The 576,716-nt window shown below is 40.9% G+C and overlaps 11 protein-coding genes and 3 long non-coding RNA genes across 20 annotated transcripts; 7 read left to right on the forward strand and 7 right to left on the reverse strand.

Annotated features, from left to right (window-relative positions):
* Nucleotides 1-69,605: 69,605 nt before the first annotated feature.
* Nucleotides 69,606-70,541, reverse strand: LOC135492653 (uncharacterized). The gene has a single exon (XM_064779219.1). It carries the CDS (start codon nucleotides 70,539-70,541, stop codon nucleotides 69,606-69,608), a length of 936 nt encoding a protein of 311 aa, XP_064635289.1.
* A 2,892-nt stretch (nucleotides 70,542-73,433) lies between these two features.
* Nucleotides 73,434-81,781, forward strand: LOC135492360 (uncharacterized). Of its 2 annotated transcripts, none has more exons than XM_064778778.1 (8): nucleotides 73,434-73,478; nucleotides 78,153-78,365; nucleotides 78,624-78,721; nucleotides 79,061-79,118; nucleotides 79,413-79,471; nucleotides 79,925-80,029; nucleotides 80,425-80,485; nucleotides 80,872-81,781. In XM_064778778.1, exons 2-8 carry the CDS (start codon nucleotides 78,227-78,229, stop codon nucleotides 81,039-81,041), a joined length of 690 nt encoding a protein of 229 aa, XP_064634848.1. In that variant the 5' UTR covers nucleotides 73,434-73,478; nucleotides 78,153-78,226; the 3' UTR covers nucleotides 81,042-81,781. The 2 variants fall into 2 exon arrangements, with proteins under 2 accessions (XP_064634848.1, XP_064634847.1); XM_064778777.1 differs by lacking the exon at nucleotides 73,434-73,478 and adding an exon at nucleotides 74,771-74,933.
* LOC135492654 (uncharacterized) lies at nucleotides 81,770-83,118 on the reverse strand. Its single transcript, XM_064779221.1, has 3 exons — nucleotides 83,070-83,118; nucleotides 82,680-82,805; nucleotides 81,770-82,420 (listed from the first exon to the last, which is right to left on the reverse strand). Exons 2-3 carry the CDS (start codon nucleotides 82,764-82,766, stop codon nucleotides 81,770-81,772), a joined length of 738 nt encoding a protein of 245 aa, XP_064635291.1. The 5' UTR covers nucleotides 82,767-82,805; nucleotides 83,070-83,118.
* Nucleotides 83,119-97,620: 14,502 nt separating this feature from the next.
* Nucleotides 97,621-99,152, reverse strand: LOC135492009 (uncharacterized). Its single transcript, XR_010448009.1, has 4 exons — nucleotides 99,016-99,152; nucleotides 98,554-98,667; nucleotides 97,996-98,222; nucleotides 97,621-97,645 (listed from the first exon to the last, which is right to left on the reverse strand). It is a non-coding gene; the product is annotated as an uncharacterized LOC135492009 (long non-coding RNA).
* A 23,309-nt stretch (nucleotides 99,153-122,461) lies between these two features.
* LOC135492178 (scoloptoxin SSD14-like) lies at nucleotides 122,462-432,113 on the forward strand. Of its 3 annotated transcripts, none has more exons than XM_064778427.1 (13): nucleotides 122,462-122,655; nucleotides 169,968-170,118; nucleotides 194,820-195,026; nucleotides 211,383-211,508; nucleotides 213,786-213,883; nucleotides 239,956-240,148; nucleotides 269,381-269,541; nucleotides 296,318-296,467; nucleotides 308,434-308,564; nucleotides 310,704-310,888; nucleotides 365,897-366,140; nucleotides 393,289-393,402; nucleotides 431,525-432,113. In XM_064778427.1, the coding sequence occupies exons 2-13, from the start codon at nucleotides 170,000-170,002 to the stop codon at nucleotides 431,675-431,677; spliced, it is 1,881 nt and encodes a 626-aa protein (XP_064634497.1). In that variant the 5' UTR covers nucleotides 122,462-122,655; nucleotides 169,968-169,999; the 3' UTR covers nucleotides 431,678-432,113. The 3 variants fall into 3 exon arrangements, with proteins under 3 accessions (XP_064634497.1, XP_064634499.1, XP_064634498.1); XM_064778428.1 differs by having other exon boundaries at nucleotides 122,463-122,495; XM_064778429.1 differs by lacking the exon at nucleotides 211,383-211,508.
* LOC135492868 (uncharacterized) lies at nucleotides 149,187-152,979 on the reverse strand. Of its 4 annotated transcripts, none has more exons than XR_010448147.1 (4): nucleotides 152,903-152,979; nucleotides 150,845-150,908; nucleotides 150,418-150,493; nucleotides 149,187-150,214 (listed from the first exon to the last, which is right to left on the reverse strand). It is a non-coding gene; the product is annotated as an uncharacterized LOC135492868 (long non-coding RNA). The 4 variants fall into 4 exon arrangements; XR_010448145.1 differs by lacking the exon at nucleotides 152,903-152,979 and adding an exon at nucleotides 152,021-152,043; XR_010448146.1 differs by lacking the exon at nucleotides 152,903-152,979 and having other exon boundaries at nucleotides 149,187-149,923; nucleotides 150,144-150,214; nucleotides 150,845-150,971.
* On the reverse strand, nucleotides 332,816-334,974 carry LOC135492181 (uncharacterized). Its single transcript, XM_064778432.1, has 3 exons — nucleotides 333,731-334,974; nucleotides 333,302-333,387; nucleotides 332,816-333,089 (listed from the first exon to the last, which is right to left on the reverse strand). The coding sequence occupies exons 1-3, from the start codon at nucleotides 334,158-334,160 to the stop codon at nucleotides 333,012-333,014; spliced, it is 594 nt and encodes a 197-aa protein (XP_064634502.1). The 5' UTR covers nucleotides 334,161-334,974; the 3' UTR covers nucleotides 332,816-333,011.
* On the forward strand, nucleotides 335,692-337,326 carry LOC135492180 (uncharacterized). Its single transcript, XM_064778431.1, has 3 exons — nucleotides 335,692-336,426; nucleotides 336,770-336,855; nucleotides 337,068-337,326. The coding sequence occupies exons 1-3, from the start codon at nucleotides 335,997-335,999 to the stop codon at nucleotides 337,143-337,145; spliced, it is 594 nt and encodes a 197-aa protein (XP_064634501.1). The 5' UTR covers nucleotides 335,692-335,996; the 3' UTR covers nucleotides 337,146-337,326.
* Nucleotides 432,021-446,893, forward strand: LOC135492179 (uncharacterized). The gene is made up of 3 exons (XM_064778430.1): nucleotides 432,021-432,084; nucleotides 441,850-442,278; nucleotides 443,020-446,893. Exons 1-3 carry the CDS (start codon nucleotides 432,082-432,084, stop codon nucleotides 443,221-443,223), a joined length of 636 nt encoding a protein of 211 aa, XP_064634500.1. The 5' UTR covers nucleotides 432,021-432,081; the 3' UTR covers nucleotides 443,224-446,893.
* A 2,442-nt stretch (nucleotides 446,894-449,335) lies between these two features.
* On the reverse strand, nucleotides 449,336-450,097 carry LOC135492657 (piggyBac transposable element-derived protein 4-like). The gene has a single exon (XM_064779224.1). The coding sequence runs from the start codon at nucleotides 450,095-450,097 to the stop codon at nucleotides 449,336-449,338; it is 762 nt and encodes a 253-aa protein (XP_064635294.1).
* A 44,024-nt stretch (nucleotides 450,098-494,121) lies between these two features.
* On the forward strand, nucleotides 494,122-496,696 carry LOC135492886 (uncharacterized). Its single transcript, XR_010448152.1, has 4 exons — nucleotides 494,122-494,534; nucleotides 495,381-495,487; nucleotides 496,398-496,477; nucleotides 496,629-496,696. It is a non-coding gene; the product is annotated as an uncharacterized LOC135492886 (long non-coding RNA).
* Nucleotides 496,697-514,847: 18,151 nt separating this feature from the next.
* Nucleotides 514,848-519,046, forward strand: LOC135492576 (uncharacterized). Its single transcript, XM_064779120.1, has 6 exons — nucleotides 514,848-514,973; nucleotides 515,278-515,407; nucleotides 515,717-515,796; nucleotides 516,233-516,397; nucleotides 516,882-517,046; nucleotides 517,471-519,046. Exons 3-6 carry the CDS (start codon nucleotides 515,764-515,766, stop codon nucleotides 518,944-518,946), a joined length of 1,839 nt encoding a protein of 612 aa, XP_064635190.1. The 5' UTR covers nucleotides 514,848-514,973; nucleotides 515,278-515,407; nucleotides 515,717-515,763; the 3' UTR covers nucleotides 518,947-519,046.
* Nucleotides 519,047-544,062: 25,016 nt separating this feature from the next.
* Nucleotides 544,063-546,168, forward strand: LOC135492681 (uncharacterized). Its single transcript, XM_064779263.1, has 3 exons — nucleotides 544,063-544,153; nucleotides 545,288-545,450; nucleotides 545,566-546,168. The coding sequence occupies exons 1-3, from the start codon at nucleotides 544,063-544,065 to the stop codon at nucleotides 546,110-546,112; spliced, it is 801 nt and encodes a 266-aa protein (XP_064635333.1). The 3' UTR covers nucleotides 546,113-546,168.
* Nucleotides 544,147-546,683, reverse strand: LOC135492680 (uncharacterized). Its single transcript, XM_064779262.1, has 2 exons — nucleotides 546,176-546,683; nucleotides 544,147-545,230 (listed from the first exon to the last, which is right to left on the reverse strand). Exons 1-2 carry the CDS (start codon nucleotides 546,490-546,492, stop codon nucleotides 544,297-544,299), a joined length of 1,251 nt encoding a protein of 416 aa, XP_064635332.1. The 5' UTR covers nucleotides 546,493-546,683; the 3' UTR covers nucleotides 544,147-544,296.
* Between the last annotated feature and the right edge of the window lie 30,033 nt (nucleotides 546,684-576,716).

Raw genomic sequence — 576,716 nt, forward strand, 5'->3', positions numbered from 1 at the left:
ACCATTATTTTTTGAGTGCAACACAGACTTCGTGTTGGGTGGTCCGTGGTGCAAGACACCTGCATTTTTTAGTGCGCAACCCCCATACCGAAAATACATGCTATGGAAAATGGATAAAACATTTTTAATTTGTTATTGAATTTGAAAGGTTTAATGGTTAAATGCAAACTTATCGTAGATTTAACATTGCCGTTGTGCCTTAAAACTAGAGACACCAGTAATTACAACTTTGAAAATATTTTATTTTGAAACAAGCCCTTCGGCGGATGTTATTCACTTGGGAATGGATTGGTCTAATCAAATCACTGATTTATATCAAAACGATGAAATGAGAATGAAACGAAATAAGATTATTTTGCCGAAAACTATGTTTTGCCAATTCACTCTGTCACCTGCGCGACCTCATCACAATCGTCATGTGGTGACGACTCGGATGAAATTTTCAATATGGAGTCGTCGAACGAATTTAGCAACTTCCTCCGCAGAGCATTATGGGCCGTTACACTGATAATAGTGCACAGTCGTGAAGTCTTTCAAAACACCGAGTTAAGGAGTCTCTCTCACTTTTTACACCATCAAGAAGATAATTAGTTGTCGCAGTTGTTGTTAAACAAAGAATACACCTCCATATTCGTTTTGTCGGGTGTGCAGAGCAGCTGGTCATATTTCAGGCAATTGTGAGCAGTTCTGGTATGCGTGAAGCTGCATTGTGAGACATTATGTGTTTGATAGTATTGATAGTGATGTTTAGGTGGCAAATAATGTTGGTAGTGGTATTCTGCTCTCAATGTTTGGCAGGTCTCTAGTATTGTAAATGGTGGTTATTAATGATACATAATAAAGCCAAAATATTTGTAAATATTGTGTTATTTAGTTTGTTGTCTATTGTAGCTGTTGTTCGTTGGAGATGTGTAGTTGTCTGTGTGGATTGATCAGATAGATTGGACTGGTTGTGATGTAGATTGGAGGGGGAGTAATTTTTTGTCCAAATGTATGAATAAAGTTCATTTGAGGTTGGGGGATGGAATGGTTTTGATAAGTGACAGAATATTGATGTACCACAGGTTGTGACATTGTTTGTGTGGAGTTCGAGGGCAGGTTGTGACATAAATGATAGTGTTTGTGGGGAGATTGTCTTAAGTTTGTTAGATAGAATGGTTTTAAGTGCAGTGGACATGTTGTGACATGCGATTAGTTAAAAAGTGATAATTGTCATTTCTGGGGAAGAAATGAAGTTGTTCGCATGGATAGGAGACATTCTCAGTTGAAGGATGAAAGTCGAAAGACACCCTGGCTATCTCATGGTGTTGTCTTTTCTTTGAAACGGAGGACTCGTGCCCAAGACAGAATTGTCAACACTGTTGTAGGAAAATGTGTCCTTCAGGTAATAGTCACAATCTAGAGGCTGTAGTCTGGGAGTTGTCCTGATCATGGAAATGTTCGTTTCAGGGCAATGCAAAATTGCAAGAGAGGTTGCTTGCTATCAATGAAGTGGTCATTGGCGAGATCGTGCCGATGCAAGCAAGGTTGTGAATTTTGGCACTTAAAACAATGGAGAATCGTTTTGGTTCACGAAGCTGTTCTTGTCAATGTACATTTATTGTGAAGAATTCAAGGAAGAAGAGTTAAGATGGGATATCAATATGAACGATGTGAGCTTTATTAAAATCTACTGATGTTAAAGGAGAGGAACATAATTGCATAAAAAAATCATTTTTAACAAGTAAGAGCAAATTTGATATCATGACTGTTTGAAAATGACAACAATGGCAGGCTTTTGGCTCATACAATGTTCACAAGATTGTGAATTCATGAGATCTTGGGTAAAAATAATATATATATTCATTTCTAACTATGCACATAATAAGTGACTACATGGTATCATTGAGGACTAAGTGACAAAATGGACGTTGTGAGTGACCATAATATGATGAAACCTCAATGACGACAATGGGTGGCAGAGTGGGTTATACAAATGAGTGAGAATTATGTTGACTAGGTTTGAATTATTGTCGATATCACATGATGTGGCAGTTCTCAAATACATTCATAACTGTTCACAATATGAATGTACTGGCAATGAAGAATGATGATTGGGAGGACGATCATAAGATAGCAAAACCTGCAAAAAAAGAAATGGCATGATCAGAGGTTTGTATCAGCCTTTATGGCGTAGAATGTAGTAAACAATACCACCACGGTATCAGCTGTTCAGGAATAATGTAGCCGCTGGCCTATGACACTATCGACCGTTTTGTATGGCCAAAAAAAAGAAATGCACACACTCAGAACACATCTGAATGCCTAAGCCGTCTTTTGACCATGTCATACTCATACATAAACTTTACTGTGTGTCACCATTTGTACCAGTTGAAACACAATACTAACCTTGTTTTGAAATGATGGCAATGAAGAATGATGATGATTTGGAGGATGATCATAAGACAACAAAACCTGCAAAGAAAAAGAACAAATGGCGTAATCAGAGGTTTATTTTCAGCCTTCGGGCTTCATCACGCTATGCTCAGGAATAATGTAGACAAAGGCCTTTATATGACACAATGGACCGTTTCACATAGCCCGAATAAAGAAAGGCACACACTCAGAACACGTCTGAACACCTGTCATACTCATACATAGGCTTAGTGGGCTTGTGGTATTCGACTCGATGACTCGACGACGCGATGGCTCGATGACGCGATCGTTGCTATGGATTTTGCTAAAATACGGAATCCCATGATCCTGGTCTCCGGGCTACCGCTGCAACAGCAGAGGTTTTAGCTCGGCCTTTCCCATACCCAGCTACGGTATGTGGAAGGATGTGCCCCTCCCCCCCCCCCCCCCCCCCCAGCCATGGCCACTGAAGATTGGTCCCCGCGATTGATTTTGATATTTAAAGGACTCGCGGAAGTTTCATAGCATGCAAAATGACTGGAGATTTAATTGACAAACAAGCTTCTAGTGGCCAATGTCAGATGTCATGTGGTAGTCTGTCAACAATCGGAATTTCGCATATGTGCAGTTTTTTAGACTCAGTCACTCAGTCCCTCTTCCGTCCCTTGACATCTGCCCCCCCCCCCCCCCCCATACATCAGCCCCTCTACATGCTTTCCGAAATTGGTGGCTTGCATTGGAACTAGCCTAACTTTTTCCCCCTTGTCCGTCATTAAAGGCATTCAAGTGTGTTGGTCAACCATGACTATCTCCTTTGTCCCTCCACCACAGGCCTAGTTTCCCCTTATGACATCACTATTTCGGACACTCAGCGCCCCATTTCTGGTGTATAGGACATTTAATATTGCCGTGCTGAACGGATATCCAGAGCCAACCTTGTCTCCAGGAACTCGCGTGTCATTTTAACATTGGAATTTCTGCTCGTAAAGAACCTGGGTAGGAGGTTGATCTGAACCAGCTATATTTAGGTGTATTTAGCTGTATTGACGGTAAAGATACCAGTGGCTTGCATAGCAACATGGCGCATGGTTTTATCAAAAATGCGAACTTGTAGGAAACGAAAAATGGTCGGATTAGATACGGTGAAAACAGCTGGAAAGGGGTTGGTAATGATCGGTTCTTTTTTATTTTCCTCCACTTATGATTCTATGTATAAATTACAGTCCAAGCAGTGATATTCTTTAAAAAGATTCCAACTTGATCGCGTCATCGAGTCATCGCGTCGTCGAGTCATCGAGTCGAATACCACAAGCCGGCTTAGTGTATGTGACCCTTTGTACCACTTGGAACACAGTGACATTGGGCGATATGAATAAAGACTAGCAAATGCTTTTACTTCAATTCTGTACAGAAAGGCCTGGTGTAAATGTACATGGAGTTTTAGATAAAAGCATTTGCTGGTCTTTATTCATATTTATTGGGTAGATTTTGATGTATACATTTTCAACTTTGAGGTTACTGGGACACGCTGATGCAGTACCTGTTTATGTATATAGAGAATCAATCTCAATAGACAACTGCACACCAGGTGGATGAAGTCACTGGGAGCCACAACAAACCAGCAACAAACAAAGGCCTGCATGGTTGCATGCCATGTTGTGTTCTTTTGTTCGTTGTGCCTATTTTTACGATTGTTGTGGCTCCCAGTGACTTCCTCCGCCTGGTGTGAAGTTGTCTATCAACTCACAACACACACCACCATCATGTCACCATTGGCCTACGGTAACCGGAAAAACGCCGACTGACCGACCGACCGACCGACCGACCGACCGACCTACCAACCCAAGGAGTTTCGTGTGATATATCCAATCCACGATAGCAGGTCATGTGAAATGAAATTGTAAACAAGCGCACGTGCGCTGTTCAAATGACAACAAATGCATATTGCGCGTTGCAGTTCATGCATTGCATCGGTCGAGACACTCGAGGAGAAAAACTACAGTGCATAGATTAGGCCCAAATCATGTTTTTATATCCACCGACCATGTAGACAAAGCATATCTTTAGAGTATCGTTATCAGTTCCTTACTGCGTGGGCTCGTTTTCCCGGTATAATTAACTGAAGATGCTGCTGTCAGACATGTCGGAATCCATCACGTCTATTGCGCTGGGCACTACACAGATACATGTGCTATAGAAAAGCGAAAGGGATACTGCATATGACGGTAGGTCGGTCGGTCAGTCGGTCGGTCGGCGTTTTTCCGGTTACCTTGGCCTACCGCATTAATAGGCCTAGGCCCTTGACATGCATGCTATGATATGGATGCCTTGTGCAGTGCACATGCCACCACATACATGCATGGGTGTCTGATTTGATAACTTCTTACAGCCAAAGCTCATACATAGTAGGTTGCATAATTAAAAACTATTTATGTCGTGATACTCAAGTGTCACCTCTTTCATATCAATGCTTGGGTTGGCTCAATAATTCCATGGTTACCGGAATATGAATCAAAAACTGTCACAAATACCCCCATTTTACCTTACATTGTGCGTAATTCACTCCCTTTCATTCAGATCCTACTGGATAGCAGGTTGTGGGTTGTGGAGTCTCGGACAGTGTGATATTTTCTTTCTGCCTTCGTCTCTTTACTTAAACCGTTCTCTTTTTCTCTACAGAGGAGTTTTCTAAGCCACCTCTATCACAAACACAATTCAATGACACTAATTACTCATAAAGGATTCCTTTATGCTTTTGAAACTTTTACAGCAATGGGTGAGAAACTCGGCCGTTTCAGGATCTGGTGGCTTTTACGGCTAATGAATTTGGCAGTTAAGCTGGTTCGGCCACTTCGTGTTGTGAAAGCCCACACATTTTCCGCGTTGGCAGAAGTCTTCTGCTGTAGTGGGTATACATGTGGTGAAGGTGATATTTCAGTGGCTGAGGTCATTATAAAGACTAGCATATACCCGTGGCGCGGGGTAGTTGATAAAGTATGGAATTAGTGAAACCTTGGAAACACTGATAAACCTTGTAATATTCAATGTAAACCATGGAATCACTGCGCAAATAGCGCGGGAAACCGGGTGCGTTCCTTCCACGATTTATACCCTCCCAACTGACAGTCTCGTCCTAGCTGACTTTATTGATAGCAATTTGCCAGTTAGTTCAGAAGCTAACATTTTTAATGTGGAGGATGACGTCATCAATTGGCAATGCGCTGTGGTCGTTAAAATATGTTATTTCTCTTCAATGGAAGCAAAAATTAGTTTTTATGATTGTTTTGTATTCCATAGACGATAAAGTATTATGCTCGGTACTAGATGCACGAGATCATAGGACAAACACACACGTGAATAAAAAAACCGCTTAGAACTGGTGACGTCACAAAGATCTCTGCATCCCTCGATGCGTACTGGAAGATGTGAGAAATCGCTCGCGGTGAAGGAAATTTTCATCCGCAAACTTCGGTAATAAACATACATGACTAGGCTTCTTTTATTCATCGTTTGTTATAAAATATCGGTCAATCATAGACAATTAGGCCTAGACATAGTCGTCAACATTATCAATGCATAATGCATGACAGGCCCCCAACTTCCCAAGCAACTCGTCTGATCGAAAAGCAAGACATGGCCATGGCCATGGCAGATGATGCACCTCATGACCTGTACGCTGTCTGTACGCTGTCTGTACGCACGGATCGGATGCGATAACCTGAATTACATTGCATGGATGGTATTAGTCCATATTATGGGTGTGTGATGGGCGTGTCTTCCCATATTTGGGAGATCAGTACTGTACACTGGAGGCGAGGTACAACTGGGTTGTTCTAAAATATAGACTATTGAATTGGATATGCGACAGATTTCTAAATTACCATAAAATTCCGATCTGATCATGTAAGAATAAGCTCCAAATGTTGATTCGTAACCACGTTAGGTTCGAATGGCATTATTTCATGTTTTTATGCATTTTAAGGAGTGTTTCCAAGGTTTATCAGTGTTTCCAAGGTTTCACTAATTCCATACTTTATCACCTACCGTGGCGCGGGCTGTTCGAGGTATAAAAATCGGATTGTGTGGGTGCTGGTATGTTGTGGGTTTGGTGTAAATGGGGTGCTGGTTTGTGAGTAACACTTTTTTCATGAGTGTAATACTTCTTGAAAACGGAACTATGTAACGATGTACAGGCGTCCACAATGCTAAACCAATTCTCGGAAAACCAAGATGGTGCAGACTGGTGATGTACACGATATCAGCCTTAGTGTAGTGGCCAGGCCCCAAAAAGGGCTCTAAAAAGGGGACCTACCCCTCATAGCGGTAGAACAAAGCGGGACCGGTCTTAAATGAAAGGTATGGATGTCTACTAATAGAAAAAATAGGTTGTATAAGTCTTAAAAGTGTACAACTATGTGAATTAACCCCTTGTTTGCCACAACATTTGAATATTTAGAATAATTTAGAAAAAATTAAATAATGCCATAAACACTTGTCGTGTGACTGAATAAAGTGGAATAGAACAATGATTGTGATGTTTATCAATGAGGGACATGGCTTGGACCCATTTTTAGGGGTTTATTGGATTGACCAGTGCTTTTATATCAAATGTTAACCCTTTTTTTGCCAATTTAGGCCAATTTATTTATTTATTTAAAAAATTTTTTTTTAATTCAAGTCAACCCGATAAGGTATAGTAATGTTTTGCTAGGATAGCAAATAGTTGTGCCATAAGCGACATCAAGAGAAAGGGGAAAATAGCCCTGGCTAGTTAAGCTCGGAAGTAATAGGAAAAACGATCCCTCACATGTTGACTTAACAACTTTTTAAGTATTTCTCCTCCCATAGGCATAGATTTAGTTCCAATTTTAACTGAAAGATGTCATTCCAATCTCCCTCATTGTTTTAATCGCTTCCTGTTGTTTCTTTTTTTACACATCCTGGGAAACAAGTTCACGAAAATGTGGCTTGAATGTGTCACAAGACAACTGCTAACTATAATTTGACTTAAGATTTAATCATAGAAGGTAAGGAATATATGATTTTAGGTTTTGTAAGTAAAGGATTTAGACAATAAGGAAATCATTATAGGCTAGGTATGGGTGTGGCCGGTTTTTAAAAAAACTGCATCTAAGGTACATGGCACGCAAAGTGTGCATTAATCTTACAATATCAGAAACCAAATTATGTCATTCAGTTTTTTTGCAATTGCAATCTTACAAGGTTTGGGTAATATCTAAAGATAAGTTGGTATATTTCATGTAGTCATTACCTCAGATAAATTGATGATTATCCTTTTCAGGTATAAAAATGGACTTGAGCTTAACTGATGATGAACCCCTAAAGAAGAGAAGGAAGTTAACCAACACTGTCTGCATTGTTTGTGATACTGCATTAGATGAAGCAGGCACCTGGAAAGAAGTTGTTCGAAATCCAACTTTGGACGGTATTCGATCTTTTCTCAATGCAGCAGAAAAGCGGAACGATGATGTCTATGAACGTGTGGCTCCATTTATGCAGATTATTTCAAATGGCGAGCTCAAAATTGCTTTTCATAAAAGCTGTAGAGCCTCATATACCAGTAAGACAAACATAGAATATGCGCTGAAAGATACTCCAGTAAGCCCGGTTCCAAATACAAACCAGAATACCGGTGAAGGTAGTTCAGACAGACTTAGAAGGACTGATACGTCGCATTTCAATATTCGAAATGACTGTTTCGTATGTGGCAAAGCATACAAACGCCATGAAAAACTGACTCAAATAACAACTGGTACTGGCTCGTCGACGAGACAGCGTGTCTTGAATGCTGCTGAGCAGAGAAACGATCATGAAATGCGTCTTCGGATGTTAGCTCATCCTGATTTGTTTGCATATGATGGAAAGTATCACAGATCTTGTTATGCACATTATATATCAGAGCGAAACATAACAGCTGCAAAGGCAGAAGCTGAACTGACTGACTCACAAAGTATCCATGAAAAGAGTTTTTATCTACTTAGTAAAGAAATGGAGAAAACTGTGTTCTCCAAGAAAAAGTCTGTGGTGTTGCTCACAGAACTGCATGGTCGGTTCATTGACATACTTGGGGATGTCAGTGATGGTGGCGCTGACCAGCAGGACTATTCATCCTGGAAGTGGAAGCTAAAGGAAAGGTTGAAACAACATTTTCAGTTCCAAGATAGTCTTCATTTCTCAAACAGGGAAGTCTGATTTTGTATGCTCAAATAGCGTAACTGTTGGTGACGCTATTAAAAAGGCCAGTGAATTGAAGGTGCAAGTTGACCAGGAAGGGGAGTGTGTACTTGGAGATAATGAAACGGTACAGGATGATAGTATCATTTTGCACAAGGCTGCTGGAATCCTACGTAATGCCATGAAAGGCATTTCATTTCAGTCAGATCAATATGCACCAAGTGGAGAATTTGAAGTTACGAAGTGCAAGGAATTCGTTCCAATAACTTTACTGAATTTCATCAACTGGTGCACATCAAAGCAACATTTTGACAATGCATCCAATGCGTCGGAAATCGGTGCAGACCGCAACATCTTACGAGTACTTGCTATTTGCCATAATATCATTGCCCTCTCATGCTCAATTTGCACTCCTATACAATTCGGTCTTGGAGTTCAAATGCATCACGACTTTGGTAGTAGAACTCTGGTAGATGTTCTTCAGTCAACTGGATACTCTGTTTCATATGATGAAGTGAGACGTTTTGTAACCTCAGTAGCCAAAGATCAACTGTCTAAGTGTGAAACTTACATTCCTCGTGGTATTTCATGCTTTGACGAGGCGAACCCATGCTCGATTGTTGATGCATCTATTGACAACTTTGACCAGAACGAAGACACACTAGACGGCAAATCCTCCACACATTCAATGGCAATCGTGTTATACCAGAGGTATTCAACACCAGCAGACATCGGTGGTATTCCACGAACAGCTGCTAAGTCACTTGATTTGTCTGAGTATGAAGCGGGTACAATTCAAAGATACGCAAAGCCTCACAAAAAACCAGAACCGCCAAGAGCCGCATCTAGCACGGTCTTCGAAATAAGAAAGGACAATGACAATATCATGTCTTCTTACTTGAAAGATTTGATATGGCTGCTGGCACGGAAACAAGAAGGTGATACATCATCTGTTCCAGCATGGGGTGGTTTCAATGCCTTACTGTCTGAGATGGACGTTCCCGTTACCACAATTAGGTACCTACCTTTCATTCATGCTCCACCTTCTGATATTTCCACGATTTACACAACATTGCTCAAACTTGTTGCAATCGCGAAGCAATTGGGTCAGGAACATATACTTGTGACAGCGGACTTGGCAATCTATAGCAAAGCTCAGCAAATTCTTTGGAGCAAACCAGAACCACTAGATGGTCTGGTTACAATGAGACTAGGGGGCATGCATCTTCTCATGTCATATATTGCTTCAATCGGTAAGCTGTTCGGAGATGGGGGTCTGCAGGAGATTCTCACCTCATCAGGTCTGTTCGCATCGGCATCTACAACACAGATGCTTTAGGGAAAGCACTACGCTCGTGGAGTCCGGGGACTGAAGATTGTCCATGAAGCCATGATGCACCTTTTCCTTACATCCGCTGAGGATGCCTTCTTCTGCAGATCTAGAGGATCAAGATGCAACTAAAATTTTGCGTGATCTACTGACAGTTCATAAGTATTGTAGTGTCATGATATACATGAAGATTAGAAAAGGTTTACTCCATCACAAAGTATTATATATGGTGTCTTTTAATTAAGGTTCCTAGTAATCTAATGGAGTGTATTTTGAATTGTCAACATTAAACTTATGTGCGTAATCTTTGAAGTTGTTTGGATTCTTTAACGATGGCACGGGAGATAGACAGTCTATTCACAATTAAAGGGCCGCTAAGCCTCTTTAAGACCACTTGCGATGTCCCTGGTGATATTTCTGGAATCTGTTGATATGTCCCAAGTATTCGGAAGAACATTATTCTCTAAACATATTTTCATTTTTATTTTTTTGTATGAATTTTCTGAAGATATTTTTTTTAGCGGCCTAAATTGGCAAAAAAAGGTTAAAATTTGATATTAAAGCACTGGTCAATCCAATAAAGCCCTAAAAATGGGTCCAAGCCATGTCCCTCATTGATAAACATCACAATTATTGTTCTATTCCACTTTATTCAGTCACACGACAAGTGTTTATGGCATTATCCTTGGACAAGAATGTGCTCAGCAACTACCGCCCGGTTTCCAACCTGGCCTACCTTTCAAAACTCATTGAAAGGATTGTTGCGTCACGGCTAAATGAACACATGTCACGCTATAATATGCTCGATGTGAACCAGTCAGCATATCGAAAAGGACATAGCACTGAGACTGTACTTTTGAAGGTGTGCAATGATATCCTCAAGGCCATGGATGTAGGGAATGAGGGTGCTCTTGTTCTGCTCGACTTGTCATCCGCCTTTGATACTGTCGACCACCACATCCTCATCAGTAGACTGTCGAGCCGCATTGGCCTTTCCGGAAAAGCTTTGGAGTGGTTCTCCTCCTACCTCACTGGACGGGAACAGTGTGTGGTGGTCGATGGGTCAAAGTCGGCTTGGTCCCCTCTTTCCTATGGTGTGCCTCAAGGATCTGTGTTAGGGCCTATACTTTTCACTGTGTATACTCTACCCCTTGGGGATATCATGCGGTCGTGGGAAGTGCCTTTTCAACTTTATGCTGACGATAACCAGCTCATGAACTTTTTTCCTTGTGGCTCAGGAGATGAGAGAGATATTGCGATCTCGAATACAGAGCAGTGCACTGCCAGCATAGAGAAGTGGCTGGTTGTGAACAAACTTTCCTTGAATGCCCCAAAGACAGACATGCTGAACTTTGTTTCGTCGCGCAGGACTGGTTCTGTGGAAGGTATCAATGTGGGACAGCAATGGGTTGCAAAGTCAAACAGTGTTCGGGATCTCGGGGTGTGGCTGGATGAGGTCATGACAATGCAGGAGCAAATCAAGGCGATTTGCAAGAATGTAAATGCTGCCTTGTATAAGATAAGCCGAATTAAAAAATTTCTCGACACAAGTAGCATCGAGAGGCTTATCCATGCCTTTGTCATGTCACGCCTTGACTCCAATAATGGGATTCTCTACGGTCTCCCTGACAAGGCGCTGGCTCCCCTCCAGAGACTCCAGAACCGGGCAGCCAGGATCTTGACCGGGACGAGAAAGTATGACCACATCAGAATATATGTATTGTGGTGGTAGGAATCTAGGTAATTCTAAGCTATTTTAACAAAAGCCCTTACAGGCCTTTTTGTCTCAAATTAGCTTAGAAACCCCTAAGAACCAGACACCACAATACATATATTCTATCATTCTTCAATGAAGCGTTGCAATGAAATGGTTCATTCATTAGATTCCCAGTGAAGCGTTGCAATGAAATGGTCAGTGAAGCGTTGCAGTGAAATGGTGAGGGAATACTAGAGCTCAATGGGTTATTCCATTAAAATAAATGGCCTTTTTACTGTCTTCATTAACCAAAATTCAAGGAAAAAATTCAAGTAAATTAAATGTATTATCCAATAGCAAATCAACATAAAAGTAAATTCACCTATGACTTCTTTAATTTAGAAGTAACTGTTAATACTAATAACTTCTTCCGCCTACAAGAAACTAAGATAACACCTGGGTTTTTGAGCCTGAAAAATAAGAAAGACTGTCTGCTACTGGAAAAGAATCCATTATCGTTTTACCAGAACCAATTTAACATGGCTGTTTGGTTTGCTACAACAGGTTGTGGTATTTCAATAGACGATCACTTGAATCACAGTGACCCATTGTTAAGGTCAATTTACAGGTTTCATGTTTACTATCAAATATTGAAGATCATGAAGAATCTAGAGATACCAATTCCAGGTGAAAGTGATTTTAATGAGACAAACAATAACATTAACCGTAGGAAACTAGGAGGGTTATTGAGTGAATTTGGTTTAAAAGACGAGTACGATTTCTCGGTGTTTGAAAATAACGGTGGTTGGAGGTCATGGAGTGTACCGGATTACAACCCGAACATAACTGATCCCGGATATTACATCAATGATTCTAAAATCAATTTCTTCCTCATGCAAGTTCATGAAAATAGAATGCCACCGATGTTCAGTAAAGACTGGGATGCTGGAATGGCTAATTTCAAATATCCAGATATTTTCATCAAGGATCATATCAGGAGACACAAGAATGTATTTGATGTAATTACACAAAATGAATGTCAAACCTATCAACAATTCATGATATTTAAATCAAATGGTTTCTCTAATCCTGGAATAGAGAGGTTAAATGATACAATAAGAACATATGTTTACTGTATTCTGGGTGCTCAGGCGTTGACCAGAACACCAATAATTGGAGTACCGGGTACAGAATTGGATGCACAGAAGGAATTTAACAAACTATTAAAGGATTCGATTAATCAACATCCTGATATTCCCACTTCAATTCAAAGATATCAAAAAGCAGTGAGTGACACTCATACAAGACTAGATTATGTAATAGCACCAGGATTGTATGTCATAGGATCAAATATGGTACTCGTTATTGGTAAGCTGGATAACTACAATAATAACATTTTAATAGCACCAAAAAATGCTAAACCCGGTAAGAATGACATTAACCACAAAAAGACCTTACCACCACCACTGATGGAAGGAAATAGTTCTAAGAAAATAAGAGTTAAGAGTAGCGTTGGTACATCAATAACCAGTCATAAACCAAAGAGTAATGTTGATACACCAAAAACAACTGAAACCTCAAAGAATATTCCTATTACTACTAAACTTGACACCAAAGTTGAGAAGGAGGATGATACTCATGAAACAATTAAATTCATGCTTTACTCAGTTGTTGGTACATTGATTGTTTTTATGGTTAGATAAATAAGTAATTATGGCTGAAGGAGGTGAAAATTATGAAATGAGTGATTACTATCCACATTACGATCCTGATTACGATCCTGATTACGAATCTGATTACAAACCTGAGGATTATGTTGATATCTTTGATATTAATAAAAAGTTTAAAGATGATCGCGCAAGATATGCTGATATCTTTGGTTTTAATAAAAAGCTTCGAGATGATGACACAAAATACAACACAGGAGGTGAAAATCTTACTGATGAAACTTCATTCACTAAAACTCCAGAAAGGCCAGGCACAACATACAACACAGGAGGTGAAAATCTTACTGATGAAACTTCATTAAGTATACCAGAAAGGCAAAGAGGTATTGTCCCTGAATTGATGGAAAAGGAGTCATTTCTAGATGATAAAGAGGATAAACTTGATACAGCATTGAAAAAAAGTGGTAAATGGAAATATAACACTAACAAACTAAGTAAACTAGCAACACGTATTTATTTGCACAACGAGGAACCTTACTTCTTGCCTACAAAAGGAGAATTAGCAAACTTTACAGAACAACAAAAGAACAATATGAATAAAATTCCTAATCCTAATGGAGGGAATGCCTTTATCATTCCTTTAATTAAATCAGATGGTAAATTCCTTTCTGAAGGCACATTAAAGACTAAGTTTGGTACTAGATTTGCTAACATGATTAGAGGTATGTATGATTGCACCTGACCCACCAGTAAGGGAACCTACATTAGTAACCCCTGAAACACAGGCAGTAATTAATGAGGTATACAGTTCAAACCAACCAATAGATAAATTAATTGATTCTAATGGTGATGAACTTAAATCACTGGGTTTTACTGAATATGCCTTGAGAGAACTTAGAGGGTTAAAACAGGCTGGTGATGATCTAGCTGCAGTAAAGAGGGATAAGGACATGCAAATAGAAAGCCTAGAAGAAGAACTTAATAATTTAACAAGAGACTATGTTAAGTCTGTAGAAGAAGATACTGAAGATAAAGGAGAGTTGAAAAAGCAAATAGATGAACTAAATGACAAATTGTATGAGGAACAGTCAAAGGTATGGAGGTTAGACAATGACAGGGAGTCACAAACTAGAAGAATTAAACGTTTAATTGTTGATGTTCTAAAGAAACCAGATTCAACTATTCCTCTGAAGGACAGAATAAAGTTACTTTTTAAGACATATGGTGTAACTATTAGCGCCATAATAACAGCTGTTGTAATGACATTTACAACTCTAGGTCTTAGTATCAGTAGTGCTTTAAGTGGTGCCACTAAATCTGTAAAACCAACTCCAGGACCAGGACCATCTCCAGGACCAGACCCAACTCCAGGACCTACACCAGAACCTGGACCAAAACCATCAATACCAGATAAAGTAAAAGAAGGTCTCAAGAAGTTTGCTGAATGGCTAAAAGAACTAGCCAAGAAATCAGCTGCGGCTTTACCGGGAATCATCGGTTCTATCTTATCATTTCTCCTGAAAACAATTGGTGCAGTTGTTGGCTTTCTAGCCGAACATCTGATCATAGCAGTTATTGCTATTGTTAGTTCCATAATTTATGGTTTAATTGGGGGTGTTAAAGCCTTAAAATCACGTAAAACAGTAAAATCACGTAAAAGGTCTTAGGTTACCTTCTATCAAAACAATGTTTAAAAAATAATTATTATGTAAATATGAATAAATACATCTCATTAAAAGACTATTATTCTAGTGAGTCGGACTTCGTCCTGAGAGCAGAGCTCGAGTGGAACAATGAGAATCTTAAAGGATACATTCGTCCTAGGGTCATGGATCGAGCTATGCTCTCAGGACTGCGTCCGACTAGAAATTTTAGTGAAGAAAATGTCAGCAAGAATTATGACAGTGGGAAATTTGATAAGCCTACTCGAGCTATGCTCTCAAGACGAAGTCTGACTAGGACAAAGTCCCGAGAGCAAAGCTCGACTGAGACAATCAAAGTAGTCCTGCCAAGAATGAAAGAATATGACGTCAGTACCAACACTAATGCTCAATTCTGCCGTAATTGTAAAAGGTGGACACTTTTTGAGTATCAAAAAAACTTGAATTCAGCAAGGTACGCAGCTAAAACTGTGAAGTATCAATTCTGCACCAATTGCAATTCGACTACTTACGACGATGATTTTAAAACTCTTGAGATCAATATTGACAACAAGACACGTTACTTTGACAGTATTCTAAGGAAACTTGGATGGAGTCGGCTGTCCGAATCGGCAGTTAAGTATTTAAAGGACTTTGTGGAAGGGTATTTACAGTGCTACTTTTCAAGTCACAGAAAATGTCTTAGTAAGCAGAGATATGAAAGTACTCTTCAGTCAGCCCTAAAAATGGGTATTAACACTCTCCCCTCTAAGTTTTGTAACCAAGGGTTACATGGTGAAGCCATGCTTTTTAAATTTCACTGTGGGGAATATGATTGGTTTCTTGCCATTGAATTTATTAACAGGGCAATTGGTAAACCGCAATTAACCGATGAGAATATCACTGACCTTAGACTAGTGTACTATGCTTTCCTTAGATTTCTGCATTACTGTGGTGTCAAGGTCACCATTAACTACAAGGTATTTTTACACCAAGCCTTTAAAACGCTGAAAATTGATTATGTAATATTTACACCTTTTTTAACCAACAAGGAGCGAGTAAATGATTTGGAGATATTATGGTATGATTTCACTCAAAGTATTTTCTTCCAGAATTACAAGGTTGAGAAGGAATATGACCAGGATATTGACAAGCAGTTTGACGTTTTACTGAGTGCCAGTGCAGGTCGAGACATTAACTGCATCAGTAATATTAAGTTTACACCAGCCGGACTTCATCCTGAGAGCACAGCTCGAGCCGGACTTCGTCCTGAGAGCATAGCTCGAGCCGGACTTCGTCCTGAGAGCATAGCTCGAGCCGGACTTCGTCCTGAGAGCATAGCTCGATCTAGTGTTAAGATGCAATAAAGTTGTGAAAACAGCATTTTGCACTTAACAGTCATTTTTCCATAATTTTAAATGAATAATCAGCAAATGAATAGTCAGACATCTGCAGTGATTGAACAACAGATGAAACAGATTGGTGTTATGAGTCCTGAGAGCTTAGCTCGAGTTGGGGCTTCTAACCAACAGAACACTGGTAGTTACCAACAAAACAGAACTAACTTTCAACAGAACTGCTCTACAAATCAACAAGTTTCAAACAAGCAGTTGAATAGTTCAAATTTTGTTAATCCTAGTCAAGGAATAGTTAATCCCAGTCAAGGAATAGTCAATTCTAGTTGCCAACTAGGCTCAACTCGAGCTACGCTCTCAGGACAAGTCCGACTAGCAATCAACAAAATTTGAACTATTTGACTGATAGTGGCCTTAAAGCCAAACAAGACTTAGAGATTCTAGTTGCAACTGGTAAAAGCAAGGATTTCCTTAATAAACAAATAACTTTAATGACTTAGATAATATGACTGAAAAAGAAATCTTAAAACACCATAGAATGTATGAAACAAAGATGGCTGCCAGACTTAATGATTCTTTGGGTAAGACAGTAATTAAAGCTTACACTAAATTATCAAGGTGGTTATTACCAATAGATGATGAAGATAATCTTTATCATGATCTTAGAAATGATTATTTGATAACTAACGAGTTGGATAAATGGCTTGGATGGTTGAGTTTGAGAATGGGACCATTAACTGCACTTGCCTCAACAACACTTATTACTTTAGGTCATTGTCATGAGGAATCATCTATGAATACATCGAGTATGACTGCATCAAATATGAATACACCAAATATGACTGTCTCTGAATGTGACAAATCAATAGATGAAAGTCTAGATATCACAGGTAGTGATGATAAAGAAGACTAAATTAACCTGGTTATGAGAACATAGTTCGAATTAAATTCGGCCAAGATAAATGGAACTTGAAACTGTAACTGATAATACTAAAGTTTCAGTGTCTAAGAAACCTCGATCAGAGAAACAATTAGCATGGTCTAGAGAACTGGGTAGAAGATCTAAGGAATTTAAGAGGATAAAAAAGGATAAGACGACATTTAAAGTACAGGACTCCTCACCAAACAACAGAGTTGTGGAAAAGGAGGAAGAAGAATTAGAGGAAGAAGAACCACAATCTCAAAATACTGATGTATCACTGCGTGAATCTAGTAGTAATACTTATGTCTATGTACTAGGTTTAGGTGCAATTATTTTAGCATCATTTATCATGTTTAAGAAACTTACTAAAAAAGTAAGTAAAGAGCAGCGATCAGGCTTGAATCGAACTTTGTTCTCTGGACGTAGTCCGAATGAAGCAGTCATGAAGGGATCAATCGAGCTATGCTCTCAGGACGAAGTCCGACTTAACCCTCTTGTTAAACCTGTAGTTAAAGAGAAGAAATGTACTATTCCTTTAATGGAATGATCTCATCAGGTGGTCAAGCTTTGCTCTCAGGACTTTGTCCTAGTCCGACTTCGTCTTGAGAGCTCTGCTCGAGTCGAACTTTGCTCTGTGGACTTTGTCCTAGTCCGACTTCGTCTTGAGAGCTCTGCTCGATTCTTAACTCTAAAGAAAGCTCTGTTCCTCTGAAATTAACTAGCTTACCATTCTCATCAGTGATTTCGAATTTTATGTGATTAGTACACTTATTTATCGTTTTCTTACAATTCGGTTCGTATCGCTGCATTTTTATTTGGTCACCATCTTCTACAGGTATGATGCAGAAAATGTTAGATGGTTTATTGTTGTAGAGGGTCTTAGCTTTGTCAACCAAATTAGCTTGCAGGAATAGATATTTCCTGTAAAAGTTGAGTGGTCTTGTGGAGTAGTATTTTCCTTTCTTGGTGAATTTAGTTTGCTTAAAGCCAAACCACTCATTCACCACTGTGAGCTGTTTTTCTATCACCTCTCTTATGGTTTTGCTTATTTGAAAACCTTCTGTGTTTCTCTCAATCTTGATTTTTTCATTTTTATCTAACTTGTCTACTTTCAGAGGGTACTCTTTATCCTCTGTAAGTTCAAGGGTTATGTAATTATTGTTATCACAGTAAATTTTCACATGGCTTATTCCAATTTCTTTTATGTATTTTTGCCATACCTCACAAAACTCACTTAAACTAAAATGTCGAGAGTATGGAAATGTGTATTGAGTAATGGTGTCTTTAGTTGTGGTAGAATCATTTTCCAAATGCCGTTCGCAAATTTTCATGACTTCCTTTTCAAGTGTATCTGTTTCAAGTCCAGGAGCAAATAATGTCCTACACCATAATTGTTTATCTAAGGGCTCATGTGTTGTAATTCTGGTTATTTCGACTAGAAATGAGAAAATCCTTACTCCCTCTGGTAGAAAATCACCTGTCCACCATGAATTGTAAAAGGTTATCGATTTCAAAGTAATGGATTTTATGTCTTATTGGTCTGTTAAGTAGTACTCAAATTTGGCTTCATTACATTCTTGTTCATTGATTATGAAGTCCATTTCTATTTAATTCAAGATATTTATTGAATTTAATAAATTTTAATCTAATAAGTAGAATGACTGATAAGAATCAGAAAATACTTTGCACTACATGTGACAAGTACATATCCTACAATAATATGGCTATTCACAGGAGAACCAAAGGTCACTTAAGTAAATTAAATCCGGATTATGTCCCTATTGCTCAACCCCGAGCCCCATCACTGATCCCTAAAACTATGGATAAGAAACTTGCATTTGAGGAAAATGAGCTAGATGGCATAAAGAAAGTGAGTGGAATAGAAATAGTAAAACAATTTGGCAAGCCTGTAGTCACCATTAGTTTGAAGATTGACAGAGAAGCTAAACAAGTGTATGAATACAGAGATAAATTAGAGGAGGTATTATTTCAACTCAATGATTACCATCACAAAATTAGCATATCAGTATTTGCTCAGTTTGATCGTCAGGGTGAAAGTGTAACACACCCCATACAGTCTCCAATGGAAAGCATAATTTCAAGGAACCAGGCAATTTATGCCATAACCAACCAGTTAAACTACATTAAGACACAGATTGAGGAAAGGTACTTTCAAGGTTCTGGACTTACTTTAAATAAAATAGAGTCTTGTAACATGACCATCTGTTCTTACAAGAGGTGTAAAGGTGGTCATTACACTAAATTACCATTTAAAACAAAAGCAGTAATAAATGTGGAATCAAATGACAATAAATGTTTTCTCTGGTCTTTATTGGCCGCTAAATATCTGAAAGAAAATCCAGAGACGGACTTTGTCCTGAGAGCAGAGCTCGAGAGTACATTCAATATCACTACTGATATCAAAATCAAATCATTTCCTGTATGTATTCAAAAGGATATCCCTAAGATAGAGAGTGATAGTAATCTCAAGATTAATGTTTTCAAGTTAGAGAACGAATGGGCTAAGAGCACCTGTGAGGCAAAACTAGAACCTCTCTACCTGTCCAAGAATTATGATGATGATGATGTCATCGATCTGTTGTATTTCAAGGACCATTTCATGTACATAAGAGACATCAATCTTTTCTTCAGGACACTAGCTCATAGAGTGTATCTTTGCAGGAGATGCATGAATTACTTTTACAGGAAGTCAACACTAGATAAACATAAAAAGAAATGTGGAGAACACGATTACTGTAAGATTACTTTGCCTCCACCTGACAGTAAATGGTCACAAATTAAATTTGAAAAACACTCATTCAAAAATAGAGTTCCGTTTGTGATCTATGCTGATTTCGAAGCGATAAGCGAACCTTGTTCTTCTGCCGAAGGCAACATACCAGTAGTATCAGTAGAGCCACCTATGATGAAAGAACCGAGTTCAAAGAAACTTTTTAAACAAAATGCATCAGCTGTTGGTGTTTATGTTCACTCAGACTACACACACCTTTACAGTAGCCAGTATGTGTCTCACAGGGGTGCTGATGTTGTAGATGTGTTCTGTAATTGGTTAATCAGGATGGAAGAACAATTCTCTAATTTATTGAACTGTAACTTTCCTCTAACAATGACAGATGAAGACTCGAGCTCTGCTCTCAGGACGAAGTCCGACTGGCATAAATATCAATTAGAAACACATTGTTACTATTGTAATCAACCTTTGGGATATGACAAGGTCAAGGATCATGATCACTACTGTGGTAGATATCGAGGTGCTGCTCACAACTCGTGTAATTTGAATGAAAAGAAAGCTATGTTTGTTCCAGTGTTTTTTCACAATCTCAGTAATTACGATTCTCACTTATTTATTAAAGAATTAATGAATAAGCTACCGAAGTACAAGAAACTGAAAATACTTGCCAAAACATCAGAGGAATACATCTCATTTCAGTTCGGTTGTTTCAGGTTTTTGGACTCGTACAGATTCCTGCAGTCCAGTTTAGACAACATAACCAAATCAATGTTGGATGATGATTTTAAAATTACCAGACAGCTGTTCCCAAATACCACTGACTTTAAGCTATTGAGGAAGAAGGGTTCAGTACATTACTCTTTTTACACATCACATGAAAGCTACAATGTTACTTACCTAGAAAAGTCTATGTTTTTTGACGAATTGAAAAATGAAATGGCACCTGATTCTGCCTATGATGAGGCTAAGGTAATATGGGATCATTTCAAGATCAGGAATCACGGTGAGTTCATTGACCTCTACCTCAAAACTGATGTGATCCTTTTAGCTGATTTATTTAAGAAATTCAGGGATGTCAATTTGAACTACTTTCAGATAGATCCCTGTCACTGTTACTCGGCACCAGGCCTAACCTGGCAAGCTGGTTTGAAGTACACAGGAATAAACCTAGAACTACTGACTGATACCAACATTTTACTTACTTTTGAGAAAGCAATACGAGGTGGAATTTCGGGTGTTATGGGAACAAGACATGTCAAGGCAGATGAACACCACAAACTACTCTACATAGACGCAAATAATCTCTACGGCTGGTCCATGATGGAACCTCAACCCTATGGTAGTTTTGAAATGATAGATATTGATCCACTCGAGCTATGCTCTCAGGACAAAGCTCGACTAGGACAAAGTCCAGAGAACAAGGTTCGACTTAACATGAATGTTATCAGTAAAGAGCAGATTATGGCAATTCCAAGTGATAGTGAAGTAGGCTACTTCTTAGAGGTTGATTTGGAGTATCCAGGAAATATTAAATTTAAGTCAAGGAACTTTCCATTCTGTCCCGAATCTCTCTTTATTGAAGATGATGAATTAAGTCCTTACCAGAGAGAGTTACTGGGTGATGATAAAAGATCAAATGTAGAGAAACTAATACTAACACAAAAGGATAAAACTAATTACATAGTGCATTACAGAATGCTACAATTTTACCTAAAGCACGGAATGGTACTTAAGAGGGTTCATTCAGTGATAAGCTTTAAACAATCAAAGTGGTTAGCACCATACATTGATTTTAACACTAAAAGACGTATGGATTCTAAGACTGATTTTGAGAAAGACTATTTTAAACTGATGAACAATGCGTTCTATGGAAAAACTTGTGAGAATGTAAGGAACAGGGTTGAAATTGAATTTGTATCGGACGGGGAGAGAGCCAGGAATGTAATGGCCAATCCCAGGTTTTCATCGATATGCGTATTTGACGAACATAATGCTGCTATTAGCATGAGGAAAACATCAATGAAATTCAACAAACCAATCTACATAGGAGCTTCAGTACTTGAATTGTCTAAATTATTAATGTATGAATTCTATTATGAAGTTCTTCAACCGTACTTTGGTGAGAAAAATATTGAACTGCTGTATCTAGATACAGATTCCTTTGTACTTAACATTAATACTGATGACTTAACTAAAGACTTTAAGGAGTTGAGACACTATTTTGACTTCAGTAATTATCCAAAAGATCATCCACTCTATGATACCAGTAAGAAGAAGGTACCAGGCTACTTTAAGGATGAGCTAGGAGGAGTAGAGATGACTGAATTCATTGCCCTGAGAAGTAAGATGTACGCTTACAGAGCAAAAGATTACGATTCTAAGAAATTGAAGGGTATTGCCAAGAATGTAGTAAGGAGAAATATCTCATTTGATGACTATGTTCATTGTCTTGAAAAGAGTAGGTCATTTTACCACAAGATGAGACACTTAAGATCAGATAAACACCAAATCTATTTGGAAGAAGTTGACAAAAAAAGCCTCAGTCCTTTTGATGACAAGAGGTTCATACTTGAAGATGGAATAAGCACCTTACCATTTGGAATGTATTATGAAGGCTACATAGATTACAGCGATTCAAACTTCGCTTGAGTCGGACTACGTCCAGAGAACAAAGTTCGAGTTGCAAAAATCATTATTCGGACTTTGTCCTAGTCGAGCTTTGACCTGAGAGCATAGCTAGATTAAACTAATGAATAGGGTGGTGCTGATGGTAGTGTTACTTGGTGAAATTCATCCCTAAAACCGAAGTCATGATAATAGTGATAGTGATACACCACATTAGGATTAGGACGTAGTCCGGGTCCTGTTTGATTTACTGAACTTTTAGTTTTTCTAGCATCTCTGTCTGTGCTAGTTTTTTTCCTTCTTCTAAAAAAGTCTTCTTTAAAGACTCTACATCAACAGCTGAACTTGCCTCCCTTTGTTTTTTCCTAATGGCATTTTTCATCGAAATGTATTTCTCCTTCTCCTTGAGAATCAAAGTAAACTCATCTGTAGATATGTGAGAATCGGTTAAGGCTTTACTAACCAAATCATTGATTGTGTTCAGTTTTGAAATTGCCAACATTCTGATATTCTCATGTTTTTCAATTTTCTTAAGAATATTCTTTTTCTCCCAGCCTAAGGCTGATGAAATAATGGCACTACCTATTGTTACGCCACCCAAAGCTAAGCCTATCGGTGCAGTGATGACACCAGCTAGAGCGGAAACACCAACAGATCCGGCTGCTACGCTAGTTAAATTAAGGAAATGGCTAATGCCAGTAATTACGCTAAATGCTTTTTTGTACTTTGAAAATATCTTTCTTCTAAATTCAATCTCGCTTTCTAAGAAACTCTTAACCTCACATATTTGTTGTAGTCTGAAAGCCTGAGGGTTACTTTCTGTATGCTTTTCAGACCTTTCATAGTTCAAATGACTTTCAGAGTTTAAATTACTTAAATCTGGATAAACCTTATTGTCTCCATCCATTTAATTAGTGGGAATAACTAGAATCAGTTGTTCTGTCATTTCTAGTGTTTAGTGTTGATCCTACAGACACTACAGGTTTTTGAAGTACATTAAATTTTAAAGGTTTTTCTGACCCAACAGGTTTTTCTGTCCCAGCAGGTTTTTCTGTCCCAGCAGGTTTTTCTGTCCCAGCAGGCACAGCAGGTTTTAAAGGTTTTTCGGGACCAGACTCCAACTTTGACTCTACTTCTGCCTCTAATTCTCTATGAAATCGTTCTAATCTTTCTTTCCAATTACGTGGTCGTTTTGTGTAACCCCAAGTTCTATTCATTTAATTAAGTAAAATAAAATCAATTCACTGCAAAGAGTAAATTTCTTTCAAGTCTATTATTCAACTTAATCATCTCGTTTATGATTTCTGTCTGACTACATATGTTAATGTTCTGGTTCATTCTCATGTTATTATTTAAATTCGATAATCTATCAAGCAGAATCATATTTTCATCACGAAGATAATCCCCGAAATGCTGTGATATCACTATTTTCCAAATTGGTATTACATCCTGGTCTCGAAAGACAAACCAGTTTTCACTTCTCATTTTTACCATGAAATCCATTGACCTATCCAATTGATCCTTAAATAGTGTGTAGTCTACTTTAGCACTCTTCTGTCTGTTTTGTGTTTTAGACATTGGTCTAATGTTAAACCAAGCAAAGCACAGTTCAGGTTTATCTTTGAATTCCTTGATTGGTAAGACATGATCCAACTCTTCTTCTACTATTCGAACTCTGTTCTCGGGACTTTGTCCTATTGGAGATAGACTCCTCTGGTACTTTAACCACTGTGAGAAGAAACTGTCTGTACATCCTAGATTGAATGATGAATTACCGGTCGGACTTCGTCCTGAGAGCAGAGCTCGAGTACACTCTCCCTTAGAAATGCGGTTTAGACCAACTCTAATTTTGTGTCTGTCTCTATTACCATTTTGGTCAAGGTAATCCTTTTTGTAATATGAATTAAAACATGATCTGCAGTTACCTCTATTTCCGTCTTTACCAAATTCACCATCACTTAGTAATTTATTTTCATAACATTTATTACATCCCTTGATTTTACTTGAACCACATTCTTTACAGTAATCAAGTAGTTTATTACGCCTGTTCTTTTCAAAATTAATTTCAGGTTTCTTTTCACAGCACTTAACACAATAAATTGTAGGTCCTGAAATTACTGGTTGTTGCTGATACATAGGTTGCTGCTGAAACATAGGTTGCTGCTGATACATAGGTTGTTGCTGATACACATTGACAGTAGCATTAAATATTGCTCCATCCATTTCTTTCTTTATTTAGTAGGACATTTTTTTTTTAAATTACGTTTTTCGAACTTGTTCTTGTGACTTAAGTCACTTTAGAGACTTTATTTCATTTCAATGATTTGATATCAGAAACTGGTAACCATTCATTGAACTTGTCACTGTAACCCTTCCACTTCACTAATCCGTATTTCTTGCCTTTACTGGTCTTGTACCTTAGGATTTTCTCGATCTTGTACTCTAGCTGGTCAGGATTAGGAACATAGCTCAATTCCTCTTCATAGAAATATCCTTGAATTTCTTCTTTGTGGTAATCCTCAAGCTTGTAGACGATAGGGTGAGTAAAGATGATCTGTTTGATTTGGAACACCTCCTCAGTGTAGTTGGGCATGTAACCTTTACCGAAAATGGACTTGTACTTTGAAATTCTTACACTGTCACCTACTTTGTACTTTGGATTACCAAATGTCTCTTTGAGGTGAAGACCGTAAAGATTGTACCACACTGTTCCTTCGTTTTCCATCTTTCTGGCGTCTACAGGTTTCATACCTATTGATGAGTGAAATGTGTTATTGTAGCCGCTGACCAGGTCATCCAGAACGTCAATCCACTTGTCAGTCTCCTTAGCGGTGAAATAACGCCACATTTTTTCTTTAAGGGTTCTATTGAATCTCTCTACTACTGCTGCCTTCTTATCAGATTTTGTGGAGAACCAGTCTATGTCATTTTCTGTTAAGAGTTCCTTGAAGTGTTTGTTGTAAAATTCTTTACCGTCATCAAACTGGATTTTCGTTGGTTTTGCTTCTCTGAAAATCAATTTGAATGCATCTCTGATTTCTTCTCCCCTCTTACTCTTAACTGCTAGAGCCCAAGAAAAACGACTAAATAGATCTATGACTGTTAAAATGAATCTGAAACCCTTATTCTTACTCTCGAATTTCTGCATGTCAACCAGATCTGCTTGCCATTGTTGATCGATGTACGATACCATTGTCTTCCTGAAGGTGAATTTCTTAATGGCCGGTTTGTGTAGTTGGTGAGTTGGTAGTGTTTCTAGAAATTCTTTCACTTCTTTTTTTTAATAAGTTTACCATCTTCCTTGACCTGTTTCCACATCTTACTCAAAGAACTGTAAGCCACGGGACTCTCAGGGTTGTAGTACAAATCCCTTAGATACTGCTGTGTGTCATCCTTTACATTCATTTAAATGAGTGAAGTATTTATTTACGAGCCACACAATATGTTAATTTCTGGTGTTACCAATTGTGGTAAGACATATTTTGCCCTTGACCTCTTAGAAAAGGAGTATCGGCACAAGTTCCAGAACATAGTAATTTTCTGTCCAACATATTTCAACAATAAGACATATGAAAGGAAATGGATTTACCAAGACAAGAACGTCTACATAGTTAATCCCGAAGCTGTGGCCAGTAATTTGGACCTTGTGCTTCAGTTTGCTACTCTGACCTTTGCTGGTTCTAACACATTATTCCTCATTGATGACTGTGCTAATTTGAGAGACACAAAAAAGAAGGTGTCCGAGTTATGTAATCTTGCCTTTTCCGGCAGGCACTACAATCTCACTGTTTGGTTACTAGTTCAGAAGTAAAATTCAGTTGTTAAGGACTACAGAGAGAACATAAGAATTTTAGTATTATTTTTTAATAAGGATGAATCAGCCATGAAAGATGCCTTAGAAGAAAACAGTGTTATTCCTAAGGAGAAAAGACAGTACTACATAGAAGAACTTAAGATGAAAAAAGGATCAAAACTGATCATTAGACTACAACATCCATTTGGATTTACTCTTTCACATCAAAAATCTTAGTCCCGCTTCTCATCATCAGGACTGTGTCCGATCATCAGGACTGTGTCCGATCATCAGGACTGTGTCCGATCAGTTGTCTTAGTCTTTCTAACCCTAGTAAAATAATAAATTATTAACCCTAAACCACTAAGTCCTAGGATAATCCATAGGTACTCGTATTTCTTCATTTCATCACTAGGTTGGTAGTAATCACTTAATTGTGGTCGCTGAGGTAGTACAATAGTTCTTTCTGGATGTAAATGATTGTAAACAGTAAGTGCTGAATCAGTATTGTTAAAATCAATAGAAGCGTCTCTTTCTCTCTTTAATTCAAGATTAACGAAGTCAATGGTACTTTTCCTATGCTCCTCCCATTCGGTTGAAGCTTTTTGTAATTGCTCCTGAGCCAAATCATGTCTTTTCACTTCAGTCTCATAGCCATTCTTGTCTAGTTTTTTAAAAAGCTAACCGGATCCAGTGAATGCTAATCCATTGATTATTGCAGATCCAAATAACATGCCAATGCCAGCCATTTAATTCCAATGAATTTTAATTTCAATGATGTGTCCCTGAGAGCATAGCTCGAGTTAATACCAATTGGTACTGTACATTATGACCATTAAGATCGATTATGTCACCTTTTTCATCAGTTAAGCGAATATTCAGCTTATTGAATCTTGGTTTACAGGGAATTGCTATTGGTTTCTCAAATGTGTATGCTATTAAATCCCCAAAATTAGCTTCCTTTATTGGTCTTGTGGTTAGCACATCAGATGCTTCACCATTACTTAATACACTATTAGATTCGATTATGTCACAGTGAAAAACAAAATGGTTAATTGGTCTAAAATTGATGGGTTTCTCGCTTACAACATCATCCTTACTTTTATTGTCTAAAGGATAAGGCCATTCTGATTTCATGCCAAATAATTCATTACTTTTACCAATAAAATAGATCTGATAATGCGCCTCATTTTTTCTCTTTAGGAAGTGTAAGATGGCCTTACCTGTTGGTTCTTCAAGGTCAAATCTGACAGCACCTCTACTCATACTATTTTCTTTCAACTTATCCGCAAATACTTTTGAAAAGCTCTGTAGGTCATAAAGACCATCTGGTAGCGTAATCTCTGCCACATCAAACCCCTTAACTTTGATTCGGTTATTCTCCCTGGCTGCACTTATGTTGTAGAATGTACAAGGTATTACTGCAAAAGTTAAAGTGATGCTACATGCATCTTGAATTTCAGTCTTGAGATTGACTGTTAAATCACTTGAACTCTGATCTGGATAGTCACTTGAATCTATGTTCATTACAGTAACCATTTACTTAAGCAAATTTTCGTTTTCAAATTTACCTTTTATCAAATAAGTAAATTATTCTTACTTCATAATATTTCTGGGTAGGATTCCTTGATCGTAAAGGTACTCTAATGTTCCATTACTAATAGCTACAGTTCCTCCCAGTTTAAGAATTTCCTCTAGGTTGGCCTGACTTGGGGGACCAATATTGATTCTCAAGAACCTTTTCAGTAACATAGAGTAACCAATTGTTGTTGATGCCAACAGTAAACTTTGATACAGTGTATTTATGATATCTTTCTTTCCTGGTGTATCCATTTAATTACTTAGAAAATCACTAGTAAAACTCATTTATCTAGTATTCAGTGTTGGAGCGAACTTTGTTCTTGCAGCACCTCAGTGCTGGAGTGAAGCAATCTGAGAATTCTGGATGTTTACCTGGGCGTCAGAAACCACGAATATGTGCATTTTGTATGGTCCCTTTCCAGATTTCTTTGTAATAGATAATTGAATACCATCTTTTGTGTTCTGGAGCTTCTTTCCTGATCCGTGAAGGCGATTATCCTCAGAAGTTCTCAGGTCCAACCATAAACCATAGTGATTAGAATCACCATAGTATTTTTCCATGGTCATGTTACAGTCATGAGTTTTCTTCAAATCTTCAGACATAAAATGTTTCTTGATCTCCTCCCATTGATCCATCATTCTCATTCCTTCTGGGAACACCTGATTGGCAACACCCTCTATTGTGATCTGCACTTTACTTATGTTAGGGTTTTCAAACTTCTCTGAATCTCTAGCTCCATCTACATAGTCAGACACAAATAGTAATAATAATCCTTTAATAGACATTCTTGGAAAGTTGATGTTCTCATTAATTAGTGTTTCATTAGCAGTAACATTGACTGTCTTAAAATGGTCTACCCAATCATAAAATATTGAGAATCCAGAATTGTACTTGTTACTCAATTGACTAGCAATCATCTTATTAGTAACCGTGTCGTATTCAAAACAAATATTCTCTAGTTTGTAGCCCATGCTAGCTGTGGTTGTGGTGACTATGATTTCCTCCTTTGGTACTAAAGTTATTTCAATAATCACATCTTCTTGAATTGGAAACTTGTAAAATGGAGCATGATGATGGAATAGTTCAAAATCTAATGGTATTTTGTACTTCTTGTCAAACACTTTCTTTAAAGTCTTTTCATTAGCTGTTTCTCCAGTGACATCAGCTTCAGCGACTCCTGATCTTAATTCTCTAAGATTTTTTGACTGAATACCCTGAAAAACTCTATCATTTCTTTCTTCTTCTGTAAACCACAGATCTTTAAATGTAGAATAATGACTGTATTCGTCAAGGTCAAATATCTGCTCTGTTCCCCACTTAACCACCATCTTTGAAATCAGGTTTCTACCAAGATTATTTACAACACTATTTTTAGAATCACCAGAAATGGTTACATCAGCAGACAGATAAAGAGATTTAGGTACAAAGAATGTATTCTCTCGCAATGCCGGTATTCTAACATACAGTGTTTCTTTGGGGTTAGCAGATGAGGGGTTATGAGTAATGATATGATGCTGCCTCTCAGCTTTTAAACCAAGTGGAATCTTATGTGCCCTTTCGGTATTTAATAAATATCCTGTTGCCATTTCTATTTATTTACTAGTAAAATTATGTACATGCAGTGAACAGTGCCAACATCATATATCAGGTAAAATGCACGGAAACGAATGTACAGTGTACAATACTTACAATACTTAAATTTTCCAGGCAAAATTAAGGCCTCTAAAATTCATGGAGCGTGGCTTTATGCCACATATGGTAATTGATAAACTATTCTTTATTGTAATATTGATCGGCTCTCATTAGCAATTCAGTCATGCGCATTTTGGTCCTTAACAACGATCCCTGAGAGAAGGATGGTTGCTATGTACAAACACAAACTACCACAAACTACATCTTTCATTGTAACATCTAACTAAACAAGCTTGACATAGGCCAGACTCGAACCCGGGTATTCTGCGTGGTAAGCATATGTTATCCCACTAGGCTATTGAACTTTCTATTTAGATCAACAATATTTATGCCTATTTAAAAGTAACATCTGTTTAAGGTAATAAGAGCGCCTATTGATTATGCGCATCACAGCTGATATCTCATTCAGTGTGGCACATGCAGGGGAATAGGGTTCATTTCTCTGCCATTTCTCAATGGATATTTGCAATGATGTATCCTTGGAAAGCTATTGACGTGTACTTTCTGTTGGAATACAGTAAGTCATGATTACATTAACCCATTGAACTCTAGTATTCCCTTACCATTTCACTGCAACGCTTCACTGAAGAATGATAGAATATATGTATTGTGGTGTCTGGTTCTTAGGGGTTTCTAAGCTAATTTGAGACAAAAAGGCCTGTAAGGGCTTTTGTTAAAATAGCTTAGAATTACCTACATTCCTACCACCACAATACATATATTCTCACATCTCACCGGTTCTTAGGTCTCTTCACTGGCTCCCGGTGAAGCAGCGTGTCATTTTCAAGGTCCTCCTGATGTGTTTCAAGGTGGTCCGGGGTTATGCACCTGCATACCTGAGCCTCAAACATGTTGAGAGGCAGCGTGTCACGTCTACCGGAGCACATCAGGGGGGCGGACGCGCTGCTTGCTTTTAAACGACTCCTAAAATCCTGGCTGTTCGAGGAAGCATTTCTTGGTGGGGAGGTAGCGCCTTGAGCAGGTTTACCTGGAGTTTGGCGCTCTATAAGACATTGTTGATTGATTGATTGATTGATTATTTGATTTTTCTAAATTTTTCTAAATTTTCAAATGTTGTGGCAAACAAGGGGTTAATTCACATAGTTGTACACCTTTAAGATTTATACAACCTATTTTTTCTATTAGTAGCCATCCATACCTTTCATTTAAGACCGGTCCCGCTTTGTTCTACCGCTATGAGGGGTAGGTCGCTTTTTTTCAGCCCTTGGCCGCAGCACTACCAGCGATTAGCGCCAGAATGGTTTAAGTTACCGGTGTGTGCGTAAATCTTGTCTCCCGTTGGGTACATTGTGTCCTAAGATGAGCTATTTGTGAATAAATGGTGGAAAAGCAGCATTTGAGACAAGACCACTAATGAATATTCATAGGTTGGAGGGTCGAGGCCTATCAATTAGACGAGTGCATGTTTTTAACACTCAAGTACATATTTGGAGAGGTATTGAAAAAATATTTGTTGTGGCAAGTCTACAGATATAAAGAAATTATTTGATGAAAAAAATAATTTCGAATTTTGCTAATTTGGTAATAGGTGGCGTGTTTGTGTTTTTTCTGCCAGTTGGCTGAAAAGAGTGGAAATATCAAAGTCTGTCTAATTTGTCGATTATCAAAAAATGTCCGTGGTCAACTACCAGTTTATTTTTCACCATTTACTTGCCCGACTGTCCGGAATAACATAATCTAAATTTCAGATTCACAACCCCACGCAGTATTGGATGCGTCGCGGTCAAACATTGACAATTTAACTGCTAAAAGGCTTAAAAAATCAATTGTGGTCTTGTCTCCATTTGCCAAGTGGTCACTACAACTCCGCAGCGGACAACCTAAGTACATATACAATATAACGGCAACTACATAGTCCCACCATGTTCACAGATTCTAGTCAAATCCCACCGGAATATCACATCATACTAGAAAATGGCAAGATTGTCGATGCAGTTGTTACAGATTTTCGCGGGAATTTGATCAGACATAGGCCTACCCCAAAACAATCGCCAACACACGACTTGATCCTCAAAATCAACGACATGCTCATAAGCAAGTTGCAGGTCTCCTCCAAAACGTTTTCGAGTGCATGCCAGTTTCCGATGATGAAACGTACATGTTACACGACAACTATCGCGTTGGATTTCTTACATGTAATTTACTGACTCCGACGGCATGCCAACCGTTCGTCTCATCATAAAATTGGGTGCAATTGTTATATTTCTCCGAACCTTGACATCCCAAATGGACTGTGTATGTATATGTAACACGGTTTTAGACTTGCGGTTAAATTTTCAGGAGAAGTTGTTTCAGATAAAAGTATATAATCAATATATTTGTAAACATACCGATCCAAGCTCGTTGTGCACACCGCCGATAAGTTGGCATGATTTGTAAATAGCCAGTATTTTTTGATTAAAGTGTCATCTGTTACAATCACAGCCAGCCTAATATAACGGCCAGCCTTATCAAAATAGTATACAGAGTGAGTCAATAAAAGCTGGACACTATTTTAAAAATTGTCTTGTGGTGCATTAATACATGTATATGCAATTTTTTTTCACTTGGCAGCAACTCTTCCTTCTTCTCTTGGCACCGGTTGCACTTCTTTAGGTTTATGCATGTCTGCACAAGTGACAGTTAAAGGGCTCAGGTGAATCTGACTTGCGCCAACACACTGCCAAAGTACATGTGAAAAATGCACCATAAAACAATGGGGCTTTAAATAGTGTATAGTTTTTTTTGACTCACTTTGTGTAGTGCTTGCAAATAATCGAATTAATGTTGGTATCATAAAGCCACGAATGCCACAATTATGCTGACATTTACCATCCGAGATGACTAGGTCGTTGTGAAAAATATTTTGTGCTACGACAATTGAAAATCTCCAACTTTTTTAGCCATGGATGACTGCATGAAAGGTTAACATCAAATGCCACGCTTACCGTCCGTCCGATTTCAAATTGGGCGGCGGATTAAAAACAAACCTGGCTCCTTAAAAATTGGTTTCTAGAAATATAAGATAATGATGGTTTGAGAAGTGTTTTGGTGTTTTGACGACAGTGTGCTAAAGACAAGGAGGACGGTAACGTGGTACAGGTATAGCCCCAGTACAATTACAGCCCCTATAGTGTTGAAATTAGCTTGCAGTACACATCAATGCACACTGCGGCTATATTGTACCGGGACTATGATGACGCCGCCTTACCTTACTGGTTTAAATACCTCCGAATGATTGCCTTAACCTATGGCTATGTAATGAAAGACTCAGACATAGGTTTCACTAGCCACTGCGGCGGATCCTGCCGGACGTTACGACAAACTGCCCCGTGACTGTTATGTATAGGTAGAGACCTAGATAAGGACCCTGTGGCACTTTCTAGGCATTCAATAACTTTTGTGACCAAATGGGGCGCCAGCTTTGACACCGCCCAGATCACACAAATGGTTGAAAAGCAGTCAAAAAGGTGCGTGCTCATATGTAGGGGTGAAGGGGAATTTTCAGTCATGAGCTGACGCACCATCAGCACATGGAAACTATGACATTGACGTTAAAGGAAAAAGTACTTGAAACAGGAAAGGTCCATTCTCGTAGAAACAGCCCGCGTCAGAAGAACGTACGGGAGAGTGGTGGAACTCGCTCCGACTGGCCTGCGAGACCACCACCCGGACCTTTCCGGAAAATCGGCCTGAAAATTGCGTGGCGATAATTAAGCTGCGAGCTAACGAGGAAAGAAACAATAGAGCTCATTGATATGCAATCTATTTACGTAACTAAACGAAATCGAACCCACGTTGTTAAGGATTGAGAGAGTCGGTAAGTTTGCGAAACATTAACGTTTATTCCGCAAGGACAACGAGGACAACGACAACGCAACAAGTGAACTAAAATATACAAAGAAACATACATAAGCTTTGCATCAGGGAGTATAAAATACCTCCGGTAAAACGGCAATAAATGACAAATTTTGTCGGGAATTGTCATCCCGAATATACTAAAGTACATCAAACGTCAATTCAGCCCACGCTAGGTCCTGGCGACTGGTACAGAAGACATCCGTTTCTGGTACATTTCACCAATCTAGGGATGGTCACTCGGGTTCTGTTTATCTTAAAGGCCTTCCCACACCAAGAAACAGGAAGTGACTCATGCTTTCTTCAGAAGCCAAGGTTTGGCAAGATTAGTCTTATAGCAAATAAAGTTAGTTCTCTGATGGTAACCAAAGAGTTTGCCTCGTCCTATAGCATCATATCCCCAAACTTCCACAAATTTAAAGATAAGAAAATTACCTACCGAATTTGCCCGCACCAGTGCAACGTGGGAACACCCGGAGTGAAGACAAAATGCCAACTAACATGGCGGGGAGGCGTTGCCGAATTTATAGTAGGCCCAGAAAATGATGTAACAACCGTGTCAACCCTAGTCCCTATTGATCAAGAACTTCATACCGTGGCCACGGACTTAATAATCAGGAGATCAATAGAGGCCAAGGTTGACACAGAATCTAGGCCTAGAAATACGGAGGAAAGGAAATTTAAATATTAATTAATGAATTCTGAACACACATGATCATCTATATCATTCCTGAAAGTGGCAGTGCTCTCCTCCAAGCTGTTGCGAAGGAGTTCTCCAGAACCGATTTTTAGGTCATTTGACAAATACCTAAAACAATAGAGCTCGTCGTCCGTCATCGTCGTCGTCGGCGTCAGTTAGCAAGGCACGTTTTGTAACTGCTGGAGCTATCGACTTGAAACTTGGTACATATTTTTCCCTAGCAATGACACATTTGAGACCAAATTTCGGTCCGGTTCGATTCCTGATTTTGTCACCAGGTGGCTAAAACCGAAAACACAAAATGTGCTAAATATCCCAAACTAAGGGGTCGATCATCACCTAATTTTTATCAAGGAAACATTATGACGATACATGACATATCACACCGGTTTTTGATTTGACATACTTTTAATGGTCACAGAGGTCGTATAGCGTAAATAAGCCGATGGTGGCATGTTTCGTAACTACTGGCTTGAAACTCCGTACATATGTAGCCCTCAACTTACAAGGATCGAAAAGAACAACCGAGTTATGGCTATTCAAAGGTATAAAGGTACTGCACCTAAATGGGAAAGGATGGGCGAATGTTACCAGAATCGACTCAAATCAAAGTTTCAGGAATTGATACCGAACTGGAGGCATTGGTTGTCTCACCAAAACCGCGAGAAATTTTTTAGCCCCACCCTCGTGGTTTTGGTGAGATCATCAATACCGACAGTGACGAATAATGTGGTTTTACCCAAGCTGTTATGGTTGCCTCACCATAACCGCTGAATTCAAAACGAGGCTTCATTGGCGCATAGTGCATTTGCACTGTAATGTCCGGTTGATTCTAAACCCAGTTGTTTTAGAATTTCAAATATCGATTGGCATTGTTTTGATCCCTCTGAGCCTGTAATCACCAAATAAACCCATATACTGTATACTAATCATTTTCATGTAAGGATGACATTAAAGTAGGCAAAGAATGCCCAACTTAAGATGTATGTTGTTCAGACAGTATACATTGAGTAAATCGCACGGCTCTGAGAAAAGAGCTTCCTACCTTGATCCTCTACTTTTTCAGCACGTGAAAACTCCATGTCAGTCCGACCTCCCGTTTCTGAGATATGACCGTTTTGGGACTTGACGTCCAATTTTAATTTTTGGGACACAACTTCAGCGTTTCGGTTGCCACTAAAAGCGTCCTCTTTTGGATTTCGCAAGGAATGAATGAAAATCTTCAGTACTAACGCCGTGCTGCCTACATCGAATGTATTTCTTGCTATCTCTTTTACCTGTTATCGTACTTTGCGTTTAGAGTAGTACAATTGCATGTGTGCTGTTCTATTCGATAAGGATTACGATTAGAGGGCTAGGAATAGTATTGGTGGGGGGGGGCCTTGCTTAAAATCAGTGTGGCAACGAAAATGCATTACGGGACTAGCGTATAAATAGCCATGATCTAATTTTATACACTGTAGCTATTTTCACGCGAAACCCGTATGACGAGAGTCCCAAATGACATTTTGAGTTATCATGGTCTCCAGATGGGTTCAAACTACGGGTTTAAACCGAAGAACCAATATATCTACAGTCAGAAGGCATCACTCACCTTTGGTTTATCATTGGCCTGGTTTGATAGGCAAATTCCGTATTCAGCTTGGAAAATACAATTTGCCTTTCAAATCATACTTTAGAATGTTAATCAATTTATCTGCAACGGCTATTTTGCGAAGCGATTTAGTCATCTCGATTAGAAAACATCATGACAAAGTGCCCCTATGAGACGAAAACAGTTTATCAGTTCTTATATTTACCAGAACTCATTCAAGACATTCATCTAATGTTACATTTTCATTGGACACTAAAATGGGGTAAGAATCGGAGATAAAGAGATCAGCATGGGTGTTACTCAGAGGCAGGCAGCTTTCGAACATGTTGTCGATAACTTGGCTTTCAAACGTGTCGATTTAAAAATGAAGGGCCAAACCTTCAGCCAAATCCGGTGTGTTGCCGTGTGTCTTATAACCAAAGGATATCTTACTGGTAATAAATGGCATGACGGAAACATTTATTGCCAATTGAGTAAGCGGAGGGGGAGGCGTATGGAAAAGGGTGAGCTTGATTACCATCAGGGATCAAGAATGCTTCAAAAGACGGTAATAGGCCATCAAAACAACTTCATCTGATATTTTTTGAACATGTTGAATATCAACAAGGGTGTTTGGAGCTTGATTCCAATGGTTTACTGTCTCAGTAATTTCCATTTTCTCTCGAAGGCATCAACTGGTCAGATTTCCGGCGCCATCAACGGAAGTTTTCTCCTGCTCCTTTTTCTTGAATCCCGTTAGAGTCGTTGTCTGTCGAAGCGGCTATATGTATGATGGGGGGGGGGGGGGGGGGGTAATATACGTCTTTTTATCAGTAGTCAATTTTGTGTCCTTCGAAATTAGCAACGTGTTTGTTGTCCGTGCAGGGGCGTAGCTTGAGGGTGAGCAAGGAAGTCACCAAAAAATTAATGTGTTTCTGAACGTGATTTTCTGAGTGTCATTTTGTCTCCTCACCTCTCCAGCCCAAAAAGGTACCTACATGTACGCCCCTGCCATGATGAGCACCTGACTCGTTGGCTCAAGTGTTGACTCCGTGGGTGTGTCCTATGACATCTATTAGATATTCCCGAGTCTGGTCAATAGGACTCTTTGATCATATTCAGGGTATGTACAATTTGAACTGAAGGTATCCGCTAATCATGTCTTGGGGAAGAACCATACCTGATGCTGTGCTTGAATCTGATAGGGATATCGAAAGATCTATATGTTTGGACACAGTTACAATCTGAGGAATGATCGCGAATCATCTGATTTGGTCCTTCGTCATCGTCCTCACCGCAAGACAGTGCCCTTGGTAATTTGACAGCCTCCCATAGCCCAGGACGGTTCGGGGGAGAGGAATAAGTGGACCCCATATGAAATGAGAACGTCTGTTTTTAATGCTATACCGGAAAACAGACCAGATGGTGTCGTTCAGAAAAAAAACCTATAAAAATGCACCTGGTAATACACTCTATTTAAATGCTTAGAATCAAGAAATTAGAAAAAACATCATGGTTTTTAATGGGTGGATTAACTTTCCTTGACTCAGATACAATTCATAGTAAAGATAACACGACGAACAAAACGATATCTTAGCTCTGAGCTTTTTGTCGAAGAGACCAAACGGATTATTCAATATCCCGTGCTATAGCGATGTCTTAGAAGGGTTTTAAAACTTCATATAAAATACAATTTCCTTTTCAGCCTCCAAATAAGTTACACTATTTGATGCATGTAATATTTTTTGTGAAAAGAAATCAGGCAGCAACCAGTGAATAGTAGTGATAGCCATTGAATAATAGCCGAACTATCTTGCGAAAGCCGCCTTTTGTCAAAATCTGGTACCGAGTGCTATTTAAGTTGCTGTGGTATTGCAGTCCAAATTTTTAGACTTGATTCATTCTTGGTAGAATGGAGAAGAAGCAAATGTCAAAAACTTGATTCGTTGTGTTAAGCCCGTTACACACGAGGGACTTCTCACCAACTTAGTTGGAATTTTAATTCATAACAGGAATCCAGACCAGGTAACTAATACTTTGCCCGATGAGTTGGAGTTGCTGGCTGCACTACCGACTTGTTCTATTTCTCAACGACATCTTTTGTTTATATAAGGATTTTTTTGTTTATATAAGGAGTGTGGGGGAGAAATTTCCCCGTGTGATTCAGTCAACAACATAGTTGGGCCATATTTTGACTCTTTATCTTTATAGACTAAATATAGTGCAGGACCTAAATATTGCTGGGATTATGTCTTTCGTGTGAGTGGGTGAACGACTCTCAACTTCCAGTCACCTGTGCACCTGTTCTTAATTTTAAAACCAACTAAGTTGGTGAGAAGTCCCTCGTGTGTAACGGGCTTTACTGGACAGGCAAACAGTTTAGGGATAGGAACCTGATAGTTTCCGTATGGTGATAGGTCACCACTGTAGATTAATTATGCCCCCGCCATAGTGGGGGCATTATGTACTTGGGTGGTTTCCGGCCGCCGCCGCCGCACTGAATTCCGGACTATAACTCAAGAACCCCTTGTTCAGCTAACTTGGAATTTTTAGGGGGTGTAGGCCAAGTGTGTCAAAGGGTCCCTCTTGATTTTGGGCGCGTTCCAAAGTCCAATATGGCCGCCAGCCGCCAGCCGTCATCCTAGATTTTCGCATTCCGCTCGTTAACTGAAGAACCACATGTCTGACAGACTTCAATCTTTTGTGGTGTAATGGCCTATGGTAGGGGAGGTTCCCTATCAATTTTGGTCGCGCTCCGAAATTCAACATGGCCACCAAGAGGCCATCTTGGATTTTGCAGTCCAGACTATAACTCAAAACCGGGTGGCCTGATTGATCTCTAATATCTATGGTGTAATAAGGTGGATTGGGGGAGGTTCCCTATCGATTTTTGTCGCGCTCCGAAATTCAATATGGCCACCAAGAGGCCATCTTTGATTTCTCATCCGGATTATAACTCAAGAACAGGTAGCCCGATTGATCTCTAAATTCTATGGTGTAATAGGGTGGATTGGGGGAGGTTCCCTATCGATTTTGGTTGCGCTCCGAAATTCAATATGGCCACCAAGAGGCCATTGCAGTCCGGACTATAACTCGAGAACAGGTGGCCTGATAAGAGAGATGAGGAAGTCATAGCCAGGCCGAATCAGTCCTGGTTGCTCCACCGTGTTGACAACATGATGAGAGAGATTAGGAAGTCACAGCCAGGCCGAATCAGTCATGGCTGCTCCACCGTGTTGATAACATGATGAGAGAGATTAGGAAGTCATAGCCAGGCCGAATCAGTCCTGGCTGCTCCACCGTGTTGACAACATGATGAGAGAGATGAGGAAGTCACAGCCAGGCCGAATCAGTCCTGGCTGCTCCACCGTGTTGACAACATGATGAGAGCGATTAGTGTTGACAACATGATGAGAGAGATCAGGAAGTCACAGCCAGGCCGAATCAGTCCTGGCTGCTCCACCGTGTTGACAACATGATGAGAGAGATGAGGAAGTCACAGCCAGGCCGAATCAGTCCTGGCTGCTCCACCGTGTTGACAACATGATGAGAGAGATCAGGAAGTCACAGCCAGGCCGAATCAGTCCTGGCTGCTCCACCGTGTTGACAACATGATGAGAGAGATGAGGAAGTCACAGCCAGGCCGAATCAGTCCTGGCTGCTCCACCGTGTTGACAACATGATGAGAGTGATGAGACAGCCAGGCCGCATCAGTCTTCGCCGCACTGCCTAGTTATTGATATGGCGAGAGAGATGAGACAGTCACATCCAGGCCAAATCAGTCTTGGCTGCTCTGCCAAGTTGTCTACATGGTGAGAGAGATGAGACAGTCACAGCCAGGCCTCGCCCTCGCTTTCATAAGTCGTCCCCCCGACTTAATAAGTCGTCCCCTCGACTTACTAAGTCGTCCCCCCGAGATAATAAGTCGTCCCCCCGGCATAATAAGTCGTCCCGCCGATAATTTTTTTTCGATGTCCTTTCCCAGCCACCGTACTAAAGTATTGAACTAGAACTGTGAAATTTGCTTTCAGCAAATTTGTGTCCATCACCAGGGGGTGATGAGTTGCTCCACAGCCATTCACACGTGGGTATGGCGATTTAACGAATCTGCCCAACATTGCAAAAGGAAGTAGTGTAGTGATCTCCCTGTCTATTCGCTATACCGTTTCGCGAATTATCTATTTCCGGACATATTCGCTCGCTCCTTTCTCAAAATAACACACTCATTAATCATTCAAACAGTCAGATGGGCATGATAGTTCATCGATAAGCATTTACGGCTCTTAGTTCTGATTCCTACTTTCAACCGTCACACAGTTCTCCGTTTTCTTCGCTCAACATACTCGACAGCGCGCGGGATCGGCCATGAGGATGACGTTAACATAACGGGGGCGGAGCTTAATACATGCTAATGTATGCATGATTGACAAAATCCCGGCCTCGCCGGCCGGTGATGTTAAAAATCAGAGCCAAAAAGTGCTTCAAAAGCACCGAAATGATCAGAATCTGGGGCCTATAATCAGCAAGTTGAAGGATGTTTATGTGGTGTTCATGAAGTGGTCCGTGGGTTCTTTTGAAACAAAATACCTCTACTGCATACGTCATCTTCAATGCCTTGATGGCCTTGTTGATCTGCTTTGCCTTCAACCACGCTTTGTCATCCATGTTCCTCGGAGGAATAGTCGAAACTGTCACACACGATTTTGGTGCAGCACTTGTAACATGACATACTATTTCATGAAAGCAATATTACAGAGACCATAAAACGCTATTTCAAAACCCTATCAACCTCTTCTTCGAAACAAGCAACTTAATCAAGCAATTTTATACTTGAAGTTGTCTATCCATATGTCTTCCAATGTTTACAATATTTTGCATCAGTTCAATGATTGCTTCTTCATCATTTGATTTAAAAAGGACTTTACGTCATATAAAACTTATGGCCAAACTTTACTAGCTCCATGTTCCTTCCACATCAATGCAGGCCTAGCACTACCATGATGGCTGCTAGCTGGAAAACTTACATAAATGCGATCACAAATTTCCTTCGTCGAGAATCCGGGCCCGCTGGCAGCACAGTCATTCGTCCCGACCAAAATGAATACGTCAGTAAAAGCACCCCACCGAATCTTTTTACATTTTTCTAACAAAGAAACAGTGTTTAACCCTTGAAAAGCAAACGTAATGTGGTCACTGAATGGGCATCCCAGAGCACTATTGTCCACATATTTTAGAATCGAAGCAGAAAAAAATCACCGTTCGTTTTGCACAGGTCGCCATTTTCATGATTTTTTACGATAACTCCAGCCGTTTGGAATTCGTTTGAACACAAACGGCAGGAATTTTTCTTTTTCACGGAAACTATTTGAAAGAAAACGAAAAGCGTTTAGAACGCGTTTGCTGACAAATGGCGCAATGCCGTTTTGACGAAACGAAAACAAAACGGTTTTAAAAACGTTCATCAAACGAATTTCAAACGCTCTTCAAACGAAGTTCGTTTAGGGTGAAACGAAATTGCGTTCGCTTTCAAACGCGATATGAAACGGGAAATACACGGTAGGGCCAGCGTTTGACAATCGTTTTACAAACGTTTCAAGATCGTTTGGGTGCGTTTTATTGTTCACATTTCAAACGAATTTCAAACGATCTTAGATACGTTTTAAACGCGTTTGAAACGAAATCAATTTGGAGACGGCCCCTAAGTTGACATGTTTCCTTGACAACAAAGTTGTCGATGCAACCTTCTTCTAACCAACATCGCAGTGTTGGATTCTGACTCGATCATGCCATGTTTCCCAGAACCTGATGAAACGACTTGAGAGAACATTACGAGACGAACTGATATAATCGTCAAATCCGACTTTTTGTTTCTTCCAAAAATTGTGAAGAAAATGTATTCGAACCGCACCATAGATTCAAGCGATGCAGTCAAGTCATTTTCCTAAAACGACTGTGGTCGCAGTTGGCTCACGGTAACATAAGGCCTCATCGACCACAGTCGCATTCGGCAATGAAAGGGTTAACACTTAGTTTCTTCAGACCATTGGAATAGGAATTAATCAAGTGGAAATACAAAGACAGCACAAAATTCAAATCATCGCAACCCCGTGCTTTACTTGAAAGATTAATCGTACCCTTTCACTGTCATGTTTAATACTCTCGAGTTCTTCTTTATGACTAGTCAGTTTGGGGTTCCACAAAAGGTTCTGGGAAGAGTTAGCAACTCTGTGTTCTATGTAAATGATTGATAAAAAAACAACACTACAACGTTGTAAAGACGACGTTTCGGATATTTTGAATCCTTTTTCAAAGTCTAATGTACAGACAGGAAATATATGTTTATATACAAGTATAACAGAAGACGTGAGGATGATGACGGACGTCATTAAAAAACAGGACTCCCTGTCCACCTGTCTATTTGTTGATATCTAAAATAAACAAAGTCATTGATTGGCCGGAGGGCAGGGGTCAAAGGTGAAGGCACTGTTGAGTTTATGCTTCGGGAGTTTCCGGAGTATCTCCGAGTCCGAAGTCACGTGATGTGATTGACATTCTATGTAAATGATTACCGAAATCCATGTCCATGTCGACTGCCAATACTGTTCGTTTCTTTGTTCATGATTGTTTTCTATATTGTGACCACCCGAATTTCATCATAGATGTATCACATATTTCAGATATCAAATAATAGTTAAAGCTTTTTAAATTGTATTCTGACTTCATTTACTTACCTGTAAGTCATGAGTCATCACCACTTTTTAGCTGGCTGAAGCATGTCGGGGTAACGATAAATCCTTTAAAATTTGGTGCTGCCATCAGTATTGTGGCAATGGCTCATAATCGAGGCAATTCCTTAGCTGGAACAAAGAGTTACAACTAAACCACTCCAGCCAGCTTACTACAGCTAGTTTCAGCCTTCACCATATGAAACCGGCCTTCAATAGATTTCCTAGTAGGCACTATGAAGACATCTCTTTTCACTATCATGCCTATATCCATGGCCAAAAAGGCGAAAAAAGGTTAACAGGAGGCCATTTTCTAAGAGCGCCAAGGACATTTTGTTCATCACTTGAACCTAGGCTTTGTCAGTGGCTTTACGTGCCCGATAAACGTCAACCTTTTCCATATCTACCGACATCATTATCCGCGGGGGCCAGGCGACATGATGATACACTTCGTGCATCATAAAAAACCGAGAATAGCATCTCTCAATACTCAAGAGACCTGTGTTCCTCATAATCAACTCAAATTGTTCATATAAAAAATGGCTCTTAATGATCAGTCGTTTGTTGTGATTATCTGCACGTGTTTCCAATACCTTTTCGTCACGGACTTAGAAACACTTACAATATGATAGAGTGTGCCGTCTAACATTTGGATGAAGTTCTTCAGCGCGCTTCTTGAAATCTGGTATCTCAAATCAATGTCAACATGTTCAATGGCTAAAGTTGTATCGACGCGACTCATGACGCAGCTGATTCTAAATCCAAAGAATGCTGTCACCATTTGCTCTTTATTCCTTCCAAGGGCCGCAGTTAAAATTATAAGGCGGTCTGATTCCCTAAACCAATAGTTGAAAGTTAATAACTGGAGATCTGTTAAGCTGATTATGGAACTAAATTCGGTGCTGGAGCCTGGGAGAGTGAAATGTTTGCTTCTTCTAAACCAGTATAAATACAATCCTGAATAATTTTTCTTTTCTTTTTGACCAATAATAAAGTACACGAAGTCTTCGCCAAGGAAGAATCTGTCGTAAGCAGACACCGGGACGTTTATTTCTATAGCGCCTTTGGATAAAGGTCTAATAACGGAGCTTTCATTCAGATTAAATGAATACATCCTAATGACCGACTGGCTATATCGCTTGCAATCAATTACTAATGTCCCGTGTCGGAGCAAAGTATCAAACGTTGAAACATACACCCCTTTTACGCACGGGTCCGTTTCCGGTATGATTAGTTTCTTAGTGCAGATGCCAGGCCTGACGTCAAAGAGGATCAATCTTAGATACCTATGCTTTTGTAGGCAACTTACGACGATGTATCTATCATAGACCAGTGCACTGCTTGCTATATACAGTTCATTGCACACGAATTTGTTCATACGAAGGATTGTCCTATGGGTGAGAACGAATATACCTTGCTTTGAATTCAGACGAAACATGCACACGTTGTAATCCAGTTTATCACGGATGTCGGTTAAGATACCAATGGCGCCAGTCACGTGATTATAAAGGAACCTATCATTGCTGCCAATTTTTAATATCACAGGTGGTAGAAACTTCGCTCTCATTCTGCGTCTGTACCGTATATTTCGATTACCCTTAATAAGTAAGAAGTAGAACCGTTAAATGTTACACACCTGATATTTGTTTTCTTGATACCTTCATCTTTCAGATGATTTCGGTAATATCGCTGGTCATAAGTGTGCTTTTTTCGTCTTGGGGGGTGGGGCAAAACACCTCTTTTGTCCTAAGTTTGAACATCAGCCAAAAACCACGTTTTTGTAACTCTATGGAGGGGCATTTGCTCACCCTTTCGCGCAAACCCCCTCTAGCTACGGCCCTGTAAGGTTTATCAAGACAGTCTGTCACTGATGGAGTACAAAGCAAGTGCACTCGAAAAGTTATATAGGTGAATGACCTAGTTTGCAATGTCAGAAGTTTAAGCTAATAACTAACCGCCTGATTCCGAGATTATCCAGCTTCAAATGGAGGACTACCTATGTCAACTGAACCCTTGTATGAACCATCCATCAAATTGACATTTACCTCATACTGTTGTTAGTGTTTTCCAAGACATCCAAGGAGTGTATATGTTGAGATTTTTAAACTGGCATGGTGTCTCCGGCTTCAGTGTTTGAACAAAAGAAGTCAGACGAATGAGAGGAATCAAAACACAGATGTCAACATTTTTCGTTCAAACACTAAAGCCAAAAATGCAACATCAGTTTGAAAATCTAAAAATACTACACCTCTTCGGGTGTTTTGGCATATTCCACTGAAATTGCAAAACTGCAGATCCTAATAATGCGCACATTTAGCGTGGTCATCTTTTAATCCAAATCTTAGGAAGCCAGTCCTATCAAACAATGGTTGATGGTGGCTGATTTGAATGGCCTAATTGGTTCCCCAACAAAACCAGTCATCGTCAGGAATCGTCAACACGAGTCGTTGCTCAGCAGGGGCAGATAATACCAGCTCAAAAAGATCTCGGACATTGGTTTGAGGTCCTCAAACGAAACTCGGAAAACCACCATGTGGTATGTGATACCTATTAAGAAATACAGTACAGTGGACAGGTTATGATCGAGGGCCAATATCTCAGGATTTTTCTTGTTCAGTCTGCTCTTGTATATTGAACCACATACTTTGTGTCTGAGTTTACATGCTTTGAACGAATAAAGTGCAATATTTGGCCTTTCTCATTGATTTGAACACGGGTACCAGCATATTTTTCAAGGCGTACGTCTGTGCAGATTTTTCTTATGCATTCCTTGCTTTGGTTGCACTCAATGACAAACCCAGAGCCGAACATCACCCAACTCTGATATTTTTTAAAGAGGACAAATTTAACTCCATAGTTTGGATTTGATATGATGTCAAGCGAATTTGCCCCGCCTGAGTTGCCTTGGATTAAGTGTTTCTGAAGAAAGCTATACCCGAATGATTGTCCTTGCTTGTAATGATGTACGGCCACAGTCAAATAGTTTTCACGCTGATGTATTAAACCAACTGCGAATAAGTTGTGGTCGAACCAGGTTGGATATACTCGGTCAACATGAGGGAAGTGAAGATGCGTTTTATTAGTTAACCGCAGAACAGGCTCTGAGCCTGATTCTACGTAGTAGTCAAAGAAAATAATACTCTTGGAACCATCAATGCAGATCATAAAGGCCTTTTCAGCAAATCTTAAAAGTAAAACCAGGGTATACATGGGGTAGTTTACTTCTTTTTCGAGACACTGCCTCCCCTCCTTGGGCAGAATTAGACTACCGTTTACAATACCCTTTGCAAAATCATACATGTAGACTTCAGGGCCATCAAAAATCAAGAGGAACTTATCAAAGTAGGAAAATGATCCTCTCGCCTGGCGCTGATAATATAAGCCATTGTATTTCACCCGAAACACATGAGTATTTGGCTTATACTCGTAAATAAAAAAGTAAACACATCCTGAATTTTCCAAAGATGTTGCTATAAGATACTCGAGGTCGCGGTGGTAATCTGTGACAGGTTTGGGTGGTATGAGTACTGCTGGGGGACCCCGTGTATACATGTACATGTACCTGTGCTGAACAGAATATCTGAGACGTCATCGAACCATTCACCTTCGAGATCAGTGATTTCCTTTTTTCGACGCCGCTATGAATGCTCGCTGTACATAATGTCCTTGCAGTTATCGGTGTTATACCATAATTTACCTACAGCGGTGACCTATCATCATCCGGAGACTAATAGATTCCGATCCCTAAACGGTTTGATCGGTCTACCATGTAACACAATAGAAACAAAGCTCTCCAATTACAGTAATGGAGGGGTACAACTGCCCAGTAATACAATGAGTTAATCCGCCCCTCTGACATTCCTAATTCTAAGTATTAATTTATTCTTGATTCTTCGCATTTAAATTCCAGGTGTGGTTTATCCCCGAGACATGAAACGCTGATACATTACGTCGCCAGAAATCTGACCAGTTCATGCCTTCGAGAGAAAATGGAAATTACAGAAATGGTAAACTATTTGAATCAAGCTCCAAACACCCTTGTTGACAATTCAACATGATCAAAAGATATCAGATGATTTGTTTTGATGGCCTATTACCTTCCTTTGAAGCATTCTTGATCCCTGATGGTAACCAAGCTCACCCTTTTCCATTCACATCCCCTCCGCATACTCAATTCGCAATAACTTTCTCCGACGTGCCAATAATTAGCAGTGAGACATCCTTTTGTTATCAGACATATGGCAACACACATGATTTGGCTTAATGTTTGGCCCTTCATTTTTAGATCGACATGTTTAAAAGTCAAGTTATCGACAACATGTTCAAAAACCGCCTGTCTCTGAGCAACACCCATGCTGATCTCTTTATCTCTGATTCATTCCTATTTTAGTGTCCAATAAATAAAATGTAGCATTAGACGAATGTCTTCACGTTACTATAAGGAACTATGGTTTGAAAGGCAAATTGCATTTTGCCGGCAGATTACGGAATTTGCCTTTCAAACCTTGCCAATAATACAGCAAGGGTGAGGGATGCCTGCTGATTGTAGTTTGTAGACTGAAGCTGGTTCTTTAGTTTAAACCATCAATGGATGCAGTCACTACGCCATTCGAATGTGAAGACCAAGTGACGAAGTGACCGGAAATCATGATAACTCAAACTGTCATTTTGGGACTCACGTCATACTATACGGGTCTTGCGTGAAAATGGCCACAGTGCATCAAATAAAGACAAGGACTATTTATACGCGAGTCCCGTAATGCAATTGCTTTGCCACACTGTGTTTTAAGTAAGCCCTCATTTAAATTTCGGCACCTACCCAACCTTATAATCCTAACCCTCCCCAAATACTATTCCTAACCCTCTGTTTCAATTTCTTTATATATTAGAAAACGGCGTTATTCGTTATTTAGCACGCCCAACTCTTGGCACTCTTTCCACAATGCCGTTCCTCGCCCCCCCCCCCCCCCCCCCCCCGCGTAGCGCGTCGTCGCCAATGCATGGATCCGCTCAAAGTGATTATTTCACGGAGAGCTTTAATACCTGGATCCAGTTGATATTTAAATGGGAATAGCGTGATGATTCAGTCAGACCTTGAATTGTTTTTAAGCTTATGTGGAAGTTACCTTTTGGAACTACTATCGTAGAGTGGAAGATGACTTGGTAGCCGACAGCTTGGTATGTGATGTCTTTCCTTTCGATTGGTTAAAAAACTCCTTTGTTTCTGCCAACGAGCAAGACTTCCTAACGGAAAAAAAACGTCAAATGATCCGTTACGTTCGTCATTCAAACATTTTGTGAAAGCATGATGTCAACATCTCGTCATTTCGGAAAAATTTAAAGTTTGAGACTATACTTGGAATTTAAATTGTACTTATACGAAGTGGCCTTAAGAAATAAATGACTCAGGTCTCACTCCACACTTTCAAAATCGGCCAAATGTGTCCATCCCCGAACGTAGTTCGTAGATAAATGGTTTGTTCCTTTGAATTATCCGTGCTATGTCTACCGATCGAGTTAGTTTATTATGCAGAACAGCTTTAGTGAGGTAGAGCTACAGATATTTGCCTCCTATCACCAGGTACTGGTTTGACGTCACGTCTGGTGGATTTAATGAAACTTCAGAGTGAGACCTCATCGCGTGATCAAAGAAATGAATGAATAGAAAAAGCACGATTGAAAATAAACGCAACCCACGATGAAAGGTAATAAGTTGTTAGCCAGAAATACATTCGATGGGGGTGGAAAAACGATAGCACTGAAGATAGAAAACATATTTTTATTCATTTCTTGCCAAATCCCAAACAGGACGCTTTTAGTGGCAATCGAAACGCTGACGTGTGTGCCCCAAAAGTGAAAATTAGGGCATTATTTCCCAACCATCATACCACGAAAATGATAAGAATATGGTTATAAAAGCTTTATTCAAAATTGTCCATTTCTAGCCAAATTTATGTTAGATTCGTTCTTACCGCATGCCGAAGTTCCAAGTAAAATATGGGAAGTGGTTACTTATACAGACATAATACATCATCTTCGAAATTCAAGGCGTATATTATTCATTCATTCATGCGCAACCTCCGTGTTGTTCGGGGAAATTCACCAACGCATTATGACGTTGGAGCAGAAAGTTGCATTGTTAACAAAAGAACAATCTGGGCATTACTTATCTTCTCATCTGCTATCACTTCGACATATAGCGGGAAAGATTACCTCATTTATACCTACACTCAACACCATTTCTGCTTCAACGATGCTTCGGTAATTTCCAGTTTGCTATGGGCGTAGCCGTTGAATGAAAATGATTTACCTTTATCTCCCTACAACTGTATTAAAACCCAAATATCTACGTCAATATTTCTCGAGTTCTCTACATAAGAGTGTCACTGAGGGTGTCATACGTCGAATATCTTGGTGGTTTTGGAATAAATAACAACTTTTCAGAGAGCACGTCGACTGGAGAGCTCCGCTCATTCTCAAGAGCATACACAAACTTCACGCATATTCTCCCTGCCACATCAGTATTAGCTTCCAGCACGTATGTAGTGCTATACAACCTGGTCCATGGTGCAGGGTATTAGCAGGGAGATTAATGATTAACCTGTTCTATTTTAGTTCTATTCGAGAAACACTGACCTGAGTGATAAGGCAAATTCTGCAGAGTGGCCTACCGGAACATGCAGTCAGGGTATCAATAAACAGTTATGCCAGGATGGACAAATATGTACAGTGGCCAGCGCTTGCTCTTTGTTTTATTCTTTACTGACTGATGTTGTCAGTTTGAATTGCGTTCTGCATCTCTCCATGCGCCTGGCTTTGGTCCGACAGTGGCATTGGGTACGAGAGTGGGTAGGTGATATGCCTAATATGTGAGGGTCTTATTTGGAACAGGACCTGCTGTCACTGGTCTCAATGCATTGTGCAAAATAGCGTACTCCAATCAATCTATTGGGGGTTGCATGTAGATAGCATCAGCAATAAGTCCCTAAATGCAGTTAATTTCGTGTTTAACCTTTAATAAAACTTCAGTAACGTTAGAAATTTAATGTAGCTCAATCATCGTGCCCATTTAACTAATGTATATTACATTTCAACTTTGCCCGCTCCATGGGTATATGCTAGTTACTACTAATAGTAATTCCTTTTTCTGTACTTCGCGAAGTGACAAATTCGAAAATCCGCAGATACGCAACCGAGCAAAAGGGAAGAAAACAATAGTACGAACGTATCTTCAAAACTATTGAAAGTCTTGATAACTTTTTTTTAAATCGGACAGTGAAATTTTAGACAGTTGCAGAAATAGTAGGTTTTTTAGCTGTCCACAACAGTTTAATTTTTTTACAATGTAATTCCGTGTGCTTGATGCTGAGAACGTTTCGTAACCGCTGGGGTTAGATGACTGTAATTTGGCATAATGGTAGCTTTAGGCAATGTGCCCATACGTATCTGGTGTAAATAGGTCAAGATGATAAACTCCTATTTGGGTCATATCACAACAATCATCTATACTATAATGCGCGTTGTGGCCGCTAAATAGGAGGCGATTTTTGTTTCAAAATTGGGCCTCGAAAATGCGTCGAATTCTTGCAACTTTTGGTTTCGTAGGTGTGGATCATAAGTAAGAGTGTCACTGAGGGTGTCATACGTCGAATATCTTGGTGGTTTTGGAATAAATAACAACTTTTCAGAGAGCACGTCGACTGGAGAGCTCCGCTCATTCTCAAGAGCATACACAAACTTCACGCATATTCTCCCTGCCACATCAGTATTAGCTTCCAGCACGTATGTAGTGCTATACAACCTGGTCCATGGTGCAGGGTATTAGCAGGGAGATTAATGATTAACCTGTTCTATTTTAGTTCTATTCGAGAAACACTGACCTGAGTGATGAGGCAAATTCTGCAGAGTGGCCTACCGGAACATGCAGTCAGGGTATCAATAAACAGTTATGCCAGGATGGACAAAATATGTACAGTGGCCAGCGCTTGCTCTTTGTTTTATTCTTTACTGACTGATGTTGTCGGTTTGAATTGCGTTCTGCATCTCTCCATGCGCCTGGCTTTGGTCCGACAGTGGCATTGGGTACGAGAGTGGGTAGGTGATATGCCTAATATGTGAGGGTCTTATTTGGAACAGGACCTGCTGTCACTGGTCTCAATGCATTGTGCAAAATAGCGTACTCCAATCAATCTATTGGGGGTTGCATGTAGATAGCATCAGCAATAAGTCCCTAAATGCAGTTAATTTCGTGTTTAACCTTTAATAAAACTTCAGTAACGTTAGAAATTTAATGTAGCTCAATCATCGTGCCCATTTACCTAATGTATATTACATTTCAACTTTGCCCGCTCCATGGGTATATGCTAGTTCTTTGAATGTGTGTCATTGATTAATCTGATCAAGCATACATAGTGGTTGAAAGTATTGACAATTAGCTGATTACCACAGTTACAGAGGTCAAACTTTCTATAATCATAACGGTAAGCATATTCCGGTCACTTACCACAGGTAACCACATTGCTCCTGGCCATTTCATTCACCGAAACAAGAAACCTTTAGTATACAGGTATGCCCATGTGTTCAAGATGATAGCAAATTGTTCAGTCTCCGATGTCTTCCACAAGATGTGGTTTTGAGAGAATCCAGTGCGCTGTAGTGTCAAAATGATTCTACTGGATGCTTTCTACCAAATGTGGAATGAGAGAGTATTAAATGGCTATAGTTGAGACATTTCTACCTGCATGGACGCCTTAGCTTTCACAAAATGTGGACTGTGATAGTATTCGGAAATAGTCAAGTGGAAATACATAGACAGCACAAAATTCAAATCATCGCAACCCCGTGCTTTACTTGAAAGATTAATCGTACCCTTTCACTGTCATGTTTAATACTCTCGAGTTATTCTTTATGACTAGTCAGTTTGGGGTTCCACAAAAGGTTCTGGGAAGAGTTAGCAACTCCGTGTTCTATGTAAATGATTACCGAAATCCATGTCCATGTCGACTGCTATTGCTGTTTGTTTATTTCTTTAGGATTGTTTTCTATATTGTGACCACTCCACTTTCATCACAGATGTTTCACAGATTTCAAATATTAAATAATAGTTTTAGTTTTTTTAAATAGTATTCTGACTTAAATTACTGAACTACTGTTACCTAGGTTGGCTGCAGCAGGTAACGATAAATTCCTTTAAAATTTGGTGCTGCCATCAGTATTGTGGCGATGGCTCATAATCGAGGCAATTCCTTACCTGGAACAAAGAGTTACAACTCAACCACTCTAGCCAGCTTACTACTGCTAGTTTCAGCCTTTCAATTGATTTCAAAGTAAGGTATTATGAAGACATCTCTTTTCACTATCATGCCTATATCCATGGCCAAAAAGGCGAAAATAGGTGAACAGGAGGCCATCTAAGAGTGCCAAGGACATTTTGTTCATCAGTTGCACCCAGAAGTATTAAGGTAGCAGGAAGGGTTGGGCGTTTGTGGTTTCTGAGTCTGAGGGGGTTGGTGTCTGTTGACTGTGCTTTAAGAGAGACTAGGCATGGCGCCAGTCTCTCTTAAAGCACAGTCAACAGGCATTTGGTCTCAGTATTTGGGTTTTGATTGCCATGACTGTACCCCTGTAAAAGTCAGAGGAGGAGAAGTTTGGAATGATGAAAGCATTGAAGAAGAAGAAATGTTATTATTGAGGAAAGCAAAATTTATTATGAGACAAGAAGGCAGTGTCCTGACTTGATTATTTTGAAAATGGCGGTCTGAACACATTAAAAGGTGGAACATGGCATTTTAACGACTTTGAAGTGTTCCGCAGTTAAAGGGAGACTATAGGCAGCAGCTAGGTAGGCAAGATAAAGTCATACAAATTTGCCAATAGGGGTCAGTCATATCTCTAGGCATGGCGCCAGTCTCTCTTAAAGCACAGTCAACAGGCATTTGGTCTTAGTATTTGGGTAAGTACAGAATCAAGGCAGCTGAGAGAGCAATGATTGAACGATGCTGTGGACAAGTCCAAGGATACTGCATCAGTCACGACCAACTTCTCATCAGAAAGCGTCACCACCAGCATATTCAATGTTCAGTTCCAACCTGTACCAGTCCAATGCACGCCTGTCATGGTCAGCAGTGGTCAGCTTAGCGCGATATGGAACATTCTTCCGAAACTCAAGCGAGGGAAGTCTGCTCATTAGCCTATCTCGCGCACTGCTCCTTCTTGTCAAACATCGTAGTGAAATCGTGGTACAGTGGGGCGTCCTCGAGGATTGCAGCTGGTCGGACAGACGTGAGGTGGAATGTGGGCGGCTGCACTTCTTCGTTGATGTGCGATGGCAGATAGCACAGTTGTTGCGTTGCATGACAGCTGAAAGTGAATGTGATATCATAGAACTGAGGCGTTTGCAATGAGACTATAGGTGAAGTAGAAGCAAGGAGTGAAATGGGCCATCTTCCAGTGACTAATATACAGAGTAAGGGCACTGGGTGTTGTTAGATTCAGCATTGAATGTATTCCTCGTACAAGCGTGAATAGTGTGGACATACAGTGAGAGGTGAGAGACCCCTATTGACTACTTCTTGTAACTTTATCTTGGATATTATATTAGTATTGAACTTCTAGCCATGGAATATGAAGAAATTGAAGTTGTAGGCATGGAATATGAAAAATTATTCAACGGTGAAAGACATTATTCCATGAGGCTTTGCCGTGATCGCAAAGGACGCGACGCGATTGGTTCACATGCTAATGAGGTATGATAATGATAATTACCTCTATAATGCTACTTGGATAGCGACTGTGTCGTTGATTGCAACAGTGGTCTATGTCAATGTGTGCCTGTAATGTCAATGAAGTATGATGAGGTGATGACGATAGTGCAATTATTAAATATTGGCAAGAGATCATACTACAACATAGGTCTTGTTTTTGACAGATGACTGTGCGACATTCCCATTGGGTCTTGTTAGAGTCAGCGCTGCATGTATTCCTTGTACAAGCTTGAATAGTTGTGACGGACTTTGAGGGGTGAGAGACCCCTATCGGCTACTTCGGCTAACTTTATCTTGCCTACCTAGCTGCTAGCAATAGTGCCCCTTTACCAAGACTGAAACCCACTGTGCGGGGCTAAGAAATTACCTTTATAATCCTAGTTGGATAACCACTGTGTAGATGATTTGAAGAGTGCTCTGTGGATGTGTGCCTGTAATGTCAATGAAAGTATGATGAGGTGATGACGATAGTGGAATGACGAAATATTGGAAAGAGATCTATTCCTAGGAGAACATATGTCCTGCTTTGACTAGGTGGCGCATTAGAATCAGCAGTGAGCACTGTGTGTAACATGGTGGAGGCAGCGGAGATAATAACTGTGTCGAAAGTATTGTTATAGGGCCTTCCCTAGGCCCATGGGGTTAAATTTACAATCCACGATTGAAAAGACGTAGTTTGATCGCATTCAACTATAAATCCATTGAACAGTTGTGTTCCTTTAGTCAACCGATGACCTTTTGTTGGGCCATGATCGGGGATTGTAAACTGTAAATGTATTATGGACTGGGAGACGGGGGAAACACAAGTGAAATAGACCAAAACAAGTGATTTTGGGGCTTTGGTTTAGACGCATGCCCCACATGCGCCATGCTGGATTATACGGTTCATGTGAACTTGTTGACATCTACATGAACTTGTTGACATCTACATGATCATGATCTAGTGCTGTTATTGGTCATGGTACATGGTAGGCCTAATCATCATGGCTATATGTTTCAGGAAAAGCTCGGAGTAAAATGAACTGCCGATGAATAATGATGTTGTCCATGTTTACCATGTTTACTAGTACATAGCCATAGGGTATGCACTGGCCAGTGCACTTTCTGCACGTCGTCATGGTCCTACCTTGCATATTTTGTTTTTTGAATGCGCATGCTTTTTGGGCAAAATCACTTGTACCAACACTAATGAATAATGTCTTCTTATCCCTATGACTCCATACACAGTGAGGGCATTCTCCCATTCCCATCAAATGGTAACTTATTGTACCGTATCAGGGTGGAAGTTGGGGAGCAGATACCTACCGTTGCACGCCTGTCATAATCAGCAGTGATGAGCTTAGCGCGATATGGAACATTCTTCAGAAACTCAAGCGAGGGAAGTCTGCTCATTAGCATATCTCGCGCACTGCTCCTTCTTGTCAAACATCGTAGTGAAATCGTAATGGAAAACGTCTGGCTTTGCGCCAGACGTTGAGACTAATAAGTGAAGAACTAATAGGTAAAGAACTTCTACTTGCGCGAGACTGCTCTGATAAAATTATCATTGCAGAGACTACGGTGACGTACACATATATTTTTTACAATCAAAAATGCCCTCAAAAGACGATATGGAATGATTATTTTATTGATATTTCCTACTATATACCTTCCAATTATCACTTTATACAAATAGATCGGCGTTAGGTCGCATGCTTTTCTTTCCTGGTGACACTATAAAGCAAAATAGTTGCAACCCCGTAAATGCGCTATAAGTCCAATAATAAGTGACGGTGACCCGTTATAAATGTTTCGCTAGCTTCGCTTTTTTGCCGCTACGCGGCGCGTTGGGCCCTTGCGTCTAGACATTGTTAACAGATTTACGTGCCCGACAAACATCAGCCTTTTCCATCTCTGTCGACATCATTATCCGCGGGGGCCAGGCTAATTCTAAATCCAAAGAATGCTGTCACCATTTACTCGTTATTTCTTCCAAGGGTCGCAGTTACAATTATGAGGCGGTCTGATTTTCTAAACCAATAGTTGTATGTCAAAAACTTGAGATTTGTAAAGTTGATAATGGAACTAAATTCGGTTCTGGAGCCTGGGAAAGTAAATGTTTGCTTCTTCTAAACCAGAATAAATACAATCCAAAATAATCGTTCTTGTCTTTTTGACCAATAATAAGGTACACAGAGTCTTCGCCAAGCAAGAATATGTCGTAAGCAGACACCGGGACGTTTATTTCTATTGCGTCATTGGACGAAAGTCTAATAACGGCGATTTCATTCAGATTAAATGAATACATCCTAATGACCGACTGGCTATGTCGCTTGCAATAAATGACTAATGTCCCGTGTCGGAGCAAGATATTTAACTTCGTCACATACACCCCGCTTTAATACGCACGGGTCCATTTCCGGTATGACTAGTTTCCTAGTGGAGATGCCAGGCCTGACGTCAAATAGGATCAATCTGAGATACGTGGGAAGTACCTGGTTACATCATCCATCCAGCCAAATATCTCTTTAACCTACACAGGTTATTGACAAGCGCCATCCAGCAGGAATCTACCCTGTTATGTCAAGCGCCACCTAGCAGGTATCCTGATACCTCTTCCATCCAGCCAAAGATCCCTTTAAATGATACAGCTGGATGACAAGCGCTACCTAGCAGGAAGTACCCTGGTACATCTTCCATCCAGCCAAAGATCCCTATAACTGACAGAGCTGGATGACAAGCGCCACCTAGCGGGTTCTGTTACATCATCCATCCAGCCAGGGAGCCCTTTAAATGATACAGCTGGATGACATGCGCCACCTAGCAGGAAGACCTAGTTCCCATTCCAGGTTTCCAGGTTTCCAGGTTTCCAGGTTTCCAACTTTCCGGAAAGTACAGGCAACCCAATATTCCTGTTTGTCACTGTTACAATACACCTTGGGATTTCACCCCAGACTGACCATAAAATTCCTAGGCCAAGGTATGCATGGTCTGTGTGTTAACAGAACAGGTAAAGATGAAACAGCATGCTTAATGCTAAACTGGACATCACATGATAGGCAGTATATCCACACCTGATGCATTGCAATTTTTTTAGCTTAAGTTGAAATCGGATGGATAGCTCTGACCTGGCTACAGGGAGTCTGTGTCAGTAAGTAGGCCATGCATTAGCATACATTATATAGGCCGTAGGGATGTGTACTATTTTCAAGTTAGGTCGAGATAGAGGCAAGGCTGTAATATTGGCTCTTTTATAGACTAGACCACTCTATCACAGGATAAATGTACTGGGATATTTGAATATTGTATGGCACACGCTTCGTCACAGTGTGCTTGAAACTGAAATGGAGCAGGAATATAGCATGGAATCTGTCATGGATTTGTGGAGCCCGATATAGTGGTGACGCAAAGGCATGAACTAGACACCCTTGGGATTTCCCTAAAATTTCTGACGGGAACTGACGTTCCAAAAGTTGAATGTCCGGGGAACAAATGATTATTTTATATATCTTTATCTCTAACCCCCCTGAAAGCCATACACTTCCAGGGGTACTGTTTCCGTAGCCTCCGCCCATACGCAAGTGTCCGGAACATGAGCAATGTCATAAAGCTAAGTGTAGACGCCCCCTCACATACACACATATAGAAGAAGAAAATGCTGTGACTAAGTTAATTTTTGTTTTTAAAGTAGCCCGCAAAAACCAAAAATTTAAATATCGTTTCTTATCGCTGCTACGAGATATTCCCTTTAACAACACTACATTTTACGCAGCAGCATGGCTTGACCATTAAGGAGAATGGTCCTGAGGGGTTAAAAGTTGTTTCAAAAGTTCAGCCAACATAACCACAAAGCAAACACATAAAAGTTACACCGTTGACCATTACTAAACTCAACATCTTGTCAGCTAAAATAGGTAACACGCGGCTGTTATAAAAGGGTAGTTGTAAAACAAGAAACACAGAAACGAAACAGAAACACAGAAACACAGAAACGAAACGCAGAAACCAGTCTTGTGGCGAATTCTGGTCTGCAGACTCCATCTTGTTGCCATGGTTGTGGCCGCGAACGCGGGTGTAACTAAAACTGGTATTCAGTCGGAATGGAAGGAGGAATGCTCATTTCTCAATACCCCTTTTAGCCTCATCAACGTGTGCGCAGATTGGCAGCATCCGGCCTTGATCGTGCCAATACACTACATGTATGTACTACACGGCGTAAATAGAAAATAGTCCTTCGAATAGCGAGTCCTGTTCTTTTGTACATTCCATGGCCTGTGCACGACACTAGGCGGAACTTCCCCACTGCAACCTCATTAACATAAACAGATATTTAAAGGGACTATTTAAAGGCAGCAGCTGGGCAGGCAAGATTGAGTTACTCCAAGTCCAAGTCTAGTGCCCGCCCCCCCCCCCCCACTTTACTCTATTCTAGTCGCCAAAATTGGTCTCTCACGTCTCACATAACGTCGAAATGATTCACCCATGTACTGGTACCGTACCTTGCATTTAGTGCTGCATCAGACGGGATTTGTAGGATGATCCTGGTACTTCATGTAAATTGAACACTACAAGGCAAGATGTTGCACTGCACCTTCATTTAAAATAACATGCTGTAGGAATCGAATCGAACCTACCAAAGTACTACACCACCACCTCAAAAGACTTCACCCATATCGTGCCGCCCCCTCCCCCACCCCCCCCCCCCCCCCAAGTTGCTCCATGTATCCCCTCAACAACTCTATTGCATTCCGGCTGGCCGCAACCCACCAACCTCAGATTTTACTTTTAAACGACAATAACAACGGATTGGGCAAGGAAAGTATCACCGTGCCGCTTGATTCCAACTTTTAATATGTAAAGAGCAATCTCTCTTGAACTCACACAACTGTCCTTCTGACATATATAGCCAGTACATTGGGGGCCCCAAACCCCCTCCCCCGTTCTCTGAAAGTGACAGGTTTTTGTCAGTACATTGGGGGGAAGCCCCCCCCCCCCCCCCCCCCCCCCCCCCATTGGACTCTAAATATAGAATTCCTTGCAGACGCTGAACAATAAGGCCCCATAAAGAAATAGTCCCAAATAGTAGCAGCTCTTTGTGGTGAAATAATAATTGAATGCATGTCATGACACCCAGGAGCTTTTTCTCATTTCTGAAACAGTTGTCCCAAATAGTAGCAGCTCTTTGTGGTGAAATAATAATTGAATGCATGTCATGACACCCAGGAGCTTTTTCTCATTTCTGAAACAGTTGCATGGTTGGAATGAATTTCCAAATCAGTCCGTCAAATCTCTATCCAAATGTAACTTTAAGACCACTCTATATTTGTGCAGTAGTGTTAAAACTGACTTTTTGAAGTAAAGTACGTAAATCGAGAAGAAGAGGACGTTTACTTCGTCTGCAATGAAATGTCACAACTGTCTCCGCCGACGTTGTTGTCCTGTATGTTCTAGCAGACGATTTTTAGATACACTTCAAGACAGTGGCGCCGGTGTGAATAAATCTACTTGCGTGATTGGTCAATGGCTCATGACGTCATGAAATAATTGCGTCAACAACGGGAATCATGGTAACTGTGGTTGCGGTGCGTCGTGAAAGCAGGATCGGCCAGCGCGGCCCGTATGGAATGCAACAAACTGTACCGGAACCGGAACTGTCATGGGTCTGCACAAATTTTTTCAGATTCGATGGACATGATGGATATATGAATTTTGTTTACACTTTATACATACACGTAACCATTACACTCACTACGTTGTGTGAGTTATGAAAACCCGTTTGATTTTCGTTTCTGCGTTTCGTTTCTGCGTTTCTGTGTTTCTGTTTCGTTTCTGTGTTTCTTGTTTTACAACTACCCGTTATAAAACGCGGATTCCGCGGAAATCCGCGGAAAAATCTAACTTGGCTACAGGGTGGCTACCTGAACCGCAGGTGAGAATTTTTCATATTAGTAGTGTGCATTGTTGTGCGCATGAAGTACTCCTGGTGACAAGGTCGTTGGGAATCCCCGTTATATGGTGCGCTGTATGCGCCGTAAATCACAAGCACCTTAATACCTTAACACCTGAAATAACCTTATACTCTAGACGGGCCGCGAAGTAAGTTTTTGTGATTGCTTAAAATAGACTACAATGTGCAGTCGCATATGGTTGGTTAGGTTCGGTGGTTAGGTTGATTGTCCTAAAAAAATTTCGTAGACCAGAATTCAGTTCATTATCGACTTATATTTGAAGGAGGCATATACCGTAACGTACATCAATCCGGGCAACAGTCACACTTGAAAGCAGCCTCGTAATGTGTTCCGTTAGGGAAGGAACCACGGTGGTGTCGAAGATAACATGCAAAGTTTATCAACACCAAGAAAAAAAGCAAGAGGGAAGAGTCGATCGGAATGGCATGAATGGCGCTCCAGAGGATTAAAATCTGACCAATGAAATGTGCAGATAACTGGTAGTTCTTGCCTCCGATTTATGATTTATGTTGTTATTTGTATAATATAATTATCATTAAATATTATGCGCGTATTTACTGGCGGCTTTGTGATTTTTCCGCGGATTTCCGCGGAATCCGCGTTTTATAACAGCCGAGGTAACACGTGCTGTGGCAAGCAGTCAGCCAGGAATGTAGGTAATAAAGGCACTGGAAAAAAGGCACTGGAAAAAAAGGTACGGAAAAAAAGGCACGAGGTTAAAAAGGCACTGGAAAAAATGGCACCAAAAAAATGTATGGGAAATCTCTGAGAAATCTCTACTACATAGATAAGAAATAAAAATAAAAATTTCTATGTGCATTTCTATGTGTAGTTTTTTCTACATCAACAGAATACTGGGTGGTCCAAAAAACCGGAACAGCCTATTTTCAGTACCCTCCGACCAGAAAAACTAGCTTGGATAGGCAGGGAATCCTTATAAAAAATAATACAAAGATCATCCGATTTGGTCCAGTAGTTTAATCAAGTTAGATTCAGGGTTCCCTCACCAATAACCTATTTCTACAAGATACAATAGTTTCACAAGAGTGGCTATTGACATCTAGCAAAACATTCTTGATGAGTCTCATTGCAGTTTTATTGGTGAGAAAGACCTGGAAGCACATTACACATTGCAGATTACACATATAGAAATGCACGGGGGGGGGCACCCCAAATGAATTTTTAACCTTGAGATTTCCTGGTGCCTTTTTTTCCGGTGCCTTTTTTACCTGGTGCCTTTTTTACCCAGTGCCTTTTTTTCCAGTGCCTTTTTTACCTAGTGCCTTTTTTACCTAGTGCCTTTTTTTCCGTACCTTTTTTTCCAGTGCCTTTATTACCGTCTGCCGTCAACCAGATATGTATGGGCCGTGAAAACCGCAAAAAATCTGTACATGTTTTTGTAAGCGGTCGTCGCTCGCGCAAACTTGTCTTGCATGTTTTTGTGAAAGAGGACGTCGGAGAACGCGGTCGTATATCAAAACAGACGTTGGGTGGCGCTCGCGCAAACTTCCCTCACATGTTTTTGTGAAAGAGGACGTCAGTAGTAGGTGGGCAAGAATAGAAAGACCTTGACCTACTTTCTGAGGTGACGGTTGACCTAGATTTATGGTAAACTAGGTCAATAGACGGTTGACCTAGATTTATGGTAAAGAAGATCAACTGTCGGTTGATCTAGATGTTTGAAAATTTGAAATTTGAATTTTGTTGTTGATTAGCTGAGTTTGAAAACAAAGTAGGCTAACCGTTGGCCTAGATATTTGAAAAATATACATGTCTAGATAACCGTCATCATCTCAGAAGCAGCAAAAATGGTGAAAAAGAGCCATTTTTGTTTGGGATAGGTCAAAGCTTCCTATTCTTGCCCACCGACTGCTGTTTTATTGAAGACTGTTAAAAATGTACAAGAAAAGATAATTTTTTATACATAAGTGTGCATGCACTATATATCCAAGAGTATAAAGTGAATATATGTGTGGTATATCGGTACACAGAATGAATTTGTTTGCAGAATGAAATGTTCTATTGATAAAAGTCCACTGATGAAGAAAATATTATAGTCCACCAAATAATAAAATTATCGTAGTTCACAACACCTAGAGAATACATATTGTGCGTATTGAATGCATGCAGTATACAGAGTTTCAAAGTTATTTGGTATTTTCCTGTTGTTCTTTCATCACAATGTCCTTAATGTACACCATCAGCATGTCTGACCACTCGTTGAGCGCCCTGTTCAGAAGATATCTGGGTGCCCTGGTTATTTCCACACTGAGAGTTGCACCTCTTTGAGCAAGGAGCAGGGTAAACTCGTAAATATCCACTCTACGTATTCCAATGTCGACAAATGATTGAAAGTTTTTCTCTTTTTTCTTGTTGAAATCCTCATTCATGCAGCATTCATGGTCAGTTTGACTGGGCCAACCTTTTTCACAGCCCTCACAAGACACATCTTCGAATGGATTACAAGCACGTCTGACGATATATTCAGCAAGCACATCCACCACCATTTTGCCTAGACTGCTTTTTCTCAAGGTGTCATCACACTTATGGGTTTCAAAGTCACTCTTGAAATCTTCCCAAGTCGGGATATCGAGAAATACACCAATTCTAGTTGGCAAAATCGTCTCCTTCTCTGTACCATCATCAGACCAAATCACCATTCGTTTTCTAATGTCAACGTTCATTCTATTGCAAAAGAAAGTGGTACTCACGTAAATACTGTTGTCATTGTCAATAATCCATGAATGATCCTCCTTTCTTTTGACGGCTTCATCGATTGGGGCGACAAGAGCCTTCAGAGCGTCGAAGCAAACCTTTGTAAGACGTATCCACTTTTCACCATAGCTAATAGTAACACCTCTTTCGTCTGACCTTACTCGAAAAAGCTTTTCCTGGGCAGAATCACTCAAAGAGAGTCGTTTTGGGATAGATGATGGTTCTTGATTTTCCTTTTCCATTACCCTTAAGCTGGTACGAGTCGTCTTTTTCTTCTTTGGTGCATTCGTTCCAACAGGTGACTTGGTTCTCCTCCTCCCTAACTTGGGTGTTTCAGGAAAGGAAACTTCAGAAGTTGGTTTGTTGGTTGGTTCCATAGGGGCAGCACACATCATCCTTGCACGTAGAGAGTTGCAGAGAGGTGCGTTCACGTTGAGCATGTGAAGCGAAGTGTGAAATTTTACCGGTTCAACTTCTGTAGAAAATATTCTTATTGGCTGGCATAAATGGATGGCATTCTATTGGGTGATATTGGAATGCGTCATCTCTGATTGGCTGTAAGATGTATCCCTAACCTGATTGGTCAAGAGCGTTTGTTGATAAATCCCATCATCTGATTGGCTGGTGTTTGAATTTTGAATACTGTTTTGGTATTGGTTGTTCAGAATTCCGGACTGACCTTCAACAAAACTTAACAGCATAGTTATTGATTCCGCAAAAGTGTAGATTGTCCGCCACAGTTTTGAATTGATGTTGATTTTTTTGGCACCATCCTGAATGACAATGAGGGCACTGTCTTTATCCTCCTTCACTGAGACCGTTATGTCGGGGGTCAAATGTATGGTCATGTTTGTCGACTTCTTGGTTGATCTCTTGGTTGAATCATTATTTGTCCTCCGCCTTTTCACATTTTTCGATGTATGGGAGGCATCTCTTGATGCAGTTGCATACAATAGTCCCCTCTGTGCCGCAATCTGTGCCTCTGCCATTGTGTTGGTGTACATATGCATGCTTTTGCGAATCACACTATCCTTTATAGGTATTTTGTCTGTTTGTCATTGGTGATTGGCCGATTTGAATTTGATTTCAGCCAATAGTCATCTTACTATTACATGATAACAAGCGTTTCATGAAAAGTTTGATTTTCTGATCATTTTTATGTAGGTCATGTTTAAAGCTCGCTATAATTGACTTGAAAGGGTGTCCACGGCATTTTTGAACAAGGAAATATATACAATATCCACCACAGAGAAAAGAAAATGGACTCTGTAAGAATTTTGTTGAATATAGCCACTGGTTTGAATTCGAATTCAAAAAACGTTGTATCTGTTTCTTAGGTTTTAAACCAAATGAGTCAAAATAGTAGGCTAATAGGGGATGTTCGAAATAAACAGCCACCCAGTGTTCACCTGGTTTGGAACTTCTATGTGTGTTAAAAATGAATGCTGCAGGAAATCGGTCAACCCTTTTTGGGATCATGTCCAAGGGAAATACCCCCTGAAAATGTTTTTTTAGACATCGATTGCATTTTGCAACAGATTCAAGTTGTATGGTGTTCATTTGAAATCTTTTATGATATTTCTGGCCCTGTCAATCTCTAAAACATTGTCAAATTCACCATAAACAAGGACAGAAATATTTACATCTAGGGCCTCAGAAAATGTCATGTCAAGTCTGAGGTTTCCCTCCTTGACAAGATTTAAATGGGCTCCCTCTTCCTGGTCAGGTGTCAAATCAAATGCCCAAAGGGCAAAGCCCTTTTTATATGCCTCTCTTGTTATATCATTCCCAGAATCATCAAAGAATTTCCCAACTTCAGAGAAGAGGGTAAGGTATGCTCGAACATAATTGGTCTGATTGTTTGCAAAGTTTGTTTTTAGGGGCTGGGCAGGAAATGACTGTCCATTTGCCTCCAATGAGATAGAACTCATATTTTTGTGTTCGAAATAGAACGGATTTTTCTTTCCTGCACCCACAAAGGCCTCATTATCGACTAGAGCGATGATGACTCTACGTGGCAGCTGTCCAAGAAAAACATTATCTCTTTGAACATTTCGACCTCCATCTAAAATTGTGAACGTTTTCAGCTCTGTTCTGCGTATAGGATATTTGGCAGTTTGAGAGTTGAAAGCTTTGGCATGTGCATTGAACACAGCAGGATTAAGCTTTACCTTTCTCACCAACAGCAGCGCCTTTGTGATTTTAAGAAGTTGAGTGCCATCATCAGACATGAGAGAAAATGATTTTTTTGCCCTATTGAATCTGAAATTCATGTCCACACCATTAGGGAGATATCTATTCTGATGACAGAGGTCAAGATGTGGTCTACCTATCATGTCAAATACCTTACTCTCGGCTGCAAATGCCGATCTTCTTTTGAACCCATTATTTACTTGAGCCTGACCTGGATCAACATGGTCGAATTTACCTGCCTCATCAACATACCAGAGGGATGATTGAAGGTGGGACTTCTTAGCCCCTTCGTCAAAAGAAAGAAGGGCCTGGATGTAACTAAGAAAAGGATAAGTACTGTTTGATGATGTAACCAGTTCCCCATTTAATGATAGGTCAACCTGGCTGAATTGACTGTGAAGCAGATAATTGATTGGCCCCACTTTGGTACCTGCATCAAGATCAGAGCCATCAGCTTTGGTGATTTTTTGTTCAGTATAAAGTAGCAATTTGCTTAAATCAATGTAGTTCTCATCACCTGGAACAACAAATTCCAGGGGGTTGTCATCGGAAAGGGCGCCTAATGGTAAATACTCAACTACCTGACTTTTTTCCATGCTTGTTAAAGTGGGTGGTAATGAGAATAACTCCAACTCACTTTTGGTGCACTCACATGAGCCTATGTGTATCATTTTGTACGCTTAATCAAATACGTCAGAGTGCCTCTTTTTCGATGTTCTTCGTCGCTTAACAGGTCGCCGAATGGGTGGCGGATCACTGTGTTTACGCTTTTTATGAGCCGCCTTTTGGCGAGTTCCTGAAAATGTCCCTGTTGCAGCTGAGAGGAAATCTCTCCCCATTGTTTTTCCAGCCTGCAATGCCCTTTGCTTTGCAGCATCCTTTACACTTTTTCCAGCAAGGATATCCCCAGCAAATTCCGCACCTGTTTTCAAAATGGTCTTTCCAGCTGATTTTGCAGCTGATTTCAATACAGGGAGGGCCATTTTAGCTATGCTTGAAAATATACCACCCAAACCATAACCTCGTTGTGAACGAGACCCCATATAAACAGGGAGGCCACGACCTTTTTGTGCATAATGAGCATCATATACACTAGGGTCACAGCAATACAGTTGCCTCATTTTTTCTGTCTGAAGTGAAGTTTCACTAACACCTGACCGTCTTCAAATGGCACAGCATCGCCTGTGTTTGTCCTAATATCCACTTCAATGGTCTCAAATGTTGCTTTACTCACAGGTGCATAATGTATGTCTGAGTAGGATTTTTGAATCATTTCACCATGTTTTCCACTTGTAGTGACTGTTCTAAGCAGTGGTGTGTGGGAATCGCCTACTAGTTGGTGCTGAAGTACATCGCTGTAAATAAAGATGCTGTAAAATGTTCCCTGGAGGTCTGCTGGGAACACAGAGGTTGTATTTCCTGTTAAAACAACATCGTTTTGATGAAAGCCCAGGACATGTGTTAAATCTTTGATCAATCTAATGGCTCTCTTATTACCTACTTCAAAATGCACTTTTTGGGTCAGTGATTTGTATATCAACTTAATATTTGTATCGGCAATCAAATCGTTGATTGTCGTTGTCAGCTGCATAATTGAGTCATAATGGCCCTCTGGAATAGTAATTGTGGACCATTCATGCAATGTAGGGTCATTATCTGATGGCAATAGTACTGCAAAACGGTTGTTTCTGTCTGTGATATTGTACCATGTCTTTGGAAACTGTATTTCAGCCAGACCAACTTCCCAATTATCAGCTGAATCCAATTGGATACTATTGCTTAATTTGGTGGTGAAATGTGATTTGGTATTGTTTGGAAAAAACTTCATGGAACTGTTACTGGGTAGTGTAACATAGAAGTGATCTACATTAAAACTCATGTTAAGTTTGGGATAGTAAATCTGTTATCAGTCGAAGGTAGGTGATTATCAGATGGAAGAGTGGGATTTGGCAGCATGTACCCAAGGCAGCTACACAAAATTGAAATGAATACAGTCTTGTCCTCGCTACCGTAGCTTATATTGACAAGACATGTGATAACCACAATGTAAATGATGACAACTTGGGAAAAATATATTATTTCAGGTTTAGGCACAGAGTGTCCAAATAGATCCCACCTTCTGCTTGTACGAACTTCATCTAGGGTACCGTCAACCTCCGTGTGAGATTCCAGTTCATCTTCAATGTGACTTTCAATGCCGCTATCAATTGAAAGTTCATCTGCCATGTCTGCTCGCAAAATGATGCAGCAGATTGCTGTGACGGGTTTATATGTGTTTTATGTGAGATTGATCTACCCAGGAGTTGAATTTTGAAGGGTAACCTTCCCAGGAAACAAGGAATTGTTTGTTTTTGCCTTTGCCCTTTTCTGCCATTACTTTGGAAATTTTGTATAGTTTATCATCGGCAACGTTCACTTTTTGAAGTTCCTGTGGATAGAATGTACCCAGGATTTCTTCATGATCTTCATCTTCCAGTTTATAGAGTGGGGGCTTACCTTTAACCCTCTTTATCACATTGAAGAGTTCTGAAGACCAAGAAGGTAGATACCCCTTTTTAAATACCATCTTATTCTTACCAATTCTAACTTTATCGCCCACATTGAAACTAAACTTGTTATATCCTAAGGAGTTGTCAATCTTACCATAAAGAGTGCGCCATACATCTGGTGCATTACCTTTGTTAACCGAACTCGGTGTTCGCTTGATACTTCTATGCCAAGTGTTATTGTAGGACTGAAGCAAATCTTTAAGCACTGGTAAGTAGGACAATGTATTATTTTTTGAAAAGAATTTCCACATCTTTGTCTTCAAACTCCTGTTAAATCGTTCAATAATTGCACACTTGACCTCATTATTGGAGGTGAAGAAGTGTATACTTTTGCTTTTCAAGAATGTCTGGAATTTTTTATTAAGAAATTAACCACCCCGGTCAGTCCGTAAGGCCCTAGGTTTTCTCATAGAAGTGTTAATCACTTTTTCAAATGCTTCCACCAAAGCATCACCTGTCTTTCGTTTCAAGGGCACAGCCCATGCAAACTTTGATAGAGTATCTATGATTGTCAGTAGATACTTAAAGTTTTTGTTATACTTTGCAATACCAGATACGTCTACTAGATCTGCCTCCCATTGTGCGTCAATATCTGGCACTATTATGCGTCTACGGCTGAAATTATGTCTGACTGGTTTGTGTAGAGTGTATGTATCTTCACCTCTGAGCCATTCTTTTATAGCCTTAGTGGGATATTTCTTACCTGCTGTTCTTTTTAAAGCGTTAATACCACCAAAACTTCCAGGATGTGAAGGTGTGTAGTACATTTTATGCAGATCGGCATCCATCATTCCCAACTTTCCCATTCAGTATCAAATAATCCTCCAGGCGAGATTGATGATGCAAATGTTTGTTGCACTGAAGGGGTTTTCTTGGGTCGGGGTGGTGTTTGGATGGTTGACAGGTCAAGGTTATTCTTCCAATGAGTATTGTTTAAAGCTGATGAGTGGATGTATTTTTTGCCTTTCAGGTATGACAGCACTGCATCAGCTCCAAGCGGTAACCTAGGGTTTTTCCTCCTGCTTGAAGCATTGTGAACAATATCATTAATATTGCTCCCTTTTATAACATTTCCATCAAGCGTGATCTCACCTTTTTCATCCCATTTGAAACCAGGATCCCGCTGGATGGCTGCTAAGAATTTCTGGGCCTTCTTCTGTCCATATTTTGGTATTTTATCCAAAATGTCATCAGTTGAGATAGGAACTACTGAAGATACATTATTGTTCTCTACCTTATCAGCCGGTGTTGGAGACGGTTCTTCTTTGATTGACTTTATAACTGGTGCAGTGGACCTCTCCTGTAATGCCTCTAGGTAATTTCTGAGACTCTGGGAATATGCTAGCGCTTTATCATGTTCGGATAAATCATCCCTTTCTAAAATATGCTGCATTTTCCTATCAATATTCATGGCATGATGTGATTGTGGTCTGGTGACCTCTTTATGTCTTTGCTCATAAATTAGTTTTTCTGCTAATTCATGAGGTATCAGAGACATTTTCCTGACATGGTTCATTTTGAAAACAGGCTGGTTATGGCGCCAAGAACAGGTCCCAATAATGCACCTAGAAACCCACCTTTTTGAATGATTCTCTTCCTGGTCTTCAGAGAAGTTTTCTTGTGTGCCAAATTACGGAGGGCAGCTCTGTGCTTCTTCAGACATCTGAACTGATGTTTGCTCATTGGAACATTGCCTTTTAAGCAATTCCTGGCTGACTCGCTGACAGCTTTGATTAACCCTTTGTCAGCTGTTTTCAGTATGGCTTTCCTCTTCTTCAAAGGGGCGGTCCTCAGCTGCTCTAACCCGCGTACATAGTTTTTAATATGATACTTAACCATGGCTGACTGAGGGCAGGTGTTCATCCATCAGCATATGAATCAAAATATGAGAATACATGCTTGTGTCTCCTATTTTATCAGGTAAGCAACCTGTTGCTCTCCTGGAAGTATCTGACTCCTCATTCTTAAGAATGATGGCGTATTGGCTTGAAAGTCAAGAAAAAGATAGCCAAATGGCGTTGAAGTGGCATCCATATAAGCCTCTTGGACTGCCTTTGTCTTCCCTGGGGCAAACTGTCGTGCTAAGTGCATTATTTGGGAAGAATCCCTGGCATTTTTGAAACACATCAGGTAGCTTGCATTAAGATTTATCGTCCTCATTTCCCTACCTCTGTGAAAAAGGTTCTGCACGATAAATATTGTGCTAATATTTTGATGACGTGACTTTTTTGTGAACAGTTCAGTGATTCTTCCATCAGCCTCACACATGAGGTCATCAAATATCAAAAGGGTGGGGATTTTTGGGTCAGTTTTGGGATAATCAAGTCCTGAAACAACTTCAACACCTGATGGAAAGCTTAGAAAATCATCAGCATAATCACCACCACAACACCATATGATTCGATTTGGACAAGGTTTAATCAAATTTGGTGCATTGGCAATGATTTCTTTTGTAATGCATGATTTGCCCGAACCTGAGGGCCCTGCGATGATTGCCCGAAAAGGGTGCGCCAAGTAGAGGGCATCCTCTGTCACCTCCATGTTCAATACCATGCAAGGCACAACTCAAATGATAACATAAGGTAAACTTTTATGTATATATATGCGTATATCTAGATGTATTTCAACCTTAGCGTGACAATAAACAAAGAATTTATATGATTTTAATATCATTACATACATTTAGTTCATACTTGCAAATTAGACACATGATTACATTGGAATATTAATGACAAGCAATTTGTCGCAATTATAGAAATTGCTAGTAGTAGTTTAATATAATGATCATAAGATAATAACACATAATTACTAATGATAACAATCAGTATCATAGCACAGTAGACCAAAAAAGCTATACATACAGACTACAGAGTGCAATTCAGGTTATCTGACATGCACTTGTCTTAGTATCTGCTGATAAGCGAAAAATGCCTAACCTTTAGTTTTGGTAGCCAAATGGTATTGTTTGAAAACTCTCTGTGATAATCCTCTTATCATACACAATACCATAAGCCTTTGACTCGGGTGCAGATACAACTTTGAAATCTTTCTTCCGTTTGATTTTTCGAGGATTCCTAACAACAATCCTCTCATCAAACCGGTTCTCCAGGATCAAGCGTTTCATTGAATCAAAGTTAATTGATTGACCATTTCGGTAATTCAAAGTGAATCCCCGTACTTTGCATACCGTTTGCACACCATCACGCTCTGGTGTCTTCAGTTTGTATGCATAGTTCTTCGGGCCTCCAGACACGAATTCAGTGATTGTGTTTCCCGAGAGTTCGTCTTTAAAATGGCCCAAGAAGTCGCTTAAAACAGGCCTGTATGACGATGTGTTTGAACTCTCACGATAAATTATGCTGTCAGTATCAAAGTACAACACATTTTTACCCAGTTTACTCAACTCTGAAAATAATTTCAGCCTCCCATGCGCTGTTACATATGCTGCAATGACCACATTGGTCTTATTGTTAGCCTCAACAAATTGCTCCTTTAAACAGGTCATCATGAGGACACATTCATCATTAACCATTTGTACATCTCTGACCTCAATCGTGTCATCTGTCATTTTTTGAAAATACTCAGATGGTTCTGAGACATATTCAGTCTTCACAAATATAGGGCGCTCACCAATCTTACCCCACCCTGAGCATAAACACAATTTGGCCAATGCCCTCAACCCTGAATTGTACTCAATAGCATCCTCATCCAGTTTAATCCCTTCGTGTTCAAGATAGTTTGAAATATATGTCTGCCTATCTATTTCTGTCTTGCACCAGTCAGGCCAACCACTTGCTTCCTGCTTTATTTTCAAAAATGCATTGATGTAATCAGTGAAAAGACCACCTGTCTTGCTTACTGGATCATAGACCATGGTTTCAGAGAAGTGCCAGATTTCATAAACCTGTGTAATTTTGTAACCTAATTTTACTGCTTCCTTAATTTCAAAAATAACCCATGTCCCAGTTAATGATCGTTCTGAAATAGAATGTGTACATGTATCGAGGCACTGGTCGGCACACTCATAACACAATGGAAATTTCAACTTATTCCCAACTCGTAAAGGCAAAACAGGCAAGTACAGGTCCTTCGGAGGCAAAACAGTGCATTTGATTAACCCCTCACATGACAAAGGATCAACACCCTCGAGTTGATCACCCGTCAACACCTTTGGGTGACCTATTGGAAAATGGTTGTATTTACATACTGCAGGATACAAGGATGTAAAGTCAATGTATTTTATACATTCATCTGGTTTGCATTTGTAATACAAAGTCAATGCATTGGTCCTACCCCCATAGAAAGCATCTCTAGGGTTTAACCTGTCAAAGAAATGGATATTTTTGGTGAATGTCTTAAGTTCTTCATCATTTTTGATCTCATTCAAGAACTGGCATTCTCTAATGTGTATTACCTTCTTACAAAACCCCTCCAAGTGCTTACGCCTGAAGAGTGTATTCTCATGCAACTCCCTCATTGTTAAGCCACAGCGTTGATTGACAGTGTCCCCATTAGGATGACATAGTTGGCAGCCATGAAAAAAACATCCGTCAAACTCATAAACCACATCGTTAGTGGGGTCATACCCATCAACTTTGTAACCGCCAATATATTGTTCACCTTGATTCTTTGCATGTAGAATATTGATGTGTTCTTTTTTCATCAGCCATTCAAGCCACATTATAGAAATATGTGAATGGTTATCCTTGTTCAAATAGCCATATGGTGGAATAACTGCTATGGTATTAGCTGGCATGAAATTGCGTCGAAATACTCTATGGCATGCAGATGCAATGGTCGCACTCTTTTCAAATGGATTGATACCAGTCACCTTTTCAAAGAGGATTATGAAGGAAGTACAGCACCTACGCAGAATATCAACATCAATTTTACAATATGCAATAAACTCCTCTCTAAAATTGAAAATTTTCCCATCTTGCTCTTGATACCATTTGAGGAAAGTCTCCCTTTCACATGGTTGCATAGAATCAGGATCATAATAGGAAATGTCTGGATATTTCCCAACATAGGCAGCATTCTCTTTTGTATTGAACAAATGTGGAAAGGTTCCTTTGGGGGTATTCAGCCCCCAGGTTTTTGATAAATTAGCAAGAGACATAGTCAAAAAGCTCAGTGAATCAATGAATTTCAAACCCTTGGCCTCAAATGATATCAATTTCTGACCTGATTTGATGACATTTTCTGGTTTGACGCCATTCCGGTGCAGATATTGAAAAATGAAGAATGAATCATACCCCCTGCTGTTATGGGCAAGTACTGTTGACCCTTTCTTGCCACCATCAAAAAGCCATTCACAAAACTTGTCAGCACATGTATAACCCTCAAAAATCATCTCCTTTTTAAAAGGACCACAATGTTCACATGCATTCATGATGATTTCGTCCATACCACATTTCACACAACAACTGTGTGCCACGCACAAATTAGGCCTATGCTCATATTCCTCATCTGCATTTTTGACTAGTTCGTCCTGTCGACATTCAAAATCAAAATAGATCGTGCGCATTTTTCCATTTGACTTAGCTTTGGCTACAGTAGGAACATAGCATTTGTGCTCCTTTGGCTTTAACTCACTACATGTGTTACAGTATGACATGTAACATTTGTGGATTTTTCTCGTGTCTCTAGTCTTTTTACAAACATCACACTTTGTGAACAGATCACATACACTATGATTTGCATTATTTTTTTCCAGATGGTTCCTGAAACAATTCAAACTCTTAAATATGCGTTTGCACTGATAACAGTTTTTCCATTTTACAATAGCACAGTTTGGTTGGCATCTACAACACGGACAGCTGTCCTGGCAGGCATGAGAAGCATAGTTATTATCACCCTTCAAACAGTATGGACAGAAGTATGACCTATTCAGAAATGACGCCATCTTGGTGATTACAGCAAAATGGTCTCGATAGTGGTATATAAACAATTTGTTTGGTGCTTCAGGACCTATGAATATGATTTGGTCAAAATGCTTGTTGCTATAGACTATGAGTTGATATTCATCCAATGCATTCTGAAACATTTTCATTTCTTTGATTCCACATTTTTCAAATGGTACTCCTGCCTCTCTATGCAGATTACACGCCAATTCTTCCTGCAATTTAGTACCCCTTTTGATTGATTGGTATTTATTGTGTTTGTCAATTTGGGCCTTTGCCACAACAATTGCTCTCGCCAAACAAATTTCATCTTTATTACATATAGTTATAAAGCACTTTCGTTGAAGGACGCGCTGATCAACATCCACAACCCCTGTGGTTTGGCATTTGCCCCAGCCGACTGGTAGGATAGCGTGGACAAAATTTATGTGAAGTGTTGGACTGAATAGAAATGTGCTGTTACTCTGAGCGACTTTGGAAATTTCGGTCAAAATAGATTCGACAGTTAACTCATTGGGTCTACAGAAAGGTAACCAAATTTGGCGGAGATCACGACCAGAAATGCTAATTCTGACTTTATCATGTGGTTCCACATTTTTTAGTAGGGTTGCCAACATTTCAGCCAAAACATTGCCAAGTTCAAAAAGGATGTCTTCATAACTAGTTAAGCTGTTCATCCCATGTACTCTTATGTCATAGTCTCTTCCAATAGTATTGAATCGTCTGATATTTCTTTCTCTCATTGATAATATGTCAAAATTAACACTTCTTTCTCTGTTGTTGTCTCCATCATCATCATCATCATCATCATTATCAGATAAATCAGACTGATTGATAGGAAGATGAAAGGGGTTGCCGCCTTGTTGGTTCTTTAGCCTAAAAAATCCCATTCTTCTTCGCAACAGGAGGTGAGTTCGTCAATCTCTTTTTTGAGGTCTTCAGTATTTGAGTGTGCTAATTCATCGGACACTTGTTTGGAGTCTTGAGTGTTTGAGTTGTCGGTTTTGTTGTTGTTTTTGAGTTCTTCTTTCCATTTCTTTAAGAAATTACCTAAATCTGTTGATTTATTTGGTTCTTGCTTCACTTTATTTATTTCATTTTTTGATATATTTGGTTCTTGCTTCTGCTCATTTTTTATGTCATTTTTTGATGTAGAACATTTTGGCTGGGGAGCCCTTTTCCATGTTTCACTGTAATCTTTTGAGTTGCTAGGCAGATTTGGGTTGGGCTGCTCCAAGATTTTCTGCAATGGCATTTTACCTTTTTTGTCTTTTGTTGATTCACTAGTACAAGGATTTTTGCATTTTATATCATTTTTATTCTTATCATCATCACTATCATCGGATATGACGATGACTGGTTCCCTTTTCAAAGTCTTTCGTAAAATTGGTACATGAATTTCTGTACCTTTTCTCTTTCGATCGAAATCCAATTTTGGTTTCAGGACTTGTTTGCGACGCCTGTTTTCAGATGATGTGTGAACTTGCTTTTTAGCAGCTTGGTTTTTAACTTGTACTGCTGGTGCTGGTGTCTGATCATTGCAGCTACTCATGCATGCAGCTGCTGGTGTTTGCTCTTGTGCTGATGGATGATTACCACTAGGCCTACTTTTACATGACATTTGTGGGTCATTTGTTTGACCATCGCTAGTCTGAACTACTGACTCTTCCGCCACCGGTTCAAATGGTGGAGCACTAAGTTTTGAGGAGGTACCATCGTCTGTGGTTGAGCTGGTGACAATATCATGAAGGAGGATGTCAGAAAGCAATTTCTCCTCTACCTGAGAAAATAGCAGGTAATTGCACATACCATCCAAACCCTGAAAGAGTCCTCTATCAATATAGCTTCTCATCTGGTTAACCATGGACCGAAATTCTCTGTTTCCACATCCGGGATGCCTTCTAGGTTATCGTTAAGACGGTTGTTTACCAATAGTCGAATGTAGCCCAGAAAGGCCTCAAGTGAAAAAGACGCCATGGTTTCTGAAACAGAGAAGAGGAAACATAACTACTTTGGCCAAACATACTTCAATCAGATGCACTAGAATCAACGCTGTTTTGAACAAGTTATAACGTCATGTACATTTAACAATTCCATAACTGCATATTACTTTCCTGATTACACATAATAACAAAATTACTGTGTGCTACGATTGGTGGTACGCATAGGTTTAAACGTCATTTACAGACGTGTAGGCCTATGCATCGGATGCCTGGATTACATGTATCTGCATCTATTTAAATGTGTGATAAAAGAGTGCAAACTTACACAATGGTGTGAGTGCTTAGTCTAGGAGTAGCAACCTAGGTGGTGATGGAGGATTCTAGGGTTGTTTTCTTTATTCTGGAAGGTGCAAAGATATGGTAAGTACACAAATCTGATAGATGACAAATCATATCGCCTCTGAATTAACTGGTTATTTGTATTCTTGAATAAAAAAGTAAATATTTCATCATGCTTGTTGAACAAACAGTTAAACAATGCAATTTTGACAATGTATTCATGAAAAATATTGAAAAAATATCTTTACCATGTCTACCTCAACTGCTTTTATATTAATGAAGAGAAATACTTACATGTACCAGCACTTTTTACACGAACTGATGCCTAAGACAGAATCTTCATAGTAATTCAGCTGAGTCTAAGAGTAACAGCCCAAGGCGGTGATGGAGAATTTTAGGGGTTTGTATATTCTGGAAGGTGCAAAAATGTGTTAAGTACACAAATCTGATAGATGCCTGATCATATCAGTTCTGAATTAACTGGTTATCTGCATTCATGAATAAAAATGTCAATATTTCATCATGCTTTTTTAACCTAAAATACATGACACAAGTATGCAACAAGCAATACACATACACACCCGCCCACCAACACACAAGCGCCCGCACACAGGTTAATATTGATTTCAATACATATTGTTGTAGACTTCTCATGAAAACATTAATTGTTTAAAATTACATCAGACAATCAATGAATAATAACACAGAAATATACAATTCGACACATTTTTCATTGAATCCCTGAAAGATTCTTTGCACTATCATAAAGGGTTCATTTTTCCACTTGAATTGTAATTTGTATGAATCAAATAGTGAACCGAGTACAATAAAGTAGGTATGAATTAGAACTTACCTTTATGATGTTTCCAATGTCTACCATAAGAAAACGAAATGGAACGGAATGGCCTGTAAGAAGGCCAAAGATGGTGTGACTTCAAAATCATTTTCTGGTGCTATTTATACTCTTTTAGCTTCAAATAATGAAGTCTAGCCTGTAATTCTCATTATCATTATCATTTTGTCCTTTTTGGTGGAAAAACTTTCCTGTCATGTCATTGGGCATGATTGATGATGTTTTTTGAGGTTCAAAATGGTAGAACTTGTGGTAAACAACCATAGAAAACCCTGTCTAGACAATCTTAAATAGATGTATCATTAACTGTCGTGTTTTTCGCGCCAAAAGTTACCCAATTCTTTCCTAAACATGACTAACAATACATAATTCTTATTAGTTTTTTGCAATTCACACACCAATTTTTCCATTTATCACTTTTAATGAGATGGCAAAATACCATATTCATGTGTACCTATCAAGACTACATATAACCTTCATATAGGGCATTACTTTTTCAAAATTTTGAATTTCAAATCTCTGACTGTCATGAAAGCATCTGGGTATTGCATTATTTGAAATTCAAATTCAAATGTATTGATTCGTTTAATCAGAGATAACAAACAGTAGCCGATCATATCGCAGCACAGGGGGATGCTCATTTCTAGATTGGATGCCCAATGAGAAGCATCATTGCCTTTGATGGTCCGCGCAAGACTAAATTATGTATATGTATGGCATTGCTTTTTTTCTAAATTTTGAATTTCAAATCTCTGACTGTCATGAAAACATCTCTGGGTATTGTATCATTTGAAATTCAAATTCAAATGTTTTGATTCGCCTAATTAGGGATAACAAACAGGGCATACATTAAAAATGTATGTATATCGCAGCCAATCATATCACAGCACTTTGTAATTATTATAAAACTGAATTAGGCGCAGGGGGTGCTCATTTCTAGAATGGATGCCCAACGAGAAGCATCATTGCCCTCGACGGTCCGCGCAAGTCTAAATTATGTACTGCACCAGGCATTTTACCCAGAGGGCGTGCATTCGCCAAAACACGTGTATGTGTTGGGAGAGGGGGCATACAACGATTACATTCGAGAAGTGCAACAAGATGGTAAAGGCAAACTAGTGTCTCTGGGAAATTTCCTACATCTGGGCGACCTGTTCATTCTGAACAGAAGTATCGATCCATCAGAAAAGTTCGGACCTTTCACCATGGACGAGATCTTTTTCATGAAACGTTCAAAAGTCAGAACAATAACCCAATGCCTGGAATTTCTTGATGGTTTTGCCGACTTGGACAAGCTGATTAGGAGCAAAGACTGGAAGCTATATGCAGGTCGTACACCCATTTTGAGCAGCGCTCAACCGAATTTCATGAAACAATCACTCGAATTTGCTTTTTCTACTTACAAACCTGAACTAATTCACTGTAAAGGCATCATAATAGTGCCTGGAACAATTTCAAGGGAAGAATGTGACAATAATCATGAAAACAGAATCAAAATTGTACGCAGGGATGGACTTCACATCCCCATGATCAAACTTTTCCCCGAATCCTGGTGGATTCTTCATAGTTGTCGTACCGCTAGCTATGAGGACTATACTGCATGGCATTTGGCTTTCAAGTAGCGCATTTTGACATTTTTAAATGCATGTGCACAAATATGTAGTCGTTTTCTTGTACATTTTTAACAGTCTTCAATAAAACAGCAGTCGGTGGGCAAGAATAGGAAGCTTTGACCTATCCCAAACAAAAATGGCTCTTTTTCACCATTTTTGTTGCTTCTGAGATGATGACGGTTACCTAGACATGTATATTTTTCAAATATCTAGGCCAACGGTTAGCCTACTTTGTTTTCAAACTCAGCTAATCAACAACAAAATTCAAATTTCAAATTTTCAAACATCTAGATCAACCGACAGTTGATCTTCTTTACCATAAATCTAGGTCAACCGTCTATTGACCTAGTTTACCATAAATCTAGGTCAACCGTCACCTCAGAAAGTAGGTCAAGGTCTTCCTATTCTTGCCCACCTACTACTGACGTCGGCGAACGCGGTCGTATATCAAAACAGACGTTGGGTGGCGCTCGCGCAAACTTCCCTCACATGTTTTTGTGAAAGAGGACGTCGGCGAACGCGGTCGTATAAAAAAACAGACGTTGGGTGGCGCTCGAGAATGATACAAATGAAGAATAGGTTTAATTTGAGGTAATTAGTCACCAATGAAATTTGAGGTAATTAGTCACCAATGAAATTCGTTGACTATCATACTCAGAAGGCGTATTGGAACCTCTTGGGACTGACCAATGTTGTCCTTTAATAGGGAGTCGTCCTTATTAGAGAGTTGAAGTTGAATGTAATCCACCAATTTGGTAAATATTTGGGATCTATTCAACAAAGTAAGCGTTTTTATGTTATCGAGTATTAATCTATTTACATTACTTGTTACAGCCTCATTTGTGAAGAAGCCTGAAAAAGCCTTTGCCTATGCAGAGTTCAGTCGACAAAAGTTTGCGGCCTTAGGAATGCCGTGCGACATTGTTGCCAAGTTGCGTAAAAGCAACAATCTAAGCGTGCTTGGAAATGCCGACTTGGAGAAACTTGATCTGCTGCTGAAGAAGGGTGAGGTCATATTGGTCTCCAGTCCCGCAACAAGTTTTAGTGGTATGTTTCGTTTTAACATCTACCAACATTATTCACTTTTAGCAGTTAGGATTTCCCGAACTGCCAAGAAGTCTTATTTGAATTTCGCCTACCTGTCCATTTTTCAGTCTTAATTTTCTCCCAGTTGGAAGGCTGATTTGGTAGTATTGTGTTGTTGAGTCATGTAAATTAGCTTTTGCTGTTCGACCTCTTAAAATATTTTACAAAGTTTCCTGATTGTTTTCATAGAACATAACCATTTTTTAATTGCAATTTTAGATCCATGTCCAAGTTCAGGCAATGGTCAGAAAGAATTTGTTGTCAATGTCGAGGAAGGAGGAAGAGGAAACATTTTGGTTGTCCCAAGTCGTCATGAGGTTAGTTTTATTCTTCCTACTTTCCAACTATGTGTTCTCTAAGTTGTAGTCTCAATTATATTGTGCATGTATCTTTTACATGTATCTACGTCTTCTTGTTTCAAGGGTTTTCTTTTAATTGGCTGCTTGTTGATATCCAAAAACATACTGCAATTCCTTTAGAAGGATGGGGATTGAGGTTGAACAGACAGGCTGATATGATATAGCCATTTAGATTTGGCCGGAATCTGCAAACCTTCTCCCCATCTGTGTTGACCAGTTGTACGAGTAATGCTGGCCTTCCTCTTGTGGGATACATCAGATAACTTGCTGATTTCTTCTGCCAATTTATCATTTCAGAACCAGGACCCCTTTCCAACTACAACGACGTCAGGATCCAGCTCAAATGGCATTCAAGGTATTTTGTTCATATAAATCACATCTTCTTGCTGTCCTGTAATTGGTATAACCAGATGTGCAAGGCTATGTGTACATGTACTAGTATGCTATTTACATATGGCAACCTCTATATTTGAAAGATAACAAAACATCCTTTGCAAGTTAGAATAGTTCACAAGAATGTTATGTTTGCATATCAGCTGTAAATACATAGTCTTCCCAACAATTTTCTAGCACAAGCCTTGATTACGAACTGAACAAATTAAATGCCCTTATTTGTATGATTAGTGATTTTTTTTCATTTGTCTTTTAGAATTCTCAGGAGCAACGCCTACATGTATTGTAGCAGGTGGAGAATCAGATTCTGAAGGAGTAAGCCATTTTGATCGAAAATTCATCATACATACCTTTGCATGTACATGTACAAGTACTTATAAAGCTACATGTAAATGTGATTGTACGCAATTGCTCATTTGTTTTGTTTTGCTAATACTCTAGACCATGGTTGCCCAACTGAACTGCAAAATATTCCCAAGCAGCCAAACCTGGCAAGCAATATGGCACTGTACCAGATGGCATTACTCTACTCCACTCGACAGTTAGCCGATTAAAGTGTTTAACTCTGGTTGAGTTGCGACTGTATATCTTCTGGTCTTGATTTATTTTTTTAAATTTTGTTTGAGCATACATGTAGATGTCAATTAGGAAGATTTCTAACAACATCATTTGATCGTTGTGTTTAATTTCTGAATAATCTTTACATACTTCCCCTACTCTGGAGCTGGTTTGACAATATGATTTATTAATTTCACCTATTCATTTCAGTCCATTAGTGTGGAAATTGTGAAACCTTCTAAGAGGAACAAGAAGGAAACAAATGCCAAGTCTGTTGCAAAAAAGAGAAAGGTCACTGTGGCAAAGAATGCGCAGGTATGGCGTTAATCTGGATCAATTTTTTTCAGAAGGATGTGATCGAAGTCATGCAATCCCCTCCCCTTCCCCTAAAACTGGCAGGACTCGATGCTCAGAAGTTGCCAAAATCCTTCTCAATACAAAGACTGCACTGTGCTAGCCTTCCAGAATAAATGGAAATCTTCTCAAATCATCTTCAATCAAATCTTTTTTGATAATTTTTACATGTATGATGCTGCATGTAATATCTTAAAGAGTTGGACACAATTAAATTTGTGACAAGGTAGCTTGTTTTGTTATTCAGAAATGATTTGCATGCTTCTACATTGTACATGTAACTCGGTTTGAGTTTCAAATAACAATTGTACTGTATACTTTGTCTGAGAGTACATGTACATGTATACATTTTTCAGGTATCCAACTTTGCTGCAAAGGAATCAAAGCAGGTTACGATCGAGGAGAGTGCCTTACCAGGTAAATGTCCCATTTGTCAATCCTCCTTGAAATACGGACGAAGCGATTTATTCTTTATTTACCGTTGGCCATGTTTGACAGAAATCACAATTGAAATCTACATGTACATGTATGTCCAGCATTTGCTAACTACATGTATTTGCTTAGACACGTGTGGTCTTATGTGAGGAACCTCAATGGTGAGTAGCTCAGTCACCGATTAGAGGTCGTTGAGTCCCTGGTTCTCTGTAGCCATGAGATTGTCAGCAGGGCTTTGCCAGACATACTCAACTCCGACCAGGTCTTTAATTTGGTACTTTTCTGTTTTTCTCAGCGCTGACTGAAAAGCTCATTGGAAGTTGATTGGAAGTGATTTATAGCTCTTAGTTATTTCTTCTTTTTTTCAGATGGTCACTTTATAGTTGAGAAGATCTTGAAGGATAGGATGAAGAATGGGGTCAGGGAGGGACTCATCAGTTGGGATGGCTATGATTCGACGCACAACACGTGGGAGCCTATGAAGGAATTACCAAAAGACATTGTTACAGACTATTATCAGAATAAGAAGAAACATTAGATAGTTGTAGTACATGACATACAATGATGTCCAGTCATTTTCAGATTTTGAGTGGCCATGGACATAAGGCCAAATTTCAATGAAAAAAAACAACATTGAAATCTAAATGCTGAAATGGCGCAAAAAGAAATTTCTGAATATGACATGAACATAATCAGAGTTTGAACGACTACCACTGCTCTGTACAAATCATACAACTATCCAATTCACAATTAAAACGACAAAAACTGGGTCAAGACTAGTAACTTTCCACCTGTCATTTTCCATCATGAAGGTTTAAGAACCAAATGCAACAATGTAACTAGAGTCAGACATGGATGAGCAGAATACTCATTATCAAATGATCTCAACATCATACAACAAAAGTTGACAGCGAATCATAATAACCATCCGGTCCCTGGTCTGGTCGTTCAGCAACAACTGGATTTACACAACGCACTGCAAACGTCTCCATTGCAGGAAATGTTCAATGATGAATATTGTGAACACGGCAGAACTTCAGTATTTTCAGACAGAGGCTGCCATATGCAAAGATATCTGAAGCGATAGAAAATGTTTTTTTCCTACGAAGAACTTCAGGCGCAACATCCTCTTTCTGAATACTACGTACTTGTCTGGCCGTGAGAACCTTGGCAGATTCTATCTTGCAAGATCTACTCCAATTGACAAGAAACAATTTCATTCCTGGACTCTCTGAAGCTTCCACCACAACATGTTCTGCCCTTAAGCTATTCCATAAAAAAACTTTTTTGAACACACTGTCGAAGGTGAATCCCAAGTGTAACCGCCACATTGGCCCATTCCTCACCACTCAGTGGTCGATAAGCGTCTGTCGATAGAAAGTCCCCCAGATTATAACACAAATCATCAACCTGATGAAGGGATGTAACCAATCCTGGCTTCCTGTTGGAGAGAGAAATACCTATGGGATATGGGGTGTATTTAGCATTTAAACACGACAAAACCTGGAACTCATGGTGAGCCATCATATATTTCCCTTCATCAGAATACTCTTTACAACAATACCGATTGCGACCATGTTTTGCCATGAATATATTTGTTTGTTTTCCCTTTTTCAAGTGCCCCTGTAACTCCACAGTGATATAAGGCACAAAAACATTGTCAATATCAGGGTCCTTTTCATAAAATGTTTGGCTGAATATCGCTTCGGAAACTTGTCGAGGGGTGTAGGCGGAAACTTGACTTGACAGCCTCAAATGGGTGCATCGCTTGTGATGCTGGTCCCGTATTGCCGAATTATACGTCAGATTCGTATACTGCCGATACAGGTTGTCAAAATCGTCATCTTTAACCTGGAGGTTTTCCTGGAGCTCGTCCTTGGCAGCCTCTAACTTATCAATCGTTTCATTCAATTTAGCCTGAAAATATCAACATTCACAATGATGAAAATGACGAGATAGTTTTCTGACATGCGGCGAAGTGAAGGCAACTATTAACCTTCATAACAGGTTCCAGGTAAAAGGCAATGTCACAAAAATAAGTAATGTAATGCAGCCAACATTTGCCTTCAACTGATTAGGCATATCATGGATAATGAAATAAGAGGGATATTACACTTATAACATGTATAAGAACTGCGGTGATGATGTCCTGAAGTCCTGTGACCTTTTCACTTACAATTTCTTTCTTGTTAGTATTACAGGTCATCCCTTGAACTCTTTCAGCCGATGGACCATGATCAAACAGCCTCTTCTTACAGCCCATCTTAACTGAATGTGCCAAAGGCGATGCTGGGCTATCTTGCTGAAAAACATATCAACAGAAATATCAGCACTAATTTTTTTTTTCTGAAACATGAAACGTTCTAACCTACAGACACTGACACTTGGCGGCCTGACCAGTTCCACTCAAGATTTAGTTCAAAATTAGATCAAGTGGTTGGAAAACCCGAACCAAGGTATGGAGCATTGTGTATGTGTGGATTTCTATTTAACTGGTGCATGATTCAGCATATGCCTTGAACTATTATCACCTTTTCCACAACATCTATAGTACTTGGCTACTTACATGTATCGTGGCAGCTTCCAAATCAATACCAGCAGTTCCACTACCAGTTCCAGGAGGATGGATTATCTCAGGATCCTGATATGTAATAAAAAATTGCACAATGTTCACTGACTACACCAAGTAACAATCTGGATGTGATGGGATGAGGTTAGCACATAACTGTCCACCAAAATGTTTTTCATTATTATTTTAAGGTATATGTAGCCAATATTTCCCAGGGTTTTGGTACCTGCATTAAAATGAACAAAGGCTTTGTGTCTTGTTACTGATGCTGCAAGGAGCATCCTCTGCCTTCCGCTAATGTGCATAGCCAATCTGGGTCCAATAAATCAGGCACTGTCTTTGACTGCATTTAACAAGGTAACATTGAGATAAGAGTGAAAAGCTTTCAACTGACATTTTAGATCTAGCCAGATATGGGAACACAAATTTTGAACTTACATCTTTGCCAGAAGTTCCAGTACATGTAGTTGTACTTGGGCTTGCAGGTGCACTTTCATCCATTCTTTTTTGTTTTTTAGAGTCACGTTGTCGTTTTTTTTTCATAGCCAGAGGTGAAGGTCCAGTAAAAGGAGGCTGAAAATCAGATTTGAAATTTGAGTCCCCAAATTGTAGAGAATACTTTTAACAAACACACTGACACACGGTGAGCTAACGTAGTGTGTACTCCGGGAGGTCAGGTTTGACTTAGTTCTTTCATTTAAATCTTGTGCCAAAAGCCAAACACACACTTCGTTTTTTGGACTGGCGAATTTAAAAGATTTCTAAACGGACGCTGTTTACTTCCACTTCCAGGGCCAAAAAGAATTTAAAAAGGAACTATATTCATACTCACTGCAGTTTTCTTTTTCTGCTTGTTGCTACGGTTCCTCCTCTTTTTTTGTGATGCACCCAAGGGTGTTGGTGGAATCATGTCAGGACTCGAAGGCTGAAATTCATAAACCAGAGGAAAAATGTCAAGACAATGCAAAAACAGAGACTTATCAAACATTAAAGTCTAAGTCACCAAATGTGATGCCAATCAATGATTGCTTTCATTTTTTGTCTGTTGTGCAAACAATAGGCCAGGCAACATGACAATATCAAACCATTTTCAGCTCGGTTACAAACTGATGCCCAGAGTGGTATCTTTGCTATAAATTTCTGATGATCAGCCTCACTGACAATGTATGAAAAGCCTCGGGCTCAGGATGATGAAATCAACAACATTTGGAACTTTTATTTGGCAATGTCTTGCACTTGCTCATGTTCTAATTTGTTCTAAATCAGTTATTCTAACATTCCGCTTTCTCATTACTCACCAAATGAACAGGACTTGACGAAAGAAGTTGAAGGGATGCATTACTTCCATTTCCATCACTGAAAATCGACACTGTACTGTCACATTCATCATCACTAACTTCCATCATAAAACTTTTTTGTCAGTCTGAAATAAACCAGATATTATGACATAGTACAAAAAAAATTAATCGCAAGTTACTTAATTGATTTCAAGATAATCAACCCAAATTTTAGTCGAACATCTGGTTCATCTTGAAAGAGAAAACTTTCCATTTTTTCTCCTCTTAGCCAGCGTAGTTCCTGGGCTTATCCATTCTTTTAGGCCCTTATACCCCTATTTTACGCCTTCTACCCCTTGTAACAAGCACTCAATTAATTAAGGGCCTGTGGTCTACTATATAATTATATATTATTTTGCTGTTAGTGTTATATGATTTCTCTGTAGATTCTAACGTTTTTTGGGGTTTTTTTATTATCATTTGTAGTCACGTCACCTCCGCACGCTGATGGTCAGGGTACATTTCCTAAGACAGATCCCTGCCTGTTTTACTTTCCTCTGCATCTTCTCTCTATCCCGCACCAGTTTATTGTATTTTGCAAACCTATATGAATGTAGTATTCATCTGGCTCAATAAACTGCTGTGACGTCTACCTCGGCCAATAATTACGCAATATATAACTGAATGATACTTTATTACGCACCTCCTATCTCCTGGTTACAACTTTAATAATAACATATAACGTACGACGCTGTCAGTACGGAGAGCAGCTCTTGACTGCCACCAGGCCCACACCCGCTCACATTTATAAGGTCACCCGTGAGCAATCTCGTCCCCAGGCGCCACACTGCTTTGAATTTGAATTGAATTTATAAACGAATCAATCATGGCCACGTGCATTTTTGAGAGACGACTTGCCACGACTTCTTTTCGATTTATCAACATCATGATCGTCATAAACTGGCCCGATAATAGGTCTGCGTTGTTCCTTACCTTTCCTTATACTTCTGTAACACTTTACGATAAGAAAATCTAATGATGAGGGCACAAGTTTATCATCAAATTAAATCATCAAGTACGGTAAACTGTAAACACATCAATCACGTGATCATTGTCACGTGATGGGCGGAGCTGCCTCATGGTGTAACGGTAAAATCAGTCCAGGGAAAAATAATTGTCCGTTGGTCTCCCGGCGTAGGTCTGCACGATCAGCTGGTCATTTGCAATGGTGAGATCATTACGAAGGACCATCAAGTAACAACCTCTTATTTAGACCAATAGAGAATACTATGATATTGTCTTCAATACTACTTGATTATTATATGATATATTATATCATAAGGAAAACATAGTCACAACCTTAGATCATGACGAACGGATTATCATTATTCAACCTCATCCTGATAATAGACGATGAACCATCTCTCATCATGATATCACAACATGATATGATTATAGACTAGACAAGTGGATGATAACTGGATGATAAAACACATAATCTCAACCTTATATCATGACGAAGGACCATCACATAACCTCATCATCATAATAACAGTCACAACATTGCCCAATATATGATATTATCCACAAATTATTTCCTGGTATAATGGGAAAAACATAGTCACAACATTAAATTATATAAGGACCATTCGACCTCATCATGATGATAACATGATATGATGCACTAATACCCAATGTGACATTGTCTTCAATTAACATATGTAGTCACAACAACCTTAAATGATGACTAAGGACCATCATATTAACCTCATCATGACTTACAGTCACTTTTATATAAAGACCAATGTTATGTGATAGTGTCGTCACTTATTACCTGGTATAATGGAGAAAACATAGTCACAACATTAGATTATATAAGGACCATTCGACCTCATCATGATGATAACATGATATGATACACTAATACCCAATGTGACATTGTCTTCAATTAACATAGTTACAACAACCTTAGATAATGACTAAGGACCATCATATTAACCTCATTATGACTTATAGTCACTAATTTTATATAAAGACCAATATCGTCACTTATTACCTGGTATAATGGAGAAAACATAGTCACAATACATTAGATCATAAGGACCATTCGACCTCATCATGATGATATAACATGATATGATACAGTAATACCAAATGTGACATTGTCTTCAATCAACATAGTCACAACAACCTTAGATAATGACGAAGGACCAACATATTCAACCTCGTCATGATAATAGTCACATTCTGATATAAAGACCAATATGGCACGGAAGGAACATAGTCACAACCTGCGATCATGAATCAAAGACAATCATCAACTCATAAGTACAAGGTCACAACCAGATATGATAGCCAAATAACATTGTCTTCACTTATTACTTGATATTGGTGAGTCACAGCCTGAGATCATCCACGCATGGTCGGTTTAAGGTAAAACCTGAGATCAGACGAAGGACCATCATATTATTCAAAATAATCTCGTTATAACAGTACTGTCATCTCTCATGAAGATCAATGTATAACTTTGTCTTTAATTATTACATGTTAGGAAAACAATAGTCACAACCTTAGATAATGACGAAGGACCATCATATTCAACCTCATAGTCACAACCTGATGATTCGATATAATGTTGTATCAATATCCTTTATTTTGTTAATGAAAACATAGCTAGTCACAACCAGCAGATATCATGATCCAGGCCCATAACATTCAACCCCATGAGGATGATAATCACAGCCTAATAATGATACATATCATAATTATCTGCACCTAAACCAATGTTGTTTTTATAATTGTGTTAGGTTGTGACTCTGTATAGCAAGATGAGTCAATATCTTCTTGGTTGATATGATGGCAAATGTGAGGTAGAATTCAGATGGTTGTCCCCACTCCGCCAACATCGTCCTGAGGAAGGGACACCCTCAATTACTCAATTCCGCCTCGGATCAATGTTGATAATCGATGGTCGAAGCCCTATCTTCAAAACCAGTCACCAGTTGAATTTGTCGTCCCAATTGTTTTCAAATCAGAAACTATAAGACAGCCTCACTAGACTGTCAGCATGGTAATTGCGTTCCTGCCTCCCTTATCATTGGAGACTGTCACCATCAAAAAGGTAATTGCATTACTGCCTCCTTTTATCCTGTGGTATACAAGTCAATCACCTTCCCTGAAAATCTTTCAGCACAGAGTGAGCAGCATTATTGTGTCAATGAAAAAACAAAAACAAGACTTGAGTTTTATTGATTTATTCATCTAAACAATGCATCCCAATGGGTACAGACAAGCACTTTAAGTACTGAATAGAAACACTGTCATTATTGCTAGCAAAATGCCCGTCCATCATGGAAATATGTTACATGTATTCATCTTCAACCCTGAAGTGCTCATTTGTTTTTCTTTCATCGAGCCCAAATCACTGTGTCACAAATGTAATGTAGTGTGGGGCATGAACTGCGAAAAGGACCAAATCAGACCCACCCCCAAGGGTGACATAGGTTAGCTAATACTAGTTATAGTAGATGGCTAAGAAACAAAAGAACCCACCTGCAATCAACCCAAAAAACAAACACACGTACCAACATACATGTATATTGTACCTAATCAAAACCTACAAATTTTTCTAATGTTCAACCCATTAAGGGTTTGCTATAGGCACCGCCATTTTGGCTAGCGCTTGAAATCTTGGAGCAATTAGAACTCATTCAAAATGAAGTGAATTCAAATTTCAAGGATGGTATGCAGTTCTTTGTTTTCCAGGGAACTGCACCCCAGCCTTGTAATTGGGATTAACTGCATTTTGAATGAGTTCTAGTTGCTCCAAGATTTCAAGCTCTATCCAAAACGGCGGTGCCTATAGCAATTGAAAAAAATTTGACAAGTCAACTTTTACGCTCTACGTAGTACCCTGTACTGAGAGGCTTGGTAGGTGCTAAAATAACAAAACATGCACTTTTCTACCATTCATGAGTTGAAAATGAAACTTGGCACATTTGAAGCTATGTACAAAATAAATTATCACAGCATTTCATCAAGATTCCTCCAGAAATAAGCATTACAAAGGAGAAAATGCGTAAATTAATGCATTGCGTCAATGTACAGGAATAAATTAAAAAAACTATTTTGTTACCATGGTACCGTGGTTACTGAAATTTGTACTGAAAAATCCTCCTGGGCCCAAAATCAGATTTAAAGCTGACATGCATCCAACTCCACTTGAAACATGATAGACACCCAGTGACAGGTCTCACTTGACTGCACAAACAACAAGTTCATTGACGAGACAGGTCACAGCTGGATGAGAAGAAGAAAATGAAAAATATTATTCCCTGAACGGGTTTGAACTTAAGACCTTCTGTCCTTGATCCCTACAGTCTTACCCACTGGGCCATGAAGCCGTTGTCGAATAAGGACAGGTGGTTTTTGCCATACGTACCATTTTTAGTTTCAAAGTGATCATGTAAATTGCCCATTGACAAAGTAAAACCAAGATTCTTTAACGGCAGATAACGAGACAACCTGCGATGACTGATAAGGTTTTTATGCATGTATGCCAGATTTAAGAAAAAAACAAACTTGGGAGAAAATGGCCCCAGTAGTACACAGTGAACCAAAAAGACAGTGTGACCATTTTATGATGCACAATGATAACACAGACTCAGAATCAATGGGCTCCTGTTTACCTAATCACTTAATATTGATGATTCAATCATCTTCCCTTTCTGGCTCAACTATACTAGTATCAATCTGTTCAATCCATTTTTCCAGTTCACTGTTTTCTTCAATTTCAACTTCAACTTCAGCCTCATAAGCATTGGCATCGTCCACCATTTCATCCAGCTCCACCACAGAAAATACATCTCCTAACCTGAGGGAAGTTGTTTTGAGTGTCTGAGAATATGACTGGAAGTCTGGAATGATAGGGACAATACTACCACAGGACTGCTGTAATAAGGAGAACTCCCGCTCTACAGACACAATCTTTGAAGATATCAAACTCATTTTTCCTTGCATCAACTTGCAATGCGATTTGGAGGCCACTCGTGCTAATGATTCGGTTAAGTGATTGTGCCTCTCACAGAAAACCTTAGCAACATTCAGGATTTCTTTACTGACTAACGAGATTTCTTCTTCCGCCCTCTCCTTCAGGCACAGTGTTTCCTCCGCATGACGATATCCTCGGGCATCAGGCCCTATTAAGAACTCACAACTGACGGCTTTTTCGAAGGTTAGAGTCGAATCAAACTTCTTGGTTAGATCATCCAAATACTTTCTGATCTGCACATTTGTCCTTGCTATGCTTCGTTGCAACTTGATTGCAACTGCCTGGCCATCTTAAAAAAGAGAAAATTAGCAAGGATCAGCATATCAGTATCATTTTACAGAAGTAACATCCCTTTATGGAACTTTGGCAGTATTTCCGAGTCCACTAACAGTCACACATCTGCCATCGTATGGAGTCTTATTTGCCCTGGCACTCAGTTACAAATGACCATGTTTCTCAGTCTCATCTGACGAACAGCTAGGAGAGTAAGAAATTTTGGTTCCTAGAACCTAGAACCTAGAACCCCCAACAATACATCAGAAGAGAAAGTTGATAGGTGAGGACCACTGGCCCTGTGCTATGCAGCACATGAATAATGATATAAGTGTAAAGAAGTTTGCGGTTTGAGTGGAAAAAAGTCACAGTGTTTCTTGATGTCAGAAACTGCTGAGCTGATAAGAACACTACTTCTACTCCAGCACTATGCACATGTAAAACATTGTGCCTATTGCGTGGTAGCCAGCAATGTTAACCACCAGGCTCCTCTAAGGACAACAATGATGATCAATTGTTTTAATGTATTTTTGTTTTTACCCAAGCTGTAAATGAAGTCTTTATAAATAGTAGATTGACACCTGTCTTGTTGAAAGGAGTAGCTAATCCATAGAAGATTGAGGGGGGAATCACAAATACCACTGTATTCATTGGCTGCCGGTGTTGTAAGAGCCTGATTGACCCAAATGAAATGTACGTACCTGCATATACTTCTTCTTTGTTTCAAGGAGAATTTTCCTTTCACTACAATGCTTATGAAGTAGGTGTAGAGTCTTCTCTTTCCCGGACAGAGCTGAAACAAAAAAGGAGACATGCATTTTTTTGACATACATGTACATGTACATGAAAGTCAGTTCACCAGTCGTTGGCTTGCTTGTTTTGACATTTATTTGATATCATTGTCAACACAGCTATCTGGTTAAGAAGGTTTGGACTTGAGCCTTCCAATGACTTGCCCCATTTGGGAAATATGCCCAGGTTCGGAAAATTTAAATTACATCAAAGTTTCTCCTATACACTGTACAATGTTTCATTAGTTTTCATTTTGGCAAAATACACTCACGCATAGCAATATACATACCCTAGTTTGTTGAAAGCCGATTAGCCTCCCTCAAGCTATGGTCTCGTACATCAGTGACAGACACTGAAATATAAAAGAAGTGCATATTCAACTGAAATACTTTAGAACATCATCTTCACTGACTTCAGGTTACCATCAGGCCCGCCCTCTTTGAACCTTCACACAACCAGCCAGTGAGACTACAACCCATAATTCAATAGTGTTGGATGAATTTCAACAGTCAACTCAGAAAAGCTGGTTGATCATAGTTGATGTGCAAGATGAGGAGGTCAACAGAGGGTAAAATGAACATTTATACATTATGATGTTGGGAATAATGAAAGCAAGCTAATGCATGGTGAACGACCTCTGATACTGCTCTACATGTCTATTATATCAGCTTCATAAGTGCAATGCATTGGCCAATTCTTTTTGTAGAATAGCACAACTTAAGAAATAAGAAAGGTCAGATGTACCTTGCATAACTCTGAGTAGGGATGACAATTCCTCACCAGCAGCTGCCAACTGATCCTTAGCCCTGTCAATCTTTGTGCGAAGGAAAGTGCCTGCAAAAATTAGATATCATCTACATGAACCTGAAGTTTCCGGTTTATTAAACCCCCATCTGGGAAGGTGGAAAAGCAGGCCACCTCACAAACTCCCAATATGTGCCAAAAGCAGGACTTCCCAAAATGCAAAATATCCTTCATACCAAAGTTGAATGGTGCAAAACCCATCTGGTCCAATATTGTTGTGTGGATAGAAGTACATGTACACAGTGTTATTCAAGTCTTTTGTGGAAAAGAAACAGACTTGAATGGATTTTTTTGGAAGACAACATGGTCGAAGGTCAGATCACAGCCAGTGTTGGGCATGACACATCTTTTACTCATAACAATAACATACATGTACAATCCTGGTAAAAATTCACCAGAAATATGCTTTTTCTTTCTAAGGTGGGCACTTTTGTGACACACACAAACACCTGAGGGCTTGTGAACCTATCAACACTTATATTTGATGGGATAACATTTCTTACCAATTTTCAGCTGTTTCCTGTTTGCATAGTGTATGAGGGCATCAGTCAGCGTATCAATGCGATGGCTGGGTGTCATCTCTTTGGTAATTTTTGAAAAGCTCCGGAGATAGGACCACAGTCTCTCTAGACTTTCACCATCTGTCAGACCAAAACCAGGGAGCCTTCGTGGGCTGTATGTAACGCACCTTGAAAAGTAAAATATGAAGGATGGAAAAGGACTTGCCATGTTGATCAGTTTATTACTGGATATCTGGGGGTTTCAGTGGAGAGCAGAGAAATTATACACTTTATCATCATTTGTGCTTTTAATATAATGCTCCTAACACCAAGGTCTGCACCAGCGGGTGCTTCAATTGCGCTCGTGCCTTAGGCTTCTGCATTCACATGGTAACCTTCCTCTTCGACGGAGCCTTGCGTCCTGATTGCTCACACAATTTACACCAAATTAGGGCGTTTAAAAAGCTGATGACTTAGATCAAGTGGATACAAATTGATTTCTTCCATATTGAAATGGTTTAAGGAAAAGATACCGAAAAACCCTACATGTAGTGTTCTCAAGAGAAATTTGAAATAATGAAAATGGGAAACTTAATAGAACATCATGCTGTCAGATGAGGTCCAGTCAGAAAGCCAACTTGCTGTTTATGGAGGGAGGAACAGCAGGTGATTTGTGGTTGATGAGAGTAAAACTGAAAAAACATTCTTACCTGGCAATCCCACTTGTGTCCGTAGGCATGGAAAATGGGAATTGCCATTTTCACAGCATCAAGAGAAATATCACTGTGGTGTTTCTGAAAAGATCATTACTCATAATAGATCTTGCTGATGGCATACATGGAGATGAGTGACAAATTCCCAACCCTTCCACAAAAGCATCAAATCCTATCAGTATTTCAACCCACAAAGGGGTAACAAGTTTTTATATCGAGGTACATCAATTTTCAAACCTATGGAGAACTTTTTGACATCCTGAGAATCTAAGATGATTTCAAGTCAATTCATGGTTGTGTAATAACATATTACATGTAACATGGAGGTTTAAAAATGAATCAGAACGGAACAAAGTGGATACGTGTATGGTATCTTTCAAACATGCTGAAATTGATATATGCAGGTACATGGATGCAATGTTTATCAAACTTGTCAACAACACACCTTTATGTAACTTTCAAACATGCACGAAATGTCATACATAAAGGAAATATCTGATGTACCATACTTTTCCATTAGCTGCTGCAGGAGATAAACTGGGTAGGAAAGCCTGAAAAGTTGATAAGAGGATACAAAACGCTTTATAACAGTTTCGTATAAATGCACATGACTCATTGTAAAAATTTAGTAGCACCGTTTACACAAATGATGTTTCAAATGATTCTACCATCCTTTTTCAGAACTACATGTAAGATGTCTGGACGACTAGTTGTCGTATTGCCTCGACTCTTGAGATCTCAAAAATAAGGCTTTGGTAGTAATGCCAGTTAGTGTAATGCAATTTATAGTACTTTGCCTCAATACATGTTACTCCTGGTGTCAGGTTAAACTCAAGAGTAAAAAGTAACACATAAATGACAGATTCATGCACGGATTCAAATTTTAGCACAAATGATGAGTGGTGAAAACCGCGAAGTATAAGATGATAATAGTGGTATTCAGCATATTAGAATTACAGTGGACCCCCCTCATCTGACAAATATGTGAGAGACATAAATTAGGTACCAAATTAATTTCTATATCATTTTTAACCTGTGTAAACAAGACACCTTTATCAAGACAGCATTTAGTCACAGGGGTGCCTTAAAAGAGAGGGTTTGTGGTTCATGTAAACTCACCGTTCGCCATGTTTCAAGCTGAACATCATTTGGGGGAAGTCATGCCTGCACGAAGCCCCAAACACTGCAGTTTCGTCTAGTTTGTAATACCTTCCCTTTGTACGTATATTACTGCCAGCTTTGAATTCATTGCAGTCCTAAAAATAAGAACAAAGAACTGTGAATGCATGCAGGGCAAAATGAAACGGCCAGGGGCCATTGTGCTCACCGTATACATCTTTTAGTAGGCAGGATCATGCTTAGTTTACAGGTGAATATGGTGAACACAATCAGGCATGAAGACTTTTTTTAGATGTGTATTGATGTCAAGTAATAAGACAGGGCAGTATATATAAGTTTATGATCCAACCAATAATTGTCTATGACATCAACAAGATCAATATCGTGTGATTGCTAAGAGTCCCTGCAATAAAAATTTCATCGAAAAAAAGTCATCAATAAGCGAGATATTGCACATCCTACCTTTTCAGTTTTGACCCCCTGGTGGCCAAATCAAGAATCAGATCAGGCCAAAATTCGGTGTCCGAGATTATCTGATGTAGGGGGTTACATGTACCAACTTTCAAGTTCATAGCTTCAGCAGTTAAGAAACGTGCCATAGTTGCACTCTAACGGCCAATTTACGCCATTTGACCTCTGTGACCTAGAAAGGAGGTCAAATCCAAAAATCGTAGGACATGTGGTGTATCCTTGCTAGAAGTCCCTGCCATAAAAAATTTATCGAAAACAATTCACTCAAATAAGCAAGATATTGCACATCTTACTTATTCCATTATGGCCCCCTGGTGGCCGAATAAAGAATCAGATCGGGCCAAAATTCGGCATCAGAGGTTATCTGATGTAGGGGGTTATATGCACCAAGTTTCAAGTTCATAGCTTGGTTAAGAAACGTGCCATAGTTTACACTCTAACGGCCAATTTACGCCATATGACCTCTGTGACCTTGAAAAGTAGGTCAAATTGAAAACCCGTAAGATATGTGATGTATTCTTCCTAAGAGTACCTACCATAAATATTTTATCGAAAACAAGTCGCTTATAAGCGAGATATCACACTTTTTAGATTTCCACTTTTGGCCCCCTGGTGGCAAAGTTGAGAATCAGATCAAACTGAAATTCAGCACCAGAGGCTATGTGATATAGGGGGTTTTATGTACCAAGTTTCAAGTTCATAGCTTTAGTGGTTAAGAAACGTGCCATAGTTTACACTCTAATGGCCAATTTACGCCATATGACCTCTGTGACCTTGAAAACAAGGTCAAATTAAAAACCCGTATAATATAAAATGTATATTTGCTATGAGTACCTACAACAAAAGTTTTATCGAAAACAAGTCACTAATAAGCGAGATATCACACTTTTTAGATATCGACATTTGGCCCCCTGGTGGCCAAACAGAGAAACAGATCGGACCGAAAATCAGTGTCAGAGGTCAGCTGACCTAGGGCATTCTGTGTACAAAGTTTCAAGTTCATAGCCCTAGCAGTTAAGAAACGTGCCACTGTTAGGATACGACGACGACGACGACGACGACGACGACGACGACGACGACGACGACGACGACGACGACAGACACAGCGCTATCATATAGACTCCCCTTACGGTGAGCCAAAAAGAATATGGTATTTTCAAAACATGAGTACCAGACAGGTACAGCATGAGCCACATAACTTGAATGTACATGTACATATTTGTATGATATTTAGTGGAAAAACACCATTTCAGCACATCGTCAACGAAACAGAAAAAAAGGTATCTTTACAGAAAAAGGCCAAAAATGAGGCCAATGGCATTATTGATGGATGACACTGAAAATTAAGCGATTTTTAGGATTCTATGGGCAGTTTCCATGCCTCAAAAATTGAGAGAAAGTGGCACAGTCAGGCAGGAGGATTGACAATCAATACTCACAACATCTTTGTTTGGCTCAGAAATGTCACTGGACCTCACAAATTTATCCACCTCATCTTGGTCAAGGAAGTATAAGCCTTCGTGTTTTGGTTTTGCCACGCTTTCACCAGAAGTTTTCTTCCTAACCAGACCAAAATTGGCATCCATTGAAAGAATTCTTGGATATTCATCCTTCTGCAAACAAAACAAAGTTTTTGAAAAATACTTATAATGTGAACTAATATATTTACAGGAATGTATTTTAAGTTGATTTCTTGATGAAATAACCAATGGATCACAATTAACTTGTTTCTTTGATCCAGTAATAATATCATCCATACAGGTCCGTACAAACATTGGAAGTATATTTTGTCAGGGCAACACTAAAACTGTGCTATGCTATTCTGTTGTTGTACAGGTAGGGACAGTTTCTCGCCTGTAAATTGTGAGAAACAGCGACACAGACAGGTTGGAGGAGGGTGGGTCGACAGATATACAGCACTGTTCAGCTCAGAAACTACACTGGACCTCACATATTTATCCACCTTTACTGGTTCCAATTCTGCAGGACACAACTAGAGACCACCTTTTAATGTCATGTAAATCATATGTCATCACAAGATTGTATTAAGTAGTCAGTTGCACAAAGGTGCATCATTTTTAAAATCAGGTGCCTGAGTGTCTTCAGTGACTCCACATGGTATGACGTCTTTCTTTGGAGTATATTTTTTGGTACCAAATAGTTTGTCCCCAACGCCTGATTTAAATGCCAGTTTAATACTTTATGTGGTTATATTTCTGCTAAATGAAATGGCCAGGGCCATTGTGCTCACCTCATGTGGAGGAAAGATGGATAAAGAGCATGGTATTGTGTCATGTAGTGTTAGGTTTGATGTAGGTCCAAGCAATTACAATTTCCCCAAAATGGAAAATTTACAGTACATTCGACCTCTGTGACCTTGAAAAGTAGATCAAATCAAAGAAGACCTGGGTGACACATTGAATGGTTGTTAGAATTAGATGTACCTATGATATTAAATTGGTGCCAATTGGGCAAGTCATTACTAGGAATAATGGCATTTTGAAGAATTTAGGATTTGGCCCCCTCCCTGGAGGCCAAACGGCAAATCAGATCGCACCAAACTTCAGTACCTGAGATCACCTGACCAAGGGGTACATGTGTACTTAATTTGTGATCAATAGTCATTGCAGTTAAGAAACGTGCCATAATTACGGCCTGACGGCCAATTTACGCCATTTGACCTCTGTGACCTTGACAAGAAGGTTAAATTAAAAACCTGTGTGACATATACTGTATGGTGGTTAGATGTACCCATGATATCAAATTGGTGGCAATCGGGCAAGAAGTTAAGGAATAATTACATTTTTAAGGTTTTTGGATTTTGCCCCCTGGTGGTTAAGTGGTGAATCATATTGGTCCAAACTTCAGTCCCTGAGATCACCTGACTAAGGGGTAAATGTGTACCAAATTTGGTATCAATAGTCATTGCAGTTTAGAAACGTGCCATCGTTACATCCTAACGGCCAATTTACACCATTTGACCTCTGTGACCTTGAAAAGGAGGTCAAATCAAAAACCCGGAGGATATATGATGCACCTTTGCTAGAAGTACCTAACATATTTTTTTCAAAATTTCCCGACTACTATTAAGGGAGATATTGCATATTTTCACTTTTAACGTTTGGCCCCCTGGTGGCCAAACCATGAAACGAATCGGACCGAAACTTGGTCTCCAAGGTGTCATTACATAAGGGTACATGTGTACCAAGTTTCAACTCAATAGCTCTAACAGTTACGAAACGTGCCCTGCTAACGGACGACGGACGACGACGACGACGACGACGACGACGACGGACGACGGACGCCACGGTATGGGATAAGCTCACCTCTGCTAAGAGGTGAGCTAAAAAGGTGGGTCAGTTTTGATTGATCTCACAGGTCAAGGCATTCCTAACAATTTTTGAAGCTGTCAAATGACCCTTTAATCATACAATACCTGTGGGCATGCTGGGCATTCAAACAGCCGCTCACTAAAATAGGGGCTGATGCCTGATAATGTATTCATCTGATGCACGAAGTACCGGTATTCTTCAAAGGGTTCGTTGATTAGCACCTTGTACACATCTTGAAGAATCTGTGAAGAAGGAAAACATGTGAACATAAAAACCTGTTTGAACTACCGATTGTTCACATGTACACACTTCCATAAAAGTCTTTGCCGCTGATGGAATAATGGTCCTCAACAGAATATCCATAATTAGAATTTCATATGTAGGCTGAAGCTTGTGAATAAGGATAAATTATGTCTGTGTACTTCACAAAATTTACTAGCTACTCTCAAAAGAGGTGTAGGAAAATAATGCAAGCCAGTCATGTGAAATGTCGTACTCAAGCTAAATATTTTTAAGGGTTTTGAAAAGGCATTTTGGTTATTCTTTCACTTCCAGTTTAACATATGTCACAAATTTTCAAGGCATCACTTACTGGGTTATCTGTAACAACAAAAGGGTGATAGATTAGCTTCAGTGCTTCGCAAAAATCCATCACAGGTACAGGAACCTGAAGGTACAACACCCGCAGCATTTCCATGATATGGAAGTCGAAGCACATCTTTGGTTTCTTAGGTGATGACGGCCAAAAGTGGTGCCTTATCAGGGTTGTTGCCTCTTCCTCACAGGGACAGAATTGACATTTGGCTTTATGATGTCTGCCTGAAATAATCGTTATTACAAGGTCACGAATACTACAGAACCAAGGCGAACCAAGGCAGACCTATTGACTATATTTTATTTTGGTTACCACTTGCTGCTGGGAAACGGTAAGAAATCATAACTTCAAAGATTTATGACCACTATTTCAATTTGTCAGTAGAAGTAAGACTAATTACATGTATATCATTATATGTAAAAACGCTCATTGGTCTTAGGCAATGTTCAAGACCAGAGTGAACAATTACATCACTTGAAAGATCCTACTACTGTAAAAACTGAAACTTCTGCAGCTAAATGATATTCACTATACATGTATATTAGATGAGAATACCTTTGGCATCAACAACTATTATATTCTCGGAAGTAGGTAGGTGTGACTGCAATGCGGATGTACGAAGGAATCTATGATCACATCATCAGGAGAGAAGGGTACCCATGCGTTAATCTGAAAGAGCACAATAATTCACAACATGAACAACAATGAGAGGCAAGGTGGTGTGAAATAAATGTTACTTTGGCAACACTTCCATCACTGGCATAAATGAACTCAAATTTCCGATTAACCAACCTGATTCATAATAATAATGACACATGATAATGAGATATGTCACCCAGGCTTAACACTTCATAAGGTTTTAAACAATTCATCCTTGGTGTCTGGGGATTCATTACAGTTGTAATGCTGTGACAAAACTTGTCTAGGTGATATTTTGGTGCCCCCAATACACCGAGATTCTGATTTAAATATAGTGATGAACTATGTACATGTATTATCAATAAAGGTATTACCTACCCTCCAAATATACATCATGTGAAAATACTGAAACAAGTGAGCTTTCCTGATGCACTCAAGGCAAAGAAATGTTCTGGGAGAACAGTCGCTGCAGTGGTATATATCAGCTGAAGAAATCCCACAGTTATCACACTGTTCAGAAGGTGCAAGACTCTCATGAAATGCAGTTAATAAACTGGTCCTCAACGCAGTACAACTTTCATTTTGATTGTACTTGGCCTTACGGTATCGCCCAGTGGCGTTGGCAGATGATTTTTGACCTAGAAATAAAAAAGAAGAAAATAACAATCACTGTCATGATTGTCAATCAGACAATAGTAGAGCGCCTATTGTGGCTTTTATTTAGGTTCTGTTAATGCAATCACAGGGAATTACTGCCCAGTCTTAGGCTGACATAAAAAGTAATGGGGGCCAGTTGTTTGAATTGTATAATATTAAAATATAACAAAACGAAGAAGATTCAGCAGGGCCACTGTTTGAATTAATACATTATCGTCTTCTGTCCAAGCAGAAGACCCGCTAGTGCTATGAGAAAGTTCTGACCATGTCTCTCAGTCTCATCAGAAAAAATTGTTTTTATATCATTCATATCATTAGGCTAATACCACAGACATGACAGAGCAACTAAATTAAAACCTAACAGAAAATGATCTGATGATAAATCAACTAGAAAATACAAGGTATTTTAGTTAGTATCAGTGTGAAACACTAAAGACTGAGTCAACAGGAGTGAACCCTGCCACTTGGAATAAAGATTCAAAAGTTCAGCATTTTGCCACTAGTGAAATGTGGTCTTTACTCTTCTTCAAGAAAGGTGATGTTGCATTTACGGTTCAGTGTGAATGATGCGCACAATCTGAATGAGATCTTTAAAACAGAACTTACAGTGGATTGAGTAGTTTATAGATGATGAGCCAAACTCATTTGACACCTGAAGGGGCAGGACATCGTACGGATTGCCATTCAGATGCTGCACTGGAACCGGTACTGAAGAACTAGTGCTAGTAACAGTCACATGTCCTGGGGGGCGGTAAGGAAGACTTCGCGTCTTCAAGTGATTTCCTTTACCCGCTACTTGATACTTGAAAGAAATTCGACCTTTCTTCATTTCAACACCTGAAATAGCAAAGATTTAGAATTCTATGACGTAAATAGACATCATCGTTTGAACCCTATCATTGAAACCTCAACTCTGTTTGTTTCATGCGTAATTAGTGGGCCTATACCAGTCTGCACCATCCCTGTTTTCAGAGAATTATTTTACCAATATAAACATTGTGGATGTCCAGACATACTGTAGTCGGAGCCCACATGGCCAAACCATGAAATAGGCCGAGTTCAGAGTTTGAATGCGACTTTCTCATTGGTGGATCGTTAAATTATTCACAGGGGGGACACAGACGGACTTGTGGGTAATCTAAAACGTACCGCCAGCCTTTCTGCCATCTGCTTATAGTTGTACATGTACTGAAATCCAGTTTGGTAGAAGGCCTCTAGCATGTCTAGCTTACCTAATGCCACTGCCAGCCATGATGTCCAGCCCCAGGGCATGGCCCATGGTCACGGATGGCGGCCGGCCATGGCATGGCTGATGCAGGGGCTACTAGGGTACTAGATTAGAATCAAGAATGGCTAGGGCCTACCCACCCTTGACCCTAGGCCTAAGGGCTAGGCCCAAGCCTCATTATATAGCTCATGCCGTCATTGAAGTATTTAATTATAATTGTTATGGACTTATTGTGACAACAGCATGGTCCATCATGGTGGTGGTAGGCTAGCCAACACCATAGCCGTCATAGGCCTAGCCTACACGTATTGGACATGTTATGTTGCATGTGTTGTGTAGTGTGTATACTGTAGTGTAAAATGCTTGCCCTAGGCCTACTCATAACTGAAAAGTTGAGTTGAGTCGAGAGAGAGTGCTTGCTAGAATCAGGCTATAGCCTTCTGCATGCATAGATCGTATTCATACCTTTAAAATATACCAATCGATCAACTCAAATTCCTCCAAAAACATGATTTTCGAAAATTAATATTGCAATGGCCAAATTGGCGCCAAACGCATGTGCATGAGTTTCGCGGTAGAGCGGAGCAATCAAACCTCAGTTACAGGAACAATCTCAAAGTAGTTCCAGCGCTAGAGTCTTGTGTCATGTTGGGATCGTCAACAGAATTCGAATGGACTAAGCGGAATATCCTCTTATCATGTTATAAGTTTATTCACTATAATGTCCCAGACAAGAAGCCACATCAGGGCAAGAGTCGGATGACCAGCAATAGACGTGACCTATAGAGACGGAGGTCCGCGCACTTCTGATCGCTTGACCCAGTTTATACCTGGAGATCAGCCTCCTTCCACGTGGTCACATGACGGAGGGTCCTAACGCTGAGGCTCCTCATGGAAGGGTCTAAACTATATATAACATCCCCCTTGTTCAAATTACGAACTTGATTAAGATAATAATAGTTTAGACTTAAAGCAAGAACAAGTTGTTTTAAAATCTTTGGAAGTGTTTATACATTCCGACAACTGGGGCATTTAAACTTCCAAAGCGTTTATACAGACAATCGGAAACAGGGATACCTTGCTAGTAGGTTACGTAATAAAATTGAAGAGGCTGAACTAATCTCAGCTAAGTTTAACAAAGTCAGAGAGTGCAGTTCCACAGTGGAACATAATTAAACTGGTCATCCGAATACATGAAGATAGTAGACATAAAAGCACAAGAAAGTGAGCACAGCTAGCCTGAAATGAAATGGTTAGTTATGCAGGGCCTAATATCACTACTATAATCCTAAAAGGATTGGCCTTGTTCCAAAAAAAAATTTGACAACAGTCATTGCCAAAAGATGAGAAATATCTACTAACAAGAGGCCCAAGGGCCTGGCGCTCAGCTGGATGACCTAATAACATAGGACTGAGGGTATAAAGTAGTAAATATCGGCTTTATACTACTGTTTGAAGGTCAAGAGAACACGTTATACCACTAAAATTTCCAGTGCAGAGCTGCCAGCTGGATGAAATATGATTGAACTAATCAGCCATGGTATGTAAATATTACAGGAGGCAACGGAAGATATCCCTAGTTCAGTATAACTTTACAGAAAAAAATGGGAGTAACATTATTGTGTTGCTTAAAACGTCTACTTTTTACTCATGTAAGAATCGTAGTACTAATGATAACTTCAACTTATTTTCCAGTTATGATAACACAACACGCATCTTCATGATCATGATCTTTCTCAAACTAACTGAATGACCTATTAGTAATCGCCTTGGACGCAAAACCTAACCACATATCAATCCGCCCCGACGATCGACACATCCATTCGATTCGATAACCGGGTAACCCTCGATAAAGTTTGATAAATAAACTAGAACTGAGATTTCACAGGAGCACCTGTGAATTCATGACTCCAGGGTTGTTTTGAGGGCGATATTGTAAGAGTTGGTCTTGAGTATGGGGACGTGAAGGTCCGTGCGAGGCACCTGGGGAGAAAAGACTAGTTGAACGATGGGATCATGGAGGTATAAATAATTATTTATACCTCCATGATTGGATCTGACACGGACACTACTATTGATCTCATTATATGAATACCATTTAATTACAAATGAAACGGCCAGGGGCCATTGTGCTCACCGTAAGTATTTTTAGTAGACAGTTACAGAAAGTGCTACAGTATGTAGGCCTCTCATAATTTATTCATGCATCTGTGACCAGTTCAGAGCTGGCCCTGGCCAAGTGGTGAATTCAAGACTTGTGGTTCCAAGCTTGTAGAGTCTAGGTGAAAATGATAGTGAAGAAACGTGCCACTCCATGACAATGGTGAATATATTTTTTTAACTTTGACCTCAGTGACCCTGACAGGTAGGTCAAATAACAAACCAGGGTGATATGTGATGTAGACACATCCACCCGACCATAACAATTTCATCACTCGTTACACTACAGCAATCGGCAAAAAACGATTTCCAAGATGGCCGCCTAATTAAATCTATGGCACCAAATAAATCAACAAGAGGCCCAAGGGCCTGGCGCTCAGCTGAGTTGTTGCTGCGTTGTTCGTATATATTACATTACTCGTCAAACTCTACTAAACTAAGGACTCAAAGCCTAAGGATATTAGCTTCTGGATGTGTAACAGTGAATTACGGTAGACTGGCGCAATCTACTTCAAGCAAGCTCCACCCTTGCAATGTGTGCGCAAACAGATAACCTAACCTATATTGGACCATCAATTCTACACACAGCAACATGATTCATCCTCAGCTGTTACCATGATGATGATGATGATGATCCTTTTCGCAAATTGGTCGTCTTCTGTCTTTCTTCCATACTTCAGTGCCACCGGATGTAGTCTGCCCTTGTGGAGGGATCCTTTCAGCACCGGGACACAAGAAACAAGACACAAGAGACTAACCCAATCACCCGCTTTTGGCTGGGTAGAAATGGGTAAATCTCGCAGACTGGACCTTAAACTCTACTGCCGACGTGTGAGGCCGGTCTGACAGATGAGTAAGTGGGGTCCACCTAATGCAGAAGGCACCAGTTTCCCTAACTAAAAGGGTAACATTAACAAAATGCTCTACCCAACTCTATTATTGCCTAAAGGCCTGTGTACACTAGTAAAATATTAGCAACATTTTTACATTTCCAGTTGCAACAAATGTTGCAAAAATGTTGCGCAGTGTGTACAGAGCAAAACGCGTCTTACAACATGTTGTAAAATTGTTGCAAATTAAATGCAATGCAATTCTTTGTTGCATGTTGTAAAAATGTTGCAAACTCTTCAGCCAATCAGAAATAGGATTTGCGTCATGTGATCTACCGGAGTTCATGTGACTTGAACAAGAAGTAGGTATAGCAACTCTCAAGTGAGTGTCTTGCTTCGTAGGGTGATGAAACCTTTTCTAGAAGTTTTTGTGTGACGGCTTGTCAGTCAGCCGCAACTCCTTTAGGCTGCGTATCCATAGGCTGTTCCGTGCCCTGCACAACATTCCCTTTTTACCGCCTGGCGCGCCACACGGACAATGAACCTTCGTTGGTGTTATTGATCGTTCCCATAGGTTATGCCGTGTCACATTGCGGGCTTATATGCACTGTGGATAGGGAATATAGGCCCATATTGGGATTGAACATGTCCATTCTTTTGCGAGTGAACAACACGGAAGCAATGTCTGAGGCTAAATTAATTCAAGAGGTTCATCAACGGGAACTACTCTGGGACCCCGAAACTGATGATTATCATAACGAGCACGAACCTGTAATTTGTTGCTTAAAAGTCAGGTTTTATATACATGTACATGTCAATTTGATGTTGCAAGTGAAAATACAAGTTACTTGTATTTTTATTTTCAATATTCATAAGAAATTGTCTTCTGAAATAATGACAGCGTGCGGATAAACGCGATTGACCGCTGCGAAATGAGGACTACAAAGGCCTACATGACCAAAAAGGAATATCCAATGGAGACTCAGGACATAGTGCCAGGTCACAAGGCTGTTACGCCATAACGCCACACTACACAAGGGCATACCCTATGGATACGCGGCCTTAACAGGCAGTGGTATGCCCCATCATCCACCCTCATTTTGATCCAGGGCCTGGTCCATATTCTCTTTGGTTATTTCGCCGCCTCTTCCGTCTCTCAACAATGACAGCTAAAATTGCTGCAGAAGCACTCAAAACACATCTTCTCTCCTTGGAATCATCCATTTTCCTTCCAAAATACCTATTTCCCTTTGTTCCCACTAAAAAGTTTGCAACAATTTACCAACATGTTGTAAAAATGTTGCGAATTTGTTGCAATTTTGTTGCTAGTGAACACAGGGCCTTGAAGGGCTTGTTGCAAAATTGTTGTAAAAATGTTGGTAAAATGTTGGTAAAATGTTGGTAAAATGTTGCTAATATTTTACTAGTGTACACCCTGCTTAAGTCAAGTGAAACTCTTAACAAACCTTAGCAGAATACCACCATTGAAATGTTGATAATAATGATAGCAAGTAAAAACTTTAAACAGATAGACTTGATTTTTTAAACCAACTGCCACATGCGGTTTTCTTTATTCAGTAAATTTTGAGGTAAGTATTACAGAATGAAATACTTGAATACTGGAATTGCCTGGCTCTTCTGATAATTGCACTGGTGAACACCGAAGTCGATGGGATGTGCAAAGTCATAGCTCGATCCTCTCTCTTGGTCATCTTTGAGATGTGGTCACCAAATATGTTCAAATGCAGCTGCAGATCATTCCTGTCCTGCAAAACATGATGAGGTGAGGAGATAACATTTTAATTTTGATAGAATAGGTAAGCTAGCCAAGTTTTATATCAAATACAAGGCCAACAACAACTGATAAGGCGCTAGGGCCGAATGATCAAGGAAGTTCATTGATATGATTGGGAATACATTGTGATAAGAGTGATGAATCGGCCCCGTTTGAAGCATTGTGCTATGTACAGTGTGCAAGTGTCAGTGTGTATCATATCGCATTTATTGTTTGTTGACATTTCAAATCGCTGGCGTCGATCCTCAATTACACTGTTTATGTACATTGGCAACCTTACCCGATGATATCAGAACGATGTTTATTATTGTCTTGTTTATTCACATTAGTTCTGCTATGTGACAAGAGTTATTTGTTGAGAAATCCATGATTTAAAGCCGGACTTTGACATCGTTTCTCAGACCAACCAAGCTGCATTTCGCAGATCGTTTTTCGACGATCGTCGACGAACTATTTCAAATTAATCACATCCAATTAAACAATCCAAGCCTTCCCTAATGTCATCAACATGCAATAACACAAGCAGCCAAATATTATCGCCTATGAAATTGTGAATTTAATGAGAACTTACCTCTGAATTGACAGAACGCGATCTATTCCATATCATGGTCTCCTTACGTCTGAACTGCGCAGACTCGAGACGTGACGTTCGCTGCATGTGTGATTGGACGTGGGATAACTCGCGCGAAATTTAAAATGCTCTTCTTGGGGGGTGCTCACTAAATTGCGCCAGTAACACCACCTGGTGAGAAATTCATGAACTACGCCTATTGATAATGAAAGAGAAAGCTTTGCTCTATAAAATTAGATTTGATTCATGATCCCCAACTGAGAAATCAGCTGCTGGAAAAGTTTTTGGAAAATTTCGCTCGGTGCCACCTAGTGGCCAAACCGCTCATCCTGCCGGACCCACATTTGGTCTATTCAGGAGTCCTGAAGGGTCTCAACGCCTCAGAGGGAAAATCTATCGCCTATCCGCCATAGTTTTGAAACGTGCCTGTTTAACGGACAGACAGACAGACAGACAGACAGACAGACGGACACTCATTCTACCATTTACTCATATGAATAGCTCAGCTTTTCAGCTGAGCTAAAAAATGAAGAAAATGTAAGATAGAACTCAGAAAAGAAAAAAGGAAAAGATGAAAAATAAAAATATTTTTGGCTGTCCTTGACCGGGGTTTGAACTCACGACCTTTGGATTGCCACAATACGAGGAAAAACCCACAAAACATGCAATTTCGGCCATATTTGAATTCCGATCTGGCTGAAACTTGGCATACAAATAGTGGCTTCTTAGATGCATCATTGCACAAAATTAAAACTCTTTACATTGAACAACGACAAAACGTACCAAGAACGGTAAAGTTTTCAACTTTGACCTCTGTGAACTTGAAAGGTGGGTCAAATCAAAAACCCGTAAGATATGTGATGTATCCTTGCTAGGAGTACCTACCATGAAACTTTTATCAAAAACAAATCAGTAATAAGCGAGAAATCACACTTTTTGAGTTTTGAGTTGGGGCCCCCTGGTGGCAAAGTCAATAATCAGACCGAACCAAAATTCAGTGTAAAAGGTCAACTGACATACAGTCAGTTGGCCGCGCCCCCGTTCGCAGCGCCAAAAGAGCGTTTCTCTCTGCGTTGCGCTGCTACTGTCACCTATCGGTAAAAATTTGATACTAATTCGCGCCATATTTGTGGCAGAGACTAAAACCTCTGTAGCATGCACGACTGTTCGGGGAGAGCGATTGATCAAAGATGGCGAAATTGTTAGTTATTGAAAGAAAAAATTGGTGTTTATTTCATCAAATTCCAAGCAAAATCAACCGAGTTTGATCAATTTTTCGAAATATGATATTTTCGCAATCTTCGCTGAACATACCTCACTCAAAGATATTTTCCAGCTTTGCGGCGATATTTGGTAAATTGATTTTTTGCGAAGTGGTTGACCAATCCTAAATGAATTCATATCTTTTAAAACATTTGAGCACCCGGTTTCCTAAATATTTCTTTTTTGGCACTTAATTTGGTGATTTTTCGAAGAAATCTCATTAATATTTATGACGTTTTGGATCACGTGATGTTAATCAAGCCGTTTTTCGCGGCAATTGCGTGCACGACGCGATATTGTAAAAATATTTTAATGCACAGCGTGTCTCAAAAAAATTGTGGTTAAAAGTGAGAATGGCATGATGGTAGCCTGTTTGAGTTCTGTTGATGAATATGCTTAGTCTGACTATAATTTCTACAACTTGTGGCCAAATGACCAGATGATTTTGAGCCTTTTGATAAAGCTACTGGTAGAATAGTCGTCAGAAATGTCAGAGCGACAGTGAGTGACTGAGTGAGTGTTATGTTATTGTTATGTTATGAGACTGGAGGTATGTCATGTGTTCCACCATATCGTCATTGATATTGACCAGGAATACTATCGATTTGTGTGGATGTGCTCAAACAGTAAAGCATGAGCCATGATGCTTCACTTCCGAAAAGATCCAGGTGACTGAGATGTCTACTACTACTGTTGGGCAATCCGGCTGATTCTTCAGAAATTTCTCTGTATATCCTCTGTGAAAATAAACTTTCTCATAATGATATATCTTTTGTTTGTTTGGTAATTTTAGTTGCCTATGTTAAGGCACTTTTTTTGCCAGATTTGCCTGTAAAAGGCTGCCATAGTTCAGGAAAAGAAATCATATACACATTACAATGTGGATCTTCACGGTCCAAAACACCAGGGCCTACTAGGTGACATGGCTCAATAATAGGCATTGTCTGGTAATTTTGGACGACCTTTGGATGGATAGTTTATTTTCCCTGACCCTGGCCAGGGTCTGAACGGGCTTCCAAGCCATCAATGATGCTTATAAAGCCGTGAATAGCCTCATCAGTACCCCCACAAGAGTTATTTTGTGCCAGACATCGCGCACAGAACTTGCCATCATCTCATTTTTAGAGTTGCTGTATCAGTAAAAGATAATACCAAAAAGCTGATAAAGTATGTAATTTGAGCAGCATGACCAATGCCAGTGTTAAAGGTGTATACTTAACCTATATCTTCCTGCAAGATTGTGATTGGTTTAACTTGAAGTTTGTCATCAATTTGACTGTTGTAATTGTACATCCAGGCTGTTGTCATTCAGGAAAAATCTGCTTTATCTTTCAGCTAATACTTTCACTTCTCCAGTCAATCGGGTTTGATGAACATGTCAAGCTGTTGAATGGTGTAAACAATCATTAGCAAATAACATCACGAATGAAAATAAGTTTGATTCCTTCCACTTGAAAAGTTCAACAGCACCACTTGCAAGAATTTGAATTTGGCATTGTGTTTTACACCCTTCAACAATTGACTGTCTGTTTGTTATTGGTATTCTTGTTTCAATGTTAGCGTTTCACTGTTAAAGAGTTTCAAGATGCAGAAGAGAGGATTAGTTATCTTTAATGTTAAGTTTCTTCTTTGCATCATTTTGTCATTAAATTTGGGCAATGGTGGTCTCATGAAAGGAGGGATGGGACGGCAGGATGGGCTATTGGACAAGTTTTCATAATCAGTATTCTAGAACACGTTTTGTAGCGATGGTGGCGATCCTAGTGTTCGGGCCTCTTCGGCTCAACTTCGGGTGTGGTCGGAACCTAAATCCGACTGCAACATTTTCTGACAAAAATCAGAGGCAACTTAAACGTATTTTCTAGCCGTGCGGCAGAAATAATCATTTTTACTATCGTGTTATTCAGTCAAAGATACATATAACAATAAATATCAGTCATTACTTCTGAGCACGCGCGATGTTTTTGATGAGTTAGGTGCATTTATTCAACAAAATTACGTGAAAAAATTGCAAATTTTCGGGCGACGACCGCTGTTCAAAGTCACGTAAACAGCAAACCTCAGGACGTTTTACACTTTTTTGTTAATGAAACTACTAATTAATGTTTCATCTAGAATAATATGTTCCGTTTACATGTCATTCAGAAAGATTTTGGCAAGTTTAGGATCGATTTCCGACTTCATATTTTTCACGCCTAAATGTACGCGATAATGAGCTCGTAATGATATGCAGTGACGTCATAGCGCAGAGAGAATTACGCGGAAATGGGGCCGCGGCCAACTGACTGCATAGGGGGTCATTTGTTCAAAGTTTCAAGTTCATAACTGTTGCGGTTGAGAAACGTGCCATAGTTACACTCAAACGGCAAATTTACGCCATTTGACCTCTGCGACCTTAAAAAGTACGTCAAATCCGAAAAATCGTGCAACATCTGAGGTAACCTTGCTAGGGGTCCCTGCCATAAAAATTTCATCAAAAACAATTTGCTAATAAGCAGGCTATTGCACTTCTTACTTTTTCTGTTTTGGCCCCCTGGTGGCAAAGTCAAGAATCAGATCAGGCTGAAATTCAGCACCAGAGGTTATCTGATATAGGGGGTTATATGTACCAAATTTCAAGCTCATAGCTTTGGTGGTTGAGAAACGTGCCATAGTTACACTCAAACGGCCAATTCACGCCATTTGACCTCTGCGACCTTGAAAAGTAGATCAAATTAAAAACCCGTAAGATATATGATGTATCCTTGCTATGAGTACCTACCACAAAAGTTTTATCGAAAACAAATCACTAATAAGCGAGATGTCACACTTTTTAGATATCCACATTTGGCCCCCTGGTGGCCAAGTAGAGAATCAGATCGGACAGAAATTTAGTGTCACGGGTCATCTGACCTAGGGGGTCATGTGTACAAAGTTTTAAGTTCATAGGCCTAGCGGTTAAAAAACGTGCCACTGTTTTTGAACTAGGATACGACGGACAACGACGACGACGACGACGGACGACGGACACTGCAGTATTGCATAGACTCCCCTACGGTGAGCCAAAAAGTGAAAACAGTGCGGGAGTGCGGGAACAAGGTTTTTTAGCAGGAGGAAAGCGAGAACATTTTGCGCCGTCGTATTCCGATTTGGCTGGTTAGTGGTGAAATCTGCTTTTAATTTTGCAAATTAACATATTCGTTTTTCTAGTTCTAACGTTGTCTGAATTAAAGATGCTTTCCCAATGCTTGACTGGTCTGGCAAGAGGCATTGCCAGGAAAACGTGACGTCATTTTGGCCATTCTTCTTACCGCACGCCCTCTCTCTCCGTAAAAGTTCCTGACAAGGTGTGAAGTGGGAGGGCGCACAATGGGAACCACACTGCCGCGATGTTAATAGTTTCTATTTATAGAATTCAGCGGCAGAGATTTTAGGCACGGAAAAAGAGGATTAACTCGGCTAATCTCAATGGATTTTACCCAGGAATGTTTTCAAGGCGAGAGAAAAATCTGATTTAAGTACTGCGCTTATTAGATTTCATGTTCAGGCCGAAGATTGGCCTAAAACGTGGACGAAAAGAGTGCATTATCGAGTGTTTGAGAGGTCACGTGATTGGACGAGAAACCTGAACAAAGTTTTCGTGCTTTTAGCTGTCAACATCAATGGCTATAATATACTCCTACAGAATAGTAGAACTAATAGAACTAATTTCCGAAGTTTCAAATAGTTTGAACACAAATCAAAACATCGCCCATCAGCTGGACTCAGATCTGCATAAATTACGATAAATAATGAGGTCGTCGCTTCAATTTCGCAAAGAAAGTTGACTCCATTCGAAGGTTGTTTTGACGAAATTCTGTTGAACTCATCGTTGTGAGGGCATTTGAACACATTCTCGTTGATCTTTTCTATAAACATGTAAAGTTTCGTACCAAAATACGTTTCCGTAAAGGCTTAAAAAGAAAATTTGTCACTTACAAAATCATCGCTCCGGTAGAAATAAAAAGGTCACCGCCATTTTCTTGATGATAGTACTCCAGGTAACCGGCGGGAAATTTAAAGCGGGGTCATCCGGGGTCAAACAACAGTTTTGCTCACTACCGCCAACGGGTGATATAAATCCACACTAATCTATTTTATATCAAAACTTCTGTATCATGAAGACCTTTTCAACTTTATTTCAAGCTTTTATCTGCTCGAATAGAGCGTCAAAAAATTGTGTTTTTTCATTTACGCCTTTTGCCCCCTGGGGAGCTGAATTTGAGTCGAATCGCCCAAATTTTTTTCTGTAAGCAACATTTTCTGCGGTGTTTATATACAAAACCATATTTAAAGTGCCTCGGCTGTACGGTTACAAAATGCCCAACATGGCTAGATGGATGGCAGGATGGAAGGACAAACACCATTCAATTAGCTATTTGACTAGCTCCGCTAACTTTGTCAGCTGAGCTAAAAACTTCTCAAAAGTTTGTACAAATTTACCAATAATTGCACGAAGTTAAATTTTAAACATAGTTCTGCATGAGAACAACAACAATAATAATCAAAGAATGCACTATCATATTGTAATGTTTATGCATCAGCGTAACCATAGTGACTGTACACATGTATGGTGGCTATGGCTAATGTACACAATGTACTTTAAGGAATGTCAATATTGACATCACATGACTTTCCTGGAACTGAATCCTGGACACAGCATTGAGTGCATTTTTAGACAGAATATTTGGCACGTAGCCCAAATGATGCAATGAAAAATGAAATGGCCAGGGCCATTGTGCTCACCTCATGTGGAGGAAAGATGTATAAAGAGCATGGTATTGTGTCATGTAGTGTTAGGTTTGATGTAGGTCCAAGCAATTACAATTTCCCCAAAATGGCAAATTTACAGTACATTCGACCTCTGTGACCTTGAAAAGTAGGTCATATCAAAGAAGACCCGGGTGACACATTGAATGGTTGTTAGAATTAGATGTACCTATGATATAAAATTGGTGCCAATCGGGCAAGTCATTACTAGGAATAATGGCATTTTGAAGAATTTAGCCCCCACCCTGGAGGCCAAACGGCAAATCAGATCGCACCAAACTTTGGTACCTAAGATCACCTGACCAAGGGGTACATGTGTACTTAATTTGTGATCAATAGTCATTGCAGTTAAGAAACGTGCCATAGTTACGGCCTGACGGCGAATTTACGCCATTTGACCTCTGTGACCTTGACAAGAAGGTCAAATTAAAAACCTGTGTGACATATACTGTATGGTGGTTAGATGTACCCATGATATCAAATTGGTGGCAATCGGGCAAGAAGTTAAGGAATAATCACATTTTAAAGGTTTTTGGATTTTGCCCCCTGGTGGTCAAGTGGTGAATCATATTGGACCAAACTTCGGTCCCTGAGATCACCTGACTAAGGGGTAAATGTGTACCAAATTTGGTATCAATAGTCATTGCAGTTTAGAAACGTGCCATCGTTACATCCTAACGGCCAATTTACACCATTTGACCTCTGTGACCTTGAAAAGGAGGTCAAATCAAAAACCCGGAGGATATATGATGCACCTTTGCTAGAAGTACCTAACATATTTTTTTCAAAATTTCCCGACTACTATTAAGGGAGATATTGCATATTTTCACTTTTAACGTTTGGCCCCCTGGTGGCCAAACCATGAAACGAATCGGACCGAAACTTGGTCTCCAAGGTGTCATTACATAAGGGTACATGTGTACCAAGTTTCAACTCAATAGTTCTAACAGTTACGAAACGTGCCCTGCTAACGGACGACGGACGACGACGACGACGACGACGACGACGACGACGACGACGACGACGACGACGACGACGACGACGACGGACGACGGACGCCACGGTATGGGATAAGCTCACCTCTGCTAAGAGGTGAGCTAAAAATTACTAAAACACTTTAATCCAAAAATGTTACACACATATACTCATAAATCCACAAACACGCTTTATAGTGAGGCGATATGATGCTACATACTCAAATTACCGTTAAAAATTGGCCATCTATTTTTAATGCAGTAATGATGATGTTTTTATTCAGTAGTTGGAGCACACCTCCCTCACCGAAAGGCAGTGCACTGAAAATGACTGCATCACACTGCTTTTGACTGAAACCCCCACTGCATATGACTGTCTTAGGCATATCATTTTTTCTTAATGTTTTAAAACCACTGATTTTGACTGAAAGACCACTGCAAAGCACTGCCACTTGCATATCATTATGAACGACGGGCTGTGTGTACTTTCGATTCTCATTTATGATCGAGCAAAGCTTTGTATACGCACAAGTATCAAGGCATTGACTTGAAAAGTTATGACTCCATTGTTCACTAATAAAACTACTTTTTAGTACTGAACTCTGAATAATGAGCACTGCTCGCACACAATTGTGGAAGAAGAACAACCCTATAACCACAAAAGGCAAATTTATACCTCACTAATGACTTCAAAAAGTCTACATGAAAACTAACAAAAACCTGATGGTTTTCTCACCGATATGAATACCTTGAGATTATACACATGCATGGTTTCACATTGTATCACTTACAAAGAATACAAGTGCTTGATCAAGTTTTGAGGCGATCCAAGACATCTGACTCGATTGTCTGGATCCAGGATGGTTTCAACTACTTGTGGGCAGTTGATATCACACTGCGGATCCCACCAAAACCTGTATGGCTTATCACGCAACGGGACAGACAATAAGAGCTGTATGTTGGCTCCTTTGAACCTAGCCCTTTCAACAGTATACACAGCCTCAGAAGATGGGGCATTTTCTAAGACCTTTAACAATGTTTGTTGTTGCTGATCAGAGAGTTTGCACGGTGCAGCAAAACCATTCTTGTGTTCCAAACATTCCGCATAAGACTCCAAATCCAAAGGATTTGCCTTAGCATAGAATATCATTTCACAATCCGGAGCGGAGGGGAGCTGTTGACCAAGCTCATCAATGAACTTGTACTCAGTAGTACAGTTTGTCGACTTGACTTCAGTGTTTTCACTGGACCTCAAAGCCTGTCGCAATTTCTGCAAATTGCTGATGTTCTCATGATCCGTAGCTTTTAAGAATGCTGGTTTTAACCGGTTGAAGTTAAAAACATCCTTCAAAATTCTACCATCTAAGTCTGACAAGATGTAGTGGGTGCGATCAAGAACCTGATGAATGACAAAAGGACCTACCCAAGACGCAGTGAATTTCTTTGCGTTGGCAGTCAAGGAGGAGCTGGATGGTTTATGCAGATAAACCAGTTGACCTTGTTCATAAACCTGACACTTATGAAGCTTTTGAGCAACCTTCTGATTCTGAGTTTGTTGTTGATGCTCTTGCAGCTGTAACATTAGCTTAGAGACATTCTGAAATTTGTCTTTCAGATGTTCAACATACTCAGATTGCGAGTGTGACAATCCCAAGACTGGTTTGAAATTTAGTCCGGTAATGTCAGTGGGCTCACGCAAGAAGACAAGGTAGAATGGGCAATGACCACCGAGGTAACTAGAGCAGAATGAATTGAACGAATACTGAGCAACACTGTAATAGCGAACCCAATCTTGTCCATATTGGCTGAGATTCACCTTGATCAAATTGGTGACGGACTGAATTTGACGCTCGACATGAAGAGAGCCGTGATTCCCGACTGAAATGATTTTCTGAGAGATGTTAAGAGTTTCACACAACAGAGTAATGAGTTTGCCGGTCAATGATGTCGCTGCATCACAGATAATGACTTCGGGAATACCAAAATCACACAGAACACGCTGAATGAGAACTTCCGCTATTGTCGCTGCCTCTAAATTCTTTAGGGGCACACAGACAATAAAACGAGTTGCTGCACAACTTACTACCATCAAGTGACGGTAACCTGATCTGGACGGAACCATTGTTTTGAAATCAAGTGAGATTGTCTCAAATGGACAATATCTCGCAGGAATCCGCTCATGGTATGGTCTGTCCTTGTCGACTTTTCCTTTGAATTGCTGACAATTGCTACATGATTGAATATATGATACAATCCTCTGGTACATTGACGGAAAGTAATATGACTTGCGCAGTGTCAGAAATGTGCGTACACAACCTTGGTGATTGGCGGTAACGGAGTCATGATATCGGCTAATGAGTGGATCAATAAACTTTTCAGGGACAGCGAGTTGAAAACAGTAATTACCATCACTATTTGCTGGGAAGAATAACCGAAACAAGATATTGTTGCATAACAAATACTGTTCAGACCTAAGCATGATGGACCTAGCGGATTTCTTGTCAGCTGGGAGAATGTTGTGAGCAAGATAGTCGAAGATAGGCTTGAAGAATGGTGACGTCTGTTGGGCAATGCGAAACTGCTGACCGTCAAATGGCAAATTGTAATCCCGAATGACCTTACGCTTGATGACTTTTAGCACTTTGTCCAGTTCAGCTTGATTAGGTATGTGGCTTGCAGTCATGTGATCAATCTGTGGTACTAATGGCTCAGGTGTTAGCAAAAATTCTGGTGGACACTGTTTGATGTGTTCTTCCTGAACTTGATCATTCTTGTTTATCACTCTGTCAACCAATCTTGGCTCTGGTACTGTAATATCAGCTGGCTGGGCCTGTTGTTGGACGGCTGGTGGTGGCATCCTTAGTCTCAGGGTCCTGGCAGGACTGGCTTGGCGTCTAGGTGGCCTGGGCGCAGGAACAGGTCTTGGTTGAGGGACGGGCCTGGGAGGCGGTGGCACAGGATTATCGACCCTTTGTTGTTGGACTTGGGGTGGCCTTACAGCTGGACGTCCGTCTTTGAACAATGGTGCAACGGGTAATGCATTTTGTCGCGCAAATGACCTGGTTACGGGTCTTGTAGGAGCACTTACAGTAGGATAGGCACAATCTAGGCAACCAAAATGACAACTGTCTGAACTACAGAATTCAAGATGCTGAGACCTGGGCACATGCCATTCTTGGGCTGGGAATGCAATGGGCATGATGCGATCAAATTGATCACCATCATCCAGTGGTGCTCTTGACAAGCAATCACTGACAACTAGATCTGTACCTTTTTTATAGGCCAACTCAAATGAATAATGAGACAATCTCTCAAGAAGCTTTTGTAAGCGTAGTGTGCATGGCTCACTCTTACTCTTCACAATTTGAACGAGACTACTGTGATCAACATATGCTAAGAAGGAATGTGACTGCAAAAGATAACGAAAAGCTGTAACATTGATGTACAGTCCAAATAACTCAAGTTCACTGACTGAATATGCTGCTGCAGCTGGAGGAAGACGCTTTGAATAGTAAGCAATGATACGTTCTTTGCCTTGAACCCTTTGTGCCAAATATGAGCCTGTGGCTATACGCGATGTGTCTGAATACAGAACAAACTGACCTTCCAGTGCTGGGGCACACAGAACTGGGGGTGAGGTAAGAAGCTCCTTGACCTTCTGGAAGGCTTCTTCGTGCTCAGCTTGCCAGCTGAAAGTGGCATTGCGTTTGGTTAACTCATGAAGGGGTTTAACCAATTCTTGGAGGCGTGGCAAATAGAGACTGAGAAATCCAACAGCTCCAATAAACCGTTTGACCTGTTTTGGGGTCCGAGGCTGTGGCATGTTACAAATTGCTGAACATTTATCGTTCATAGCCTGCACCTGAACTACACCTTCAGCATTGATGCTGATTATGTGGCCAACAAATGTGACTCGTTGTCGAAACAGTTTACACTTTTGTGTAGACAATTTGAGTCCATGCTTTTTCAATGCCAAGAGTATGCTTTCTAAATGCCTTGCATGCTCTGCATTACTTTCACTGAACACCAAGAAATCATCATGAATGGGAATGACAAATGTGTCCGAATCAGGAATCTCAGCAAGGATTGAGTTGCATTTTTCAGCAAAGATACCACTTGATACAGTGAGACCCATTGGTAACCTACGATATATGTAATTGGGAGAGCCAGGATAAGGACAAATGCCAGTGTAAGATTGAGATTTTTCCGAGAGGGGCAGACTGTGAAAAGCACTTTTGAGATCAATCACTGATAATACTTTACAGTTTGAACGCCCTTAACGAGCTAGAACACTTTGTAGACTGACAAAATTTTGATTGACAGTTCTACAACGACTATTCAAATACCTGAAATCACTGACTATCCTCTTGTCAGTTGTACCCTTTTTGCCAATCAGCATGACCGGGCTGCTGTAGGCAGAACAGCCTTTCTTCAAGATACCAAGATTTACCAGCTTATTGAACTCTTTGTCAATTTGCTTGCGATTTTCCTCTGGGATAGGATATGGGCGGACGAAAAATGGACTGTCATCCTTCAATTGGATGTCCACTTCAAAATTGGGGCACGTGCCAATTTCGCCGTAGAGGCTGAATGCCTCTTTGTTCCGTAGAAGTAGCTCATACAAGTGCTGCTTCTCATCCGCACTAAGAGTGCTACCTTGCAGCGAGATTTGCTGCTCAATTATATCCTGGGGTGACAACTTGGAGATAGGATCATCGATATCCAGGTGAGGGTACCTGAGCAGATTTTTATAATGAAGGTCAGATACGCACTGTTCACCTGTGACCCTATTATTCAAGGAGCCACTAGAGACTAAGTGGGTAGCATGAATATGATCTGACAAATCAGTGAACGCAACAGGACGATTATCACGGAAAGTGACATTTTTCTTTGAATTGTTCGTAACCCGGAGAATGGCTGCACTTTTCCTGAGCTTTACCAACATGTATGATGGACAATATTTACTGAATTGCTCAGTAGGCTGCAGCAAAACCTCAGTATGCTTGAGCAACTTAGGAACTTTGCCTTTGACTACAATACTCCTAGTCTGACCTGGTCTCAAAGTCACCGTCTGTACAGGGGTGAACTGGATATGCCTGGGTCTGACAGTTAAGGTACTGGTTGAAGAGTCAAGTGTACCATTCAATTCCGACAGGGTCCGAGCACCCAAAAGCAAATCTGGTCCGGTAAGGTTGTCTGCGACAACAGCATGAATGCGGAGCTTATGACCTTGGATAAGAAGCTCAATATTTATAGCCTTTGTGGCATGCAAGAATTCACCGTTTCCTATGCGAAAATGTATTGGATCAATGTCCATCTTGGGCAATTTTGAAAGATAAGGAGACTTGTTGACAGATGAACCAGAAACTAAAGTGCGTGTTGCACCCGAGTCAACAACAATTACTAATCCCTGCTTATCTGGGAGGTAGCCTTTTACATAATTTTGTGTAGTGAGTTTTAGATCAATTGGCTCTGGGCCCAAGTATTCAGATTCATGGGATGAAGAATGTACAGGATTATTATTTAAAACATTGTTACAACTAGGGGGCGACACAATATGGCCTGTTGACCGTCCCCTATCTAAAAATGTGGCTGATAACTAGTATAGTTGGTCGTCTGTTGTTGTCCTTGATTGTTGTTAGCAGAAGGGTCCCAGTAGTTTTGCTGTTGATATGGCTGCTGCTCAGACGGGCTATATGTAGGCTGGTGCTGATAATTGTAGCGTGGTGGACGTGGTCGTTGAAACCTGGTATTTGCTGCTCGAGCTGCTGGTGGGACGAAGTCAGAGGGGAGCTCTCCTCGGGCGACTTGAGCCTGGAAGCGGTGGCAATAACGCCAGAAATGACCAGTGCGGCCGCAAAAATGGCAGGGGTGGCTTTCACGGGTTCGTGGACGGCTTGGGGATTGCGACCGTTTTCGCTGCTTGTGGGCGTAGTCGTCGCTTCTAGACGGGCGGCTGGATCGCGGGTATGGCGATGTGGGTCTTGGACTGGGTGGTGCGTCTACGTCCTGGCTTTGGAAAGCTGCATGGGCCTGCGGTGGCGAAGCTTTGTCCATCTTCAGGTCGTCCAACTTGGCTAGGATGGCATGGAGGACGTGGTCTGTGGCATTGGTGGCGTGAACTTGGTCCGCTGCTGTTGAGAAATGTACGCGCTGTGGCGTGATATCAAGGAACCGCTGCGCACATTCGGCGATGGCGTTTGAATCGTCGTCAGCATCCATTGCCATGATAACGGCTTTCTGACAATCAGGAGGCAAGGTTTGTAGCAGTTTGTTTTTGATCTGGTTATCATCATACCCAATGCGGAGTGCAGCCAGCCTAATTTTACTTAGGTGCTGTTGTGCAGTCTGGTTTGCGGTGTAAGTAATCGACTCAAACTGCTGTACATTGGCAAAGTGGGAGTGGGTCGGGGAAAACCTACTCAGAAATTGTGCTTTGAGGTCATGCAAGTCCTCAAATTCTTGGTCCTCGGCCCAAAGGCGAGCATGTTTAGACAGGCGACACTTGAGAAGGCGCACAACATTGTTCATAGCATCGTCATCACCTGGTTCATGCAGGTTATGTGCCTGAAGATAGTCATGGAATGACAGCCACCAAGATGTGGAGAGTTCATGACTTAATACTTCACCATCAAAGTATGGAGGCAATAAATCAGTGGGGCGCAACGCCATTTTGGTTTATGTTGTCAATCTATTATATTATGGGAAAAAGATAATTCTCTATTGGAGGATGGGGTGGTGATACTGTTCCAGGGCCGTATTTAGAGGGGGCAGGGGGGCCTGTGCAATAAATGTTAAAAAAAGTTTTTTCAGACAGTAATAAAAAGACAAACTAATCTTAGCCATAGCTTTACCAGCATGATAGCAGCATATGGATAGCAGATGTTATCAACTCAGGTGCAACCCTTATAATCTGAAGTTAGAGCAGCTGTCATCTCATGCTAACCCTAAAACCTGCTAAAACTAATGACACACTTTTTCTCCATTTTTTCAGGCATTTTATTCTCATCATGTAAAACTATGAAAATTAACATTTTCTGTCCAAATGTGGTATTTTCGTAAAATACTTCATAAAAGTGGTCCTTTTTTAGAGTAAAAATACTATTGATTCACACTGCCAAATGCCAGGAAAATGCCATTTCAGACCTTTTATTTTCAATTTTTTCTGGGGGAGGGCCCCCAGACCCCCCGTTCGGATGCGCCTGCGACGCATACAGATCGCCTTTGGCGATCTATCCCACTGCCCCCCCTGGACAAAAAAGTTAAATACGGCCCTGTGTTCAGTTGGCTGGAAGAAAATGCTGAAATGGCGGTGAAAAGTTAGTTACATCAGGATGTTGCATGTACTGGAATGGGCGGAAAAGTTAGTTACAATACATTTCAGTGGCGAGGGGCGAAGGGGCTGTCTTGGTGAACTGAAACAGGGCAAGAAATTTTATCACAGCATGGTAATCATAAGGCAAATCAACAATCACATGCAAGTCTATTAAGGAACAGTTGATCCACAGTCTCTGCTGGAATGTCACTTGGTGATGTCACAATCACTAACAGTCGGCAAAGTCTTGAATGAAGATTATGATGAAACACACAGTCTTGACTAACGGAGGAGACACAGTCTTGGAATCTGGATGAAGATTACGAGGAATCTTGGATGATGATCATGAGGAAACAGACGAAGTCTTGGAGAATACTTGGTACTGGCATATCATGGTACGTGTAGACATCAGGGTCAGCTGATAAGACAGATAGTGACGGCTGTAAAAACAAATTTTTACAGTGTCTCGGAAACGGGGATCACAGAGATGAATCCACGGCGATGAAACACGTTTGCGTATAGATTTGCATGGTAATTAGTTACGGTAGAGCCAATCAGAGGCGGCGCTCACAATCACGTGGTGCTGTGACGTTTTACAATCCATCGAGCAAGGCGCTCAATATGGCGTCAAGAAATCGGCACGACCAGTTTCTAAAATGATGAGTTCGGGACGGAATTGGTGATATACAACCTGGCGGCCTGTTGAAGTTGAAAATCGGTCCTACAGTAGAGAGTAGTCCGTTATAAGATGTTCCGCTTGAATATATTTGCCATTAGAGCTGTAGAGGGCATTTTGAAGGATGATGGAATATCCTAAAGTCGGAAGATAGCACATGAGCACGTGTGAGAGGATTCACGAAGTCCCGATCAGAGAAAATTTACGATAAAGCCGGTTCTCCACCATGTCATGTTGGGATCGTCAACAGAATTCGAATGGACTAAGAATATCCTCTTATCATGACTGTTATAAGTTTATTCACTATAATGTCCCAGACAAGAAGCCACATCAGGGCAAGAGTCGGATGACCAGCAATAGACGTGACCTATAAACACGGAGGTCCGCGCACTTCTGATCGCTTGACCCAGTTTATACCTGGAGATCAGCCTCCTTCCACGTGGTCACATGACGGAGGGTCCTAACGCTGAGGCTCCTCATGGAAGTGTCTAAACTATATATAACATCCCCCTTGTTCGAGGCTACTTGCCTGCAAAAGCAGCTTCTGAGGCAGAAAATGTCGAGGGTTTGGGTGAGTGATTTAGCGATCTCAAAACATTGCGGGTCACGATGCACTTTATGCAATGTACACTATCTCTATGCGGTAAATAAAGCTGCATATGGTGAACCCGTTTTTTGATCACACAGACATCACTTTCCATGGCCACTGCGCTGTTAAGTTGAGCAAGATTTCAAAATAACTTCACATGGATTGTCCTTTTAATCTTCTCTAGACACTGCGTAAGTTTCAACGCAAAGAATACTGTGGTTTTGAATGAGACACAAAAACGCTACTGATGGCGAGGTATCAGACCGCTGATCGAGCAATGGCGATGATCATTGGCATCATGCTAACTTGTTACCTTTGTGTGTACAGCGATGCCATTATGGGTAAGTAATAGCCGTTCAACTTGTGCTTGAAATAGATTGCTTACAAATGCATGCTGTACTTTCCGCGGGCCATGTAGAATTAGCGGAATGAGCGGATTCTGGGCTTCAATAACCTGTAAAAGCCAGTATTTGTCGCGATGATCGTCGCCATGCCTGAACTCAGAAGACGAAAGGAGGTACGGCAATACAGCGCTGCGCACGGCCACCGACTGAACTAAACTGTCCCCAGACCAGTTTTCATGCCCTCATTGCGAGTCATGGCTTAACGAACGTAAAAAACGATTTTCAAATAATCTTTAAGGCGTATCGAACAAATTAAAACTTAATAAATTCATTAAGGTACATTTTGTATACAATTATATCATATTTTGTACAGAATCCGCTCATTTCGCTCATTCCGCTCATTCTACATGGCCCTTTCCGCGCGCGCGTTGTCTGTAAAGCTTAGCAATGTCAATAAATTGAGGGTCAAGATGTAGTACTATATGATTTAAGAGTCCCGTATCGGGGACTTCTTGTAACTTAATCTGATATTCACATTGATCACATTAGACATTTCAACATTATCATCGTGACATAGTTAGTTTATCAAGTCATGTGTATGCCGTTCTGCCTTTTATCGATTGTTACTTGTAAGGCACGGAAAGCATTGATGGCCAGGGAAAATTTAGGTCAGAATCAAACCACAATCTGCTTTCTGCTTTTCTGCGAACATAGTTTGTGAATGCCAGTTTGACAGAACATATTAAGAAGTACATCTGTGTAGATTTTGTGCATGGATTTTTAAAGCAACTCTTTTTATCAGTTAGCAGGGCAGGAAACTTGAAAAAGGTAAGTGTTATTATTCTTGTGGGCCTTATGCACTACATGCCTAACCAAGTCTTTTTGCTCCAGAATATTCCATTACATCAGTGTTATCTGAAAGGGTGGCGTCGGACAAGAGCCAGGTGGGTCACATTAAGTCAGATTTAGTTTCACGAGATCGACAATAAAGAGCCAGGAGGGTCACATTAGGTCAGATTTAGTTTCACGAGATCGACAATATATGTATCTCCCCTATCATGCCGTGTAATGAAAGGAGTTATATCTGTAGTATTCAAGCAGCTGTCCACTCCTAGTCTGGATTGTGTAAAAGAGTGAACGTTTCGATGTATTGTGTAATGGACAGTCTCTGTTGTGGTCGAGGTTGAGATCAAGCTTTTAAGGTTTTGTGAACCTTTAAGCCAGGGGGTGATTGTTGGCTACGTCACGTTTTTTTCGTCCCCAGGTACGCTACCAGGGACCTACAATGCTTTATATGTACATACGCGATGTATTACAAGACAAGTCATTTATGAAGACATGGGGATTTCTTTCACCTATCAAAAGGTTTTTGTATCATTTATTCATCTGTGAAAATTTCATGGATATATACCAGAAGAAATTGTGCTAAATCCATCTTGAAAGAAATTCCGTATGTACAAATGTGCAGATGAATTTCGCGCCAGGACGAAATGTCGTATTATGTCGAAAGCTGGTGTAACGTAGCAGACTTACACCATCTGCCTTGAACCTAGGATTTGATGCAATTCTTGAGGTGACTGTATCCGATGGCTTCACGGACCACTTGTTTTCGCCAACTTCTCCAAATTTTGATACACCCTGTTTAAAGTAAATACACGATTTTCTATTTTACCGAAAGACATCGTAATGCATATTTTGTTTTCTCAAGTATCTTTATTTTTCCAAGTACATAGCCATAGGCTTATCGATCTGGGGCCAAGAATTATTACATGGAATAATACAACGTCTTGTTCTGTGCAATTTGCAGTGAGACAATAGTCCAGTAAATATATGGGTGTACCCGGAACAAATGCAACATACGGTTTCTTTGCTGGTAGTTGTTGTATGGACCCTACTAAACATTAATTTCCAAAACTAGCAAAAATCGGGCATGGCAAAAGTGGCTACACCCCATAAATGTATTACAAGTGGATGGGAAGATGGCACCAAAGAATCTATAACGTAACCAAGACGCACAATTGACGCAATGACGTACATGAGACGTCATAAAAGCTAAAAAAAACAATAATTATATCTGATGTGTTTGAATCATGATGAAAAATGGTGTACGCATTATGCTGCAGTCAATCAGAACCCTCCCCCCCCCCCCCCCGTCAGGGTTCAACGCCGATTCGATGTCAAATTCGCGTCGAATCCTGAGTTTGATTTTGTCTTCGCTACGTCTAATTCCTGTCGAAAAACAAAAAATCACACGACGAATTCGCGTTGAATGCCAGTGTAACGTGGCGGTGTTCATCTGGAGAAGTCCTGGCGAACAGTGAACATATTTACGGTGTAATCCTGTCGAATTGCATTCGAAAGCATGGCTGCAGATGGTAACTTCCCTGCCTGGATGTCACAGTGCGTGAAACCCGTTTCGTGTCTTTCAAACTTGCCACTTTTCTTCTTTTCCTGAAGGCGCAATTACAGGTTTCACTTCAGGCGGAACAGCTTGGGATCTCAAGCAGGCCCTAACCATGGCAGAGCAAAGCTGGGGGGGGGGGTAAGAGGGTCGAGGGTCAGCTGCCAGGAAAACCTGGTCATTTTTTATCATGAAATATATTTTGGCCGAGAAGGAGCCAAATTTTTAATGTGGCCCTATAATATATTTGCCTCAGGCCACTGACCCTCCCCCCCCCCCCCCCCCCACCTAGTGCCCTTGATACTTGATACTTGATACTGAGTCAGCCCCTGCCCTGGGCGCCAGCATAACAATGCAGTGCAATGAATTATATGCTGCTACATGTATTATTGTGCTGGACTGACTGGCAATGAGTCCAAATATTTCATTGGAATTCCATTGGAAATCAAGGAAATGACAGAAAGTATTTTTTCATGAAGTGTCAGGTTTATTGCGTTTTTTAAATTAGCTTTTATACAAATGAATTTCTGCCAAAAATACTCTTTCCGGTGAATAAGGGTCGAATTGTGACCATGTAGCCCTTGCAGCAGAAGTGAATTTCTGTCGAATTACATGAAATCCTTAGTTGAAAAACTGTTGAATCCTGACCCACCCAAATCTATCTTAGCGGCGAATTGGTGTCGAATGCCTGACCGGAGGGGGGGGGGGGCACAGGATTCTGATTGACTGCTGCCTTAAATGTTGAGGTAAGTTAGTCTTAAAATGAACCTAGTTAAATCCTAATATATTATTTAAGGAATGAGGTGATGTTTGTGTGCTGAAATCTCTCACGCGTCGACATGAACTCGCCTAGAAATATGAAGTGTGGATATTGCGCCAGTCACTAGTCCCCGGTCACCAGTCATTTTTTAAAACTTAAAAATTCGGCACAAAAGTGCCAAAACCTATGATTGAAGGTAAAATCAAATACTTTTTATAACTTAAAGTATGTTTAATAGTGATTTTGCCGTATTTGGCAGCATGACATGTGTGATTCAAGCATGTATTGATATTGCGAGGTAAAAACCGAAAAGAATTTCGGAGTTGCTGAGTTTGCAATGGTATATTTGCATTGTACATTTATATTTAATTGTACAAACGCAATTTAAATAAATTATGATGGTATATCAAACTGTCTATTTCTTCAATTGTGTATTTGGGCTGAATAGAATGGTGACAAATGACTGGCAATATATCCGCACTCAGAAATATGCCTGGTTCCTCCAGTTTCTGGTCATACTTTCAACACATTGATAAATTAGAATTAAATTAAACGCGTTTTATAAAACAATTTTCGAATTTTCTGTCGCTTTAATCAAAGACCCGTGGTGATTCCTAAATGGTCAGGGATGTCCCGTGAGATCCGCCCACGTGCATTTGGGAAGATCTGCCCATTTGCATTGTTTTGTACACTGACATTGGAATTTCTAATCAATTGAGCAATTTTTTGCCCGAAAACTTTATGAATGATTTAAAAATGGAAAATACGATTTCTTTTTCTAGATGCTTATACCTGTGCAGCAACCTCCAAACCGATGTGTTCCCATTCCAATTTGGGCTGTCATGTTCACCAACATGGACCCTACTACAGTTCAGTTGACAGTTGTGTTGTTGGCAGCGGCACAACTGACCGACATTGACTATGCCTGTAGTGTATCATTGTGTAGCATCTAGCGTTGCCCGTAATGTTTTGGCCAGACATGCCACAGATTTTTCTGGCCTAACTTTTGGCGATGTCAAATTCTACTTGAATAACATCAATAGTTTCGGCAACTTATGGGGGTTCGGTTTTCACGACCTGTCACAACAAAAAACTAATGCCGCACAATGGGCAATCCCTGCGATTACAAAATATTTGTCATTACCAATAAGGGGCAGTACTCCTGTCCAATGTAACTTCCAGGAGGGCCGGGGAATTTATAATGTTTACCGTTCCAAAAAACTACCTAGATCAAGGCAAATGGAAAATGTGTCCATTGACCTTTCAAACAGGCAATCTGCAACCCACCTCAACAACACCCCTTCCCGACATTCACACGGGGTAAAATTTGCTAGTACTTTCTTATTTCTAATCATGGCACTTGATGGCAACATTGTGACCCAAAACTGGTTGACGAAATATTTGTTCAGAGTCAATGTTTCTCGAGTTTATCAAGTGTAGTTGATAATGCAGATTGTCCAAGAACAATTTTAAAAGGCTATCAGAAAGCAATAACCATGGCGTAGGTTTAACGTCACGAAGCATAGATTACGACACACCCTGAAAATACTATGAAAAACTACTTTTCCTGATGCTCATGGTCTTTGGGTTTTCTCTCCTGTCAGGCAGCATTCTTATTACCAGCGAACAGTTCAAATTCATGATGGAAGCTGGAAAACCTCCACCCGATGCCTCGTTTTCATATTAGCAAACTGACATTAGAACTATGACAGATATTTACATCTCTTCAATTTCGACATTTGTTGGAACTCAGGGGAACTCAAACTAGCATATTTGCAAATTGGACTTTAGGTTTTTGTGTAACGTGTAGATCTGATGGTTTGTTTCAAGACTGGCGCCTATATCATAATGATTTTTAGTGAGGTTCCATTATGGTACTTTAATGGAAGGAATTTAAGTCTACGGTAATGCCATGTCATTAAATACTTTCACATAGCGTTTTTATCGTGTTATTCCATTAATTTTAGCAGCCTTTCGAATCTAAGGTGTACCATTATGAGAATGCATAAAAATCTGTTCAAACGCGGGTTGGGATTTTGTACTTGTACCGTAATTAGCGGATCTGGACGCAAGGACCCAACGCGCCACGTAGCGGCAAAATAGCGAAGCTGGCGAAACATTTAAACGGGTCACCGAGATCTCATTATGGACTTACAGCGCGATCCAGACTCAGATGGCCGCTTTTTACGTCTTTTAGCCGTACAACTGCTGTTATAATAATATGTGAAAGGTTTCTCAGGCGTCCACGATAGTTTCCACGTGCTGATGCTGACCCTCGCATCGAAAATCTGTTATTTGGGTCGGCGAAAGGAACCCCAACCTTCCATTTAAGGCTGCCCTTTTATCAGTAAAAGAACCGGCGCCTATATCATAAAGATTTTTAATGAGGTTCCATTATGGTACTTTAATGGAAGGATTTAAGTCCACGTAATGCCACGTCATTGAATACTTTCATAAAGCGTTTTTATCGTGTCATTCCATTAACTTTTGTAGCCCTTCGAATCTAAGGTGTACCATTTTGAGAATGCATAAAAATCTGATTTTGTGCTTGTACCGTAATTAGCGGATCTGGATGTAGGAAAATGAATGAACTATTGTTGGTAAAATGCTACAGCTTGATAGAATGATTCCTCGATATAAAATCGAGTGGTTAAGACTACCCTGGCGCTATGGCTGTAAGCAGCGTATTGATTATAAACATGTAACTGTCTACCACGATATTTTGACGTAAAATTATTACCCTCTAGTTTCAACTGAAGCAACCGATAGATGAAAAATTTCAGTGCGACAGAAATTTGAAATTTGATACTGAGTGGTGAACTCTGTATCAAAATGACCTTCTGCTTTGAGTCCTGTCTGAGATTAAGGATAGCAAGGCACAGACAGCTATGGATCCTTTTTAGAATAGACATGCAAGCACCGAGTTATTATCAACCAAATACAAACAAACTTAGAACAAGATGTAATTTGTGGGCATAGACTGCAAAGAATTGAAAATAGCAAAGGAAAAGAAATCATCCTGATGTTGTGGGAAACGCTAAGCTGGTTCTAGTTTAATTATACGAACTTCTTAATTATATTCCTTCTAGAGTGATAATAAGCCCCCCTCTTAGGAGGGGCTCTTAAGATACACGTGTGTGTGGGAGTATATAGTGAATGATTAGAAATAAAGAGAGTAACAATTGTATATCCTACAAACAATTTTTTTTGGTATTTTTCTGAATTAACTCCGTTGAGTTTACCGATTTCTCCGCGATCTTCCGGTGGTGGTTGCTATCCCATTGGTTGAAATTAAGTTAAATTAAATTTAAATCTTCATGGGAATTCGCTACATCATATGCCTAAGAAATTGGCCAATTATATTAATATTTTTATTAGAGAAATATCCGTCCTAAATAATGACAGAAAAGGGTGGTTTATTTCAATTTTGTGTCGACATGGTCGAGGTCACGTGACATAAAAACAAAACAATCGCACACACCCGTCCAAAAAAGGCACTTTAAGAAAAATAAATACGTTTTTCCAGCTTAAAACCACACTGACGACTAAGTTATATTGGTCTACTGCCCAAATCTGAAGTATCAAAATGAATCACAAACTAGAACTAGCTCTATTTAGCTATAGTTGCGTGAAAATTTCGGGTGAGCGACGTACATTCTGTACCCTAGCGGCCAATAAATAAACTACTTTCAGCCGTCTGCTCCAGTCTCGTTAGGGAGTTTTTCCCAAATGTACGCGATGATGACGTGCCCCATTAACAGGACGTGACATCTATTTTAAAATGCGTTTCCAAAGTGAATGCATGAGGACAATCCATTTAAGTGTCGTATATCACTGGAAACGCCCGATTCCCGTGAATAAGGACAATCACAATGTATTACATTACCAAAACAAAAATGTGTCGGAAGGAACTATATGGATGGTCCCATCGCACCCCCCCCTCCAGCAGTATGACACAGAAGGGCTAGTTGACTGTCCACCGGGGGGGTTTGGGGGGAGCTTCCCCCCAACGCACTGGTAAAAACCTATGTCGACGGAGGGGGGTTTGGGGGGTGTCCCCCCATTGTAACAGCTGTAGTTGTTAGAGCTTGCACTTAACATATGCTCGTAGGGGGGTTCGGGGGAGCTCCCCCGACCTAAAGGGGGGGCTCACTAAGTCCTTGACTTTACATATTAGTGAAACGGTAGTTGATAAAGCTTGGAATCAGCGAAACCTTGGAACCAGTGATAAACCTTGGAATAGTCAGTACTACACCGTGGAATCACTGTGCAAGTACCGCGTGAAATCGGGTGCGTTCCTTCCACGATTTATACCCTTCCAACTGCCAATCTCGTCCCAACTGACTTTATTGATAGCAATTTGCCAGTAGTTCCAGAAACCACCTTTTTATGGAGGATGACGTCATCATGGAATGCATTTGAAATGCATTGTCGTCGTTAAAAGATAAACTTATATTCATGACGGGCCGCAGTTGCAAATATCTAATGATTTCTTTTCAATGAAAGCAAAAGAAAGGTTTTGTGATTGTTTTGTATTCCATATACTAAAATAAAACGTTTTTCTTAGAAGAATCATTTTGTATATATCATTTTCTATATATAATGCTCTGATTAAGCTTGGTAGATAGTGTTTTGAATATTGCGCCTATTTTCCCAGCGTCATTTGCCTATCGTCAACTTTTGACATGTTCCCTCGCTAACTTACTTGCGCGCGCGCGCTGAGACAACCCCGCGTCCGTGAGTTGCAATGACGTAACATTCGCTTCAGGTCTCATTAGGGAGTTGTTTTTTTATTCATGCCCCCCCCCCCCCCCTCACAGTAGTTTCTAAAATCATTGATTTCTCGGTCCTCACAGTATGTCAGCAAGATGGCTTCCGTATACAGTTCAGAGAGTGAGAGCAGTGAATTTGAGGATGTTTTGGTCGATACAGAAGGATATTTAAACGTTGAGCCGTACATGTTCGAGCCATTAATATCACTAGATCATAATGAGAGTGATCATTCGGACGAAAGTGATTAGAATTTGTGGTTAATCAATTTGCATGGCAGACCTGCCGATATAGCAAAGAAGACATTGATAGACGGTTGCAGATGCATAACATGTATGATTTTTGAACAGACTAATGTTGCACAATATTGTTTCGCCTCGTCTGTGTTGTATCGCCAGTTATGTCATGACGCTGAACTACTATTGAAAAGTGACGGTATTATGCACAATCATCTTGACGTGACGATATAATGCCGTGCAACGTTAGATGGCCTATATGTCAGATGACAATAATCTGTCATTGACAGTGGCTGTCACTGACACTGACCTGTGTCGCTGTCACCTTGCTATGGCTTGAACACAAGAAGACACTATGCGGTATCACAGGCCCCAATAGGGCCTACACATTATGTATAACAACCGACCTCAGCAGCCTCGGGCATTAAATGCAATTGACATGGTTGGAACAGCTGTTTTTAACAAGTGGCATTTAATATTCAGTTGGATGCAGATATCCGGCTTCATGTGATAATCCGTATCGATAAAGTGATCACTGCAAAGTTTGGCCGAAGGCCCAGGCTTCCAACACTCCAAACGTTTGCACTTCCGAATCCACAGCTTCCTCCTCTCTCGTTCAACTGGCTTTGGAAATTCATGAAAATGGGTCCCATCCGTCATTCGATTGTTCTTTGTGCTATCCTTGACACAATTCGGAGCCACACAATACACCATAGTGAATGAAACACATTACTTCCAGGTGTGCATAATTAATTAAGGCCCTCCTGCTTTTATGATTGCATGACATGTACAGATAAACCTGATCTACATCACAACTTTTGCTGAACCCGCCGCCTGGTTCTAACAAGCCAGTTGCTAGCCTGATTAGGTAATCAAGTTGTCAAACACATAATTGGCTATATCTTCAAAATGGATGGAGCTAATTGCATTTGGTTTTCGGTATTGTATAAAGTGTTAGGTACACTTTTGAAATCGTCTTACAGCAGAAAATGGCAAAAAACCTTGATATATGGCCTTTAAAGGTGTACATCAAAATCGAGGTTTGATTGTCCGATGTCTTGAATGCTTCGCCAGAAGTTTCAATGAGTGCGCGCCTCGTGCGTGCGTACATTTATGCATTGAGAATGCACTCTGTGTACAGGAGCAACGTCTCCCAGCGATTTTACAGTACCAATATCATTCTGTCATGTACAAAGTTTGTGAGAATATTTAGGACTGTTTTCAATGATCTGTGTGACAGTAAGTTGTAGGTTTTAGGTCTCTGTGTAAGACCATGTTGCAGGGAAGACAAATTTGAGGACATTTGTATACTACAAGTATGGTTATGATGTACTGTTTCTGATTGTGACACATGTTTGTACTATTTCAGAAAACCCCATGTTATGGTGTTAAAAAGTATAAGAAATCGACTCCCGACTTGTTGAGTTTTTCCACCCCTGTCTCCACCAGATAGGACAAACATGCACACGGGAATCACTAAAAAATATGTCCGCTTAGAACTGGTGACATCACGAAAAGATATCTACATCCCTCGAAATCGCTCACAGCGAAGGAATTTGTTCACATTTTTCATCTCCAAACCCGGCTAAAACCTTCGGTAATAAACCTTCATCCACGTTTCTTGTCATGTTTAAGATGATGTACGGATAAGTGCCAGCCGCGTGATGTAGTCAATCTTATTTGTATCACCCTGTATGATCACACCGCTCTGTAGCTCACTTAGGCCCCGTGTGGTGGCGTAGTAAGCGGAGCGCTGATTGGTCCATATCATGGGTGTGTGGTGGGCGTGTCGTGACGTGCATGCCCATATTTGGGAGATCAGTAATGTACACTGGAGGCGAGGTATGACTGGGTTGTTCTAAAATATAGATTGTTGAATCGGATATGCGACTGATTTCTAAACTACCGTCAAATTCCGATCTGATCATGTAAAAATAACCTCCAAATATTGGATCGTAACCACCTTAGATTCCAATGGCATTATTTCATGTTTTTATGCATTTTTAGGACTGATTCCAAGGTTTATCACTGGTTCCAAGGTTTCACTGATTTCAAGCTTTATCAACTACAATAATGAAACTGATAAATAGATCAATGATATTTTTTGGCCAATTCAATTACTGGTAATTGTAATTCAAGAAAGTACATTTCAGAATGATTTAGGGTAACGATTTAATCAATTATTTGGAACCAACTGAAATTTATTCAGTTATGTCATCAGGTGTATTTTATATCGTCCCTTTTTATTTTTTTTTATTTATTGAGTTTATTCAGAGGGCGCCGCGTGTATATTTATACACATTATGGCTGCCCTCGCACACTATTACATATATATAATAACAAACGATGGACGGTGCAGATGAACAAGAAATACAAAAGTTGCTGATTCAATTATACCAATAATACAAAGTAAGTAGCGCCGGCGTAAGTAGCTGTGGGTATACAGTCAAGAATAATTACCAAGACCAAGAAACGATCTGCCATTTCCCCAGTACTCAGGTCTCTACATTGGCTTCTATGGCAAGCGGAGTGTCCAGTAATTAAAAAAACCTAGATTTATTCAAAAAAACCTGGTTTTTTACCTAATAAACTAAGTCTATTTGGAAAAAATATAGTTTTTTTTAAAACAACCTTGTTTATTAGCTAATAAACCGAGTTTCTTTAATAAAACCAAGTTTTTTACCTAATAAACCTTGTTTCTATCCACAAACGTCAGGTTTAACAAATAAACTTGGTTTTATTCCCTAAAATATAAGTTTTTCATCCAGTGGTAATAAACTTAGTTTTATAGCAAAGAATCTTGGTTTATTAACAATAACTGGACAAATGGCCAATAAACCTACCTTTTTACGTAAAAAACTTGGTTTTATACAAAACAACTTAGTTTTTTGCAATAAAACCTGGTTTTGTTGTAAAAATGTAGGTCGTTTTGAATAACTGGACAAACGGCGTGCAAAAACCTACTTTCTATCGAGAAACTTGTATTTTCTACCTCGCCCCATGTACACAAATCTGCGATGTTATCGGGACGAGGATGGGCAACCTCGGCACCACGTGGTACTAATGCTGCACTGCACTGCACTCTGTAAGCTAGTTAGTGAGGCCCTAACCTCATCCCAGATAACTCAATGTAGGTAGGATCGAGGTTTAAAAATGTAAGTTTTCTAATAAACCAGTTTTTTTTTTAAAACTAGGTTTATTAGTAATAAACTTAGTTTTTTTAAATAAACTAGGTTGTTTTGGTAATAAACCTTGTTTTATTGAATAAATGAACATTTCTGTACAGAAACTTACATTTTATACGATTATGTGGTAAAAACCAAGTTTTTTAGGTGATAAACCAGGTTTTTTAGCATAAAATGTTAGTTTCTGTTAAAAAACCTACTTTATTAGGAAAGAAAGTAAAAAAAACTTGGTTTTATTAAAGAAACTCGGTTTATTAGCTAATAGACAAGGTTGTTTTAAAAAAACCTATATTTTTTCCAAATAAACTTAGTTTATTAGGTAAAAAACCAGTTTTTTTAAAATAAATCTAGGTTTATTTAATAACTGGACACTCCGCTTGCCATAGGCTTCCTGTGCAACAGCGCATCAACTACAAGGTTCTCCTTCTTTCTTACAAGTGTCTTCACCAACTTGCTCCCCAATACCTTTCAGAACTTCTCACCGTTCATACCGTTTCTCGAACTCTGCGCTCTTCATCGGCCGTTCTTCTGTCTATCCCAAAGGCCAATGTCATGTCAGTCGGTGGTAGAGCATTTTCAATTGGAGCCCCTCAGCTGTGGAACAAACTTCCTTCAACTGTTAGGAACTGCAGCTCTCTGTTATCTTTCAAGGGACAACTTAAACATTTGCTTTTTAAAGAGGCCTATCAAGCGCTTTGAGCGGCCAGTTAATGGTTGGATACTGCGCTAAATAAGACTCGTATTATTATTATTATTATATTATAATACATATATTCGTAAGGTTAGAAGGTGAAACGCTTTGTTTGAATAAAAAAATTGTGTACAAGAGTAAATATAGATGTGCTCAAATTGGGGATATCTTGAATGCCATAGATTAACAAATTTACAGTTTCTCTTTTTGACAACCTCGGGAGACGGATTGTTGAACCCTCTAATGTGATAGCTAGATTTGTTAGTAATAAATTCCTGGATTCCGCATAGCGAGGACAGTCTAGGAAATAGTGAGTGTAGGTTTCGTTGGCCAATTGGCAAGCACAACGTTTACTTTGGAGTATATTTCGTCTCCCGAGGTCGTCATTGAGTGTTGTAAAATTAATACGAAATCTACACAATAGCTGAGAACACCTTCGCAGTCCTACCCCAAAATCACGCCGAGTTTGAGGGAAGTAAAGCTTTTATAGTTGCATTTAAAAGAGTCAATCGATGTACTGGTCCTGAGAGGACGTGGGAGAGAATTCCATAATGCTATACTAGATATTGTAAAGCTCGATTCAACCAGTTTCAATCTACATCGAGGGACTGGGATGTGATCTGCGTTGCGAAGGTTCATTTGAAAGTGTTGGCCTGGACTTGTGCCCAGAAGTAAATTTTGTAGGTAGAGTGGACTAGTTCCATGGATAATTTTGTAACTTAAGCTTGCCTGAAAATAAGCTCGACTGGCTTTTAAGGTGGACCAGCCGAGCTCCTCCAAGAGTTTTGAATAACTTGAACCCTGAATAGCACCAGTTATAATCAGAGCTGCTTTGTATTGAAGTTGCTCAAGCTTGTTAGTATTGGCCACAGATAAGGCGCAATACACCTGACATCCATAATCTAAGATTGACCTCATCATTGTAAAATACAATACAACCAATGTTTGGCGTGGAACGGATCTAGATAAAATTCTTAGAATGTTTAATCTTTGGTAGGATCTGCTTAGGATGTTGTCAATATGAGGACTCCTAGGAGCCGCTGTGGTGTAGTGGCTTGGACTCTCGACCAGCGGTCAAGAGGTCCCGGGTTCGATCCCCACTGTCGGCGTGAGACTGTAGGCTGGTCTCTCTGTCTTACTTGCCTCTCTGCACCCAGGTGTATAAATGGGTACCGGTCAGAAATGCTCAGATTGTAGCGCTGGTGGAGCAGCTCATCTGAGGTCTACTGAAAGGTTTCAGGACAAACTGGGGTTAAAGTGTAAAGTCGGATGACAATCTATATCGTAGTTGATATCAGACTATAAACCCTAAACTTTAAACTTTAACTTTAACAGTTAAGGTTTCGGGTAAAAGTCATACCTAGATGGGTATGTAAATCAACAGCTTGGATAAAATTACCACAAAACATGAAAGGAGGTATTACCGATGCATTTACCTTGAGAGAAAAAAGCATGAAGACTGTTTTAGTTAGATTAAATGTGATAAGCCATTTGATTGACCATCTCTCTATACGGACAAGATCTTCTGATATTCTATCTATTGTGGTTATGATGTCATCGTTACTTTCCATTAGCGATGCATCATCCGCAAAAAGGTTGCTGGTGCAGATCTGATCTTCAGTAATGTCATTGATACATAGCAAAAAAGTATGGGTCCTAGAACCGAACCTTGGGGAACCCCAGCATGAATGAAGGAATAACTTGATTTTGCACCATTTAATATGACACACTGTGTTCGACCATTTAAATAAGACCTGAACCAATCTAAAAGACTACCCTTTATGCCATTGTTTTCCAATTTCACAAGAAGACCTCGGTTCCATACTAGCCTTGCTAATATCCATGAAAATTGCTTATGTTTCCTGCCCCTTATCGTAAGCCTGTAGAATGTCATTTGTGATTTGGATGAGCTGGTTACATGTGGAGTCGTTTGGCATAAAGCCTGGTTGCCTAGAAGAGATGAGGCCATTACTAGTTATGTAGTGCATTAGCTTATTTGCAACCAGTCGCTCAAACACCTTTGAAATACAACAGAGCAGGGAGATGGGTCTATAGTTTTTTGGGTTGTTTTTACATCCCTTCTTGAAAACTGGAATAACGTTTGACACCTTTCAGTGCACCGGGTAAACACCATGCAAAATAGCATAGTTAAATACATCACACCATTCCTTTGAAAAGTTTCGGAATACACGCTTTAAAAACAGATTGCCAATGAGATCTGGGCCAGTTGCTTTGGAGACATTCAACCCCTTTAAGACCGTCTCAATATCAGCTGGGGTGAATGACATAGTATCTAAAGTAGCATCTGTAAGTAAGGTTACTGGTGGCGTTTTTACCATGTCGGCGTCCAAACGGCTCTGTTCAACAAAGAAGCTATTTAACAGCGAGCATTTTCCGTGGTCGTCAAAGATCTTCTTACCATTATCGTCTTTAAGAAAGACAATACCATCATTTGATTTCTTATTAGTCAGGTCTCCTATTACTGACACCCACTTTTGGGATGCTACTGTAGCATCTGACAGATTATCGACTAATGATTGGTAATAACTGCTTTTGGCCTGAGAAATTGCTTTCTCACAATCTATTGTGGCTTGCTTGTGGGTAGCCCAGGCTGCTGCAGTCTTAAGCGTTTTGGCACGACGAAATAATCTGTGTTTAACATTGATAACATGTCTGATTGAGTTTTTAAACCATGATTTGTCCCTTTTCTTAACAGTGATCGTGGTCAGTTGGGTATTTTCCTTGATTATACGTAGAAGATTGTCCACCCACTTATCTACATTTTCCTGTGCAGTTGGACCAGAGAGACAAGTTCTCCAATCAAATGCCGCTAGGGCTAGTTGTAAGGTATCAATATTTGTTCTTTCCAAATTATAAAATTGCTTAACGTATCTTTTTCTTTGACAGGTTAATTGAAGACTAGCACTAATCATATTGTGATCGCACCGCAAAATAGGTGGGCTTGCCCAGACATCACTCACAATACCAGGCGTGTCAGTGATAATTAGATCAATAAGGCTTGCAGAATCAACAGTCACTCTGGTTGGCTCCTTAATAAATTGGACCATACCACTTCTAATAACATAATCGTACAATCGAATCCCTAACGGATTATTTCTTTGAAGGGGATACCACGATGAAGATTTGGCATTAAAGGCGCCAGTTAATATTATACAAATAGGATTATTGATATTAACAGCATCAACAGTTGTCACGAGATAGTCAATGAAATCATCAGCCAGTGCAGCTGGCATATCCGGTGGTGCATAAAATGTGCCTAACATAAAACACCCTTTAGGTGTAAAAATACACATCCAGAGAACCTCAAACAAGTGTGTTTCAAATTCAGTACAATGCTTGAAGGCCATGTCTTGTCTGACATATAAGGCTATACCTCCTCCTTCTCTATCTCTGTCCTTACGGATAACATTGAAATTAGGAATGTCAATAATAGAGTTATCAATAGAATCATCCAACCAGGTTTCAGTGACGGCTACTAACGCACTATTGGACCTGTTTCATGAAGCTTAATGGAATTCCTTTAGGCCTAAAGGCACGTTAACGACGTTCCTCAAAGGACCTAGCCGTTTCATAAAGCTTCCATTAACTATCTAGGTTAATGGTGGCTTTAACGAGTGTTTCAGGTAGTGCCATTAACCTTCCTTTAGTTAACAGAGTTCCTTTTAATCTGAAGGACGTTCGGGGCTCCTTCAAGCTTCCTTTACGAGTTCTTTCTGCCTTCGGTCGTCGAGCAGAGTGGACGTGCCATCATGCTGCGCTTAATACGAGAGCGTGAGAGACGCGCTATTCGGCGAGAGAGGATATTCCGTGATCGATTTGACCCAAATGATTCGATGCGGGAGGATTTATTTATGAAACGATACAGATTTCCAAAAAACATTTGAATCGATTTTTGTAGAGAGCTTTCGGCGGAGCTTCAGCATCCGAAAGAGAGGAACCACGCCCTTACTGTGTCAATGCAAGTATGCACTGCGTTGCGTTTTTTGCCAGTGGCAATAACCAGTCGAGTGTTGGGGACAATCATCACATTAGTGTGTCAAGCGCTTCACGATGCATAAATGCAGTTTCCTCTGCTTTGGCGGCTCGTATCGATCAACACGTGTACTTCCCGAACAATCTACAGCATGTGAAGGCGAAGTTTTTCGAAAAAACGGAGTTTCCCCGCGTGATTGGGTCGATTGATGGGACCCACGTCCGCATCAGCAAACCAAGCATCAACGAAAATATATACGTGAATCGAAAGGGGTTTCACAGCATCAATGCGATGCTTGTGTGTGACTGGGACATGATAATAAATAACTGTGTAGCCCGTTTTCCTGGTGGAACACACGATTCCTACGTCCTTCACAGTTCAGCACTAGGCCGAGAATTCGAGAGAAATCCACCAAATGGTTGGCAATTGGGAGATTCTGGGTATCCTTCCAAGAGATGGATTATGACACCTCTTGGTAATGCTCAAACACGACAGGAAAAACATTATCAACGGAGGCAATGTAAAGCTAGGAGCATCATTGAGCGTTGCAATGGATTGTTGAAGCAACGCTTCAGATGCCTCAGGAAGGAGCTACATTACACTCCTGCAAAAGCATCTATGGTAATTCAGTCTTGCTGTGCTCTTCACAATGTTTCCGTCAGATACAAGTTGCCAGTCTTACATGATCCGGATAGTACAGAGGATGATACCTCTGATAGTGATGCTGGGGATGACGAGTTTCCTCCAAGGTACAATGACATGAACGGAAACCAAATAAGAGAGGAATTGGTTGCAACATTATAGACTGATTCATGGGGATAAGGGACCATCTCAAAGTAAAAGTAAAGCCAAAAATATTCGTTTATTTATCAATGACCCCCCCCCCCCTTTGAAAGTACAAAAGTGGGAGTCCTATGGCTTTAACATAGAAAAGGTGACTTGTGTGGTGAAGCCACAAATTTATCAAAACAACTGAATTTGGCCCTTTGGAGCAGTGACCCCCTCCCCCAAACTAAAAATAATAGATTTTGGCTTCACATTTATTTTGAGATGGTCCTTGAGTGATTAGAAGGAAAACTCTTGATTATGACAATAAAATTTAATGAACTCTGTTAACTCAATATTCAATTCATTTGAATACATGAACCACCTGTCTCCTGATTCACAATGTACTGAGAGCTTGTAGAGGGCATGACGTACTGACTTTGCGGTACCAGATACGAACTATTTGACAACTCTAATGCAAGACGCTGCTGCTCGCATTCGAACCTTTGCTTCTCGATCGAAAGTCTTTCTTTTTCAATTTCAAGTCTTTGTTTTTCGATGCTCAGTCGCTCCTCCTCAATGCGTAAGATTGGGTCATCGGGTTCAACTGTGGTCGCAGGCTTCTTTGAAGTCTGATTAGGAGAGTTTCGCTTTGCCTTTGGACTTCGGTGGTGCTGATACTGTAGCCGCCGTTTCTTCATCCTCAGTTCCCTTGTCTTCTGGCACACAAAACCTCTTGTTTTGGGAGGGTCCAAACTGGATTTTGTCTTCCAGACTGTCTTCAATTCCTAAAAGAAGTTAAAGAAATGTCCATACAGTATTGTTGTGTAATAAAATATTCTATGATAATAGCATTTTAGTGATCATTTTTTATTCATTTAATGTTTACTTATTGTGACGCAACGTCATGGCGTCATCTCACCATGCCTCTGCCGCATCTATGCTGGGCCGCACACGAGGGACCTTTTCACAATTTGGAATCTTCGTTGAGACCAAAAGGCCCCTCATTTGTGGCCAGGATAAACTACTTTTCCTCAGGCATGGTCGCCATTATAGGAGAAACAAGCACACCTTGCCCACCCAAGGCCTCTTCTTGGTCCCAATGAAGCATCCATAACAACACGAAATCTATTTCATATGTTCCTTCTCAACAATGTCAGGGTAGAGAAGGTTTCATCTTCTTTGCCATGGCGGAAGTGCTACAATATCTTCATACAAACGCCTGCTTCTGGCCGGGGGGGGGGGGGCGTTCAATATGTTTTCCGAAACTTACCAGAATAACTCTCAGGTGGAAGTATCAGTGCAACCTTCTTGTCCTTCTCCGAGAAGTTCGCTGTTAGTTCCTCCAACTCAACTTCACGTGTCCCACCCCCTGTTTTGTTTATTGCCTCCTTTGCTTTCGATAGCGCCTTCGTCAACATCTTCTTCACCCGTACAAGTTCGTTGCTCCATTTCTGCTTTATCTCGATATCACGGTTATTGCCTTCGGAGTTTATGCGGGTCAGTAGATCCTGAAAAGATGTAATGTGATTGCTGGATAACCATCCCTGCTGGGATTTAACTACATAGGCCTATGTGAAACACAACCATTCAAAGGGGGGGGGGGGGGTACAACCATGGGATGCTCGCGTACACGAACCTGACTGCGCCGGGGAAAAAAAGGCGTTTCCCTATATAAAAGATGGGGAATTACATTTGGAATGAATACATTGTATGTGCCTCCAGTATGAAAGAAATGAAACCTGAACGCGGTGGTCCATGATACATTGTGCATACGGTGCGCCAAAAATGGGGATATTGATGAAGCCCTTACCTCATATAGCTTTTTCTTCTTCTCCAAAGTTACCGTCGAGCAAAATTGCGAAGTGAGGACGCCGTAGTGCTCGCCGTAAAAGTCAAGCAAGATACCGACCTCATCGTCCGTCCAATTCTTTGCTCGCCCACGCTTGGTTGTCATTTGCCAAAATGCTTGTCAAACACGCTGCACGAAGGGCCTATATCCAACATAATTACATCACATAACGAACCGGCAGAGTGCCTCTGAGCAGATATTACCGCATTTCAATTGAATTCCGACTAAGCGTTCGAGTAAATTTTAATGGGCGCTTGGTGGGTGAACCGTAGATTCACCTGCTAAAGGAAGGGCAGGCTTAAGGTACCTTCAAGCCAGTTTGTGAAACGCTCTGATTTTGTTCCTTTAAATTTTAAATAACTCCTTCCTTTATGGTTCCTTAAAGGAACTCCTTTAAAAAGTTTTATGAAACAGGCCCCTGATCTGTAACTCGTCGAGTTTCCGACCACTTGTCAGACTTCGAATGTTGACATGGGTTAGGATTAAAGGGTCATCAGTGGCAGGCCCTGGGTTCGACTCAATGTCCCAAGCTAATAATAATAAGCGCAGGAGGAAACACATCCGAACGTTATAATTTGTCAGTAGAATACTTAGAAGGAAAACACGAGCACAAGGACTAAACAGTTTGTTTACAGTTTTACAGTTTGAACAACACCTGAATAGATCTATTCTGGCTCTATATTCACAGAGCGAATTACCCATGGTCAAACACTAATTGGATATTATGTAGCGATTGGTAAAAAGGGCCAGGAATATGGAGGGAAGGGTTATCGTTGTAAACCACAGCTGGTGAACAATGATTATGCATGTTGACAAGTTGACTGGAATCAGCATTAACAAAAAACAGTGGTGCAAACTGAACAACGAATACAAGTATCAGTAGACAAAGTACTGAAAGAATACAAGTAGACAAAGCACATCTGGTCACAGTAGTAGACAGGATGAATGGCACCATGGTGGGTGGATAAAAAAAACAAACCCAGTGGACCTTAACATGACTACATTAAATTGAGCTGTAAGCATTACACTCCATTCGTAAATACATGAATGTATGATTTCAATACTCATGTACATAAGAGGGCCCAAAAAAACCACCCAATGAGCTGAGGGAAAGTCTCAAAAGTATGTATATATACTTTGAAATGGATGGAGTCGTGAGCATGGGCATGATGTACAAAATGTACCATATGAGCGTGCATGAAGAAGTTACTAACAACAAAGATGCACTGAGCACGAAGTTTATGGGTAAAGTTAATGAGACATGGATAGCTGAATATTGTAAAGTCGGTGGACTGAGGTAGTAGATTTATCAAATTTACTTATGATTAAGACGGTCAATGTCATCAGAGTTTTTGATCAGAATCTTTTGCCCATTTACATAAGCAAACAGTTGCCCATCGTTGGACCACGCGTTAGAAATAACCTTGGCTTTCCTGAGATCTATAAGTCTTTTTAGTAGCAGTAGTCTTCTGGAGGTCAGATCCTCGTTGATGAACACATTTGGATTCACTGTTTTTAGTTTTTTACGGTTTGAATAAACATTGAAGCGAGCAGAATAATTAGTGAATCTAACTAGCAAGCCTAATTTGTCTTTGCCAGTTGGGTGTGCTCGATCAACATCTTTTAGAGTGAGGTTGACTCCCATCTTGGTATCAAGATCTACCACTTTCTTTGGGAAATCTTCATCAGGGCGGAATGGACCAAGTCCAGCTATGCGTAGGGAAGGCCGTTTAGAGTACTGCTCCAACTCCTCTAACTTTGACTCTAGGGACTCCACCTTGTCTTTAGCCGAGTCAGTGATGGCGAGAGCTTCATCAAGGCGGTCTGACAGGAGCATAACGTTGTTCTCCAACTTCAATATGATCAGATCTTTCGAGTCGATATGCTCCTTCAAGTCACTTAGTTCCCATTTTAGTTCCCGTTTGAGTTCCCGATTTTCGGTTTTTACATCCAGACGAAGGTCCATTTGCTCTTTGAACCATACTTTCAGACTCGATATCTCCACGCTATCTAGAAGTGGTTTTTTAGCATACTCCGGTGAATCCATGTGAGAATTTTGTGTACGGTCCTGTTGTTTGCGAGTAACACCACGTTGAGGAGTTGCCATTAGAATCTATGAGACGACCCCCAGGAGGGAAAAGACATTCGTGTTTGAAGTAACAGGTTGACAAAATGAGGTCCAAAAAGCTAAAACTCACAGCTGCATTTTTCTGGAAAGTTACACTGTCCACTTAGGCTTATGTATCCATTCTAAGTATACATTGGTGAAAGTATGACTGCAGAGCCTGCTTTGAAGACTCCAATTTTACAGGAGCACTTGCTCTTGCCTTCCACTGCTAACCGCCATCTATTTTGTCTCTCTTGTCCCTTTCCCGTCTACAACTGGCCAAGATAAATACTATTAAATATTCAACCCGAGTAATGACAATAGGACTACCTTTGCATTCCCCGACTCACCCCACACCAACATACACTCAGATGGCACTCCAATAATATGTAAACCGTTTCTCAGGAGTCTACGATAGTCTCCAAGTTTCAGATGCTGACCCTCGCATCGAAAATCCAGTATTTGGTTCGGCTGAAGGAACATCAACCTTTCATTAGATTTAAGGCTGCCCTATTAGTAAAAGACAGGATAAAAGCACTACCTGAAACGCTGCTTAATGTTACCATTAACCTAGATATTTTAAAGGTACCTTCTTGATATGCCCTGCTCTTAAAGTGACCGTCATCAGGATGCCATTAGCACTAATGGAACTATATTATGCTTTATGATATAGGCGCCTGGGACCTGTTTCATAAAACTTTTTAACAGACTTCCTTCAAGGTACCATGAAGGAAGGATATAACTTCTATTTAAAGCTGCGTATTAAAAGCGTTTCATAACTCGTTTTTACTCTGCCATTGCATTAAATTTAACAGGTCTGCCATTAATAAATGATTGTATGGTGTACCTCATTGGTGAAAAAAAAATTAATCGAACGCAGAGTGATTTATTGTGTTGAGATTCGTAATACATGATCGGGCCGTGGCAAAATGTGTCAATATCAGTGTCTTTGGTTACTATACACTATATGAATGCCCTTTCGACATACGAAACGTCCTTTCCATGCATTAACTCTGTGCCGGGAACATGGCCAAGAGACAGCGATCTCGCAATTGGACTGATACTGAATTTGATGTTTTAGTGGAGTTCTATTCAGAACTCAATTACACGCTGGCGAATTTGATTGCCGTTCACATCCATGTCTCGAGGAGGAAAGTCATCATCCCCTGCGTCATCATCAGAGTCCTCGTCATCATCGTCACAGTCAGTTGGCCGCGCCCCCGTTCGCAGCGCCAAAAGAGCGTTTCTCTCTGCGTTGCGCTGCTACTGTCACCTATCGGTAAAAATTTGGTACTAACTCGCGCCATATTTGTGGCAGATACTAAAACCTCTGTAGCATGCACGACTGTTCGGGGAGAGCGATTGATCAAAGATGGCGAAATTGTAAGTTTTTGAAAGAAAAAATTGGTGTTTATTTCATCAAATTCCAAGCAAAATCAACCGAGTTTGATCAATTTTTCGAAAGATGATATTTTCGCAATCTTCGCTGAACATACCTCACTCAAAGATATTTTCCAGCTTTGCGGCGATATTTGGTAAATTGATATTTTGTGAAGTGGTTGACCATGTGCGCCTTGGTGGCACAAAGAGTAGGATCTTATGGAAAGATAATGAATAAGTTCATGCAAGGAATGAAGTGAACGCCATGGTTCCAAAAACGTGACTAACTATAATTCATAAAACAAGACAAAAGGTTACAATAATATTACAAACAATTAACATGATTGGTCAATATTAAAGAGGGTGTGATCGTATAGTGATAAAGATTAAGGAAGCTGTCAATCATGACATGAGTGGAGGATTAATACATTATACAAGACAAGTGATGGGCACCAGTTACCACAGACCAATCCAAAATGAATTCACATCTTTTAAAACATTTGAGTACCCGGTTTCCTAAATATTTCTTTTTTGGCACTTAATTTGGTGATTTTTCGAAGAAATCTCATTAATTTTTTATGACGTTTTGGATCACGTGATGTTAATCAAGCCGTTTTTCGCGGCAATTGCGTGCACGACGCGATATTGTAAAAATATTTTAATGCACAGCGTGTCTCAAAAAAATTGTGGTTAAAAGTGAGAATGGCATGATTGTAGCCTGTTTGAGTTCTGTTGATGAATATGCTTAGTCTGACTATAATTTCTACAACTTGTGGCCAAATGACCAGATGATTTTGAGCCTTTTGATAAAGCTACTGGTAGAATAGTCATCATATCAGACATGTCAGAGTGACAGTGACTGACTGACTGAGCGTTATGTTATGTTATGAGACTGGAGGTATGTCATGTGTTCCACCATATCGTCATTGATATTGACCAGGAATACGATCGATTTGTGTGGATGTGCTCAAACAGTAATGCTTCACTTCCGAACAGATCCAGGTGACTGAGATGTTACTACTACTACATTGTTGGGCAATCCGACTGATTCTTAATTCAGAAATTTCTCTGTATATCCTCTGTGAAAATAAACTTTCTCATAATGATATTGTTTGTTTGGTAGTTTAAGTTGCCTATGTTTAGGCACTTTTTTGCGAGATTTGCCTGTAAAAGGCTGCCATAGTTCAGGAAAAGAAATCATATACACATTACAATGTGGATCTTCACGGTCCAAAACACCAGGGCCTACTAAGTGACATGGCTCAATAATAGGCATTGTCTGGTAATTTTGGACGACCTTTGGATGGATAGTTTATTTTCCCTGACCCTGGCCTGGGTCTGAACGGGCTTCCAAGCCATCAATGATGCTTATAAAGCCGGGAATAGCCTCATCAGTACCCCTACAAGAGTTATTTTGTGCCAGACATCGCGCACAGAACCTACCATCATCTCATTTTTAGAGTCACTGTATCAGTAAAAGATAATACCAAAAAGCTGATAAAGTATGTAATTTGAGCAGCATGACCAATGCCAGTGTTAAGGCCATGGGAATGATTAATCCTGTTTACCGTCCGAGAGATTTAAAAAGACGATGAGGCTTTTTTCATTTTTCATTATTCATTATCGATTTACAGTCTGATTTACTGGTCAAAACACGCGATTCAGCAACTTCCAGTAAATGGAAATCAGGTCTGTCATCAACATGAGGCATTAAAAAAGTGTCATTATTATGATGAAGAGCCTACCCTGCCAAGTTTTTATTTTGTTTTTCAATCATTTAAGTAAAGGTAAAGATGAACCACTGGAAAGATTATTTAAATAAAAAAATTATGGCAACAATAAAATAAATATATTTTTTTTTAAAAAATGAAAATATTTCATGTTCGCTCAGAACCCATGCGGGAGGTGGACGGTAAACAGGATTAATAATTCCCATGGCCTAAAGGTGTAAACTTAACCTATTACAGGACATCTTCCTGCAAGATTGTGATTGGTTTAACTTGAAGTTTGTCATCAATTTGTCTGTTGTAAATGTACATCCATGCTGTTGTCATTCAGGAAAAATCTGCTTTATCTTTCAGCTAATACTTTCACTTCTCCAGTCAATCGGGTTTGATGAACATGTCAAGCTGTTGAATGGTGTAAACAATCACTAGCAAATAACGTCACGAATGAAAATAAGTTTGATTCCTTCCACTTGAAAAGTTCAACAGCACCACTTGCAAGAATTTGAATTTGGCATTGTGTTTTACACCCTTCAACAATTGACTGTCTGTTTGTTATTAGTGTTCTTGTTTCAATTGTAGTGTTTCACTGTTAAAGAGTTTCAAGATGCAGAAGAGAGGATTAGTTATCTTTAATGTTAAGTTTCTTCTTTGCATCATTTTGTCATTAAATTAGGGCAATGGTGGTCTCATGAAAGGAGGGATGGGCTATTGGACAAGTTTTCATAATCAGTATTCTAGAACACGTTTTGTAGCGATGGTGGCGATCCTAGTGTTCGGGCCTCTTCGACTCAACTTCGGGTTTGGTCGGAACCTAAATCCGGCTGCAACATTTTCTGATAAAAATCAGAGGCAATTTAAACGTATTTTCCAGCCGTGCGACGGAAATAGTCATTTTTACTATCGTGTTATTCAGTCAAAGATACATATAACAATAAATATCAGTCATTACCTCTGAGCACGCGCGATGTTTTTGATGAGTTACGTGCATTTATTCAACAAAATTACGTGAAAAAATTGCAATTTTTTTTTGGGCGACGACCGCTGTTCAAAGTAACGTCAACAGCAAACCTCAGGACTTTTTACACTTTTTTCTTAACGAAACTACTAATTAATGTTTCATCTAGAATAATATGTTCCGTTTACATGTCATTCAGAAAGGTTTTGGCAAGTTTAGGATCGATTTCCGACTTCATATTTTTCACGCCTAAATGTACGCGATAATGAGCTCGTAATGATGACGTCATAGCGCAGAGAGAATTACGCGGAAATGGGGGCGCGGCCAACTGACTGGTCATTGGCATCTGAATCCTCCACTAAGGGCAATCTATCCCGGACAGCAATGTTGTGGAGTAGGCAGCAGGACTGAATAATAATGCTTGCCATTTGTGGTGTGTACTGAATCTCCTTGCGGAGGCATCTGAACCGTTGCTTTAGGAGACCGTTGCAACGTTCTATGATGCATCTGGCTCTTATTAGCATCCACTGGAATGCCCTTTCCTGTCTGGTTTGGGCATTGGCAAGAGGTGTCAGAAGCCACCTCTTGCAAGGATACCCCGAGTCTCCCAACATCCAACCATTCGGTGGTTTGTTTTTTTTAATGCCTGGATAAGGGTTGAACCGTGGAGAATGAAGGCGTCATTAGACCCTCCTGGAAAACGTGCCACACAGTTATTTATGATCATATCCCAATCACAAACTAGCATGACATTAATGCTGTGGTATCCTTTCCGATTGATATACACGTTTTCGTTGATGTGAGGCATGCGTATACGACAATGGGTCCCATCGATCGATCCAATTACTCTTGGAAAACCTGTGTTATCAAAAAAATTGGTTTTGACCTTCTGGAGGTCCCTCTCGAAGTGAACGTGTTGGTCAATGCATGCTGCAAACGCGGATGACACAGCGCCAATATACCTCGATTTTGTCGCAATGCTCACATGGTGAATATCACCGATACTAGATTGTTCATGTCCGGTTGCGAAATATCGTAATGCTATGCACACTTGCAATGATACTGGGAGGGCGTCATTTCTCTGAGTATGATGCTCCAACTCCTCCGACAGCTGACGACAAAAATCGAAACATAAGTTCTTCGGGAAACGATATCTCTTGATGAATAAATCATCTCTCATGGAATACAGCGGATTGAATCGATCCCTGAATACCCGTTCTCGTCGAAGATTTCGCCTATTCCGTTCCTGAATCAAGCCCAACATGATTCCACGTTTACCCTGGACGAAGTCCTCGCGACTAAAGGAACTCTAGACTACCTTGAGGTTTAAAGGAACCGAATAAAATAAAGACAAGCCTATCGGCGTCTGATTCACAATGTGGTTTGTGAGGAGTGTCATAGTCGTCAACAGTGTAGCTTACGTATTTCGAAGACCAGTGGAATTGGCGGCGTCAAATTATTAGTGAAATTTATAATTTACAAATTACAAATCGTTTATTGAAACCGTGTAAGATGAAAGTACAATGACCATAAGCATGATGAACTAAATAACTGGTGTGACATTGTTGTGGATTTGGTGGTGTGCAGCTGGAGGAGTGGACAATGTCACAACCAGGGTTCCTACATTATATACAGTGGAACCTCCGTTAGTAGACACCTCTCTATTAAAGACAACCTTTCCAATAAGGACACTAGTTTTGGTTCCAAATTGGTTGTTTCCATTCAATTTTGACTTCTCTAATCAGTCTTTGGGTGTTCCGAATGCTTGACACATTTCGAACATGTTTTGGTTGGAAACAACCCTACAGTCTTACACTTATGGCTGAATGAATGACAGTGCATTTTCGTGAAAGCTCGGTGACGAAATGCTGCGACACTATTCGTCACCAACATATTTGATGGGTGGTGCCATCTGCACAAAGGACGATGAATTAAATAACTGATGTGACATTGTCGCTGCATTTGCAGGTGTCCACATCGAGGAGTAGATGATGTCACGACATGTACCAGGGTTTGTACTTTCATATACAGTGGACCTACTTTTTGTGGACACCTTTCTATTGAGGACAACCTCTTTAATAAGGACAGTAGTTTTTGGTTCCAAATTGGTTGTTTCCATTCAACTCGACTTCTCAGTTTAGGACACCTCTCTGTTAAAACAGCACTTTTCAGTCCCTGGGGCATTTCTGGAAATTTCATGCTATAGAGCAATTGGTTCAGCTAAGTGACAAGAACAGTACTATAAGACGGTTTTAAAAAGTTGAAAATTATTTATTTAAATGACATATGAATGGTTCAGCAGTAATTGGCAGTGTGCATTATGTAATGAAATATGATTTACATAATATAACATTTTTGTGACAAATAGTACAGATGATGGATAAATCGATACAGTGGATAGCTGTTAGAATATGCAATACATGCAATAGCATTTGTTTTTATTGAGATTTTGCGAGAACCAAGTGGTATTTTGACAAGATAATAGAAAGCCAATAACACTACAAGAACATGACTTCAATACATTGACATAGTAGTACTTGGTATACTAAAAATATTCAAAGATGGGTATCTTGAGTTAAAGTACAAGATGTATGAATGAAGGAGGCACTCTGGTAAGAAATGGTGTCGCTAATGAAAGATTAGAACAGTCCGTCTCAACCTGCCAAGCTCAGAGCGACATGCGCCTGGTTTTGCTGTGACGGGTCACATATACAAAGTTTACATAAAACAAGATTTGTATGTTTATTTAGGAGGAGTACAAAAGTTGTATATAAAATGCCGACTTCATTATGATTTATAGGACACAAAATTTGACATGACAGCATTTTATAAAATATGAATAATCTATAATGAGAATAGTTTTGTAGCACCAATGATTTGAAAATACTGAATTTATTTATTGCATGAATAGAACACAAAAAACAGGATGATTACATGATTGTCACATGCGTGAAATATATTGTCATGGATGGGCATTGGGAACAAAAAGAATTGCTGTTATCAGCTGCATTGGTAGCGATTGCTTTAGCTGATTTTCAGAAACTGACAGGAATGAGAATGTTGATATAGTGTTGAAAAAATATTTTTATAACATACATTGCATTCAAATAACACTAAGAAGTAGACGAGTACTAATTTCGCACACTTGAAAATATTTGGACATTGACTGCCACTGGTAGTGGTAGTAGAGTAATTACATGCCATCAGCAGCACTAATTCAGACAGTTTTCGCTGTGCTTCAGTAACTGACTGGAATGACTAAGTTTGATTGTGCTGAAATGATACATAATAACGTACATTGCATAAACAAAATGATTACAAGATTTGTACTGTCTTGAAATATATGGACAGGGACAGTCACTGGAAGTTTGACATGCCATCAGTTGCACTGCTCCCGACAGTTTTCACTGTGCTTCAGTAACTGACTGGAATGACTAAGTTTGATTGTTCTGTATTTGCCTCCATTTGGATTTTGTGAACAAAAGTTACTAACCTTGTGTAATTGAAGTGTCGAATTCGCCTTGGTCGAAATGATAATACAGTAAATAAATCTATTGAATGTTGCTGAAAAGAAAACAGTACGTTAGAAGCCATGTACATGATAACACCACCACCACCATTATCAATATCATCACAAGTCAACTGGGGAATATGTGTGATATTTGTTCAAAACTTGCGTATATGGTATTTGCAGGTCTATTGTATTGTAACATATTTTTCACTTTCAAAATTAACTTTTTTACTAGAAATTATGAATCAATACTAACCGTAAGAAGCGTATGAAATTACAGAAGGCCTTCGTCGAAAAATGTAATGTACTTGTACTCATTCGTGTCATTAAACCTGAAAGCAGCACAGCATAACAGTGAAATTACCGTGACATCAATGGATGTCAAACTAACGTAGTGACGTAAATTTGAATTCGAAGTGCACAAATTCACAATTAAGGTTTCGAACACATTGAGAACTGAAAAACTTCATACAAATGCTTTCACACCAATGATATGATTGTGGCGCTCCTGATGAGGTATCGCCCTCTGCTAAGCAGCTTTGGTCGTAACTAGGGTAAATGTTTTTTTCAAGTGATATGAGCGATGCAATACCTTAGTTTCCACCAGCGCCACGTAGCAGTCAATGAAGTTGTGCTGGTACTCCATAAACGTCATGCTTCAAATTTGAAGAAATTAATATTACCTTCATCAAGTACGTAATAATATTACACCAGGCCTTTGTCGAAAATGTAGATCTCGAAGTCTAACTGTAATGAAAGAAAACATCAATGTGACAATATGGTCTACTATGTATGAGGGGGAGAACGGGTATTTCGGGACACTGGGATGGGCCGAAAATAACTGTCGGGATTCGGGATAGACACCCTTATTTTAGCGGGATTCGAGACAAGCCGTGTTTTGCGTCACGATTCGGCTAAAATTGCGTATTGGGAAACGGGATAAGCCTTTTTTCCTAACGGGACGTCGAGACAGTTACCCCCCCTTCCCCGTTCCCACCCTCATGACATGTAGCATTGTTTGTAGGCCTATTGTTACTCACAATCTATTTTTTTGTAATTGATACTGGTAGTATCAATGTGAAATATGCCACACGTTGGGAGCATGCAAGGCCTAGTACAATACACCATCATCACAATCAAATATTTCAATAATACACTGTCAACGAGAATGAATGTTCAACCATCAATCACGTGCATTGTAGTAGTGTACATCCCCCATCCCGAGACAAGACCACTAATGAATATTCATAGGTTGGAGGGTCCAGGCCTATCTATTAGACGAGTGCATGTTTTTTACTCTCAAGTACATATTTGGAGAGGTATTGAAAAAATATTTGTTGTGGCAAGTCTACAGATATAAAGAAATTATTTGATGAAAAAATTAATTTCGAATTTTGCTAATTGGGTAATAGGGGGCGTGTTTTGAGTTTTTTCTGCCAGTTGGCTGAAAAGAGTGGAAATATCAAAGTCTGTCTAATTTGTCGATTAAAAAAAAATTTCCGTGGTCAATCACCATTTTATTTTTCACCATTTACTTGCCCGACTGTCCGGAATAACATAATCTAAATTTCAGATTCACAACACCACGCGTTCTTTGATGCGTCGCGGTCAAACATTGACAATTTAACTGCTAAAAGGCTTAAAAAATCAATTGTGGTCTTGTCTCTCCCATGACGGCTTGCGCCCCGCTGACACGACGAGCACATGGCTGAGCCAATCCATCGCCTATACACTACTTTACAAAAATCGACACCTACTGAAACTTTCACTAATTATTCTCGGAAATGTACTTTATCGTTACATCAATAAATGCACATTCGAATTTCAAAACTACCACTTATTTTTGCCGTGAAACTGACCTGAGTTATCGAAACACCGTCACTGCGAAAAGAGGAAGAAGCAGGTCCGCATTTATCGAAATATTGCTAAATATAATTGTCAAAATGTCGACCAAATTACCAATTAAATCACAATAAACTTATCAAATGTTCACTCATGCCTTTGGGTGAAAAAATACTGATTTTTCAATCATTCTCAATTTTACAAATCACCAATCACAAAAAGAAATAATGATGCAATTACCCAAAATAGATGAGATTTGACCACTGGTATAATTCCGCCATCTTGGATATCGGCATCGTCACCACCACTTCAAATTCTAAAGTCTTATTCAGGCCTAATATGTGTCACCTGCTGTGGTAAAATGGCTTGTTTTATCAATAAATAACAAAATATGATCTTTGTAAATAAAATCGGAGATCTTCTGGTGTGTTTTTATGTGAATTTATTACGAACTATCAATGCAGCGCAGGGCAGCCATCGTGTTCTCATGCGTAGTGGCGATGCGATAGCCATCCGCGGCACTGCTTTTCAAGATGGTGGCAATTGCCCAGTGCTAGAGGCGTTGTAAGGAAAATTGAGAGCAGGCCCCTAATGAATGAACTCTCAACGATATCGATATATTTTCGTAATTCCAGCACAACTGTTCACCAATGAACGTCCACCGACAATCCCACTTAACGAATATTAATATCAATTCATATCATGTATCTTAAAACGCTTTTATTTCATTTTAAAAAGAGTTATCGAGTGAACGATGACCTCCTACCGTACCCTCGAAATAAACAGCCAAAATGACCACAAAAACACCTTTTTAGAAAAAAACAGCGATTTTTACGAAATAAATGTCATCAGAGACGAAACTAGACACTAATTTAGCTAGGTATGCACAGTAATAGTACCTGAAGTGATCGATTTCAAGGAGAAAATACACTGAAAACAACTTTTCAGGAACAGAAATAAGATCACATTGTGAATAACAGGATAAAACCACTACCTGAAACACTCTTAATGGTAACCTTAACCCAAGGAGGATACCGCGGTGACGTCACGGCTTTTCCAAGATGGCGCTGCATATTGTAAACAAACTCGATCCACGGCCAAGGGAAAATCAAGTCATCAAAAAAGTTAGATTTTTCGCATCAAATCATAGTTATTAGTACTTTTCTGCTATGAAATAAGTCTTCAGACAATAAGCTATCATTTGAATAATGAAAAGTGCTGTTTTGATGGGAAAAAATAGGGTTTTTTAAACCAAATAGCCGGCACCGATCTTCCAAAATTAGCGATGGTTTCAAAACAGTCTCCCAGATATGGGGCAATCTCTTCATTATCATAATGGGATTTGGAGGCATGTTTACAGATTTTACAAGTTCGAGACCTGTAATACCTAAAACTCGTATAGATCCCCATAGATCCCCTCTATTTGTCGAGTTAGCGCCCCTGTAAGATCATGCATTTTCGGACACTAGAACGAAATCTTCCTGCGGATATCGCGGTTTCGGTGATGATATAAGGAGAAATTGACTGTTCTTAGAGTTGTATGGGACAGAAATGAGTTCATACTTCATGAATACATGAATATATTATGATATGGGCGGGCTTCTAAGTCAAAACAATAACAAACTCAACTGCATCTCTACCGTGTATCGCGTAGTGCATTGCCTAGTGTATTTCGTAGTGTATTTTAGCGGAGACATTATTTCCCATTATTTGCGCACTTTGGCCACGCCAAACGTCTTTTTTATTCGTGGAAGTTAATCTGCTCTGTAAATTTTATTCTACACAGGAAGAATCCATACTAAGTATTGCAATATTTCATGTCTATTGGTGTTTTTGTGTACAGGAGCGCACCAGACAGTGAGACGTGGAGATGTGTTCAGTGCTGGTGCTGTCAGTAGACTGAATCTGATTGGCCATAGCGATCATTAATATGGGTCGAGATCACGTGATGTGACGTCACCGCGGTATCCTCCTTGACCTTAACCTAGATATTTTAATGAAACGCGTCCTTTATTAGGCTTTATGAAACAGGTCCCTGGTCCCTACTGATCTAGTGGATTTTGCACATTGAAGACAACTGTGCGTTGGTCATACCCAAAACAAAGTTATGTGTTTTTGGTCTTACCAAATTTCGTGATATGGAAGAGGATCAACTGATATATTGGCTCTTGGCTATGTCAGGTTATGATTAGGTCAATGGTCGAGATGATGCAAGAATTGACTGGGCATATCACGGGCACGAATGAAGCAACACAAGGAGATGACAATCGCTTGCAGAACAAAAGATCAGAATGACACTGAACGAAATATTTGAATTCTTGCTGGACCATCCCTCTCTAGTGGCAAAATGATGATTTGCACAATACTGCAACTGAAGTAACTGGATCAAAGAACGCAAATCCGCAGTAAGGTATAGGAAATTATTCAAAAAAAATGAAAGGGCGCGATGCATTTCATTTCTCATCGAAAAGGAAAGACAAGATTGAAACCCGTGAAAAAGATACGGTGAATGTCTATCGTGCCATGGCTTCTCTTTCAGAGGTTCTCGATTATTTCAAATAACAGCGTCTGTAGTCTTGATGAGTTTTTCATGTTTGAGCTCTAGCTTCTCCCATCCTCCTGTTTTTTTCAAGGGAGACTGATTCTTGAAGCCAACAAGCCACAGCTTTCAGAAGCAGAAGAAGCAGGTTCAAGTGGAACATAGCGTGTTATATGGTGGTCTCTACTTGATCAGCTCCCATTGGAAAAGTGCACAACCTTTGATGTCATCATGGATAAGTAAGTGAAAGTGACAACTTCACGTCAACGCAATCACTTTTTTCGATGAATACTTAGGGCAACCTTCAACCGAAGACGTTACCACTCAGCTACGGACAAATGGTGGTATTGGACCCAAAGTACGCTTCTCTTCTGGCATGTACCTCAAATCAAGGAAGGAGTGATTTAAAACTTGATCGAAAAACAAACAGAACCTCATTGACCAACTCAGTGAACGAAGGGGCTTGAATGGAATCGAGACTCTCCATGCTGAGGGCGGTGCAGACATACTTATTGCTAAGACTCCCTCCACCCAGGTTACTCATATCTTCAGTGATGATACTGCTGTTCTGAGAGTACTTAATCATCCTTCAAAATCATCTACCAAGGGTCCTCACTTCACGACGTAAAAAAACATGGTGCAAAATGGCCCAATATGGGATATGTTGCCCTGCATAACACTTGACGAGAAGGTGTGTTGTATCATTTCATTCATACAAGCCATTTGTGGATGCGATACAAACCAACCTCACGTTATTTTGGACTGGCTGAGGTTCTTCACTTTAAAAGGCATAAACTGACAAGTCATTCATCAAACGAGCAAAGATTTCCATTAAGGTTGTTGGAGTCCTGCCAGGCGAAAAACCTCTCATCTGACTGTATGGAGGCTCGAGCAGGCTTCTTTAGTTGAGGAAGAGATGATTCGGGAAAAAGTTGGTGGTCATTAAAAGTACGATATGTTTTGACGTTCAAAACCTACTACCAACATCAGATTCCGCTAAGTATCATTCTGGTTATATTTTCAATAAATGATGGTCCGTGCGGGAAGAAAGATGATATGAACCCTTATAGGATTAGGGTTGGACATCGCGGATAGATAAGCTTGAACCAGTCACAATGGAATCGTCACTAGGCCGAATTGGACAACTACTCAGGCATGCCCAGTACCTATGCAAAGGAACTTGCTGAAGTAATTGCAGCTGCGAGGAACATAGAATACGTATAATAATGTATTGGCCGAGATGGACATTGTGATTATTAGTCTGTTACAATTATTATAAATATAAAAACCTTTATTCACCAAAACTTATGGTTTGTACTGCCATAACTCCTGGATATGGCCTATAAAATTTGAATGGAGTATAACTAAAGATTTCTGATGAACCTTTAGACTTTCCTCCTACACATGATAGGATTAGCTAGAGAAACATTAACTCTGAGGAGACATTTGGTCAACCAGGTTTTTTGTCACAATGTTGCCATCAAGTGCCCTAACAGGATTAGTAGTAGAAAAGTAGAAGTTGACAAGTTTCATTTCATGACTAACTTACCTCTAACATTAACATTTACACTAATTGTCATCATATTTAAACACATCAGATATAATCATTGGATTTTTAGCATCATGACGTCATAAATACGTCATGACGTCAATTGTATTTCATGGGTACGTCATACAAAATTTGTAATAGGCCTAAAGGACTATCGGTATTATTACGGGTAATATTACCCAGATGTCGACTGCCCAGTTACCACCTATTCTATATAAATAGTTTCCATCAACAAATTGGCAGAAAAAGGAATAATTCATTACCTGACTAAATTATCACGCTTTTCCGATGTTGACACCAGTTAGCTCTCCATGCGTAGATCCTTTTCATGTAGAAATATGCACTGGTAAGGCGCTTCCTGGAATCATGAATCATCCCTGTGACCTGGTGTAGATATTGATGTTTTCCGGCGTCACGCATTGCCCCGCTACTGCGACTATAATGGAAATGACGTTATGTCGTAATAGCGGGGTGACGTACACTCACGTTGCGGAAAAGTCTTTCGCACCAGGACGTGTGGGTTCTAAAAGTAACGAATTACGTGTTTTGGTGAAAAATAATTGGAAAAGCATCAAACAATGGGTTCTGTTCGATTCGAATCTGTCGATGGATCCTCATGTGTTAAGCATCGTGCGCGCGGCTTCTTGCCATCTGAGGAATATTGGTCTGGTCAGGAGACATCTGAAGCAACAAAGAGCCTGGCACAATCCCTTGTCCTGTCCAGGCTAGACTATTGTAACAGCAGTCTCGCCGAAATTTCCGAGAAATCACTACATAAGTTGCAGCTTGTGCAAAACCTTGCAGCGCGTCTTGTCACCAGGACCCCGCGGCGATCCCACATTACTCCGGTGCTAGCCAAGTTACGCTGGCTGCCTGTGCGCGAGCGTATAATTTTCAAACTACTCCTCCTGACCTTCAAAGCATACCACCGGCTTGCACCAATTTACCTGAACGATCTCATCCAACATTCCGTGCCACCTCGTTACCTTCGCTCTGAATCTCAGGACCTTCTCACTTGCAGGAAATATAGACTGAAAACATTTGGAGGTCGAGCATTCGCCACTTTAGCACCTCAACTGTGGAACTCTCTCTCCCCCCCCCCCCCCCCCCCCCCCCCCCACCCTGAGAGCTACATCGGATGTCTCAACCTTTCGCAAAGAACTCAAGACCCTTCTTTTCAATAGAGCTCACCAGCGCCGGTGAACATTTGTTTCAAGTGATACAGGCGCTTTACTACGGTGGCTGGGAAAGGACATCACATGATTTATTATTTTTAGCATAAAATTTTTTTTTCAACGTGAAAATTTTTTTTCATGAAAAAACTCGCTCGATGGACTTATTATCTCGATCGATCGAGATATTATCTCGGGCGATCGAGTTAATTATCTTGGGCGATCGAGATATTAGCTCGGGCGATCGAGATATTATCTTGGGCGATCGAGTTATTCATCTCGAGCGATCGAGTTACGAAATCGAGGCCATTCAACACTCAAACCGAGACTGCAATTTTAACCACTCAATTTACGTACATTTCACATTTGACATTTGGAGAAGCAAAATACTACAGAGCAATGGTACGTATTTGTGTAGTGTGCCCAGATACCTTTAGAATCTGAGGAATTTCTAAAGGAAAAAAACGTACAATTACCACAACAACATTTGGAATACCTCACCATTTCATGGCACTGTCCAGCTCAAGCGGATACGATAAATGAAACTCAGCTGAGCGCCAGGCCTATGAACCTCTTGTTGGATCCAGGACCAGTTTTGCCCCTCACGGAGTTTTGATTTTCCATCGACGAACTCCACTAGTTTCGTTTTTGCAAATAGGCAAATTATGGGACAGAGTTCAAATAACGTTTTAAACCCTCTGCAGTAACACAAGTCACGTACTGTTTTTCAGCAACCTCGACCGCAGGTTGGAAAGTGCGCGAATTTCAAACTTTAGTGATCTAAAGTTTACCCAGAACGATCTTGGGTGACATTTAGTCTTACCCAGGTTGGTCCTGGGTAAACTTTACGCTTACCTACCATCAATAATGGCAGGGAAAAGCCATCCTTAGCCGTAATTGTGTAGGGCTTTTTGCTGATAATGCTGGATAGATACTACCACAAAACAATCAGGGAAAAAAGTTGTGTGATAGAAATTATTTTTTGATTATGCACAATAACTGTACGAACAACATGAGAACAGAATAGCTTACGCGTATCTATTTAATAAAACAGCATCGCTAAAACCACGCAAATTTTAGCAACCACACAAAATTATCGCAACGTGGAAACTACAAAAGCCTCTCAAAATTTTCCCAGCCTATAAAAAACTGTGTTATTTTTCCGGATAGTTTAATTGATAAATATTTTTTTAGCAAGTCATCGAACCACATTGCTAAAGCATGGTTTGATGCTTTGTTGCTCACCGGGTTGAATCGTTCTGGCCAAAGTTTAACGTTTTAACGTATATTTTTAGTATGTATGTTGTGTTGGCTATAACGTGCAGCACTGGTAGCCTTCTAATAAAAAAAAAGTAATAGTTGCTTCTGCTGATTTCTTCTCATTTCCGTTATCAAAAAAATCATTTATAATAATTTATTTTTACATTTAAGGATAAGGGTTCTTTATCTGTATTCACCCTGAGATAATTGCTCAATTTTACGATTATTTGGTCGGCTACAAACGGCTTTGATCATGATGAAACAGTGCTGACACGCAGTGCCCGAATAGACGGGTCATACGTCAAACATGCTACGTCACCCCCAGATTCTGGCAGTGACAAGTGATATGACGTACACGAGTATCCAGGGTCTAGTGGTGCAGCCATTTTGGATGCTAATTAAGTAGACACCGGATGTAGAGGTTGAGTGCAAGTGACCATAGGAGCGCGCAATGACCCCTGGGTAAACGAGGTTGTCGATGTACAGTGGATCGGAGCCTCTTTTTCAATGCGCTATGGCTCGAACCAATTACAATATCAGTACAACTATAACTTTAAAATGAGTGCTCCTCCTAGCAGGGTCTCGGGCTATGCACTTAGTCGACAGGCAAGCTAGAGGTTCAGCACTTTGAGTAGCTCCTTGATGGGCCATGCCAAAATATTCGTAAAAATGTACAGTGTACTCAAAATTGTCCCCCCTCAATGTTATTCTCAGATGTATGCGTATGACCCCTAAACACACGGTCAACACAGCCCCATCCCCTAACTGTTCATATTAGTAAAATGAAGCCTAACTATCACTTGGGAAAACCCAAGTCCAGCAACCACTCACCTGCATTTTTGTTGACATTTAAACTGTGCACATATTTACAATTTCATTTCTCGCGAAATCTCAAAGATCAGGTGACCTGCAATCGTGGAAAATAAAATTGTCATGGGTTCAGCAGGTCAGCAGATACAGGCTGTTCCGATCATCCCCTTTCACCCAGCTGTTTAACAGGTAGTCACCCCACAGGGAGTGCAGGTAATTGATTTAGCCCCTGCATAACTAAACAGTAATGGCTTGGCTTCTGTGAGTGGTACTGAGAATTGATATTGTCCGATTAAAAATCCCTCATTACTGCTCCGCTAAAATAAATTTTCGAAAGTAAAAAACAAAACGTTGCATCAGGCCAGAGACCTCTATTAGACAGTGTGTACATTCTGTGTACATTTTAATGAACATAGGTTGGTTAAAAAAAGTACACCAATGGTGCTTTAATTCCCACCAAATCTTATATGTATTATGAAGAGGCTTTTATCAAAATAATAGTAAAAATTCAAAACATTCCAATACCGATTGCTTGAGATAAATTGATTTGTGTACAGCATTGCCATCAAATCGTCTCTCGCGGACTGATATGGACCTGCTAGAATACAAGTTCTAAACTGGCCAGTGACACAATATTTCCTTAAATTAATTATCAAAAGGTATATCCCTGTTATGGCCTGGCTCTGTAGATTAAGAATCCACCAAAGATTGAAGAATAAATCCACTTTCACGCATCACAGTCATGTATTTACCACCGCTTCACAGTTCAGTACGAACTATGTCCCAGCGCCACACTTCCGCCAGTGGATGAATACATGTGTCTCCCCATCAGGGTTACATGTCAGCTCCATCCGTGCCAAATTTCAAGACCAAAAAAATCTCTCAGTGTGACTTCATCGAGCCGCCTTTTCGTATTATGATATAGATCATACCTCAAGTCAAAATCCGTGAATTTCATTGGCTCTGACCTGTCATGTGGCGGGCATCATTTCGACATATGTTAGGGCAATGTCTAGGACAGCGGCCATCTTGTTTCTCGATTCGAGTTGTGCCGGTGAATGACAAATGATTATCAGACATATGCAAACTGTTCTGGGGATTTACAGAGCTTCACTGCAGCTTTATTTGTAGGATAAAACAATGAGATTCCGATGCACGCTTGAAAAAAGGAATCAGATTATCATATTATAGGCCATGCTGGTAGGAAGTTAACAGGATTGCGAGAATGACCACAAAATGTTATGTAACGTCCTTCCAGAAAGTAAATGTCCACCGTTTTTTTTAAATATGACAAAGATAAAATAAGATATTTAAATCCGGTTTTCAGCAGAGAATGGTATATTTAGTTGGTCATATATCTGTTGTATTTGGATACACCTAATTCCATCCCTTCATTATGTAACACACATTTCAAAAAAGGTCAAAAAATCACTTTTTTTATTTCATGTGCCTTTTCAAAAATTCACCCAAGCCCATGAACTGAGCTTTATGACCATCATTTTTTGGCACTTGCAATTCCAAAGAATTTGTTCGAAGGTGACCAGTCCACATTTTTGCTTCGGACTTTTATGTTTAAGGAATTGAACCCGAGGCGGAGGACCTTGGTTGAGTTACCAAGACACTCGAGGGTGGAGCTAAAATACAGTCAAAGGTCACCAGTTATCTGAAAAAAAAACAATCACCTTTAGCGAGCTAAAACTTGTCTTCAAAATGAAGAATTTAGCAGGAATTTTCTAACTAAAGCGAAAAAACCTTTGTTGCATCATAATTCATCCATACATTGTTGAAAAGAACGAAAACAAAATTAAATAAAAAAGTCACTTTTTGGACATTTTTTTAAATTGCCTGTTACATAATGAAGAGATAGGATTAGCCGGGTCCAAATACAACAGATACATTACCAACTAAATATCCCATTCTCTGCTGAAAACCGCACTCAATTTTATTATCTTATTCTATCTCTATGATATTTTTAAAGACCTATATGGACATTTACTTTCTGGAACGACTGTACATTTTGTATGCGTTTTTCTCTACATTTGAACCTTGATTTCAGTGTTTTCTTCATTCATTCCTTCGATATTATTGAATATTCATGACTCAGTCTTATATTTACACCGTTGATCAGAACGTGTGTGGATCAACGGCCCCGACACCTGCCCATCAAAATGACGTCCATTGACGATCTCGTACCTGTTGTCTCAGTGCGGACGTCAATGAAAGCATCGAGTAGAAAAACCGTGGCAACCAAGATCGATGCCAATGAATCAGTGCGGAAATTTAATTGCAATTTTGCGAGTTTCCAGAGGAATTTCGATGAATATACCAGGAATACTTTTAAAAAAATAAGTACTTTCAACTCTTGATCGCATTCAAGAAGAATATTTGGGAAAAAAATTTCCTCCCCATAAAGCAGTTTTCCCTGAAAATTCTAAAATCTACACTATACAAAAAACGGCCCACTAAAAATATTTGGGTATGAAATAAAAATGGTTCGCTTTCGTGGTGGGCGATATATCGAATATCATCCCCAAGTGTACTTTCCGGCTGTGTATGCACATGTAATACTTAAACCATAGGCCTACTCACACAACCAGCGAAGATATCAGGCTGTCAGGCCTCTAGTCCTTTATCATTTATTACGTAATAGGTATGAAATCTATTGTTTTATGGCTGATTTTGGCGAAATCTTGACAAAAAGATTCCGGATATCTCCTCCGTGACCGCTCGGCGGAGAGCACTGAAGCTTTCAGGGATGATAGGTGATATGTTGAAGATATGCATGTCAGTTGATTTTTACAGTTATGTAACTAATTTGCATAACAACGAGCGCCATTGTTTTCCCTGGTGAGCTTGTAACTCGCTTATGATCGGCTTGTGGTATTCGACTCGATGACTCGACGACGGGATGGCTCGATGACGCGATCGTTGCTATGGATTTTGCTAAAATACGGAATCCCATGATCCTGGTCTCCGGGCTACCGCTCCAATAGCAGAGGTTTTAGCTCGGCCTTCCCATACCCAGCTACGGTATGTGGAAGGATGTGCCCCTCCCCCCCCCCCCCCCCCCCCCCCCAGCCATGGCCACTGAAGATTGGTCCCCGCGGTTGATTTTGATATTTAAAGGACTCGCGGAAGTTTCATAGCATGCAAAATGACCGGGGATTTAATTGACACACAAGCTTCTAGTGGCCAATGTCAGATGTCATGTGGTAGTCTGTCAACAATCGGAATTTCGCACATGTGCAGTTTTTTAGACTCAGTCACTCAGTCCCTCTTCCGTCCCTTGACATCTGCCCCCCCCCCCCCCCAAGACATCAGCCCCTATAGGACATTTTAATATTGCCCCTTAGGGCATATCCCCAGATATGGACATGTCCTGGTTGGAGATGCCCTTAGGGGAAAGATGTCATACGAGGATTTATAATTCCCAAACTAAACTGACACTTAAAATAATTCTCGGAGTTCGATTGGCTGCATGATCATTGGCAGCTGGTGTTTGCTGATGTGTGGCCTCACTTGGCGGTCACTTCTTCTTCGCCGATCTGGAGACATCTTTTGGCCGTGGGTTCGAATCCTTCACTGGGACTTCTGTTTTATTTTGCTTTTATGCCGAAGAGGAGTTGTCCTCGGAAGAGACAATGTCCGGGGGGATGTCCGATAATCGTGTGTTTTCTCATTTGGTGATGCTGGTTTGGACATTTCCACTTCTGCCGTGCTGAACGGATATCCAGAGCCAACCTTGTCTCCAGGAACTCGCGTGTCATTTTAACATTGGAATTTCTGCTTGTAAAGAACCTTGGTAGGAGGTTGATCAGAACCAGCTATATTTAGGTGTATTTAGCTGTATTTACGGTAAGATACCAGTGGCTTGCACAGCAACATGGCGCATGGTTTTATCAAAAATGCGAACTTGTGGGAAACGAAAAATGGTCGGATTAGATACGGTGAAAACAGCTGGAAAGGGGTTGGTAATGATCGGTTCTTTTTTATTTTCCTCCACTTATGATTCTATGTATAAATTACAGTCCAAGCAGTGATATTCTTTAAAAAAATTCCAACTTGATCGCGTCACCGAGTCATCGCGTCGTCGAGTCATCGAGTCGAATACCACAAGCCCTTATCCCCTTGCTCAAAGAAGTTTAGATGGGAGGAGGATTATGTTCTCAGTTGGTTTTCGCGTCTGCACTCTATTCCGCTCAATAACATCAATAATCGCTCGTCTGGCGGACTGGCAAATTGTGTGGCATGAAGGCCATTGATTTTGGTCCCCAGCCCAAATCCAAAATGGCCGCCAGGTTTTTCGCATTCCCACCCATAACTCGATTGAATGAAACTTCCCTGGTGTGATTGTTCTCTATCGACAACATATGCAAGATGGCGGCCAGGCCGACAGCTTTGTTTTTCGCATTCCGCCCAATTACTCGAAAACCGAGTGCGTGACAGGCCTGAAACTTATGCTGGGGGATGGCCTTTTGGTAGGGGAGGTTCAAAATCGATTTTGGACCTAACCCAAAAACCAGCATGGCCACCAGGCCGCCACATTTGTTTTTCGCAATCCTCCCAATAACTCGGCAACTTAGTCAGTGAAAGACCTGAACCTTCTATGATGTGATGGCCCAGTGCTTTCCTATCGATTTATGACCCGACGCGAAATCCAATATGGCTGCCAGGCTTCCATCTTTCTTTTCCACCCTATAACTTCCGAACCAGTTTAGTGACAGACTATAACATCTCTGGTTTCCACGGAGCGGGGGCATACATTGCGATTCGCCTCGATCGCATTATGTATAGTGATTAAAGCTATATCGTCTTGCAATTTTTAGGAAAGGTGATTCAGATGATTAACAACAACTTTCATTTGAGGCAAAGCAATTGCTTTGTTCATGTGATAATGGCGTATTTTGTTCTCCGTAACCGCTTGGTGGATAGCAATGAAATTTTCAGGGAAGATATGCTGTTCATTTATGTAACTAATTTGCATAATAATGAGCTCCATTGTATTTTACCTCGTCAGCTTGTTGGTCGCTTATTATCAATGCTATCGTTGTGCCATATTTAGGAAAGGTTGATGAGACGCTTTGAAACATCTTTTATTCCAGGCAATGTATTGATGTTTGCTTCGTTCATGAGATAATGAGCTCTTTGTTTTAGGTAATCTCATTCTCCAAGCGTAGTCAATGGTGACGATCGTTGCCAAGTCTCACTCGACCTACTGACTCTGCCGCAGTTGGTTCCCCAGCCACCTTTCAACGATGGGAACAATCGACTGGCAACAATGGTCATAATGGGACGTTTCTAAGGTTGGATACGCATGCAGGTCATATCATTGCGCGTTCTACTTTTTCAAAATTGAAGACGAGGGATCGTTTCAATTTTTTCGTCCAATTTTACAAGAATACGATCCATTCATAAAACTAAAAACAATACAAAAAGAAGTTTTTCATTGCCTGAGCGACGCCGAGGAAGGTCACATGGCTGAGAAAATACTGTCTTCTCCCACTTAACCGAGCGCGGCTGAATCGTAAAATGACTAAGTCCAAATGAATAGGCCGAATTTACTGGTGGCAGACGAACATTAAAAAGAACAGCCCCAGCTGATAATTGATTCCCTTTTTGTGGGCAATACCAATGCCTTCCACGTAAGTGGATAAAAGACATGAACATTGACATGGGGTAGTCCTGTACTGAATGAATGAATACTATATAATCAACGTCCTCATTTTATGCCTATAGTGTAGGTTGACCAGAATTTTTAATCTGGGGTCTATGATAAAGCCAGCTTCATGGGTCTGCAGAATACCCCAATAAAGAAGTCTTGCTATCAACGAAGAAATTATAGAAGATCACAGATTTACTTCTCAATTTACCAATCAATTGTATTATCCAAACGGGGTTTACACGTCATCATCAATAACATCATCATCCTCTTCTCCTTCCGAAAACTCAATCCTCTCAACAAACTGCTCAACCTCATCATTTACCATCTCTACACCCTCCCCGACTTCGTCATCGTCCTCAGGAACTAGGCCGTTGTCTCTCCAACCGTTCATAATCGTCTGTTGTGTGACCCTTTCCCAGCCGAGGCTGATAATCCTGACCACTTCCCGCCTGGTGATCCGCTCACACTGTCCTTGATCATCGGTGTGGCAGATTATCCACACTTTCCAAATGGTCCTCAGGTGACACTTGAAGCTCCTGTTTACGGTCAAGTCCAAGGGCTGCAGCTGCGAAGTACATCGTCCTAGGATAAAAGTGTCTGTCCTATTCTCTGTCTAAAGTTAACAGGAACGCGACCCCTGCTAAGCCTACAAATGGCACAATCAGGGCCTGCAACCACTCGATTAGCGATTGGTGTCGGGCCCAACCCTGTGGACTACCAGTTACCTGGAAAAGCAAACCACAAGTATGAACATTTACATTACTTTCTGAACAGTCAGACACGCACAATGTTTTGGTTGCAGTCATGACAAACCTACAACAATTTTGGTCAAAGAAGTTGGATTGTTCAACCATTTACATGGACTTGTAATAGACTTACGTAACTTCAATAATCATCACCCTGACTACAGGGATTACTTGCCCTGGCCTCAACCAGGCGTTATTGAATTCTTCCTATAACCATTGATCACTATAATTGGCTGTCATATTGAATGTTTGCAGTCCACCGGTAAAAAACTACAGACTGCCATGTTTCTGGACTTGGTCATTTTCGAGCCATTTTCCTGGCGCTCGGTTATGTGGGAAAAGACAGTATATTCATGCGAGAAATATGCATGAATTCACAAAACATGTTCGAAGTGGGGCCTCTTCGTGCGTGATAGGTCGTGTTGTCACCTGATCACGCCTTCTCGGATCACAGCAACACTGAGCGCCCGTGACTGCGCCGATCAATGTTGAAATTTGTATCTTTATGACACAACTGTTAGACACAAATACACTCCATGGCATAGTGTAATGGACACAACATCCTTAAAATATGTTTTTCCAAACCTAACAAGAAGGTTATTCAAACCATGTTACAAGCAGCGCACTATACAAACTAGATCAGTGTGCGTAATATCAAACTGTGGCAGAGGGACTATACGAATTTTAATGGGTGTGGGTAAAAAGAGTATAGTACCGATCCCGAAGACCGAGAGTGTGAGGTAATCTCAAACTGACAAAAATATTTTCCATGCAACTTCTCCGTAGGCCTAACCGCTTGGCGGTGAGCACTGCAACTTTCAGGGATGAGAGGTGATACTTTGAAGTTGTGCATTTGGGTTTGATTATTTAAGTTACTTAGCTATTTTGCATTATAATGAACTTCATTTGTTTTTAGCTCAGCTGACAAAGTCAGCGGAGCTCGTCAAATAGCTATTCCATTGGTGTCCGTCCTTCCATCCTTCCATCTAGCCATCTGTAGACAAAGTTGGGCATTTTGTAATCATACAACCGAGGCACTTCAAATCTAGTCTTGCTTATAAACACCGCAGAAAATGTTGCTTACGGAAAAAATTTGACTCAAATTCAGATTCGACTCAAATTCAGCTCCCAAGTGGGCAAAATGCGTAAATGAAAAAACTATTTTTTGACGCTTATTTCAGCAGATAAAAGCTTGAAATAAAGTTGAAAAGGTCTTCATGATACAGAAGTTTTGATATAAAATAGATTAGTGTCGATTTATATCACCAGTTGGTGGTAGTGAGCAAAACTGTTGTTTGACCCCGGATGATTCCGCTTTAAATTTCCCGCCGAGGTTACCTGGAGAACTATCATCAAGAAAATGGCGGTGACCTTTTTATTTCTACCGGAGCGATGATTTGTAAGTGACAAATTTTCTTATTTAAGCCTGTACTGAAATGTATTTTGGTACGAAACTTCACACGTTTATAGAAAAGATCAACGAGAATGTGTTCAAATGCCCTCATAACGAGGAGTTCAACGGAATTTGGTCAAAACAACCTTCGAATGGAGTCAACTTTCTTTGCGAAATTGAAGCGACGACCTCATCATTTATCGTAATTTATGCAGATCTGAGTCCAGCTGATGGCTGATGTTCTGATTTGTGTTCAAACTATTGGAAACTTCGGAAATTAGTTCTATTAGTTCTACTATTCTGCAGGAGTATATTATAGCCATTGATGTTGACAGCTAAAAGCACGAAAACTTTGTTGTTGATCGTCAGGGCGGATTGATATGTGGTTGTGCGTCCAAGGCGATTAGGTCATTCAGTTAGTTTGAGAAAGATCATGATCATGAAGATTGTGTTGTGTTATCATAACCGGAAAATATCAATTCTCAGTACCACTCACAGAAGCCAAGCCATTGCTGTTAAGTTATGCAGGGGCTTAATCAATTACCTGCACTCCCTGTTGGGTGAATAACATTACCTTTCGAACAGCTGGCTGTAGGGGGATGATTGGAACAGCCGGTAGTCTATACCTGCTGACCTGCTGAACCCAGGTTAATGTTATTTTCAATCCACGATTGCAGGTCACCTGATTTTCGAGATTTCGCGGGAAATGAAATTGTAAACAAACGCATGTGTGCCGTTCAGATGTAAACAAAAATGTATTTTTGGTACTTTTGGTTGCTGGACTTGGGTTTTCCCGCAGTTAGGAGCTGGGGTCAAATTGGTGGTCAATTGTTTATGGGTGCTGTTTTAGTCAGAGGTAGCCCTTGATTATGAAGGGATTTTCAAATTAAGGTGACCATGGTCTTTTTATGTGCTCACCACAGCTTTCAATACTTGATGTATCTGAAGAGGCGCGCGGAACCTGACATGGCCTTACCAAGGTCAAGGAGCTCCTCACAGTGCTGAACTTCTAGCTTGCCTGTCGACTAAGTGCCTTTTTGGCCGAGACATTGCTACATGTAGGAGGAGCACGCATTTTAAATTTATAGTAGTGATAGTACAGTTGGTTCGAGCCATTTGGGAGCCGACATGTGAAGGCCTATCTGGGTTCTCCTTCTCCGTATAAAAAGGGGCATATTGCTGACTAAGGAACAAGGCATATTGACATTGCCTCATCATCTCTATCGGACCAATTGATATACTTTTATATGCACGCATACATATCACGCCATTTCAGGGTCCGAGTCTGTGGACAATTGGTTTGATTAATTTGTCTCTTCGATATTGCTCCTTTATTGCATTAGATTTTCATCGCAATTCAATCTATTCAAGATGTAGCCAATTTGAACCTGTCTGCGCCAAGGATAGATCGACTCACTAGGGATACGCAGTAGAGCACAAAGTCATGACCCTTTGTATTGTAAATTCCAACCACCTGCAGGACAGGTCAATTTCTCTCAATAAAATTAATTTTGTTGACTCCTGTAACCTTTAAAAAAAAAGACAGTGGTGTTAGTCCCAAACTGGTCATTTCTATTTATTTTGACCTCTGTTAAATCAGGATACCTCTCAATTACAGGCGGCATTTTGTATCCTTGTGCTGTACAACTCAGCCTGGACATACCACAGTTGTCCATGGAGAAGTCTCATCCTCTCTGACACTTCTTTTCTGTAAAGCTACCGATACAACATACTGAACGAGGGATATATTCCGTTGCCTCCTGTAATATTTACATACCATGGCTGATTAGTTCAGTCATATTTTATCACGATGGCAGCTCTGTTTGGAAATTTTAGTGGTATGACGTATTCTCTTGACCTTCAAACAGTAGTATAAAGCCGATATTTACTACTTTACACCCTCAGTCCTATGTTATTAGGTCATCCAGCTGAGCGCAAGGCCCTTGGGCCTCTTGTTGGCTTGTTAGATCGCAATTCACTAATTGTCATTCCTATTGTCATGCATTTTTCAGGGAAGGTGGATAAGATGATTTTCAGCAACTTTCTTATCAAACAATATTTTGATATTTTGCGTTATTCATATTTTGTTTTATTCATGAGATAATGAGCACTTTTGTTTTAGGTTTATTAAATGCACAAAAATCGCTTCTTGACAACTCATCCGTTTCTGGAAACTCCTCCAACTTGGCAGAGAGCACTGCAACTTTCAGAGATGCCAGGTGATATGTTGGAGCTGTGCGTGTTGGGTTTGATTTTTTCAGTTACGTAATTAATATCAGCTTTTGTATTATGATATCATTAGGGTTCCCTTGAGTTAACTCTACTAAAAAAATATTTTCTTCTACTTCTTCTTCTTCTGACCTTTGGACCCCAAATAGTTCAGAGTTTTTCAATGACATTTCTCACGTATCATTTGGGGCATATGAACAAAAATGTCATCGTTTTTTTTATCTCAGTGATGGTGATAACGTAATTTGCATGAAATCTATTGTTAGGCTTCTCCAGCCAACACGCTGGGAAAGACTATTGATTTTTCTCCGCTGAAAAAATATTTCTTCTTCTTCGTCTTCTTATTGATTTTACTCAACTAAAGAATAATTGTTATTCTTCCTCTTCTTTAAGGGCTAACGAGACTGGCCGTGAAGTTCAAAACGCTTTAAAAGTACGCCATATACGAGTTTATCAGTTAAAAAGGAAACAACCATATGAAGGTGTGACATGGAAAGTTAATAAATAAACCATCCGATATCCACGCCCAACTCTGATCGAGTTGATATTGTTATAAACTGTAATGGATCAATAAACCTTCACATCTTCCATTTTTGATCACCAGGTTGTTGAAAATTCTACGTCAACCTTCAAAAAATGTTTTGGAAAAGGCCGGATTACGATTCAGACTCAAGTGCTACCCCTCTTATGGGCGACAGCAAAGTTGAGATGAGCCCTGAGGACAGAAAGGACGGAAAGTACGGGAGAGGAACAGGGTAGGTGGAACTAGGGAGCCAGATACACCGTTCCAGTTATTTGTCATAGGGCTTGAGCCAGATAAAAAAGTACTTTTTCGTGGTAACAACTTATAGGCAGCGTGAAAATATTTTGTCATGACGATTAAGGCGATACATCAAATAATTATAAAGTTCCCACAAAAGTAGTTGCTATATGCAGTTATTTTAGTTCATCTGATTACGCACTGGTGGCAGATCAGCATGATTCATACCTCTCTTGAGCCCTGAAGACAGAAAGCACGGAAACTACGGCAGAGGAACGGGGTAGGATCGTTCAAGAGGAAAAATGGAAACTGAAATATTTGTTTCACCTGAGAGCAATTTATACGTTGTAAAACCTTTTGGTATGACATTCTCTAGATGATATGCCAACGGTTTTTTTTTTTATTAGAAGTTAAGATATCAAAGCTGCATCCTATGTCTGCGTGACATAAAATATGGGCTGCACAATTCACGTGTTTAGGTAATCCAGGTGGCGCTAGCGTCAAGCAGAAGCATGGCCCCATAACTTTTATTGTTTGAGATGGTACATTTTAATGGCAAGCCGTTCGGCCAATAACTAAGAAACCTAGTTTTATGCAAGAAACACGATTTTTCTTCTTTCAAAACTGTTTCATGGAAGAAAACCACATTTTTTTCAAGAAAACCATGTTTTTATGAAAGAAAACCACGTTTTCTTCAATAAAACTAGGTTATATGGAAGAAAACTAGGTTTTCTTTCAAGAAAACTAGGTTTTTAAAAATAACTTAATCTTCTTCGAAAAAGTATAAGTTTCATGTTCTCTCTTTAAAACCAAGTTTCAAACAAGATAAAAACTATGTTTTTTTCCATGTGATTTTTTAAGCCTTTTAGCAGTTAAATTGTCAATGTTTGACCGCGACGCATCAAATACTGCGTGGGGTTGTGAATCTGAAATTTTGATACGATATTCCGGACGGTCGGGCAAGTAAATGATGAAAAATAAACTGGTAGTTGACCACGGAAATTTTTTGATAATCGACAAATTAGACAGACTTTGATATTTCCACTCTTTTCAGCCAACTGGCAGAAAAAACTCAAAACACTATTACCCAATTAGCAAAATTCGAAATTAATTTTTTCATCAAATAATTTCTTTATATCTGTAGACTTGCCACAGCAAATATTTGTACAATATCTTTCCAAATATGTACTTGAGAGTTAAAAACATGCACTCGTCTGATTGATAGGCTTCGACCCTCCAACCTATGAATATTCATTAGTGGTCTTGTCTCAATGAAGGTAGATTTCAGGGGTTAACATTTTGAGAATTTTTTCAAACTAATGTAGAAGACATCCCACAACTCTCCAACAAAAGAAAGTGATATCTGGACATTTTTGGAGAAATGAGAGACATTTCCAAGAGTGGTACACTGTGCCAAAAGCGACGAAAGAGGACAAAATCGACAAAAAGTCATGATTTTGCAGCCAACAGCACCAAATTCAAAGACCAGCACTGGCCAGAATAAGCAAGCTATGGAGCTGAAAATTTAGGATGTGATTTAGGAATATCTTTGCTGCTTAGGGCACAACTTTCAGAATCAAGGCCTAAGTCGTTTCAAAGAAATTACAAAATGAATGGCAACACAACAAGACTTGTAAAAATGAAACCGAACTTAGACCGGGGCTAGGTTGGCTCATATTGGGGTCAAATTAAGTTTTTTTCTCATTATTTTAGCTTGTTTTGACCTTAAATCATCAGCAATACAATATTCTAAATGAATCAGAGTGATTTGAGCACATTCAAATTTTTCACTAAATTGACCCAAAATGTAGTGTAAATCTCCGGAGACAAGACCACAATTGATTTTTTAAGCCTTTTAGCAGTTAAATTGTCAATGTTTGACCGCGACGCATCAAATACTGCGTGGGGTTGTGAATCTGAAATTTTGATACGATATTCCGGACGGTCGGGCAAGTAAATGGTGAAAAATAAACTGGTAGTTGACCACGGAAATTCTTTGATAATCGACAAATTAGACAGATTTTGATATTTCCACTCTTTTCAGCCAACTGGCAGAAAAAACTCAAAACACGCCCCCTATTACCCAATTAGCAAAATTCGAAATTAATTTTTTCATCAAATAATTTCTTTATATCTGTAGACTTGCCACAACAAATATTTTTTCAATATCTCTCCAAATATGTACTTGAGAGTTAAAAACATGCACTCGTCTAATTGATAGGCCTCGACCCTCTAACCTATGAATATTCATTAGTGGTCTTGTCTCATGTTACCTAGTTATATGGGAGAAACCATGTTTTTTTTCCATAAAAACCTGTTTCAATGAAAAAAACATGGTTTTTAGCTCACCTCTGGGGAGCTTATACGATACCGTGGCGTCCGTCGTATCGTCGTCCGTTAGCGGAGCACGTTTCATCATCGCGGGCTAGAGGGCTAAAACTTAGTGTGATGGTAGCTTTGGGCAATATGCCCAGAGTTGTTTTTCATTTTCGCGATATGACCTTCTTTCCGACCTCCAGGCGGCCATTTTGGAAATTTGGATTTTTTACCTTTTTCTGAGCTAATGGTTGTACGTAGAGTGATGAAATTTTTATGTTGGGTGTATCTAATAAGGTTAAATGACATATCACCCGAGTTTTCGATTTGACCTACGTTTCATGGTCACAGAGGTCAAAGTTCACTAAATCACCGATAGGTGGCACTTTTCGTTTATATTTGATCTAGAAGGTTCTAAACTTAAGAGGACATATATCTAAGGACCCTGTATTCTACCCCAAATATTTGTCCTGCTCTTACTTCAAATATGGCCGCCAGGTGGCCATCTTAAAAATTAAACAAAGTCCTATTTCTCCGAAAGTAATGGATCGGATTGCAACCAACCTTCATGTGATTACTGTATGTATGTACTCTTATCAATATCCCTAATTTTCAGTCAAATCACATGAAAAATATGGCCGCCAGGCCGCCATCTTGAAAATTCAATGAAGTTTTATCCTAAACTGTTGAACAGATGTCTACCAATTTCCATGTGACATGTACACTCTTCAATAACTCTGAAATTCAGTCAACTTAAAACCAAAATGCTATACTTAGATGGTACCGGTAATGTTTTTTGTGCCACTGAGCCGAGAAAAATAATATTATTCGATTGAATAAAAACTTGTGAAACTAGCCAGAAACTGTTCTCCCCATATATCCACTGCAAATGACATGCATTACATTACCCGAGGTGAGTACATGGCCGCTGAACCATTTCATCTTCTTATCTGTTAGACGAATGGTACTGGTTTAATCCACCTGCTCAAGTTTTTATCGTACTCTTCTGTCCAGATCTATTGCTGGGGCGTATTTTAAAAGTGGGTGTTTCCCCAGTAGATTCAATTTTTAACGAGGTTGGGGAGAAGAGAGCGAGAGAGCCCGCGGCCCTGCCGGCGGAGTTGTTAACTCTCTTCGATCTCTCCTCCACTACCCTACCTATAATAATGGGAGCACAGAATTGGCCCTGACGAGGCTTTTATTGAAGAGTTTATAAAATCTACTTTCCATATTTCATAAATGTAGACCAGGCCAGATATTTTCTTTAGTTATGTACATGAATATTCCTTCCAGAAAGTACATGTCCACCGGTTTTTTTTTAATATCACAGGGATAAAATAATATATTTGAATGTGGTTTTCAGCAGAGTATGGTATATTTAGTTTGTCATATATATCTTGTATTTGGATGCACCTAATTCCATCCCTTCATTATGAAACAAACATTTTAAAAAAGGTCCAAAAATCACTTTTTTTATTTCATGTGCCTTTTCAAAAAATTCAAATGGGCTCATGAACTGTGCTTTATGACCATAATTTTTTCGCACTTGCAATTCCGTAGAGTGTGTTCGATAGTCATGACAAATGCACATTTCTGCTTCGGATTTTTATGTTATTTTTTTAATCTCTTCCATAACCTCTGATAAAGACCCCCAATCCTTCATGTATGAGCTGAGTTGGCCATAAAGACCCTGACTGACTGCATTGCTGACTATGAGGGGTGTTCTCAAAGGTCACCAGCTGTCTGAAAAAACAATCACCTGAAGCGAGCTAAAACTAATCTTCAAAATGAAAGAATTCAGGCATTTTCTAGTAATGAAAGCAAAAAACTTTGTTGCATCATAGTTCACCCATACGTTGTGAAAAAGAACGAAAATAAAATAAAAGAGAGTTTTTAGAACAATTTTTGTTGCAGTTTTGGCGTAAGGCTACATGATTCGCGAAAATGGAACTACACGTTCGCTATTCCGGCTTATTCCGGCTATTTCTGACTCACATTTTAGAATATCCGGTCAAACCAATTCAAAGCAACTAAGCAGCACGTAGTCTTGGAGGGTGGCGTATCCCATTACGTAGCCATTAGTGCATAGTTAGAGAAGTCTAATTAGAGGCAATTAGTGCATAATTTGTAATTTTTTTTGCATAAACAGACAACTTATATGACATTCATACTCATTTCAACGAGATATTTTAGTAATGTTGAGTTCTACTGAATCGATTTTGTTACCTGACGTCACGAGTGGTATCTCCTTTACTTGGAACAGATTTTCACGGCGTTTGGAGGAAATTGCTAGAGGTTTTGTAAGGAATGAAATCAGCGCCACTATTGTCAAGATTGGCATTGCCTGCCCTACGCTCCATTCATATTTCTCCATAAAATCCCCTTAAAAGAAATAGACTTTTTTTTTCATAAAGATCATATTTTGTTATCTATTGATAAAATAAAACGTTTAATGAGAGAAAGTGGCACTTATTCAGCCTGAATTATACTTGCAGTCTGAACTGGTGACGCAGTATATGACGTAGGATCATCAAACACCTGAATTTCTGGATGCCGATATCCAAGATGGCGGCAATTGATCAATTCCAGTGTCTGAAATTTCAGCACTATGCGGATGATCCGAAAGCTCCGAGAAATCGCCAATGGCGAATTGCCATCAACAGAATAGCGAATTCAGGCCAGAATCTTCCATCACAATGTGCGTTCAAAACACCTAAGAATGACTCAAAATCACCCAGGTTTCCGCTCATGGGATATACTTCCACTGAAAATAATTGCTGAAAACCACTGTAAACTTGTCATTAGCGCTGAACGATCGTTTTCATCTCACTCAATCACCCCTGTAGAAATATTCTCAATTATATCAATGAACTTCCTTAATACTTAGCACCGAATCAGTGTCTCTTGCTCTCTTGTAGTGAGTTGGATTTGTTCAAAGCTGCCCTTCTCGTTATTAAACAACATGCCCTTCGGCGCGACATCCGACGGATGCGTCATGAACACAAGAGCGAAAAGCGTTATTGTCTTAAACCGTAGTTTCTCAACAGACAGTAGCGCGTTTTCTTGCCAGCTTCTGAACAAGCTGCTGAATGCGGAACACGGCATAACCTTGGAATGCTGCGCTGGTCGTTTGGTCCCCGCTTTCACTATGCCACGTTGCAACATCCTCAGTTCAAAGCCTGCTAAGGGGTTCTCAAATCCATAGCCTTGGTACAAGTAACCCAGCGCGGCGGAAGTTATGCGCAAAACGGATTCCGGCCTTTCAGAGGCTGCGCATATCCTGCACGAGAAGTCCGCAAATACTGCGGTCTGGTGGGGGTGGTAAGGTTATGTCTCTGTCCTTCCAAAATCGGTCGAATTTGTCTATTTGTGTGTCATACGGCGCGCGCGTTGAATTGGACTGCTGTCCCAGTTTAACGCATCTAAACGGTCGTGCCACACACTCTCCAAGCATAAAGTCTCCAAAGACTGTTCACCAACGGTTCTGGTTGCGAATGGTTCGTTGCTATTACCGCCTGATGGGGTACGTGAATTGGCGGCGCGATCGCCATCTGACGGAGTCTTCTGAACCAAACCTGTCCCGGCCACGCCGGCGCTATTACCGTCGCCACTGCATTCTGTTGTGCGATGGTCGTCAGCACGCGCGACAACAGTCGAAATGGCGGGTTGGCGAAGTTGTTGTGGAGTTCCCAATCGGTCTGGGCCGATGCATCGATTCCCGCGGTCCATGGATCTGCATACAGGCTGTTTTACGGTAACACGTGGTGGTTCAGAAACGACGCGAAGCGGTCGATTGTGTGACGGTCCCACACCTGATCGAGATAACGGAACAACGCGGGATGCAGTTTCCACTCGTATTGTGGTGCCAGCCTGGACAACCGGTCTGCCTCGATGTTGAGCCGGCCGGCTAAATACTTCGCTGAAATGGTAATCTCGTTTTCGATTGTAAATTGCCATAGGGTTATGGCTATGGTGGTCAAATCCGCGCTTTGACCACCTTGTAGGCTGATGTACGCTGCCGCGGACACATTGTCCGTCAAGACCTGTAGCATTTTGCGATTCAGTAGTTGCACGAAACTTTTCAGCTCCAGGTAAATTGCCATCAATTCCCTGTAATTTGACGATTTCTGGCTTCTTTGTGCATCCCATAAGCCCTAGACGCGGTGTCCCTGACACGTGGCACCCCAGCCTATGGATGACGCATCGGTAGTCATTTGCATATCTATGGTGCGGTTGTGCACTGCGCGGCCATTCTAGGCGTGTCAGTGCCGCGTGCCACCACTCCAAATCTCGGCCCGTCCCGACGTCTAATACTAATCTCTCCTACCATGACACCCGTGTCTTCAGTAGCCGGTAAATATTACGCAACAGTTATGCGCCCTCTAAGAATTGTAACTCAAACTTTACCGTCAGTATTCAGGGTGGCTCTCACAAAGCCTAGAAAATCGTTGGGGGTGTCTGGTTCCAAGAATGATTTCTCAACGTTAATACACCAACCTAGATCATACAACAATTGTACCAAAATGTTTCTGTGCTCACAATTGATGTGCGGCTGTGCACTCAAAATATAGTCATCAACATAGAAAACGAGCTTACACCCCAAATCCCTGAGAAAGGTCACAATTGGCCTTAGAATATTGATGAAAACATATGGACTTACATTAAGCCCGAAAGGTAACACACACCATGTGTAAAAATGACCTTTCCACTCAATGGCTAATATGAATAAAACCAAGCATATGCTTTTACTTGTAATTTTGAAGTATTTACTTGTACTGACATGAATAAAACCAAAGTAAATGCTAGATATTATAAGTATCTACTCATAGCAGAAGCAAATGCTTTTTAGTGTCTAGCATTTGCTTTCAAGAAAAGAAATTGCTCATATCCTTATGAATAAAATGTAGTAAGTACCTTTTACTAGCAAGGAAATACTTCCAATTTTCAAGGTAGCTCAGTTGGTGGCTTGGAATTCGTAGCCATCGGACGTCTATCAGCCATGGCCGAATTCATGGCGGTTCCTAGACAGCGTAAAGTGTATTTACCCAGAAGGACATGTCGGGTTCAAAAATATAGGAGTTTGTATCGTTTTGAGGAGGAGAATGTCCTCTGGTTGGCAGAACATTTCCTACTTGATACAGCGGAAACGCGAGGTGGATGTTTGAGTGTCAAGCAACAAATGGAAGTTTTTCTACGACACGTGGGGGACCCCGGTTTTCAGAGTGGTGTTGCAGAGGATAAAGGAATTCATCAGTCCACTGTTTGCAAAACATTTTCCAAGGTGTTAAAACAGATTTTGGCCAAAGCTAATTTATGGATTAAATTTCCGAGTACACTGGCGGACATTAGAATTTCGCAGCAACTGTGGCAGGAAAATTTCGAGATGCCGGTGCAATTGGCGCCCTTGACTGCACACACGTGAAAATTTGCAAGCCATGGGGAAGACGCGGATATGGAGATGAATATATTAATCGTAAAGGTGTTGCCTCCATTAATGTGCAAGCATCCTGTGATGCCCAGGAAAGATTCACCAGCATTGACACAAACTGGCCAGGATCAGTTCATGACAGTAGAATTTGGAAAAATTCGGATGTAGGTCACTTCATGGCAAATACTCGGGGTGATGGACATCTTCTTGGGGATGAAGGATATGGCATAGCACCATGGCCTATGACGCCCTACGGTAATCCAGTGCAGCCACATGAGAGAACCTTCAACCGGATACATAAAAAGGAAAGGGCCGTAATAGAGAGATGTTTCGGGCAACTGAAAAAGAGATTTCCGATTTTGCTGGGACAGGTCAGGCTACGAATTCCAAAAGTACCAAGTGTAGTTGTAGTATGCTGCGTACTTCACAATGCTGCCAAATACCTAAATGATAGGGATGACGACTTCATCGATGCTCAGGATGACGATGATGACAAAGGTGATGAGGATGATGATGACGCGGATCTCCGAATTCGACACTATACATAATACAATGGTTTTTCACCCAAGGCCAATTTATGTAACAGGAAATAAGCTCGGAAACCGCACTTACCTCATGAGTGTGTCATATGAAATGTGACATCGGTATAGTATATGCTTCCAAGATTTTAGCAAAGCTTGTCAAGTAAAAGATTTGCTTTATTGATACCGAACCAAGCATTACCTTTTGCTTATAGTAAGTACTGCATAACCTCCAAGTATTTACTGGGAAGTAAATACTTTTTTTTATTCATATTAGCCAATACCTTAAAACCTTTGACTGCTTTCTGCAATAGGCACATGGTGGAACCCAGATTTGATATCAATAGTAACCAGGTGATCTCCTGGTTCAACCTGTTTTAACACTGTATTAATGTCCTCATGTACAAAGGAGGGCGTCTCAACGCTTCCGTTCAAATGTCTCAGGTCCACAATAAGTCTAAACTTACCCCCTTTCTTAGGTACTACCTGCAACGGAGCCACACCAAGGGGCTTACTATCACAATGTTTGATAGCCCTCGATGTCAAAAGTTCGCTGATCTCTTTATCAATAAACAGGGCCTCTCGGGCTGAGAAATGTTTCTTTCGAAAATGAAATGGCTCCGGTTCTGTCCAAAATGGAACACGCACACCTTTCGTTATCCACTCAAGCACTGTTTCTGATGCGCCAATAGCTCTCCACGTGGAGATACCTTCACGAATACTGCCAGCTGCAAACCGTCGGCAGACACATCACACAGCACAGTGCTCAAGCTATACTGTGTCTCATTATTGCATCGGTTTATAGGAAACGACCGGTTACGTCCAAAGGAGTTGTAGCCACTGTCCTGCGAATTTCTGTAGTACTGACCAGACCACGAATTACCCGAATAACCGCCTCTGGAGCCACGGCCACTGCCACCACGGCCTCTTTCACCAAAATTCTGACGACCACCCCACGAACCACGTTGGGCGTATCCGCTCCGCTGCGACCTGGTTTGGATAGCCGTTATCTCAGCTGCGTTACGGAGGTTAGCCAGAGATTGGCCCGAAAATGTAGTAACGTTTTTCTAAAGCGTTTTGATGTGTTATCGTCAAAGGTGCTCTTCACCACTAATCCCGCGTACTCGCCTTGTAGGAAATTTATCTGAGCCAATAAAATCAGAAACTACTGCATGTCCTCTTCACAGTTTTACACCATGGTCGCCTATAGCGCCATCTGACGTATGTGTACTAAACCACTGCAGTGCGGTTTCTGTGTATCGAGCGTTCTCACTCAAAATGTTGAGGGCCGTCTGTGCCTCTGCTTTGATGCCTTTTTGAATCGAACACCTTTAGTTCGTTCGGCAACTTAACTTTCACCAAAGAGTCCTTGAGCACCTCAAATTCCCACTGCAGGTCAGCTTCACTGCCGGCGCCGTTCGTGCCAGTCGAAGTGGGACCAACACTGTATGCATGCACTGGAGTATCAATCGGCCGTTGCTGGGCGTGGCCGTCGACAAACTCGTCAAAATATGGGGCCTCCGAACGTCCGGCCTCAAAACCATCGAGTCTTTCAGATAACTCAGAATGTCCATTACTCAAACCTGATACCGTTTCAAGCACTTGGCCAAGCTTCTCGGATAATTTTCAAATTTCCTCGCCCATCGTGCGAAGTGACCTTTGTCCGTGAATGTGCACATGGCAAAGACGTACCACACACGTATGGATATACTGATATTCATATGCGGTCCTAGAGGACACCACCGTAGAGTACATTCCGTGTGACTTCTATCTCAACCTGCACTTTAAAAGAGCTGTAAACTTCAAAGGAGTTGATGCAAATGTCCAAACTGCCTTTACTGCTTGCCTCAAGGTGGTGACCATGCATCGACTGAACTTGTTTTTCACATGAATTGATATAATCCAGACTGCATTTACTGGCTGTCCCTAGGTTGTGACTGGACTGGTTTGACTCGCCGGCCGAAACCTGAGTTCTCGCAGATTATGAAGTAACACTTAACATTTTGGTCTTTCGTGCTCAAAGCTCCATCTAGAGTGTCTTCCGAATAAATTGTCAAATGCTATGACCTCCGCTACATGTGGCCTGATAAAAACGATTCAATGAATGATATGTATCTACATGACATGGCTTTCATGGGAAATGCAATTTTTGTGACCAAAACGCATCAAATCAGCCATTCGGAAGATGACAAACCTCTTACTTCAATTTTCTAGCCACCTCAGGAGCAACCTTGAAAAATCGAAGCATTCCCTATCAAGTAAAAAGTATATGCTATGCTTTATTCATATGAAAGACAAGTATTTCCTCCCTTTCGAAGCAAACTCTAGAGGCTAAAAAGCGTTTGCTTTGACTTGTAGCAAAGACTTAAATTTCCGAGCATTTGCTACGGTTTTATTCATAGGAGTACAAGCAAATGCTTCAAAATCGGTAGAGAAAGCGAACGCTAGTTTTTATTCATAAAATTATGACTCATTTTTGGGTTATATCTTTACCCCCAATTCTAGATCTACAACTTCCCAAAACTGAGATATAACCCAACACTCCACCCCTCCCCTCCCTTCCTCGAATAGGAAGTTGGAAGTTTGACTTTCTCGGGCGGTGAAAGTCGAAAAGTTGAATAAATCGCTCGGCGGTTCCAGTTCCCTTTAACGTTAACATGAACTCTCGGCTTTGCACATAAACGTTTATACTACAAAGTGTTGACACTCAGTTGACAATCACAGGTTACAAAACCACCATTCGTCGACCTCCCATGCAACTGCCTTCCTGCCACTGGTGCCTTGTGACCTACAAAGGTAAATGTAAGAAGAAAGCTCTACAACTAAGTGCTGGATCCACAGATACTTCTAGGAGTCTTGAAAAACAGTTAGCCAGGTAGACCCACATTATAAGGAGAGACGTTCGACTAGTACATTGAGCAGTAATACCGGCCGCATGACTTAGTTTTTCTGAAGCTCGGACTCCTGAAAATACTGCGCTTCTATGCTGCTCCATGTTCTATCTGACGCGGATTTGGACATGGCCTGCGCTGCCATCGTCTGATTGCGTTATTTTTCTCTTGATTAATGGTTTGCTGTTGAGACCGAAGCCCAACCAACGTGATTCATCAAGCTTGATGTTGGGAGCGTCCGGTTGTCGCCAATCTTCGACATTGCATTCAGAGAGATGGCGCAACATCATCGCAGACTGTGAGGGGTCTTGCCTTCATAAATGCCCAATGCAGTCAGATAGCTCTTGAGTCGAGCATAGATCGCCTGGTATCTAGTGGTTGATCAAGAACTGACTTTTGTTTTACAGGACGAAATACAAAACCACTCGATATATCAATGGCCAATTCACCAGCAATTTGAAAATAGCGAACAAGGCCAGCTACAGGACAAATAACCTCGTCGGGGTTACGAAAAATAGAGAAGACGTTAGTCTTGTTGACCCGATGGGTTTTACCCCAAGTATGTTTAATCGTATATCCCAGCTTGTGGTATCAGTGTAGGCGATACACTACGATGAATTATCGATATTATCAGGCCGGTCCGGTGGCACACATCTGCCAATTTCATCATGTTAATGGCGTGTCAAGACCCACAAATCACTCAGATGTCTAGAGCAGGCACTTGTACATATTTCTGTTTACATAATACATAACCATACCTATTCTGTCGTCGCCAATTATCGTAAAATCTACGATAAAACCCGGGCGACTTTTCGGGTGACGCCATGTTCATGATGTTGATGATGGAATTAGGCGGGAAGAGATTCGGCAGGGTTGTGGGAATTGTATAACTTTTAGAAAAATCCAGGTGGTGGAGGGCGCTGAGTCATAGTCCAGTCCAGTCCAGTCCAGTCCAGTGTTTGTTGATCCAGGGTTTTCGAATACCCGCTTTCAGGACGGAATAGCAGAAATTCTCTATATTTACGCTCGTTTTCATCGGATAATCCATGATGGTGTTTAGGTGAATATTCTCTCTGTTAGTTCTCCTCGCTTTTGCAGATTATATTTCTACTTTTAGGGAGGTTTTAGGACGGATTTGCTTGATTGTCCACGTGCTAGTATTGTACTAGGCCTGGTAGTATCGATTTTTTTCACGTCCAGGGTCTGAGAGCCGGCGTAGGCCCCTATAGTGTTTTATCTAGTATGTCCTCCCCGCAAATAGCGGTGTAGGTTTATTTGTTGATGGAGGGGTCGATTTATTTTCTCCATAATTCTAACTTGTATTTTTTTTCTTCAGGTTCTCATCAGTGCACACCATGGAAGTATTATTAGGACCTCCATGTGCACACACAGGGATACTCCGTCAGTATGGTTGGACATGGCCTACGTGTAATGGGGTCATCCCTATGTTCCCTGGTACCTATCTTCCCCCAAGAGGTACCTATCTTCCCCCAAGAGGTACCTATCTTCCCCCAAGAGGTACCTATCTTCCCCCAAGAGGTACCTAGGGGGGGCCTATGTTCCTCGGTACCTATGTCCCCCATATAGTTTTTATGATACAGTGTATGTACCAATTTAAAGCAAAGGCGCGTGCACCTTGGCCTTTAAATCACGAAACAATGAATCTATACTGAGTAAAAATGTCTTTTTGTACAAACAAAAAATACTGAAACTCTGCTTTTTGGGAGATTTCTGGGAATTGCAATTTCCTGGAATTCAGTGACTTCATTCTGTGAGGTCTTTCCAGAAATTTGTGGACACAAACCGTATCACAAAAAACACACTTTTCTTTGCGGACATAGGTACTGGGAACATAGGTACCTGGGGAACATAGGTACCTTGGGAACATAGGTACCGAGAACATAGGTACCTCATCGGGGAACATAGGTACCGGGGAAACATAGGTACCGGGGAACATAGGTATGCTCCCACGTGTAATTATATGTGTACCCACACTCATAACCCAGCACTTCCGGTGTTCTGCTGACAGACTGACGGCAGCGCCACTGTTTCGCCGTAGACTATCATGTTTTCGGCAGACTTATGATGGGTGTTTCGGGCATTTGCATTTCTCTCAGCCACTGCGTTATTGTTAACACAAATTTGTTTAAACTTGGTAGCCTATTTTTAGTATTCGTATAGTCTGTGTGATAGAGGGTTTAAAGAGGGGGACCCCAAACATCTACACTTACAACGGCAATGTTGAAATTAAATTTAGGCCTTTCGCAATTGGACATTTTAAAATTCAATTACAATTTCAAATTTTTAACGTACAGCGACGGCTTTTAGACAATCATGCGATACACACATGCACACTGTACTGTACATAACACAATGCATCAAACAGGGGCCGATTTATCACAATAATAGATTGGGGTCCAGAGAGAGTGATCACTACTGGGGACCTTTTGATCCGTGCTGGGGACTGCTCTGATAACCAAATGCTCATTCAATATCCAAACACAGCGCGTTCATACAGAGAGTGGCCAAGCGGTGCACAGCCTATTAAAAGGGGACTATAGGCAGGAGCATGGGCCAATTTAGCCATCTTCATGTAACTAATATACACAGTAAGGGCCCTTGGTCATGTTAGATTGAGCACTAAATATATTCCTCGTACAAGTAGGAATCGTTTCGATGTACTGTGAGATGTGAGAGACCCCTATTGGTGTTTTCGTGTAACTTTATCTTGCCTGCCTACTGCTGCCTATATTGTCCCTTAACATAACCATAGTCGTCGATTTCACTCTTTCAGGGTGTTTAAATACGAGTTAGGAAAACCTATCTGACAACCTCCTTGCGCATGACCGGAACTATTTATCGACGTCATTCCGTCCCTGCTTGAATTTGCTGCCATTGCAGTTTGATTGTGGTGAAATAGCACATCCACGAAACTTAACGTCACCATTGCGTCCCTCGCCAGATTCATGACCTTGGACATGTCGGACAGCGTCATGATGACGCGATTTCCTTGATTTTTGGACCATTCATGTTGCCTTAGTCTTAAGCTCATCTTGACCATATAAGCCACCAATACATCGTTTAATTTATATATACACAAAGACCTACCGATTGAGCGTCACGGTACGCAAACATGGCCTGATTGGTCTTACTGTGATGCAGTTATATAAATCATTCTTTGAATCACGGTACGCAAACATGGCCTGATTGGTCTTACTGTGATGCAGTTATATAAATCATTCTTTGAAATTACGATTGCTTCCGTGGCATCCGCGATCATTTTAGGGGGGTCTATATATATTTATTCGCCACATTTTGCTCAATGCGACATATCAAGCACCTTTATCATCTTACCCGGATAAAAACTGATGCATCATTATTAGCAGCTATATTTTGGCTGTGAGAGTCACATCTATCACAATGCGGCCGATCATGCGGCGGCAATATTGAAAATGTACGGCATCAACCCTCTGAGGGGGTCTGTTCATTCGCTTCATTGATAAAAGGCGAAGCCCAACGAAAACAAAATGCAGCTTTTATGGTATTCATTCACGTCATTGATAAATTATGGAAACCTAAATTCAGCGGTCTGGTTTTGGATGGGATTTCTTCAAGATAGAAACTTGTCCGTGCTCTCTAAAAAAAACTCCCATAACTTTCATGGGTCCTCCCGAGAAGCCATTTTCATAGCATGCCGTGGACGACGTCATAATTTTGGCAGCGCCACCTCATAAATCTGGCGAGTGACGCAATGGTGATGTAACAAGAGTTTTTGTGGGTTTTTGGCTCACCTCTGGGAGTCTATACAACACTGCTCTGTCCGTCATCATCGTCTGTATCCGGTTTTAAAGTGGCACGTTTCTTAACTGCTAGAGCTATAAACGTGAAACTTTGTACACAGGACCCCAAAGGTCAGGTGACTTCTGACAATGAATTTCTGTCCGATCTGATTCTTGACTTGGGAAACCAGGGGGCCAGAAGTGGAAACCTAAAAATTGTGATATCTCCCTTATGAGCTACTCGTTTTTGATAACATGTTTATGGTAGGTTTTACTAGCAAGGATACATCAAATAACATACGGGTTTTTGATTTGACCTACTTTTTAAAGTCACAGAGGTCAAATGGTGTGAATTGGCCATTTGAGTGTAACATGGCACGTTTCTTAAATGCTATAGCTATGAACTTGAAATTTGGTACACATGACTCCCTACGTCATATAACCACTGACACCAAATTTTGGTCTGATCTAATTCTTGACTTGGCCACCAGGGGGTCAAAACTAAAAAAGGTAAAAAGTGCAATATCTCGCTTATTATTGACTTGTTTTCGATGATATGGTAGGTACTCCAAGCAACGATGCATCACATGTCATACCAACTTTGGTTTGACCTATATACTATACATGTAGAATGTTTCTTTACCAGGATGAATTCTTAACAACCAAATATCTATAGGGGCCTACCGTGAACACAATGGCCCCTGGCCGTTTCATTTATTCCAAAATTTGAAAAATGTTGTCAAATTGCATTTCAACTCAAGTCTTTGTCTGAAAAAATTCCCTCTTGTCTGAAACAAAGCGATTTGAGGTGTTTTATGCGCACTATTTTAGTAGCGTATAGAAAATTGCTGTGTGATCAGGTTGGTGCATGCAGACGACGAGGTGTGTTTTGGCCCCTTGAATAATTTTAATCAGCTCAAAATTGAAATCAATATTCACTTGAGGAATATTAAACAGGGTTACATTACAGTGGACTCGAATATCTTTAGTTAATTGCCACATTTACGGCATTTTGTTCGAGCATTCCTGCCTCGAACATTTGCGTACATTTATACATGCAATACACGTGCAATGGAAGCCAATACTAGCAGAGATATTATGCTTGACTATTGTTGCTACTTTGGAGAATGCCTATCTGTTCATTACGTTTGTAGCTCACATGGGTGAGCTTATCTCATCACCTCTTGTCCGTTGTCCGTGGGTCCGTCCGTCGTCCGTCAACAATAGGGGCACGTTTGCTCTCTATTGAGTCTAGAAAGTTGAAATTTGGTGTGAGGATGTCTTATGACAGTTGACTTGACACAAAAAAAATCGTCACCATTTGACCTACTTTCTGAGCTCCAGGCGGCCATCTTTGAAAACCTTATTTTGTCAATATCTCATGAAAGTTAATAGCTAGAACAATGAATTTTTTACTGTCAGCACTTCTGATGAGATTACATAACATAATGTACGTGTTTTTGATTTGACTTCTCTTGAAGGTCACAGTGGTCAAACTCTAAAATTCCAGCAAATGTAGCACATTTCGTCACTTGATGTTGGTGAGGTTTTTAAATGATACACTGCTTTTAGGCACGTCAAAACACCTTTTGCGCGGATAACACCGGTTTTTCTGTTGTTAAGATCGGAGTTAAGATGATATAATTAAGTAGTGAGCGGTGGCTAAACACTGCGACCCTTCTTATCATTAAAACATGGCAAGATAATCTTCAGGCGCCTCTCAAATTCCACAATGCACTAATACACTGAGCAATGTATACTGCGCAGCCCTGAACAAACTCATACACACAGGATGATGACGTGTTAAGTAGAATATCACTAGTTCTGATGACTTTATTATGTGATTTTGTTGAGAAAATTTTACTGGCCGAGAACAGAGGGCGTCAGTAATGCTGTAGTTCATTATCTGTAACTTCAGATTCTGGACGCCCTAAAAAAGTAAAAAGTGCAATATTTTGCCTAATAGTGACTTGTTTTCAGTGATATTTTTATGGTAGGTACTAAGAGCAAAGATACATCACATAGCCTACGGGTTTTGATTAGACCTAATTTTCAAGGTCACTGAGGTCAAACAGTGTAAATTGGCCGTTTGAGTGTAACTATGGCACATTTCTTAACCACTTAAGTTATGAACTTGAAATTTGGTACACATGACTCCCTATGTCATGTTCCTTCTGACACAGAATTTCGGTCTGATCTGATTCTTGACTTGGCCACCAGGGCCGAGAAGAGGACCTAAAAAGTGTCACTGTGATATCTCTCTTATGAGTGACTCCTTTTCGATAAAATTTTATGGTAGGTTCTCCTAAGAAGGATACATCACATATCATACAGGTTTTTGATTTGACCTACTTTTCAAGGTCACAGAGGTCAAATGGCGTAAATTAGAAGTTTGAGTGTAACTATGGCACATTTCGTAACCACTAAAGCTGTGAACTTGGTACACATGACTCCCTACATCAGTCATATAAGCTCGGACACTGAATTTCGGTCTAATCTGATTCTTGACTTGGTCACCAGGGGGCCAGAAATGGGAACCTAAAAGGTGTCAATGTGATATCTCTCTAATGAGTGACTCCTTTTCGATAAAATGTTTATGGTAGGTTTTCCTAGCAAGGGTACATCACATATCATACGGGTTTTTGATTTGACCCACTTTTCAAGATCACAGAGGTCAAATTGCGTAAATTGGCCGTTTGAGTGTAACTATGGCACGTTTCTTAACCGATAAAGCTATGAACTTGAAACTTGGTACACATGACTCCCTACGTCATGTGACCTCATACACTGAATTTTGATATGATTCTTGACTTGGCCACCATGAAGCCAAAACTAAAAAGGTAAAACGGTAAAAAGTGCAATATCTTGCTTATCAGTGAATTGTTTTTTTCGATGATATTTTTATGGTAGGTACTCCAAGCAACGATACACCACATGTCATTCCCACTTTGGTTTGACTTATATATTATATATGTAGAATGTTTCTGAACCAGGATGAATTCCTAACCACCAAATATCTGTATGGTGAGCACAATGACCTCTGGCCTTTTCATTATTTGGACCGGATTAATTTTAGGTAAGTGACAAATTTTATATTTTCAGCCATTACTGAAATTAATTATGGTATGAAACTTCTCACATTCATAGTAAAGATTCAGCACACTTGTTCGTAAGCTCTGTTAGCGAGGAGTTCAACTCAATTTTGTAAATACAACCTTTGAATCGAGTCAACCTTCATTTCGAAATATTGAAGTCACGATGCAGTGTCTTTGTAGAAATGTACAGTAAACGCAACAATACGAAAATGACAAATTTTGCCTCTTTTCACAGCTTGTTCTAGTCCAAGCTCCTGCTGTCCATCCTTGATGAATGTATTTAATTATTTTACATTTTCACCCACAATTTATTTAGATATCGCACTTTTTTATTGCCCGACAAAACTGGGTTTAATTTATGCACAAGCAGATGTAACAGTCAAGTGCTAAGTCACTGTCAAGTGATACCTAAAGTTGTCAAAATGGCAGCAGTATCTGATGTAAAACGATGTCAAAGTCTGACTCTAAAAGACGGATTACTCAACAAATAACTCTCTTGTCACATAGCAGAACTAATGTCAATAAACAAGACAATAATAAACATCGTTCTGAAGTCATCTGGTAAGGTTGACAATGTAAATAAACAGCGCATTTGACGATCTACTCCGGAGACTTGAAATGTCAACAAACAATGCGATACACACGTGCTCACTGTACATTGCACGTGCACACTCTTTATTCTCAATCATGTTAATGAACTTCCTTGATCATTAGCACTTCCAAAGTAATTCCTACCTTTACCTTGATCAATAATCATTAGCGCCTTATCAGTTGTTGTTGGTCTTGTAAAGACTTGGCTATAGAAATTTAATATTTTCTCATCGTGTTTAACAGGAATAATCTACAGTTGCATTTGAACGTTTTTGATGACAACATAACAGATCACCACGAGAGAAGAACTGAGCTACACTCATACTCATAGAACCAAACGAATACCTTACACCTCCCATCTAACTTCAGTGCTTACCCGCGCGGTCATCAGAAGAACTAGTCAATTCTAGTATTTCATTCTTTTTCACTGTAGTACTTACCTCAAAATTTATTAAATAAAGAAAACCGTGTGTGGCAGTTGAAAAATTCAAGTGTATCTGTTAAGTTTTTACTCGCTATCAATGTGAGCTAAGAAAATCATACCCCTTGGTCTTTGCCTTGCACTTTGAAACTATTGGTTGTCCCTGATGTAAAACAGATGGCAATTACTGCATGGCTGTTCTGGCTTAGGCTGGACGATGTTCACAGGACTAGTTTGTCGCAACCAACCAACACTTCAAAGGAATTTTTGTAATGGTCCAGGCTGTTTCTGGTTGTGACCATACATCTACTGGGCTGGTTTGTCTCAACCTGCTCTTCTAAGGATTTGATGTTAAGGTCCTTAACTGTATGCCCCAACGACAACGCATCAACTAACTGTTTTCACAACCTGCACTAAGAAGGAATTGATACAAAGGTCCAGACTACATTTATTCACTCACACAACGTAGTGAGTGTAATGGTTACGTATGTATACACTGTATGTAAAGTGTAAACAAAATTCATATATCCATCATGTCCATCGAATCTGAAAAATTTGTGCAGACCCATGACAATTCTGGTTCCGGTACAGTTTTGTCGCATTCCATATGGGCCGCACGTTGGCCGATCCTGCATTCATGACGCGCCGCACCCACAGTTATTGTTTCCTTCCTCGTGACGCAATTATTTCATGACGTCATGAGCCATTGACCATTCACACAAGTAGATTTATTCACACCGGCGCCACTGAAGTGCGGGTGTGGGACATCATGTATTTAAAAATCGTCTGCTAGGACATACAGTTGTGTGAGTTCACTAGAGCTTGCTCTTTACATATTAACTCACACAACGTAGTGAGTGTAATGGTTACGTAAATTCAAATTCAAATTCAAAGCAGTTTATTGAGCCAGATGAATACTACATTCATATAGGTTAAGAAAATACAATAAACTGGTGCGTGACAGAGAGAAGAAGCAGAGGAAAGTAAAACAGGCAGGGATCTGTCTTAGGAAATGTACCCTGACCATCAGCGTACGGAGGTGATGTGACTACAAATGATAATAAAAAAAGCGTTAGAGTCTACAGAGAAATCATATAACAGCAAAATAAATGCGTTATAAAATATGTATATTACAAAAGATGAAACTGTGGAATGGAAGCAGGCACGATGTGGAAAAGTAGTGACAACATCTATTAAGTTGAAGTTTTAGTTTTGATGGAAAGCTATGTAGAGGCTTCATAAATAAAGTTGGCTGCTTGGGTTAATGTTTCACCACTAGAATTAAGGATATAGAAGACCTGTTTCTCTTTGTCCAGCCCAAGGATCCTGTCTGGAAGTGAAGACAGCAGAGTGGTTCTTATAAGCTTAAATTTGGGACAGCTATGGAGAAAGTGGGCTTCGTCCCCAATAATGTTTTGATTTAAATCATTTTTACAAAAGTTACAAAATCTTTCATCTCTGGGGGTTTTAGGGCGTGAATAGCGTCCTCTTTCAATTTCAAGGTTGTGGTCGCTAATTCTAAGCTTAGTAAATCTTGCCCTTTTGGCCTTTATCTTAATATCATTTAGATAATCTTCCATTAGGAAGTGGCTCTTAATGTTGGAATAAAGGAGCAATTTGCCTCCATCCTTTTGGGTTTCCACCATTTTCCAATAGACTACAAATGTTTGTCTTAATTTGAACTTGATGGTTTTGACATTACATTTGTCAAGACTGGATCCCAGTTGATGAGATAGTTTTCTAGCAAAGGAATACCAGGAAAAGGTGTTTTTCCGATCTATTTCTTTAGACTCATTCAGTGCGTGGGAAAGCAATGGAAAGTCATTGGCAGATTGCTGTACATGAATATAATATTTAAGAGTAGCCATAGCAATGGAAATGAAAATTTGAAAGCGACCTAGTTCTCCTCTAACTGCAAGGTTAGGGGAACGTCTTGACACCCCAAGGGTGAATTTATTAAATAACATATCAAGTTTTTCTATAGGAGAAAGATCCAATTTTTTACCAAACATGGCATCCCATGGGGATTGGCCCATTTTAAAGAAATTCTCAGGGCCCCAGATTTCAGCTCCATAGTTGGATATGGGTTTTATCAGTTGGTCAAATAGTTTTGAAGCAGTTGATGGATTGAGGTTGCAGTTTCGGATGGATGAGATTAGTTTAAATAAGGCCTTTCTTCCTCTACTTGCCAGATTTTGTTTGGTGATAGTTGAAGAGCCAGAGGAACTGAAGAGGACCCCAAGATATCTATAGAGTGATACATTTTCAATATGAGTACCGTTAATGGAGAAATTGTCCTTACATTTATGACTGTTTCCACTAAATTTAAGTATTTTAGTTTTATTAACATTGATTTGAAGATGCCACTGAATGCAGTATTCCCCAAGCTTATCAAGAGACCTTTGAAGGCCGGCTGGAGAGAGTGAGAAGATGGCAAGATCATCAGCATACATTAAACAATGGATATCCTGCTTATCTAAAAAGGGTGTATCATCGTCCACTGGGAGACAGTCTGGGAGGTCATTTATGTAAAGGTTAAAGAGATTTGGGCTAAGGATTTCTCCTTGTTTAACCCCAGTAGTATGTTTAAATGAGTCAGTGTAATGATTTCCCGTTTTTATACAGGATTGACCATGATTGTACATATTTTCAACCACTCTGAAGAAATTCCCTCGAATGTTATAACGTAATAATTTGAAATAAAGGCCTATATGCCAAATACTATCAAAAGCTTTCTTGAAATCTACAAAGCATACGTAAAGGGCTTTTCTGTTACCGCGGACATATTTTTCAAAGAGGGTACGCAGGATAAACATATGGTCAGCAGTTCGTGCCTTTTTTTAAAGCCAATTTGGAAAGGGTTAGACAAGGAATTATTTTTGATATATAGATCGAGCCTTGTATTGAGGATTGAAGTGAAGGTTTTAGAAAGGCAACTGTTTATAGTTATCCCTCGGTAGTTCGCCGGGTCAGCCTTGTCACCACTTTTAAAGATATTAATTATATGACCACAGCACCAACTCAGTGGGAATTGGCCACAATTTAGGATTTGATTGAAGATTTTTGTATACATGTATATTTGGGTTAGGAAGGGGCTGGAAGCTTTGATCATTTCGTTACTAATTCGGTCAAGGCCAACTGATTTGCCCTTTTTAAGACGAGAGATTGCTTTGATAACCTCCTCCTCTTTAACTGCATAATCAAGTTCAGAGAAGAACGGCTCAGTCTTCATAGATTGAATGTCATTGATCATAGTGGAGGGGGTAGCGGGGGGTTCACAGGCAAGTAGATTTTTGTAATGGCTAACCATAAAATCATCAGGGACTTGAACGGCCCCTTCGAAATTGGATGTTTTCTCAAAATTCCTTAAATCATCAATCTTTTTCCAGTAGAGTTTGGGATTTTTTTCTGAAAAGACTCCAATTTATCGATAATAGCCTGTTTGGATTGGCGTTTCTTAAGTTTCAGGATTTTTTTGTAAACAGCTTTCTGTTTGTAGAAAAGACCACGAATAAAGGGATTCTTTGGGTCCTGGATTGACTGTTTTCCTAATTTTTGAAGAGAGTTTCTCATTTCAGTGCAGTCTCTATCAAACCATTTTTTGTTTTTGTTTGTTTGGGATGTACGAATATTTTGGATTGGCCACCTTGACTTGACTTTCAATGAAATTACAGCGGCAGATGTGAGGATTTCAGTTAAATCAGTAATATAAGTATTAACATCTTGGTTGTTGACTGTCCGAGTCAAGTGATCCAATTTACTTTGAATGGGTTTGGTTTTAAGAGCTTCCATATATAGTTTAGGGGATAGCTCATCGTCCCATGAAAATTTAGATGGAAATACATTTAAGTTAAGAGTTATAATCAGTAGAATGATTAGAGCCGCTACACGAGTGCTTAAATTTGATATTTACTGAGATTGGGCAATGGTCGCTAAGATCTTCCAGGAAGTCATAGACCTGAAAATATTGGATTTGGTGGTAAAGTGAGTAGTGGGCTATGGCGTAGTCACTGTATGTAAAGTGTAAACTGTATGTAGTCACTGTATGTAAAGCCATAAACTGTATACACTGAATATAAAGTGTTAATAAAAATGCATATATCCATCATGTCCATCGAATCTGAAAAAAAAATTGTGCAGACCCATGACAATTCTGGTTCCGGTACAGTTTGTCGCATTCCATATGGGCCGCGCGTTGGCCGATCCTGCATTCATGACGCACCGCACCCACAGTTGCCACGTCGGACGTGAATCCCATTGTTTCCTTCCTCGTGACGCAATTATTGGGGGGGGGGGGGCTTCACTTGATTTCTAGTAACTCTGCCAAACTCGACCCAGTGCCGGAACTTTGAAGTAATAGAGGAATTCCCTGATGTAGGAGTTCCCGTACCGCCTTGCTATCCGATTTAGCATCTACCGTGCCGGAACAACATCAGCGCCTCTAGTGTCAGATTGTAAATTTGCCATTCTTGATTTTGGTGCCAAACGAATCCAAAAAAACGCGTTTAAAACAATTAAGAATAAAAGCTACAAAGTTCGTTATTAACTAACTGGTGAAGAAACATACACAAATATCTAGGCTAGCAGGTGGAAAATTCAATTATTATTTCACCACAAAGAGCTGCTTTTGTCAGCAGATATGAGACAGCTACCGGGGCGGGCGGGGACTATTTCTTTATGGGGCCTATGATTCAGCGTCTCCAAGGAATCTCCAAGTCCACTGGGGGGGGGGGGGGGGGGGGGGGTTAGGGGGCCTTCCCCTAATGTACTGGCTAAAACCTGTCACTTTCAGAGGACGGGGGAGGAGGTTTGAGGGACTCATCCCCCAATTAACTGGCTAAATATGTCAGAAGGACAGGGTTTGGGGGTGGCTCCCCAATGTCAAACAGTGTTCACTAGAGCTTGCTCTTTACATATTACATGATGTAGTTGTCCTAGGTTGTGGCCATCTAATGGACTGGTTTGTCTGAAGCTGAACTTTAACAGATTGATGTAAAGGTCCAGTTACTGGTTGTCTACCGGGTTGTGACTCTCAAAGGAACCATCGCAATTAGTAAGATTTAATCTATGTAACAACCTTCAACTTTTAATCGCACTCATTATATGAAGTTGTGTGAACAATCAGATGGATCGAGCAAAGCTCCTCGGGTTTTTTTCATTTGGCACACGGCCAGCTTGGAAACCATTTTTAGCTCAGTTTTGTGATGGAATATTTATATAAACTGACCCAGGAAACAGAAGTGAGCATCTTTACATTCAGCTGAGCGCCAGGCCCAGGGGCTTCTTGTTTTTATATGGCCTAATATGGAGGAGGGAAAGCTGAACTATTGGCTACAACCCCATACATGCGGGTCGATCTAAACAACGGAGTGTTTGTGATGGCTAAGTGTGTGTACAGCTGATTGAAGAATTTGTTCAAGTTCCAGTTGTGCGGAATTGGCTTAAGTCAACCCGTGCCGTGCCGGACAGAGCTCTAGCTGTCCTAATGCACGTCTTTCGAAACAAGTGATGGCTTTGATGTTGAAGTCATACGTTCCATAGTTGCCTTAGCTGACTATATATTTGAAAGACTCGGGATGTGCCAAAACCAACTTTGGCAAAAAAACTGAATTTATGATACGTTTTAGTTAATTTGTGCATTCCTTTTTTCCTAGCCGAGTGTCTGGTATGGCGCGTCCATGCTGCTACCTCCTGGTCATCCTCTTGACAAGTGTGATATGCTTTGTTGTGATGCTCATTATCTACTTGGTACTCCCACCCAGACCTTGCCAGCCTCATACAGGGTCTTGTGTGGGACAGGAGAAGAAGTATCGATTTGCCACGGTAGCTTCTGATGCTCAAGTATGCTCAAAAGTTGGAACGTAAGTTTAAAGTTAAATATTCTATAACAAGAAGGTAGTCATTGGTATTTTCTTTTTGGCTTTGTCTTTTTGGCTCACCGGTACGATGAGTCTATACGACAGCACAGTGTCCGTCATCGTCCGTTGTATCCTATTTCAAAAACAGTGGCATGTTTCTTAACCGCTAGGGCTATGGACTCAAAACTTTGTATGCATGACCCCCTAGATCAGATGACCTTTGACACTGAATTTCGGTCCGGCCAAAACTGAAAACATAAATAGTGTGATATCTCACTTATCAGTGATTTGTATTTGATGAAATTTTTATGGTAGGTACTCCTAGCAAGGATATATCACATATGATATGTGTTTTTGGTTTGACCTACTTTTCAAGGTCACAGAAGTCAAATGGCGTAAATTTGCTGTTTGAGTGTAATTGTGGCACATTTCTTAACTGGTAGGGCTATGAGCTTGGAAGTTTTTATGCATGACCCCCTAGATCAGATGACCTCTGACAGTCAATTTTGGTCTGATCTGTTTCTTGACTTGGCCACAAGGGGGCCAAAGCTGAAAACACAAAAAGTGTGATATCTCACTTATTAGTGATTTGCTTTTGATGAAATGTTTATGGTAGGTACTCCCAGCCAGGATACATCACATATCATAGAGGTTTTTGATTTGGCCTATTTTTCAAGGTCATAGAGGTCAAATGGCGTAAATTGGCCGTTTAAGCGTAACTGTGGCACGTTTCGTAACTGCTAGGGCTATGGGCTTGAAACTTTGTACACAAACCCCCTAGGTCAGGTTACCTCTGACACTGAATTTTGGTCTGATCTGTTTCTCGACTTTGTCACCAGGGGGCAAAAAGTGAAAACCTAGAAAGTGTGATATCTCGCTCATTAGTGATGCGTATTCGATAAAGTTGTTATTGTTGGTACTCCAAGCAAGGATACATTACATATTATACAGGTATTTGATTTGATCTACTTTTTAAGGTCATAGACGTCAAATGCCACGAATTTACTGTTTGGCGGCCTTACTATGGCATGTTTCTTAACTGCAATGACATATGAAGTGCCCTATGATTAGGATACAGATACTAGTAGTACCTCAGCATCTTCCTCGGTCATATCTCAAGAAACATTCATTGTCAATTAAGTCGTTACCTAAATACCGGTGAGCTCAATGGCTCCTGGCCTTTTCATTATTTCAAAGGAATAGACGAAAGACAACAATGACGGTAACGCAAAATGTACCAGGATATACAAATTCAAAACTTTACACATGGAGATGTCAGCCTGATGTTCTATATTATATTTTGATAAATGATGATGATAATGATAACACATATTCAAAATGGTATCAACAGCATCAGTTGCATGCTCCTCCCTCGTCCCATCACTGGGTGTTCATAGCCACCAGGCGTAATAAATTTAAAAAGTTTGGTACACAAAACATCCCAAGAATGAGTGTCTGCACTTTGTCTCTCCAAAATAAAACCAATTTCTTGAACATTTCTTTTGAACTAATTGTGACAATTGTTTCTGACACCGACATCTATGTTGAAATAGAAGCATTTAATTGTTTCTAACATTAGTTATTTCTGCTCTGCGATTGGTTTCGGGAAAGTTTTTAGGTTTTTATTTCTTCTTCATGATACATGTTAACCAAGACTTGGCATAAGTGTTCGGTTATTTGTGCTTCTACATTCTCTTAATTTATTCTAAAAAAATTTTATGCAGGAGAAAACGGATGCCCACTTTTTATGTCTTACCTCTGAAATAAGTCTGAAATAAGTACATTTGAATAGACCCTAGGTCAAGAACATGTATTAAACCAATCAGCTCGTGGTTATACAAAAATAATTCAGTTTGAAATCAATGCATGGTTTCACCATCAATTTTCACCAAATTACCATACTGGTATCATACCAGTATGGTAATTTCCATTTTAAAAAAATGTTCTTCTGAAAGAATCGTGAATTTTAAGTTCGTTAAAAATAAAGAAAACGATGAAGTTTCAGTCTAATTGGCTTCTTATGTGGTTTTGGTGCTCAAATTAAGCCGTCGTGGGTATCCTGTTGCCTGAAGTTAAATTATTTTTCAAAAAAAAAATTAAATTTGTTGGAAATGGAAAACTGCCCTGTACCAAATTAACCAGCTCATGGTTATATATATATACGAAAATTCTTCAGTTCAAAATCAATGCTTGGTTTCACCATACCAGATGAATAGTTATTTTCATTTAGAAATTGTGAATTAGGTTTGTTAAAAATAAAGAAATGAGGAAGTTTCAGTCAAACAGGCATAGGTTTGTGGTTTTGGGGCTCAAGTAAACCTGTCGTGGTCCAAAAGCCGATTAATAAAAGCAATAAAAAATAACCCCCTAACTTCAGACCTCCAAGCCCTGAAATTATCATGCGTAATGTCCCGTATAGGAAAATTTATGGGCCCCATATGGCTAATGTATGGGCAAGTGAGGGCAGTCATATGGGTACCTATGTGGGTAATTAATGTGGGTTCCAAATGGGCAAATGTGGTCCCCACTTTTCCCCACCCAGACCCAATGTGGAATATGCTCTCGGGTTTTCGGATGGGGGCAAACTGGGCATATGTAGGTTTTACATGGGTTCTATATGGACTTCCTTTTGGGTTCGTTGAATTGCACTTTCATATAATATAATTTTCATATAATATGTGTTAATGGGTGTCTTTAGAGCTCATTTTTTCTCTTCAGTTTTACAGCGTAGGCCTAACCTCCAGCACGAGGTAGTGCGTCAGAATAAAAATCCCCTAACTGCGCAAGTTTTCACCAGCAACCCCCGGGTGGATGAGTTGGACACTCACCTCTCCACATGGTGTAAGGGATAGATATGTGGCGTGAGCCTTGATATCTTCCCCGCGCCATTTGTGCTTATTGTTGCGTCATAATAGCTAGCCACACTAAGTGACCCTTCTGCATGCCAAGTGCGTTACCGAAGGACGCACTCCCCAACAACCAACTTTAGCACATAGTCTCAGCTCCCAATTCCCACTCAGATGTCATAATGTTGACAGCACACAGGCGGTGGAGGTGGAGAGCGATGACGGTCAGTCCAGACTTTCCCAGTCCAATCCACAGTTTTCCAATACCCGTATTTTTGATCATTTACCAACTTAATCGGGCCAACGAACTGACTCAGGCATGTTTACAATTTGTTCCTGGTAAAGATTTCCCGGAAAAAACACATCCTCGTGCAAGTCAAACTTTGTTCCATCACGGTTAGTATCAATCATGTCAATCAATGTCTGGATTGCCCTCGTACAACGCGTTTGATGGACGAAGGTTCCTCGAAATTGACTGTAAAGCAAACAAAGACACTTTACGGGGATCGAAGTTTCTCAGCGTCCTCGGCACGGCTGTGGAATAAGTTGCCGACGGAACTAACTGCGATTGACAATCAGGACACATTTAGGAAGCGCTTGAAGTGTTGGCTGTTCGAGAGGCATTATCAGTGACAATGAGTGGAAATCAACAAATAGCGCTCAAACAGCAATGCGTTCTGAGTAGCGCTATACAAATACTAGACATTATTATATTATTATTATAATCCAAGAAGCCTGACTTGCGTATGACTAATGCCAATATTGGAATAAAAACCATCTTATAAATGGATATTATTTAGCGGCCCAGTAAGGCTCTGTAGTCAATTAAAACAGTGGACTCTGTCTTTGACTGAGGAATGGATACTTTTATTTACTGCTGTTGTTAGTTCTAACAGATAAATAAAAACCTATTTTTAGCTCATTGGTGAGCTTATCTCAACACGTCTTTCCGTCGTCCGTTAACAATAGGGGCATGTTTGCTCACTATTGAGTCTAGAAAGTTGAAACTTGGTGTGAGGATGTCTTATGACAACATGACTTGACACAAAAAAATCATTGCCATTTGACATACATTCTGGGCTCGAGGCAGCCATCTTTGAAAACCTTATTTTGTCAATATCTCATGAACGTTGATAGCTAGAACAATGACATGTTTATTGTCAATACTTCTGCTAAGACTAAATGACAATATAAAATATACAGGTTTTCGATTTGACCTACTTTTGAAGGTCACAGAGGTCAAACTAAAATTTCAGCAAAGTTAACAAATTTCGTCATTAATTGTCCTAGACTCTTCAAATTTGATATGTTGACACCTATTGGGCATCTGTACATATCAACAAAAACTCAGGTCAATGTGGCCTAATTTTCAGGTGTAAGTAGGTCGGTTCATAAAACTCAATGTCAGTTAAAGCGAACTGGAACCGGCAAGCCAGTTCGTATGACCTCGTTTTCATTTCCGGCGTATCGGGTGATCAGAACGAGGCATGAATGAAACATGGCGCCTAGCTGTCAATCATTCAGTGACGTCACTACTATGGAATTTACTACGAAAATTCATGAATGAAAGATCGCATGACTCTCACATGATTCTCAATGATAACAAATTGAACTGCGCATGCTCGAGCACTGGGGGCGGAGCTACAAATCTGAACTCAAATAGGAAGTTGGAAGTTTGACTTTCTCGGGCGGTGAAAGTCGAAAAGTTGAATAAATCGCTCGGCGGTTCCAGTTCGCTTTAATCAAGAAACCTTCACTGTGTGATCCTCAAAGGTGCATCACTGATTGATATGATCAAGATTGACATAGAGTGTATAACATTTTGATCTTGACCTAGTTACCAAGGTCAGAAAGGTCAAACTCTAAAATTCCACTGAAGTTGATACGTTCTGAGATTCTTCAAATTTTATATGGAGACACCTATTGGGCATCTGTACAAGTTGATCCAATTTAAGTCAATTGTGACCTAGTTTATCAAGTTCACAGAGGTCAAACTCAAAAAATGTCATTGACGGTGTCACATTTTGTCATATTTAAAATTCAATTTAACCTCCATATTTCATTTCATCGGCAACTAAAGGATTCCCAGGTAAGCACAATGTCCCCAGATCTGTTGGAGATTGAAATAGGGCCTATACTAGTATATTTGAACCAATTGCTACATTGTAAAGTTAGAGGCCTGTCCTGATTGGTGCTGCCGCCTGTACACAGGAATTGTCACTAGTTTTAGAGAATAAAAGGAACTGTGTTGTTTGTGTCCTCCTAAATTTACCTCAGTCAAATCATGCTGCAGTTTGCAAAATCAGTTATTTAAATAAAATTTTAAAATTTTAATTGAACATAATTTTAATTGAACATAATTGACCGAACTTTGGGTGAAGTACCTGTAAACCTGTGAAGGTTAAAAGAGGACATGAAAGAATTTGAACGGTTTTTAAGAAAAGTTGACAATATTCAAACAGAAATAGAATGTGAATTAGATCAGGAAGAATCAGAGGCTGAGATTGATTCACATGGTACATGGCGGGATGCAGTAAAAATGTCGTATCGTGCGACACAGGAACTTTTAGAAACAAGTGTAAAAAAGGAGCCCTCTAGTCCTAGTCGTGCTGGTATTACTACAAAAGTTAAAACTGCCAGTTCCTGTCAGGAAAAATTGCCTAAATTGGAACTACCACATTTCTCCGGAGTACTGACCGAGTGGCAAACATTCTATGAGAAATTTTTAATGATTGTTCATGACAACAAGGACATAAAGTAGAACCCCTTTAGCGGACACCTCTGCCAGGCGGACACCTCTACATTACGGACACGTCCGGCCAGTCCCGATTTTTTTCTAAGTCATTTCCAATAACAAAAACCTCTGTACGGTGGACACCTCTCTACTCCGAATTGCGGACAGGGCGATGGCAAACTTTTGGTCCATTTCCCTCCCAATTACGGACAGTAGGCAAAAACAACGCGTGCGCTGCGAGAGTCAAGTAGGCCTGACAGGCGAGATATTTGCGCAATTAATCAACGTAATTACCCCATGGCATTGTGTTTTTGTATCCTAATTAAGCCGCGGCATTTGTTTACTCATTTTTTCAACTAATCATATAGGCCTATTGTGTCAACGGACACTCATAAATCCACGCGGTTTTGTCAGTGTTGCGGCGAATATGCGTGAGTAGAGAAATTAGAAAAAATTTATTACCAATCAAAGGTGGCTGATGGACAGAAATTATGGTGTTTTTTCACACATTATGACATGTCGTGGAGATTTTGCAATAAAAGGGGCACCTTTTACTGGAGAGATTATTCACTCTCTGAGTTCCAAAGTAGCTCACGTCATTTAACGCAACATCACAAGCAAAGACCGATCAGCCAACAGGTTCAAAGTTTCTACGCTAGATGTCGACACAGAGAAAACCAAGACCTGCAAGGTGGGAACTTCAACTCCACCTATCGGACGATTTGGCATAACCTCTCTATTGCGGACACCTCTCTATTGCGGACACCTGGGCCCAGTCCCATGGGTGTCCCCAATAGAGAGGTTATACGGTTATCACCAAGGTTTCATATTTAACCTCTCTCCTAGAGGCAGTGGTTGCAGGTTTGAGCACACCAAAAGACAACTGCGTTGCAGCTGTCAACCTTTTAAACAAGCGATTCTGGAATAAAGATGGATTGATCTTTGAAAACATACAGGAGTCACTGAATGTCACTTTACCATCACAAAAGCAGACAGTACGAGATCTGTGGTGTCTTCAAGACACAATTCAAACGCATGTTCGAAACTTGGTGTCCCTCAGTATCAGTTAGGGCACGTATGGACTCTTTCTCACACAATTCATCTTGTCCAGATTTCCCAATAATATCACTTTATCACGATGGAGTGGGCACGAAACGGAGCAGGGAAAGAAAGTGACTTGATGGGTTTCTTGGAGAGAGAGCTGATACACTCAAAGATATGAATTTTTCGGCACAATCGAGTGTGCATCACCTTCAATGAACAAGCAGACAGTCAATAAACAATGTGTAGCCTACCAAGACACCATCTTTGGGTGGGTTTTGTCTGGATCTTACTCAAAAGGACACAGTGAGACACCCAGTCAGTCAACTGCTATGGTCTGTGTTAGTCAAAATTTACTGAATTTGTCAGATATCCCGGATGTGACACTCTCCAATTTTTTGGATCTGGAGTCCATTGGTGTAACAGAAAATGGAGAGTCGAGTCCTGGAACAGATACGGTAATCTTGAATCAATTCACCGAAACAGTTGAGTTCAAAGATAGTAGGTATGTAGTCATCGCTGTTAAATAATTGAAATTTGACAGAAGGCCGGTTGCAAAGTTTGAACTGTAAACACTCTAAGAACCCAGTCTTAAGAGATAGGTATGATAAAGCCTTGGTCAAACTAGAGACTCTTGAAATTATTCAGGAAGTACCCCCGACCTAAATTGTCCCTAGTGATGAGAGTCCAGTATTCTATTTACCCCACTTAAATTCCTAGTCATAAAAGAGTCGAGATTGACAACCAAAATCCGACCTGTTTTTGATGCCTCTGCCAAGGGGGCAAATGGAGTGTCACTGAATGATTGTAATAAGTCGGGGACCCAATTTGTTGTCAGGTCGATTAGACATTCAAATCAGATTCAGAAGATTGCGGATGGCGATGACCAGTGATATTACCAAAGCTTCCCTTCAAATCGCTGTCAACAGGGAAGATCAGGATGTTCATCGCTTCTTGTGGACAAAAGATGGCAAGGACAGGGTGATGAAATTATTGCCTGTCCCATTTGGCAACATGGGCAGTCCATTTCTTCACAATGGCACCATCTGTCTCAGTATTATGATCTTGAAACCTCCACAGTTGTTGAGGAACTGAGGGAAAACCTGTATGTAGATGATTGGATAACTGGGGCTGATTATGAGGATGAAACTTGTGAGATGTTCTGTGATGGGCAAGAGTTTCTGAAAGAAGGTAGTCTGTCATTGGCAAAGTGTAGCTCTAACATTGAAGTAATCAAAGACATGTTCATACAAGACTTTGATTCAAAACATTCTGTGTCAACAAAGATGCTTGGGTTGAAGTGTTTAAGGCAGAAGATTGTTTTGCATTTGATGGAGTTCACATCCCCACACAGATTGTCACAACCAAAAGAGTTGTTTTGAGCGTTATAGCAAGTTTGTTTGACCTACTTGGTTTCTTGTCCCCTTACACCATATACTTGAAAATCTTGTTGCAAGAATTATGGTTGTTGAAACTGGATTTGGATGACAACGTCCTAGCCCGGTGCCGCCACTACCTGATAGGTTTCTGAGGTGGGTGCAAGTTTTGACTGAGGTACAAAAATCGAAAATTCCCTGAGGTTACAGTGTGTCATTGTGGTCAAATTTGACCGGAGTTGAGGTTTATAGGTTTGGTGATGCCTCAGAACAAGGTTACGGAGCTGTAGTATACCTGCGTATTCCCTGTTCAGATGGTAGCTATAAGGTTTCACTAGTCACATCCAGCGCTAGAGATGCACCTGTAAAAGAGGTCTCACTCCCAAGATTAGAATTGCTTGGTGCCCCCCTGTGTGCTCGTTTGGTCAGCTTTGTAGTGAAAGCTTTGAAACTCCCATCTGACACAATGTGCAGGTATTGGGCAGACTCTACTGTAGCTTTAGGTTGAATTAAAGGTGAGTCTTGTCGTTGGAAGACGTTTGTTGCAAACCGAGTCTTGAAATTTAGGAATTCTCAGATGTTGAGCAGTGGTCACATTGCCCTGGGAAACGGGAATGTGGTAAAGGGAACCCAACTGATATAATGACTAGATGTGTTCTTGCAGGAGAATTGGTCTCCTTCAATCAGTGGTTGTCGGGACCTAGTTGGCTAGCTAAACCATTGAAACTGGGTCAAGACAAAGTGGTATTTGGTCAGGTGGAGCGGTTCCTTCAGCCAGAGACTATGGTCATTGTGAAAGTAGCTACAATGTGGTTGCCTGAAGACATTCTTAAGGTGGAGAGATGGAGAACACTTGAGAAAGAAATTAGAATCATAGCTAGGGTTTTCAGAGTATTTCAAAACTTGAATAAAACAAAACAACATATCTCTGGAAAACTGTCTTTGGAAGAGTGTGGAAAGGCAAAACTGGGATTGTTGAAACATGAACAGAGTGTAGCATATATTACTGAGATTGAATACCTAAAACAGGAAAAGTCTGTAGGAAAATCATCACCATTGTTAATGTTAAATCCAGTCATCGGAAAAGATGGTTTAATTCGGATTGGTGGTAAGTTAGAAAACTCTCAACTGACATATGCTTACAAACATCCTGTCATAGTCCCCAAGTACGCAGAATGTCAGTAGCAAACCAAAATTGGGACAAGTTAGTGAAAACACAAGAAATAAGATTTGTAGTCATGGTACATTCACTCTAAAGATGTGTTTTGAGACACTCCCAAATTCACTGTGATTGTAAAATAAAGACTTGTTCATGACTGTGGAATTAGGAATCGCGTTAAGATATGTGATGAAATTTGTTTAATTTAATTCGATTGGTGCAAATAGATACAAAAATACAGGTTTTTTAGGTTGTTCAAATTGGTTTACAGTGTCTTGTGAAATTTAGTTGTCAGTAGGTATGTTGTCTGTATGTATGTTGATGTCGTGTCTATTTGTGTGGAATCTGGGGAAAGTTGTAAAACAGTAGATAAAAAATTAGTACACTACAGTGCTTTAAGAAATATTTAGTCCCATTGTAGTATAAGAAGTGTGTTTAATTAGAAAATTGTACACTATCTTTGGTTGATGAACAGAAGAACTGTGTAGACTTCCTGGAATCTGTTAAAAGTTATGTGATACAGAAGTAAAATAAAACCACGTGTAATGGTATAGTAAGAAGTGTAAGCGAAGTAAAACATTGCTCTCCCAACAATAGTCAAAGTAAAGTTGTATAGATTACAGTAAAGAAAGAATAAGTTTGGTAAAGATATACTACTTACGCGATTTTAACTTGTTAATAATGACTGTGTGATACTGTGATATTATATACTTATATGTTTTGTACTTGTAAATTTTATTCTCCCATATTGGAGGTTAATAAATAAATAATTAAAAAAATAAAATAATACTGTATAAGTCTGGATGACATTGCAAGAGACAATGATACTGTGAAGTCATTTAAGTTAAGTGTTAATTTAGTTAAGTCTGGTAATTCAGAATTTGATATTATCCTTTTAAGAAGTGCCATACATGTATAAGTATTGGATTCTCCAATAGGGGGGAAAATGTTGCAGATTACAATAGGGCCTATACTAATATATTTGAACCAACTGTAAAGTGTGAGGCCTGTCCTGATTGGTGCTGCCATCTGTATGGTGGAATTGTAACTAGTTTTAGAGAATAAAGTTACTCGGCAAAAGGTACCATGTTTACCTCCGCTAAGTCATACTGCAGTCCGCAGTTCTCATAAATGAGAACTTATATGGATTGTCAGTAGGTATTACACGTCATGTAACCTCGGACACCGAATTTCAATTTGATCTGATTCTCAACTTGGCCATCAGGAGGCCAAAACTAAAAAAACTAAAAAGTGCAGTATCTCGCTTATTAGTGATTGTTTTCGATGATATTTTAAAACTCTTGGCTCAAAACTCCAAGACCCTTCTTTTCTTGAGGAAATTGAAGAAATCGACATAATTTGTCTAACAGAAACACATGCAGTTGAGAAAAATTCAATTTTGGATGGATGGGTATCATACTTTCCAGTCCAATAGAATTAAACACCACAAAGCAAAAAAAGGTTCGGGGGGCGTTGCTATCCTTATAAGAAATTCTCTGAAGAAGTACATTACTTTCTCCCCAAGTAAATCAAATGATATAATATGGGTAATTCTTGACAAAAGATGTACTAATTATGATTTCAGTGTGTCAATATGTAATGTATATGTAAGTCCTCAGAATTCTACCTATTCAATCCGTAACGAGTATCAAACATGGGATATTTTGGAAGATGAAACCGAATTTCATAATCAAAGGGGCAGGGTAGTTATTTTTGGGGATATGAACACAAGAACTGGAACTCTGGATGATTTTATTCAAAATGATGATAACATTTATACCCCTGTCCCTCTCAATTATACCATCGATGACACAAGTTTCCAATCAGAGCATCAAAATTACGACAAAACAGTCTCACCAAAAAACTATGTTAACAAATTTCTTGATATCTGCTCATCTTTGGGCCTAAGGATTTTAAATGGTAGAACTCTAGGCGACTCTGGTGGTAAATTTACATGCTATAAATACAACGGTAGCAGTGTAGTTGACTATGCAGTGGTACAATCGGTCCTTTTGCCTCACGTTCAATATTTTAAGGTTCACAATTCTTTCGAGGCCATCTCTGATCATTGTATGATGGGTTTAGAACTTTCTGGCAATATGCCCTCTGCTCCTACATGGGAGGAAAACTCTATTCCAGTTCCAGCTGGTATAAAATGGGACGACTCCTCGGAATCCTTATTCATCAATGAATTAAAGGGTACAACTTTCCAGTAATTTATTAGAAAAATTGACGAATCAAACCTGTATGAAGCTGATATACAAAATGTAAATCAATATATTCAAGACTTGGAAGGTATTCTCCTTAAAGCTGCTGTTAAAGCTGGTAAAGTCGTACATGTAAATAAAAGGTCACCAATGTCGAAGTCCAAAAAATCTCGTCCTAATACAAAGTGGTTTGACAGAGACTTGGTACTTATGGAAAGATCACTTAAGGAGTTAGGAGAAGATTTGATACACTCTCCCTTTGACAATGGTATTCGGGCTAGGTTTTTCAGTTACAAAAAATTTATAAGAAAAATGTTAAAATTAAAGAACAAATGTACCGAAACTCCCTTGTCACTAAACTGCGAAATTTGTCTGAATCAAACCCTAAGGGATATTGGAAAGTGGTGGAGGAACTTAGAAATTCCAATCCAAAATCGTCACTTCATGGTAGTTCCTCAATCGCTATGGAGGAGTGGAAAAAACATTATGAATCTCTTTTGGATTCCCCTCCTGAACCCCCCCCCCCCCCCCAAAAACTACTAGATGATATAAAAGTTTTAGAAGATGAACCCTTTTTCTCGAATCTCGACAGTATAATTAGAGAAGAAGAAGTTCTGAAAGCCGCTAAATCGCTCAAAAGAGGCAAGGCCGTGGGTTTGGATCGCATTTCAAACGAGATGCTGAAGTCTTCAATGCCTTTCCTGGCTAAATGTTATGCGAAAATTTTTAATACTATTTTACAAAAGGGTTGCTACCCTGAACAATGGAGCAAAGGCTATATTGTTAATATTTTAAAGCTGGCGATCGGTCTGACCCTGGTAACTATAGGGGAATTACTATTAATAGTTGTCTCAGTAAACTGTTTAGTACTTTTCTCAACAACAGACTAGAACTTTATGTCGAAAAGGATACCATTTTAACCCCAACTCAACTTGGCTTTAAGAAAGGAGCAAGAACCTCCGATCATATCTTCACCATCCACACTCTTGTTGATAAATATATAAAAACGGGCAAGACCCCACTTTTTGCTTGCTTCGTTGATTTCCGCAAGGCATATGATAGTGTATGGCATCATGGACTTTTCCTCAAATTACTTAAGTACAATATTCGTGGTAATTTCTACAATGTTATCAAGAAGATGTATCAACAGAGCTCTGCATGTGTTCGCTCAAATAGTCGTCAAAGCTCCTTTTTTAACTGTACAAATGGGGTCAAACAAGGTGACACTTTGAGCCCCCTTCTTTTTAACCTTTTCATAAATGACGTTCCTACAAACCTGTCTCAAAATATCGATGCTGAGGAACATATTCCTTGCCTAAATGGCCGTTTTATCGACCATCTTTTTTATGCAGATGATTTAATTATTAAGGGCCTTCACTCAATGTTAAAGCAACTTGAACTTTTTTGTAATACTTGGAATTTAGAGATAAATATAAAGAAGACGAAAGTGATGAAACTATGTGGAAATGGACATGTAGGTAAAGATTCTTTCTTTTTCAAGGGTGTCTTGTTGGAGAACTGCACTTCTTATAAATATTTGGGAGTCGTATTGAGTTCTTCAGGGTCTTTTACAAATGCTAAAATAAATGCTTCTTGTAAAGCGAAGAAGGCTATTTTTAGTATACGTGCTTGCCTACGTAATACTGGGATCAACCCCAAAAGTGGTTTAAATTTGTTTGACAAACTCATATCTCCCATTTGTACATATGGGGCCGAAATTTAGTCGGGCGAAGATCTTCGGAAAGGCAAGTTTCATGGAGTCTGGTCCACTGAACAGAAGTGGTACGATTCTGTCATTGAACATGTAAATATCAGCTTTTGCAAATTTCTTCTCGGTGTAAATAAAAAGGCTGGTAATATTCCCACTATGAGCGAACTTGGGAGATTCCCTATTGGGATTGATATAATATGTAAAATCTATAACTACCACACACACCTGGATAATACTGACAATCCAGTTTTAAGAGATGCTTTTACTGAATCAAAGTTGTTACACTCCAAGGGCTTTTACTCCTGGTTCTCTTTTTATAAGGATTTGTCGAAGAAAATCAATTTTGATTTATGTAATCCAGGTATCTCATCTAAAACAATCAAGGAACATATGAAGGAGCGTTATAAATCGTTCTGGTTTGAAAAGTTCTATCAGAAGTACATTGGTTTAAATGAGGGAAAATTTTGTACATATGTAGCTTTTAGAAATAGATTTTGCTACGAAAATTATCTCAATGATATCCAAAATAGGGAGCACAGGTCCCATTTTACCAAATTAAGACTGAGTAATCATTGTCTTTTAATCGAGAAAGGCTGCTACTCTGGTCCTATTATCCCCAGGGATGAGAGATGGTGCCCTCACTGTTTATCATTGGGAATCAAAGAAACTGAAGATGAAACTCACTTTTCGTGTTCATGCCCTTTGCTCTCTAACCTTCGTGATAAATATTTGAACAAAACTCGAATTGGGTTAACAAATGAACTTTCAAATAGAAATCTATTATTATATCTTTTAACTGCTGAAGACAATGTAGCTCGCCTCACCGGTAAATTCTGTTATCTAGCATTTCAGGTGAGAAAAGCTCTATAATTATTAAAAATACTGCTGCAATCATTGTAATAATACCCACCAACTCTCTTGCACTCTTAAGTAATTTCTGTATTATTTGATTACTTTTATTACTTATTGCTTTCTTTTCTTCTGACTCTCTATCTACACTGCACTTCTGTTTATTGTATTTTCGTCCCATGTAATATGTAAATTTTATACGGATTCAATAAACTTTTGTCATTTGTAATTATTTTAATGGTACGTACTCCAAGCAACAATACATCACATGTCATACCAACTTTGGTTTGACCTATATACTGTACATGTAGACTGTTTCTTAACCAGGATGAATTCCTAACCACCAAATATCTAGACGGTAAGCAGAATGGCACGTGGCCGTTTCATTTACAAGTAATAGTGCTGCATCCATGCAGAAGAGGCATTGCCCGCGCTTTTATAGTGGGGTTTAAAGGCCATATATCTAGGTTTGAAAACATGCTTGATACTCATGAAATATGTTGAGGGTTAAAAAAACAAGATCCCAGACATTAAAAAAATTCTAATAATAAAGTCATTATTTAGTTATTTCAATTTTCAATTTTAAACTATTTGAATTTCCCACCACACACAACTTTAGATTAGTTCCACATCCACATGTGGCCGCTAGGGATTTTTTGATGACGTAGATCAGGCTAGTCAGAACAAAGCAAGATGGCTTCCGCATACAGTTCAGAGAGTGAGAGCAGTGAATTTGAGGATGTTTTGGTCGATACAGAAGGAACAGCTGTTTTTAACAAGTGGCATTTAATATTCAGTTGGATGCAGATATCCGGCTTCATGTGATAATCCGTATCGATAAAGTGATCACTGCAAAGTTTGGCCGAAGGCCCAGGCTTCCAACACTCCAAATGTTTGCACTTCCGAATCCACAGCTTCCTCCTCTCTCGTTCAACTGGCTTTGGAAATTCATGAAAATGGGTCCCATCCGTCATTCGATTGTTCTTTGTGCTATCCTTGACACAATTCGGAGCCACACAATACACCATAGTGAATGAAACACATTACTTCCAGGTGTGCATAATTAATTAAGGCCCTCCTGCTTTTATGATTGCATGACATGTAAAGATAGCCTGATCTACATCACAACTTTTGCTGAACCTGCCGCCTGGCTCTAACAAGCCAGTTGCTAGCCTGATTAGGTAATCAAGTTGTCAAACACATAATTGGCTATATCTTCAAAATGGATGGAGCTAATTGCATTTGGTTTTCTGTATTGTATAAAGTGTTAGGTACACTTTTGAAATCGTCTTACAGCAGAAAATGGCAAACAACCTGGAGTTATGGCCTTTAAAAAGCACCTGAAATGTGGTAAAAAATACAGGCTGTATTGATCTCCATGCAATTGTAAGGCCTGCGTGTACATGCGTTATTGAGCAATTTATCAATGTACATGCTATATGATCATACATTGTCACCTCTATCACAAGGAAAAATCTCTCATCAAAGTTTTCCTTGTTTCGGCTGATGTGTTTGCCAACAGAACTAAATTTGTTAAGGATGTTAAAAGGTGAACTTAACCATAGGTCCCTGAAAAATGCTAATTAGCGGGATTATTCAGGGGCCTATGACTTAACCCTCTGTGAACCATTGTAGTTATGAAAAAATATTTTGTGGTGAACCAGTAGTGCGCCTGCAAAGATTGTAGATGAACTCCGCATGTTCTGTTATGGAGTACCTTCCTTTCTTTTACGTTTGTTGGGGCGGGGGGGGGGGGGGGGTGTTTGTCAGTTGAGTGAGGGGGGGGGGGGCTATTGAGATAATATTGCCCTTACCGATGGTCCTTTAAGCTCCATTTGTTGAAAGGTAGTCACACAATTTTGACAGATTACTTCCACCATAACGACATACACATGGGTCGTTTTGTCTCTAAACCATTTATTCTAAGGTTTTTGTAAACGTTTGCATTGCATTTAAATTCATCACCTCCATCATTTTAAGGGATGGGCCTATTCAACCAGCTGCATCACTGGTAATCTATAGTAAATGTAAAAGAAAGACAATGTAACTCTCTGGTTTGAATGAAACACATTTGTATGCTTACTCTTGGTAGTTTAGCAACATTTTAAAATAAGATTTATCGTGCTTATTGTATCAAAAATGTGTGGAGGAATTTGACGACAATGCTGGAGTCCCAGGTATACTTTCCAGAAACAGAAACTGTCAGGGTTAGAAATCCTAATCTCTCCCTGTTTTGTTAGTTCTTGTTTGCTGCTTGAAGTCCAGAGAGCCACATCGCATTGCCCATAACAGTTCCATAGAACAAAATCAAAAACAAAAATGCCATGTCATGTTTATTTGATCCAAAGACAATGTTATGAAAGAGTTCTATCAGTGTCAAATCATTGATTCAAATGGGTAATAATTCTTTTTACATATATGTTCTGTTTATTTCAGGGACATTCTTGCTAAGCAACAGGGTTCTGCTGCAGACAGTGCAATAGCGACACTGCTTTGTCTGGGCCTAGCAAATCCACACAGTATGGGAATAGGAGGCGGCTTCTTTGCAACTATATATATCAGGTACTTAACCTTCTAACTTTGATAAAAACATCGGTATAGAGCCGGTTTAAATGATATGTTTGATGGACCGATTACACATTGGTAATAAAGTTGACCATATATTTCAATTGATGACCATGTCTGGCAGAGAACAATTTTTATAACAATGATGGTATTGGTAGTTGACAGTATGGAAAGGCACTGTCAGCTGACCAATACGCTTCAGCGAGAACAATGTTGCATACAGTGCTGCAAATTGAACACTGTTCCCATCATGAAAAAAACCCATTCTGCTCTCTTGTGTTATTGACTCACCGTAGGGGAGTATACAATACCAGTGTCCGTCGTCCGTCGTCCGTCGTCGTCTGTATCCTGTTTCGAAAAAAAGGGTCACACTTCTTAACAGATAAGACTATGAACTTGAAACTTTGTACACAGGACCCCAAGGTCAAGCGGTCTCTGAGACTGAATTTTGGTCCGATCTAATTTTCAACTTGGCCAATAGGGGACCAAAAGTGGAAACCTAAAAAGTGTGATATCTCTCTTAAAAGTGACTTATTTTTGATAAAGTTTTATGGTAGGTTCTCCTAGCAAGGTTACATCATATGTCTTACAGGTTTTGTATTTGATCTAATTTTTAGGGTTGCAAAGGTCAAATGGCGTAAATTGGCCGTTTGAGTGTAACTATGGCATGTTTTTCGTAACCGCTAAAGCTATGAACTTGAAATTTGGTACACATGACTCCCTACGTCATATGACATTGGACCCTGAATTTTGGTCCAATCTGATTCTCCACTTGGCCACCAGGAGGCCAAAACTAAAGATTTTAAGAATCGATCTAACGGTCCTTTGGTTGGGGCTTGGCGGCATTTTTTCTGTCCTTTGCATAGGTTGAACATGTTTTATTGTGGCTTTTCCGGTCGCGATGACTCTCAACATAACGGTTATTCATTACGAAAAAATCGACAATATATGCACGAGCATGTCACCAGCCAATCACAGCCTAACAGAGGAATGGCAGGACTGCGACATCGGCGATCTCCATGTGGCAGATACCAACTTTGCGCTATGAAATCTCCTGGTATTGTGGACCATTTTAAAGCAAATAATATGTTATGAAAGAAGCAGTGGCAAGAACAAAAAAAAGACAACAAACCGAAACTTGATTGAAATCATACTTTATATTTATTTGACAACTAAGCAAAAGTAGCCGGCACAAGTGCACCGAATAAACAGCGTTCTCGCCGACAGCCGGCTGCTTTTGAAATCCCTGCGCAGAGGTCAAATGGCGTAAATCGGCCTTTTGAGTGTAACTTTGGCATGTTTCTTAACAACTGTAGCGATGAACTTGAAATTTGGTACACATGCCTCCCTTGGTCATATTACCTCTGGCACCGAATTTCGATTTGATCAGGTTCTGTGCATCCATTAGCCGTCCGTAAACTTTTCATTTCCGCTCATTTTAACGAGAACGCTTTGAGTAATAACAATGTAACTTTTTATGTGGGTAGAAAAAGATAACGTGTACAGCGGGCATTACAGACTAATAACTCTTTCACGATGTCAACTAAACCCAGTCAGCTCTGTCACCAGCTGCCCGGTGTTGTCTGAAAAACACTTCACTTTCCTAATACACCAACTCAATGTGCTCAGGGGGGCATATGCCACGGCTTGCGTTGCTCTTGTTATCTAATTATCTATCTTGTGGTGATGTTATAAAAGGTACCCTTATGGGCTCTATTTTAAAACTGGGTCTCTCACCACTTACAGCTGCTTTCGTGTACACAATTCACAATTTTCGTAAATATGAAGTATCAACAACTTTTAATGATTTTCATAATTATCTTTTATCCCAATATGTTCTCATGTACAACACATTATTGTTTGTAACATATTATCATTACAACTATCCTTAAAATTTCCAAGCCTTCACTGCAAAATACTCATTTTCAAGAATTCTGTTTTACTCGTATTCAGGAGATCCTACATCTTTTAACCAATAAGTTGGAGTCATTCCTGAACAATTTTGATTTACTCATTTTCAGGAGGCCCTACTTTTTTCCACCAATAAGTTAGAGTCCTTCCTGAATGAGTAATTCTGTAACCAATAAATCTCACTTTCTGGGTATTTGAAAAATGGATGAAAAGATAGATATTGGCAATGACCTCACACCGTGCTAAACATTGCAGTCAGGAAATAGTAGATAAGAATAGCATAAGTGCACTGACAGGCTGAAGTAACACCCAGGTCGGGTTGACCTTTTCACTTGTGAGCCATCAAAACATTTTCGATTTCAGAGAAGAAAATACCTCCTTTGCCCTCGATGCAAGAGATGTGGCGCCATTACTTGCCAATAAAACAATGTTCGTTGAGAATCCGGAGGCTTCCAGTAAAGGTAAGATGCAGATTATCAATTTTATTTTGAGAAAAAAATGTATCTAAGTTTTTTCCTTACAACAAACACTTCATCCAGAAATGCTTGTGATTGTTAAAAATAGCAAAACTAAAATATTTGTTTTTACCCCTTAGCCCAAATGGGCTAGAGGGGTATTGTCGTCACGTGCGCCGTCTGTCTGGGCGGGCGTCTGCTACTTGAATTCTGTCGATTTCAAGGACAACGGCTTTGACAATCAATTCAATTTTTGGTATTTACATTGGGGGTGACTAGCGGAAGGTTCCTTTCGAAAACGGGTTTGTTCCGATTATCAATATGGCCACCAGGGCGGCGTATTTGAAATTGGTTTCCATCAATTTCGAGGAGAACCGTTCGTCCGATCAAATTCATTTTTGGTCTGTACGTTGGGGGTGACTAGAGAAAGATTCCTTTTGAAAACCGACTCGTTCTGATTCTCAATATGGTCACCAGGGTGGCGTGCTTGAAATCGGTTTTCGTCAATTTCGAGGAGAACCGTTTGTCCGATTAAATTCATTTTTAGCTCAGCTGACAAAGTCAGCGGAGCTAGTCAAATAGCTATTCGAGTGGTGTCCGTCCTTCCTTCCATCCATCCTGCCATCCTTCCATCTAGCCATCTGTAGACAAAGTTGGGCATTTTGTAATCATACAACCGAGGCACTTCAAATCTAGTCTTGCTTATAAACACCGCAGAAAATGTTGCTTATGGAAAAAAATTTGGGCGATCCGACTCAAATTCAGCTCCCCAGGGGGCAAAATGCGTATGCGTAAATGAAAAAACAATTTTTTGACGCTCCATTCCAGCAGATAAAAGCTTGAAATAAAGTTGAAAAGGTCTTAATGATACAGAAGTTTTGATATAAAATAGATTAGTGTCGATTTATATCATCAGTTGGCGGTAGTGAGCAAAACTGTTGTTTGACCCTGGATGACCCCGCTTTAAATTTCCCGCCACGAACTGACATGAAAACCTCGAACCAGGGAATACCGGACTGCTGGTATTGCCAGTGCATCCACTGTATGAACGGCTCGTCTGTGATAAATTGACCACTACGCGGTCGAGGTTACCTGGAGTACTATCATCAAGAAAATGGCGGTGACCTTTTTATTTCTACCGGAGCGATGATTTTGTAAGCCTTTACGGAAATGTATTTGGTACGAAACTTCACACGTTTATAGAAAGATCAACGAGAATGTGTTCAAATGCCCTCATAACGATGAGTTCAACGGAATTTGGTCAAAACAACCTTCGAATGGAGTCAACTTTCTTTGCGAAATTGAAGCGACAACCTCATTATTTATCGTAATTTATGCAGATCTGAGTCCAGCTGATGGGTGATGTTCTGATTTGTGTTCAAACTATTGGAAACTTCGGAAATTAGTTCTATTAGTTCTACTATTCTGCAGGAGTATATTATAGCCATTGATGTTGACAACTAAAAGCACGAAAACTTTGTTTATTTATCAAACTGTATCGAGTGTTATCGAATCGAATGGATGTGTCGATCCTAGGGGCGGATTGATATGTGGTTGTGCGTCCAAGGCGATTAGGTCATTCAGTTAGTTTGAGAAAGATCATGATCACGAAGATGCGTGTTGTGTTATCATAACCGGAAAATAAGTTGAAGTTATTAGTAGTACTACGATTCTTACATGAGTAAAAAGTACGTTTTAAGCAACACAATAATGTTACTCTCATAAAAAAACTGTCAATTCTCCTTACCACTCACAGAAGCCAAGCCATTGCTGTTAAGTTATGCAGGGGCTTGATCAATTACTTGCACTCCCTGTGGGGTGAATAACATTACCTTTTAAACGGCTGGCTGTAGGGGGATTATTGGAACAGCCGGTATACCTGCTGACCTGCTGAACCGAGGTTAATGTTATTTTCAATCCACGATTGCAGGTCACCTGATTTTCGAGATTTCGCGGGAAATGAAATTGTAAACAAACGCATGTGTGCAGTTCAAATGTAAACAAAAATGTATTTTTGGTACTTTTGGTTGCTGGACTTGGGTTTTCCTGCAGTTAGGAGCTGGATCAAATTGGTGGTCTATTGTGCTGTTTTAGTCAGAGGTAGCCCTTGATTATGAAGGGATTTTCAAATTAAGGTGACCATGGTCTTTTATGTGCTCAGCTCACCACAGCTTTCAATACTTGATGTATCTGATGAGGCGCGCGGAACCTGACATGGCCTTACCAAGGAGCTGCTCACGGTGCTGAACATCTAGCTTGCCTGTCGACTAAGTGCCTTTTTGGCCAAGACACTGCTACATGTAGGAGGAGCACGCATTTTAGTAGTGATAGTACAGTTGGTTCGAGCCATTTTGAAGCCGACATGTGAAGGCCTATCTGGGTTCTCCTTCTTCTCCGTATAAAAAGGGGCATATTGCTGACTAAGGAACAAGGCATATTGACATTGCCTCATCATCTCTATGGGACCAATTGATATACTTTTATATGCACGCATACATCGTGCCATTTCAGGGTCCGAGTCTGTGGACAATTGGTTTGATTAATTTGTCTCTTCGATATTGCTCCTTTATTTCATTAGATTTTCATCGCAATTCGATCTATTCAAGATATAGCCAATTTGAACCTGTCTGCGCCAAGGATAGATTGGTTCCAGATCGACTCACTATGACTAGGAATACGCAGTAGAGCACAATGTCATGAAAAACGACCCTTTGTATTGTAAATTCCAATCACCTGCAGGACAGGTCAATTTCTCTCAATAAAATTAATTTTGTTGACTCCTGTAATCTCTACCTTATTAAAAAAAAAAGAAAGTGGTGCTAGTCCCAAACTGGTCATTTCTATTTATTTTGACCTCTGTTAAATCAGGATACCTCTCAATTACAGACAGCATTTTGTATCCTTGTGCTGTACAACCCAGCCTGGACATACCACAGTTGTCCATGGAGAAGTCTCATCCTCTCTGACACTTTTTTTCTGTAAAGCTACTGATACAACATACTGAACTAGGGATATATTCCGTTGCCTCCTGTAATATTTACATACCATGGCTGATTAGTTCAATCATATTTCATCCAGCTGGCAGCTCTGCATTGGAAATTTTAGTGGTATGACGTGTTCTCTTGACCTTCAAACAGTAGTATAAAGCCGATATTTACTACTTTATACCCTCAGTCCTATGTTATTAGATCATCCAGCTGCCAGGCCCTTGGGCCTCTTGTTGGTATGTACCTTGAGGGTGAGCGAGGTTCTTTTCGAAAACGGGCTCATTCCAATTATCAATATGGTCACTAGGGCGGCGTGCTTGAAATCGGTTTCCGTCAATTTCGAGGAGAACCGTTCGTCCGATCAAATTCATTTTTGGTATGTACGTTGGGGGTGACTAGAGGAATTCGTAAACCGGCTCGTTCTGATTCTCAATATGGTCACCAGGGCAACGTGCTTAAAATCGGTTTCCGTCAATTTCGAGGAGAATGGCTTGGAGGATGGAATCAATTTTTAGTGAGTGTATGCCTAATGCAGTTTTGTAAGGGGAAGGTTCCTTTTGAAAATCAGCGCGATTCGAGTTCAATATGGCTCACATGCTCAAAATAGGTTTCCACAATTTTAATTTCCATATGCAAACTAGCTACTCCACTAAGACAACTTCACCATTATCTCACCTTCAACCTTAATAGTCTGAGGGGTTATGCTCGCTTTGCGATGCTATTTTTATTTTTATTCCCCCTCCCCCTGAAAAAAATATTGAAAAGATCCGATCGTCAAAGAATTATAAAAGCCTGGCCTAAGTGATGGTTACCGAAAATGCGAGGGAACGTTATGATGAGTGATTGTCTATAATATGATATCGTAAATCCTCGATGTCAGAAATATCTTTATGGTGTAAATCTTTGATGATTTGACAAATAAATATTTTGTAAATTATTGCAGAATATCATTCTTATTCAACAATATCACTTTTAAGTTCGGACATGATTTAACACAGCTTGGTTGATAATTACAATTAAACAATGGTTTTACAATTAGTATTAATTAGCATGATATAGATGTAGAATAAGCCACTCCAAAATATGTTTCTGTTTGCAATTGTTTGGCATTGTTTGTATTTCTGTATCTTAGTAATTTATGTTGTTAGTTACAAGTTTTCTTGGTTATTGTAATAATAGTATGTTGCATTCAGAACTTGCCCTCCGACCAGGGCACACTTATACCAGAATTGTATCCCAGTTTTGTGACTTGTGACTGTAGTGATGTTAATGTGTGCAAGTTTGTGAATTATACCAAGAATACAAGTTAATAGTGATATTTATCTTCAAAACTCCTTGACAATTTGATTGACACTGGGCGTAAAAACTTCTACCTAATGCGGAGGCTTTCACAAATACAGTGCGGGTCGGTGATCCATTACGGTAAGTGCGTCTTTCCGACGCGTTTCGGTATGTCAACCCGATACCGGCTTTATAGAGATTATGGCACCCGCTGCACGTGCAGCTTTCGGTCGAAACTAATCCTTTCCTGATTGTTGTGTTGCGACCTTGTTTCTTTTCTTTTCCCAGACTTATTTTTCTTTTCCGAATATGACCTACTTTCTGACCTCCAAGTGGCCATCTTGGAAATTGTTTTTTTGCCTTTTTGGCTCACCGGTTTTGTTTGAAATAATTTTATTACTTTCAATAATATTGTAACATACAGATGAATCCCAGGGCTAGGCTATCAAGCATTATTAGCCCTGGTTATTATTACATAGAGAAAAGTGAATGATGGCAGAGAAGAATTAAACAAACAAGGATATGATAATTGAAAACAGGCTTCATAAGTTAAAGAATGGCGAGTTCAGCAATAAAGGTGCTGACTCTAGTAACGATAAAGATATTGTCTACAATAGACAATCTGTAATGGCCATTCAATAACAACTGCAGCCTGTCTTCTTGGCAAAGGTTGTAGAATATAAAGGTGAATGATGGCAGCGTATTCAGGTCATCAAAAAGATCAACCCTAAGCATGTCGGCAAGAGGGCAATTGAAGAAGAGGTGGCGTGTGGTTTGCGCCTTGTGTCCGCATTTACAGTAAGGGTCGTTAACATTTACAAAGTTATGAGAAAACAGGTGGTTTTTGAATATAAGGTCACATCTGGTCCTATTCAAAACGATTTCAGCTTGACGGGGTAGGTTTAGTTTGGGCGTAGCCATGGACATTTGATTCCTGCCTAGGAATAGTCTTAAGTGATATTTGAAAGAGTTTCGAGAGTAACGAGTTTGGACATATATTGGAAGGGAAGACCAGTGCCTAATTGAGCTGGGTATTGTGGATTTTGTGAGATTCTGCGACATGTTTCTAGGAAGATTGTAGGTTCTGCGATTTCTAAGACGCCCGTCAAAGACGGGGTTTCGATACTGAACAAATTCATTGTGAACGTAAGTGGGTATATTGTTATGTTCAACATCGTACATCAGGATTAACTTTTTCTCCGTTCTCCGCCTTCCAAGGGTCAGCCAGCCCAGACAGTCAAGAACCTTGGTGGTATTAGTGCCCCATATGCAACCACTTACAATCAGGGCAGCCCGATAATGAACCTTATCGAGTCTAGATAGTAAAGTGATGTTTGCCGAGTCGAAAATGACAGAACCATACTCCAAGTGAGGTAATATGAATGAGAAATAAAGCTTCTCGAGGTGTTTGGACTGTAGTGAACCCTGCAAAGTTTTTAATGGGTTCAATAAGTTGTTACATTTACCCACGACATACAAAATGTGATGCTCAAACGACAGTGTTTCATCCAGTATGATACCAAGATGTTTGTGAGACTGGCCACGGGGGATAACACTCCCATTTAGTTCAAGATAGCCAAAGTTGCGGACCTTACGACGAGGTGAGTGGTAAATAACCTCCTTGCTTTTCTCAGCTTTGAAGTCTAGCTTCCATCTTTTCGACCATGCAAGAAGACTGTGAAGGTCTTCCTGAATTAATTTTGTTGACAGATTGATGTCCTCTGCGTAGCTTACTGGCAGAAATAGTGAGCAGTCATCGGCATAGATATACAAGGTACAGTTCCTAACATATTCACTTAAATCATTAATGTAAATGAGAAACATGAGAGGCCCCAGTATTGATCCCTGGGGTACTCCTGAGTTTACATAGCCTGGTTGGGTCAGGTTGGATAATGTGTTATTAACCCTGACTCTGACACCTCTACCATTCAAATAGGACTGAAGGAGATTAAAAATATTTCCAATAATGCCATAACCTTTGAGCTTCTTTAGCAAGAGATAATGTGGTACGGCATCAAATGCCCCTGAGATATCGAGAAAGACGCCCCTTGTTACCCGTATTGCATCATTGTTTGACAAGATATTGTGAACAATGGCGACAAGTTGTTTCTGAGTATCGTGACCTGGCAGGAATATGGATTGACGTTCAAACAACAAGTTATCTGTTACGAGTCCGTGAGCTAGATAGGGCTCGTATTGATTGAGACGACTCAGCGTTGGTGCAAATACGTTTATTACCAACTACTGAATATAGAGGGGGACACAACTCGGTCTCACTATACAGTTATATCGTAACATTCCCTTTTGTTTAGAGGAGTCCAATGGCCAAGCTAGCTATAATGTAAGAGAACACTTACTAATAGAATGAAATGCTAATTACCAATATTGAAAGTCAAAGTTATAAGAAAATTAAACAAATCATCGCAATCTGCGGCTAGTCGAAAGTTATGGTAAGTAACCACATAAACAAAGATAATCATAGACTATGAAATTGTAGATACACGACATTAGTGCGAGGATACATATATCAGAGGATATACGTGTGCGGGTATATTATATTAACTGTAATACTAAATAGGCTATAACTTTAGTCTTATGGCGGAAGTAAAGGTGTCATCGATGAACGCTTAAGTTGTTTCTTGGCGCGCATTATAAGTTTAACTTGTCTGGCGGTCTCACAGTGCGTCCAGAACGAGTTGTGCGGAGCTGCGGATGTTCCATGGGAGCGTCCTCTGATGGAGAGTGATTCTCGCGTGGGGGTTTGTCCACTGAGCTTGGAGGGGCTGATGTGTTGTGATGATCATCGAACACAAGTGGCGGTTCGGTGTCTTGATCAGGTCTGATACTAGTAGTGAACGGTTCGGAGGTTGCGCGAATGAATCTTCTATTCCTGCGAATCTTAGTGCCATCATCCATAAGAAGTTCATACGATCTATCATTGCGCTTGTCTATTTGTCCTTTCTGCCATTCCTTTTGATATGGTCGGATGGATCGTACGCGGACGTTGTTACCAATTTTCAATTCTGGGAGGTCCTTTGCTTTTGCATCATAGATTCGGACTTGCTTTGCGATTTTCTTCTTCTTTTTGCTGTTGACGTCTTCCAGAGTCTTTGGCTTTAACTGAATGTTTGTTAAGGGTAGCTGGGTCCTTGTACGACGACTAAACAGGCGCTGTGCTGGAGAACTTTGCATGCCTTCTGTTGGGGTATTTCGAATCTGTAGAAGCGATAGGTGTAAGTCTGTTCTTGAGTGGAGGGATTTCTTTATCAGACGTTTCGCGATTTTCACTGCGCTTTCTACTTTGCCATTTGATTGTGAATGTCCAGGGGATATGGTGGTGTGTTTGAATCCATATGTTTTGGCAAAAGTGGCGAAGTCTTTGGCATTGTATGGAATATTATCAGAAACTACTTCTGTAGGGATTCCATGGCGTGCAAAGTGGCTTTTCATCTTTTCAATCACTTCACTGGCTGTTTTGGTTTGTAGCTTGTCTAGTTCGAAAAAATCACTGTAGTAGTCTACACAAACAAGGTAGTCCTCCTGATTGATGGAAAACAGATCTGAACCAACTTTTGTCCAAGGCAGGTCAGGTATCAGGTGTGGTTGTAGTGTTTCCTTTTGTTGCTTTCTCATGAAGGTCTGGCAAATATCACATTGTTCGATCAAAGCGGCTATCTCAGCATTGATGCCAGGCCAGTATACACAGTCTCTAGCTCTTCTTCGGCAGGCTTCTATGCCATCATGTGATTGATGCAGGCGTTGTAGGATTTTACGTCGCATAGATCTTGGAACTAGGCATTGCTGTTGTCCTCGAAATATTATGTTGTTCTCCACAGACAACTCATCTCTGATGTTGAAGTAGGGCGTGCACGCAGTTGACAAGTCTCGTTTGTTGATTGGCCACCCTTGCAGGATGACAGACTTGAGTTCCTGGAGATCTTCATCATCCTGTGTGGCATGTTGAATTTCTCTGAGGGTTGTACTTGAGATTGGTGTGTAGTCTGTCATTCGAATTGATTGGAACTGTAGAACAACTTTCTGACGGGTGTCATGGTGGTCTTCACTCTGGAGATAGGCTCTGCTTAGTGTGTCTGCTAAAAACATTTCGTTTCCTTTCTTGTACTTGATTTCGATGTCGTACGCTTGAAGGCTGAGCAGCATTCGTTGTAATCGCTTTGGCGCTGACAAAAGGGGTTTTCTCTGGATGGATTCTAATGGGCGATGGTCTGATTCAACTATCACCTTTCGGCCATACGTGTATTGATGGAACTTCTTTGTCGCATAAACAATGGCCAGTAACTCCTTTTCTATTTGAGCGTAATTGCGCTCGGCCGACGTGAGAGCCCGGCTAGCATAGGGAACAGGTTGTTCCTTTTGCATTATGGCTGCACCCAAGCCAGTGTCGGACGCATCACATTGTATGGTGGTGTCTTCATGGACATCAAAGTATCTGAGCACTGGAGCTGTTGTTGCCAAGTGTTTTATCTTTTCGAAGGCAGCGTCGTGGTTTGCAGTCCATAACCATTTGGCATCTTTCTTGGTTAGTTCTCGGAGCGATTCACAGGCTTCTGATAAGCCTTTGAGAAATCGGGACAGGTAGTTTATCATGCCAATGAGACGCTGTACTCCAGCAACATCTGTGGGTTTTGGCATATTAGCGATGGCTTCGACCTTCTTAGGGTCAGCTTTGAGTCCGTTCGTTGTGAACAAGTGTCCACTAAAATCAACTTCTGAAAGTTTGAACTTGAGCTTGTCCCAGTTAAGTTTTGTGTTGTTCTCTGTGCAGCGTTCGAGTACAGAAATGATGTTTTGATCGTGATCCTTGATAGCATCTTCTATAGTGTCTCCCTCTCCAGTTATGAGCATGTCATCAGTATCAGTTCAACACCTTTTGCGCCATTAATGACCTGGTCGAGGTGGCGCTGAAAGATCTCAGACGCGGGTTTCACTCCGAATGGGAGTCGCAACCACCTAAAGCGCCCAAAGGGGGTCCCAAATGTAGTTAGAAGCGAGGATGGTTCGTCAAGTTCTACGTGCCAGTACCCATTTTTGACGTCCAAGACGGAATATACTTTCACATTTGCGAGCTTGGGCAGTAAGTCGTCCACCACAGGTAATGGATAGTGGCTCCGTTTTAGTGCACAGTTTAGTGGTTTGGGGTCAATGCAGATTCTTAAGGTTCCATTTGGTTTCTTGACGGCAACTAGACTGGAGACCCAATCTGTGGGAGAGTCCACCTTTTTGATGATGTTGAGGCTTTCAAGTTTGTCTAGTTCCTTCTGGAGCGGTTTTTGAGTGCTACTGGTACTTTGCGCACATACTGTTTGACAGGCGGAACGGTTTCATCAATTTCGAGACGCTGCGGTTCCCCTTTAAAGCGACCAATGCCTCCGTCGAATACTTCCGGGAAACGCTTGCGCAGATCCTCCTTTGTGAGGCCATGGCTAGAGTCTATCGCAGCAATGTTGTCATGACGTACCTCTATTAACTTCATGCGCTGTGCTGTGCGAGCACCTATGATTGGTTGAGCTTTTCCACCAACAATCACGAATTCAGTGCGATGCTTCTTTAGAGTTTTCGGATTTGTGAGTTTGAGAACCGACTTGCCTATCGGCACAATTTTATCTGACCTGTAAGTAGTAAGTTGCGTATCGGTGGGGCTAATTTTAGTTCCAAGCGGCAGATCTAGTTCACTAATTACATTGCAGGTGGCACCACAGTCAACTTGAAATTTAGTGATGCACTCGCCCTTCTCACCGAGACACATGTTCGTGAATATTTTGCGCTTGTAACCCTTGTTTGAGTTATTGATAGATAAGATGTCCTCATCCGTGTCAGTTTCAGTTTCGTCGGTAGTTTCATCATCGAGGGCATGGACATGCTTGTTTCGCGACTTTTCTTTTGCGCTTCTAGAGTGGCATTTGCGGCTGAAATGCCCAACGCGATTGCAAAGGTTACATGTTTCGTTAAGTGCAGGACACTTGTTCCTGTCTTTATCATGTTTATAGCCACAATATCTACAGTCAAATTTCAGAGTCATTTGAGTTTTAGAGTCATGTTTGGAGCTTCCACCTTTTCCACGATTATGTTGACCTCTTGAAGAACCTTAAGAGGATTTCCTGCTTGAGAATTTAAGCACAGAGTCACTTGCACTAGATTTCATCGCCTTGACTTGAGCGGTAGTGGTCTCAGCTGCACGGCAAATGTCAATGCATAACTTTAATGTCAGCTTGCTATGTTGTAGGAGCTTCTTGCGGACACCATCATCCGAGATGCCACAGACAATTCTGTCTCGGATCAGTTCATCCTTGAGATTTTGAAATTCACAAGTTTGCGCGAGGGACTTTAGTTGTGTACAATATTCATCTATCGTTTCACCAGACTTTTGGTCACGTTTGTTGAATATGTACCGTTCATAGATCGTGTTTGTTACACCGAGACAATGATTTTCCATTAAATCAATGATTTTAGTTATATCCTGTTTGTCCTCCTCTTCCTCGAATGGTAGGGAATTATAAATCTCTAGGGCCTCTGGGCCGACACAAGTGACGAATGTCGCAGTTCTGTATTCATCACTTTGCACTCTAAGATTTGTGACGATCTCATAAGAGTTCCATACTTGTTTCCAACGTTTCCAATTCTGGGAAAGGTTTCCCTTGACATCTAGCTTGTGGGGAAGTGGAACTGAACTCTGTATGATCAGAGGGGCAGGATTGGCAGGAACTGCATTTTCAGCTTGAGCTTCGTTCATGTTCGCATATAGAGTGTCCATTTAAAGTGTATCGATTAGTCCTGGAGACGAGGTTTCAGAAGTACATTCGAGCGTGCCAGGTTCTACGAAAGTGTCATTACTTTGAGCCTAGGTCAAGGTTGGCTGTAACAATGGCTGCTTCCAAGCGAGCACGTTTTTAGAATTTGAGAGGCGAAGTGTGGGGGTTTGAGGCGGCTATTTCTCTGACGAACTAGCTCTAGAGAATCTCCATCTGGCGATCCTTCACCATCCCACTTTTGACACCATGTTACGAGTCCGTGAGCTAGATAGGGCTCATATTGATTGAGACGACTCAGCGTTGGTGCAAATACGTTTATTACCAACTACTGAATATAGAGGGGGACACAACTCGATCTCACTATACAGTTATATTGTAACATTATCCTCCTGAAGGTACCTCAAGATAGCCTCATACACTGTGCGTTCAAATACCTTTGACAACGAATTCAGTAAGGTTACCGGCCTGTAGTTATCGGTCGAACATTTCGATCCCTTGTTTTTGAATATGGGAACAACAATACCTGACAGCAACAATAAGTTAAATAACCGACTTAACGGTTCGTCCAGGGAACCAGCAACCAGCTTTATCATTTTGTTAGTAATACCATCAATGCCCCCGGCCTTTGAAGAGTCTAACTTTAGCAAAAGCTTCCTGATTTCTTCCTTAGAGACATGTAGATCTGATAACGAACGCTCGGTTCTTCTGCCAAAATCAGGAACCGTAGATGTGACGTAGTTGTGATGAAATTTAGCTGAGAAATGGTTGAGGAAAGCCTCACATTTCATCCCATCCGAGTCAAGGACAACACCGGAACTCACCAAGGTCGCTATTCCACCACTGACCTTTTTGCCCAGTAGCTGTTTCAGGATGGCCCAGTAGTTCTTCGAACCTGTTGAGTGCTCACTGAGCGAATTACAGACTTTATCGTGATGTGTACGCTTTGCTCCGGTAACAAGCTCCCTTACGTTCCTCACTGCTTCCCTGAAGCGGTAAACATTACCGGCACTGTTAACCTTGGTCATTTTCTTGAAAAGTTTTGTACGCCTCTGTATTGCTCTCCTAATCACTATGTTGAACCATGGCATATCGTTACGTCTGCTGACTCTATCAGAATGAGGAATATGGGCCTCGAACATTGAGTACAGAGTACTCATGAAAAGATTACAAATGGCATCGGGATTGCCAGATCTAAAGACCGAATCCCAGTCGAAATTGCGAACCGATGAATTTAACCTTTCATGATCAAGGTGGGAAAACTTCCAAGCTCTCAAGATGGAAGGATCAGATGGAAAGGACCGTTTGAAGTCAAAACAGATTGAGGTTGTACAATGATCAGACAATGAAAACGGTATGGTGAGTCTACACAACACTGTAGTGTCCGTCGTCTTCGTTGTCATCGTCCGTCGTATCCTATTTCAAAAACAGTGGCACGTTTCTTAACCGCTAGGGCTATGGACTCAAAACTTTGTTTGCATGACCCCCTATGTCGGATGACCTTTGACACTGAATTTCAGTTTGGTCGAATTCTTGACTTGGCCACCAGGGGGCCAAAGCTGAAAACATTAATAGTGTGATATCTCACTTCTTGATGATTTGTTTTTGATGAAATTTGTGTGGTAGGTACTCCTAGCCAGGGTATATCAGATATCATACGTGTTTTCGATTTGACCTACTTTTCAAGGTCACAAAGGTCAAATGGGGTAAATTTGCTGTTTGTGTGTAACGGTGGCACGTTTCTTAACCAATAAAGCTATGAACTTGAAATTTGGTACACATGACTCCCTACATCATATATCCTTTGACACCGAAATTCGGTCTGATCTGATTGTTGACTTGGACACCAGGGGGCCAAAATAAAAAAAAGGTAAAAAGTGCAATATCTCGCTTCATAGTGACTTGTTTTCAATTTTGTTTTTAAGGTAGGTACTTAGAGCAAGGATACATCACAAATCCTACGGGGGGGTTTTTTGACCTAATTTTCAAGGTCACAGAGGTCAAATGGTGTGAATTGGCCGTTGTGTGTCACTATGGCACGTTTCTTAACCACTAAAGCTTTGAACTTTAAACTTGGTACACATGACCCCCTAGGTCAGATGACCTGTGACACTGATTTTCGGTTCGGTCTGATTCTTAACTTGGCCAACAGGGGGCCAAAACCAAAAATTTGAATAGTGCCATATCTCAATTATTACTGATTCGTTTTTGGTAAAAATTTTATGGTAGGTTCTCTTAGGTTAAACAAAGTCCTATTACTCCTAAACTAATAATCAGATTGCAACCATACTTCATGTGATTATGTATCTATGTACTCTTATCAATTTCCCGAATTGTCAGTCCAATCCCATGACAAATATGGCCGCCAGACCGCCATCTTAAAAACTTGACAAAGTCCTATTTCTCCTAAACTGTTGAACAGATGTCAACAAATTTCCATGTGACGTGTACACTCTTCAATAACCCTGAAATTCAGTCTACTTTATAACCAAAATGCTATAGTTAGATGGTACCGGTAATTTTCTTTTGTGCCAATGAGCCAATGGAATCAAAACTGGTGAAACTAGCCAGAAACTGTTCTCCCCATATCCACTGCAAATGACATGCATTACATTACCCTAGGTGAACACATGGTCCCTGGACCATTTACTTTATGATAGATGCATTGCTTTAAATTTTATCAAACTATTAGTAGGCCTATGTTTTATTAAATCCATACAAGAGAAGATAACACAATGCAAAAATTTACAATGTCAATTGCATGATTCTGTTACAAAGGCCTCCAACGGCATCTAGGGCAAATGTACGATATATCGTTAATAAATAAGGAAGACCAAAAATCTCCGGGGGAAAAATATTTCTCCGGAATAAGAGAGAGAGTTGGGCTTCAATGGAATAAATGTGTCCACTAAGGGAGGTTCAACTGTATAGTCCAATAAATTATTGCTGAAGTTCAAGAGGGAAAATAAGGCAAGTTGGCCTAAGCATTGGATGATGGCACAGAATTTTGTTCCATTGTTCGGATAACTCCTACGGGGAGTGTATAACGATTTTATCTGATATTGAATACTCAGGTAAGGAAATCAGTGGTGTGATCGTCTTTTAACCAAAGAAAAAATGGTACAACACTTTGCTGCGGTACTTTTGAAGCCTAGGCAGTTCGCTGGCAAAATGTATTTTTCTATAGGCAGGTTTCGCAACCTCTCCGAACGACTAAGTACGAACGACGAAGGTCTGTCGTGTCATCAAGCCATGTACTAATTCATTTATCTGACATTCGTAAATCATCTTCTGTACTAATTTGTACGAGGAATTGGGGAAACTTTCAAAAAAAAAAATTCGTCCATAAAGTACATTTACATACATGTACTTTGTACTTCGTTGTTCGTAGCTCTTTGGAAGGGTTACGAAACCTGCCTAATAGCTCTTTGTCGGATGACAAAATACCAAGCAGGGCAGAGCAAAACTGTCAGGTCGGGTTTAGCACCTCCTTTGGGTTGAGGATATGGGACACTTCTCACTGTAATCATTACATTACATTAACCAGAGGTGTAAAAGCACGCCTCGCTCTCATCAAAACATTCTGTGTCATCCTAAGTCGAGATTCTTATGCTCTGCTTAATATTTATAACTATACCATTGTTAATTGGAGCTGCATGTAGGTCGACTTTGACTGGAACTGAAAATAAAGGACATGGTTGTGTTTGGAACTGTGACTTTGATAAACAGTAACTTTACAAAGAAATATAAAGGTCATTGTTCTTTGGATTTGGGACAATTTCGTTAAACCGTGACATACTGATGATGAGGTCTTGGTGAACATGACTATATAAGCAATATTTGTAGTGAAATGTCTCATCTGACAACAGAAAAGAAGATTTTGTAAGCTCTCTATCTCTTTGCATAAAACTACAAAATGAAGTGTTTCATCATTGGACAAAATCATGCATCAATTTTGTTAAAACCATTGTCAGATTGATGACTATGATTTCCTGAACAAGGATATATATGTTTCGCTTGGAGATAATTTGGAGAAAAAAAGGTTTTTGAAACCCCACTTTTTTTCAAAGAAACTTCAAAAACTAGTTCAAAGTCTCAATCTTCATGATTAAGGACACTTTATATTTGAGCCAATTTTGTTCAAACTTTGACAGACTAATGATTAAGTCTGTGTGAACATGAAATAATGATCAGCTTTTGCAGTGAACTGTCCTATCTTACAATAAAAACGGGATTTGTAAGCACTTTCTTGGCATAATCTAAATGTTTTTCTGATCTGAACCAATAAAAAAATCTGGGTTACATTTAACACAACGGTGGCCCAGGTTGTACACCTCTTCAAATCCAATATCAAAGTGCCGTATCATAAGTACATTACATTACTCAGTATTTGTTTTCGTTCTTGTCGTTAGTTCTTGTGTGTTATTCACTCTAACCAGCTGCAGACAGAGTACAGTAAGGACAATATAGTTTCGGATCAGCTGATGCATGTAAAGTATCCAGACATCATTTCTACCGTACATGTAATTCTTCCAATTACCACAAGTAATAAACGTAAAAAACTTGGTAGATGCTCCAATATTGACATTCAATATGGTAGTTTAAGTTAATAAGCAACAGAAGGTTTTGGCTGAGAGTGTGTGTTTGTACTACAAATACTGTATTTGCGTATACATGCAAGCATGAACATTTTTATAGCAGGCATTTAGGGAAGCTATGACCACACCTTGTTTAGGCCACATAAAAAAATTAGTTGTTAAGCGTCCCCGCCCGACCCTACGAAACACGCCCGACCCGAAATTTATTTTATTTTTTATTTTGAAAAAAAACGATATTTTTTACATTCAAATTTGGCGCAGTGGGCAGTGCGTCATGCGTGCGTGATGCGCAGAGCATCGTAAGTGCTTCGGGGGAGAAACCTCGGGGGGAAATCCTCCAAACCTCGTATCCAGCGGTACTATCCGCTATGATCATCTTGTAAATAGAGCAGAACTGACTCTTGGAGACGAGGTTGCAATTCTAACTGAGAATTCCAACATTTCCCGATACGATCAATGGCAGCTATTGTGTGCTATTTTGTGACATTTCTCGCGGTTCGAAGTGCCATCTACTTTCAAATGCCTATTGTGATAGCATCAATAGCACGTGAGGGCTGTACAAAGGCGGTAAAAGACTGGTTTGCGTGTCATATCGACCTTGATACAGTTCAAATCTCTGACTTCTACGCACAATTTTCCGATGGAAAATATGATGGCGATACCCCATTGCCGGGTGATACGCCTACACGTGGTACTTTTGTGAAAGTATTCGCCGGCCCTAGCAAATCTGACATGACCAAAGTTTCACCGACATGTCAGATTTGTGATGTCACCAAGACTCTTGGTTCGTTTGTCAAATTTGTGTTGGCAGCAGACACCACCAATGACAATGTGATTGTGAATGTCAATGATGACAGGATGGAACCTGAGGGCGAGGCTGGGCCTAGTCGACCAACTGTGTTCAGTGTCCTCATGAATGCTGCCCGTTCCAATGCGTCTTCTACGTGCCTACCACCTAGATTCCCGCTTGCTTTGCTACCACAAAAGAACAAATTGAAGAATGACATTCTCAACTGGTTTGAAAGTAACAAATTGGGGTGTTGACGGTGTCAATTCCCTTGGATTGCCGTTTGTCAATACCCTGGCCGATAGTCTCTGGTATGTGGACAGAAACCATGACACATTGAAGAAACGCGGTTGTGCCATCCCAATTTCCTTCGAACAGTTCAGCAACTACAGGATGCCGGAACAACAGAAGAAGAGGAAAATTGACGAGTCATTCCTCAAAGAGCAAGAAGTAAAATCACAGAGCGAGATTCTTTTCAATTTGGCCATGTCGTCGTACTTGAAGAAGGACTCATGGAAGACGGTTCATGCAGCCATACTCTCGTTTGCTGAATGTCTACACAATGTTATAGGTGTGAAAGTGTGTGTGTGGGGGGGGGGGGGTGTGCTTACTCGGTATACAGTAGTAGCCTACATCATCCAAACGCTGTGTTTCATAGTGATTTGGGCAATCTTTGCAATGACTATCATGCATCTGTGATCTGAGTGAAGAAACAAAGTCATTTTAAGAAGAAAGCTGTCTTTAATTTCATTTTTTTCCTGGTCAAAAAAACTTGGGAAAAAATAAAAAATAAAAAAAAACACCTCCCTCCCTACCCAGACTTTTAAAAAAAAGGACGCTTAACAACTTTTTTTTTATGTGGCCTTATGAATACTGCCTGACATACATAGGGCCTACTCAACTCTTAAATTCAAAGAGGGTACATTGTATAGTCTGAGTAGCTAACAAAAATGTGTGATGAGTAGGATTGTATTTTATTTGCTGTATCGCACAAAATTTCGCACAAATTTTTTTTTAGTTTTGAATATGTTGTACGGTTTCATCTTCATTGCAATAACTCCATCATGTTATAATTGCAGTTATAAATTAAATGTGTAAGTGCAGTAATCTTTTCATTTGAGACATGACATATATTTTACCATATTGAATGTCAATATTGGAGTTGCATTTACCAAGTTTTTTAGGTTTATTACTTGTGGAAATTTGAAGAATTACATGTACTATAGAAATGATGTCTGGATACTTTACATGCACCTGCTGATCCGAAACTATTTTGATGTGGACAGAAAGCAATTTTACTTTCAAATCCATTTTACGGCGCCATGCCCCAGAGTTAAAAAATACCGCAAGCTGATATGTATTCATTGATATCTATACTTTTCAAGGTTTTGAATATGGCTTCTGCTTAATGTCATTTGAAGTTGATACAATGCGACTTAAAGTCATTAAATCATGGGGAGCAAATGATTCCATTATTATGACGTCATTTGCCATAATCCATTAGAATACAATAGGGCAGTGGACATGACGGAGGGCTGGAATATTTTCCAGGGGGACATTTCTACTTCTACACTGGCTATAATTGTCTGATTGCCAAGTTATTGTTATGTCGGATGCACCGAGATCTCAACTTAGATTGTTTTTATGCTGGTACAGAAGAAAGCCTTTGAAGGTGGGAAAACATCTTTCAAGATGCTGTATCAAACATTTTACCGCAGAACGTGAAACAGGATGATCGCATGTAACCAATGATTATTCGGGAAGTATGATGTATAAAAAGGTACGTTGTTGCATACTCCAAACCTGGACAGTCTTGCATGAAAATCATTTCAGAATGTAATTAAGTTGTAGGCTTTAAATACTATGTAGTTCAACTACAATGATGAGGCATATATGCAGCTGGTCAAGATTAGTTTTGAGCGAACGCTGCACGTGCAGCAGGTGTAATAATCCATATTAAGCAGGTATCGGGTCACCATACCAAAATGCCTCGGGAAGACGCACTTACCGCAACGGATCACCGACCTTGTCTGTTGTGCGGTGACACATTGACCCGCACCGTATTTGTAGAACCCTCCGCATTGGGCAGGACTTTTTACGCCCAGTGTGAGCTAGTAACCCCAGTTCCCCCCATATTGATTGGTAGAGAACTCAAATGATCCCGCAACAGTTTCATTATGACGATATCTACGCTTCCTCCAATGCTGTCATCGGTGTTAGACAATCTTGGCTTGATCAGCACACCACACGGATGGAGTCTTCAATCAACAGAAAATTGAATGTCCCTGACGCTGAACTGGAATGCAGAACACTCTGAACCTCCAACAAGATACGGCAAGCGCAAAGGGATACCTGGTATGAAATCACCATCTGCTCTTCAGAGGGATCATTTCTGAATGCAGGCTCATTTGCAAAAAATTAAGAACCAAAAAATTAGTGGCACTTCGGTGTCCAATGCCAATGGCTCTTTTTCTGCAACTTCTTCTTTCAACGTTGTGACATCAAACCTGTTTGATCTCGGAGGACAACCGGTCAACAAATGTGTGCGATTAGAAACAGCTCATTCCACGGAACAAGAAGCAGTTTCAATCATTGTGCAGTGCATCCCAGAGACTTTCAAGTTCAGTGCAATGTGTTCCAGAAAGGATATCTTTTGGTGTTCAGTTTAACGCAGAAACTACTTCAACATCAACTGAATGTAAACCCAGTACATCTTCCGATGCTGTATTGCAGATGGACTCTGCCAAGGAAACATTTGACAAACCATGGCTTCCACATTTAGACTATCACAAAAAGTCAGTAGTAGCTCTCACTCAAACAAAAAGCTGGGAGTGCGCGACAGCAAAAGGTGACAGAACGTGTTGATGCAAGGCGTAAATGCTACAATGGGGAACAATTTCTAATCAAGTGGGAAAATCATCCAGCCTCTGAGAATTCATTGGTCAATATGACTGATCTTGACTGTGAGGCAAAGACATTCAATCATCAGTTTGGATAAAATATTAGAGGCAAGGATAATTCTGTGGATCTATCTCAAACCAAAGTTCAAGTCCTCCACAATGTTGCCAACATTGGAGTACTTTTTAATGATAGTACTTGTGAGACGCAGATCAGAGCTGCTGCCTTGTGCCTTGAACCGCTGAAACCAACATCACTGAAATGTGTTCCACTGTTCTCACAATATACCCTGCTTGCAAAGAACTTTGATCACACCGAAATCTTTGGGGTTCACCTTAACCACCACTGATAGGAATCATATGACAATTTGCATACCACCTGCTTACATTGTCCAGGACTGCATTGATGAATATATCCTGTGCTCTCCAGTCTCCAGAAATGCGCCATATTGACACATCAAGAGTTTTTGCATACTTTCATCACAAATGTTTCAAGAGAACATTTTCCTTACCCATTGACTTGCTGCTCCAGAAACTACCCAACACAGGACAACCTAATGTGATAAACAGAATTCTTGCTTATGACCAAATGTCTTTCTCGCTTGATTTTGATAGTGCCTTTAATTTAGCCATGCTTTAACGTGCTTCATTTTTGTCTTTGTATCATTCTAATATATGACTGGATAGGCATTCTTTTCTCAAAGATGTAAATTTAGCAGGAGCTAAATTCAGTTTTAGAACAACAGGGGTATCTTATGGAGTAATTTTTGTATCATGGACACTGAATACGAACTCAATTTGAGAACCATGATTTGAACGGCTTTGATTTTGAATTGACATTATTGGACTTCTGGCGATATTCTGGGTCCTTTTAAAAAAACCTCTTCCCAACTGCCTAGAAAAACATATTATTAAGCATAAAATTGACTTTCATTTTAAGGAGTATATATGCAAAACATAGCACAACTACAATGGTAGCATACTATATGGTAGTGATTGACTAAAATATTGTGTGAATATTATCTATACTTTTATTTGGTTAAGTGAACACAGTGTAATTCGCAGGAGCGAATTCGATTTTAATACAACAGGAGTCTTCTACGGTCCGAATCTTTGATGATTTGGCAAATAAATATTTTGTAAATTATTTCAGAATATTATTCTGATCATTCTTATTCAACGATATTACTTTTAACTTCTGTCATGATTTAACACAGCTTTGTTAACCCTTTTGTGCCCATGATTGCAGATTTGCGCATCTTTACTAAATTCAAGAAAAGTTTGTGTGTTTGTTTGTTTGTTTGTGCGCTCATATCTCCCATACCGAATGGCTGAGTGACCCCAGATTTTGCATGTAGCATTTAACGGGTCCCGAAAGTGTCCTTACGAAGCCCGATTTTTTTATTTCAAACTAACATCCGATATAACGCCGTTTATTGGTTTTATCTAACGTTATTCAGCTTGCCCGCGCGGGGATTTTACCTTCGCGTCATGCGCGTCACGGGCGACGTCACACCCGACACAGCCTGATCGCGTCACGGCTCCGACGTCAGGATGGGTCTGCTGACGTCATGACGTCAAATTGCGACGTCTCGAACCCTGTCACTTCAGTCAAAAGCTGCGTTCACGCAGAGCTTGGTGATCAATTTTTCTTCGATTTCGGAATCAAATTGTGAAAAGAAGGTTTGTATTAAATGTATATGACAATGAAAAAGACTGATGATAGGCCTACTGCTGGCTGGTGGGCGTGTTTAGTATCGGCTTTTTGTGTACTGTTCCATTGGCCTACTGACATCTCACTTTACATCGGTCACTTCATGGTCAGAGTAAATGATACTGCCCACCTCATTAGGCCTACTACCCACAAGAGAACATAAAATCAATCACCCGGTGAAAGGCCACTGACTAGGCCAGTGCATGATCTGATAATGACATCAGACCCAGTCACACACCATTTGGGCCTAGCTACTTTGTGTTGAATACAAATAGTTTATTTTGTCTTTTTATAGAAGAAAATGCCTAACCCGCCAAAAAGAAAAAAGAGCCTGTCGAGGCACTCGCCAGGGAGTAAACGAATGAAGCAGACTCGAACAGTCGTTTATCAATACATCACTTATAGAACACTGAAACTCTGATGATGGCGGCGACGGGTACAGTGGACTAGTTTGTAAAATGGCTGTGATTGCCCATGATCGCAGATTTGCCAGCAACGGCACCCCTCAGAATTTTCGTTCCAGTAAAACAACCTATTCCACGTTTTAGTATGAACCCTACGTATCATCGTTGTGGTAACGCTGCTTCAAAATGACATTGACCTTCATAGTGCATGCTTCAATAAAAATCTGTGAAAATCCACGTCGTAGTCAGTGTCGTGATATATTTTTAGAATTGAGATATTTTTCTGGTCAGTTATAAAGTGTAAAAGACATTTCTAGCGCAATTTTGAGGGCCAAAATCAATATCATGGCAGGGAAATAATGTAAATAAACAATTAAATTGATTCCCGCATGATTTTATTTCGAATAAGTTACAAATCAACACAACTCAAAAATTGACCTCGCAGAGAAGTTCAATGGTTTTTTCAGTGAAAAGATTGAAAAGATTCGTATTGGTATGAAAGGGGCCCCTTTTATCGAGCAAGACATGAACGATGATTTTTCTGAACTTTCTCTGTTGACACCGGCGAGTGAGGAGGAAATAAAGCGGACAATTCTTGCTAGTGCACCCAAGACATGCAATTTTTATCCACTGCCGACATGGCTCTTGAAGGATTGTATTGACGAACTAGTGCCACCTATCACAAACATTGTAAATAGTTCAATGAGGGACGGTGTGGTACCGAACAGTCTCAAGGAAGCACATATCAGACCATTGCTCAAAAAGGCGGGTTTAGATCAGGACACCCTTAAAAACTACCACCCTGTTTCAAATCTGAGTTTTGTATCCAAGATAATTGAGAAGGTGGTGTCAAAGTGGCTTGACGATCACTTAAATGTCAACAACCTACGAGAACCCTTTCAGAGTGCCTATACCCCTTGCCATTCCACAGAAACTGCTCTCCTCCGCGTTCAGTCAGACATCCTCACTGCCCTTGATAGGGAGGATGTTGCTTTACTAGTCATGTTGGACTTATCGGCTGCGTTTGATACCATTGATCATAACATACTAGCTGAGCGGTTGAGAGTAGTTTACAATGTGACAGGGTCGGCTCTTAAATGGTTCATGCCATATTTGGACAACCGGTGCCAACCAGTTAATATAAATGGTAATTTGTCATCACCGAAAACACTGAAGTTTGGTGTATCGCAAGGATCAGTGTTGGGTCCAAAGCTTTATACTATGTATACTAAACCTCTTGGTGACCTGATAAGGCGGCATGGGCTAGATTACCACTTCTATGCCGATGACACTCAACTCTATATTTTTCTGAAGAAAAAAGATGTTGATAACCATGCTGCTGCTATTAAACAGCTAGAAACATGCCTCGGGGATATCAGAAAATGGATGGATCTTAATCTCTTGAAACAAAACAGTGAAAAAACAGAGGTCATGTTTTTTGCTCCTAAAAACCAATGCCATTATTATGATCTTAGCCTCAGCATAGATGGGGTATCAATTAGTCCAGCCTCGACCATTCGAAACCACGGTGTTATGTTTGATCGTTCCTTGTCTATGGAAGCTCACATTAACAGTGTTACAAGATGTTGCTATAGGCAATTGCGCAACGTGGGTAGAATCCGTCGATGCTTGACAGAAGATGCATGTCGCTTTCTTGTGCATGGTTTGGTTACATCCAGGTTGGACTACTGTAGTTCGCTCTTTTATGGTCTCCCAGGTGCAACCATTGGCAGACTCCAAGGTGTTCAGAATATGGCTGCCAGAATAATCATGCTTACCAAACGCAGAGAACATATTACTCCGGTCTTGGAGCAGCTGCACTGGTTGCCGGTGAGGTTTCGTATCGAATAGATATCGAATAAGATATCGAATACAAAATTATCATTATGGTTTTTCAAGCTTTTAACAACAGTGCACCTTCATACTTGTGTGATATGATAGGGTCCTATACACCAGCTCGGTCACTAGGATCGTCAGCTAAAACAAGACTTATCGTCCAAAGGACCGAAACGAACAATGGAGACCGATCATTTCGAGTCAGTGGACCAAGACTTTTTAATGCGATTCCAGATGCCATGAAGGACTTGAAGAGCGTGTGTCAACTTTTAGACAATCACTTAAAACCCATTTGTTCCGCGAAGCCTTTAGTTGGTAGCTACATAGACTTATATTCCGAATGTGCCATCTATGTTTTAGAGACTCAATTTTTTAATCAATCTGTTTTACCACTATCAAACTGTTTTAAATCCAAATATTTGCTTCTAACTCCATTCTAAAGTGCCTTGGAGCATGCTTAGCTTGTACAAGGCACTATAATATCCGGTATTTATTGTTATATATTTGGGAAAATTTTTCAAAATTGTGCATACATATTTTAATAAAATTGTTTTAAAAATTTGCGGTCCCACAGCAATGTACTGTCAATATATATGCGGGCACAGCACTATGTACAGCAAATAAAGTTTATGGGCCCCAAACTAGGGCTCATGACAAAATTGGTGGGCATGAAAGGGTTAAGAATTTGAATAATGGTTTTACAATTACTATTAATTCGCATGTTATTGATGTAGGATTAGCCACTCCAAAACATGTTTCTGTTTGCATTGTTTTTATATCTGTATCTTGGTAATTTATGTTGTTAGTTACAAGTTTTCTTGGTAAATTTAATAATAGTATTTGGCATTTAGGACTTGCCCTTCAACCTGGGCACACTTATACCAGAATTGGATCCCAATTTTGTTACTTGTGACAGTATTGATGTTAATGTGTTCAAGTTTGTTTTGCCGATCAGTTAGCGTCCCCCTCCTCGAGCAATTCACAGTGTTATGTGCATCCAGACTAATCACTCAAACGTGGTCAGTTGCCATGCACAGGTGTTACTGTAGAACAGAAATTATCTGCAGTATATGATTATCGCGAATGCCTCACGATAGACATATTATTTGCGGGAAAATATGGGCTTGCCATCTGCTGTTGGTTGAAGACCAAAGACCTTTCTCCACATTTGTATTTCATGCCGCGTAATCGCCAATATGCAAAAGGCATTTCATCATCATCATCATCATTATGCCCCAGCTCAACGAAGTTGAAATGGGGCATTATGTTTTCAGCTGGTTTCTGTGTCTGCCGCCGCCGTCGCGTCCGCCGCAACCTATTCCGGACTATAACTCACGAACCGGTGGCCAGATTGATCTGTATTTTCTATAGTAAATTGGGGTGGATGGGGCAAGGGTCCCTATTGATTTTGGTCCCGTTCCGAAATTCAATATGGCCACCAATAGGCCATCTTGGATTTCCCATTCCGGATTATAACTCGAGAACAGGTACCCCGATTGATCTCTTAATTCTGTTTTAATAGGGCGGATAGGGGTAGGTTACCTATCGATTTTGGTCGCGCTCCGAAATTCAATATGGCCAGCAAGAGGCCATCTTTCCTTTACACCCCATTACTTCAAAACCAGTTTAGTGAAAGGCCTGTGGACACTGGTGCCTGCTGGTGCCTTATATCTAGTTAGTGATTCGTTTTCAATAACATTTGTATGGTAGGTTCTCCTAGCAAGGATACATCACATACCATATAAGTTTTTGATTTGACCTGGTTTTCAAGGTCACAGAGGTCAAATGGCGTAAATTGGTCGTTTGAGTGTAACTATGGCACGTTTCTTAACCACTAAAGCTATGGTCTTGAAATTACCTCGGACACCGAATTTCGATCTGATCTGGTACTCAACTTGGCCACCAGAAGGCCAAAACTAAAATCAGTAAAAAGTGCAATATCTCGTTTATTAGTGACTTGTTTTTGGTACTTTTCTTATGGTACTTACTCCAAGGAACGATACATCACATGTCATACCAACTTTGGTTTGACCTATATACTATACATGTACAATGTTTCTTAACCAGGATGAATTCAAAAGCACCAAATATCTTTACAGTGGGCACAATGACACCTGGTGGTTTCAATTGTAAGATGAGACATTTCACTGCCAAATCTGCTCATATATTCATGTAGTCACAGACCTAATAATCAGTTTGTCAAAATTTTAACAAAAATATAAAGTGTCCTAAGAACGAAATTACTCTTACAATCTTTGTAAAAGTTTTGTTCATCAAAGTCACTATTTTCAAAAATCAACCATGCTTCCAGTCATAGTAGTCCTAGCTACACTAAACAATGATATATATATTGATCATAGTACATATACTGGTAATTACTGCCTACCTGGGGTGACAAGGATTGCATTGTTTAGAATTAGGCTTGTTTACCATGTTTACACATCTGGTTATGTAATAATCACACGAAGCAGCAGTGACCCATATCCTCAACCCAATGGAGGTGTTAAACCCTCCTGCCCTCTGTTGGACTAGTAATAGGGAGGGTGGCTGATCTATGGAACAGCCTCCTTGCTATTGGTTGGGGTTGAGGAATTAGGCCCATGCTTGGTCGGGAACAATGGACGATCTTGAGGCAAGATAGAATAAAATCAGAATTGGGATCAAGGGCTCTAGAAATGTAATGACAATATTTACGTCTTGTATATTGTGAGTTGTCAGTTTCCAAGTTCATGCGACTTTCCACATGACCAAAAGAATTTAGTGTCACCTAAAATAATTCATTAACCTAACAAAAATCATCTTTCCAGGTGGATTGGCCATGACAGTTCCCACAGAAATCGCCGGCTACAAGGCTCTCCACGATCGGTTTGGGAAGCTTTCATGGAAGACCCTGTTTGAGCCCGCCATTCGCTTTTGTTTTGATGGGTTTCCGCTTGGTGAGGGGCTTCACCGTGTGCTTGTGATGAAAAAGAAGGAAGTGATGAATACACCAGGTCTGAGGTAACATCGCAGAGTGATAACACACTTGATGGCTTTTAAAAACCCTGTGTCATATTTATCACCTGAAAATAAGGCAGGGGGAGGGTAGTCATTCGATTGTTCCCTGTGTCCTATAAATGTTCCCCAGGTTCTATGTTCTATATACGATATATCAGGTAATTCAGACAAAAAATTGCCTGTCTTTTCAAGTTGTACAGTACAACCTCTCTATTGCTGACACCCATGGGACTGGGCCCAGGTGTCCGCAATAGAAAGGTGTCCGCAATAGAGAGATTATGCCAAATCGTCCGATAGGTGTAGTTGAAGTTCCCACCTTGCAGGTCTTGGTTTTCTCTGTGTCGACATCTAGCGTAGAAACTTTGAACCTGTTGGCTGATCGGTCTGCTAGTGATGTTGCATTGAATGACGTGAGCTACTTTGGAACTCAGAGAGTGAATAATCTCTCTAGTAAAAGGTGCCCCTTTTATTGCAAAATCTCCACGACATGTCATAATGTGTGAAAAACACCATAATTTCTGTCAATCGGCCACCTTTGATTAATAATAACTTTTTTCTAATTTCTCTACTCACGCATATTCACTGCAACATTGACAAAACCGCGTGGGTTTATGAGTGTCCGTTGACACAATAGGCCTATGTGATTAGTTGAAAAGATGAGTAAACAAATGCCGCAGCTTAATTAGGATACAAAAACACAATGCCATTGGGTAATTACGTTGATTAATTATGCAAATATCTCGCCTGTCAGGCCTACTTGACTCTCCAAGCGCATGCGGGAAACCAATGTTTTTGCCTACTGTCCGTAATTGGGAGGGAATTGGACCTACTTGGCCTACTTTGGCCTACTTTTCAAGGTCGCAGGGGTCAAATAGCGTAAATGGACCGTAATTGGTTTTCCAGAGCATATCACTGTAACTTTTGGGGTAGGCTTTTCATCTTTGGGTTGTTTTAAGGTCTTATGGTGCCATTGTGCCTTTTGGAACTTTTGATAATTTGTTAACTACACTTTCCCCAGGAGGTACTCTATGTGGAAAACTACTTTCGGCTATATCTCATGAATTATGCTAGCTAAAATCATGAAAGGCTTACTGTGCACACTGCTCAGGAGACTGCATCACATAATACCTGGGGTTTTGATATGACCTACTTTTCAAGGTCACATGGGGTCAAATAGCGTGAATTGACCGTAATTGGTTTCTGGAGCCTATCTCCCTAACCAGAAATGCTAGGCTTTCATCGGCGGGTGATTAGAAGGGCTTATGGAGCCATTGTGCCTTTTGGCAGTTTTGATGATTTTCGAACTATGCTCAGCCCTACATTCCTGGGGTTAAAATTAGGTTCTGATTTTTTTCTCGTTTTCGCTTTGCCATAACTCGACTACGGAATCGCCGAACTGTCTCCTGACATCAAATATGGTAATTGCGCTGGTCAAATGACATCACATATGTTCATGGTTAACATGGTGGTAAATATCACTGTCACCTGGTTGGCTCACCTCAAGAGCCTATGCAATGACGTGGTGTCCGTCGTCGTCGTCGCCCACCAGCGGCGTATGTTAGTGCGCCAAGTTTCGCAACTGCTTGAAATCTGGACTGAAAACTTGGTACACATGTACCCTTGGACCCTAGGGCGATTCACACTAAATTTTGTTCTAAAATTATTCTTGGTTTGGCCACCAGAGGGCGGAATGCAAAAACATAAAACATGCAATAGGACCCGTGATTTTGGTCGGATTTCATAAAATTTGTTAAGTAGGTACTCCTAGCAAGGATAAATCACATATCATATGGGTTTTTGATTTGACCTACATGTACTTTTCAAGGTCACAGAGGTCAAAGGTGGCATGTTTCATTTTTCTATTTGAGCTGGAAGGTTCTAAGCTTGTGTGGACATGTATCTAGGGACCCTCTCTTCTTTACCCGAAAATATTTTACCCAAATATCGAATATGGCAGCAAGGCGGCTATCTCGAAAATTAAACAAAGTCATATTACTCCGAAACCAAATCAATCAATCAATCAAATATGACATTTCTACGGCGCCCAAATTTGGTGAAAATTTTCACCAACTCTCAGGCGCCTTTGAAATACACTCGAAATATGTGTGCTTTTAGCATTGTTCCAAAAGCTGCCTTTGACTCCGCAAGTCTAATGTGTGTGGGCAGCCCATTCCATAGGAGTGGCGCCGCCTTGTAGAAGGATCTGTCACCAAAACGTATGCACTTTGTGCATGGCTCCTGTAGAAGGAAAGCGGCGTAAACCCTGAGGGAATAGGCTGACCCACGTCGGCGTTGTACCATATCAGTCAGGTAAGCCGGTGCCGGTCCATGGACTGCCTTGTAGGTGAGCAAGAGTATCTTAAACTCAACCCAAAGATCGGATTGCAACCAAATTTCATGTGATTATGTATCTGTGTACTCCTAACAATGTTCCTAGATTTTTTAATTGCTAAAAAACTTCACTTAACCTTATTTTGATCTTTGCAATATCAATATTTACAATATCCTTGTAACGTGAAAAGTCTTCACCAATCAGTACAAATATACAATTGAGAATGCTGAACTAGCTCTGGCGATTAATGATCTTTGCAATATCAATATTTACAATATCCTTGTAACATGAATAGTCTTCACCAATCAGTACAAATATACAATTGAGAATGCTGAAATGGCTCTGGTGATCATACAATAATTATCATACTCATTTCTCAAGATGAGTTTGGCGAGTTGGTTATTGGGTGATATGAATAAAGACTAGCAAATGCTTTTATCTAAAACTCCATGTACATTTACACTGGGCCTTTCTGTACAAAACTGAAGTAAAAGCAATTGCTATACTTTATTCATATCACCCATGATCTTTCACTACACGTTGGATATATTTAAGAATTTTTGCAAATATATTAAACAACAATGGTGTTAGACCAATCTCACTATATACACTGCTATTGGAAGTATTTCTTCTGACACCAAGTATCTGTTTGCATGTTCTGGGATAAACCAGTTTATGGTCTAACCTTACTTCTTGTATAGATGTCAATATAGTGTCCTTACTTGGCTTCCTAAACATATAGGCACCCCAAAGTTCAGAGCCATATAGTAGTTGGGCTTCACAATGGTATCAAACATATGTATCAAAACACTAACTGGAGTCCCATCATAAATGTTGAGCGTTTCAGATAAAGCATACCAGGCTCTTCTAGCCTTCAGTCCTAGAGTTTGGGTAGCTCTTTTGAAACTTCCATTCTTTTGAAATATAACACCTAAATACTTTATGACGTCCTCAATGTCTACATCCATTCCACTTATTCTGGAGGCTATTCCATTTAACAGTCTTTTGTAGAAGCAAATTACACGTACCTTAGTTTTCCTCACATTAACCTTTAGTCTCCGTCTCCTACAATACGATGTGAGCTTATCCAAGGCACACTGTAAACCACCTGCACTTTGTGACAATACTAGAAGGTCATCTGCAAAGAGCAGTGAAGAGATAATTTTTCCATTAAACAAAGGATCTGACACTACGACAGGCATGAGAGTTTTCCGGTAATTTCCGGAAATCCAGTTATGAAGTATCCAAAAAGTTGGGTCCCGAGATTCGCGCAGATCTGCAATAAAAATTAGGGGGGGGGGGGTAGAGGTGTTGACCTGAACTGAAGAGCCAGCCACAAAACTTTCCGCCCGGCATCAAAATTGTCCGCATTATTCCCGCCAAAGCCAGAGCTAAACCCATCGAATCACCACGCGCCTTGGCATCCCCAAAGGCAGGACGCATAATGTATATCGCGCTGTAGCCGTCAGTCTCTGAATCAACCGTGTGACTCGGCCTAGACAGTGCTGTACCGCCAATGGAACGCATGTGCAAGAGACTAAAATATTGATCGATGCCGTGTGCTGTCTAAAAATAGCGCTGACCTCATCTTCACCGTACAAACAGCCAACGAACTAACGAAACTTGGGGAATCCCCTCACAGCGCAAGGCACTGTGGGATAGCCTCGCCTCATGATCGAAATGGCGCCATGAACACTTACAGCTGGTTGGGTGAATAATGGTGAATTTTAAAAAGAAACCACGCATGAAATCTGGGGAGGATTTCTGGGGAGGACCCCCACACAATAAACAGAGCAGAATAACTCTGTAATTTGCCAGAAATTACTCCCAATGCATTTGAAATTTGAACTTCTTCAGCAAGTAAGGCACCCCCTTGAACCATGGAGGTCTTAATAATACCTCCATGCTTGAACCCTCCCCATCAGAAAAATTTTCAGGTTGTGACCTCTCAGCTCACTCTCATGCCTGTACGAACACCAACTCTCGTTTTTCTCTCGGAAAACACTCGAAATCTGCATCGGTTACGAAATCTCTTGTAAATCACTCGTAAAGTGCAGGGACGCTTAATCGGATTACACGCCCAGAGGTGATCCCTCTCGTAAAGTCTCGAGTTCTTGAACTCTGAGACCTTTCGTAAGTTTTTCGATACCTTTCGACAGTATAATCTATTAAACGGTTATTTTCATATTGGTCTGCAGGGGGCGCAATAAATCCGACCATTATGATCAGCGCTCTCAATATTTATGATAGTTGTCAGTTCCACAATGAAACATAGGAGGCGGATAAGTTTTTGCCGTTGCCTATCTTTTGTAAAAGATCATCTATGCGCACCACAAGCAATTCGTTTATTGAGTGTCCTTCCTGGGCGGGCTGTTCTATCATGATCATGTTGATGACAATCGATCCGTTTATTTAATGCGTTGGCCTTTGATGATTCCTAATAAGCATTAAGAAATAAGCATTAACCTGATTAAGTGTGTTATTAAAAATATATATATTTGCTATTTTTGGATTTCACCCGATCCACAATGCAGGGTATGAGTGCGTACATATCACACCGTTGACGGTAGCTATCAGTGTGAATCGAGTTTAGCAAAGTTCGCATGTAGGACGGGCGGTGGCAGACCGATTTTTCGCTTCAGAGTATTGTACAATTTCTTTCCGTGCTTCACGTTCGCAAGGCGGTGATAGACTGGCGCGTCGACATAGCATTTTGTATTAGTAGCGCTGTGCTGCAGAAATCAACAGTAAAAACGTCAGTCTGTCACTACTGCAGCCTCTGAACAGAAAAAATCTTAAAACCACCGAATGCAACAACCTTTTTATGCAGATGTAAAATAAAACCGCAGTATCAACAAATGGTTCATGATATTTGCTGCTCGGTTGGTGCATGAGCAACAAAACGTCAAAATAGCAATCACATTATCGTTTAGCCATTACTGTCAAAGACCCTTATTTGTCGGTGATTATCTCGCAAATACCACATCGGATTATCACACCAAACTACTCATTTCTTTTTTTGGATCATTTAACATAATAAAACTTATACGAACAACATTGAATGACCACAACTTCCTGATGTCAGGTAATCCTTAAATGCGTGTCTATAGAAATGTTCCTTTTGAGCTAAAAAATACATTCGTCCCTCAATCAAAACAGGTTTTCTTTGTTATTTGACTAACAACAAACTTGCCAGGGCTACATACACCTTACTTTTCCACCCCATGCATAGCAAACTATGAACTTTCGAGGATCTAAGTTCCCAAAAGTGGATGCTTAAGCCAGTGAAACATCATTCCTGTGTTTGTCCCCCATATTTAAATGTTTCCACACAACAGAAAACTAGAAGAAAAACCATGAGGGGAAAACAGAAAATGTGCCAGTCTGTGTTTCAGCGTTCCCAAACAACAAGGTTCACGAACAGATGACGCAGGAGCCAATTAATTACTTTTTACAGAGATATTCTCTCCACCACATAGGACATTGAAATATAGTAGGGTCAAAATATGGTGAGAAAGTTTGGAATAAAGCAAGTGGGCGTATCTTTGGAAGGTGGACCAGCATGAATTTTTGGAGCCGTAGAGTACTGACTGTTCTGAATCGTATCTACATTGTATTGTCACAACCAGAGACGCTTTTCGTGGTCTGTCAGGTGATGCCCTCTAGGCGAAATCGTAGAACCAGTTTTTCCTTAGAGGGGAGGTTAATCAATTGCTCATAAAAACATGGCACACATTTTATAGTTTTTCCCGCTGTAATCGGAGAAACCATCCAATAATTCATGTAATTCATGAATTATTCACCATCAACTTTCGTGGGTCGAAAGTGAATAGTCTCCCAGAGGAGATAAAGACAATGCCGGCCATGGTAAACTTTCAGGCTTAAAGTTGAGCACCAGACTATACCACCAGACACGCCACTCGTTCGCTATGCTATGTACAATACATACATGTACATGATGTACATACAGTAGCCTGGAAAGGCAGAAATGGCATGGACTATGGAGCATCTCATTTGAGTGACTGTGTGCATCTTACTATCAATTGATTATCACGAATTGTCGCCTGCTGATATCATATGGAACTGGTAGATTCGTCCAGGCATTACAGAGTGTAGACATTCCATTGTTCGATATCACAGAGCTGCCAACCCCTACGGATTGTCCGTAGTTTACTACGGTATTTCATAGAAATTTCAAATCTACGGAAACTACGGATGCCCCTTGAAAAACTACGGATTTTAAAAAAAGGGTTAATTTTTTTCGTCCCGCCACTTTTTTGCGACGAGCCCTGTTCTTCGCAACACTCTGTGTGAGTCTTTCGCGACACGGTTTATATGCATGTTCTACTGTACGCAGTCTACGTGCATGCTGCAGTACAAAAACTGTGTTTGTCAGTGCGCAAGCATACCTTCCATACAACATGGCGGCTTCCGCGGGCAATGGGAGAAAGCGGCCCGTTTCAAACGAAAACGACAAAGAAGATGGCAATTCGAAGAAGAAAAGTGTACAAGTGTTTCGTCCAATTTATACTGAAAAGTGGCCAGTATTGCTGCCATCAAATTTGGGCCCACAGTATGCACGTTGTAAGGTTTGGGAGTCGGATTTTAAAGTGTCACATGGTGGGCGTGACGACTGTAAGAGGCATGTTGAGGGTACCAGACACGCAGCAAGGCTAAAGGCAAAGGAGGGCACTCGCACGTTGGACAATTTTTTCCCAGGGGGACAACTTCCACCTGCTGTAGTTGCTCGAAACAATCTTGCTAAGAAAACTATCAGTGCAGAAACACAGTTCGTTGGGTTCATTGTTGAACATAATCTTGCAATGTCTGTGGCTGACCATGCCACACAATTATTCCCCAAGATGTTCCCTGATTCGGAGATAGCAAAGAACTTTGCAGCTGGGAGAACAAAATGTTCCCACATTGTTGATGTCCTTGCTGCAGAAACTGTTGAGGACATTGAATGCAGAATCGCCCCCCCCCCCCCCCCCCTGGCTTCGTCGACAGTGCACTGTGCACAGAAAAAGGGTGTTTTAACCAAACCTGAGGACTATTGAAGGACACCCTGAAACTACTGAAAAATCTGGAATTTTGTTAGAATACTACTGAAGGAGAAAATCTTGGGTTGGCAGCTCTGGATATCATTATCAATCATCATTAGCCTACCTATGTTGAAACTTCTACGAATCGAATCAGAGTGTGAGACTTTTATGAGGACAGTTTTGTTAGCCAAATAAGTAGCAGCTTTGACCCGCTCGTTGCTGACGCTATCAGGACGTAGTAGCCACTTTACCCGCTCGTTGCTGATGCTGTCAGGACGTAGAACTTTACTCGCTCGTTGCTGATTACTCGCTCGTTGCTGACGCTGTCAGGACGTGGCCGCTTTCTGCAGTCATCGTGAGGATTCATCGTCGTGGAATTCGTCATCATCGTTTGACTGTTTTTTGAGCATTTCATCATCTATATTGATTTGTTGTAAAAAATTAAATGTTGTTCGTGTTTTACACGTGTTGATTTGTCTATTGTTTATTCTGGTTAAGTTCGGCGTTCCTCTACCTGACGCCACATTTTGGTCTCTCCGACCGGATGTTTTGTAGCCGGTCACTAAATTTGGATTAGTTCTTTCAACAGAATAAACATAGTTCACCACATGTGTGTAAACAGTGAGCTGCATCTTGGTCATTTTAGAAACTCATAAATTTGAGTAAATCATCGCTTGGCGATTTTGCCAGTCAAATAGTGGTTTATGTGTGTGACACCTTTGTCATGTTGGTAACCTATCATTGTTGATACTAAAATATACTAGTAAGTCATTGTGACACATTGGTGATGACATAGAGTCATCAGGTCATACTTGCTACAATCCATTGGATTAATATTTTACTATAGTTAGTATAGTACTCTTGGTCTCAGTCTGGTTTACACAAAATTAACTTGGGTAACAATTATAGTTTGCACTACTTCTACTCAAGAAGAGTTTACAGTGATTTACTACACGTCATCGTATGGATTTTAGGTTACTTTGAGACAAGAAATCTCGACTCTTTCATCGTGTGTGACTTTAACTTTTTGAAATTTACAACTTCCTTTGGTTATTAGTTTAGTATAGTACAAGCACTAGCTGGTCCATTCAACTAGTCCACTCTTGTTGCCATGGTGATTGAGTAAGTTGGTGATTTAGCACTTACTTGTTGGTAAAATTGAACATCAATTTAGAGGTCAAACTTAGTTACAATTCAACAAAGAATTTCACTGGTCATAGCGTGTGCCTTTTGAGTACACTTGGTGTTTATTACTTTGGAATCTTGGTACGGTATATTTGGGTACAGAACATACTGTCTTTAAAAAATTGAGCAGTAAATTAGGCCTAACACATTCAGTGGGGTAATTTAAATTGGGTATTTCAATCGTGACAGGCAGAGCACTCTTTATTTGACAACTCGCTCGGCGGCTGAATCGGAGATGCCTGGCGATATTGAAAAGGACACTACTACTCAAACCAACTCTACCATGGATGCCTTGTTGGATAAAAGGAAACGGGCCAGGCAGCGTTACACCAGGAACGAAACATTGGTCTTGAAGCATTATGATGCTGTCGGGGACTTGTTATGATCGGTGGAGCCTGATTATGATAATGTTGACATAGAAGTACGCAGGGCTGTAAAGGGATTGGCTCAACTGAGTGAACTTTACAGTGATTTGCAAGATGTACAAGATGAAGTAGAATTCCACCCAGAGTACGACAAGAGACTTGCCAAATTGGAGGGAGAAGCAGCCCGACGAGAAGAGGCCGATGAGATCAAGTATAGAGAGTCGTATCTTCGGACTGAAGCAAAAGTCAAAGGACTCAAAGCAAAGTGCTATTCCGTGGAAAAGTGAAGTAATGATAATGAATCAGATGGAGGTGGAATAACCGCAGAGCAGCTGACGGAAACATTAACAGCGGCTATCAAATCTTTGCAAACCACAGCAGTTCCATCTTCACCTCACAGTGGTGGTAGCTCAGGTGTTACTGGGGATCAGTTAGCATCAATTCTAGAAACCCTCACCAAGAAGAAACGCGAATTAGACATTCCGAAATTTAAAGGGGAGGTACACATGTTCGACCAATAGAAGGAATTGGTGGAAGCTGAAGTATCCAAACCTGGATACACGGAAATTGAGAAGGCACACCTCACAATAACTTTGTTGGATGGCGAATGCCAGACGCTTGTTGCAGGATTAAAGGATCCTACTTATAAAGATGTCATCACAGTATTGGAAAATAAGTATGGCGACTCTATGGCGAGGATTCAAAAGGCTATTCTCGAGATGGCAGATATTGACCCTATCACTGGACTTACTGTAAAAGAATTGGAACCCTTTTACAGTAAACTTAGCTCTAATTGGAATTACCTCCTGAAGAAGACCGAGAGACACTGTCCACTCAAAGAAAATAGTTGGATTTTCACTTCAGTTGTCAGGCCCAAGACTCCCAAAACACTGATCTGCCGATGGGATGCCGAGCAAATGAAGAAGGAAGAAGAAGGAAGGATTTGCCGATCCCCACTGCCTCTTCCATTTGAAGATTTCTTGCATAAGCTCCATGAAGCACTCCAGATAGCTCGACGGACTGAAACGCAGTCAGTGAAGGTTAAGAAGGATGATACCAAGTCCAAGACCTTTCACCGGGATAAACAAGAGAGATCCTTTAAGCCTAGTGGTCATGCTTTGAACATTGTAAAAAACAGAATGCCCTCCAAAAGGACTTGTGTTTTTTGCAATTCCGAGGAGCATTTGTCCTATCGTTGCAACACCATCAAAGCTATGGAACACCAGGAAAAGAAAGCAAAGGTTCGAGATGCCAAGGCTTGCCTAAACTGTTTATCCAAAACGCATTTTGTCAAGGATTGTACGTCTGAGGGATGTAGACAGTGTGGTCACAAGCATCACACTTTGCTACACCATAACAAGGATAGTACTGGCAATAGGGATAGTACTGGCAAGAAGGAAGTTACCACTGAAAGGCAAAGTGAACCAGCTCCTCCAACTGTAACAAAACCAGCAGGCCTAGTAAAAGCAGCCAAGGGACCAAGAGACGTACTGATGCAATCTGCCATGGCGAAGATTGAATCGGGAGCTGCAATTTCTACAGCAAGGGTACTGTTTGACTCGGGAAGTGGCGTATCGTTTATTAGCAGTGAGTTGGCCCGAAACTTGGATCTGAGGGGTCCTAAAGTGGACGCTGAATTTCCTTTAGCTGGTGGTAGCACAATTAATCTCAAAACAGAAGCTGTCAAATTCCACTTGTCGAGCGTGATTCCCAATTGGAAAGGGGAAACATTTGAAATCGTAGCCTACATCATGGATAAACCGAGTTCCAACTTGAAAAAAGTAGACGTGGATTTATCAAAACTACCACACCTTCAAGGATTGCAACTAGCTGATACCTACCCCCATACCAATGATGCTGAGATAGATGTGATGCTTGGAATAGAAGATTGCCTCAATATCCTGATTCCCGATCAAATATCTTGACCAAGAGGATCTCCTACTGCCCAAAAGAGCCATCTTGGTTGGATTCTGTCTCGACCATACAGTGTAGACTCGTATGACATCTGCAAACCAAGAAGCAAACCCGCTATCAGTAGGATTTCATTCACACCATGCGACATGGAGGAGTCAAAGTTAGCAACTAGGCATTGGGAACTTGGACACTTGGGAATTTTGCCAAATGAGGTCAAACAGCAAGCCAAGAAATTGGACACTGAAGCATTACAGCAGCATTTCGATAATACCAAGCTAGTAGATGGTCATTATGTCACAGGTTTGATTCGTCACCCTGACTGGAAGGACAAGTCTCTAAAGTCTAATCGATTTGTAGCAGAGAAGCGCCTGGAAGGTTTAGAAAGAAGGTAAAAAAGGGATCCATAGTTGGCAAAGGTTTACCAGCAACAGATCACAGATTTAGTTGATAAAGGGCGTGCCGAGAAAGTTGATAAATTGGATGAACCAACGCAATCATGGTACTTGCCGCACCACCCAGTTGTTCGATTGGATAAAACAACCACAAAAGTACGCGTTGTCTTTGACGGCTCCGCCAAGGGATCAGAAGGAGTATCCTTGAATGACACATTGTTGAGTGGGCCTGCACTGCAGCCCGACCCACTCGCCATACTTTTGCGTTTCAGAAAACACAAAGTGACACTAGTAGCAGATATGGAGAAAATGTTCCTTCAAATCGGCATGCAAACTGGAGATCAAGATTTACAGAGATTATTATGGCGTGATATGGACACTAGTAGAAAACCGGATGTTTACAGATTGAAAACAATAACATTTGGCCTCAAATCATCTCCATTTTCTAGTATCAAAACGGTAGCTGATCATGCACTCACACAGAAGGAGCAATGTAGAGAGGCCAGAAAATTGGAGCAGAAGATGGCACCGTTGCCGGAGGAAAGGTTTAACGTATCGCCGCCATTTTCAAACATTGGTGTTGATTATGCTGGCCCACTATATGTTCGAGAAGTATGTATCAACAGAGGAGTTTCTGCAGGCATTAAGGCGCATGATGAATCGACGTGGAAAGTGTTGTACCATCTGCTCCGATAATGCAAAGACGTTTGAGAGTGCCGCCTCACTGCTTCATCGTTTGTTTCACAACAACGCTAGAATCAAGGATAAACTCAAACTGGAAGGAATAGAATGGAAGTTCATAACTCCCAGGGCTCCATGGCATGGAGGATTTTATGAACAGCTCGTAGGAAGTGTCAAACGAGCTCTCAGGAAGATTCTCGGAAAGGCCAATCTGACGTTTACCGAGCTTCAGACCGTGATTACAGATGCAGAGGCACAAATCAACTCAAGACCCTTGTCAGATATCTCGGCTGATAAGGAAGACCCTCTTCCACTGACCCCTGGACACTTGATCATAGGTAGAAATTTGCAGCTGTTGCCATCTGTATATAAGCCAGAGCTTTCACTTGTAAAGAGATGGGCTTATCAACAGAGACTCTCCAAACAATTTTGGGAAAGGTGGACCAGCGAATATCTTGTGGAACTGCAGCATCGCAAAAAATGGACAAAAACACGAAACAATCTTCAAGAGGGAGACGTCGTTCTTGTAGCAGAAGACAACATTAGGAAATTGGATTGGGCGCTGGGACGTGTGCTGGCCACACACCCAGGAAGAGATGGTTTGGTGAGATCAGTCACAGTGAAGACAAAAAAGGGGCTCATCAGAAGGACAATTCAGAAGTTGCGCTTACTAGAACCAGCAGAACAGACCCTGGATCAGGATCCTGAGTAACTATCCAGAGACGGTTTTGGTTTTTCCGTGGTTCGCAGTTGTCGGATAGAGTGATTTGCTTGTCATGGGCCAAATTTTCAAAATTCTGATTATTAGGCTTATTACTAATATACAATCTCTCAACCACAAAAATTCAAATTTTCATTCCTTCAGATTAAAAATGGGGGGAGTACTAGTACATTACACTTTGTCACATCATTGACATACATGTTTCTTTCAACTAAGCCTTACGGCGCAATTGGTTCACACTTTAGTGAAAATCTCGCCAGCTCAATTTTCAGGAGGGAGAATGTTCTGTATCGTATCTACATTGTATTGTTACAACCAGAGACACTTTTCGTGGTCTGTCAGGTGGGGCCCTCTAGGCGAAATCGTAGAACCAGTTTTTCCCTAGAGGGGAGGTTAATCAATTGCTCATAAAAACATGGCGCACATTTTATAGTTTTTCCCGCTGTCATCGGAGAAACCATCCGATAATTCATGTAATTCATGAATTATTCACCATCAACTTTCGTGGGTCGAAAGTGAATAGTCTCCCAGAGGAGATAAAGACAATGCCGGCCATGGTAAACTTACAGGCTTAAAGTTGAGCACCAGACTATACCACCAGACACGCCACTCGTTCGCTATGCTATGTACAATACATACATGTACATGATGTACATACAGTAGCCTGGAAAGGCAGAAATGGCATGGACTATGGAGCATCTCATTTGAGTGACTGTGTGCATCTTACTATCAATTGATTATCACGAATTGTCGCCTGCTGATATCATATGGAACTGGTAGATTCGTCCAGGCATTGCAGAGTGTAGACATTCCATTGTTCGATATCATTATCAATCATCATTAGCCTACCTATGTTGAAACTTCCACGAATCGAATCGGTGTGAGACTTTTATGAGGACAGTTTTGCTAGCCAAATAAGTAGCAGCTTTGACCCGCTCGTTGCTGACGCTATCAGGACGTAGAAGCCACTTTACCCGCTCGTTGCTGATGCTGTCAGGACGTAGAACTTTACTCGCTCGTTGCTGATTACTCGCCCGTTGCTGACGCTGTAAGGACGTGGCCGCTTTCTTCAGTCATCGTGAGGATTCATCGTCGTGGAATTCGTCATCATCGATTGACTGTTTTTTGAGCATTTCATCATCTATATTGATTTGTTGTAAATTGTTTTTACACATGTGTTGATTTGTCTATTGTTTATTCTTGTTAAGTTCGGCGTTCCTCTACCTGACGCCACACTGACAAAACTGAAGTTAAGAGTTGGAAAGACTTGGAAAAAGTGCAATTGATCTGGTCAGTTTTTGTACTCGGTCATGTCTAACAGAAGTGATGAAAGAAATGTGATGGGCTCCTGTCAAATGGTGAACCAAATGTAAGTTGTCAAAATCAATAACCTTGGCATATCAACTCTCTGATCACGGATTACCTTTTTTTGATACGCACTGTATAACTTTCCATCTTACTTGATGTTTACCTGGCATTGTAATGAGGCAATAATCAAGCGCAATACTCAATCTGTGTTCATGAATTGGGCGTGCATAAGCAGTCGCTCTGCTCTATGATGAGTCTTTAGCGATCTCCTGAATTTGTCCGTCGTCTGAAGAGTTTAGTGGTGTGTTTTTCCACAAGACACTTTTCTTAAACCAAACTCATTCTCACAAAAGTCAACCCGCTGCAAATAACAATGATACCACACTGGGTGACATGAATAGATTCAAAATAACCTACCGAGGAACAATAGTAACTACATGTAATTACGAAAATTCGAGACTGTGTGTGCCACTTTTATCCTGTTCTTTCTTGTCTGTTTTAGATGGGACACTAACATGACTAATGGGAGACTGTCGCAACATAGCTCGGGCTTCAAAGTGAGATATGATTGTTCCTACTAGTAGAGAGAGAGAGAGAGAGATCCCGTCTTTCCATGTCTGTTGAGATGTTACGATAATAAGAGACTGTCGCAGCATGACGATTACCTAAAAGTTGGAATAGATTACTGATTGTTCCTGTTGAGACACGTACTGTCTTTCCAATTCAGTTCAGGTGAAAGAGTAGGTGACTATCAGATAATAACGCAGGCCATACGGTGCAGGACTAATCGCTGACTTTTTCTGGAAATATAGTCACATCACCGTCTAACCGTGTATGTTAAGATATGACACTAATACAAGATGTCGCAGCATATCGCACGCCTAACACGCCTAAATGTAGTGGAATATAGTTGACTGTTTCTGCCTTGTCAGCGACAGACAGTCAGACCCTGTCGTCTTTCCATGCGTGTTGAGATGTGACACTTATAATAGACTGTCGCATTATAGCACATGTCAAAATGCGTGGGAATATCCATGTTGGCTGCGATGTGAGAGTAATAGGAGACTTCTCAGCGTAACGCGGGCCTAATTGGTAGTTATAGTTGTTGATTGTTTATGTGAAGACAAACACTTAATCGCTGTCATTCCCATTCTGTGGAGACCGAGACCAGAGTGTCAAAGCATAACGTGGAGTACGGGACTATCACATCTTGTTTTTCATTGATTTATGGTGTTGGGACACTGAAACAAGATTGCCATTACAATCACAGCTTTAACGTAGGAACTGCGTGGTTAAAACTATTTTTTTTGTCCCAGGGAAACAGTCACATCCATCCGTGGCCTGTTGAGTAAATACTTGCATATGATGTCAGTTGCGATATAAAACCAAAGTCGCTGTTATTGATACTATTCTGATGAGTCTAAACAAAATTTCTAGACCTTTGTCAACTATAATAGATTGACATCAATATTCTGATGTCATGATAGGTAGGCTCTATCAAATTAGTAAGAGCGAATTTGTGGTTGATTAGACTATCATGTTGAGAACTCACAGTGTTCATAATCTATTTAGTTTTTCATGGAGGGGGGGGGGGGGCGACACCCACCCGTGGCCATCTTGAAGGGTGGCTGACCTGAGACAGACTTAATTTATAACGGAGCACTAAATCGTGCATGCATCGATTGTCCCTCGGGAGACTCACACCCCGTCTTAACCTGTATTATTATTCAATCATAATGTTGGACTCGGTGGTGCGTGGTTAATGTGCGCATGAAACACTAAACAGAGTAACTTAACTTTATACATTTCAAATATCCTGCAAAAGGCAGTATCTTAAAGTCTAGCTGAATATAACTATGTACATTATTGTACTTTCTGAGTGGTTTTCCAGTTGTCTGAACTCGGCCTTCGAGCAATAGTTTTTCAACAATTTATTTTACAAAACCGAAACGGTACTTCGCTCAAGCAGAAACGAGTAATTGTGAAGGTCACGTTCAAAAACGTGACATCAAATCCGGCCGTAGCTTAAATTAAATGAAAGTGTATTGAATATTAACACGGTTAGTTTTAGGAACACCATCGTTAGGATAATCGATTTTCAAACTCTGCCATAAAGCGTTCAGACTCAACAAGAACAAATATCCCAAAAACTACTGTTCCTATCGAAAAATGGCAAGAAACGTGGTCAGCCATCAATAATTGCAACGATGTGTGGTTGTTTTTCAACCCACAGCCCTAAATGTGAAGCTAGCTTAACGTTTCAAATATTCAAGATCATGTACGTTATCAAAGTCACCTTTTCGTCGTTTCGATCCAACTCTTCAGCTGGGACCTGCTCATGACATGCACAGAGTCTACTACTTTTGTGTGAGCCATTCATGCATTTTTGTCGATCATGAATTGACTGCCTCTGGCAGAGAGAACTTTTCTATCAGAAAAAAAAACACAAAAAGAATAGGCAGTTCTTGGGAAGCAGCCAACAACTTTGTCATGCTTCCCTAAAATCACCGTTGGTTCACTCATGAAGCTATGCTATAAATCTGGTCTTGTAGTACAGTGAAAAAACTTCCCTCAGGTTGCTTCTTTAAAAACGTCTCTGATAGATGACTGTCTGACTCACATACTTGAGCTTTGTTCGATTAACTAGCCTCGGGCTTTCGCACTGACTGACCACTTTGCATCACCAAGTAAACATTCAAAATAAATTAGATGCAGTAATCCACCTTTGGGTTATGTTGGTGTACGACCAATTGAATGGTCTGATAGTGCTGCGTTTTAGTAGAGAAATGCAGATGATATTTTGGGTATATTGCAGCACATTTTCATAGACTCCCATGTTTCAAGATAATTTCAGGAAAATTTATTCATTGCCATTATTAATGAATAGACCTATATATTAAACATGCGTTCGTCATCTTTTGATGCCGACCAACTGGCAAAGTTAAATTGTAACGATCAACATAATTTCAATATATCTTTGATCTCATATTTGCCTAAGTGGGCAAACGTTTTGAATGAATGAGTGTTTGAAAAAGGTATTTGAAGAAAAGAGCAACTTATCAAAATAGCGCAAGGAAAGGAAATGATATTTTGGAATAATCATATTTTCATGATATTTCTCAACAGACCTTTTTATTTGAACAGTTCAGTGATCGTTTAACATTACTGGGCGCGTAATTGTTGACGCTTCCATGCCAACATTATGTCGCTCATGCATGTACTTATGCTTTATACTTTATATGACTGAAGGTATAAGGCAAGTAGAAAGCCGAAATATAAACCAGAAAATGTCCAAGCCACCACAAAAACCTTTGTGCTCTGAACTTGCCAATGTAAAATACGCAAATGGGATGTGTCCTGAAGACTTTAAGTTGGAATATCTTTTGGACTACAGCGTTTCTGACTATATCTAAACCGAACATGTTTTCTCTTGTCATCGAAGTTTAGTGCAGCAAACCGCAGAATTGCAAATTCGTATAGAGCCCATGGAATGTATTTCTTAGCGTTTTATTGGATTGTACAGCATTCAGTTGGTTTTGAAAAGGGCAATCAGAGTCACACTATGAAAATGATTTACAACAGATTTGTCAAAGTAACTTTGGAGTAATTAGGGACACCATTCTAAAGAAGGGATGTGGGCCGTTTATTGAGAATATTTGAATGGTTCATTTCGTGTTTCTTAGACTGGGCAAACATAGCCGATACAAAAATGTCCCAAACTGAAAATCATGACTTTGAAACGAAAAAAAAGTCCCAACTCTTAAGTCTTAACGGCACTTCCCTTTTGCGTATTTTAAAGTGAAAATTTCAGAACTTGATGGAGTTTTTGTCGGCCTGAACCTTTTCTGATTTTTGTTTGAAATGGATGGATGGTTTCACACAAATTCATGTAGTTATTCTACTTGCTTCATTTGCAATACTCGGTCCTCAGTGATATTAGACAAAAAAGGCAAAGTACCATGCCTATCGAGACTTTAACCCTTAACCCTTTAGCTACTAGAGATCCCAATATTTTATTCCATAGTTTCACTGGGATTTCTAGTACATTTTCAGTTTTCAACAGCCTATTAGTTTTTGGAATAAAGAGATACAAAAAATATAATATCATGTATTACAAGTTATATTTATTTGAAAGCTTACATTCATGGCTACATGTTAGAGACACTAGTAGTCCAAATTAATCCCTTGTGTTCTAGGAAATTAACCCTCTAACCACCAAATACAGTATTACATGGAAAAATGAAATAAAGGGTTTTCAGGGTTTTATTTTATTTTATCAGCTCAGTTTTTTGTTCTTTTCACACAGGAACACCTTTCCCAAGATCATGAGCACATATTTGGCATTTTTAACCCCCTGTTCCGCAACTCGTAAAACGGTAAAAAAGTGGTATAATTCCAGAAGAAATTACATAGCAAAATCTGCTTGGAATAATTTTGGTAAGTGCTCAGCATGATATATTTGACACATAACAAGTTGGAATCACACAGTATACTGGTAATTAACCCCTGCTGACCTACAGAGAATTATTAACCCCTTCTGACTGATCAGCGGAATCAGGAACTGATAAGTCTATGAATAAATTGTGCGGTGAAATGAAGTTCCAGATCTTTCTTTCAAACATACAATGTACTAGACCCAGAGTTTGAGAAAAGGACAAACAATATTGTCCACTTAGAACATGTTATGAAATTCTTGAAAACATCCAGCAGTTTGGCAAAGATTTACCTGGCATGCATCACACCCAAAGAATGTCTCAACGCAGCGGCCACTTGGTGCACGGCGCTTTTGCTTGAGGCACTGTACACAGGCCCTTCTGCGTCCAACAAAGCGTACCTTGGAGTGTCCAAGCATGACATTCTGCTGGATGGTTTCAAGAACATCCCTTTGAACCCCTGCAACAGCCGATACTCTTCTCCTGGAAGTAAAACCATTCACAAGCTGGTGTATCAAATTCAACTTGAACTTTTTCAAAGAATACTTCCTCTTGACCCTGGGCAGTGGCAGGTTACTTTGTACCCACAGAATGTAGGCATTGACAATGGCCACATTCAGTAATGCCCAGAACAGATATTTCAACCACTTCTTACCAGTTCGCCCAACTTTGTAATAGCTGCGGAATTGATCGGCATGATCAACTCCACCCATGTTCTTGTTGTAGTCTATTACAATGTTCAGCTGAACCATGGAAAGTTGAGATGAAATAGACATCTCTACGCCTGTCTCTCCATCGACAGGCAACTACATTACCATTTTTTGCCAATATATCTTTTCTGCATACTGGAGCCTGGGGCCTGTTATTTCAGTCGGGTAGTCAACTCTGTTCGACCATGCTGTGCCAAGGTAGTAGGTGCCCTGCTGTAACAGATCTTCTGCCAGAGTAACAGTAGAAAAGAAATTGTCAGCATGAACCCTGTGGTTCTTGTTAGCTCACCTCTTAGCAGAGGTGAGCTTATCCCATACCGTGGCGTCCGTCGTCCGTCGTCGTCGTCGTCGTCGTCGTCGTCGTCGTCGTCGTCGTCGTCCGTCGTCGTCCGTCGTCCGTTAGCAGGGCACGTTTCGTAACTGTTAGAGCTATTGAGTTGAAACTTAGTACACATGTACCCTTATGTAATGACACCTTGGAGACCAAGTTTCGGTCCGATTCGTTTCATGGTTTGGCCACCAGGGGGCCAAACGTTAAAAGTGAAAATATGCAATATCTCCCTTAATAGTAGTCGGGAAATTTTGAAAAAAATATGGTAGGTACTTCTAGCAAATGTGCATCATATATCCTCCGGGTTTTTGATTTGACCTCCTTTTCAAGGTCACAGAGGTCAAATGGTGTAAATTGGCCGTTAGGATGTAACGATGGCACGTTTCTAAACTGCAATGACTATTGATACCAAATTTGGTACACATTTACCCCTTAGTCAGGTGATCTCAGGGACCAAAGTTTGGTCCAATATGATTCACCACTTGACCACCAGGGGGCAAAATCCAAAAACCTTAAAAATGTGATTATTCCTTAACTTCTTGCCCGATTGCCACCAATTTGATATCATGGGTACATCTAACCACCATACAGTATATGTCACACAGGTTTTTAATTTGACCCTCTTGTCAAGGTCACAGAGGTCAAATGGCATAAATTCGCCGTCAGGCCGTAACTATGGCACGTTTCTTAACTGCAATGACTGATGATCACAAATTAAGTACACATGTACCCCTTGGTCAGGTGATCTCAGGTACCGAAGTTTGGTGCGATCTGATTTGCCGTTTGGCCTCCAGGGAGGGGGCCAAATCCTAAATTCTTCAAAATGCCATTATTCCTAGTAATGACTTGCCCGATTGGCACCAATTTTATATCAGAGGTACATCTAATTCTAACAACCATTCAATGTGTCACCCGGGTCTTCTTTGATTTGACCTACTTTTCAAGGTCACAGAGGTCGAATGTACTGTAAATTGGCCATTTTGGGGAAATTGTAATTGCTTGGACCTACATCAAACCTAACACTACATGACACAATACCATGCTCTTTATCCATCTTTCCTCCACATGAGGTGAGCACAATGGCCCTGGCCATTTCATGTAGAAACTCTCGCAGTAAATCTGTTACAACATTGTAACCTAGACCATGTTGGTCCTGACCCCGCTGTTGATCACCCTGGGCAGCCCCAGTGTACACCTTGAAAGCCAAGGTATACCCTGTTCCAGAATCGCATAAACACCATATCTTGATGCCCCATTTGACAGGTTTCTTGGGCATATATTGCTTCCAAGCAAGCCGGCCATCAAACTTCACCATTGCCTCATCTATAGATATTTTCTCCCCAGCCTTGAACATTCTGGGGAAATTTTCATTGAGGACAACAATAAACCAAAGCACTTTGTCAAGTTTGTCATGTCTATCAATGACATTTGGATTTGAACAATGAAGATATTTGCACAATCGTTCATAAGTGTTTTTTGTCATTATTGAACTGATGAACTTGTCACCAAGAGCAGAATCAGCAGACCAGTAATCACCATACTCAGGGTAATCTTTTATCCCCATAAGAATACTGATGCCAATGAATGCACGGATTTCTTCAGGAGTGGTAGGCTTCCAATGCTTATTAGATGTAGCAAAGGGATTGTTCGGGTGAGGAACAGCTGGAGGATGGGTTTTAGTAGCGTACAAGTTAGTGTTCTCTGCCAAAGTATCCCAAAAGGTCCCGCGAAGGATGCACATGAGGTAGTCCAACTCGTCAGCATCATATCGCAGCCCACAGTCGACACCAGAGGGGGCTGTGAATGGCTGCAGAACTGGTTGGACTATCTGATTTGTCCAATCTCTGGGCGGATTTACATCCCCTCCTCCTTGGACATTGCCACTACGACCACGACCACGACGCTGTCCTTGTTGTCCCCTACCTCTGCCTCTAGCCGGAGGCGGACCTGCTGCTCGCCCTCTATCTCTAGCCTGAGGTGGACCTGCTCCTCGTCCTCTCCATCGCCCTCGTCCAACTCTACCTCGCCCTCTTCCTCGGCCGCGAGCCGCGTCCATCATTGCCAGGGTCGCTTCCAGAGGAGCTAGAATTTGACATCTGGTCATCAGAGTCATTTTCATCAGCATCACTCCCGGAAGGGTGATCACTTTGCTGATCGCCGTCACTATCAGGACCGTAAGTGGGGTCACCTCCATGGACACTATCATCGTCAGGAGCCTGAGTGTCACTACCATGATCATCATCTGGGCCAGATTTATCGCCAGTCTTAGAGTCCAAATAATCAGATAGAAGAGTCACTTCCTGAAAAAGAAACAAAAAAGATTAGTTGTGGGGCCAACAGTCACCGTGATACGTGGTAGGCCTAGTTCAGTAAAGGACCCAAAAAAGCAAGGAGATAGGCCTGGCCTAACAAGGATCTTTATTGTCCTTTTACACTATTGGCCTTGAAGCCTACTGGAACATCTGTGCGAGTAAGAGTCAAGACAAGTACGGTACAAAAATAGACCCTGGCCCTAGCTACAGGGCCTAGAATATCCAGATGTTCCTTATCTCTAGGCCTAATTTCTATTCATCATGCACTCAGGGGGTTAGTCGGCATGCCAAGCCACGAGCAGGACACACTCTTTTAGTACAGCAGCAGGCTTGAGCTATGCTTGCAGAATGTCAACAAACCAGCATTTCATTTCCGGGTTCATGTCAGGTCACATTCACATACTAAGGCCTATACTACAGGCCATGACCCACTTCTAAAACAATGCTAGTTACATAGTCTACGTGAAGGAATGGTACTCACCTGTCAGATATATCCAAACGTTCCAGAAATCAACAATCTGCATGTACATGCTGAATCAAAATACATGCATCTATACACATGAATATACACAAAAAGTTCATTCCCGAAAAAAGGGCCAAAAAGGGCCAAACTCACGTTTACCCCACCAATAACATCGATATCTGATTGATCATCGTAATCAGTGAGACCCTCGGACTCTTCACTACCATCATTGTCCGCTAAAATTTTATCTAGAGCAGCCAAAACACCGAACTTTCGTTTTGCTGGGTTCGCCATTGTTCTCGAAACACACTCCTCGATATCGTCACTTCAATTGCATGAAACTCAATAAAAATGTATAGCAACCTACATTGGAACGAGATTTAAGTTGGATACAACGTTGCAAACATCGTTCCCAGACACAAAGTTTCCCGATATACGCAAGCATGGGGGCAGGGCGGGCTTTTTGAATGCGTGCCGGCGGGTGCCGTTCTAGTGAGATTCGGGCATGCCGGCGAGTGCCGTTCTAGTAGCTAAAGGGTTAAATGGCCGATTTTATATAGAAAATCAAACTTTTGGCATGACTCACTGGTGGGGCAATGTATCAAACTGGCAGCATGCCCTTTGGAAGTGCCCCACATACGAGCGATGATCGCTGGTTGCTGCGATCATAATCACTACTTGGCTTGGCACTTTAAACGCTCCGAAGAGCAAAAGGACTGACCGCGAACATGAATGTCGCCTCGTTTTTTATACTGATGCTTTATGTAAAATGTAAGAGACTTGAAAGCCTTTTATACATGTAGTTTGCCCCTGGAATGAACATACTGGACTTTCAACGATATTGCCTCGATCATATCCGGTCATACAACAGAAGAAATACCAGTCATCTTCATCTACGAGTATCAATATAAACTGTTATCACAAAAGATAGTATTGTTTTTAAAAAGAATTAGTACGTGATGAAACTATTCCATTGATATCACTCTATCATAATCTTAAACTTTAACATGTATAATGTGCTTCTTAATGAGCTAGTGGCAGGAGAGTTTATGAACGGGGCGGGTGGGGGGTAGCTTAAGATTAAGGCCAACTCAACATAATGGCAGACATGGCAGAAGACTCAATATTTGCTGAACAGTTGACAAACAAATGCAGGAGATTTCTAAAAACTCAGCAAAGCATTTTAGACCAGTGACTACTTATGCACGCCCAATTAAACAGAAAGAGAGTATTGTATTTGGTGATGGAGGTAATTCCCTCAGCACATCAAGTCATATGAACAGTTAGTACATTGGTGATGAACTCTCTGAAGCCCAGATACATGCTGGAAATGACTAATAAAAAACAGATTGAGGCCACATCCCTCAAACAAGGTTCCAAATGCTGTGTCCCAAAGTGTTCATCAGCAATGCGCCAACCAATGGGCCTTAACGGACGAGTGACATTTTAAAGGGCATTATTACCAAGCTGTAGGCTGCCTAGTCAATTTCCACACTGATGTAGCAGCCAGTTATGTGAATCCCGAATAAAAGAACCTGCGTGCAGCGATCATTTTTGCGCGGGTCGATGCATTAAAAATGCGGTGCGCGATGGTGAGAACCTTCAGTGTGATGTTGCTGTGAAGGCACCGCTTGTGGCGGTTCATATTCTTTTATCAAATTCGCTATATTATTATACCAGACTTTTATGATAATCAAAGGACTTTTATTTGCAATTTTACAACAAATTCTTTTGCGTCAATCTTCTCTCAAGTTTCAACTACTCGTAAACTAAGCAGCGAAAAAGCCGTCGCAATTTCCCAGCAGGCCAACTTTATAAAAAGGTGGAGATGATCCTCAAATAATTCCAAATCTGTGATCAATTTAAAATTTTGCGATAAAAGCAAGATCACTGTCCACACACACTGATCACCACATTTCTATTAGCTTATGTGTTAGCGACAGCACTACGCTGCAGTAATACATATTGCCTAGCACAAATCGAGATGTCAATGCAAAGTCTTTATATAGTTGGTCCGCTCTGAGGGGTCCAAGGGCTTATCTAAAAACAGGTCTTGGGGCAAACCATTCTTTGTCAACAAAAGACCTTTTGCTTTGTGGTTATAAATGACGATTGTCAGATTAATTTTGTTCCATTCTTGCTTGTCGAGCAATGGATTAGCCTCCGATTGGCCATATAATGTGTTGGTCTAAACAAATCAGTATCAACAAAGTTAATGCTGCTTGTATTTTAAGGAAAGGATTGCACAACAAGACGCTCGTGTGGTAGCACTAACGAGTAATCACTTGTAAGCATGGTATTCAGCAACGGCACGTGGCTCATTGCGCATAACCTCAACGCTGTGACACAAATTTAATAACGGCCCAGCAGCCGGACAAATTATCTATAGGGTGATCAACGTGTTTTTCCACAATTATGCGCACAAAATGTCCATATTATTAGCAGGAATGACAGCATGTGGCATATCGCAAAAGTTACTGCCAGTCATGCCAATGGCAGATGAAGATTGTAAGCTTGTAAGCAACAGTGGTATGAATATTGTTTCCACTCATTGGAATATTATTATTTTGCAGAGCGCCGCGAATATGCCCAAAAAATGAATTGTCTTTTTTAATCATCAATAGAAATCCCTGGTGCAGATAGTGCATGTTACTTCATAGGTAACACTCTCAGGGTATGATGACGGACTATTTTTCTATCAAGACGCACGATCTTCAAAATATCAGTGAGATATAAAATGCGCAAAAAAGGGTCCGACATGTCCGAAGGAGGTGTGATGTCATGAAAATAAATGTGCGTGTTGAGGTGTTTTAAGTCTGAGCAATTCAGTTCGCATTTACAATAATATCTGGTTAACATGCCTGAGCTGTTCAATTCCATCTGACTTTGTACAAGTGGTTGTTAACTGCCATGTTGGGGATTTCACATTTATCAGTGAGAACTGTTAGAACGGATCCGACCGACTTCGAGTTCGAAGACTTTTATTCATTATTACTTTAGTTTAATCTAAAATAATTCATTGCTTATGCATCAAACACACACATATTGCCTGAAAGAATATACATTTACACAGTCCTCTTCTTCTTCTGATTTTTCAATATATGATAACGGCTTTTGTGTAATAAGCAAGAACCTAGTTCATACCATTTAAAAATAAATTAAGCGCCAAGATTTTGATAATTTTGACAGGTTAAAAGCGTTGGTTATGTGGGCGTACATTTATTGTACGTTTTGTCATCGTTGAAGGGTGTTGTGACAACCAATGTTACGAGGGTAACAACCGGACATTTACTCGGGACATACCGTTTTCGAAACCACCTGTAAGAAAAGCGATAGAAAACGAGACTTTTTGAGTCCTTTTGTATTCCATCGCACCTAATTGCGATAACATTCGAGTCTTTTCGATACTTTTAGACTCCTACCTGCAGTTTCAATAGATGTGATAAGAATGCAGGTTTGCAACACCTATAACGTATTGCAGAACTGAAATAATTGCTCGATCTGAATACCTCTCGAACTCTGTCGAAAAAATACTTCTCAGGCAAAAGGATTAAAATGTTCGGTCATTTACGATCGTTTTCGGTAATATGCGACAGGGATTCGACCAGCAATCACAATGGAATTAACTGTTTCGATTTTCTTCGAAACTTTCCGAGTTCTTGCCCAGCATGGCTCCCCAAGGCCGGGTCGAATTCCATGAGATTTCTGAGAGACGGTTTAATGACTGTGAAGCATTTCGAGTGATTTTCGAGTGATTTCGAGACCGATGCAGATTCTGAGAGTTTTCCGACAGCAAAACGAGAGTTGCTGTTCATAGTGTGGGTCAGGTGCATTCAAAATTGATGGTACGTCATTTATAAAAATGCTAAAAAGCGTTGGACTAAGACAGCAACCCTGACAGAGGCCAATACTCTGAGAGAACTTCTCTGATAGTTTGGAATCTAATTTTACACATGATTGGGATCCTGCGTACATGTTCCTAATAATCCTCGTGAAATTTGGACTCGGTCCCATCTTCATCATCTTATAAAATAGGCAGTCATGATTGATCCTGTCATACGTTTTACATCTACCAGATCATAAAATTGTTGTTTAGTGTTGGGAAAAGTATGTTTCTGGGCAACGAAAATGGTAATTTGCTCTTTTTTTCTTCTGAATGGCCTAAATGGCACAAAAGGAGGCATCGGTACAAATGAAAACATGTTTTTTCCCAATTTTATTCTATTTTCTGTTTTTTTTTGCCATATTCCAATGTCGGCAGGCCCTTTGCTCTGCATCATCCTTTCTGAGTATGGTTTCAACCAACTAGTTGCACAGAACTTTGGATACTGTTGATGCAATTGATGCAACTACTGGTCTGATCATAAGATGATTATAGTATGTAGCATTACCACTACCTCCTGCCATACATCTCCCTCGACCAATATAAAGTCTTCATAAAAGCTGCACGACCATACCACTTTCTATTAGATTGCAAAATTGACATCAATGACCAAAACTGTTCTCCTCATATCCACTGCAAATGACATGCATTTACATTACCCGAGGTGAGCACATGGTCCCGGGACCATTAAATTTTAGAGGTGGCGAAGATATCAAATTTGTCACAGACTACAGTCCATGTTGTTCCCGTCAGACAATACGCATGTTGCCATGGTGCATGTTGAGTTCCAATTCGACTTCAGTTATGATCAAATCCCTTTACTAAACCTCTATTCACAGGGGTCAATGTGCTCCCCTTTCCGTATCTCTTATGGGACCCCTGGGAACATCTAAGAATAAAAGCTTCAAGATCAGTCAATGGCAATTCACACGAATATTAATAATCCCACTCGATTTCACATGTCACTTAATCATTAGCATATGATGATTAACGTGAAGTTCAAATTTACTTCAGGTGACCATATGAACATCATGTCCAAGTGTCCTATGTGTTGAATTCTCACTTTTTACCTTTGATCATATATTACTGTTATAATATATTACTAGCTGTGCAAATAAAAAATAAATTTCATTAAAAGTCTTTATAGAATACTAACTAGTATATCAATGACAACTATTTTCCATTTGAATAATTGACTGCAATTAAAATTTGTCAGCAAGATAAAATGACAGCCAAGTGATCTGTTGGTACTATGTTAACAGGTGGCAAAATTTTATACAGAAAATTAGCGACAAAGAATTTTGTTTGTTTGTTAGTGTCAGGTATTAGTTTTTATGCATGCCATAAGAGAGGTTCTCAATTTCAAACAAATACCATGTTGCCCAGAAATATATTTTTGTCATGTAGAAACAATAGTGACATATAACTGCCAAACACCGATGATAGATCATACATAATATCATCTGCTAATTTTGGTGATCATGTGGTATGTGATGATTTCTGTGTAGCCATCTTGAATTGATTTTGAAGTAGTTGAAGAGTTTGCCCCTTTACTGTACATTCTAACTGATGGCAAGCTTGCATGTCCAACTCCAGGGCTGCTTCAATAGCAAAATGCTCCTGTTCAAGCAGCCGGTATGGTACAGTTTGATCAGCACCTGTCAGAAAAGAGCCACTTACTGTACATTTTTGGCTCACCGTTAGGGGAGTCTATACGATAGCCCTGTGTCCGTCGTCGTCGTCGTCGTCGTCCCTATCCTGTGTGGCACGTTTCTTAACCGCTTGTGCTATGAACTTGAAACTTTGTACACAAGACCCCCTAGGTCAGAGGTACTCTGACACTCAATTTCGGTCCGGTCTGGTTCAAGACCAGGGGGCTAAAACTTAAAACATAAAAAGTGTGATATGTCTCTTATTAATGATCCGTTTTCAATAAAAATATTATGGTAGGTACTCCTTGCAAGGATACATCACATATCGTACAGGTTTTTGATTTGACCTACTTTTCAAGGTCACAGAGGTCAAATGGTGTAAATTGGCCGTTAGGATGTAACAATGGCACGTTTCTAAACTGCAATGACTATTGATCCCAAATTTGGTACACATTTACCCCTTAGTCAGGTGATCTCAGGGATCGAAGTTTGGTCCAATATGATTCACCACTTGACCACCAGGGGGCAAAATCCCAAAACCTTAAAAATGTGAATTTTCCTTAACTTCTTGCCCGATTGCCACCAATTTGATATCATGGGTACATCTAACCACCGTACAGTATATGTCACACAGGTTTTTAATTTGACTTTCTTCTCAAGGTCGCAGAGGTTAAATGGCGTAAATTGGCCGTCAGGCCGTAACTATGGCACGTTTCTTAACTGCAATGACTATTGATCACAAATTAAGTACACATGTACCCCTTGGTCAGGTGATCTCAGGTACCAAAGTTTGGTGCGATCTGATTTGCCGTTTGGCCTCCAGGGAGGGGGCCAAATCCTAAATTCTTCAAAATGCCATTATTCCTAGTAATTACTTGCACCAATTGGCACCAATTTTATATCATAGGTACATCTAATTCTAACAACCATTCAATGTGTCACCCGGGTCTTCTTTGATTTGACCTACTTTTCAAGATCACAGAGGTCGAATGTACTGTAAATTGGCCAAACCTAACACTACATGACACAATACCATGCTCTTTATCCATCTTTCCTCCACATGAGGTGAGCACAATGGCCCTGGCCATTTCATTAAAGATTAGGCTTACATTTCCATTCGCCGACATGTGCACAGCAACACCGGTCATATCATTGTATAGGTCACAAACTGGGAAAGCCGGAATGACGTTAATTGTGCCGAAATAAATTGTCAAGGTCATCGTCATCATCATATTTCCCCCTCAAAATCATATTTTGTCAGTATTTGCCCACCAGAATTCGAAAATGTTTATTCATAGTGAACATAACAGTTGTACTGTGGTGTAATTCTAGAACACTGTGGACGTAAAAAAATTTCCACATTGTTGCCTTTTATTGCATACATGACGAAATGACACAGTATACTCAGATAGGCTTGGATACTACTACAGGAACTATATTTTAGTGATTCATCTGCCCCTGAAACCGTGTATAACTCCACAATATCTTACATTAGCTTGCATCCTTTTTAGGAGAGTGTTTGTCAACTCGAAAACTGGTGACCTCTACAACATAGGTGACAAAGTGAAGAACCCGATATTGGGGAAAACCTTAACTGCAATATCAGAAGATAAAGACGCCTTTTACTTCGGTACCCTGGCAGAAGATATAATAACGGATATACAGGATGGAGGTCTGTATCTGATTTTCCTCATCTTGATTTATCGCCGATGTACAGCAATCTGAGGGAAACTGATCGAGCACAATGCCGTTGGCTAAGCATGATTTTCCCATTTGTGGCACAAATTAGGGGGAGTGATATTGGCAGTGGTTATATTGTAGGCTTTACGAGCAATAAATGTAGAAATATTTTATAATTTCTGTAGTGATACTACGCCATACCTTCCTTCAGATAAAAAGAATCAAATGCACTGAAGGTGATGAGTTATTTTTTTCCTGCTCCTAAAGAAAACATTAAACCCTACACATTTAGTAATAATTAGGTGTGAATCATAACCCATAGCCTACACTCGGCCTTATGCCTATTATAATGAGAGACCTAAAGCCTACGGGTGGAATTCACCAAGGCATTTTATCTGTCGTTTAAGGGTTGTCCGCGTACAAATTTGCCTATACGCACGATCATCGCAGGCTTGAAGTTAGACAGCAATTCACAACATGTGATCATCTCGCGTGCGGACAACGGGGTTTTTCTGAACAAAAGAAAACTTAAACGGCCGTGAGGGTATGTTTATCTCCGCGTCTAAGGCATTGGTTGTTGGAATACCTCGGCCATTTGAAGAAAGTTACTGTCAGGAATGGACGGCATTCTCGATTTCTTTGAGCTGGCGCAGGAGGAGGCGGTTGAAGAACAACATGTGGCCCCTCCTCGTGCGGAGAGAGTTTACGAGCAACGGGTAGACCCTCTAACCAAATATGAAGACAGAAAATTCGTAAAGAGATACAGGATTTCAAAGGACAGTTTCCGATGGCTTGTTGGTATGTTGCAGGATGACCTTTTGCACGAAACGGACCAGAATTATGCTCCGACCCCGGCACAGCAACTGTCCATGGCCTTACGTTTTTATGCGATGCCATCATTCCAGATGGACATAGGGGACATGTGCGGAGTATCACAGGCGACTGTCTGTCGGGCTGTTCATCGGGTTACAGCAGAAATTTGCGCCCGGAAAGGGAATTTCATCCATTTCCCGGCCACACCTGAAGAACGAAGGGCAGCCGCTGAAGGGTACTACCAGATCTCTGAATTTCCCGGAGTAGTAGGTGCAACAGATGGGAGTCTCATGTGGCAATCTGTCATCCCAACGACGACCCGGCAGTACGTTTTACGTGCAGAAAGGGATATTACAGTATAAACTGCCAACTTACGGTTGACCATGAGCTGCTCTTTACCAACGTTGTAGTAAGATGGTATGGATCGGCGCATGACTCCAGGATTTTGCAATGTCGTCCTGCACCTGTTTCTTTTTCTTGGTCATAGTAGCATTGGCTCTTTTGCTTTCACCAACCTTTTCCTGCAAATGAACTGCCTCAATCAGGCCCATCCTTTGGTCGGATGTAAAATTTTCCGCCCTCTTCGTCTTCCCCATGCTGACGGCAGTGTGACCACTTGACCGTAGGCTTAGCCGTAATTTCATGGCGCAGACGACGGAACAATAACAAAAACAGGCGTTTATTGAACGATTACACTGGTTGGTCCGCGTTCGTATAAAACATCGATGATCGAGCGTTGTGAATCTCTGTTTAAACGTTCGTTTATCCGTCCGCAGACAACGATGTTTTATCCTCCGTTTATAAGATAATCAGGCTTTACTTGCACGCACGATAAAATGCCTTGGTGAATTCCACCCTACATATTCATGGTTAAATAAGTCAAAATATTCAACAAGTTCTACAGCCTAAAGCCTACATTCGCATTTGAATCATAATCTTAAAATCAGCTAACCCTATGCTTAACACTACATTGATTTTCAATGAAATAAATCCATGTAACCAAGAACCCTACACTGAAGCGGCCATGTAGAATTAGCGGAATGTGCGGATTCTGTACAAAATATGATATAATTTCATACAAAATGGAACTTAATGAATTCATCAAGTTTTAATTTGTTCGATACGCCACAAAGAGTATTTGAAAAGCGCTTTTTGGCACACCTGTGAGCCTTTACCATCACGCAGTGTCCGTCGTCGTCGTTGTTAGACATGGGTGGCAAGTTTTGTAACCGCTCAAGCTTTTGAACTCTAACTTGGTACACATGTACCCCTAGGTGACCACTACTCAGAGACTAAATCGCGGCCTCATATGATTCACGGTTTTGCCACCAGGGTGCCAGTGGACAAAAATGGAAAAATTGTGTTTTCTCCCTTACTACTGGTCCGAAAAATTTTTAAAAAAATATGGTAAGTACTTCTACCAATGGGACATCATATATCCTCTGGTTTTTGATTTGACCTACTTTTGAAGTCACAGAGGTCAAAGTTTGTCGGCAGCAACGCCTTTAGTCGGTGCTGGCACGTTTTGTAACCGCTCAAGCTTTTGAACTCTAACTTGGTACACATGTACCACTAGGTGACCGCTACTTAGAGTCCGAATCGGTACCTCATATGATACACGGTTTTGCCACCAGGTGGCCAGAGGTCAAAAATGGAAAAATTGTGTTTTCTCCCTTATTACCAGTTCGAAAAATTTAAAAAAAATATGGTAGGTACTTCTACCAATGGGACATCACGAATCCTCCGGGTTTTTGATTTTACCTTCTTTTAAAGGTCACAGAGGTCAAAGTTTGTCGGCAGCAACGCCGTTAGTCGGTGGTGGCACGTTACGTAACCACTGGAGCCAGAGATCTCAAACTTGGTACAAATGTACCCCTGGTTGACCCCTACTCAGAGACTGAATCTTGGCGTAATACAATTCACAGTTTGGCCAATAGGAGGCCAACACCCCCTGCCTCCGATCATACCAGCCGACTGAAACATATGACATTCTTAGTGACTTCAACATGAATTCAATAGTGGGATGTGAAAATTTCAATGCCAAACTTGAAAAATTCTTTCTCCAGGAGTATAACATGAAGCAAATAATCACTGAAGAAACAACTGATTACCACACCAAATTAGACCTTGTATTTACAAATGCACATCATGTGGACCATACAGGGGTCATTGACAATTGCTGGTCTGACCATAAAATGATATATACAGCTTTACCAATGTCAGAATCACTGACCCCATAGCCTTCCCTTTGACACAGGTGAGCACATGGTCCCTGGACCATTTCACCTGGACCATTTCAGTCTTTAAGCCTTGACTAGCAAGGAGGGCATGACAACTGCTCTGGGACAGTTTAGTTCAGTCGTAAGCCGTGCGCAGTGCTGTATTACTGTACCTCCTTTCATCTTCAGAGTTCCGGCAGGGCAACGATCATCGTGACAAATACTGGCTCTTCCAGGTGATTGAAGCCCAGAATCAGTTCATTCCGCTTATATCGCTAATTCTACGTGGCCCACTGAAGCCTACACTGAAATGTTTCAAGCTTTAACTAAATGTTGTGAACACTACATAAAAGTCTACATTCAGATTAACATAATTACACTTTGATAAAGTCAAATATCTTACATTCAAAGTCTACTATGTTAATCTTGAAATATACGTTCAAATTTTGCGAAATCTATAAAGCCTAAATCTTAAAACCTACATTCGAATTTGAAACATAACCTTACAATCAGCAACCCTACGCTTAACAGTTCATCGATTTTCAATGAAATAAATCGATGCACCAAAAACCCTACACTGAATTGTTTGAAGCTTTAACTAAATGTTATGAACACTACATAAATGTCTACATTTAGATTAATATAATTATACCTTGTTAAAGTCAAAAATCCTTCATTCAAAGTTTATGTTTTATCTTGATTTTGCTAAATCTATGAAGCCTACCACACTAAAGCCTACATTCGAATTTGATTCATAACCTTCAAGTTAGGTAACCCCACACTTAACACTACATCGATTTTTAATGAAATAGATCCATGCACCAAGAAGCCTACACTGAAGCCTACATCCTGTTCCAATCCTTCATGTTGATGTTCATGTTGTTCATGCTGAACATTACCTACCATTTCTAGACGTTCCCTATCTATCTGTTGATGACATAGAAATTAGGCAACTAGACGACATTCCCAATTGGTGGTCGAGATTTATGCTGCAATATGTGATCGACCTACCTATTCTAACAACACGACTAGCACTTTAATGGGCACCCAAACAGTCTTCAATCGGAAGGAAATAGTCACAATCTGAGATAATGGTCCAAAACATAACCCTCTTGTTGAAGATAGTCACAACCTTTGATAGTCGTAATGACAGCAGGGATATATCTACAACTGCAGAGGGGCTAGGTGCTCTTGTCCAAAAAAGGGGCAATATGACAGGTGCGTGGTAGAGTCGATGGAGTAGAATAGGCAATACTAGTATGACGCGAGCGCGCGGAGTGTCAGACCAGTTAATCAAAATATGAGTAGAGTTCAAGTCATCAACACACAAATACTGTACATAATATCTTCTCTTGTTTGCACCATCTTTCTAATTTTCTTTTCCTTTCCTTCTTCCTTGGATGTAAAAACCCTATACCCTACACTTGAGGCCCATGGATACTGCTGTTACATTTACACATCAGTTTATCTCAATCAATCAATCATTGAGGCAGATCTCTTGGGTTTTGGGGGACTCCCCGACCCTTTAAGTATTTTGCGCTATGACCACGCTACACACATGACAGAAAACGTCATCAGAAGTCATGCATAGAACAATAGGCCTGCTTTAGGTCTACATTAATGTTAATTTGCTATTAAAAAACGGAGGTGAATGTAGCCTACTAGCAAACAAACTTTCAGTCGGCCTTTCTCATTATTAGGCCCTATTGTATTGTTGCAAAGTTAATATCTCCGCCAATCCTGAACAGACACATTTGGCAATGATCTCATTTGGTATGAACCATCCTTTTTGATGAATAACCATTTTTCATTTTTTGCAAAATTTATTAGGATTATTAGACCGAAACAGTTTTGGATGAATACATCTCGGCATTTGCGTCTGAGAGTAATGTGTCTGGAAGAGGCTTCGCCAGAAGAAAAGCCCTGCCTACAGGCCTGACAAGATTACATCAGAAAGTCGGAAATCACCTTGGATATACATAACCTGCATGCATCAACGGAATGACATAGGCCTACCAATAAATAAGAGATGCAAAATCATTTTGGCGGGAAACACGGCCGAGCTTTCAGTCAGTCAACAAATTCAAATACCAGCAGTATATTATATTCTCTCCACCAAATACAGTCATTACATCATTGTAAAGAAGATTTCAAACTAAATACAAACATGAGAACACCTCATAATTTGTTATTGACGACAGGCCGCATCTCTGCATCAGCACACCAAACAGTAAGCACGTGGAGCTTCTTTAGTTATATAAATGGCCACGGAGCGCACTGATCACCCGCTGCATACAATACGATTGTCTCAGTGAGGTGACACAGAGCAGACAATACGCAGTAGGCCGTTTGTGAATGTTTCTCTTTGACGACCTCGTTCGCCGCTTTTGGTGACTGTTATTTGTGTAGCGTTGCCATAGTATATTGGTCCTGGAAGCGAGAATGACTATTTTGGTGCCAAACGACCACGTGGCGTTGAGCAAGTTATTCCGACATCGGCACAAGACACAAAAGTGATTTGGAGGTAAAATCGGGATAGTTTCATCTGATAGGGGGTTGAGGGCAAGGCGGACGCAAGGGGCATGCACAGCGCTAATGATAGGGGCATGGACAGCGCATCTTTGTGGGTTTAAAGGGCAAACAGGCGGCCTTTGGAACAAATAAGGGCAGAACGGCACATCGCTTTAGGGGCACAGTGGGCCGCCGTTCCAAATCGTTCTAGATATATCCCTGTGACAGTTACAAGCTTGTCTTCGTGGTATGATTGGAATTTGAGTCACAAACTGATATAATATTCCGAGGCTAAATAAAGTAAGATTGCATTCATTTTGGGAGTATTAATCCCAGGATATCATGAAGGACAATAATATTCAACATCTTATTGAATATAGTCACAACATTTGATGGTCGTAATGAACAATATAGTTAATAAATAAAAGACAACTCCACAATGTAATCCAAATCGTCTTCCAACGTTTCGGTTTAATGAACAGTTGATTGTTTGACTTGGTTTATATACATCAAAAACAATAGTGGCCATGTGCACGATCGTGCCGCGAGGCATTGTTTACAAAACATTCGCTGTGATTGGCTGGAGAGGTGGTCTTGACCTTTTGATATTTATAATATTGGTTACAAAGGCTGATGATAGATGGTGCGCACGTTGTGTGCGTCGTTTGGAAACATAGCTGATCAAGTGAATGATTCGCGAGTACAACATTGAAAAATATATGATTTCTCCATCAATAAAGTATAGTGATGTACTCCACGTCATGTAGAAATAAAGTCTATGTACAAGTAGAATATATACAAGTTCTTAGTTCCTAATTTCCTGTTATAGATGTAAGTTGGCGCATAGCATTTAGACCCAAAGGTCTAGCAATACGCAGTGTGTAGATCCATTTTGATTCATGTTCCAAGAGTAGGGAATCTGAATGGACTTTTTCTAGACCACAGGCTTTGAAGTTTTTATGCCCCCGCCAATGCGTAAAGCATTGCGGAGCAATATGTTTTACCGATGTCTGTCAGGCGTCAGGCGTCAGGCGTCTGGCGTCAGGCGTTCGGCGTCTGTAAACTTTTTGTTTCCGCTCATTTTAAGGAGAATGCTTTTAGCGATAATCACGAAACTTTTTTTGTGAGTTGACCTTTACTAAAGGAAGGTTCCTTTCGAAAACGGGCTTGTTCTCATTCTCATTACGGCCTCCATTATGGCGTCGTGCTTGAAATCAGTTTCCGTCAATTTCGAGGAGAACCGTTCGTCAGATTAAATTTATTTTTTATGTGTACGTTGAGGGTGACTAGAGGAAGGTTCCTTACGAAAATCGGCTTGTTCTGATTCTCAATATGGTCACCAGGGCAACGTGCTTGAAATCGGTTTCTGTCAATTTCGAGGAGAACGGCTTGGAGGATGGAATCAATTTTTAGTGGGTGTAGCCCTAATGCAGTTTTGCAAGGGGAAGGTTTCTTTCGAAAATCAGCGCGATTCGAAATTCAATATGGCCGCCACGCTCACATCCTCAAAATAGGTTTCCACAATTTTAATTTCCATATGCAAAAGATCTTCATGATACAGAAGTTTTGATATAAAATAGATTAGTGTCGATTTATATCACCAGTTGGCGGTAGTGAGCAAAACTGTTGTTTGACCCCGGATGATTCTGCTTTAAATTTCACGCCGAGGTTACCTGGAGAACTATCATCAAGAAAATGGCGGTGACCTTTTTAGCTCACCTCTTAGCAGAGGTGAGCTTATCCCATACCGTGGCGTCCGTTGTCTGTCGTCGTCGTCGTCGTCGTCCGTCGTCCGTTAGCAGGGCACGTTTCGTAACTGTTAGAGCTATTGAGTTGAAACTTAATACACATGTACCCTTATGTAATGACACCTTGGAGACCAAATTTCGGTCCGATTCGTTTCATGGTTTGGCCACCAGGGGGCCAAACGTTAAAAGTGAAAATATGCAATATCTCCCTTAATAGTAGTCGGGAAATTTTGAAAAAAATATGGTAGGTACTTCTAGCAAAGGTGCATCATATATCCTCCGGGTTTTTGATTTGACCTCCTTTTCAAGGTCACAGAGGTCAAAGTTTGCTGATTCACTGAACAGTAGCATGTTTCCTATCTATTTTAGCTAGAAGGTTTTAAACCAGTGTGGACATGTATCTGGGGATTCTCTATTCCACCCCTAAAATTTCGGCCATTTGGACATCAAATATGGCCGCCAGGCAGCCATCTTGAAAAATAAACACAGTACTATTACTCCGAAACTAATGATCGGATTGCAACCAAATTTGATCTGGATGTATATCTATGTACTCTCTACTAAATCCTTGATTTTTTATCAAATGTGATAGCCAATATGGGTGCCAGGCGGGCATCTTGAAAAATTCTTAGTTTGGCCACCCGGGGGCCAAATTTAATGTCCAAAGTTAAAATGTTTGATTGCTCGTTTAATAGTGGTCTGATTTTCATAACATTTTTATGGTAGGTACTCCTAGCAAGGATACATTTCATAAATGTGGGTTTTTGATTTGACCTACGTCCAAGGTCACAGAGGTCAAAGTTTTCCTATGGCACCGCCATTTTACAATGATGGCACGTTTTGTCACTGCTTTAGCTACAGATCCCTAACTTGGTACGAATGTACCCCTATACTCTTAGACTAAACTGCAGTCTTTTTCTGATTCTCAGTTTGGCCAGCAGGGCCCCAAATGTTAATAGTGGACTCTCCCCTAAGGGTGCCTTGAAATGCTGCTAAGTGGGATGTCATAGTCTAAGCCTAGGCAAATGCAGGATTAATTAACCTCTACAGAGCCCTAGGAATTTCAGATGATGGTTGTTTCTTGTACTAGACACAAGCAAACAACATAATTATCCTATTCCTAAGCATTTCCATAATGGGTCATCTGTAAACCAAAGGACTTTTTTTTAAAAGGTGTGTTAATGCTGATGACTTGTTGCATGGAATTGCTTATTTGTTCTTTTGGTAGGCATGCCTTGCATGTTTTGCTGCTTCAAGCTTTTGTTCTGCTGCTGTTTTAACGATTACTGGTCAGATCACAAAATTGTCTACTCTGCTTTGTCATACCTGTAGTCACCTCAATTAAATTCAACTTACGCATTATTTTATCTCTCATGTAATTTCATTGTAAAACATTACTTCATTTCTTTCTTACATTTAAAACCATGCTAATGCTTCATCCATCTTCCCTTCACAAGAGGTGAGCACAATGGCCCTGGCCATTTCATTATTTCTACCGGAGCGATGATTTGTAAGTGACAAATTTTCTTATTTGAGCCTTTACGGAAATGTATTCTGGTACGAAACTTCACACGTTTATAGAAAAGACCAACGAGAATGTGTTCAAATGCCCTCATAACGATGAGTTCAACGGAATTTGGTCAAAACAACCTTCGAATGGAGTCAACTTTCTTTGGAAATTGAAGCGACGACCTCATTTTTTATTGTAATTTATGCAGATCTTAGTCCAGCTGATGGGTGATGTTCTGATTTGTGTTCAAACTATTGGAAACTTCAGAAATTAGTTCTATTAGTTCTACTATTCTGCAGGAGTATATTATAGCCATTGATGTTGACAGCTAAAAGCACGAAAACTTTGTTGTTGATCGTCGGGGCGGATTGATATGTGGTTGTGCGTCCAAGGCAATTAGGTCATTCAGTTAGTTTGAGAAAGATCATGATCATGAAGATGCGTGTTGTGTTATCATAACCGGAAAATAAGTTGAAGTTATTATTAGTACTACGATTCTTACATGAGTAAAAAGTAGACGTTTTAAGCAACACAATAATGTTACTCCCGTAAAAAAACTGTCAATTCTCCTTACCACAGAAGCCAAGCCATTGCTGTTAAGTTATGCAGGGGCTTAATCAATTACCTGCACTCCCTGTGGGGTGAATAACATTACCTTTTGAAAAGCTGGCTGTAGGGGGATGATTGGAACAGTCGGTATACCTGCTGACCTGCTGAACCCAGGTTAATGTTATTTTCAATCCACGATTGCAGGTCACCTGATTTTCGAGATTTCGCCAGAAATGAAATTGTAAACAAACGCATGTGTGCAGTTCAAATGTAAACAAAAATGTATTTTTGGTACTTTTGGTTGCTGGACTTGGGTTTTCCCGCAGTTAGGAGCTGGGGTCAAATTGGTGGTCAATTGTTTATGGGTGCTGTTTTAGTCAGAGGTAGCCCTTGATTATGAAGGGATTTTCAAATTAAGGTGACCATGGTCTTTTTATGTGCTCACCACAGCTTTCAATACTTGATGTATCTGAAGAGGCGCGCGGAACCTGACATGGCCTTACCAAGGTCAAGGAGCTCCTCATGGTGCTGAACTTCTAGCTTGCCTGTCGACTAAGTGACTTTTTGGCTGAGACATTGCTACATGTAGGAGGAGCATGCATTTTAAATTTATAGTAGTGATAGTACAGTTGGTTCGAGCCATTTGGAAGCCGACATGTGAAGGCCTATCTGGGTTCTCCTTCTTCTCTGTATAAAAAGGGGCATATTGCTGACTAAGGAACAAGGCATATTGACATTGCCTCATCATCTCTATCGGACCAATTGATATACTTTTATATGCACGCATACATCACGCCATTTCAGGGTCCGAGTCTGTGGACAATTGGTTTGATTAATTTGTCTCTTCGATATTGCTCCTTTATTGCATTAGATTTTCATCGCAATTCAATTTATTCAAGATGTAGCCAATTTGAACCTGTCTGCGCCAAGGATAGATCGACTCACTAGGGATATGCAGTAGAGCACAATGTCATGACCCTTTGTATTGTAAATTCCAACCACCTGCAGGACAGGTCAATTTCTCTCAATAAAATTAATTTTGTTGACTCCTGTAATCTTTACCTCATTAAAAAAAAAGACAGTGGTGTTAGTCCCAAACTGGTCATTTCTATTTATTTTGACCTCTGTTAAATCAGGATACCTCTCAATTACAGACAGCATTTTGTATCCTTGTGCTGTACAACCCAGCCTGGACATACCACAGTTGTTGATGGAGAAGTCTCATCCTCTCTGACACTTCTTTTCTGTAAAGCTACCGATACAACATACTGAACTAGGGATATATTCCGTTGCCTCCTGTAATATTTACATACCATGGCTGATTAGTTCAATCATATTTCATCCAGCTGGCAGCTCTGCATTGGAAATTTTAGTGGTATAACGTGTTCTCTTGACCTTCAAACAGTAGTATAAAGCCGATATTTACTACTTTACACCCTCATTCCTATGTTATTAGGTCATCCAGCTGAGCGCCAGGCCCTTGGGCCTCTTGTTATATGGTAAGTTTTGGTTTGCCCGATAAAAAGCCTAAGGCAGGAGTAATGTAATGTTTAAGGTGTACTGATCTTACATTGGTTTACGTTGGTGTTTATCATTTATTAGTAGACTTGTATTTTGAAAAATAACTATGACTTCACAGTTTTTAAAATAAAGGATGTGTATAGACATGAATGTCTTGAGATCTTAGCTTTTTTGGTCTCAAAATAAAGATATTGATTCCTCCAACGGACAGCGTTGGTTTCAATTCAATCGGTCAAGTACGTCTTGAGAAATCTGCTTTTATTGAACGGTCAGTCAGGAGCTTGAATCCCCTCCCCCTCAAGCATCGAAGCAAATTCGGCGTGAACTTCAAGTCAAATGATTCTTGTCCCAAAATGAATCTTGAATGAATAAAGGTGCATGCATTGTAAATCCTGAAAAAATAATTCTGCCCAAATGTGAATGCCCGTCAAATTAGCGATGAACTCTCAATCTGACAATCAGTCAGACAAACGGGACTGTCGGGGAAAAAGCACCTGCCACACCCTTGTTTCATGATTTATAGCTCTTGTGATATGGCATAGGTTTCATATCATTTCAACCTACGCGTTACCATAACATGATGCCTTTTAGTTGGGCGTCATTACACCCAATTAGTACTAATGTTCATGTCATGGTGGCATTACACTAGTATATTTGAACTGAGTTTGAACTTATCTACAGGCTTGAGGTAGCATACCGTAAAACATGCCAACTCTGCCAAAGATGTACTAACTTGGCCAAATCTGAAAATATCTCTCAAAGGACAGCCGATGAAGAGTATCGAGGAGTGTGTCGACTGCGAATTCTTTTTTGTTTACATGGCTAGGGCATAGTTCATAGTACGTGAACTGTGATGTGTGGATTTCTGTGGGAACAGAATGCAATTTCCTTCCAATTGTCCACATCTTCTGATTATTAATTAGTAACTTTAGCCATCTATCTACTTTCTATTCCTGATATGTCATGCTCAACTAGAGTTAAGAACCACCCATATAAGCTTCATGATTGACTTAATTCGCCGCAAAAACTGATTTTGCCAATTCCTCCCTAAACTCAAGCCAAAAACATAACACACATTTTTAAAAAGGTATTTTCTCCTCATTGACACACACTTCATCTATATTATAAGCGAGAAGACCGTTTCTTGCGCACATTCCTTTGAGAGTTTGGTCTCATGTACTGTACCACTGTGGGTGAATATATATTGGTTGAGTATTAGTCTGGGTTTGTAGTGCAAAAAAACTAATATAACTGTTGTGAATGGATGTTTTTGGAGGCATTTCATCTGTGTAGGTGCTCCAATCTAGTTTTAGATGCAATGGGATTTCCTATTAGAATGACATCATCAAGGGAATTCCTGTGAGATTGCAATGGGGTTCTTTCTTGGAATTCTTGTGTCTTAACACCTTGGGTGCCGAAAGACGGTAATTACCGTTTTTGTGTAGTATTCGCTTAGGTGCCGAAAGACGGTAATCACCGTATCCCTACGAAAATTCAAATTTCCCACCCATTTGCTACGTCACCATGAGTCCTGCCGAGCACAGCAAGTGAACATAGACCAATCTGCTACTATATTTAGTTCACCGTGTATTGTATGACACAATGGCTACGGCAAGAGCTCGTGGAAAGAAACTTTCAGCGGCTGAAGTGACCGAAATTATCGCCGATTCTGATTCTGAATGGAGTGAACTTGATGAAAGTTCTGATGAAGATCAAAGTGTAGCAGGTGAGGATGACTTTGTTGCCGATAATGATGTTGGAAGTGATGAAGACGATATTGTAGCACAGGATAGTGACCATGGTCGGACATTCAGCCACCAGATGGCGATAGTGAGGTGTAGTAGATGATGGGGCTGGGCGCCAAAATGCAGCTCCACGTGGTGTATAAGCAAGAAGGGGGCGTAGAGCCCCTATAGGCATTGGGAATCCTGGTAGGAACAGACATAATTATGTGTTGGGTCCTGCTAACAGAGTACCTGTCTTGGAAGACTTCTTGGGTGATGATGGGCCTACCCGGCTGGCTATGGACAATATCACAGATGTCGAGGATGCCATGCAGTGGTTTAGATTGCAGTGTTTTTTTACTGATGACCTCATGAACATACTTGTAAGAGAGACTAATAGATACAGTGACCAGTATTTTGCCACAGCAATCATGCCTCCTAAAGCAAGAGCAAGGCATTGGAGGCATGTGACCGTAGAAGAGATGGAGGTGTTCCTCGGACTGACCATTCTTACTGGTCTCATTGATAAGAAGGGTCACATCTATCACTATTGGAGTAGTGACAAGGTCCTTGCAAACCCTTTTTCAATGAAAGTATGCCAAGGAATAGATACCAGCTAATCAATAATTTTTTTCACTTCAATGACAATGAAGCTAGGCCTGCTAATTGCACTGATAGACTTTATAAGATTAGACCGGTTTATGATTATCTCATTCGAAAGTGGCGCGACTTGTACATCCCAAACGAATTTATTTCTATTAATGAGGGAATGTTGAAGTGGAGGGGTAGGTTAGCCTTTAGGGTATACAAAAGGACAAGCCAATAAAATAACGGGCTACATTCTGGCATGTTCTGGCAATGCATATTGTTGGAATTTGGATCTGTACCACGGCGTTGGCCATACTCTTCGTAAAACTGTCCTTGGTCTTCTAACACCTGTGCTTTTGAACAAGTGGTATTCTCTCTACATGGACAGTTTCTACAATAGTGTTGAGCCCAGTGAGGAACTGTTGGGGCAAGGGGTTCACACTGTTGGTACATTCAGTGGTAATAGGGGTGAACCAGACATAGTTAGGAGGTCAGGTCAGACTGGTGGACCGAGGATGGAAGTTGGGGATATCGTGTCAAGGGACAATGGAAAAGTTATGGTGTTGACTTGGAAAGACAAAAAGGCAGTGAAATGTCTTAGCACTAGACATGATGCTTCAACTGAAGAAGTTACAAGGAGGATGAAACATGGTCATGGTCAGATGGAGAGAGTTCAGAAGCCAGCTTGTATCGTTGAATACAATCAACACATGCCAGGAGTTGACAATGTTGACCAGGTGATTTCGTATTACCCATGTACAAGGAAGTCTATGAAGTGGACCAAGAAGGTCATCTTCTATCTGATGGAGATCTCAATTCATAATGCACATGTTCTCTACCAGATCAAATCACACCAAAAGAAGATGACACTGTATGATTTCCAAAATGCGCTTGTGAGCGGTCTCTGTAGGGTAAATCAGCCTCCGCCCCAGTCATCTGATGAGGATTCTGAGGATGATGTAGCTGTTGGAAGGGCCCCAGTCCATGACCCTAAGTGCAGGCTTATTGGAGGATACAAGAAACATCACATGGAATAGTTACCCCCGACAGCAAAGAGGTATCCCACCAAGAAATGTCATGTTTGTGCCAAAAATGGCATTCGCAAAGAAACACGATTTTTCTGCAAATTGTGTAAAGTCAGCCTGCACCCAGGAAAATGCTTTGAGGACTACCATTCAAAGAGGGACTATACATAAACAATCTAGCTAAGAATAAACAACACAGACAATTTCATGTAAGTAGCTTTATTCCTTCTATTTCTATTTTTCAGTCAAAAAGGGGTAAAAATAGGAGAAACGCTGGCACTGGGCACAAACTTAGTCAAAAACGGGCGGCACCGAAGGTGTAGGTGTTAAGGTAGCCTTACAGTCGTGACTGCCTTTGGTTTTCGGTTTAGAAGATTATCACGATTAGTGTTAGAAGATTATATGGTGGGAAGACACTGAAATAATTGGAGTGAGTTGTGGTGGACCGCAGCAGAATGGATCAATTAATAACTGTTCGAAATGCATCTTCTTGTCCTTCCTTTCTTTCTTTATTCAACCTTGACATGACAAAGTATGACGATCCATGTAACGACTAACGTAGTAACGATAACCAAGGATGAAAACAATGACGATGATGTTCGTCAACTGTAAAGATAAACATAACAAACGTCTTAACACTAGACAAATAATGATTTTGACCGGGCCAGTAATATAGTAATAATACTCAAAGTTAAGAAACAAGCCAGGGAAACTTCCCTTAGATAATCCAAACTGAGGACAAGGAATGACTCCAAGCCGACTTTACAGTAGTAGACAAGGCGTTTATATATATAGATTTATGGCAGGTGGCAGCACCATACGGCCACTGCTGACAGCATGCTCTCTGTGCTCAAATTGACCACTGCGAACAGAAGATTGGTCCTAGAACAAGTAAGACAGTCTCCTTAATCTCTTACTACATTTTAGTGTGTCCTTAGACAAGCAGAAAGGGTGTTATAATCACTTTAAAGGAGCAAAAAGTTCACGTGAACAAAAGATCGGGAAGATCTGTCACAAGTGGAGGTGGCGTGGCTGTTGGCAACCAGAATATATGATCCATTTTGATCAAGACATGTAAAAGATGCTTACTATGCCATCTATACTTACATCACATTATTTTCCATACTGCTACAAACAATATATATAGAGCCTGGCGCTCTAAAACCCACAAAAGGGTTCCGGACACACTGATTTCGGGAAGACAAAATGGCGAAAGCGTTGATGTAAATGGGCCCATTTTTACCTCCTCCGGAGGACGCTCCGAACCATCCTGTCTTCGGGCAGGAAAAGACACAACAGCGGCCCCAACAAGCAAACCAGCACTAGAGGAGCTTGTTCAAACTCACAGTGTCTTTCCTGCACAACATCACAACCTCAGAATGAGGACAGGTTGAAGTCATCCAACTGATTTTTGGCCAACCACCAAGTCACAACCACTTCAGAACGAACCATTCCAAAACCTAGGGAACATGACTAGAATTTACAGTAACCACTAAAGAAAGACTTAAAAAACTTTCAAGGTAAAGATGGCATAGTGTCTCATGCACAGCAGGCTATTGTCCTATACAGACGACGGAGCACACTAAGACTCATTTGGAGTCTGTCTATTGGCGTTTCAGTTTCACAACATAAATTGTCAATCAATGTCAGTGTGGGCTATTCACAATCTACACACTGGCAAAACTTCACTTAAACCCTCAAATTAAACAACTGTTCAACAAGTACAGAATCTATCCACTTCCTGTGAACAATTATCCGAACACAATTTCAGTACAGTACTGGTTGTCCGATTGCAAAAAACCATGTTACTCCATGGTGATACAATTTTTTTTTCCAAAGAAAAACTGAAAGGTTCAAAATTTGAACATGAATAACTAGATAAATTTTGCTCAAAAAACACAATATAAAAATGGCAAGACAACCAATGATAGTACCTCAATATCGAGGCACAAAATAACTATATTCACTTTGCCTCAGAGCACACAATCGAAAGCATCCTGAATCTCAAAGAAATCCTCCAGAATTACAAGAACATTACGAGTCCTGGTATTTTTCACTTTCCATACTAAATTTGTACATTATGGGTCAGTATGACACACAAGACCAAGGGCTGAATTCATTCACTTATGACACAATGCCAATACTCATGACAATCTGACAGAGGCTAATTGGGTTATTTTTCCTCAATTTTTAGAAACCCTGGATATTGCTTTCCCTGACAAATAAATAAATAAACTTCTTCAAAAAGGGAAACCCCAAATGTCAAATTGTCTGAGGTTGTCACCTGTCACAAGCAAAAAATTTTAAGCGATCCGCCCACTAAAAACTGGTCTTAAGAATTTCAAAACACTTATTCACACAAATGAAATAGTATGCGTCACAACTCTTCAATGGCGATGATCCACTGAGTTCAAAGATGAAAGAATTCATTATAAATGTACATCTCGACGGAACTTGAATCCGAAGCATAAATCAAAGCTCGACGTAATCCATCCTAATTGTCTGACTTCTTTGCTGCCTCCAGAAAGCAGAGTTTGGCAATGGGACGATGCAGCTCAGAGGTTTCGGTCTGAACATAGGCGGATCTGACCATTCCATCACCGCTTTCCACGATCCTTGTAACTCTACCGATCAGCCACTGTGTCCTCGTTTCACAGACTCTGCTGCTATCAAAACCATGTCTCCGACCTCCAGGTTCTGACGTACTGATCTCCACTTCTCCAGTCGCTGCATGCTTTGAACATACTCGCTTATCCAGCACTCCCAGAAGAGATTGAGCAAGTACTGAACCTTTTTCCACTCCTGTCTCAAAAGGGAATCCTCTTTAACAAACACACCGGGAGGCAGTCCTTCCACCTTCCTGTGCAACAAGAAGTGATTTGGCGTCTACACTTCCATGTCTTTGGGGTCATTTGACACGTGACACAGGGGGCGCCCGTTGCATCAGTTATGCATTCTGTTTTCTGCACTCGAAACACTCTGACTGTCTTCTTGGCTAGACGTCGTCTACCCAATATCCAAAATCGGTGTCTGGTGATGGCTAAAGTCTGCTCTCTCCCAGCATGGGCGGCTTTCTTATGTGTCTCTCGCATGATAAACCAGCTCACAACATGACCACTTGGTAGAATGAAGGGATGTTTCTCATCTGCTGATAGCGTGGGAGCATTCTCAAGCCTTCCCCCAACTCTGAGGACACCGTCCGTCAATATTGGTCACAAATCCACTATCTTGCTTCCAGTGGGGACGTTTTTCCCCTTCTTCAACAGAGTGATCTCCGGGCCAAAACATACCTCCTGTTCAATCTTGACCAACCACATGACTGCAGTCTCCCATTCCTCCTCTGTGAGACGTTCCGGGACGAGGCCAATCTTTCCCATGCTGGTCAACCAGGCTGTCTTGTCTACCAGTTCCGACCATGACTTGCTATATGCGATCATTTTCTCAACACCACTCGGCTTCTCTCCATATGGCTTGGTAGTCAGGTTTACGGTTACATTCTTCTTCAGGTCTGCACGGTCGTCAGGTAAGGGCTGCACTGCAGTCATGGGCCAGTTTTCTTCAGCCTCCCATAAGAAGTTTGGGCCGTGCCACCATCGATGTTCCATGCTGAGATCTCCAGGACTTAACCCACGTGATACATCATCCGCTGGATTTTATTCCCCAGGACAATGATGCCACTGCTCCACACTGGTGGTTTCTCGAATTTCGGTGACACGGTTAGCCACGTAGACATTGAATCTCTTTGATTCATTGGCGATATACTGTAACACGGTTTGTGAGTCAGTTCAAAACACCACCTTGTTCAGGTCGTAGGTGATTTCATCTTTGAGCATTTGGTGTACCTTAACAGCCAGACAGGCTGCTGGCAGCTCCAGTCAAGGGATCGATGCCATCTTCACAGGGGCGCACCTACTCCTACCATTGGCAAAGGAGCAATGCACCTCACCCGAGATGTAGACAAATCTCAAAAACGAACAAATTCCGTACCCACTGCCCGAGGTATCAGAGAAGTAGTGAAGTGTGATCTCTTGTACCTCCAACTGGCAGGACAGGTGGCAACGTGGGAGTTTTACCACCGATAGCGATTGCAGTTCCTCTTTCCGTGCTTCCCAGGCATCTAGTTCATCAGGTGGCAGGGTGTCATCCCAATCGAGTTTCTGTCCCCATAGACGCTGCAATATGTTCTTTGCTTTTAGGACCACTGGGCATACAAACCCAACAGGATCAAACAGTGAGCTTATGGTTAAAAGCACACCAAGTTTTGTGGCTGTGAACTTGAAGACATCTTCCTGCACATCCCACATGACATCCAGGGCTCTTGAAAGTGACAAATCGTCTAAATCTAGGTCGAGTGTGGGGGCAGCTTGCTCACACTCTGGCACGCTGGCTAGTACCTCTCTGCTACTGCTAAGCCAGCCCATCATGTGAAAACCTCATCCTTCCTTGGCAATCCTGGCCTCCCCTGGATACGCACTGTTCCTGTGCCAACTGTATCTACACTTTCAAAATAGTCATCTATGTAGAACGAGTCTTTTACTGCTTTCACTGCCTCTGCGCTGTAACCACTACTGTCATCAGCTGACCGTCTCGTAGGCGTAGATGCAGCAACATGGACTATCCTTGGCACCAAATATCTTTCTCACCATCTTGTACTCTGATACACAGCCAGTGATGTCCCCATTGTCCCACCATAGGAACCTGAGACACTCTGTATCTTCCTCTGGCACTTGTACTTGTAAGAACATGCCCTCAATGTCACCAACCAGGGCGATTGGTCACTCCCTAAACCTCACCAACACACCAAGCAAACTATTGGTGAGGTCGGGGCCATGCACTAGCTGATCATTTAAGCTGACTCCATGATATTTGGCGGCGGCATCAAACACTACCCGGACTTTGCCAGGCTTCCTAGGGTGAAAGACAGCATGATGTGTGGCAAATACCAGGTTTTGTTCGTGCGGGCGGCTGCTTCATCTTCATTGAGTTTTCTGGCATATCCTTTAGTTAACATCTTGGCCATGAACTGAGAGTATTGTTCATGCAGTTGATAGTCTCGTGACAGCCTTTTCCTCAACGACTCCAATCTGGACTCAACCATGGTTTTATTGTCAGGTAACCATGGGTCTGGACTTTTCCACAACATCCCAACTTCGTATCGACCGTTTACTCCTTTGGTTGTGTCCTCCAATGTCTTCAGTGCCTTACGATCCTCGATTGACATTCCTTTTTTGTCAGAAATTCCAAGACTGTCTAACTCTAAAAACTGGCGAACTAGTGCAGTTTCAACTGGATTGTCACTGTATTTGAAAAAGTTCACTCGGACTCTTTCCCCATCTCGACCCTTAATATTAGCGCTGATAGGACCGAAAATCGACCAACTGAGGATGGTACGCATGGCAAACGGGTCACCAGGCTTGCCCAAGCAAGTTTCTAGCTGGACCTGGACCTCAGGTACATTTGTTCCTATCAGTATCGAGACCTCCTGCACATCTACTTCAGGGATGTGAATTCCTTGTAAATGCCGCCACTTGCTAACATCGGTCACGTAGGTACTATGGATGTCCAGGTTTTCAACGACTTGGGCGCGAACAGCGAATGACCTCATTGGCTTGACTGCAGCTTCCACACAGATATTGGCAGAAGTTACCTTTAGCGTAAACCCCCCCCCCCCCAGTCATAGTCGTCACAACCAATGTCTCCTGACCAGCAACAGGCAGCTTTAGCCGGGTGGCTAATGATTTTTTTCTCATGAATGTCTCCTGTCTGCCCGAGTCGAGGAGAGCATACGTGGTGAGAGGCACCTCACCCCCGTGTACTCTAACCCGAACAACTTGCAACGCCACACCAGGCCTACTGGTGAGTGTGAAAGTACCAACTATGTCGGATGAAGCCACCCTTTGCTCTTCTCCTTTGTTACCGTTGGGTGTGAAGCGATGCAGAAGTGTTGCATGCTTCTTGTCGCACACTGCACATTTTACGTTTACAACACATTTTTGTACTATTGTATTTAGGCAGTTAAAACACAACTGCTGATTTCTAACAACTGCCATGCGTTCCTTCAAAGACTTGGCTTTAAAGGCATCACAATATGCTACCTTGTGCTTCTCTGCACACACAAAGCACTGAAACTTCAATTTTCCACCTCCTCCTGTCGCAGCTCCACCAGTCTGCGCCTGCCTGGCATTCGTCTTGACAACTGCAGTTGAGTAGGATCCTGTCTTCTTGGAGCGATAAGTCTCCCCGATTTTGCCAAACACCGGGTCGCTGGCGACATAAGCTGATCTTTCGATAAAGCTGACTAACTCTTCTAGTTGTGGGGATTTCCCACCAGATCTTAACTGTTGGGCTCATTCCCTCCATTTGACCTGGAGGGGCACCTGCAACTTGTGGGCCATCTGGGCTAAATTTGCACTGTTGATCTCGCCTAGCGCCTTCAGCGATTTTAGAGTTTCAAATACTGCCCTGGTCTTGTCGGCGAACTCACACAGGGCCTGAGTGTCATTCAGGGCAATATTTGGCTATGGATTATAGACTCAACACAGGCCTCTGTGACAACATGCGGCTGTCCGAAACGTCGCCGTAGAACAGCAAGTCCCTTTGTCAACCCACCTTCGACACCATCAAAACTGGCAATGGCAAGCCTTACTTTTCCCTCAACAAATTGCATGAGGTGGGCCATTTTATGTGAGTCACTGAGGTTCTGGCTGCCCACTAATTGTTCAAAGCGATTTAGGAATTTATGCTACTCTGCCGGGTCGCCGGAAAATTTTACCACATCTAGATTTGGCAAGGAGGCCTTCAAGGCCATCTGATCCATCATTTTGATGACATGTTCCAACTGAGTGAGCTCTGCAGTCGGTCATATTGAAATAACCTTTTTTTCCAACGACCGACAGGTCGGTGTCAGTGATATTTTTATTCACTTGAGCTGGGATGCTAGTTTATTTCTTGTTTTAACGTGTTTGATGTACAGTAGGGCCAGTTAGAGCATGCCTGGGTAGATGGCGCCTCGGTACCGGACTTTGGCGGTTGTATGCGGGCGCTATACATTGTGAAAGTCAGACCCAATTTCGCAAACACGTGACCACCCTGGGATCCCGGCATTTTCAAGTTTTGGGATTTGAGAGGTTAACAAAAACAAGTTACTAATAAGCGACATATTGCACTTTTTACTTTTTCAGTTTTGTCCCCCTAGTGACCAAGTTAAAAATCAGATCGGACCAAAATTAGGCCGCAGAGGTTATCTAAGGTTAGGGGTCATGTGTATTAAGTTAATAGATTTAGCGGTTAAGAAACGTGCCATGGTTACACTCTTAACAGCCAATTGACGCCATTTTTCCTCCGCAACCTTAAAAAGTTGGTCAAATCCAAACCCTGTATGAAATGTGATGTATCCTTGCTAGGAATACCTACCATAATTGTTTTATTGAAAACGAATAATTAATCAGCTCGTGTTCAGTGTTCTCGACTTATGCCCAACGTATGAGTAACTTACCTCTAACGTTTTTGGCGTATGTCTTCTGCATGCCTAACCTGTGAAGAGGACAGGACTTCAGCGATGTGGAAAACATTTGTGCATGCACCAACATTTATTATGCCAGCTTATAACACTGGCATTTAAAGCATTATATCAAGTACATGAGCGTGTTGGTGAAAATTCACGTAGATCAGTATAATTTACTGCTATGCACCATATTACGATCATGTGATAAATTTGATACCTTTTTAGCTCGCCTCAGGGGAGCTTATACGATACTGTGGCGTCCGTCGTCCGTCATCGTCCATTAGCGGAGCACGTTTCGTCCCTGTTAGGGCTAGATGGCTAAAACTTGGTGTGGTGGTAGCTTTGGGCAACATGTCCGGACTTACTTTTCTTTTTGCGATATGACCTACTTTCTGGCCTCCTGGCGGCCATCTTGGAAATTGGTTTTTGCCTTTTTGAAGCTAATGGTTGTAGAGTAGAGTGACAACATTTTTATGGTGGGTATATCTATTTAGATTTAATGACATATCAACCGGGTTTTTGTTTTGACCTACTTTTAAAGCTCACTGAGGTCAAAGTTCATTTAATCACAGATAGGTGCCACATTTCGTTTCTATTTGAGCTAGAAGGTTCTAAACTTGTGAGGACATGTATCCTGAGACTCTCTATTCTATCCCAAAAATGTTGTCCCGGTCAGACTTCAAATATGGCCGCCAAGCGGCCATCTTGAAAAATAAGATTGCAACCAAATTTCATGTGATTGTATATCTATGTACTCTCTACAACATCCCTGTTTTCAGTCAAATCCATCAACCAATATGGCCGCCAGGCGGCCATCTTGAAAATTAAACAAAGTCCTCCCAGCTAGCAAATTACATGGGACCCATATGGGTGCCAAATGGGCAATCTGGGTTGCCAATATGGGCCCCATCTAAACAAACCATATTGGGCCCAGATGGGAAACATGGGGCCCACTTCAACCATGTGGGGCCCATATGTGTTTTGCACCGTGGACGCCCATGTGGGTACCATCTGGGCAAAGTGGGGTATCTGGGTATGACGTGGGGGTTGCATGGGCAAGCACCACCTTAAACCCCTGTAAATCCCAGTTAGTGCCCACCTGGTCTGATGTGTTCTACACTTCTTTGAATAGTCTATATCATCCCCAGACACGTTGTCGCAAAAAGGGATTGGGGACACTGAGTTGAGTTCATTGAGAATGGAAAAACGAAACAAAATGTATGATAAAAAAATGAAAATATTTATTTTATTTCTATAATGAATTGCAGTTGATATAGAAATACTTATAATATACTGAGTATCAACAATGTCAAAGCACCAATATCATTGAATAAACCTGAGATTTTGTCCTGCATAACAAAATGTATGATAAAAAAATGAAAATATTTATTTTATTTCTATAATGAATTGCAGTTGATATAGAAATACTTATAATATACTGAGTATCAACAATGTCAAAGCACCAATGTCATTGAATAAACCTGAGATTTTGTCCTGTATTTCCATGTTTTGGCAAGTCACTATTCATCACTATGGTTATATATATTCTTAATTGTCACTATCAGTATTTTGTGGCTCTGGCAGCCGCAGGGCAGGGTCATTTCCACCTGGCAATTGTTGTTCATTGACAACTTCAACTCCTCTCGCCGCACGTTTTCCTCCTAGTCCTCGATCACGCGCATTCGTGAACCATGTTGACATTTTCTCTGCGATGGCCTTGTCTGTTGCCTGCTTCTGATATGCATGTTTGCGTACACTTCCTGAAACCAAAGACGTATAGTGTAACAGTATTATGTACATCACAATAGTTTTCTGACAAGGCTACGAGTACCACTACATAGGCCTACAATACATGATCATGATAAAACAGCAAAACAGGTAGGCAAGACACACTGCACAGTGTATTTTCTCGTATATAAATGTACACAGTTAAATGTACAGTGTAGCATGTACAGTTACACTTTTTTACAGTACACTAGCAGCCTACAACGAACGGGATATCACAACAAAAACATCAAAGAATCTGCAGGATTGTATTGAAAGAATGTATATAAAGCACACAAACATCAAGATTGGTGCTTTAGACAAGGTCACAACTAACCTGGCAAACAAAAAACTATTCTAATCAATGAAATTATGGGAAAGTTTCTCTGCTTTTTGAGTACTGACGTGAAGAACAAAATCAAATATGGCGGCTGACAATGGCGTGCAAGGAGCCGACAATACTCGTCCCCGTCAGCTCTTTCAGCTCCATTGGAGACGCACGATGCACTCGGAGGCCAATAGGGACGATTTTGATTTGCTTTGGCGCCCAAAAATTTTGTAAAATGCCAGCTTTACTCATAAATTTTATAAATTTTATAAAACATATTTCATTATCATAATCTTGAATGGGCCTCATGTAAACCCTTTATTTTTAAAACATATAATTGGAAATTCTCGGATGTGGGATTGATATGGGGTTCATATATGGGATACATTGGGCTTGCAATTCTCAATTGATCCCCATATCAACCATCGCAAACCCACATGGGGCCCATAACTCAAAACCCATATGGGCTTTCCCATATGGGCCCCACATGGTGAAATCCCATGTGAGATAAACCATCTTGGTCCCACATGGGTTACATGTGGGCCAGATGGGACCCTGCTTGCCCAGGTAAAACCCAGGTGGTTCCCATATGTTTTGCTAGCTGGGCTATTATTCCGAAATTAATGATGAGATTGCAACCAAACTTCATGTGATTGTATATCTATGTACTCTTATCAATATCTCTAATTTTCAGTCTAATCCCATGTCAAATATGGCCGCCATCTTGAAAATCCAACAAAATCCTATTATTCCTAAACTGTTGAAAGGATGTCAACCATTTTCCATGTGACATGTACACTCTTCAATAACACTGAAATTCAGCAAACTTTATAACCAAAATCCTATACTTCGATGGTACTGGTAATTTTCTTTTGTGCCATTGAGCCGAGAAGAATAATATTATTCAATGGAATCAAAACTGGTGTAACTAGCCAGAAACTGTATCCACTGCAAATGACATGCATTACATTACCGGAGCTGAACACATGGTCCCTGGACCAATAACTTAGGTTCTGTTGTCACAAGCATAACTCATCAAGAAACTTTGCCTGTAGAGAGATATGCAGGGTAACCCTAACACAAAAGCAAACGATGAAAATGTTAATGAAATCACTCAGGTTTCAACTTGAGCTTTTCTTCCTTATTAACATGAGTAATTGTATGCCCTTAACCCTTTGGACCCTGATCTCGCCGCACGGCGAGCAAATAAAAACCACCCTCATGGCCTGATCTAGCCGCACGGCGAGCAAATGAAAACCACCCTCATGGCCTGATCTAGCCGCACGGCGAGCAAATAAAAACCACCCTCATGGCCTGATCTAGCCGCACGGCGAGCAAATGAAAACCACCCTCATGGCCTGATCTCGCCGTGCGGCGAGCGACTACGTATGCCTGTCTTCGTTTCGTGTGTTTTACCTGTGGGAAATCCCCGTTTTATGACCACCCGGGGGGATTCCCAGAATCATTTCCCCGCTTTTTTCTACACGGCACGTTAAGCATAATTCCAGTTGAAGACATACATAGAAAATAAATATAGAGTTTTTGTAATTTTTTGGGGGTCACCTTACCCCCCCCCCCAAAATATGAGACCTGGGGGTCAGATTGCAAAACCAATGACATTTTCAGAAACTACAGGCAAAATGCTCAAAAAGCTTCATCTACACCAAGGCAACTGCTTCTATGCTTCACCTTCAAAAATAACTTTGAAATTTTCAGGTCAGTCTTATTTTTACTATGTAAAAAACCTTCAGACCTTTAGGGTGGTTTCTCAAAAAAACCTTCAGGCCATGAGGGTGGTTTTTCAAAAAAACCTTCAGTCCCCAAAGGGTTAACACAACGTTTTGAGCTTAGGGATCAAATAGCCTTGATATATGCGATTTCAAAGAAAATCAAAATGTCCAATATAATTCAAACACAGTCACAATTAACCCCTTAGATGCCAGACATAATTCATAAATTCAGCTTTTTTCACCACAGGTTTTTGCCAGTTTATACTTTTTTGACAATCTGTAGTTTTTGCTCAAATGAGATAGAAAAACTTGAAGATGATGTACTACAACTAACGTTTATTTTATTCCTATACCTTTCTCTACAGGTTTCATGCAGCAAAATGGCCAAAATGGCCAAAAGTACAAAAATAAGCCCCTCCCTACCCGGACCACGCCCAAAAATCATTATCCCCTTCAAGATCATTGACAGAGCCTGAATCGGCATCCTCAAGTCCCGCCAACACTTCCTCGACAGACAAAAGATGCCTAGCCATTGTGCACTGACCGCTATTCAATCTATATACACGCACAATAGAATGCCAGCCAGGCCGACCTCGTTGTTAATTTGCGCCTCAGGGGCCGCTAAGTACACGAGCGAGTTTGTACGATACGGTTTGATGCAAGCTTGGGCGGGTTTGGGCGATACGGTGTCTAAAGGGTTAAGGTAAATTATGCTCTCAATTTATTTGCCGATATTTAAAATCTTTGGGGTTACCTTATGTAAAATATCTAATTGGAAGAAAAAACCAGGAAGAGAAAACTTGAAGAGAGCAATGGCAGCCTTGATTAGGGCACATTCTACTGGCTAAAGCACTAAATAATGGTTTTTGCGTTCAGCTTCAAAAATTTCGTGGAAATTCCATTTTGGAATTTTGATCATTTTCTTTGAAATACTCTAGAACAGAAAGATTTCACGTGCAGAACATTTTCTATTACAAAATTATCATATCAATTATTTCTGAGCTACATGCTGTGAAAGGCAAGGTACCAAAAATGACAAAAAAGCCCAAAACATGCTTGAACTCCAAGGGGTAGCATATCTGATAACATGCTTGAACTCAGCTGTTAAACAGCCGAAAAAATAGCCATGGTGACAACATCATTACTGTTTGTCATCGTGAGCCTCCTTTAACAGAGCAAAGTGCTTCTTGCAAGCCTTTGTGTAGTTTATCTTAAAGTGTTCTTCTGTTTTTAGGTGGAATTATCAGCTTGCAAGACTTCTCAAATTACATGGTGAAGTGGCGGGATCCTGTGCAGTTTTCCTTACAGGATGGTTCCACTCTACACTCTCTTCCACCGCCATCTAGTGGAGCAGTTATTGGGTTCATTATGAAGCTACTTGACGGTAAGGAAAAAATTCCTTCAAGTCCCTGATAATTGAGCTAATATGCCCTAGAAGAGAAAAATATTTCTTTATATAAAATTGTTGGAGTCTTCCAACAAAATAATGTTGTTTTCATCTGGTAAAAAGATTCTTCAAGCATAATCTTTATCACACACCACCGGTTTGTCCTGTAAATAGCGAACAAATTGCAGAATTAGCATGCTGTTATTTTTTACATTCACTACGTACCAAAAAACTCATGTTCATTTTACCTCGCGATATAATGTAATGTCAGCTGTAGAACACAATGACCAAACAACACTTTAGCCAGGAACCAAATGAAGCACTGAACACCTTGGTGGACTGCATGAAGACCTCAGCAGCAAAGACTGCTGGCGAGATCAAAATGAAACGGCCAGGGGCCATTGTGCTCACCGTAAAATAGATAGTTGGTGCTTTGGAATTCATCCAGATTAAGAAACATTGTACATGTATAGTATATAGGTCAAACCAAAGTCGGTATGACATGTGATGTATCGTTGCTTGGAGTAAGTACCATAAGAATATCATCAAAAACAAGTCACTAATAAACGAGATATTGCACTTTTTACCAACTCGGCCACGAGGAGGCCAAAACTAAAATTTTTAGTTTTGGCCTCCTCGTGGCCGAGTTGAGTACCAGATCAAATCGAAATTCGTAGTCCGAGGTTACATGACGTATGGAGTCATGTGTATCAAATTTCAAGTTCAAAGCTTTAGTGGTTAAGAAACGTGCCATAGTTACAATCAAACAACCAATTTATGCCATTTGATCTCTGTGACCTTGAAAAGCAGGTCAGATCAAAAACTCATGATATGTGATGTAGTCTTGCTAGGAGAACCTACCATAAAAATGTTATTGAAAACGAATCACTAATAAGCGAGATATCACACTTTCTAGGTTTTCACTTTTGGCCCCCTGGTGGCCAAGTCGAGAATCAGACTGGACTGAAATTCAGGGTCAGAGGTCAGCTGACCTAGGGGGTCCTTTAAACAAAGTCTCAAGTTCATAGCCTTAGGGGTTAACAAACGTTCCACAGTTTCGCTCAAATGGCCAATTTACACCATTTGACCTCTGTGACCTTGACAAGTATGTCAAATCAAAAACCTGTATCATATGTGATGTATCCTTGCTAAGAGTATCTACCATAAAATTTTTACCAAAAACTAATCAGTAATAAGCGAGATATGGCACTATTCAAATTTTTGGTTTTGGCCCCCTGGTGGCCAAGTTAAGAATCAGACCAGACCGAAAATCAGTGTCACAGGTCATCTGAACTAGGCGGTAATTTGTACCAAGTTTAAAGTTCATAGCTTTAGTGGTTAAGAAACGTGCCATATTTACACACAAACGGCCAATTCACACCATTTGAATTCTGTGACCTTGAAAAGTATGCCACATTGACCTGATTTTTTGTCAACATGTAGAGCTATGTAACAGGTGTCTACATACCAAATTTAAAGACTATAGGACGAATAAAGACAAAACGTGCCACTATCGGTGAAATTTGACCTCTGTGACCTTGAAAAATAGGTCAAATCAAAAACCCGTATAATATGTGATGTATCCTTGCTAGGGGTACACACCATAAAATTTTTGTCAAAAACAAATCAGTAATAAATGAGATATTGCACATTTTAACTTTTCGGTTTTAGCCCCCTGGTGGCAAAGTCAAGAATCAGACCGGAGCAAAATTCAGTGTCAGGGTACATATGACCTTGAGAATGATGTATATAAAGTGTCAGGTACATAGCAGAAGCGGTTAAGAAACGTGCCACAGGATACGACGATGACGACGGACGACGGACACTGCGGTATCGTATAGACTCCCCTACGGTGAGCCAAAAAGGAAGAGCACACATACTACAAACACCAACTCTCGTTTTTCTCACAGGAAAACTCTCGAAATCGGTCACGAAATCTCTCATAAATCACTCGTAATTAATCGGATTACAAGCCCACTAATAATGTCTCGAGTTCTTGAATTCCAAGACATTTCGTAACTTTTTCAATACCTTTCGGCAGTATGATCTATTAAACTGTTATTTTCATGTTGGTTGGCAGATAAGTCCGACCATTATCATCAGTGTGCTCAATATATACGATAGTTGTCAGTTCCACAATGAAGCATAGGAGGCAGATGCGTTTATTTAATGCGTTGGCCTTTGATGATTCCAAATAAGCATTAAGAAATAAGCATTAAGAAATAAGCATTAACCTGATTATAAAAAAAATAGATATTTGTTATTTTTGGATTTTGCCTGATCAGCAATGCATGGTATGAGTGCTGAGATGTGAGAGTAATAGGAGACTTCTCAGCATATCACAGGCCTAATTGGTAGTTATAGTTGTTGATTGTTTATGTGAAGACAAACACTTAATCGCTGTCATTCCCATTCTGTGGAGACCGAGACCAGAGTGTCATAGCATAACGCGGAGTACGGAACTATCACATCTTGTTTTTCATATTTGATTTATGGTGTTGGGACACTGAAACAAGATTGTCATTACAGTCACAGCTTTTATCGTAGGAACCGCGTGATTAAAACTTGTTTTGAATGTCCCAGGGAAACAGTCACATCCTGTTCAGTAAATACTTGCATGTGACAGTCACAACATGACGCATGCGGAAAATTAGTCCTGGTATACAGTCAAAAACTGGGGAGACTATCAAAAGGGCAGAGTATATATATTGGGATGGCCATGGATCAGCAGTTACGCTGCGTCTTACCATCTTTATTGGCTCACCGTTAGGGGATAGGAGTCTATACGATAGCCCTGTGTCCGTCGTCGTCGTCGTCGTCCGTATCCTTTGTGGCACGTTTCTTAACCGCTTGTGCTATGAACTTGAAACTTTGTGCACATTATGACCTAGGTCACATGACCTCTGACAGCCAATTTCGGTCCTGTCTGATTTTTCACCTGGCCACCAGGGGGCTAAAACCAAAAACTTAAAAAATGCGACAACTCGTTTATTACTGATTTGTTTTTGCTAAAAATTTTATGGTGGGTACCCCTAGCAAGGATACATCACATATCTTACGGGTTTTTGATTTGACCTACTGGTCAAGGTCACAGAGGTCAAACTCTAAAATTTCACTGATAGTGGCACATTTTGTCTTATAGTCTTTAAATTTGGTATGTAGACACCTGTTACGTAGTTGTACATGTTGACAACAAAATCAGGTCGATGTGGCGTACTTTTCAAGGTCACAGAGGTCATATGGTGTGAATTGGCCGTTTGTGTGTTAATCTGTCACGTTTCTTAACCACTAAAGCTATGAACTTTAAACTTGGTACACATGACCCCCTAGGTCAGATGACCTGTGACACTGATTTTCGGTCTGGTCTGATTCTTAACTTGACCACCAGGGGGCCAAAACCAAAAATTTGAATAGTGCCATATCTCGCTTATTACTGATTAGTTTTTGGTAAAAATTTTATGGTAGATGCTCTTAGCAAGGATACATCACATATGGTACGGGTTTTTGATTTGACGTGCTTGTCAAGGTCACAGAGGTCAAATGGCGTAAATTGGCCATTTGAGCGTAACTGTGGAACGTTTGTTAACCCCTAAGGCTATGAACTTGAGACTTTGTACAAAGGACCCCATAGGTCAGCTGACCCTGAATTTCAGTCTGGTCTAATTCTCGACTTGGCCACCAGGGGGCCAAAAGTGAAAAGCTAGAAAGTGTGATATCTCGTTACTGATTAGTTTTTGGTAAAAATTTTATGGTAGATACTTTTAGCAAGGCTACATCACATATGATACGGGTTTTTGATTTGACCTACTTTTCAAGGTCACAGAGGTCAAATGGCGTAAATTGGCCATTTGAGCGTAACTGTGGAACGTTTGTTAACCCCTAAGGCTATGAACTTGAGACTTCGTACAAAGGACCCCCTAGGTCAGCTGACCCTGAATTTCAGTCCGGTCTGATTCTCGACTTGGCCACCAGGGGGCCAAAAGTGAAAACCTAGAAAGTGTGATATCTCGTGTGATAATTCGTTTTCAATAACATTTTTATGGTAGGTTCTCCTAGCAAGGATACATCACATATCATAAGAGTTTTTGATCTGACCTGCTTTTCAAGGTCACAGCTCTAGGTCAAATGGCGTAAATTGGTCGTTTGATTGTAACTATGGCACGTTTTTTAACCACTAAAGCTATGAACTTGAAATTTGGTACACATGACTCCCTACGTCATGTAACCTCGGACACCGAATTTCGAGGCCAAAACTAAAATAGGTAAAAAGTGCAATATCTCGTTTATAAGTGACTTGTTTTTGATGATATTCTTATGGTACTTACTCCAAGCAACGATACATCACATGTCATACCGACTTTGGTTTGACCTATACACTATACATGTACAATGTTTCTTAATCTGGATGAATTCCAAAGCACCAAATATCTATACGGTGAGCACAATGGCCCCTGGCCGTTTCATTACATCCATGCTGAGTTGTGACACGGACACTGGCATAATACAGTTAAAGCGTAAGACAAGTTGAAGAACCACATGTCCGACAGACTTCAAGCTTTTGTGGTGTGATGGCCTATGGTAGGGGAGGTCCCTATTGAGTTTGGTTGCGCTACGAAATTCAATATGGCCACCAAGAGGCCATCTTCGATTTTCCGTTTCCGGACTATTACTTAACAACATGTAGCCCAATCGATCTCTGAATTCTATGGTGTAATAGGGTGGATTGGGGGAGGTTCCCTATCGATTTTGGTTGCGCTCCGAAAATCAATATGGCCACCAAGAGGCCATCTTGGATTTTGCAGTCCGGACTATAACTCAAGAACAGGTGGCCTGATTGATTTCTAATTTCTATGGTGTAATAGGGTGGATTGGGGGAGGTTCCCTATCTATTTTGGTCGCTCTTCGAAATTCAATATGGCCACCAAGAGGCCATCTTGGATTTCCCATTCCGGACTATAACGCAAGAACAGGTAGCCCGATTGATCTCTAAATTCTATGTTGTAATAGGGTGGATTGGGGGAGGTTCCCTATTGATTTTGGTCGTGCTCCGAAATTCAATATGGCCACCAAGAGGCCATCTTGGATTTCCCTTTCCGGACTATAACTCAAGAACAGGTGGCCCGGTCGGTCTCTAAATTCTATGGTGTAATAGGTGGGATTGGGGGAGGTTCCCTATCAATTTTGGTTGTGCTCAGAAATTCAATATGGCCACCAAGAGGATTTCCCATTCCGGATTATAACTCAAGAACAGGTGGCCTGATTGATCTCTAAATACTATGGTGTAATAGGGTGGATTGGGGGAGGTTCCCTATTGATTTTTGTTACGCTCCGAAATTCAACATGGCCACCAAGAGGCCATCTTGGATTTTGCAGTCCGGACTATAACTCAAAACCAGGTGGCCTGATTGATCTCTAATTTCTATGTTGTAATAGGGTGGATTGGGGAAGGTTCCCTATCGATTTTGGTTGCACTCCGAAAGTCAATATGGCCACCAAGAGCCATCTTGGATTTCCCATTCCGGACTATAACTCAAGAACAGGTAGCCCGATTAATCTCTAAATTCTATGGTGTAATTGGGTAGATTGGGGGAGGTTCCCTATTGATTTTGGTCACGCTCCGAAATTCAATATGGCCACCAAGAGGATTTCCCATTCCGGATTATAACTCAAGAACAGGTAGCCCGATTGATCCCTGAATTCTATGGTGTAATAGGGTGGATTGGGGGAGGCTCCCTATCGATTTTTGTTGCGCTCCGAAATTCAATATGGCCACCAATAGGCCATCTTGGATTTTGCAGTCTGGACTATAACTCAAGAACAGGTGGCCTGATCGATCTCTAATTTCTATGTTGTAATGGGTAAATGAAGAAAGGTTCCCCATCAATTTTGGACCCGACCCAAAATTCAAGATGGCCGCCAGGCCACCATCATTTTTTTTGCATTCTGCTACATAAGTCAAGAACCAAATGAGTGACAGACCTGAAACTTATGTGGTGTGATGTCCTAGGTTCCCTATCGATTTTGGTCATGACCCAAATTCCAAGATGGCCACCAGGCCACCAAATTGCTTTTTAGCTCAGCTGACAAAGTCAGCGAGCTGGTAGAATAGCTATTCAGATTTTGTCTGTCCGTCCGTCCATCTGTCCACAGAGGCACATTCCGTAACCGTAAGCCTTATCAACCTCAATTCAGCATGTAAATTAAGTATTACCCAAAGGCTGCCTGTCACAAATTTTTTTTCGTGATTCGACCTACTTTCTGCGACCGTTGGCCGTGAAAGATTTTAGCTTCTCTCGGGCAAGGAGCATCAAATGTCTTTCAAGTATGCAGTATAGTACAGATTTATTTTTTTTTAATCAATTTCCAATAAAAAAAGTTCAAATTATTCTATCTTTCTTCGAAATTTTTTCACCAATTTAAATTGCCGCCTGATGACGTCACTCACCAGTGAGTGTCCACGTCGAAAATTCACTGGTCAATACTTGAACGAACATCGCAATATTGATACAAAGAATACCACGTAAGTATGTTTTAAACATTATTTTTAGAAGCATATAAATTGGCATGAAAATCTACGCAATTAGCAGTTTTGAGGTCGTACATTGTCGTATCAGCAACAGATAGTGAAAACATGGAATATATTACTATTACCATTGATACTACACATGTGCCGCCAGTCAACAAACATTGAAACAAGCATAGTCGGTGGGCTCGGATATTATAATATAGAACTACTTCGTATTTCGAAGTTCGAAAGTAAGTAAAATAAAGGCGTAAACAAAAATACCGATAATATTATTTTTGTTCAAGTTCCATACACGTAACATGTGGAAGGGACGTTGAAATATTCTGTCTCTTCCAGATATTCTTGTGTTTTTCGCTATAGGAGTCCATGCTTAAATTTGAGGTAAGTGTCGCCCGCGTTTTGGATCATTTGAATTCGGAACTATGCAGTCTAAATCCGCTTATGATACTGCCAGGGCTGTCAAGTTATTGGTCGTCGCGAGAGCAGACCCTTATTGTCAGGTTCTGTCATTATGTTTGTGGCAGCATGTGCCTAGCAACCATGCCTAGCAACGGGCATTTTACACTAAAAAATATCTTTAAAATCATTTTTTTTAAAATTTGGTTCCGAGGAATTGTTTGCAGTACATTCAGCCTCTTTGTCACCAATTTTGAGACAAATCGGAGTAAAAGTGTAGACGCTGAATCGATTTGTTTCAGGTCCGTTTAGCTAAATGGCGAGATTGACTATGAATGAAGATAGTTTTAGCCCTAGGATGCTCGGCAGTTGTTGAATTGAAATGCAAATTGCGTTGCCAGTATTTGTCCTATTGTAATAAAACTTAAGTTTTCATTAAAGTTCGTTATCTTGTTCATTAAGTCCTTCGTCTCATGTAAAATGCGAAATGAATAAAATTATTAATTGGGAGCTCAAAATTGATGAGCGTGTATACGTAGCATGCAGGAATGTTGTGCTGGCCAGCGAGCAGTATGGTGAGTTTCTTCACAAAGCTACGTGTCTTTATCGATGATGTATGAAGAAACTACGAAGACCCAAGGTAAGCAGTAATCTAATCTGTAATACTCTCAAATTTCAACGAAATCAATCAAGTATTTGCCGAGAAATTAGAAATTACGCACAACTTTACAGGATCGCGTCAGCCATAATAATGACATTAATGTACATGCAAATGAGGACTGTCACTTGCTCGTCAATACCGAGCAGCTAATCACGTGGGCATAATTATGATGATAAGGTACAGCGGTGGAAAAATTCAAATTCAAATTCAAATTCTTTATTACTCTAAAACGCTAAATAGTCTGGTTCTCTGACCTCAATCTCCGGGCTTTTGGTAGGGTTTAGGATCGGGTCAGGTAACAACAACCGTCTACAATTAACACGGCAGAAAAGAGGAGTGTTATTTTTAGATTCAGCCATTGTTGTAATTTCCCGAGCCAATTATCGTTTTACGGTCGAATTGAGCGCTGTAACTGTCCTAGGATTATGCACTATTTTTGAACACATCATTCTACACTGTAGAAATACCGGAATTACTCTTAAAATGCGCGATTACGGTTATTTCATGTTTCAGACAAAGGGGTTTCCCCATATAATGACGTCACTTTTAGCGATATTGTCATTTTCGCAAAAGTACGATTTGGGACGCTAAACCTTGACCGATTGCGTTGGTTTTTGCAGGATAGGTTTTTTATAATATTAAAAAAATTTAGGCATAAGAATTTTTGTGGAAATGGTGGTTTAAGCTGTCTATTTATAGATTTTTTTTATTGCCTAACCTACGACAGCGAGAGTGAGGTCAGGAGCCCAGACTATAAAACGCCCACTAGGGGCCAACGGTAACATAAAATGATTACAAAATATACAATATAAAGTTACAGGGTATACAAAATAAGATCACAAATATTTAAAGACAAAAACATAATAATGGAAATCAGGACAATATAGAGTTACGCAGTTTAAAGAACTCGTTGATAATCGCAGCAGAGGGAGGTGAAGGATGTTCCAGAAAAATTGTAGTCAGATCTGACAAAGACAGAAAATGGAGATCACTTCTATTACAACTGCAATGAGTTTTGCTGTTTTGACGCACTCCACAATTACTTCCAAGGATAGCCCTGACAAGAAGGATATAAAGTTAACATCAAGTGCCAGGATTCAAGCCATGCCAACTCTACCATTCGCACATGTACTACCACCTGTCACCACCACTCCTCTACAAGAGATCAGTGCACTGGAAGAAAATACCATCATAATATCTCTCTACTACATAACTTTTATACTTTCATTTCTTATGATTACAACTTGTGATTACAATCATTGTATATGTATAATTCTCCAATATCTTACTGGTTAAGTCTAATCATTGCCATCCATATTCCTTATCTTTTTGTACTGTTCATATTTGCTGACTTCTTACTCTACTCCCATGTTTATTTTGTATATATATATATGTATATTACTTTACTTGTACTGTAATTCAAATTGCTGTAAAATCTCCCACAACTGTATTTGTCTTCTTACAATGTAAGAACAATTATCTAGTTTAAATCTTTTGTGGAAGATTTCAACCAAATATCTGATTGACCAATTATGTTAAATAAATTGATTCATTTTGATTTAAATCACTGGTGCTAATTACTTGCTGGTCAAGTACAATCATTTCAAGCAATAAAACAAGCATTTTTAACCATACATATCTTTATTCATTCCTTTAATCCTTTATGCCTTCAATTTCCTGGTAACTCCCACAACTCCACTTTAGTTTCAGGATTCAACCTACTTTCAGTCACCTCCACCAAGGACGCCATCCATCCCATCAATAATTTGCAAACTTCACAATACTGGTGACTTTTTGCATTAAATACTTCTTGCAAACATAAACAGAAATAAAAACCAATCTTGCCTCCCAAGTAGATAATGCTGCCAGATTTCATAACAGCCGTCCTACAAATAAAGGCCAACAACATTTCCAAACTTTGGGGACGTTCTGGCATCAACGCGACGACCCATATTCGCCTATAGGCTTGTTACAGTTAATCTTTGTGCCCATTTTGATGAGATAGTTTCGATCTGGGAGACTGCAGAATGTGTGCACTTTGTGATCAAACTTGAACTGAAAATCTGACATCGATCGAGCCCAAAATCCAACATGGCGGCCCCCATTGCGGAATAAAAACGTGCCTTCATAGCCTGCTTGTCGACTTCAAAATTACTATACTACTCACCATAAACAATGAGCAGAGTTGTGGTGTAACCAGTAGTAGTCATGTTGTTTTATAGCCTACGAAGTTTAAAGAAAGTTCTGCATTTTCCAATCTGAAACGTAGGCCATGGCTTTCTATTTACGGGGTCATCCCTATGTTCTCCGGTACCTATCTTCCCCCAAGAGGTACCTATCTTCCCCCAAGAGGTACCTATCTTCCCCTATATAGTTTTATGACACAGTGTATGTACCAATTTAAAGCAAAGGCGCGTGCACCTTGGCCTTTAAGTCATAAAACAATGAATCTATGCTGAGTAAAATGTCTTTTAATACAAACAAAAAATACTGAAACTCTGGTTTTTTTGGGGGGATTTCTGGGAATTGCAATTTCCTGGAATTCAGTGACTTCATTCTGTAAAGGTCTTTCCAGGAATTTGTGGAAACAAACCGTATCACAAAAAGCACACTTTTCTTTGCGGACATAGGTACTGGGAACATAGTACCTGGGGAACATAGGTACCAGGGAACATAGGTATGCTCCCCTATTTACAATGCGCATACAACACATACTACAGACAGTACAATGCATATAACATGATGTTGTATGTGTTGAATGCATATGAAAAGTGTCACTGCTTGCATGTGTGTAGGTAATAAGGGAGACTAATGGATTGATCACACTCTTATGTGGTGGAAAAGACTTCCTCAAAATCATTTTGTGATCTAATTTCAGAGTGAGAATCCATTCAGGCAAAAAAATAAGATAAAATCCAGAAATGTTGGAGAGTTCATCCAAAAAGTATTTCCTGGAACACATCGAGTCTGATTTCCAACTTCACGCCTCTGAGATGAAGTAACTACTTCCGGTTAACCTCGTTGTAGGATTACACCTGCGACAAGGTCAATAACAACCTCACTGCCAGGATCATTTCAATTCCGGCAGATAACCTACCTTGGTGGTGAGATTTTTATCAACCTTGTCACAGGTACGGTGTATTCCTGGGACAAGGTTTATCAAAATTAAAATGTTATCTCATCATGTTTTACAGGAATAATCTAAAGCTGCATTTGAATATTTTTGGTGACCACATCACAGATCAACCAGTGAGAGGAGTTGAGCTACACTCATACTCATAGAATCAAACGAACAACTTGCACCTACAATCCAACTTCAGTGCTCACCCGAGTGGTCATCAGAAGAACCAGTCAATTCTAGTATTTCATTCTTTTTCACTGTAATACTTACCTTAAAATTGATTTAATAAAGAAAACCATATATGGCAGTTGGTTTACCAAAAAATCAAGTGTATCTGTTAAGTTTTTACTCGCTATCAATGCAGGCTAAGAAAATCCTACCCCTTGGTCCTCGCCTTGCACTTTAAAACTATTGGTTGGCCCTGATGTGAAGCCGATGACAATTACTGTATGGCTGTCCCAGCTTAGGCTGGACCATGTTCACTGGACTAGTTTGTCACGACCAACCTACACTTCAAAGGATTTGATGTAAAGTTCCTTACTGTTTCTGGTTGTGGCCATGCATCTACTCGCCTGGTTTGTCTCAACCTGCACTTCAAAGGATTTGATGTTAAGGTCTTTAACTGTTTGCCCCAAGGTTGTGGCCACGCATCGACTGGACTGGTTTTTCACAACCTGCATTTCGAAGGAATTGATACAAAGGTCAAAGCTACATTTACTACATGATGTAGTTGTCCTAGGTTGTGACCATGCATCTAATGGACTGGTTTGTCTCAAGCTTCAACGGATTGATGTAAAGGTCCAGACTGCAGTTACTGGTTGTATACTGGGTTGTGACTCTTGAAGGAACCATTGCAACTAGTAAGATTTAACCTCTGTAACAACCTTCAACTTTTAATCGCACTCATTGTAGGAATTTATGTGAACAATCAGATGGATCGAACAAAGCTCCTCTTGTTTTTTTTTGGCACGCGGCCATCTTTGAACCAATTTTTAGCTCAGTTTTGTGATGAAATATTTATATAATGACATCCTGGAAACAAAAGTGAGCATCTTTACATTCAGCTGAGCGTCAGGCCCGTGGGCCTCTTGTTTATTCTGCGATGACTTTCTTATGAAATAAATAATCAAAGTTCTTGGGACTTTGTGAACTGTAAAGTTAAAATGTTTGCTTTGTGACTTTGTGAACTGTAAAGTTACAGATATCTTTTTTCAACCAAAATGAATAAAATAATTTCTTTCTATTGATTTTCCATTTAGGTTACAAGTTTCCAGTCGACTTCATCAAGACCGATCCTATCCTTACCCATCATCGCATTGTAGAAGCGTGGAAGTTTGCATATGCAAAACGTTATGAATTAGGAGATATGGACTTTGCCAATATCACTGAGGTATGGAAAAAGAGTTTTAGGTTTTTGCGAGTGTAAGCTTACATCGTGTTCAACAGAAAGAAATGCTTATCTAAAGCTGGTAATAATGATATTAACAATTGGGTAGCTCAGGTGCAAAATGCTCCATATGTCATTTTGACCATTTTCAATAGATTAAAAAAATGTGGAATACATTGCAGAATGGCAAGCTTGAACATTGTCATTTGACTTTTTTTCTCCTCATAAGACAGGAACTAGAATTTTGTTTATCTTCCTTCAAAATCTGTTTTATGCAAATCCCTCATATAGCCAAATAAGCCTGTCATAAGCCTTGTTATCGCATGGCCCTCCCTCTTGCAGACATCGCTTCATCTAAACGCTTGGCCTAATGTGTTTTTCTCTGAGCATTGCAAAATTTTGGAAGTACAATAAGCATGATGAATGACTGGTCTGATGCACATTCGCGTACTTGGAGTCGGGGTTACGTCAATGCTCCCTGAGGTCTCACCAGCCAGTGGTGATCAGGTCGGGATTGTACCCTCCCAAAAAACTAGTTCTTCAGTCTCGAGTCATTACAATGGATACAGATGGGCCTACTCTATCACTATTGCTACTTGTTCAAATGTAAATATCCGATGTTTTTTGTGAAGGGGTAGCTCTGACGATTATTTGAGGAAAATACCAGTTTCTTCTGTGCACTTACGCGGTGAGCAGGCCCCGCATGTTATTTATAGCTCAACAGGACATTGACAGAGACTGGTTCCTGTGACATTGCACATGTTCTCAAGGTAAAATTTCGATGGCAAAAAACTCATACGAAAGCCGTAATGACAGCCTATTTTTATATAAAAGATTGAAATAGTCGTCAGTTTGCTTTCTCAAGGTGATGAGTAGATGTGTATGAAAATTTTTTTTCACCATTCTTGTTAATCTTGAAGTTATAAGGCATAAGGCAAGAGATAGAGGGCTTTTAGGTCAGAATTTTTGGCAAGGATGTTTTGACAGGTAGTAGGTTGAAACGAGCAAAATGAAACAAGCCAAACAAAACAAACCAAATAAAACATTCTAAACATGAAATTAAAGATCACGTTTCCATGCAATATGATTGCATCCGTCAGGTCGATATTTGTCTGAGATGAAAAAGCACTTTTATTCACTCAAGGCCACTTAACTTGGCTCCTTTTAAGTTTAAGTATGAAAATATGGGAACAGGTGGCACTGTGTACAGTTCCTTAAAGCATAGATACTTTTAAATAGACCTCCATGAAACAAAATTGGAAAAGCGTCAAACAAGTCTAGCAAAAATAGTTTACTGATGAACCTGAAGAAGAACAAACATACTGCAATAAAAAGCTGCCCATTCCTTTAAGCCATAGTTAACTCCTATTAGTAATTTCCAGTGTTGGTATTTTTACTCAGAAAAATCATCCTACCCCACAAGGTCGGCATATTCTAATATCCTCAATATAATTTTGGTTGGGACATTTTATCAAAATGCTATAGACAATTGGATCTATTAGAGACTTATTCACCTTTGTGCAGGGCACACTGGAGGATGTTCTAGAGTTGGCAGAATTATGAGGTTTGAGCAGGAGAGCCGTAATGCAAAACACAGAACGTATCAGTTTGACTATAAACTAGCGTAACTCTGGTTTATTCATCCCCTAGTGGGCTATACTCACACATTCAAGGATTGTGATTGGTTAATTACATGCAATATAAAGATCATGGATAACAAGTGAGGCGGGGCTTACCGAACACATGGCAAAGGGTGATACACTGATTAGGCAACATGCTTCAGAATAACATCACAGAGTGCTTCAGTTTACAGTGCTCACTTATCTAGAACTGGCATTTTCTGAGGAATGTTGTAACGTCAATTGGCTAGTGTGATGCAGCGGATGCTCACCGCCTGCTTTCAAATCGTACTATCATACATCATGTACCATCTTGTATATCAAGTATAGTAGGGTTAAACCTAGAGTAATCTAACTCAAGTACACAGGTCAAATCAGGGATTAGATGCGGATTAAGAGTTGAAATTTGGGGATTCCCTGGAGTTGAGTTAACTCAACTCAACTCTAACTCATCTCAACATTTGACTTCACCCAGTGGCAGTGCTCATTCAAAATTGTGAACGGGGAAATGCTTTCATTTTAGGCACTCAATGACCTACTCTCGGCATCCTACACTGAAGTTACCAGGGCAAAGATCACAGATGACCGAACCCACCCACCAGAATATTACGGTCATTACGACCCCCAGCCTGACAGAGGAACCTCTCATCTGAACGTCTTAGCAGCCAATGGTGATGCAGTGGCAGTTACCAGTTCAATTAACTCATAGTAAGTACAATGTGTCTTGTGTTCTGACAAGTCACCTTTTAATCTACAGAAACAGAAACTGTGCAACATATACTTCTACATTTGTGTATTTCCTGGAGTGTTTTTGTTGGAAACTTTCAATGTGTACCATTTGGCACCAAGTTTTATTGACAACAACGACTTAACCCTTATTTGCTATGACACAGGAAAAATCTGTTGATGTCTAATAAGACATCTTGTTAGCTAGATGCCTCACATGTGGCGCAGAACTTGTATCACAGGTTACCGTATTTAGGCGCATGCGCATGTAAACGAAAACTGCTTGTTTTCACCCGTGTTGTACCTGGTCAAATTTGCCTTTCTTAAGTGCATGTGCCGTCAAATCTATACTATACTGTTTCTTATACTGCGTGATGCGCATGTTACTGCATAGTGTCCCGGAAGTATGGAGTTCTTGTATGGTCGATGCAACAGTGCTTTACCTCGCACACTGTGCGGTTCCCGCCAGATTGTGGGATTATCATTATAAACAGTAGATATTAGATTAAACATAATCAGCAGTCGTGTACACGGAACATCACGATTTTTCTAAGTTATCTTCGCTCTATTTGTTCTCATTGTTGAGCACATGTGCTAATATTCGGGAGATAAGCGCACCCCGAATATAAGCGCAGTGCGCCTAAATACGCGTAAATATGAAAATGCCTATCTAAAACTCCTTGAGAGGACTTTCAATCAGCACCATGTTTAGCGGAAGTTTGAACTAATGTATAAAAGATGTCTTGGAGATGTGCCAAATTTCTGACAGTGCGCTGTGCCTTAAAGCCAAAATAGAAATGAATTGAGTTTATCCAGCTGACCAAGCTTACTGGGGTGTAAGGCCAAAGGTTCCAATTCCAGCTTGCAGTGTAATGAGTGTTATCACACCCCATCACTATGGTCATTACAACAAAGTCTTATACACACCGAACTTGTCCTGAGGTTCGCCTAAACCAGCAGGCTACTATCAAGAAAAGTGAGAACACGGAGAGCTCACTGCAAGGGAAATTCAGACCGCTGAATTTACCTGGATTAAAAACATCCAATGTGCTACATTCAAAGGTGAATGAGCATCGTTGGAGAAAAAGGTCTGTTACAACCGATTAGGAGAGAACACCCAATTAAGTGAACTCATACGACATGTGATGAATCCTTGCTTGGAGTACCTACCAAAAAATATTATCAGAAAACAAGTCATCCAGTGAGATATTGCGCTTTTTATTCTTTCAGTGTTGGCCCCCTGGTGGCCAAGTCGAGAATCAGATGGAACACTCCTATCAATCAAATGCACTAAACATAATTCTAATATGCAACCAAACATTCAAAGTGTCAAATAACAACAACATATTACACCAAAATATCAGCACCAGATTCATCAAATTTCACAAGACATAATCAGAAAAAAAATACCCAAAAAATTATTATTTCCGATAAATAACATATCATGACATATGAGAGTCAAACAGAACAGTGTCTGAATTGCAATCCACTTCATCCCAAGCACCTTGTTCACTTCTCTATTCACCTGTTTTTCACCAAATTCTTCGAGAAATCTTTCTACCACATCTAGACTGTTAGAAGTCCTCTGTGTAAGTTAAAAACAGGCAGTACTAAACATTGCCTGTGCTCCAGAGAACATATCACAGGCCTCAGGGTTGGAATCAGCACCATACAAGAAATCATCGACATACACGTTGTCCCTAAACTCTGTCACTAGATTAGAAGATGGGTACCTAGAGAGATGGTGCTTAATGGTAGCATTTAGCAGAAATGGACTGAAGCAGTGACCAAACGGTACACGGGTGAATCACATAGCTCCGATCTCACCATCAAGATCCCACAGAAATCTATGCACATTCCTATCTTCAGGTTTAACACTAATCTGTAGAAATGCTTTCGTAATGTCTGTGTTCAAGGAAACAGGCCATCTCCTAAATCTTATCAAGATTTCTACTATATGGGGATTCAACAATGGACCAGCATTTAGACAATCATTCAAGGACACCCCGTTGAAATTCTTTGGCAGACGCGTCAAACACAGGCCTCACTTCGGTGGTGTGACTGGTCTCCTTAACAACAGGTCTATGTTGCATATAATAGATTGGAGATGCAGTATTCTCACTAACAGGCACCTCCTCAATGATGTTCTTCTTCTCCAGTTCGGACAACACTGAATCATACCTATCCTTAAGCTCAGCATCTTTATCCAATCTAATGAAAAAGGTTTTTAACATTTTCCTTGCTAAGAAGTCATTGTTCAGCAAACTCTTAGATGCATCAGGGGATTTCTAGGGAAGAGAGAACTCGTATCTCCCTCATTGAAGACTTTTCTTCAAAATTGCCTAACACTGGGTCAGAAATTTTGACTTACTATGGAATCCAAATCCTAAAGGTTTTGCACTGTATCTCCCGATACATCATTCAAACAAAGTAACTGGTGAGACAAACAAGTATGTGAAGAATCAGCCCGACTAGAATTACTAGAGTTCCCATTACAAGTTTCCTTCAAGCTACCAGAAACTACCCAACCAAGGATAGTTTCCGGTGCAACAGGACCCTCCTTGTGTGTCTTCAAACCTATTTTCATCATATCCCAGTGATAGTCAACACCAACCAAGATATCTAGACTTTTTACCCCTCAGCCCAAATGGGCTAGAGGGGTATTGTCGTCACGTGCGCCGTCTGTCCGGGCGGGCGTGCGTGCGTGTGGGCGTCTGCTACTTGGTTTCTGTCGATTTCTAGGAGAACGGCTTTGACAATCAATTCAATTTTTGGTATGTACATTGGGGGTGACTAGAGGAGGGCTCCTTTCGAAAACAGGCTTGTTCCGATTATCAATATGGCCACCAGGGCGGCGTGTTTGAAATTGGTTTCCGTCAATTTCGAGAAGAACCGTTCGTCCGATCAAATTCATTTTTTGCTCAGCTGACAAAGTCAGCGGAGCTAGTCAAATAGCTATTCGATTGGTGTCCGTCCTTCCTTCCATCCATCCTGCCATCCTTCCATCTAGCCATCTGTAGACAAAGTTGGGCATTTTGTAATCATACAACCGAGGCACTTCAAATCTAGTCTTGCTTATAAACACCGCAGAAAATGTTGCTTACGGAAAAAAATTTGGGCGATTCGCCTCAAATTCAGCTCCCCAGGGGGCAAAATGCGTAAATGAAAAAACAATTTTTTGACGCTCTATTCCAGCAGATAAAAGCTTGACATAAAGTTGAAAAGGTCTTCATGATACAGAAGTTTTGATATAAAATAGATTAGTGTCGATTTATATCACCAGTTGGCGGTAGTGAGCAAAACTGTTGTTTGACCCCGGATGACCCCGCTTTAAATTTCCCGCCGAGGTTACCTGGAGTACTATCATCAAGAAAATGGCGGTGACCTTTTTATTTCTACCGTAGCGATGATTTTGTAAGTGACAAATTTACTTTTTAGCTCACCTCTTAGGAGAGGTGAGCTTATCCCATACCGTGGCGTCCGTCGTCCGTCGTCGTCGTCGTCGTCGTCGTCGTCGTCGTCGTCGTCGTCGGCGTCGGCGTCGTCGTCGTCGTCGTCCGTCGTCCGTTAGCAGGGCACGTTTCGTAACTGTTAGAGCTATTGAGTTGAAACTTGGTACACATGTACCCTTATGTAATGACACCTGGGAGACCAAGTTTCGGTCCGATTCGTTTCATGGTTTGGCCACCAGGGGGCCAAACGTTAAAAGTGAAAATATGCAATATCTCCCTCAATAGTAGTCGGGAAATTTTGAAAAAAATATGGTAGGTACTTCTAGCAAAGGTGCATCATATATCCTCCGAGTTTTTGATTTGACCTCCTTTTCAAGGTCACAGAGGTCAAATGGTGTAAATTGGCCGTTAGGATGTAACGATGGCACGTTTCTAAACTGCAATGACTATTGATACCAAATTTGGTACACATTTACCCCTTAGTCAGCTGATCTCAGGGACCGAAGTTTGGTCCAATATGATTCACCACTTGACCACCAGGGGGCAAAATCCAAAAACCTTAAAAATGTGATTATTCCTTAACTTCTTGCCCGATTGCCACCAATTTGATATCATGGGTACATCTAACCACCATACAGTATATGTCACACAGGTTTTTAATTTGACCTTCTTGTCAAGGTCACAGAGGTCAAATGGCGTAAATTCGCCGTCAGGCCGTAACAATGGCACGTTTCTTAACTGCAATGACTATTGATCACAAATTAAGTACACATGTACCCCTTGGTCAGGTGATCTCAGGTACCGAAGTTTGGTGCGATCTGATTTGCCGTTTGGCCTCCAGGGAGGGGGCCAAATCCTAAATTCTTCAAAATGCCATTATTCCTAGTAATGACTTGCCCGATTGGCACCAATTTTATATCATAGGTACATCTAATTCTAACAACCATTCAATGTGTCACCCGGGTCTTCTTTGATTTGACCTACTTTTCAAGGTCACAGAGGTCGAATGTACTGTAAATTGGCCATTTTGGGGAAATTGTAATTGCTTGGACCTACATCAAACCTAACACTACATGACACAAGACCATGCTCTTTATCCATCTTTCCTCCACATGAGGTGAGCACAATGGCCCTGGCCATTTCATTTAAGCCTTTACGGAAACGTATTTTGGTACGAAACTTCACACGTTTATAGAAAAGATCAACGAGAATGTGTTCAAATGCCCTCATAACGATGAGTTCAACAGAATTTGGTCAAAACAACCTTCGAATGGAGTCAACTTTCTTTGCGAAATTGAAGCGACGACCTCATTATTTATCGTAATTTATGCAGATCTGAGTCCAGCTGATGGGTGATGTTCTGATTTGTGTTCAAACTATTTAATTGGAAACTTCGGAAATTAGTTCTATTAGTGCTACTATTCTGCAGGAGTATATTATAGCCATTGATGTTGACAGCTAAAAGCACGAAAACTTTGTTCAGGTTTCTCGTCCAATCACGTGACCTCTCCAACACTCGATAATGCACTCTTTTCGTCCTCGTTTTAGGCCAATCTTCGGCCTGAACATGAAATCTAATAAGCGCAGTACTTAAATCAGATGTTTCTCTCGCCTTGAAAACATTCCTGGGTAAAATCCAGTGAGATTAGCCGAGTTAATCCACTTTTTCCGTGCCTAAAATCTCTGCCGCTGAATTCTATAAATAGAAACTATTTTAATAGTACTGCCGCGATGTTAAAACATCGCGGCAGTGTGGTTCCCATTTTCACACCATGTCAGGAACTTTTACGGAGAGAGAGGGCGTGCGGTAAGAAGAATGGCCAAAATGACGTCACGTTTTCCTGGCAATGTCTCAAGCAGACAACGTTAGAACTAGAAAAACGAATATGTTAATTTGCAAAATTAAAAGCAGATTTCACCACTAACCAGCCAAATCGGAATACGACGGCACAAAATGTTCTCGCTTTCCTCCTGCTAAAAAACCTTGTTCCCGCACTCCTATTTTAATTTATGCCAAGGAATATGATATGATCTGTTTTCACTTTTTTGTAATTAAATGGTATTCATATAATGAGATCAATAGTAGTGTCCGTGTCAGATCCCATCATTCAATTCATTGGAGGTATAAATAATTATTTATACCTCCATGATCCCATCGTTCAACTAGTCTTCTCTCCCCAGGTGCCTCACACGGACCTTCACGTCCCCATACTCAAGACCAACTTACAGTATCGCCCTCAAAACAACCCTGGAGTCATGAATTCACAGGTGCTCCTGTGAAATCTCAGTTCTAGTTTATTTATCAAACTTTATCGGGTCTGTGAAGTTGGCTCCCAGTTCCCAGTTCCCTGTTCCCAGTACGCAGTTCCTTATTCGTACCCAAACATGGGTACGAATAAGGAACTAGGAAATGGGCTAAGCATTTCCCAGTTCCCAATTCAAATTTCTTTCAAATATTAACACTCCAAAGTTCGATAACTCAACTTGGTGGTTTTAACCCTTTCCTACCGAGCTCCCGATTCAACTATCAGTGACTTTAACCCTTTCTGACACATTTCCCAGTTCAAAATGCCAGCTCCTTATTCGTTTTAACTCATTTTAACCCTCTACATCTCCATTTCCCTATTCAAATGCTGGCTCCCGATTCAGCTACAAGTCACTTTAACCCTTTCTGACTCCATTTCATTCATTTGCAAGTCTCTTTAAGCCATTCTGACTCCATTTCCCAGTTCAAAATGCCAGTTCCTTATTCGTCTTAACTCATTTTAACCCTCTATAAGTCCATTTCCCTATTCAAATGCTGGCTCCCGATTCAGCTACAAGTCACGTTAACCCTTTCTGACTCCATTTCATTCATTTGCAAGTCACTTTAACCCTTTCTGACTCCATTTCCCAGTTCAAAATGACAGTTCCTTATTCATCTTAACTCATTTTAACCCTCTATAAGTCCATTTCCCGATTCAAATACTGGTTCCCAATTCAGCTACAAGTCACTTTAACCCTTTCTGTCAGGAATTACGCATTCCTGAACCAAGTCATTTCCTGAATCAAGTTATTAGTTCGACAAGTCGCTGCAGCTGCATGGAGCCAGGAAGTCTGAGGAAATCCTTGCGGATTAAGCTAAGCTTAATCGTCTAAGCACCTTCTTTCATCTCTTAACATCTGTTAATTTGTAATCTTGTTTACTTAGTCAATAGTTTGTAGAAATAAAGTCAGTTGTAAAAAAGATACGATAGAGTCAAGTTCACCATCAATTTGTAGTCAGCAACTCCCCAGTAGAAAACCCGAGGTGCGGAGTTTTCGACATGGTGCCGTGACCAGGATCTGGGAAATTCACCGAGTAAATACACAACGCAATATACTAACGTAAAGGTCAAAATGGATAAAATCGATCAACTCAAGAAAAACAGAGACTTGTTACAGGAAGCCTTGGACACCGGTTTCGAACAGGCAAATGCCGTGATTGAAAAGGAGTCACCAACGAAATTCGAACTGTCAAAAGTTGAAGCATGTTCAACAGAAATAGACGAAACGTTCGTCAAGTTACAAAGTCTAAACGTGGAAATAGCGAAACTAGTTACAAAACAGAAGGAAGATGACCTAACCAAAGAGGAAATCTTACAAACGAAACAGAGGAATATAGACAATCGAACCAAACTAGTGCACGTGAGTAAGTTTGTAGAATTACAGTCCAAGAAAACGGTCGCAAAGCCAGCGACAGTCGACGCGCCAGCCGCGTCAGTACCCAAAACAGCGCAACTGCCAAAGTTGAAATTACCGACATTCGATGGGACTTACACATCATGGAAATCCTTTTGGGACACGATTGAAGCAGATGTTCTCAGTGCTAACTATGCGGATATCACGAAATACAATTATATCAAGGGACAGTTAACGGGCTCAGCGACAGACGCTGTTGCTGGTCTTCAAGCTTCAGGGGAAAACCTGAAAGTACTGGTAGAAATCTTGAAAGAACGTTTCGGACAACCCCGAAAAATCATTCGATCACATGTGAATAACCTCTTAGAAATGCCAGGGCCTGCAGGACATTATAATGCTCTCCGGGAATTCCACAACCGAGTAATGGGGGACATACGGTCCCTAGAAAACCTCAACGTCGATATCTACAAATGCGCTCCGTTTATTGTACCAATCATCGAAAAGAAGTTACCGAAATTCTTCCGGGAAAAAATGGGAACCTCAGGGCAACAGGATGCTTTTGACTTAAAGCGATTCATGCAGTCTTTCTCGGAACAGCTTGAAAACGTTGGAGAACGCGCAGATGCTCCTCCACAGTCGGATATTAGTCATAGGAAAAGTACGCAGAATCAGAATCGAAACCTGAACGGGAGTAAAGTTTCATTGGATTCGTTTGTAAGTGTGCCCGCAGCCAAACCCAAAATGTGTCAATTCTGCAACTCCGGTCACAGTTGTTTTGAATGCACTCTATCGTCAACAAACCGATACAATGCCGTTTTCAACAAACGCCTGTGCAGCAACTGTCTTCGAACATCTCATATCGCCAAGGAAGGTAACAACCGCAGCAAATGCCACACGTGTGGTAAAAAGCACCACACCAGTCTTCACGAATACTTTGAACAGAAATACAGAAATTCAAGTAACACAGGAATGTGTGCCGTAACCCCCAAGTACTCCGATGTACGAAAAATCGATATCAATGATCACGTGGGATTTAAAACAACAAACGTGAACTCCAAAAAACGCGCAACCAATAGGCCGTCCACAGTTCTACTAGAAACAGGGTATGTTACCTTACAGAATAAAGGGAAGGAAGCCACAGCAGGAGTGCTGATTGATAGAGGAAGCATGTCCTCTTACATTCGCAAAGATACAGCACAAAAGCTTCAACTCAACCCGGTGCGTTCCCAATCCATAAGTGTTAATGGCTTCGGAGGCCACTCTTCAAAACGGCAATACGACATTGCAAATGTTGAAATTGCAACCACTGACGGCATCAAAATAATTGAAGTTCTCATCACCGATGAAATAGTCAACCCCATCAATCAACGAGGATGGAATACATGTAAGGAGTACCCATACATAGCGAACATTGAAAACAAGTTAGCAAATAACTTTAGTGCCGATGAATTCACCGTGGATATCATGATTGGATGTGATCATGCCTTCCAGTTCCTTGAAAATCGTCTAGTGAAAGGGGACGGGCCGACAGTACAGTATTCAAATTTGGGATGTTTTGTGTCAGGACCACTGTTTCCCGTTAAAATCGAACACTCCGTGATTACATCAGCAGATCGAATCAACACAACCGCAAACGAACATATCATCGAGGACAATGATCCCGAGATACAATCACTTGAGGAATTCATCAACAGCAGCACTCTTCAGCCAACGGATGAAAATGACACTGATTTCGATGAACAGTTTAAATCGGACTTCATGCAAAAAATCGAGTTCAAGGATGGGAACTATTCGGTTCCGTTACCATGGAGACCAGACCACGCGGAACTACTCACTAACAGAAGGGAATGCGAAGCCAGGCTACGTCAAGTCATGGCAAGATTACGTAAGTTAAACCTTCTCAACAACTACACCCAAGTAATGCAGGAAAACCTGGACAAGGGTTTCATCTCAGAGGGCAGCCCAGATGACTGTGACACCGGCCACTATTTGCCTCATTTTCCCGTACTCCGTGACAGTGAAACAACCCCCCTGAGAATCGTTTTGACGCCAGTAGTGGTAGCCCATCGCTCAACTCATGCCTTTATGAAGGACCTAATATGCTTCAGGACCTAACTGAACTGATCATGCTCTTTCGGACCAAACGGATTGGTCTGTCCGCAGATATCGCTCGTGCCTTTTTAGCTGTGCATTTGTTAGAATCGGAGAGGAAGTGGGTTAGATTCCTCTGGTATAAAGACAATGATGTCTCGAAAGAACTGATTCCTTATCACTGTAACACTGTCATATTCGGAAATGTTTCCAGCCCTTTCGCCCTCGCTATCACTCTGCACAAGCATCTGTCTAGTTACGATACCCCAGTTGCCAAGGATATGAAAACAAAATTCTACGTTGACAATCTGTTAACCGGAGTCGATTCAAATCAGGAAGCATTGGATTACTTCCAGGAGTCTCGTGAGATCATGAACCACGCGTCTTTCAATTTGCGCCAATGGAGTTCAAACTCGGAAACACTCGATGAAAGAATCAGATCGGAAGGAGTACAAACAAAATCTGACATTGTAGGGGTACTTGGACTGAAATGGGATACCAAATCTGATCAGATTTCAGTCGCGAAAAAGGATCTCAAATCATCAGGAGAACTTTCAAAACGTAAAGTAACATCTCAGACCGCATCAATCTTCAACCCGCTCGGAATTGTAGCACCGCTGACAGTCCCTGCTAAGTCTTACGTGAACAACCTGTGGAGAGGCCAAAAAACCTGGGATGAACACTTATCAATCACCGAACGGCAAGAATGGGAAACAATCAAACAGGAGTCCCTCTCTCTCACGCACATGCTATCTATACCCCGTTGGCTAGGGGGTGACACCAGCAAACCGTTACAAATCGTAGTATTCTGTGATGCATGTCCCACCACCGCCATTGGTTGTGTCGCTTACGCTAAACAGAACAATAAAGTCGCCCTCATCGGCTCTAAGAACAAAGTCATCTCAGAGAAAAATGTCAATTTCACAGTCCCTAAGCTTGAACTGATGGCCATGGTCTTGGGGGTAAATTATGCAGAGACCTTGCGAAATACCTACATCACGCAGTATCAGACAATCGAAGTGGTATACAGCACTGATTCAGAGATAGCGCTTTATTGGCTCAGATCCAATAAAAAACTCAAGCAGTTTGTTCACAACCGCGTGCAAACAATACGTCAGAAGTCAGACTTGACTTCTTGGTACCATGTGTCAACCAAACAAAACGCTGCAGACATCTTATCACGTGGTGCGACACATCAGGAATTGAAGGACTCTTCATGGCTGCAGGGACCAAAATGGCTCAAGGATGATAAAACCACGTGGCCTTTAACCGCACTTTCCGACCTAACCTTGAACAGTTCCGTCTCTCTGACAGCCGCGTTTGAAATGCAAAATGACTTCGTTGTTACAAGCATGGTCGCAACAACACCTGTCGCAAGTATCAGCGACGTTATAGCACAGGACAAGTTCAGTTCATGGAATAGACTTCTGAGAATTACCGCCTTAGTATCACGCGCTTTCAAACCCGGACTCAAAAACAGGAATAAACTGTCTGCACAAGATATCGCTAACGCGGAAGAAAAATGGATTACAAATCTTCAAAACGAACACTATAAACATGTTACGGATTACTTGAAGTTAGAACAAAGTGGAAGGCATAAGCTGCCTTCTCGACCCAAAATCATCAGTCAATTAGGGCTCGTTCTTGACAAAAAAGGAACAATTCGTTGCGGCGGGAGGCTTACTAATTCAGACGTCAGCTCAGACAGGAAGTACCCAATTCTCCTGCCAAATCAATCCTACATAACAACGTTAATCGTCCGGAACGCCCACCACAACGTGGTACACTACGGCTTAGGGTCCACCATGGCTTATCTTCGGGAGAAGTATTGGGTCACATCAATGCGCTCAACCGTTAAGAAAATCATCGGACATTGTGTAATCTGTAAGAAAGTGTCTGGGCGTCCATATCTGACTCCCATCGCACCACCACTGCCAGACTTTCGGATTAACGACTTGTCAGCTTTCAAGTCCACTGCTGTAGATTTTACATCACACCTCTACGTACGAATTAAGGACTCGATACAAAAAGTGTACGTTTGTCTCTTTACGTGTTGCACCACGCGAGGCATACATCTTGAAATCACGCCGGACTTAACTGTTGAATCATTTCTAAGAGCTTTCAGACGTTTCACTTCAACACATTCAGTGCCTAGCCTCATTTACTGTGACAATGCCAAAACGTTTACAAGCGCCGACACCGAGCTGAAACGGCTGTACAACATTGTGGGAACAGAACAATTCCAAAACCACCTGTCTAAGAAAGGAATAACATTCAAATATGCACCCGTACAAGCCAGCTGGTTCGCTGGCGTTCATGAGAGACTGATTGGTGTGACGAAACTTGCACTTAAGAAAACCTTGCGCAAATCACTCGTTCCAATTGATGAGTTTCAAACTCTCATCAAAGAAATTCAAGCAACGGTAAACAACAGACCACTCACATATTTGTCATCAGATCCAAATGAACTCAAAGCGATAACACCGAATAATCTGATATACGGACATGATATGTTTTTGTTGCCACACGAAGGAGAAGATAACTTGGATGTAACATACGCCGGCAAAGATAAACTTGAGAAATTGGCGTACAAACGCGCAGAACGACTACAAACATTCAAGAAACGTTTCTATGACGAGTATCTCGCTAGGCTACGGGAACAACACCAGTACGAACTTAGCAAACAAAATGCCAAAGCTTACATCATTAAAATTGATGACATCATTCTTGTACACGACAAGGATGCCAAGAGGAGACACTGGAAACTTGGGATCATAAAAGAACTCAACAGAGGCCAAGATGGGCTGAACCGATCTGCGCTTGTCAAAACTGCCACAGGGCAATCTAACCGAGCAATCGGAAAATTGTATCCGCTTGAGTTAACCGTTGACGAGAGCATCGAACGGTCTGCGCAAATCAAATCTGTTCAAAAAACAAAATCTCGACCAAAACGGTCAACCACTGACATTACGAGGCTCAAAATCAGAGAGCACTTGGATTACTACGGACAGTAGATATTGTAGCGTACGTGACATTCCGTTTTAATATTCACTTCGTCAAAGCTATACACTTGGGCAATGTATAGTAATGTGGATGCTCCCCTCCGTCGGGGTTACGACGCCTGTCGTCCATGAGAAACTGAAGAGACAATCAACATAATCGAATTGACATTTGAATTTCATCTATATTGAAATACTAGAACATTATCATGGAATATTAGTTAGTTGTAACATGTTTGACACCATCGTGCTATAGATATTCATCTTTTGATCATCACCATCTCGACATTTAGTTTAGAAACTTTAGAATCTCAATACGGATTAATCTCTTTAACGTACTTTGCATGTATTGAAGCTTATCTACCATCTCATGTTTACTTCAAGTATTTTGTGTAGTTAGCGGTTTCGAACACCGTTTAGTATCAGTCAGTCTGGATTGCAGACCACCGAGGATGATTAGCCAATCACTGTTTAACTATTCAGGGATTAAAATAATCATATGATTAAAGGATTAACCATGTGCTTGCGGGCGGGGGGGGAATGTCAGGAATTACGCATTCCTGAACCAAGTCATTTCCTGAATCAAGTTATTAGTTCGACAAGTCGCTGCAGCTGCATGGAGCCAGGAAGTCTGAGGAAATCCTTGCGGATTAAGCTAAGCTTAATCGTCTAAGCACCTTCTTTCATCTCTTAACATCTGTTAATTTGTAATCTTGTTTACTTAGTCAATAGTTTGTAGAAATAAAGTCAGTTGTAAAAAAGATACGATAGAGTCAAGTTCACCATCAATTTGTAGTCAGCAACTCCCCAGTAGAAAACCCGAGGTGCGGAGTTTTCGACACTTTCTGACTCCATTTCATTCATTTGCAAGCCTCTTTAACCCTTTCTGACTCAATTTCCCAGTTCAAAATGCCCAGTTCCTTATTCGTCTTAACTCATTTCAACCCTCTATAACTCCATTTCCCTATTGAAATGCTGGCTCCCGATTCAGCTGCAAGTCACGTTAACCCTTTCTGACTCCATTTCATTCATTTGCAAGTCACTTTAACCCTCTCTGACTCCATTTCCCAGTTCAAAATGTCATGGATCGAGTTTGTTTACAATATGCAGTGCCATCTTGGAAAAACCGTGACGTCACCGCAGTATCGTCCTTGATTTGCAAGTCACTTTAACCCTTTTTGACTCCATTTCCCGGTTCAAAATGCCAGCTCCTTATTCGTCTTAACTCATTTTAACCCTCTATAAGTCCATTTCCCTATTCAAATACTGGCTCCCAATTCAGCTACAAGTCACTTTTAGCCATTCTGACTCCATTTCCCAGTTCAAAATGCCAGTTCCTTATTCGCCTTAACTCCTTTTAACCCTTTATAACTCTATTTCCCGATTCAAATGCTGTCTCCCGATTTAGCTACAAGTCACTTTAACACTTTCTAAGCCCATTTCCCGGTTCAAAATGCCAGTTCCTTATTCGTCTTAACTCATGGGCCGCATTTTGGAATTTCTCCAAAATTGGTAAACAATCGTTGAAGAGGAATCGATGATGCCGGTAAAAATTGACCAATATTACAGCCTTGCCTCTATCTTGACCTAACTTGAAAATAGTACACATGCCTAAGGCCTGTATAATGTATGCTATTGCGTGGCCTACTTACTGACATAGACTCCCTGTAGCCAGGTCAGAGCTATCCGTCCAATTTCAACTTAAGCTAAAAAAATTGCAGTCAGGTGTGGATATACCGCCTATCATGTGATGTCCAGTATAGCATGAAGCATGCTGTTTTATCTTTATTTGTTCTGTTAACACACAGACCATGCATACCTTGGCCTAGGAATTTTATTACGCAATGGAAGATTAAGGGGATGTCAGCAGCAGATTAGGCTAGTTGCCCTTCGCCCTCTACGATCATAGATAAACATGAGACCAAGAGGTGTTAAGTGAGAATGGGTATTCCGAGGTAACAGGCCCTGGTACCATGGAGGTATTTTACCTCCAAGCTGGTACTCAGCTATACGCCTTTGATGCTGTGACTAGAGGTCCCAGGGCCGGGTTATGAGCAGGGCAGTTGCAGCTGGGATGAGTCGTTGATGCCTTGGCGTAATTTACTGGGTAGTATCAAAATTATATATGGCGAGTAAACAAAGAAGCATTTTAAACCTGGAATGAATGATCAAGTTTATATGCAATATTCATTGAAGGATGCGGTTAAGTATTGTTATGGTAAACAAAACTGAATGAATTTGTACAACAATTTGTACAACAATTTGTACAACAATTTGTACAACAATTTGTACAACAATTTGTACAACAATTTGTACAACAGGTTCTTGAGAAACAACTCTTAAACAACTTGGTTATTCTAAGACTAAATTGAATTTGCTTTATTATCCACAAACATATCATATACGGGTTACAAATACGTACAGGATGAATGCAATTACTCTGATTGGTTCAGAGAAAGGGATTAAAATCAGGAATGGTAATTAAGTCGTCTCATTGACTGCAAGAGGGAGGAGCTTAGGGGCAAGCTGCAAGTGGTATAAACAAGCATGGTTACATACATAATTAGCTGGCGGCGACAGCTAGTACACAATAATACAAGATAAACCAGGGATACCCGTCTCAAAATAGTGCCACCTTCGTAGTGGCCATACTAAATATAGCAACTGTGGTCATCCGCCTATCACCTGATTGTACGAGAAACTTCAGACTTAGCTGCCCCTGCGAAATTCGACTGGAAATTGTCGGCAAAAGCCGGCAATTTCCACCTAATTCCAAACTATTTTTCCTTGCCTGAGGAGGCTGGAATTAGCTGGAAATTCCAGAAAATGTCAGGGCTGGAGTTTGGCGGTATTTTGGTAAATGCAGTGCCAGAAAATGCCAGCTCTGGAAAAAGCTGGCATAACCTGGCATTAGCTGGAACCTTATAATTTCCAGAGCTGGAATTAGGTGGAAAAATCTTGACCCAGGCCTTCCAGCTGATTACCAATGTCAGGGCTGTCATTTATTGGAAATAGCTGGCATTAGTTGACATTAGCTGGAAATTACAAATTCAGCATGCAACGACGAATGTCAGGGCTGTCATTTATTGGAAATAGCTGGCATTAGTTGACATTAGCTGGAAATTTAATATTGAGTATGTGACCTGCTCTACGTTTGAATCGATCAGAGCGCTGCACACTAATTAACAGGCGTTTTTTGTCACTCAACAGTGACTATGATTAGAATCGTTGTGATATGCAACAAGAAGATCTCTTGTCGTGGAGTAAAACCGATAATCGCTTGGTTTTGACTTTGCTGATTGCAATCTTGTCACACGCACCTGCGATTATCACCACAGACAGGCAATTTTTCACATGCAAACATGATTGCATGTTGATTTTGCTTGATCCCTGGCCATGCGATTTCCATTTCTAATTCAATTTTGATGGCATCTGCAATTATAACTGCAAACAAGCAATTTCTGTCACACAGAAATATGATTAAAGGTTGCAGGTTGATTTTGCTTCGAACAGAGGTTGCTAGGATGACCAGTTCTTGTTGCGGGCACCTGAAATTATCTATGCAAACAAGTGATTTATGTCACTTGCAAACATGATTGCTGTGGCATTATCAAGTTTTGAGCATATGCCACTGACCTAATCCCTTAGTTTTCTGACACAATCTTGTCACACTGTTATAATGTAAATATCATTCTTGGTGTGTGTTGAATGGACTTACACGAGCATAAGAGGCCCATCATATAAAACGTAAGATTATTGCTTCACTCAGAGGCTCCTTGCAGACACCTCTGCCAGGCGGACACTTCCCCAGATGCAGATGGTTTAAGTTGCCACATGACCTGGGTTGGAGTGCTCATCAATGCCGACTGGCGTCGTCAGGGCTCAATGCCCATCCTGGAGACAGCACGTCATTTACATCTTAGCTAATTGTGATCAGTTGATACGATGACGTCATTGACAATCACTGACAGGAAAATTTTGCCTCTTGTTTCAAAATATAGATAGTGCAAAGTATTCACATTGTAATATTAGGCTCGTAAGTTTGAGGATCATGGATTGACCAGATTGGTGTGAATTGCCCCAGGGCCCAATGGAACATATGTGTACCAATTTTAAGTCCAGACTTTACGAAACGTGCCGCGCTAACATACGGCCGCCACCGACGATGGACGCCACATCATCGCATAGGCTCACAAGGTGAGCCAAATAAAAAAGAGGTGCCGTTTTAACTGGAACCGTGACATCAACATGATGTTAACCACACATAGCACACTCTGTCACTTTGATGTCTGGGGGGCAGGGTTAAAGACGGGGACTGACGTCCAAAATGGATGTCCAAATAACATCACTGCACGACCTTGAAAAGAACGATGGAGCAAGCCGGCTGTTGATTGACTCCATCACTTACATGAGTCATGAGCTGTGGACATCTCCCATGCAAAATCTTACAGTTATGATACCGTCCGGGTCCACGATCATGCATACAATAATACAGGCTTACAGCAAATGCACTGATTCAGACTTCTTCATATGCTAAAAAAACAACCTTAAGGCCTGTCCAGATTACCCTTTTGGCATTCATTTGAATCCTTATGTGTTCCAATTCAATTTGTGTAAACTTTGGATATCTTGATATCGAATTCGGGGTAAAAATCAAGAAATAAGAGAGCTCCCGCATAATTTCTTTGTTTGACTTGAAAATTCAAACCTACTAGTTCCTGTCTGAGGTGTAATGCATCATGGGATAGGTCAGGTGATAAGACCACATGATAGAATTGCATAACATAATAGCAATTTGCATAATGCCAGCAAATGCCAGCTTTTTCCAACAATTATCAGAAACATCGAATTTGAAATTTCCAGCTAATTCCAGCTCTGACAATCTCATAGTAAAGTGACAGAGATTTCCAGCGCTGGAACTTTTACGAAAAGTAAAGTTCCAGAAAATGCCAAGAATTTCCACCCCATGGATAAAGTTCCAGTTTTTGTCAGCTTTTGCCAGCTATAACTTTTCGATGAAACTCTCTAAATTCAAAGTGTCAGCTTATTCCAGCCAAGAGCTGGAAATTCCAGCTATTTCCAACAAAATCCACCTGAGGTAAAATTCATTTCGCAGGGGTGAGCAGGGTTAAAATGAGTTAAGACGAATAAGGAACTGGCATTTTGAACTGGGAAATGAAGTCAGAAAGGGTTAAAGTGACTTGCAAATGAATGAAATGGAGTCAGAAAGGGTTAAAGTGACTTGTAGCTGAATCGGGAGCCATCATTTGAATAGGAAAATGGAGTTATAGAGGGTTAAAATGAGTTAAGACGAATAAGGAACTGGCATTTTGAACTAGGAAATGGAGTCAGAAAGGGTTAAAGTGACTTGCAAATGAATGAAATGGAGTCAGAAAGGGTTAACGTGACTTGCAGCTGAATCGGGAGCCAGCATTTGAATAGGGAAATGGAGTTATAGAGGGTTAAAATGAGTTAAGACGAATAAGGAACTGTCATTTTGAACTGGGAAATGGAGTCAGAAAGGGTTAAAGTGACTTGTAGCTGAATCGGGAGCCAGCATTTGAATGGGGAAGTGGAGTTATAGAGGGTTAAAATGCGTTAAGACGAATAAGTAGCTGGCATTTTGAACTGGGAAATGGGCTTAGAAAGTGTTGTAAACAATCATCAACGTTTGCACAGAAAAATGCCATCAAAGTCATTCTTTAGCTAACTTTGCAATGCTGGCCCAGACCTACTATTCAAGATGGCAGCCGAAATAAAATACACAAAACTTGGTTCACGCCAAGTTGATTCTAATCAATACATATAATCCTAATTACTACAGCAAAACTGAGGGCATAGATCTACATGGGTGAATTCAGACCTATTATGTAATCTTCGCACGTTCCGAAAGCTGTCTGGGGTGAGGAACTGGGCTGTTTATTGGGATAGCATTTAATACTTATAGAGGTGTAAAATGACGAATAAGCAACTGACATTTTGAACTGGGAAATGGAGTCAGAAAGGGTTAAAGTGATTTGCAAATGAATGAAATGGAGTCAGAAAGGGTTAAAGTGACTTGTAGCTGAATTGGGAGCCAGTATTTGAGGGTTAAAATGAGTTAAGACAAATAAGGAGCTCGCATTTTGAACCGGGAAATGGAGTCAAAAAGGGTTAAAGTGACTTGCAAATCGAGGACGATACCGCGGTGACGTCACGGCTTTTCCAAGATGGTACTGCATATTGTAAACAAACTCGATGAGACAAGACCACTAATGAATATTCATAGGTTGGAGGGTCGAGGCCTATCAATTAGACGAGTGCATGTTTTTTACTCTCAAGTACATATTTGGAGAGGTATTGAAAAAATATTTGCTGTGGCAAGTCTACAGATATAAAGAAATTATTTGATGAAAAAATTAATTTCGAATTTTGCTAATTGGGTAATAGGGGGCGTGTTTTGAGTTTTTTCTGCCAGTTGGCTGAAAACAGTGGAAATATCAAAGTCTGTCTAATTTGTCGATTATAAAAAAATTTCCGTGGTCAATCACCAATTTCCATCGCACCAGTTACTCGCAAGACTAACCCGTATATCATATCCGAATTTCAGTTTCACTACTTGACGCGTTCTTTGATGCGTCGCGGTCAAACATTGACAATTTAACTGCTAAAAGGCTTAAAAAATCAATTGTGGTCTTGTCTCTATTTACACTACATTTTGGGTCAATATAGTGAAAAATTTGAATGTGCTCAAATCACTCTAATTCATTTAGAATATTGTATTGCTGATGATTTAAGGTCAAAACAAGCTAAAATAATGAGAAAAAAACTTAATTTGACCCAAATAAGAGTCAACCTAACCCCGGTCTAAGTTCGGTTTCATTTTTACAAGTCTTGTTGTGTTGACATTCATTTTGTAATTTCTTTGAAACTACTTAGGCCTTGATTCTGAAAGTTGTGCCCTAAGCAGCAAAGATATTCCTAAATCACATCCTAAATTTTCAGCTCCATAGCTTGCATATTCTGGCCAGGGCAGGTCTTTGAATTTGGTGCTGTTGGCTGCAAAATCATGACTTTTTGTCGATTTTGTCCTCTTTCGTCGCTTTGGCACAGTTGTACCACTCTTTGAAATGTCTCTCATTTCTCCAAAAATGTCCAGATATGACTTTCCTTTGTTGGAGAGTTGTGGGATGTCATGTACATTAGTTTGAAAAAAATCTCAAAATGTTAACCCCTGAAATGTACCTTCATTGAGACAAGACCACTAATGAATATTCATAGGTTGGAGGGTCGAGGCCTATCAATTAGACGAGTGCATGTTTTTTACTCTCAAGTACATATTTGGAGAGGTATTGAAAAAATATTTGCTGTGGCAAGTCTACAGATATAAAGAAATTATTTGATGAAAGAATTAATTTCGAATTTTGCTAATTGGGTAATAGGGGGCGTGTTTTGAGTTTTTTCTGCCAGTTGGCTGAAAAGAGTGGAAATATCAAAGTCTGTCTAATTTGTCGATTATAAAAAAATTTCCGTTGTCAATCACCAATTTCCATCGCACCAGTTACTCGCAAGACTAACCCGTATATCATATTCGAATTTCAGTTTCACTACTTGACGCGTTCTTTGATGCGTCGCGGTCAAACATTGACAATTTAAGTGTCAGTCCATGATACCACCATGCAGAGGGTGGCAAGGTGGGGGTCAACCGTTTTTAACGAGATTAGGTATGCAAGATCCTTCCACTAAGACATCATTACACAGCAATTGATGACTCTCAAAAATCACTAGCAACCGAGTTAGGGGCAGGCCTAGTTAGGGGGCTTGTTTTAGCTTTTTTCCCCCTATTTTTTGTGTATTTTTGGGTCAATGTTGGGCACTCCTGCAGAGACTAAAAAAAATAGCTGGATTTTCCCCCTTTGTATGATGGAAGTATTTGATGAGATCTTCCATTCTGCAACAGGTCATTGAGTAACACTTCATACTTTGGTCGTGCTAGGCCTAGTAATTATGCATACCTAGGGGCAGTGCTTAGGAAGAGCTCTTTATCGACGCTCATATCTCCAACACTGCAGGTCTTTGAATGCTGTGGCTTGCACATGATAAAGGTAATGATACCTACTTTCAAAATCAGAAATAAAATTTCCGGCCGCTTTTACTGTTTTCCCAGGATAAACCAAGGAAAAAGTGCTATTTTCCACCAAAATGACACTCATTGGCTAGTGCTGCCACCTTGTGTACACTTGATGAATTATAAAATAAATGCATAATGAACACATAATTTATGCTTGGTGCTGGCCATGAGGATTAGTAGTTACTGTCAACCACCATGATCACCCCCCCCCCCCCCCCATGCCTAGGCCTACTAACCCATTTTAACTTATTTAAGTAGGCCTACCGGTAAATAACTCCACTTGCATTTTTCCCCCCAAAAAAGAACAAGCTCATCACTACAAATTTGCCCTTGATGAAAGCCCTTTGGGGAATTGGGCCCCATAGGTCCTGAAATGCTGATTTGAATTTCAAATAACATTTCGGCCTTGGCCTACCTGATGGCAACGTAATTGAATTAGCTACATGTAGGCCTTCTTACAGTCCGAAAACCTTAAGAAACCCCCCTGTTGGTGAGGATGCTAATGTTGACCCATTCATTAGCCTGTGTCATGCTGCCAGAGCATGTTGTAAGGGTTGGACCCCCCCCCCCCCCATGGCTAAGGCACCTGAAGGGCATGTGGTATGACCTACTAATACATCTTTATCAACCCATGCAGGGATCATCCTGTTCCTAAGAACCTTGCTGAAGTGCTCATTTCACATACTAGTAACACCTTCCATTGCTAAGGAGCCAATTGACCAAAGGTGCAGTTCCTACTGTAATTACTGTTTGATGAGGACAACCCTGCAGTTGGCTGCACCGTCAGAGTACTGCTATTGGAAGTTTTTAGCTCCTTGGTTGGCGGTGAAATGTTCTCCTGGAGTTGCTCTAGCATTGGCTAAATTGTACATATACATGTACTGGAATGGAGAAGTTTTTCATGAACTGAGTTACGGTACTGTCCAGTCCCTTAGGAGAGATCACAACTTTCCACATGCTACACTTGTACCTGTCTGCAGAGGACAGTGCTGCCACTTAAGAAGGGACACTTTTTTTTTTACAAATGGGTGATTTATTTACAAGCTAATATAATGATATGATACATAGAAAAATAAAAAAGGCTATTTTGCAGACAATAGCCAAACCACTACTAACCACTACTAGGGAGGGACCAATACTAGTAACACCTCATTTACGGTACTACATGTCAGGCCCAAGTGCAGGATAGTATCAGGAGAGAGTCCCACTTTCCAGTAGCAGGCTTGGTTGTTCAAAACTGACATTAGCGCTACTAAGTATACTGACATTAAAAATCTATCTTGGCATTTACAATTGTTTACTGAAAGCCAAAGTTCAAATTTATCCCAAGATATCACTATAAAATCATTTTTTAACCAAGCCCCGCATTTTACCTGATGAACCATCCGCTAGATATACTAGAACATCAAATCTGGATGTCCTTCATATTGCAGGTTATGTTAGTCAAGGGAGACAAAAACACAGCATGTAACAGTTTTAGGAAATTCACCATGTATTTTTTTTAGAAAAAGAGAGATGTATTGCAGAATGCGAACAATGCATTTGCAATCAATGGCGTGGAAAATCTCAGGTCAAGCCTGATGAATGTACATCCAATAAAGTCGTACCCTTTCATTCTAAATCAAGAATTCTTGATGTGTAGCTGACAACTTTCACTGGGCTAATTCTGCCCAGTCATGACTCAAAGACCAACATTTCAGAAAATCTGTCTCCACCCTCTTATCATTTCTCTCTCCCAGCTCAAGAGTGCTTGACCAGCAGTCCTTATGATACTGTTGCAACAACATTACCCATCAAATTTGCCCTTCTGTCCCGTCTGCTGGGTTTTCTAAGGCGTCGGCTGGTTGAACAGAGGAAGAGGCAACAGCGGACTGAAAAAAGATATTGATGGAGAATCAGGTTTGGCTTAGAATCCCTCATTGCCAAGGAGATGGGAGCCAGAATGGCATCAAGGTTTTCAGCTTAGTCACTCCTCTCTCATCAGTGACCTTCTTACATGCAAGTCAGTCGCTGCAGGCAGAATTAACCAATATTCACTTTGGCTTGCCCCGAATCTTCTCCCCTTTTTTTTCATTCAACTCACCTCTGTATCCATGGGTGCTGGTTCTACTTCTCGTTCTACATTTGCCACAGATACTCGATGTTTAGCCTCACATCCTTTACACAGAGCTGAAAAGGCACCAGATTATGGGGGTAATGATAATATGATGTGCAATATAATAGTGTGAGGACATGATGATGATGATAGACTTGTTTTGATAATGCGACCGGCCATGCTGATTTTGTACGGCAGTGAAGCATCACCTCCAGTGGCACTGGCAGGGAATCATAACTGGGACTTCCTGATCACCAAGCCAAGGCTCCAATCAACTTTCTAGGAAGAACACAAGTGAAGTGGTAAATCGTTATCACTCAGTTGGTTTTGCACCAAGGTTAGGTTTAGTCAGAGTGGGTATCATTACAGGCCTACTGCTTCTTTTCTACTTCAGTGATTTTGAGACTGATCCCTTACCTGAGCCAACTGGGACAAAAACTCCCCACTTGATGTATATTTCCCGAGACATCACTCGATGAACTGAACCACCATCTTTTCTGGGCTTTCGACTTGTTTTAGAGGGTTGATGAAGTGGGTGCTGGCATCTCCTTTGCTGATTCCATGATAAACTCAACTTGTATCGGTGGTTCGGGCATATTGTGGTGTCCAGAACTGGAGAACTCATATCAAACACGCCATCACAAAGTGCTATGAGCTCCCATTCACTTTTGACTTGACTGGCTTTCCTGGAGGACATCCAACGCATCAAATGGGAGTGCACGTCCTTCTTACATTGTTTCAAGGGGATCACACTCTTGTCATTGGGGTATGAAGCGTCAGTACCACACTCGATATCCTTGGATATGACAGCAAATCCACATTTCAACTGTGATTTTTCAGGTTCCATTTTCAATTGACTATCACACAATGTACACGTGCATGTACACAATGCATTGTAACTGTAACTGTTGTTGTTGTTGTCGTTGCTGGTGATCGTTTCCGCCAAGACCGCTAAGCCTCCACAGGGGTAATAAAGGCCTCTAGGTTGTTTGAGGGAGTGTGTGGGAGGGGCAAGGGAGAGGGGGGTTCACTAACATCTAAAAATGTAATTTTATTTGGAAAGCATGTGTATTTCGTCAGTTTTCTGAGGGAATGGGCAAAAAATGGGCACCAGTGAGAAGGGCGCGACTCGACCCCCTCACCGGAAAACCGTAAGGGCGGCCGGATTTTTTTCTTTTGCAAATTAAAAAACAGCATTCTGACTTCCTTACCTGGAAGTGGCATCACCTAAAAAACTGCAGTGTTGGAGCTAAAGGAGAGTTAAAATTGCCTTTTTACTGAAATTTGAGATTGCATTGTTTTTGGGACGTACTGTACCTGTCATTAAAATGTACCTGGGGCAAAACAAAAGGCATGAAAAGGTAGCTCAGATCATGTACTTTCAATTTCAATAGGCGGTGTTTAGTGATAATTCTGTTTGATGCACGAAAATTGACAAAAGACTTAGCCTATTTTGAGGGATAATGCATGTTTTTTTAAAAGGAAAATGAGTAGGAAATGGTTAACAGCCGTACCCCAAAACTGTGGGGTTATTTTCGAAACCAATCCACCAGCCTTCATAGTACCCTAGGACAGGTCTGTGGTAGAAATTACAACTAGATCTGTTGACCCCCCACCTTGCCACCATTTGCATGATCCTGCATGGTGGTATCATGGACTGACACTTAACTGCTAAAAGGCTTAAAAAATCAATTGTGGTCTTGTCTCCGATCCACGGCATTTTGAACTGGGAAATGGAGTCAGAAAGGGTTAAAGAGACTTGCAAATGAATGAAATGAAGTCAGAAAGGGTTAACGTGACTTGCAGCTGAATCGGGAGCCAGCATTTGAATAGGGAAATGGACTTCTAGAGGGTTAAAATGAGTTAAGTGTCAGTCCATGATACCACCATGCAGGATCATGCAAATGGTGGCAAGGTGGGGGGTCAACAGATCTAGTTGTAATTTCTACCACAGACCTGTCCTAGGGTACTATGAAGGCTGGTGGATTGGTTTCGAAAATAACCCCACAGTTTTGGGGTACGGCTGTTAACCATTTCCTACTCATTTTCCTTTTAAAAAAACATGCATTATCCCTCAAAATAGGCTAAGTCTTTTGTCAATTTTCGTGCATCAAACAGAATTATCACTAAACACCGCCTATTGAAATTGAAAGTACATGATCTGAGCTACCTTTTCATGCCTTTTGTTTTGCCCCAGGTACATTTTAATGACAGGTACAGTACATCCCAAAAACAATGCAATCTCAAATTTCAGTAAAAAGCCAATTTTAACTCTCCTTTAGCTCCAACACTGCAGTTTTTTAGGTGATGCCACTTCCAGGTAAGGAAGTCAGAATGCTGTTTTTTAATTGCAAAAGAAAAAAATCCGGCCGCCCTTACGGTTTTCCGGTGAGGGGGTCGAGTCGCGCCCTTCTCACTGGTGCCCATTTTTTGCCCATTCCCTCAGAAAACTGACGAAATACACATGCTTTCCAAATAAAATTACATTTTTAGATGTTAGTGAACCCCCCTCTCCCTTGCCCCTCCCACACACTCCCTCAAACAACCTAGAGGCCTTTATTACCCCTGTGGAGGCTTAGCGGTCTTGGCGGAAACGATCACCAGCAACGACAACAACAACAACAGTTACAGTTACAATGCATTGTGTACATGCACGTGTACATTGTGTGATAGTCAATTGAAAATGGAACCTGAAAAATCACAGTTGAAATGTGGATTTGCTGTCATATCCAAGGATATCGAGTGTGGTACTGACGCTTCATACCCCAATGACAAGAGTGTGATCCCCTTGAAACAATGTAAGAAGGACGTGCACTCCCATTTGATGCGTTGGATGTCCTCCAGGAAAGCCAGTCAAGTCAAAAGTGAATGGGAGCTCATAGCACTTTGTGATGGCGTGTTTGATATGAGTTCTCCAGTTCTGGACACCACAATATGCCCGAACCACCGATACAAGTTGAGTTTATCATGGAATCAGCAAAGGAGATGCCAGCACCCACTTCATCAACCCTCTAAAACAAGTCGAAAGCCCAGAAAAGATGGTGGTTCAGTTCATCGAGTGATGTCTCGGGAAATATACATCAAGTGGGGAGTTTTTGTCCCAGTTGGCTCAGGTAAGGGATCAGTCTCAAAATCACTGAAGTAGAAAAGAAGCAGTAGGCCTGTAATGATACCCACTCTGACTAAACCTAACTTTGGTGCAAAACCAACTGAGTGATAACGATTTACCACTTCACTTGTGTTCTTCCTAGAAAGTTGATTGGAGCCTTGGCTTGGTGATCAGGAAGTCCCAGTTATGATTCCCTGCCAGTGCCACTGGAGGTGATGCTTCACTGCCGTACAAAATCAGCATGGCCGGTCGCATTATCAAAACAAGTCTATCATCATCATCATGTCCTCACACTATTATATTGCACATCATATTATCATTACCCCCATAATCTGGTGCCTTTTCAGCTCTGTGTAAAGGATGTGAGGCTAAACATCGAGTATCTGTGGCAAATGTAGAACGAGAAGTAGAACCAGCACCCATGGATACAGAGGTGAGTTGAATGAAAAAAAAGGGGAGAAGATTCGGGGCAAGCCAAAGTGAATATTGGTTAATTCTGCCTGCAGCGACTGACTTGCATGTAAGAAGGTCACTGATGAGAGAGGAGTGACTAAGCTGAAAACCTTGATGCCATTCTGGCTCCCATCTCCTTGGCAATGAGGGATTCTAAGCCAAACCTGATTCTCCATCAATATCTTTTTTCAGTCCGCTGTTGCCTCTTCCTCTGTTCAACCAGCCGACGCCTTAGAAAACCCAGCAGACGGGACAGAAGGGCAAATTTGATGGGTAATGTTGTTGCAACAGTATCATAAGGACTGCTGGTCAAGCACTCTTGAGCTGGGAGAGAGAAATGATAAGAGGGTGGAGACAGATTTTCTGAAATGTTGGTCTTTGAGTCATGACTGGGCAGAATTAGCCCAGTGAAAGTTGTCAGCTACACATCAAGAATTCTTGATTTAGAATGAAAGGGTACGACTTTATTGGATGTACATTCATCAGGCTTGACCTGAGATTTTCCACGCCATTGATTGCAAATGCATTGTTCGCATTCTGCAATACATCTCTCTTTTTCTAAAAAAAATACATGGTGAATTTCCTAAAACTGTTACATGCTGTGTTTTTGTCTCCCTTGACTAACATAACCTGCAATATGAAGGACATCCAGATTTGATGTTCTAGTATATCTAGCGGATGGTTCATCAGGTAAAATGCGGGGCTTGGTTAAAAAATGATTTTATAGTGATATCTTGGGATAAATTTGAACTTTGGCTTTCAGTAAACAATTGTAAATGCCAAGATAGATTTTTAATGTCAGTATACTTAGTAGCGCTAATGTCAGTTTTGAACAACCAAGCCTGCTACTGGAAAGTGGGACTCTCTCCTGATACTATCCTGCACTTGGGCCTGACATGTAGTACCGTAAATGAGGTGTTACTAGTATTGGTCCCTCCCTAGTAGTGGTTAGTAGTGGTTTGGCTATTGTCTGCAAAATAGCCTTTTTTCTATGTATCATTATATTAGCTTGTAAATAAATCACCCATTTGTAAAAAAAAAAGTGTCCCTTCTTAAGTGGCAGCACTGTCCTCTGCAGACAGGTACAAGTGTAGCATGTGGAAAGTTGTGATCTCTCCTAAGGGACTGGACAGTACCGTAACTCAGTTCATGAAAAACTTCTCCATTCCAGTACATGTATATGTACAATTTAGCCAATGCTAGAGCAACTCCAGGAGAACATTTCACCGCCAACCAAGGAGCTAAAAACTTCCAATAGCAGTACTCTGACGGTGCAGCCAACTGCAGGGTTGTCCTCATCAAACAGTAATTACAGTAGGAACTGCACCTTTGGTCAATTGGCTCCTTAGCAATGGAAGGTGTTACTAGTATGTGAAATGAGCACTTCTGCAAGGTTCTTAGGAACAGGATGATCCCTGCATGGGTTGATAAAGATGTATTAGTAGGTCATACCACATGCCCTTCAGGTGCCTTAGCCATGGGGGGGGGTCCAACCCTTACAACATGCTCTGGCAGCATGACACAGGCTAATGAATGGGTCAACATTAGCATCCTCACCAACAGGGGGGTTTCTTAAGGTTTTCGGACTGTAAGAAGGCCTACATGTAGCTTATTCAATTACGTTGCCATCAGGTAGGCCAAGGCCGAAATGTTATTTGAAATTCAAATCAGCATTTCAGGACCTATGGGGCCCAATTCCCCAAAGGGCTTTCATCAAGGGCAAATTTGTAGTGATGAGCTTTTTCTTTTTTGGGGGGAAAAATGCAAGTGGAGTTATTTACCGGTAGGCCTACTTAAATAAGTTAAAATAGGTTAGTAGGCCTAGGCATGGGGGGGGGGGGGGGGGTGATCATGGTGGTTGACAGTAACTACTAATCCTCATGGCCAGCACCAAGCATAAATTATGTGTTCATTATGCATTTATTTTATAATTCATCAAGTGTACACAAGGTGGCAGCACTAAGCAATGAGTGTCATTTTGGTGGAAAATAGCACTTTTTCCTTGGTTTATCCTGGGAAAACAGTAAAAGCGGCCGGAAATTTTATTTCTGATTTTGAAAGTAGGTATCATTACCTTTATCATGTGCAAGCCACAGCATTCAAAGACCTGCAGTGTTGGAGATATGAGCGTCGATAGAGAGCTCTTCCTAAGCACTGCCCCTAGGTATGCATAATTACTAGGCCTAGCACGACCAAAGTATGAAGTGTTACTCAATGACCTGTTGCAGAATGGAAGATCTCATCAAATACTTCCATCATACAAAGGGGGAAAATCCAGCTATTTTTTTTAGTCTCTGCAGGAGTGCCCAACATTGACCCAAAAATACACAAAAAATAGGGGGAAAAAAGCTAAAACAAGCCCCCTAACTAGGCCTGCCCCTAACTCGGTTGCTAGTGATTTTTGAGAGTCATCAATTGCTGTGTAATGATGTCTTAGTGGAAGGATCTTGCATACCTAATCTCGTTAAAAACGGTTGACCCCCACCTTGCCACCCTCTGCATGGTGGTATCATGGACTGACACTTAAGACGAATAAGGAGCTGGCATTTTGAATTGGGAAATGGAGTCAGAAAGGGTTAAAGTGACTGTAAATGAATCGGGAAATGGAGTTATAAAGGGTTAAAACGAGTTAAGATGAATAAGGAGCTGGTATTTTGAACCGGGAAATGGGTCAGAAAGGGTTAAAGTCACTGATAGTTGAATCGAGAGCTTGGTAGGAAAGGGTTAAAACCACCAAGTTGAGTTATCGGACTGTGGAGGGTTAATATTTGAAAGAAATTTGAATTGGGAACTGGGAAATGCTTAGCCCATTTCGTACCCAAACACACCATGTTTCAAAATGGGTACGTATAACGAACTGGGAACTGGGAACTGGGAACTGGGAGCCAACTTCACAGACCCAACTTTATCGAGGGTTATCGAATCGAATGGATGTGTCGATCGTCGGGGCGGATTGATATGTGGTTAGGTTGTGCGTCCAAGGCGATTAGGTCATTCAGTTAGTTTGAGAAAGATCATGATCATGAAGATGCGTGTTGTGTTATCATAACTGGAAAATAAGTTGAAGTTATTATTAGTACTACGATTCTTACATGAGTAAAAAGTAGACGTTTTAAGCAACACAATAATGTTACTCCCATAAAAAACTGTCAATTCTCCTTACCACTCACAGAAGCCAAGCCATTGCTGTTAAGTTATGCAGGGGCTTAATCAATTACTTGCACTCCCTGTGGGGTGAATAACATTACCTTTTGAACGGCTGGCTGTAGGGGGATGATTGGAACAGCCGGTATACCTGCTGACCTGCTGAACCGAGGTTAATGTTATTTTCAATCCACGATTGCAGGTCACCTGATTTTCGAGATTTCGCGGGAAATGAAATTGTAAACAACGCATGTGTGCAGTTCAAATGTAAACAAAAATGTATTTTTGGTACTTTTGGTTGCTGGACTTGGGTTTTCCCGCAGTTAGGAGCTGGATCAAATTGGTGGTCTATTGTGCTGTTTTAGTCAGAGGTAGCCCTTGATTATGAAGGGATTTTCAAATCAAGGTGACCATGGTCTTTTATGTGCTCAGCTCACCACAGCTTTCAATACTTGATGGATCTGATCAGGCGCGCGGAACCTGACATGGCCTTACCAAGGAGCTGCTCACGGTGCTGAACATCTAGCTTGCCTGTCGACTAAGTGCCTTTTTGGCCGAGACATTGCTACATGTAGGAGGAGCACACATTTTAAAGTTATAGTAGTGATAGTACAGTTGGTTCGAGCCATTTGGAAGCCGACATGTGAAGGCCTATCTGGGTTCTCCTTCTTCTCCGTATAAAAAGGGGCATATTGCTGACTAAGGAACAAGGCATATTGACATTGCCTCATCATCTCTATGGGACCAATTGATATACTTTTATATGCACGCATACATCGTGCCATTTCAGGGTCCGAGTCTGTGGACAATTGGTTAGATTAATTTGTCTCTTCGATATTGCTCCTTTATTGCATTAGATTTTCATCGCAATTCAATCTATTCAAGATATAGCCAATTTGAACCTGTCTGCGCCAAGGATAGATTGGTTCCAGATCGACTCACTATGACTAGGAATACGCAGTAGAGCACAATGTCATGAAAAACGACCCTTTGTATTGTAAATTCTAATCACCTGCAGGACAGGTCAATTTCTCTCAATAAAATTAATTTTGTTGACTCCTGTAATCTCTACCTTATTAAAAAAAAAGAAAGTGGTGCTAGTCCCAAACTGGTAATTTCTATTTATTTTGACCTCTGTTAAATCAGGATACCTCTCAATTACAGACAGCATTTTGTATCCTTGTGCTGTACAACCCAGCCTGGACATACCACAGTTGTCCATGGAGAAGGCTCATCCTCTCTGACACTTTTTTTCTGTAAAGCTACTGATACAACATACTGAACTAGGGATATCTTCCGTTGCCTCCTGTAATATTTACATACCATGGCTGATTAGTTCAATCATATTTCATCCAGCTGGCAGCTCTGCATTGGAAATTTTAGTGGTATAACGTGTTCTCTTGACCTTCAAACAGTAGTATAAAGCCGATATTTACTACTTTATACCCTCAGTCCTATGTTATTAGGTCATCCAGCTGAGCGCCAGGCCCTTGGGCCTCTTGTTGGTATGTACGTTGGGGGTGACTAGAGGAAGGTTCCTTCGAAAACCGGCTCGTTCTGATTCTCAATATGGTCACCAGGGCGGCGTGCTTGAAATCGGTTTCCGTCAATTTCGAGGAGAACCGTTCGTCCGATTAAATTCATTTATGGTATGTACTGTACGTTAAGGGTGACTAGAGGAAGGTTCCTTCGAAAACGGGCTTGTTCTGATTCTCAACGTGGTCACCAGGGCAGCGTGCTTGAAATCGGTTATCGTCAATTTCGAGAACCATTCGTCCGATTAAATTCATTTTTTGTATGTATGTTGAGGGTTACTAGAGCGAGGTTCCTTTCGAAAACGGGCTCGTTCTGATTATCAATATGGCCACTAGGGCGGTGTGCTTGAAATCGGTTTCTGTCAATTTCGAGGAGAACCGTTCGTCCGATCAAATTCATTTTTGGTATGTACGTTGGGGGTGACTAGAGGAAGGTTCCTTTCGAAAACTGGCTCGTTCTGATTCTCAAAATGGTCAACAGGGAAACGTGCTTGAAATCGGATGGAATCAATTTTTAGTGGGTGTAGGCCTAATGCAGTTTTGTAAGGGGAAGGTTCCTTTTCGAAAATCAGCGCGATTCGAAATTCAATGTGGCTGCCACGCTCACATCCCCAAAATAGGTTTCCACAATTTTAATGTCCATATGCAAACTAGCTACTCCACTAAGACAACTTCACCATTATCTTACCTTCAACCTTAATAGGCTGAGGGGTTATGCTCACTTTGCGATGCTATTTTTCTTATAGCAATCTATGAACTTTCGAGGAATAAGTTCCCGAAAGTGGATGATTAAGTCAATGAAACATCATTCCTGTGTTTGTCCCCCATATTTAAATGTTTCCATACAACAGACAACTAGAAGAAAAACAATGAGAGGCAAACAGAAAATGTGCCAATCTCTGTTTCAGCGTTCCCAAACAGCGAGGTTCGTGAACAAATGACGCAAGAGCCTATTAATTACTTTTTTACAGAGATATTTCAAAGGCAAACATAAAATCTGGTGTTCTCTCCACCACAGAGAACATTGAGATAAAGTACCGTCAAATTATGGTGGGAAAGTGTGGAATAAGGCAAATGGGCTTGTCTTCGGAAGGTTGACCGGCGTGAAATTTAGGAGCCGTAGAGCACTCACAAAACTGAAGTTAAGAGTCGACCACATACACTGTTATACAAGCAGGAAGAACAGTATTATGGCCACATTCATTCTTTATGCTGGGTAGACAAGATCAGGGCACTAAAATAGCATTCACAAAACAGAATATATGAACTCTTCTTCCCCAAATACAGCGATAAAATTGTAAGTACACCTATCACTGTTGCCTGGTGATTGCCAGCTGTACAATTCAAGGAGGATACCGCGGTGACGTCACATCACGTGATCCCGACCCATACTACTGATCGCTATGGCCAATCAGATTCAGTCTACTGACAGCACCAGCACTGAACGCATCTCCAGGTCTCACTGTCTGGTGCGCTCCTGCTCCTACACAAAAACACCAATAGACATGAAATATTGCAATACCTTGTATGGATTCTTCCTGTGTAAAATAAAATTTACAGAGCAGATTAACTTCCATGAATAAAAGAGACGTTTGGCGTGACCAAAGTGCAGAAATAATGTCTCCGCTGAAATACACTACGAAATACACTAGGCAATGCACTACGCAATACACAGTAGAGATGCAGTTGAGTTTGTTATTGTTTTGACTTGGAAGCCCGCCCATATCATAATATATTCATGTATTCATGATGTATGAACTCATTTCTGTCCCTTGTACTTGTATTAGTAGATCCCTCCGCTTGATCGGAGCACCTTGCTCGGGTCGATATCCTGATCCTCTGCAAGTAGTTTTTCGTTTATCTTAATGTCTCGCGTAGTGTGCAGTTTGTGGCACAGCAAGTTTGAGAGTTTATTGGCACTTATTACGTTTTTGTTTAGCTTTAGCATGATAATATTTCTATTGTTTCTAGTGTTATTTTGAGTGATATATCCCCACCCGTTCAGCACCGCAGAGCATACTTCATCGTCTGTCCTTGGTGGCGTCAGCTTTTCTTCTGTGTATAGTTTCTGGAGGTTCTCTATCCTGGCAGCTCTCATCTCTTGCATGATTGGGCATCTGATCAGGAAGTGAACAACATCCTCCTCCTCCTCGTTGCACAGGGGGCAGATTGGGGAGATCTCCTTTTTTAAGAACTGGACCTTTGTGACTTGTAGGCCGTATCGACCCACCAGTAGACGTGCCCTTGTGGTTGCAGCCTCCACCATATATGGTTTGCCTTTGCACGGAAGCCATATTGGGTGAGGTTTGCCTGTCCAAGTCTGATGAACAATCAGCCATTTGAGAGTCTTCTTACTGCCTGCCTCGATTGACAGTTTTGTGTACCATTTGTCCTTACTAGTAGGGTTGTGTGTTCTCGCCAGGAGGATTTAGGCCAAGGGTACACTATTGCCTGATTCACATCAATGCCATAGTGCCATCCCAGCTTGCGGACCTGTGCAAACCAGCTCTTGGAAGTGTCTGTCTTCGTCGCTAATTGTCTAAGTGCCACCTGATACAGTGGGTTAACCGTGTCTAGTCAACTCTAAGAACAGTCAATTTCTCCTTAAATCATCACCGAAACCGCGATATCCGCAGGAAGATTTCGTTCTAGTGTCCGAAAATGCATGATCTTACAGGGGCGCTAACTCGACAAATAGAGGGAATCTATGAGGATCTATGCGAGTTTTAGGTCCTACAGGTCTCGAACTGGTAAAATCATGCCTCCAAATCCCATTATGATAATGAAGAGATTGCCCCATATCTGGGAGACTGTTTTGAAACCATCGCTAATTTTGGAAGATCGGTGCCCGGCTATTTGGTTTTAAAAACCCTATTTTTCCCCATCAAAACACCACTTTTCATTATTCAAATGATAGCTTATTGTATGAAGACTTATTTCATAGCAGAAAAGTACTAATAACTCTGATTTGATGCGAAAAATCTAACTTTTTTGATGACTTGATTTTCCCTTGGCCGTGGATCGAGTTTGTTTACAATATGCAGCGCCATCTTGGAAAAGCCGTGACGTCACCGCGGTATCCTCCTTGTGTACAATTCAATTGATTTTCTTTTGAATTCAAATTCCAAAACTCACAGGTACACATAAACAAACTATGGAAACCTCTTTCGGCTGTCAACAAAATGATGTCGGAAACACATCAGATTAATGTCAGATTGGCATTTGAAATAGGCTGTTGGAATGTGGTTGGGGCGTGAGGGAAAATAAGACCTATACATCTCAGAATTTCGCAAAGATTCAACTGCAGCAGCCATCTCAATTTAGATGTGCTGAAAAATAACCTGATCAGAAGTGATGAAAGAAAGGTGATGGGCTCCTCTCAAATGGTAAACCAAATGTAAGTTGTCAAAATCAGTAACCTTGGCATATCAACTCTCTGATCTCGGATTACCTTTTTGGCTCACCGTTAGGGGAGTCTATACAATAGCCCTGTGTCCGTCGTCGTCGTCCGTCGTATCCTGTGGCATGTTTCTCAACCGCCAGTGCTATGAACTTAAAACATTGTACACATGACCCCCTAGGTCCGAGGTACTCTGACACTGTATTTCGGTTCGGTCTGGTTCATGACTTGGCCGCCAGGGGGCCAAAACGAAAAACATAAAAAGTGTGCTATGTCTCTTATTAATGATCCGTTTTCAATAAAAATTTTATGGTAGGTACTCCTAGCAAGGATACATGACATATCATACGGATTTTTGATTTGATCTACTTTCCAAGGTTACAGAGGTCAAATGGCGTAAATTGGCCTTTAGGATGTAACTATGGCACGTTTCTAAACTGCAATGACTATTGATCCCAAATTTAGTACACATGTACCCCTTAGTCAGGTGATCTCAGGGACTGAAGTTCGGTCCAATATGATTCACCACTTGACCACCAGGGGGCAAAATCCAAAAACCTTAAAAATGTGATTATTCCTTCCGTCTTTCCAAGTCAGTTGAGGTGAAACAGTAGGTGACTATCAGATAATAACGCATGCCATACAGTGCAGGACTAATCGCTGATTTTTCCTGAAAATATAGTTACATCACCGTCTAACCGTGTAAGATATGACACTAATACAATATGTCGCAGCATATCGCATAGCTAACATGCCTAAATGTAGTGGAATATAGTTGAATGTTTCTCTCATATCTGTACTTTTTGGACAGACCGTCAGACCCTGTCGTCTTTCCATGCTTGTTGAGATGTGACACTTATAGTAGGCTGTCACATTACAGGACAGGTCAAAATACGTGGGAATATCCATGTTGGCTGAGATGTGAGAGTAATAGGATACATCTCAGCATAACGCAGGCCTAATTGGTAATTTTAGTTGTTGATTGTTTATGTGAAGACAAACACTTAATCGCCGTCACTCCCATTCTGTGGAGACCGAGACTCGAGTGTCAAAGCATGTGTCGAGTGTCAGAGTATGGGACTATCACATCTTGTTTTTTCAAATTTGATTTATGGTTTTGGGACACTGAAACAAGATTGCCATTACAGTCACAGCTTTAACGAAGGAACTGCGTGGTTAAAACTATTTTTGATTGTCCCAGGGAAACAGTCACATCCATCTGTGGCCTGTTGAGTAAATACTTACATGTGACAGTCACAACATGCCGCATGCGGAAATTGTTCCTGCCATAGAGTTACAAACCGGGGAGACATCAAAAGGACAGAGTATATATGTTGGGATGGCCATGAATCAGCAGTTACGCTGCGTCTTACCATCCTTATTACATCCATGCTGAGTTGTGACATGGATACTGGCATAATACAGTTAAAGCGTAAGACAGGTTGAATGAATGCTGGAGATTATTGCTGATAGTTTCTGCAACACGGTCATATATACCTATCTTGGTTGTCTGTTGAGTTGAGGCGCTTACATGACTGACAGGAGACAGTCACAGCATAGAGTAGGACCAATATTAGTATACCCCAGAATAATTCGTTAGAACACTGCTTTCCTGCGGCAAGGCGAGGCAGTCGACAGGATCCCTAATTAGTTTACAAAACATTGACGTTCAACATGCTGTTAATGTAGGTAAATAGTAGTATCTTGTCAATCAATCAACAATGTCTTATAGAGCGCCAAACTCCAGGTAAACCAGCTCAAGGCGCTACCTCCCAACCAAGAAATGCTTCCTCGAACAGCCAGGATTTTAGGAGTCGTTTAAAAGCAAGCAACGCGTCCGCCCCCCTGATGTGCTCCGGTAGGGCATTCCACAACCGGGGACCACATGATGAGAAGCAGCGGTCACCGAATCCTGTCTTTATCCGCATACACACCAATGACGTGTCATTAGATGACCTGGTGACACGCTGCCTCTCAACATGTTTGAGGCTCAGCTATGCAGGTGCATAACCCCGGACCACCTTGAAACACATCAGGAGGACCTTGAAAATGACACGCTGCTTCACCGGGAGCCAGTGAAGAGACCTAAGAACCGGTGAGATGTGGTCATACTTTCTCGTCCCGGTCAAGATCCTGGCTGCCCGGTTCTGGAGTCTCTGGAGGGGAGCCAGCGCCTTGTCAGGGAGACCGTAGAGAATCCCATTATTGTCATGTTCATGGAAATTGTATCCAAAGGACTTCCAAGACATGAACGATGGGTTCTATCATATTGACACACCAGGCTGGGTAGCAAAAAAATCTGGTAATATCATTATAACAAAAGTAACTGTTGACATAATATGATGTCAATTGCGATGTAAAACTAATGTCGCTGTTATTGATACCATTCTGATAAGTCTAAACAAAATTTCTTGAATATTGTTGGACTCGGTGGTGCGTGGTTAATCTACGCATGAAACACTAAACAGAGTGACTTAGCTTTATGCATTTCAAATATCCTGCAAAAGGCAGTATCTTAAGTCTAACGGAATATAACTATGTACATTATTGTACTTTTTGAGTGGTTTTGCAGTTGTCTGAACTTGGCCTATGAGCAGTAGTTTTTTCAACAATTTATTTTACAAAACCAAAATGATACTTCACTCTAGCAGAAATGAGTAATTATGCAGGTTGCGTTCAAAAATGCGACATCAAATCCGGTAGTAGCTTAAATTAAATGAAAGTGTATTGAATATTAACACAGTTAGTTTTAGGAAGTCATCGTAAGGATAACCGACTTTCAAACTCTGCCATAAAGCATTCAGACTCAACAAGAACAAATATCTCAAAAACTACTGTTCCTATCGAAAAATGGCAAGAAACGTGGTCAGCCATATATAATTGCAACGATGTGTGATTGTTTTTCAACCCACAGCCCTAAATGCGAAGCTAGCTTAATGTTTCGAATATTCAAGGTCATTCACATTGTCAAAGTCACCTTTTCGCCATTTTGATCCAACTCTTCAGCTGGGACCTGCTCATGACATGCACACAGTCTACTACTTTTGTGTTAGCCATTCATTCGAAGACTTTTGTGCATTATTACTTTTAGTTTAATCTAAAATAATTCATTGCTTATACATCAAACACACACATATTGCCTGAAAGAATATACATGTACACAGTATCTGTCGGCGCTTCGCCATGTGGGTTTTTCGCGGGTTTTTTCTTCGTTGCGTTTCCTGTGACGTCACCCTCCTCGGCTACGTTACAACGCCACGGGGAGTGTTGGGTGACGTCACGGGGTTCTCGGGTTATGATTGTTGCTGTTTCCGCACGGATGCGCGCTCCCGTTCCGTTTCTGTTTCCGTGTCTTTTTCCGCCTTTTTATGCACAATTTACGCATAATCCATAAATCATATCGTAGTGTTTATAGAGGACAAAGTGGAAAATGTTATGTAAGTTTTTATAGGCCTTTTTTCACTCACTTGTATAATATTATTCACTCTTTGTTTCTCCCGTCTCGGGAACCCAGTCTGAGCCTTTTCATACATGTCATAACATTTAGTTTGGGTTCAATTCGTGTATTTCAGTTTACCGTATTTGACCATTAAAGAGAAGTTTGTAAAGCACGCGTTGAAGTTCATTGCAAGAAGAGTCCTCACGAGTTAATAAGCCACTACAATATCTTCTTATTCTTATGATTTTTCAATGGATGATAGCGGCTTTTGTGTAATAAGCAAGAACCTAGTTCATACCATTTTAAAAATAAATTAAGCCCCAAGATTTTGATAATTTTGACAGATTAAAAGCCTTGGTTATGTGGGCGTACATTGCTTGTACGTTTTGTCAATGTTGAAGGGTGTTGTGACAACCAATGATACGAGGGTAACATTTACGTTAACATTTACTCGGGACATGCCGTTTTCGAGACCACCTGTAAGAAAAACGATAGAAAAGAGACTTTTCGAGTCTTTTTGTATTCCACCGCACCTAATTATGATACCATTTTAGTCTTTTCGATTCGTTTAGAGTCCTACCTGCGGTTTCAATAGATGTGTATGAACGCGGGTTTGCGACAACTATAACGTATTGCAGAACTGAAATAATTGCTCGATCTAAATACCTCTCGAACTCTGTGAAAAAAAATCAAAAATACTTCTCAAGTAAAAGGATTAAAATTTTTCGGTCATTTACGATCGTATTCGACAGTGATTAGACCAGCAATCACAATGGAATTAACTGGGTTTTTTTTCTTCGAAATTTTCCGAGTTCTTGCCCAGCACGGCTTGCCAAGGCCGGGTCGAATTCTGTGAGATTTCCGAGAGACGGTTTAATGACCGTGAAGCATTTCGAGTAATGTTCAAGTGATTTCGAGACCGATGCAGATTCTGAGAGTTTTCCGACATAAAAACTAGAGTTGTTGTTCACAGTGTCTACAACCCTCACATGTACAATAATCTCACCCCCGTCATACGAGACATGTGCAGATCATAAACATTTCTCAACTCACCCTTTGGCAATTTACCGTCTCCAAACGACGCAAATGAAACATCTCATGATGCATACCCTTACAGCACGCACAAACCACAGAACAGTCACGAGCAAAGTGTGTACCCAGACACCGAAAACACAATTTTGCATAAAAGACACGTTTTTTTCCGATCAGCTACATTAAGATCAAGTACATTGAAACAATTTAATTTTCCGATGAGAGTCCACCATTGCAAAATCCACATTTTTACACGTACGATGCTTACTGCTAGTGCTCCTTTGTAGCTTACCCGACTTAAGATTTCCTTTAGCACATCACCTGGCAAACAAGCTATCATAACAGGGGTTAAGATCACTCTAGTGATATTAAAACGCAATGTTCTCCCCGCAGGTATTACACAGGTTTTTAAGTCCAGGAGAAAGCCCCTTTGAGCCGGCCCAAGTTTTCACAAAATCCCCGCCAAAACCAACTAAATGAGCCCGCCCGGGCGGTTTCCAGCAACCGCAATTGCGAATATCTGGGCGTGGAACATTGTATATTACTATTACTACGAACTTTCCACTTTTAAGAAATATATTTTGCATAAAATTTAAGCCCCAAAAACACCCAAAATTGAAGAGATTATCAAGATTATCGAGATTATTAAGGAGCATCATAGCCTAGTGGTTTACACTGCTGGCCACCACGCAATAGCGCCCGGGTTCGATTCTGGGGAGAACCCAGGATCATATGTCTGGATGAACCGGCATGGCTTTCAAGGAACTAAAATTCCTGGCTCTTCACAGTCCTTCGTCGAATGAGACTCAAAACTGAGGTTCCTTGTACCTGGTGTCTATGCCAGGGCAAGCTAAGACCCCCACCAAGTGAGAAACGTGAGTAGCTTGCGTGGACTCTATCTCTCTCGCCAAAGTCGGACCACTAGGCCAATAAACCCAATTGGCGCCTAACCGTAGTGGCACGCAGGATATGCTCATCCCGCCTTGGAGGAGAATTACTCCTAGGAGAATGACCCCTCCAAGTGTAGAGCGAACGCTGAAGAAGAAGAAGAAGAAGAAGAGATTATCACTATTTCTGTTTATAACAGCGTAATACACTCATCGCTTGTAAAATTGAACCTTATCATGCCATGATAAATTTAGGAGAGCAACTTCTCAGCTCCGATTTTCGACAAGTGAGGCATCATTGGTAAAGTATCGACGAGTACTATCACTTATCTCCCTTAAAAGTTTTATAGGGGGCGTCACTGTCGAAAATACTGGCATAAACGTGTAAAACCTTTTTTTCTCTATCTCAACTAATGAAATATCATTGGAAAGCACGCGTCGAGGACAATTCATTTCTAAACCGAAATGGTTATAGGGGGCGCCACTTACGAAATAATAACTCATTGGGGCTCAACAAATAATATTCAATTTATTAACCAGGTTGTTTTTTCCCAAAAAATCCTGGTTCTTAGTTTACCAAAATGGCGGGGCGGCATCCACATTTTTCGTTTCCGCAGGATAACTTGAGAACAGCATTTCACATTGATTTCATCTCTTTTTGGTTTATTTGTTTGGGAAAGGGAAGGTTTCACTCTGATATTCAACGCAATGCAATTCTTGGTTTTTCCACTAGGGGGTCGTCAACATTTTGGATTTCCCCACGGTAATTGGAGGACAGCTTTTGCGTTTAATTCAATATTTTGTGGGAATGTTGGGGGGGTCGTAGGGGGAGGTTCCTTCCGATAATTGGTGTGATACGATTCTCGGTTTTGTCTCTAGGAGGCCATCAACATTGCTGCAAAAATTTTCGTTTCCGCAAGATAACTTGAGAGCGGCTTTTCCTATTGATTTCATCTCTTGGGGGTTTCTTGGTGTGGGTAATGGGAAGATTCCATTCGATATTTGGCGTGATGCAATTTTGGGTTTTGCCACTAGACTGCCGTCAGCATTTTCGGTTCCCGCAAGATAACTGGAGAACGGCTTTCGCGATTGATTTTATTTTTTGTGGGAATGTGGGAATGTAGGGTTGGTGTAGGGGTAGGTTCCTTTCGATAGCGGGTGCGATGAGATTCTTCGTTTTGCCACTAGGGGGCCATCAACATTTTTCATAAAAATTAATAATCAAGATAACTTGAGGACGGCTTTTTAGATTTATTTTATTTTTTGTGGAAATGTTGGGGTGGTATAAGGGAAGGTTCCTTTCGATAGTGGGTGCGATGCAATTCCTGGTTTGTCACTAGGGGGCTATAATCACTTTTCATATAATTTTCGTTTCAGCAGGATGACTTGTGAACAGCTCTTCCAATTCATTTCATATGTTGGTGTTTGAATGGCTGAGCCTTAGGACAACAGTACACTTCAAACCCAGGACCACCAGACCACCATTCCGTGTCTCAGCCACATGGCTACTGTGACTAAATATCATACTTCTTCACATTTATTTTTTGGTTTGGTATGGATAGAGTGAAACAACCGCGCATCAGTGCATTGGTCAGTCTGTCCAACCTTCAGCACATTACCTTCATCCTGAAAATCACTGCCGGCCCACAACTTGTTTAGTGAGACCGATGTGGGCAAGTTATTTTCAGTTAACAGGAGTGTGATTCATTTGCTCTGATATGTCACTTTCATTTTCCATAATCGTGTCTCCAGAATTCGACATTCTCACTTCTGTCATACTGATTATCATTATTTTCACGATATTTATAGACGGCAGCTACATTGTATTAAATAGTGAGTATCAGTATTAAGTTTGGGCTCATCAACAGTGCATTCTAATATAATTCTCGAAAATAGGTTTCTCTTTTTGAAACATTATTGGTATCACCTTATCATTTTCAATATTTGCATGTTCCGCTTGGTACTCAACAAAAACTTCATGTACAAAAAAGAAAAGTACATCTCCAGTAATAAGGATACTTTGCTACAACACATAGATTTCACCGATGACTGATGACATGCATTAGAAGTTGCTCCAGGTGAAAAGAATCATCCTGTCAGCCTTTATCTTGACAGATTTGCAGAGGAAAAATCCTTCCCTGTCCTATTTTCTGGAGAGAAACGCCCTGACAGTAAACAGGGCACAATTCCTGTAAAATATAGTACAATTTGCAAGGCTGAAATACGAAATGTTGACCACCGTTTCTCAACATCTGTACCTAACATCTTCTTTAAACAAACTTAAAAAAAACAAACCCTAGATGTGCGAGATGTTGCCTTCGCTGCACTGAGAAAAACAAAAACAGGGAAATTTACTGCAGAAAAGGTGAAATCTGCAGACCATCTCAAAGACATTGTAGATCTTGATGAAGGCTACACCATTCTAAAACCATTCGTTCTTCTCACCATATTTTCAAGCCAAACAAAAATAACTTTTCGGCATGTTAGGTCAACTGGGACTTCCTGCCTTTTTCGGCAACTTTTTGGCAGCAGAAACTTGATGGACAGACTTACTACAGCTACCTGCAAAGAAATAATCTCAACAGGATATGACCTTTCCAGAAATTGAAGATTTAAATTGGATGCAAAGATTATTCAGAAGTTTCCACTACCGAACTCAGTTGTTCCTTTACAACATCCTATGATCATTAGTCTCCCCATTTGGTTCTGTTGAGACGTGGAATACCCGAGTGGAATACCAACAAAGAGGATACCCTATCTCCGTTGCTTATTCTGGATAGCAAAGGCACTAGTTTATGGACCATCATCAGAAAAATATATCATTGCCTTCATTAATGTTCATATTTCATGTACTTCTGATGTTCCAGAGCAATACAAACAATTCATCCAGCTACAGATTCAAAAACATACCAAGACTTGTTGAGACCAGAACGACTCCGCTGTTTTGGCTTTCTTGTTCCACCAATGCCAACCACCGTTATTCTTGAGCCTCTTGATGAAGACATTCTGAAGGACACCAAAAAACTTGCGAAACGAAATTAAGACAAAATCAAACACATCCTCAATTCCATGCCTGAAGATGAAGATTCTACGTTAGATGACTTCTTAAAGAAATCCAACATGACCTACGATGAATACATTTGGCCATCTGATCATCATTAAAAAGAAAGCAAGTATTCCTGAAACGATGAGTTATTGATTGACACGTCAATGCCTACAACCTAGAACTGATGAAAATTTGGCAGGCCTCAGACTTGCAGTTTGTTCTTGATCCGTATACCGTGTATGTGTATATTGCCAGTTACATGATGAAGTCCCAAAGAGTTATGAGCCTCCTCCTTCAAGAAGCAGCCAAAGAGGCCAAAGAGGGAAATGCATTGTTACAAGATAAATTACGATCTATGGCCAACAAATTCCTGATAGCTGTGAGGTGTCTTAACAAGAAGCAATCTACCTCCTTCTTCAACTTCCTGACTCAAAGCTCAAGCGATGCGATATTCATCAATACATCACCACCAGAAAACAGACCACTGAGTCAGATTCAAAACCTTCCTGCTTTTCAACAAAAGTCACCTGCAATAGTTTATTGGATATGTATTCTGATCGACCAAAGCAACTAGGCAACCATGGCTGAGTTTGCTGCATATTTCGACAGACGTCAAAAGAAGAAGAAGAAGACAGCAAAAGTAACAGAAGATTCATTCGACATGATTGACAACAATGTTGAAACGATAACTCCAGGCAATGCCGTGCACCTCACCCTACGAAATGGCGATTGACTTGTTCGCAGTAATTTCCTAAAGATCATTCGATATGTCCACTTCAATGTAAATAAAGATCCAGAGCTATACTATCGTGAACATCTTGTTCTGTTTCAACCTTGGGCATGATGAAAATACCATCATGGAAAGATTGTCTTCTCTTGAGGATCAGTACAATCATGAGGATCAGTACAATCAAAACATGGAGTCGATAAATCAAGTTAGACAGGGTTACACATCTTGACAAGGCAATAAAGCAGCTGGATGAGGACACTCTTCGTAAAATACAGACAAAATTGTTCCCTCAGTACGACAAACAGAGGATGAAGCCAGTGATGCCAAAGAATGCTACTCTTCTGTTCTTCAACCTCCAAGTGAGAAATCATCACAGAATGATGTCGGACTCGATATGGGTTGTTCATGTAATGGACAAGAGGTCATTATTCACAGTCGATTATCGGACATTGATTACCTTCACCAACTTCGTTCACCCAATGAAGAGCAGAAGGAGTTCCTATACTATGTACTTCATAAAGCTAAAACATTATCACAACCATATTATACCATATTAGCAGCCAATCCTGATGAGATGAAAATTGCAACAGGAGCCCCAACCGGAAAAGCAGCTTTTCATGTCAAGGGAAACACCCTCAACTCACTCTTTCAAATTCCTGCTAATCATGCCCTTGTAACGTACAGCCCACTAGATCAAAGCACACTGAACACAATAAGATTTTGATTATTGATTACGTCTCTATGATTGGAACTGCGATGTTCAATACTATTCACAATAGACTTCAACAAATCTTCGGAAGTAGTGAACCATTTGCAAAAATCAGTTTGATACTGTTTCAACTTCATCCTGTTCTTGACAGTTGGATATTCCTCAACAACAGGAAGAAATCAGGACCAATTCAGCCAAATAATTGGCAAGACCTTGTTGAGCTATTTGAACTTAGGACGGTCATGAGGCAAAAAGAAGATGCTGCATTTGCACACACAGTTAATCGATTGAGAGAAGGGGAACACACCAAGGAAGACTTGTTATTGCTTTCACAGACAAAAGTTCAGAAGAGCCAAATGCCTTCCTTGCTAGATCATCTCCACCTCTTCAGTACAAATTAGCTTCTCGATAATAATAATGCCACCTCACTATCACATATTTCTGCATCAGGCACTACCTCACCCTCTGTTGATTACACCATTTGAGAAGTTCCCGGAAATGCCCGAAAAAAAGGTTTTAATGTTGGCAAAGAAATTGCCTGCTCAAAAAAACTCAAAACCTCAACAGAACTTCCTTTGAAGGTGTCTGCCACGTATTATGATGATACAAAATGTGGATACAGCAGATGGGTTGACAAATGGAGCTACCTGCACACTTATGCAAATTGATACAAATGAAGATGAACCCCATTTACTGTGGGTTACTTTCCCAGAAGAAGCTATTGGCAAAGCAACACGTCTCAAAAATAAACACCTGTACAAGAATGACAGCAACCCATCTTGGAAACCAGGTTTTCAGCTTGGCAAACTGTTCCAAGTTGGTAAATACAAGCAATTACAATTCACAAATCCCAAGGAATTTCTCTACAAAATGCTGTCATATCTTTCAGTTGAAAGATTCAAGCACACATGGTTTATGTTGCTCTCAGCAGACTAACCTCTGTTCAAGGCTTGTATCTCCTTAATTTCCCAATATCAAAAATCAAGGTAGATGAGAGAGTAGCAACAGAGATGAGAAGGTTACATCAAGAGAGAAAAGAATCAATCAACAATCAGCTCCCACAAAATTAAGGCAAATTGCTGATTCTTTGACATAATGCACAATCTCTTCATAAACAAATTGACAATATCAAATGTGACTAAAGGATCAAGAAAGGAGACATAGTCATTGTCCAGGAGACAAGGGCTAAACCCTCTGATTCCATACAGCATTACATGATTGATGGATTTGAAAACCCTATTCCTGTCCACCACAAGACCAGTTACCAACAGCAACCTCACTGTGGCATATTACCCCCAGGTAAACATTGCCTTCTTGCAGCCAATCGTTCACAGTGACATAGAGGGACTTGATGATCACTAATGGTGAAAGAAACATCCAGGTCACCACCATCTATGCTCACTCACCAGGAAATACCTCCACTATCACACAAACACTGCAATCTTCGAATTCAAAAATGCCAACTAACTCCACAACAGTTATTCTTGGTGATTTTAATATCAATCACTTCGGCACGAAGGCAGCACAGCCTTTACATGAATTCATGAAACTGCAGTTCAATGCCATCTCCACAGTACTTGAGGAAACCAAGGATCATCATTCTGGCTTGGACCATATATACACAACAGTTGCACAACATCATTCAAGTGTCCTTGAAACATATTTGAGTGACCACAAAATAGTTCAGATACAGATATAAATCCAAATTGAAGGTCTGTAAATCTGTAGTCTTTCTGGTTGGCTCAGCGTCGTCGTTTGCAGTTGCGTCCTCGTTGGTCTGGGCAAGTATCGTTTCCCGCCAGTTTTCATCTCTCAGTGCCGCCTCCAAACAGTCAGTTGGTGCATGCTCTACGACAGAATTGGCAAGTTTGAAGTGGCTTGAGTCTCGGTAGATCTCTCTGCCGTCCGACGTGCGTCTGGCCGCGATACTCAAACCAATGCGGAATATAACATAGAATGATGGTTCATATGCTGTTGACTGCTTGTTTTGTTTTTGCTGCTTGAGAAGCACATAGTCTCCGACAATGAAACTATGCGGTTTGGTATAGCAATCTACTGTATATTGTTGGATCTTCTTCTCGTAGATGGCATCGTTGGCGTCAATAGCGACATCTTGGTCGGTTCTCTCCGTGTTGGCATCAATGTGGTCGAGCTTCGTGCGGACTGTGCGGTTCATCATGGCTTCGTATGGCGCGATCTGTGTAGCTGGATGAGTGGTCAATCTGTAAGCCGTTAGCATGTTTTGTAGGCTCTTGTCCGCCTCGTGCTTGTCATGATGATTCAAGTGCGATATCTGCTCTGTTTTGTTCATCATTTTCATGAAACTTTTAGCCTCTCCGTTAGCTCTGGCATGACGTGGCGTCACAGGATGATGCTCGAACCCTTCTTCGTTGTCGAATGTGGCAAACTTGCCTGAGTTGAAGGGTGGCCCGTTGTCTGAATCAAGCCGGCGGGGCGTCCCTGGGTGGCAAACATTTTCTTCATCTTACACGCTGTTGGTTTGCAGGCAGTCGATGGAACTCGTTCAACCTCTGGGTACCGGGCACGCTTGTCGATCGCAACTAGGTTGTAATGGCCGTCGGGGTACAGTCCTCCGAAATGTACTGCAATGTTCTCCCATGGTCGTTTGGGTATCTCTGTCATCTTTGTTGGCTCCTTTCTCTGGGCTTTTGTTGTCACCTGGCAATCGAAGCATCTGCCAACAATCTGGTCGATCAGGTCGTTCATGGTTGGAAACCAGTAGTGTATTCTTAGCATCCGCTTCGTCTTGGTGGTTCCCAGGTGTCCCATCTTATGCGCTGCCAAGACCGTTTTTCGCTGGAGCTTGGTAGGTAGGACGATCTGCTTGTCCCTGCAGATAACCTCCTCTGCGACGTTTAGCTCGCTCCAGACTGCGTAGTAGGGTTGGATCTCTGGATGTCGTCTATATCGTTCCCATTTATCAGTATGGATGATGTCTTGTTGCTTCTGCATTAGCACGTCGTTCTTGGTTTCTTCTTTGATACGGTCTAGGACGATAGCATGCTCGGCAATCATGGTGTGTCTGACTATCTTCTCAGTGTTGTCGTTCCCGCTAGATGGCAGTGGATGTCGCGATAGGAAGTCTAGAGGATCCGCTTCATCCTTTACCGGTTCGTATACGACTTCATAATCAGCGTCTTGCATTCCCATTACCCACCTCTCGATGCACAGTGGCGGTTTTGCAAAGCCGCCATCCTCACATATCTGCATCATGCCTAGCTTGGACAGGGTTGATCTGCTATGGAGCGGTGGTGACCTCATCCTTCCTTTCAGGACGATGAACGTATCTTGTACCCCACAGGTAGCGTTCTGGATGGTGGTTGTGAAGACCCCATTGACAGGCAGTGGTGTTGTCAGATTATGGAGCTTCATGTCGCTACTTTCCAACTTTGGGCAATCCTGGGCTCTATGCTGGAGTGCCTTAAACTGGTGCTCGTCCATCAGATTGACGTCAGCCCCGGTGTCAGTTTCAATCCAGGCTGCTGATATGCTTGATGGTAGATTCGAAAAAATCGTCGTCAGAGCTAGTTTCCGAATCTTCTTCCTGTCGGTCATGGGATGTCTTTCCGACTTTTTGCTTCTTATCCCCAGCCTTGTCACGTGGTGCTGACCTAGCGCCCTCTTGGCTACTCCTGCATACCGATGCGAAGTGGTGTTTCCTTCCACACTTGTTACATGTCTTACCATATGCTGGACAGTTCTTGCCTTTCCCATGAACCCCTGTGAGTCCACAGTAATCGCACGCCGGTTTCTTCCTTTCCAGTCTCGCGATGGCTGCTGTCTTCTGTTCTGGTCGTTCCATCTCTTTGACTTGGAGTGAAATGTGCTCAATTTGCAACGCCTCTGTCAAAAACTTCTTCAGTTCCCACTTTTTATTAATTGCTTTTTGAATCAAAGACTGATTCTCAATCGTCTGGATTAGGTGCTCCAAGATGAGGTCGTCGTGGCTGGCTTCAAATTCGCACTGCTTTGCCCCCTCTCGTAATCTTACTGTGTAGGCGATTGTTGATTCCCCCATGTTGGGTTTCAGTTCGAGAAAAAGATATCAGGCATGATGTTTGTTTTTTCTGAGGCAGGAAGTGATCATTCAGCTTCTTCTTCAGTACACCATAAGTGCCATCTTCAGCGCCATCTAGTAAGCTTCTCTCAAGGCGGGCGATGTCTATGCCCCCCATATGATTAATGCATCTTTCTTATCTTGGCCATCGGTGATGAGGAAATACCGAAATTCTCTCTCAATGCCATCAATCCATTCTTCCAAGGTCTTCTCAGCTGATGAAGGCTCATCAGGAATACTGAACGGTTGGGTTCTGAGGTGTCTGGGGAAGGCAGGTGGGTCTCGCGCTGGGTCTGGTGGTGGGTCTGGTGGTGCCATCTTTTGGATTCCAACCACTTTAGGTTCAGCAGCAGCTCAGAGGTTCTGACCTGCTTTGTAGCTACTTGCAAGTATGTGCGACCGGTCTGGTGCCCTCCTGTGCGTGCTTGAGCTTCTAATGATTCTTTCTGTTGCTTTAGTTTTAATCCTCATCGCCAATTTAATGACTACAAAGCATTTGAAAAGACCGGTTTGTTTTTCAAGCACTGGACAAACAAGTACCAAAGTGCACTGTTACACCCAAAGTTGCAGATGTAATACTTTCTCAGATGTTACAAGGTGTAAAACCAATCAAGGAACTATAAACATTGCTACTATGCCAAACCAGGGGGCAGTAAAACTTGGTCCCTCTGGCTCTGCTTTACTTCATCCAATGGAGGATCAACCAGTCACGTAATTGACATTGTTACTTCACCTTGTGGCCAGGGGCAGCACTGCTCGTTCCCTCTAATTGTGACATTGAATCTAACAAAGTAAATGTACCATGTATTCAGGGTAAGGGGTTAGCAAAGCATAGTCCATCTTATCATTCTCATGGCATGCATTGTAATAACTCCAAGTTTACATAGAAAAACCTCATGTTCATCGTCAGTCCCCAGGTAAGCATGGACCTACTGCCAGGGATATAACAGCACCTAGGTGTGAAGCTAATTCCAATGACGCTGCTGATGCTAGGAATTTACAACAGGGCAATATTCAGGGCAACAAGCATAGTGCATCAATGCACTCCAGTTCTACTTTGGCAATCAGGACATGAACTAAGCCATTATAAATCATCTCAGTCTGCTCCAGAAAAGACTAGACCTACCAAAATCCGATTTCAAAGTCTTCTCAGGGGTCCCTCTTCATTTTCCGAGATTTAAAAGTGTATTTATGGCCAATGTAGATCCTCAAAATACTGTTAAGAACAAGCTTCGGAGGTCATAAAGAAATATGATCTCTTACCTGCCAATAGGACACTGGCACAACCATTCCTAAGACACTTTCGGACCATTGGCTGGGACAGAATTGTCTGACAAAGTTTTGTTGTAATTCCTACATCTTGCTACGAAAGTGCTCCAGAAATCTTGAAAAATATGGCGATCAACCAGGTTTTTTACCCTGGTTGGAGATTGTGTGTAAAGAAAAATTACTAAGATTCAGAATATATACATTGGACTGAAATACCAGGCTTTCTGCCATGATTAGCCCCTTTGAAAACTCTCAAAGATTATGATGTCATGTAGGCTGTAGTCATTCAGGAGGTTCAAGATGTGCCCAATGACATCTGTGGCAATGTTCTTAGTGACGCTGTCGAAGTGGTTTTGAAAACGTTCTAGCAAGGACTGTTTTCTTTTGTCCACATACTGTATGTGACATTGTCTGCATTGCTTACAATGAATTACATTGTTAGTTTTACTACAATTATTTGCTCTTGTGTTGTTTTCTTTCCCCATTGTGTGGCTGATGATATGTCCCATCGTATCAAGGCGAGGATGATATCTGCATGTCCTCAAGGTGAGACAAGACATGTATATTTCCATGGAAGCTAGCAATATTTTGTTCATATCGCTCTTAACAAGACTTGGGTCAATAACAAGGAGATTTTTATCACTGAAAATACAATCTCAGTTGTATGTTTGATTGTTTTCAAAGTCGGGCAAATTAGAATGATATTTTCGAAATTTCCCCTGTAGTAAGTTTCCAACAGGTCGAAGATGAAGTGTGTTTTCCCGCAATTTGTACAAACAAAAATAATAACAGAGAAGTGATCTGATGCATACTTGGCAATACAGAGATTCTGTAACCTGTAAGCTTGCCCTTACACAGTTTTGTGAGAGATACACCTTTTGTTATTTAAGAAAAAAATTTAAGCTCTGCATCTAGCATGGGCAACATGCAACTAGAGGGACGCGGTATTGGACCGATGCGCCACATACGACCTTTCATGTGGAAAGTCTAAAAAACAACGAAAGTCTTCGGTCCACATTGTCACCGTCACCTGGTATGGAAAGACAGCGGGAGGCGGCCAAGCACTCTGGAGGCATCAAGGCAGCGATGGCGAAACAGTTGACTCTTCAAGAGTGAGCATTCCTATCTGCCATGTGGTGCATGAACTGGCTCCTGAAGGAGAATATTTCATACACTACAAAGTACAAAAGCCTCCTGTCGCTGGTCAGGGACCTAGGGTGTACCTACATGGATTCCCTCAATATAGATAAAGTGACCAACTGCACCTCTGAGAGAACGATGCAGGAGATGGTGTGGTGCATAGAGGTAGGTCTTTCTAATTTTACCTCACACACTAAATGGTAATGTGGCTGCCGAAAACATCTAATTGTGACTGTAATTCAGATCCGATAATTTTCCGCCCTTTTTTGCAGGTGAAACAGTTGAACCAGAGCGGTTCGAGGCTGTGAGGGACTCCCCTGTCTTCTCGCTTTTTTGCGATGAGTCCACAGACATCACTGCGACGGAGCAGCTTGTCACAGAAGTGCTAATAGAATGTTACTTTTTGGGGGGGAGGGGGGGCTGAGGAGGTAATTATTAAATACTATTTTTGACCCGTGTCTGTATTACCAGCCAATGATAAAAACATATTTCGAGTTTACTTTTTTAGGTGAGGAAAGAACTAATCCTATCAATCTTAGTATGCATACAACTTAATTGCACCATTTTAGATGCGATCTTGTACTGCCGATGCCATCACAGCCAAGTTGGTAGGATTCCTTGGGTCCAAAGACTTGGACATCAAGAAGATGGCTGTGTTTGGGAGTGACGATCCACGATGACTGGACAGCGCAATGGTGTGCAAGCACAACCAACACTTGTCAGTATGAATACAAGACAATTCGTACCAGTAATCACTTATGATCATAATGTTGATAGTTGAGAGTATCTGTAACAGTATCAAACATTCATACTATGCTTTCTAATTTCAGTTGTCACCAATGATAATAAGCTGCCACTGCGTGGCTCGGCGTTTGGCACTTGCTAAGAGAGATGTAGGGAAGAAGGTGCCTTATTTCCAGCGGTTTAAGGATGCCCTCCAGATGCTGTACAATATCTATGAGAATTTGGCCGTCCGTCTTGGAGGACTTAGAACAGTTCAGGTAAGTTTGATACTGGCATTTTGCCTGACAGACACTGGTCAGACCATTATCTTTACAAAATGCACGGTTGTGAAGGTACTATTACCATGACTACACCGTTGGCGTTTAGCTCATATTCAGTTCTGACATCACAAGTTCAATTAAATAATTAATCGTCTATTCTGACATTGTTTTCCGAGTTACTTAGCATGGCAATTTACCGCCACTCTCAACACCATGTGCAACATTCTCCCCAAATTGGCAGAATTGTCAAAGATATTTCAGGTATTTTGAATTTTTTGAAAGTCTAGTGCCATGTGATTTCACATAATATGACTGCCATCATGATATTGCAGTAGCATTATGGGGATATGTATCAGACTGCTTACTGCATAGGCATCGTTATTGCACTCCTTGAATGGTATAATAATGTAATGACATGAGAGAGAAATCGCTGCATGTCGCTCATGTGATGACTTAAGTATATTCACTATTTCATTTCAGCTGAAAGACTTAGCGTTCTCTGACATCCAGGAAAAAAATCTGTGATATTACAGAGCAGTTACAAACAGCCATGGTTGTCCTTGGGAGGCACTATAAGATGCAGGATGATGTCATCGCCCGGATGGAGGCAGTTGGAATAAAGTTTATCCTTGTGATGACTGACGAGGACTTCAAGCGAGACGTAAGTAAGCATTTACCTACCTGACCCTCAGCGTCTTCTGTCTTTTGTAAGGTCTTAGACTTTCGATTAACCAAATTCCCTCGCGTGTAAATACCATATAACCATATTAATTCGAAGGTTTCTAAATACATTGTTACCTGTGACAGTGTGTGCAAAATGATAGTGTTATTTCCTGAATTTTCAGATCCATGACAAATTCATAAGCGCTGTCATCGAAAACATTGGCGACAGTTTCCCACAAGCGGAGGTAACGGATTTGCGAAAGATATTTGACTACGACCCAGTCACTACTCGGGGAAAACTGCCAATCACACTACAAGAAGCTGAAGACAGCAGCTACGGAGAAGACGGTCTTCATGTACATAGGTTTCATATTAATTTTATTCAACTTCTCAGATTAATGGCATGATCATGTACATTAATTGTTTAGGCCTGATGATGAATCATGATGATGATGATGATGATGATGATGATGAGGGATCTCATGTGAGATGAGGTGATTGCATTCCCCTTGGCTTCCTGCGTATCTACCGGTTAATTGTCAGTCAATTTGTATTTTCATTGCAGGCTCTCATTAATCATTATGAAGAAGGACTGGGAATATCAAGGGATGAAGCTATGGTAGAATGGGTTTCATTGCGAGCTGGGATGATTCAACACCCAGAGTTATACGGAAAGCTGCCCGGTGCTCTGATGGTTGTGTTCAAGTCGGAGATATATCCGTCATTGGCGCTGCTGGCAAAGGCAGCGATGGTTATTCCAGCCTCGACTGCCGGTAAGCTCGAGCCCCTAAATTTAATTTCCTCCCTTCACAAATGACAATGAAGTAAAGTATTACTGTGACTAGAGGCTAATGTGAACTCGATAGTTATTTAATTGGTATATCCCCCCTTCCTCGATAGGCCTTAATTTAAGAGAAAAAACTTTTATGTCAGTCTAATTCTTTTCAGACTGTGAAAGAGGTTTCAGCAAGCTGAAGCTCATCAAGTTACGCCTGAGGAACAGGATGTCAAAGCAAACGTTGAACTCACTGTTGATGTCCAACATTGAGGGGCCACCCCTGGCCGACTTCCCTTACGCGTAGGTTTGTCAGATTTCGGCGAGTTTGAGGAACCAGAAGATCTTGTTAAACTTTGACAAGCTCTTTACAACCCCAGAGGAAATATGAAGGGATCTGGAGGACGATGAAGATGGCGCAGTCATTGTCAAGAGCTAATTATATTGTAGCCTTGTTAAATAATATTCACATTACATAACTATGTGGCGGGACCAAAGCTATGGAATGAGCTTCCAAATAGTGTTCGTGGCCAGAGTACCCTGGGTCGTTTTAAAACTGCACTAAAAACTCATATTTTTAAGAAATTCTTTTGAATCCTTTGCACGTTTTTTTTTTTTTAGTAATGACTTTTATTCTATCATGTATTAATGTTATGTTTTATTATAAATTGTAAAGCGCTTAGAAGTTTTAACAACGTTAAGCGCTATAAAAATGTTTTTAATAATAATAATAATAATGTTGTTGGTCTTTTTATTTGCAAATCATCTTCAAATCAAGATTAGTTGCATGCTTGACTTTCACATGATGCCAAGTTTTACAAATTATTCTAGCTACAATACATGTAAATGTGCATATCATTGGTATCTAGCAAGCCCTTTAATCAAATGCCGAAGAGTAACTCTGTCGAATTAGCTTGGTAGGTCTCTTCAATCAAGCAATCAACCTTGACAGGATAGGAGTCACCTGAAACAAGAAAGCTGAAAAGACATTTTAAATCTATGCACTACAATACATGTACTATAGCCTTTCTTTTAGCTAGCAAAGAATAAGCTATGCAGCTTGCTGGCAGCGCACCAAGAACTTGTCTGTGTGGCATACGACTTATAATGACCTGCTATTTATAGCCGATGATTGAGTGTTGTGTGTGCTGGACACTTGGTAGTGTATGATAGCGCGTGGATGAATTACTCGGTGTTTTTTGGCGGGCGAGTCGCCATGGCTACGTCAAATGACACAGTCAAATAAGCTTTTTAAATTCAGTTTACAGTGGTTTAAACAAATGTCTTTTCAAGATATGAAAATTACTGATTATTTCATCAGAATTCTTTGACTGTATACATCATTTTCGACAGAATCATACGGAAAAATAACCGCATCTCCAACGCTCTGATAGGCCCTCAGATGCGCTGAGATCGCTTCTAACGCCATCTTGGTTGAAAATTTTCCTGGGGGGGGGCCCCCCTCCATTGCAGTCGTGCCTACGGCGCTCCCAATGGCGTGCTTCGCCCAACACCCCTTTAGGCTTCCCCTCACGACCAGACCATTGCCTACCGCAGTGGAGAACACTGCATAGAGTAAAAGTACCCATTAGTTGTCAAGTGAATTTTGTCGGTTTTCGTAAACTGGATTTTCCCGACTTCATATTGCGTAGCTTTTCTGTGATTATCATTGCATATCACTCCAAACAAGTATATTTCTCACATTCGGCAACAAGATAAAGAATAAATCTTTTTCATTAAATTTTGGAGTGTTTTTTTTCAAATGCACAGTTTCTTTTTCTTGCGAGTTTATTTTCCTTGAGTCTCATACCATGCGGTGAGACATGGTATAAACGACTAACTCGGTCGTAGTAACGAAAGCCATATTACGGCTTTAATGGCATTGTCTTTTTGGACAGTTGGATTGTTACCGTCCTAATGCAATTATTTTCAATATTCTCATAAGCCCCATTGGCTCCCATTCCACTGCTGGCCAGTCTCAAATTGTTTGTAGCGTTTAGAACATTACATAATCGCCGGCCAAAATGTTGACAATGTTTTTCTGTCCATCTCTAATTCTAATTAATGAAATTTAATTTTGTTTCGAGTCAAAAACTGCATACGTCTTTACCCCCTTACTGATACCAGTACGAAAAAAGGCTATAGTCAACAAGTCGCTTTCTTTTTCCAGTTTTGGATGTGGCGTAGTCGGAAATAAAACTGGTATATTGTTTAACGATGGAATGGATGACTTCTCTACACCTAATAAGTCCAACCAGTTTAACCTCCCACCCTCGCCTACTAACTTTATACATCCAGGAAAGAGGCCGATGTCATCCATGGCGCCCACTATCGTGACTGATGACGTCACAGGAGATGTCAGATTAGCCGTTGGAGCCTCTGGTGGGAGTCTTATCATCAGTGGAGCATCGTATGTAAGTGATATGTTGTCTCTATCAAGTACTGTTTTGATTTTGATTCCAAGAACTTGTTGCTTTGGTAAATTTTTCATGAAGTGATATATCATATATCGATATTTTTATAGATCATTGGTGTCCACTTGCGATATCTTTGGTCAATAGTGTCTCGAAGCACAATCAGCAATTAATAGGGGCTATAAGTCTAGCTCAAGGAAATTCTTTCAATATGCAGGATTCAGTGAAGTTTGGACATGCCAAATTAAGATATGTTAGTATGTACAGTCTAGGTCATATTAACTCTTTCGCTACGGCGAGCCGCTGTCAGCGGCTCAAGGCAAATTACTTACCACTACGGAAAGCCGGTGTCGGCGGCTTTTATGACATCACTGGGAATCTCCTCGAAAACTACCATAATTTATGAGTACACGTGAATCCGACCAATCAGAATCGATGTTGACTTCACGCTGGCTATATTTAGGTATTATAATTAGATGGAATCCTGAAACTGACTTGAGGAGACAAGTATTTCCAACTTTGGGCAAACTGGGCATTTAAAAATGGCGACCGGCTCTACAGTAAAAAGCAGTACATGGTGGGTTTCAATTTTTAGTGTGTTTACAAAGTTTAAAGCCTTGGAACACTTAACTACTTGATGATTGAACTCAAATCATTGCATAAATAGATGGGGTAGGTCCAAAGATTCAGAAAATGTAGGTTTCTGTACTTTTATTGATTTTTTAGCTAAGCTGGCTTCCAGCGGAGCTTATGGTTTGTACTGGAGCTGGCTGAAAGTAGTTCAAGCAAAATAGTTGCATTTTCATCCGAATTTGCTGTAGCTGGGCCAGAAAATGTGCCAGGATACCAATATTTTGAACTCTTGTTTCGATAGGATTATAGCTATTCACAGTAGAAAGACTAAAGGCCCCGTAATTGGCAGTAATTGGCAGATTTTAAGCTGGAAATTGTCGTCTGGTAAAAAGTCGCAAAACGGCCTCGATCCTACCTGTCTCTGTAATGTAGGTCTCACTAGCCAGTGCAATTGCCGGGCCTACCTGGCTCCACAAATGGCGCGACGTCATTTCATGCATACCCCTGTTCAAGTGGCTGTCGACCTTGCAGTATATCACTCTCACACATTGTGGTATACCGATTGGCTAGACGTTGTATGCCGAGTGGGCAGCCATTGTGTAGTGAGAGCTCGGAAATAAAATCATTCGTTTCATGTGTTACTACATTCGATTTCCTGAGTTATGATTAGCGAAGATGCTAAAACTGGCGACGAGGACTTTGGGACCCTGCTGGGTAATAGTTGAAGTGCTGCAATACGTTTAGAAAGTTAGATAGACCGGCGGTTTTCTCCGGTGGGCTGCTGCGTACTACATACATGCTACTGACTGTATATGCTGTGCATACTCTACTAGGACACTGTTCGTCTACGTACTGCTGCTGTACTTGCTGTACTGCTTACGATGGCTGCTGCGAGTGCCCTAATCGGGTCAGTTGGACCTTATAATGAAACCGAGGACTTTGAAACGTATTTGGAACGGGTGAATTTGTTCTTTGATGCCAATGCTGTGGCAAATGAGAAAAAGGTTGCGGCGTTGCTGACTCTTATTGGCCCTAAACCATATGCTGTTTTACGCTCTCTGGTGGCCCCAGATAACCCTAAGGACAAAACATTTGCCCAAAATGTTAACTCGCTGAAGGCACACTACTGTCCAAAGCCGTTGGCGATAGTGGAGAGGTTTCGCTTCATGAAACGATTACAAGTAGAAGGCGAGTCGATTAAATCGTATAAGGCAGAGTTACAACGCCTTAGCACGCACTGTGCATTCGGAGGGTCATTGCATGAAAGGCTGAGAGACCAGTTTGTGGTTGGTCTTAAAAATGAGTCGATACAGAGGAAGCTACTGACTGAACGAGACTTGTCATTTGCGAGAGCTGTTAAAATTGCTCTGGCAACAGAAACGGCATCGAAAGATGCTAAAGAGTTATCTAAAGCTAGTAGTGCATCTAGTAGTGGTACTGGTAATTCTGTACAATTTGTGAAGAAACAAAGTCAACGCAAACACGGTGGAAGTGCCGCTAGTGCTAATAGTAAAACTGATACCAAGTATCAAGGTCGTTCCACTTACTGTTTCCGGTGTGGTGACAAGTCACATAAAGCGGACCGATGTGCACATAAGAACACAGAATGCAATTTTTGTGGAAAGCGCGGACATTTGCGAAAAGTTTGCCTGACTGAGAAAAAGGGTAAACCACCTCCGGCTAAGCCAAAGCCGACCGGTAAGGGGGTCCACCTGGTGGACTCTGCAGAAACTCATGCAGATGAGGGATATGAACTGTTTGATTTGTATCATATGAAAACTACAGGGAGTGCGTCCGCATTTGTTACGAAGATGACCGTTAACGATCGTCAGTTGTCGATGGAAATCGACACTGGAGCCGCTGTTACATTGATGAGTGAGAAAACATTTGTCAAGGAGTTTGGGAACATTGCATGTTTAAAACCGTCAAGGTGTAGGTTGCGCACTTACACGGGCGAACCGCTGCCAGCTATAGGTAGGCTTGATGTGAAAGTCTCATATCAAGGAACATGTTATGATTTACCATTACTAGTCGTTAGGGGTGCTGGTCCAACGTTACTAGGCCGTGATTGGCTGTCTGTGATTCGTCTAGACTGGAAACAAGTGTACCGTGCTGATTCAGAACAGGAGGATGGTGTGCATAGGATTACTTTGGATTCTGTACTAAGTAAATACCCTGACATAGGAGACGGTCAGCTTGGCAAGGTCAAGGGCGTCAAGGGCAAGTTTTACATTGATCCTGACGTTAAACCAAAATTCTTTAAACCGCGTAGTGTAGCTTATGCGATTACAGATAAAGTTGAGACGGAGATTGATCGTTTGCGTTCCGAGAGTATACTGACTCCGGTCAAATTTGCTGACTGGGCGGCACCTATTGTTCCTGTTATGAAAGCGGATAAGAAAACTGTCCGAATCTGTGGTGACTTCAAACTTACGGTGAACAAAGCTGCGAGGGTAGAGAAATACCCAATGCCAAAGGTCGAAGACCTGTACGCTAAGTTGGCTGGGGGTAAAAAGTTTACTAAGCTTGATCTTAAGAATGCGTACCTACAGATTGAGTTAGAGGAAGAGTCGAAAAAGTACACTACAATAAATACCTCAAAGGGATTGTTTCAATACAACCGCCTACCGTTTGGGGTTAGTTCCGCTCCCGCCATTTTTCAAAGGATCATAGATTCCATTCTCAGTGGTCTCCCCTACGTCGTTGCGAGGATGGACGATGTGCTAATTTCAGGTGCATCTGATGAGGAGCATCTGGAAATTCTGGATGAGGTACTGCGCCGACTCCATGAAGCAGGGATTAAGCTTAACATGGAGAAATGCAAATTTCTGGCGGATAGCGTCATTTACCTTGGGTACAAGATTGATGCCGAGGGTATCCACCCGGTCGAGGAGAAGGTTCGTGCAATAGCTCAAGCTCCAACACCGATGGACGTTAAGGAGTTACGGTCTTACTTAGGTTGTTTGAACTATTATGCAAAGTTCTTAACGAACTTATCGATGGTTTTGGCTCCGCTGCATGAACTGCTTGTGAAAAATGTGCCTTTTCACTGGGGTTCTGAGCAGGAGTCAGCGTTTAGGCAATCTAAGGACTTACTACAGTCTTCACAGGTCCTGGTCCACTACGATCCGACCAAAGACATTGTACTGTCATGTGATGCCTCGCCAAAAGGTATCGGAGCTGTGATTTCTCACCGTTTTGAAAATGGTGACGAGCGTCCCATTTGTTTTGCTTCGAGGACACTCACGTCTGCTGAGCGTAACTATTCTCAGTTGGAGAAAGAAGCGTTATCGATTGTGTGGGGGGTGAAAAAGTTTCATTCCTATTTATACGGACATGAGTTTGTTATTTACAATGACCATAAGCCGCTAGAATCTTTACTTAGTGAGAACAAGCCTGTTCCACCTTTGGCTTCTGCGAGAATTCAACGTTGGGCTCTAACTCTTGGTGCGTATCAGTATGTTTTAAAGTACAAACCGGGTTCACAAATGTGTGCTGCTGATGCCATGAGTAGATTGCCGTTGTCTGATTCTGCTATCGAAGTGCCGTTGCCTGCTGAAACTATTGGTCTTCTGGAGTTTATGGACACTTCACCGATTGACGTTGAGCTGATCAAGTATCTCACAGGTCGCGATCCAGTGTTGTCTCGGGTGCGTCGATTTGTTAGTGCTGGTTGGCCGGAAAAAGTGGAGGAGGAACTTCGTCCATACTTCACTAGGAAATTGGAACTGTCGGTGGAGGGCGGCTGTATTCTTTGGGGAGCACGTGTTATAGTCCCGAAAGCCGCCAGAAATAGAGTACTTGGAGTGATTCATGAAGCACATCCGGGTATCGTGCGCATGAAAACCTTTGCTCGCCATTATGTTTGGTGGCCATGCTTGGATAAAGACTTGGAAGACAAAGTGAAACATTGTGAAGCATGTCAGGTTAGGCGACATGCACCTGCTAAGGCATTACTTCATCCATGGGAATATCCTTCCAGGCCATGGTCCCGTCTGCATATTGTCTATGCAGGGCCATATAAGGGAAAGATGCTCTTGATAATCGTTGATGCATATACTAAGTGGATTGAGGTACATGTCATGAACTCAAGTACTGCTGAACTGACTGTGGAGAAACTGCGTACAACATTTGCTATGTTTGGTATTCCAGATACCATTGTCAGTGATAACGGGACTAACTTTGTTAGTGAAGTGTTTCAGACTTTCATGAGTAGGAATGGGGTGAAACATATCAAAGTTGCGCCTAAACATCCAGCGTCAAACGGGTTAGCGGAAAGAGCCGTTCAATCTGTCAAGGAAGGTATCGATAAGTTAGTGTCAGGCTCCATTGAGACAAAAATGGCACGATTCTTGTTTAAATACCGCAGTACTCCGCATGCTACTACTGGTAGAACACCAGCGGAGATGATGTTCAACCGTCAAATTAAAACTCATCTGGATTTACTACATCCGGATGTACGTGCTACTGTTGGAGAGAAACAGGGTAAACAGAAACTGTACCACGACACTCATGCCAAGGAGCGCAATTTCGAAGTGGGTGATAAGGTCTATGTAACCAACTTCAGTAGTGGTCCTTGTTGGCTTAAGGGGGTAATCACTGAAAGGACTGGACCACTATCCTTTGTTGTGGAACTAGTAGATGGTCGCATGGTTCGCAGACATGTTGATCACATCCGCAAGCGTTATGTGCAGGAGCAAGTTGACATTGGTCCTGAACTTCCTACTGTAGGCCTACCAGCCACTGGGGCTGAATGTGACACTAATATTGTTCCACAGCCAAGTGTGCCTGTAGTTTCTGAGGTTCCTAATGTTACTTCTAGTTCACTTAACACTCCGGTGCAAGACAGTGCTCCACCCGTTGCGGAGGACAAAAAGTCAGGTGGAAATGTTGATAGTGCTAAGGGTGTTATACCGCGATCACCAGTGGTGACACAACCACCGGAACCAATCCGTCGTTCCCAACGTGTTCACAAAGCACCAGAGCGTTTAGATTTGTAATCAGATTGTCACTAGGCACTATATTGTTTGCCTAAGAGTAGACTGTGTTAAGACATTGTGTTCAGGTCATAAGTTTACAATTCTGAGTTAGTTAAGTTCGTTCGAAGTTGTCTCCGCAAATTTTCGTCCCACTATCATAGCACAGATATTTGCTTAAGTGGTTGTTTTGGAACCTACATGTAAGTGGTTCTGTGATTTTTTGTTTTCAGAGGTTTTAGTTACCGTGTTTCACAACCAAATTTGCAGTAATTATTGGCAAGGTGTTATGTGCGGTTAATATACTAAAATATTGTCTTGTGGTGCGGAATCCTCCCAGTTGGACTGTTCGGAAACTTAAGGGGGAGGAGATGTGGTATACCGATTGGCTAGACGTTGTATGCCGAGTGGGCAGCCATTGTGTAGTGAGAGCTCGGAAATAAAATCATTCGTTTCATGTGTTACTACATTCGATTTCCTGAGTTATGATTAGCGAAGATGCTAAACACATAAACCTATACATTTCTGAATAGCTTGTCGCTTCTAGAATACATCTGGCCAGCTTTCATTGTTATCAAGTAATTCAGTCATGAGAACATGGGGGCAGCACAATACATGAGACACCCTGTACATCGATGAAAATTTTGAAAATTTCACCTTGCCGCCTTATAACTTGACAATTAACATGGATAGTGAAATAATATTTTTATAAACTTCTACTTATCACCTTGAGAAAGCCAAATAATAACAATTTTAAATTTTGATACCAAAATAGGGTGCCGTTGCGGCTTTTCTTTGAGCATTTTGACCGCGAAGTCTCACCTTGAGAACATGTGCACTCTGACAGGAACCAGTTCATGTCAACATCCGATTGAGCTATACATAGCATGCGAGGCCTGGTCACTGCGGACGTGCACAGAAGAAGCTGATATTTTCCTCAAATAATCGTCAGAGCTACCTCTTCACAAAATACCCAGGACACCGACATTTGAACATGCAGCAATAGCGATATGATAGGCTTATCTGTATCCATGGTAATCGCCTGAGATTGAAGAACTTTTTTTTTAAGGGGACCAATGTTGACCTGATCACCACTGGCTAGTGAGACCGTACTGAATGCGCTACACATAAGGAATTGCAGCCGAGGCTGATAAAGTGATGGCCATTTTGCGAAAGTATATAGAGTGTGTACGTTCACGTCAAAACATAGTTCCAATCTAAATTTTTCATAACGAGGATTTAGAAAATGGTATTTCCCTATATTTTGATTCTAAATGTCAACATGTCGTTTTATGGGGTTATTTTGTCTAATTCTTATTAATATTGCCGATAAAAGACACGTAGAGAAACCCAGATTCATGTGCTCAGTTCATCTACGTATTGTAGACGTTTTGACAGAAAAACAGGGTGAGTTTTCTCTGTATTTTCTCTTGATTTGCTAGGTACAATTGGCCATTACAACTGTTATTTGAAAAGTCATAGTATAGAATGACACCCGTAGCTTGTTTACATAGGAAGTGTTACCGTTTTTGGCTTTCTGTCTCGTTTAATTTGCTCAGTCATTGAGTCGAAGTCGAAAATCAAAACTCACATGAACGCCATAGTACATTTTATACACAAAACGGTGTTGCAAAAATTCTTCCCAATCATCAAAATGAAATAATCGTAATACTTCACAATTATCTATTACACATAGATATAACAACTACAGGAGAATGACTTTGAAATCCAGACAAAACTTTGTTATAAGAATAGCCTCTTTGTATTTATAAACATCATCGACGTAATCAAAACAAACCCGAACGCTAGATGAACAAACATGGCGGACCGCTTCACAAGAAGTTGACGTTTTCTCATGTTCCTTGTCGAAATAACAATGATATCGTACACCTTTGATAGTTACACTGGTCAGAGTACACAAATAATAGCGACGAAGTAGTCTGCTGGAATTGCGAGGTATTTTTACCGAACAATAAAACTGCCATTCTCAGTCTATGCTGATACGGAAAACCGTGAGGAGCTGCATGAACTGGGCCTGCATTATTTACCATACATTACAGTTACATACCCGATACCGGTACATGAACAAATGCAATACACTGCAACATATGTGCAGGGAAGTAAAGTATGCATTGCAAGCCATGTGTCCAAACTCTACCAAGGTGAACATTAGTAAATAATAATAATGTTAGTAAATCATAATACCACCAGTGCACGGTGCCCAGTAGCCAAAATCCTTCATTTTGGTCCTCTCTTGTTGCCATGAACAAAAGAGCATGTAGGCTCAGGCTACGATGTCACTGATGACATCATAAGGATGCCATGACGTCATCATGATGTCATGACGTCGGGTCAACAATCACAGCTGTCAGACAGTCCCTGAATGATCTCTTCATTCAGTTGCGGTCATGCAGGCGCAGTGGACACCGAATTGCCACGTGAACATCAACGTTAGTAAATAAGGGTACATTTTCAAATTTATTAGCTTTATTTTATCCCCCCCCCCCCCCACCAGTTCACTAGTTTTTCACAAAAGTTTTGATTTTTTTTGTACATTTATGTTTTACCTTATCACCAACATGAACAGCAAGCCATACAGGGTTGTATATCCTCTCACGGTTTTCGCGTATCAGCACAGACTTCTCATTGTTTTTGTAACATAATCGGGAATGTTGATAATAAATATCTTATTTTGATAGTGTTTTTTTACAAAGTGATATTTTCTCATGTTACAGGATGATGCAGTCTATAATCTACGAGTCATTCCGATGGTCTCCACTGGCAAAGTGGTGTTGCTGTGCATGCTGTGGAACTGGTGACACGAAACCAATCAACCAGTCAGTCAACCAATCATGAGATTGACAGGAACGGGAAAGAAGATGCTGTATCTTAGCTAATTTGTCCTTCACGTTTTGGTCTTGTTTTACAGTATCATACAAGTTGATTGAATAAAGAAGCCTTGAAATTGAATAGGCATCTCTGAATTTTTATTTATTATAATATCAAAAAATAAAGCTTGCCTATTAAACCTAAACTCTTGAACATGCAACCTTTAACCCTTATGCTAGTGTCATGCTCGACCTTAGGTCGAGTTAAAATTCCTACCCGTTTACTGTCGCGCTCGACCCTGGGTCGAGGGGTATGGTGATGTAAGAGACGTCATCATGCCTCATGTCACAATCAAGTAAGAGACCGTATTGTCGCCTGAATGATATGAGACAAGAGGGTGATGTCACAATCAAGTAAGTGACCACATTGTAGCCTGATCGATATAAGAGAAGAGCGAGATGTATGATACGTTATCATGCCTGATGTCACAATCAAGTAAGACTTTGTTGTAGCCTGATTGATATAAGAGAAGCGGGTGATGAAAGAGTCGGCATCATGCCTCATGTCACAATCAAGTAAGAGACCGCATTGTAGCCTGATTGATATGAGAGTAGAGAGGGTGATGTAAGAGACGGCATCATGCCTCATGTCACAATCAAGTAAGAGACCGCATTGTAGCCTGATTGATATGAGAGTAGAGAGGGTGATGTAAGAGACGGCATCATGCCTCATGTCACAATCTAGAGACTGCATTGTAGCCTTATGGGAGGGAATAGGGCAGTGTCACAAGAACTAATCTAAACTCAAAGTAATGAAGGAGAGATTTGCACTGACATACTTGTATGATCTTCTGCCCTACTTTAAGACTGTTTTAGCTAAAGTAGTCGTGTTTGGTATTGAAATAAGATAATGAACAGTAGGTTTGTGCTAACCCATTTTCATTACCAACTGACGTACTTGGAGATGGTTACAGCGAAAGGTGTCATCTGTGTTTGATATCAAACTAAAAGTGTTTAAGAGTAGGTTTACCCTGATGTACTTTTATGACTCACTAAACAACTTGAACACCGTTAGAGGAAGGCAGTCGCGTTAATGGTATCAAACTAAAGTTATTGAAAGAGCAGTTTTGCGCTGGCCTGCTTAAACACGGAGCAAAGGCACTGAAGGTATTGAAGAGCGGGTGTGACAAAAGAACCCCTCAACTACTTCATTTACTGCAGTTCAAATAAAACCTTCACAACTGTCATCCACCCTAGGGGCCAAATTCATTAGACGTGTGTAACTTCTCCCTGATTAGTTATAGGGCCTATTCATATTCTGTGAAGATTTACATGAAGGATCTGAATCTGTCTATTCAGTAGTTAAACGCTGTTTTAAGCTGAACGCCCTTCATGAATTTGGCCCCATTTGTCTAGGCTTGATTTCATCTAGTCTGTCCACATCTCCCTATCTACCATAAACCTACATTCTGGTACTCGGATATACTACTTGCTACATTTTCTTGTCATTCATCTCATTCCTTGCTATCAAATTCCGCCATCGTAGCTATTCAGGCCGCCAGGCCTCTAGTTTTAAATAGAACGGCATGGGTTTCTGTCGGTACCTAATATTTTGGTAATTTTCGCAAAAGTATTCCGTCTTGGCGTGACGGAATTGTAAAAAGTATTACATAGCGAAAGAGTTAATAACACCCACTACATTTGAGATCTCCCCTAAACTATTCAACCGTATTCAATGCAGTTTGCACAAGGTCGTCGCAAATGTTGTTTGTAAGATCATTATGATTACAATGAAGTGTATTCATTATTATTGTCTTCATAATGTTACTGTCAATTTACAAAATATCCAAAAAATCTATTTCTTGAAATGAAAAGACCAGGGGCCATTGTGCCATCATCCTGCGATCAAGTTTTTGCTATACTCCTACCTCGTATGCGAAACCCTGAGAAAACCAAGTACAATCTGCAGGGAAGGGTGGCTGTTCTGATTGCTTGACACACCTTGTGTAGCTATGTTCAGATTTGTTGTATGATGCAATAAAAACAGGTCTAAATAAAATGTAATTCGCTCCTAACGTTCTAATTCTTCAGAATACATCGCTTTTATGCTGTTAAACATTCTGTAGAGGTGTTTTTTATGTCATTAATGAATAAAGAATAAACTTGCAGCAGGGGACGCATGATTCAACAAAGAGCCTTCGAAAATTCAAGATTATTATAAATCACCGGGATGATTGAACTCATGAAAGTATCAATATCATCATCAGCTTCTTCATCCTCTACACGTCTCTCTTAGTTCTGAAACTGGAAATTTCACGCAAATTTTCTGCTCTATCTGATTAAATTGTGAAAGCGACACCATGTTTGAAAAGTTATCTGATTTACCTTGGACCTAGGCAGATACAGGCAATAGCGTGTACAATCGATAGGGTATCTTGCAACACTAATTCCTGGACTCATGATTGATAACTTTATTCGACTCAGATGCAAATGACGCTCTGATTCGGCGCTTTTTTTCCTACCGCGAACATCGCACTAAAAGGCATGGATTTCATCAGGGGTTTGAAATATCGTGACGGGGAGTATATTGAAAATCAATGGTGATATCAGGATGTTGTGCCATTTGATGGGTAGGAATTCATGCTGGTTAATCCATAATTATGGGGGTACATACGGAGTACCCTGTAGCCTTTTAAAAAGCTGAAAACAGGCACCTACGGCTAATTCCGTATGTTATTTGAATCACCTGTTACAATGGGGAGTCCCCATAACATCATTAGTTATCACCGTGCAGCCATAAAGAATGACCAATTCGCATGTTTTCTTGCCTTTGTGTGTTTGATATCATCTTTTCTTTGTATTTTTGGGGGGTTTTGTGGGGTTTCTGAGGGAGGGACCAGACCAGCCATGGAGGATGCTACAGAAACATGAATTAAACACCTCAACAAAAGTAAGTCCCCCCCCTAAACAATTGATCATAACTTCTAAAGTATCAATGACAATGCAATGAAAATTGCAGGACATCATGATACTATACTTCGACACAATGGCTAAAAGTTACAGCGCAATACCTATTGTTACGCATGAATGAGCCTCAATTGAATGAAAAGAGTGCCATTTCAAAAATAACAAAACCTTGTATCTCATTCAAAATTTATTCTTGACGAATTACAGATCAATTTCGGCTACTGTTAAACATTTTCAGTAGCTGGTGTATCTACCGTTGCTTCTTATGACTTGTAGGCACCTGTTGCGCATGCTGTGGATCAAGCGCCGTATCCTTTGCTGTGGGATGTTAATCCACTCCTGTTGCAGGTATGCTGCCAAATCGTTCAAGTTCGATTGTTCTGTGATCCTCCGATAAACTCTCCTCTTGAGTTGGTCCCAAAGGTGTTCAATCGGATTCAGATCAGGGGAATTCGCTGGCCAAACCATCCTCTCAATGTTCCTCTGGTTTAAGAACTGGTCAACAACTCCCGCCCGGTGTGGCCGCGCATTATCATCCATGAACGTAAAGTTGTTCCTGACAGTTGCAGCGAATGGAACAATGACCTGTGAAAGGTACTCATTGGCATTCAGGTTTCCTTGGATTTGGACAAGATCTGTCCTCTGCCTCTCACTGATCCCAGCCCATACCATCATGCTACCTCCTCCGAATGCTGTGACTGGTTGAACACAACACTCAGCATGTTGCTCTCCTCTGCGACGCCACACCAGTAACCTCCCATCAATGTGACGAAGGCAGGCTCTCACTTCATCGCTAAACATCACCAAGGCCCACTGCGCTCTGGTCCATCTCCCATGCCGTCGGGCCCATGCAAGACGGGCTTGCTTGTGACGCAGAAGCAACATCGCTTTTTTGACGAGACGTCGGGCACGAAGGCCAGCAGTGTGGAGTCGCCTTCGGACGGTCTGGCAGCTGATCCCTTGTCGACTGGCGAGAAACATCTGGTCCCGGATCGCAGTAGCTGTCACCGATCGGTTCCTAAGGGCCGACATCCTGATATGGCGATCGATTCCTTGGGTTGTGATTTATGGTCTGCCAGTCCTTGGTAGGTCTTTCACCGAAGCAGTCTGGTTGAATTTGTCTCGAAGTTTCCTTATGGCTTTCGGACATACTGCCATTCTCCGGGCAACTTTCTTCACAGCTGTATTGGCCTGAAGGAGACCAATGGCTATAGCCCTGTCTTGCTCTTACATTCGTGGCATCTTCAGTTCATGTCAAACCAAAACTGAATGCGCTGCACGGCTAACACTGCCAGCCGATTTCAGTGTTGAAACCTTGTTGGGCCAATCTTGTTATTTTTGAAATGGCACTCTTTTCACTCAATTGAGGCTCATTCATGCGTAACAATAGGTATTGCGTTGTAAATTTCACCTGTTATGTCAAAGTATAGTATCATGATGTCCTGCAATTTTCATTGCATTGTCATTGATACTTTAGAAGTTATGATAAATTGTTTAGGAGGGGACTTACTTTTGTTGAGGTGTTTATAAAATCCAGTATAGAGAGTTTATGACTTTTTAGTGGTTAAACTCTGTTTCTTTCTCAGTATCAAATCGGGAATGTTTAGATAACATTATGACCTTTCGGAAAATGTATACTTTATTGGGTCTACCTTGGTTCATTGTGTTGTTATTATTGTTTTTCTGAAGTGGTTGCCATTACTTGAAATGCCTTGCCCCGTTCAGGGTTTGAATATATTAAGTGCTTGCCTCCATATGGATTAAGAAACATGCTACATGTATTTAGAGGTAAAATCAAAATCGGTGACATGTGACATGTGATGTACCCTTGCTTGATTTATGTCACTTGCAAACATGATCGCAGGTTGCAGCAACTACCATGCTGTAGCATTATCAAGTTTTGAGCATATGCCACAGACCGAATCCCTTAGTTTTCTGACACAAACTTGTCATACTGTTTTGATGTAAATCTAGCATTCATGGTGTGCATTGACCATGGACTTACACCGGCATTAGAGGGTCATCATATGAAACGTAAGATTATTGCTTCACTGAGGCATTTCATGAAAATCCAACCAAAATCACGGGTCCTATTGCATGTTTGATGTTTTTGCATTTCGCCTCCTGATGGCCAAACCAAGAATAAGTTTGAAATGAAATTTGGTGCCGGTGAATTGCCCCAGGGCCCAATGGAACATGAGTACTAATTTTAAGACTTTACGAAACGTGCCGCCCTAACATACAGCCGCCACCGACAATGGACACCACATCATCGCAAGGGCTCACAAGGTGAGCCAAATATATGAGGGGCCGTTTTAACCGGATACCGTGACATCAACATGACATGAACCACACATGGCACACTGAGACTGTCACTTTGATGTAAGGAGGGCAGGGTTAAAGACGGGGACCGACGTCCAAAATGTATGTCCAAATAACATCACTGCATGGCCTTGAAGAGAACGATGGAGCAAGCTGACTGTTGATAGACTTGATCACTACATGATGACAACTCCCATGCAAACTCTTACAGTTATGATACTGTCTGGGTCCATGATCATGCATACAATACATGCTCACAGCACATGCACTGATTCAGGCTTCTTCATTTGCTTAATAAACAACCTCAAGTCCTATCCAGATTACCCTTTTTGCATTCATTTGAATCCTTATTTGTTCCAATTCAATTTGTGTAAACTTTGGATATTTTGATATTGAATTCAGGGTAAAAATCAAGAAAAAAGAAGAGCTCCCATGATTTCTATCTTTGACTTGAAAATTCAAACCTACTGGCTTCCTGTCTGAGGTGTAATGCATCATGGGAGAGGTCAGGTGATAACGTCTCATTAGGGAGTTTTTTTTGTATTCATGCGCGGCCAACCCCTAACCGTAGTTCCTAAAAAATCATTGGTTTCTTGGTCCTCACAGTATGCCTGTGTTGATTTAGCAGTTGTTTTGGCAAAGACATGTTATTTGGAGTTTCTGAAACCTGGAGCGCTACTCAATAGACGGCCAACAAGAAACTATGCATTTTAATGTTGTTGCCGACGTATGTGTACACTGAACTTGGGATGTGCGTCGGGCCCGTGTTGAAATGCCGTCCAGTGCCAGTTGGTGCGGGGTTTTTTTCCGCTGATTTGTGCAAAATTCAACATATGTCAAAAGTTCAATGGTTGACCCTCGATTTTTTTTATTTTTGTGTAGCGTAAGCAACTGTCTTTCAAGGGAGAATGTTCACTGTAAGAATTATACAGGAAGAAATATATAATATTTGGGGTTTTCCGTGATTGTCCGGCCCAATTGGCAATATTGCCATTTGGGATGGTGACAAGAGCTAGGAGCCAATGCGACGCTAATGATTTATTTAAAGAAACAAAATGCCCGATTTAACATCCTGCAGAATCAGAGGAATCGGGCGTTTTCAGTGATATACGACACAAATGAGTTGCCTCATGCAATCACATTGGAAACCCATTTTGAAATAGATGTTACGTCCTGTTAACGGGGCACATCATCATCGGGTACATTTGGGAAAAACTCCCTAACGAGACCAAAGACCACATGATGGATTTGCATAACATATAGCATATATTGCGTTGCCAGCAAATGCCAGCTTTACCAACAATTGTCAGAAGCATTGAATTTGAAATTTCCAGCTAATTCCAACTTTTGACAATCTTATAGTAAAGTGACAGAGATTTCCAGCATTGGAATTTTTACGAAAAATAAAGTTCCAGAAAATGCCAATAATTTCCACCCCATGGATAAAGTTCCAGTTTTTTGTCAGCTTTTGCCAGCATTAACTTTTTGATGAAACTCTCTAAATTCAAAGTGTCAGCTTATTCCAGCCAAGAGCTGGAAATTCCAGCTATTTCCAACTAAATCTACCTAAGGTAAAATTCATTTTGCAGGGATGGGGTACCTACCATAAAAATATTAAGGAAAACAAATCACTAATAAACGAGATATTGCACTTTTGGGGAGTCCACACAATACCGCAGTGTACGTCGTCTGTCGTCTGTATCCTGTTTATAAAATAGTGGCATGTTTCTTAACCGATAGGACTAAGAACTTGAAACTTTGTACATAGGACCCGCAGTCCAATGTGATTCTTGACTTGGCCACCAGGGGGCTAAAGGTGCAAAGCGTTAAAGTGCGATATTTCTCGTTTCTTTAGCTAAAGCTATGATATAGCCACCTGTGGTAAACATGGCTCCCTCTGTCATGTAACCTCTGACTCCAAATTTCGGTCCGATCTGATTCTTGACTTGGCCACCAGGGGACCTAAAAAGTGTAATATTGACTCACTTGGTCGGCTAAGTGATCTATTCAAATTTGTGCAGGCTATTTTTTGTAGACCCGATTTCTTGGCGATTGCATAACCAATATTATTGCAAGAGGTATCAATGCATTTGTGGTGATGTCTAATTGTGTCTTGTTGAATCAGAAATGAACTTCATTATCCACGAATATGTGTTTTTGCACTTTTGGAAATCGAACCTAGAAGCAGGGTGCAGTTGTGTACAATGCTCAAGTACATGCCTTTATATACAAAGAGATATTGAAATAGCCACCTGTGGCGAGCATGAAATTTTGTGGTGCGAATTCACTGAATGTGATAAGTTATGGATTGGATGTATACGCGCAGAAACGTGTCTATTGAGATTGAGGGTATCAACAGTAAGCATGTCTATAAATAGCATGTACATTTATAATGTATCGCGCTCGTTGCATTGTTCATAGGGTATTGTGTTGTGGATCATAGTCAGGCGGTGGTGGTCCCTGAGGTCACAAATACTGTTTTCACAAATACTGTTTTCACAAATACTGTTTTCTGACCTTTCTTAGCATTTAGTTGGCATTGTTGTGTTTTGAGAACGTGGTCGGCTCGCTTCTATCCTCACTAGCTTCTTCAGGCCTTTTCAGCCTCAGGGATTGCATTTGGACAGTGTCCTGTGATTACCATAATGCTAGCAGATGACACCAACAAATGGAGTAGTAACATAACTGTTTTGTCTGTCTAGCTTATATTATCAGTAGCAAGCATAGATTTTAAAATCTATGCTTGTTAGCAGTACGGAGACTATTTCACCTCTATATCCATTATATTAGTGATGCTTTGGTTGCCGCATTTTAGGGTGCATCCTGACATAATCTGTGGTTTTAAATACACTCCGCCTCTCGATATTATATGATGTAGTATCAAAAACCTGTATCTCAGGATGTCTAGGGTTATGCATTCTCAGTCTGTGAAATATCTTTTTTGCCTTGGTAGGAGAGTGAAGTCTTTTATGCTTGGTATGATAAATCCCCGGGGATATATCTTGCAATCAAATTTAAAATTATTTGAGAGTAGCGGATCCAGAAATATTTAGAAGTGGTGGGGATCAGTGAAGGTGCCATCTTGGAAACCAGGTTGGTACAAGGGCCCTGACCAAGACATAATTTGATCATGAATGTGCAATAAGTGGTTTTCCGGCCATCTCTAGGACCAGCTTAACTTAAACTGAAGCACTTTAAAATATTGCTCTGGGGAGGGAGGGGAGGGACTAGCAATATTGAACTATCCACCCAAGTGAGTCAATGACACCAAATGGCTTGTCTCTCTTCCAAGTGACTCCTTTCGATAACATATTTATGGTAGGTTCTCCTAGGAAGAACACATCACATATCATATGGGTTTTTGATTTGACCTACTTTCCAAGGTCACAGAGGTCAAATGGCGTAAATCGGTTGTTTGCGTGTAACTATGGCACATTTCTTAACCCCTAAAGTTATGAACTTGAAATTTAGTATAAATGACTCCCTACGTCATGTTACCTCGGACACTGAATTTCGATCTGATCTGATTCTCGACACGGCCACCAGGAGGCCAAAACTTTAAGAGGTAAAAAGTGCAATATCTCGCTTATAAGTGACTTGTTTTTGATGATATTCTTATGGTACTTACTCCAAGCAACGATACATCATGTGTCATACGGCCTTTGGTTTGAGCTATATACTATACATGTAGCATGTTTCTTAACCAGGATGAATTCCTAACCACCAAATATCTATACAGTGAGCACAATGGCCCCTGGCCGTTTCATTTAGTTTTGGCCCCCTGGTGGCCAAGTCAAGAATCAGATCAGACCGAAATCTGGTCTTGGAGGTTATATGGCATAGGGAGTCATGTGTTCTTCACAGCTGGATCAGTTAAGAAACGTGCCATAGTTACACTCAAACGGACAGTTTATGGCATTTGACCTCTGTGACCTTGAAAATTAGGTCAAATCAAAAACCTATAACATATGTGATGTTTCCTTACAAGGAGAACCTACCATAAAAATGTAATCGAAAATGAGTCGCCCATAAGAGAGGTATTACACTTTTAAGGCTTCTACTACTGGCCTCCTGGTGGACAAGTCAAGAATTAGATCAGACCAAAATTCATTGTCAGAGGTCACCTGACCTGGGGGGTTTGTGTACAAAGTTTCAAGTTCATTGCTCTAGCGGTTAAGAAAAATGCCACTGTTTTTAAAACAGGATACAGACGACGACAATGGGCACAGTGGTGTTGTCCCCGTAGGAGAGCCAAAAAGGTAACAAGAGGCCGAGGCCCAAGGGCCTGGTTCTCAGACGACCATTTGTCCATACTAGATATGGCACCAGTGTAATACAAGATGATGGACAAACTATATATAAGTCCAACGTGCCAAAAAGCAACCCCATCGGAGGCATTCGGATGTGAAAGTAACGTGATCATAAGGTTTATTCATTGCGCTACCTGTAGCTGAAACATTGCTTTTAAGTTAAATCTCCTGCAATATCTATTCATCTTAAAAGCCAAGATCTCAAACAGCCGAAAACTCTGATTTGCTCAATGGTCATTGGATGGAATGTGTTGATCAATAGTCATAAAGTTGACAGAATGTTGCACCTGTAAAAAGAAATTCAAATCGACTAATTAGATTACTGGTCATTGTTTGTGAAATTTTCAGACTTCACCTCTTGTTATAGTCATCATCACACCCAAAGGATCTAAGATGATGATGAGATCCTGCCAAATTCAACAGCATGTATACCTGCCTTTGTTTAATACAAATTACAATAACCACCTGCTACAGACTGCATTGCTTGAACAGGCTAATGATAGCCAGAACAAGGCATCAAAGGCATTTTCAACATGTTCAGATAAGAGTCATTCGAATATAAAGTAATGCCACAAGTGCACTCGCAAGATCTCAATACGCAAAGCGGCTGCCATCTTTGATTTTGACGCGGTGATCTACTTTTCGATTGGGTTTTTACTTATGCTTATATGTACCTACACACCAAATTTGCTTTGATATGTCGCAGACTTTTCCAGATATTGCGCTCACAAGTGGCGGGAAGGAATGACAGACGGAGGGTATTTTCATGTACCCTTTGCTGAGTTACGAGGGACAAAACATGATAGCTCAGAACCCAGATAACATATCAGCATGAAAACACCCGAGAAATTCCTACTTCTTGCTGTCCTACAACATTTGTGATTTTTGGTGTCATTTTTCCAGAAATAAAAAGTTTTTTCTGGACCTTTTTTAATTGGTCGATTACATGATGAAGTGAATAACACATTTCACTGTAATCAGAATGTTCATATGGACAACAGGATTTTGTACTGAACTGTCAGGTCAGTAGGCCCAGCCCTGTTAGCTCAGGAGGCCCTTATTCCTCACCAAATGTTTGTGTTCTTATGATTGTGCATGCTAAGCAGAATTCCCCGCTACCTATTTATGTAGCCAGAGGGGCTTGAAAGGAGAATCCCAGTGACATGTGCTCAAGGATATACGTGTTGATCGTTGATTTGTTACCTGATGGTTGACTCGCAATATAGCACTGAGCCGCACCTTGTGAAAAGACCTTAGCGGTTTTGTTACCACGGAGGCTGGTGTGGTAATGACTTGCAGCTTCCAGCTAAGTCTGTTAATTACATTTCAAAACTCTGGCACTCCCCTTATCTTAGTAAATTCCAATTTCTGTATTTACGGTGTTTGCCTTTCTCTCTCGTCCTTCAGCATGTGTTTAGTATGCATGTTTACATAGAGTCCCATAGACATCAAAACGGTATTTTCAAAGCAGCCTCTCGGGTATGGAATCTGCTGATACATGCCCATATATTTTGATGTTTAAAACACCAATTTTAGTAAAAGGATTTTATGCAGCAGAGACTTCATTTCAAGTCAAATTTATTGCTTGAGTACATTTTTTGCTCGGCTAACGAAGTCACTGAGCTGGTAAGATAGCTATTCAGATTGTCTCTGTCAATCAGTCCGTCAGTCCATCTGTCAGCATGGGGCGCATATTTTGTAACCGTAAGACCTAGAGATTTCAACTTAATGTGTAATTTTAGGGTATATTTTTCTCTATTCAGAAACTAAAAATCAGTGCGATTTGACCTACATTCAGCGTGCGAGACGGCTTTGTTTAAAAAGACTATCTCGCTTAATGGAGGAAGAATAGAGTTCAATTTGGGTCTGAAAATTAGCTAAAATTATAAAATTTCAGGGAAAAATATGTATTAGTTAAATATTCTCTGTTGTTGGCCCCTGAAAATTAAGAATTCTTTAAAAAATCTGCACTTTGATGTCATTGTTATGTAGTCATATTCTGCTCTCCTGATTGGACCTGAAGCTGCATGTAGACCAATCTTGACACTAGAGACGGCGATTTCATTCCTTACAACGACTGTGGTACTAATAAGTTACCACCATCTTGAAAAGGAGTACCGGGAATGTGGAAAAGGAAATGATTTTTCGATTTGCAAAGTGGCTACCGCATCACCACGTAGCCTGCGATTGCTGCCCTTCGCGGCATCAATAGTTCTCCATAAAATCACCTGCAAACACACCAAAAAGTGTCCGGTCTTATTTATAAAGATCATATTTTGCTATTTATTGACAAATTAATTGTTTTATGAAAGAAGCTGGCACTTATTAGGCCTGAATAAGGTGATACTGGTGATGCAGTAGATAACGTAGGATTAAAACCTGAATCTCTGGATGCTAACATCTGAAATGGTGGCAATTGATGAATTCAAGTGCCTGAAATTCATCACTGTGCGAGTTTGCATGTAGATGCCAGTCATTTTTGTTTAGCTTGAAGCAATGATAGAAAGAAGAAAATCACCTCAAATCAATGGTATAAGTCGACCATCCGCTCAACACACCAGGTGAGATGTCTAGATTAGATTGGTGTGAGGTTATCATTTTTTTCTCATTGCCAGTAGTTACACAAAATTTTCACATTTTCACAATTGAGTTGATTATGAAAAATTCAAGTCTGTCTCACTTCTCGGTCTTACTCCAAAAATACGTCCAGCCTGTTTCTATTATTCAAAACTGTAAATGCAAATGCTTTCTTAGAAAAAATAGAATTTACATTGCTGTTGATCGCGACCCGTTTTTATGGCGGCCCGGAGGGGACATCGAGAAAAAAAAATTAAACTCGCAGTGCGACTTTTAAAACATGCACTGCGACTTTTTTAACTCGCACTGCGACTTTTCAAACTCGCACTGCGACTTTTCAAACTCGCACTGTGACTTTTCAAACTCGCACTGCGACTTTTTAAACTCACACTGCGACTTTTTAAATTCGCACTGCACGTTTCAAAACTCACACTGCGACTTTTTCTAATCCAATCACAACCGTGCTTACAACGATACCCGTGTTTTTGAACTCCAACAAGGCATACTAAACCACTTCCTTCGCCTCGGCTTTGAAGCTATTGGAAGCTATGCAGGACCTTGTCCGTGGCTGTTCACATCATTTTTTGATATAAAATTGCACTACACTGCGACGTAGCCTATCTGCATCTATAGGGCCTCCTTTTCACAATATCCCATGGATGACGTCACACAGTTATATTTCCATCTCGGCAGGAATTATGCTGAAATTCAAGGCCTACTTTGGTATCGATTTAACATCAGGATAAGTCTCCGCCACCTAAAACGGATACTCAAAAAGTTGGACCTTGGCAGGCGGAAAGGGTATTCTGATATATTGGAAGTTGCTGAATACGTAGAAGCACAGATCCGGGGCTCTGGTAGACAGCTTGGGTACCGATGGATGCATCTGAAGTGCATACAAAACGGACTTCGCACCAATAGAGAAACTGTTCGGTTGTTATTGCTATTGCTGGACCCTATGGGAGTCGCTTCGAGAAGATGTGGTAAACTCGTTCGAAGAAGTTACTTCAGCAAGGGTCCAAACTATATATGGCATTTAGACTCGTACGATAAACTGAAACCCTACGGGTTCTGTATAAATGGGTGTGTGGATGGTTTTTCCAGAAATATTATGTGGTTAAACGTCTACTACTAACAATGACCCGAGAGTTATCGCTGGATGCTTCCTTGAAACTGTTGACAAGGTAGGAGGATGCCCTTGCCGTATTCGTTCAGATCTATGCACGGAAAACGGACACGTCGAAGCAATGCAGACATTCCTTCAACCAAACGACAACGAACTTCCCTTTGTGACTGGACCAGCAAGCTAAACCAGTGGATCGAATCATGGTGGGGTGTCCTACGCAAAGAATGTGGTCAATTCTGGATGGACATCTTCCAACAGTTGTCATCTGACGGCTTATACGACGGAGACTTCATTGATAAAAATATTCTCCAGTTCTGCTTTATGGATGTTATCCAGGTGAGTGCAGCGTTTTTGAGCGACAAGCATAAAATAGAAACGATCCTATACTGCGGGGACCAAAGTTATATCAGGGAATGGGTAGTTCTTAACACGATTATCTAATGCTCTTGGAGAAGTCAAGTCATGTTTAGTACTCATCAGCTACCTTAACTGCAAATTTAGTATAGGCAGTGGTACATTGGCATTGTTGTAATACTTCAATCTGCTTCAATCTTTTCTAGACGGAGCTTGATGAAGTGGTAGATGTGTGGAACAACCACCTTATTCGACCAAGTCGGAACGCACACGTGCCGTCTGGACGTCCTCTTGTTATGTACAGTGTCCTAGAGATGTATGACGTGGATGATTACATGCAGGAAGTCGGCCAAAATGAGTTAAACGTGTGCATTCCTGATTGCATCTTTAAGGACCACAATGGGCCTTTCGATAGTGACATCTCTGAAATATGTAGCGTTTTGATGGAGGAGAACAACCTTAATATGGACGATACTGACGCATACGAGAGATTAAATCTGTACACATGTTTGCGACGGCTTCTTCGAAATGAATTGCGAATTTAGGGAAGTAGGACCGACACCATTATGTGTTCACAATGCGAACACCATTTTTCCCTTTATTGGACAATGTAATTTGAAAACTGTAACTGCAACTCGAAATCGGCGGCAATTTTCGTCCCTAGTTCGATGAGGAAATCAGTAATGAATAGGGAAGTTTAATAAGTTTATAGTTACAATGTATACAATACATGTATTCGAATAAGTTCTGCTTAAATATGTTAGACTAAAGGACTCAACACCAATGTTTACACAATATATATTGTATTAAAGAAATTGAGAATTACTCCAGTAATTAATTTACTCTATATTTCCTATATACCATGTATACAGGCGCATTGAAAATATGGACTGAATCAATCCTGTCCTTGTACATGTTCTATTGGTTTCAATTTTCAAGAACACAAACACAGCCATATTTGCTGAATTACAGCCACGAACAAATGGTGAATGTTGGCATGGGATAGCCCGTCGGATGTCGCCAGGAGATGACATTGGCAAATGAAAAGGGCTATATACCCATTATCCTTTATTGTTGCCGAGGCATCCTCTTCTGAGAATACCACAACGGCTACAATGAGTACAATGCTTTGAACTGTTTTCCCTGATCGACCTCACCATCATGGCCAGTTGGCCTGAGATCTGGCAAGGTATCGTCAATGTCCGCAGCAGCAGATCCTTCAACTGGGCCAAAGTGGACTTCCGAATCCTCCGAAATGTCCAGGTTTTGGGCTGGGTCTGCCAGTGGAGATGATACCTCACACTCGAATGCTACTGCAGGAACTGTTGGTAGAGCTCGATCCGATATCAGCGTGCTTGTGCTGGGCAATGCACTCAGCCTGTGCTGCTGAGCCTGCAGCTGCAGATGGCAGTGATCTTTGTTGATGTTCACCTGCCCCGCTAGTTTCCTCCTTCGCATCAGAAAGGACTTGCGAACACAAGTAGAAACGCAAAAGCGTTAACCTCGTTTTCCCATAGTGTTCCTTGACAGTGAGATCAGAATCTACATCGTTATGTTGAAAATCTTTCAAACTGAATTTAAACTTTCCAAGTTCACCCTTGCTCTATACTCCATCAGGAAAAAACAGAGCCTTTGCGACAATCAGCAAGTCCTCAGCTTTGAAGTCCATATCTACATTGAGTGACCGGTCCCCCCACCCTGGTTAGTGCGCACTTGTTTGTACTCGAGCGTGCTCTTTGCTTGTTCCGTCACCATAAGCCAACCAAGTTCGATCCGCCTTGTCTGTATCCAGGATGTAGCGGAACACTGATTCTTGTCATCTTCCATGTCGTCATTCAAATTGTTCAGATTCGTCTTCGACCGAATGCGCCGTTCAAGCCTAGCAAGCAATGACGATTTTCTTTTTTTGCTGGTGTGTTTCTCTCTGCCCTGTCGTTGTTAACAAAAGTTCCTCAGGGCCAATCTGTCACCATATCGTGTTACGTACTTGGAGAGTTGGTCCTCACTCATCAGTGGAATGACATGCTCGTCAATCTGCAAAACACAGCGATGCAATCCATAAAACATTTTTGTGTAACTTTGAATTGGGAACAATGAGACTAACATTGATCCATCGTCCATGACTTTGGTTAGACTCTGAACCCAGTCTCTTTTGGACTGCGGCATCTCTCATCGTCATCCCTGAGACTGGGAAATTGTATAGGATTGACTGCAGTATAGCCAAATGACAACCACAACGATGCCTCGGCACTTTGCCAACCAATCAGATGTTATCACACTTTTCCGCCCCGTCAGTGGACTTGACATAAATTTATGCATCATGCAATAGACAGTATGACACCAGTTGCTGTTGAAAGCGATAGATCAAATGATACTTACGCCATCATCTCTTAGCCGCTCGAAAGTTTCTTTATCTAATCTCTACTTGCAAGACATTCCTTTACAGCATCCATCGTGCGACTTTTGCACCTGCAGTTAAAGAAGGTGACAGTTCTGAATGTATGGAATGTGGGCAATTAAATGCTGTGTAATGAAGTTTTGCCGGTTCTTCTTACCAGGCCGGTAGTTGGCAATGGCAATAGCAATAGCAATGTACCAAACGAATCTCAAATATGGAAGTCGGATAAGCTGCAGTCCATCTTCGAGACATCCATCAGTGCACTACAGGTAATTTCACGATTTAAGATAAATTGATGGATTCTACCATGTACCATCCTGAGAAAATTAGATAGCATTACTTCTCTTCCATGATTTACCTAGGGTCTTAGGGATGCGGCACAGCTCCTACAGTATTTTTCATCACTTTCCGGCTTTTAGGACGTGGCTCTCTTGGGACAAGTAAGTCCTGTTCAACAGTACTGCATAGTATTGTATTGTAGGTATGGGGCAGCTTCCTAGATAATGACTCATCAGTATTGTAGGCGGACTCCGTCCAGAAATTATGGAATGTCCCTTGTCAAATCAATTGAAACTCAAGGATACTCAATACATATTTTAAGTACAGTACTCAAAGTCTGTCAACATGAATTGTTTATGAACAAAATATATGACGAGACGTGGGGACAGCACACTGGAGCACCCTGTTAGCACAGACATGAGGAGGCTACACATAAATGTTTTAAATTGTTTATTAATTCAAATCATCAAATTCAACAAAATAAATCCCAGGAGTGACGTCATTTGAATTGTGTTAATGATCCAAAGAATAATGATGAATTGTCACCATCAATAAACCCCTGTTTTATAGCATTTGATATACTAAGTAACACATTGTCATTGCCTAATGCCAATTGCCAAATGCCACATGCCAGGTATTGAACTAACCCTTCGTTGACAATTACGGGCTTAGTTGATTGGGCATACAATTCACATGAAGCTCAGGCAGGCGCCATATATGTTGACCAAACACTCGTCAAGTTCGGCAGTTCAGAGGACGGGTAGGACGGGTAGGCCTATAGGCCTACAACCAAGTGGCGGTCGGCGACAGCGTAGGGAGTAAGGGAGTTAAGCGGGCAACAGGCCTCGTCCCAAATAAATGTTGAGGGCATCACATAGGTGAAAGAATCACTTTAACAGCTCAACAGATTCTGTATCACTGTCAGTTGCATTCATTGATACCGAAGCCAGTACAGCTTCCAATGCATACAATGTATATGTATATATATATATGTATATATATATATATATAGTTAACGCCCAGTTACACTGAGGCAACCGTAGCCTCAGACTACACCAGCATGTTTACCTCTATACGTGGTTGGCCTATATAATATCTGAGCTCTGATGATTGCATCATGAGGTATGACTCTCCATGATAGCATTTGGACCCAACTACGGTCTGCAAAACGTAGAGAAGAGATTCAGATAAGTGAAATACTTGCCTGAATTATGAACTCTTACAACTCAAGCGCAGCAACACATGTCGTTATAAACATGGCTGTGATTGGATAAAAAATAGTCGCAGTGCGAGTTTGCAAAGTCGAAGTGCATGTTTGAAAAGTTGCAGTGCGAGTTTGAAAAGTCGCAGTGCGTGTTTGAAAAGTCGCAGTACGAGTTTAAAAAGTCGCATTGTGAGTTTAAAAAGTCGCATTGTGAGTTTAAAAAGTCGCAGTGCGTGTCTAAAAAGTCGCAGTGCGAGTTTGTTATTTTTTTCACAATGTCCCCTCCGGGCGACCGTACGTTTTTGATTGTGTAATCATCCAATAAATATCCTAAATTCTATCTGTGAATTATGAGAGGCATACATTTACATTGTTAGAACGCATGGGCGGTTGGTCTAAAAAGTAGATAGTGTATGATTAGGGGAGCATCCATCCTGACCTGAGATCAGGCTTGATGCTGTTTGAAATATCAAGAGGCAGAGTATATTGCAAACAACTGGAGCCAGGATGTCAGGGGAGAGACCTTGTCCTTCTCAAAAGCCTGTGGGCAGTATGACTTTGAGATAACTCTTCTTGAGACTTGACTGGTCTAGTTTTTCTGGGCAGCAATTCGTAATGCATTGCGGAGGCATTATGTTTTACCGATGTCCATTCGTCCCATCCGTGCGTCGGGCCGTCTGTGCATCCATTAGCCGTCTGTAAACTTTTCGTTTCCGCTCATTTTAACGAGAACGCTTTGAGTAATAACCATGTAACTTTTTATGTGGGTAGAAAAAGATAACGTGTACAGCGGGCATTACAGACCAGCAACTCTTTCACTATGTCAACTAAACCCAGTCAGCTATGACAACAGCTGCCCGGGGTTGTCTGAAAAACACTTCACTTTCCTAATACACCAACTCAATGTGCTCACGGGGGCATATGCCACGCCCTGCATTGCTCTTGTTTTCGCATCCAAATGCCTCCGATGGGGTTGCTTTTTGCCACGTTGCACTCGTATATAGTTTGACAAAATATGGGGTGAGGGCCAGGCCCTTGGGCCTCTTGTTCTTAATTCTGTGGTAATCGCACATACCTTTTGTGATAAATGTTAATTGTTTTCATGGCATGTCTGAAGGATCTGTGCATAGGGTATATCATACATGTCATAGGTTATACAATGTATATGTTGTTAATAATAAGTCAACAGTTAGAGTGTCCATTTCAATTGACTCGTTTTCCTTTTCTCAACTAGGTAGCATTACGAGTCCTCTATTTTAACGAGACACTGATGGAAGCAACCAATGCACTCCGGATACATCATCAATGGATACCAAACACAATAGTGTATGAGAACAAATTTGATCAGGTAAGACGCATTGTCGCCATTAGGAGAACCTCAATCGGATGTGTTCTTAAACGAAAAAATAACTTGATATTTTTCACAAGCAGATTCATATAGTGCGCCTCAGTGTAGACCATTACGTTTACAGCCCATTGCAGATAAAACCATTCATACAGCTCTATAACGCCTTTTGGAGCGGTACGAATTATCAAGATTTTGTCTTATAATCATCAGACAAGCAAATCAGTTGAGGGATCGTCCAGTCACGAAAGAACGGAAATGGCTAGGGGCCATTGTGCACACCGTATAGATATTTGGTGGTTAGGAATTCATCCTGGTTAAGAAACATGCTACATGTATAGTATATAGGTCAAACCAAAGTCGGTATGACATGTGATGTATCGTTGCTTGGAGTACCTACCATGAAAATATCTTCGAAAACAAGTCATTAATAAGTGAGATAATGCAGGTTTTACCTTTTTTGGCTGACCTCGTGTGGGGAAGCCTTTGCGATCACGTGGCATCCATTGTGCGTCGGCATGCATTGTCCATCGGCATCCATTAGCAGGGCACGTTCTCTAACCGCTAAAGCTACTGACCTGAAAGTTGGTATAAATGTCCCACTTGGTGAAATCTCCTCACATACTAATTTTCGGTCTTATCCCATTCTGTGTCTGGTGACTAGAGGGCACAATGTGAAACAGAAAGACTGCGATAACTCCTGTGATAATGGTCGAGCTCGCTGAAATTATTATGGTAGGTACCCCTAGTAAGGGTAAATCACATAACAAACAAGCTTTTTATTTGACTTACTTTTCAAGGTCACAAAGGTCAAAGTTCGCTAAATCACCGAAAGGTGGCACGTTTTGTTTGTAGTTGAACTAGAAAGTTCTAAACTAGTGTGGATATGTATCTAAGGACCCTCTATTCTACCCGAAAAAAATTGGCCTGCTTGGACATCTTTTCTCGGAGATAGGCGGCTTTTTGGCTCACCGTAGGGGAGCCTATACAACACCGCAGCGTCCGTCGTCTGTCGTCCGTCGTATCCTATTTCTAAAACAGTGACATGTTCTTAACCCCCAGGGCTGTGAACTTGAAACTTTGTACACGTGACCCCTATGTCAGATGACCTCTGACACTGAATTTCAGTCCGCTCCGATCCTCAAGTTGGCCACCAGGGGGCCAAACGTGGAAACGTAAGAAGTGTGTCATCTCACTTGTTAATGATGCGTTTTCAATAAAAATTTTATGGTAGGTACTCCTGGCAAGGATACATCACATATCATACGGGTTTTTGATTTGCCGTTCTTTTCAAGGTCACAGAGGTCAAATGGCGTAAGTTGGCCGTTAGGCTGTAACTATGGCACGTTTCTTAAAGACCGACCATAATATGGTCCCAAACACCGGGTGGAAACCAATTACCTATGCCAAGCCCACATGCTACAGCAGGCGGCTTGTCTGAGCAACAGCCAGATGAGGTTAATTAGATTTGACACTGAAGTGTGATAAAGGGTAAACAATCTCAATAGGTTGTAAGTTCAGCATACTTCGGTGATTTACCAAAATTATATTCAAGAACTTTGGTCTATTCTGATTCCCAATTTTATATGGTTTGATCATTTTATTCATTATAAAAGGTTTTAAAGAAAATGGGAATAATATTTTATTGGATCATATTCTCATCATCGAACTATAATACTCTTTATACGCTAAGACATTTTGTGAACAGTGTTTCAGTGAAGCCAAAGTCTTGGATTTTAAAAAGTGCCTAAGTAGTTTATAGCTACTTCTTGCATTGCTGGATTATAAATCCACTATGGATAATTGTTGTAAAATCAATCAATTCAATGTAGAAGGTAACCGATACAATTTACATGAACACTTTTCTAACCTTCTCATTTCAATTTCTTATAGTATTTCACAAAAATGCACAAAATATGATTTATCCAATGAATAAATCAATGCCCTACCATGAATTCTCCCTTACTCAAGAATTATATTCCCCGGAGAAATCACTCACATCAGTTCACTAATTGATGCCGACATTTTATCTGGCCAACTCAAGTGCCAACCGTGATGACCTAATAACCTAGCTTTTGATGTTTCCTGGGCAGCCAGCAACATGGTGAAATCACTTCTCATTCGTCCTCCTAACTCCGCCTCCAACTGCCAATCACATTTAAAATTTTGAAGGAACCCCTAAATGTTCAATTTACTTGCTATTGGCTGAGATTTAGGGCTCAAGCTTTGGTACAGTGGTGTATTCATAGACTTGACTGACACTTTACAGGAGTTTCTATAACCACGTGACAAATTTATGTGGGATAATTTGATTGAGACCGTTGGAGGTCTGGGAGCAATACTAACAGTTGGAAAACTGGGGTGGTGACAGGTGATCTGCCTTTTATACCCAGGGTCGGTCTTTAACTGCAATGACCATTCTCAAATTTGGTACACATGTAACCAATAGTCAGGTGATCTTAGGGATCGAAATTGGGTCCGATCTGATTCACCGTTTGGCCACTAGGGGGCCAAACTTGAAAATCTTAAATATGTGATTATTCCTTTAATACGTGCCCTATTGCAACCAATTTGATATCATGGGTACAATTAACGACAATACAGTATATGTCACATGGATTTGTGGTTTGACCTACTTTTCAAGGTCAGAGAGGTCAAATGGCTTATGTTGGCCATTAGGCACGTTTCTTAACCGCAGTGACCGTTGATCTCAAATCTGGTACACATGTAACCAATAGTCAGGTGATCTCAGGGACTGAAGTTGGGTCCGATCTGATTCACCGTTTGGCCACCTGGGGGCCAAACATGAAAACCTTAAAATGTGATTATTCTTTAACTACTTGTCGGGTTGCCACCAAATTGATATCATGGGTACATCTAACCACGACACAGTATATGTCACATGGATTTATATTTGACGTACTTTTCAAGGTCAATGAGGTCAGATGGTGCAAGTTGGCCGATGGGCTGCAATTACGGCATGATTCTTAACCACAATGACCATTGATCCCAAATTTGATACACATGTACCCTATGGTCAGTGATCTGAGGTGTCGAAGTTCGATCCGATCTGATTCACCATTTGGCCACTAGGGGGCCAAGTCCGAAAACCTTAGAAATGTGATTTTTTTTTCCTTAACTATGGTACTTGCCTGATTGCCACCAATTTGATATCATAGGTACATTTAGCGACTACAGTATGTGTGTCTCATGGATTCAAGGTCACAGAGGTCAAATAGCTTAAGTTGACCATTAGGCTCATGGTCTTATGATCTATGTGAAAAATCATATAAGAATAATGGAGAAACGATTCATTACCAGCAATGACTTTGAATCTATATCTCTTTGCATCCATCCAAATGACTCTAACACAGTGCAACAAGTTGCACATTTCAAAACCTGGTCTATAGACTACAAGAGTGCCTCTCAACATGAACCAACCGAAAGATACCTCATCATGGGCGATTTCAACATGAAGCCAATAGCCAATACTGAAAACTACAATGCAAAATTAGAAACCTACATGCTTCAAGGATTTAATTTCACACAGCACATGACTAAAAACACAACAGATTTTGACCAAAGTTAGACCTAGTCTTTACCAATACTGCTTTATCACATAATATTGAACTAGTCGATGTCATCGACAATTATTAGTCAGATCATAAACTAATATATACCGCCCAATCCTACTACTAGCCACTCAATATACATGTATGAGTACGCCTAGCTACTAAGCTACATATCACCTATTCATGTATCATACATAATTTACAGTGCGCAACATTGCTTTCAACTACAGTGAGCACAATGGCCCCTGGCCGTTTCATTTAATTTTTTAGCTCAGCTGACAAGCTGAGCTATTCATATGAGTAAATGGTAGAATGAATGTCCGTCTGTCTGTCTGTCTGAGGGTCTGTCTGTCTGTCCGTTAAACAGGCACGTTTCAAAACTATGGCGGATAGGCGATATATTTTCCCTCTGAGGCGTTGAGACCCTTCAGGACTCCTGAATAGACCAAATGTGGGTCCGGCAGGATGAGCGGTTTGGCCACTAGGTGGCACCGAGCGAAATTTTCCAAAAACTTTTCCAGCAGCTGATTTCTCCTAATTCTTTAAGGGGATCATGAATCAAATTTAATCTTATAGAGCAAAGCTTTCTCTTTCATTATCAATAGGTGTGGTTCATGAATTTTTCACCAGGTGGTGTTACTGGCGCAATTTAGTGAGCACCCCCCAAGAAGAGCATTTTAAATTTCGCGCGAGTTATCCCACGTGCAATCACACGTGCAGCGAACGTCACGTCTCGGAGTCTGCGCAGTTCAGACGTAAGGAGACCATGCTATGGAATAGATCGCGTTCTGTCAATTCAGAGGTAAGTTCTCATTAAATTCACAATTTCATAGGCGATAATATTTGGCTGCTTGTGTTATTGCATGTTGATGACATTAGGGAAGGCTTGGATTGTTTAATTGGATGTGATTAATTTGAAATAGTTCGTCGACGATCGTTAAAAAACGATCTGCGAAATGCAGCTTGGTCTGAGAAACGATGTCAAAGTCCGGCTTTAAATCATGGATTACTCAACAAATAACTCTTGTCACATAGCAGAACTAATGTGAATAAACAAGACAATAATAAACATCGTTCTGATATCATCGGGTAAGGTTGCCAATGTACATAAACAGTGTAATTGAGGATCGACTCCGGCGATTTGAAATGTCAACAAACAATAAATGCGATAGCTGATACACACTGACACATGCACACTGTACATAGCACAATGCTTCAAACGGGGCCGATTCATCACTCTTATCACAATGTATTCCCAATCATATCAATGAACTTCCTTGATCATTCGGCCCTAGCGCCTTATCAGTTGTTGTTGGCCTTGTATTTGATATAAAACTTGGCTAGCTTAGCTATCTATCAAAATTAAAATGTTATCTCCTCATCATGTTTTGCAGGATAGGAATGATTTGCAGCTGCATTTGAACATATTTGGTGACCACATCACAGATGACCAAGAGAGAGGATCGAGCTATGACTTTGCACATTCCATCGACTTCGGTGTTCACCAGTGCAATCATCAGAAGAGCCAGTCAATTCTAGTATTCAAGTATTTCATTCTGTAATACTGACCTCAAAATTGACTAAATAAAGAAAACCGCATGTGGCAGTTGGTTAAAAAAATCAAGTCTATCTGTTTAAAGTTTTTACTTGCTATCAAAATTTCAATGGTGGCATTCTGCTAAGGTTTGTTAAGAGTTTCACTTGACTTAAGCAGGGTGTACACTCGTAAAATATTAGCAACATTTTACCAACATTTTACCAACATTTTTACAACAATTTTGCAACAAGCCCTTCAAGGCCCTGTGTTCACTAGCAACAAAATTGCAACAAGTTAGCAACATTTTTACAACATGTTGGTAAATTGTTGCAAACTTTTTAGTGGGAACAAAGGGAAATAGGTATTTTGGAGGGAAAATGGATGGTTCCAAGGAGAGAAGATGTGTTTTGAGTGCTTCTGCAGCAATTTTAGCTGTCATTGTTGAGAGACGGAAGAGGCGGCGAAATAACCAAAGAGAATATGGACCAGGCCCTGGATCAAAATGAGGGTGGATCATGGGGCATACCACTGCCTGTTAAAGGAGTTGCGGCTGACTGACAAGCCGTCATACAAAAACTTCCTGCGAATGGATGAAACTTCTAGAAAAGGTTTCATCACCCTACGAAGCAAGACACTCACTTGAGAGTTGCTATACCTGCTTCTTGTTCAAGTCACATGAACTCAGGTAGATCACATGACGCAAATCCTATTTCTGATTGGCTGAAGAGTTTGCAACATTTTTACAACATGCAACAAAGAATTGCATTGCATTTAATTTGCAACAATTTTACAACAATTTTACAACATGTTGTAAGACGCGTTTTGCTCTGTACACACTACGCAACATTTTGGCAACATTTGTTGCAACTGGAAATGTTGTAAAAATGTTGATAATATTTTACTATTGTACACAGGCCTTTAGGCAATAATAGAGTTGGGTAGAGCATTTTGTTAATGTTACCCTTTTAGTTAGGGAAACTGGTGCCTTCTGCATTAGGTGGACCCCACTTACTCATCTGTCAGACCAGTCTCACACGTCGGCAGTAGAGTTTAAGGTCCAGTCTGGGAGATTTACCCATTTCTACCCAGCCAAAAGCAGGTGATTGGGCTAGTCTCTCCATGTGATTCAATTCGCATGGATTCTTGTGTCCTGTGCTGAAAGGCTCCCTCCACAAGGGCAGACTACATCCGGTGGCACTAAAGTATGGAAGAAAGACAGAAGACGACCAATTTGTGAAAAGGATCATCATCATCAACATCATGGTAACAGCTGAGGATGAATCATGTTGATGTGTGTAGAATTGATGGTCCAATATAGGTTAGGTTATCTGTTTGCGCACACATTGCAAGGGTGGAGCTTGCTTGAAGTAGATTGCGCCAGTCTACCGTAATTCACTGTTGCACATCCAGAAGCTAATATCCTTAGGCTTTGAGTCCTTAGTTTAGTAGAGTTTGACGAGTAATGTAATATATACGAACAACGCAGCAACAACTCAGCTGAGCGCCAGGCCCTTGGGCCTCTTGTTGTGATCTCAACCCCGAGACTTCAAATGAATCCAATGTTTGAAATTTTGAAAAGGATTGGATGAGAAGATGAAGAGAAAAATAAAATAAAATAAGTACTGATTTGCACCACATGGTGGCGCTAGTGGCCAATGAATGATTGTGTAATTTGAATTTGAATTCCCGCTACCGCCAGATGACATTACTTCCTGTGCGCATGTCACGGATGGGATCCCTGCGCATACATGTGATTGAATCATTTTAACATGGCTGCCCATTTAGAATATTTTTCCTGGAAAGGACAGATTTATAAAATCCATAAAAATCTTCAAGATGCAGATAAAAATATCAAAAGCTGATTTTATTCAACATCAAAGGGGAGTCAATAAAGCTTTCTGGTATGGCAAGCTAAAGTGGAAATAATCCAGCCCTGGGAAAATACTCGTAACATTCAAGAAGTGCATGCAACATTTAAAAAATTATATGCAACAATTCGAAAATTACATCAACAATTTCAAAACCACATGAAACCCGTGACAAATACATAGCAACAATTTTTTTCATCCAAAATTTTTTTCCTTCAGCATTTTTTTTCCTTCAAAATCTTTTTCTTCCAACATTTTTTCCTTCAACATTTTCTTGGTTCAACATTTTCGTGACCAAGCTACAGTCACATGACCTCATAACTGAGGATATCAGCATTTTGACAGCTGCTGGCAGGAAAACGACAAACTAAAAGGGACAAAGATTGTTTGATTCACCAGGTATGTTTGTTTTCTTTAATATTTAGATCATTGCTGTGTTCATGATGGGAACCAGGTTGTATCTGTTACAGACCAGTTTCTGTTGATTCGGCTGATTCCGTCGATTCCGTTTAATCGACATGGCCCTCGTATGGTGATCAAGATGGCTGCTTGCTGAGTCTGGATTCTGTTCTACATAGGATAACTAATATTGCTCCAAAAGTCTCACCAGGTCACGGTTATTGCTGGGCGATGTTGGATAGTTCGTCTTGGGTTTACCCACAAATAAATAGCATCTGTTGTTTTTAATGTGTGGCATGATGATTGAGCAGAATTTGCTCTGTCTTCCGAATCTGACAAGACAAAATGACAGCTTATCACTCCGACGGTATAGGCCTGGAATTTTGCACAAGTACTCAGAAAATATTGAATGAATTCAGTGAAAGGCAGCTCAGAATCGGGGTTCTAATTCATCGATCTGAAGCAAAAGAATGGTCAGGGTTGGGGCGAGAACTCTAAATTTTGATGTTGACTCTGTTCGAAAATAGGTCATCGTTCTTTTGAAATGTACATGCATCATTGATGTTTACAAATGTACATGCCTTGGATTGTCAATGTGTTGAAAATAGAATTCTACCCCTAACCAAAACCATTCTGTTTGCCCTAGGTGCCCTAGGTGCCCTATATTTATCAGTGATAGAGGTCCTTACACACCAGGTGGAGGAAGCCACTGCTGGCCACAGCTAAGCCTATATTGGGGTTTGTTTAGGCCAGCAGTGGCTTTCTCTGCCTGGTGTAAAGGGGTCTATTCAGAGTATCAACTGATCTCAAAATCCCCCCCTTTCCCCAAAATATTTTCCAAATTTTTGGTCGCCTGACATGAAATAGGAAAACCGACCAAGAAAGCAGTAGGCTTATTCATGTGTTCAATTCTATGCTTCGCCCCAGCTTTAGTAGTTGTTTGGCGAAATGGCGGAATTCTGTCAGTCAGCTTAGCGTATTCAGACCTGAACCTTTCGTCATAATGTGTGCTTTAAACACATGTTATCATGTTTTACAGGGATGATCGCCAGCTGCTCCATGCCAAAGTGACTACATAACAAATTTTGTGGACTGCAGCATCTATACTATAATGCGCGTTGTGGCCGCTATTTAGGAGGTAATTTTTGTTTCAAAATTGGGCCTTGGAAATGGGTAGAATTCTTGCAACCTTTGGCTTCGTAGGTCTGGATCATATGTAAGAGTGTCACTAAGGGTGTCATACGTCGAATATCTTCGTGGTTTTAGAATAAATAACAACTTGTCAGAGAGCACGTCGACTGGAGAGCTCCGCTCATTCTCAAAAGCATACACAAACTTCACGCATATTCCCCCTGCCACATCAGTATTAGCTTCCAGCACGTATGTAGTGCTATACAACCTGGTCCATGGTGCAGGGTATTAGCAGGGAGATTAATGATTAGCCTGTTCTATTTTAGTTCTATTCGAGAAACACTGACCTGAGTGATAAGGCAAATTCTGCAGAGTGGCCTACCGGAACATGCAGTCAGGGTATCAATAAACAGTTATGCCAGGATGGACAAAATATGTACAGTGGCCAGCGCTTGCTCTTTGTTTTATTCTTTACTGACTGATGTTGTCAGTTTGAATTGCGTTCTGCATCTCTCCATGCGCCTGGCTTTGGTCCGACAGTGGCATTGGGTACGGGAGTGGGTAGGTGATATGCCTAATATGTGAGTGTCTTATTTGGAACAGGACCTGCTATCACTGGTCTCAATGCATTGTGCAAAATAGCGTACTCCAATCAATCTATTGGGGGTTGCATGTAGATAGCAGCAATAAGTCCCTAAATGCAGTTAATTTCGTGTTTAACCTTTAATAAAACTTCAGTAACGTTAGAAATTTAATGTAGCTCAATCATCGTGCCCATTTAACTAATGTATATTACATTTCAACTTTGCCCGCTCCATGGGTATATGCTAGTCATTTAAATGGAGGTAAATTAAGGAGCACACAAACAACATGGTTCCCTTTTGCCGAGTCACTTTATTCTCTAAACTAGTTACAGTTGGTTCAAATATATTAGTTTTGGCCCTATTTTAATCTGCAACATTCTCCCCCTATTGGAGAATCCAATACCTGTAACTATTATACTTATGCATTTATGGCACTTCTTAAAAGGATAATATCAAATTATGAATTACTGGACTTAACTGAATTAACACTTAACTAAACTTATATGACTTAACAGTATCATTGTCTATTGCAATGTCATCCGGACTTATACAGTATATCATTACCGAACTTATTCTTTTTTTACTCTAACCTATACAACTTTACTTTGACTATTGTTGGGAGAGCAATGTTTTACTTCACTTACACTTCTTACTATACCATTACACATGGTTTTATTTTACTTCTGTATCACATAACTTTTAACAGATTCGATGAAGTCTACATAGTTCTTCTGTTCATCAGTCAAAGATAGTGTACAATTTTCTAATGTTACACACACTTCTTATACTACAATGGGACTAAATATTTCTTAAAGCACTGTAGTGTACTAATTTTTATCTACTGTTTTACAACTTTTCCCAGATTCCACACACATAAACACATGACATCATCTTTTTCACAAGACAGTGTAAACCAATTTGAACAGTCTAGAAAACCTGTATTTTTTTGCTTTTGTATCTATTGCACCAATCGAACTAAATTAAACAAATTTCATCGTATATCTTAACCCGATTCCTAATTCTACAGTCATGAACAAGTCTTTATCACAGATTTACAATCACAGTGAATTTGGGAGTGTCTCAAAACACATCTTTAGAGTGAATGTCTCATGTCTACAAATCTACTTTCTTTTTGGGTTTTATCACTCTTCCAAAGCGTGTTTTCACCACCTTGTCTCTTGGTTTGTTACTGGCATTCTGAGTACTCTGTGTAACTGTTGTGGTGTCAGTTTTTCCTGCCTGATCCTCACCTAGATTTTGTTGAACTGATTGAACAGTCTTGTTTTGAACTACTGCTGATGGGTAGTGTTTTTACTGTCTCTTGTTCAGCTTGTACTTCAAGATCATGCAGTCTTTGAACTGACCTCACAACAGTACCACCTTTGGTTTTCAACTCCACACTTCTGACCAAACCATCTCTTCCTTGAAAGAGTTTAGTGACCACTCCAAGAGGCCACTGCATCCTAGGAGTGTTGTCTTCTCGAATCAGAACCATATGACCTATGTCTAAACCACCTTTGGCCTGTTTGTTGACAGTCGGTGGGAGATTGCGCATGTAGTCTTTGGTCCAAACTGACCAAAACAGATCAATTTGTGTCTGACGTATCAGCTGACTTTCATTGAAAATTTCCTGAGAGATGACCCTTTCATCCTCAGACACAGCAGTTTGGTAACTGGTGTGTTTGCCCACCAGAAAATGAGAGGGAGTCAGTGGTCCAATACTATCAACTTGATCACCCACAAATGTCAGAGGTCTGTCATTCATACATGCCTCAATCTCACATAAACTGGTTTCTAACTCTGTCCTGGTGATACATCGGTTCCCAACTGTTTTTCTCAGTGCACCTTTTACAGATCGGACGAGTCGCTCCCACCATCCTCCCCACTAGGGTGAACGAGGGACAATGTACCTCCACTTGATACCACTGGAACCTGACAATTTGGCTAACATTTTCTCAGTGGCTTTGAAGGTTTTTGCATTGTCTGAGTAGAGGATAGTGGGACATCCGCGTCGAGACATGAATCTTCTTAAAGCTGACACACAGTCATCACAACTCAACAATTCTGTGAGTTCAAGATGTATCACTCTAACCACCGCACAGGTAAATAACAGTATATAAAACTCGTGACCAGGAAAGTCAAGATAATACACCGGCCCAGACTGGATTTAACTTTAACAATGGTGATGATTTTCCTACAGACTTTCCATGTTTCAGGGCTTTGATCTCAGTATTAGATGTCACACTCTGTACATGTTTCAACAATCCCAGTTTTGCCTTTGCACACTTTTCCAAAGACGGTTTTCCAGAGACATGTTGTTTTCTTTTATTCAAGTTTTGAAGTATACTGTATTCTGAAAACCCAAGCTGTGATTCTAATTGCTTTCTCAAGTGTACTCCATCTCTCCACCTTAAGAACTTCTTCGGGCAACCACACTACAGCTACATTCACAATTGCCATAGTTTCTGGCTGAAGGAACCGTTCCACCTGATCAAACATCACTTTGTCTTGACCCAGTTCTAATGGTTTAGCATGCCAACTAGGTCACGACAACCACTGATTGGAGGAGACCAATTCTCCTGCAAGAACACCTCTAGTCATTACATCAGCTGGGTTCCCTTTACCAGGGCAATATGACCACTGTTCAACATCTGACAGTTCCTGGATTTCAAGAACTCAGTTGGCAACAAACGTCTTCCAACGAGAAGGCTCACCTATAATCCAACCTAACGCTACAGTAGAGTCTGTCCAGTACTAACACATTGTGTCAGATGGGAGTTTCAAGGCTTTCACTACAAAGCTGACCAAATGAGCACACAAGAGGGCACCAAGCAATTCTAGTCTTCAGAGTGAGACCTTTTTTACAGGTGCAACTCTAGCCCTGGATGTGACTAGTGAAACCTCATGGCTACCATCTGAACAGGGAATGCGCAGGTATACTACAGTTCCCTAGCTTTGTTCTGAGGCATCACCAAACCCATGAACCTCAAATTTGACCACTATGACGCACTGCAACTTCTTTCCATGGAAGTCTAACTACATACCTAATATCTTTGAACTCAACTTTTTCATTGAATTGAATTGATTACCGTTTCTGTTCCAGGACTCAACTCTCCATTATCTGTCACACCAATGGACTCTAGATCCCAAAACTTGGAGAGTGTCACATCCGGGATATCTGACAAATTTAGTAAATTTTGACTAACACAGACCATAGCTGTTGACTGACTGGGTGTCTCACTGTGTCCTTATGAGTAAGATCCAGACAATACCCACCCAAAGATGGTGTCTTGAGCAACAAGACCAATAGAAACCTGTAGGAAACCCTGTTTGACAAATTGCCAATACATGTCAAGGCCAATCAAGATGTCAACTGTGACTTTTTCGTCTGAGTTATAGTCATCTGCTATGTTCAACTGACCAAGTGATTTCAATAAGTCACTTGGTACTCTTGGTCGTTCCATGGGTGGACTGATCACTTGCACTTCAACAGCATTGAGTGAACTTGAGATACCGTTATTTGCCTGCATGTTTAAGCTGTGTAGATTGTGTACTTTACTGGCTCATGATGAACTAGCGCCAAAGGCTGCAAAATATGGTTTTGGCTGTTACCCACTTGGGACTGATTTTCTCTACAAAGTTAGAACAAACACAGGAGGTGTCTGACCCTGAATCAAACATCATGGTTGCCTCAGCAGAACCTCTCTCGCCTTTAACTAGGACACAGGCAATCTGGTGAACAGTCCAGACTCCCTCAGTGGAACAGGATACACCCATATGTGATGCCACCTATTTCGTGGAGTGCCAGTCTGTATCTCCAACTTTCTCCTTACTGGATAAGGGGTTTTTCTGAGTAACCCTTCTGCTTGGATCACACAGGAGTTCATTATGTCTATCATTACAAGTTTTACATCGGGCCATACAACCTTTGGCCAAGTGACCTCTTAAAAGACAACGAAAACAGGCTCCACCGTCCATGATCATCTTGTGCCACTCACGAAACGGGATCTTCTTCACATTACAGCATTTTTCAGACGGATGTTTTTTAGAACAAAGACACAGATGTCACTTTCACAACTCCAATTTTCCCCACTGTTATACATTGCTGTGGCAGTTGGTACTCGTTATTTATTGACTTGAATTGAATTTATTTGATGCACATGCACTTGATTGTGCCGGAAAATTTGTATCTTTGAATGTCTCTGCTCTCTCGTGACATTGAATTTCTGTTCTAAGAATTTCCAAGAGACCCATCAATTCACTTTCTTTCCCTGCTCCGTTTCAGGCCAACTCCATCCTGATATCATTTGGCAATCTGGACAAGATGAATTGTGTGAGAAAGAGTCCATACGTGCATCCACTGACACCGAGGGTCGCCAAGTTTCGAACATGCATTTGAATTGTGTCTTGAAGACACCACAGATCTCGTACTGTCTGCTTTTGTGATGGTAAAGTGACATTCAGTAGCGCCTGTATGTGTGAAAAGATCAATCAATCTTTATTTCCGAATCATGCGTTTAAAAGGTTGATGGCTGCAACGTAGTTGTCTTTTGTTGTGCTCAAACCTACAACCACTGCCTTTGCCTCCCCCTCTAGAGAGAGGTTAAATACAATTTCTTCAATCTCAGAGCCCAACTTAGGCCATCTAATTATAGATCGCGCAACGGCTTTCATCCTCACAATCCCAGAATGTTTACGGTGGAGTTCTTGTAGAATAGCGCCATGCAATGCAGGCGGAATGACAATCCGAGTTCCCTAGAGGATACAGTCCTGTTCCACACTCAGTTCATTCCGTCGCTGTGAATATGGCTTTAACTCATCATCACTATTCTCAACCCAGCCTTCCATCAAGTATAATAAGACCTTGCGCAACACCCGATCACTTTTTGTTTCAAAAGCAATATCCATAGAAGTGACGGGCAAGTCTTCCTCCACAGAGTCCATGAGCAGTACTAGCTCTGGATCAGCATGATTAGATATCTCGGACATGGGCAATGGGAGCCTAGATAATGCGTCAGGGTTGGCATTGTTCTTAGAACTGCGAAATTCAATATCGTAGTCCAACGCTGAGAGTATAAGTGACCAGCGCTTGATATGCGATGCTGCCATCAGTGGTGTACCCTTTACTGGAGAGAACAAGCTAAGCAATGGACGATGATCTGTTATCAACGTAAATTTTCGTCCTAGAATGTACTGTCTGAATCTAGTTACACCGAAACTAATCGCAAGCGCCTCCTTTTCAATCTGACTGTAGTTCCTTTCAGCGGAATTTAATCGACGCGTACCATATGCGATTGGTTTCTCTACACCATTGATACGGTGATGTAACACGATGCCGAGTCCGTACGGCGAAGCATCACATGATAGTAACAATGGTTTGCTTGGATCATAATGTACTAATAGAGTGTCACCAGTGAGTCCCTTCTTACTTAGCTCAAATGCTACCTGGCGTCTGGAACGATTGGCGCAGCCCAAGCCGAATTAGTAACAGATTGCCAAATGCCTTCACTTACTAAACGATCTATTTCCCGCTCCACCTTACCTCCCAAACTGAACATTACGGTGCGAGCCTTACAAAACACCGGTTTGGCATCTTCATAAAAATAATAAATAATAAAATTTACATTTATACCCGCAAAATCCAATTCAGAATTGCTCTAATGCGGTCCAAAACAAGTTCGAAAAAGGTGCGTTTTAAGACCCCGTCTGAAGATTTGCTCACTAACTGCATTCTGCAGATCAGGACTGAGGCTATTCCACAGCCTGCATGCTTGGACTGTGAAGCTCCTGCCATTATATGTCCGAAGGCGAAACCTGGGGATCCTGAGAAGACATTTGTCTTCAGACCTCAACGATCGTCCAGGCACATACAATGGCAGGAGTTCTGAGATGTAAGTGGGTGAAAGTCCCTTCAGAGATTTAAAGACTAGTAGAAGAACCTTGAACTGAATTCTCTGGTGAACAGGTAGCCAGTGGAGAGACCTAAGGACTGGGGTGATGTGGTCAAATTTACGTGACCTTGTAACTATGCGTGCAGCAGGATTTTGCACTTTTTGCAACTTATTCACCACCTTATCGTCAATGCCAACAAGCAGACTATTGCAGTAGTCCAACCTCGATATTACTGTTGAGTGAACAAGAAGTTTAGTGGCAGCCTCTGTCAGAAACCTTCGCATGCGCCCAATATTCCTGAGTTGAAATGTTGCACACTGAACCACCCGGTTCTTCGGAAATATCTAGAGTGGCTTGGATGCCGTGTAAGTGACCCAACCCCTCTTTGAATACGTTAGGAAATTCCGATTGCAGCGCATTACGTATCTCGGTTTCCACAGCACCACTTAACTCTGCATCTGAGGTAATACTAGTAGACTTAGACCAATTACATGTTGGTCCATTTTATTTAGTTTTGGCCTCCTGGTGGCCAAGTCGAGACCCAGATCAGACCGAAATTCGGTGTTGGAGGTTACATGACGTTGGGAGTAACGTGTACTAAATTTCAAGTTCATAGCTTTAGCAGTTAATAAACGTGCCATAGTTACACTCAAGCGGCCAATTTACACCATTTGACCTCTGGGACATTGAAAATTAGGTCAAAACAAAAACCCGTATGACATGTGATGTATCATTGCTAGGAGTACCTACCATAAAAGTGTTAGCGAAAACGAGTCGCTTATAAGCGAGGTATCGCACGTAAGCAGTCATGTGTACCAAATTTCAATTTCATAGCTTTAGCACTGAAGAAACGTGCCATAGTTACACTGAAATAGCCAATTTACGCCATTTGACCTCTGCAACCATCAAAATTAGGTCGAATCATAAACCGGTATGATATGGGATGTATCCTGGCTATGAGTACCTACACTACAAATCTTAGTGAAAACAAGTCACTTATAAGCGAGGTATCGCACTTCTTAGTTCTCACTTTTTGCCCCCTGGTGGCCAAGACGAGAATCAGATCAGACCGAAAGTCAGAGTTAGAGGTCACTTGATCTGGGGGGTATGTGTACAAAGTTTCAAGTTCAAAGCCCTAGTGGTTAAGAAACGTGCCACTATTTTTTAAACGGGTTACAGACGCAGCGGTGAGCCGAAAAAGGGTACAGTCCTGGTCATATTAATATCAACACCTACTTCATGCAATATCTCCCAAACTAGTACATCAATTCCAATACGGTTCTCAGGATATTGTCTGCAATTTTGTTTTCTAATTACACATTGTGGCAAGGATGTGAATGCATGAATGCTTCATTATGTAATCGGCCATCTAATAACCCTTACAAAAAAACTTGTTTAGTTGAAACTTTAAAAAAAATATATTTCGCTACAGTGATAAAACACAAAATTTCAAGAATACTGACAAAAAATTATCAAAATCGAACGAGTAATAATGAAGACTGAGCTATTTTTCAACAGTGCCAATTGTGTGGAGGGCCACACAGAGACAGCTGACCATACGTAGGGCCAACAGAGGGTTAGCTCAAGACAACATCATACAGTTATTCTCCAAACTGAAAAATTCTGTGATCGTGAGAATGGTCGTCTCGGTGCTGTGAAAATTTTGAATCATCGTCTTGGTGTCGTTGCTCCTGGGGAAACACTTTCCATTCCAGGGGTGGCCAGGCTTATGAATTCCAAGGTTGATTATCCAGTCATTCTACAGAACCGTCCCGTTATGCATTTCCCATTGGTTTATTAGTGCACAACACCCTTATCACCGTGCCAAGTCATGGCAAAGCACGAGTGAATGTACAGATCACCAATTATTCTAGCAAGGAGATAACTTTACCATAACGATTGGTGGTGGCGGAACTTTTCCTTCAAAGTCTTCTAAAACCTGAGGGTGGTATTCACCCTCAGTAGTATCAGCATGGTTATTAAACGCCAACTCCACCACATGGTGAGGCACACTGATCAAGATTTCATCAAGAAATTCAAGTTCAATGACAGTCTACCGGATGTTTGAAAACTCTGGTAAGGAATCTCTTGGTTGAATTCAAGGATGTTTTTGCTGGTCAAGATATGGATATAGGGTGCATAGATGCGGTTGAACATAGGATTGATTTGACAACAGATGTTCCTTTCTGAGAGAGATCTAGACCTATTTGTTCAGCAGAGTTGGAGGATGTGCGTCGTCATATTCAACAACTTTTGGATGCTGAGATTATTAGGGAATCCAAAAGCCCGTATGCTAGTCCAATTGTTCTCGTCAGGAAGAAAAATGGTGATATTCGGCCAACAGTGGACTAATGTAGGCTCAATTAAATCACTGTTCGCGATGCACATGTTCTCCCTAGGGTAAAAGAGGCCTTCACCAAACTGGTTGGTTCACTGCCATGGATCTGAAATCAGGATATTACAATGTTACGATCAGCGATGAGGATAAGGCAAAAACAGCATTTGCATGTCCCCATGGGTTCTTTGAATGGAATCAAATGCCTCAAGGTTTGACTTCAGCACCTGCTACCTTCCAAAGATTGATGGAGAGATGTCTGGTCGGGCATATCATTTCAGAATTAGGCATTTCACCTGATCCAAAAAAAGATCGAAGCAATCAGCAGTTGGCCAAGACCTAAAAGTATGAAAGAGCTTTGCTCTTTTCTGGGATTTTTGGGCTATTACCGTAGATTCATTCGGAACTTTGCTGGCATTTCTTCTCCTCTCAGAAGCTTTAAAAGGGTGGTAACTCAAAGAAGTTATGTATTGATCATGCTAAGTTAAGCAGATGTTTGGTGAACTCTGGACATTTGAGTGTGATGAAGCATATGGGACTCTGAAGCATGCTATAACAACTACTCCTGTCTTAGCCTTAGCTGATCCAAGTCTTCCATATGAATCGCATACTGATGCGAGTGGAAGTGGTCTTGGTGCCGCTCTTTAGCAAAAGATAGAGGGTGTCTTACGTCCAGTGGGCTATGCTATGCGAGTCAGAGCCTTAGCAGTAGCGAGCTCAATTATCTGGCGCATAAGTTAGAGTTTTTAGCATTGAAGTGGACCATAACAGATAAATTCTCAGACTATGTTTATCATAACTCGTTCGCAGTACTGACGGATAATAATCCTTTGACATACATCATGAAAACCGCTGAACTCGATGCTACAGGCCAGAGATGGGTAGCTGCTCTGAGTTCTTATGACATCTCAGGTGAGAAGAATGCAGATGAAGATGGGTTATCACGAAGCCCAAAAGATGAAGATAATGCTTTTGACACTGACAGTGACTGGGATCAAGAACGAGCAACCAAAGAGTTAATTGAGAGGACCCAACATCTGCGAAAAGTTGTGTTGACAGGTTCACCGGGTGGACTTAAGAAAAAAAGAACCCGCAGTGCGATTGATGTCGAGGAATTTTAAGACCTTTACTAATGGGTCGTTGTACAAAACAAGCAAGTTGAAAGAGAAGGTTGTACAGCGACGTGTTGTTCCTCAAGCATTGAAGTCTAGGGTATTTGTTGGTATTCATGATGACATTGGCCATTTAGGTGTGGACCGCCCATTGTGTATTGCCAGAATATTATTCTACTGGTTTCAAATGGAACAGGTCATCATCAACTATTGCAGAGAATGTCGAAACTGTGTCTTGAGGAAGGGGAACAACAAACATCCTGCCCTTCTCAGTAAGCTTCAATCAACTGGACCGATGGACCTGGTTTGTGTTGATTTTCTATATGTTGATCCGAAGAATTCTGGCAAAAATTCTGGTTCTGTGAAATTGCGTAACCCAAGTTAGAGTTCCTTCGATTTAGTGGTGATGTCAAGGAATTGACTTCCTTTTGGGACAAGTTTATAGCTATCAATGACAATTCAGACCTACCTGCTGTAAATAAGTTTACGTATTTACAGTCGTTGTTAGATGGTGAGGCCAAAGCTGATCACTACTACATGCCTGTCAGACATTAAAAGAACGTTATGGACGCCCAGAACGTATAATATTTTCGCATATTCTGAGTTTGCTGTCGGTAACGTCTACGAGTTCTAGTAGGAGTAACAAAATGTCATCTCTATGGACACTGTATTATGAACTGATGGGTCATGTTAGAAGTTAAGAGGTGCTTGGTGTTGCAGTAGACAAATATGGTGTGTTCCTAACCCCATTGATTTTGTCTTGTTTTCCATCAGAAATACGTCTTGAGTGGGCTAGAGAAGGAGACAAGAGGGAGAGAGACCTTCAATTTCTGCTCGATTTTCTTTTACGGGAAATCAACACCGCGAACGTTCAGAATCATTAAAGTCACCGACCAAATTCTGTGCTGTGAAAAACATCATTCCGAAAAACAAGCCCATAGTGGTTCCTGCTGTTCAACTGTTATTGGGAGAAGACGGACCATATTGGTCTGAAAGTTGAGCCTATATTTATGTACCGTACTTGGTAGTTTCCATTATAGACTGAGACATGGCATGTTTTTGAGTCCTTCTGTAGGTCAAGAAGTGTTAATTTCTATGTGTAGAGTTGATCACCATGTTACCTTTGTTTGCCTGGATAAGTTGATTAGGTCATAATCATAATGCTCATGTTGATTTAGGTTTCTAGTCAAGCTGATTAGTAGGGTTTAATCAAAGCTCACAAGTTGTCTTGACAATGGGTCAGGATATTGAGTTGGATTCTTTTGATGTTAAACTATAGATAAATTAGTGCGGTGAGCTCAGACGACAAACCAAGGATGTGATCAGTAGAAAGTAGGACATTGCCATTAGGCCATACCAAATTGATTAATTAGTTAACATATTGTTTTGGCTTCCTCAAGGAGGGCGAGGGCAAAATAAAAATAAAAATGAAATGGATATTTTTTTGAGCTAAAATATTTTTTCGGCTTCCTCATGAAGGGTGAGGGCAAAATCAAAAATAAAATGGATATTTTTGTTTAGCAAATGAAAACATGAATGTCCTGTCTCTGTTCATGTCAGTCATTGTGTTCTGTTTTTGTATACCCACAGTCTTAAATCAAATGTTAGCTTGCTTTGAACATGTATAACACGTTAATTTGTACATATTGTATGATGCCTGTAGTTTACTGCTTTTAGATGCGCTGCAGATGCTAGCATTCAATAATCAATTAAATCTATCTGACACTAAAATTATGTCTTGTCTCTGTCATTGTCTCCTTCCTTTCCTGTCCTTGCACTCCAATTTAAATCTTACTGAAATCCAGCTTCTATTGTTCCCATTTGTGGCCCTACTTTCTTGCAGAACAGTCCCCAGCAAATTCAGCAGTCTTGAATAGGACTATACTTTGTACCAAAAGGCTAACAGATTGGGAAACAGCAAATCTTCAGGAGACTTCGGAGTCCTGATTCCCTGACAGCTAACCGGCTGTGACAGCAGACTTCAGGGGTCTTGGAGTCCGGAGTACCAGGATGCCCAGGTTGGGACACAGCATGCTTCAAGTTGCACTGACCATGCTGACACAGTGTAGGATGTGTGAACCCTAATGGCTGCCCTGAAGACTGCAAGAAGATGGGACACAGCAAATTTAGAAATTGTCCTCAAATGTGGGCAAAGTGGGATACTGGAACTGGATGAGAGAGAGAGAGTGAGCAAAACTATTTTGAATGGGAAAAGAAATGACTGTTTTTGGTAGGGGGAGGGTCAACATATTAAGAAACCATCTTTTCTCATTGACAATTCAACATATTTTTGCTACAATCCCTGGTGGAAAAATCTCAACACTTTGATATTAAAACGTAAACTTTTTATTGACAATTTCAAAACTTTTGATACAGCTTCAAGAATTCTCTCAAAGAAAAACAACATTTATTTTTCTCTGCAGGGTGTGGTGAATCTGTCTATTCAGTAGTTAAACGCTGTTTTAAGCTAAACACCCTTTATGAATTTGGCCCCTTGTTTTTCAAGGTGACGTGAAGTTTGCCAGAAAAAAAACTGTCAGTTTTTTCTTGGGGAATTTCCCCAACAAGCATCGTAGAAGGTACAAGACCTGCAACTTGGTAGTAATGGTCTGTTGCTACCAAACTGGGACCTTCAGCGGGTGCAATGTTTCGTTTTTGGCCACGCTGTGCAATACCAATTGGCATTCCTGGTTCCCCAATGGGCACAATTGTCTTATCATTGATGTAAATTACTGCACAGTGCTCTCTCCAGTCTGGATCAGTCATGAACTTTATGGGAAACCAACCAGTATGCTGAAAGCCTTTGGTTTTCCAGGGGTTCTGTAGACGAAACTGGCGTAACCACTCAATACTTGGCACAGCAACATTTCCCCTACCAATTTTTCCCAATCTCTCAAATCCCATACAGAAATAGCAAAAGGGAGATACCAATGATCCCCATGTCTGCGATCATCTACCTGTGCCATGTATTCTTCAAAATTTGAGTCAACCTCCCCAAAAAAATCATCAAATAAGGAATTCCCAGGGTTCCCATTTAAACGCCTTGGGTCAACACAGATTGCCAGAGTACAATAATTCTGCCACCCTCTCATCAATTTCTCGCGTTTTAGCAGTATCAGGACTGGAGCAATCATCAGTTAGAAACTGATATATAGAACAAAGCATTGCCTTTGGTGCAGCAACAACCTTGCTGTATCTATCAATGAAAGCTTTCCGAACAGTGCCAGTTTGATACTTCGGAACTACTCTTGATACTTCAACAATCATTTCAGCATTGTTCAATTCAATATGTTCATATTCTATGAGGGCTTTCCGAATAAATGATAAAGTACCCAAGTAGTTACCAAATGGATACCTGTACATATAGCAATTCAATGGTCCCAGATGAATTTTCTTTGGCTCAAACCAAATTCTACGATCAAATCAATCCTCAGGTGCAAAGTCATTTGCAAGAACACAACAAAAACCATCAGTCTCTTCTAGTTTTGCATGCAAGTCCTGGTACTGAGGGGCGACTGAGCCTACCGATGGGGGAATATGAATCAATTTGTCCCTATATTCCTGGGCTGGAAAAAACGTTGGCGGTGTTGTGTAACTTTTTCATTCACCTTCTCTAGATATTGCAAATTCTTTTTTAACCCTTTCGGACCCAACACCTAACCCACCCATCTATCCAGGCCCAAAATGGGGATTTTTAGAGCTTTTTTCTGCTGGCCTGGTGTGTTGAAAATAAGAGAGATAGAAGAAAATGACTGCTTGGGTTGGATAGACAACTAAATGGAGAATATTTTGGTTGGGAAAAAAAAAAATTTTAATGCATATTCTCAAAACTGTCCGCAAGTGATTTTTTTTACTTTGAAAATTCTTGGCTCTCTTTGTTTCAAGAACCACCAACAAAAACTGCATGGAATAGGTAGGGGGGTGGGTCATCTTCATTTTCACACATTTTTTTTTCAATTATCTTCGAAATTATGATTTTGGGGACATTTTCCTCATTTTTGGGCGAAAACGTCAAATTTCATATTTCAGCCAAAATAAAAGGTAAAAACCACTTCTTTTGTTATTATATCTTTATTATAACTATTAGAACTTTGAAACTGTGATAAACAAATTGTTTTTACCTGATAGTTAGGTGAAAAAATACAAGATCACCCTGTTTTTGAATTTATCACACCTGCAACTGCAACATGTAAGATTGTATGATTCAAACTTGTGAACTTATGAACTCAAAAATAAACACTGGTTGGTGTCAAAAATGTCTCTGACTCATTGTCTCTTCAATTTCCTTGCTTCACTGTAGCATCTAATGAGGCCTGCACATTAGAATAGCGAAGAACAGTGTGGTAGATCTCAAAACATTTGTCAGGATGAAGACCTGGGTGTGACGGACACTGTTTACAGATGTACACTGTTTTCAGAGGACAACCAGAAGCAGCCCTTACACCTCTCGCATAACATACTCTACAATTCTTGGTAGGATGTTTGTCACTGCAATCAGCTGGAGCTTCTTTTTTCATTAGGAAATGCCTGCCTGTGAACCTAGCAACAGGATGGTCAAGGTATTCTGGATTATCTTCAACTCTGGGGTTGGCAAGAAGGAGAGATGTGATAACACTCTGCATGAATGCCAAAAAATCCATGCTAGTGTTCCCTTTGTGGAACTGCATGATTTTATGGGCATTCAGGGAGCATTGCATGAGAAGCCTGAAGACAATCTTACGGTACCATTTGTAAGACTTACGAAGGGTGTTCTGTGCATGTAGCTGCTGGTCGACCATGTCGACACCCCCCATGTGGTGATTGTAATCATGAATTGTCTGTGGCTTCATCACTGGTTCTCCTTCTCTGTCCTTCTTGCCAGTGTCAACCACTGATGTATCATGATTAGTTGTGAGCATGCACACAACCTTTGGTTTGTTATTTGCCTTGTTTTTCTTGGCCCTAAATTTTATAGCCAGCATCTTTTTATCATTTGTGGGTGCAAAAAAAGCAGACTCCCCTTTTTCAAGTGATGGTTCCTTGTCTGAGGTGCATAATTCTTTCTGGCACATTTGATTGTACCTACAGTATGAGTATCATGCTCTAGTAAGAAGTTTGCCAATGCTGGAGAGGTGTAGAAATTGTCTACAAAGAGGACATGACCATTTCCTAGGTATTCATTGATGAGGACACATGGAATTCTTTCGGTGGCAGGCATGTCCTCATAGAGCCCATTCCTATGTGAAAATGACCCTTGGCCACAGTAGACTATGAAATCAAGGGTTATGCCAGTGGATGTGCAGAGCTCATATAATTTCACTCCAAACCTGGCACGTTTCGTTCTGATGCACTGACGAAAAAGAAGACGACCTTTGAAAAGGACAAGTGATTCATCCACACTTAGGTTTTTACCTGGTGAGTAGACATTTCTACACCTCTCCTGAAGCATTTGAATGAGTGGTCTGATCTTGTGTAACCTATCTTTATCTGGATCTGTTGGGTTGTAGTTTGGATCAGCATTATCATTGAAATGAATATATCCTAGGAGAGACATGAACCTTTCGCGAGTCATAACCTCCCTGAAAATAGGGGTGTCAATAATATCGGTGACATTCCAGTACATAGGGATCCTGGGCTTGTGAACAATACCCATCAGAAATACCAGTACAAGAAATGTCTTTATCTCATTGGCATCTGTATCAACCCATGTTCTGGCCCAGGAATACCTCCTGTGTTGACCTTTTGCAATCTCTTGTTGAGCAAAACGATTAGTCTCTCTGACCATGAGCTCAAGAACCTCAGCAGTCAAGTAAAGTTCAAAAAAATCTATTGGCTCAGCTCCATCTTTTATCTCTCTGCACCAGTGAAAGGGATGTTGCTTGGCTCAAAATCCTGTACTTGCGTCCAGTTCCATCGTTCAGGGGCAGCACGTCGATTGGCGCCACCTCGCCCATGACGCACGCCACCTCCATGACCACGTGCACAACCGCATCGTCCCCGTAGCCCCTGTTGCAGCTGGGCTAAGGGCACATTATCATCACTGCTATCACTAGGGTCTAGAGCTACAGGAGAGGGGGATCTAGACATCTGCCTGGCCCGTGCATTAGGCCTTGGCAGTTCATTTTCACTTTCAGAATCACTGACGTCTGCAAAAGACACTTCAGGACTGCCAGCTTCATCAACCTCACCTTCACTTTCAGAGTCCAGTTCATGGTCCGAGTGGTCGAACTCCCAGTCCGAATCAATGTTTTCCCCATCAGACAGCTCTATATCTTCACCCCCCAGGTCTAAATCGGACTCGCTATCATCATCGGGCGCCGCAAGAACATCTTCGGTAGACAAATGTGCTTTCCGTTTTGCCGCCATATCGCCACGCTGCTGCTCCACAATGCATGGAGTACAAATGTCTACTATGGCCGTATTTATCGGTGGGGAATCCCCGAAATCAGCGTGACTGGTTTCATTGATTGTAGACATTGGTTTGTTAGGCAGTTTGAAGATGGCAGCACCGTAATTTGCTAGTTATCAACCATCTTCTCCATCAACCGCCCCACGGTTGCTCGGGTAATTGCGGTGGGGTCAAGATCAACCGTGTCACGGTTGCTCAGGTCCGAAAGGGTTAATACATTGCTCAAATCAACTGAAAAACATGACCTGTAAGACCAGTCCTGCATCAAAGAAGTAGAGATTCCATCTTGGTGTCCCTGTAGTCTAGCTGTTTCAAGCGGGGGTATACATGCTTGTGCTCCATCCATGATGAAAACTTTAAACCCTCCAGTAAACGAGTGTGTAGCCCTGTCTTCGAACTTCTTTCGGTGTGGGTACAAATGCCCATCCTGAAATGAAAAAAGAGAGAACGACAGAGAAGAAGAAATAACAAAAATAATATTTTATTTGACTTTATCCAACATGTACCTTGGGAGACACTGTCAAAAAAAATGCCAATTCAGGCTATCATGACAGATCCAGGTAGTGACTAATAGCTGGAATGGTAGAGGTCAAGGTCACCTCCAAAATCAACAAGATATTTTATTTCATGAAATATAGATTTGCCTACCTTGCGATGCGCTCAGCTTAACTTCTTCGGCTTTCGACTGCGCCAAGGTATCGATGATGTGGGTATATAGCTTCTCGGGTCCAGTTAGCTTTTTAGTACGTCCATCACATCATTTCTTGGTGGCCAATGCAGTGGTTTCTGCCCCATCAGTACGACCGTCGCTGTTCTCTGCATTTGGTTACTCTTCCCATCCATATCCCGGCCCGACTCTTCTAGCTCCACAGTGATGAATTCGCATTCAAGTACTTATCGTGGTAATTGGGGCATCAGACTGCATTTTGATGCAACTCTTATCCTCCTGTTGGTCACGATGAATAAAGAATGTTGGCCTACCACCAGAATATTCTGGGAAGTTTCCATCGCCCTGATGATCGCTGCTGGCACTATCACTATTCACTTCATTGTCAAATAAGTCCTGAAATGACCAGCGGACAAGCCAATATCCTTTGAGAACATTTACACCCTTTTTGATGCGATAACAATACCAAGAAGACATTGTCATTCAATAGATTGACAACAATAGCTGAATACTGTGCACACTTCAGCATTTCAGCTGTTGGGTGCCATCTTACATCAAGTCTCTGCACATGCTCAGGCAAGCCATTTTCTGGGGGGCTTCCAAATTGTTTGCATGGATGGAGTACAATACATGTGCGCGGCTGGCCAAAGTATTATAAATGCTAAGCGTTTTTAAAGGTTTTTTAATGATTTTATTCTTACGACACCAGTATAATAAAATGATGCGGGAGAAATAAATATACAATGAAACTTTACCGCATAGAAAAATGTAGGAGTGGAATGAGTCATGCTTTTGGTTTTGGGATTTTCGGCATGCGGGATATCCGTTAACCAAACAATCAATTTGGTACGGCCTTACATGTAGGGTCTGAGACATCTGGCAGTGTAGATCAGTCAGTGTCTCATGTTTTGACTTAGAATGTGCTTTGTGCATAAGGGTGTACAACATGCTTTGCCCTTTGAGTTGAATTTCCGAGTTAGCGCATTAGAATTATGATTGTAACTCTATATTTTACAAATAGACAAATGTGACATTATATCAGTTTAGAGACACTGGTTGTTACATTATCAGTCCAGAGACACTGATTGTTGTAATGTGATGTGACGCAATGAATTTGGCATAGTATTAGTCATTGAAACATGCAATTCTATTCAGGAAATTGCTTCATGTTTAGTGAGGATTTCTTTTCAATCAAAATTAGCGTCAGCATACCTTTATTATTGATTTAATTTGTAATGTCCTTTGGGTTTAATTTGAAATCCAGTGCTCAAGATTAATTCAGCGTTAATACAATTGTTCTTTCATTCACTTTCCTAATATTTGATGTCAGAATTAACTATGATTGGATAAAGTAAATGAGTTTTTTTAAACCATTTTTTTTTACTTTCTATGGTCTATTATGATGCCCCATGATGTTTTATGAAGGAAAAAAACAATATTTTGTATCAAAACACCCTTGAAAATGTATTTCCATAATTATTTCCATCGGGGGTCAGGCCCATTCAAGAGGAAAATTTCGTCGAAAACGAAACATTCTGGAACTCCTTTATCTTTCTTTCAAACGATTTTCACAGGGAATCGGATATCCCTATCATGTCCTTATCATGTCCTTCAGCCTCTGTTTCTAAATGTCTATGGGGTAGGGGCCTAACAAGGGGTCAGAGGGGGCGGGGGGGTTGTATGGAAAAGTCAAAGTCCGTTGTTCTAGTCAGCAGCTGCACCAGCAGCCGGGGCATTGGCTGGACCATTTGCAGGTTCATCTCTTGCGTAGTTCAGTTTCGTGTGTGCTATGCCTCGAAATAATTGTCCACATGGAGGCCTGGCTGAGATGGGCATGTCTTGCAGACATAAGTAGACTCCTACTGCTCTTCCGTTGGGGAGGAAGTCCTTCCGGGCGTAACAGACCACACCCCTCTTGGCTGGACGCGCCCTGTTTCCCTGCGGTGGCCTCTTCATCAGGAAGTGACGTCAAGTAAGTCTGGTGAGGGCGTCTGGGTCGGCTACACGACCTCTTCCTTCACGTGCTGGGTTCAATATTGCGTTCAGTACATCGCAGATGAATTTGAGGAAGTCCTTTTTCCCGCCTCGTAGTTGGTACAAACGATGACTGTTCAAGAGACATTGCATCAATAACCTCATAGCGACCTTCTTGTACCATTTCATGGATCTTTGAATGACCTGGTAATAGTGCAATTGCTGGTCGACCATATCTACTCCACCCATAAAGCGATTGTATGCAAGGACACAGAAAGGTTTCATAACGGGAGTTTCATCAGCCATTCTCTTTCCCGTAGGGCGCACTGTTGCAGCATGCTTGATCGTAAGCAAATGGACTATCTTCGGTTTCCCATCGCATTTGTCTTGATGAGCTCTGAACTCTACGGCAAGGCACTTCTTGTCCTCACATTTGTAAAACGTGGAGGTGTTCTTCTCAACCACAAGATTGGTGAGCTCACGAGAGAAATTCTTCCTATTGGTACGGATTGACCCACAGGCGGGTGTACCTCTGATCGCTTGGTCCTTATTAACTGTTTGAAGTCCAGGCGTCGTTTCCAAAGAAGGAGGGATTCATCAAGCGAAAGTTCCTCACTGTAGATTGTAGGCGGTCCTGAATAATGTCATCAGTTATATAGAGGGAAAGGAAATCTATTGGTGTCGGATCATTTGGCAGTGGTGCTAAGATCTCCTCTTTCCGGTGAAGACGAAATCTTTGGGCCGAAATTCATCGGTCCTCTCCCATTCCAACGGTGGAGGTGCGGGGGCTGCTGCACGTCGTTGTCCACGGCCACGTTGTGCTCGTGCCTGTCCCCATCCACTTCCTCGACCGCGTGCTTGAGCTGCATTCGGAACAGCTGCTGGAACAGGAGGTGCGTTGGCTACAGGCACAGGCGCAGGTGGTGCAGGGACTTGCTGTGCTTGTGCTGCTCCTCGTACACGTCCACGACCACGTTGTGCTTGTGCCCCGCCAAGGCCCAAGCCAAGTTCAGGCCCTTCCTCGTCGTCTGTTTCCTCGCTGTCGGTATCACCCAGATCAGGTTGAACACGTGGCAAGCTAGGCCTATGCGGATGTCTCAAATTGGGCTGGGCTTGCTGGGGATTTGCTGGGACTGCCTGTTCATCATCTCCATCCTCATTGTCGGTATCGAAAAGACCTATTGGAAAACGTGGTGGCTCTGATTTGCGCCGCTTTGGAGGGACTGGTGCTGGTGTATCATCATCTGCACTGGATTGGTAATCACTAATAGACGAATGGCTCGAGCGGGGGCTGGGGACATAGTCTTCATCATCATCATCGACTTGCGGACCTGTTGCCATTGAAGCCTCAGCATTTGCTCCGTCAGGCGGACCCACATGAACTGTCGGCAAAGCTAGTTGAAAAGAAAAAATTGAGCAGGGTTATCCTCCAAAGTAGGGGCAGGGTCGTCTCGCGTCTCATCCTCCTTGCCTGTTGAACCATATTCACTGGCTTCCATTGGCTCTTCTCCAGCTCCTTCATCGTCAGACGGTTCATCAACAGCCATTGCTGAAAATGAAATGGGATGATGGAATGATCCTAGGTAGGATTCAATGGTTTTCTTACATCAAATAGCAGCTGGCCGGCAGTGATCACTGGCATAGCAACCCAGTATTGTGTATTGTGTCGCCCCCTTTAGATTTTGCAACGTTAAAATGATATCGTGCAGAGAGCATTAACACACAGTGCACTGCCTCGTGCGATAAATAGAAACATAATGAAAAAATATTAACCTCATGACGTGCGGTGCACGTCAGCTGCACGGGGCAGTGCATGTGGCATGACGTGCCAGGCACGTCAGCCGCAGCGAAAGGGTTAAATAACTTTATTATAAAAATATGTATATAAATGGATTATAAAATAGTTCGCTAAGACCTCTTACATTATGTCCATAAATTAACATTAGTTGTCCCCCGGAGCTTGTGTAGGTGGACATGGTATTAGTACATGGCACCAACTTTGTGCTCGTTTCAACCCTACAGCTTCTAAACGACTCAAGCAATTTAATCGATATTTGGTGGAAGGAGTGAAGGACATCTGAAGATGTGTCCCACTAAAATTCATCCCGGTCAGATTCCCGGCCTGGCCAGTAGGGGGCAAAATGTTGCGGCGCTCGGCGGACGCACGTTTCCTGTCCGCTCTGTAACTTCTGAACGACAAAATATTTTGGATTGAAATTTGGTGTGCTGATAGAGGGTGGGCCAAAGGTGTGTCACGTCGAAAAATCGGCCGAGTTTGATTCTCCATTTGGCCGCCAGGGGCCAAAACCAAAAACACATAAAGTGTTAGAACTCGCTTAATATTTGTCTGATCTTTACCCTATTTTTATGGTAGACTAAGCTAACATAGATACACGAAATGTGTCCCGGGTTTTTAGTTTCATTCATTTTTCTGCCCTATAGGGGGCGCTTCCTGAAAATCATGAAAATTCCCTTCCGCTCTGTAACTTCTGAACGACAAAATATTTTGGATCAAAATTTGGTGTGCTGATAGAGGGCAGGACAAAGGTGTGTCGCGTTGAAAAATCGGCTGTTTGATTCTTGATTTGGCCACCAGGGGGCCAAAAGAAAAAACACAAAGTGTTAGAACTCGCTTAATATTCGTCTGATCTTTACCATATTTTTATGGTAGACTAGCATAGATACACGATATATCACCCGGGGTTGTAGTTTCATTCATTTTTCTGCCCTTTAGGGGGTGCTTCCTGAAAATCATGAAAATTTCCTTCCGCTCTGTAACTTCTGAACGACAAAATATTTTGGATTGAAAGTTCGTGTGCTGACAGAGGGCGGGACAACGGTATGTCGCGTCGAAAAATCGGCCGAGTTTGATTCTTGATTTGGCCACCAGGGGGCCAAAACCAAAAACACATAAAGTATCTTTACCAAATTTTTATGGTAGATTAAGCCAACAGAGGTACACGATATATCACCCGGGTTTTTAGTTTCATCCATTTTTCTGCCCAATAGGGGGCGGGGTGCTTCCTGAAAATCATGAAAATTCCCTTCCGCTTTGTAACTTCTGAACGCGAAATATTTTGTATTGAAATTTCGTGTGCTGATAGAGAGTGGGCCAAAGGTGTGTCGCATCGAAAAAATCGTCCGAGTTTCATTCTCGATTTTGCCACCAGGGGTCCAAAACCAAAAACACATAAAATGTTAGAACTCGCTTAATATTTCTCCGATCTTTACCAAATCTTTCTGGTAGACTAGGCTAACAAAGGTACACGATATATCTCTCGAGTTTTTAGTTTCATACATTTTTCTGCCCCATAGGGGGCACTTCCTGAAAATCATGAAAATTCCCTTCTGAACGACAAAATATTTTGGCTTGAAATTTGGTGTGTCACGTTACTGGGACACCCAACTGAACCATAAACTTCAGTCAATGACAGCCAACAACACCACACGGATTTAAACTACACATTTTTAAAAAAACACCCAATAGCGACGGGGGACATTCAACGCTATGCTTGTTCAGATTAAAACTCAATATATACATGATGATGCAGACACAAAACATCATAAGACAGTTCATAATTTGCAGATCAATAAAAATTCACAGAGGTAAAATTAACATTCAGTTCTTAAAATAAACTAGGCTCATGTGCGGCAGTTTTGGCATCTACAGATTGAAGTTAGGCTACATGGACGATAGGGGTCTATAGTGTTCACTTTATCGAAGTAAAATTCATAAAGTTTTTGGGGAATGCTCTTCCCCTCAACATCAAGCAGGAAAGACTGCCTGATATCGAGTGGAAGGGCATTCAAGATTTTTCCAACCCTGACGAAGAAGCTTGACGCAAAAGCCTCTGTTTTAAAACGTGGACACAGGAGGATAAGATCATCACCCCTACACATAGTAAAAGTCACGTCTGGGGCATGAGTTTGAGATCAAACAGTATTTCCAAGCAAACAATGGCACAAAAATACAACATCGGCTATCTCTCCTCAAAAGGAAATTGGTAGTAAACCAAGCAGTCCAACCCTAACCTGATGGATGATCACCACCTAATATCTGTTTTGTTACTCTTCGTTGTACACCCTCAATATAATAGAAAGTAAATTTCAAATTGAAATAGTAGACAAAGCAGTTGTACAAAATTCTAATTTGCTTCTAACTAAGCTCATATACAGTTTTTCTGGAATATCCCGCTTTGCCGAGGACCAACAACTCTACGGATGAGGACCCAAGCCTTATTAGCACTACTGACAATTGATTCTATATGCTTGTTATGAGACAAGTCGGACTGCATAATAATAACGAGGTCTTTAATGGCCTCTACCCTGATCAGAACTGTGCCATTTATATTATAATAGAAGTGGAGTGGGTTTCGTTTCCTGGTAAATGATATACACTGGCACTTTTGGGGATTGAAATTCGTACCCCATGTTTTGGCCCAATGAAACAGAGATCCAAAGTCGTCCTAAAGTCAAAAGCAGTTGCTTTTGGACATGATAGCTCCGTATAATTTCGAATCGTCCGCAAAAAGATCGACGTATGACTTATCATTGACAACATCAGGCATGTCATTAACATATAAAAGGAACACAAGGGGTCCTTAAGTGGACCCCTGAGGCACCCCAGAGGTTACATCTAACAAAGGTGATGCAGAACCATTGAGTACAACACGTTGTTTTCGGCCTTTTAAATAAGATGATAACCAACGATGAAGTCTTCCATGAAAACCGTACATCTGGGCCCATATTCATAAAAGCCTGCTAAGCCCAGTTGGCAACTATTTTTGACCACATCTGCCAACTAAGCGCAGTTGGATACTCTGTGTTATTAATAAAACTCCGCTAAGCTCAGTTTGGTGCTAAGTTGTCTGCTAACTTTAGAGGTGCTCTGGGGTACCTCTTAGTCACTAGTTGGCAACTAATTTTGTCAATTATACCTTGGAGTCAGAGGCAAGATGAATTCAGGAGCTGGCAAAATGGCATCGTGTGAAGAGAAAGGAACGGGATATTCAGAGACATACTTATTCTAATTTTTGTGATATATCACAATATCAAAAAAAAAATTCAATATTTTTCAATGCAACTGTGTTCTGTTCATTCCCTCCATGATATATTTCATGAATTTGAGCATAACCACATGTTGAAATCTTGAAATTTAGAGCGAAATATTATATCATCGTAATCATACTAGTTTTGATATGTTTCTGCCTCTACAGGTGATATTTTGATTTTATGTTTTAGGTAGGCTCATGTTACCCTCTCTAGTATTCAATGACATTGAAAAATCCTAAAATATCAAAGAATATCAAAATGTCAAAATGTTGGTAATTTCTATACAATATCACGAACATTAAATGAAAATGTCTTTTTAATTCTCAAAATCAAACTATCAAACCCTGCAACATTTTAAAAAAAGCTGAAAGGGAAATAATAGACAATTCCAACCATATGCCGCAAACGGAATCAAAATCGGTCCAAAGGCACACACAAAATGCTTACATGCAATCCCCTATTGAAAGTGAAACAAACGCGCCTTGTGGTATGTGGTTTGGGACAAAGGCCAAATGCCTAGCTAACAACTAACAAAATCTAAGTTGACACCTACCTTGCAATGTTCTTAGCAGGGTTTTATGTGACTGTGACTGATGAATCAAGGGCTGTAATACTGGGTAGTTCTTGTTATAAACACATCTTTCCATTACTTTTGATACAATTGGTAAGAGAGATATTGGTCTATAATTCATTATATGTTGCTTGTCACCTTTTTTGTGAACAGGAATTACATTACTTAACTTCCAGTCAGAAGGCAATAGACCACTCCACATTGACACATTAAACATGTAACTACTAGAGGCTGCTATTGCTGGGGCACTGGCCTGTAGAACCCTAGGAGACAAATTGTCCGAACTACCAGCTTTGCTTGTATCAAGTTTCATCGGTACATCATACACTTCTTATGGAGAAAAAAATTAAAACTCTAAATTATCATTGTAACGGATTGGAATCTCAGGCAAATGAACATAGTCAGTATGGGAGAACACAGAATAGTAGTATTCATTAAATTCTCTACACTTCTCAGCACTATTACTCACAAGTGTTTCTCCAATTTTGATAGTACCTGAAATAGATTTACTCTTTACTTTTGAATGGTAAAAAAATTAAAACGATTTTGAATCATGTATGAAATTGTCACTAATAGTCACATGGTCATTAAATTTAACACGTGTCATATTTCTAAGTTAATTGCGCAATTTCCTGTACCTGCGCCAGCAAGAATCGCTGTTCAGGCGTTTTGCCTTACGGTGTGCCGCATGCACTCTGTTAGGCAAGTGTTTGACCTCTTTATCAATCCATTTAGGTCGAGAAATATCTGTGACTGTCTTTTTTGGAATAAACTTGTTGATACCCTCCCAGACACAACTGGACCAAGTGGTCCACAAACCATCAGTAGTGAGGTTTCGCAACCACCCGCTTAGGCCCTACGACGACGTTTATATATTGTTCGGGTGAACTCACACAATAGATAAACGTCGTCGTAGGGCCTAACCGGGTGGCTGGAAACCTCACTAGTATCAATTTGTACCAACTGATGATCACTCATATAGGGAGACTCTGGTCCAATTGTGTCAAGAAGAAAACGCTGTAGTCCTTCAAAGTCTGCACTTCTATAGTCATACACCGTGCGCTTAATTAATTGTCTCCTAGGTGCATGTACACGAATTCGGGTGAAAACAGGATACTGTAACCCAGGAAAATTTTGTGGGCAGGTTAATTTTGCGGTATTTGCGGTCGGCACAAATCCGCAAAATTAACCTGCCCGCAAATATATTCTGATCTTGCTATGACGCACTCATCCGCAAAAATAAACTGTATAAATACTAAAACATACACACATATACAGACAGTGTTTACCTACACTGCGCCGATCGGCAATGAGAATGCGGTCGGGAGCCGATCAATTAAGCTCGAGCAGCATTGTAATTACGCTGCAAATCATGTGTATTAATAGAAGAGATAAAAATAAAGTTTGATACCAGTATGCATGTTAATTTTGCGGGAGTTGCGGTCGGCCACAGTCCGCAAATTTAAAATGCGCAAATAATACTGTTTAGACTGAAAATTGACAAATCCACAAAAAAAACCTGCCGCCAAATTTCCCTGGGTTACAGTAGTGGTCAGAGTCATACATATCCGGCCAAGTTTCTGGTGCTTCATATTTCTCAGGTTGGTTTGTGAGTATCAAGTCCAGAATGTTACCGTTTATATGTGTCGCAAGCAAAAATCATTCTCCAGTTCGCAGAATTCTTCATAAAGTTGTGAGCTACACTTTGGCATTTGGGATGTCCAATTCATATCCGGAAGGTTGAAATCACCAACGAGGGAAGTATGTGAATACCGTTTGGCACACTTTGATAGTACACCTTGGAGCGCAGAGATGAAGCTAAGCTGCAATTCTACATTGCCTGTTGGATTGTAACACACAACAGTTGCGATATTTTCACCATTTTCAGGTCTTATCTCACAAGTTAATATTTTGTGATCGTTTAGGAGGTCCGAACGAGCGGTTGCACAGATACAATTTCGGCACACTAACAGAACTCCTCCTCCACGTTTCTTAGAATTTCGATCTCCCCGGAAGATCATATAATCTGGAGGCAGGATTTCAGCATCCTTGACATCAGGAGTCAGCCACGTCTCTGTCACAACTACATGATCAAGATTGTTACAAATCATGAGCTGTTGAAAAACAACCAGTTTGTTTGTAACATTATTTACGCATTTAAGACTACGAGCGTTAAGCTGAGCGAAGGAGAGGGTGCCATCATCCGAACCGCCACTCCCGCGAAGAGAGGTATTGGCAGCACTACTTTTAGTATCTCTCCCAGGAATCACCATACGAGTAGTCAACAGCATTTTTCCCGCCTTCGTAGTTTGTCTCGACGTTATTCCAGGATCGGTGATAAGCCCTCCTGGGTCTGCATGCGTAGTGTTTTTTGCGAGGGTTGTACTGTTCTTCGTAGTAGCAATTGTTGCAACGATTGTGCTAACCGTCGTCGCGGTAGTAGTTTTGTTTTTCCGTCGACTGAGACGTCCTTTATGCCAAGAGACTGATCATGCGTGTCGGTAATCCAGTGTTTTGGATCGACCTGACCCACATATATATCAGTTGTAGGCCGTGAAGATGCTGTAAGTGTCATGGACACATGTCCATGAACAGCCTGGCTGTGCATCAGCCTGCCCTTAATATTTGCGATGTTTTCGTTTCAGACTTCGCACTTTCTGTGCTTGGAATTGAGACAGTTTAAAGTCCTCGGCACGTACATCAGCATCAGCTTCAACGCTGACGTCGACATCAGCGTCACCATCCGTACCGTTGTCAGCAGAGCTGTCCTGTATTTCAGAGAACATATCTTGACTATAGCTTAGAGGTTGCTGGGAGTTCGGCGGCTTTGCCTCCTCAGTCACATTTAAGATGACGTCGGCACTTGGGTTCTCACTACAGTCTTTTTCAAAAAGCCGCTTCTTTAAACTTGTGTTTTCATTTTTTAGCTCAGCTGACAAAGTCAGCGAAGCTGGTAATATTACTAAGGGAATGGTGTCCGTCCTTCCTGCCATCCTTCCTTCCATGTCAATTTTGGGCATTTTGTAACCGTAAGACCTAGGCACTTTGTTGACGCTGCTAAATTAGGAGTAGCCCAAGGGGAACTCAGAAACAAAAAAATCAGCGCGATCCGACCTACATTCGGCGAATGAGGTCATCGGGAAGTTTAAACTTCTTTCCTTTATACCTCGGGCCACAGAGGAAATATTGTTTTCAAATCTGGCCGAATATTTTTTAATAATTTTTCATTTTGACTTGTAATGGAATTAGTTTTCAAAGCTATAAACTTGAAACTTTGTACACAGGACCCCCAGGTCAGGTGACCTCCGACAATGAATTTCGGTCTGATCTTATTCTCGACTTGGCCAACAGGAGGCCAAAACTAAAAAGGTAAAAAATGCAATATCTCGCTTATTAGTGACTTCGTCTTTCATGATATTTTTATGGTAGGTACTCCAAGCAACGATACATCACATGTCATACCGACTTTGGTTTGACCTATATACTATACATGTAGCATGTTTCTTAACCAGGATGATTCCTAACCACCAAATATCTATACGGTGAGCACAATGGCCCTTGGCCATTTCATTTTTGTTAATTTGGCACGCGGCCATCTTAAAAAACATTTTTAGCTCAGTTTTGTGACGGAATATTGTTTTAAACTGCCCGAGGAAAGAAAATTGTGCATCTCTACATTCAGCTGAGCGCCAGGCCCATGGCCTCTTGTTCTACTCTCTAAGATCTGAAACAAAATTGGAAAAGCATCAAAAACGTTCAGAAAAATAGTTTACCGGTGAGTCAGAAGAAGAATAAACATAGTGCAGTTAAAGTGAAGTGATACTAGAAATCTGACCTTCCAAAAAAAATCTTCAAATTAATCGGTGGATAAAAGAGTGAAGTATCAGTTTTGACTGTGTATCTATCCATTGCAAGTACCACAGTAATTTCAAAAACAACATTTTCTAGCTAAATTGAGACAAATTTGCTATTATTCGTTCTGTGTATCAAAATGTCATACATTGTATGTCAGAGGACTTGAATAATTCAGTTGATCATTATCAAAGTGGTTCTGATCGGTTTTATAGAGCATATTATTGACTGGTTTTCGGCATCCAAACCAGCAATGGCCAACCAAAGGCTAACTTGTTATTTTAGTGTGTGTTTATGTATAGCGTGTTCAGTGTACAGGATTCATATTGCTAGCTTGCCTGCATTGGGTTACTGCCTACATTTTCCAGGCAATAGTTTGGCAGAAGGTGGTTCATGAATGCTTATTCCTCGCACCAATAAATATTATATTTGGAAGAAATCATTTCGAGAATGCAAGGATCAGCGGTGACCAAATTGTGAAGAATTAGTCTTAAAAATCAGAAAACGAAAGATCATGGAGGCAATAGTGAGGTTTCGCTATCCCGTTCTGAGAACCAAAGCACCGGGAATGTGGGAATGGAAACGAGTACCATTCCCGTTATCGGATGTATCGAAATGGGTTTCGCATTCCCGACTGATACCCAGCAGTGACTGGCAGTTTTTAACGGTTTTCAGTTATTCGACCAACTGTTTTAGTGACGTAAATATGGCCAGGTTATCACGCTGTCGTGATTTGTCAGAATATTCTATATTGTATCTTGACAATTAAATGTGAAAAAACATCATTTACTGCTGAAATGGCCCACAAATTTGCCATTATTTATTCGTGATGGAGCCAACGGGTTCCACTGCCTGAATCACGGTATCCGCTTAGAGAATGACAAGACCAGCCCTAAAATTGATAACGTCATTCATAAAAACTTGTCATTCTCAGTGTATTGGTTCTAGGGACAGCATAGCGAAACCTCACTTTTATCCCAATCTAACTGTGCACTTGATCAAGAGAGTTAATAAAATTGAAAAGTCAACATAGCAATTTAACCCAGAGGTGCAGGAGAAGGATGGAAATACCAGCCTTCGCCAATACACCTTATGCATCAACTAAAAAAAACCAAATATAATCAAATCATCAGTTTTTCCTCTTCTCATCTATCAACTTCAGGGCTTTTCAGTTGTTTTTCTTATTTTCAGTTGGTGCTGGATGGGTTGGCAGCCAAGGGTCATGCAATGAAGCAGCTCGGGGCGAACGAGCGTGGATCTGTCGTCCAGAGTATAAATACTAATAGGGGGACCCTGTATGGATACGCAGATGTACGGAAAGGAGGCTGTTCAGATGGATATTAGAGTATCGAATTGTGTATTTCCTAAAAAGACAAGGGAAAAACTGACAAACATGAGGATATATCAAAGTTGGTTGAATCCGATCTTCTGCACTCTCATGTTTAACATAGAAGCTAAAAAGCTAGGTGGTACAATGTAAAAGGAACCCTTACATTTTTAGCTCACCGTAGGGGAGTCTATACAGTGTCCGTCGTCCGTGGTCAGTATCCTGTTTCAAAAATAGTGGCACGTTTCTTAACCGATAGGACTATGATATTGAAATTTTGTACACAGGATCCCCAGGTCAGGTGACCTCTGACACTGAATTTCGGTCTGATCTGATACTTGACTTGGCCACCAGGGGGCAAAAATGGAAACCTAAAAAGTGTGATATCTCTTATAAGTGACTCGTTTTCAATAAAATTTTAATGGTAAGTTCTCCTAGCAAGGATACATCACATATCATCCAGGTTTTTTATTTAATCTAATTTTCAAGGTCACAGAGGTCAAATGGCATAAATCGATCGTTTGATTGTAACTGCTCTGTCGGGGAGTCCATACATCCTTTGGCTGTTTAGTAACGAGGAATCACAAACAACTTCAGTTCTACTATATAATCCGTGTATTAAACTTCATCAAGGAACAATATATTTGCAATCAACGCTGATACATTCACGGAGCACGAGAGGTCATAACACTTCAGAATTTACTTTTACACTAAACTACTTCTAACTAAGATTTCATCATTTATGCTAAGCGTGGGTGTGAGTAGGAGGGGCTCGGAGAGACCAGGCCCTGTTAGGACCACCAAGAGTTTACAATCGTACAAATATTTCTTAAGATAAAGCAGGTTACTTATTTCTGAGAACGGAAGTCATCCGCCCACGCAAGATGGGGCAATGGGTCAGTCAAAGGCATTCTTTTTGATCTGCCGCCAGGCCTAGCAACACAATAACCTTGGAATAAGCATGTCTTTCATTACTATAACAATATACAGATTTCCTCTCCACCCACGCACAATAAACTTCAGATCCTGGACCCTTCCTTAAACTGTCAGATCTAATTAGGCTCACTTTACTCGAGCGTACTCAATCGTTCTCACGGATCCCCGGAAGTGAAGACTTTCCTGTTCATTTATAAAACATAAACTCTATATACCAATATTAATCAATCTAAATTCAAACTAAATCTAAAAACAATAACATAATCATCATGAAGTCCATTTCGGCAGCCACATTTGCCGGCCCTGAAATTAATATGACTCTCATAATCATTTCACATACGGTGGCTATCGGCCCAATATGCTAGTGTTCATATTCACAAATGTCAATTTCAACGTGTCAGTTGATATATAAACACAATGTTCAATCAGCAGAGTTCTGGGCATCTTTAGGAAGATGCTGTCTACCCGTTCATCATGAGCGATGCCAATTTCACAACTGGTCTTTTCAGCAGGCCAGATTTTGTTTTCAGTTCAACAACACGCACAATGCCATCGCACCAGGGAATGTCTTTGTAACACGCCCCAACAGCCAATTTCCACGTGATTGGCCATGATCTACCACAAGTGCCAAATCATCCACCTTTACTGGAAACCCAGTTGATTTCCACCACTGTTTTTGCTCATTCAACGTTGGCAAGTAATCCCTGGACCAACGCTTCCAAATATGATCAACAAAGATTTGTGTTTGACGCCAGCGACGTCGGCTAGATACTTCGCGGTTATAAAATACATCTGGCGGTAGATTAGGGTTAGCACGACCCAACAGAAAATGATTTGGTGTAAGGGCATCCAAATCAGCTACATCGTCACTAGCTGGCGTTAGCGGTCTACCGTTAAGTAGCGATTCAGTTTCAACCATTACCGTATGTAACACTTCATCACTGAGTTTGACACGCGACTCTGACAAGACGGCGCGCATGCCACGCTTTACAGACTTGACTAATCGCTCCCAAAGCCCACCAAAATGAGGACTGGCTGGCGGATTAAATTTCCATTCAATGTTATGTTATGTTGAAGACATTCATCCGAAATCGCTTCTTGGTTCCACTTAAGCAAACATTCGCGCCATTCTCGTTCCGCGCCAACGAAATTGGTGCCATTGTCGCTACAGATAATAGCGGGATTTCCGCGACGTGCCCTAAACCGACGCAATGCCATAATGAACGAATCAGTGTCCAGACTGTTTGCCATCTCAATATGAATCGCTTTAGTTGCCATACAAACAAACAAACAACCATAGCGCTTCTCAGTTTTGCGCAGCTTTGTCACAGAAATAGGCCCAAAATAATCTATCCCAGTAGCATGGAAAGGGGGTGCGTCTCCATGAACGCGCACTTCTGGGAGATCTCCCATTTTTGGAGGCCTTGGCATAGCATTCCTTATACGACAGAATATACACCTACTGGTCACAGTGCGAATCGTAGCACGTGCATTCACAATCCAAAAACGCTGCCTCAGGAAACTTCTGAGATGCTCCATACCCTCATGATGATTTCGCCTATGAGCCTGTAGAATTATCAAATGCGTTATGCGAGACTTCTTACCCAAAATGATAGGATACTTCACAGAGTTAGAGACATCAGACTTCCCTATGCGCCCACGCGACCGAACTATCCCGTCACTATCTATGAATGGAGCAAGCTTCCGAATAACACTTTGACGCGATATAGGCCTACCAGTTTTCAAAGCATTGAGTTCGGTTGCAAATTGACCTGCCTGTGATTGCTTGAACAGAACGTTTTCTGCTCTAGCCTTTTCCTCAACGGTAATTGGCCCACACTTCCGATCTGCCTTGTCAACCCGGCAGTTATCAACAAACCGCACGACACGTGCCACTGATCTCCAAAGTTTGTTCCAGGAAGAGAACCTGTCAACATCAATCAAGCCCTTGACAGCCTCACTGTCAACAACAGCATCAGTGTGACCCGACCAGTCACTATCATTACCTGACGCGCTCGCTGGCTGCTCAGGCCATCTGTCTTGAGGCATTAAGAGAAATGCCGGCCCATTTAACCACCTACACTCAGACGAAATTGCCTCTGCAGGCAGACCACGACTTCCGTCGTCTGCAACATTCAACTTTCCCGGCACGTGATGCCACTGATTAGGATTACTGTGATCCCAAATCTCCGCTATTCTGCTAGCAATAAAGGTCGGATGCCGACCCGTTGTACTTCTAATCCATAGGATTACGGTGGAGCTATCTGACCAATAGTGCACCTCACTAATCTTGTAGGTACACTCCTTGAGCACAGCTTGACATAGACCCACGCCAAGCACTGCAGCTTGAAGCTCAAGCTTGGGAATAGTTAATGGTTTGACAGGTGCAACCCGACATTTACCGATGACAAACCTGCAGCCAATCCTGCCATCCGAATACTCAAACCTGTAGAACACAACAGCAGAGAATGCCTTTTCAGATGCGTCAACCATACATGAAGCTGCACTAAGGTGGGATTCTCGTTGAGGTGTCGATAGAACCTAGGGATATGCAATGATTTCAGTAATTCTAAACTATCCAACCAATCAGCGAACGCCTTACGATCATCTTCTGAAACCTCATCATCCCAACCAAGTTTTTTACACCATAATTCCTGCCTCAGAAGTTTTGGGAACAATGTTATCGTACCTAACAACCCCAGGGGGTCAAATATTGAAGCAATAGTGCCGAGGATCTGACGTCATTTTACGGGACTTGATGTCAAACATAAACACATCCTGCTTTGTTTCCCATTTGACACCAAGCACACGCTCAGCAGGACGTTCATGCATTTCACCAGATTTTATTGCTTTCAGAGATGGCGCTAGTTCTGACTCGGGGATATTTCCCAGTATTTCATTCGAATTACTTAACCACTTGGTCAATCTGAATCCGCCCTTCCCCAACAAAGTAACCAGATCACCCTGCAATTTAGCACCCTGAAATATGCTGTCTACTGAGCCTAGAAAATCATCCATATAGAAGGATTTATGAACTGACCTTGCAGCCTCTTGGTACAATTCCTCACTCTCCTTGGCTGTACACTGAAGAGCATAAATGGCCGATGTTGGCGATGACGTTGCCCCGAAAATGTGCCGTTGATATTGGTAGACATCGGGAGGTTTACTCCGATTTGTTCTCCAAAGATATCTGAGGGCTGGTTGGTCAGCCTTTGGAACGAGAACCTGGGAGTACATCCCTTCAATATCAGCGGCCAAAGCAACTGGCCCTTCCCTGAACCGTATGAGGACTCCAAGCAACGAATTCAACAGATTTGGCCCCGTCAAAAGGCAATCATTCAATGCGACCCCCAGGTACCTCGCCGCAGCATCAAACACACGCCGAACTTTACCTGGCTTGTTGGGATTCAACACAGCATGATGGGGCAAATACCACTGTCGGTCCTCATGAGCAGCAATCTCAGAGGGGGACACTTCCTCGCATAACCCTTCTCAATGTCATCTAGAAAGGTTTTCTCATACGAATTTTTGAGAAGAGGATCTTTGTCTAACTTTCTCTCAAGAGACAACAACCTGCGCTCTGCCATAACGCGATTGCTAGGGAGAACAACATCCTTCTCTTTCCAGAGGAGGCCGGTCTCATACCGCCCACCAACCTTTTTGGTCGAATTTTCCATTATAGCGATAGCTCGTTTGTCCTCAATGGATCTGACATTTTTAATGTCATGGGAACAACCAAAGGCTTCGGTGAACCACCAATCCTTTACCAACCTACCGAGGCAAACATCAGGGTCACTGACCTGTAACCCAACGCGAAATGAACTTTCATAACTAGGCCTACCCTGTTTTCCCGGGAGTGGGCCTACAACAGTCCAACCAAGCACAGTATTGTTAGCATGTGGTGCCCCCTTTGGGCCCGACCGAACCTCAAGCGGCTTTATGATGTTCATAGCATCAGAGCCAAGCAACAAAGTGACATGATGACCTTCAACCGACGGTAAGCCATGTCTACATTCACAACAGGCAGATTAAGCTGATCCACAACCCAAACATTACTAACACTATGTAAACTAGGTTGAGCTTGACAATGCCCTGGACTTAATTTCAGCGTCACCCGCTCTGAAGTCACCAAACTCCTCTCCCTAATACCACTTAAATCTAACTCCTGAGACACACCTTTTAGCTCAAGCCGATTCGCTATCTCTGTTGACAATAGAGAGCACGTGCTGCCGAGATCAAGCATAGCATGAGTATCCACGTGACCTGTCGGCCCGTGAAGCCTTACCCGCACAACTTGAAGCAAGACTGATCTATTTTCAGACTGTATTTTCAAACCTGTATGCTCAACAGCAGTAGGCCTAACCTCTACCGTCGGCTCTACATCACGATGAAGCATCGCATGGTGTCTTCTTTTACAGTCACCTACACCACAATGTTTAGCCTTACATTTCCGAACCCAACAACCTTTGTTCAAACAAAGCCAACACAACTTGTTTTGCCACACAACATTTGCACGCTCCTCATTACTCATTGCCTTAAACTTGGGACAGTGAGCCAGATCATGAGAAGAACTATCATCGATGGGACACCTTACAACAAATTTGGGTTTAGTTACTGGTTTAAAGCCCTTTTGTTTACCAATGTGCGATTCACTGGTGGCCAGAGTTACATTTCGCTGTGAACTGGTCGACTTCGATGAGGACGGCAACCATTCGTATGTTTTGACCTCATCGGCGAGCCAATTGTTGATGGTTCGGGGAGTCGGTTGATCTACTCTGGACCTGTCTAGGTGTCTCGCCCAGCGAAACCTCATACCTTCGGACATTTTCCCGATCACAATTTCGCAGTTGCTAACTGCCTCAAGGTCACCGTAATAACCCAGCGAATCAAAGGCAAGAACGACGGCCCATACGGCCGATGCCAAGCTGAACACGTTATTACGGTTTCCTTCCGAAACCGAGGGCAGCTTCGCCAGTTTATCTAAGTGCGCGCGAACCACATATTGACGTTTACCGAAGCGCTCTTCTAAAGCCTCCAGCGCAGGCGCATACATTAGACCATCGTAGCCAAAATCTACGATTTCCGCCTTCGCGCGCCCAACTACAGCAGTTCCAATCTGTCCATTTTAACGCGTCTCCATCAAAACTTTGAAGCTTCAGTCTTAGGAGAGACTTGCCAAAAGACGATGAATGAACAACAGTGTTACCGAAATTATGCGAAACATGTGGGGGTGGATGATTTGCACGAGTAGAAAAATCATGACCTACCTGGTGCGCATGCTGTGAGGAATGTTCAGAAGTTCTCAGCTGCTTTATCCAGCTTTCACACAGCTGGATCCTGGGCCTTTCGGCGCAACCATCTCTTGAATACAGAACTGGCCTTACTTACGCCACATTGCGAGAACACATCGCCAGTTCTATCAATGGTGATAGCCACATCACTCAGCCAAATTTCTGCTTCGACCACGACGTCATTGACCTGTTCGTACTGATGGTCAAGTAGACTATTGACGTCCGTGGTAGTGTCCGGCTCCATCTCCACGAGATGGAGGCCGCATTTCATGGCCTCATCCCTGCTCTTGATCAACGCTGCAATCTGTTCCTTGATTATGCCTGGTCTTACGTTTCGTTTGACCAGGCGCTCTAAACATCTAATTCCACGGCCAATATTTCCAACATGAACGTTCATTTTGGCCTTCACTTGCCTCATCGTGAAATCCTCGTCATATAAACGATCACTAGTTCTGATCCGGTCGGAGAGACCAATGCTCTGTCGGGGGAGTCCATACATCCTTTGGCTGTTTAGTAATGAGGAATCACAAACAACTTCAGTTCTACTATATAATCCGTGTATTAAACTTCATCAAGGAACAATATATTTGCAATCAACGCTGATACATTCACGGAGCACGAGAGGTCATAACACTTCAGAATTTACTTTTACACTAAACTACTTCTAACTAAGATTTCATCATTTATGCTAAGCGTGGGTGTGAGTAGGAGGGGCTCGGAGAGACCAGGCCCTGTTAGGACCACCAAGAGTTTACAATCGTACAAATATTTCTTAAGATAAAGCAGGTTACTTATTTTTGAGAACGGAAGTCATCCGCCCACGCAAGATGGGGCAATGGGTCAGTCAAAGGCATTCTTTTTGATCTGCCGCCAGGCCTAGCAACACAATAACCTTGGAATAAACATGTCTTTCATTACTATAACAATATACAGATTTCCTCTCCACCCACGTACAATAAACTTCAGATCCTGGACCCTTCCTTAAACTGTCAGATCTAATTAGGCTCACTTTACTCGAGCGTACTCAATCGTTCTCACGGATCCCCGGAAGTGAAGACTTTCCTGTTCATTTATAAAACATAAACTTTATATACCAATATTAATCAATCTAAATTCAAACTAAATCTAAAAACAATAACTTAATCATCATGAAGTCCATTTCGGCAGCCACAGTAACTATGGAAAGTTTCTTAACCGCTGAAGGTATGACGCATGCTCAGTTTTGCCATTACCAGCAATGGCAGGCCTAGCACACTCCATTTTAAATAGAGGGCAACTGAATCATTCCTATTGTTTGAGGTGAGAGGGGGGAATTGATCTGCCAATTAAGCCTCCTGTTCATTGATGCATGGCAGACAATAAAATGAAGGGGTTTTATGCCCCCGCCTTCGAGGGGGCATAATGTCGACAAGATGTCCGCCGTCAAAGGTTCCTTTCAATAATGGGCACCATCAACTATGGCTGTTGGGGCAGCCATCTTGAAATACGTTTCTGGGCATTTAGAGGAGAACACTTTCATGGAATGAAATGATTTTTTTTAACTGTGGGAATTGCCAATGGTTGAACGATGATTCCTTTCAAAATTGGGCGCCATAAACTAGCAAAGATTGCAGCCATCTTGAAATCCGTTTCTGGGCATTTAAAGGAGAACGCTTCCATGAAATGCAATGATTTTCACTGTGGGAATTGCCAATGATTGGACGAAGATTCCTTTTGATCATGGGCGCCATCAACTATCCAAGATGGCAGCCATCTTGAAATACGTTTCTGGTCATTTAAAGGAGAACGCTTCCATGAAATGCTATAATTTTCACTGAGAATTGCCAATGGTTAGACGAAGGTTCCTTTCGATAATGGGCGCCATCAACTATCCAAGATGGCCAGGGCAGCCATCTTGAAATCCGTTTCCGGGCATTTAAAGCAGAAAGCTTTCATGGAATGCAATGATTTTCACTGAGAATTGCAAATGGTTAGACGAAGGTTCCTTTCGATAATGGGCGCCATCAACTATCCAAAATGGCCACCAAAGAAGCCATGTTGATTTCGGTTTCCACTGAACTAAAGAACCTTTCATATATTGAAGATGGTTGGAGGAAGGTCCCTTTCCTTTTTAGCTCACCTCTTAGCAGAGGTGAGCTTATCCCATACCGTGGCGTCCGTCGTCGTCGTCGTCGTCGTCGTCGTCCGTCGTCCGTTAGCAGGGCACGTTTCGTAACTGTTAGAGCTATTGAGTTGAAACTTGGTACACATGTACCCTTATGTAATGACACCTGGGAGACCAAGTTTCGGTCCGATTCGTTTCATGGTTTGGCCACCAGGGGGCCAAACGTTAAAAGTGAAAATATGCAATATCTCCCTCAATAGTAGTCGGGAAATTTTGAAAAAAATATGGTAGGTACTTCTAGCAAAGGTGCATCATATATCCTCCGGGTTTTTGATTTGACCTCCTTTTCAAGGTCACAGAGGTCAAATGGTGTAAATTGGCCGTTAGGATGTAACGATGGCACGTTTCTAAACTGCAATGACTATTGATACCAAATTTGGTACACATTTACCCCTTAGTCAGCTGATCTCAGGGACCGAAGTTTGGTCCAATATGATTCACCACTTGACCACCAGGGGGCAAAATCCAAAAACCTTAAAAATGTGATTATTCCTTAACTTCTTGCCCGATTGCCACCAATTTGATATCATGGGTACATCTAACCACCATACAGTATATGTCACACAGGTTTTTAATTTAACCTTCTTGTAAAGGTCACAGAGGTCAAATGGCGTAAATTCGCCGTCAGGCCGTAACAATGGCACGTTTCTTAACTGCAATGACTATTGATCACAAATTAAGTACACATGTACCCCTTGGTCAGGTGATCTCAGGTACCGAAGTTTGGTGCGATCTGATTTGCCGTTTGGCCTCCAGGGAGGGGGCCAAATCCTAAATTCTTCAAAATGCCATTATTCCTAGTAATGACTTGCCCGATTGGCACCCATTTTATATCATAGGTACATCTAATTCTAACAACCATTCAATGTGTCACCCGGGTCTTCTTTGATTTGACCTACTTTTCAAGGTCACAGAGGTCGAATGTACTGTAAATTGGCCATTTTGGGGAAATTGTAATTGCTTGGACCTACATCAAACCTAACACTACATGACACAAGACCATGCTCTTTATCCATCTTTCCTCCACATGAGGTGAGCACAATGGCCCTGGCCATTTCATTTGTGTACCAAAGGTATATAAACTTTCCACATCTGCACCGTATTTCTATTGTAACATCGTACCAGGTTCACTACACTACGCTACACTTCACTACACATCCGAAGCGACACCTCGCGGAATCCAGTGCAACCCAGTCTTCTTTGTCCAGAACGACGGTCAGGTGCATGTTGTTTCTATTCGCTCTTCGATTTTCGCTTCAAGGTTGGTATTTCCGATATTTTATGGCGAGTGGGCCAGATATAATTGTAGATGAGAGGGTCTACAATACGGCGAGTGGGCCGAATGATAAATGTGGAAGGCGAGGGAGCCATAAAAGTGAAATAAAACAGACGGCGAGTAGGCTGTCTACTATAGTAGATCTATCTACTTCGTGTGCACTGCACTGTGCGTGATGTACGCTGGTAAACTCAAGGACAGCGGTGTGGTTTATAACAAATTCTTGTCGGCAATATTCAGAGCAGTGCAGTGCTTTGGACAACATGTTTTGGTGTTGAGCATTTTATATTTAGAATGTTTTATGCAGGAAGAAATCTATGGCTCTATGTATGTAAGGTGCTGTGTGTTACTCTTAGCGGTGCACACAATGTCAGTCAGTTATATTTGGGCATCAGTTTTCCTGCGGCGTTCCCTGATCAAAGGTGGTAATTGTAAGAGTGTTTGTCCTGAAGACACGTCAATCTGTAGAGGTACATTGGTTGATGGTTGTCATGAATATATCGTATTGTTTCTATTTTCTAGATGGTGGTTACGGTGTTGAAGAAAAAACATTCCTTGGTGGGCCATAGCATGTTACCGGTAATCAGGGCAGTTAGAACGGATGCATCAAGTGTAATGGAGTTCGCCCGATTAGAGGCTGAACAGCAATTAGAGTTGTTGTCGCCAGAGGAACTACAAAAGGCTGTCCGTACTTTAACGAATGAAGATCCGGCAGACATTTTGCAGATGGCCCAAAGGGAGGAGAACTCAGGGAATTTGTGTCTACTCGTGCATCACACCATCCTGCATGCTAATGAGTTCGGTCAGCCTAAGGGTCAACAATTGATTGCGACGCCTCCAGATCTACCCGTTACTGGGGAGCCACCAGTAAAGAAGGTGAAAATGGCTGAGCAGGACGAGCAGTTGACAAGTTGTGCGCCGCCTGAGGGAGTTAAGATAGCCAAGGAAAAGGTGAGAGCTATAGCGACACAAAAGGACCCGAACGAATCTTTGTTGTTATTGTGTTTGGATGAGCTGAGTATGGCAGCAAATGATCCCAGTGTTGTAGTATTTACAGAATTAGCAAGACAGGCTAAATTTAATCAAGGTGACATTGATATGCCGTCGTTCGCCCTCTCCGTCTTGGGTGCAGGATCATCTGATGTTGTTTCAAAAGCGTTGTCGAAGGCGATGGTCAAAAAGGTGAGACCAAAAGCAAGCAAGGAGGAGAAAGATTCAGATTCCGAGCAGACAAAGTCAACGAGGCCAGCATCCCCAATGGGAAATTTGTACCCGCCATACATGCCGTGGATGGCTATGTATAATTTGCGCCCTTGGAGAGGTAGAGGAAGAGGTCGTGGACGAGGTGGTTATACTTCTGGGTCTGGCTCTGGTTCTCAAAACAACGCGTATGCGTGTTATTTTTGTGGGAGCGATCAGCATTTTGTCCGTGATTGTGACAAAATGAAAGCGGCGAAGCCAGCAAATGGCTACTAGTTGATAAGGGCATAGTTTTCTGGTGAACACGCGATGTTACATGTATACTCAGAGGTATCTTACCTAGTCCACCTCTTCCTCTGCCTCTTCAGCTCCATCCCGGGGATTCTTCTCCCTAGTAGGATAAAAGAAATTTTATTCTACATGGGTTGGCGGATGGTTGGCTCTTTCTAGTGTTTTTATGGTCGATTATTAAGGTATTATGTTTAATTTCAGGAAGAATTGAGTCACAAGATCCCAGTTTGGGAAGTGAATTCCGGTTTTATGTTATACGACAGTTCGATGCAGAAAAGAGAGCATCAAAGTTGGATCAATGCTGTTAGTCATGCTGAAATTGGAAAGAGCCACCAGTCGCCAACCAATGTGTTACCGTTCGAACAGATTATTCGTCAAGGGCAGCCTTTTCTCTTGTTCTATTGAAGATTTGTCGGTTAGAGATCCAGATTCTTTTATAGCGGGTAGCATCCATCACCATGTGAAAGAATGGGAAACTTTACTGGAGTCTTTGCATGATACTGATTTGCCTTGTAACGATATAAAAGAGTGGCTGACAGAAGGCGTAAATGTCAGGAAATTCTTTCAGCCATTTAAAGGTAATTATAAAGGAAAACGGTATAATTCTGCTGAGCCACCCAGGATGTTTTTTCAGAATGCCCCCTCCTGTAAAAAGTTTGTACCTTTCATAACCAAAGAGTTGAATGCCAAAGTAAAAGAGCGAACATTGACGATAGTAGGCAAGCTGGGTGAATGTGAACTCCCACACTTAATTTTGCCGTTAACAGTAGAGCCATCAAAGCCTCGTCTTTGCCAGGATGCACGGTTTTTAAATTTATGGATTAACGATTCTCCGTTTAAGTTAGACACACTGCGAGAAGTGCATAGGTTGGTACCAAAGGGGGCTAAGATGATCTCTTGTGATGAGAAGTCGGGGTATAGTCATGTTAAACTGTCTCCAGACTCTAGGGCATATTTTGGTGGGCAATTTGGAGGGTATGTATTTGTTTATAATACATTGCCGTTTGGTTGGAAGTCATCGGCATTTATTTACAACACCATTGGTTCTGTCCCAACACTCTACCTGCGTAAATTTGGTATTTCTAACACTCTATATATTGATGACCAATTGGGGATCGTGTCTATTAGTCTGGCCTCTAATACTGTAAGCATGCCTATTCATGTTATCGCATATGCTATAATAGAGTTGTTGACAAGGTTGCTACTTCAAGGAAACATTTGGGTTTCATAGTAGATTCTGATAGACAGGCATATTTGTTACCAGATGACAAAAGACAGAAGTTCATACAGTTAAGGGAGGAAATTTTGGCAGCAAAGCAGGTTGATGCGAAAACTTTGCAAAGATTCGAGGGGAAATGCATATCTCTCATGTTAGTTGTTCCAGGGGCTAGGTTGTATGTTAGAGAAGTGAACAAAGCCATTTCTTTCGCCCTCAGAACCGAAAAGTATGTTTCCTTGTACCCCAAGCTCCGTCAGGAAATGGAGTATTGGCAATTTCGGGATACTTGGCAGGGCTGCATGAGCTGGAGAAAGGAGTGTCATAAGCAGATCTCCTTAGCAACTGATGCGTCTTTGTTCAAGTATGGGGTGTCAGTGTTGGCTGATAATTCTTTCAATTTTTCGGATTACTGGGAGAATGACGATGCTAGGCCAATTCATTTGAAAGAAGCGCAGGCAATGTTGAATGCATTACAGTCGCTGTCTCAGAAAATAGTTGACAGCAGGGTGGATGTCCTAACAGACAGCCAGGTTCTCATTGATGTATGGCAAAATCAAGGGGGAAAGGACAGCAGGTTAAATGGTATTATTAAGCAGATATTTCAGTTGGTCCTGGCCTCTAATGCAGATTTGAAGCTTATGTATATTCCATCTGCTAAGAACCCGGGAGATAAGCCGTCTAGATCTATCAATAGAAATGATATGATGTTGTCTCCCACAGCGTGGTCCCTGGTTCAACATGCATTCGGTCAACATTCCATGGATTTAATGGCGTTGGATAGTAATGTTATGAGAGACGAAAATAATGCTATGTTGCCACATTATACTCCTTGCCCAACACCAGCGTCTGCGGGAGTGAACATGTTTGCACAGGATATTTCAGGTGTTAAGAATCCTTATGTGTTCCCGCCATTTCACCTAGTGCTATCAGTGATGAACTTCTTGTTAGAGCAGCAGGTGCCATGCTGTACCGTAGTTGCGCCTGATTTATCCTATGCTGAAGTGTGGGCTCCAGTTGTAGCATTGTATGTAGTTGATTCAATACTGTAAGGCAACAAAGGTGACAAGAATATTTTGCTGCTCCCTGGCAAAAAAGGATTTGTGCCAGATGAGGCAGGATTGCCATGTGCTCTGCGGGCATACAGATTGTGTTGTTATTAAATGGTGTTTGCATCTATATCTTGCAGGACACGGCGCAGAAAACGGCTTTACAGATTGATTTGCTGGCAATAAATAAGCGAATGGCGTATCTAAAGGACTCATCGGAAAATTCATCAAATTTCAAAAGAAAATCTAGTTTAAAAAACTCTGTGGAGGCATTTTTCAATGCGTTGCCTTTTACTCCTTCCCTTTCCACTTGTATACCAGATGACATTATAAGGTTTTTGATTTGGAAGGATTCTCATGGTAAGACGAAAGTTCATGCCATTCACTGTCCTTTCTTAGGAGACAAGAAAAGCCGTTCCTGTTCGTGTCCTGTAAGATTGGCTGCTACTTCTGTAAACAATATTGTACAGAAACTAGTTGACATATTTGACACACAGGGTAGATGTCGGGTGTGGGATATTAAAACATGGAGTGGGAATCCTGCTTGCGCCCCTGCAGTAAGGGTTACTGTAAGCAAGTTGCCTTGGAACACGCCAAGGCTCATGTTCTGCCCACCCAGGCAAAGCCCATGTTTGTATCCAAGTTATTCAGGATTTGTGAATATATTGATAGAGAATTTGGTAGGAATGATATTTTAACAAGACAAAAGTTTGTCTTTCTCAGGGATCAAGCATTTTTGAAATTACAGTTTTTTGTGGGCGATAGAGCATCGGATCTTGCTGCTGTGCCTACTCAAAAAATCAAGAAATTGAGTGATGATTCAGGTTTTGTATTCTGCCATACAATCACTAAGACGATACGGGGTGGGAAAGGTGTTGCTAACAGATTTGTAGGAAAAAGGTGTGAGGACGCTGGTATCTGTCCTATTCAGGCCATTGAAAGATACATCAGTTGGTCAGCTTCGAATGGTGTAGATCTCAGATATGGGTATTTGTTCAGGGTAGTATCTGAGTCAGGGGGAGTTTTGGACCAGAAAGTTTCTTATGAAACCATGTATACAAGGTTCAAGGGATATCTTGCAGTAATTGGTATAGATAATGGTGATACATTGCATAGTTTGCGATCGGGTTGCTCAATTTTGCTTGGTATGTCGGGCTCAGTTGAGTCAGAGGATCAGATGATGAATCATATAGGATGGCACACGAAAGAATCAGCATTGTACTACAGTAGGGTAGAGAAGTTCGGAGATGCGACACTTGTTGCAAGTAGGTTGTCTCGATCGGTGCGTTCGTCAGTAGAGTTGGAACAAAAGTTTAATAGTAGTGATGAGACAAAATTGGGGCTAGCCTTCAAGTAGATATACATGTACGATGTATTTTTGTAACCTTTGGATCTCACGTTGGAATACAATTTAAAGCAACAATTCCGTCTATTCTTCCAATTCATGTATTAAGCTAGAGATTTATCAATATTTTGTTAATATAATGTTTGTCCTGGTTTGGCTAATGCCATGGGCCTATTTTGTTGGTTGTTTACGAAGTTGAATAAACATTTTCTTTGAAATTGGTTTTGTGTGGTTTGTTTCTCATCTCAGTGATTGAGTAATGGGGAGTTGGGGGTAGAAAAGCATACTCAATCACTGGTGGGATGTGTCTTGATAAAGTATAGGTGTTCAATTGTTTGTTGGATTGCGAAAGCGCTGGAGGATTCTGCCTTTCATTTCCCCAATACTCTGTTTCCCTGGAGCAGTGGATGACAAGAGGTTCGCTTCGGGTATGGGACCATCCGAAGCGACACCTCGCGGAATACAGTGCAACCCAGTCTTCTTTGTCCAGAATGTCAGGAAGGAAGTGTGTTAGGAAGCTCCATGATGGACCCCTGTCCGGAGTGGCAGTTGGAACATGTTTTTAACCCCCCCCCCCCCCCCCCCTATAGTTGGCGGGCAGGACATGGAGGTTTATAACCAGTTAGGTTACATTCATTGCTTCAGGGGATTCTGCCTTTCATTTCCCCAATACTCTGTTTCCCTGGAGCAGTGAACAAGAGGTTCGCTTCGGGTATGGGACCTTCACTACACTTCACTACACTTCACTACACTTCACTACACTACAGTCTTGTGACACTTGCATCAATGTCATTGGCCTGTACAGTTCACCAGCTACCCCTACAAGGAAGATAATTACTGCACAGATTATCCTTTGTGCTCCCATTGTGATACTTGGATATTTCAATGTTGACTCATCAAAAAATCTCCTGTTACTACACACTTACTGGACTTCTTCCTAGACCTTGGGTTCTCTGTGTATCCATGAGATGGTTGGACCACTGATGGAACGACAAAAATAGATCACATATTCACAAATTGCAAAGAAGGAGAATTTCAAACTGGTACAACAGAGACCTATTACTCCTATCACAAAGCTGTGTGGATTTCATTCTTATAGAATATTCACCATATTTCCCTTGATGGTTGGACCACTGATGGAATGACAAAAATAGATCACATATTCACAAATTGCAAACAAGGAGAGTTTCAAACTGGTACAACAGAGACCTATTACTCGTATCACAAAGCTGTGTGGATTTCATTCTTATAGAATATTCACCATATTTCCCTTGGTATGAGTGCATTTTTCTTTCCATAAAGGCAAGAATGTTTCACTAAAGAAATTAACCAACACCCATTCAACGCCTTTAGTGCTACTGCAACACATTTGTTGTTTATTAGTCTCCGCCACGCCCGATAGGGGCTTGGCGGAGAGTTTTGTGTTAGCAGGCAAATTCTTCCCCCCAGTTACAACCGGTGCATAGGTACAACAATGTTTATCTCTGTACACTGTGTATGCATTACAGCCTGGTCTCGAGTCGCGGTTCCGGTCAGTGATCTAGACAAAGTTTTAGTCAATGTAGGCATGAAATAAAAATAATAGTTCCGCTGATTTTATTTGTACATTTTGTAGATGTGTATGTAATTTTAGCAGTTTTTCCACAAAGCGCAAGCAGTTTTACGACTCCTAATGTATTCTGGTCGACACCATTTTGTGTGCATCGTGTATTGGTTTATTCTTCGTTTTTTCTGAAATGTAGCCACCACCCCCATCACCTCCCTCACATAAGAGCCCTGAAATCATCCAACATCCCCCTCCCGCCACTCCCAAAACCTCATCCGTGGCGGAGACTCCAGAGTCTGCACGCAGACTCGGCACCATTTCTAGTTTAGCATACTTTGATACCCTACAACACATATGTGGTTTCGATTTGTAGCAATCACTACAACAGTATAAATGACTGCTTGATATCTATTATATTGTTTTGCTTCACCATTATCATCTCATACAAGCACTAAAGGGGTTGGAAGTAGAGCGGCGGTCTTTTGCTATAGAAATAGACCAAAAACCTCTATTCATTAATAATTTCCATATATGTGACCTAGTAGACAATTGTATCAGTATAATCCATTCATATTGCAGTGATTTAATGAGAAATGCGTTACTTTCCAAAAGCAAATTTCGCAGCCAAACTATCAGTTTTTAGGTTCCATATAGTTGATCTTTTACAACATCTTAAACCCTGGTGAACTGCTGATTCCATAAAAGCGAATGACCTAATTTCCACTTTCTGGTCATTACGACTAATTTTACTTATTTTGAGTCGAAGTTTTAGATAAATACTTCATCTGTCACAACATCTTGTTATAATTCAATTCGCCTACCTCACACGGTAGCCATCTTTCGTTCCAACACACATTGTAGTCACAGCATACTTGTGGCTTCAGCTTTGGTTCTCTATCTGTGCCCAGATTCTTGATTCTGGCATCATGGATGGTGCTGATCATGTGGACATCCTTCTTGTCTTTCCACTCATCAGGCTGTCGCGATACATAGCTTTGATTTCACCTTTGCGAAGCTTCTGAGTGGTGAGTGCTCTTGACACCCCCTTTCTGTTGGCTCTCAAAGTACCGACTGCATCAGTTTGTTTCCCACAGAGAGTCTCATAGAGTGCAGGAGAGCTGAAGAAATTGTCCATGTTGATACAGTACCCCTTGTTATAGAGATGGGGCAACAAGGGTGAGCACAACCTAAGTCCCCATTGGGTCATCCTCAGGAAGGTCAGGATCGTACTGAGTGTCCCTGCCAGTGTAGTCAAAAAAGTTCCAAACGTATCCAGAACTTGACTCACAGATCTCGAATGATTTTATACCGAATCTGGCCCTCTTGGATGGAATATACTGCTTCCACCCCAAGCGTCCTTTCTATAACAGAATTGACTCATCCACTGCCATGTCTCTCTCTGGTTTGTACATCTCTGAGAATTTCGTTTTCATGTGCTCAATGATAGGCCAAAGCTTGTACAGTTTCTTTGGAATAGGCCCTTCAGGATCAAATGCAGTGTTATCAGTGAAATGCAGGAACTTACAAAGCAGTATGAAACGCTCCTTATCAATCACTTCACGAAAGAAGGAGGTGTACATTGAGGCCTTCTTTGAGAAAGACACTTCTATTTCTGGTTTGAAGACCACCCCCTGCAAGAGCAAGAGGGCAAGAAACACCCTGATCTCATCAGAGTCAGTGTCCTCCCATTCCTTGGCCCTAGAACGAGCTTTCAGAGTACCCTCCTTCTCGACTAAATACTGCCTGGCAAACCGATTAGTTTCAGTTACTATCAAGTCAACAAGTTCATCTCCGAAAAAAAGTTCAAAGAATTCAAGGGGATCTGACGTGTCATGAATGTCAACCTTTATCCCAGGATTGCCAGTGAAAGGATATCTATCCCTTACCTGGTCATTTACACTCCATGGACGGTCATTAGCGGGATCATCAGGACGTCTACCCCTCGCAGGAGGCCGACCACGTGGCCGTTGAGCGGGAACATCGTCACCACTACTATCAGTATCGATATTCTGATCTCTGGTCTGAGAATCATGCCCACTAGCATTACTGGCATCGCTACCACTGACCAGATCGTCTACATTGCGTAAATAACCCTCACTACCTGACAGTTCACTCTGAATCATTCAGCGATGACAATTCATCTGAATCGGACTGTCGGAATGTCGAGAACTTCCTTATCCAACATCCGCTTTCATGCGTGCTGCAGCCATGATTCACGTGATTCCACTCAGAAACTGTTGCCAGTGGCAATCCCGTAGTGTTATGAAACTAAACTACACTGTGCTGACGATCTAATGGGATTCCCCAATCGATTTTCAGAGTGTTGTATGGGCTTAGGTGAGTCACAAACTTAGGACGCCATATGACGTTTTACGCAATGCACGGCCATTAGGCCAGGACGTCATATGACGTATCACGCAGTTAGCAGGTTAATCAACTAATTTATACATTTAGCTTTATCTGAACTCAACCCACACCGCAGTCTTTTCCAGTCTCACATTGCTGACTTAGTTTAACTGGGCCACTCTATATCGGGTGTTTATAGCAACAGTATAGGTGGCATCTTTGCAGGAAGAAATCTTGACTCTCCGTCAGATATAATTAATTTTCTTAATAAAGGATGTGTCTTTAATGAGATAATTGTTTGTCGTCATTTCTTGTTTATTCATACCAACACAACTGAGTCACACTTTCATGGTAGAGTGCGCCTAGCGCCCTATATCAATGTCTGAAGTGAACAATGGAGCTCTGCCATGTGCTCAAATTTTGAGTTAATCAGGCATTTAGTAAAGTTTAACCTCATTCTGGCAGAAAATGTTTAGTGCTAGTGATAGCTGGGATAATATTCTTAGTGCTAGCACTGAGATTTTCACCAGACAGTTATTTTGATAGAATTTATGGTCTGATTAAGGTTGGGGTTCACACACAGACAGAGCTTTGACAAGCGGACAAACGTTTTGAAATACAGGTTCGTCTTACATGGTATCAGGCTGTTTCGCTACATTGCCAGTTCGCTAAAAGTCGTTTCGCTACATGTGGCGGTCGTTTCGCTACATGGTAGGTCGTTTCGCTACATGGGTGGAGTCGTTTCGCTACATGGTGGGTATGGTCGTTTCGCTACATGGAGGACGTTTCGCTACATGGGTGGAGTCGTTTCGCTACATGGATGTAGTCATTATTTTTACTCTATTTTACCCTACTATAATTCCCGGTGGTGACTACAAATTTATTATAGCACAGTTTGCCGGTAAAAAAACTTATACGGTTTGATGGCGCGCAAGGGGTTCTTGTCGTCCTGGCCTGGGTTAGGCCACATAAAAAAAAGAGTTGGTGATCGTCCCCGCCCGCCCCTACGAAAAACGCCCGGCCCCGTTTTTTGTTAAAATCCTAAAAAAGTTGGTATAATGTTCTCTGCTATAGGGTCAGAATTGCATGGTTGGAATCTCTATGAAATTTCCTTTCAAATGACACCAAACATGTCTGTTTAGGTTTATTGTACCCAGAGATATTTACTTGATTTGAGCGAAAGATTGCTCCTATAGCGCCACTAAGATCGTTAGTTAATTCTTCACCGCGATTTCTACATCAAACAGAATGTTGATCCGGTATGGGACGCGCTCACCCAAAGTTTTGATGACGCCTGTTCTGACTGCCTCCGACGCAACGAATCTTCCGCGTGGTGTTTTCACGCTCTCGCCTCAGTGGTCGGCCGCTCGATTGTATCCATGTATCCGCCAATGAATGGTCATATGGACCCTGCTGTACGCCGCCTCAGCACGACGTTTGTTCCGCGAACTTCAAAGAACAGGGGAACGAATGCTGCCATTCACATCCTCTGGTCCTCTGGAAGTGCTGCATTAAATCGCGGAACATGGACTCCCAGCCATTTTGTGCCTCTCCTAAAAGTTGACAACAAGCAAAAAGGAACCTTGGTCCACGACGAACAGCCCAACAAGCGCAAGCGCAAAGTGATGACATCAAGTCCGACTACTGCTGACCCACCGGCACCGCCAACGATTGACATTTCCGCCGTCTCTGACCCCACAGTCGACGTCGTCACTAATCCTCTTCGCCAAAGTCCACCACCCATGATAGACATTTCCGCCGACTCACCTGACTCCACCACGGATGTCAGTACGCCACGCGAAAGTCCACCACCTATGTTAGACATTTCCGCCGATTCACCTGACCCCACTGGCACCGCGGACGTCACTACGCCACGCGAAAATCCACCACCAATGATGGACATTTCCGACATCTTACCTGACCCCACCGCCAACGTGGCATGGGACGATTACAGCGACGGGGAGATAACGACAGAACAGTTGTTCAGAGTTTGTTCGCACTTGAATGGACCAGTAACCTCATAGACATCCATTCGCGTTGGCTCGCTCAATTACGTACTTATTATTGATTGACAGGGGTCATTCAACCGCACTTCAACGCAGATTTGGAGGCCTTTGCAAGGCCTTCGCGTTGGCTCGCTCAATCGTCTATCCGTGTATACGTACTTATTATTGATTGACAGCGGTCATTCAACCGCACTTCAACGCAGATTTGGAGGCCTTTGCAAGGCCTTCGCGTTGGCTCGCTCAACCGTCTGTATCCGTGTATACGTACTTATTATTGATTGATAGGGGTCATTCAAACGCACTCCAACGCAGATTTGGAGGCCTTTGCAAGGCCTTCGCGTTGGCTCGCTCGTCTCCACCCATGTAGCGAAACGTCCTCCATGTAGCGAAACGACCATACCCATCATGTAGCGAAACGACTCCACCCATGTAGCGAAACGACCTACCATGTAGCGAAACGACCGCCACATGTAGCGAAACGACTTGTAGCGAACTGGCAATGTAGCGAAACGACAGTAATTCGTCTTACATAGTCGGTCAGTCAGAGATACAGTCAGAGATATAACTCCTCCATCAGTTTAGATCAGATGACAACAAAACTTCTCCTGAGAGTCAAGATTGTGTCATGTTGGGATCGTCAACAGAATTCAAATGGACTAAGAATATCCTCTTATCATGTTATAAGTTTATTCACTGTAATGTCCTAGACAAGAAGCCATATCAGGGCAAGAGTCGGATAACCAGCAATAGACGTGACCTATAGAGACGGAGGTCCGCGCACTTCTGATCGCTTGACCCAGTTTATACCTGGAGATCAGCCTCCTTCCACGTGGTCACATGACGGAGGGTCCTAACGCTGAGGCTCCTCATGGAAGGGTCTAAACTATATATAACATCCCCCTTGTTCAAATTACGAACTTGATTAAGATAATAATAGTTTAGACTTAAAGCAAGAACAAGTTGTTTTAAAATCTTTGGAAGTGTTTATACATTCCGACAACTGGGGCATTTAAACTTCCAAAGCGTTTATACAGACAATCGGAAACAGGGATACCTTGCTAGTAGGTTACGTAATAAAATTGAAGAGGCTGAACTAATCTCAGCTAAGTTTAACAAAGTCAGAGAGTGCAGTTCCACAGTGGAACATAATTAAACTGGTCATCCGAATACATGAAGATAGTAGACATAAAAGCACAAGAAAGTGAGCACAGCTAGCCTGAAATGAAATGGTTAGTTATGCAGGGCTTAATATCACTACTATAATCCTAAAAGGATTGGCCTTGTTCCAAAAAAAAATTTGACAACAGTCATTGCCAAAAGATGAGAAATATCTACTAAAAACTTCTCAAAAGTTTGTACAAATTTACCAATAATTGCACAAAGTTAAATTTTAAACATAGTTCTGCATGAGAACAACAACAATAATAATCAAAGAATGCACTATCATATTGTAATGTTTATGCATCAGCGTAACCATAGTGACTGTACACATGTATGGTGGCTATGGCTAATGTACACAATGTACTTTAAGGAATGTCAATATTGACATGACTTTCCTGGAACTGAATCCTGGACACAGCATTGAGTGCATTTTTAGACAGAATATTTGGCACGTAGCCCAAATGATGCAATGAAAAAAATTACTAAAACACTTTAATCCAAAAATGTTACACACATATACTCATAAATCCACAAACACGCTTTATAGTGAGGCAATATGATGCTACGTACTCAAATTACCGTTAAAAATTGGCCATCTATTTTTAATGCAGTAATGATGATGTTTTTATTCAGTAGTTGGAGCACACCTGTGTGTACTTTCGATTCTCATTTATGATCGAGCAAAGCTTTGTATACGCACAAGTATCAAGGCATTGACTTGAAAAGTTATGACTCCATTGTTCACTAATAAAACTACTTTTTAGTACTGAACTCTGAATAATGAGCACTGCTCGCACACAATTGTGGAAGAAGAACAACCCTATAACCACAAAAGGCAAATTTATACCTCACTAATGACTTCAAAAAGTCTACATGAAAACTATCAAAAACCTGATGGTTTTCTCACCGATATGAATACCTTGAGATTATACACATGCATGGTTTCACATTGTATCACTTACAAAGAATACAAGTGCTTGATCAAGTTTTGAGGCGATCCAAGACATCTGACTCGATTGTCTGGATCCAGGATGGTTTCAACTACTTGTGGGCAGTTGATATCACACTGCGGATCCCACCAAAACCTGTATGGCTTATCACGCAACGGGACAGACAATAAGAGCTGTATGTTGGCTCCTTTAAACCTAGCCCTTTCAACAGTATACACAGCCTCAGAAGATGGGGCATTTTCTAAGACCTTTAACAATGTTTGTTGTTGCTGATCAGAGAGTTTGCTCGGTGCAGCAAAACCATTGTTGTGTTCCAAACATTCCGCATAAGACTCCAAATCCAAAGGATTTGCCTTAGCATAGAATATCATTTCACAATCCGGAGCGGAGGGGAGGGGAGCTGTTGACCAAGCTCATCAATGAACTTGTACTCAGTAGTACAGTTTGTCGACTTGACTTCAGTGTTTTCACTGGACCTCAAAGCCTGTCGCAATTTCTGCAAATAGCTGATGTTCTCATGATCCGTAGCTTTTAAGAATGCTGGTTTTAACCGGTTGAAGTTAAAAACATCCTTCAAAATTCTACCATCTAAGTCTGACAAGATATAGTGGGTGCGATCAAGAACCTGATGAATGACAAAAGGACCTACCCAAGACGCAGTGAATTTCTTTGCGTTGGCAGTCAAGGAGGAGCTGGATGGTTTATGCAGATAAACCAGTTGACCTTGTTCATAAACCTGACACTTTTGAGCAACCTTCTGATTCTGAGTTTGTTGTTGATGCTCTTGCAGCTTTAACATTAGCTTAGAGACATTCTGAAATTTGTCTTTCAGATGTTCAACATACTCAGATTGCGAGTGTGACAATCCCAAGACTGGTTTGAAATTTAGTCCGGTAAATGTCAGTGGGCTCACGCAAGAAGACAAGGTAGAATGGGCAATGACCACCGAGGTAACTAGAGCAGAATGAATTGAACGAATACTGAGCAACACTGTAATAGCGAACCCAATCTTGTCCATATTGGCTGAGATTCACCTTGACCAAATTGGCGACGGACTGAATTTGACGCTCGACATGAAGAGAGCCGTGATTCCCGACTGAAATGATTTTCTGAGAGATGTTAAGAGTTTCACACAACAGAGTAATGATCTTGCCGGTCAATGATGTCGCTGCATCACAGATAATGACTTCGGGAATACCAAAATCACACAGAACACGCTGAATGAGAACTTCCGCTATTGTCGCTGCCTCTAAATTCTTTAGGGGCACACAGACAATAAAACGAGTTGCTGCACAACTTACTACCATCAAGTGACGGTAACCTGATCTGGACGGAACCATTGTTTTGAAATCAAGTGAGATTGTCTCAAATGGACAATATCTCGCAGGAATCCGCTCATGGTATGGTCTGTCCTTGTCGACTTTTCCTTTGGATTGCTGACAATTGCTACATGATTGAATATATGATACAATCCTCTGGTACATTGACGGAAAGTAATATGACTTGCGCAGTGTCAGAAATGTGCGTACACAACCTTGGTGATTGGCGGTAACGGAGTCATGATATCGGCTAATGAGTGGATCAATAAACTTTTCAGGGACAGCGAGTTGAAAACAGTAATTACCATCACTATTTGCTGGGAAGAATAACCAAAACAAGATATTGTTGCATAACAAATACTGTTCAGACCTAAGCATGATGGACCTAGCAGCTTTCTTGTCTGCTGGGAGAATGTTGTGTGCAAGATAGTCGAAGATAGGCTTGAAGAATGGTGACGTCTGTTGGGCAATGCGAAACTGCTGACCGTCAAATGGCAAATTGTAATCCCGAATGACCTTACGCTTGATGACTTTTAGCACTTTGTTCAGTTCAGCTTGATTAGGTATGTGGCTTGCAGTCATGTGATCAATCTGTGGTACTAATGGCTCAGGTGTTAGCAAAAATTCTGGTGGACACTGTTTGATGTGTTCTTCCTGAACTTGATCATTCTTGTTTATCACTCTGTCAACCAATCTTGGCTCTGGTACTGTAATATCAGCTGGCTGGGCCTGTTGTTGGACGGCTGGTGGTGGCATCCTTAGTCTCAGGGTCCTGGCAGGACTGGCTTGGCGTCTAGTTGGCCTGGGTGCAGGAACAGGTCTTGGTTGAGGGACGGGCCTGGGAGGCGGTGGCACAGGATTATCGACCCTTTGTTGTTGGACTTGGGGTGGCCTCACAGCTGGACGTCCGTCTTTGAACAATGGTGCAATGGGTAATGCATTTTGTCGCGCAAATGACCTGGTTACGGGTCTTGTAGGAGCACTTACAGTAGGATAGGCACAATCTAGGCAACCAAAATGACAACTGTCTGAACTACAGAATTCAAGATGCTGAGACCTGGGTACATGCCATTCTTGGGCTGGGAATGCAATGGGCATGATGCGATCAAATTGATCATCATCATCCAGTGGTGCTCTTGACAAGAAATCACTGACAACTAGATCTGTACCTTTTTTATAGGCCAACTCAAATGAATAATGAGACAATCTCTCAAGAAGCTTTTGTAAGCGTAGTGTGCATGGCTCACTCTTACTCTTCACAATTTGAACGAGACTACTGTGATCAACATATGCTAAGAAGGAATGTGACTGCAAAAGATAACGAAAAGCTGTAACATTGATGTACAGTCCAAATAACTCAAGTTCACTGACTGAATATGCTGCTGCAGCTGGAGGAAGACGCTTTGAATAGTAAGCAATGATACGTTCTTTGCCTTGAACCCTTTGTGCCAAATATGAGCCTGTGGCTATACGCGATGTGTCTGAATACAGAACAAACTGACCTTCCGGTGCTGGGGCACACAGAACTGGGGGTGAGGTAAGAAGCTCCTTGACCTTCTGGAAGGCTTCTTCGTGCTCAGCTTGCCAGCTGAAAGTGGCATTGTGTTTGGTTAACTCATGAAGAGGTTTAACCAATTCTTGGGGGCGTGGCAAATAGAGACTGAGAAATCCAACAGCTCCAATAAACCGTTTGACCTGTTTTGGGGTCCGAGGCTGTGGCATGTTACGAATTGCTGAACATTTATCGTTCATAGCCTGCACCTGAACTACACCTTCAGCATTGATGCTGATTATGTGGCCAACAAATGTGACTCGCTGTCGAAACAGTTTACATTTTTGTGTAGACAATTTGAGTCCATGCTTTTTCAATGCCAAGAGTATGCTTTCTAAATGCCTTGCATGCTCTGCATTACTTTCACTGAACACCAAGAAATCATCATGAATGGGAATGACAAATGTGTCCGAATCAGGAATTTCAGCAAGGATTGAGTTGCATTTTTCAGCAAAGATACAACTTAATACAGTGAGACCCATTGGTAACCTACGATACATGTTATTGGGAAAGCCAGGATAAGGACAAATGCCAGTGTAAGATTGAGATTTTTCCGAGAGGGGCAGACTGTGAAAAGCACTTTTGAGATCAATCACTGATAATACTTTACAGTTTGAACGCCCTAAACGAGCTAGAACACTTTGTAGGGTGACAAAGTTTTGATTGACAGTTCTACAACGACTATTCAAATACCTGAAATCACTGACTATCCTCTTGTCAGTTGTACCCTTTTTGCCAATCAGCATGACCGGGCTGCTGTAGGCAGAACAGCCTTTCTTCAAGATACCAAGATTTACCAGCTTATTGAACTCTTTGTCAATTTGCTTGCGATTTTCCTCTGGGATAGGATATGGGCGGACGAAAAATGGACTGTCATCCTTCAATTGGATGTCCACTTCAAAATTGGGGCACGTGCCAATTTCGCCGTAGAGGCTGAATGCCTCTTTGTTCCGTAGAAGTAGCTCATACAAGTGCTGCTTCTCATCCGCACTAAGAGTGCTACCTTGCAGCGAGATTTGCTGCTCAATTATATCCTGGGGTGACAACTTGGAGATAGGATCATCGATATCCAGGTGAGGGTACCTGAGCAGATTTTTATAATGAAGGTCAGATACGCACTGTTCACGTGTGACCCTATTATTCAAGGAGCCACTAGGGACTAAGTGGGTAGCATGAATATGATCTGACAAATCAGTGAACGCAACAGGACGATTATCACGGAAAGTGACATTTTTCTTTGAATTGTTCGTAACCCGGAGAATGGCTGCACTTTTTCTGAGCTTTACGAGCTTTCACGGGTTCGTGGGCGGCTTGGGGATTGCGACCGTTTTCGCTGCTTGTGGGCGTAGTCGTCGCTTCGAGACGGGCGGCTGGATCGCAGGTATGGCGATGTGGGTCTTGGACTGCGCGGTGCGTCTATGTCCTGGCTTTGGAAAGCTGCATGGGCCTGCGGTGGCGAAGCTTTGTCCATCTTCAGGTCGTCCAACTTGGCCAGGATGGCATGGAGGACGTGGTCTGTGGCATTGGTGGCGTGAACTTGGTCCGCTGCTGTTGAGAAATGTACGCGCTGTGGCGTGATATAAAGGAACCGCTGCGCACATTCGGCGATGGCGTTTGAATCGTCGTCAGCATCCATTGCCATGATAACGGCTTTCTGACAATCAGGAGGCAAGGTTTGTAGCAGTTTGTTTTTGATCTGGTTATCATCATACCCAATGCGGAGTGCAGCCAGCCTAATTTTACTTAGGTGCTGTTGTGCAGTCTGGTTTGCGGTGTAAGTAATCGACTCAAAATGCTGTACATTGGCAAAGTGGGAGTGGTTCGGGGAAAACCTACTCAGAAATTGTGCCTTGAGGTCATGCAAGTCCTCAAATTCTTGGTCCTCGGCCCAAAGGCGAGCATGTTTAGACAGGCGACACTTGAGAAGGCGCACAACATTGTTCATAGCATCGTCATCACCTGGTTCATGCAGGTTATGTGCCTGAAGATAGTCATGGAATGACAGCCACCAAGATGTGGAGAGTTCATGACTTAATACTTCACCATCAAAGTATGGAGGCAATAAATCAGTGGGGCGCAACGCCATTTTGGTTTATGTTGTCAATCTATTATATTATGGGAAAAAGATAATTCTCTATTGGAGGATGGGGTGGTGATACTGTTCAGTTGGCTGGAAGAAAATGCTGAAATGGCGGTGAAAAGTTAGTTACATCAGGATGTTGCATGTACTGGAATGGGCGGAAAAGTTAGTTACAATACATTTCAATGGCGAGGGGCGAAGGGGCTGTCTTGGTGAACTGAAACTGGGCAAGAAATTTTATCACAGCATGGTTATCATAAGGCAAATCAACAATCACATGTAAGTCTATTAAAGCGAACTGGAACCGCCAAGCCAGCTCGTATGACCTCGTTTTCATTCCCCGCGTATCGGGTGATCAGAGCGAGGCATGAATGAAACATGGCGCCTAGCTGTCAATCATTCAGTGACGTCACTACTATGGAATTTACTACGAAAATTCATGAATGAAAGATCGCATGACTCACGTGATTCTCACATGATTCTCAATAATAACAAATTGAACTGCGCATGCTCGGGCACTGGGGGCGGAGCTACAAATCTGAACTCGACTTTCTCGGGCGGTGAAAGTCGAAAAGTTGAATAAATCGGAACAGTTGATCCATTGTCTCTGCTGGAATGTCACTTGGTGATGTCACATTCACTAACAGTCGGCAAAGTCTTGAATGAAGATTATGATGAAACGCACAGTCTTGACTAACGGAGGAGACACAGTCTTGGAAGCTGGATGAAGATTACGAGGAAACACAGTCTTGGATGATGATCATGAGGAAACAGCGCTCAATATGGCGTCAAGAAATCGGCACGACCAGTTTCTAAAATGATGAGTTCGGGACGGAATTGGTGATATACAACCTGGCGGCCTGCGAAATTTTTTTCTGCAGGATACTTCTGCCACAGTGTACATCTGACAGCCAATCACAATTGGCGCGATCTTTGACGTCACACTGTTTATTTATGCATGATAATGCAAATACAATGGACGATACCGAGTCGCATGCCGAGTGCCACTTCAACTGTGAATGTGACAATAGTTCATTGTCTGACCCCAATTATGCTCAACTCAAGGTTTGTGTCGTAGTGTTTAGGAATGAATTGCACAGATTCATTGTAAAATTGATGATATTATGCGTACAAAAGAGGCATCAGCTGATCCGATCGCTACATTGCAGTGCATGCATTGATTTGTGAAATTTTAAAGGGGCAGTGACACTGACAGTGTTGCCAATGTTGATAATTATTAAAGGGACAGTGTATCCGATGTCTCGCGATTTGTGAAATTTTAAGGGGCAGTGACACTGACAGTGTTGCCAATGTTGATAATTATTAAAGGGACAGTGTATCCGATGTCTGCTGTTGAAGGTATCAGGCCTATTTTGGTAGTTTGAACATTGTTGAAGGGCCATTGTATAAAACACATTTTGACAAGCAAACAAAATAAATTGAATGGTGGCGCCACCTATGCATATACAGCAGAACTAGTTACACGGTTGACAGATAAACATTCAACCTCGGCTATTTTGCCGAGCACAGTGTGCCTTTAACAGACAAGTCCAATAAATACAGTCCACTCGACAATGAAAATACATGTTAAGATACTGCAAATAAATATATTTTAGCTAATATACTCCTCTAACCATTTGCTAACTTGTTCTTTCCAAGATTATCAGAACACGTGGCATTGTTGACATTATTGCGCCATGTGGAAAGATGATGTCAACAAAGACACGTGCTTGCCTTGAATTCTGATTGGCTGTCAGATGTACACTATGGCAGAAGTATCCTGCAGAAAAAAATTTCGCTGGCGGCCTGTTGAAGTTGAAAATTGGTCCTACAGGGCAGAGACCTGTATTCATCCACGACCGGAAGTGTGGCACAGTCACATAGAGCTTATCAAAATGTCAAGTTGTGGTAAATACATGGCTGGGATGGACCAAAGTGGAATTAATTCTCAATCTGTGGTTGATTCTTAATCTACAGAGTCAGGCCATCACAGAAATATGCTTTTTGATAATATATTTAAGAAAATGTGGTCTCACTGGTCAGTTTAGAACTTGTACTTTGACAGGGCCATATCAATGCGCCAGTGACGTTTTGATGGATATGGTGTACGGAAATCTTTTTTTCTCAGGCAATCGGTATTGGAATTTTTTAAAACTTTATTATGCTATTGGCAAAGGGTTCTTCTTGACACATATAAAATTTTGTGCAGATTGATTGGTCCAATGAGTACTTTTTTTACCAAAACCTATGCACAACAATGTACACGTAATGTACACATGTTTTAATAGAGGACTCTGGCCTAGTAGTCAAAATGGTTGACCAAGTATGAAAAATTTGACACTTGCACACACATTTTATCTTATTTTCTCTATTCTGCACGTCCTTTTCATCCCTTTTTCTTGTAGTTGAACCAATACTTATGGCATTATTGTACATATTAACCCTTTTCAGCCGCAATCATGGATTCAGACCTTAAAACTCAAAATAAACCAGAACAGCGAACTTGATCTGAAGTCGAGTAGTGTAAACTGTATATTATGGACTGGGTATAGTCAACAATGTTAGTATCCTCAGTTAGTATAACATCCGTATTGTCCTTTGTAGCATCCTGTCCCCTCCGGCGAAGTATCCTCAGTGGGCTGACTGTGTTCTCGACCGTCGGTGCAAAGATGATGCCATCCGATCGCTCACGCACAACATTAATTGTTGTAATCCTCATTACTGAAGTGAAACGAGACCAGCTACCATCGGTTTTCTCTGGAGGCATTGTCCTGCTGTAGGGCGAGTGGTAAGAGTGACCAACTTGAAATCCACGGCTTGGCTTTTTGCTTAGTTATAGGCATCTTGAGTTGAAGTTTACTCTGTGGAGTCCACATGTAAAGTGACCCCCAGGGCATACTTAGTTGAAGCTTGAGGATATTGGGATGGTTCATCATTGTGCTTCTCTGTACTGATGAGCTGCTTAGATAAACAAATACCTAAGCCATAACAAAAGTCATATCCTAATGAAAAACAAACATTTGGTAGGCCTACACATGTGTCCTCCGATCTTTCAAGTTGAGAATGTGAGAAAAGGAGGTTTCTCAGGGTCAAAGGGGTTCACTTTGAATTGGCCACACATGCTCTTTACTGGCCATATGAAGTTTAAACTTGATAGGTAGGCAAGTGTGAATCTGAAGTAATCTGGAATTGTGACTTTTTGAAAATTCAGACTCAGTGTTGTAGAGATTCTACAATTTCTATAATCCGTTGTCATGGTAACTGCCCAAACTTAGAAACCTGGCCCTGGGACATCCAGCAATGACCATATGAACTCAAAAACTCTTTTTTCTAATAATGTATATATCCTTTATTTCAAACTAACAGTGCTTAGTAGGATTTGATAATTTTTAACAGAAATATTACATGTTGGGTATTTGCCACGCCCACATCACTTCAACATAGAATTTGAGGCCGGACATAGCAAGAAGATGAACTCAAATAAAAATTTTACAATTCAATATAATTCAAAAATTCCTTTTGCACAGTAATGTGGACATCTAGGGAAATCTGAAAACAGCAGAACATTTGACCTGGGGCCAACACTGGCTCTCTACTAGGGCAGAGACCTGTATTCATCCACGACCGGAAGTGTGGCACAGTCACATAGAGCTTATCAAAATGTCAAGTTGTGGTAAATACATGGCTGGGATGGACCAAAGTGGAATTAATTCTCAATCTGTGGTTGATTCTTAATCTACAGAGTCAGGCCATCACAGAAATATGCTTTTTGATAATATATTTAAGAAAATGTGGTCTCACTGGTCAGTTTAGAACTTGTACTTTGACAGGGCCATATCAATGCGCCAGTGACGTTTTGATGGATATGGTGTACGGAAATCTTTTTTTCTCAGGCAATCGGTATTGGAATTTTTTAAAACTTTATTATGCTATTGGCAAAGGGTTCTTCTTGACACATATAAAATTTTGTGCAGATTGATTGGTCCAATGAGTACTTTTTTTACCAAAACCTATGCACAACAATGTACACGTAATGTACACATGTTTTAATAGAGGACTCTGGCCTACAGTAGAGAGTAGTCCGTTATAAGATGTTCCGCTTGAATATATTTGCCATTAGAGGGCATTTTGAAGGATGATGGAATATCCTAAAGTCGGAAGATAGCACATGAGCACGTGTGAGAGGATTCACGAAGTCCCGATCAGAGAAAATTTACGATAAAGCCGGTTCTCCACCATGTCATGTTGGGATCGTCAACAGAATTCAAATGGACTAAGAATATCCTCTTATCATCTGCGAAGCGCTACTATGGTTAACGTGCATACGACGTCATCCAATGTAAACAATGTTTCTCAAGTCCATGGATTCGTTTCAAATGGCTTAAATTTGACTTAAAATGGCCGCCAGAAGAGATAAACGCGCGAAAGTAGTAACTCGACTATTCTGAGCTCCGAGAGAGAACCAGACGATTATTCTCACTGTTTTTTAATCAAACTTCAATTTCTGGGGGTTTACCCCCCGACATATGTGTTTTGATTTTTGAGACTTTAGTAATGATATCCAAAAGATGCTTAAAATGGATATAATCCCGAAATAATGAAGCAAAAGACGGGCAGGCGTTCCGAAAAAAAATATTTATTTTTAGATTTCAATAAACCTTTTGAACGAATTCCACATGGGCCGTGGTGGGATCCGAAGACACCTTAAGGAGGAATGCATGTTTTTATGGGGTACCATTGGTTTTGCAGATCTTCTGTTTTTTTCTAAAGAATAATCAATATTCGCTAGCAGGCTTTTTATGCTCCCAGGTATGAAGAGGGTTCTATGTTCCTCGAGTTCTTTGTTCATCAGTCTGGTGTTCCTCAAGAGTAAAGTGTCTTCAAGTCTCTTGGCCAGCAAAAACCCTTTCCAACCAATTTTTTATGCATTAACCATTCGGCAACATGTTGGTGGGGGAAAAACCTGATCCCTAGATCCCTGACCCCTTGAATTGGTTGCCCAGGTACGACCACAAGCAATTGCCTCAAGGAAGCCACCAGTACGACCTCGTGGGAGTCTTGCCAATATCATGCCAGTGAAAAGGAAGGGTAATGATGGTTGAGGGTTGCAGTTACCATCAAAGGAGTACCTCTTCCTCGCTCTGTCAAAGGACTGCACCATCATGAAGGTTTGGGGATTCCACTCGAGCGCCCCAGGGTAAGCAGCTCGGAAGGACTTATTGAGAGGCCAATAGGGGGTTTGGGGGGCCTTCCCCCCAATGCACTGGCTAAAACATGTCAGAAGGACGGGGGTTGGGGGGGGGGAGGGGCTCTCCATGGCGACAGTTGCGCGAGTTCAATAGAGCTTGCACTTTACATTAGAATCTGCCAGAGTCCCAGACTACGATAGTCTGGACACCTTTCGGGGGGGGGGACATTTTCCATTTCTTTGCCGGCTATTATGACGATGGAGTTGAGTTACTGCTAATGCGATACACGGAGAAAAATGTCTATCAAAACAAAAAATTGGCGGAAGGAACTATAGCAGGGTCCCAACCAGGGGGTTTGGGGGGTTTCCCCCCAACCTAAAGGCGCTGCGCGCTTACTAGGGCACTGCACTGATATTATTAAGTTTATTCACTATAATTGATACAGAGTATGTCTTGACGGACTTTAAATTTTGGAATTTGGAGCAATAATGGAGAAATTGAATTTTTTGTTGCTTCCATATGAGGGCATAGTCATCATCATAAGGTAGATTGTCAAAAGTCAACAGGAGTTCTCATTAGCATTTGGTGGCATTTCATGAGTCTGGGTTTAAATAAACAAATGCAATGACTCCAGTCTAATCAGACGTTTCGTATATAATTGGTACTTTTTGAATGAATGACTTTACAGATTTGGTCAACCAGGTTAGTGCGAACAGAGAATGTAGTTTACGCTACGTCTTAACAGAAGTCAGCCGCGATATCCCAACATGTTCAGGTTTGTTGTTTATCTGCGATTTCATTGGTTGAGGTTCGTGGGGGCGTGGCTCCCTAGAAATTTAGTGCATAGAGTCGGCCGATACGTGGCTCTAGCTGTGCGTTCCAGAAAGCAAAATGGCGGTTCAAGTGAATGATGCAGCGAGTTACAAAGAGATAATTTTAAGAATTACATAAAAATATGAGCTGAAAGTAACTCCACGCCATTTGAAAAGGTGGGTAACGAAGTCAGGCATCTGAAAAATATTCATTCGATGACTGATACCAGTTGGTCCATGACATTTAGGCCAAGGGGACGGGCGGTTCGCAAAGCATAAATCCAGTATGATTCTTTAGCTAGCAGACGATTTTCTAGTGCACAAGTTCTCTCATTATTAGTTTGAGGTAACTTTTCAAGTCCATAGATACGGAGGTCTTTAATAAAGTGATTACTGCTATTAAAGTGTGTGCCAATAGATGTGGGTTTCTTATTGTTTATGCCAGAACGGTGTTCATTCATTCTGGTTTTGAGTGTCCTTTTAGTTTGGCCCACATTTACTACAATCAAGATGTACAGACCGGGGGAGCTGGCGGTACGTACCCATAAGTCTTTGCGGTAGTCTCGCGCGTACCGGATATAACCCATCAAGCTTTTCTCCTTCAGAGAAATACTGCGTTGCGCTCAAGTGCCTTTATAAAAAGGCTGTGAACAAAATTAACGTTCGACCAATGAGAAAGCCACATTACCCTGCTTACGAGGTTGGACGCGTGATCACTTAGTGACAAGTAAAAATAGAATCAGACCACATGTTTCTATATGTCAGAATGCTGCCGTTTGCGCTGTGGTACACGTGTGTTGTCCAAATTTTCGATTTCAAGCAAGTTTAAGGCCAACCTCGTGTCCACCAGACTTATGCATAATTGGCAGTTGAGCGCAACGCAGTATTTCTCTGAAGGAGAAAAGCTTGATAGGTTATATCCGGTACGCGCGAGACTACCGCAAAGACTTATGAGTACGTACCGCCAGCTCCCCCGGTCTGTACATCTTGATTGTAGTATTGATAGTTACATTTGGCACATTCAGTGAGCAGGTCGGGTCGAACTCGAGAACCCAGGTGCACTCTCAATATCGAGTGTAAGGTACCAAGATGCAATTCGTGAAAAATACTCGGAAAAGCAAGTGTACTCGCTTTCTCGAGTGTTATATCCCGTGAGTCACTGCGCCGATGGCACTTGAAATACCAGGTATACTCGCGTTATCGAGTTGTTATTATTTAAAGAACACCTGCGGTGCTAATCGTGCACTCGACTGATCGAGTTTGGAAAACCTTGCGAATTCGAGTATTTTATCCCACCATGCTTTGCAAGAGATAGTTACTTCCGCTCGATTCTCTTAGCAGACGACAAGCTCCGGTTAATTGGCGTGCCAACACAAACAGTGACTGGGGCCTGATGAGACGTTTTTAAGTTTCCGTTTCGAGTGTTTTTAATGCCTCAAACGTCTCAGGAGTTTGTTTTTTTTCAATCAAAGACAACTATTGAACAACAATGTGTAACTTAATCTATTCATTTACTTGTATCATATATCTATACAGGATAAGTTATATTGTTAACCTGCTCCTCACCGGACTTCATCTCATTCAGTATCAACCAGTCATTACCGACTGCCCATTGTCTCTGCACCTGAAAGAAATAAATAACTGACTGAGACTCGAACCCGAAAATGTCTGAACATATATTTATTTCTGTACCGGTATGACACCATTTGTTTTCTGATGATTGCATGTGAAACACAGACTTAATTTTCAGCCTGCGAGTAATTCTATGTGACATATTGGAAACGTACTTTACTTCATGTTCTTGATGGATAAATTATACGTTTTAAACAAGTTGACATCGTGATTCGAGAATCATCAAAGGAATAGTCAATTGTGGTACCGACAAAATGCACAGGGAATGCACGTCAGTGCATAATGCATTATCACATGTCCTTTGATGTCCGAACACGGTGCAAAAACAAACCACGTATCAAAATCTTCAACAAAGCCCACTCAAAACACTTTGTCCTTCTACTTTATACACACACAATGATTCGTATGCTAATAGACAACTTATTTGATATACTTTGTAGCCGTAAAAACTCCTAAATATGGCGAAAAAACACGTTCTTCAAAGCAAAATATCTCGAGATTCCCACTGTCAATCCGAAATTCCCACGATCAAAATTTCGCGTTCTGCATCTTCTTTGCGCAGGTGGAAGTACGTCATCGGGGAATAAACCAATGGAAAGGGGGCTCACAAAGAAGATTCGGCGGCAAAAACTTGCAAACCCAAGTGCAAATAATGAAACTGCGCATGCGCGAACTCGGAAAGTCGAGTTAAGATGGCGCCACCGCACAAAACCTGGGTTCTCGAGTTCGACCCGACCTGGTGAGGTAGATGACCCTTTCTGAGTTGCACGTTATGTTTTGTTTGACATAATGTTTTTTGCCTGTGACTCTACTGGTTACTGAGTTCGATTTCTGCATATATTTGCAGTTGGCGCATTTGCTGTTGTTGCATTTGTTGCTGCCCTTAGGTGGTGGGGATGCAAACGATAGGAGGGTTTGTCTTTCTGTCTCATTGATTGTGCCAGTGTTGGGTTTACAAAGTTTGTTTTTTTTGATATCGGCTCCTGTTGGAATGTCTCTCAGGTTCTTACATCTACGGTAGCTGATGAGTGGTTTGGCGGAATTAAAGGCAGTCCTGAGTTTATCCGAGCTTTAGAGGACCTCCCAGTGTTTGTTCACTATTTCTCGTAAATTCGGAAGTGATGGATTGTACGTTGTTACTAGAGGAATGACAGTGTCTCTGCTAGTTTCTGTGGACTGTTTTTGCAGCAGAGTGTCTCTGTCTAGAGGTCTGGCTTTGGCTATGGCTTCATTGAGGTTGTTAAGCTTGTGTCCTCTGACATGCAGCATCCTGATGAGACGTTTGCTGTGTTGGTCGTAGTCTTCAATGCGTGAACAGATTCAGCGAATCCTGATTGCTTGACTGTATGCAATACCTTTCTTGATATGGTCTGGGTGACAGGAGGTTGACACCAAATAGCTATGACAATCTGTGGGTTTAGTGAATAGGGAAGTTTCTATGTTGTTGTTGTCCCCAATACTAAGAGTGACATCTAGGAAATCTACTGAGGTTTCACTGATGTTAGCTACATATTTGATGGTTGGATGGTGTTCGTTTATGTCTTTTGTGGTTTGGTCTAGTTTGTCTTTGCCGTGTGGCCAGATCATGAAGATGTCGTCAATAAATCTGACGTGCATTTGGGGTTTGTGGGGTCGGCCGTTCCAGAAGTCTGATTCCCATTAGGTTGGCATACGATGGGGCCATGGATGTGCCCATGGCTGTACCTGATTTTTGTAGGTACCGGTAGTGTTTGTTGTTGAAGCCAAGGTTGTTAGTTTTGAGTATGAGTTCAGCAGCATCTGTTAGGGTGTCTGTTGAGATCGTACATCGTTGTCTGGTGTTGAGATGTTCTCTCATATCAACCAGGCCTTCATCATGGGGGATATTAGTGTACAGGGATGTAACATCTAAAGTGACTAGGAGTGGTCTAGGTTCGGCCAGGTTTGGTGGTCCGAGATTAATGGTGTTTAGTTTATTGATAAAGTCTGTAGTGTCCTTTATGTATGTGGTTGTGTTTTGTACCAATAGTCTTAAGTGATGGTCAACAAGTTTGGATAATGCCTCTGTAGGGCTATTGTTGCCAGAGACAATGGGTCTATCGGGGTTGTCCTTTTTATGGATTTTGGGCAAGCAGTAGAATTTGGGAGTGCGGGAGTCATTAGGGTATAGACAGTTGTAGGTTTTCTCATCAATGTGCCTATGATCGCGCATTTTGTTGACAAGTTGTTGTGTCTGAAGTTCGTGGTTGGTAGTAAGGTCGGTAGCTTGTTCTTCATAGAATTTTGTGTCTTGGAGTTGCCTATTACATTCTTTTATGTCATCAGAGGTGTTGAGCACCACTGTGGCGCCACCTTTGTCAGCCCTTTTTATGATTATTTCAGGGTTGTCTCTGAGGGAATTGAGAGCTTTTCTCTCACCCAGAGATATATTGTCAAAAGTTTTCTTGGGTTGGGCTCTATTGAGATTGACCGAGGTGGTGGCAATGTATGATTCAAGGTGGGCATTGCGGTCAGTGGGCGGGGTCCAATTTGATTTTTTGCGTAGTTGGTAATCAGTGGGGTTGGTACCATCATTTTGAGTGTCTGTAGTAGTAGTATATATAAATGCACTTACAAGGCCAGTAATATATACTAAAGCTTGTAAGTGATATACTAGGCCTTGTAAGTGCATTTCTAGGTCTTAAGCCCTTTTATCCCTAGACACTACACTTTTTAGATCTAGATTATTTCTAGATCGCGTACTTTTTTACCCGTGCGTCCCCCTAAATATCTATATCCCCTAAAGACCTAGACCCTGTACTTAACTAAGGACCCCCATGTAGGGTTTCAATTCTTTTTTATTAATATCACCTAGTTCAAACCCTAATTAGGGACTAATACATGTTTACCTCCTATTAACCCACGATAAAAAGTAGATCTCGTCGTATTAAGAACCTACCAAGCCAATCATGAAGATGTGTCACATTTCTTAAAATTATCTGCGACTACAACTCATAACAAATTTGGAGGCCTCGTCTGATCTCCTTTTATCTTTATCATTTTATTAATATATAATCTAACACTACAATGTCTACCTTCTATTTCTAATAAGAACAAAAATTCTTCGGCTACAATTATAATCCCTTAACCATGAAAAAAAAACACCCTAACTTTTTAGCTCACCTCTTAGCAGAGGTGAGCTTATCCCATACCGTGGCGTCCGTCGTCCGTCGTCGTCGTCGTCGTCGTCGTCGTCGTCGTCGTCGTCGTCGTCCGTCGTCGTCCGTCGTCCGTTAGCAGGGCACGTTTCGTAACTGTTAGAGCTATTGAGTTGAAACTTGGTACACATGTACCCTTATGTAATGACACCTTGGAGACCAAGTTTCGGTCCGATTCGTTTCATGGTTTGGCCACCAGGGGGCCAAACGTTAAAAGTGAAAATATGCAATATCTCCCTTGATAGTAGTCGGGAAATTTTGAAAAAAATATGGTAGGTACTTCTAGCAAAGGTGCATCATATATCCTCCGGGTTTTTGATTTGACCTCCTTTTCAAGGTCACAGAGGTCAAATGGTGTAAATTGGCCGTTAGGATGTAACGATGGCACGTTTCTAAACTGCAATGACTATTGATACCAAATTTTGTACACATTTACCCCTTAGTCAGGTGATCTCAGGGACCGAAGTTTGGTCCAATATGATTCACCACTTGACCACCAGGGGGCAAAATCCAAAAACCTTAAAAATGTGATTATTCCTTAACTTCTTGCCCGATTGCCACCAATTTGATATCATGGGTACACCTAACCACCATACAGTATATGTCACACAGGTTTTTAATTTGACCTTCTTGTCAAGGTCACAGAGGTCAAATGGCATAAATTCGCCGTCAGGCCGTAACTATGGCACGTTTCTTAACTGCAATGACTATTGATCACAAATTAAGTACACATGTACCCCTTGGTCAGGTGATCTCAGGTACCGAAGTTATGGTGCGATCTGATTTGCCGTTTGGCATCCAGGGAGGGGGCCAAATCCTAAATTCTTCAAAATACCATTATTCCTAGTAATGACTTGCCCGATTGGCACCAATTTTATATCATAGGTACATCTAATTCTAACAACCATTCAATGTGTCACCAGGGTCTTCTTTGATTTGACCTACTTTTCAAGGTCACAGAGGTCGAATGTACTGTAAATTGGCCATTTTGGGGAAATTGTAATTGCTTGGACCTACATCAAACCTAACACTACATGACACAATACCATGCTCTTTATCCATCTTTCCTCCACATGAGGTGAGCACAATGGCCCTGGCCATTTCATCTATTTCTCAAACACATGCACTTGTTTCTCACCTAAAAGAGCTGCCATTCTTGATGTTAGCAACATTTTAAAAGAGCCCAGGATTTTACAGAATATTACAGGTCTTTCTCTCTCTATTTTCCAAACACATCTGTCCATAGAGCTTTCTTCGGTTTGGTTGTCATCAAATTTTATATCCCATGGTACAACAACCACACCCATACATAATTCCTTTTCATAAAAACTTGCCCGACGCACAACAGCATGAAAAAGAGTTTGGTAAAAGTGATTTGGTATCTTGTCATTATTAGGTGGCAATATTTTATCAACTCCTCAATTTTTTCCGTGTGCAAACTAACCATATGCACCCTGTTGAGAAAGTCAATAGTCTCATCCAAAGTACGACATTCAACCTTTGCCCAGGAGGAAACAATTTTCGTTAGATCACTTATAGCAATTTCATTTGAAATGTAATCCTCTGACGCTGTCAAACTGAGTATGTGAAGAATTCGATCCCGTGCGCACACGTACTGGTTTTCCCTTATTTCCTTCAGTTCTTCTTTGTCCAACATTTCAAATGAATGACTTCCATAAATCATAACTCCAACGGGTCGACAACCATCTTCTGTATCACAGAAAGCTTGATTAGTGCTGAGGAAACATTGTAAATAACCTATTGTAGGTTTAATGTTGGTCGGCACGAAATGTTTTTTCTCGCTCGTTGTCATATTTCGCTTTATTATGACATAGTCTCCTCAGACGGTATAAACTTCCCCGATGGATAAGCGGTCTTAGAGTAAAATCCTATCATCAGATCATATCACATCATGATATCATAGCTCTGATCCTTATTCGTCTCCCCCTTGGTCGACAACTCATACTACATATCTTGAATCCTGTTGTCATGGTATTCCTGTTCTAACATTGTCCGATGAAGGTTTAATCTTCATGAGTCCATAAATGAGAAATATTACTAATTTCTTTTACATGTTTCGCCATATATTCCCACTGATCTAAAGTCAATTGAATTCCTTTCGCAGTTGCTTTTCCTGACAAAAAATATCTTATATCAACTACATTTTCCTTGTTCCCACCAGGTGATGGGCAAATATTTAACCAAATATTTCCACCAAGATAATATGGATGAGGAAAACATTTTGTTCTATTCAAATTTAGAGGTTTTTCCGCAGAGATTGGATCAACTTTGAAAGATTGGTGTACATATGTGTTACACTTGGCCTCTACACTAAAATAGATGTTTATAACAACCGATACAAAAACAAGAACACTTACAAAACCATATGCTAATGGTTTGCTCTTTTTACTCAAAGTAAAACGTTTTCCCCTCAAAACCGATCCTTCAGTAATCGTTCCCAGCTCTTCGTTTGTCAATCTAAATGTCTCATCATTTTCTCGGTTCTCTTTTTCACTCGTTTCTTCTCTTATTGACTCCATTTCAGAGCGGTGGCTTTATCATTTGAACCTTACTCTTCACACTAACATTTCTTGATAATCATTTAATTTGTTTTACAATAAAATCAACATTTACAATGGGGCGTGAAATACCAAACTCATTTTGGAAAAAATCATTTACATAAATATCATTTTCTATGAGACTATCTGAATCAAATAAATCTATTATATCTAACATACTATAACCTCTACATTTCATAATGATAAAGTGAATTGCGTGCTGTCCACATACTGTTGTTAAGGGATGTTGGATAATGTTTGGATTAAAAGCGCATCCTTTTTCATCGATGATATCAGTGAAATTAGACACAGCAGTTGGGTTAAGACCAAATGAATCAAAATACAATAGAGGTCCTATTTTAGGATACCACCAGACCACCCAGTGCTCACCCCGGCGATAGCTTGGATCTGTATTGACGACAAAACAACAAGGTCTTTTGTGGCTTTCGACAAATATTGGGTTTTTTACAATTTTGACAAATCTGTCCGATGGAAACACCCCTCCAAATACATGTTTCGTGTTCGGGTGATTTGATAAGAGAAATCTAATGAGTCCGCTATTCATCGTATATTATATTACGTGAACTTTCAATTTCCATTACCGCATCAGATTCAAGATAGGCCATAATGGTGATACTGTGGTCTGAGGGTCTTTTCAACCTGATATCGAGACTTATATTACCAGATTCCACGAGATTCCAATTCAATCCTGAAGAATCATCTGGTGTTAAATTGAAACCGTATAGTGTAAAGCCATTCTTATAGGATTCCATAGATATTCCATTGCTAATGTTAGATGACCAAAGATTTGTCCCAAACATCATGCTGAAATAACCCATGAAATAGTTATCTTCTTCAAAGTCGAACTGTAATGGTTCATAAGGTATGCTTTGACCATTTCTGCGCAATCCTATTTGTGAGACGTTGAAATTTTCGAAGTTGAACGGATTCAAGCCTAGATTTCCGTTGAAAGCATCAGTCCTAACCAAACCTATCACTATTTTACTAGGTAGTTTCCCATTAACAAGATTCGGTTCAGATAAGTCTGCTCTGTTAGCCCCACGAGAGAAAAAACGCATGTTAACTTTTCTCATTGGGTACTTTGCATTTGATTTCAGCAAACGTTCCTCATGACTGAGTCTAACGTGACTACTAACCTTTCTTACATTAACATAGAGAACAGCTTTTTCGATGAGTAGTTTGTATTGGTTGGTAACACCTTTTGCCATCAGAAAGACACTAGGATCATTTCTATGCATTTTAATCGAGAGTGACATCTTATTCAAAAGTAATTTGTCCTGTTCAAACAATTCAGAGTGAATTTTACCCATTGTCTCCACCGATTTACTGTAGCGCGTCCATTTGTAACGGGCAACTGCGCCTTTATTGGTGCTAGATTCGTCTTTGATAGTATCTTCGTGATCATTCATTCCCCCTTCATCTTGATAATAACCATTTGTTTTTAACTGGTGCAGTTTTCGTGCGGACGAATAGGATAACAAACATTCAAGATAATGTCTGTAGTGGTACAAAGAATCCGAGGAACCAACCTGTTTGTTATTCAAAAAAACTTCCACCTGTTTAAAACAACTTCCTATCAAGTTGTTGACCGGAAACACAACAGACTTATCTGGAACTCGGTTTCTGTTGACCGGAAACACAACAGACTTATCTGGAACTCGGTTTCTGGTTTCTTCTTTTGTTTCACCCGGATTGTCAGGATCGGGGACGTTAACTTTATATTCTTCATCATCTACTAATAAATCACCATTATTTTGCACGATTTTTGCTTGCATGTACAAATAAACGTGCCTAGGATCGACGTAATACTCATCGCCGATGTGAATTTTATACTCTAGAGGTCCACCATGTTCTAGAGATGTTAAAGGGTTGAACGCTTCAAATTTATTAGACGCTAATGCTGTTTGTGTTGGTGGAAGTTGAAATAATTCCAAATTACTGGTTGATGCATCCGCACTACCGGCATCAAGGAACCACGACATCGCAATTAATATTTATAGTAAGTAACATTTACTTTTGACCAAAAAAAAAAAGAGTTACTGATAATGAGTTGGAGAAAAAAAAAACCCATACCCTGTCACAGCATGATTTCCGATTTTAGTACCCAAATACCTTCCCCTCGTTTCTATTAATCTTTTTACGAACTTTACTCGTGCGACCATTTGGGTCACGTTTACGTTTCTTTTTGGTCGGTGCACGCGCAGGCGCAGTGAACAAATGACCAACTGCTTCATTCTTGGCCATGTTTACTATGTCACTTAAACTTTCTGAGGCTCTTGATTTCATTGCTTTTTTAAAATCCCTTTTGCCCGAAAGAACATCCCCAACAACTGCACTACCTTTATCTACAATTATCCTTCCAGCCGCTTTACCAGCTCGTTTCACAATTGGAAGAACACGTTTAAAAATAGGAATAACCTTTTTGAATAAATTACCCACCAAATTAGCTAGCCCATAACCCTCTTGATACAATTCACCCGCGAACACGGGTATTGTACCACCACCCCCGCCATAATGTTGACGATATGCCTCGTAATCAGGAATAAAAGGTGTTCTTCTTCGAGTCATGTTTTTTGTTCAACTCAAAAGAAGACCAAGACCGAATATTACTAGTCTCTTACAAGATATGTCACACAATCTTTTCATGGTTAAGTGAATAATTCTGAATACGTGTGTACTTTTTTTTTCATTTTGGTTCTAGTCTACCAATTCGTTTGAATGAAAGGGTGACGATTACCTTCCGGTACTCAAATTTAATTGGTTCCCCTATACTATCGCTGATTAAAATTTCAATATTCTGAAAGAAAGGGAGCGCTAATGGTAGGTATCTTATTCTTTCAAATGATTTAGAAATATATCTATCCACTAGGTTTGGATCTACAGGAACCGTCCTAAGGAGTTTAACCATCCTCCCACCTACCAAACTCTCCTTCACCAGATTTGAATAAACAAATAAATTATACGTTGTACTTCGCATATCGGGTTTGTCTTCAGCCTTGATGGTAAAAAATACTTCCTCATTAACTAAGTGAAGTAACTTGTCATCATCTTTTTTATGAATCCCATCTCTATCTCGGTGCAATTCTTCACCATCTGTGTGGAAATATTTGTTTTTTTCAAAACCTAATACTGTACTAAGATATTCGTTCATGTATATAGCTTCACCAGGATAAAGTCTAACCGAAACATGTCCTTTTTTGCCCAGTACAAATTTTCCTTTCCACTGAAGAGGGTTTTCCTGAAATTCTTTCTTTTTATGGATGGGTTTAATACTATTCAAAGCTGTTATCAATTCTTGAATTGTACCATAGGTTTTCCTTTCCTCTCCCACGTGACAGGCGTCGAGTAGAGTCGCAGGGATTTCCGGATGATCCAAGTCAGCCACACCTATCTGATATTCGCATTTGCTGACAGAAACCTCCTGATTCCACGAATACGGATAGCTTATTTCATCGATTCCAACCAACCATTCATTAGGATCTAATTCAAGTGGTTTGGTAAGTGGGGTAATAAAATGACTAGTTTTGTTAAGTACAGAATTGGAAATAGGTTTTACATTACTTGGTAAAACCATGACGAAATCATGGAGGTGTTCCACCATTTTTACTGTCCTGCTTGTTCCCAATCCAACCCAGTGTTGAAAAGAACATCATTGTCTTTCATTCACATCTAGTTTTTGCGTTTGCTTTTAATTGATAATTGTTTCCACTCTTTTTAGCTCAGCTGACAAAGTCAGCGGAGCTAGTCAAATAGCTATTCGATTGGTGTCCGTCCTTCCATCCAGCCATGTTGGGCATTTTGTAACCATAGAACTGCGGCACTTCAAATATGGTTTTGTATGTTAACAGCGCAGGAAAGGATGCTTACAGAAAAGAAAATGTGCGATTCGACTCACATTCAGCTCCCCAGGTGGCAAAATGCGTAATTGAATAAACCATTTTTTGCCGCTCTATTCCTGCAGATAAAAGCTTGAAATAAACTTGAAGAGGTCTTCATGATATAGAAGTTTTCATATAAAATAGATTAGTGTCGATTTATATCACCAGTTGGCGGTAGTGAGCAAAACTGTTGTTTGACCCCGGATGACCCCGCTTTAAATTTCCCGCCGAGGTTACCTGGCCTGGAGTACTATCGTCAAGAAAATGGCGGTGACATTTTTATTTCTACCGGAGCGATGATTTTGTAAGTGACGAATTTTCTTTTTTAAGCCTTTACGAAAACGTATTTTGGTACGAAACTTCACACGTTTATAGAAAAGATCAACGAGAATGTGTTCAAATGCCCTAATAACGATGAGTTCAACAGAATTTGGTCAAAACAACCTTCGAATGGAGTCAACTTTCTTTGCGAAATTGAAGCGACGACCTCATTATTTATCGTAATTTATGCAGATCTGAGTCCAGCTGATGGGTTGATGTTCTGATTTGTGTTCAAACTATTGGAATCTTCGGAAATTAGTTCTATTAGTTCTACTATTCTGCAGGAGTATATTATAGCCATTGATGTTGACAGATCTATGGCTAAAAGCACGAAAACTTTGTTCAGGTTTCTCGTCCAATCACGTGACCTCTCCAACACTCGATAATGCACTCTTTTCGTCCACGTTTTAGGCCAATCTTCGGCCTGAACATGAAATCTAATAAGCGCAGTACTTAAATCAGATGTTTCTCTCGCCTTGAAAACATTCCTGGGTAAAATCCATTGAGATTAGCCGAGTTAATCCACTTTTTCCGTGACTAAAATCTCTGCCGCTGAATTCTATAAATAGAAACTATTAACATCGCGGCAGTGTGGTTCCCATTGTGCGCCCTCCCACTTCACACCATGTCAGGAACTTTTACGGAGAGAGAGGGCGTGCGGTAAGAAGAATGGCCAAAATGACGTCACGTTTTCCTGGCAATGTCTCTTGCCAGACGCATTGGGAAAGCATCTTTACAGACAACGTTAGAACTTGAAAACGAATATGTTAATTTGCAAAATTAAAAGCAGATTTCACCACTAACCAGCCAAATCGGAATACGACGGCGCTTTCCTCCTGCTAAAAAACCTTGTTCCCGCACTCCTATTTTAATTTATGCCAAGGAATATGATATGATCTGTTTTCACTTTTTGGCTCACCGTAAGGGGAGTCTATATGATAGCGCTGTGTCCGTGTCCGTCGTCGTCGTCGTCGTTGTCGTCGTCGTCGTCGTCGTCGTATCCTAACAGTGGCACGTTTCTTAACTGCTAGGGCTATGAACTTAAAACTTTGTACACAGAATGCCCTAGGTCAGCTGCCCTCTGACACTGATTTTCGGTCCGATCTGATTCTCTGTTTGGCCACCAGGGGGCCAAATGTCGATATCTAAAAAGTGTGATATCTCGCTTATTAGTAACTTGTTTTCGATAAAACTTTTGTTGTAGGTACTCATAGCAAATATACATTTTATATTATACGGGTTTTTAATTTGACCTTGTTTTCAAGGTCGCAGAGGTCATATGGCGTAAATTGGCCATTAGAGTGTAAACTATGGCACGTTTCTTAAAAACTAAAGCTATGAACTTGAAACTTGGTACATATAACCCCCTATATCACATAGCCTCTGGTGCTGAATTTTGGTTCGATCTGATTCCTAACTTTGCCACCAGGGGGCCAAAAGTGGAAATCTAAAAAGTGTGATATCTCGCTTATAAGTGACTTGTTTTCAATAAAATTCTTATGGTAGGTACTGTTAGGAAGAATACATCACATGTTATACGGGTTTTCAATTTGACCAACTTTTCAAGGTCACAGAAGTCATATGGCGTAAATTGGCTGTTAGAGTGTAAACTATGGCACGTTTCTTAACCAGTAAAGCTATGAACTTGAAAGTTGGTGCATATAACCCCCTACATCAGATAACGTCTGATGTCGAATTTTGGCCTGATCTGATTCTTTATTCGGCCACCAGGGGGCCATAACGGAAAAAGGAAGAAGTGCAATATCTTGCTTATTTGAGTGAATTGTTTTCGATAAAATTTTATGGCAGGGACTCCTAGCAAGGATACATCACATTTCCTATGATTTTTGGATTTGACCTCCTTTTCTAGGTCACAGAGGTCAAATGGCGTAAATTGACCGTTCGAGTGTAACTATGGCACGTTTCTTAACTGCTAAAGCTATGAACTTGAAAGTTGGTACATGTAACCCCCTACATCAGATAATCTCTGACACCGAATTTTGGCCTGATATGATTCTTGATTTGGCCACCAGGGGGTCAAAACTGAAAAAGTAGGACGTGCAATATCTCGCTTATTAATGACTTTTTTTCGATGAATTTTTTATTGCAGGGACTCTTAGCAATCACACGATATTGATCTTATTGATGTCATAGACAATTATTGGTTGGATCATAAACTTATATATACTGCCCTGTCTTATTACTTGACATCAATACACATCTAAAAAAAGTCTTCATGCCTGATTGTGTTCACCATATTCACCTCTAAACTAAGCATGATCCTGCCTACTAAATGATGTATACGGTGAGCACAATGGCCCCTGGCCGTTTCATTTGTAATTAAATGGTATTCATATAATGAGATCAATAGTAGTGTCCGTGTCAGATCCCATCATGGCGGTATAAATAATTATTTATACCTCCATGATCACATCGTTCAACTAGTTAGCCTGGTACCACTGGCCACCGTCAGACGACGCTGTATTGACGGGACGCTGTATTGACGTCCGTCCCGTCAATACAGCGTCGTCTGACGGTGGCCAGTGGTACCAGGCTATCAACTAGTCTTCTCTCCCCAGGTGCCTCACACGGACCTTCACGTCCCCATACTCAAGACCAACTCTTACAATATCGCCCTCAAAACAACCCTGGAGTCATGAATTCACAGGTGCTCCTGTGAAATCTCAGTTCTAGCTTATTTATCAAACTTTATCGAGGGTTATCGAATCGAATGGATGTGTCGATCGTCGGGGCGGATTGATATGTGGTTAGGTTGTGCGTCCAAGGCGATTAGGTCATTCAGTTAGTTTGAGAAAGATCATGATCATGAAGATGCGTGTTGTGTTATGGAAAATAAGTTGAAGTTATTATTAGTACTACGATTCTTACATGAGTAAAAAGTAGACGTTTTAAGCAACACAATAATGTTACTCCCATAAAAAAACTGTCAATTCTCCTTACCACTCACAGAAGCCAAGCCATTGCTGTTAAGTTATGCAGGGGCTTAATCAATTACTTTCACTCCATGTGGGGTGAATAACATTACCTTTTGAACGGCTGGCTGTAGGGGGATGATTGGAACAGCCGGTATACCTGCTGACCTGCTGAACCGAGGTTAATGTTATTTTCAATCCACGATTGCAGGTCACCTGATTTTCGAGATTTCGCGGGAAATGAAATTGTAAACAAACACATGTGTGCAGTTCAAATGTAAACAAAAATGTATTTTTGGTACTTTTGGTTGCTGGACTTGGGTTTTCCCGCAGTTAGGAGCTGGATCAAATTGGTGGTCTATTGTGCTGTTTTAGTCAGAGGTAGCCCTTGATTATGAAGGGATTTTCAAATTAAGGTGACCATAGTCTTTTATGTGCTCAGCTCACCACAGCTTTCAATACTTGATGTATCTGAAGAGGCGCGCGGAACCTGACATGGCCTTACCAAGGAGCTGCTAACTTTGCCTTTTTGGCTGAGACATTGCTTCATGTAGGACTAGGAGGAGCACGCATTTTAAAGTTATAGTAGTGATAGTACAGTTGGTTCGAGCCATTTGGAAGCCGACATGTGAAGGCCTATCTGGGTTCTCCTTCTTCTCCGTATAAAAAGGGGCATATTGCTGACTAAGGAACAAGGCATATTGACATTGCCTCATCATCTCTATGGGACCAATTGATATACTTTTATATGCACGCATACATCGTGCCATTTCAGGGTCCGAGTCTGTGGACAATTGGTTTGATTAATTTGTCTCTTCGATATTGCTCCTTTATTGCATTAGATTTTCATCGCAATTCGATCTATTCAAGATATAGCCAATTTGAACCTGTCTGCGCCAAGGATAGATTGGTTCCAGATCAACTCACTATGACTAGGAATACGCAGTAGAGCACAATGTCATGAAAAACGACCCTTTGTATTGTAAATTCCAATCACCTGCAGGACAGGTCAATTTCTCTCAATAAAATTAATTTTGTTGACTCCTGTAATCTCTACCTTATTAAAAAAAAAAGAAAGTGGTGCTAGTCCCAAACTGGTAATTTCTATTTATTTTGACCTCTGTTAAATCATGATACCTCTCAATTACAGACAGCATTTTGTATCCTTGTGCTCTACAACCCAGCCTGGACATACCACAGTTGTCCATGGAGAAGTCTCATCCTCTCTGACACTTTTTTTCTGTAAAGCTACTGATACAACATGCTGAACTAGGGATATCTTCCGTTGCCTCCTGTAATATTTACATAGCATGGCTGATTAGTTCAATCATATTTCATCCACCTGGCAGCTCTGCATTGGAAATTTTAGTGGTATAACGTGTTCTCTTGACCTTCAAACAGTAGTATAAAGCCGATATTTACTGCTTTATACCCTCAGTCCTATGTTATTAGGTCATCCAGCTGAGCGCCAGGCCCTTGGGCCTCTTGTTTCTTGTCCAAATCAGATTTAGCTTGTCTTCGCGTGTGCCAAGCGACAGGGGACAAAGACAAAGGTGTTTTTCGTTTTATCGAACCTTTTTTCTTTCTTTTCCTTTCTGCGGGTAGAGAAAATGAAGAGGGTGAGGGTGAAGTTTTCCTTGAAATCAATGATTGTGATGATGAGAAAGGAGAATCTTCAAATAATAGTTTCCCCTTCCTACTGCTGTCACTGGTCATGTTTATAGCAGGAGATTGATCTCTCCTCGATTTTCTTTTCTTTGGTGAAATAAATTCGTCCCCCTCACTGTCACTCGTCTCGGTGGTTAAAACAGATTTCAATCGAGAATTGGGGAAACGAGACGTCGTTTTGGACCTCCTCGATACATCCGATGACCAGATCTTACTTATCTCATTGTCACTTGTTTCACTAGCTAAAGATGAACTCGATATTGGTCGTGGTTTTTTAAAACGAGACTTTAACTTTTTGGATCTTACACGTGATGTGAATGATGTCTTCCTCTCACTATCGCTCGAGCTACTATCAGGGGTTAATTGAGCTCTTGCTGAAGAAATTGGTTTTCTAATGGGTGCTAAAGGTGTTTTAAAAACTTCCTCGTCACTGCTTTCAATTTCGTTTGGTTTGGTGTTGGGTTTTATTGGAAGGGGTCGGAATACCATCCAACCTTCCGGCACACCAATTGAAATTAGTTTTTCATAGAAAATATGTGTGCCAATAGGTGGGATATAATCTAGAGAATCGGGTTGCAATAAAAAATGAAGTATTCGGAGAATGTTAGTCCTAGGTATTAAATCTCCATCTAAAATGATCTCAAAGGTTTCTCTATCCCACTCTACAACATCACTTCGTTTACTAATATACTTTACTACAATATCTTTTAAGAAAGGGATGTGAGCATAAGGCGATAACTTGTCGAGGAGTTCATTCACTTTAATTTCGTGACCACCGTAATTTGTATTAATTTCTACTTTCGCACGCGATCTCTTTTGATCTAAAAGTTTTATTTTAACTTCTGGTGATTCTGATGGAAATCCGGGTAAATTCTGTTTATCAGGATTGGACACATCAGATTGCTCGCATCGAGACTTGTACATATCTAGGGGAATTAATACACTCTCTTGAAATCCTTTATCCTCCTTCTTCATTTTCGACCAAATATATTACCCACCACGGAACCTAATGCAGACACGGCAAGGGGAATGAGTGCTGATAAAAACCCTCCCGACTGTTCTAGAAGATCCTTTTTTTTACTGTAACTGGTGTCGGGATGCATTAATGAACGCACCAGATTTCGATGTCTCTTGAGTTTACTCAGTTTTTTTCTACTAGGTTTAATAACAGCACCCTCTATGTTTTCAATACACTCTAAAATTGCATCGATTTGATCAGAATTAGCTAATCTGATCAGGGATTGACGTAGTTTCTTATTTTTCTTTGCTTGACTCAATGCGTGTAGATAATGATAATTTTCTACCGCTGCTGGTTTTCGTTTATTGCATGGGGTTGATTTTCGCCTAGTTTTCATCACACCAGCTTTTTTCCCTTTTCCCGCGACCATGTTCCCACTCTATCTTTTCTCTCGTCTCGCTCTCGGTTCAAAGGAAATCAATGTAAGACTGAGGAATGTATCACAGTTGTCACACGATAATTTTTGTTGTTTTCTGTACTTGGTTTCAAAATAGAGGATGAGAAGACCCACTGAGAATGAGTTGAAAAAAACCCAAAGGGGACTAGTATCTAACCCGTTTTTTTTTTTGTTTTTTTTTAAATTTGAGAATGTTCAATTCGTATTCGGTACAAACACACGTTGATAGTCATTGAAGATATCGGTTCTAAGTCTTGCCTGTTCGGGCATGTTTTGAGACCCATAAATCATGAGGTAAGAATTAGGTTTTGAAGTGGCCTCGTTAAAGATAGACATAAATACCTTCTGACGTTTCGGCATAATTTTTGCTGCAACATGATAAATCATAGATTTATCGAGCGGGTTTTTAAACAGAACTAAGAAATGACAATTTCTTTGCAGTGTTAAGCGCGCACTTCCATTGAAAAAGAGGTTTTGTAAAATAATAATCCAAGAAATGTTTCTATGGCGACACTTCGTCGTTGTCAAATCAATGATTTGTTTGCTGTTAGCGGCGGATTGCATCAAATCATCGTAGATATGCATTCCAAATTTACTGTTATCCTCGTGGATGTAGTCGTCTATATTTGTAGGTAAACCTTGAATGGTGGTTACCTGACCACCAAATTCATTTTCTATGGTTCGAATGGTATTGTTGTATTCGCCGTAAAAATATATGATATAATCGAGGTCATGGGTGTAAAGTCGACTTCTATTTCTGAGTAGATTCAAGACAAAGGTGGACTTTCCCGCCCCCGTGGGACCACTCACTATCATTCCGCTTGGCAAATTAATGCGTGAATCAAATATCTCCATTCTTACCGATGCATTTATACTCCAACTATGAACGTTGTGCAAGAGCACATATCACTGTCGAGGTCACATCTTATTTAGTTATTTGACTACTATCTATCCACTCGTTAAACATTTCAGGCCACCCTTGGTATCGTACAAAATACTGAAGAGTTTTCCCTCTTTTTCTTTTTCTAAGAATTTCTATTGTGTAGCTTTCGTCTGTCAGAGGTTTTGCAATCAGTTGCATCTCGTCTTCATAAAATCCACCCTTTAAAATATTAGCTTTCAAGTCTTTGAGTTTGTACGTAACCGGATTTGTACTTCTTTGCTCTACTACAGTGAAATATTCATCTGTCCAAAGCCCCAAATATGATTTGTCAAAAAGACGTCTTGACTTTGATATGCGAACAGTATCGCCAATGTTAAATTTGAACTTTGCATAACTTGGAAATTGATCTCCATATAATTTCTGTCGTAGTTGAGCTTCATTTTCCTCGGTTACATGTTTTGGTGCAAGTCCAATTATTCTATGCTTTCTTGAGTTATATGAGTTAACCATCAAGGGCAAAGCATCAATATACCTTTTTGTTTTATGTCTGGTGAAGAATTTACCCATAATCGAACGAAGACTACGGTTGAATCGTTCGCACATCCCGCTCTTAATTTCTGAATGAGTCGAGTACATGGTGATATTGTGATCCTTTAGGAAAGCCTCCATATTTCTCGAATAGAATTCCCCACCCAAATCCACGTGAATCTTGGAGGGCATTCGTTTTTCCTTATCAAATATCCATTTGAAGGCAGAGATTACCTCTGTCGATGTTTTAGTTTTTATCGCTCTCGCAAACCCATACCTCGAAAAAACATCGATTGCTGTTAATATATTATTATAGTTAGAATTGTGTCGAGCATAATGTTTTGGCATGATGACCAGATCCGCTTGCCAGATTGAGTCTATTCCCCTAGAAACATACTTTCTACGTTTAAAACGCTTGCGAACTTGCTTGTGCAAAGTATAGCTCGGTTGTGATTGTAACCAGTTTTTAACATCTTTCAAAGTAACGGATTTGTTGTGATTTTTCACCTCTCTATATAGTCTGTAAGGCGAAGAGTATGCACCAGGACCACTCGAATCATAATATATTTTGGATAAGATCTCCGCATACTGATTCATCCTGAAACCATGAAATCTCCTTTCTATGAGTAAAAACCCGAATTCACATCACACCTGTATATAACGAGGAGAAACAACCGTTACTTACCTAGTAAAACGATATAGTTTTTTTAGTCAGCAGAGATGATCCGATCCGTGTTAAAGACTTCACATATGTTGAACAACTGGTCTCTCCAAAAAACAGTCATAGGATTCACCGCTTGAGTCAAATGCAAAGCTAGCATATCCCATAACATGTTTGGAGGCCGGTTTTTTATTCAATCCTCCTTAACTGGTATGGTATTGTTACTGGTATATATACTTATTCAATCCTCCTTAACATTAGTTACTAGTATACATACTTATTCAATCCTCCTTAACATTTGTTACTGGTATACATACTCTACTCTCATTTATCTAAGACAGTTTTTTTTTTTTGGATATTCAGGAAAACCCCATTTAGCACATAATAATTCGACTCTATTCATCAGTTTGACCACCAGCCAAGTGTAGCACCAACAACTACTCCTTTGTATAGATGATCGAATAGGGTGCAAGCATTTGACATGAAGAGAGTGGGGTTTAGACATGGGCTGATAAAATGGTCTTCGATAAATGAGTTTAGAGTAAATACAATTTACATAAACCCCTAAATTGATACACGAATAACTAACACGGTATAAATATAGGGGCCTACTCTAAGTTCATTTCTGATCGGTCACTTTATAAACGGGCAAATATCAACCCCTTCTGGATTATAAAGTGAGCGATCAGAAATGAACTTAGAGTATACCTGTCGTAAATCTACCTGATATTTCTCATAAATGTGTGCCTACCGAGGAAAACCAGTCACATGGTCAAAAAACTTTCAATATGATTTTGTTAGTCATTCCTGAATGGCTTGCAATAAAGTTGAATGTTCCTTTTTGAATTTTTTTAAATCGGTTCATTCATTTTTATGAAATAGAAGTTTTTTGTTCAGCAAAAAAAAAAGCCTAAATGAGTAGGAATCTGTGAGACAAAAAGGGATCTTGCAGGGTTTCATCATTTCCAACTTCCGACTGGTTTTTCTCGGCAGGCACACAAATGTATAAATGAAAAATTACTACTCATTTCCATCTTCAATTTTTGATGACATGTTCTCTCGGTGAAATTGGAAAAGCAATGTAGACCTAATGAGAAACCTTGCTTGTAGTTTGTTTACAGTCATCTGATTTTACACAAATGTATGAATGAAAAATTACTACTCATTTCCGTCTTCAATTTTGATGACGCGCTCTCTCGGTGAAATTGGAAACGCGATGTATTGGTGTTTAACACCAGCGGCGTCTACCTCGGTAAAAAGATGACACGAGAATGTAGTTTGTTTACTACCATCTGATGTAGTTTGTTTAGAGTCGTCTGATTTTAATTTCTTTCCACTCCCACCCATCTCTTTGGGAGCCGAGCTCAGATCGCTTTCGCTATCAGAAAGAGAGACAACTGGACGAGGTTTCCTCTTCTTACACCTTTTAAAAGGTTTCCATGTCGATGATGTGTTATTCTCGGCGGCTTGTTCACGCTGATGTTCGTCAAGTTCTCGCAATTGTTTGCCTTCAATACGTTTCTGCTTTTCCTTTTCGTATTTCAGAAAACAACCATTACATCTTTGCTCGTTCAGATCCTTTACAAAGTATTTCTTATGAGGAAATGGTTTTTTGCAACGACGGCATTCTTTGTAAGCCGCATCCGAACATTTCTTGCAAAAACGCTTATCTGGCAAAAGCTAGGTGAACTTCTCGCACCAAACGCATTTTTTTTGACACGACTCAAAGTCAGTCTCATCATCGAATTGTTCATTGTTGGACGACATGATGAGATTTATCGGTGTTAGTTTTTACGAGTGGACGATTGGTCACACCAGGATTAAGCAAAAACGTTCTTTAGATTTGAAGACGAGTATCAGTGTTACTTTTTACGAGTGGTTGATTGGTCACACTAGAATTAAGCAAGAATGTTCCTTAGATTTGAAGACGAGTACAACTACTTTTCTTCTGACACAGTTCAATAATCAAGCTAAAAAGTTCTTCATATCGTTTTCCAAAAACGAAAGAAACTCGTCCTTCAACTCAGAGGCTGTGTCTCCAAGCTAAACACAGCGTCTAACCAGTGATTCGAGTTGGAAGTCGTTTTCCAAATAATGCAAATACTTGTAGTACATCGCTTGCAGTACCGTAAGATAATCCTTTGTAACGCCACCTTCGATTTTGTAATTTCTCCCACGTGTTTGAATTCGGTCCATGCATAAATCCACGGGCGTGTCGAGGAAAAACACGCCTCGATAGAACAAGTTGTGTTTCTCCATGGTGTCCATGGCTAATCTTGTAGTCTCGTGTTTGAGAAAATCGCAGGAAAACTTGTTGGCAAGTCCTATCTCTCTCACGGTTTCAATAAACGGAAGACAGGATAGAAGGCTTCTATCACCGACCAGAATTCTCGGTCTCGTATCTCCGCTGTCAAAACTGGATTCTTCCTTTACGATTTTAGCCATGGTATTGTTCATGCAGATAGCAAAGTGCATTTGAGCTGCAACAACGTTTTCAACTGGTTTGTCGTAGAGTAATTCGAGTGGATTATATCCTTGGAAGCTTGTAAAGCCCTCCAAACACTCATCCATGAAAATGATATTCCATGGAAGTTTGCTAGAGTCTTTAGCCAGTTCTTTGATCAGCGTTGATTTTCCTGACGAAATCAATCCATCGATCGCATAAATCGGAATGAATGAAGACATCATTGCGCCGGTTGTTGGAAGTGGAACCATCTCGAAATGATGAAAGAATACGTTTCTCTGTTTTTGATAGTGAAGAGTTCTGCTCACAATTCAGATCAGTGCTTACTTTTCTCTAGTCATAACCTAGTCACACTATAATTTAGAGTTTAACATGTTGAAAAATGACAAGTATTTCCCTTTTTTTTTACATGAATGTCAACAATCATCTATTCCTACATCGCCAGTTCCAACTTCACCAAGAGATCGTGAGTAAATTCAAATAACAAACTAATACACTATAACCGAAAACCTCTTCTTTTTTTTTCATTCTTCCCTCATTTTTTTTTTAATCTCTTCTCACCAAGCAATTTATCTTTGGAGGTAATTTGTAAAAAAAAAAAACAACACACACCCTAACCCTTTCTTCACCCCAATCTCACACTTAGGCCCACTCTTGGTCAGAACCATCCCCGGTCATTTCCTCTTCATCGCTTTCAATTTCATATTCTTTCTTCTTTTGCTTCTTATTAGCCCCAATTTTTGTCTGCGGTCTATTTGCGGGTCTTTTCACCGACTTTGTTTTGGAACCTGAGGAAGTTGACCCTGTTCCCTCCCAATTTGGATTCTTGCCCAATTTACCATCTTTCCCGTTATCAACTTGATTTTCACTAATGTTTTCCTCAGCCTCACACACCTCCAGTCCCGCTAATCGTAAAGCATTCTTTTTCAAAATTAACGCGTGTATCTCAGAAGATTTCAAACTGATTCTTCTATCGTGCTTATGAGCGTGTGTTAGGTGATAATACGTCTCGCCTTTAAAGCGAGAAACACCAACACGTATACTCGAACTAATCGGTATACTTATGTAAGATCTAGCCTCATTGTTCATTGCCATGATAAAGATTTTTAGGTCTACACGCAAAGGAGAAAAAATGAAACGGCCAGGGGCCATTGTGCTCACCGTAAGTATTTTTAGTAGACAGTACAGAAAGTCCTACAGTATGTAGGCCTCTCATAATTTATACATGCATCTGTGACCAGTTCAGAGCCGGCCCTGGCCAAGTGATGAATCTGAGACTTATGGTTCCAAGCTTGTAGAGTCTAGGTGAAAATGATAGTGAAGAAACGTGCCACTCCATGACAATGGTGAATATATTTTTAACTTTGACCTCAGTGACCCTGACAGGTAGGTCAAATAACAAACCAGGGTGATATGTGATGTAGACACATCCACCTGACCATAACAATTTCATCACTCGTTAAACTACAGCAATCGGCAAAAAAAGATTTCCAAGATGGCCGCCTAATTAAATCTATATGGCACCAAATAAATCAAAAAATGAAGAAAATATAAGATAGAACTCAGAAAAGGAAAAAGGAAAAGATGAAAAATAAAAATATTTTTGGCTGTCCTTGACCTGGGTTTGAACTCACGACCTTTGGATTGCCACAATACGAGGAAAAACCCACAAAACATGCAATTTCGGCCATATTTGAATTCCGATCTGGCTGAAACTTGGCATACAAATAGTGGCTTCTTAGATGCATCATTACACAAAATTAAAACTCTTTACATTGAACAACGACAAAACGTACCAAGAACGGTAAAGTTTTCAACTTTGACCTCTGTGAACTTGAAAGGTGGGTCAAATCAAAAACCCGTAAGATATGTGATGTATCCTTGCTGGGAGTACCTACCATGAAACTTTTATCAAAAACAAATCAGTAATAAGCGAAAAATCACACTTTTTGAGTTTTGAGTTTGGGCCCCCTGGTGGCCAAGTCAATAATCAGACCGAACCAAAATTCAGTGTAAAAGGTCAACTGACCTAGGGGGTCATTTGTTCAAAATTTCAAGTTCATAACTGTTGCGGTTGAGAAACGTGCCATAGTTACACTCAAACGGCAAATTTACGCCATTTGACCTCTGCGACCTTAAAAAGTAGGTCAAATCCGAAAAATCGTGCAACATCTGAGGTAACCTTGCTAGGGGTCCCTGCCATAAAGAATTCATCAAAAACAATTTGCTAATAAGCAGGCTATTGCACTTCTTACTTTTTCTGTTTTGGCCCCCTGGTGGCAAAGTCAAGAATCAGATCAGGCTGAAATTCAGCACCAGAGGTTATCTGACATAGGGGGTAATATGTACCAAGTTTCAAGCTCATAGCTTTGGTGGTTGAGAAACGTGCCATAGTTACACTCAAACGGCCAATTCACGCCATTTGACCTCTGCGACCTTGAAAAGTAGATCAAATTAAAAACCCGTAAGATATTTGATGTATCCTTGCTATGAGTACCTACCACAAAAGTTTTATCGAAAACAAGTCACTTATAAGCGAGATATCACACTTTTTAGATATCCACATTTGGCCCCCTGGTGGCCAAGTAGAGAATCAGATCGGACAGAAATTTAGTGTCACGGGTCATCTGACCTAGGGGGTCATGTGTACAAAGTTTAAAGTTCATAGGCCTAGCGGTTAAAAAACGTGCCACTGTTTTTGAACTAGGATACGACGGACAACGACGACGACGACGACGGACGACGACGGACGACGGACACTGCGGTATCGTATAGACTCCCCTACGGTGAGCCAAAAAGCCAGACAAATAACCCAACACAAGCATGCAAGAGTTGGTTGTACTGAATGCACTATAATCACTGGTCACACCATCATTTCAAGCCAGCATGTCAATCCTAGGCTAAAGTTAAACGAGTAGAGACAATCAGCCATCGCTCCAGCAATAATCTCATTGAGATTTCACTGTGTAGACAGAGATTTAATCTGACAGTGGTTATAGGCTAACGTGTGAATGCCATCTGGTAAAATATAACGTTTGTCATCAAATGCGGACAATGATTGTTTACTCTCCTCAACAGTAAACAAGGCGTGCTTCCTCGATCTGATAGCTCGATAACTACACTCCTTCTGTTCACTGGGATTGTGTAGTACTTTCAAGTAATCACCGTATGAGATGTTTCTCAAGACCGAACGAGGTAGACCTTTACCCTTCGAGCAGCAATTCTGAGACATGAGCCTTATGCAGTACATCTTTGACCGTAGGCCTACAAAATCGCTGACACGGTCCAACGGACTTTCGTGTTTGAATGCACCCGGTCTTCGGTGATTAGTTTCGCAGTAGAATGGTGATGATTTCGGAAGATTCGAAAGATCAAAGTATCGTTTGAAACGAAACAAATCTTCACAAGGCTCATCTCTATTGCTGATAGCATAGTATAAACTATCGGTGTCTGTGTAAATCAACTCACAGTCGGAGCCAAACAGTTTCATGACAAAATTGTAGTGCATTTTGTACAGGTGATTCTTGGCTAGATCGAGGCAGGCGAAGCCAACGGCAATCGGTTGGTTAATCAAAACCGTGGTAGGTTTCAATTCGATTCCCGCCAAAGACGAATTGAAAATAGTGACCGATTTGAAATTGATTTTACTGGTTAACTTCAGAAATTTTTTGCTTGTGGACACCAATTGGAAATTGGTAAATTTTGATGAATCCTGCAGCAATTTGCCATAGACAGAGTTATTCATTAACTTGTAGAATGAAATCTCAAATTCGCTTTTTGCCATCTGTCTTTGTTGTGTGTTGAAATCAATGTAGCTTTCCATAAACTTGCTTTGGGTGAAGGTGAGAATTCGATGAGTTTTGACCAAGACAAGACCTAACTTCAAATAGGTGCGCAAGGTCTCGTGATGGATGACGTAACTTCGCCTGGGACCCAAGTGAGGAACGAGTTTTTTGCTAGCTTTCCTGATGGTCAACTCCAGGTCGGCAGCCACTTCATGTGCATAAGGTGACCAATCTGCCGGGCTAATCTGATAGTGCTCGGGGGCCAGTGGTAAATCATTGTGTAAATCGTGCAAGTGGGTCGGGTAGTCCAAATCCACACTTAAGATGAAGCCTTGATCACCACCTTTTGCTACGGAGTGCAAATCGAATTCCTTCATCTCTGTATCGCTCAACCAACGGAAATCGCCAACTGGTAAATGTGATCGTAGGCAAAAGGAATGCATGCTACAACAATCCAAATTGACTATTTCACACTTTAACATGTTGGGTCTATAATCACTCATGTCGGGCATGTTCCAATGAACTTCGCGTTTCATTACACCAGATACCCCACCGCGCACCCCAGACCTCAAGAAATTCACCATTTCCATATCTTGTAATAAATCCAATTTGACACCGGTATGACGGAGCATGCAATGGAAAGAAAAGCTTGGAGTGGAGACAAAATGACACGGGTCTAGTGTAAAGTTTTTCATGCTCACATTCCTAAAATTCTCAAATATTTCAGCGAGAATCAGTGTGTCGCAATGGAGGTACAGAGTGAGGTAATCTTTCAATGATTTCATGCCCATGATTGACCAAACCTTCTGTGCCAGCTGGTACATTTCATCAGAAATCTCGCTGTTCTCCAAAGAATTGAAAAACTCTGCTTTTGCAGGTAATTCTTCCAATTCTAACTTCTGCTCAGAGTCTAAGAAGTCGTAGCAGATTGCAGACTTCGCTTTCACTAAATTGTAGAGCTCTTTGTTTTCATTGACATAAGCAAATAGAAGCTTAAATTGAATGTCCTCCCCATCCTTACCGGTGTGGATTGAGTGAGCTAGGGTGGCCAAAGAACTTGAAAGAAAGTGAAACGAGTCGATGAATTTGAACTGACCCCCATCGTAGTACATTGCTTGGTAATTTTCTTTTGTTTTCGGAATAATGCGAAAACTTACTTTTTCCTGGGCTGCTTGTTTTGCAAGTTCGTCAACAAATATGTGAAAGTCATATCTCATGGAGTTATGTGCAATTACCGTTATCTGTGTACATTCTTTTCCCCAGCTTAAGTTGCACCTGTTGCACAGGGCATGTCTGTAGGCGCCAGACAGATGATCATGGTCGGCACATTTTTTTGACCCAGGAGTAAATTTTTGTTGACACATTTCGCAAGCGTCTTGAGCAGTGAACTTGACCCAATCCTGTCCACGCATTTTTAAAGGACAATAATAATGTAATCTTATCAGCTCAATTTCGTTTTTCTGAATATGGAGCCAATTGAGAAACTCTCGAACACAATCGGTACCGACGTGTGTGAAAAGCTTTGAATTGTGTTTCGAATTCGAACAAATTCTAATTGCAGAAACGGCAATTGGCACGTGTCGGTGAATTCTTTTCGATTTGCCCGAATTTTGCTTTTCAGAAGGATCGCTTACCATCATTGTTTCGTAATCATAATAGATTGTCCATGGCATTTTGATGGTAGCAGAAAACTTATCAAAGGCTAGATGAGCTTTAGCTGAAGAAGGTGTTGTGTAAACCTGACCTTTTCTATCACAGTAGTGAGTTTTGTGTTGATCCAACTTGAGTTTTGATTTGTACACGGACAAACACGATCTGCAGACAAATTTCTTGAAATGACGCATTCCCGTGCCTTCCCGATGTAGCAAGCGTGACAAGTTTGTGATGAGAAAATAATGCTCTCTGTACAAGAGAAGGTCAACACAACGATTGTCGGGGAGATGTTTTTCTTTCGAATGGTAAATGGGCACTAAGCACGGTTGGTTCCGTTGTTTTGGAGCATTGACATAGCGGTAAACATTTACAGACAGATTGTTCCTTTTTTCAAAAGTTGAAATCTGTCCGAGACCTACTGGAAAAGTTAAATTAGTAACATCCAATCTGCACTGGTCAACCCACTTTTCAAAATTAGCAACTCTTATCCTTGGGTGATCAGATTGGCGCTTAAGGTGGGCGAGAATGCAATGGAGGAAACACTCATCTCCCCTTTGATTCGTTTTGTGATTGTTGAGCTGAAGACAGGCTTTTTTTCGAACCAGTTCATCCGGTAAACAAACTCTCTTACACGTGCCTCTGTCTGATTTCGTAAATTCACAACCTCCGCGGAGGATTACAAACTTGACTATTGTTAATTTCATTCCCAGGACTTTGTCGAATGTCCATCCTGACCCCGCCTGTATAAAGGTATCGAATTTCATTTCAATTTCGTCCAGGTTTTCCTCAAGTAAAGATTTGATATCCCCAACCACCAGTGCAGATTGGGTGTTTGTGTTAAACCAAGGCTCAGTAGCTGTTGCCTTACCAGATTCATAATCTTTTTCCCCGGTTAGATTACGAAGTAAACGCACCTGAATTTCAAAATGATATTTCAGACCGTAATCCGCATGCATCTTGAAATATTTGACCAGTTGCGAGTTCAACAAAGGTCTCGCCTCCTTACGTAGAAACAAGGAAAGGTCATTTTCGCGTTTGATATCGCGATATTCATATTGAACCCCATCCATAGATGGTGAAAAGTTCCGCGTGGCAATCATCCTTCGCGTCACCAGTGTTCAACCTGCGCGAATAATCGCTGCGAGGTGTACAGATAAATACTAAATCTCTATCGTGACTATGAAATTACATTACTTATTAGACTATTATACCCCGTGTTGTTGGTGATTGATAGGAAAAAGGTATCGATCCGTAGAAAGGGAGGAGAGAATTTCTGTCCCACTGAAATATGTATAAGTATTAACTAACTCATAACTCATGTCTCGAGAATCCCGGTGTTCAACCTTTATAGTTCCCATCGTGATTGTTATTTATTATTCCCCTAACCCCTTGCGAATTTAGTTTCAGTCACACCATAATTTCAACCTTAGCTCAGAATTCGACAAAACCTTAATCTCTATTCGAATTTATGCGTTTTTCATTAATTCTAGTGTGACTAGGTGGGAACAAACAAGTGTAGACCTATAAAGCTGGTGAACGCTTGAGGTTACACAACAACCAACGCGTCTGGTAAGTGGTATAAGATTGTGATAGTTAGAGTAATTATTTTTTTGTACTCATTCTTCACATTAATCACTAAAAACTACAAATGGTCATTTCAAACCCCACACCAACTTTGATTGCAAGGACCGGATAATAGTATATTACTTATAGAAGCGAACCCCTTGTTCAATGTTGGTGATTGAGATTAGAGTGAGAACCTGCCCCAGCAAGAAACAATTACGGACCAAGCTAACTTTAATTGTAAGGACCAGATAATAGAATATTACTTTTAGAAGCGAACCCTTTGTTCATTGTTGGTGATTGAGATAACACGCGTGATATAAGAGTTGGGATAAAACATTGGATAGTAATTCATTATTTGTACTTATTCTTCACATATTTCACCAACAACAACAAGTGCTCATTACAAAACCCCTGATTGAGATTCCAGTGAGAACCTGCCCGAAAAAAATGACGTACACGCTCAAGGTTGTTGTTGTGATTGGTCAGTGAAGTTAAAGTTTAGAGAGTGTTTTTTCAAGATATCGTGAATTTGATTGGATCCCAACTACTCTGAGCTCCTGATCGTGCGAGGACATACCAAAAGACGGGTTTTCATCCTTCTTATGACTATTGTAATCCCGGGTGACTTTCCATGGTGAGGGCGGGTGCTGTCCCACGATTGGCTGTCGAATTCTCCAGCATTGTCTCCACTGGCTGGCGGCCACCAACCTGCAAAAAAAAGGAAAGTTGTATCAGTGGAAGCGCAGTGAACGCCGAGTCTTATAAAGACCTGTTTCAGGGCGGATAATTCAGATTATACTGTTGATCAAATTCAAACACCATTAACATCTTAATGGATCTCCTTTACAGATGTAGATTGTCTTTATAACTATATAAGACATCGGAGACGTTCGCATTTCGTGCAAATCTACCTTTCGACCTCTCTCGCACATTTCTTGAATTTTTTACGTTCACTGGTAAGTAAGTTTTTTTAATATCCTGAATATACACGCGGGAACACCGTCTTGTCGGTGTACGAGTCGAACCCATAAATTGCTTCCATTGTACATCGTCAGGAAGAGATTGGGATCTAAAACTTTCGTGTATAGAGTGCAAGTTTCTTCTCATCTTTCGGTATGATTATTCACACGAATTTATTCAACTCTATCAAATACTTTGTTATTCTAAAAAAATCCTTATTTCATGTTTGCAAGATTCGTCTTAAATTCTCGTGTGACTGGATGAGGTGACTATAGATTTGTAAGCACTGTTCTGAAAATAACTTGCTTCCACCATAAACCAGAAGAAACACATTAATCACACGTCTTAAATTCTCGTGTGACTGGATGAGGTGACTATAGATTTGTAAGCACTGTTCTGAAAATAACTTGCTTCCACCATAAACCAGAAGAAACACGTTAATCACACGTCTTAAATTCTCGTGTGACTGGATGAGGTGACTATAGATTTGTAAGCACTGTTCTGAAAATAACTTGCTCCCACCATAAACCAGAAGAAACACATTAATCACACGTCTTAAATTCTCGTGTGACTGGGTGAGGTGACTACAGATTAGTAAGCACTGTTCTGAAACTAACTTGCTTCCAACCATAAACCAGAAGAAACACATTAATCCTACGTTTTTCGTCTGGTTGGTTTTTCACCAGTATGATTATTTTTGTGATGATGATAATTTCACTAATGATATTCTCTCAAGTAAGAGTTGAATTTGTTTTTTTTTCCATTTTAGATTATAAATATGTATGTTTCAACCATAAGAGACTTGCTCTCGTCGACAATTGACATGACCCACTGTTCAACTCAATTCCATTCTTCCTATAGATAAGAAAACATTTGTGTGACTGTGTCTTGCTTCATGTCTTTCAGAAATCACCACTGTTGCGCATATAACTAACCATCCTAAGAGAAGATACACTGGTTCTCTATCTACAATTGCTTAATTAAAGGTATGTGTTTAATGTAGCCAGTGTTGTAACTTGATCGAATACAGAGACATGTTGGAAAGAAGAAAAAAGAAAGATGTCAATCTCTTAACATATTCCCACATTTTAAGTAATATCACATAAGTGTAATACTCTTCACTCTTTTTTTTTCCAGTTAACCGTTTCATCATTGTTGCAAGATAAGAAAGAATAATCCCAGTACTATAATCTATTCATTGGTGGTAAGTAAAAATTATTTTTGTTCACCCCCTTCGAAACTCAGTACTCTGTTCTCGAGAGTAATAATAATGTCAAGGAATGAAGTAATCGGGAATTAGTTTTTAGCTCAGCTGACAAAGTCAGCGGAGCTAGTCAAATAGCTATTCGATTGGTGTCCGTCCTTCCACCCATCCTGCCATCCTTCCAACATGCCATCTGTAGACAAAGTTGGGCATTTTGTAATCATACAACCGAGGCACTTCAAATCTAGTCTTGCTTATAAACACCGCAGAAAATGTTGCTTACGGAAAAAAATTTGGGCGATTCGACTCAAATTCAGCTCCCCAGGGGGCAAAATGCGTAAATGAAAAAACAATTTTTTGACGCTCTATTCCAGCAGATAAAAGCTTAAAATAAAGTTGAAAAGGTCTTCATGATACAGAAGTTTTGATATAAAATAGATTAGTGTCGATTTATATCACCAGTTGGCGGTAGTGAGCAAAACTGTTGTTTGACCCCGGATGACCCCGCTTTAAATTTCCCGCCGAGGTTACCTGGAGCGCTATCGTCAAAAAAATGGCGGTGACATTTTTATTTCTACCGGAGCGATGATTTTGTAAGTGACGAATTTTCTTTTTTAAGCCTTTACGGAAACGTATTTTGGTACGAAACTTCACACGTTTATAGAAAAGATCAACGAGAATGTGTTCAAGTGCCCTCATAACGATGAGTTCAACAGAATTTGGTCAAAACAACCTTCGAATGGAGTCAACTTTCTTTGCGAAATTGAAGCGACGACCTCATTATTTATCGTAATTTATGCAGATCTGAGTCCAGCTGATGGGTGATGTTCTGATTTGTGTTCAAACTATTGGAAACTTCGGAAATTAGTTCTTTTAGTTCTCCTATTCTGCAGGAGTATATTATAGCCATTGATGTTGACAGCTAAAAGCACGAAAACTTTGTTCAGGTTTCTCGTCCAATCACGTGACCTCTCCAACACTCGATAATGCACTCTTTTCGTCCACGTTTTAGGCCAATCTTCGGCCTGAACATGAAATCTAATAAGCGCAGTACTTAAATCAGATGTTTCTCTCGCCTTGAAAACATTCCTGGGTAAAATCCATTGAGATTAGCCGAGTTAATCCACTTTTTCCGTGCCTAAAATCTCTGCCGCTGAATTCTATAAATAGAAACTGTTAACATCGCGGCAGTGTGGTTCCCATTGTGCGCCCTCCCACTTCACACCATGTCAGGAACTTTTACGGAGAGAGAGGGCGTGCGGTAAGAAGAATGGCCAAAATGACGTCACGTTTTCCTGGCAATATCTCTTGCCAGCATCTTTACAGACAACGTTAGAACTAGAAAACGAATATGTTAATTTGCAAAATTAAAAGCAGATTTCACCACTAACCAGCCAAATCGGAATACGACGGCGCAAAATGTTCTCGCTTTCCTCCTGCTAAAAAACCTTGTTCCCGCACTCCTATTTTAATTTATGCCAAGGAATATGATATGACCTGTTTTCACTTTTTTGTAATTAAATGGTATTCATATAATGAGATCAATAGTAGTGTCCGTGTCAGATCCCATCATGGAGGTATAAATAATTATTTATACCTCCATGATCACATCGTTCAACTAGTCTTCTCTCCCCAGCCCAGGTGCCTCACACGGACCTTCACGTCCCAATACTCAAGACCAACTCCTACAATATCGCCCTCAAAACAACCCTGGAGTCATGAATTCACAGGTGCTCCTGTGAAATCTCAGTTCTAGTTTATTTATCAAACTTTATCGAGGGTTATCGAATCGAATGGATGTGTCGATCGTCGGGGCGGATTGATATGTGGTTAGGTTGTGCGTCCAAGGCGATTAGGTCATTCAGTTAGTTTGAGAAAGATCATGATCATGAAGATGCGTGTTGTGTTATCATAACTGGAAAATAAGTTGAAGTTACTATTAGTACTACGATTCTTACATGAGTAAAAAGTAGACGTTTTAAGCAACACAATAATGTTACTCCCATAAAAAACTGTCAATTCTCCTTACCACTCTCAGAAGCCAAGCGATTGCTGTTAAGTTATGCAGGGGCTTAATCAATTACTTGCACTCCATGTGGGGTGAATAACATTACCTTTAGAACGGCTGGCTGTAGGGGGATGAGTGGAACAGCCGGTATACCTGCTGACCTGCTGAACCGAGGTTAATGTTATTTTCAATCCACGATTGCAGGTCACCTGATTTTCGAGATTTCGCGGGAAATGAAATTGTAAACAAACACATGTGTGCAGTTCAAATGTAAACAAAAATGTATTTTTGGTACTTTTGGTTGCTGGACTTGGGTTTTCCCGCAGTTAGGAGCTGGATCAAATTGGTGGTCTATTGTGCTGTTTTAGTCAGAGGTAGCCCTTGATTATGAAGGGATTTTCAAATTAAGGTGACCATAGTCTTTTATGTGCTCAGCTCACCACAGTTTTCAATACTTGATGTATCTGAAGAGGCGCGCGGAACCTGACATGGCCTTACCAAGGAGCTGCTAACTTTGCCTTTTTGGCTGAGACATTGCTTCATGTTGGACTAGGAGGAGCACGCATTTTAAAGTTCTAGTAGTGATAGTTGGTTCGAGCCATTTGGAAGCCGACATGTGAAGGCCTATCTGGGTTCTCCTTCTTCTCCGTATAAAAAGGGGCATATTGCTGACTAAGGAACAAGGCATATTGACATTGCCTCATCATCTCTATGGGACCAATTGATATACTTTTATATGCACGCATACATCGTGCCATTTCAGGGTCCGAGTCTGTGGACAATTGGTTTGATTAATTTGTCTCTTCGATATTGCTCCTTTATTGCATTAGATTTTCATCGCAATTCGATCTATTCAAGATATAGCCAATTTGAACCTGTCTGCGCCAAGGATAGATTGGTTCCAGATCGACTCACTATGACTAGGAATACGCAGTAGAGCACAATGTCATGAAAAACGACCCTTTGTATTGTAAATTCCAATCACCTGCAGGACAGGTCAATTTCTCTCAATAAAATTAATTTTGTTGACTCCTGTAATCTCTACCTTATTAAAAAAAAAAGAAAGTGGTGCTAGTCCCAAACTGGTAATTTCTATTTATTTTGACCTCTGTTAAATCATGATACCTCTCAATTACAGACAGCATTTTGTATCCTTGTGCTGTACAACCCAGCCTGGACATACCACAGTTGTCCATGGAGAAGTCTCATCCTCTCTGACACTTTTTTTCTGTAAAGCTACTGATACAACATGCTGAACTAGGGATATCTTCCGTTGCCTCCTGTAATATTTACATACCATGGCTGATTAGTTCAATCATATTTCATCCACCTGGCAGCTCTGCATTGGAAATTTTAGTGGTATAACGTGTTCTCTTGACCTTCAAACAGTAGTATAAAGCCGATATTTACTACTTTATACCCTCAGTCCTATGTTATTAGGTCATCCAGCTGAGCGCCAGGCCCTTGGGCCTCTTGTTAAAAAAGGTTTTTTTTTTTTTTACAGGAAATGGCGAACGAATGAATACTTTTAATGTAGAAGTGGGAAAGTTAGACAATTTGAAAATCCACTTAGTGATTGTTTTTATGTCATGTACAAACCTGATCGAAGAAGATTACACCTTTGACCAATACGATTACGCCGAGTATTATACGAAGTCGAGAAAAGTTGATAGCGCTGGATATGTCAAGAGAGAGTTGTGTGATGTTACTTACAGAGTATCCAAGTTTATGAACATTCATCTCTATGTTAAACATAACATTCATCTTTGGGTACAGGAGACCAATTTCAATCATTTATTAAAACAAATTACCTGCGAGATTCTAAAATTCGTTCACATTCATTCAAACAAAATCCCACATTTTTCCTATCAAATTAATAATATTCAATCAAGTTTTTTGATTATAAGTGAAAAATTCAAATGTTTAAGGGATATCACAAAAATTGAGGGACAAATTAAACAATTCTTTTCCCCATGTCCAACTCTAAAAATATATGAACATCACCAAACTGGACCTGTTATTTTCATCGAAGACCCATTAAACTATAAAACAAACCTTCTGAATAAGGGACAATTCTGGGGGTTAAAATTTAAACAAGGTCATATTAGGATTTTTAAAGACAAGGGAGTCCTTGTCACAAAATCAATCAAAGACTTAGAAAATATTGAACAAAAATTTATAAATTTCGTAGATTACTGTAATTTTAGTACTGAGTTAAAATGGCTTTGATTCAGAAAATAATTAACACCCTTTACAAGGAAAATCACATAAATAATGAAATGAAACGAGGGATTTTTCAAACTCTAAACCAAAAAAAAGAGTTTAGAAAGTTTGATTGCAACAATAAACAAATTTGGAACGAATTTGCTGAAGTGGTCAGAGAGAAAATTCAATCATTTCAAATTGTATTAGTTTATTCCCCCATGAAAATTAGAACCGAGTGTGGGTTTCCTGTAGAGGGAACCATTACAATAGTAGTTAAGAATACAAATGATATAGAGATAAAAAAGGACGGTACAGACTTAGGTTTCCAAACCAATGGAGGGGAGGGGGAAGAGGAAGTAGTCTTCGACTTCTTGGGTGAGGTGTCTGCAGACTCTGAGTCTGAAGACGAGTCGGGTGTCTCAGATGTTGTGGGTTTGGGGAAGAGAAGCGCAACCAGCGCGGAGGGGGATGCAGGGGGTCAACCGGAAAAGAAGAAAAGACTGACCGAGTGTAATTTATCTGACTCCAGCAGCGATGATAATGGTCCGTGTGAAAACGAAAATGGGGGATGTGACCCGACAAGACGCATCTCGAGAGTCACTAAACCCCCAACTGGGAAAAAATCCCCTACAATCACCCGAGTTGATAGCGCACATGGGATAAATTCAGTGGCCACATTTTTCGACGAACGGGACAAAATGTCCAAACTAAATGAAAATCAAAATCTCTCCCATGAAGAGAGAATGTTTCAAAAGAAATACTTGGAAAAGTGTCGATGTCATGGGGGAAAAGACAAAGAAACTATGATCAACGATTATCAAAAGATTTGTTCGGTAAAAACAATTCAGTTTGAAACAAGAGAAAAAACCGTTGGTTTATTAGCAAGAGAATCAACTATACGTCAAAACTGGGTAAAAGGGGCCGAGAGTCTTGTGACTCAGTTACAAAAATTAACACACGCGATGGGGAAATTCGAAACGAAACAAACCTGCGATTCGTTAATAAAACCATTTTTCGATAAAGAAATAGCGCACGGAGAATGCAAACGGTGCACTCTCCATTGCTTGCCTTTGTTTGCAAGCAACATTAAAATGCCAGTAGGACGTCCGGTAAATCAAAAAAAAAAAAAAAATCGGATTAAATAGAGATACTGGTATGAAACCACAAAGTAGAATTCCCTATTCAACTAGCAAAAAACTAGAAATATATGATCCAAGGGCACATGCTGATAACATGCGAAATAAAGAAAAATGGAACGTTCCCGGCGAGGCCCTGACAAAAACTATTTTTCAAAAGAGGAGAATGACTTCGTTAAAAAACAATTCGAAGGGGTTAACAGGAAAAATTTTAAAAAATGTGCAAGGCTTGGTTAATTCATTGTAAAAACTTTTTGATAGGTGTCTGGGGGTTTTTTTTGTTGAATTGGTTAGAAGGCGTGGTAGATAGAAATTGGTTTCCTGTACCCACTTCGTTGGTTTTTCTCAAGTTTTCAAGTGATGTATAATGTTTACAAAACATCTTTTGCCTCGGTAATAAGAAGATGAATTTATTCTCCTTTCTAATAGGAATTGAAATATGGAAACGGGTGCGAAGAGGATAGTATCTTTGTGCGAAGAAAGAGATACACTTCAAAACGAATCCGATATAGGATGTCATAAAATTAAATTGGTACGAAAAGACATGGACGCTTGTTCTCGACGTTGCGAATTTTTTGAGGCCGCACATGATCAAGCTAAAGGTGAAAAAAAAAAGGAGGGGAGTGGGGGTATTATTAGAATAGATGGTGCATGTAAAGCGGAGAATAAGCTAGAAATTAGCTTTAAAAAAGAAAGTTTTGCGTACACCCCCTCGTACAGTTCGAGGGGGATGGTTGGAATCTACGTGGGGTATATGCAGGACATTGAACCCCAAACGATGCGTCGAGTGGGCACTGGGTTAAGTTTTTTTCTTGGTGAAGGTGTTGTTGGTAATTTTTTCCCCGATATGGGGGAATTACGATATTACGACAAGGTTATCGTAAGTCCCCGTCAATTCAGAGGGGAAGACCATGATATATCAATATCCGTTTACAATTTAGAAGATGAGAAGATTACTTTTTTTCCGGTTTCAGAAATTGGGGGACATACACTTTTACACGATTCCGCAAGAAGTGGTCATGATTAATATCGCAGCATAAAAAAAGTTGGTTGTTATTACCGAGGCTAAAGTTGGTTTGTTTTCTACAACATTTAGTTTAGAAAGGAGATTCGTTATATATCTTAGCTAATCTAGTTGAAAAAGGACCTGTGATGCGTTCACAAGTTATTGTGTGTATAATGTTTTAGTTTAGAACCGAGTCGAAATAGACTTATAATTCTGTTTACTTTCAATGAAGAAAAGAGAAGAATTAGTTAAAGTGAAAATAGGTATCATACGGTGATTAAATTCACTAGTTCTGCGAAAAGTAAGGATATTTTTTCTTAAGTCACGATGTAAAATTGATAGAAATGAAATAAATAATAAGAGAGGACGAGACCTCCATTCGCGTAATGTGTTTGACACATCTTTTTGATATAATTAAAGTGTGCCAATCAGCATTGCGTCTGTGTGGAAGGTTTTGTAAACAACGATTACATTTGCACGTGGAAGGAGCCAGGGTATAAAACCAAGAAGAAAAGAGGATGAGGATACAACCCCCATTTGCGTAAAAGCGTTTGACATATCTTTTTGAAATAATTAAAGTGTTAAATAATTAAAAGGGCTAAGACCTAGAAATGCACTTACAAGGCCTAGTATATACTTACAAGGCCTAGTATATATTACTGGCCTTGTAAGTGCATTTTTATATACTACTTGTAGTGTCATCAATGTTAAAGAATTCTCTCAATCTGATTCTTCTTAAGAATTCTTCTGTGTCTTAGTTGAGTTGATGATTGTCATATGATTTTGGGGCAAGGCAGAAGTTTAAGCCTTTGCGAAGAAGTTTAATTTCATCATTAGTTAGTTTGTACTCACTGAGGTTTACTACCGATCTTTTTAATTCATTTTCTGCAATGGATTTTAGTGTCTTGGGTTTCCCCCCAACATATCAACTAGTTGGTTTAGGAAGTGTGGAAATATACCGAAATGAAACTGAATTGCAAAACAAATATCAGTGTAAATCGTTCAGGTACCTACTGATGCTATTTATTCTCCCATTTCATGTTAATTTCAGTTGCTCTGTTCACTTTTAACTGAGAGAAACTCTGACCAGTTGATGGCTTTGCATGTGACCATGTGATCCACCATCTTTGTTGATTTGGCTGCATACTTGTTGATCTAGAATGTCTAACTCATGGTTTTCTGAGACTTAGGCTTTTATTCTTCTTATCGTTTGTTTTACACGGTTAAAACTGTTTTAGATCTGATATTGTAAGCGTTTTTCTATGACAAATGGAATGTAAATCTCTTGTCGCGGGAGTTTTTTCTGCAGCCCCGTAAAGGCCCAATTCCCCTCAGGCTGGAGATCCTCCTGTCTTCGGCGGAAGATTTACACTTCCCCAATCACAACAGTTGGTGATTCACGATCTAAATTTCCTTACAGTACTACCAGTAGGCTGATAGGCAGTGCCCAACCAACTATGCTCAATGAGCAGAGTCCCAAAAATATCTGATAGTCACATTCCGTATATAAGAGTCCAATGCTAATGCCAGAAACGTTTAAAGTAAAGTCCAACGAGCGGCGCGAACGAAACTAAATATATTAACAATAATTATATGGTAACGCAAATGGAGTCTAAACAACTAATAACGCGAATGAAAACTTTGAGAAACTTATCGATTACAGGTAGGACTAGGAGTGGGGTAGACTGCCCAAACCTATAGAAAGACAGGAACATGGTATATTCTAACCCTTGTGGCACAGTTCCAAGTCTTATTGCGGACTACTCATTGCGGTAGATTAGACAAAGACACGTATATACTCAAAAATGTCTTCAGATTGGTTCAACCTCAAATTAGCTAACTAGAACGTCTGTACATGTATGCGTTAACTAGATTACAAGTATCCGATCCAGTACTTATGTGGCATTCCAGTTCTGGTGATTAAGTTCCGTGTCTTCTTCCGCCTCCAACAGACATATCTTGTTGACAGGTCTGTCAAACGTTCCACTCGGTGTCTTGATACGGACGGTCCTGACTTCACCGTCTGCAATCTACGATATCTACGACTATTGCCATTTTTACCACTTTTTTGTAGCAGGAGCTGGGGGCCCTCTTTGGCGCCCTCAGCCATGTGCAGCTTGATTCCCACCTGCAGCAGGCTGCGCCCCCAGCCCACCATCACCTGAGTCATTGTCACTACTACTTTTATCATTATACCCCCAACTGCCTGGTCATTGTCACCATCAGAATCAGACTGATCATGCAAATTGATCTCAAATTGGTCTATCTTCACCAATTCACCTGTCGAAATACCCACTTCCTGGGGACGAGATTGAACCGAATTCTTCCGAGAACACTTCCGAAGACATGGCGGGAGGTTTAAATCAACGTAGAATCAGTAGTTTGGTTTACTTTTTGATAAGTAGATAAGTAGATGGAAAAACTGAGATAACGTTATTGACAATTTAGCGACCTATTTTCAATAACGTTTTAAAACGCTATTGGCAGTGAAAGAGTTAAAGAACAAATCTAACCTTTTGACTAAATTCAAAGAGCAAACTATGCAAGCGCGAGCAAAGCTCTCATGACAAGGTCAGGATCTGTTGTAATTTTGATGAACTAGTTTTATGAACTAAAATTTACACTGTTTTGAATTGTGTCAGTTGTACATCTGAGTTAAATTTAATAAAAACTTTTAATCTAAAAATGACTGATAGAAACCAAAAGGTTAATTGTCCAACATGTAATAAATCCATTGCATACAGCAATATGGCAGCTCGCAGGAAGACGAAGGGGCATTTAAATAAATCAATGGTACAAGTACCTACTATTCCAACACTAATCCCTAGAGGTGTAAATAAGAAGCTTTCCTTTGAGACTGAGGAGCTTGTTGACATAAATAAAGTTGAAAGAATTGAAGTAGCAAAGAAGTTTGGCAAGCCTGTTGTTACCATTAGAGTGAATATTGATAGAGAAGCGAAACAGGTTTTTTTAATACAGGGAAAAATTTGAGGAAGTACTTTTTAAGCTGAATGATTACCACCATAAAATAAGCATATCACTTTTCGCCCAGTTCAACAGACCTAAGACCGTAGAGCAGGGCCCGTATTCATAAAGCTACTTAAGTCAAAGTGGGACACCTAAAATGCATCTTAAGTTTAGGTGGGGTACTTACTTAAAATAAGTCATATTCATAAATATGCTTAAGTCAGGTTGCCCACTCAAATCGAATCTTAGATTTGAGACACCTCCGGGGCAGTCTTAACTCTAAGTGGACTGGTTCTTTCAGTTCATTTTTAGCACGGCGCTCATCGGAGATGAGTTTGTTAGACCATATCCACAACTCCGTGGATATGGTCTATTGTTTTTACTGAGCCGATCGCCAGGACCCGAGGGATGTGGTTTTCGACACGTATCTCCGAAACTGCCGCACGGAACGACCTGAAATTTGGTTAGGTTACGTTTCATAACCTGCTAACGAACAACGTGTACTTTATTTTTGCAGCCGTTGCTTGCTTTTTTAGTTTTCGGGTGATTTTTGATGAAAATCGCCGGTTCTGAACCGTTCCGGTAATAGCACTGCCTCCCGCGTTTTTACCGATTAGGCAAGTTGCTCAACGTTGATCTGGCCCGACCTGAACAGGTGGGAGGATACCCGCTACATGGAAGAGCCAACAGACATTTCATCTACGCATTCTAGGGTGAGTGTGATTTTTTCGTGATTGTAATCGCCCTCAAATTTGTGTTGAAACACTGCATCAGACAAAATTAACTCATCAGAGGTCAAGAAAAGGATCTTAAGAATATATATTCGCTGTTAGTTTGGGTGATTATAGGGAGCACGTCCATCTTTTGAGGCAAACTTGTCATCCGAAAGTTTCCAGATCCCCGCAATGGCGGATATACATTCATCAAAAAAATTACGAATTCGGGCAAGTTTCATCAAACTGTGCGCCTTAAACACCTAAGAATGTCTGAAAATCACCGAGACTCTACACATGAGATATACCTTCACTGAAAATAATTGCTAAAACCTCGCTTAACGTGTCGCGAGTGCTGAAAGCAACAGTTTTGGAGATCGTTTTTCTGTACATTCTGCTCACTCCTGTAGAAATGTACAGTAAAGCACGTATACACGTGCAGTGTAAATGGACACACGAATGTACACACCTTCTGAAAATATTGTCAGCAAAGGTGATAAGTGTTTGTTCTGAATTATGACAATGAAATTCATAGACTATTAGCAGGTAGTCAGTGTCTGTTGGTCTGAATAATGAATGATAAAACTTCTGGTGAAGTTAAAATATTTCCTCGCTCTGTTTTACAGCCTGACGCAGTGATGGGGATGATCAGCATCTGTTCTGTTCTGCGACCGCATCAGTCACGGATATAGGACCCTTGACCACGAGGAGCTGATGAGGCAAAGTCGTATAACCGTCTTAACCTTGACATCGGTGCAGTGCTGAATTTGCCGTCTGAAGACAAACCAGTATAATATTCCAGCCGTATTTCGTTCTTTTCACTGTAATACTTTTACTTCAAAAAGACTGAATAAATAAACCTACTGTGGCAGTTAGTTTAAAAAGATATTATTGCATTTTACGTTTTTACTCTTAGTGCTGATCGGTCATACCCCTTGGGCCTGGCCGTAACCTTGCATACTGGTTGTCTCGATGCCGTATGCTATGACCATGTATATATCTACTGGACTGGTTTGTTGCACCATGTCGAAGGAATTTTATGTAGAGATCAAGACACTTCCCTCACATCACAATCTACACCTCAAAAGAATGGTTGTAAAAATCCTTGCCATGATTCCCGGTTGCCCCTATGTTGTGACCATGCATGCATCAATGGCCTTGGATGTTGCAACCTACACTTCAAAGGAATGCGAAGTCTAAATCGCATTTATTTTTTGTCCCCAGGTTGTGACTTTCCTAACAGCAATTGCAGACCATATCCCTGGTGATAGTGTTTTGTCATCTTAAAAATGAGCACCAGGACAAAGCACCAAAAACCTGCCACTAAAGATCAGATCAGAAGTTACCTACGTGGTGCCAGTACCCACAAGTGCATGATTGACACCTCGATCATTTGAAGAAAAAATTGGCAGCAGAACCATGTGTGCATGGAGGGAGGTATTATAATATAAATACTGTGGAGACGCAATGTATTATTGGTCGTCCCAACATTGGGAGCTTTCATCCCCACCAGCCATATCAGATGGCCAACTGGTTTCCCTCACTCGACCAGAAAACTCATCAAAAGATACGAAAGATGTTGAGATTCAGATTACATTTGCTTGTTGTCTGCTGGATTCTGACCATCCATATGCTGAGTTGTTGCAGTCCCAGAACAATCGCTAATTCTAGTATTTATGATGCACCTACTGTCACAACCTAATTCAGCTGAGTATTCAGGTTATCTGGTTATATCCTGGTGCAAACCTAATTTCTCAACATGACAAAATACTTTCACCAGGGATATGGTCTGCAATTTGCTGTTAGGCAAATTGCCCAATACTAGTTGATGTTGGCTTGGCAACATGAAATTGCACACAGGCGTGCAATTCGCAGGGAAAGGGTTTTTCATGATTGCCTCCATCCACAAGACTTCTTAAACGACTTATAATTATATCAGCGATATCGGTTTGATCGGCTAACATTATTCTTGTGAGGGATGACCACGAATCGGAAACTAGGAGGAATTACACGCTACTTCCTGAGTTAAAACTGCTTGCGACTCTCCGGTTTACAATTTTTACCCTTGCGGATCATTCCAACAGCTGGTGATACTGTCAACATTTCCAAACCAACCACGAGTCGAGTAATTGCGGAGGTAACAACCTAACTGAACCAAATTTCGGAAACAAGATGACACTCCTCAATTATCTTTTTTTAGCTCAGCTGACAAAGTCACACGTTTATGGAAAAGATCAACGAGAATGTGTTCAAATGCCCTCATAACGATGAGTTCAACGGAATTTGGTCAAAACAACCTTCGCATGGAGTCAACTTTCTTTACGAAATTGAAGCGACAACCTCATTATTTATCGTAATTTATGCAGATCTGAGTCCAGCTGATGGGTGATGTTCTGATTTGTGTTCAAACTATTGGAAACTTCGGAAATTAGTTCTATTAGTTCTACTATTCTGCAGGAGTATATTATAGCCATTGATGTTGACAGCTAAAAGCACGAAAACTTTGTTTATTTATCAAACTGTATCGAGTGTTATCGAATCGAATGGATGTGTCGATCGTCGGGGCGGATTGATATGTGGTTGTGAGTCCAAGGCGATTACGTCATTCAGTTAGTTTAAGAAAGATCATGATCATGAAGATGCGTGTTGTGTTATCATAACCGGAAAATAATTTGAAGTTATTATTAGTACTACGATTCTTACATGAGTAAAAAGTAGACGTTTTAAGCAACACAATAATGTTACTCCCATAAAAAAAACGGTCAATTCTCCTTACCACTCGCAGAACAGAAGCCAAGCCATTGCTGTTAAGTTATGCAGGGGCTTAATCAATTACCTGCACTCCCTGTGGGGTGAATAACATTACCTTTTGAACAGCTGGCTGTAGGGGGATGATTGGAACAGCCGGTATACCTGCTGACCTGCTGAACCCAGGTTAATGTTATTTTCAATCCACGATTGCAGGTCACCTGATTTTCGAGATTTCGCGGGAAATGAAATTGTAAACAAACGCATGTATGCAGTTCAAATGTAAACAAAAATGTATTTTTGGTACTTTTGGTTGCTGGACTTGGGTTTTCCCGCAGTTAGGAGCTGGGGTCAAATTGGTGGTCTATTGTTTATGGGTGCTGTTTTAGTCAGAGGTCATGAGGTAGCCCTTGATTATGAAGGGATTTTCAAATTAAGGTGACCATGGTCTTTTTATGTGCTCTCCACAGCTTTCAATACTTGATGTATCTGAAGAGGTGCGCGGAACCTGACATGGCCTTACCAAGGAGCTCCTCACGGTGCTGAACTTCTAGCTTGCCTGTCGACTAAGTGCCTTTTTGGCCGAGACATTGCTACATGTAAGAGGAGCACGCATTTTAAATTTATAGTAGTGATGATAGTAAAGTTGGTTCGAGCCATTTGGGAGCCGACATGTGAAGGCCTATCTGGGTTCTCCTTTTTTAGCTCACCTGTCAGGTGAGCTTATACGATACCGCGGCGTCTGGCGTCCGTCGTCGTCGTCCGTCGTTAACTTTTGACAAAATCATGGCACGTTTCTTAACCGCTTGACCCAGAAAGTTCATACTTGGTGTGTGGGTACCCCTAGGCAAGACCTTCCTTCAGAATGAAAATCAGCGCAATTTGACTGCTGGTCTGCCATAAAGGGGGCGCTCTTTGAAAACCTATTTTTGTCATTTTGAAGCTTATGGTTAAAGCTAGAGCGATGAAAATTTTATGGTGGGTGTATCTAATAAAGGTACATCACATATCACACGGGTTTTTGATTTGACCTTCATTTCAAGGTCACAGAGGTCGAACTCTACAATTTCTTTGATCATGGCACGTTTTTTTGCTATTGGTCATAGACTCTCTAAATTTGATATGTAGACACCTATTGGGCATCTCTACATGTTGACACAGATTTAGATCAGTGTGACCTACTATTCAGGTATAAGTAGGTCAAGGTTAAAAAAGCCCATTTTCTTTATTCCAGCAGATTGAAGTTTGAAATGAAGTTTTAGAGGTCGGCCTGATATAGAGGTTTCGATATTAAATAGATTAAAAATGTCAGTTGGCACATTGCCAGCAGTTTTGAATTTCGCGGTTCAAGGTAATCCGTCGGGGTATCCCAGATGCGCAGTGTTGTACTGCGCCACTAGATCTGCATACTACAAGTATGGAAGACAGCCATTTTATGAATTTGAAGAAGGAATTAAATCACCTTGAATCAATGCTAAAACTTAATCATCCGCTCTTCGGATGAGGTCGTATGTGTTGATTACATTCTTGTGATTGGTTTGAGATTATTAGTTTGTCCTCATTGCCGGTTGTTTTAGAAAATTTTGACTGTGATTGGAAGGTAAAATGAGAAACTTGTCACACTGTTCTTCGGCTTGGAATGGGGATAGTCAATGCAGAGCCAGTTGGTACAAGCTGCCTTGCAAATCGGGGTGGCGTAATAATACTGTGAAAGAACAATAAAATGATGAATTTTAGCAGTGTGTGTCAGAAATTATGTGATTTCCATTGCATTTGACGATCCCAAAGTTTCGAGAGTATGGCAAAATGGCTGCTGCCGTCATTGGAGATTAGCGTCAAGCCGGAACCTTTCGTTACAATGTGGGCTTTTAAACACAAGTTAATGGCTTATAATCACCCAGACACTACTCATTAGGTAAAGCTCTACTAAAAACACTTGCTTTAATTTTTGTAAACATGTCACGAGTGCTTAAAAAGAACCATTTTTGTGATCGTTTTTCGTCGCTGTAGAAATGTACACAGTCAGAGTCAGTCAGTGTGTCAACACAACAGCGGTGTTAGTAATAGTATACACATGAATCCATGATACACGGAGACACGAATGTAAACATTTACCTGTTGGGTCGGAAGGAGTTCACCGTTACCGATCACTGCCCCAAGAAAGGTCATCTGAGCTGGTTGACTTAAGTAGATGATGATAATGATGAAAATGTTGGACAGCTGTCATCAGTGCTTTTATAGTTAGGGCAGCCTATAGTCGGATTCATAAGTAAATGTCACTGACACTGCCCTTTTGGGTCGCTGTGCAAAAACTATTGGGCCGATTTCTTCAAAGTTTGGTTTTTCTTGAATCTAATTTCGGGACCCAACACAATTTCCAGGTTAGAGATTTGCAAATTATAAAGAAAAAAATTGTCAACTTTGGAGCCCTTTGGCCATTTTGGGGGAATCTGGAGGGCCCGATTTTTTTTTATGGATAGTTCTAAATGAAACTTGGCAGCTTTAAAAGATACACACGAAAAAAAATTAACCTGAACATTTCAGCAAAATGCATCCAGAAATAAGCAGTACAGAGGAGAAAATGTCAAAATCAACACACTACGTCAATGTACACCAATACATACAAAAAATTATTTCGTAACCATGGTTACTGAAATATGAAAATCCTCTTGGGTCCCGAAATTAGATTCAAGAAAAACCAAACTTTGAAGAAATCGGCTCAGTAGTTTTTGCGCAGCGGCCCAAAAAGGCAGTGACATTTACTTATGAATCCGACTATAGGGCTGTCTTGTAACTACGTTTTTTCATATGTTATACTATAGCCAACTCTATATCAGTATAACAGTGATGGCATGCATGCATGGTCGGGACATGATGGCTGACTGATGGATTTCAACATTATCAGTGACCACATGACAATCAGAGATCACCTGGGGAGAAGGGCTGAGCTACACTCAATTCAGAATCAAACAAAAACCTTGCATCTCCCATCCAACATCAGAGCTCCAGTCGATTCTCGTTTAAGACAAACCACACCATCCCACAACTATTGCATGATTAACCCCTAAAATTGACAAGTTCTTCCTCAAACTCTCCCTTTCATATCGACAGGTGAGCACAATGGCCCTGGCCATTTCATCTTCGTATAAAAAGGGGCATATTGCTGACTAAGGAACAAGGCATATTGACTTTGCCTCATCATCTCTATCGGACCAATCGATATACTTTTATATGCACGCATACATCACGCCATTTCAGGGTCTGAGTCTGTGGACAATTGGTCTGATTAATTTTTCTCTTCGATATTGCTCCTTTATTGCATTAGATTTTCATCGCAATTCAATCTATTCAAGATATAGCCAATTTGAACCTGTCTGCGCCAAGGATAGATTGGTTCCCGATAGACTCACTAGGGATATGCAGTAGAGCACAATGTCATGAAAAACGACCCTTTGTATTGTAAATTCCAATCACCTGCAGGACAGGTTAATTTCTCTCAATAAAATTAATTTTGTTGACTCCTGTAATCTCTACCTTATTTAAAAAAAAAGACAGTGGTGTTAGTCCCAAACTGGTCATTTCTATTTATTTTGACCTCTGTACAATCAGGATACCTCTCAATTACAGACAGCATTTTGTATCCTTGTGCTGTACAACCCAGCCTGGACATACCACAGTTGTCTATGGAGAAGTCTCATCCTCTCTGACACTTCTTTTCTGTAAATTTACCGATACAACATACTGAACTAGGGATATCTTCCGTTGCCTCCTGTAATATTTACAAACCATGGCTGATTAGTTCAATCATGTTTCATCCAGCTGGCAGCTCTGCATTGGAAATTTTAGTGGTATAACGTGTTCTCTTGACCTTCAAACAGTAGTATAAAGCTGATATTTACTACTTTACACCCTCAGTCCTATGTTATTAGGTCATCCAGCTGAGCGCCAGGCCCTTGGGCCTCTTGTTATTATCATATTCTTCGATTTCACGGTGTTATCAGTGTGGTCCATCGAATGCCTACAGTACTTTGATTCTAGGACCTTCGTTTCACGAGTGGAGATAATATGAGACATTGGGAAGGGGATGAGGTCATCCTTAGGGGTATCCATTGCGGCCTTAGCTTATGACGCCATTTTTTAATCCTAACATCCCCGGGCAACGATGATACAATTGTGTACAGAAAAATGATTTGTAATTTGCACTATTGAATACCCTCGATCAATGAATAATGAATAATGATAAGAAATGTGACACGGGTACCTGATGCGTCGTTTGAAGAAGTGTTTCACTCAAACTTAAGCGCCAGTAGTCTTATATCGTTAGTTGAATGACAACTTCTCGTAGCAGACTCCCGAAATTGCAGTCTCAGTTAGTCCAATCATTCATCTCGACTCTGTATAACCAAAATGAGCGTGATCGGTCCCGACGAGCGCTATCACCGACCGACTTTCATCGCCAGTAGTGTGATATCGCTAGTCGAATGACAACTTATCATCGGAGAATCTCGAAATTGCGGTCTCAGTTTGTCTAATCGGGCATCTCGACTCTATACTACAATCAAGATGTACAGACCGGGGGAGCTGGCGGTACGTACCCATAAGTCTTTGCGGTAGTCTCGCGCGTACCGGATATAACCTATCAAGCTTTTCTCCTTCAGAGAAATACTGCGTTGCGCTCAACTGCCAATTATGCATTAGTCTGGTGGACACGAGGTTGGCCTTAAACTTGCTTGAAATCGAAAATTTGGACAACACACGTGTACTACAGCGCAAACGGCAGCATTCTGACATATAGAAACATGTGGTCTGATTCTATTTTCACTTGTCACTAAGTGATCACGCGTCCAACCTCGTATGCAGGGTAATGTGGCTTTCTCATTGGTCGAACGTTAATTTTGTTCACAGCCTTTTAAGGCACTTGAGCGCAACGCAGTATTTCTCTGAAGGAGAAAAGTTTGATGGGTTATATCCGATACGCGCGAGACTACCGCAAAGACTTATGGGTACGTACCGCCAGCTCCCCCGGTAGATTTTTTTTTCCAGTATTGATGACAGCAACTGCTGGTCATTGCTAGAACTGAATGTTAAAAACCTGCATCGACTATATAAAAATATACACAAATGAAATTTAATGACAAGAACTGGTGATTGAAAAGGTAGGTAGCTGATAAAGTACAACTGTTACTGTATGTTATATTTAAAAAATAAAGCCTTAAATGACTAGGTTTTAGGTTTAGAGCATGACAACATTTGCCACGGCTTTCTTTTTCCCAGGAGGCGTCATGCCTGCGAACCCTCAATGTCATGTTTTTGTCAATCAATGCTTGTTCATTATTTTCCAGGTATTGGTGAAAACAATATGAGGGTCATCTCAAACATATAGGCCGATGAGACCATAGAGTTAACACCACCAGTACAAATCCTTACCATTCCATACTGGGATTTCCACCTAAAAAATCAACAGAAAGTAGCAGTTATGGCGAGTAACATTGAAGGTACAGTACCACCTATAGAGATATTGTATTAAGACAGAAAGAAATAGTTAAATTTTGTCAGAATCTGTAATCCTCTCTGAAACCATTTTGTTGAAGGAAATTGTATGATATGATATTCACTCCAACATTTTCATTACACTTTAATTCCTGGGCCTCATTTTGTCTCAGTTGACGTAGAGTTAGAGTTGATTTTCTTGGGTCTACTTATGTTGTGAAAAAAAGGAGTGTTTTGCGTGTTGTTCATATCTTTTCACCCAGTTCGTAGTTGTGGGGTGAATTGTCAATTTTCAACCATTTATTTCAGAAAATTCACTCTCAGGTCTCAGCAACATATGATTGGCAGAAGGAGGCATCGCTTGTTATCCAAAGGGTAGCTTTCTACAAAGGTGGAAAACGTAGAGGAGTGGAACCCTCTGTGTGGTTCAGAACACCAGGTAAGTAACTTGCTAAGGCTGAAATATCAATTGAACAGAGTATTTGGAGTTAGACACCATGTAGTGTGTACTTTAGCGGATGTCATGGAGTTGAGGTGACTGGCATTGATTGGTCTATGCATATTGATTCAATGGGTCATCAGATGTGATTCAACCTGGAGGGGCAAGGTTTCTTTCAACTTGGTCGGAATAGTGTTGAATTTCAACTCTCACTAAGCCAGCAAACTTTCAGTTTCTTGCTTTATCACTAATTTCTTTTTGACCAACTGTGAATTTGTTACCAGTTCATTTATTGATGTTGTCTTTCAGTTGACCAAAGTGTTGTTCTTGATTATGCCAAGAAAGTTAAAGAACCCATGGACTTTTCTACTATCCTAGAGAAACTACAGGTAAAAAATCAATCAGGTCAAAAGTAATTGCCTGCATGGTTTATAGTCTTCCATTACCAAATCTGCTTTGTTTGCTGCGAATTCCTGAAAATTTAGCTGTCTTTCTTCACTCTACGTCACTGCTCCGCTCCACAGGACTTGTCCAAACTATTAATGCCCCCCAAACAAAACGTTCATTGTTCACTCTCTTCAACGTCCCAATTCCTGCCTTTGTGGACCAATTCCTGGGCATCTGGTCTTGCACGATCTATTAAGTCGTGGGATTTTGGTCCAACAATTCCAAGCCAGTGCAACCCATCTAACTAAACCTTGGTGTCTTTTGCCACACCCTGTGATTCTTGAAGGAGTAGCAGGTGCGCTGTACACTGCTAATGATCTGCATTTCACTTGTTTACCATGGTTTATTATTTTCACTCTTTGTCTTGTTTATTTTCAGAATGGAATTTATAAAGATGTAGAAGCGTTTCACTTTGATATGCTTCTCATTAAAAGCAACTGTATCGCCTACAACAGCCCAGCTGACCAAGTGTATGCAGATTGTGAAACTCTATTCAAATATTATGAAGTGGAATATGGAAAGTTACTGAAGAGATTGGAAAAGGTAGATTAATCATGATACACCATCAAATCAGCTACAACAAACGTGTGGTCATACTCACAGGCGTCCTCTCCTTTGAGTTTCTTTTCTCTTGTGAGCTACATGTAAGGGGGAGGGAGAATACACACTGTGAATACAGGGGCCACATACAGAAATAGTAATGGCATGATGTGATACATGTAAAAAAGCAATGGGTGATACAGAGATACCCTTCAATGAAGTTGCGCCTTTCCGGGTGCCAATGTCTGGGCACATCACAAGCAACGACAACATCATTATTCCCAATGACGAATCGAAAAGGAACTATTTACTAGTATTTTCCTTGCAATTTTGATACCCACGATTAGATTTCAGATGATTTTAATTTAACAAACCACAATGATGTCCAATTCAAGTGGATCACATAGTGGTGCATTATTAGTATAGTACTGTATGCTTTCATGCAGACAATTCACAGTATGGTATAATAACTATGTTCGTTTTGCAGGTTAAAACTGCTCAGAATCAAAAGATATGGAATATAGGCTCCTTCATGCATGCAAAGAAAGTTGCACGGGAAGATGGTACATTGAAGATTGTCGGTGACCAGATCAATAAAATGGAGGCTACAATAATGGAAAAAGAAAATAGGATCCATGAACTTAATGCTGATGTACGTATTTTCATTTGAAAATTTTACTGCATGCATGTTTTTCATAGGAAGGAATTTGCTTTGGATGGTTGCAATGCCTGAACTTGGCTTTTTGAAATGTGACAAATCTTATATTCTTATGAGAAAAAAATGGTGTCCAAAATCTTTGAGCTGGAGAAATTTTCCAAAGTTTACAAGTTGATACTCACTAAACGAGTTATTGGGTCACTATTACTCAAGCTTTAATGACCTTGTCAAAAAAGCAAGTAAGCTGAAATTCTTGACAGGAAAAATCCAAAATAATGACTAAGCTGGTAATAATGTGCTTTTGAAAAGTTGCCAGTGTGTCACATTCCATTAATCAGCAACATCGAGTGCAGGAATCAGACAAAACTGAAAGTGCTTGAATGATCTGCATGTCGTGATTATGATATTTGTATTCCAGATTGCATGGCGCGAAAGGATCAACTGTTCCTTCAAGAACCACACAACAACAAAAGAAAGTGCTGTCCAGGTAGATGTTCATTTAAAACCAATGCAAGGTGCAGTGCCAACTATACCAACACGGGTTAACCAAGCTAACTCGGAGTCCGTAAACATTCATCCTCGCACAGCCAGACAGAGAATAAAAAAAACAATTCGTGCTGTACAACATATTCATGGTGAAAATCGCCAAAGTGTGGTTGATGGACTGTGGCTAACTACAGTACGGACATTGACACGAAAGGAATTAGAAAAATATGTTGGTAGAAGTAAAAAGTGTAGAAATCTGAATTTGGGAAGAGTGACCAAACCACATGACCGGTTTTCAAAAGAAAATATTGTCAGAAGTGTTAGGAATTTGTACAAGGGTGGACTGATTAGCAGTCGCAAGTATTCCAATATTGTGAAAGAAACCAGTGCTACGTCTAAACCAAAACTTGTGCCATACAAGTTACTAATAGCAGAACTTAAAACGATTCAGTCTCGGCTGGAGGTTACTAGGTTTTCTGATGGCGTTGATGCTTGTTACCGCAATTTTGAAACTGCTCTACTTGAGGTTGGTGCTGTTTATCTCAAGATAGATGAGCACTTGATGTCAATGACAGGTTCAGGGTTGAACTGGTTTAACCGCAATCGTGGTCAGTTTTCAGTTGCCCTTGGTGCTGAGGGTGCTCCTTCTGGTAAATATGGTACTAGTACATCCCTACTGTTCTCTTTACTGAATGTTGTTGACAAAGTCGCAAGTTGTGATCACAACTATTTGCTATTTGGCGGTAACGTGAAAGAAGATGACGAGAGCATCATGTCATACCTGAGAAATCTTGTGCCAGAAATACAGAAAATTGAACAGAAGGTTTACAAGATTGGCGATACTGATGTTACTTTCAGTTTAGATCTCATTCCAGGTGATAACAAATGGCTTGCCTCTATTTCGGGTGAACTTCAAATGCCGCAACATATCCATGTAGTTTTGCAGATGTGCACAAAGATGAGTTCAACAAAGAATGGTAGTGTTGGTTCACAGGGCTATTGGAAGCCATGGGATTATGAAAGACGACTGGGCTTGGCAAAGAAAGTTGAAAAGATGAAAGAAAACAATGCATCCCGACCTATTATTCTGAAAGAAATGGCAAAAATGAAATCTAGGCAAGAATTTGTTCCGGTTCTGGGTGAGTACATTAATAAATGTATGATAGATCCACTCCATATGAAGAACAATATGTGTCAGCAAATGAACGCATTAATTGTCAATGAGGCCATTAAGAGAACAGATGATAGCATCTTGAAAGGAGGGCTACAGTCTCCTAAATTTGGCACTTCACCTCTAGGGAAATATTTCCATGCCCTGAAGAATAATCTCAAAGCTGGAAAATTGTACATCCAGATGAAGAGATGGTTTTGCGAAAACAAAACATCCCATTTTTTTAAAGTCCTGTAAGATTAGGTTTACTGGTGAAGAATCGCTCAAGTTCTGCAGGGAATTCTATCATCTCATTGCGGCATGTGATCAGTCCGATGGACAAACCTCTGATTTCCAATCATTCAGGCTGTTGGTCCTTCACCAAATGTGTTTGGTAGGAAGAGATGCAATAGCCCTCATGTCACAAATGAAGTTCTCAATGTATGACTTGCAGTGCCTCAAGGAAACGTGTGAAACATGACATAGAATTCACGCAATGTTTCTTGCTCATGTTTCATTAACAACCTGGCATGCTGGCTACATTTTCCCTTATCATGCTGGTCTTGTGTATCTCAAATTTGGCACAGGATTGGGTATAAACACACTCCAAGGTAGAGAGGCAAAGCACAAACAGATTGCCAACTATGGTAAGTTTTCCACTCCTGGAACAAGTGGGAATGCATATTTCGACCTGAGTTCGCACAACTCATATGGCTTCCTGATAACGATGCACTTGAGGAGGCGAAACATATAGAACGGTTCAGGCGAAAAAAAAGTAAACTGCATGTCTATCTTGAAGGATCGTTCAAAGATGATTGCTCTTGTCGACCATCTGATGATGTAGACTCTCTCTGCAAATACTGCAGTCACCCTTGGAAGAATTTGATCGTTGATTCTTGCAACAATGGTAAGATAACTCCTGAACTGAAAAGGGTGCTTGAGAAATTCCATGCTAAATTGCACTGAAGTATTGAACTGATGCATCCCTGCATGTACACTCTTGTAGGAAAGTAAAAGGACACCAAATATATCTCAGTATCTCGGAGGGATTTATGTATTTCTATCCTGTATACATGTCACATACTGCTCTAGCATGTTGGTTCAACGCTCCTGTGCCAGAATAATGGTTATGAGATTTTCATTTAATTTTTTCACAGGAAGTCTTAGAATTGATCAGTAAATAAAACTGTTGTGATTTGGAAGCGGGCATTTCAAGATTTTAAAAATCTTTTTTTTTTTTCTTGATATTTTGAAATTGTGATATTTTCATGATACAAATCTCAAAACTACTATTCTGGCACAGGAGCGTTGAACCAACATGCTAGAGCAATATGTGACATGTAAACAAGATAGAAATATATAAATCCCTCCGAGATATTGATATATATTTGGTGTCCTTTTAATTTCCTACAAGACTGTAAAATACAACCTACAATGCTGTCGTCTATGCATTATGCAACCTGAAATGTTGCCTCCAATGATCAAATTATGTAGGTCAGATTTTTAGTCACATGAGTGATTTCTTGTTAAAAGATTTTTAATGGTAAGTAGTGTAAAAGTGACAGTTCTAACTCAGACCACATTTGACTGACATCCCTTTCCAGTCAAATCCCAGTCAACACGTTTCACAAATTCTCTCATTTCTCTAATTTTCAATAATTTTTTCTCCCAGTCAAATCTCAGTCAACGTCGCTCTCCAAATCTGGAGAACGGACATCTGGTCAAATCCCAGTCAACACGTTTTCTCCCAGTCAAATTCTGGTCAAGCCGTTCTCCAATTTTGAAGAACGAAGTCAAACGTGGTCAAATTTACAAACCGCTCTCGCTGAACAACAATTCTACAAAAGTACAAACCGCTCGCTTCGCTCGCTTTACAACAATCCTAAAATTCTACAATTCTACAAAAGTGAACAACTTCTACAAAATACATAATCTAATAAAAATTATTTTCTTATAAATAAAGAATGCCCTTCCTCTCCGACGAACAACTTGAATCACGTATCACACGATCGACAAATTATCTAAAATGGAAAGAGCTCCCGTTGAACACATGGTACAAAATCAACACTTCGATAGGATTAAAAACTACGGCAGGTGAGTCAATGTTACTCAAGTTGGAAGATTCGAAAGGTGACATTGTCACCGTGTGGTCTACGATTATCATTAAGCGACAACTCACACCTGCTCATAAGTATATACGATCCACAGGTATGAAAGAGTCAATCAATGGTAAGAATTACTATGGTTTTGACTTGGTGGAATAATTTTATAAGCCCTTAAGCCTATAAATTTACATCCACACTACTCTTGTCTGACTTGCTAAATTAGCCCAAACTGATTATCTCAGATGTAAGTCATGTCATTTCGGATACTTTGGATGCGATAAGCCCTGCTTCTATCGTTTTCGCTCAAATGAGGATTATGGTAGAAGCTAAAATTTATCATTTATTTTAACAAAAATAAGAGACAATAGTGAAATGTTTCCATCTATTTTAACAACAAACGCTCGCTAGAAGTGTTATCTTCTGTACTTCTCAGATCAATCCACAGCGCATACTTGTGTTATCGATCATTCCTGCCCTTTATTTATACAAAATAATATTTTTCTAGGATGTAATGATGAGCTCAAATTCGCTCGCAGAAATAGTTCCATTGTCAATGACTCTGGAAAGTAAATTATTGACATTCATTAACACTTTCAGCGCCATCTGACGTAATTTTACGTCTTGCAAGTTCACACGGTTGAGCCATCCGACGTAATATTACGTCGCGTTTTTAAATTTCCCGCTTTGTCTTCGAGGCGACTAGCAGCGCAGTATAGGGGAAAACAATTTAACTATACAGCGCTTGAAGTGATAGTATGATGTTCAGCCAATGTGCTATTTATAGCCAAGATTGTCTGCATTCGAATAGGCGCAATGGCGGGTCGAAGATTGATGACGGGGGCAGATGTAGCCGAGAGTATGCCAAAAAGTGGGTATTCGGAAAGACACCAGATATTACTGTTCTATGTGTGGGGTACCATTGTGCAAAATCAAGTGCTTTGCTGACTATCATTCCAAATTAGCATTGTAAAGAGATCTAACAAAGAAGAACCAACACAGAAAATTTCATGTAATTATCTTTATTCCTTCTATTGTTTTCATAATTTTGAAAAAGGGTAAAAAGGGGCGTAACCTTGGCCCCTGGGGGAAGTACGCTAAATATGGCTGGGCGCTGAAAGTGTTAAGCATGCTTTTTTCTTGGTTAAAATATCTAAATGTTTCTTCTCTTTTTAGCTCACCTCTTAGCAGAGGTGAGCTTATCCCATACCGTGGCGTCCGTCGTCTGTCGTCGTCGTCGTCGTCGTCGTCGTCGTCCGTCGTCCGTTAGCAGGGCACGTTTCGTAACTGTTAGAGCTATTGAGTTGAAACTTGGTACACATGTACCCTTATGTAATGACACCTTGGAGACCGAGTTTTCGGTCCGATTCGTTTCATGGTTTGGCCACCAGGGGGCCAAACGTTAAAAGTGAAAATATGCAATATCTCCCTTAATAGTAGTCGGGAAATTTTGAAAAAAATATGGTAGGTACTTCTAGCAAAGGTGCATCATATATCCTCCGGGTTTTTGATTTGACCTCCTTTTCAAGGTCACAGAGGTCAAATGGTGTAAATTGGCCATTAGGATGTAACGATGGCACGTTTCTAAACTGCAATGACTATTGATACCAAATTTGGTACACATTTACCCCTTAGTCAGGTGATCTCAGGGACCGAAGTTTGGTCCAATATGATTCACCACTTGACCACCAGGGGGCAAAATCCAAAAACCTTAAAAATGTGATTATTCCTTAACTTCTTGCCCGATTGCCACCAATTTGATATCATGGGTACATCTAACCACCATACAGTATATGTCACACAGGTTTTTAATTTGACCTTCTTGTCAAGTTCACAGAGGTCAAATGGCATAAATTCGCCGTCAGGCCGTAACTATGGCACGTTTCTTAACTGCAATGACTATTGATCACAAATTCAGTACACATGTACCCCTTGGTCAGGTGATCGCAGGTACCGAAGTTTGGTGCGATCTGATTTGCCGTTTGGCCTCCAGGGAGGGGGCCAAATCCTAAATTCTTCAAAATGCCATTATTTCTAGTTATGACTTGCCCGATTGGCACCAATTTTATATCATAGGTACATCTAATTCTAACAACCATTCAATGTGTCATCCGGGTCTTCTTTGATTTGACCTACTTTTCAAGGTCACATAGGTCGAATGTACTGTAAATTGGCCATTTTGGGGAAATTGTAATTGCTTGGACCTACATCAAACCTAACACTACATGACACAATACCATGCTCTTTATCCATCTTTCCTCCACATGAGGTGAGCACAATGGCCCTGGCCATTTCATTTCCTTAACTGAGGAACTACAATTTTTCAAGTTAAACCTAACACTGTACAAATGGCGGAAATTGGTATGCTGACTACATTTCCAATCACAGTCGCCGCACCAATTGATGCCACTGTGACACTGGTGATATACATGCCAATTTCACAACCGTGTAAGATTTGACTAGCTTTTTTATATTTTTTAGACAATTTTTTTCTTTCCCTAATGTTAACCTCTAATTCTGTAATTTTGTCTTTAATTTTTTCAAGCCTAAATTCTTCTACGCCATCATCCATTTATTCTAACCGTAAATCAATTGAAACAGGAGTTAAAAATTCAATAGTCTCACCATTCTGATCTTTGACCTGTAGTTCAATACTAGTATGATCGTGCTGCGCGATCTTTACTTTTTGCAGGGAGGTATATTCATGCATATCTCCATAATATTTACCTTTGGGAACAAACGTAGTAATAAGATCACTACGCTTTCCATTCACTTAATTTTTTCTCGTATCGACAATACTACAAGAAATTCTGTACTCATGATGTGGTAAAAATTTACAAGGTTTATTACCTGTAATTTCTGACTTTATAAAGGTATTCTCTGAATAAGTCATTCCTAATAGCTCACCTAGTTCTCTATGGAGAATTACCCCCAACGGTGGCTCAACTTTAATTTTTATTTTACCTTCACTGGGTAAATAAGTTAACTCAAATTTATCAGCATGCCCTTTTTCACTCAGCGCTTCCTGTACTGCTTTATTGTAGGTAACTGGTGTATAAAATCCATCGGGAATAACGATCAAGTCCTGTGCTGTATAGGCTTTATCAACAACAGTCGCAAATCGTAGATAGTGATTCTTTAATTTCCTTGAAATATTATAGTAAGTCATAGGAATAATAGCCTTTTCAACCTGTACGGTTTCGTATGGTTGAATACTCCCAGGGAGTAGACAATGTAATGTGTCATGGAACCTAATGTTCATTTATTTTAGAAGAAATTTTATTTGCTTTTTTTCTAATCCCTCCTATATTGGTTGCTAATACTTGAACAATGACAAGAATAGTCACTGCCACTGCGATGATCAAATGCTCTGCTAAAAATCCTACAACACTAGCAGCTGCTTTCAAGATAGTAGACACAATGGCTCCTAGAATTCCTGGAAGTACTGCTAGAGCTTTAGAACCTTAGGAAAGTAACCAATTTTTAAATTTTATCAGACCTTGCGTAATTTTACTAGGAGGTTTGCTAGGTCCTATAGGTTTACTAGGTCTTCCAGATCCTCCTGGTGTATCAGGTTTAACTGACTTTGAAGGAGCACTTGGTTTTACTAAAGAGCCTATAGTTCCACCAATGGCAGACAACGCTATAATAACTGCACTGACAATGGTAGCAAGTTTAAAGCCCTTCAATTTGAACAAGGCGTCAAGTCTCTCCCCTAAGGATTTCCTTGTATCATTGGCTTGACCTTCAAAATTGTAAGCTGTTTGGTTAGATATATTCCTAGTGTCTTTTTTGAGTTGTTCAACAATAACATCTTCTTCTTCATTAGCCTTGTACAAAACTTGGTACTCTTTCTCAATTAATGGCTCCTTCATTTCAATATCGTCACTTTGCTCCAATTTGTTTATTTTATCCATTATTCTCTTACGTATCAGTCTATATTTTTCCCTAATGGTACGTAACTTACGTCTGATGTAGTCAATGGCATCATCTAATTTAGAATTATTTGTTTTCAGGGGTTTGCCTGTTTCATCAAAAATATGCGTTTGGACATTGTCTACATCATCATCATCAAGATCAACTTCAACAATTTTTGTTTCACCTGTATCAATATTGGTCTCTTGTTCAACATTGGTGTCTTCATTTTCAACAATAACATTAGCGTCCACAGGATATTGTGCACTAGAACCTGCTCCTTCTGGTGGAAACAAATCTCTTCTGCCTGTTGTTTCCTTTCCTTTTTCAAGTATTGGAGTTTCTCCTGCTTTAGCTGGACTCACAATAGATTGTTCAAAGATTTGTTTAAAGCGAGGGCTTCTAGTCATAAGTGTTTTAAACGATCTGAGTTTTCCACCACTCGTCTCAAGTGCTTCACCTCCTGCTCGTGAACCAACAATAACCCATTTCCCATTCACTTTTCTCATATATTCACGTAGAAATGTTCGATCACCTTTTAATGATCGTCCATATTCTTTTTCCATCCGATCAATAAGCCTATTTTTTTCTTGAATCTGGTGTAAGTCTCTTTCATTTTCTTTTTGTTCTTTGGTGACTTGCTCACGATTTCTAGCATTCATCTCTTCCATAATAATTCTATTTCCCTCTCCTTGTTGATCTAAGACAACTTGCAGGTCTTCAGTCTTACCCTTTTCGCCATATGCTAAGTCACCTTCTTCAACGAAGTCATCCATTTATTTTATAAAAATTTTGTTACCACAGCAGATCCGATGACACTTGCAGCAATATAGGCCTGTTCATAATTTTTCTGACTCTGACTAGGTTTATGATAATGAGACAAAGTAGGTTCAGGGTGGATGCTGTCATACAGGCGGATGGAGTCTCTCATGTCTAACATGTCTGACTGTGCTTGATGTTTTTTCTGTCGTTGTTCTGCAAGGAAGTCAAGATGCTTAATTCTATTATGCGACCACATCGCTGACTGTTTTTGTAATTTTTCGCTCGCTAAATCATGTCTTTTACGCTCTTCTACAGCATTCTGCGCATCAAATGCGTGGAACATGGCATTACCTCCTACGAAAGCAGTCGCATTAGCTACTGCCCCGAAAATGGTTGTTAAAATCATGCCAGCCATATTCGTTTTTATTTTATAAAAATTTTAACTAGTGATGTTCTTCGGTAGCCCTTGCTTTTCCAGATAGCCCTTTGTAATAATAGCAAGTGTCACTGCTCCTGTAAGCTTCAGCGCTTCCATAAGGTCTGGTTTACTCGGATCTCCAATGTTTGACTTCAGAAGTTTCTTTGCGGCCATACTATAGCCAACGGTTAAACCTGCCAAAACAGCAGCATGATAGATTGTGTTTCCTATATTTTTCACGTCAATGTTGTCCATTTATTATAGGAAAAAAAAAAAATAATTTTAGATCTCTAGCTTTGTACCACGTTGAGTCTTTGTAACAGCTGGAGACACCACGCTCGCTACGCTCGCTGTCCGTGATTGTGAACTATAGTACAACACAAATACAGCTATACCAATGCTACCAGCTACAATATAAGGATAGTAGTTCCTAGCTTGTACGGCGTCTTGCTGTACTGGCTTCTTCTTCCCTTTGTTCAACTGACCCAATTTCTTTCCCCATTCAACTCTCTTAGAGTTCTTTGGCTTTTCTTCAGATGTTGTGATGTCTTTAACTTGTTCATCTTCTTCATTCGTCATTTATTATAAGAAAATAATTTTAGTGACTATTGACGACTATTAAAGTGACTATTGACGACTATTAAAGTGACTATTAATGACTATTAAAGTGACTATTAAAGTGACTATTAACGACTATTAAAGTCATCACTATTTAATTATTATTCTACTATGAATAAAATGAGACCAAACATTAATTTTGACACGTTAGACGAAATTTATGACAAAGTTGTTGATGCTCTGGCAGCAAAACCAATAGAACTTACGCTGTATCAAAATGAAATTTCAGACGCTGTCTCTCTGTACGAAGAGCTCACAATAGCAAACAAATATGTGGACTTGTACTGCGAACATTGGATATGTAAAGATTGTTATTCAACTGATCATGCCATACTAGAACATGAAATAGTTTGCTATGATTGTGGAACAGTAGACAATGCTTACAATCCGCTCAATCATAAGCCGGTTTTATGGTCAAATGCAGTTGAAAAAAGTCCATATTTTCAGGGATTAGACTATGGTATGGAAGGTACACATGTGATTGTTCCGACTAAATTTTCAAAATTTAAAGCTCAATATAAAGATGAGCTATTGTTCAAATCAATAGACTGTAATATGATTGAAAAAGATTTTAAAACACTCGAAGCATTGTTTGATGAGAAGAAAGATGAAATAAATAGGAAGAACTTCTTCTCCAATAAATTTATAATGCAAAAATTACTCGAATATCACTCCTTGGTCGAACAGCCAAAAACATTAACTAAATCATTAAGCGATGTGTATGCTATATTTAAACAGTGGAACTGGCCATAATTTTATAAGGTCTAACACACCCTATAAAATTATTGACACTTGCTCACTTCTTCGCTCGCTTCTTCGATCGCTGGTACACTCGTTGGTACAGGTGATTCCAAGGCAGTTTCTGCTGTATTTGCTACAATTGTGCCTGCTGCTAGAAGAGTTGGATTCATGTACTGACCCAGCTGTTTCTTTATTTCATGGTTGACTATAATATTGCCATTTAATTTTTTGTGGAGTTTTTTCTGATCTAAATTTGGGAATGCCACTCTCACAGCTTGCGTATATCCGAATAGTAAATTAGATACTAAATCGTCAGCAATCTGTGTATTATATTTGACTTGAAATTCACCATGTAGTTTTTCTATATTTTTTTTAGATGCTTTTTTAATTGTTCCTTCGCTCGCTTTTATTCCTAATTTACTCAGCAGTCCTGATTGATAGTGAGAGAGTAATTCACTGCGCATGTCATACTCGCTTCGCTCTCCAGTTTCAATTTCTTCAACAATAGTTTCCATTTATTTATGTTAAAATTTTGTACTGAAATGGAATCTTTCTGCGCAGTAAAAGTCGTTTACCTGCATCAATCTGCGCAAGAACTGTATCCTTTTCGCTACTGGGGATACAACGATTGGTCCAATGAGCTTTGATCATTCAATGTATGGATGACCATATGTTTACAATTTTCACGGAAGTCTTTGACGACTGCATTATATTTTTGAGTTAAAAGCCATACAGAAATGCCAAAATGTCGCCCAGAGAAAGCTAGTTCAGTCAATTTAGTACATTTATTCTTTGCTTCCCATAAATTAGCACAGTCATCAATGATAAATAGTGTTTGATGGTCTTGACTTTTTAACACATTAACAGCATCTTCTAAGCAAGCATTTAAATCGCTCAACACTAGCTTAGATGGGTAAATGTGTACATTTTTGTCTTGTGTGATCCATGGTCTATCTTGATAAGTTTTATTCATGTCAATCGTAGGGCAAAATATCACGATGTCGTCGAATTTTTTCTGAAATTCTTGTTCTAGAAGATCTAGGACAAAATATGTTTTGCCGCAGTCAGTCATGCCACACACTAACATGTTGAATGGAGTGTGACAATAGTGAAATGTTTCCATTTATTTTAACAACAAACGCTCGCTAGCGTACAATACCTTTCACACGCTTGTTCTCAAGTCCTACTAGTCGATCTGCTACAATATAGACAAGCATGTCATATTCTGTCTCAGTACTTCTGGTGAGCTCAAGTTGAAGACCGTGTTTGATGTTGCTCATGGCTGTTCCTGATCCATGCAAAGTATTATCGTCTGTACTTCGAAGATCAATCCATAGAGCAAATTTGTGTTTGTCGTAGAATTTTTCGACATCCATCATACAGTCCTCAGTATGCTTCACATCTTCTGGCATATAAAGCCGCTTGACTTCATCGAACTGGTTGTAAGCCTTCATTCCAGATTTGTAGATGCAGTGTGAGATCCCTTCTGAAGTGATGGTCACATTGGTGATGTCTGGATTCTGAAAACTTGTGTTTTCTGAGTCATACTCTCCGAAATTTTTCTGGAAAAATATCAGAATCCCCTTTGTAGATTTGCGATTGACATCTACATTGATATTCACCCGTTTATTCTTCCCAATTGACTCTGTCCTCAAAAGATGCACATCTTCATACATCCATCTCATCTCAGAGTTATAAAAAGATTCAATGGTTTGAGCCAGTACATCTGAGGTGATTGTTTCATATTCAAGCTGAATATCAGTCACAGCATATGTCTTTGAGGATGCTGTTCCAGCGACCACATACTTTGCGTTGTTGAATTTGATGTTATACTCAATGGACTCCAAAATAGCTGCTGGGTAAAAGGGTGCATGTGTATCAAATAGTTCTGATTCAATAGGAATGCAGTAACGATCCTCAAAGTCTGTTTTAATGCCATCTTTTCGCTGATCCTTCACAATTCCTTGTTGTACTCGATTCTTTCGCTGTTTCTCAGTCAACCAAAAGTCTTTGAAAGTGTTGTAGATGAAGGCTTTATTCACTTCACTCATGTGTTGACCTCCCATACTTGTCGTGATTCTGTCCACAATATTTCGACCAACATTGGCCACAAATGTAGCAGGTGTAGCATTGGCTGCATTGCTTGCTTTTGATGTGGTAGAAAGTTTAAACGTGAGCTTCATACTTCCAGGAACAATCACTTGTCCTTTCTCAAGCTTGGGAATCTTCACATAAAGTGTTTCACCCGGATTTACAGAATTGGGGTTATGTGTAATGACCTCAACATTTCTCTTGGCTTTTAAGCCTCTAGATTCTTTATCTGTTCGATAAGGGTCTAAGTATTTACCGTAGGACATGTCCATTTATTATAAGTAAAAATAAAATGTTAAAATAAATGAGTAATTTATATACTAACTTTGGTTCAAATGATGGTCAAATTCAAGACATTCAAGACAAGTTCAATGCAGACATTCTCAAGGTTAAAGATAGATTTAATTTGTGGGATTATGAGATTGACAAAGTACTAGTTGAGATTAAAGAAGACATCCTCAAGGTTAAAAACAGTCAGTTTGGTGCAGACGTTATAACAGCGACTAAAGTCAATACCAAAGTGGATCAACTTGAGATATCAGTGAATGACAGTTTCATCAAATTAGAAACATGGTGGGCTATCGTTGGAACTTATTTAGACTATATGTTCACCCGTAGAAGATGGAAAAATGTGCCAAAAGAAATGAAAGAAGTTCCTTCATTGCAAATTGAGTAGCATGTTTATAATATGATTTTACATTATAAATATCTTACTACCTTCTCAACCGTGAGTCAATAATATTTTCAGGATCTAAGCCTTCTTTGTGTTTAATTGTTGACTCAATTTTAGCTTCTTTTTCAACGCGATCAACCTCTGCTTCTTCATCAATTGTAGCTAGCACTTGTGTCACACGCTGCAAAGCATCAAGTCTAACTCTTTCATCATCATTCAATACTGCATGCACCCCCTCAATATTTTTTACAGTGTAAGTTCTATTGGACCATATTTGTTTGTAACCTTTAGTAAATATAGGTCTCTTTAACTTCTTTCTAACACTTTCACCTATTTTAAATTTGTATTCAACTGGCATAGACTTTTCAGCATTTAATTCAATCAACTCACTTTCATGATGCGCAGCTTCATTAGGAGCATAGTTTAAAATTCCTCTATGTGGCCTACTATTGTACGCAGTAATGTACTCTTGCAAATGATCAACCCATTTAACTGAATTTCGTTCAGTAAAGTCCTTGAATATCATCTCTTTAATGGTTCTAGATAGTCTGTCAATAAGTCCTAGCGCATGATGATCTCCTATGTCCACTGTATCATGCTTGATGTTTAACTCTTTGAATAGGTCTTGTACTGGCCTATTCAGGAATTCATTGCCTGAGTCTGTAATAATAAGTGTGATTGGGCTTGCAAGTGTGTAAATTTTTTCAAACCCATTTTTCACTTCAAATTTTGTCTTATTTTTTAAAGCTTCAGCATAGGCTTTTCTAGTAAATGTATCAATAGCAAGAAGTATCCATTTGTAACCTTTATTTTGCCTTGAGTAATTTGACATGTCTAGAAGATCCATAAACCATAGAGCATTCTCACGATAGGCTATAATGTGACCCTGAATCTTTTGTGGTTGCTTTTTAGCTCAGCTGACTAAGTCAGCCGAGCTTGTCAAATAAGTTGTTCAGTGGCGTCCGTCTGTCCATCCATCCATCCATCCATCCATCCATCCATCCATCCATCCGTCCGTTAAACCCATGGTGCACATTTTGTAACCGTAAGACCTAGAGACTTCAATTTTGCATTTCTGGATACTTCTGGTCAAACTCTACTTTCAAAACAAAATTTGTCGCCATTCGACCTACTTCCTGCGAGCGAGAGTGCATGAAGGAAACTGGCCTATATCGGCCTAGGAGCAGCAGAATTAGTCGAAATATGCTCTAATATTAAGATAAAATTCTTGAAAATCTATTTTATTGAGAAAAAGTTCAAAATTTTAACAGGAGAGGGCGCTACCTGCCTTTTAATTATTTCTGCCGATTCAAATTCCCGCCCGATGACGTCAGCCATCAATGAAGTCTCCTATTTGCCAGTTCTCAAAACATCAAAACATGGCAGCTACACAACAAAAGCAGTAGCTGCAGGAATAAATCACTGTTCACTTCAGCTTCGTAATCGATTGTACCCCCACTTTATTGTGTTTTGTGTGGTGTTCCTATTCAATCAACGATGTAAGGCCTTATTGTGTTGGTTTTAATTGAGAAGGTGCATTATAAGCGGCGTACGCAATACCGAAGCGGAGACAAAATGGCGGCATGTTGTTTACGCTGTGTGCAATAATCTTGGAGCTCAATGACACTCAAGTACCCAATTTTCTGCTTAAAAAGTAGTCTGGTAGGCGATATTATCACTAGTTCGTTTCAGTGGTAGTCATAAGGTCTTTAGGGACTAAATTCAGAAATTAGTTCTTGAATATTTGGCGACATTTCTGTGAAAACGATATCGGAAGTGCATGCTCTGTTCGCGATGACATCGCCGATGTATTTTGAAGTGGAGAATTCCCACAGTATGTGCAGTGAATCGGCATGATTCTGTTCGCCTATTATGTTTTAGTTCTACGATTCTTTCAAGAGTAAAAAGTAGACATTCTAAGCAATACAATAATGTCACTCCCATAAAAATTGATTGGAAATTGAGGGAGCTACGGCATTCTCTTTGGCAACTGGCAGCGCTGAAAAAATACATTGCATACTGTACAATACCAAATGGCACATTTTAAAAAGCGCTCATTGGACAACGTAGGGAATCACCAGAAATGACGTCATCGCTGGTCTAAATAGAAAACTACGGTGGCGCAGTAGAGCACAAGAAAAGGTTTAGCATTAACTTCGTCATGCAAGCTTCAGCAACAAAACGATTTCTCATGAATGATTTATTTGATCATCATCAGCTTGTTTCCCCTGATAGATAAAAAAATGATTTACAATTTCCATCAAAGTTTTCTATTTTGTGTATAGTCACGTGTTATTAAACTGGCAAGGAGCCAAGCAATTTTGAATATTCGCGGGAAAATACTTCGTACTTGTAAACGAGGCTATGACAATGAGTATCCTCATTCATGGCATAAACTTCATGTTTCGGTAAATATTTTCATACGATGATTTCACCCGAATTGTGGTCAGGATTGAGGAATGAACAGTGGCATAATTATGTCAACCAAAAACATTGGTACCGTAGTGAACGCAAAAGGATATCAAATACCATGGAGCATGCCATTTTCATGCATAATGAACTAAACACCGGGAAGATATTAATGATATTAACTCAGCTGAGCGCCAGGCCCTTGGGCCTCTTGTTGTGAAGCTGATAACTTTTTTGCTGCTTTACAAATGCATCGATGTCGTTAAATTTTATGCTAGGATCTTTCTTCATAATCCTATAAAATTTTAAAGCAGATGGATAGTAGTACTTCGCATATTCTTCTTGCATCATATTTATTTTAGAGAATATTTTGAACTAAAAGACCTACAGTAATTAATCCTATTGTAAATGGTAGATGGCTCGCTTCGCTCGCATTGAGTGAATTGATCGCTGTGTCCGCTCGTGCTATAGGTTTTTTACTCGTGCTTGCTGTGCTCGCTTGTCGCTTTTTTCTGATATTGATATGGGAGTTGATGCCAAAATTTGTATTTTCTGTAGCGGTCAACAGAGAGTTATTATACCCTTCAATCGTGCCAATATGTAACCGCATATGACTCAGTACAAGTTGTAACCCTAAACCAACAGCGAAATTTAGTCGCGTACCTGCTTTTTCTAAAGCGTACACATACGCTTGTTTTGAGTGAATTAATATACTTGCTGACTGAAATGTTTTGATGGAATCGACTAACGTTTGACCTTGTATCGCATCTTCCACCAAGATCCCAAACTGCTTTTGCGTGTCTAAGGAGTCTAAAATGTCTTGCCTGATCATAGTTTGTGCGCCCAGGATACAATACACATAGGTCCTAATCGATTCATTGATTCTACTCATGCCCGCTTTAGTCAATCCTTTACTGTCTAAAGTGATAAAATTTGTCCAGTCATCTGAGTAGATGAAAGATAATGTGTCAATGTAGAGCCTGCGATGATCAGCATACACATATCCTTTTTTGTCCGCATTGAATGGGAACCTAGTTGGGTCATTTAAGTAATAGTTACCATTGTCCATGACGATGTCAAGCGCTTGCATTTTGCCTTTGTGAAAGTAGTTGAAGTCAACACTGCCAAATTCAAGCTTTAAATTTTCATATGCTTGTGTGCTATAGGGATTCTTCTTTGAATTAAAGTCAGGATTTCCTGGTAAAGGAATTTTTAGCTGGTGTAATATCTTTCTGACTGTGAAGTACACGTGGAACCTAAAGATGCTCTGTACCAAAGGGTCAGCATGGTTAACATGATTGTGCCATGACACACCGCAGCCAGATGTCGCACAACATAGTGCAAATTTGAATTGGTTGTCCCAGTTGTCCATGGTTGCATGTTTTAAATAGTCTTGCACTTGTGCATAGCTTGAAAATTTCCGAGGAGATAATCTATCCGGGAAAGTGTCAGTAGTATCGTACTCAAAGCTTTGATGTGGTGCTACTTGAATGTTCTGATGAATGAAGGGATCCTTGGTTAAAGAATTATTCTTATAGGCCAAAGGATATTGCACATTTGGCACATATTTTAAATAGGATGGAAATGTTTCCATTTTATTTATGATAAAATTTTTACGAGCACAGCGAGTGATGTCCTAGAGCCAATGTACTTATTCCATCAGCTTGAATCATTCGTTTATCATCCGCTGCATCTAAAGCTACTTTGGTGACTTGCTCTGTGTAGAGTTGGTGATTTCTTGATCTGAAGACATTCATCCTTTTTTCGATGGGGACTTTACCCAGGAGCACAGACTTGTAGTCTTCGAAGGTGACTTCACTTTTCACAACTTGTCGCTTAATTCCTTTACACTTTTTGACTTCACAGTCTTTGTCAGTTGTATAGGAATATAATTTAGCTCTCAAAGCTATGAACTCAGCGATCACCTTGCCAGCCTCTTCGTCTTTGAACTTGCCAATAATCTTCTTGTTCATTTCATCAAACAGTGGATGATCTTTAGGAAAATTAGAAAAGTCATACAAGTGTGCATCTTTCTGCATGTCTTTGTAGATATCATCAGTTTGTATGTTATAGACTAGTGAGTCAGTGTCAGTCTACAGCAGTTGTGCCACTTCAGGATATTTCTTTAACATGTGACTGTAGTGGAAGTCATACATATGCTCTTTAGAGAGGTCTAAAATCGCTTGTCCCATAAATATTGGCTTATTAAGATAGACTTCTGCTTTTTGTCGTTCTACCATGACTAGATCTTTGTAGAAGATTTTGTGCGATGTGTAGTTGTTACTATTGACTAATTTTCGAAGCTGATCAGCAGTTGTGGCTAATGTAATATCTTTTCTACGTCTTACTGACTCCATAGTCTTGCCAAATATCGCATTGTTCATCAATTTGAAGAAGTCTTTTTCGAAGTCATTTTTGGCATTTGCGCGTTGGCTTGTGTTGAAGTCAATGTATTCTTTCAAGAAGTTAGACTCTTCGTAAGTTACACCTCTGTGGATCTTTGTCAATTTGAGACCTTGACACAAGTAGAACTTCAAGACCTTGTGATGTACAATATAATTTTTCTTGTCTTGCAGGTTAGGAATGAGCTTGTCATTTTTGTGCTCAGGGGCAAGAGGATAGTCATTGTGCAAGTTGTGTAAATGCTTAGGATATTCTAAATCAACCTCAAGTGTGCACGGGATGTCTTGCCATTTATTAAAATCAGTTTGAGACATCCATTTGAAATTTCTAACTGGTAAATCTTGACCCATCGCGACACCGTACAAGTTGTTGGCATCGACATAGGTGATATAACTTGTAGGTTTTTCTGGATCAAAATTTTCTAAATATGGATTGTTGGCTTGGGCATATCTGTGGCTTGCTTGACATACTCCTCCACGGATACCTAATTCGAAGAAGTTATACATGTCCACATCTGTGAGGAGTTCGATCTCAACTTTCGTCATTTTTAGCATCGCTTGCCATGACAGACCTGGTGATGTATAAAAGAATGCGGGGTCTAAATTATAGATGTCCATGCAGGTCTGTCTAAAATTTTCAATAATGTCAGCGAGTAGCAGAACATCGGTTTCAAGGTATAACTTGTGATATTCTTGAAAGGTTTGACAATGGAACTTATCCCACACATGTTGGGTGTGTAGGTACTCTTCTTGTGAAATTTTGGTATTATTGAAGGTAGAATAAAATCCTTCAATGGATGGTAACTGTTGACTCTGAAATTTTTCGTATGAGTCAACCCATTCATAAGGATAAACACCTTTTCTTGTTAAGAGGTTAAAGTGTTCACCATTAAACTTTGTAGCTAAATTTTTCTTTTGCTGATTAGGCAAATTCTTAGCTAGATTTGCTAGTGAAGACTGCATTAACCTGTAAGAGTCAAGGAATCTTATTTCAATTTGGTCATCATTGATAGGTAAGACCTTGCTGAAATTTTCAGAGTTTGAGGCGATGACATTCAGTCTACCTTTTAAATTTTTCACAAACAGATGTGCATCATAGCCTGACAGATTGTGAAAGTATACAGGTATGAATTTTGGAGAATTGAAGAGTAGATTACAATTTCTATGCACTGCTCCTCTGTATTCACCTGTGAAATGATTGTGATCACGAACTTTGAAATATTGTGCTGTGAACATTTTGTCGCAGAGATAACAGTTTCTAGCAAAATTGTAAGTAGTTTGCTGCTGGTGAGTCAAAGCATCCATTGGCTTAGGGTTGAATAGAAATTTTGATCCAAGCTTTTCACAGATAAAAGTGATTGTATCGGCAAAGTGTTCACCAATATCTTCATCTTCTGAATGTTGAATGTATGTAAACATCTTATTCTTCCTCGCTATTTGTGACTGATCATACTGGATATAGATCGAATAGCTATTTGGAATATGTTCTTGTGTTTGAACTGTTTTTGTGCCAAGATTTTGATCCACTTTCTTTAGCGAACATTCAAAGTCAGCGATGATCACAACTGGATGTTTTTGCTGTGCTTTTAAGTTAGTGAATAGTAAGTTGTTCTTTCCATCTGAAGGCATCCTAACTTTGACACATTCAAATTGTACGCAGTTATCAAGATGTTCATGGTACCTTTTATTGAGAAGTTCACTCGTTGATGCTGAAATAACTTTCATGCATCTGAAGCATACTTTGACCTGTCCATCATGTTTTGAATGAGAAGCAGATACAAGCCTTGAGAATTTTTTGATCCAAGCATAATGATAATTGGCATTATCTTTGACTTCAACTATTTTTTCACTCTCGTCTACCATGCTGTCATCTTCTTTGTAGTGTAGGAGATTGATGTACTTGTCTTCTGCTAAAATTCTTTCAGAAATTCTCACTGGTAGTTTCTTCACCATTTTTAATCACTACCTGCCTAGGCACAAATGTAAACACATTGACTCCAAGATCAGGATTGTTCTTCTCAAATTTCTCAATATCTTTTATTTTGAGAGGATAGTCAAGGCCTTTGAACATGTGATCGATTTCAGACTGGTTGTAATTTGCGACACGTTCTGTGTTCTTTGGAATATTTAACAAGGCGGCTTCAACAGAGTATCTGAAGCATAGCTGATCAGAATTTTGTACATTGATCACTGCTTTTTTCTTATGAATCTGTTGGGGCAAAGGGATATAGGAAGATCCTGAAAGTGGCTGATATTTGACAGTATGTAGCTCAATCTTTGTAACTTCTATAAATTTCCATCCAGAACCTTTCTGAATGAGATTTTTCAACTCTTTAAGCATATCTTCGATGAGAGAGTCATAATTAAGTTCTTGGTCCACGCCAAGGATGTGTCTAGATCGAAGTTGAAACTCTTGAACTTCAGTCTTCCTTTGCATTGAAATGTACAGGACAATGATAATTTTTAAACTGCTGTGCTGAGTTTCAGCTTTAACTTTATCTTGTAAGGCTGCTTTAACTTTCTCAAGGAAAGGCTGTATCCCAATTTTGGGCAGACCTTACATTCTGAAATGGTTAACATAACCTTTGAAAGCAGAGTTGACTTTCACAAAGGAGGTTGATGTGGAGTGTTGTTTGATCAAATCCTGGATGAGTTTTTTAGTCATTGAACTTTTGACATTGATGTCAAGCTCTTTCGCCTGATTGAAAAGATCAGATTTTAATAATCTTTTGACTGGTTCCTTGGTCAAGAGTTCTTTCAATCTCTCAATATTGAGGTTCTGAAAATTTTTATGACCAAGATCCTTAACTTTCTGTAAAAGTGGCTTCCTTATAGAAATTTTTTGTGCTACTGGTTTAGGTTTGATGTCTTCTAAAATTGAGTCCAGTTGTTCTTTTTTGAATTTTCTAGCATTGACTCCGAGTCTTTGTGCAAGAACACGTTTCTCAATTTGAGACAAGTCAGCGACAGACTTATCTATTTTCACTTCAACATCGTTGAACGCATTTGGGATTCGTTCAAGCTGTTTGAGTAAGTTTTCTCTACTGAGCGATCCATAATTTTTCATCTTATTTCTGAAGGCGAGTATTTTCAACTCGTCAGTGGATAGTATTTCAGTTGGGTAAACATTGTTAATTTTATACGAGCTTGTCATATTTATTTATAGAAAAATATTTTTTATTAGATACCGTCATGGAAAGGGGATTCCCCTTTTTTAAGTTTTAAGTTTAGTTAGGGAAAGTCATTTTATAGCCAAGTTTTTTGGTTATAATATGACAAATACGTTAAGAAATATTGAAAATAGTTCCAACTGAAATACTATCCACTGACGAGGTGAAAATGCTGCACATTGAAGTGAATTTTAGATCTCTACATAATCACCACTTGGTCGAAAATGTAGAATTCGAGGCTCACAACACCTATAAGAATTTTGACTGAAATCATCATAGGTGTGATCATTTATTTATATGAAAAATAAATTTTTTAGATCTCTTCAAGAAATTCTGCTGCAAGGGTTACATTTTGATAGTATAGTTCGTAATCAATTTTATTTCCCTTTTCCATGTTTTCTTCTTTCGTAATAGGCCGTAAATTTCTCCAATTCCAGCATAGCATAAGTTCTTCTTCAACAGTATGGTCAAAATGTGATTTTGGAAGAATATGGTCAATGTGCCAATAGTCACCATAGTTTTCCCATGTCATATTGGTATCAAATTTATATTCAATCCACTTGTACAGACCATCTAGAGAACAATCCATAACTTCTTCAAGTTTGGATTTTTTATATTTTTGATGAAGACAATTGGATAATAATGACGTAAGATTACTTCTTATTTTAAAAGACTCGTCGGTCGATCTTCTATCTATTCGATAATTTGTTTTATATTTGTTTGAACATGGTTTACATTTGTATTTTCTTCCACATTTTGATTGTGTATCTTTTTCAAAATCGTTCAGTAATTTTTCTTCGAAACATTTTCCACAATCTCGTACAAGATATTCCATTTTATTTATAGGAAAATAATTTTTATTAGATCTACGTTTGGAAAGGGAATCCCCTTTTTTAAGTTTCGGTTTGTAGAAGTTTTGTACCTTTTGAAAATTTTGTACTTTTGAAAAATTCTACAAAAGCGAGAGCGGTTTGTAAAATAATTTAATTTGACCACGTTTGACTGACTCTCCAATTTTGGAGAACGGCTTGACCAGAATTTGACTGGGAGAAAATGTGTTGACTGGTGTTTGACCAGATGTTCGTTCTCCAGATTTGGAGAGCGGGTTTGACTGGGATTTGACTGGAGGCTGTTGTGTGTCGTGTTGACTGGTGTTTGACTGGGAAGGTGTGGGAAAATTCGTGAAACGTGTTGACTGGGATTTGACTGAAAGGGATGTCAGTCAAATGTGGTCTGAGTTAGAACTGTCACTTTTACACTACTATGGTAACTCTTCCCTGACCCTGTATTTTGTGGTTTTTACTCCGTGTCCAAAATGGCTGAAAGTGACAAGTCAGAGTATGAGTAGACTGAGAGAAAATCTTACTGACAAACTGTCGGTACGACGAGCTGTACTTGTGGGGCATCTTTTTGCAATAGAGTCCTTCAAAAGTTGTAGCAATCGGACAAAGGAAGCTCCTGTCCTCCGAATTATCTCCAAGAGCTATGTACAATTAATTTCTACTTCATGGCAATCCACTCTCTCACCAACACTCTCTGCTTCAATTCTTTTTTTCGTTTTTATCCAGTGAAATTGTCACCAGGATATCAACAAAACAACCAGCTTTTAGTCTGGTCCATCTTTTGCACTTGATTTCCACTAGAAATATCACTACCTTTTGTGAAACACTGAGAAACCTTGAGAAACCAAATCAGCTAAAAAGTTTCATAGTGTTTCATTGTATAAACGTCAAAGGTTTCATGTTTCATGTTCATGTTTCTCCATGTTTCATTGGAAAAGGTTTCATGTGTAAAGCGGCCTTAAGACTGTAAAAGATTGAGACATTGTGAAACCTACTTGTTGCGTCTATAAAACTGTGAATGATGAATCAGTATTTAATACTGATGATGATTTTGAATAATGAATGTATATTTGATACTGATGATGATTTTGAATAATGAATGTATTTCACCTCAAATTTGTGAATGATGAACAATGATCAAATGTAAAAATTAATGATGAATATCCGTCCAAATGGTACTAAAGTGTTGATTGTTTAACTCATGCTTTTTTCGATATAAATACATGTTGAAATTCAATTTTTGTGTTGTTCTTAAAATGGTCTTTCCACACATAGCATCCCATGATGATCCTATTATGTCATGACATTCCCAAACACCTTGCAATTCATCAACATTGTACAATAATGTTGCACCTTGTAATGGCATGGAGATGGCCCTCACTCACTAAAGAAACCAGGCCTGGATATGCTATGTTCCCTATTCCACTCTTGACTGGCCACAATTACAGTAGAACCTCTCTATCAAGGACACCCTTGGGACTGACAAATGATGTCCTTAATAGAAAGGTGCCCTGATTACTAAGGTAAAAAGACGAGAGACAAATCTCAGATATAATTATACGACTTGAAAGTTGTAGGACTAGTAGCTGGAGCCATGGTTACAATTTCGTGAATGTCTCTGGAAGGGACATTGTGTCAAATTTAATGACCTCAGTCCTTCACTAGAGGTGATAGCAACAAAGTTGTCGACGTGGAATTTAGTCTCGTATCACATCTCCTATTGTGTTGAAAAAAGTTGTCTTCCTCTTGTAGTTTCAGGGCAGTAGGAGTCCCAAGACAACATGTTGCTGCTGGGACAAGCATGTTTTGATGTGGCAGGAAAGTCCGAAACAAATTTAAAATATTTCACATCCTGCTCTTGTGGCACATTCATCCAAGAGGTTCCATGGACATAGACATCATTAGGACATCTGAATGTATGCTCCCTCCACCATGGATGCTTTTGAACCGTAAGGGCATGCACTAGGTTTTATTCACATTGTCATTGCAGTTCTGAGTTCTGTCTCGTACAATGTATGGAAGGCTATCCAATGGAAAGAAATAGGAACAACATTTTTCATAGCTTTTTACTGGGCTACTCCAAATTTATTCAATACCTCAAATGAGGCAAACACAAAAAACCTATTGGCGTTGTGCCTCATCGTCAAAGTTAGTGGATGCGTGTCATTAACCACAACCATCATGCTGTTTCCCTGAAATGCAAAAAAATATAATTTAGACTCATGAATTAGAATGCTCTTGTTGTGTCCCACAATCCTCTCTACACAACCCAACTTGCCCAAATTGCAAATTATTATTTTATCAATTACTAGTAACTGGCTTCCATGAAAGAGTCGAATTTATCGGCCACGGGGGGGGGGGCATCCCTGACGCTGTGGAAGACTCTCTGATGCACTCAGGATGCTATCCCGGGATGCAATACTAGACTTTACCTCTCCATCCACCTTCCTCAGCAGACTGTTGCGGGATGTTGCTGGGTTGGTCTCCATGGCCCAGAAATTAAAGAGGACCAGCACCTTCTCCCAGCTGGTGATGGCGATGGTGGTTGTAGCCCTGGTCACCTTGATGGTGGTCTTGTAGTCGTTGGTGCTGACCAGGGCCCTCACCTCCTCGAACACCTCTGTGGGCATATCACTGGAATAAAAATTTCGAATAAAGTATACATTATATACATACAGGCCTATCCTATAGTATTCTTTGCTGTGATTTCCACTTTGGCTTGGCCTACTCGAAGATCCAAGGCCCGGTGTAACACTGTGGTTGTTCCCCATATCTCAGTGTTTCCATACAATAGACAGCGACCACGACTTTTCAAAAGGGGGAAACACAGAAAAACTTGTAAATCTATCTTTGTCTGCTCCCAAACAAAGAGGAGAAACATTCAAAAACATTACACCAGGATAAGTGTTAATTTCTCTTATTTCCCGGTGTCCTTACCCCATTTTTAGCTCAGCTGACAAAGTCAGCGAAGCTGGTAATATTACTAAGGGAATGGTGTCCGTCCTTCCATCCTTCCATGTCAATTTTGGGCATTTTGTAACCGTAAGACCTAGGCACTTTGTTGACGCTGCTATATTAGGAGTAACCCAAGGGGAACTCAGAAACCAAAAATCAGCGCGATCCGACCTACATTCGGCGAATGAGGTCATCGGGAAGTTTAAACTTCTTTCCTTTATACCTCAGGCCACAGAGGAAATATTGTTTTCAAATCTGGCCGAATATTTTTTAATAATTTTTCATTTTGACTTGTAATGGAATTAGTTTAGTTTTCACCGCCAGTTGGCGCTACAGGCACATTTGAAGATTTTTTGACGATTCAAAAGCCCAGGTTATGACGTATAGTTGCGCAGTTGTATTCTGCGCATTGAATTGGCCAGGGAACCAAGCTATATTTCAGCATACCCACTGTGACCAGTGTAAAGATAGAAGATTGATTTTGCAACAAGTAACCAATTTTCTGCTAAAAAGTAGTCAAGTAGGCGATATTATCACTAGTTCCTTTCAGTGGGTAGTCATAAGGTCTTAAGGGAATACTTTCAGAAATTAGTTCTTGAAAATTTGGCCACAATTCTGTGAAAACGAAATCGGAAGTGCACGCTCTGTTCGCGATGTATTTTGAAGTGGAGAATTCCCACAGTATGTGCAGTGAATCGGCATGATTCTGTTTGCATATTAGTTTTTAGTACTGCGATTCTTACATGAGTAAAAAGTAGACGTTTTAAGCAACACAATAATGTTACTCCCATAAAAATTGATTGCAAATTGACGGAGCTACGGCATTCTGTTCGGCAATTGTCTGATAAAAAACATTCGATAATGCACTTGGATAATGCATGCCAAATGGCACACTTTAAAAAGCGCTCATTGGACAACGTAGGGAATCACCAGAAATGACGTCATCGCTGGTCTAAATCTTCTAAATAATAATATTAGAAGGGGGACGAATAAAGTCACACTTAGAGGCGTTGGATCGCCTTGAAATTTTGCATGAATGGTGGTGACACCTTACCCTGATGCAACGTCTTGGTTTTATTCAAAAATTTACTTCAGCGGAGCAGAAATGAGGGATTTTTAATCGGACACTGTCGATTCTCCTTACCACTCACAGAAGCCAAGCCATTGCTGATAAGTTATGCGGGGGCTTAATCAATTACCTGCACTCCCTGTGGGGTGAATAACATTACCTTTGAACAGCTGGCTGTAGGGGGATGATTGGAACAGCCGGTATTACTGCTGACCTGCTGAACCCAGATAAATGTCAGGTCACCTGATTTTCGAGATTTCGCGGGAAATTGTAAACAAACGCATGTGTGCAGTTCAAATGTAAACAAAAATGTATTTTTGGTACTTTTGGTTGCTGGACTTGGGTTTTCCCGCAGTTAGGAGCTGGGGTCAAATTGGTGGTCTATTGTTTATGGGTGCTGTTTTAGTCAGAGGTAGCCCTTGATTATGAAGGGATTTTCAAATATGAAAACGACCCTTTGTATTGTAAATTCGAATCACCTGCAGGACAGCCTACAGGTCAATTTCTCTCAATAAAATTAATTTTGTTGACTCCTGTAATCTCTACCTTATCAAAAAAAAGACAGTGGTGTTAGTCCCAAACTGGTCATTTCTATTTATTTTGACCTCTGTTAAATCAGGATACCTCTCAATTACCGACAGCATTTTGTATACTTGTGCTGTACAACCCAGCCTGGACATACCACAGTTGTCCATGGAGAAGTCTCATCCTCTCTGACACTTCTTTTCTGTAAAGCTACTGATACAACATACTGAACTAGGGATATCTTCCGTAGCCTCCTGTAATATTTACATACCATGGCTGATTAGTTCAATCATATTTCATCCAGCTGGCAGCTCTGCATTGGAAATCTTAAGGCCCGTCTCCATTAGAGCGTTTTTGCGCGTCGCACGACGACGCGATTATACGCGCGGAAATCCGCTTCGATTGCTCTAATTGATTTTCCTTTACCCCTATCCACAAGAGCGTAGCGGATAACTTAATCAATTTCTGCTCGACGGACACCGCCGGCGGATTAAATAAGAATGCAAAAATAGCATTCAAAGCGTATTTACTCGGCGGTCATTTGACACATAAATTCAGTCATATCCACTTTATTCCGTGCATTGCCCCCTGAAAGCACTCGGACTGTGCAGTTGTGGTTGTAGGTAGCATCATGCCAGGTGACTTGATAGAAAGACTCATTTTTGAGATCGAAAAGCACCCAATGATATATGATAAGTCCCTAGCCGAATTCAAAGATACTGAAAGGAAAGAAAGGGTATGGAAGCAAATTGGTGATAAAGCTAATTTAACAGGTAAGTTCAAGTTTATTTTGAAGCATATTGATTTAACAGAAGTTGAGAGCCCCGCCCCACTCAGTCCGTGTACCACCCCCACCAGACCATGGACCCCCACCTTGGAGGTTTGCAGCTTTCAGTCTCTAGTGGTCGCCAACTTTCTAGTCCTCCCCGAAACACACTTGGTTTTGCCAAGGAACTGCCCCAGCTCTAGAACTAAAGTAGTCCTTGTACGCTTCTCGGACCATGAGAGCATCTTTCTTTTGCCGATGGCCAGATTTTTCCAAATCGTTCAGGATTCCATCACACGTATCCTCTTCGTCAGGCGTGACATCATCCGTAACTGGTCTGACAGGAACTGGAACACCCCTGTTCTGTAACATGTTGTGCAATACACAAGTGGCCTTCACAACAATATCAACACTTTCAGCGCTCAAAGGAATTTTCCGATGGTAGAGCCTCCACCGATTAGCAAGGATACCGAAGGCATTTTCTGATATCCTTCTGGCCCTGGAAAGCCGATAATTGAAAATTCTTTGATCGTCCCTTAAGTTCTTTCCAGGGAAAGGGCGAAGGAGGTTTTCCATAGCCGGAAATGCCTCATCCCCTACCACGACGTGTGGAACTGGTTCGACTCGTTGTTCTGCCCCAGGAAGGCATTTGTTAGCTGGGATCTCGAGGGTCCCATTCATCAGCTTCTTACCAAGGGTACTCCTTTTGAAGATTCCCCCATCACTATTTGAACCGTAGCTGCCGACGTCAATGACTGTGAAGCAATAGTTCCAGTCAACAAGTGCAAGCAGTACCACAGAAAAGGTTTTCTTGTAATTAAAGTACAAAGTCCCAGAATTTGCTGGTGCAAAAATCTGTACGTGCTTGCCATCCATCGCTCCCAGGCAACAGGGAAATTGCCATTTGCGTCCAAACCCATCTGCTATGTCTTCCCATTGCGCTCTGTTTGGTTGTGGCATATACATTGGCTGCAGAGCATCCCAAATAGCCTGGCACGTTTCCTGAATAATTTTCGATACGGTATGTACTCCAACGTAGTAGCTGAAGGCAATGGTCTTGTACGAATCCCCGGTGGCGAGGAACCTGAAATCATGATAGTAAAAAATGTTTTAACAATAATTTCTTTTTATAACGTTCAAGTTGGACTTGCGAAGACGAAGTGGAAGAGTGTCCGCGACGCTATTAGGAAATATTTAGATGCCATTCCCATACCGAAAAGTGGTCAGGGCAGGACGAAACCCAAGAAGGAATACAAGTATGCAAAGATGTTGGAGTTCCTGAGGCCACATATGGAGAACCGCAAGTACGTAAAAAAAAATTTCAATCACATTACAATGTATGATAGCACAATAGGATATGTCAAGGAAATGTTATACATGTAGCTCAGCTCCTTGATAATATATTTCTTTGTATTGCAGGTCTTCTGGCAATCTTGAGGACCTTGATACAGATACAATTGAAGCAGGCGATGATATTCCGATTGATAATAGCAATGCCGAAGACGAACTCGAGTTGGGTGATGGAACCTCATCGGAATACAATGACAAACAACCAGAAACATTCGCTGCACCAAAACCCAGATGCCAACAAAAGAAAAAGGCTTCAAAACCAGCATCTGAGGTGGATGACGCCATAGTTTCTTACATCAAAAGCAAGAATGAAAAGAAGCCAAAACAACCGGATGAGGATGAAAATATTTCTGACTTTATGAAATCAATGATTGCGAGTATCAAAAAGTTTCCGCCACAAATTAGATCCAGCATCATGTTCAAAATTCATGGTTTAGTGCATGAGGCCGAAATGCATGTAATCTACGGGAGCAGTGGCAACCAAGCATCCCAGCATATCCAGGGTAACCCATCCACCTCGACCGGCTTCTCCAATGTTGGTTCGTGCATGGGTATGGGCCAGATGCAACAACAATCAAGCAATTCGACAAATTGGAATGCTCCAAATTTAATGTAACTTCCAGAAATGTTTGTATGGAACAACAATTGATTAAAAATTTGATGAAAATTACTTTCTTACCTCAAACATATTGCTAGTCGTTCCTCAGGTCCAATCGGCCTCCTGAATGCCGTGTATTCCTTCGTTATGTAGCCCTTTACGTTATCCAAAAGCAAGTTGAAATGTTCAGGCATCATTCGAAAGTACAGGAAAAACTTGTCCTCATACCCAAACAGTTTCTTCACAAGATGATGGTATTCACCATATACTGCTCTTTCCTTCAAGATGGGATGCACCCAGTACTGATGTCTTCGTTTCCTCTTCCTTCGTCCGTCATAAAGGTAAAGGGTTAACACCTCGATATCAGAATCTGAGGAATCAGACGACCAAGCGGGCATTTTTGTAGTTTACTGTGGCTCTCACCATGAACCAGGCTTGACTGAATGTTCCCGGACCAAGCCCATGTCACTTTTTATACGCGCGAATAACGCTCTTAAGAAACGCGATAATGGAGACCCCTTCCAAGAATTACCACCGCTGCGCAAAACGACGCGCAGAAACGCGTCGTTTTTCGGCGAGCGCAAAAACGCTCTAATGGAGACGGGCCTTTAGAAACGCGATAATGGAGACCCCTTCCAAGAATTACCACCGCTGCGCAAAACGACGCGCAGAAACGCGTCGTTTTTCGGCGAGCGCAAAAACGCTCTAATGGAGACGGGCCTTTAGTGGTATAACGTGTTCTCTTGACCTTCAAACAGTAGTATAAAGCTGATATTTACTACTTTACACCCTCAGTCCTATGTTATTAGGTCATCCAGCTGAGCGCCAGGCCCTTGGGCCCTGTTGTTCTTTACTGGGACCACGTTTATAGAAACACAGGACTAGGCCTTCCAATAACTTCTTGCCTTTTCTGTATCAGGTCCTTATCCTATAGTGTACTTAAGCAAATAAGAATTAAAAGCACTTTGAAGCAAGTCATGCTCTATAATATTTACCGAAAAATTCAGACATTCCTCCTTGGGGCATTTGCCCTCATCAGCCGGAGCAGCTGTTTGTGGACCAGCCCAATCTCCTTAATTACAGCAGGATAAATCTGAAATAACAAAGACATGCTGAAGCGGTATAATATTTGACACATTATTAGGGCTTGTGGTATTCGACTCGATGACTCGACGACGCGATGACTCGATGACGCGATCAAGTTGGAATCTTTTTAAAGAATATCACTGCTTGGACTGTAATTTATACATAGAATCATAAGTGGAGGAAAATAAAAAAGAACCGATCATTACCAACCCCTTTCCAGCTGTTTTCACCGTATCTAATCCGACCATTTTTCGTTTCCTACAAGTTCGCATTTTTGATAAAACCATGCGCCATGTTGCTATGCAAGCCACTGGTATCTTTACCGTCAATACAGCTAAATACACCTAAATATAGCTGGTTCAGATCAACCTCCTACCCAGGTTCTTTACGAGCAGAAATTCCAATGTTAAAATGACACGCGAGTTCCTGGAGACAAGGTTGGCTCTGGATATCCGTTCAGCACGGCAATATTAAATGTCCTATACACCAGAAATGGGGCGCTGAGTGTCCGAAATAGTGATGTCATAAGGGGAAACTAGGCCTGTGGTGGAGGGACAAAGGAGATAGTCATGGTTGACCAACACACTTGAATGCCTTTAATGACGGACAAGGGGGAAAAAGTTAGGCTAGTTCCAATGCAAGCCACCAATTTCGGAAAGCATGTAGAGGGGCTGATGTATGGGGGGGGGGGGGGCAGATGTCAAGGGACGGAAGAGGGACTGAGTGACTGAGTCTAAAAAACTGCACATATGCGAAATTCCGATTGTTGACAGACTACCACATGACATCTGACATTGGCCACTAGAAGCTTGTTTGTCAATTAAATCTCCAGTCATTTTGCATGCTATGAAACTTCCGCGAGTCCTTTAAATATCAAAATCAATCGCGGGGACCAATCTTCAGTGGCCATGGCTGGGGGGGGGGGGGGGGGAGGGGCACATCCTTCCACATACCGTAGCTGGGTATGGGAAAGGCCGAGCTAAAACCTCTGCTGTTGCAGCGGTAGCCCGGAGACCAGGATCATGGGATTCCGTATTTTAGCAAAATCCATAGCAACGATCGCGTCATCGAGCCATCGCGTCGTCGAGTCATCGAGTCGAATACCACAAGCCCATTATTAGCAGGGGCGTAGCCAGCTTTTTTGGGGGGGGGCAAAATGACTGACCCTCGGGGGGGGGGCATTTGCCCCCTGCCCCCGCTAGCTACGCCCCTGATTAGTGAACACTTCATCTTCATAGAAAGGGGAGGTTAACATTTTGACTGGGCCAACCTCTGTTGTAATTTCTTCGGCCAGGAATCAAGCATTAGCCTAACTGATTAGGCCTAGCCTGCGTTACTAGTAATAAGCTGCATCCAAACCCGCGAAAAAGCTCCCCCCCACCACCATCTAAACTTTACAATATCATTTTTTGGCGTGTTTGCCCATTGCCGCCCTCCAGTTCCCGCCACAATCAAATAGATTCGATTCGTGCAGAGCGTCTCATCCCAGGCGGTGAAGGTGATGATGTTATGGTCCCCTAGGTCAGTTATGCTGGCTCTACATTCCAGCTCATGGCTTATTAATCGTGCTTCTGAACGAAAACAACGCCTACAAAGATTTATGACCGCTGTTTTTCAATTCTTAGTTGATTATATTGCTTCCCTCGATGAACAAATATGTGAAATGACGTAAGTGCGGTCCACCGTTTTTTTACGAACAACCATTTGGAAACCTTCGGGTATTTTCGGCTTGGCTGTCGAAGTCACGTCTTTGCCGCCCACTATGTATAAAAATCAAATGTTTCATAATGCTCTCTCTCATAAATGCTCTGTTCGCCCTATGGGCCATATTGAGTGATAAAATAACTTGAATTCGATGTTTACCTGTACTAGCTGGTGCCTCCTGGACTCAGCTCGCCCAACACTCGGGGCGTACTTCGCCGTCAGGCAGGCCAAAACTCCGTCCAGTTCGTGGCTGAATGCCACAAACCTTGACATTTCCTCCGCATCAACAATTTTCGATTGAAACTTTCTCCGAAAATTGGAGAAAGCTCCAGTGACTTCTTCCTTGAGGTTCTCCATTGTTCAAAACAGAAATCATTCAAATTACCCGCCAAATCCTTGAGGGTCAGTTAATGGGTGTGTGTGTGGGGGATGTGGGGTGGGGGAGGTTACTTCAGTCGAGTCCTTCAGGGCCAGGTTGAGGACTGGACATTATTACTTTTGTTGTACACGTATTTTGCTTCCCGCTCTAAGAGGCCTGACATGTTGCCCCGCGCCAAAATCATTCACCTTCCCTGGAAGAGTTGTTCCCAAACACCCCTGGCCTCGCTGCTCATTAGACTCTTTCAGATACAAATACTTCAACGAGAACTCGCCCGTATATGTCTCAAGATTGTACTTTTTTTATTCAGAGAGCAACTTAAACTACGGGTACACAAATTTTAGTACATCAACAGCGATAATCATCAACCTTAGGTACACAAAAGTGCTCAACAATATCCCATGCATTGGATTTCAATCGAAGTCCAAACTCTCTTGCCCAAGGAGACATGCACTGTACATTTGTACAGAGATAAGGCGTGATTAGCTACAATGTATCATTCGTTTCTAAAAGTACAGGCAACGGCCATGCATGATAACATTGTAACTTTTTGAATTGTTTGCCATGGTTGGCTAAAAAAACGCCGTCGCGTCATTACGATCTCCAAAACGCGCGGACCTGGGCAAGCGCAATGGAGCGCGTAGTGGCGACTTGGAGAGTGGTCGTGACGTCACTAGCGTCGCGTCATTACGATCTCCAAAACGCGCAGACCTGGGCAAGCGCAATGGAGCGCGTAGTGGCGACTTGGAGAGTGGTCGTGACGTCACTAGCTTGGCACAGCGCGTCATCAGAGCTAACAACGTCACGTCGCGGTGAACTCAAAAGCTACAGAGAATACCATGGATTTGACGATATAGCTGCACTGTGAACCGACTTTCATCGCCAGTAGTGTAATATCGCTAGTCGGATGACAACTTATTATCGCAGAATCTCGAAATTGTGCTCTCAGTTTGTTGAATCAGCAATCTTGACTCTGTATAACCAAAATGAGCGTGATCGGTCACGACGAGCGCCATCGCCAACCGACTTTCATCGCCAGTAGTGCAATATCGCTATCGAATATAACTTATCATCAAATAATCTTGAAATAGCCTTTTCAGTTTTACCATCGGTCATCACGACTCTGCATATCCAAAGTGAGCGTGATCGGTCGTGATGAGCACCATCGCCGACGAACTTTCATCGCCAGTAGTGCAATATCGAATGACAACTTATCATCACAGAATCTCGAAATTGTGCTCTCAGTTTGTCGAATTGGACATCTCGGCCCTGTATAAGCAAAATGAGCGTGATCGGTCGCGACGAGCGCCATCGCCAACTGACTTTCATCGCCAGTAGTGCAATATCGCTATTGAATGACAACTTATCATCGCAGAATCTCGAAATTGTGTTCTCTGTTTGTTCAATCGGGCATCTCGACTCTATATAACCAAAATGAGCGTGATCGGTCGCGACGAGCGCCATCGCCGACCGACCATCATTTCCAGTAGTCTTATATCGTTAGTCGAATGACCACTTATCATCGCAGAATCTTGAAATGGCGGTCTCAGTTTCTCCAATCGGGCATATCGACTCTTTAAGCAAAATGAGCGTGATTGGTCGCGACGAGCGCCATCGCCAACCGACTTTCATCGCCAGTAGTGTAATAACGCTAGTCGGATGACAACTTATTATCGCAGAATCTCGAAATTGTGCTCTCAGTTTGTTGAATCAGCCATCTTGACTCTTTATAACCAAAATGAGCGTGATCGGTCACGACGAGCGCCATCCCCAACCGCCTTTCATCGCCAGTAGTGCAATATCGCAATCGAATATAACTTATCATCGCAGAATCTTGAAATTGCCTTTTCAGTTTTACTATCGGTCATCACGACTCTGCATATCCAAAGTGAGCGTGATCGGTCGTGATCAGCACCATCGCCGACGAACTTTCATCGCCAGTAGTGCAATATCGCTATCGAATGACAACTTATCATCACAGAATCTCGAAATTGTGCTCTCAGTTCGTCGAATTGGTCATCTCGGCCCTGTATAAGCAAAATGAGCATGATCGGTCGCGACGAGCGCCATCGCCGACCGACTTTCATCGCAGTAGTGTAATATCGCTAGTTGAATGACAACTTATCATCGCAGAATCACGAAATTGTGCTCTCAGTTTGTCGAATCGGTCATCTCGGCCCTGTATAACCAAAATGAGCGTGATCGATCGCCATCGCCGACCGACTTTCATCGCCAGTAGTGCATTATCGCCAGTCGAATGACAACTTATCATCACAGAGTCTCGAAATTGTGGTGTCAGTTTGTCCAATCGGTCATCTCGACTCTGTATAACCAAAATGAGCGGGATCAGTCGCGACGAGCGCTATCGCCAACCGACTTTCATCGCCAGTAGTGTAATATCGCTAGTCGAATGACAACTCATCATCACAGAATCTCGAAATTGCGGTCTCAGTTTGTCCAATCGGTCATCTCCACTCTGTATAACCAAAATGAGCGTGATCGGTCGCGACGAGCACCATCGCCGACCAACTTTCATTGCCAGTAGTGTAATATCGCTATCGAATGACAACTTATCATCGCAGAATCTTGAAATTGTGGTCTCAGTTTGTCGAATTTGGTCATTTTGGCTCTGTAAAACTAAAATGAGTGTGATCAGTCGCGACGAGCGCCATAGCCGACCGACTTTCATCACCAGTAGTGTAATATCGCTAGTCGAATGACAACTAATCATTGCAGAATCTCGAAATTGTGCTCTCAGTTTGTCGAATTAGCCATCTTCACCCTGTATAACCAAAATGAGCGTGATCGGTCACGACAAGCGCCATCGCCAACTGACTTTCATCGCCAGTAGTGCAATATCGCTATTGAATGACAACTTATCATCGCAGAATCTCGAAATTGTGTTCTCTGTTTGTTCAATCAGGCATCTCGACTCTGTATAACCAAAATGAGCGTGATCGGTCGCGACGAGCGCCATCGCTGACCGACCATCAATGCCAGTAGTCTTATATCGTTAGTCGAATGACCACTTATCATCGCAGAATCTCGAAATGGCGGTCTCAGTTTCTCCAATCGGGCATCTCGACTCTTTAAGCAAAATGAGCGTGATTGGTCGCGACGAGCGCCATCGCCAACCGACTTTCATTGCCAGTAGTGTAATATCGCTAGTCGGATGACAACTTATTATCGCAGAATCTCGAAATTGTGCTCTCAGTTTGTTGAATCAGCCATCTTGACTCTGTATAACCAAAATGAGCGTGCTCGGTCACGACGAGCGCCATCGCCAACCGACTTTCATCGCCAGTAGTGCAATATCGCTATCGAATATAACTTATCATCGCAGAATCTTGAAATTGCCTTTTCAGTTTTACCATCGGTCATCACAACTCTGCATATCTAAAGTGAGCGTGATCGGTCGTGATGAGCACCATCGCCGACGAACTTTCATCGCCAGTAGTGCAATATCGCTATCGAATGACAACTTATCATCACAGAATCACGAAATTGTACTCTCAGTTTGTCGAATTTGTCATCTCGGCCCTGTATAAGCAAAATGAGCGTGATCGGTCGCGACAAGCGCCATCGCCGACCGACTTTCATCGCAGTAGTGTAATATCGCTAGTCGAATGACAACTTATCATCGCAGAATCTCGAAATTGTGCTCTCAGATTGTCGAATCGGTCATCTCGACCCTGTATAACCAAAATGAGCGTGATCGGTCGCGACGAGTGCATCGCCGACCAATTTTCATCGCCAATAGTGTGATATCGCTATCGAATGACAACTTATCATCGCAGAATCTTGAAATTGTGGTCTCAGTTTGTCGAATTCGTCATTTCGGCCCCGTATAACCACAATAAACAAGATCGGTCGCGACGAGCGCCATCGCCGACCGACTTTTATCGCCAGTAGTGCAATATCGCTATCGAATGCAACTTATCATTGCAGAATCTCGAAATTGTGCTCTCAGTTTGTCGAATTTGGTCATTTTCGCTTTGTAAAACTAAAATGAGTGTGATCAGTCGGGACGAGCGCCATCGCCGACCGACTTTCATCGCCAGTAGTGTAATATCGCTAGTCGAATGACAACTTATCATTGCAGAATCTCGAAATTGTGCTCTCAGTTTGTCGAATTAGCCATCTTCACCCTGTATAACCAAAATGAGCGTGATCGGTCGCGACGAGCGCCATCGCCAACTGACTTTCATCGCCAGTAGTGCAATATCGCTATTGAATGACAACTTATCATCGCAGAATCTCGAAATTGTGTTCTCTGTTTGTTCAATCGAGCATCTCGACTCTGTATAACCAAAATGAGCGTGATCGGTCGCGACGAGCGCCATCGCCGACCGACCATCATCGCCTATAGTCTTATATCGTTAGTCGAATGACCACTTATCATCGCAGAATCTCGAAACTCTGGTCTCAATTTGTTGAATTGGTCATCTCGGCTCTGTATAACCAAAATGAGCGTGATCGGTCGTGACAAGCGCCATCGCCAACCGACCATCATCGCCAGTAGTCTTATATCGTTAGTCAAATGACAACTTATCGTCGCAGAATCTCGAAATTGCGGTCTCAGTTTGTCCAATCGGTCATCTCGACTCTTTATAACCAAAATGAGCGTGATCGGTCACGACGATCGCCATCGCTGACCAACTTTCATCGCCAGTAGTGTAATATCGCTAGTCGGATGACAACTTATTATCGCAGAATCTCGAAATTGTGCTCTCAGTTTGTTGAATCAGCCATCTTGACTCTGTGTAACCAAAATGAGCGTGATCGGTCACGACGAGCGCCATCGCCAACCGACTTTCATCGCCAGTAGTGCAATATCGCTATCGAATATAACTTATCATCAAATAATCTTGAAATAGCCTTTTCAGTTTTACCATCGGTCATCACGACTCTGCATATCCAAAGTGAGCGTGATCGGTCGTGATGAGCACCATCGCCGACGAACTTTCATCGCCAGTAGTGCAATATCGCTATCGAATGACAACTTATCATCACAGAATCTCGAAATTGTGCTCTCAGTTTGTCGAATTGGACATCTCGGCCCTGTATAAGCAAAATGAGCGTGATCGGTCGCGACGAGCGCAATCGCCGACCGACTTTCATCGCAGTAGTGTAATATCGCTAGTCGAATGACAACTTATCATTACAGAGTCTCGAAATTGTGGTCTCAGTTTGTCCAATCGGTCATCTCGACTCTGTATAACCAAATTGAGCGGGATCAGTCGCGACGAGCGCCATTGCCAACCGACTTTCATCGCCAATAGTGTAATATCGCTTGTTGAATGACAACTTATCATCACAGGATCTCGAAATTGCGGTCTTAGTTTGTCCAATCGGTCATCTCGACTCTGTATAACCAAAATGAGCGTGATCGGTCGCGACGAGCACCATCGCCAACCGACTTCCATCGCCAGTAGTGTAATATCGCCAGTCGGATGACAACTTATTATCGCAGAATCTCGAAATTGTGCTCTCAGTTTGTTGAATCAGCCATCTTGACTCTGTATAACCAAAATGAGCGTGATCAGTCGCGACGTTCGCCATCGCCGACCGACTTTCATCGCCAGTAGTGCAAGATCGCTAGTCGAATGACAACTTATCATCACAGAGTCTCGAAATTGTGGTGTCAGTTTGTCCAATCGGTCATCTCGACTCTGTATAACCAAAATAAGCGTGATCGGTTGCGACGAGCACCATCGCCGACCAACTTTCATTGCCAGTAGTGTAATATCGCTATCGAATGACAACTTATCATCGCAGAATCTTGAAATTGTGGTCTCAGTTTGTCGAATTCGTCATTTCGGCCCCGTATAACCACAATAAACAAGATCGGTCGCAACGAGCGCCATCGCCGACCGACTTTCATCGCCAGTAGTGCAATATCGCTATCGAGTAAATCATCATTGCAGAATCTCGAAATTGTGCTCTCAGTTTGTCGAATTTGGTCATTTTGGCTCTGCAAAACTAAAATGAGTGTGATCAGTCGCGACGAGCGCCATCGCCGACCGACTTTCATCGCCAGTAGTGTAATATCGCTAGTCGAATGACAACTTATCATTGCAGAATCTCGAAATTGTGCTCTCAGTTTGTCGAATTAGCCATCTTCACCCTGTATAACCAAAATGAGCGTGATAGGTTGCGACGAGCACCATCGCCGACCAACTTTCATTGCCAGTAGTGTAATATCGCTATCGAATGACAACTTATCATCGCAGAATCTTGAAATTGTGGTCTCAGTTTGTCGAATTCGTTATTTCGGCCCCGTATAACCACAATGAACAAGATCGGTCGCGACGAGCGCCATCGCCGACCGACTTTCATCGCCAGAGGTGCAATGTCGCTATCGAATGCAACTTATCATCGCAGAATCTTGAAATTGTGGTCTCAGTTTGTCGAATTTGGTCATTTTGGCTCTGTAAAACTAAAATGAGTGTGATCAGTCGCAACGAGCGCCATCGCCGACCGACTTTCATCGCCAGTAGTGTAATATCGCTAGTCGAATGACAACTTATCATTGCAGAATCTCGAAATTGTGCTCTCAGTTTGTCGAATTAGCCATCTTCACCCTGTATAACCAAAATGAGCGTGATCGGTCGCGACGAGCGCCATCGCCAACTGACTTTCATCGCCAGTAGTGCAATATCGCTATTGAATGACAACTTATCATCGCAGAATCTCGAAATTGTGTTCTCTGTTTGTTCAATCGGGCATCTCGACTCTGTATAACCAAAATGAGCGTGATCGGTCGCGACGAGCGCCATCGCCGACCGACCATCATTGCCAGTAGTCTTATATTGTTTGTCGAATGACCACTTATCATCGCAGAATCTCGAAATGGCGGTCTCAGTTTCTCCAATCGGGCAACTCGACTCTTTAAGCAAAATGAGCGTGATTGGTCACGACGAGCGCCATCGCCAACCGACTTTCATCGCCAGTAGTGTAATATCGCTAGTCGGATGACAACTTATTATCGCAGAATCTCGAAATTGTGCTCTCAGTTTGTTGAATCAGCCATCTTGACTCTGTATAACCAAAATGAGCGTGATCGGTCACGATGAGCGCCATCGCCAACCGACTTTCATCGCCAGTAGTGCAATATCGCTATCGAATATAACTTATCATCGCAGAATCTTGAAATTGCCTTTTCAGTTTTACCATCGGTCATCACGACTCTGCATATCCAAAGTGAGCGTGATCGGTCGTGATGAGCACCATCGCCGACGAACTTTCATCGCCAGTAGTGCAATATCGCTATCGAATGACAACTTATCATCGCAGAATCTCAAAATTGTGCACTCAGTTTGTCGAATCGGTCATCTCGGCCCTGTATAACCAAAATGAGCGTGATCGGTCGCGACGAGCGCAATCGCCGACCGACATTCATCGCAGTATTGTAATATCGCTAGTCGAATGACAACTTATAATCGCAGAATCTTGAAATTGTGGTCTCAGTTTGTTCAATCAGGCATCTCGACTCTGCATAACCAAAATGAGTGTGATCGGTCGCGACGAGTGCCATCGCCGACCGACAATCATTGCCTATAGTCTTATATCGTTTGTCGACTGACCACTTATCATCGCAGAATCTCGAAACTCTGGTCTCAATTTGTTGAATTGTTCATCTTGGCTCTGTAAAGCCAAAATCAGCGTGATCGGTCGTGACAAGTGCCATCGCCGACCGACTTTCATCGCCAGTAGTGCAATATCGCTAGTCAAATGACAACTTATCATCACAGAGTCTCGAAATTGTGGTCTCAGTTTGTTCAATCGGTCATCTCGACTATGTATAACTAAAATGAGCGGGATCAGTCGCGACGAGCGCCATCGCCAACTGACTTTCATCGCCTGTAGTGTAATATCGCTAGTCGGATGACAACTTATTATCGCAGAATCTCGAAATTGTGCTCTCAGTTTGTTGAATCAGCCATCTTGACTCTTTATAACCAAAATGAGCGTGATCGGTCACGACGAGCGCCATCGCCAACCGACTTTCATCGCCAGTAGTGCAATATCGCTATCGAATATAACTTATCATCGCAGAATCTTGAAATTGCATTTTCAGTTTTACTATCGGTCATCACGACTCTGCATATCCAAAGTGAGCGTGATCGGTTGTGATGAGCACCATCGCCGACGAACTTTCATCGCCAGTAGTGCAATATCGCTATCGAATGACAACTTATCATCACAGAATCACGAAATTGTGCTCTCAGTTTGTCGAATTGGTCATCTCGGCCCTGTATAAGCAAAATGAGCATGATCAGTCGCGACGAGCGCCATCGCCGACCGACTTTCATCACAGTAGTGTAATATCGCTAGTTGAATAACAACTTATCATCGCAGAATCACGAAATTGTGCTCTCAGTTTGTCGAATCGGTCATCTCGGCCCTCTATAACCAAAATGAGCGTGATCGGTCGGGACGATCGCCATCGCCGACCAACTTTCATTGCCAGTAGTGTAATATCGCTATCGAATGACAACTTATCATCGCAGAATCTTGAAATTGTGGTCTCAGTTTGTCGAATTTGGTCATTTTGGCTCTGTAAAACTAAAATGAGTGTGATCAGTCGCGACGAGCGCCATCGCCGACCGACTTTCATCGCCAGTAGTGCAATATCGCTATCGAATGACAACTTATCATCACAGAATCTCGAAATTGTGCTCTCAGTTTGTTGAATTGGACATCTCGGCCCTGTATAAGCAAAATGAGCGTGATCGGTCGCGACGAGCGCAATCGCCGACCGACTTTCATCGCAGTAGTGTAATATCGCTAGTCGAATGACAACTTATCATTACAGAGTCTCGAAATTGTGGTCTCAGTTTGTCCAATCGGTCATCTCGACTCTGTATAACCAAAATGAGCGGGATCAGTCGCGACGAGCGCCATCGCCAACAGACTTTCATCGCCAGTAGTGTAATATCGCTAGTCGAATGACAACTTATCATCACAGGATCTCGAAATTGCGGTCTTAGTTTGTCCAATCGGTCATCTCGACTCTGTATAACCAAAATGAGCGTGATCGGTCGCGACGAGCACCATCGCTAACCGACTTCAATCGCCAGTAGTGTAATATCGCCAGTCGGATGACAACTTATTATCGCAGAATCTCGAAATTGTGCTCTCAGTTTGTTGAATCAGCCATCTTGACTCTGTATAACCAAAATGAGCGTGATCGGTCGCGACGTTCGCCATCGCCGACCTACTTTCATCGCCAGTAGTGCAAGATCGCTAGTCGAATGACAACTTATCATCACAGAGTCTCGAAATTGTGGTGTCAGTTTGTCCAATCGGTCATCTCGACTCTGTATAACCAAAATGAGTGTGATAGGTTGCAACGAGCACCATCGCCGACGAACTTTCATCGCCAGTAGTGCAATATCGCTATCGAATGACAACTTATCATCGCAGAATCTCGAAATTGTGCACTCAGTTTGTCGAATCGGTCATCTCGGCCCTGTATAACCAAAATGAGCGTGATCGGTCGCGACGGGCGCAATCGCCGACCGACTTTCATCGCAGTATTGTAATATCGTTAGTCGAATGACAACTTATAATCGCAGAATCTTGAAATTGTGGTCTCAGTTTGTTCAATCAGGCATCTCGACTCTGCATAACCAAAATGAGTGTGATCGGTCGCGACAAGTGCCATCGCCGACCGACCATCATTGCCTATAGTCTTATATCGTTAGTCGAATGACCACTTATCATCGCAGAATCTCGAAACTCTGGTCTCAATTTGTTGAATTGTTCATCTTGGCTCTGTAAAGCCAAAATGAGCGTGATCGGTCGTGACAAGCGCCATCGCCGACCGACTTTCATCGCCAGTAGTGCAATATCGCTAGTCAAATGACAACTTATCATCACAGAGTCTCGAAATTGTGGTCTCAGTTTGTTCAATCGGTCATCTCGACTATGTATAACTAAAATGAGCGGGATCAGTCGCGACGAGCGCCAACACCAACTGACTTTCATCGCCTGTAGTGTAATATCGCTAGTCGGATGACAACTTATTATCGCAGAATCTCGAAATTGTGCTCTCAGTTTGTTGAATCAGCCATCTTGACTCTTTATAACCAAAATGAGCGTGATCTGTCACGACGAGCGCCATCGCCAACCGACTTTCATCGCCAGTAGTGCAATATCGCTATCGAATATAACTTATCATCGCAGAATCTTGAAATTGCCTTTTCAGTTTTACTATCGGTCATCACGACTCTGCATATCCAAAGTGAGCGTGATCGGTCGTGATGAGCACCATCGCCGACGAACTTTCATCGCCAGTAGTGCAATATCGCTATCGAATGACAACTTATCATCACAGAATCACGAAATTGTGCTCTCAGTTTGTCGAATTGGTCATCTCGGCCCTGTATAACCAAAATGAGCGTGATCGGTCGCGACGAGCGCAATCGCCGACCGACTTTCATCGCAGTATTGTAATATCGCTAGTCGAATGACAACTTATAATCGCAGAATCTTGAAATTGTGGTCTCAGTTTGTTCAATCAGGCATCTCGACTCTGCATAACCAAAATGAGTGTGATCGGTCGCGACGAGTGCCATCACCGACCGACCATCATTGCCTATAGTCTTATATCGTTAGTCGAATGACCACTTATCATCGCAGAATCTCGAAACTCTGGTCTCAATTTGTTGAATTGTTCATCTTGGCTCTGTAAAGCCAAAATGAGCGTGATCGGTCGTGACAAGCGCCATCGCCGACCGACTTTCATCGCCAGTAGTGCAATATCGCTAGTCAAATGACAACTTATCATCACAGAGTCTCGAAATTGTGGTCTCAGTTTGTTCAATCGGTCATCTCGACTATGTATAACTAAAATGAGCGGGATCAGTCGCGACGAGCGCCATCGCCAACTGACTTTCATCGCCTGTAGTGTAATATCGCTAGTCGGATGACAACTTATTATCGCAGAATCTCGAAATTGTGCTCTCAGTTTGTTGAATCAGCCATCTTGACTCTTTATAACCAAAATGAGCGTGATCGGTCACGACGAGCGCCATCGCCAACCGACTTTCATCGCCAGTAGTGCAATATCGCTATCGAATATAACTTATCATCGCAGAATCTTGAAATTGCCTTTTCAGTTTTACTATCGGTCATCACGACTCTGCATATCCAAAGTGAGCGTGATCGGTTGTGATGAGCACCATCGCCGACGAACTTTCATCGCCAGTAGTGCAATATCGCTATCGAATGACAACTTATCATCACAGAATCTCGAAATTGTGCTCTCAGTTTGTCGAATTGGACATCTCGTCCCTGTATAAGCAAAATGAGCGTGATCGGTCGTGACGAGCGCAATCGCCGACCGACTTTCATCGCAGTAGTGTAATATCGCTAGTCGAATGACAACTTATCATCACAGAGTCTCGAAATTGTGGTCTCAGTCCAATCGGTCATCTCGACTCTGTATAACCAAAATGAGCGGGATCAGTCGCGACGAGCGCCATCGCCAACCGACTTTCATCGCCAGTAGTGTAATATCGCTAGTCGAATGACAACTTATCATCACAGAATCTCGAAATTGCGGTCTTAGTTTGTCCAATCGGTCATCTCGACTCTGTATAACCAAAATGAGCGTGATCGGTCGCGACGAGCACCATCGCTAACCGACTTCAATCGCCAGTAGTGTAATATCGCCAGTCGGATGACAACTTATTATCGCAGAATCTCGAAATTGTGCTCTCAGTTTGTTGAATCAGCCATCTTGACTCTGTATAACCAAAATGAGCGTGATCGGTCGCGACGTTCGCCATCGCCGACCTACTTTCATCGCCAGTAGTGCAAGATCGCTAGTCGAATGACAACTTATCATCACAGAGTCTCGAAATTGTGGTGTCAGTTTGTCCAATCGGTCATCTCGACTCTGTATAACCAAAATGAGTGTGATAGGTTGCAACGAGCACCATCGCCGACGAACTTTCATCGCCAGTAGTGCAATATCGCTATCGAATGACAACTTATCATCGCAGAATCTCGAAATTGTGCACTCAGTTTGTCGAATCGGTCATCTCGGCCCTGTATAACCAAAATGAGCGTGATCGGTCGCGACGGGCGCAATCGCCGACCGACTTTCATCGCAGTATTGTAATATCGTTAGTCGAATGACAACTTATAATCGCAGAATCTTGAAATTGTGGTCTCAGTTTGTTCAATCAGGCATCTCGACTCTGCATAACCAAAATGAGTGTGATCGGTCGCGACAAGTGCCATCGCCGACCGACCATCATTGCCTATAGTCTTATATCGTTAGTCGAATGACCACTTATCATCGCAGAATCTCGAAACTCTGGTCTCAATTTGTTGAATTGTTCATCTTGGCTCTGTAAAGCCAAAATGAGCGTGATCGGTCGTGACAAGCGCCATCGCCCGACCGACTTTCATCGCCAGTAGTGCAATATCGCTAGTCAAATGACAACTTATCATCACAGAGTCTCGAAATTGTGGTCTCAGTTTGTTCAATCGGTCATCTCGACTATGTATAACTAAAATGAGCGGGATCAGTCGCGACGAGCGCCAACACCAACTGACTTTCATCGCCTGTAGTGTAATATCGCTAGTCGGATGACAACTTATTATCGCAGAATCTCGAAATTGTGCTCTCAGTTTGTTGAATCAGCCATCTTGACTCTTTATAACCAAAATGAGCGTGATCTGTCACGACGAGCGCCATCGCCAACCGACTTTCATCGCCAGTAGTGCAATATCGCTATCGAATATAACTTATCATCGCAGAAATCTTGAAATTGCCCTTTTCAGTTTTACTATCGGTCATCACGACTCTGCATATCCAAAGTGAGCGTGATCGGTCGTGATGAGCACCATCGCCGACGAACTTTCATCGCCAGTAGTGCAATATCGCTATCGAATGACAACTTATCATCACAGAATCACGAAATTGTGCTCTCAGTTTGTCGAATTGGTCATCTCGGCCCTGTATAACCAAAATGAGCGTGATCGGTCGCGACGAGCGCAATCGCCGGACCGACTTTCATCGCAGTATTGTAATATCGCTAGTCGAATGACAACTTATAATCGCAGAATCTTGAAATTGTGGTCTCAGTTTGTTCAATCAGGCATCTCGACTCTGCATAACCAAAATGAGTGTGATCGGTCGCGACGAGTGCCATCACCGACCGACCATCATTGCCTATAGTCTTATATCGTTAGTCGAATGACCACTTATCATCGCAGAATCTCGAAACTCTGGTCTCAATTTGTTGAATTGTTCATCTTGGCTCTGTAAAGCCAAAATGAGCGTGATCGGTCGTGACAAGCGCCATCGCCGACCGACTTTCATCGCCAGTAGTGCAATATCGCTAGTCAAATGACAACTTATCATCACAGAGTCTCGAAATTGTGGTCTCAGTTTGTTCAATCGGTCATCTCGACTATGTATAACTAAAATGAGCGGGATCAGTCGCGACGAGCGCCATCGCCAACTGACTTTCATCGCCTGTAGTGTAATATCGCTAGTCGGATGACAACTTATTATCGCAGAATCTCGAAATTGTGCTCTCAGTTTGTTGAATCAGCCATCTTGACTCTTTATAACCAAAATGAGCGTGATCGGTCACGACGAGCGCCATCGCCAACCGACTTTCATCGCCAGTAGTGCAATATCGCTATCGAATATAACTTATCATCGCAGAATCTTGAAATTGCCTTTTCAGTTTTACTATCGGTCATCACGACTCTGCATATCCAAAGTGAGCGTGATCGGTTGTGATGAGCACCATCGCCGACGAACTTTCATCGCCAGTAGTGCAATATCGCTATCGAATGACAACTTATCATCACAGAATCTCGAAATTGTGCTCTCAGTTTGTCGAATTGGACATCTCGTCCCTGTATAAGCAAAATGAGCGTGATCGGTCGTGACGAGCGCAATCGCCGACCGACTTTCATCGCAGTAGTGTAATATCGCTAGTCGAATGACAACTTATCATTACAGAGTCTCGAAATTGTGGTCTCAGTTTGTCCAATCGGTCATCTCGACTCTGTATAACCAAAATGAGCGGGATCAGTCGCGACGAGCGCCATCGCCAACCGACTTTCATCGCCAGTAGTGTAATATCGCTAGTCGAATGACAACTTATCATCACAGGATCTCGAAATTGCGCTCTTAGTTTGTCCAATCGGTCATCACGACTCTGTATAACCAAAATGAGCGTGATCGGTCGCGACGAGCACCATCGCTAACCGACTTCAATCGCCAGTAGTGTAATATCGCCAGTCGGATGACAACTTATTATCGCAGAATCTCGAAATTGTGCTCTCAGTTTGTTGAATCAGCCATCTTGACTCTGTATAACCAAAATGAGCGTGATCGGTCGCGACGTTCGCCATCGCCGACCTACTTTCATCGCCAGTAGTGCAAGATCGCTAGTCGAATGACAACTTATCATCACAGAGTCTCGAAATTGTGGTGTCAGTTTGTCCAATCGGTCATCTCGACTCTGTATAACCAAAATGAGTGTGATAGGTTGCAACGAGCACCATCGCCGACGAACTTTCATCGCCAGTAGTGCAATATCGCTATCGAATGACAACTTATCATCGCAGAATCTCGAAATTGTGCACTCAGTTTGTCGAATCGGTCATCTCGGCCCTGTATAACCAAAATGAGCGTGATCGGTCGCGACGGGCGCAATCGCCGACCGACTTTCATCGCAGTATTGTAATATCGTTAGTCGAATGACAACTTATAATCGCAGAATCTTGAAATTGTGGTCTCAGTTTGTTCAATCAGGCATCTCGACTCTGCATAACCAAAATGAGTGTGATCGGTCGCGACAAGTGCCATCGCCGACCGACCATCATTGCCTATAGTCTTATATCGTTAGTCGAATGACCACTTATCATCGCAGAATCTCGAAACTCTGGTCTCAATTTGTTGAATTGTTCATCTTGGCTCTGTAAAGCCAAAATGAGCGTGATCGGTCGTGACAAGCGCCATCGCCGACCGACTTTCATCGCCAGTAGTGCAATATCGCTAGTCAAATGACAACTTATCATCACAGAGTCTCGAAATTGTGGTCTCAGTTTGTTCAATCGGTCATCTCGACTATGTATAACTAAAATGAGCGGGATCAGTCGCGACGAGCGCCAACACCAACTGACTTTCATCGCCTGTAGTGTAATATCGCTAGTCGGATGACAACTTATTATCGCAGAATCTCGAAATTGTGCTCTCAGTTTGTTGAATCAGCCATCTTGACTCTTTATAACCAAAATGAGCGTGATCTGTCACGACGAGCGCCATCGCCAACCGACTTTCATCGCCAGTAGTGCAATATCGCTATCGAATATAACTTATCATCGCAGAATCTTGAAATTGCCTTTTCAGTTTTACTATCGGTCATCACGACTCTGCATATCCAAAGTGAGCGTGATCGGTCGTGATGAGCACCATCGCCGACGAACTTTCATCGCCAGTAGTGCAATATCGCTATCGAATGACAACTTATCATCACAGAATCACGAAATTGTGCTCTCAGTTTGTCGAATTGGTCATCTCGGCCCTGTATAACCAAAATGAGCGTGATCGGTCGCGACGAGCGCAATCGCCGACCGACTTTCATCGCAGTATTGTAATATCGCTAGTCGAATGACAACTTATAATCGCAGAATCTTGAAATTGTGGTCTCAGTTTGTTCAATCAGGCATCTCGACTCTGCATAACCAAAATGAGTGTGATCGGTCGCGACGAGTGCCATCACCGACCGACCATCATTGCCTATAGTCTTATATCGTTAGTCGAATGACCACTTATCATCGCAGAATCTCGAAACTCTGGTCTCAATTTGTTGAATTGTTCATCTTGGCTCTGTAAAGCCAAAATGAGCGTGATCGGTCGTGACAAGCGCCATCGCCGACCGACTTTCATCGCCAGTAGTGCAATATCGCTAGTCAAATGACAACTTATCATCACAGAGTCTCGAAATTGTGGTCTCAGTTTGTTCAATCGGTCATCTCGACTATGTATAACTAAAATGAGCGGGATCAGTCGCGACGAGCGCCATCGCCAACTGACTTTCATCGCCTGTAGTGTAATATCGCTAGTCGGATGACAACTTATTATCGCAGAATCTCGAAATTGTGCTCTCAGTTTGTTGAATCAGCCATCTTGACTCTGTATAACCAAAATGAGCGTGATCGGTCACGACGAGCGCCATCGCCAACCGACTTTCATCGCCAGTAGTGCAATATCGCTATCGAATATAACTTATCATCGCAGAATCTTGAAATTGCCTTTTCAGTTTTACTATCGGTCATCACGACTCTGCATATCCAAAGTGAGCGTGATCGGTTGTGATGAGCACCATCGCCGACGAACTTTCATCGCCAGTAGTGCAATATCGCTATCGAATGACAACTTATCATCACAGAATCTCGAAATTGTGCTCTCAGTTTGTCGAATTGGACATCTCGTCCCTGTATAAGCAAAATGAGCGTGATCGGTCGTGACGAGCGCAATCGCCGACCGACTTTCATCGCAGTAGTGTAATATCGCTAGTCGAATGACAACTTATCATTACAGAGTCTCGAAATTGTGGTCTCAGTTTGTCCAATCGGTCATCTCGACTCTGTATAACCAAAATGAGCGGGATCAGTCGCGACGAGCGCCATCGCCAACCGACTTTCATCGCCAGTAGTGTAATATCGCTAGTCGAATGACAACTTATCATCACAGGATCTCGAAATTGCGGTCTTAGTTTGTCCAATCGGTCATCTCGACTCTGTATAACCAAAATGAGCGTGATCGGTCGCGACGAGCACCATCGCTAACCGACTTCAATCGCCAGTAGTGTAATATCGCCAGTCGGATGACAACTTATTATCGCAGAATCTCGAAATTGTGCTCTCAGTTTGTTGAATCAGCCATCTTGACTCTGTATAACCAAAATGAGCGTGATCGGTCGCGACGTTCGCCATCGCCGACCTACTTTCATCGCCAGTAGTGCAAGATCGCTAGTCGAATGACAACTTATCATCACAGAGTCTCGAAATTGTGGTGTCAGTTTGTCCAATCGGTCATCTCGACTCTGTATAACCAAAATGAGTGTGATAGGTTGCAACGAGCACCATCGCCGACGAACTTTCATCGCCAGTAGTGCAATATCGCTATCGAATGACAACTTATCATCGCAGAATCTCGAAATTGTGCACTCAGTTTGTCGAATCGGTCATCTCGGCCCTGTATAACCAAAATGAGCGTGATCGGTCGCGACGGGCGCAATCGCCGACCGACTTTCATCGCAGTATTGTAATATCGTTAGTCGAATGACAACTTATAATCGCAGAATCTTGAAATTGTGGTCTCAGTTTGTTCAATCAGGCATCTCGACTCTGCATAACCAAAATGAGTGTGATCGGTCGCGACAAGTGCCATCGCCGACCGACCATCATTGCCTATAGTCTTATATCGTTAGTCGAATGACCACTTATCATCGCAGAATCTCGAAACTCTGGTCTCAATTTGTTGAATTGTTCATCTTGGCTCTGTAAAGCCAAAATGAGCGTGATCGGTCGTGACAAGCGCCATCGCCGACCGACTTTCATCGCCAGTAGTGCAATATCGCTAGTCAAATGACAACTTATCATCACAGAGTCTCGAAATTGTGGTCTCAGTTTGTTCAATCGGTCATCTCGACTATGTATAACTAAAATGAGCGGGATCAGTCGCGACGAGCGCCAACACCAACTGACTTTCATCGCCTGTAGTGTAATATCGCTAGTCGGATGACAACTTATTATCGCAGAATCTCGAAATTGTGCTCTCAGTTTGTTGAATCAGCCATCTTGACTCTTTATAACCAAAATGAGCGTGATCTGTCACGACGAGCGCCATCGCCAACCGACTTTCATCGCCAGTAGTGCAATATCGCTATCGAATATAACTTATCATCGCAGAATCTTGAAATTGCCTTTTCAGTTTTACTATCGGTCATCACGACTCTGCATATCCAAAGTGAGCGTGATCGGTCGTGATGAGCACCATCGCCGACGAACTTTCATCGCCAGTAGTGCAATATCGCTATCGAATGACAACTTATCATCACAGAATCACGAAATTGTGCTCTCAGTTTGTCGAATTGGTCATCTCGGCCCTGTATAACCAAAATGAGCGTGATCGGTCGCGACGAGCGCAATCGCCGACCGACTTTCATCGCAGTATTGTAATATCGCTAGTCGAATGACAACTTATAATCGCAGAATCTTGAAATTGTGGTCTCAGTTTGTTCAATCAGGCATCTCGACTCTGCATAACCAAAATGAGTGTGATCGGTCGCGACGAGTGCCATCACCGACCGACCATCATTGCCTATAGTCTTATATCGTTAGTCGAATGACCACTTATCATCGCAGAATCTCGAAACTCTGGTCTCAATTTGTTGAATTGTTCATCTTGGCTCTGTAAAGCCAAAATGAGCGTGATCGGTCGTGACAAGCGCCATCGCCGACCGACTTTCATCGCCAGTAGTGCAATATCGCTAGTCAAATGACAACTTATCATCACAGAGTCTCGAAATTGTGGTCTCAGTTTGTTCAATCGGTCATCTCGACTATGTATAACTAAAATGAGCGGGATCAGTCGCGACGAGCGCCATCGCCAACTGACTTTCATCGCCTGTAGTGTAATATCGCTAGTCGGATGACAACTTATTATCGCAGAATCTCGAAATTGTGCTCTCAGTTTGTTGAATCAGCCATCTTGACTCTTTATAACCAAAATGAGCGTGATCGGTCACGACGAGCGCCATCGCCAACCGACTTTCATCGCCAGTAGTGCAATATCGCTATCGAATATAACTTATCATCGCAGAATCTTGAAATTGCCTTTTCAGTTTTACTATCGGTCATCACGACTCTGCATATCCAAAGTGAGCGTGATCGGTTGTGATGAGCACCATCGCCGACGAACTTTCATCGCCAGTAGTGCAATATCGCTATCGAATGACAACTTATCATCACAGAATCTCGAAATTGTGCTCTCAGTTTGTCGAATTGGACATCTCGTCCCTGTATAAGCAAAATGAGCGTGATCGGTCGTGACGAGCGCAATCGCCGACCGACTTTCATCGCAGTAGTGTAATATCGCTAGTCGAATGACAACTTATCATTACAGAGTCTCGAAATTGTGGTCTCAGTTTGTCCAATCGGTCATCTCGACTCTGTATAACCAAAATGAGCGGGATCAGTCGCGACGAGCGCCATCGCCAACCGACTTTCATCGCCAGTAGTGTAATATCGCTAGTCGAATGACAACTTATCATCACAGGATCTCGAAATTGCGCTCTTAGTTTGTCCAATCGGTCATCACGACTCTGTATAACCAAAATGAGCGTGATCGGTCGCGACGAGCACCATCGCCAACCGACTTTCATCGCCAATAGTGTAATATCGCCAGTCGGATGACAACTTATTATCGCAGAATCTCGAAATTGTGCTCTCAGTTTGTTGAATCAGCCATCTTGACTCTGTATAACCAAAATGAGCGTGATCGGTCGCTACAAGCACCATCGCCGACCGACTTTCATCGCCAGTAGTGCAATATCGCTAGTCGAATGACAACTTATCATCACAGAGTCTCGAAATTGTGGTGTCAGTTTGTCCAATCGGTCATCTCGACTCTGTATAACCAAAATGAGCGTGATCGGTTGCGACGAGCACCATCGCCGACCAACTTTCATTGCCAGTAGTGTAATATCGCTATCGAATGACAACGTATCATCGCAGAATCTTGAAATTGTGGTCTCAGTTTGTCGAATTCGTCATTTCGGCCACGTATAACCACAATAAACATGATCGGTCGCAACGAGCGCCATCGCCGACCGACTTTCATCGCCAGTAGTGCAATATCGCTATCGAATGCAACTCATCATTGCAGAATCTCGAAATTGTGCTCTCAGTTTGTCGAATTTGGTCATTTTGGCTCTGTAAAACTAAAATGAGTGTGATCAGTCGCTACGAGCGCCATCGCCAACTGACTTTCATCGCCAGTAGTGCAATATCGCTATTGAATGACAACTTATCATCGCAGAATCTCGAAATTGTGTTCTCTGTTTGTTCAATCGGGCATCTCGACTCTGTATAACCAAAATGAGCGTGATCGATCGCGACGAGCGCCATCGCCGACCAACCATCATTGCCAGTAGTCTTATATCGTTAGTCGAATGACCACTTATCATCGCAGAATCTCGAAATGGCGGTCTCAGTTTCTCAAATCGGGCAACTCGACTCTTTAAGCAAAATGAGCGTGATTGGTCGCGACGAGCGCCATCGCCAAACGACTTTCATCGCCAGTAGTGTAATATCGCTAGTCGGATGACAACTTATTATCGCAGAATCTCGAAATTGTGCTCTCAGTTTGTTGAATCAGCCATCTTGACTCTGTATAACCAAAATGAGCGTGATTGGTCGCGACGAGCGCCATCGCCAACCGACTTTCATCGCCAGTAGTGTAATATCGCTATCGAATGACAACTTATCATGGCCGAATCTCGAAATTGTGCACTCAGTTTGTCGAATCGGTCATCTCGGCCCTGTATAACCAAAATGAGCGTGATCGGTCGCGACGAGCGCAATCGCCGACCGACTTTCATCGCAGTATTGTAATATCGCTAGTCGAATGACAACTTATAATCGCAGAATCTTGAAATTGTGGTCTCAGTTTGTTCAATCAGGCATCTCGACTCTGCATAACCAAAATGAGTGTGATCGGTCGCGACGAGTGCCATCGCCGACCGACCATCATTGCCTATAGTCTTATATCGTTAGTCGAATGACCACTTATCATCGCAGAATCTCGAAACTCTGGTCTCAATTTGTTGAATTGTTCATCTTGGCTCTGTAAAGCTCAAATGAGCGTGATCGGTCGTGACAAGCGCCATCGCCGACCGACTTTCATCGCCAGTAGTGCAATATCGCTATCGAATGACAACTTATCATCGCAGAATCTTGAAATTGTGGTCTCAGTTTGTCGAATTCGTCATTTCGGCCCCGTATAACCATAATGAACAAGATCGGTCGCGACGAGCGCCATCGCCGACCGACTTTCATCGCCAGTAGTGCAATATCGCTATCGAATGACAACTTATCATCGCAGAATCTTGAAATTGTGGTCTCAGTTTGTCGAATTTGGTCATTTTGGCTCGGTAAAACTAAAATGAGTGTGATCAGTCGCGACGAGCGCCATCGCTGACCGACTTTCATCGCCAGTAGTGTAATATCGCTAGTCGAATGACAACTAATCATTGCAGAATCTCGAAATTGTGCTCTCAGTTTGTCGAATTAGCCATCTTCACCCTGTATAACCAAAATGAGCGTGATCGGTCGTGACAAGGGCCATCGCCAACTGACTTTCATCGCCAGTAGTGCAATATCGCTATTGAATGACAACTTATCATCGCAGAATCTCTGCATATCCAAAGTGAGCGTGATCGGTCGTGATGAGCACCATCGCCGACGAACTTTCATCGCCAGTAGTGCAATATCGCTATCGAATGACAACTTATCATCACAGAATCACGAAATTGTGCTCTCAGTTTGTCGAATTGGTCATCTCGGCCCTGTATAACCAAAATGAGCGTGATCGGTCGCGACGAGCGCAATCGCCGACCGACTTTCATCGCAGTATTGTAATATCGCTAGTCGAATGACAACTTATAATCGCAGAATCTTGAAATTGTGGTCTCAGTTTGTTCAATCAGGCATCTCGACTCTGCATAACCAAAATGAGTGTGATCGGTCGCGACGAGTGCCATCACCGACCGACCATCATTGCCTATAGTCTTATATCGTTAGTCGAATGACCACTTATCATCGCAGAATCTCGAAACTCTGGTCTCAATTTGTTGAATTGTTCATCTTGGCTCTGTAAAGCCAAAATGAGCGTGATCGGTCGTGACAAGCGCCATCGCCGACCGACTTTCATCGCCAGTAGTGCAATATCGCTAGTCAAATGACAACTTATCATCACAGAGTCTCGAAATTGTGGTCTCAGTTTGTTCAATCGGTCATCTCGACTATGTATAACTAAAATGAGCGGGATCAGTCGCGACGAGCGCCATCGCCAACTGACTTTCATCGCCTGTAGTGTAATATCGCTAGTCGGATGACAACTTATTATCGCAGAATCTCGAAATTGTGCTCTCAGTTTGTTGAATCAGCCATCTTGACTCTTTATAACCAAAATGAGCGTGATCGGTCACGACGAGCGCCATCGCCAACCGACTTTCATCGCCAGTAGTGCAATATCGCTATCGAATATAACTTATCATCGCAAAATCTTGAAATTGCCTTTTCAGTTTTACTATCGGTCATCACGACTCTGCATATCCAAAGTGAGCGTGATCGGTTGTGATGAGCACCATCGCCGACGAACTTTCATCGCCAGTAGTGCAATATCGCTATCGAATGACAACTTATCACCACAGAATCTCGAAATTGTGCTCTCAGTTTGTCGAATTGGACATCTCGTCCCTGTATAAGCAAAATGAGCGTGATCGGTCGTGACAAGGGCCATCGCCAACTGACTTTCATCGCCAGTAGTGCAATATCGCTATTGAATGACAACTTATCATCGCAGAATCTCTGCATATCCAAAGTGAGCGTGATCGGTCGTGATGAGCACCATCGCCGACGAACTTTCATCGCCAGTAGTGCAATATCGCTATCGAATGACAACTTATCATCACAGAATCACGAAATTGTGCTCTCAGTTTGTCGAATTGGTCATCTCGGCCCTGTATAACCAAAATGAGCGTGATCGGTCGCGACGAGCGCAATCGCCGACCGACTTTCATCGCAGTATTGTAATATCGCTAGTCGAATGACAACTTATAATCGCAGAATCTTGAAATTGTGGTCTCAGTTTGTTCAATCAGGCATCTCGACTCTGCATAACCAAAATGAGTGTGATCGGTCGCGACGAGTGCCATCGCCGACCGACCATCATTGCCTATAGTCTTATATCGTTAGTCGAATGACCACTTATCATCGCAGAATCTCGAAACTCTGGTCTCAATTTGTTGAATTGTTCATCTTGGCTCTGTAAAGCTCAAATGAGCGTGATCGGTCGTGACAAGCGCCATCGCCGACCGACTTTCATCGCCAGTAGTGCAATATCGCTATCGAATGACAACTTATCATCGCAGAATCTTGAAATTGTGGTCTCAGTTTGTCGAATTCGTCATTTCGGCCCCGTATAACCATAATGAACAAGATCGGTCGCGACGAGCGCCATCGCCGACCGACTTTCATCGCCAGTAGTGCAATATCGCTATCGAATGACAACTTATCATCGCAGAATCTTGAAATTGTGGTCTCAGTTTGTCGAATTTGGTCATTTTGGCTCGGTAAAACTAAAATGAGTGTGATCAGTCGCGACGAGCGCCATCGCTGACCGACTTTCATCGCCAGTAGTGTAATATCGCTAGTCGAATGACAACTAATCATTGCAGAATCTCGAAATTGTGCTCTCAGTTTGTCGAATTAGCCATCTTCACCCTGTATAACCAAAATGAGCGTGATCGGTCGTGACAAGGGCCATCGCCAACTGACTTTCATCGCCAGTAGTGCAATATCGCTATTGAATGACAACTTATCATCGCAGAATCTCTGCATATCCAAAGTGAGCGTGATCGGTCGTGATGAGCACCATCGCCGACGAACTTTCATCGCCAGTAGTGCAATATCGCTATCGAATGACAACTTATCATCACAGAATCACGAAATTGTGCTCTCAGTTTGTCGAATTGGTCATCTCGGCCCTGTATAACCAAAATGAGCGTGATCGGTCGCGACGAGCGCAATCGCCGACCGACTTTCATCGCAGTATTGTAATATCGCTAGTCGAATGACAACTTATAATCGCAGAATCTTGAAATTGTGGTCTCAGTTTGTTCAATCAGGCATCTCGACTCTGCATAACCAAAATGAGTGTGATCGGTCGCGACGAGTGCCATCACCGACCGACCATCATTGCCTATAGTCTTATATCGTTAGTCGAATGACCACTTATCATCGCAGAATCTCGAAACTCTGGTCTCAATTTGTTGAATTGTTCATCTTGGCTCTGTAAAGCCAAAATGAGCGTGATCGGTCGTGACAAGCGCCATCGCCGACCGACTTTCATCGCCAGTAGTGCAATATCGCTAGTCAAATGACAACTTATCATCACAGAGTCTCGAAATTGTGGTCTCAGTTTGTTCAATCGGTCATCTCGACTATGTATAACTAAAATGAGCGGGATCAGTCGCGACGAGCGCCATCGCCAACTGACTTTCATCGCCTGTAGTGTAATATCGCTAGTCGGATGACAACTTATTATCGCAGAATCTCGAAATTGTGCTCTCAGTTTGTTGAATCAGCCATCTTGACTCTTTATAACCAAAATGAGCGTGATCGGTCACGACGAGCGCCATCGCCAACCGACTTTCATCGCCAGTAGTGCAATATCGCTATCGAATATAACTTATCATCGCAAAATCTTGAAATTGCCTTTTCAGTTTTACTATCGGTCATCACGACTCTGCATATCCAAAGTGAGCGTGATCGGTTGTGATGAGCACCATCGCCGACGAACTTTCATCGCCAGTAGTGCAATATCGCTATCGAATGACAACTTATCACCACAGAATCTCGAAATTGTGCTCTCAGTTTGTCGAATTGGACATCTCGTCCCTGTATAAGCAAAATGAGCGTGATCGGTCGTGACGAGCGCAATTGCCGACTGACTTTCATCGCAGTAGTGTAATATCGCTAGTCGAATGACAACTTATCATCACAGGATCTCGAAATTGCACTCTTAGTTTGTCCAATCGGTCATCACGACTCTGTATAATCAAAATGAGCGTGATCGGTCGCGACGAGCACCATCGCCAACCGACTTTCATCGCCAATAGTGTAATATCGCCAGTCGGATGACAACTTATTATCGCAGAATCTCGAAATTGTGCTCTCAGTTTGTTGAATCAGCCATCTTGACTCTGTATAACCAAAATGAGCGTGATCGGTCGCGACGTTCGCCATCGCCGACCGACTTTCATCGCCAGTAGTGCAATATCGCTAGTCGAATGACAACTTATCATCACAGAGTCTCGAAATTGTGGTGTCAGTTTGTCCAATCGGTCATCTCGACTCTGTATAACCAAAATGAGCGTGATCGGTTGCGACGAGCACCATCGCCGACCAACTTTCATTGCCAGTAGTGTAATATCGCTATCGAATGACAACTTATCATCGCAGAATCTTGAAATTGTGGTCTCAGTTTGTCGAATTCGTCATTTCGGCCACGTATAACCACAATAAACATGATCAGTCGCAACGAGCGCCATCGCCGACCGACTTTCATCGCCAGTAGTGCAATATCGCTATCGAATGCAACTCATCATTGCAGAATCTCGAAATTGTGCTCTCAGTTTGTCGAATTTGGTCATTTTGGCTCTGTAAAACTAAAATGAGTGTGATCAGTCGCTACGAGCGCCATCGCCAACTGACTTTCATCGCCAGTAGTGCAATATCGCTATTGAATGACAACTTATCATCGCAGAATCTCGAAATTGTGCACTCAGTTTGTCGAATCGGTCATCTCGGCCCTGTATAACCAAAATGAGCGTGATCGGTCGCGACGAGCGCAATCGCCGACCGACTTTCATCGCAGTATTGTAATATCGCTAGTCGAATGACAACTTATAATCGCAGAATCTTGAAATTGTGGTCTCAGTTTGTTCAATCAGGCATCTCGACTCTGCATAACCAAAATGAGTGTGATCGGTCGCGACGAGTGCCATCGCCGACCGACCATCATTGCCTATAGTCTTATATCGTTAGTCGAATGACCACTTATCATCGCAGAATCTCGAAACTCTGGTCTCAATTTGTTGAATTGTTCATCTTGGCTCTGTAAAGCCAAAATGAGCGTGATCGGTCGTGACAAGCGCTATCGCCGACCGACTTTCATCGCCAGTAGTGCAATATCGCTAGTCAAATGACAACTTATCATCACAGAGTCTCGAAATTGTGGTCTCAGTTTGTTCAATCGGTCATCTCGACTATGTATAACTAAAATGAGTGGGATTAGTCGCGACGAGCGCCATCGCCAACTGACTTTCATCGCCTGTAGTGTAATATCGCTAATCGGATGACAACTTATTATCGCAGAATCTCGAAATTGTGCTCTCAGTTTGTTGAATCAGCCATCTTGACTCTTTATAACCAAAATGAGCGTGATCGGTCACGACGAGCGCCATCGCTAACCGACTTTCATCGCCAGTAGTGCAATATCGGTATCGAATATAACTTATCATCGCAGAATCTTGAAATTGCCTTTTCAGTTTTACTATCGGTCATCACGACTTTCCATATCCAAAGTGAGCGTGATCGGTCGTGATGAGCACCATCACCGACGAACTTTCATCGCCAGTAGTGCAATATCGCTATCGAATGACAACTTATCATCACAGAATCTCGAAATTGTACTCTCAGTTTGTCGAATTGGTCATCCCGGCCCTGTATAAGCAAAATGAGCATGATCGGTCGCGACGAGCGCCATCGTCGACCGACTTTCATCGCAGTAGTGTAATATCGCTAGTTGAATGACAACTTATCATCGCAGAATCACGAAATTGTGCACTCAGTTTGTGGAATCGGTCATCTCGGCCCTGTATAACCAAAATGAGCGTGATCGGTCGCGACGATCGCCATCGCCAACCGACTTTCATCACCAGTAGTGTAATATCGCTAGTCGAATGACAACTCATCATCACAGAATCTCGAAATTGCGGTCTCAGTTTGTCCAATCGGTCATCACGACTCTGTATAACCAAAATGAGCGTGATCGGTCGCGACGAGCACCATCGCCGACCAACTTTCATTGCCAGTAGTGTAATATCGCTATCGAAAGACAGCTTATCATCGCAGAATCTTGAAATTGTGGTCTCAGTTTGTCGAATTCGTCATTTCGGCCCCGTATAACCATAATGAACAAGATCGGTCGCGACGAGCGCCATCGCCGACCGACTTTCATCGCCAGTAGTGCAATATCGCTATCGAATGACAACTTATCATCGCAGAATCTTGAAGTTGTGGTCTCAGTTTGTCGAATTTGGACATTTTGGCTCGGTAAAACTAAAATGAGTGTGATCAGTCGCGACGAGCGCCATCGCCGACCGACTTTCATCGCCAGTAGTGTAATATCGCTAGTCGAATGACAACTAATCATTGCAGAATCTCGAAATTGTGCTCTCAGTTTGTCGAATTAGCCATCTTCACCCTGTATAACCAAAATGAGCGTGATCGGTCGTGACAAGCGCCATCGCCAACTGACTTTCATCGCCAGTAGTGCAATATCGCTATTGAATGACAACTTATCATCGCAGAATCTCGAAATTGTGTTCTCTGTTT

The sequence above is a fragment of the Lineus longissimus genome, chromosome 8 (assembly GCF_910592395.1).
Source record: "Lineus longissimus chromosome 8, tnLinLong1.2, whole genome shotgun sequence".
NCBI classification, from domain to species: Eukaryota; Metazoa; Nemertea; class Pilidiophora; order Heteronemertea; family Lineidae; genus Lineus; species Lineus longissimus.

What these genes read in the sequence shown, in the direction of transcription:
- LOC135492653 (XM_064779219.1), bottom strand. Translation starts at nt 70,541, where the DNA reads ATGGTCTATGATCCAGTAAGCAAGACAGGTGGTCTTTTCACTGATTAC.
- LOC135492360 (XM_064778778.1), top strand. Translation starts at nt 78,227, where the DNA reads ATGCCGTGCGACATTGTTGCCAAGTTGCGTAAAAGCAACAATCTAAGC. An exon ending in CAGCTCAAATGGCATTCAAG is followed by an intron (nt 79,119 to 79,412) that starts GTATTTTGTTCA and finishes TTTGTCTTTTAG; the next exon opens with AATTCTCAGGAGCAACGCCT. An exon ending in CGAGGAGAGTGCCTTACCAG is followed by an intron (nt 80,486 to 80,871) that starts GTAAATGTCCCA and finishes TCTTTTTTTCAG; the next exon opens with ATGGTCACTTTATAGTTGAG.
- LOC135492654 (XM_064779221.1), bottom strand. Translation starts at nt 82,766, where the DNA reads ATGGGCTGTAAGAAGAGGCTGTTTGATCATGGTCCATCGGCTGAAAGA. An exon ending in ATACTAACAAGAAAGAAATT is followed by an intron (nt 82,421 to 82,679) that starts GTAAGTGAAAAG and finishes TGATATTTTCAG; the next exon opens with GCTAAATTGAATGAAACGAT.
- LOC135492178 (XM_064778427.1), top strand. Translation starts at nt 170,000, where the DNA reads ATGTTTTGGAAAAGGCCGGATTACGATTCAGACTCAAGTGCTACCCCT. An exon ending in TCCGGAGGCTTCCAGTAAAG is followed by an intron (nt 213,884 to 239,955) that starts GTAAGATGCAGA and finishes TCATCTTTCCAG; the next exon opens with GTGGATTGGCCATGACAGTT. An exon ending in ACCAGTTCAATTAACTCATA is followed by an intron (nt 310,889 to 365,896) that starts GTAAGTACAATG and finishes TTCTTTTTCCAG; the next exon opens with TTTTGGATGTGGCGTAGTCG.
- LOC135492181 (XM_064778432.1), bottom strand. Translation starts at nt 334,160, where the DNA reads ATGGAACCTGAAAAATCACAGTTGAAATGTGGATTTGCTGTCATATCC. An exon ending in TTTTGTCCCAGTTGGCTCAG is followed by an intron (nt 333,388 to 333,730) that starts GTAAGGGATCAG and finishes GTGCCTTTTCAG; the next exon opens with CTCTGTGTAAAGGATGTGAG. An exon ending in CAGCACCCATGGATACAGAG is followed by an intron (nt 333,090 to 333,301) that starts GTGAGTTGAATG and finishes ATCTTTTTTCAG; the next exon opens with TCCGCTGTTGCCTCTTCCTC.
- LOC135492180 (XM_064778431.1), top strand. Translation starts at nt 335,997, where the DNA reads ATGGAACCTGAAAAATCACAGTTGAAATGTGGATTTGCTGTCATATCC. An exon ending in TTTTGTCCCAGTTGGCTCAG is followed by an intron (nt 336,427 to 336,769) that starts GTAAGGGATCAG and finishes GTGCCTTTTCAG; the next exon opens with CTCTGTGTAAAGGATGTGAG. An exon ending in CAGCACCCATGGATACAGAG is followed by an intron (nt 336,856 to 337,067) that starts GTGAGTTGAATG and finishes ATCTTTTTTCAG; the next exon opens with TCCGCTGTTGCCTCTTCCTC.
- LOC135492179 (XM_064778430.1), top strand. An exon ending in TTAAGATAGCCAAGGAAAAG is followed by an intron (nt 442,279 to 443,019) that starts GTGAGAGCTATA and finishes GTTTAATTTCAG; the next exon opens with GAAGAATTGAGTCACAAGAT.
- LOC135492657 (XM_064779224.1), bottom strand. Translation starts at nt 450,097, where the DNA reads ATGATTCAGAGTGAACTGTCAGGTAGTGAGGGTTATTTACGCAATGTA.
- LOC135492576 (XM_064779120.1), top strand. Translation starts at nt 515,764, where the DNA reads ATGGACTTTTCTACTATCCTAGAGAAACTACAG. An exon ending in CTATCCTAGAGAAACTACAG is followed by an intron (nt 515,797 to 516,232) that starts GTAAAAAATCAA and finishes GTTTATTTTCAG; the next exon opens with AATGGAATTTATAAAGATGT. An exon ending in TACTGAAGAGATTGGAAAAG is followed by an intron (nt 516,398 to 516,881) that starts GTAGATTAATCA and finishes TTCGTTTTGCAG; the next exon opens with GTTAAAACTGCTCAGAATCA.
- LOC135492681 (XM_064779263.1), top strand. Translation starts at nt 544,063, where the DNA reads ATGATATATGATAAGTCCCTAGCCGAATTCAAAGATACTGAAAGGAAA. An exon ending in TGATAAAGCTAATTTAACAG is followed by an intron (nt 544,154 to 545,287) that starts GTAAGTTCAAGT and finishes ATAACGTTCAAG; the next exon opens with TTGGACTTGCGAAGACGAAG. An exon ending in CCACATATGGAGAACCGCAA is followed by an intron (nt 545,451 to 545,565) that starts GTACGTAAAAAA and finishes TTTGTATTGCAG; the next exon opens with GTCTTCTGGCAATCTTGAGG.
- LOC135492680 (XM_064779262.1), bottom strand. Translation starts at nt 546,492, where the DNA reads ATGCCCGCTTGGTCGTCTGATTCCTCAGATTCTGATATCGAGGTGTTA. An exon ending in CGACTAGCAATATGTTTGAG is followed by an intron (nt 545,231 to 546,175) that starts GTAAGAAAGTAA and finishes TCATGATTTCAG; the next exon opens with GTTCCTCGCCACCGGGGATT.